This window comes from Dysidea avara, chromosome 5 (assembly GCF_963678975.1).
Source record: "Dysidea avara chromosome 5, odDysAvar1.4, whole genome shotgun sequence".
Lineage (NCBI taxonomy): Eukaryota > Metazoa > Porifera > Demospongiae > Dictyoceratida > Dysideidae > Dysidea > Dysidea avara.
Genome location: NC_089276.1, coordinates 22,491,324 through 22,973,741, shown reverse-complemented (window position 1 = coordinate 22,973,741; position 482,418 = coordinate 22,491,324). Strand labels below are relative to the sequence as shown.

The following is a 482,418-nucleotide window of genomic DNA, read 5'->3' as shown; positions in this document are numbered from 1 at the left end:
AATGACCGAACCAACAACATTAAAAGTAAAACAAGAATGTATGCTAATGATACCTTATAGTGTATAGTCCTATAAACACAATAGATGACTGTAGCTATTCAGCTTCTGAACCAGCAGGATTTGTCAGTGTTAGAAAAATGGACTACATAATATAGTAGTGATCAAATCTCCGGCGTCAATATTACGGTAACACACCGGTTGATCTCATCCAGATAGAGACCTGACTACCATCACTTATGCAGTACACTGAACTGTTACTGTTTTTCAAATTTTTGTACAGTTATACAATTTATGATTTGTTTTATGGCTATATAAAATTGGCACTTCTACGGCATAGTAATGCTCATGTTGGGAGTGCAGAGCATAGGCTTTAGGCCACTCCAAATAAATTCTCTGTTTCCCATCCACCATGCACCCGCATATAGTTACTGTCAGTTCTAAATATTCTATTATTCCGTATTCTTCCATTATTTTCCAGTTATTGTTGCATACTGACAGGCTCACTTAAAACCATGTCAGCTCACGTGTCAGCAGTGCTATCAAGTCGGCACAAACTTCATGTTTGTGCTATTTTTGCCACAAGGAAGGAACAGGCTTAAGCATGCTTTTATGCAGTTTTTACTGGTTGTGCCAGGAAAATAATTACTTGAAAAGCTGCCAATCTTATAATGAAATTATGGAAGTGGACCGCCCGCCCGCATGCAAATACGCTTGAGTCCAGGACGGGGAAACAGAGAATTTATTTGGAGTGGCCTAAGCATGCTTTTATGCAGCATTTTATGGCTGTGCCAGGCAAATCAATGGCTTGAAAAGTTGCCAATCTTATAATGAAATAATGTAAATGAACCGCCCGCCCGCATGCAAATTTGGGAAACAGAGAATTTATTTGGAGTGGCCTGCAAGAGGCTGAGTTTACATCACGCTAACCGGGTTAAAAATTATTATTTTTAAATAAAAAAAATAATAAAAAAAAAATATATATATAAATATATAGACTATAGTTTTATAAAAACCACTATGCATGACGCTACGCAGTCACGCCCTACGCCACGCGATTCAAAAAAATAGCGCACTCTGATGCAAGCTACAGTAGCTATTTAGCTAGCTACCCACCGTCGTAGGCACGTGAGGAATTCGAAAGTGGGGGTAGGAGAAGTTCCCCTCGGTCCGCTAAGGGGGCTAAACCCCTTAATCTAAGATGAATGAGGCTGAAAACTGCGAAAAAAAATCGATCGTCGGTGAGTCTTCCGCAAGTTTGTACAGTGATATGTTCGAGCATGCATGATCCACCACTGCACGAAAATTGTGTATTAGCGACTCCCTTATGTGGGGCTCACTCAGGCTCGCCCAAAAATTATACTCTACTGAGTCAGGCGACTGCGGTACCTCAATGCAACCACAACAGAGGCGTGGCTCATTGTCTCGCTTATGATGGCAGCGAAAAATAGCAGCAAGGTCGTCACAGGGACACCAGAGAAACGTGAGTGATACAACTTAGCTACAAGTATATCAGTAAAGGGAAACAGCGTTTTTTAATTCGACTAGCTGTGTATCCTTCCCGATGCGCTGTAATCGTTTTTTTTTTTTTTTTTTTTTTTGCTCCTTATTAGCTAGCTAGTATAGGATACGGAAGGCATGAATAAAATGAACAAACAAAACCACTAATCAACAAGAATACGGTTCTCCACTAAACGCAGCTCAGCGGAGACAGCAGGGAGCTCTGATGACTGCAGTTTTGTGCTCCCCCGAATGTCCAGTAGCTACAGCAGAACGTATATATATCATACTAGCTACATTTTCAAAGTTGATTGAACAGCACTTATAATTTGTAATTGTTTGGGCTTAATCAGCTTTGCTTTCTGCCCTTTTCTCCCAAATACTGAAAAAAAAATCAAAAATCATACCGTACGATAGTACTGTATAGCTATATAGTACCCTGAGAGAGCTTGTACATTTCACCTTTTGTGCCCTTGCCACCGCTAGCTGCTCTAGAGCGCCAATTTCTACCAATTTTAACAAACTCTAGTTATCTATTGTAATTATAAGTAACTAATAGTTGTAATTAATTAGTTATTGCATTGCATTGTATGTATGTTTCTTTGGCAGTGGGTATCTATTACCCACTGACCTTTAATGCAGTCTTGAACTGCATTAAAAAGTATTAAAATAAAAATAAATAGAGACCACAAAGGAGTAGGCGTGGCCCACTAAATAACATCACCCAAAAACCAGTCTCAATTTTCCCAGATGACAATGAGGCAGTAGCTATTGCATGGTTAGGCAAAACTAAGCCCAAACAAGCTTTCAGATCGACCCGAAATGCTTTCAACAAGTTGCTAGGGATTTTTAAAATAAAATTATTTAACGGAATGTTCTACTGAGTAACTCGACAACGGCTAAGGCTACAGGCTTGATTTTTTTCACTGTTCGACGTCGCTTCTGCCCGAGAGATGCCTTTTGTTGGCATACCACACTCGCGGCAGTATGCAATCCATTCTTCATGGACTTACCAGTGTTTTTTTCCCCCTGGGCTAGAGCTTAGGTGGAATACCCTTACCACCACCCCAGCAAGGGCTGTCAAGTGTTGGCCAGCTGGTAACACCAGCGACTATTAAGAACAAGGCCGGCTATTCGAGGCATCGGCACTGTAGCCTGCCCTCTGGCAGATGCTGGACGACGTACAGTAGAACGATGACCCCTCAAACGCAGTGGCGGATCCAGGAGCCAGCCATGCTTCTGATTAAAATAGCTAGCTACTAAACTTTGCGTCAAGCCAAGATCAGTTAATCAACACATGAAAATATGCACATTTTACTAGTATTTAATACAAATTCACCTGAAACTAAAGGGAACCAAAGTCAAACTAACAGCGAAATTGCCATCCAGCACTTTCGTGCGTACTAAGCGCCTCTAAAAATAATTAACGTGTTGCTAGTTTGAAGACATTCAGAGCCTTTTGAACAGTTTTTATGACTTCACAACCATCCGAAAAGGCCAAACTGGCAAAAATCAACTGTGAATCACACTACAATACCCGTATGATTATACGGTACTGGGCTTTGCAGTGTGAGGACTCTGATTTTCCTTTCCCCAAACTGCTGTTGTAATTAATTGTGTTTGTAGTTTAGTTGTAGAGTAGTTTGTATTGTAGCTGTATTTTGTGCTTTTTCCTTTTATATAACACTCACCACTGTGAGACACTACTAAGAAGTGATTATTTGCTGCTTCAGAAATGCAGCACTGAACAACTTGGCCTGTTTGTGCCCCTCCCCTTGCCAGCTCCTGGATCCGCCCCTGAAACACATAATTTAAGCTTTTCAAATGTCACTCAAGATTAAACTGTCGATCAAAATATTTTTTTAATAGGTTGATTAATGATTGGAACGCTTTTCCTGCAGTTGTAGTTAACGTAAATTCTGTAAATAATTTAAAATCCTTATTAGATAATCACTTATTTGATTCGAGATTTACTTTTGTTAATTGTACTATTGTGTGCAGATCCGGTATACAGGCTGTACCTTTACCGGTACTTTAATCATAATCATAATCATAATCATAATCATAATGACTTACGAATGCTTTACAATTTTGTTTCTGGTTAAGTCATGTATGTTTTTAATGTAAACTTTTTATTTCACTGTACTGTAAATGTCTTTGTAATGTATCCTTAGTTCTTTGGTTTTGTATTGTATCGTTTTTGTAGGTGGTACTCATATAGGCATATTTGCCTTTTGTATTCACCTTACCTTTCGGTTAAACAAATAAAAATTAAAAATTAATTAAAATACCAGTGTCTGTCCACCTTTGCTGACAGCGAAGTGTCGATTTGGCGGTAGCACGTGATGGCCTCCCTTCGAAACGGAAATCGTCCGTATTTTTCTAGTGGTTATTTTGATTGCAGAGGTGCTTTTCGAACAGTTCTTGATTCGTACTGCTGTGTAACGGGTTGAACATAGCGACAACGAAGCGTAATTTTTTTCCCCCGGGCTTGATGGACTGCCCTTTCCTACCACCCCCAGCACAGATTGCAAGTGCTGGACAACTGAACAAAATTAAGCAGACGCTATTTCTTTCGGTATGCGTGGATTACAATTGCAGAGAGGTATTGGATACTTCACTTTTCGTTGTGGATACTTCAAAGTGAAGTATCCACAACGAAGCGTAATGGATACTTCACTTTTCAAACGATAATTAATATAATTAGACGCGCGGCGCTATTTCTTTCGGTATGCGTGGATTGCAATTGCAGAGAGGTATTGTCTTGATTTGTAATGCTGTGTAACGGGTTGAACATAGCTGACAACGAAGCGTAATGGATGCTTCACTTTTCAGACGATAATTGATATAGCTGGGGCGCGCGGCGCCATTTTCAGATACGGTATGCGTGGGTTCACCAGTCATAATAACTATTTACAGAAATAGTTAACAAAAAGTAGCTACCAAAAAAATTGAAATTTTCAACTAGAGCTGGGGACATCGATAAAAGGTGCTGAAACAAGCTGGAGTAGTGCACAATATCACAGTAAAACAATAAGAAGTGTTATCCCCACTGTGCATTTTTATTATGGTATCTTGGGATAGAACACTTTGTTTCATTGAGATTTAATATTGTACACTACTCCAGCTTGTTCCAGTACTTTTTATAGTTTCGCGTGGCCAGACCCACTCTTCGCGCGGCGCTTATCGATTGAGAATTATAAGCGCCTAGCTGCGAGAGGGTCTGGTATAGTTCGATAGCAAAGTTGTTCTGACACCCTTAACTTTTTCAGGGTGATAATGAAACACCTGGTTAACTTTCATCACGCCACGTCATATTGTGGACTTGTCAACAGAGAAAGGAATTTGTTAACAACCCGCAAAATGACGTGGCGTGATGAAAGTTAACCAGGTGTTTCATTATCACCCTGAAAAAGCTCAGGGTGTCAGAACAACTTTGCTATTCGAACTAGACCAGACCCTCTCGCAGATATAGGCGCTTATAATTATCAATCGATAAGCGCCGCGCGAAGAGTGGGTCTGGCTACGCGAGACTATACTTTTTATCAATGTGCTATGGTACCTACTCTAGTAGAAAATTCCAATTTTTTTGGGCGTACTTGTCAATAGTGAAAATTACAAAGCATAGCGCATCCCTGAGCGCATCTAGGACAGTGTCCGGTTGTAAGAGGTGTTTAACTGTTATTTATATGTTCTAATCTTATTTTCTTTATATCTTCAAAAAAAAAAAAAAGTAAAAAAAAAAAAAAAAAAGAGGTATTGCCGGTGCTTTCGTGATGATATGAAAGATCTACCAGACGGTTGTAGAAAATAGTGGCCTCCTTGCCTAAACCACCAAAAGTTGAAAAAACATGATTCCAGGTGAAACTAGCTAAAAGATTCACAATCAACGTTACGTAGCTATACGATCCCCATGCTTCTTCTTCTCATGTTGACGAAAAAGGGACTCAACTCGGTTCTGACAATAACTTGATGCGTTGGAATGGAAAGCCCTAAAGACGAACAATTAATGCACCTTGTCGTCTGCCCCAGAAGCACCCTTGCATGGATGTCAGCTCTTGCTGCATTACTACAGTAATTAGCTGAAGATGATGTAATTAGTTCCCCATTGAGTGGCAGTAATGGAGGCTCAATAGTAACATCATGACACACTTCCTGTAACCATTCTGCTGTTAAATCTTGCAGTTCACTATGGCAGATGAAAGTCAGGCCAACATGTTAACAAATCATGGCATAGTCAACACTGAATGAGGTGCGGTTAATGTTATAGCAATCTGCACAAACAATATAGCCGGTACACAACAAAATTAATAAAAAGAAAGATAAACATCATACCAGTTAGAGCTGGCAGTCTGGTCTCCTAGATCTATGTTGGTGCTGATATGATCCCAAAGAATGATCAAATCTGCCCTTTGAGGATCTATAGATTCCCTTAAGCATAGCAACCTGCATGCATTATCTGCCAGTTGGGCACTGTATCTAGTCTTTGTTAATAAATTAATAAATTGGTTTTATAGCCATATGGACGGCATTGTGCAGATTGTTGTGAGTATAAAATAATAAACCAATCAATCAATCAGCTTAGCTACAAGCATATATCAGCAAAGGAAAAACAGTTATTTATTTATTTATTTATTTTTATTTATTTAATAATACTTTACAGGACTGTACAGATCAATAAACAAAATTAACAATATTTAAGAGCTTAAACGATTAAATTACAGAACTGAAGGTCTACCGGTGTCTTGCACTGGTAGCCATTTTCTTCAAATGCAGTAGCTAGCTGTATAGCTATCGCTCTAACTTATCTATGTGCACTGTTCCCAGTGTACTGTTAGCTATTGGTTAATGCTATAACAATCTACATGCATTACCTGGCACCTTTTTCAGTCTTTATTAATAAATAAACAAATTGGTTTAGCTACATGCCATGCCATTTTTTACTCATGCATGCATGCATATAATGTATAAGCCTTGTTTTGTTGCTTGTTTGCTTTGCCAGAAAATTTGAATTGCTTGTTTGCTTTTTTGTTCAAACTTAATTTCTAAATGGAGTTTGGCCAGGAAAGTTTGGCCAGTGGCCAGTAGGCAAACGGCGCAAACCCGATGTCTCTAAAGGCTACATAAAAGTCACTTTCAAAGCTATATAGCTGTCAATGAAGTAAAACAACAGGTAATCAAAGCAGTACAAATGGACATTTAATTATGACGAGTACACGAAAAAATTAGGAATTTTCAACTAGAGTAGGGACCATAGTACATTGATAAAAAGTACTGAAACAAGTTGGGATAGTCCATGATATTAAATCACCATAAAACAATAAGAAGTGTTATATCCAAAAAAAAAAAAATCACATGATTGTTGTGGCTAGGGTCTCGTCTGGTTCTTTGACAGACCCAAGTACCCTGATTTTTTACCGTCTAGTTTTGCTTTTTGGCCTGGCTTGGCTTAATCTCAAGTATTTGTCACTTTACTACTGTTGAACCTCGAGTTGGCCTGAGGTAACGGAGTGTTGTATTTGGAGATGCATAGTCGTTCCAGGAAACGTAACGTTGATGAAATAGAATCACCGGATGGGAAAACACAAGGAAGAAAGGAACCTAAACTGACCACAGAAGGTGAGTCTTTTTGTTGTCCGGTTTGTCTAGGAGAAGTATTACATCATGAAGTGTCAGATGACTGTGATGATGATGAATCTATATTCCCAGTTTTGCGAAGGAGCTTGTGACAGCTGGGTACATAGACGCTGCATTGGCCTACCCAAGAAGGTATTGATCAATTATAGGACCTCCAACAACCCGTTTATGTGCCCTTCCTGCCGAATTAACAAATATGAACATCTGATTTCTGGCATGAAATCTACCATTTCTTCCTTAGAGCAGAAAGTATCAGAATTAGAAAAGAAGAATGTCACTCCTACCAATAAACTACCTTTGCACAACCCCACACCAACTATCTCTACCAGTGAAAATTATAGTATTTCGAACAACAAGCCTTCTACTGCTTCTAATAACAACATACAAGAAGTAGTAGCAACATTAATTTTATTAATGAAGAAAAAGAAAAGGCAAAGAGACGTCTGAATTTAATGATCCACAATGTCCCAGAATCTTCATCAGAAGACGGCCTGACTATAGAAAAAATCATGATGTTGACTTTGTAACCAAAATGTGCCAAACTCAGTTCAGTACTAAAGTGGTGATAAATAAAGCCTTCCGCTTAGGGAAGAAGGGTGCAAAACCCAGATTATTTTCTTATTTTTATTTATTAAGGCTTTACAGCACAAGTGCTGAAGGTCTGTAGGACACTTGGTCCCACAGCCTATCCAGAGTTGTTACATAATTACTGAAGATTAGTCTATCCTCTGATACTGAAAAGACAACTATCCTTGAAAATAGCACGAAGTTGAGAAGCTCCAATGCATCACCTGTTTACAAGAGTATTTTTATAACACCAGACCTCACCCCCAAAGAACAAGAGCACAACAAACGACTTAGAGCAGAACTGAGAGAATGCAACAGAGGGGGCTGAACTTTCCAGATAAAAATGGGAAGATAGTGCGGAGGAAGCAATAGCTACCTGCAGCACTGATAAAAACAATACCCCACCCCCTTCAACAACTTATACAGTTACAAATAATTCCCCACCACTGAAAATTCTCTTAAATTACTGTCCTTAAATATTCAGTGTATCATGGCCAAAAAAGTCTCCTTTGACAACTTACTACATGAACACAATCCTGACATTATTACAATATCTGAAACCTGGCTTAAATCTGAAGTCTTGTCAAGTGAGTTTTTATCAACAGATTATAACATCTTTAGAAGGGATAGGCCAGATGGATATGGTGGTGTTTTGATTGCCTGCTGTAACTCACTGAATTGTCATCATCTGAATATAAATTTTGATACAGAAGCTATTGCTTGTCAACTCACCCTTGCTAATCAACAGACTCTAATTGTATGTGCCTTCTACAGACCGCCAAATAGACAGCCAGACAGCGTAACAAATCTATGTCACTTTTTCAAAAGTATTGTTGATCGCTACACTACTTCACCTGTTTGGATTGCTGGAGACCTCAATTTACCAAACATCAACTGGGACACTAATCATATCAGTAACTTCATGTACCCTTCTAGTTTATGTGATACTATTATTGACTTTGTTGAAGAACATGGGTTACACAAACAGTCAACTCTGCTACCAGAGGAAACAATATTCTCGATGTATTTTTTTACTAACAGACCATCTCTAGTCAAATCCTGTTACATTGTTCCTGGAATTAGTGACCATGAAGCAGTTGTTATACAATCATTAATCTCTTGCTCCTAAGCAACATAGCCCAAGAACCATCTACATTTGGCACAAGGCTGATATGCTATCTATTAGATCCACTATAGAACAATTTAGCTCCAATTTTTTCACCAGATACTCTACATCTACCTCAATTAATACCTTGTGGGAAGAATTTAAATCTCTGTGTTGTATATGTTTATCATATATACCTACAAAGCTTTCCAACATTGGAAATAAGAAACCATGGATTAATTCTCACATCAAATGTCTTTCACGTAAAAAGCAACGCCTTTAGCAAAATCATCCAGCTGTCCAATTAAATGGCAAACATATAGAAATTTCAAAAAGACAGTCCAGAAAGAAAGCCGTAGAGCATATCACAGATACATATCATCACTCACTGATAAAAATGGTGCAATAACCAAGCAATTGTGGTCCTATATTAAAAGACAACGGAAGGACAACTTTGGTGTTGCCTCCTTAAGACATAATGACAACATATATAATGACAACCATACTAAAGCACAACTACTGAACAATTATTTTACCTCAGTTTTTACACCGCATTCATCGGAAACTCCTCCAACTATCTCTGACTCCTCCAACTATCTCTGACTCACCTTTTCCTGATATTGCCACCATTTTTGTAGATGTCAACGGAGTTCTCAACTTACTAATTGAGTTAGATATCTCTAAAGCACCTAGACCTGACAAAATTTCTGCCCATTTCCTGAAGTTGCGCAGCACTGAAATAGCTCCCATTTTGACACTTATATTTCAAGCATCCATCCATAAATCCAGAGTCCCACCTGATTGGAAGCAAGCAAATATTGTCCCAATATTCAAAAAGGGAGACCGTACCCTTTGCAGCAACTATAGACCCGTATCATTAACATGCATATGATCCAAGATTATAGAACATAATAATATATTCGCACATTTTCTCCCACCTTTCCCAACACAACATCTCATGTGATGAGCAACATGGCTTTCGCCATGGTCGATCTTGTGAGACACAACTTCTACTTACTATCAATGACTTTGCCGAATCCTTAAACAACAATGGACAAACTGATGCAATTCTTTTAGATTTCTCTAAGGCCTTTGATAAGGTATCACACCAACATCTCTACCATAGACTACATCATTATGGTATCCGGGGCAACACTTTGGAATGGTTGAAAGATTTTCTTACTGGAAGACGACAACAGGTATTAGTTAATGGTGAGCAAAGTGACGTAACTCAAGTGACATCAGGAGTTCCACAAGGAACCGTTCTTGCTCCATTATTGTTCTTATGCTTCATAAATGATTTACCAAAAAACATACTATCGACAGTAAGATTATATGCAGATGATGTCATTCTGTACATCCCTATTAACTCAAAAGAAGACTGTTAACAACTTCAGAAAGATCTAACTATTTTGGAGAGATGAGCAAATAAATGGAAAATGACATTTAATGTTAAGAAATGTGAATTCATCAGAATAACATACAAGAAAAAAGCCTATATTTTACCATTACACTTTGTATGACACTATTGTGCAGGAGGTGACACACACCAAGTACCTAGGTCTTACTATTGACTCGAAGCTATCCTGGTCTGAACACATTAGACAAATAACTAACAAAGCTAACTAACAGTATCAAAGGATTTTTACAACGTAACCTTCATAGCTGCCCAATCTCGGTCAAAGTGAGTTGTTACAAGTCACTTATTAAACCAATCCTAGAGTACGCCTGTGTGGTCTGGGACCCTTATACACAAAAGGACATCTTAGCTATTGAATTAGTTCAAAGACGGTGTGCGAGGTTTGTGTACAATAATTATTCTTCATATGCAAGTGTCACAAAGATGTTGCAAAATTTGAATTGACCAGCTCTGGCTCACTGCAGAAACCAGCTGAAAGCGATCACAATGTTTAAGATCATGCACCAATTAATAGATATACCGACTGATACCATACTCATACCAGCTCCATCTAACTACTCTCTACGAGGTCATTCAATGAGGCTGTTACAGCCAAACACAAGAGTAAACTCATACCTTAACTCATTCTTCCCTTCAAGTATAAAAATCTGGAATAATTTACCCAACGACCTCATCACCTGTTCAAGTTTAGACCAATTTAAAGCAAGGCTAGCTGAACATCAATTAATCACATAATCAATTTTGCTGATTTGTTATCTGTGCTTGTATATACTCTTTGTAAGAGGTTTTGCACAGTAAACAATAATAATAATCCCTACTGTGCTCAAGATACCATAACGGAAATGCACAGTAGGGATATGACACTTCTTATTGTTTTACGGTGATTTAATATCATGGACTACTCCAACTTGTTTCGGTACTTTTTATCGATGTGCTATGGTCCCTACTCTAGTTGAAAATTCCTAATTGTTTTCGTGTACTTGTTTGTTAACTTTTTTTGTAAATAATTTTATGACTGGTGAACCCACGCATACCGCATCTGAAATGGCACCGCGCGCCCCAGCTATCGTGAAGTATCCATTACGCTTCGTTGTCAGCCTGTTATACAGCATTTCGAATCAAGAACTGTTCGAAAAGCATACCAAAAGAAATCGTGCCGCGCACCCCAATTATATTAATTATCGTCTGAAAAGTGAAGTATCTATTACGCTTCGCTGTAGGCTATGTTCAACCCGTTACACAGCAGTACGGTTTGAAAAGCACCTCTGCAATCAAAATAGCCACTATGAAAAATACGGACGATTTCCGTTTTCGAAGGGAAGCCATCACGTGCTCGCGCCAAAACGTCACCTTTCCTTGTCAGCAAAGATGAATGGGACACAAAGGAGGACACTGGTAAGTCCATGAAGAATGTATTGTACGTACTGCGGTATGCCAAAAAGCACCTGCCGGGCCGAAGCCACGTCGGACAGTGAAAAAAATCAAGCCCGTAGTCTTAGCCGTCGTCGAGTTACGCTTGTCTGAAGGCATCAGTCAGTTACTTACTCAGTCAGTAGAAAATTCCGTCGAATAAAATTTTTTTAAAATTCCGTAGCAACTTGTTGAAAGCGTTTCAGGTCGATCTGAAAGCTTGTTTGGGCTTAGTTTTACCCAAACCAATACTGCCTCATCTTCGTCAGGGAAAATTGAGGCTGGTTTTTGGGTGATATTATTTCGTGGGCCACGCCTACTCCTTTTTGTGGTCCCTACTATACAGTTACTATCGTATTGTATGATTAGTCACAAAATGTGGAAATTAATTACTGTTCGACGTCAAAAAGTGCAAAAATATATACCCTGGTATGTAGCAATGAGTGTGACTATAATACCCTTTAAGGTGCTTAGTACTTTTAGGGGGTGCTGTAGGCCCCTTCAATTTTTAGAGAAACGTACGTGTTGCGGTAGCACCTAAATCTTTACAGTGTATGTAAGTTGTGTGGATTGATTTTAGACAAGCTTCACATATTTTCTCCTCCATAGACACAAACATGTGTTACAACATAGAAAACATAACTGATACTAACTATAATTATGTATACAATGGTGCTTATTAGGTCCGTTCATACTCTACCCACAAAGTGGCATCTTTGCACAGTACAAGCTGGGACACTATAGTATGTAGGGATGAAATTTGTGATTATAGTCGGTTGCATGGGTTTTGGTCAAGACTCACAGTAGTGAGTCGCGAGGCCAAGAAGCACAAAGTGTGCGCCCACAATAATAATAAACACGCGACCACTACTGTGATCAAGACTCACGGTAGTGAGTCGCGAGGCCAAGAAGCACAAAGTGTGTGCCCACAATAATAATAAACACATGACCACTACTGTGATGAGTCATTTACATGAGGGATCGATTACGCAATCTTTTAAAATCCGCATGGCGAAATCTCAGGCTTACTAAAAGATTCCACCTCAAAACCAGGGGCATGTAACCTTTGTATAATGAGTAACTACCACACGAAAAGTCAGGCGAATTGTTGGAGTAGTTTGTTCCATCGCCCACCCATTTACCATGCGTTAATTAAATTATTTATTCAAATGTGCATCGTTCTTTTTTTCATTTTCTTCATCATCGCATCCCATTGAAGCGATTTTCTTTCAACCATGAAGTCGTATTGTAAAAAGGCTGCGGCTATCAGGGGCTTTTTACACAATGTATCTGTACATTTAATTTCGCTAAAAGTTGTTTGTTAGTTTATGAGATCGCTTTTGTGCTCTTTGAAGATTCAAACTTGCCACCATGACGTCGAGGTGTGAGGCGCCTGCCTCAATTCCCAAACCCAAACAGTGTGGAAGTGGGCAAGGTCATTAGCCATAGCGAGCTGGCTGATTTGATAGACGCTGTGCTGTCAACTCTTGGTTTAATTGTGAGCAGTCACTGATTTGTTTTAATTTCGCCACAGTATGCCTCCACTGACTCCGGCCCATGCAGGGCCGTACATAGCTATAGCCAGCTGTTTCATACCCGCTGTAATGATATAGTTGAAGTAATTTACTTCTACATTACCCGTGCACGTCTCTAATCCAGCCCCAGCCCTTCAGTGCCTGTGAAACTTCAATGTTGATTTAAAAAGCCAGCATCAGCGCATCACCTTTCAGTCACAGCACTTCGTAGACCCTCATGCAACCACCCACAATTATAGAAACTCTTTAATGATAGCATGATATATTGTAATAGTAAACATTTACATTATGATAATCCCATAAAATTTTTTAAAAAAATGACTACAATAGCACAAGAAGCCAGATACACACTAGGGTTTGGCTATGAAGTACCACCAAGAGTTCATAATAGTAGTGGGGTCTTGGTACCACATATTATTTTTTCTTCACCATTTGCGTGATTTGTCCATTGACCATAAACTCACCCGCCAACAGTCACAACATCAGTATCCACCCTGCATATACAGAAAGGGATACAGTATGGTAAGGCACAGCAAACTAAAACATGTAATCATAGTCAGACTAACATGTCAACAAACACTTGCTTCCACTATTATGATTATTGTTAAAGTGAGCATCCAACATAGCCATTCCCAAGATGTATTCAGCATACTGCAGCAATTGATGACCAATTTTGGAGTATATTACTTGACTTCTTTTGTGGTTCTCACCTACATTGCTGACATAACAATTTTTGTTGCTAGGAGACATATAAACTAGGAGGGACTAATGGTTATAGCATAATGGTAAACAAGTTACAACAGCAAAGGAAATTTTAATAAACTAGCAGTGATTGGATAGTTGATAGATAAAAGTAGAAGACAATTTGTAGTTTTTCCAGTCCTGATTGTTTGAGGATAAGCACATTAGCTGAAAAAAGCAAGACATACTAAATTTCAACACAAGGTTTATGATGCAAACTTATTATGCACCTACCAATGTGTTACCCTACCACCCCCCTTGGATGTAAGTGGGGCTTTACAAGGCGAATTGACATGAAACTGCTGCTTCACTATGGGGCATTTGACAATCACTCATTAAGTAGCCAAGTATTTTTTCTACACTGTCAAATCCCCCACGTTGCAACTGGAGCCAATGGTGGGGATTAACACAATAGGTTTGTCCTACCATGGGGCATTTAACATTCGGTTGTGCCCACTATAACCCTATATATTCCCGAAGGGGGGGGGGGGGGTTAGTAGGGCAATACGTTGATATGTGCATTATATATTATATGGTGCATCTACTGGGGTAAGTAGACTAAACCTGTACCTTGCGGGCCTAAGCATGTTCCTCTCCTGTTTTGAAAAATAATCTTTTGTTGCCTGCCCCTAACTGGAGTTTGGCTGACACCTTCAACATCACAAAAAGCTATCTAAAATGGTTAATTTAGCTTTGACCATTGGCAAACTACAACACTCAACAATTATATCAGAGTATACATAACTCTATATATCTGCCCAGTTACTATATAGTAGGGTCCATGGTTGTCTCAGATCTGCACATATTATCATCACATCAATTGAGTAATTATGGTATACTGTATGTACGCATTGAGCTGAGCCCTCAAAATATTAACTTATTAGTTTGTAGTATTGACTTACTTGCTAATCATTCAAATACCTGACACGTTATTTATAGCCAAAGATTTCACCATACATTAGAGAAAGCCATAAAAGTATATAGCCTTATAGCCTTTCCTGAACTGTTGATGGAAGCATTTGTCTGCTCTTGACTACTTTGTTGTCATCATCAACCATCTGGTTGGTTGAAATGTTGAGAAAAAATCTTTCAATTTTAGCTGTTTTCTCACTAGGGTTCAGCTCAACTTGTTCGCGGTCTGACCCACACAGCTGCTAGAACAAGGATCTGGCCTACAAAAGCATATATGTGACTGAATTTGACAAAACCAGGCTTTGACGCACAAAGCTTCGTTAGGAGATATGGTGATTTTAAGTAATCATTGTGTAATAACTTCCCAGTGCCTACAGCTGTGCAAACAAAATTTGCACCAAGTATTCATCTATTTACTAGCTATCACTGAGTGGGTGTATACATTTCTGATACCCAAAATTAGCCCAGTTTTGGGCAGCTTTTCTCGAGCGGGTAATAATATCAGTAATAGGGTGGGAGGGTGGGCTTAATATAGGGTATAAATTGAAGCAAGAAGACGATTGGAATCCAGAGGCCAAGTTTGGGCCCTCCATGGCCCTCAAATCACTCCAAATTGACTGAGAACACTATTGGCGAGCTCTCTGTGAAGTCCCAGCTCACTACACACCATTATCACAAAGCCATGGCCATTCAATGGTGCCAATCTCCCACTCGTGGCTTTGACAGGGTCGGAAGAAAGCTGCTACAGAAACCAGACTTGCCAGTCCTGAAGGAAGTGCAGTGTGGAATATGAAAATAAAAAGATGGCCAAGTAGAAACCAATTGTAAATTTTTAGTTAAATTAATTTTGGTAACAATGCAGTGTAATCATCTTTATTGTCTCAGTAGTATTGTTTGTTTATATTTTAAGCACACATGTACAGCTAGCTGGATGTGATAATGTGAAGCATATAGAAAATGAATGCCTATACTGTAAATGCTTTCTTGGCCAGATTTTGATATCATGTCTTTTGGTTGTAGTTATTCCATGAACATGTACTTGTGCGTTCTTGGCCTCGCCTTTTTTTACAGCTGGGCTGTTTTTTGGCGCATAGTTCTATACTGTGGAAATTTTCCTCCTTTTTATAAAGCTATTAGCTACTATATACATTCAAATGCGATGCCATGGTATAAGACATCTATTGTGTAGAAGTTCTTGTTCTCATGTAGCTATATAGAATAGATTTCCCACCCACACAGAAAAGAAAATAAAGGGATCTAGTCAATAAGCATGAGATTATTTAAGTATGCTAGCTATGTTAATGTGCAGCATAGTTGGTGAGAAACTATATACACCATGCATGACAGAAATAGAATGTAGGAAGATAGACAGATCATCACATAGCTATATCAGATGAAATACGGTATGTTTCCTATATATAGATGAGACATTTGTTTCATACATGCAATCCTACCTGCTGAGAGAAGATCAACTTAAAATGCATGGTTTTGCTCGACCGACTAGTGATCCTGGAGTGGCATCCATTGTGAGGAAACCTGATGAAATTTATGATATCCAACCAGTAGGATCCAATGGTATGTATGTGAATGGAGGTCATGCGTGTATAATTGTTTGCATGCATATGCTACAAAAATGTTGTACATGTAACTAAGGATGTCCTATAGCTGTTTCAGAAGATTTATGCTGGGGATTTACATAGGAAAATCAGCGATCATTATTTTATGGTTGTGTAATTCAGCAAAGCAGTGGAATCTAATCCACTCAGAACTGTAATGCATATATACCATGATGAATGATGATTGTGTATGTTTATAGCTGTGTATTTGCATGTAGGTCTTAGGCACAAATGTTTCCGGTGTACTAAGCCATTCATTGTCTACAACGACGGCAGCTACAAGAGTGAGAGGTGTACTTATCATGAAATGAGGTTGTACCAAAGCAGGGGTACGTATGTATGTAGAAATGCACAAAATATATGTAACCAGATTTGCAAAAGGTACCTTTCCACATGTTTTACATGTTAGCAAACAAAATGTTATAACAGTAACTCCTCACACTATTTAAGTTACTTTTTATTTAAAAACAGCCAGATATTGCAGTTGCTTCACTCATGGACAATTGCAGACCGTTATATGCAATGATACAAAAGTTATGAACTATAAAGTTCAAAAAAATGGGTAAAATTTTGTGTGTGGAAAGGTAACTTTTTGCAAATCTGGTAACGTAGTAGTAGTAGTCCATTCCTTTGCAGTGAAGTACAGCTGTACGTGTACATATCTTTAGATCTATTACATATAAAACAACAAATGCAAACTATTGGAAAATTACCATGCCTGGTAATTAAGTTTGGAGGTGAAGGCTTAAGAGATCTAATTTTTATGATGTAGTACATGTTTACCACATGTTTACCACATGTTCCATTAGTGAAAGCTTACATGTGTGTAGGCAGACATGTTCAGAAACTTGACTCCAAAATTGAGCAACAGCTAGCAAGCAAAGAGTGGCAAATTATCTTCAGTTTGCGAAAATTTGCAAGCTCTCCAACCTGCCAAACTTTTATTATTGTTTTGCAGTACGTACATATGTATTTAGAAATCTAAAATGAAGAACAGTATAGGGATCATGTGCTGTGAAACAAAGGAGATGACAATTTTCTTTTTATGATGTAGATGGTCACTTCACTGCATGTGTTGGCACAATTTTTTAAAAATCATTATCTTTACTTCATTTTAAAAGATAGCATAATATTTAAATGCAGTATAACACGTGCACACAGTGGCTTTTAGGCTTACACCAATTATGCCGACATAATTTTGAGCATACTAGCTATAGGCTACCCAAGTATCAAGCATGGTGCCATAGTAAAATGTACAATGTATGTACCAAAATTCAGCAAAAGCAAACACACTATATGTGACCGGATTTGCGAAAAGGTACCTTTTCCACACATTTGACATACCAGCAAACAAAATGATGTAACACTTGACTTTACCTTGCACTTAGTATCAAAATGTAATCAGATATTGTAGCTACATTCATTGAAAATTTCAAGCACTTACGTGCCATGATCAAAACGTTATGAAGCTTTAAAGTTCAAACAATCGGTCAAATTTTATGTGTGGAAAAGGTACCTTTTGCAAATCTGGTCACATATACAGATTATTGCTTTCATATCACAAAACCCTGTAACATTATCATTTTTACTGATTCACTCTTTGCGGAAATAAGATGGAGATACTCTAATGGGACAATCAGGAAAACTTAATGATGATATCCTCTATAATGAAACAGTTAGTTATTATCTTGATTTTACACGCATAAGATTTTTGAGTATTGCATAAGGTAATCTCAAAGCATAATTTGCTCAAGCTTATAGTGGCTATTGACACTAACTGTCAGTGTCAATAAGTGCTACCATGCACAATCTGCAAACACATGCACCAATTGGAACAGCTCAAGTATCAAGTACACTATTTCTATGAAGTAAGTTTTGGTGAGTTTGAGGTGAGCTACCCTCGAACTCACCAAAATCTGACCTTTGTACAGACAGTTGAAAATGTCAGTTAGAAGGTCTGCAGGTTTAGCTTTGGTTTATTCTTAACTGGGTGTGACATTCTTGAGAAAGAATGGTGATTCACTGGTGTGGGTAGCTGAATGGACTAGTGGTGGGCACAGGTCATCTGCTTAAGTCCACAATTTTTTTCTATATTCATCTTGGTATTTGTCAAAGTATTTTAACTGATCAGTGTCAATATCCTCAGCCACACTTTATACTTTCGAGATGTGACTGGCATAAATATTACTGTATGAGTACACAAAGTGTCAACTAGTGTATGCATACATGCATTATTACAAGTGTGTATACATGTATTATTACAAGTGTGTATACATGTATTATTACAAGTGTGTATACATGTATTATTACAAGTGTGTATACATGCATTATTACAAGTGTGTATACATGCATTATTACAAGTGTGTATACATGTATTATTACAAGTGTGTATACATGTATTATTACAAGTGTGTATACATGTATTATTACAAGTGTGTATACATGTATTATTACAAGTGTGTATACATGTATTATTACAAGTGTGTATACATGTATTATTACAAGTGTGTATATATGTATTATTACAAGTGTGTACTTCAGAACAGATAGTGTATTATTGTTACTTGTATTTTGAATATGAAGGACGGCAATTTTTCCCTTGCTGTCAAGGCGGAAAGGGATCTCCTGGTTGTCAAAGTTCCACGGTATGTAAGTGTGCACATATTATGAGTAAGGTTCATGAATGCAGAGCATTTCATATGCCAAAAGCTATGCAATATTGCCATAAAGTTATATCAAGAGGAATTTCACATGTACATTCTCTTGTCTCCACAACAGATGCATGTCACTAGAGGAGCAAAACCTCCACTGGAGTCAGGTTATGTACAAACTGTTAAACATCCTGTGGATGGGAGCTACAAGCCAACTGTCTATGCCTTGGACTGTGAGATGGTATGAACTGAAATGTAAATGCATTGTGATTCTATATTATGTTATAGTTAAAGCACCGCCATATATACTTGTGTAAAAAAATTTCAGCACAAGGGAGAATGTTGAGAGGCTAATGTAGCATGAGGTAAAGCCAAGTGCTGTATTAACCACAAAACACCACCAAGTGCTGTATTTGTCATACATACAAGGAGGCAGTGCTTCAAGTATTATATTGGTCGTCTTGCTGAAAGCAATTATCTCAGGTACCCAAATCACTTCAGATCAGGCAGCAGTAAGCGTTCATAATAATCTAATTACAAACTGGTAGATTAGTAAGGCGTGCTATACTAGCTTACAAAATTCTTAAATTTCCGTGCACTTATTCATTCTATATATTGTTACTTTGGTGGGAGGATCAAAGTGCCAATGAGTGTTATCCATATGTACAGTCTACTGTATAACCAATCATCTACATAAACATGTCGTATAATATTAAGACTGTACAAGTACAGTATGCAGATAATTGGACAGATACAGTATAATTATGCCCAATATAGCAGTACAGCAATGCATGGAATGTTAGGTTAGTATGATTCCATGATAGCACTAGAGATTATAGGTGGTTGCTGTATCACATCACCTTTACATGATTTTGCATAATTTCAGTTATGTTCTACCATTACACAGCCTTACATGTGTAGAGAAATACATAGAGTTTCTGCAATCAGTCCACTTTGGTACTAAATGCACAAGCAATTCCTGTTTAATTCTGAAACGACAGACACCATGCAATGCCTTTGATGTGAAACATGCACCTTTACACTATAAGTGAATGAGCAAAGGAGGGCAATTCTATTGCTGCTGCATTATTTCAAAAAGCATGAAGACCAAGCTCATAATATTTTAGTGGCATTAGTTAGCGACTTCATTAGTATGAAGAATACCTTATAGTTAAATTCTGCCATGAGTAGGATATTGTTGTTATCAACCCCTTCACTTAAAGCAAAGGTGTTGATAACAAAGACATCCTATGAATATATGTGTGTGTAGTTTAACTAGTTTCTATCCCACACTTTGAAGCATTTGACTATAATATTATGACAATTGCTGAAATAAAGGTGTTAATTACCATACGTGGTATGACACGCCTTTTATCCCACATTTTGAAGCATTTGACTTCATAAACAACATGACAATGAGGCATAGGCAGTGATAATGGGATGGTGGGGGGACTTTTACTTGTAAGAAAAGATCAAAATACTCTAATAGAGCAGTCAGCCACTCTAGTGGAACAATCATTAATTTATATATTCTCTTTAAAACTTTCAGTAGCTGCTTCAGTAACACAGTGAAATTGTCTAAAATACTCTCTCAGAACTTCTTCTAAAAGTTTGTGTTAAAAGCTTCTTTTCCCAGACCCCCATGAATACCATTTGTACACTTCCACCTCCACTATATAAATTAGTTGGCCCCCCACTTTTTTTGGCCTGCTCCACCACTCCTGCAACAAGACTAGACAAACAAATACTTTGATGTAAGGCTTCAAAGGGGAAATGTAAACAGACTAAGGCTTTTATAATAGGTATTGCTACAGTTAGTACTTGTAAATTTCGTTACAGTATATAGGACTATTTATTATTTTATATTTATTATTATTATGTATTGTATGGTAATCGACATGCACCTTAGTTGTACATCACCCCCACACACGCACACGCACACACCATGGAAGATGTTATTACACACTCATAAAAATTTTAAACTACTACTTTTACAGTACCAAAGTTGTCAAGAAGTATTAATGTGAGGCTGGTTTCTGGTTGATATTTTATAGGTGTGAAAATGTATGATATACCCATACTATATACTAAAATGGAGTATCAAAATGTTTAAACATGTCTTTGTAGTGTTACACTACTGCTGCACTGGAGGTTACTAGAGTGACTGTGGTAAATACTGACAATGAGAGTGTGTATGAGAAGCTGGTCAAGCCTGACAATCCCATAACGGATTATAACACAAAGTATGTGATTAATACTTACATATGTATGTGCTTAAATACAAATATTGAGCATGCATATACGGGCATGTATACACACACAAATAGTTTTAATTATATTTTTGTTTACACCATGCTTCTCACAATATGTATTGCACACTATAGGTTTACTGGGTTTACTGCCCGGGACTTTGTGGCAGTGACTACTAGATTACAAGATGTCCAAAAAGACTTGCTCAGCCTGTTCTATGAGGATACCATCCTGCTTGGTCACAGCCTTGAGTCTGATTTAGTATCATTGAAAGTATGGTATCATTGCACGATATACTATACATTTGTAACAAAACCAATAATAATTCACTTTCTTATTTTAGGATTTGAAAGTGTGCACACTGAGGGTAAAACTATGAGTTCACATAAACTTCATGTTAATAACAAGGTTTTCTGATTCAGAGAGTCCTTTAAAAGAATTCCACTGTACTTAGTAACTTTTTGAGTCTTGGGGACAGGTACCACACCTCAGCAGCAGCAGCAGCAGCAGCAGCAGCAGCAGCAGCAGCAGCAGCAGCAGCAGCAGCAGCAGCAGCAGCAGCAGCAGCAGCAGCAGCAGCAGCAGCAGCAGCAGCAGCAGCAGCAGCAGCAGCAGCAGCAGCAGCAGCAGCAGCAGCAGCAGCAGCAGCAGCAGCAGCAGCAGCAGCAGCAGCAGCAGCAGCAGCAGCAGCAGCAGCAGCAGCAGCAGCAGCAGCAGCAGCAGCAGCAGCAGCAGCAGCAGCAGCAGCAGCAGCAGCAGCAGCAGCAGCAGCAGCAGCAGCAGCAGCAGCAGCAGCAGCAGCAGCAGCAGCAGCAGCAGCAGCAGCAGCAGCAGCAGCAGCAGCAGCAGCAGCAGCAGCAGCAGCAGCAGCAGCAGCAGCAGCAGCAGCAGCAGCAGCAGCAGCAGCAGCAGCAGCAGCAGCAGCAGCAGCAGCAGCAGCAGCAGCAGCAGCAGCAGCAGCAGCAGCAGCAGCAGCAGCAGCAGCAGCAGCAGCAGCAGCAGCAGCAGCAGCAGCAGCAGCAGCAGCAGCAGCAGCAGCAGCAGCAGCAGCAGCAGCAGCAGCAGCAGCAGCAGCAGCAGCAGCAGCAGCAGCAGCAGCAGCAGCAGCAGCAGCAGCAGCAGCAGCAGCAGCAGCAGCAGCAGCAGCAGCAGCAGCAGCAGCAGCAGCAGCAGCAGCAGCAGCAGCAGCAGCAGCAGCAGCAGCAGCAGCAGCAGCAGCAGCAGCAGCAGCAGCAGCAGCAGCAGCAGCAGCAGCAGCAGCAGCAGCAGCAGCAGCAGCAGCAGCAGCAGCAGCAGCAGCAGCAGCAGCAGCAGCAGCAGCAGCAGCAGCAGCAGCAGCAGCAGCAGCAGCAGCAGCAGCAGCAGCAGCAGCAGCAGCAGCAGCAGCAGCAGCAGCAGCAGCAGCAGCAGCAGCAGCAGCAGCAGCAGCAGCAGCAGCAGCAGCAGCAGCAGCAGCAGCAGCAGCAGCAGCAGCAGCAGCAGCAGCAGCAGCAGCAGCAGCAGCAGCAGCAGCAGCAGCAGCAGCAGCAGCAGCAGCATCAACAATAACAACACTAGAGCTACTCTTAGACATGATGGCCCTGCACATAGGGCAGGTCACTTACCAATGCTAGTGTATAAAAATTCTAATATATATATATATATAGCACTTACCATTGGTGCCTCAGTGGTTGTTGATGCTCCAGAAAACATTGGAATCAACAAAGAAGTAAAAAGTGAACGGTGTCTGTGTCTGAATGGGATTGTACAATTTCCCAAGTGCTTTTCTATGTGAAACATCCACTACCATCACACAAAAAAGCCATGCAGTTATCACAGCAGTAATGAGTGCGCATGTGCATTTTGATGTGTGTGGTTGATGAGAAATAAGTTATCTCAATGTATAAATAATTATAGTGACCTAAGATAGAAAACCTGAGTAGTTGGACTTGCAAAGTAGTATCATGAGAGCTTACAAGAGGGAGTTTAAAATGGAGGCAAACCACAATTGAAGTCTAGGCATGAGACAATAGAGCTGTAATGGCTCCTTTGTGGCTGATACGCAGCAAAACCAACACAGAAATCATTTGCTAACGGTATCAGACCATCCACCATTAGCTACATCACTGATTATTGTGAAGCCAGGACCTACACAAAGCCAGAAACTGCCATTCGAGCTCATCAGATCACCCAGAAAAGTCATCTCTTAAAACCAGCCTTGAGTAGTTTAAGTAATGTTGAGGTCTAAACCAATAGTGTAGCTATCCAGTGGAGGTGTTAGTTTGACTTTGCCTGCTGTGCGATTTGCATTGGTCTTATTACAAATCTGGTCACATATGTATCTACAACCTATCCCTATAAGCTATATGGTTGGCTTCTATCCCACAGACATTTCAAACATATGTATGTGTGCATGTAGCGCAACTAAATTTATTGCATGATCTCCTATATAGCTATATATCAGTACCCTGCTGGGCAATGATTTCTATACATAATTTGCTGTATCATACAGTCTTTGTAAACTTCTGTAGTATGGCTTCAAACAGCATTTTTTAAATGCATTTGTCAGTCTGTGTCTTCTGTCGTCAACCTACCTGTAGCCTTCCACTGTGTTCTATTAATATAAGTACAGATTTAATTTTGATGTATAAATATTTCAGGTTATTCACAGCAAAATAGTGGACACTTCTGTTGTGTTCCCTCATCATAAGGGACTGCCATACAAGAGAGCACTTCGCAACCTTGCTCGTGATCACCTACATAAAACTATACAAGGTTCTGCTGCTGGTAAGGTGATCAATGTCTACAGGCCATTGCTATATATCCTACATACAACTGTAAATATAAATAACTATGACTACTGTTGTGGCATTGCAGCAATGCACAAGTTTTTTTTGTGTGGGTGCAGGCTATCTAGACAGCCTATAAAGTATTGGAGTTACTATATATAGCAAACTTCTTTTGTCCAATTTAGTGATTTTTCATACAAGTGAATGTGGATGCCATATGCACTTGTAGCTGTATAAGTTTCCTTATGCATACACTCAAAACTCCCTCGCCAATATCTGTGTCTGTGCAATAATGTGATAGCTAGCAATTTAAATTCATAGCTAGATAATACTGCAACATTATGTGACGATTGTATGATCACTATAGTAGCTATCATAATGCTTAAAGCATGCAACTGGCATAATTGTTTAGATTGTAACATATCTGTACTGTCATTGACTCTATGACATCGACCTTATATACTCCTATTATAGGACACAGTAGCAAGGAAGACGCTGCAACATGCATGGAATTGATGATGTGGAAAATTAAAACAGTTCATAGTTTGGATAACAATCTGCAGAAAAAACCGATTGCCAAATCAATTGGATATTTCCGCAACTATGACTATGACTATGACTTTGACTATGACACATATGATGACTTTGTCAATGACAGTGATTAGCTATGAACTTTAGGCTTAACTGCAAGTTGTATGTATCTATGTAAGTTACCTTCTGCAAAAGCAGTTTTTGTTGCTATAGCTGGTCTTTTCAATTTCCGAGCATCCACCATATCATCATTGTGATTACCATTTGTATACAATAACTGAATCTGCAGGCAAACATTAGTCAGCTTTCAATTAGATAAGCCATTTTTCAATTAGATAAGCCATTTGTAAGCCAAAGTTTTAAACAATCCAGACCATGCAGTTTTGCTTAACTACCACATCATTTATTTAGCTAGTTGCTTTGTGCAAAGCTCCTCGTAAAAGAAAGAACCACCACTATTGATAAGTACTGTAAGTATATACAATAATATTAGTCCTCACCTCCTTGGTCTCCTGCAACCACAAACAGATCACACAACTAGCTATGTGAACATGTAAAATAAAACAACCAAAAATAGCAACTACAAATTAGCTAGTTGTTTCATGGATGAAAATCTCGACTGAGAGCATAACAGTAAGTTGGTATATTTAGGTAAAAAATTACAAACCAGAACAAAGGGTGCAAAATAGAAACAAGATTGAAAGGGTCATATGTAAGGAAAAAAATCTGTGGTTACGTGATACCAGAATGCCGGTTAAGAATATTAGAAACAGAATCATTGGCAGAGGCAGTTCTATCTGTCCAGTTAAAATTGCATGTGATGACAGTGTTCCTTGTACATACGACCACATGCACTACGTGTTAAAGCCATCAATGGTGTGAGTACATCTCAATTAACAATTATGGGTTTAATATTTTATTGTGATACTGTCATAGATATTCTATGGCTCTGGTGGCTGGGATACTACTTATGATAATGAAGGCCTGCTAATAACAAAAGCTTCTGCCATAATTAAGCTAACAACTACATGAGTGAACTTTTATATGTATATACAAATCAGTGAATGTTGGTTACTGTGACTGTAATTATATTCACAATCACCAACGTGTACTTAGTCATCTTTTAGTATATCTTCCCTCACATGATCACCTTAGTACCAGCTGCTCACATCGTATGTATCTCCAACATCTCAAAAGTTGCATAATGTTCTTAATGGTTATTTGCAAATCAATGGTTGTTACTTGTAACCACCAACTCACCACAATGAATTTTATTAGCAAACTATTATCAAAAAGAGGATCACACTACTTGGGTTTGACTTATATGATGAGACGCTGGTTTGGTAAAGTGGCAGAAATTGATTATTGCATGGAAATGATATTGTCAATTAAATATTGCTAGCACCTGCTAAATAAATCATTTCAAAGTGTAGCTAGGCCAAAGTGGATTGCATGGAACAGCTGTGTATGTACTGTGTACAAGTCATCGATTACTATAATTACAATTTATTACATAATGATAGCTGAACTACCCACATGTTATAGCTACATACAGTAGCTATATTCACAGATGCAAGAGTGTATTCTATGCAATAATACCAATTTACTTGTGATTTTGATCATCATCCAGTACTTCTGGCGCTATATGCCAGCTGACCCTCGTATTGTTGTATTTTATAATTCTGTTAGTAGCATCACAACCCCCTGCTATAAAGTAACTGTACACCATGTATCGCAATTTGGTATCAATGTATACTCTGGTGACACACTGTTATTATTTGCTCAATTTAGCAATTCATGTTGATTTTAGTGTATCAACCCAGCTTAACCAATATTCTTATTATGCTTGCACTAGGAAAATTGTTGATGGCTAGCTACCCTGCTTAGAAACAACTGAGCACAACGATATATAGATAAGCAGTATAGGAAACAAATTTAAGGTCTGCTCATATAGCTACTTTTGCTTTCCAAGTGAAACGTCTCATTTTCTATGTCAGGAAAGTAAAGTTGTTTAAATGATCCAAAATGATATTTTTGCACATCAGCTACTCTTCATTCAAATGTGAAATCTTAGCCCACTATGTGTTTCCAGCCTTCTATTCAGTAAACCTTGAGAAAAGTAACTGTCAAAGTTTTGAATCATTGAGTGTTCCAGGCTAGAATGCTTTCAGTGATCATGTGGGAGTTGATGTTTTAACTAAGGATATGTCAATCTAGGACCATACAGTTATTTAGTCATGAAAAGTTGAAGTTTGGGTTCAACAAATATTTCCAGTCAGTGTACCATTGTCCAGTGATAAAGAGAAGAGTTTCTAGACTAATCATTATAGAGAACCACATTTGAAAGTTAAAGCTGACTATGGCCTATTAGGCTAGTGGTTAATGCTAGTTACTGGTAACAGAAGCATCTATATAATCAAGGACAAAACTAGTCAGAAACATTTAGCAGTGCAGCATATACACCTGCTGACTGTTCTAGAGTCAAGGGTAGTGTGACTGCCCCTAACTGCACTATTAGAGTATCTTGATCTTTAAAAAAATCTGTGTCCTTAATTTGTCACATGCACTTAAGCACCTGTAATATTAATAATAGTCCTCATAAACTGGGGTTCAGGCCAGGTTTTCCATGCGGGTGAGTGACCAGAAACTAAGGTTTGACTTCTAATGGCATGATATATATATATAACATGATATTAGCTATATGATAATGTACTTTTGATATTTGCCTTTTTTTTGCTAATTCTGTAAGTATATATGACTGCATCTGCGACAATCATGCAGTGGCAGAGGAAGTAGTTGATATGAGGGGAGCTGACTGGAGTATAGGGTCTCTGGCAGCAGGAGGTCTGGGGGCTGTGCCCCCCAGAAGCTGTAGCCATTTTAGCTTTCACAATGTGTCAAAGTTCACCAAAATTAATTTAGCCCAGCTATAGCAATTTTATAGGTACAATTTAACTAAAACACTAACTATTAGTCAAAACGATCTATTTGCCAGTTAAAAACTTTTTTAAGCAAAACTAACTACAGGGTTAATGTAACATTTATAAGCAGTACAAAAAACAGCCTATAGCCACCTGGAAACACTTGATACAGTGGTAAGACACCAACTCTTAAAGTAAGAGGTACCTGGTTCGATTCCTGTCGTAGGCAACTTTTTTCGTTTTTTTAAATTTAAAAAAAAGAGCTATTTTTAGGAACACGTTTTTATAAAGGCCTTGAGTGTTCTGTTAGAGCACATAGATTTATATCACGGTTTTCAGCCCCACTCCAAGAAGGATAATTTCGGCGTCATATCATTCTAAGGGGGGCTAAGCCCCTTCACCCTTTCCGCCGTCTATGTTAGCAAGCTATCTGTGGTGAAAATCAATCCTGTCCATCATAATAATAAAATAAAAATAATAATAAAAAAAAAAAACAAAAAAAAAAAAAAACAGTTGCTTGTCAAGCCGCTCAACTCAACAAGTGTTGTACCGTGCTCATTTTGGACTCTACTTATGGTACCTGCCAAGGTTCTAACATTATATCGTCAGTACTGTTGTTTTTGTGCATGATTTTGCCAGGACACCGAGCGTTAATTTGAGTGATTAATGGCTGCTAAGCGAAATGCAACGTCTCCCCCAAACAAAGACTGTAAAAAACCCAGAGATGAGGATTGTATCATTTGCTGTAAGCCAGCTACTGATAACGTGATGTAGTGCGTTTGGTGTGAGTCTCAACTTCATGCTAGCTGCGTCAAGTTAAGTGAGGAACAGTGTATCTTGATTGGTAATGTCTCCAGTAATATTGTATTTTTCTGTACCCCCTGTCTTCAAGTACTCCCTGTAGCTTTCCAGTCTTACGAAGGTTTCTCACTTGTGGATGCACGGATTTCAACTATCGAGAAATCTGTTAGTGAGTCGCAGACTTCTGCACTACAGGGCCTGAAAGCTGAATTAACAACTCTCCAGACAATCACTTCAAACCTTGCAACAAAGATCAAGGATCTCTGTACTCAGAACACTACTCTACAGGATCAGTTACAGTCAGCTTCATCCGAATTGACAACTAAGTCGACTTAATGTTCAAGTGGCTTTGAAGCAACTAAGTCTACATTTGATGTAGCTGATGAAATATCTGATCGCGATCGACGTAAAAGAAATGTTATTGTCTACAACCTTCCTGAGGAATCTAATCGAGCTGCTGATAAAGCCAAATTTATTGAAGTATGTAAGTCAGTTAGCAATAATGACATCAGTATTGAGAAGTTATTCTGCCTTGGTTGGAAAGTACAAAATAAATACCGTCCCTTATTGGTCGGATTTGATTCTGAGACTGATAAGCAAAGTATCCTGTCAGCTGCTCCTCGTTTACGCTCAAGTAATGAATTTAAGCAAGTGTACATTGTAACTGACATGACTAAGCTGGAAAGGGAAAGACACAAGAAGGTTGTTACAGAACTCAAAAGAAGAAGATCAAGTGGTGAAACTGATCTTATTATACATAATGGAAACATAGTGTTTCGTCTTCCTCGCACTGAGCCCATGCAGCATAATTCAGCAGTACACACTTCAGCCCAAACACCCAAAGCACCCACGGGTGGATCAAGTCAGTCTTCCTGACAAAATTTCCTGTGACATTGAGGGGCTTAATATACTATACACAAATATTTACCAATTTTTAAATAAAAGAGATGATTTGGAATTGGCCATTGCTGGCAATGAGCCAGATATTATACTAATCACTGAAATTTTACCAAACGCTCACTGTAATGCATTAACCTCAGCACGTATTTCCCTCAATGGCTATTCTCCTATTTTTAATTTTGATCCAGATGTTGCTATCTCATCTTCTGTTCGTGGTGTGGGTATTTATGTTTCTGAGAAGTTGTCCTTCAGTAAAGTCAATTTTGATAGTTTCAATTTTGTTGAGCATATCTGGATTCAAGTAACTCTTAGAGGTCACGACTCACTGCTGGTGGACTGCATTTATCGCAGCCCATCATCTGACATATACCAAAGTACCATCAACTTATGTAACCTGATGTTATCACTCCAAGGATACTCTCATGTTCTCATTTGTGGCAATTTCAATTACCCAAATATCAACTGGTCATCATTGTCATGTAGTACATCATACTCACAAATGCTTCTAGATGCAATTCACGATTCTTACTTATCTCAACATGTAACAGAACCAACTCATTAGAGACCAAACATTACTGCTAATGTTTTAGACTTAGTTTTTTACTAATGAGGAAGCTATGATAAATACCATAAATTTGGTATTGGTTCTAGTGATCATGTGTGTCTTCAGTTCAATTTATTATGTTACTCTACTTGTACCAAATCAACTTTACCTAGATATAATTTACGCCAAGCTAACTTTGATAAGATGAGAAATTAGATTGAAGAAGTCAACTGAGATGAAATTTTGTCACCCCTGAACATTCAATCTGCTTGGCAATTATTTGCAAAAAATTCACAAATATTCTTGAAGACTGCATTCCTCAGGATGTACCTAGAAGGAAATCGTGTATTTTTATGAACCAAAGAGCCCTCAATTTAAGAAACAGAAAATGCAAACTGTGGAATAAGTACATCCATAGTAATTCTCGGGATGATTGCCTATGTTACTGTCAAGTAAGAAATGAACTACGAAACTTGACGAGACGTTTACGTTCTAACTATGAAATCAAGTTAGTCTCTCGAGCCAAAGAAAATCCTAAGCAGCTTTGAAAATATATTAACTCTCAATTAAAAGTACACCCATCAATTAACTCTCTTCATGGTCCTGACAATACAGTTTTACTTTCTGATAGTGAGAAGTGCACGTTGTTAAATAATTATTTTGCTAGTGTTTTTACTAAAGGAGGTCTATCCTCCATGCCTTCATTTTATATGCCCCATGTTGTGGATCCACTCAGTGACATAGAATTTACACCACAAGAAGTATATGCTAAGTTGTCTATGCTCAACCCAGCCAAAGCATCAGGACCAGATGGTTGGCCAATATTATCACTGAAGGAATGTGGACAACAGCTCAGTGTACCACTATCAATTTTGTTTAATAAATCTTTTAACTCTTCTACTTTGCGTGATGCTTGGAAAGAGGCTTTAGTCACTCCTATTTTCAAGAAAGGTGACCGCACTATTACTAGTAATTATAGATCAATCAGCCTCACCTCTCCTATTGTTAAAATGATGGAAAGTATTATCAAGGACAAAATAATGGAACACATGGTCAAATATAATTTATTCACTCCTCACCAACATGGTTTCACTGCTGGAAGATCTTGTGTTACCCAACTACTCATTGCCTTAAACTGTTGGACCAAACCTCTTGAACAGGGCCACTCAGTTGACATTATTTATTTCGATTTTGCTAAGGCCTTTGATTCAGTCCCACACACTTGATTACTCTCTAAACTGGAGTCATATGGCTTAACAGGGAACCTCCTAGGCTGGTTAAAAGGCTTTTTAGTGGGCAGAAAGGAAAGAGTAGTTACTAATGGTGAAACTTCAACTTGGTGTAATGTTCTCAGTGGTGTGCCTCAAGGATCTGTGCTTGGTCCCCTGTCGTTTAATATTTATGATAATGACATTCCTATCCAAGTCAGTAGTTCTGTCTTACAATTTGCTGATGATTTAAAAATGTTTCGTGTAATACAGGATGCTCAGGATTTTCAGCAGTTACAAGATGATATCAACAAGTTGTTGGCTTGGGCCAACAAGTGGCAACTAAGGTTTAACACCTCTAAATGCTTCCTACTGCATCTTGGTCCACCACATGAGTATGGCGAGTACAATATTCAGGGTACAATAATATCTTCCTGTGATACAATCAAAGATCTTGGGGTACTCATTGATGACAACCTTAAATTTCATTCCCATGCCACATCTGTGATCTCCAAAGCTAATCGGACACTGGCTAGTATTCGGAAGACCTTTCATTTCACAGATAACCACATGTTTGTTACTCTTTACAAGTCTTTGGTAAGACCAGTGATTGAGTATGGTAACATTATTTGGGGTTCACACTACAGTCTTGACCAACAAAACATCGAAAAGATCCAGCGTAGAGCTACAAGAACACTTGCTGGCTTGAAAGACACCCCTTACACAGAACGTTTATGTATACTGGGCTTACCTTCATTGCAATATCGTCGACTAAGAGGTGATATGATACTACTATACTGTCTTGTTAACAATGATATTGGCATTGATTTTTCTGACCTTTACCATCTCCTCAGTCACTTCTACTAGAGGCCACATGTACAAGCTATACAAGCCCCATGCTACCACCAGGGCAAGATGTCACTTTTTTTCAGTAAGAGCAGTAAATTCTTGGAACAGTTTACCAGATTATGTAGTTACGGCACAGTCTCTAAATGTATTTAAGAACCAGCTTGATGATTTCTTCTCAGATCAAATGACTCCGGCAAATTGATTTTTAATTATATTGTACTAACATTAATCTTTTTTTGTAATGATAAGGTATCACAGGCTTTTGCCTTCTTTCCTTTTACACATAATAATTCTCTAGTTATGACCTCACGTGATCCTTGACGTATCCTGCAGGGGAAAGTCGGTAGAAGTACCCGTAGGGCATTTTGCATGAGTTTATCTGTTGACACAACCAGAAACGTAAAATGTGACCGGGTTTGCGAAAAGGTACCTTTTCCACACATTTTACATGCCAGCAAACAACATGATGTAACACTTGACTCCTTACACTGATTAACTTGCTCTTAGTTTCAAAATGCAGTCAGATACTGTAGCTACACTCATGGAAAGTTTCAGGCAATTATATGAAATGATCAAAAAGTTACGAAGCTTCAAAGTTCAAAAAATGGGTCAAATTGTGTGAAAAAGGTACCTTTTCGCAAATCCGGTCACAAATCTTTGTTATTGTCGCATCAAAATTAACAATTGTGGGTTTTAAGTTTGTCACGTGATCGTTATTTTACACTCGAGTTTACACTCGCTTGACAGTGGTTTGACACGAAGCGCTTTTAAAGAGAGGCACACTGGAAATGAAAATCCGCTGTGAGTTTCTTATCATATAGTAATCACGTTTACTTGTAGTCATTTTCGTTGTACGCACTATGAATCGGGAATCCTAATGACGATGAAAACAGCCTCTTTAGGAATGTAAGTTGGAACTGTTTGTTTGTGTGTTTACTGTGTGATAATCGTGACTGTCTACTACACAGACTGATAGGGATGGCCCTAACAGGATCTGTTGGACTACTGTTGTTATTGTTAGGTTGTGCCCTACCACCCTTTAGGTGAGTAGTCGCCTGATGTATTGTGAGTAGGTTAGTGGTGATTTTATTACTGTAGTAACTGGTGGCCAATGTTTGTTGGTAAGTAGATTGTGATCAGTGATAATGTTACATGGGTAATACTAGATGTTCAGTTATGTATTGTATTGTGGACGACAACCAAACATGTAGAAAATGGTCATGTGATCCACATTACTTCTCCGTGTGTAATGTTATGCAAAACAACTACATTGCTTATTAAGGGTGTGGGTTTTATTTCGATAATAGGATTTGTTGCCTTTCTAATTCTTATGCTACTGATTAACTGTTGAAGTAATTGAATTATTGCTGCTTGATTCTTTGTTTTAAATATTAATTTCTATATAACAGAAACAGGGTATTCGCTATCAATTTATTTGGTACCATTTCTACTGAAAACATGATTTCACTGGTCTAGGTACAAACTGTGCTGTTCTAAAAAAGTACAATGCTAGATGCATATCTGATGAAGAACAGGTTTATTCAATGAGCACAAAGTTGTGTACTGGACATGATACTTTCATTGATTAAGAACGTACATTAGATACTCTGGATAGTGCTTTCTTCTTGCTAGCTTGATAGTGGGTGTGATGAATGCGAATGGTTTCACTACACGTTTTACAATTTTTTTGCTTCTGAAAACAGAAATCGTCTATCAGTGACTTTTACAGGTAAACAATTGATGAAGACATTGGATTCTTAGCAGGGCATTACAAATGCCCTAATGTAAAAGACTCCCAAAGGAAGGGGTTGCATAAAGCACAGACAGCCAAATTGATATTATCTTTTCTTGTCATTGTTTAGTTAACAAATGAAGTGACTATTTGTTAGTACATGTTACGTGTGCCTGATTACCTGTAGTACTTGAATACCTGTAATAGCTGTCTCCTACCTGCAGTACGTCAAAAGGCACTTGCCGAGTTGATGTGCTGGTTAGCTGTTATTGAAGTATAGTTGTCTGCAAAAGTTAGTCAGTCAGAAAATCCTGGTTTTCTGGTTGACAGTAATTTTTTGCCAGGAACATGCAATTGTTTGTGATTTCTACTATGTAGTGCTACCATACTATGTGGAGCTCCCATACTTACGTTTGTTACAAAGAACATCTTGTTTAGTTCAAAATTACTGAACCATGCTGTGAGAATTATTGCAACTTCATGCTGTCCTCGAGAGTGTGCCTATATTTTTCTGTTGTGTTTGTTGGAGCTTCCACCAAATATCCAACATGTGTTGTATAATGGAAGAATTTGGAACATCCAGGTTATCATGTTAAAAACATGTCTGCCTACAAGTCCGTGCCCAAGTTATCAATTGTATGTTATTGAATCACATGTTCTAGTTGCCTGTATGTATCCTGATAAACACTTCTGGTGTTTATAGTTTTGCTGTGCTGCTAATTATTTGCTGTGTATATAGTACTACCACTTGCCACTCCTAATTCGTCTTCGTGTACAATTCTTAAGTGACAGTATGTTGCTTGCTTGCAAAAGTGACAACACACTAGGTGGCCACTAAAATAACTGTCCTATAAGAATTGTATGCATGCTAAAACAGTTGGTTATAATTATATTATTATCAAGTCTCTCCTGAAATAGTTTGCTTTTATATTCTTGGACCTTTTCCTTTGGCAATTGCCAGAAGACTTGATCGTCACGATGTCTTTTCATCTGACTCAAAGTAAGTCTTTGGTTTAGTATGCATATTATCAGTGTTATAATCCGCAGCCATGTTGCCTATGAGATTGCTTACTTTGTGTCTTCATTCATTGTTGTATCAGCTTTTGGTGAGTTCATTGGTGTTTAGTAGAGTAATTTACTGTGCTGGTGTAAGAAATCATTTTCTGTAAGAGTTGTGTGTTGCATAGATTCAGTGTACAATATAAGGGAAAATTATTGCTCGGACAGAATGGCCGATCAATAGTAAATTTGATTGGCCATTTCTGAAATTGCATGGCCATAAGATAGAGGTGTACTATCCTAGTGTGCGAAGTACACCCCACAGTGCGAAGCACACCCTGCAGTGTGAAGCACAAGCCTTCTAGGGGGATCTAGGGGCATGCCCCCCCCCCCGGAAATTTTGAAAAAGGATCACTCTGAGATTGAATCTGTGCCCACTTTCAGCTACTTATCACTGAACTTTAAACACATGCATTTTATAGAGAATTAATTGTTCATTAGTAATACAAGTACAAAATTTGTGTTGCTGCATACATATTTTACAAAAAAACAACAACTATGAATCAATGTATTGTACAGCCAGTTTGTAGAGTTAGCTGGGCTAAATGCTTTGTTACAAGTGGTGTTGAGTCATCACAGATTGAATTATCAACTAGCTATTACTAAAGTTTCTCTTATGAATAGCAATAGATCAAAACTTACTCTCGAACTTTCCATGTGCAGAACACTTTTATCACCTGACTTTCATTCCACTTTCTCCAGCCAGTACATTCTCTACAGACTCTAACCACGAAATGGCCATCTTTAATCTTATACTTAATATCGTACCTCCACTTCGCAAACATTACTTTCTTTCCTTCTCCTGGAAGGCGCCACTCGTGTAGTCAATGTAGTGATCGCTTCTTCACAACGTCGACAGTAACCCACAATCGATAATTGGGATAAATATGAGGTGCAGTGCTCTAGTTTACGCATGCACATTGAGTCAATGCTTCGATGGGATCGAGACTTCACATAGCGATTAAATAGCTTTGGTAAGGAAAGGTAACGATACAACAATAATAATAACTATAATAATACATGTTATAAAGACTAATAATAAAGAATTACAGTTTCAAAAAATTTTGATCAGCACAAATGGCCGACCAATGGCTACATTGATCAGTCAACAGCATCAGTTGGTCGGAAAATGGCCGATGGCCGACTGTTATATTGTACTCTGTAGATTACTATTATTATAAGAAGTTTTACTGCCAGAATTTTTTTGCTTTTTCAACAAGGTGTATCCATATCCAGTAATAGGTCAGCTTTGGGTGTGCATCTGGTTGAGTGAAAACCTGACTAGTTTGCATAATTCTGTTGATTTTAAACCAGGCGCGTGCCCACAGCCGGCTATGGATGTGCGCCTGGTTTACTGAAATTGTTTTTGTAAAAGTGTGTGTGTGTGTGTGTGTGTGTGTGTACACCTATCTACCTACCTATCTATGTTTGTCCGTATGCACCCACGTGAGCAAAATCGTTAAAAGGAAAAAGCAGCTTTTACGTAAGAAATGAAAGCAAAATGAAGGCTATACTTAACTTCCGCACAGGTAAACTTTGCTCTGAGGTGGTTTCTTTTCAGTGGTCTGAAATACAGGTGTGGCGACTCTCCTCAGACTTTGTGAATTACCTTCCCTTCGGGCTTTACAGGCGTTTAACAATTGAGAAACAACAGTGCTAGCCTCGTAGACTACCAGGAATAGCCTATCCCTTCAAGTTGGGAAGGGGGCGTATCCCCTACGTATGCGAACAAAAATGAAGAGCAGCTCTGAGGCTTTGTCGAGAAAATTTGTTGGAAAAAACACAATAGTCGAACTATAAAACAGCTTTAGAAGATACTTCTGTGCGTAATATGTTGTTAAAAGTGGTTTGTTTAACAAGCGCTTCCTTAACAGTGCATAGCAACGTAATTGAAGAATTACGAAAATTTCATGAACTACAAAATCCGAGAACTACAATAAATTAATTATGTATTATTGCACAACCAAAAACCTATTGGTTAATTCCAGATGAGTTAGCTAGCTGCATGGCGCCTGGTTTTTAGAAGTAACACAACATCAACTTGTTTTAGATAATGCCACTGTAATACATTGGGGAAAAAAACACATGCTGCAAAAATAATTTTATTCACATTTTAATCATTTCAAAGAACAATTGAATTGAAATATCTAATACATCACTACATTCTCCTCTTTAAAACACACGATAATGTGTAATGCAGCTGGTGCAGGCATACAACAGACAAGTGCATATTTTATGGGAATCGAAAAAAACCCGGTTTTCTTGCATCTGTAGCTTAAAAGAAATCAACTCTTTTTTACTATGGAAACTTCCCTGGTCCTATTCCTAACATGAGCTGGATCCGTCCAGCCATCACCAATATATACACCTTCAAATTTCATTTTAGGTTCTTTGTATTTTCTTTTTGCTCATGGAGAGTAAGAAACTCTTTGTGTTTGTTTACACTGCGGTATAACATAACTTTACCATCACCATTTATAAGCTTGAACAGCCTTCTCATAGTATGGGTGGATAGAGACAAAAAATCTTATGAATGCCCTAGTTCATGGTGAATAGAATGACACAAGTCCCAACTCTGTAGCCTGTTGCACTCGTGACGTAATTACGGTATGATTGATTAAATAAGCTGTAATTTATTTTCCTTATAGGCACTGTACTAATCAATTATTTTGCTCTTTTTACTAAGTTCTCACCAGATTAGGCTGAAACTTTAACAGCTCATTTTCCTTCTTAACAACAAAGAGGTCATAAAAATTACAAACTAGGTTGCTCAGTGGGATACAAATAATGAATTTTGAAATACATGAAATTACAGTAGCTATCTAGTTAAAACTTTATACAAAATTTTGAGGTATGGATTTTTGCTGGTAAGAATTGTCAAGAGTTTTACTTTGCTCATTTTCATCATTCTATATATATGTAATATATTTCTTAATTTTCACAAAATCTGATATATTGTGACTTAGGAATAATGTTACCTGACTTAGGAACAATGTTACCTATGAATTTCACATTGTGTGTACATACTGTATGCATGGTTCAATTGGCATTTCACTATGTAAATTGGAATATTGTCAGGATTTCAGTCTGTATACATATTTCAAAGTTTCCAATGTACGGTACCGCTCAAACACAATGTCGTCTCACGATTTAAAAACTCATTAAATGAAGGGCGTGGCACCTGCTTCACTTGCAAGTATTCATCCCAAATGAAACGGGATGAATACTCATGAGTGAAATGGATGCCACACCCTTTAATCAGCAAGTTTTTAATTGTTTGCATTCTTGCGAGATTGAGCAGTACCGTAGTAGTCACCTTAGCATTGAGTGAACTTTCTAATATACTACATTCTGTATATTACAGGATTTACAGTACTCCTTGGTCATAAAGGAATAGTAAGTGTCTGTGTATTTGTGTGTGCTAATTTACAGTGTATGTTCATCCATATATGCGCATACAAGTGTAATGAAAGATTAGAAATTTTTGAGTAGGGATCATAGAAGGGAGGGCATCTACTTCAGTCTTGTATAGCCTGTCATCGATGGTATAGCCATAACCAAAGTAGGGATTGGTTGTCTATTACTATAGCTGCAGATATAGATGACCTCGTTTCATTGCTTTTTAAACCAGACATGTGCCCACAGCCAGCCAAAAGCCAGCTCTGGGCATTTGCCTGGTTAACTGTAATTGTTTTCCGAAAAGTGTGTGTGTGCGTACCTATCTATCTACCTACGTTTGTCCATATTCACCCATGTGAGCAAAAACGTTAAATGGTAACATCAGCTTGCATATAACAAGTAAACGAACTAAAGGTAGTTAACAAAGTGTGAGGAGAATTGCCACACCTGTACTTCAGACCGCCAAAAAGAAACCACCTCAGAGCAAAGTTTTCCTGTACGAGTTTTATTAACAGGCCTCAACTGATTATCAAGAATGACCATTTTTCTTTATCTTCAGCTATGTTTCACCCATTATAATATGGTGTTGCAAGCAAAGGAGTGCTCCTGAATTCAACCAGTCAATACAGAAATCATCTCCATAATGTATGCAATGTAGTTGCTACGGTTGACGAAAGGCACATCTTGGGATAATCTTGAACAGTAAAGAAATCAAGCCCAGAGCATTAACCATAGTCAACTTGCTAAGCTAGTTTTCAGGTACGTATATACTTTTATTAGTGCTCCCTTCCTGGGGCTTTAGAAGATTGACTAATGCTACTAGATTACCTTCACGTGATTAATAGTGTGTGCAATGTGAATTATTACAAGTAAGTACATGGTGAACCCTTATTATTGCAGGTATTTAATTTTTTATGCTTTTTGTTTGTGGGAAAAACAATATCCTTATGTAGCATGTACTGTAACTGAATACCAAGGCACTGTGAAGGTGATAGCTAATTTCTGGTATGACAGGAAATTCAGAATTTCTTTGTCTCCACTTTTCAGTGCAGTGGAGTTGTGGACTATCAGAGTCTTGCTTAACTATGTAATGGCTGTATTTGGCAGCAGGTGTATGTTCTATTAGAGTAAGTATATGTTTTATAAGAGTAGATAGGTATATAATTAAACAAGCTTTAGTTATCTACTTTACTTAAGGTTACGGTATAGTCACGGGAAATTTTGCAATCAAATTTTGAATGTTTATCGATACTTTTTGAGAAGCCCATAAAACCAGTCTAGCAGCATGAAATGAAAGAAGGTGAAGCCCTTCATATTTAATGTTTTTATGTAGCTACAGTGTAGTTTGAGGCAGGTGGAACACTACAAGTTGTTGTAGCAAGACAGGTAAGCCAGCCTGTACATCGCTCAGCTCCAGCTGTCACTACCATGTTTTTTCTGCGCCAAATACAGCAAAGCTGTAGGCTCTATTGGCATTTCTGGGGCATAGTGATACTGTATATTAAATTTATTAGGTCCTGTGGAAGCGTTTTTGGCATGTTTCTTCCCAGTGACAGAGATACAAGCCTCAGAGCGCTTGTTTCACTCGAAAAAAAAACTACTGAAAGTTCAATAAAACCCCTATACGACCAGTAACTTTAAAAATCGCTTCAACAGGACTTAGATATTTTAGTTTTTTAGTTACTTGTGTTGAAATTATAAGGATTCAGTAATCTGTTTGTCTGGTTTTAGGCAGCATGTTTTTATAAAACATTGCTCTATTGTGGACCACACACCAAAGAAGAGTTACTGTTCTGCAGTAAAAGAAACAAACACAATTAGTTGTATTGCTACCGCAACACAGTTGTTGAAATTATTTATCCCTGCTTGGTGTTTTGAATTTGTTCCGCCCACGCATTTTATACTATTCCGTAACCTTAAAGTGTAAGCTTACCACCAGTGATCCACAGAATTGTCATATAGATACCTTGTTTACTCCGCACAGAATTTTGGTGAATATGTATTTACACAATACGGACATGCATGTGGCAACATTAAGTATCTCTTATAGCCTAAAACTACATACTGATTGGAGTCTGTTCGCTACTTGGAGAAGTTTAAATGAACACTGTAACTACAGTGGCTTGCTTGTTAAGAAGTAATGAACAACAGCAATTCGCATTTCCATCTTTCAAAATTCTTGCTACATTAAGTTTGATTGTGGGTTTAATCGCATAAATTATGGGAAGTTAATGGAGAAGCAAACAGAACTTGTCGCAAGTTGATAGGAACAGCCACCTGGATCATTTTACAAAAGTATGTAAGGGTTTGTGTGTTTCCTTACTGATAAAGTTAGTTTAGATAGTTAGTTAGTTACATGGCTAGATCATTGTTTAGCATTAGGGTAAAACCGTAGGTATCAGTTTAATCCTTGTTACATAACAAGTAGAAGGACATAAATTGTATAGCCATAGGACATACACTTCGAAAGTTACAGTGCTCTGATGCATATTTAGATCTAATTTTCTGGCTTAAGAGTTAAACACCATTATGTTTATTGTCTTAGCTCCTAAAATCAATGCTTGAAAACAATGTTTAATTAATAATTAATTTACTTAATTATAATGTTTAAGCCCTTATTTTCATAATCAATTGTGGCACTACTCAAGTACAGCTACGACCAAGGAAATGCAGTATGTGTTCTGTATTTTATCTCAAGTTCCAAAAAAATAATAAAATTGAGTACAAAGGGTGTGGCTTCAGAAAATGCCCCTCTCAATTTCTTCATATTTCTTCTTAACTGCTCTAAGGACTGCTGGCAAGTTACATACAATTTCCTAAATGTCTCAAGTATGATTTGCATCACGTCTACCAGGCAGACTTTAAAAGAAAACTATCTTATTTTTTTGCAGACCGTTAATCTAGAATCTTTTTAAAATGAAAATAGAAACTTAATGGAAGATCAAGGAATTCTAAAACTAAACATACAAAATGAAGCACTATTGTTTAAAACTCTCAGGAAAATTGAGTAAACATATGGAAGTACTATGTCTAGATCCATAGTGCCAGATGACACAACACGTGGATCGGCTTTGCTGCTTTGTCCCATTTTTTATAGCAGGACCACGATTACTATGATCACCTTGATTAGCACACAAACCAGGTATAAACATGTAATTTGTACCTAATGAATATATTACAGTAGCTTTGGCTCCAATTTGCACAAACAAGCAGCAGCAAATAGCATGATAATTTGTGTGGCAACACCTCAGACATTACGTGGACCATAGTCCTGTAGGCGTTAGCATTTTTTAGTCCACCGACCACGTGTTCCATGAAGGCTCGTTAGTTTAAAGAGCCAATAATCTTATCTGAGGGACCTGTAAGAAGCCTGGCCTGAAATGTTGTAGTTTGCTGGTAAAATCTGGACTAGTTAATGTATTATGGAACTCTTGAAATCTTATTAAAGATTTTGAAATCTCGTCCCTGGTTTTGTTGAAGTTTGTCAATCCCTTGTCTGAATCAGTCACTAGTACTACGGTAAAAAAATGAATTTATTGTTATCACTTTTGTATATCGAGAGTTCATCAAGAAGTGAGGAAGGCCAAGACAAACAGCAAACTTTTGAATAAAGCAATTATGGAACAATCCACATGTTTCATTTGTTAAATTCATCAAGAGAAGCTTAATGGCACCTTGTTTTTAACCTATGAATGAAGTACGCAGCAGTTAAACAAATTTGCACAGCTGCGCAAGACAAATACAGTAACCCTTGACACTCCAAGGGTTAATAACACTTATGGCTTGACCAATAGGATGGAAGATGTTCATTTAAAAACGAAGTTATTAGAGTATCTCAAGTCAGCCTCTAGCCTACCAATTTTCACTATTCCTTATTTTCACTGTGCCATTATTATAAATACAACTAAAGTAATAAGGGGCGTGGTCATCATGTTTGAATAGATAGATTGTTAAGAGATGTGGTCTCTGCACTAGATTGTTATTGATCAACTAAGATCAATGGGAGTGGTCTCAAACCTATCGTGAAGTTACAGGCATCTACCAGGTGTCCAGTATCTCTTACAGTAGCATGAGCATTATATATAATTTAGTGGTGTCTAACTATGCTACTCAAGGAAAGTGCTTGATATGGTTTTGTTGCATGAAAAAGACAACGACCAGCCTGAAAGTGCAGAGGGCATGCACTCATTGGAACCCCAAAAGCACATCCCACTGGTGAGTTTGTTATTGTGTTGTAAAATGGTGGGCGCACGTTGGTTTGTTTAGCCTCCAGCTTGTGATTGTGGTCAGGTAGGCTAGCAGACAAATTTTAGCATGGGCAATTTCTATATCCGGCTGCCTGTAAGTGTTTTCTTGTTTTTAGTGCTGTATTTGGACCAATATTATTCCGTAAAGGTGATTTTCTAGTCTCGTCCCCAGCTGCCCACGCACTTGATCACGCGAAGGTCGTCTGGTGACTTTGGTCCACTTTCTTGGCCCTAGTGGAATATTGCTACAATGTGCTCATTTATGCTTACATTCAAATGAATAAACTTTTCATTCACTTAAAGGAGTGCTACTTTATAAAAATCGCTGGAGTGACTAATAAACGCCGTTTAAAACTTTATGTACGAAAACCTTCTTAGCATTCGACTTAGAACAACAATCAACGGCGAAGAAGCCTTAAGACAACTACAAAGCTAGTTTTGCAAGTGCATACTTTATTAATGCACACTTCCTGGGCCAAGAAGTTGGACTAATGTCACCAGATGACCTTCGCGTGATCAAGCACGTGGGCGGCTGGGGACGAGACTAGTGATTTTGTCCTATAAGATGTTTCTAAGATGATCTGTAACAGCGACGTTTTAGGTGGTGATTTTATACTTAAACAGTGCTAGAATTTGATACACACTTGTCTGTTAGGTATTTGCACTGACTTATATACCTTGACTGTATCACATGCTACCATGTAGTGTCTACATGTATATCATTGATAGAATCACTAATATCATGTGCTGTGTCATTGCTAGTGTCCCTTAGAATTTACAATAACACTTTTATCTTTTTTTTTTTCATCTTTTAGATTGAACCACTTGCAGCTTTATGTGTATCTATCGGAAATTTGTTGATGTTTGTGACAATATTTTGTTATTTTATATTCTTTCGTGGAGATGATGATGATTGGGAGTTTAGTACATTATACTGAGCCAGTACTTACACAGATGTATAATCAAATTTATAGCTTTAGTTTTGTACTTGTTGATTTGTGAGTCATGACAGCTATTGTGGTCATGTATGATGTGCATTCAAAACAATTATAAGATAATTCACTTTTTATTAAAGATGATACCTTTGCTTGGAATAGCAACAGAACTGTGTATGTGTGATGTGAATACCCTACCCATACATGGTGTTCATAGGTACAGTGGAATTTTAAATTTGTGCGTGAGTGTGTGCCTACGTGTGTGAACTCGCCATAAACTGAATGCCGCTCTTCCATTCAGTTATTAAGGTGTAAGAAATTTCAAATGTGGTCACCACAAATCAAGCACTGTTTGAATTAATAATTATTTTGAGGACTGATATGTTGTATTGTATTGCATTCATTTGGATATACACTACAGTGGAGAATATATTACAGTAGTCCAATTGTTGACCATCAAGTGCCTAAGTGACTGTTCAATTAGAGTATTTTGTTGACAAGTGTATGCTCTATTAGAGTAATTTAACAAGTTCGGTGCATTATACTTTTCAGCTATACAAACAACATGCCCTTCACATTAGTGACTCTGTAATTACTCCTCTAGTTCAAGATTATTATTGTATTGTGTGAATACTATGCATATTTAAACACCTAAAGAAGGTTCACTGGGGTAGTGAATATGTAATGTGGTAATACAGTGGATCCTCAGTTATCCAATGCCTTTGTTCCTATAGTTGTCAAAAGTGTTTCAATAAGTGAAATTGTTCAGATAATGGAGCCTGTTGATTTACATAGAGATTTGTTTCATTTTTCTAATAGAACAGTCATTTACTCTAATGGAGTGGGTCAGATTGTAAATACTTTTGTCCATGTATGGCATGTAAAAGTATATATATCTTCACTCTTCTGTAAGAATATATAACTACATACAATCATTTAGCCTGTGCATTATAATAGCTACGTATATACTCAAAACAATACTGATATGTTATGTTATCACTGTAAAGCTAACTTTAATCAATAACAGAAGATACCTTGCTTATTTCAGCAAATTCAGTTAATTCCAACTCCACTTGGCATCCACGTTCTACCCTCTTTTCATTAATTTTTTGAACTGTTTCAGAAGCATTGTCTGGACACTCTTCTATTCCTAATTTAGATAATGCATCATTATACTCAAGTGCATCCAGAATTACTTGTGCACCTTGTTTGCTAATGGGATTTTTTTTCATTCGTAAAACAGCTAATGTGTTATTTATTTGTAATGTTGCAGCAACGGTGGCACAGGCTTCATCTGTAATATTGTTGGCACCAATCCAAAGTTCAGTTAGTTTATTGTTGTCTTTGAGTGCAGTGAACAAGGTTTTAGCTGTGGCTGATGAAAGTTTGTTGTATGATATATACAATTCCTCAAGCTTGGAGGATGGATTAGTCAGCAGGTCAGAATAAAAATCTTCTGTTTCTCCAACAGTTTCGTTAGCACTAATCCATAATACTTTCACTGCACAATCAAGAACGAGAGTAGTAATGTATTTGTCAGATGCTAAAGTTAAAAAATTAAATGCAAAGTCTATTTCTTCAATGGTAGTTTTACTGTTTTTAAGTGCAGAGTAGAGAGTATGAACTCCATGGTCTCCGATAAAACAATAGCTTAAATCTAGTTTGTTCCATTGCTTTGTAAATGAGTGAGTAAGGAAGACAGCAATACACTCTACAGTGTTTGGTGATAGTGTGGATAGGGAAACGTCAATTTCTTCATCAAAAAATCTACATTCAATAGCATTACACATCTGTTTATTTTCAATTTCACTAAAGCATCGGTATAAATGAATGCACTTAATGGGATCATGTAGGAATGCACTGTTAATTGCATCTGTGCTATCCATATAACAAAGGAACTGTTTAAAGGATGGATTCTGTCCTTTTGTGAGTGTCACATAAAACAGAAACATGTGGAAGTGAGTGTCATTCCCAAAGTGCTTTTCTAAAACTGACAGTTCTTGATCTGGTGGAAGCTGTGATAAATAAAGAGCTGCCAAAAATTCTTGTACAGAATTGTGAATAAAGGAAACTGTTGTTTCGTTTCCAAAGATTCCAAACTGTTCTACAGCATACAGTAGTCCAAGAACATTTGTTTCATCATATGCAACAGGAACATCTGGACAAGTTGCTTCAAATTCCTCGAGGGTAAAGTCTAGTTTGCCCTTATTGATACCATCCAATGATAATATTGAAAGCTGCTTTAACATTTTATTGTAAGGATTTGGTAAATTTTTAAGGTCTTTAGTTATGTTTATACATGATTGGCCAGATTTAGTAGCATGTCGATAAATATTAAAGCAAATAAAGTATCCATATAGCTCAGCTACATTTTTAGGTAAGGAATGTTGGTTTTTTTTGCAAAGTAATACTAACATAGTCATGTTGAAAGGTACACGACACAAGCTGGCAATATTCTGGTGCTGTTGAAGGTAATCTTTGACACGGGAGATTTCTTGTGGTTTATTTTCTAGTGCCTCGTGTATGTAATCAATTTGATCTGCAGGTGTAAAGCCAGAGATCAAAACATTGAGGTCTGTCTGTTCACGGAGGAATGCTGATGCTTGTGGCCGAGATGAAACAATCAAGCTACAATTAGATAGTTCTTTGTGATTTATTATATCAGCTATTACACTATTTTCCCGCAAATCATTTGGAAATTCATCATAACCATCTAACAAAATTAAAAGGTCTTGGCTATTTTTGAAGTAATACTGATTACATCCTTCAGCAACTTTTTGATTTTTTCCACAAAAGTACATAAAAAGATCAATGAGAGATGACAACTTTTGAACAAATGGATCTCTTAAATACACCAATAAAACTAATTTGAAGTGTTTTAGCAATCTTCCCTCTGCCCAACAGAAAGCAATTTCTTTCACCAGTTCAGTTTTACCTATTCCAGGTTCACCTTCAATTAAAATCATAACACCTTCCTTTAAAATTTGTAAAATGTCTTCAATATTATTGGTGGGCTTACTATCTTTATATGCAGTTTTTAATGGATTGTTATTGTGAAGTTTAAGACGTTTGGAAGGAGGTTGATTAATAGATGGTGAAATTGGTTTATTCTGACTTCCAGTCTGTTGATAGTGTAGTAGGAGAGGCGTGAAACCTGTATGTTTACTTGGTGGGTATGATTTTTGATCAGTTTGGTATCTGGTATGTTTGTAAACATTGCGAACACGTTGCTGGAGTTCTGTAATAAATACGCAAGAACATTTCACATATGAAAAACCTTATGTGTATTGGTAGTACCGTACATTGACATTTGCACATTCTCAAAATATTGATTGACCAGAAACCAGCCTCACAATATCATCACAGTGCCATTGCAGCATTGGTGAAGCATAACTATTCCCCAAAATGTTTTCAGTACAACCCAATAAGTGACTATATTTGTGACTGGATTTTGGAAAAACAATCCAAATCGCACATTGGAAGTTTCAAGATAAATGGTTTTAAAGATTCAAGTATAGCAAGCACGCATATAAAATTTACACAAAAGGTGCATCAATCTATTACCTTTCAGACCACTTCCAGTACTTGTAGCTGCTTGTATAGAGTTTCCCGCCAAATATATAAGAAGTCTGAGTAGTTGGACAAGCAAAGTAGTATCATGAGTGCTCACAAAGGAGTGGGGAGTGGGCAAGGGATAGACTTCAAATGGAGGCAGACCATGATTGGATTACAGGTCTGTGCTGGCTTCTTAGTTGTTGATATGTAGCAAAATCAACAGAAAAAATGTCTAGCCAACATTAGTAGGCTATCCGCCAGTAAACTACTGATTCTTGTCAAGCCAGACCCTCCACAACACCAGAAACTGCCATTCAAGTTCTCTACACCACCCAGAAAAGATGTCTGTTAAAACCAGCCTTGAGTAGTTTGAGTAGTACTGGGGGTCAAAACTAGTAGTACGATAGTGTAGCTATCCACTGGAGGTGTTAGTTTGATTTTGCCTGACGTGTCATTTACAGTGTAGATTGGTTTTGTAATATCTGGTCATGTTTAGTGAAATCTTCTGCTGACTAACTACCTTACTAATGCCTTCAGACAAGTGAAACTCGATAATGGCTAAGGCTATGGGCTTGATATTTTCACTGCTAGATGTTATTTCAGTCCAACAGGTGCCTATATTGATATACCACGCACAGTACTTAGAATGCATGCTTCTTTTCTTTTTCAAGGTGTTGATTTGTAGTAGTGCATTATGGCTGTGCTGACTAGCTATCATGTTTATTGTCCATATTTTCCATAGTACTGGATTGATTGCAGAAATGCTTGTTGTACTGTTTTTCATTTGAAATGCTGTGTAATTGGCTGAACTTTGCTGAAAAATAAAGTGTATAGCCACTTCACTTCCAAGTAATTGATGGTTGAGGCATGCATTCAGATGAAAAAAATGATTTCGTGGCATGTCTAGTACCAATCTTCTTTTGATGCATGTATGCATGGTTCACCTGTCATAGTTATGTTTACTAAAAGTAAGCAAAAAAAGCAGTAGGAAATAGCTACCAGCGGGTATAGGCTCCACAGGTGCATCAGGTGCTGGCACATGCTTTGATTATTAAAACTATAGCTTAATAAATAAGCCCTAACTATTTCAGAGACATGATCACCAGTTCGACTATTTTCAGCGGAGTCATCTTCCCCAAGTAAAATATCTGGGGCAGACAAGTGATGTGACTCAGAAGCATGTGTTTGAGAACTAGTTTAGCCACTTGCAGTGCAGCAGTAGCAGTCAGCTGTTGAATAACTGACATAGTGAGCAACTGTACAATTAATTTTACCGGAACAAGTTTTTTATTATGTAATTAAGGCAGGCTTGGTGTTGTTGTGTTGTGTATCAGCTGGTAACAGGCTTAAATTGTTGGGAGAATAATAGCATGCTGACTGGACAGGTACAAGGTACAAGAAAACACACATAACGGTACAAGATAAAAATAACAGAAACAACACACTTAGCAACTGGCACACCGGTAGGTGCATGCATAGTTTTGCTCACTAATGGCGATATTTTCCTGAACCAAAAATCAGGGCTGTCAACAATTACAATCAGTTGCTGTAGTGTTAGTACAGCAAGGGGCACAGTAGCTGAGGGTGTGACTGCTTGTAGCACATCAGCTAACTCACACTCAAAGGTGTTGGCTGCAGTACCATATAGTAAAAAACTTTGGCGGTAAAAAAGTGTGATGAAACCCCTCTGTTGAAAAAATTGCTGGAAAAAACTTTGGCAATTGAAATAATATTTGCCAAAGTTTTTACTGTACGGTACATAAGGATAATGGCAAGTTGTTAACTCATCAGTTAAGTAGTGTAGTAAGTGTATAGGTAGCTAGCGTTGTTTTGTAGCAGTACTTTTGTAGCTACTGATCTAATGATGTGTTAGTAAAGGCGTGCTTCGCTATCTCCTGCAATGCCGAGAGTGACTGCATGTATTATACTTTTTCAGTAGCAGAGGTTATCACATACGTATATCAAAGTATTTGGCCAAATCCATTGCGAAACAATGAACTAGCTGACGTGCGAACGGCAAGCCAGTTGTAAATACTATCCTAAGGGGTGCTTACAACTGTGGGACACATTTCGAAGATCTCCAAAGTCAGCTTGATCTTTATTGCGTAGTGGTACGAGCTGACCTTCATCTCAAGTTCTAGTTACGCAATGTGCTTGTGTGATCTTCTAAAATAATTGGCAAAAAAAACTTTGGCGAAGTGAACGCTATTTGTCAAATTTGCCAAAGTTTTTTACCGCCAAAGTTTTTTTACTACACGGTAATTTAAGTATGCCAAATCAGCTAATTGATATATCCCAGTCAAAGTCTGTACAATCTTGTCTTGGCAAGGAAAGGCAGCTAGGGAAGAAGCAACACTGTAGAACTATACAGACATTGCGGCACAAGAAACACCCCCAGACCACTGTTTGCATCAGTCAGTACAAAATAGTTTGTAGGGTTTGTTGTTAGCAAAGCAACCTGGATTTCTGTCAACTTCGGTGTTTAAATACTCATCATTTATAGGTGAAGGATTTGATAATTTGGAACAAGGCCCTTGAAAATTTGATATGCATGAAAGAAGTGAAATGCACCATGAATCAACAGAAAGGCTTCATTTGTGAGCATCCAGTATCAACATTGCATGGTTGTATCCTAGATACCTACTAAACAGGAATTTCATATATGCATGCTTTTAAAATTGTTAAGAGCAATCAAATTTTTAGGAAAACAGGGTCTGGCTATTAGAGGCCATAATGAAAATTTAGAGGTATTTCAGGACAACCTGTACCAGTTTCTGCTATATATTGCAAGCAGAATAGTGTCCAGTGATGAATGAATCAGAAATGCGAGTATACTGGACCAGTAATTGTAGACAAACTGATAAAATTAGTGGGCAACATGATTATTAGAAGCATCATAAGTGACATTAACAGTGCCCAGTGATTTGCTGTAATTGCTGATAAAGCCACTGATGTATCTCAGGTAGCAAGTATCTGTGTCAGTTTGTTGGGTTAGTAGTAGCTATGAGGTTCATGAAGACTTCTTGGGCCTGAAAAAACTACCTAATACTTAAGTTATGACTATCCACCATGAAGTCAAAGATGTTTTGATGGGATGTACATTGTCTATTTCTCAATGTAGAGGGCAGGCGTACAATGGAGTTAGCAGATTGAGTGGCATAAGGGATGGTGTCCAGCACTATTCAAGCAAGAAGAATCAGGAGCTCATTGCTTAGCACATGAGCAGTTTAAATTTGTGTGTACAAGATGTTTCTGAAAAGTGTAAGGTTCTTTGAAATACTTTGAATTTCATTTACAATTTAGTTCAATTAATAAAGTTTTCTCCTAAAAACAGAGATATCTTTTTGCTTACATCTGCACTTGATTCTATTACAGATACATTGTCTCAAACTTTGGTTAGATTTCTTGTACGAGATGTGCATTTGAAAGTTCAGTTGTACATGCTGCCTGATGCAATTAAAACTGCACGTAATGGTACATACTAACAATAGAGTTACCAAATGAATGCTAGAACAACAGCAGATGCTATTTTGCTATCAGAAATATGCTAAGTGAAGTCAATAAACTCCTTTTTCTTTACTTTACATCATTTCCTGTGACTACTGCCACTGCCAAAAAATTGTTCTCTCAAGACTCCATCGAATTAATATGTACTTGCAGCATGTAAACTGATTAACTTGTTGCTAATGCGCCATTATCAGTAAAGAACTGAATACTTTAAATTTAGTTGTGCTTGTGAGGGAGTTTATATCTTTCAATTCCAGAATGAACTATTTCGAGAAAAATGTAAACATACGTGTCATGTACTTCTGTATTCTAAGTGTAAAGATGCTGTAAATGTGCACTGTCAGTGTGTACAAATACTGTAGACACAATGTCATTACGCCTTGCACTACATTAGAAAGTTAGTGTTGCCATTAATTAATGAGTCTAATAAGTTGTACATAACTACACATATTCAGTTTAACCTAAAAATCAAATTTACATTGATTTTCATGGCTATAGTGTTGTCAGCATCTTGGGTGCATGCCCCAGAACACCTGCTGGTGAGTTGTCTTTTGCCTTTTAGCACCTTTGGTCTCAAAATCTTCCTATGCTCCTGGGAAATATTAGAATTTTAATTTCGATTATGGATCACAGAATGTGAAACAAGGGAAATTGTCTGTAGCTACCTACAAAATACTGCATGACATTTAATGCCTGATTCAGTCATGGGTACATAGACTGAAGTATAGGAATTAAATGTTTACTAGTATATATCTGCAGGTGTAGGCAATCTCCTTTGTTTCACAACTTTCTGTTTCTACAGTTCTTGTGCACATATCATGCTACAATGTATGTATTAGTAGAGGATTTCCAGAACCAGGTCTAGTACTGTAAGATCAAGATACCGTAGAGTCGGGTTGTTAAGCGCATGTATCTATTAAGCGTATATTATTTGTTAAGCGCATACACATTTCCTGGGCTGATAAGTGCACATGGCCAAATACGATGATTACTGTAAGTTAGTTACACACAGCAAAAAAAACGGAAAGAAAAGCTGAAAGTATACTGAAAAATTAATGTCTTCTCAAGCACTTACGTCTCCTTTGAGGTTTCCCTTCACTATACATACAGCAAATCAGCCATCTGGATAGTGATAATCTCATTTATCACGAACTGAAGGATTTCGCCCAGAAATGGGGTCAAAATAATCATCCTTACACACTGGTGTGGTTACCGGCACAAACTATTAACTACTCTATTACAACGTAGTGATTCCGTGATACACTCACCATAATTATTTATTAGGCATATGCGCCTAACAGATAGTATGATTTTTCCAAAAAAAAATTACTGTTGACAGCTCGTCAAGTCGCTCTTCTCCCCCAACTCAATGAGTGTTGTATGGTACTCATTTTGGACTCTATTTACGGTACCTCCCAAGGTTCTAACATTATATCGTCAGTACTGTTGTTTTTGTGCGTGATTTTACCAGGACACCGAGCATTAATTGGAGTTATTAATAGCTTCTAAGCAAAATGCAACATTTCCCCAAAACAAGCACAGTAAAAAACCCAGAGATGAGGATTGTATCATTTGTTTTAAGCCAGCCACTGATAACATGACGGAGTACGTTTGGTGTGAGGCTTGACTTCACGCTAGCTGCGTCAAGTTAAGTGAGGAACAGTGTATCTTGATTGGTAATGCCTCCAGTAATATTGTATTTTTCTGTACCCCCTGTCTTCAAGCACTCCCTGTAGCTTTCCAGTCTTACGAAGGATTTTCACTTGCGGATGCACGGATTTCAACTATCGAGAAATCTGTTAGTGAGTCGCAGACTTCTGCACTACAGGGCCTGAAAGCTGAATTAACAACTCTCCAGACAATCACTTCAAACCTTGCAACAAAGATCAAGGATCTCTGTACTCAGAACACTACTCTACAGGATCAGTTACAGTCAGCTTTATCCGAATTGACAACTAAGTTGACTTCATGTTCAAGTGGCTTTGAAGCAACTAAGTCTACATTTGATGTAGCTGATGAAATAGCTGATCGTGATCGACGTAAAAGAAATGTTATTGTCTACAACCTTCCTGAGGAATCTAATCAAGCTGCTGATAAAGCCAAATTTATTGAAGTATGTAAGTCAGTTAGCAATAATAACATCAGTATTGAGAAGTTATTCCGCCTTGGTCGGAAAGTACAAAATAAACACTGCCCCTTATTGGTCGGATTTGATTCTGAGACTGATAAGCAAAGTATTCTGTCAGCTGCTCCTCGTTTACGCTCAAGTAATGGATTTAAGCAAGTGTACATTGTAACTGACATGACGAAGCTGGAAAGGGAAAGACACAAGAAGGTTGTTACAGAACTCAAAAGAAGATCAAGTGGTGAAACTAATCTTAGTATACATAATGGAAACATGGTGTCTCGTCATCCTCGCACTGAGCCCATACAGCATAATTCAGCAGTACACACTTCAGCTCAAACACCCATGGGTGGATCAAATTAGTTTTCCTGTGACATTGAGGGGCTCAATATACTATATGCAAATATTGACCAATTTTTAAATGAAAGAGATGATTTGGAATTGGCCATTGCTGGCAATGAGCCAGATATTATACTAATCACTGAAATTTTACCAAAAGCTCACTGTAATACATTAACCTATGCACGTCTTTCCCTCAATGGCTATCCTCCTACTTTTTAATTTTGATCCAGATGTTGCTGTCTCATCTTCTGTTTGTGGTGTGGGTATTTATGTTTCTGAGAAGTTGTCCTTTAGTAAAGTCCATTTTGATAGTTTCAATTTTGTTGAGCATATCTGGATTCAAGTAACTCTTAGAGGTCACGACTCACTGCTGGTGGGCTGCATTTACCACAGCCCATCATCTGACATACACCAAAGTACCATCAACTTATGTAACCTGTTGTTATCACTCCAAGAATACTCTCATGTTCTCTTTTGTGGTGATTTCAATTACCCCAGTATCTACTGGTCATCACTGTCATGTAGTACATCATACTCACAAATGTTTCTAGACGCAATTCATGATTCTTACTTATCTCAACATGTAACAGAACCAACTCATTATAGACCAAACACTATAATGTTTTAGACTTAGTTTTTACTAATGAGGAAGCTATGATAAATACCATAATTTACCTCCCTGGTATTGGTTCTAGTGATCCTGTGTGTCTTCAGTTCAATTTATTATGTTACTCTACTTGTACCAAAACAACTTTACCTAGATATAATTTACGCCAAGCTAACTTTGATAAGATGAAATTTTGTCACCCTTGAACATTCACTCTGCTTGGCAATTATTTGCAAAAACATTCACAAATATTCTTGATGACTGCGTTCCTCAGGATGTACCTAGAAGGAAATCGTGTATTTTTATGAACCAAAGAGCCCTCAGTTTAAGAAACAGAAAATGCAAACTGTGGAATAAGTACATCCATAGTAATTCTCGGGATGATTGCCTATGTTACTGTCAAGTAAGAAATGAACTACGAAACTTGATGAGACGTTTACGTTCTAATTATGAAAACAAGTTAGTCTCTCGAGCCAAAGAAAATCCTAGGCAGCTTTGGAAATATATTAATTCTCAATTAAAAGTACACCCATCAATTGACTCTCTTCGTGGTCCCAACAATACAGTTTTACATTCTGATAGTGAGAAGTGCACGTTGTTAAATAATTATTTTGCTAGATCTATCCTCCATGCCTTCATTTTACATGCCCCATGTTGTGGATCCACTCAGTGACATAGAATTTACACCACAAGAAGTATATGCTAAGTTGTCTATGCTCAACCCAGCCAAAGCATCAGGACCAGATGGTTGGCCAATATTATCACTGAAGGAATGTGGACAACAGCTTAGTGTACCACTATCAATTTTGTTTAATAAATCTTTTAACTCTTCTACTTTGCCTGATGCTTGGAAACAGGTTATAGACACTCCTATTTTCAAGAAAGGTGACCACACTATTACTAGTAATTATAGACCAATTAGCCTCACCTCTCCTATTGTTAAAACGATGAAAAGTATTATCAAGGACAAAATAATGGAACACATGGTCAAATATAATTTATTCACTCCTCACCAACATGGTTTCACAGCTGGAAGATCTTGTGTTACCCAACTGCTCACTGCCTTAAACTGTTGGACCAAATCTCTTGAACAGGGCCACTCAGTTGACATTATTTATTTCAATTTCGCTAAGGTCTTTGATTCAGTTCCTCACAGTCGAATGCTCACTAAACTGGAGTCATATGGCTTAACAGGGAACCTCCTAGGCTGGTTAAAGGGATTTTTAGTAGGCAGAAAGCAAAGAGTAGTTATTAATGGTGAAACTTCAACTTGGTGTAATGTTCTCAGTGGTGTACCTCAAGGCTCTGTGCTCGGTCCCCTGTTGTTTTAATATTTATGTTAACGACATGCTTATCCAAGTCAGTAGTTCTGTCTTACATTTTGCTGATGATTTAAAAATGCTTCGTGTAATACAGGATGCTCAGTAGGGACCCGCCGATTATGCTGGCATAATAATGAGCATAATAGGTGCCTGAAAGCATTGAGCATAATGCTAGCATAATAGGGAGAAAATTTGTGCAATGCTATAAATTCTTGCTTATCAAAATACATATCCGACAAAAAGATCGATATACTCTAATAGAACAGTCAGTAACTCCAATAAAATTATCAGGTAGCTGACTGTTCTATTAGAGTATATCGATCTTTTCTGTGACATGCATTTTAACAAGCAAGGATTTACAGTCTGTGCTTCAACCACTTACTGCTTTTCCGTAAAGTGCAAAGTTATTAGAAAAAACATGGGAACTGAGGTAAAAATATTGAGCATAATTTGAGCATAATAGGTAAATATTGAGCATTAATTTAAGCATAATAGGTAAATTTTTGAGCAGTGCAGCATAGCATAATAGGTAAAATAATGAGCATAATCGGCGGGTTCCTAATGCTCAGGATTTTCAGTAGTCACAAAATGATATCAACAAGTGGTAACTACATGTAAGGCATCTCTAAATGCTTCTTACTGCATCTTGGTCCACCACATGAGTATGGCAAGTACAATATTCAGAGTACAATAATATCTTTCTGTGATACAATCAAAGATCTTGGGGTACTCATTGATGACAACCTTAAATTTCATTCCCATGCCACATCTGTGATCTCCAAAACTAATCGGACACTGGCTACTATTCAGAAGACCTTTCATTTTGCAGATAACCACATGTTTGTTACTCTTTACAAGTCTTTGGTAAGACCAGTGATTGAGTATGGTAACATTATCTGGGGGCCACACTACAGTCTTGACCAACAAAACATCGAAAAAAATCCAGCGTAGAGCTACTAGAACACTTGCTGTCTTGAAAGACACCCCTTACACAGAATGTTTACATATACTGGACTTACCTTCATTGCAATATCATCAACTAAGAGGTGATATGATACTACTATACTGTCTTGTTAACAGCCAAGCTGTAAAAACATGGTGCGGCCTTAAAATGCCTGGGTGAAAAAAGTTGTGAAATCAAAGATAGCAGCCAAGAAATGGCTGCAATGATGTCAATGCTAACAATGCACACAGCCATTATTAAAATTTTTTAGCACTAACATAATTGCAGCCATTTCTTGGCCACCACCTTTGATTTCACAACTTTTTTCACCCAGGAATTTTAAGGCCGCACCATTTTTTTACAGCTTGGCTGTTTTTGTGTGGATTTTACTCCTTTTTGTACTTTATAAGGCCCCAAAACCAGCCTATGGCTGACTTTGAGGTTTGTTTTTACTTACATTTCTTCTTTTCTGTGTAGACACAATGATGATTATTGAAGACAGACTTATAAATGTATTTCATTTGCATGATTTAATTCAATATTTGATAACATTATTGTAATACTCTAATAGAGTGCACGATTTTTTTGAGGATTTCTAATAGAACATACATAGAATATTCTAGTACTTCTATTGGTAGATCTATGAAATTACAAACGTTTTGATTATAAGCAGATTTCAACTAGAAATTTCATTTATAAAGCAGACATTAAGTGAGGTGATCAGCAAAGGTAGCAGTGGTTCAGTGGTTAAGGATGCAGGTGTTAGGAATGGAGGTCCCTGGTTCGAACTCCGGTTAATTTTTTTTCAACATATTTTGTACACCTTTTTTACCCCATGGTGACTGCTCTATTAGAGTATCTCAATCCAGCGATTTTACACTTGCTTAGTTTTTTGCTTTATAACTTTGTCGCTGTAACTCTATTGCTATTCAAACTATCAAAAGGCACTGCTATGATGATCAGCCTATTTACACACCAATTTTCAAGTTATTTCTATACTCGGTTTACTCTGTAGCCGTGACAGAAGTTTGATCTTTTTTTTTACATGAATAAATGCCCATAACTCCTTGAAGATTACTCAGATTCACAGAAAATTTGGTATGTAAATCCACCATTACACGCTCTTCATTTGTGCCAAAGATCGAGGCAACCGAGTTACACATTTACATTTTATAGCAATTTTTGCAAAGTGTGTGAAAAGAAATTGAAGCCCCCATAGCCCCCACATGGCATAAGAAGAAAAAAATGAAGAAATTAAAATGAAATTTTGAACGCCCATATCTCGCAAATGGCTGTTGCGAATTTAATCAAATTTGCTGTGTGGCGTACCCTACTTTGGGGACAGCTATAATGCAAAAATGGTGTGCTGTGGAGAAGGGGCCATGGAGCTATGCACGCATGAAAAAGCTGTTTTCTTTCTTCCTGTAAATATACTCAGGGGCGGATCCAGAGTTTGGAAAGGGGGGGTGCACTTTGCTGAATAGTTGAAGACCAAAAAAAAAAAAAAAGGTCGACAACAATAATGGCTGTCCTTTATCAAGTGTATATACTATAAAGTATATAAAGATCCTTATTCAGATCCTCATCATAGCTTCATAGTTAAGATACACTTCCTCATGAACACTGTGACTGCTTTATTAGAGTGATTGGTGATTGACTGCTCTATTAGAGTACCTCAATCTTATATGCATTTTTTAAAGGGATGAAGGGGGGCACATACCCCCTGTGCCCCCCCCCCCCCCCCCCCCCCCCCCCCCCTGGATCTGCCACTGATACTCACAGTGTGGTCGCCGGCTTTCTTGGCCGCACGACACACTACCGTGTGTCTTGATACTGGCATCAATTTTTTTTTGACCTTTTTACCATCTCCTCAGTCACTTCTACTAGAGACCACATGTACAAGCTATACAAGCCCCATGCTACCACCAGGGCAAGATGTCACATTTTTCAGTAAGAGCAGTAAATCCTTGGAACAGTTTACCAGATTAGGTAGTTACGGCTCAGTCTCTAAATGTATTTAAGAACCAGCTTGATGATTTCTTCTCACTTAATTTTTAATTATGTTGTACTAATTTTAGTCTTAAGTTAACCTTTTTTGTAATGATAAGATATCACAGGCTTTTGCCTTCTTTCCTTTTACACATAATAATAATAACAAAAAATTTTCTATGAAAATTATAAGTGCATGCGCTTAAAACCCGACTTTACGGTATTCCAATAGAGTAGTCACCCTAATATAACAGTCAAGCATAAAACAAGTACAAGGAAAATTAGGAATTTTTGGTGATCAATGAAATCATACAGTATGATAGTAACTGTATAGTAGGGACCACAAAGGAGTAGGCATGGCCCACGGAATAATATCACCCAAAAAAACAACTTCAGTTTTTCCTGACGACAATGAGGCAGTATTGGTTAGGTAAAACTAAGCCCAAAAAAGATTTCGGACCAACCCGAAATGCTTTCAACAAGTTTCTACGGAATTTAAAAAATAATTTATTTAACAGAATTTTCTACTGACTGACTGACTGATGCCTTCAGACAAGCGTAACTCGATAACAGATATGGCTACGGGCTTGATTTTTTCACTGTTCGACGTCGCTTCGGTCCGACTGGTGCCTTTTGGTATACCGCAGTACACACAATGCATTCTTCATGGACTTACCAGTGTCCTCCTTTGTGTCCCATTCATCTTTGCTGACAGCGAAAAGTGGCGATTTAGTGGTAGCACGTGATGGTTTCCCTTCGTAACGGAAATTGTCTGTATTTTTCGTAGTAGCTATTTTGATTGCAGAGGAGCTTTTTGAACAGTTCTTGATTCGTACTGCTGTGCAACGGGTTGAACATAGCAGACAACGAAGCGTAATGGATACTTCACTTTTCAGACGATAATTAATATAGCTGGGGCGTACAGTGCCATTCAGATGCGGTGTGCATGGTTCACCAGTCATAATAATTATTTACAAAAAAAGTTAAAAAATAAGTACATGAAATTTTCAACTAGAGTAGGGACCATAGCACATCGATAAAAAGTACTGAAACAAGTTGGAGTATAGTGCACGATACTGAATCACAGTAAAACAATAAGAAGTGTTATATCTGGACTGTGCATTTCCATTATGGTATCTTGAGTACAGTAGGGATATAACACTTCTTATTGTTTTACTGTGATTCAGTATTGTGCACTATACTCCAACTTGTTAAAGTACTTTATATCGATGTGCTATGGTCCCTACTCTAGTTGAAAATTCCAAATTTTTCTGTGTACTTGTTAGGGACTACAAAGGTGAAAGGTGTGGGTGTGGCCCAAGAAAAAATATCACTCAAAACTCAGCCTCACCTTTCCCAGACGATGATGAGGCAGTATTGGTTAGATAAAACTAAGCCCAAACAAGCCCTCAGATTGACCCAAATGCTTTCAACAAGTTGCTACGGAATTAAAAAAAAATTATAAATGGGATTTTCTAGTGACTGAGTAACTGACTGTCTGACTGATGCCTTCAGACAAGCGTAACTTGATAACGGCAAAGGCTATGGGCTTGATTTTTTCACTGTTTGACGTCACTTCAGCCCGAGAGGCCGTGCCTTATGGCATACTGAAGTATGTAAAATGCATTCTCCATGGACTACTAGTGTCTTCCTTTGTGTCCCATTCATCTTTGTTGACAGTAAAAAGTGTTGATTTGGCAGTAGCACATGATGGCTTCCCTTCATAACGGAAATCGTCCACGTTTGCCATAGTGGCTACTTTGATTGCAGAGGTGCTTTTTTAACAGTTCTTGATTTGTACTGCTGTGTAATAGGTTGAACATAGCTGACAATGAAGCGTAATGGATACTTCACTTTTCAGATGATAATTGATATAACTGGGGTGAGTGGCGCCATTTATTTCTTTTAATTTGATGTGGTATGCATGGGTTCACCAGTCATAATAATTATTATTTACAGTTAACAAACAAGTACACAAAAATTTTGAAAATTTTAAACTAGAATAGGGACCATAGCACATCGATAAAAAAGTACTGAAACAAGCTGGTCAGGAGTAGAGCATGAAGTAAAACAATAAAAAGGGTTATATCCCTACTGTACATTTCTGCTATGGTGTCTTGAACATAGTAGGGATATAATTTATACAACACTTCTTATTGCACTACTCCAGCTTGTTTCAGTACTTTTATTGATGTGCCATGGTTCCTACTCTAGTTGAATTTTTTTGCGCACTAGTAAAAAGTAGTGAAACACGGTACACCTAAAGATACATTGGTGGACATTTAATCCCTACTTCAAACTATACCCATGATTGAAACCAGTCCAGTGTAGTATATCTTCAGGTGTAGGTGACCTCCCATGTTTCACTTCTTTGATCCCTAATCGAACTTAAAATTTATGCACACTTGTTAACTTTTGTTGTATCATTGGTATGACTGGTGAACCTGTGTAGAAGAAAGAATGGTGCCAGGCTTAATGCTTTCATTTGAATGCATGCCCAAACTATCAATTACTGAAAAGTGGCCATTATGTTTCGTTTTCAGCTATGTTTAGCCTGTTACACAATGTTAGAAAGAACACTACAAAAAGGACCTCTGCAATCAATCGGAGAACTCAGACAATTCCTGTTAGTAACATAGAGAAGCCATCACATGCAGTAACTATGAATCAATACCTTGCACTGTCACCAAAGACAAATGGGACACAAAGGAGGAAACAGGTAAGTCCATGAATCCAACTACATTAGAAGTCATTCTGTAGGAGAGTTCAGCTACATCCAGTAGAGATTTCAACTACATCACAAGTCACCCAGTACAGAGTTCAGCCACATTAAGTCACCCTGTAAAGAGTTCAGCTATTTATTACAACCTAGTAGAGAGATCAGCTACATTACAAGTCACTACAAGTCACATTACAAGTCTCCTTTCGGCCACTTACCAGTCACCCTGTGAAGAGTTCAGCTACATAACAAGTCACCATGTAGAGAGTTCAGCTATATTACAAGTCACTCAGTAGAGACTAGAGAGTTCAGCTACATTACCAGTCTCCCTGTGCAGTTTAGTTGCATAACAAGCTACCTAGAAAAGAGTTCAGCTACATTACAAGTCCCCCTTCAGCTCCATTACAAGTCACCCTGTAGAAAGCTCAGTGATGTTCTAAGTCTTCCTTTAAAGAGTTCAGCCACATTACAAATCAGTGAAGTCCCCCAGTAAAGAGTTCAGCCATGTTACATGTCCCCTGTAGAGAGTTCAGCAACATAACAAGGAGAGTCCAGCTACGTTATTATAGTCTCCCTGTAGAGAGTTCTAAAATATCATCCAGCAAAGAGTTCAGCTACATTGCAAGTTACTCAGTAGAACATCCGCTACATTACAAGTCCCTGTAGAGAGTTCAGCTATGTTATAAGTCACCCTGTAGAGAGTTCAGCTACAAACAAGTCACCTAGACAGCAGGTGACCTCATGTAGAGAGCTCAGCTACAGAAAGTCACTTCAGCTACAATTGAAATACCTTCACTCTTTGTCATCCCTGACCTATGTAAAGAAAATAAGACAAGTAAAAAGCTTGTCATAGATAGGCTTGCTTTGGGGCTGCAATCACGCAAATGAATATTGTAATTGGGTGAGAGAAAACTGTTCTGTTAGAGTACCAAATTATACACTAAAGACATCATCTTGTTTAACTCTGTTGTACGTAGCTATACAAATAAAGACAGGTAAAATGCACCCTTAAACTTGCCTTACTGTTTGATTGAAATGACAACAAACTGTGCATGCAACCTAGCTTTGCAAAAAGGCGTGGCCAACAAATTAATGACTGCAAATAGGTATTCAGCACTTGAGTATGATCTCAATCATAAACTTATACATATTAAAGTGATTCCAGTGCTTGACTAAAGTATGCTGACTATATGCTTATGCTTGGCTGTTTTGTTGGAGAAAAGTTTATCTACAAGAAAAAAGTTCTGAGCAGCCTTCAAAAGCCTGGCAAAGGTGGTGGCCAAGAAATGGCTGCAATGATTTCAGCCACCAAGCTGTAAAAAGTCTTTTTCACCCAGGCTTTCGAAGGCCACACCCTTTTTGTCACAGCTTGGCAAATTTTGTGTGGATTTCATTCCTTTTTGCACTCTATTTACAAGGTGGCTTTGGGGTTTGTTTTTATCCAGATTTGTAGAAATGACGTCGTATTGATTATTGAAAGCAGAAGTTATAATTGTACATGTTTTATTTATAAACTTTTAGAAGGTGAACAACTGTGAAAGCAAAGCAGTAACCTATTTATTGGTTAAGGATTTGGGTGTTCTGTATGGAGGTCCCTGGTTCGAATTCTGGTAATTTTTTTTTGGTGCTTTTCTACCCAATGGTGACTGTTGTATTAAAATATTTCAAGTCTGCAATTTAACGTTGTTTGGCTTTTGTAGCTGTTACTCCTTTGCTTTTCAAACCATCAAAAGACACTGCTATGATGGCTAGCATATGTACACACAGAGTGTCAAGTTAAGCAGTTTACCCTTTAGCTGCGACAAAAGTTCAATATTTTTTGCACTGATAAATATTCATAGCACCATGGATATTTATCAGATTCGTAGTATGTGAATTCACTTTAGTGCACTCTTTATCTGTACCAAATCGAACTAGGTGTTTGCATTTATAGCAATTTTACAAAAAGAATAATCTAGACCCCTTGAGAAAAAGTCAACATTTTGGCAGCCTAATGAATGGCTGGAGTGAATTTTAATCAAATTTGCTGTGTACTTGGAGAACAGTTATAACATAAAATATGCTGTGCTTTGGAGAAGTGACCATGGAGCTTTGCAGGCACGACAATCACACTTTTTCTGTCAATATATGCACAATATGGCACACTGGCCTTGAGTAAACTTACCAGTGACAGAATCTGGTGGGCTTTCAATATGTTGTGATACAGCAGGAGAATCAATAGCAGTAAACAATTTGTCCCAACTGGCATCTACATCATATTCAAGCCACTTGAAGAACATTTCATTACAGCACTTATCAAGCATAGTAGGATATGCAAGTTCTATAATTTTTGTATCCTCAGCACGAACACCAATACATATTCCTATCTCTTTCCAGTGAGCTGCATACTGTGGAGTAACATACCCTATCAAGTCTTTTAATTCTGGTCTGGATGAAGCTAAAAGAGCATGCAACAGAGTTTAAGTATGTAACAGAAGTGCTTACATTTGTGACTGAATTTTGAAAAAGCAGTCTTAATTTCACGCATGAAACAATTGGGTTTATACAATTCATTGTCCTCCCATTAAGACAGTTATGTACCTGTTGGACTATTTCATCAAATTTGTTGCAATTCTAGGTACTGACTGATATAGATTCCTGCAATGCTGATTGATTGCTCGAGATACCCTGTTTTTTCATAAATATTATTTTGTCAAATGTGACTTTAAGACTGATTTTCCAAATATGATCACATAATTATTTTGTGCAAATTTGGTCAAAAGTATACCCAAATGTTCTTATCAAACAGCACAGTAGTATAATTATATAATGTTTAGTAGGACTCCCCCTAAAATGAATGGCACCCACCAAAATTCTACCAGTAAAATCATTATAGAAGTATCACACTCAATCTTCAAGAAAGAGTCTTAACAACAAATCTGTCCATGTACTACAACTAAGATTATACTGTATTTTGCTTTTTTCGTTGTAAAATAATTTTCGTATGCAAAACTTGTGCGAAAATTTTACGTGAAAATTTTACATAAGATCGAACTACTCTAATAGAGCAGTCATTCATGTAAATCATACGAAAATAGTTTTACACAAATTTTTTTATCAAAAAATTCTTTTTGCACAAAAGAAAGCAAATTACGGTAAAGGGGCTGTGCGATATTACAATATTATCGTATGTTGTGATAATTACTGTATTTGCGTCTTCAAATTATGATATCATAATATCGTATTTAACTGTGATTCTACATATTTACAGAATCATTTATATAGGGTACCAAATTACGATATCGTCTAGTTAGGGTACTGGTCTATCATTTGGGAGCCACAGGTTCTAGATCTGTCACCATCAACTTTATTTTCTCTCTTCTTTTCTTAGTCACTCAACTATACTAGCAAAAAAATTAAAACTGTCAATGTCTTGTGGTAGTTAGCTGATTGAACTCTGGAATTGTTCTTGGGAAGAATGAGATTTTACAGTGCCAATTTAGTTACTATGGATAAGAAATATCTCGACGCATGCGCCATGGCACTACATTGACATCATAATATATATATATATATACAATATACCTCAGTACTGATCTATGTTGCCAAACAAAACCTCCAACTAACAATTTTAAACACTTATAATTTTAACTATGTTCAGCTAATTAAGTAGTATATAGTAATAATTGCCAGTGTATGTTGCTATATGGCTGTTGGTTGCTACCAAAACAAACCTTTGGTGTTTTCACATCATTAGGCGTAGCTAAATAAATAAACTGATAAACAAATGAATATTGACGTATAGGGACGATCCTTGGGAATTCACCACTACGCTATTGTGGTCGACACTGGTTTCGTGTAACTAGCTGTGGGTAAACCTTGTAGTCTGCTGTAGCTTTGTTAGGCCAGAAACGTCGCCCCTTTGCTTCAGTACAGGCGCTTAAAACCTGCACTGATGACCTCTTTTGCGCCGCGCACGAAGGACTATTGGCAAAAACATTCGCTACTGATACTATACTCTATATAGCTACTCCGGCTCCGGAAATGGCTTTCAGATGACTGACTGCCTGATTCTCAGTCCTGCTGAACCCCGGAACTCGACTGAAGTCTAGACTTTTCTTTCTTTGCCTGAATTTTTGAGCCGTGAGCTTTTTTTCAGTTTTTTTTCCCGTTTGTAGCTAGCTATTGGGCCGGTCGACCAATACAAAACACACAAGGATAAAGGACAGTTTGACTGCAGGCGCGAGACTAGGCACTAACAACACGCGAGTCGACAACACGATAGACCCCCGGATGCAGCTTGAGGGCGACCGCCATACATTCTATTATTGTGCTTTATCCCTCATTGGCCATTAATTGTCTATATACTTGAGAGTTGAGATATATGACCCCAGATTAGTAGTTATATATAGCTTACTGCGATACTATAGACAATAACTACTGGCGAGGGTCATCGAGTGGCTTAACTTACGTTGTGATCGAAAGTCGGCTAACATAGCCATCTTCCCGCGATGCTATAGACCTATCATGTCAGGTTTTGACAATGGCTTCAGTTTGCTACCTGGTTTTCACACACTCGCTGACAACACGCACAACCAAAGTTTCCCGCTTTACTATAAACTACGCCCTACAAAAAGTGTTTACATAAATAACATGCTAGTTAGACCCTATAGCTGCTGTGACGTCAGTTTACTAAAACCCAGGTATTCATAATTCTATGGCGACGTCACATGCAAACACACACGATCCCGCTCGTACCGCAACAGTACAAGTCCTTCAGTGCAGCCCCTTCGCTTTCAGCAGATGGTATTTGTCAGCAAAGTGATTTGTCGCAGTATATTTGTCACACGTATTTGGCTCTGCTGAATTTCGCTTGGCAGAGGTTCAGCTTGACTAATCCGGTGGGGTCTATTATACAACTGGGGGCATGCATGGGGAAGGAAGCCATCACATTTTATCGCCGGCTTGCTGAGCTCCTTTCCAAACGTAGTGCTTTATCGTACAGTAGTACTTTGGCGTGGATTCGCTGTACCCTGTCTTTCTCCCTCAGCGGCTGTTGAGGTCAGCGACGATGTGCATCCGTGGAAGCCGCTCCATCTCGTTTAGATCACCAGATGCTTCCCCGGAAATGGGCCTAACAAATGGCCCTAGGGACTTTTAGATGTCCCGCTTTTCAGTTCTTGTCCAGCACGTTTGTCTCTTGTGCTGGGGGTGGTAGGAAAGGGCATTACATCTAGCCCGGGAAAAAAAAAAATCTCATCTTATTACATTACCATCTATTAAAAAAAATTATACGAAACGGAACGGAATGATGGACTAAACCACGGAACGGAACGCTTTCTCAAATTGAAGCTTGCAACTTACCATTGCTGACACTGCCCTTACAGGTTATCAGTGGCACCTCCAGTGGGTCATTAAACATAGGATAAAAATAATTTAAGGATCGATTGTGGTTTCTTGTTGGTTGTCATTAGTAACGAAGTATTAATTGTGGGATGAGCTGTATCAGTGATGTTCATCCATGGTTCATCTACGGATATATCAAGAAGGGCACTTTATGTGGGCTGTTTTGCTTATTTTGTCTTTAAAAAACAGTCTGGGCAGGCTTTTCAAGTCATAGCTAAGTCAGTGTACAAATAAAGCAAGCAGGAAGACACTGGTAACAGGAAAGAGCCAGCTGAATTAAAACTTGAAGGATTTTGTGCAGTGTGTGAGGAGCAAATATTTTGGCAGACCCAATGAGGCTATATTCTGCAAACATCACTGAAGTGTATGCATGGAGTTATTAACAGCCGGTGCAGTGGACTAATGCCGTGTTCAATAGTGAGCTGATTTTTTCTGTTGCACAAATTCAAGGATGTGTCTGACTGTTAGCCTTGAATCAGGCTAAATGCCAAAACTCCAAGGTCAACCAAATCTCAATTATAAGCCTTCTATGCATGTGAATTAAACCATGTCCATAGCCACCAGGCAAACATGATTTGGACCAAGATGTGTGTGTAATTTCAATGTATCTAGTCAGACTTGAAATGGAACACACATTAGTTACATACCACCTAAGAATCCTAGGATTTCTTAAGTGTAACATTTCACATGCTTCACTTCAAACAAAATAGGCTAAATTTGTTTGTCTAATTTCAAGTGATTCCCTGGTCCATGAAATTACAGTGGGATCACATGTATTTGTTACAGTGCGGGCTGCTCTGTGTTGGATCTACTCTAGAGTTGAGGTAGACTGCCAATGTACCGACACTGTTGTAGCATATTTAAGTGGAGGACAAATGAATACAGTAATGCTAGATTATTTATGTATACAAATTTTTCGTAATGAAATTGATATCCCATTTTGATTTGTACCTCCACCTTGCAACATATTCAAGAACAAGAAGTTACCACCCTTTTAATCTCCAATCAGTGTCGTTAATTAACCAAGAACTCACCAATCTTTGTTTGTTCTGTCTACAATTTTGCTTTGGAACAATAATTATCTCTAAAGGCTCTAATTCATAAAGTATTTAAATCTGTAATTCACCTTATTGTAGTGGTACTAATTTTATTGATTTGTCTGTATGTTTTCTTCATTTTCCTTTGAAGTTGTACAGTATAGGTAAACAAAGATAATTCTCTCCCATCTTATTCTAGGATTTCTATTGACTAAGAAAAACTTACTAGTAATTATTTGTATACAGGCTCAAATTGAGAAAATATAAAGAAAGTGAATTAATATTATAGTCAGTTTGCTTTTGGATATTTAATGTCTCCAACTGCAACAAAAATTTGATGAATCCATGCATCTCATCGCTGGTCGTCTGAACATTCTGAAAGTGATACCTCACTCAATCAACCATATATTCTGTTTATTAGACTGAATAAAGTCATGATCACCTAGCCTTTTCCTGTCACCAGTAACTTTCTAGTTAATTTCTCTGTGGATATTATGCTCTGAAACTGAAGAAATTGAGTGATCTTCTAAACTATCTTGTCAAGATCAGCAGAAACAACTGACATCCAATCGGCTACTGTATTGTAGTAACAAAACTTGCCTTGATCATGTAATAAATGAATTGAAGAGACCTGCTTGATATATCAGGTAGTAGAACAATCACTGCATGAGACAGCTATTAATATTTTATTGTCATCCTATTCCATTTTCCTGGAGGCTCCACTGATAAAATGCAATTTCAGCAATGATAGCGGCTAGCCAAGCTGCAAGTTTTGATTCAGAAAGCATTCCATTCTGTAAAATAGACTCCATCCTGGATTCAACTCCCTACTCAGGCTGAGATATCTGGCATTTAGTCCACTACTCTGTTAATGAATCATTGATGTTCACGCAATGTAGCCCCCTAGGGGTATTGATGAAAGCCGGAATGGAACGGAACGGAATCAATCGGATGGCGCGCCAAGTGTAAAACAGATTGTGCACTGTTTCTAACTGTCACACAATAACTAGAATTGTGCTAGAATTAGTTCTTTTCTGTTTATAGGCATGCTAGTAATCGTTCGCTCGAAAGTTCTTTTAAATGCCCACCACGTGGCAAGGTGTGTGTAAATAAAATCCATCCAGTTTAGTTTAATCCTGATGTAGAAGTACTTTCTTTACCATTCAAAAAGCTAAACTACTATAGTATTTTCATGTTGTAGCAGTATTCAAGCCTTATTAGTGCAAGTGTCGCTGGTTTTCTGAAGCGACTAATTCTACCATTCTAAAAAAAACAAAACAAACTAATTCTACCATTATTGGCAGCGATTTACGAGAGTTAGCAAACTGCAGTATGTTGTATTAACAGTGCTTACAAAAAAATAGGTTAACAACTTAGCTAAATCATAGATATTATATACTACGTACCCGGAATTGCGTACTGACTTCGTTAACACTTATCAACACTGCCAATCCGAGTTGTACTTCAATACTTCAAACACTTTCTGTTCAGTGCAAGTTTGCAGACTCTGCCGAGCTTGAGACCTCTTGTCGAACTTGGAACCGATTACTATCCAGTATGCATCCTGGTCAGCTGTCATTTCTTTTGCGGGCGGCTTCGGACACTCTGCCAACTGCCATGAACTTGCGAAGGTGGAATATACAATGTCATGCAAAATGTGTACTTTGTGATTCCTCACGTCCAACTACTGCTCATGTCTTGGGGGGCTGTCCGGTTGCGTTATCTCAGGAAAGGTACACTTATCGACATGATTTAGTCATTCAGTCTTTGGTCGACAGTTTCATCAGGGTTTACATTGACTTGCCCTATATCCGGGTTTATGCTGACCTTCCTAACTTGCGAGCCAGTGAGTCACCCCCATCTACACTTCTACCTAATGTGATTGTGACCCCCTTTAGACCAGACATTGTTATCCATAATACCGTCACTTCTAGTATACCTTTATTTGAACTGACATGTCCATTGGACAGTGCCCACCATCTTGAGCAGGCTAGATCTCGCAAACAAAATAAGGCTGAATACCACCAAATTCTATCAGAGCTAGATCGGTTAAATGTTACCAACTTTTATGAGACTCTTGAGATCAGCGTTTTAGGTCACTTCCAGCAATTTTCAGTCACTAACACTTACAATGTACTACATTTTATTGATAAGGACATCAATATCACAAGGTCACTGGTTCGACGGATGCTGGATGATGCCTCGAAGGTTTGTATGACTGCATCCCAGAGGATTTTTATGGCAAGGGATTGCCGAGAGTGGTTGTGATAATGTACTTGTAATTTAATATTTTTGTTTTGTTTTGTAATCGTTGTTTTTGTTTGTAATTGTAATTACTTTTCTCCCTTGCCATGCCCACGTTGGTATCACTTGATCACCAGCCTTGTGGTCGCATGTGACCGAGGGTTACTGAATTTGTAAATGTATATACATGTCTCATTTATTATGATGGTTTCAACAAATACGGTCTTCTGTTAGTAATCGTAAACGTTTCCCGTAAAACCGGCCACCTCCTGGCGATTTTACTAATACGAAAGATTTAACCTCTTCAACATTTTGTAAACAGTGAAAGGATACACTCGAACACTTCTCAATAGACTGAATTACCAGGAAAACGCTTGAAATACAGCATAAGCATCGTGTAAGTGATTTTACAAACCTCAATCTCGCTACCATATTTCATCGAATAACGACTCAAAAAACCAAGCTACAATCGTCATGTCTACCTTAAACGATTCGCCTGCATCCACTCAACCAAAAGCATCATAGTAAGTGAGGTATTTAGCCATTTAACAAGAGCTGAGATCCCCAAACACCTTTCAACAGCACGAATCGGATACCACTATTTTACCACTCAGCTCGTGCCGATTTTCTGGCTTTGACACTTAGCCGATCAGAATCTGTCTTCTAGCCATTGGAACTGTAGAGGGTAGCAGATATGATGCTGTTGAGCTCCAGTACTATGCCGCCTAGTACAACACTTGCGCGGTACACTACAAAGGAAAAGTGTTAACGAGTACAACGATGATCGTTCCTTTGAAAACCGGCGGTACACAATCCCGGGTACGTAGTATATACTATCTATGGCTAAATGATCGTTGTTCAGCTTAGACGATTGTACAATACATTCTTGCAGTGGGAATTAAATAGAGTGGTCGAGCAAATGACTTCTAGCATGTGTATAGAACTCAATTGGAAACAGCGCACAACCTGTTTCAAACGATTTTTTAACTTGGCGCACGCCCCTATTGGTTCCGTTCTGTTCCATTCCGGCTTTCATCAGTACCCAGCCTCCTTGAGGTATCTGAATGTTTGCTCCTCACACACTGCACAAAATTCCTTTAGATTCTGCTTAGACTGAATTGGTTCAGCTTGTCACCATACTTGTTTCCTTTGTACTACACTCTAGTGTAGCTACATACTGATTTATGCCGATTAGAAAGGCTGGGCCCCAGACTGTACATTCTAAAGTCAAAGTAAGCAAAAACAATTCACATACTAGTAAAAACAAGTCATGCATTAAGTTCCCTACGAAGATGAACACATTGAAACAGCTATTCCCACAATTACTACTTCGTTACTAATGACAACCAACAAGAACCCACAATCGATCCTTAAATTCGTTTTATCTTTCTTGAGGTGCGTTTGATTACCTGCTGGAAGTGCCACCGATAACTTGTACAGCAATGGTAAGCTGCTAGCTTCAATTTGAGAAAGCATTCCGTTCCGTAGTTTAGTCCATCATTTCGTTCCGTTCCGTTCCGTTCCGTAGAATAGACCCCACCGACTCATCCAGTGTTTAATGTGTTTTATTTTGTAGCCGCTATCTGTTTAATGTTTTCGTTTATGTGAAAAAAATCTGTCTAGCTACCTATTTATCGTCGTCACGAAAATGTGAAAAAGCGTGCTTAGCTATGAAGCTCGAATACGTGACACCGAGCATGAATTTGACACCTCGATTTCTGCATCGATGTTTGGAGATCGATGCAAAATCATCGATGTTTTTAGATCGATGCTATAACATCGACTACAAAACATCGATCAAATCGATTTTAAAACATCTGTAGCTATTAAACTTCGATTACAAAACATCGATCACATCGATTTAAAAACATCGATGTGACGGTTTTTATCGAATTCAAAATATCGATGTTAAATAAAAAATTTACCTGATTTTTGTCGCATTTGGCGTTCCACATGGCTCGGCATGGCACCTTTACTCTTCTTGTTTTCTCTGCAACGGGTGGGATGGCTGATCAAGCAATTGTGTTTTACAAACGTCTAGCTTTCCTCATTCCAGAGAAGAGGAATGATCGGCTATGCTGCTGTTCACTCAGGAGCCCTTCAAGGGACGGTCCTTGGCCCTTTGATGGATCTTCTATATATTAATGATATAACAGAACATGTAAATTCGCCACTACAGTTGTTTGCTGATGACTTTACTTTATCACCATGCACCAAGGAGGATGCCATTTAACTTTAGCATGATCTTGATCAACCACACAAATGGGCAACTATGTGGCAATTAAGATTCAATGTAACCAAATGTACTATTATGCGGTTTACCAGATCATTATCACAAATCATTTTCAACCACAAGCTAGCTAAACAATCACAATTTCAGTGGGTACATCAAACCAACACTCCTACCTTGGTGCTACATTGGATAACAAACTATCATGGTCTCCGCACATTAATAATATAGCTGCCAAGGCCAATAGAACATTAAACTTCTTGAAATGCAATCTGAGTTGCTACTCATCTAACATCAAAACAACAGCCTACCTTACAATAGTACAACCATCAATGGAATACGCTGCAGTCATCTGGGACCCATACCACCATAACAATATTCAGCAGCTAGAGAAAGTACAGCGTAGGGCAGCTAGATGGGTCCTAAATGATTTCAATCGATTCAGCTCAGTTACAGCATCTTTCTTGGCCAAGCCTTCAGCTGAAACAGATTACAAACACTTTTCAAAATTATACATCAAGATTATTCACTGTCAATTCCTCCTCATTTTATTTCAATGACAAGATCCACCAGACTATAACACCCACATCATTTTATTCTACCAAACTCATCCACCTATTCACACCAACAGAGCTTTTACTCCAGATCAATTAAGGATTGGAACAACTTACCATCTTCGGATCCATAATTGAGAGCAACAATATTGGCTCTTTTCGGCAGAACTGCAAACATTGTATGGAACTCAAATAACTATAATCTTTGTAACTACCGTACGTAGCTAAATTTATTTTGATTGCTTTTTTCCCTGAACTTATATCAGCTGTGCTGTCTGCTCAGTAACAATAATAAAGAAGAGGATTACTATGCAGTATGCTGCTGTAATGGGACTAAATAGATGTTGCCTGTCTTTTTCTCTACCTCGCTTCGATACAAAGTATCCCACTTGGCCCCCACACTTTTCGCCATTTTTGCGTTATTTTCGCGTTGTGACGTAATTGCGGATAAGGCTCATTCGATAATGGCTAAGGCTATAGGCTTGGATTTTTTCACTGTTCGACCCAACAGGTGCCTTTTGGCATACCGAAGTACATGCAATGCCTTCTTCATGGACTTACCAGTGTCCTTCTTTGTGTCCCATTCATCTTCGCTGACAGTGAAAGGTGTCAATTTGATGGCTTCCCTTCATAACGGAAATCGTCCGTATTTATTATTATTATTATATTATTATATTTGTTACTGTGCAGAAATCAAAAAGATTGTTGTGCACAGGTGTGATCATAATGCATGTTCAGGTTGGTACAAAACTCATCTAAGGTAGGGGAGTGAATTACAAAGGGGGGGAGTGTGTTCCAGAGTCTGATTGTAGAAGGGAAAAAGGAAAATTTATAGGAGTCAATCATAGTGACAAGCTGTTTATAACATCCTTCCCTTGATGGACGATGATTAGGTATTAGATCATTTGTAGGTATACTTAGATTGCCATTAATTATCTTATACATTGTAGTTATCTTAGACTTGTTTCTTCTTTCTTCGAGGGTAGGTAAATTTAATGATGACATCATTCTTGTTACACTACTAAATCTAGAAAAATTATTGTAGCAAAATCTGGCTGCTCTCCTTTGGATGGATTCAAGTTGGTTTATATTGGTGTGGGTGTGGGGGGCCCAGACAGAGGATGCATATTCAACAATGGGGCGGACCATCATCTTGTAACAATTGTTCTTAACAGAAACAGGGCATTGGTGAAGATTACGACGCAAAAATCCATTAACCTGGTTTGCTTTGCTAGTGACTCTTTGAATGTGTTCATTCCATGATAGTTTCTGGTCAATGGTGACCCCAAGATATTTTGTGTGAGGAACCTCAGAGATGATAGAATTCTCCAGATGATAGCTATAAATGATGGGATTTCTTTTATTGGTAATTCTCAAGTGTTCACATTTCTTAATGTTAAATTCCATCAGCCAAGTATGAGCCCATTCAGTAAGTTTGTCAAGGTCCTGTTGTAGGGCTGTACAATCGGATTCGGAATGTATGTAGGAGTACAGTAGGACATCATCTGCATACAGTTTAACTTTATTATTGACACAAGCAGGGAGATCATTTATATACAATAAAAACAGAAGTGGTGCAAGTACAGTACCTTGGGGTACACCAGAGAGAACTTGTTTAGAGTAGCTGTTTTTCCCTTCTAGCACTACATACTGGGATCTGCAAGTTAAAAAGGACTTAATCCACAATAGGATAGATCCATCAATCCCATAATGTTGGAGCTTGAGGTAGAGTCGGGAATGTGGAACCTTATCAAAGGCCTTACTAAGGCCATACCTATTGGATTTTATGTTGCACGGGCCCGACCGACTGTCTTTATTCATGACCTGAAATGATAATGATAATCACGTGATATAGGATCACGTGTGCCAAGATGGTCAATCTCGTATGTGCTAGTGAAAATCAGCTATTGGGATAACCAGGCTCCTCTCAGGGATTAAACCCTTCAAAAGGTTGAGCTTTAATGGTGAAGATATTCCAAACGAAATAGTTCTTATATTCAAGAGGTTTGATTCATTGTACAGCAATACATTATGGTGCTGCAGAACACCCTATATGTTTCATTAACGCTTTTTGTAGTTGTTGCTCTTTTTGTATGGTTCATAATACTTTAATTTTCTATTATGTACTAATTATTATTATCATTATCAAATCGACCTACCTACCCAAATTTTCTGAGGTTTTGCCCGCGCAACATAAGATCCAGTAGGTATGGCCTAAAGTCATTTACTGTGGAAATTAATTGTGTTTCACAACTCCTTTTGTGACGGAAACCATGTTGTTCATCGCATAGAATGTTAAAGGATGTTAAATGATTAGATACATTTGAATATACTATATGCTCTAATATTTTGCAGCAGATACATGTAAGGGACACAGGTCTATTTTTTTCTATTAATATTATTATTCCGGCCCTAATGGCACTCCCATCCTCCCCGATCTCTAGCTAGAAGTTAAACCTAATTTAATGTATATTTATAAAAAACAAAAAGCAGAAAAAAGCAGCTAGTGAAACCTACAGAGCCTACACAGATCTACAAAAATCGTCCGTATTTGTCATAGTGGCTATTTTGATAGCAGAGGCGCTTTTCAAACAGTTCTTGATTCGAAATGCAGCGTAATGGGTTAAACATAGCTGACAACGAAGCGTAGTGGATACTTCACTTTAAAAAGTTTTCAGATGATATGTGGGGCGTGCGGTGTCATTTCAGACGCGGTATATGCATGGGTTCACCAGTCATAATAATTATTTACAAAAAAGTTAACATTTGGAATTTTCAACTAGAGTAGGGACCATAGCACATCAATAAAGAGTACTGACACTACTGGAAGAGTTCTCATGAAAACCCAATGAAAGCACTTGACTGCTTACCAAATACTTTGTGATAAACAGTACGGCTTCAGACCCAATCACTCTTGCGAGACCCAATTACTTAATATTGTAGAAAAAATCCAGCTATCACTGGATCATCACCATGCAGTTGACCTAGTGTTCATCGATTTCCGTAAAGCATTTGATACTGTACCACACCAACGCTTAATGAAGAAACTACACCATTATGGAATTCAAGGCAACATCTATAATTGGATATTCAGCTGGCTAACAAAGAGAACGCAAAGGGTAGTCATCAAGGGTCACAGTTCAACATCTATTCATGTTGATTCAGGAGTTCCACAGGGTACAGTCTTAGGCCCACTAATGTTTTTATTATACATCAATGACATTACTACTAACATCACATCCAGTGTCAGACTATTTGCAGATGACTGTGTACTATACCTTGTCATTCACTCAGAACAAGATCATCATCTTTTACAACAGGACTTAAACTACATCATCCAATGGACTAAGCGATGGCAGATGAGCCTAAATACCAACAAATGTGCTATACTCACCTGTTCTAGATCTACCTCACCACCTGAGTTCCAGTATTACATAGACGATGAAGCACTTACTCGTACAAATCAGCATCTATATCTTGGAGTCCTATTCCACTCATCAATGTCATTCTCTCCACACATTAGCAACATCACTAGTAATGCAATAAAGTCACTAAACTTTGTGAGACGTAACTTAAACAATTGTGATGAATCAGTTAAATCCGCTGCTTACCTGGGACTAATTCGACCAAAACTAGAGTATGCATCCTCAGTCTGGGATCCTCACTTATCTAAAGATATCCAAGCCATTGAGAGGGTGCAGAGAATTGCTGCCAGATGGGTAAAATCTAACTACAACTGGGAAAACAGTGTGACCAGCATGCTTTCAGAGTTGCAATGGCCCGCATTGAACATTAGAAGACAAATTTCAAGGCTCTCTATCTTATACCAAGGACTACACAATTCAGTTTCACTAGAAATACCTACCTATATTACAGCCACTACCACCACACCCTTCACTAGATTTCAACATTATTTTCACTTCAATATACCTACTGCTAGAACTAATTTTTATCAAAATAGTTACTTTCTAAAATCCTTTCGTGATTGGAACTTACTACCCATTTCTGCTATCGAAGCTGCTACTCTAGATAATTTTACTAATCAACTACGTAAGTTATTAATTGTATAACTATATTATCGTAACTTTTCTTTTTTATTGTAATATATGCACTATAACTCACTGATTGATTATAACTAGCAATTATATGTATGTACTGTATGCTGTAACTTATTATTTATGAATAGTAATTGTAATCAACACATGCACTGTTTATTATTAGTAACTGTAGCATACACAATGTAGCATACATACTTTAACTTATTGATTGTAACGTGTTCTGTGATTTACATCCTAGGCAAACCAGCTGTGCTGCCTGTCTAGTAATTAATAATAAAGAATAAAGAAAAAAAAGCAATTTTGAAAACCTCTGAAAATGTCAAAAACCCTCTGAAAAGTCAAAATTTCAATGGGTGGCCAAGAATTTTCATTACATTTTCACATACTAAACCTATGAAAATCCATTGAAACTTTACCAATGAATACTCCATGAAATTATTTTTCATAGGATTTTCATTGGTTACTTTCATTGGATATTCATTGATTTTTCCAATGAAAATACTATGAAAATAAAAATTCATTGGGGACACCAATGAAATTTTGACTTTTCATAGGTTTCTTTGAAATCTTTATTGGATTTTCAAGGCCAAATTGTCCTGTAGTGAGAAACAAGCTGGAGTAGTGCATGATATTAAATCACAGTAAAACAATAAGAAATGTTATATCCCTACTGTGCTAAAGATACCATTATGGAAATGCACAGTAGGGATATAACACTTCTTGTTGTTTTACTGTGATTTAATATCATGCACTACTCCAGCTTGTTTTAGTACTTTTTATCAATGTGCTATGGTCCCTACTCTAGTCGAAAATTTCAAATTTTTCTGTGTACTTGTATGGTTAGCTATCAATCTAGAATCCATTTAAAACTAGAACTGATCCATTTAAAATGAAAATTGGAACTTGATTGAAGACCATGCCAAGGAGTTCTAACGTAAACACTGCACGCATACAAAACAACACTCATGGCTGGATCAATAACATGGAAGATGTTCAGATTTTATGGAGGAAATTTCAATTGCAAAATGCATGGTCTATACGTATTTCTATGCAGAGGTTAATTGCAATGTACAGGTTATTCTGCTATGCACTTGCACTAGTGCACAACTGACTGCACAACATTCTACCATGCAGTGTCCATATCATTGCTAATATCATGTACTGTGATGTCATTGTATCCCTGAATTTACAAAAAATTGAAGTCAATAATTTATCTTTTAGATTGCATGAACCATTTGCAGCTTTACGTGTATCTATTGGAAACTTATTGATGTTTGCAACAATATATTGTTATTTCATGATCATGGAGATGATGATTTACTTTTTTTCATTATATGTAATCAGCATTGTACTGCCTTTCCAATTATCATTATCATGATTGGGACTTGGGAGTTTAGTACATTATACTGAGCCAGTACTTACATAGATGTTTTATATCATTAGCTTTGTACTTGTAAATTTTCATCACAGCTATTGTGGTCACGTATGATGTGCATTGATAATTCACTTTTTATTTAAAGATGATATCTTTACTTGGAATAGCAACAGAACTGTGTATGTGTGATGTGAGCACCCTACCCCTGTTTGTACTGAAATATAGTGGAACTTTAAATAGAACTTACTATATAAACTGAATGTCAAAGTAATCAACTCTTCCATTAGTGCATATCAGTTTTTTAAAAATAACTTTGATTGTACACTCAATCGCAGAAATTTAAATTGCTGTTTAGGGGCAGAAATTTCAAATGGTCCCCAGTACTCCCCACAAATTGAGCACTAATATTTTGAAAGCTGATGTATTCTATTTCATTTGGATATTAAGCACTGATTAGAGTGGAGAATCGATAATCCAATTGTTGGTAAATCAAATCATGAACTATTCAAACACCTACGTAAGTGACTGTTCAATTAGTGTATTTTGTCAATAGATGTGTATTCTATAATTAAAGTAATTTATAGTTACCAAGGCTCAATATCTTTTCAGTTATACAAAACAGTCTACCCTTCATATATTAGTTCGACTCTTCTACTTTAATGTATGAAGTATGATAACTATTACTATTCAGTGACAATACCATGCACCCATCCAATCAGTTCATTGTGCTACATGTTACAAAACTTCAACAGCTATAACATGTGTTCATAATTCGAGAGCAAAAATGTGAAACAGATTGTTGGAGGTCATATGCATTTGGTATGAAGCAAGTGTAGATAGTTTACCAGTCAATGCTAAAAACCAATGTGGCTATATATGATTCTTCACCCTTGGAAAACCGACTGTAAATTGGTTTAAATGAAACTTAGTTTTGCAACTTTAATGTTGTTTGGGGACTCTGTAAGTTAAAGATGGGTGTATCGTATTATAATTGAATTTTTAAAAATAACGGTACAGTATTGAGAAAATACCCCAGTATCATATAAACTCACTAAAAGATGGGTATGTTATGATTTACATTTATATCCACACCTGCATGTGTTGATACTTGGTATAGTAAAAGTTTTCTACCTTAAGGAGCATATAAAATGACAACTGTACTACAAAGTAAGGATTTAAATTTTTTTTTATTACTGTATAGGACTCCATCAAGGAGTATAACACACAGATACAAAACAAAATCAAAGTAAATTCAGATGATTTAACAAAACGTCCTTAAAACAGTTTATAGATGGCTGATTGACCACATCTTCTGAAGGATGGAAGTACCTCAATAATAAGGGCAGCTTATTATAAAGCAAGTGATTTGAGGTGAATACTTCTACACACATGCAGAATGCTTGATGGGAGTTTAAAATTTCCAATAGATTTTATAGTTACTACCTAAGTAAAGTCTAAGAAGTCAGTGTATCCCAGTAGACTAAAAGGTAAGCTCGTTACTCTCAGACAAGCTATTAGAATTCTGGCAGTGGTTTCTTGACAGTGATTATCATAAATGTCCAATTAAGAAACTTTCAAATACTTAATATAAAATTTGCTGCCATCTTTAGTTAATAACAGCAGTTTTTTATGCAGTCTATTGTGTGTGCGTGTTGTATAACTTATTAAACACCATTAACTTCATGGCCCTGTAACTAAACTTTTACAGATTTAGATACAAAATTGAAACTTCATAAAATGTATACTGTTGTTGAGTGATGTTATAGACTAGATTGCTTACTAACTATAAGCTAGTCACTACATATGTTCAACAATGTACACATTGCCTACAGGTATAATATTATAGATGGCAACCTTGAGTACACACACTAAACATAGTATTCCACTACAGTTCTGTGAGAAGGATACTTAAAGACTGTGAATGCAGGGAGTCAAAATCATATCAACTCAAAGCCTTAAAAAATCCCAGACCCATTGCTATTGGTTATTCTTGGAAAATTACTGAATAAGTATTTTGTTTGAGGTTTCTGGCTTCTTTAACATGATCCTTAGTTATAATAATGAAATTAATTTATATGGGTTTGTAGAAACTAAAAACTATATACTTATGTTGGCTTGCTGGCGTATCATGTACACACAACCCTGTGGAGTGATTGCAACATCATTTCTGGAATGATATACAGTTTTTAAAAAGACAACCCTTTCACATTCAGTATATACATTGCTGGAACCATTTGAGTAGAGCTCACTATGTTTTTGTTGCCTGCATCATGGTGTTCATGGGTTCAGTGGTAAAATTAATATATGTACTCATCATGTTGATGAGAATATATACATAGGCCAGTACTAGTGATGGGTATGAGAATTATTGTACATATTTAATTGCTACTCAAGATGCTACTTGCTTATAGTATACAATATCCTACGTTAATGTAAACATGACTGTACAAACATCATAAGAAGCACTATGCCACTGATTCAGGTATGCTGCATGATGAGAGCTTCAAATAATCTTACATTTAGTGTATAGTACCTAATTTGGTGAGCCATCCAATTCCTGGAATTCATGCAGCCAAAGATTCCCAAGGATATTGACATTATAAGCACCCATATGTGATATGGCTCATGACTAAAAAGTACATGTAGCTGCTGTTGCTTTGCAATGACTTATACTTGACTATTCTAAATTACCCACATACACTGCTTGCAAAGATAAAATTGATGCTTCATAATTATTATGATGACACAGGCCTTTATTCCATACATATTAATGTACAGAGCAGCAGTTTAGTATATGTGATCACGTACGTTTGAGTGCAATGCTTCCTAAACAATTTTGTCTCTTAGCTTACAAGATACAAAGTAGTTTATGAAATTTGGACCACTTTAAATAACCTAGTTAGATAGAAGTTTCTTTGATATGTCATTTGTTTACATGACTGTACATCTGGAAGACTTAAAATTCTATAGTTCATAGTAGGATACAGTGTAGATGTATATTTATAATTTAGTTGTTATATCACCCAAGAATTGGGTCTAATGTTTTATTTGGAATAAAGTCCTTTGTTACATGTTTATTATATGTATATATAGCATAGTTTTGATTTTAGTCTGGTTCATCAGTATCATTACACAAGTCTAGTACACTAGGCATTTCATATTAAAGTATTATATAGTAATCCATGTGTATACATATCTAACTCCAGTGCATGATTAATAGTGTTGCATTAGGCCCAACTTAGGACGCACATCAGATAATAACAGTGTGGATGTTTGACTACAAAAATACCGCTAACTAAATACCCAGCAGAATTCCAAGAAAACCCATTATAGACACTTACTAGGGAATTTTATGCTATTACACAACCTGGCTTCTTTCACATAATATTTTTTATCATTGTTGCATGACTTGTCAACATCATATCCTCGTAATACACCTCAAGTGCTATATCTATAGCTAACAGCATAGAGATGTTTGTGTTATAGTGCTTGTATACACAGTTGCTGGTTTGTGTATGATTTTTCCATGTTGCTGACTTTAATAATGAAATCAAAGAATAATGCAATGTATAGTTATTATCATATATACTGGTTACATACATACAAATAGGTGGTGAAGAGTAGTTCTATAGTTAGTCATTTCTTCACACTGCATCTTGCCTTCTCTTCATACAACCTTCTGTTATGGAGGTAGATGCTATTTACATCATCGTCCACATAACTATCCAGTTGTGGTTGTGCTAAGGTGACAGCAATAGCATTAAGGATGCTCTCAATACAACTGGTGGATGGATCCCACTGATCTGGCTTAAGCAATCCAATGCACACTTGTCCATCTGACTGACTCACATTAAGATGATAGGGTATTGGGTGAACAAACTTTACTATCTAAAGTAAGAGTAAAAACTGTTTACCATATACTATACTGTAATCTCTACCTTTGGTGGCTCAAATGGATACTTCTGCCTTCAGTCATACAGTTAAGGAGAAAGGTGTGATGATGTGTAGGATTAAAAGTATTTGTGTAAAGGATACGATAATATTATTTCCAGTTTAAAAGTGGTTCCTGGAGTGACAAATAAAATCATGATCATGATGGGTGCTGGAAGTGTTATTGATTGTCATGAAATTAAATTAATGAAGTTTAAAAAAATATTATGCAGACAGGTATATATACACATATATAGTAAAAGATAAATAGGTAATAATCATCATTATTTAAAACCACTGGGTTCATAGCAACCTGCATGCTTATTTAAGTTGTGCCAATTGAGTAGCACATGTATTTGCAGAATTATGAGAAGTTGTGTTAAAAGTATAGCTACGTATATGTTTCAATGGTTATGCCTATGATAGGAGTCATTATTTCACACAGTCAGACATCAGGCCAACTAGGATGGTACATACATAGTCTATAATTCACTAAAACATACATATGCAAGATTCACACAGACTCCTGTACCTTCATATAGTGATTTCTTTGGTGCCAAGATATTGACATTCCACAAATGGATATTGGAGTCACTGGGTAGTTGTACTGAAATACCATTACTCTTGAGTAGAGCAGACTTATGTAAATCTTTCAACTCTTGTCTTAATCTGTACAGTGTACAAAATGAAGGATATATACGTAAATATATATTCCTCTGTACTTACACCAGCAAACATAGTACACACATTGATAAGTACAAGCACATAATTACCTGATTGTAGATGTCATCATGGATCACTTCTTAAAGTTGATTTGCAATATAAAATTTAAATTCTTGGTCTATATATAAGGGACTTCCAACTATACAAAAATACAAGGTGCATAATTGCATGTATCTGCATGTATTCACAACTACATGCACATTGCTACGTATAAATAGTTACCTACTAATAAATAGTTACCTACTAGTATGCGGTGGCATCAGTCTATTAGATTCACTGTAGTACAGAAGCCATGGCTGGTATGATTACCATCTTTATTAGTGTTACAGGTAGAAGGACAGATAGGATAAGCATGATCATTAAAGAGGTATGTATTTATAGTATATATATATATAGTGTGCCTTGTAGATAAACTTCTTGTTGTTTTGGTTACTTAGTTTGTCGCTTTGACTGCCTTACTATCAGTGTATACAGCTTTTAAGCATCTATTCTGATTTAAATTGCTGTGTTTATAAACACAAATTTGACACATTGGTAATGAAATGATATATAGTACAAATATGTTGATAACCATGTTGTCTGTACTTTAATTGTGTAGACAGCAACCATCAGGGAACTCTACCAGAAAGTCTGTGAAAGGGTTAATGTGGAGTTGGGAAACACAATTTTATTCTTTACCAACCAAATCCTACCTGCAGACAGTAATGATACACTGCAAGATTTTGACGTAGTAGCAAACTCAAATATCACACTTGTCCAGCGAGTTGTCGGTGGTGGAGCACAAATTTGTGGCAGAGATATTCATCCAACTGTAAGGCTGTCCAAGAACAAATGTATATTTTTACATGTTGATGATGATGATATATCCAAAAGGGTTGAAATGCCATGTGGTCACGCTGTGACTCCTGATGGACTGGCTGAATATGTTGATGGTGAGGTCAAGAAACGCAAAGTTAGAATCATTTGTCCTATAAGGAACTGTTGTGCTGAATGGAAGGCTTCTGAAATTGTGAAGAGAGGGTTAAAACCAAAAGAAAAGGAATCATTAGAAACTGGTTTGGCTAAAAATGTGTTTCGTGAACAAGGTTTTCTTGAATGTCCACAGTGTAGTGGTTTCATTGAGAGAAGTGGTAATGGTACAAGAATGAATTGTCACATTTGTCAAAAACGAGGGACTCCATATGAGTTTTGCTGGTCCTGTCAAAAAGAGTGGATTAACAAAGACAGTTACAGTAACTGTGGAAATATTCCTTGTGATCCAAATGCAGATTACCAAAAGATTCTCAGCACCTGCAAAACAAAGGTGCTGTTTGGAGTGAAAGTTCCTGAAGTGCGTGCTTGTCCCAGTTGTAAAAAGGCAATCAATCACAAAGAAGCCTGCAAGCACATGACTTGTCCAACCTGCCGTACACGTTTCTGCTATATCTGTTTGGCAGTCTACAATGGTCACTGGCCTTGTGGTGCCTACAACTCACCTTGTAAACTTGCTTCAGCACAAAAAGTGTGACTGTAACATGCAAACATGCTCTACTGCTAATACAATTTGTTTCATGTAATGCAACATATGATATGTAAATTACATATGTACGTATACACTGTAATAAGATTTTTGGCACATGCATGATTATGGTCAATAACGTAGTCTATAAAAACGAAGTGACCTGTATCAGGAGTCCAACAAAAGTACCACATTGTACCTTGCAGGCTAGTGTGCTAGCTACAGATTTCATGTTGACTAATTTCATGCACATGCTAAGTAGTTATAATTCAGAAGGCTCAGTCCTACATGTCAACAGTGCTTGGCCAGTCCTCTCAGTTGAATAGTTGTCCTCTCAGTTGAATAGTTATGTGGTTACGTATTTCTGTATGTGTAGATAGGCAAGCATCACATGATGTTTGGCTACTGTGCTAGTAGCATTTTTACTAATCATGATGATCCATGATGTCATGCATAAGACAGTTAAACACAAGTATGCATCTATACATGTCTTATCTGCATGTACTTGACCCTTGTGCCTTGGCTATAGATGTATGGATTCCGTATTGTTATTGTTATTAGCGCTTTACAGTGACCAGCACTGAAGGTCTGACAGCAACATGTGCTGCAGCCTTAGGACCTAATTGCAAGGACTTAGACTTAGTGACTTATAGCTGAAAAGGTGTAACAGAAAAGGGGCCAAAGTAAGGAAAAAAATCCCTCCAACCCCAGGATTCGAACTTCAGGTCACCCAATGTCTAGTCGGGGCCACATTCAGTCTCCTCCAGGAGGGATGGACTTTCTTCCTTAAACCTAAAGTATTTACTGTTATTAGCGCTTTACAGTGACCAGCACTGAAGGTCTGACAGCAACATGTGCTGCAGCCTTAGGATTACCTAACCTAATTGCAAGGACTTAGACTTAGTGTCTTATAGCTGAAAAGGTGAATTCAAATTTTTTTTTTTGCAAAAGTTTCTGTTTATCAAAGTTCTACATGTTTGCTAAAAGTTGTTCTATAACACACATCACATGTTTAAGAGCCTCTGCCTGGCTTGGTCTCTTAACATATTAACAACTATATATAAATGTTTGTAGACATCTTCTATACTTCATGATGGAGTTTTCAAGACCATTTGATTGCTATATAGATCAAATGACTGTAGGGTGGGTGGCTTATGTGCTGCAACACAGGTAGTAGGAAGTGTGGATAAACAGATAAATACATAACAAAATGTGATTTTATTGTGGAAAAGAATTTTAGTGTTACAATGTCATAGTATGAACTGTATAGCAAGTGTGGAGTTGTAGGCATATACACTGGTGGGATGACAAGAGCTTCACTTGTATTATGCTGGCTGATATGAGGGCTGATAGTTTAAAATTTTTGACACATTTTATTATGAAGCTCTTTGTAGACTGCTTTAATACAGTAACTATATGATTATTCTATCAGAGTATATCAATCATTATATTGATCTTGGACCTACAAAAATAGAAAATATAATTTTGGGTCATTTTGAAGGCTGCTGCCAACTGAGGTGAAGCTTTTCCCTTTCTGCCACTTTTATTAAGTTGATAATATGTGACTGGACCTGTGAAAATAGGGCATGTGGGCACATGATTTTGACCTACCTTTTCAAACTTTCATCACTCATAACTTTTTATACCATTATGCTATGACAATGAAGAGCATTGGATTGGCTTTATGATGCAAGTTGCAGAATGCAAATATTCTTTTCCAGTACTAAAATATGGCCTGTAGAATGATGGGGTGTAGTTTGTGCCCACATGCCCTGTTTTTGCAGGTACCGGTCACATGTAAACATGCTGTTGCATGGAGTACATGTATCTAATTGATTTTGCAACTAGTTTATGCTTGCTATATAACTATCTCAATTATTCATGATTTCTGTCATACTGTTATACTGGCATAAATACTTACCCATATACTAGCTAGAAAGGTGCTTACTATTACAAGGTTTACAACATCCCACATTGTTGTTGCTATATATGTATGATATGTGTGACCGGATCTACAAAAAGGGGTCATATAGCCTTAATTTCATGTACTTGGCAACCCATAACTTAACTTGTGTGTATGGTACCAAACTGAAATTTTGTCACCTTACACTCCCAACATAGCACTATCATTGTATTGACATTTACATCATTATCTCTGATCACTGATGATAATGGCTGTTTAGTGCCGGATTACTAGTGTAGCTGCAGGTTTGAGGCTGCCTAGATCCAGTCATGGATTTTTTCTCCTTTCTCCACCTTTTCAAACACACTTTCTGTAACAACTTTAAACAGGCTGTAAGACCAGGTGTCCTACAGACCTTCAGCACTTGTGCTGCAAAGCCTCAATAATAAATAAATAAATAAATAAAATTATATCAATGCTTGTAGCTACAGTACATTGGAAGGAAGGAAGGAAGGTGTGCGTGTGTATGTGTGTGTGTGTGTGTGTGTGTGTGTGTGTGTGTGTGTGTGTGTGTGTGTGTGTGTGCGTGTGTGTAGTGTGTGTGTGTGTAATGTGTGTGTGTGTGTGTAGTGTGTGTGTGTGTGTGTGTGTGTGCGTGTGTGTGTGTGTGTAGTGTGTGTGTGTGTGTGTGTGTGTGTAGTGTGTGTGTGTGTAGTGTGTGTGTGTAGTGTGTGTGTGTAATGTGTGTAGTGTGTGTGTGTGTGTGTGTGTGTGTGTGTGTGTGTGTGTGTGTGTGTGTGTGTGTGTGTGTGTGTGTGTGTGTGTGTGTGTGTGTGTGTGTGTGCGTGTGTGTGCAACACACACACATTACACATTAGTTACTTACATCATTGGTTACTTTAAATGTTACAGGTGAGGTGATTTGCAGTATAACTATAAGATGAAAACAGGGTTTTTATGTTGGCTGGTTCGGTGTTTTCTCATCTCCCTTTCCTGCACAAATTCTCAATTTCATCAATGGTAAAAGCAAAATGTGACAATGCCATGATGTGACAACCAAATGAAATACTAAGAATTTTACGATTTGAACTCAGAAAGGTTTTATTTGTGTATTAATGATTGATTCTAACCACTATTTTGGATTTAAATATTTAATACAGGTATATCACTCCCTCCAATAATTGTAATTATTAATTTAAAACAGCTTCCTTCCTTACTTCTCCACTACACTGTCTGGGTCACATGGCCTTCCTAACTGGAAGGGACAGACAGCAGCAAAAGTGGACAAACTTGCCACTAGTCCACATCTGGTATACTGGCAATGGTCATGGCACAGCTGCATGGAAACCAGAGGACCTATTGAAGTCCAGCAGCAGCATGTGCCCTAGCATTATAACAATTAAGCTGTGCTCACTTAGCTAATTCTAGATTTATTTTTGTATAGCCATCTTATGATTTGTGTTGACCCGGTATACAGGCAGTACCTTTACCGGTAATTAATCAAGACTCACGGTAGTGAGTCGCACGGCCAGTAAAGCAGAAACGCGCGCCGCAGACAATAAATGATAGTGGTCGCGTCATTTATTGTCTGCGGCGTGTTTCTGCTTTACTGGCCGTGCGACTCACTACCGTGAGTCATGACGCGACCACTACGTGAGGATATTACAGGAACGAACATTGTCAAATTCGGCCGTCCTGTAACTCACCCGCCACTTATGCTATCCCTCTGAAACTCTAGAGTTGAACTCATCGTGTCACTAGTAACTACCATACAAGCAGTGAAGCAAATCCATGCCGATTGTTTCGTGATCGAGATTGCCGACATCAAAGGGGAAGTTTCATTTTTTTATTTATCGCATGCGGTTAGACGCAACCGCAGGTGTATGCCTTGCGTTCCTTTGTGCATTCCAAACATTGATTGCCCTGCTATCGCTTCAGTATTCACTCAATCGCCTCAAGATTCACATCATCGATTTCACCATACATGATTATCCTACAGTCGTAATTTCAGCACCAAACGAAGTTTCAGTCGTCCTCAGTCGACCTAGAGGCCAAATACAAAACCCAGATTGTTGTTTTCCGCAATACTCGCTTGGCATATAGGGCAATGTGTCTTTAAACTGTTCTAAAAGTTTCGTTTAGATTGAAACATATGTTTTCGAGAATGGCTAGTTTGAAATTTGAATTTAGTCGCCCCCCTCCCCCCCCCCACGTAATTTGCTCTCTCGCATAGTATTTAAATGCAACAATACATAGTCTCCATTGCATCACTATCAAACAACACTAAGTGGAGGATATTGTTGCATCTCTAGTATGTACACTCTATCAGTACAACCTGTCTTAATGGCCACCAGTATAGAAAGACAACCTCTCTTGAAAAGCCAATTCCAATTGAGAATTTATACACTGTTACCTGCTTATTGAGTAAAGGTGGCAATAAACAAGTTCCACCGTAATTTATACACATGATCTGATCTGTATATTCTGTCAGTGGATGAGATCCACTTGGCCAGGACAAATGTGACCCAAATGTCCTGGATGATCCATACTCAACCCACTTATGACCCAGTGGCACAATGAAACTGAGTATAGAGAATACATTTATATTTATTTCTAAGATGTGTGGATGTGTGGACACATTACAACACATTACATGTACATACAAGACATGCTACGTACTGTTTTAGCATTTCAAGTCACCACATTATGTACGGACCAGTCAACAATGCTTCACAGTGCCCATCAGTAAACCTGAAGAAAAGTTACGAAAAATAAAAATTCACATAAGTACAATGAAACCTCATTAATATGGCCAGCTGTGGAACCAAAAATTTGGCCTGAATAACAAGGTGGCCTTATTAATGAGGTCATAAAGTACTGCTTAGCTATATTTGGGATCTACTAGAGGTGGCCAATATAATGAGGTGGTCTTATTAAAGAAGTGGCCGCTAAGTGAGGTTTCACTGTACATATAGTTCACAATGGTGAACAATATTAATAGTTAACAATATACACTGAAACCTGCAGGTCACTTGTGGAAGATTGCTCTCTACACAAAATGACACATTCAGAGATGGATGATACAGTAACACATTGTGACTTCAATACTCGTGATGTGTCACTGCTAGGCAGCAACCATATACACGGCACTGCCAATGCACAACATCACACTTGCTTGTACACACAATTTTGCTCAAGATTTTACAAATTGATAATTAAGGGGTGTGGAAACTAGCTGCTCGCTCGAAAGACTGTGTGGCAGCTGTTTCCCTTCTGTACAAGTGGCCACCAAGACAGGTCCACTGTGGATGAAAGCCAGGCATTAGATATTTGGTATTTCATGTGTTGAAGGCATTCCAGGGCTTCCGGTAGTCTCAAATCTCACCACAGTTTAACTCAGGCAGTGTTGTGGTCACCACTAAACCATTGGAATGCTGTGTTATGTGAAAAATATATCCTATATATGGATAATGACTTCATCACTTTCTTCATCAGGAGCTTATAAGGACCAATAGTGAAACTTTTTACACTTTGGGCTGACAGCCAACTGCCTAAGTCTGAAGCAGTGCCTTTGGTGCTCTAACAGATTGGCTGCCCCCTTGCTGCCAGCACTCACTGTCTCATACGTTGTCACACACTAAATCCATCTCTATAGCCAGTTAGAACAGTATGCTTCTTACCTTTTTTAAGGTGCAAAATGCAGCCACCTCTTTAAGCTAGGTCAGAAAATTTTTGTCCCTACGGCCTGAATAATGACCAGCTTTCACTGTACTATTAGTGATTAGTGATCATGTAGGATTATTTATTAAGATACTAAGATATACAAACGCTACAACCTCTAAATATAGCAGTAAATTTTTTACCCTGGTCCAATGTCTAATAATCGTGAGAGACTCTACTGTGACAAATACATGTTTATCATGATGTGCTAATCGCCTTTTTGCAATTAAGTTTTACAACACAAATACATGTATAATTAAACTCACCAATTGTGACTAAATCCCTTCAACACGAAAAGACAAGTAATGAGACAACCTTGGAGACAACAGCCACACAAGCCTATTCTGGTGCGCTTATTTAGTAGTAATATAAATTTTAAAGGCGTTTATTTACAACAGGACATAATTACGCACCCCTCTATTGTCTCTGTACATACTTGCCTTTTCTTTACTATTCTCATTTCATTTCACAAGATCCCTTGGCAGGGGCGTAGCTTCTTCACTTGAATTAGTCAATGCTTGAAGTAGATCGAGATACTCTAATAGAACAGTCACATTTTTACAAGTGCCATATTTTTATATTGTAAAGTGTGTAAGTAGCTAGTAATTTAAACTATACAATCCAATGCTAAGCAGAAGTTGTAACTATGCTAAATATTGATTGCAGTGTTACAGCTATTTTGTGACTGCTCTAATAGAGTATTTTGATCGTTTTAATGCAGTACAAGATGAAAGGCAAAGTGTTATTAAGGGTTTACTAGTTAAAATGGGTGTTAGTTGACTGCAGTTGCATGCCACTAACAGGGCCGTCCAGAGAAGTTAGGGGGCCCAGGGAAAAGAGTTAAAGAGGGGCCCAGGGGCAAGGAAGGGTCTAGATCCTGACTGCTCTATTAGAGTATATCGATCTTTCTTTAAACAGGCAATCAAGGGGCCCCTTTTGGGCTGGGGCAGGGGGAAAATACCCCCCCATGTGGGTGGCCCAGGCCACTAAAATTACAGTTATATTTTAATATTCTGTCACTGTAATCTGGGGTTTCTGTCAAAACCATGGAAACTCACCTACTGTTATCAACAGTGCATTGCTTATTCTAACAAAAAGTATTGAAATCCCATCCAAAAAACAGCTTATAGCTGTAAAAAAGTGCGCGTCCAAGTAAAGCAGAGTTAACTGCGACAAAAAGTAATGATATCATAATGTGGCCATGTACGAGGTGTGCAAGTTGTAAAATTCATATTAGCTGATCAGATAATACAATGTTATTTAATGAGAACTATGTGCTGCTAGTTTATAAGTGTGTGAGCATCTTCAATAAATGCCACACAAATTTAATTCTCAATAAAGCAATGTGTATAGATTCTCTGATAGCAATAAATAGTTTGAGTTTGGCCGCCTTCCTGTATACGGCAATGCTACGAACAAAGGAAAGGTGGCCAAACTCAAACTATTTATTGCTATCAGAGAATCTATACACATTGCTTTATTGAGAATTAAATTTGTGTGGCATTTATGAAGATGCTCACACACTTATAAACTAGCAGCACATAGTTCTCATTAACACTTTAACAATAACATTGTATTATCTGATTAGCTAATATGAATTTTACAACTTGCACACTTCGTACATGGCCGCATTATGATATCATTACTTTTTGTTGCAGTTAACTCTGCTTTACTTGGACGCGCACTTTTTTACAGCTATAAGCTGTTTTTGGATGGGTATATATATACAAAAACAACTTGGCTGTACAAAAAAAGATGTGTCCACAAAACTAAAAGTAACTGGCAACTAAAACTAGGAGCTAATATCTGGTGAGGCCAACAAATGAATGTTAATACTGGTAACTAAGCATAATTTACAATAGTTTATATAGCATTGATCCTTTATCATTGACTCATGCAGTCTGACTGCATTCCCGATTAATTCACTGTAAATCTAATTGGCTAGTAAATTGGTACCTTTTCCAATAGTCATTGTAGAGGAGAAAAAAGGTGGCCAAATTACTAGCCAATCAGAGTTACAGGGAATTAAGTAGGAATGCAACAAGACTGCACGAGTCAATGATAAAGGACGAACTTTTTATAAATTATAGCTATTTTCTGGTATTATAGCATTCATCTCTTGGCCTGAACAGATATTAGCTCATTTAGTCATCGGTTATTTTTAGTTTCATGGACATGTCATTTTTGTACAGCCAAGCTTTTTTGCATGCATGGGGTATTGCTGTATCACCAATCATATATCACTCTTACTTTTCTAGGCATATTAGAGACCATCCTATCTCTAAAACAACAAGATAGCAGAAATTTAAACATTAAAGTAAAACGGTCTTTATAAAGAGGTGGTCTTTGTTAGAAGGTAATCTTTATGAAGAGGTGAGCACTGGATGAAATTATCCAATTACCATTCCACCATTCCATTCCATTCCACCATTCCAGTCCATTCCACTGAATCCAGACGCCCCCAGCAGGGAGCCTAAAGATTGCTGTTTAAATGTTTGGTGGCTTGTATATTCTACTACCATTTGGTTGCTAGGTGATAATGCATTTTTATAGTCTAGGGGAGTGGCCATGAGTGCTCTGTAGTGACTTCTTCCTCTTCCCACTAAACTGCATAGATATCAATAACAACCATTACTTGTATTTAAGTATTTTAGTCAGTTACTATTACACAATAATACAGTATGCCATTCTTAGTTACGGACATTTCTGAGATATGGACAGTAGCATGTTTTATCATATCATAGCTAGGTATGTTAATCCTCATATTCTTTACTTGCACTGTTACATATTTCTAAAGACTGTAAAGGAACACTCTATAGCTAAATACCATTTGTGGGACAGATTTAGGAGAAGTTATGGAGGACTGGATGAGTGATATTAGCTACTGACACATGCATATGTAAATGATGTGACTGGCTTCTTTTGCATCATAGAATCAACAGTTAACAATGTATGCTGTGTTGCTTAGCTCTATATACATGGCAGGTTAGTGATATGGCTTAAACATGTTTATCACATTTTTTATAGTAGCTACATGAAACACTGTAAACATGCATGCAGTTGGACATGGATACCTTGCATAATATGTGTCATTTGTGGGGCAAAGGAAAGGATGAATGTTAATAACAAGGACAAATGTTTAAGGATATAACCACCATATATAGCCAGGTACAGTACACAGTGTATGGTTTATTTAGTCAGCAAATGGAATGCCAATCATTGGACCATGTATATGCATTTTAAAGATTATACTCAAACCCAAGTTGAGATTATAGCTACTTCTACTACTAATTGTCACTGTGTATATAATATATCAACCTTAATGCCCTTGGTGGGCTTTGCTGAATATAGCTAACATAACAGTAACACAGTATACCCACTCTTAGCTGCATGCATTAAGGTACTCAACTGCTTTGCTAGGACTGTGACATAATTTTGATTTACGATTAGTTTCTCCATGGACCACCGTGCACGATCTGTAAAATAACTTAGTTATAGGTGACCGGGACTGCGATAATAGGGCATGTGGGCACATGAATTTTGCCTACTTTTTCACACTTTCATCACTCATAACATTTTGTACCATTACGCTATGGAATTGCAATTTTCAGCTCTTAGTAACCATTTAGTTGGCATCATGATGCAAGTTACAGAATGGAATTATACTGTTCCAGTACTGAGATATGACCTGTAGAGTGATGGGGTGTAGCTTGTGCCCACATGCCCTGTTTTCGCAGGCCCGGTCAGTGTGTAATACACTGTTAAAACAGATGTGCTATGGTAGCACCTAAAAATACTATGGTAGCACCTAAATTTTGACCATTTCAGTCAAAAAACAGGACCTCTAGGTGCTACCATAGCACTTCTGTTTTAACAGTGTACGATGACATAATTATAGTTAGTAACTTGGAGAAGGGAAAATCAGTGACTTCGCACTGCAAAGCCCACTATCTAGTATCATACGTGCATACTTGTCCATATAAACAAGAGTTTATAATATACAATATTAAGGAAGAGTGTCAAACTGCCAATATAGCCTGTACAAATACACTAAAGTTTTGATCCAATTGAAACATTTAGCTACTCACTGCTACTGGTGGAAGGCAAGTGTTGAAATGTGTTGAGATGGTAAAACCTTTGTACAAACCAAGGTGTTGATATTCTATCTTACGGCTCAGTGTATTTGCTGGAATGTAGCTACTCCTATTGGACACTCTCTCTTACTACTTTATGTTTGATATACTGAAAAGAAACTGAAAGTTGTTGCAACAGATTACGTAATATATAGCTATACACCATTAATTGTTGTTACCTTATAGTGCGGTTGGAGCCAGATACCTCGAGTACTAGGTTATGATCTTGGACTTGTGGCGATAATGAAAATAAAGAGGACTGCGAGGGAAGACGTGACATCACCTGACCATGCACCGTATATAGAAGCGGTTGAACTAGAGTCAGTAACGGACTCGAGATTGCCCAATAGCTCATGTAATTCAATCAGAGATCTCAGATCAACGGCTCAACTTCATGAAGTTACAGATCTTGCTACAGGTTGCGTCGATGTCCGCAGAGATCCCAAAACCGCATATCAAGTGGTCATCTTAATAAGTTCGATATTACTGATAATAACTTTATTACAAATACCAACAATATTATATTATGTGAACTCTCCGTCAATTTCTAATACTTCATCATTCAGTAGAGACTTTGATGTGGATCTCGATACCTGCTCAGTAAGTGGCCTCATATAGCTATGCATGACTGTGCTGTATAAGCTTGCATAACTACATATGACTGGTTAGCTAGCTATAGCCATAAAAGTCACACGGTTGTTTTGTGGGTGAAAAGGCACTTCCGCTTCCTCCGACCGGTCTAGTGTTTTTTAGTATACTAAAGCTAAAGCCAGGCAAACTTGATTAATTGTTTCTCATCCCTGCCTGCATCCCTTTACCCTACCGCCTCTAATTTCATTATTGCTGCTATCAATCACGTGCACACGTATTTTGATGTTAAGAAGGTTGGCTATCAGTTTAACAGCACAGCAAATGTCACTTGTACCTCAGAAACGGTAGTAAAACGTAAGTACTAGCCAGTTCTTAAAAGGCCTTAGCTAACCTTTATAGCTAGCTAGTACCAGACAGCTTGATTTGAAGTATTTTCTGTAGTAATGATTAATGAATAATGAAAAATGACCACCCGCCCGCATGGAAATGCAAATTTTTCAGTGTGGACATGATGAGAAACAAGTCATCAAGTTTGCCTGGCCTAAAAGCAGTTTGCTCAGGTACAGCCTTTTGCTTTTAGCTAGTTCTAGGAACTGGAACTAAACTATAATTCCATTACAATCTAGTTAAAAAACTGGAACTATACTAGAAATTAAGTGTAATTGTTTTTTAAGATCAGCTAGTACCAATACCAATACTAGAACTAAAACTTTTAGTACTGCAACTACTACTGCAACTGTTGTTTGAGAAATAGCAGGAACCTGATTTGTGAACTGACTATTTGGCACATTAAAGCCTGACTTTGAAGTACATAAGATGATATAGCTAACCTTTGTAAGAATTCCAATACTATCTCGAGTGGCTTGTGACATTTTAGCAACCACCACTCTGGTGGAAAGAATATTGAATATATTGATATAAAACATAATATGTGACCTAGTCTTGGAAAACTGGTCTTATCGCCTATTTAAAAGTATTGAGAAATGCCAGTTTTGAGTATTCAGTGTGTTGTAGCTTGCCAATGGATAAAGTTACGTGTACCAAACTTTCACACGTTTTACATTTTACACCAATTCCTTATGCTTTCTAAAACATCCACTGTACAAGTAGAGTTTCCCATCATTTTAAAACTATAGTTGACTGTATCAGGTGAGCTCCAAAGGGGTGGGGGCTGGAGGAGGGCAAGGGGCTGTTTTAAAAATTAAAAAGGAAGGCGTAGAGATGAAATAGGCCAAGTTATGGACTATTAAGGTATCAAAACTGGGTAAAATGAAAGGACATTTACAGCACAGGTCTTTATTGAACGCCACAGATCTGTACAGCTACATACAGCCATCCACAGGCTGGCCAGAGCTCCGTTAGGATCCCAGATCACTTTTACGGGTTGCCACTGTGCTTGGGAAAAGTAGCCAGGCAAAGCAAACCTCTCAAGTCCAGCTGATTTTAATAATGAAAATAGTTTCTTCGTGTAGCTTTAATTGTGTTCTTCGTAAAGAATCAAATTGCTGTCATTATAAGACCAGTTTTCCCAGAACCATCTCATAAAATTATGTACTCCATGTAATTTCCTATTGGATAATGTTGTGGGAAAACCCTCAAAAATCAAGGTGTTACCCTTAACAGAATTTGCTAAACTTGGTGTCATTTTACATGCATGTCAACACTTGCTGATTAAGAATCCACCCAAAGTAAGTGCTTAACTGATTATTATTATTATTATTATTATACAGAATTAAATTTTACAGTGTGAAACATGTGAAAAAAAAGGGTTTCTGTTGTATTACTACACCTCTATGTACCTAAACACGTAATCTGCTAATACAAAGCTCTATCTTGCCTTTTCCCTTGGTCACTTTACATATCACTCAAATCACTATTTATCAGGAATCCAGATCTCCATAAAGTATGTGGAAATTATGGTGCAGACAGTATCATTTTTGCTTATATTTTATGCTTCGGATTTTTATAATGTGGTTAAGTTGACAAATTATTATCTTTAGATATATAAGCAGCGCTCAACACAATGGCTTCATTGACACCATGATCACTTACTGACACAATGTATGAACTAGTACCACGGGTTCCATCGAGCAATTTACAATTGGAGTTAAATCCGAATGCCATCTGAGTCACCTGTGTAAAATATTTTGCACTTGAGTATTACTAGCAAGTACATTTTAAGAACAATGATATTCATTTGTCAGTTATGTAATAACAAAGTAATAGCAAGAGGTAACTTGAAATCCCCACCTTTGTGTACATCACCCATAACGTTACGCTGAGCTACAAAAGAAGTTTCAAGATGAAAGGTTAAGAAGGACAAGACTAGCAAACCTACTGATAAAGGCCAACCAACTATCTCACCAGTGCATTGGAGAAAGTTGAGAAACGTGATCAGTCATCAAAACCCCTGATGTGCATGGTGATCTGCACTTACATTGACTTTCCCAACACCAGCTAAGAAATATTTGTGTGTTTAGTACCTCAGGTACCATTGTTTCAAAGAAAGAGACGTTTTGAACTCTCGATTGTACCTTGACAAACAATATGGTGCATATGATGTGAAAATTTGCAATGATCACTAAATTTACTATATACATGAAATTTATGTTAATGTTACATGCAAGTATAAATATTCTGCCATACTGTGATATTTTCCATAAACTGGATACTGTCTGTAATTTTGTAGTACCACCCTATAATCAAAATTTTTACTTTTATTTTGAGGTTGTGATGCTTGTATTGATACCTCCAAGATTTATTCCTCATCACTATAAACCATGTCAAGTCACAGCACATAGAGCTTTTGGCACATAAAGGAGCAAAGTTAAGGAGCACATAAACTCTTTATAGAGTAGTTAGGTCATTATATGGATCATGGTAAAATGACAGCAATTTTTAAGAGCAACAAAATTAGCACAGTATACAAAATATAAAGACAAATTTCTGCATGTATTGTTACTATTGTATAGTGCTTTATCATGCTTTTTCATACCTGTTATGTACTAAATACATGTGTACATATTGTACGTAAGCAGTGTTGTGTATGTGTTACATAATCCTCTTCATCTCAACTATGTTCCATTGTTGGCAGATACAAATGCCACATTAAAATCTGTAAAAAGTAATGTGCATGTTGCCTTCTCCACAAATTAGGTACTTCTTGAAATCACATATACTGTGGGAGTTCGTTCCAAATCAATGTACCATATTATCAAGAGTACATAATAAAAATGTTATTTTATTATGTGCTCTTGATATTATTACCTCATATTATGGCCTCAGATTATGGTTGGTTTCTATATATTCCTTGTTTCAATTAGTCACCAGGGTAACTAGAACAATACTAATGGTATGTAGTTCAAGTATTCATAGTTTTAATAGGCATCACTTTATTGCATCAACTGAAGCCTTCAGTATGACAACTGAAGCCTTCGGTATGACAACTGAAGCCGATTAACTCACTATAGGTGAAATACCCATGATTTCAGAGATTTCAGAGCCACTGAACTAAAATTAACTGCATAAAGTTGTAGCTAACTTTAACCAGAAATCTTTTCAGGTAACATTTGCACTGTTGCATTCACATGAGCCTTCGTTTTCTCTACAAAACTTCCATTACACAGGCCACCTGCCACAATGTGCATGAAGCTCTTTCAATACAGGAGTTGTTTATTTGATAAATCAAGAACAATCAAGTAACTTATAAGATATACAGTATATCCCATACTTTTATATAGTATCGGTGGGAGTATATTGAACATCAGTGTTGTTGACATGAAACAGTGACTATGCCAATACTCACCTGTCTAATATCATTTACGTTCTTGGGAGCTCAGATGGATGCTGATAAAATATAGTGTTAGATATGCATGTGTAAAATATTAATTGTGAAAAATATGTATGTGTTTTGTAGCATTATCATGTGCATAGTATAAAATGTAGGCAACATCCAATTAAACTATTATTCCAATGTAGCATTTATATCACAATAAAGGAACATGATGAGATGTAAACAGAACATACAGTAATTGTGACTGGATTTACGAAAAGGGGTCTTCCACACACATCCAATTTACCAACTTTAACAACTCATAACTTCAGATTGGAAAAGGCTTTGACTTACAATTTAGTCAGTAGTGAGCACCAACATAGCTTAGTGGATGGAGAAAATTTCAGGTTAATGTGTTTCTTGCTTGATACGTTATGGTCCTCCACATTTATAGAATTGGATGTGTGTGGAAGACCCCTTTTCGCAAATCCGGTTACAATTGCTAATAATACTTGATTTTTTAACATTTGTTTCAGCTAGCTTGCACCAACAAATAGACAAATAGTCACCTAGCATTAAATTGCTATAATTGTAATGTATCCATTCTAATTTATAGCTCAATGCAAATGTACTCTCGCTAGAGGCTAATAATGTTGGGCTCAATGACTTGTGTCCGGACATTCCATTTCTGACCACACAAGAGAATTCTAGTCAACAACTATGTCTACAAGGACAATTACAATTAGTACAGTCAGTACTCGTTGTTAGTACAGCACTACAAAATGATCGATGTAGTTCTTCTGCTCTGCCATTCTTCTGTAATGCATCAGATTCATTGTGTGGTGAAGGTGATTCTGTAGACTTGAGTGAAGAGTGTGCACATATCCGTGACAATGATTGTGCTCTTGAGTGGAGACTGCTGGAAAACTTCATCAACATATCTTTTCCAGACTGTCAGAGCTTTACTGAAGATGGTAACTTGACTTTCTCAAGAGCTCCTCAGCTCACTTGTGCAGACCAGTTTGATCTGTTTTGTGATACTTTTTGTCTACCAGTGTGTTCAGAGTTCTCACTGCTATCTCACAATTATGAGGTTGGTGGCAAAATTTTACAAATTTTATTTCAAGGTGTTGGTATTGTTGGAGGATTGATTACATTAATAAATTGTATTCTGAATAGGAAGACAATGTAAGTGACACACTATTATTATGTAGTTGGGAACAAACAGATTCAAAATTAAATAAGTAATTTTGGGGTAAAGTGCAGGAAGAAATTTTACACTTGTGTAGGAACCATGTTCCTACATGTGTAGAACTTTATTGAGAATTTTTCCAGAAATTTGTAGGAACTATTGAATTTTGTAAGAAAGATTCCTACACATGGTACAAAGTGTAAGACATCTTATTGCAGTGTATATATAGGAATAATTCCTACAAGTGTAAGAACTGTTTCTACTAGGGCTGTACAATAATAACAATAATGTGATTATCGTAATATGTATGTCATTATCATGATAAAGATAATAATTTTTCTACTATCAATATTTCAAGATAATAGTAAATCGCTGTAGACTATTGTATATTAAAAGCAGGCAGATGGTATTCTTATGAGTGAGGTCACAATCAGTTGTGGTAATGCTGAAAAGGGCAAGAGATAGTAGCGTTAAACTACTGTATAGTATTACTACACAAAACTGTGCTTGTATAAGTGCTCTATGACAACTGATATTTTATTATCGAATATTGTATTGTGATAAAATGAGTTTTGTTATCGAAACTTGTCAAGATATAGGTTTTTCATTATCACACAGCCCCAGTTTCTACACAGCATGAAAATGTCCTATATACACCATGCCGTGTGTAGGAATCTTTCTTACAAAAATTCAACAGTGTGTAAATATTTCCTACAAAGTTTCTTAATATAGCCCTACAAGTGTAGGAACTTTGCTTCCTATGCAAGGGTACATCACATAAAATTTGCTGTGTTTTGAGAAAAACTTACCACCATTTAAAATTTTGGCTTCATACATGTATTTAGTTTAGAACATGTTAAAATTAAATTATGAATTTTTACTCTAAGTTGATTCCTTTAAAGTTAGCAAAGGAAACATTTCAGCAACAAAGTTTTGATGTAAACTTCCCACATACATCTATATCAATAACTAAACCACAAACTTAGGCCCATTGCAAGACCACAACCACCCTTCTAAATTTGTTACATTCTTGACCAGCCCCCTGAACTTTTCAGAATGCCAAGATGTACATAAGTAATGATCGTGTTAGGTAGTCTGTTCTATGTATTTGGTATGGCTGGTCAAAATCTTATCGAAAGCATAAGACTCTGTATGTATGTCATGTGTATTGTAGTCATATGGCATCTGACCTTGCTGTACATTTGTAGTTATGGCCTTCTTTATTCTGCAGGTTTAGATTTCCTCAGATTTATATTGTCTACAATACCATCAATGTTATTACAGTTTGTAAGTTTGATATAGGTATTTTGTGTTATACATCATTTAGTAAAAGGCACACAATGCAGAGACACTATTCACAACAGATAGTGAATTTAATTTGAGCATGTTAATCAAAAGAATTACAAATATCTCATGTAAACCAAGACACTATAGTTGAGATTGAATATGTGGTAGCATGGCATCGTGTTTGCGCGTTTGTTAGTGTCGAGACCAAACAAACATGTGTAGTGATTTATGGATTAGTTTTAGTATTATCACCTTACAAATCAATTTTTTTTGTTCTGTCTTTTTCATATTATGTTGAAACCTGACCTATAGCTAAACCGCTTACTTACTGCAAATAAAAAGGTTGGTTGATGCATGATTGATGCATTATCTGAAGGCCTGTACCACTGAAAGACAGTTCCTCAATATTCATAATTATATGATCACTAATAATACAAATACTCATAAAACCACCTTATAAACATCTTTCCAAGGTATTATCAGTGGATTTATGCTAAAGTTTAAGGACCCGGATCAGCATTGGAGGTGTACAAGATCGAGATACTCTAATAGAGCAGTCAGCTAACTACTCTAATACAACATTCAATGGAAACATGTAGTTGGTTCTGTTATGGAATTTTTCCAAATCTGCCTGCACCTATACATACAATGAAGTGCATTGGTCTGTTTAAAGGGCTTCATTCATCTACTTGTGTAGTTAATATGTATGGCAATACTTAATTTGCTCTCAGATTCAATCTTGTATTGTTCAAATTTCAAAATTTTCCACTTTCAACATTCTTATTCTAACATGCACCTATTCAGTGTTGTGCAATTGTGAGAGGGGTACATCATGTACTTGGTATAATCTAAAGGCAGTATATAAAATATCTACAGGTATGAATTTTATGTGGAAATGTCTCCAAATTGCAGTATTTTAGCATCTATATTTCAAAATTTTCCTGGGGGAGCATGCCCCCAGACCCCCCCAGTTCCAGCATGCTTCGCATGCTGGGAAGTGTGCTTCACACACCTATACCCAAGAGATTAGTACCTTGAGTTAGCCCCCCCCCCCCCTTTTATAAATCCTAGATCCGCCCCTGCACACCTTAATTAAAAAAAAATTTCAGTGGGTTGGTGTTTGATTTATATTCATGATGCTCAAGATGACTGTAGTGTTTGCATAACTGATTTATTTTATATAGTGATATTTCTCATACTCCCAATATCAATTGGCTCCTCAAAGTTTCTCTGCTCTGATCACAATTTACTTGAGGCACTGCAGTCTCCAACAAGATTCTGTTTAGTACAAGGTTAGTACAACAGATTTCTATAAGATAAGGTGGTGGTGGAAGAAGTTGTTGATGTGAATAGAGGGGTGACTAATTGTGTATGGAATCACTGGGAACTATGGTCCCATAGTAACTAGAAATTTACCTACAAAAGTAAGATTTAAGTTTCTAAAGCACTTTGACTGCTTTATTTGAGTATTTGAATGTTTTATTTTAAAATGGTCAGTCCTTTTTTCTGGAAATTTTGATCCAATATAATTTCTATCAGATGGTCAAACTATATCTTACTTAGTGGCCACCTTTTAATAAGACCACTTCATTATAGTGGCCAATGCTAGTAAGTCCCAAATACTACATGCTTTGGTCTCATAGGCTTATTCATGACATTAATTGTATTTTCCTATAGAGCAATTATTTGAATACATGGTTAGATACTTTACATGGTCACATGTGCATTGCAAAGTAATAGCCCCCTAGAGCTATGTGAGAATGTTCTATTGCAAAGTCTATCCAAAACTAGACCCCAACTTTATGCTGGTGTAATTTAAAACTTATTAGGTAATCACAAGCATCAAGCATAATACCAAAAATTTTTGTAAACAAATTTATTTTATTTTTCATTGCAAAATGGTTTTCGTATGCAAGTACTTGTACAAAAATTCTTACGCAATTTTTTATTTGCATTAGATCGAACTACTCTAATAGAGCAGTCATTTGCATATATCATACGAAATAAGTTTTACACAATAATTTTTATCATGGAAATTTTTTGCATGAAAATAAAGCGAATTATGGTAATTATTATTATTGTTCAAAACACAAAATATAACTAAATGAACTGTTTCTTGGCTGGTTAATATGCACACTTTACAGAAATAAGATTGAGATACTTTAATAGAGTAGTCAAAATTACTCTAATATAGCAGTCAGAAAACTGATTATACTCTAATAAAACAGTCAGTTCTGAGCATATTCTTGATTTTGAAAGCATAATTGTGAGCATAATAGGCTTGATTTTTGAGCACTGCTCAAAACCACAATTGAAATAGTCCAGGGCACATTGATGTTACATGTGTTGCATACAAACAAAATGGTATAAGACTAGCATTAGTTGTTCACTACTGTTCATGTTTTCAATTTATAGGATTCATCGTACAAACTGGATTTCTCTACTTCTTTGGTTTCTGGCTATTTCATTTAGGACACTTGCTTTTTGCACTGGCATTTCCACTAAAGGCCAAGCTGTTTATGGAGAATCATGCTACAAAATGTCATGTGATAGAAGTGACAATTGCACTAGTATTGGGATCTCTTCCTGGTGCTATCATTGCTGGTACTTCAGGCTACCAGATCAACAGATTTCCACCAGATGTGTGTGTTCCTGTTGACCTTAATGTTTTCTTTTATACATTTATATTGCCAGTAGCAATTGGAGCTACAATTGGGTTGAGTATGTTGCTTACAACGTTTTGTACTTTACGTCGAGTAAGTTTCTAGTACTTTTTCGTTTGTTACAAAAGTGGTATGTACTGTAGCTACACTGTATGTAGATACTAATCCCATATTATGTATCCAATGTTAGCTACAGTAAAACAATGGCTGCCAAGACAGTGTACCAATAATAGTGATTCTCAGTCACACTCTATTAGATCAATCAGCAAGTCAGGTAATCAGGTTGTACAAAGCATGCTTGAAGCAATTAGTAGAGCGGCTAACCAAAAAAGTGTTCACTTTTTGATAAAAGCACCAAACTTGGAACAACAATTGCTTAATTCATATGATTTCATATTAGACAAGTACACAGAAAAAATTGGAATTTTTAACTAGAGTATATAGGGACCATAGCACATTGATAAAAGGTACTGAAACAAGCTGGAGTAGTGCACGATATTAAATCACAGTAAAACAATAAGAAGTGTTATATCCTTACTGTGCATTTCCATTATGGTATCTTGAGCACAGTGGGGATATAACACTTCTTATTGTTTTAATATCATGGACTACTCCAGCTTGTTTCAGTACCTTTTATCGATGTGCTATGGTCCCTACTTTAGTTTCAAATTCCAAGTATATACTTGTTTGTTAACTTTTTTGTAAATAATTATTATGACTGGTGAACCACGTGCCCCAGCTATATCAATTATCATCTGAAAAGTGAAGTATCCATTACGCTTCATTGCCAGCTGTGTTCAGTCCGTTACACAGCATTTCGAATCAAGAACTGTTCGAAAAGCACCTCTGCAATCTATGCATACCGAAAGAAATGGTGCCGCGTGCCTCAGTTATATCAACTATCGTCTGAAAAGTGAAGCATGCATTACACTTTGTTGTTGGCTATGTTCAACCCATTACACAACAGTATGAATCAAGAAATGTTCAAAAAGCACCTCTGCAATCAAAATAGCCACTGTGAATAATATGGACGCTGACGATTTCCGTTATGAAGGGAAGCCATCACATGCTACCACCAAATCAACACTTTTCGCTGTCAGCAAAGATGAATGGGACACAAAGGAAGACACTGGTAAGTCCATGAAGAATGCATTGTACATACTGCGGTATGCCAAAAGGCACCTCTCGGGCCGAAGTGATGTCGAAGAGTGAAAAAATCAAGCCCGTAGCCTTAGTCGTTATCGCATTTTGCTTGTCTGAAGGCATCAGTCAGTTACTCGATCAGTCAGTAGTAGAAAGTTCCGTTAAATAATTTTTTAAAAATTCTGTAGCAACTTGTTGAAAGCATTTCAGGTTGATCTGAAGGCTAGTTTGGACTTAAGCAATACTGCCTCATCATCATCAGGGAAAATTGAGGCTGATTTTTGGGTGATGTCATCCTGTGGGCCACGCCTACTCCTTTGTGATTCCTACTATACAGTACTATCGTACTGTATGATATGGTGCCACTAAAATTACCAATCATATCATGCTCAAAGAACCCGACAAGTATAATCAATAGAAAATGTATTAGGGAAGTGTTCAATAATAAATACTGAAATTTTGCATCTTTATAGATATGCAATTATTTCTATTGGATTATGCCTGTACTTTTAACACTGAAATATTCACTCCATTAGAAGTGTTTAAAAACAGTTTATTTTACCACATTTTGAAAGATTTTCTGTAACTTTGAAATACATTCATACTATTTAAGCAAAACAGAAGATTTTGAATGCACTTTCATGGTCTCCTGACCAGCTAGAAATGGGCTTATAACCTAGTTTAAAATTTTCAAAACATACCCTAAAGCAATAATTTTGACATGGCACCATATCTAAAATGATTTAGTATACCTTACTCAACTTGCACAGAAAATTTGGTGTTTTTCTCACAAAGTGAATGATTTTATCAAAATTTGTTGCTTAGTCGCTCTACTAAATGAATAAAATTGATGTATAAATTCTTGTAAAGCTCTTTGAAAAAGATAGATAGGCTTGTGCCAATTTATAATATGGTAGCATAAACGTAGTAGGCTAGCAATGCCAGCATAGGATGATTTTGAAGAATAAAACTTCACCAAAAATAATATTGTAGGATCACACTACACATTGTTATAATTATATAAAAATGCAATGTTATTAATTTTACAGTTTCAACGAGACCGAGATACTCTAATATAACAGTCACTTACTCTAATACAGCAGTCAGAAAAAATTATGTTGATAAAAGCAGTTATTTCTTATTGATTTAATAGGCTTGACTTTTGAGCACTATTTTCATAGGCTCAATAGAAGCCAGTCCTGAAACTGCTTTATGCCAGGGCTTACATTGATTATACTACACTGTCAGGAACTCTTCATGCATTACTATGGTATTGAAGTTTTCTATTATCAGATAGTGAACAATTCTAGTGATAATCTATTGTATTCAATTTTACAGAAAAATGCAGCTAGATCACAAGATGAATACTCATGCAATCCAAAAGATATTCTTGTGTTGCTTAAAAGTTTCTGGACTGATTTTTCAACTCCAGAGACCAAACTGTTTGTTCTGTTCTGGTACTACATTTTAGTAATGACTGTCCTTTTTGCACATTTCACTGAAATACTACTATCAGCAAACTCTACAGCTGAGCAGCTACAAAATTATTTCAGTTGTTCCATTGCTGGGTACAGACCTGAATGTGATGTTCATCGAGATGAATTAGAAGATGTATACCGTGCAAGCTATTTCCTAGACTTATCTGCTCTAGTGCTATTGAGCTCTATCACTTTGAGCAATCTGACTTATGTCCTACAGTACTATTACATTAAAAGGTTTCTACGGAGATTTTTTACTTCACAGTAATCATGTACATACTAACAAATTTATATTTCTATAGCTACTTCAAGATTAAGTAAACATAAATTTTTATTTTTACCTAAGAAATAGTTGCTACAAATAGATAGCTATCAATACTCTTACATTATGTAAATGCTCTTAGTGTGTACAACTATAGTTCAGATGTATTACCACTGCTGGTCGGGAATATTTACCAACAGGGCAACCCGTATAAACAAATCTTAAGTGAGTCATCTTAAGTGAGTCAGCTGATCACAATAAAGTGATCCATGATTTTAGGACCGACCAATTTCTTATGATATTCTTTGTATATAATTTCTATAGTTATGCTGCTAATGTAGTGGTACACTAATGCAGACTGCTAAACTATTGGAAGTGGATTGAACCCTAGACACCATGTTGGAGAATATTATGTACAGAGCTGCCCTTATGGGGGGTGTACTAATGCTGTTATTTTGAACATAATCTTTTTAAAAGAGGTTGGCCACCATTAAGAGGTATCATTTGAAAGGGCTTCACTGTATTACAGTATAACAGCTAACATGGTATTCTCATACTTATAGCCAGTATCCTAATTATTTCATGTAAAAGTGGGTACCTAATGTATTAGAATAATTGACTGGCAGCTGAACTTTACAGTGTGGCAATGGTCTATGTAGTAATAAGAGGAATCCAATATCAAATTAACTTGGAAGGAATGCATACCTTATGTGAGCAGTGAGCATGCCAACTTAGGGGGTATTTGAATTCCTCCTAAACAAATTTATAGAGAACCTGGGAGTGATTTCAGCAGTTTATTTAAATGATTGCTTGACAGTTTATTAGGCTGACTGCTTAATAGTAGCTATATAATTATGAGTGTAAATGTGATTTTACATTTAAGTACAGGGATAATAGAAAATAAAAAGTAATGAAACAAAGGTGGACATCTAATTCCCTCTTCAGTCATGTACAGCCTGTCAAGTAGAGCCATGCATGACTGAAAGTATATAGGGATTAATTAAACCACTAGTATATAGCTGCAGGTGAAGGTGACCTCCCTTAATTCATTGCCTTTCATTTCTATGATCTTTACTCATATAAAATTTCTAATTAATTAAGCCAGACACCCACCCACAAGCTGTGGGTGCATGCTTGATTATATATTTAACTTGTAATCATACAGATGTGACAATTAACTATTCACTGAAGGGAAAGAACTGAACAGAAACAGTGGTGCGGTCATAAAGACATGGTTGGAATTGCTAGCTTTCTTATATATAATTATAGTAATTTGTTTGTGTTAAAATACATTCCACTGCAAAGTAGCTAGTGGTGAAATTGGGAATGCCACGTGTTCCAGAGACTGAAAAACTGAGTTTTGCTGAAGTGCACCTGTGGTCATTTGTGACAGAATATGACATGCCATGGAACCAGCTACATCCTGTTCAGTTCAATAGCTTTTTGAATTTCTTAGCAATCAGTACACACAACCTTACAGATGCTCTCAAGTCTCAGATAATCTGATTTTAAAAAAATTCCTAGCTATAGGGTACATATTATATGACTATCAAAAATTCCTATGTAGTGATATACAACACTGCTTGAAGGTTCTTAGTTTACTAATTTGTTAAGATGCCTTACTGTAGTTATACTGATAGTAAAGTGTCAGTAAACTTAAGTATATGGAACATAATTATTTTACTAAGTTTTAAACTCTCAGTAAAACATCAGTGAATGCGGGTTTACTGAAAAACTACTAAAATAACAAACAATTAACTGTTCCATATACTGGGGATATACCACTGTAGTAAACTAAGATACTTCAAGCAGTGCAAGAGCTCAGTTTCTTAAATTAAGCAGGTCTTCAAAATAAAATTAAGGCTAGAAAGTGTAAGTTTTAAAAATTTTCTGAGCCAACTCATGCACAGCCACTACCAGAAAGCTTGATTTTAAAAGAGTTCTTTGTTTTGAGAATGGCTCCATAGCTATTAAAAAAAAATATACTTTTATATTGGATCTCAGATAGTCTGATTTTAATTTAGCTTTTTTTTTGTTCTTGGAAGACATCACCCAGATCTTTTAAACTGCTGTAACATATATCTAAACCAAAACAGCCAATCTGTAAAAAAAAGAGTGCGGCCCAAGGTGAAAAAAGATGTGAAATCCAAGGTGGCGGCCAAGAAATGGTTGTGATGGTAGGTTAATGGCAAAAATTTTAATTACGAAAATTCAGGTGAATTTGCGTTGCCTTCTCCATTAGGATTTGGCACCAAATTCACCTGAATTGTCGTAATTAAAATGTTTGCCATTAACCTACCATCACAGCCATTTCTTGGCTGCCACCTTGGATTTCACATCTTTTTTCACCTTGGGCCGCACTTTTTTTTTTACAGCTTGGCTGTTTTGGTTTAGATATCACTTCTTTTTGTATTGCAAGCCACAAAACTGGCCATATGGCTTTGATGCTTCCTTTTAACTTTTTTCTTTACTGCAGGAATTGTGGAACAAAGGAGTGTGTATAGCTTTTGTCTGATGAAATATTTGTATCAGGGGCGTAGCTAGCCAGACGGTGGTGGGGGGGCAGGCACTCCCCCACAAAACACTCGACATTGTTCATAATTGCACAAAAGGCTAATGACCCAATGATGGGCTAGCCAACATATGGTGTTGTATTATTACAGCTTATGTAATTAGCTACATATAACTACTTCATTACTGATTGCTACCAGTTATCACTTATCAATGGAAATATTTTCATCGAACATCATCGCACGTGCCACAACTGTACTCCAACAAATTCGTCCACAATCCAGTAGAACTATATTGTGAATATTTTAGTACAAATACAATGTGTCACAGTTACTTACGTCAGCCACAGTCTGTGCTGCAGTCCTAGCACACTGGCACAGTATGACGAGCTCACTGACTTCAGCCGGCGAAATTCAAACGCCATGTATTGGCACGAAATCCCAACTCTATAGCTACCTTTCCTGTTAGCAGAATTTGTAACCTTGTGACGGATCATCTGACAAAGTGAAAAAAAATTAAACTGGCATGCCACTACACTGTACGAAGATCCAGTGTGATTAACTTGGCTCGGGAAAATAAAGTTGGTCCATTTAACACTTTATCACCTCGTAGGTTTGTAGCATCATTGCATATCACTTGTCACTTCTGAGTTGCGACTCTTGCGAAGTCACTTTGAGCGGGTCATGTCTAGATTCAAAAAATGCACTATCACGTGAGTAGTGTAGGCTAAATATAGAATTGTGTCTAATATTTTCGTTCGGTGAAGGCATAGTGTCTACAGGGGGGTAACCCCTGGGGATTCGAGCATACCTTATTTTTAGCGCATCGTTTTATTAATTACTTGTTACGCGCAAGAAATCATCGTATTATTATCACCATTCACAAACGAGTTGAATGTTGTGTGCACTCGCCAGTGTAGCAGCGCACAAGCAGTAATTTGGGATGCGTGTCAGTTACTGAAAAGCTTGTGACGGAAGTTTTAAAAAACATCACTTAGTGACGGGGGGGCAAATGCCTCCCCTTGCCCCCCCTTGGCTACGCCACTGGTGTTGAATGAAGTAATAAACACCTTCTAGCTCAGACTGTTTGACTTCAAATCATGCCTGGGCACTTCAAACAGACTGACCTAGCAGGTGTTTATTACTTCATTCAACACGGCTTTGAAAGCACTACAGGATGGCTTCTCTACTTGACGTGCTCATTTCTGATGCAGTATATGGCAGTTGGATACTCTCTCTTCCATTATTTACTCTTGGTTATAGTCATAGCTAGTTTCTTCAATAATTTTAGTTTTAGTTATAGTAATCCTTCTTAATTCATTTTAGTTATAGATTTAGTTATGGTTATATTGTCTTTGTTGTTTTAGTTTATTTTTAGTTTTAGTTAAGAACATGAAAACCTTTTAGTTTTAGTTATAGTTTTAGTTGTGCACAAGAAAATCTTTTGGTTTTAGTTATAGTTATCTTTCTTAATTAATTCTTTTTAGTTTTAGATTTAGTCTTAGTAAATTATTCTGCTGTTTTTATATAGATATAGTTTTAGTTATAATTTGGATTTGTTTTTAGTTATAGTTTTAGTTTTAGTTAACTAATACATATTTGCCTTACTAAAAGTACTTAGTTATAGTTAACTAAAACAACACTATACTATGAGCACAAGCTTCTAATGCATTTAACTTCTGTTCACCTGCTCAAAACATTGCTTAGAAACACACTATGACTGCAAACAATTTGCAGTTTTGTCAAGACCATGCCCTTTACTGTACTGTATTTTGCTAATCGTTTTGTCAGTTAACTTGATATTTTTATTTATGCTGACCTACCGACCCTACATGCTTGAGATTTTTACCCATAAACAACTAATCCAGGCCTAATTTAAATTCAATCTTGCAGGATCCTGTACCCAGCAAGCACCAGAAAGTTTTCTGGGAAAAGAAAGATGGAACTAAGTTTAATGAAACTCCGTTTACTGTTGATAGCCACACAGTGTTAGATTGCCAACATGGAGTGAAGTATTTTAAAGACAAGGAGTCTAAACATGCAAGGCTACGGTTACAAGGAACAAGAAAGACTGGCTGCTGTGCACACATACGAATAACACAGTTCACTTTGTATACTGATTATCAAATTCATTCAGCTGAAAAAGAGGGACTGTCTGTATGGAAGTTGCGACAGTTACGTGAAACTAGACTGGCTAATCTTAAAAAAGAGTTGGAGACTGGCACACCTAATGCAAAAGTTGTGTACTTTGTATCCTTGCCTACCAGCCAAGCACACAGCATCCACCCACACTTTGCATGTGCTCAAAAAGTGCATCCATTAATAATCACAAAAATTTCTGATTTAGTGTTTTCAAACATCTATGATATCTATGAGATCAAGAAAATTCTACGACATTATGCAAACACTGAATTAAGCAAAGAGCTTGGCTTTAAGCCAAAGGATTATGATCGTGCATTCTATCCTGATATGTGTGATATTAAGAACCACGTATACAAGGCCAAAAGAGCACTGGAGCTCTCAAAAATTGATCAAGAGAATCTTAGATTGAAAGTAAATAATTGGAGGACAAACTGGTCAGAGAATAAGTTTTTCTTTCGCCCATATATTCAGAGTGATGGTGATAACATAAAGGAGCAAACAATTGAATTGGAAAGCAAACATAAAGTAGAAAGAAGCGATATCTTTTGTGGCAATTCAGGAGAAGATGACAGCTGGTATGAAGTTCTTGGTTGTAGTAAGCAGTGCTCTCAAACTTTTCTGTATGTTCACCAAACATCATGGCAACAGCGATTGCTGGAACGTTATGGAAGCACAATCTCTCTTTTAGATGCAACATACAAAACAACTCGTTATGACTTGGCATTATTTTTTCTCTGTGTTAGAACCAATGTTGGTTACATGGTTGTAGCAGAATTCATCACCCAATCAGAAGATGCAGAGCACATATCAGAGGCTCTGCAACAGTTGCAACTATGGAATCCCTCTTGGAAGCCCAGTTTTTTTATGACAGATTACTCTGAAGCAGAATTGTTGGCTATTGAGAAATGCTTCCCTGGGACTCAGGTTTATCTATGTGATTTTCACCGTGAACAGGTTAATGTTGTTCTAGCATACTTTTACTTGCTAATATGAAAGCATTAAAGTATTATACTAAAGTTGTGATATACTAAATACTCGATGTTATTATATCTAATCAAAAACAGCCAAGCAGTAAAAAAAAGGTGCGGCCCCCAAAAAGACCATGGTGAAAAAAGATGTGAAATCCAAGGTGGCGGCCAAGAAATGGCTGTGATGGTAGGTTAATGGTTACATTTTAATAACAACAATTCAGGTGAATTTGGTGCCAAGACCAAGCGGCACAAAATTCACCTGAATTGTCGTTATTAAAATGTAACCATTAACCTACCATCACAGCCATTTCTTGGCCGCCACCTTGGATTTCACATCTTTTTTCACCATGGCCTTTTTGGGGGCCGCACCTTTTTTTTACAGCTTGGCTGTTTTTGATTAGATATCACTTCTTTTTGCATTTGTATACTGCAAAGCCTGCCTATGGCTGGCTTTGGGGCTTTTTTAACCTATGTGTTTTTATCTTTACTACAGGAAGAAGAAAAGAACTTAAAGAAGAATTTTAGCACTTCAATTATTTTTGATTTTATTAGTAATTATACAAATTATATACATATATTTATTACATGCCCATTATGCCCCACAGGATATTTTTTTGCAGCTGATCTCTCTACTGGGTGACTTGAAATGTAACTGAACTATATACAGGATGGTTTCTTTGTAGCTGAACTCTCTACAAGGTAACCTCTTCTAGCTGGTCTCTCTACAGGGTATTTTGTTTCTAGCTGAACTCTCTACAGGTGATTTGTTTGCAGCTAAACTCTCTACATGGTGGTGTCTTTGTAGCCGAACTCTCTACATGATGGTTTCTTTGTAGCTGAACTCTCTATAAGGTGACTTCGTCTAGCTGAACTCTCTACAGGGTGATTTTTTTGTAGCTAAACTCTCTGCAGGGTGATTTGTTTGCAGCTGAACTGTCTACATGATGGTTTCTTTGTAGCTGAACTCTCTACAAGGTGACTTCGTCCAGCTGATCTCTCTACGGGGTGATTTGTTTCTAGTTGAACTCTCCACAGGTGATTTGTTTGCAGCTAAACTCTCTACATGGTGGTTTCTTTGTAGCTGAACTCCCTACATGATGGTTTCTTTGTAGCTGAACTCTCTACTAGGTAACTTCTTCTCTACATGGTGATTTGTTGGAGTTGAATTCTCTACAAGGTGGTTTGTATGAGGCTGAACTCTCTACATGGCGGTTTCTTTGTAGCTGAACTCTCTACAGAGTGATTTGTTTGCAGCTGAACTCTCTACATGATGGTTTCTTTGTAACTGAACACTCTACAAGGTGACTTCTTCTAGCTGATCTTTCTACAGGGTGAATTGTTGTAGCTGAACTATCTACAAGGTAACTTCTTCTAGCTGATCTCCATACAGGGTGATTTGTTTGTAGTTGAATTCTGTACAGGTGGTTTCTTTGTAGCTGAACTCTGTACATGATGGTTTCTTTGTAGCTGAACTCTTTACAAGGTGACTTCTTCTAGCTGAACTCTCTATGGCGTAATTTCTTTGTAGCTGAACTCTCTATATGATGGTTTCTTTGTAACTGAACTCTCTACAAGGTAACTTCTTCTAGCTGATCTTTCTACTGGGTGATTTGTTTCCAGCTGAACTCTCTACTGGGTGATTTGTTTCCAGCTGAACTCTCTACATGGTGGTTTCTTTGTTGCTGAACTCTCTACAAGGTGAATTCTTCTACCTGATCTCTCTACAGGGTAATTTGTTTGTAACTGAACTCTGTACAAGTGCGTTTTTGTGGGTGATCTCACTGCAGGTTGATTTGTTTTTAGCTGAACTCACTAAAGGGTGATTTTGCTTGTAGCTGAACTCCTTGCATTGTATCTAGTTTCTAGCTGATCTCTCTACAGGGTGATTTGTTTGTAGCTGATCTCTCTACAAGTTGATTTGTGTGTAGCTGATCTCTCTGCAGGTTGATTAATTTGCAGCCGATCTCTCTACAAGGTAATTTGTTTGTAGCTGAACTGTCTATAAAGTGATTTATTTGTAGCTGATCTCTCTGCAGGTTGATTTGTTTTAGCTGAACTCTCTACAGGGTGATTTACTTGTAGCTGAACTCCTTACATTGTGTGTAGTTTCTAGCTGATCTCTCTACAGGGTGATTTGTTTGTAGCTGATCTCTCTACAAGTTGATTTGTGTGTAGCTGATCTTTCTACAGGTTGATTTGTTTGTAGCCGATCTCTCTACAGGGTAATTTGTTTGTAGCTGAACTCTGTACAAGGTGCTTTTTTGTAGGTGATCTCACTGCAGGTTGATTTGTTTGTAGCTGAACTCACTAAAGAGTGATTTGCTTGTAGCTGAACTCCTTACATTGTGTCTAGTTTCTAGCTGATCTCTCTACAGGGTGATTTGTTTGTAGCTGAACTCTCTATAAGGTGATTTGTTTGCAGCTGAACTCTCTACATGGTGGTTTCTTTGTTGCTGAACTCTCTGTAAGGTGTTTTGCTTGTAGCTGAACTCTCTACAGGGTGATTTGTTTCTAGCTTATCTCTCTACAGGTTGATTTGTGTGTAACTGATCTCTCTACAAGCTGATTTGTTTGTAGCTGAATTCTCTGCAAAGTGTTTTGTTTGTAGCTGACCTCTCTTCAGGGTGATTTGTTTCTAGCTGATCTCTCTACAGGGGGATTTTTTTGTAGCTGACCTCTCTTCAGGGTGATTTGTTTCTAGCTGATCTCTCTACAGGATGATTTTTTGTAGCTGACCTCTCTTCAGGGTGATTTGTTTCTAGCTGATTGCTCTGCAGGTTGATTTGCTTGTAGATGAACTCTCTACAGTGTAACTTGCTTGTAGCTGAACTCCTTACTTTGTGTCTAGTTTGTAGCTGATCTCTCTACAGGGTGATTTGTTTGTAGCTGAACTCCTTACTTTGTGTCTAGTTTGTAGCTGATCTCTCTACAGGGTGATTTGTTTGTAGCTGACCTCTATACAAGTTGATATGTGTGTAGCTGTTCTCTCTGCAGGGTGATTTGTTTGTAGCCGATCTCTCTACAAGGTAATTTGTTTGTAGCTGAACTATCTATAAGGTGATTTGTACATAGCTGATCTCTCTGCAGATTGATTTGTTTTAGCTGAACTCTCTACAGGGTGATTTGTTTCTAGCTTATCTCTCTACAGGTTGATTTGTTTGTTGCTGATCGCTCTAAAGGTTGATTTGTTTGTAGCTGAACTCTCTGCAAAGTGTTTTGTTTGTAGTTGATTTCTCTACAAGGTGATTTTTTGTAGCTGACCTATCTTCAGGGTGATTTGTTTCTAGCTGATATCTCTACAGGGTGATTTTTTGTAGCTGACCTCTCTTCAGGGTAATTTGTTTCTAGCTGATCGCTCTACAGGTTGGTTTATTTGTAGCTGAACTCTCTACAGGGTGATTTGCTTGTAGCTGAACTCCTTACATTGTGTTTAGTTTCTAGCTGATGTCTCTACAGGGTGATTTTTTTGTAGCTGAACTCTCTACAGGGTAATTTGTTTCTAGCTTATCTCTCTACAGATAGATTTGTGTTGATTTGTTCATTGCTGATCGCTCTAAAGGTTGATTTGTTGCAGCTGAACACCCTGCAAAGTGTTTTGTTTGTAGCTGATCACTCTAAAGGGTAATTTGTTTGTAGCTGAACTCTCTCCACAGTGACTTGTGTGTAGCTGAATTCTGTGTAGCTGAATTCTCTAGAGAGTGACCTAATTGTAGCTGAATTCTCTACACAGTGCATGACTTGTTTATAGCTGAACTTTCTTCAGTGTGACTTGTAATGTTCTGAATCTCTATAGTGATATATTTGCTTAACTCTCCACATGGTGATTGTCTTCTTGCTGAACTGTCTATAAGATTAACTGTTTGCAGCTGAACTCCCTACAGAATAACTTGTGATGTAATAAAATTCTATAATGGAATAAATAAACCAGCCGAATGCTCTATTAGGGTGACTGTTCTATTAGAGTATCTCGATCTCGCATTTGCTACACGGAGTTGGCTTTCGAATCATAACTCAGTGGTTTGTAATCCGATTCTTCTGTACTACTGCAAGGACTTTCAATGAAGATTATTCCAGCTATACACCGATTTTCAGCTCATTGCTCTAAGCGGTTTGCCTAGTAGGCTTGAAAACTAATACTTTTTTATTCATAAAAATCGATCGCGTAATTGTGACACAGGTTGGGTTTTGTGTCATATCTCCGTGGTCTTTATCTCGATTCCTTTCAAACCACCAAAAGGCACTCCTACGATGGTTACTCCATCTACATAGCAATTTTCAACTCATTCCATGAAGTGGTTTACCCTGTAGGCGTGACAACAAATCGATCTTGTTTTACGCGAATAATCGGTCATAACTCCTGAACCATTCATCGGATTTGTACCACATTTGATGCTAGGATTCGCCGTTGGACTCCCTTTCTGTGTGCCAAATTTCAAGGCGATCGGAGTACGTGTTTGCTTGTTATAGCAATTTTTGCAAGTGTGCGAAAAGACAAAGAAGAAAAAAAAAAACGAAGAAAAAAAAAACGAAACTTTGGCAGCTCGTATCTCGGAAATGGCTTGAGCGATTTCCTTCAAATTTGGAATGTAGACTCCCTTGGCTGGCGGACAACTGTGTAGCAAATTTGGTTCCAATCAGATAAGTGATCACCGAGATACAAAGGTGTGAAAATGACGTTTTCGTTCTTCCTGTCAATATACTCACGGGTGTGGCGCGCCGGCTTCTTGGGCCGCACGACACACTACCGTGTGTCTTGATCCATGCGAAAAACAGCCATGCTGTACAAAAAGGGTGCAGCCTTCAAAAAGCGTGGGTGAAAAAGTTGTGAAATCAAGGGTGGCAGCCATGAACTCATGGCTGCAATGATCTTGATCACAATAAAATTTTTTTATTATGATTAAGATCATTGCAGCCATGATTTCATGGCTGCCACCCTTTATATATATATACTAATTAAATGCTAAGCCTATCTTCACACAAGAGCTAGGATATCATTTGAAACTTCACTGAAATAGCCATTTACATGTAGTTTTCACCCAAAGGGTTGTGAACTAGTGGAATTCCCTAATGGCCTACAGAGTAACCTGTGCAGCCACTATTTTGTAACTTAGTTGCTACTGGATATGAAGTCCTAAGTGCCTAAACCTTTATCCTTGTAACAAAGTATGTAATTTTTTTCTTCTTTAAAGAGGTAGTGGCTATAAAGTTAAAACTTACTATTGTATGTTTACACTGTTATGATTTCTGATCGTAATAGTTACCCATGCTAATTAAGGGCTAGTAGCACAAGGTACACTACACTAAATCAATCAAATTGTATATTAAATATTTTGAGTCCAATATTTTACTAATAAATATTTTACTAATACTTATACTAAGTACAATATCTAATACTGGAACAACACTGACAGGCATGGGAATGATGGACCAACAAGCACAAAATCAGAGATTCCAAAGACCGCCTTTTCTCACTTTTGCGAAGCTGTGCTAATGCTCCACCTTATACAGATCCTACACTTCCTTCAGATGTTAACTATCAACAAGCACTGAAAGACCTTAAGGATTCTGATATTTGGAAGTCAATGGTGAAGTAAGAGAATGGCTTGGTAAAAAGTGGCTCCCAATTGCTAAGGTGACGTATGCATGTGTGTGTGCGTGTGTGTGTGTGTGTGTGTATGTGTGTGTGTGTGTGTGTGTGGGTGCGTGTGTGCGTGCCTGGTAACATGCCACTCTAGTAGTGTGGCTAATAGTAGCAGCCCTGGCCTTAACCAGACAAGGCAGGGTCAAGGTACCCTTGCAAGCATTAATAGTCTGTACATTGCATTTATGGGAGAAAACTCAGGTCTATGCTATTGTCAGTGGCCCATCCACCATTCTTGGGAGTCCATTCATTCATCTGTCCTAAAAAATTGAAATTTTGTTACCCAGCGGGTGGGTGTCTCTATTGTGGGGGTTGGGGGCTAAATCAAAGAATACAGGACAAGAAGTAAGTCAAGCAGTGTGTGCGTGCATGCGTGGGTGCATGTGAATACCAACTATATATATATACATGTATTGTATAATGGTAGGCATGACCAAACTAGCACAGTAGCCAAAAGACTTGTGTGATGTGTGTGTGGTGTTTCAGTGTGGTCATTTGCAAAGTGGTGGAGAACCATCCTGGCATTCACAATTTGGTTCCGGCTGCTACTTTTTTGAGCAAGAAAATGTAATTTAACTTTAATCTGCCCCACTGTAAATGGGGACATGGTTGCTATCTGTGTAAGCAAATGCTAAGTGGGTTGGAAGGCTTTTCCCTTTGTTTGGCCATTTTTTCTATTAGCTACAGTATATGTGAGATAATCTCTTGTCCATATTCCAGTAGGTATTAGATAATCCAAAAGTTTTAGCACAATTTGCTGTCAGACCTTCAGTGCTGGCCACTGTAAAGTACTAATAATAGCAATAATAACTGTCCATGTCTCATAACCAGTTTCCAAACCTTTACCATAAGACAGATGCTGTCTCTCTGTTAAAAATATCCCTACCCCTAGGAGGATTCATCTGTTCTGACTTAGTAATGTTCTTTTAGGGCATGACTATTTGTCAAAAGCATTGTGTGTTGGTCTGTGTGGGGGTGTCAATACGTCTTTTTCACCAGTTATATAAATATTCTGCATTATACTGTATGCTTATAAATTGTATCTACATATGTGACCGAATTTGACAAAACAAGGCTTTCACGCACATCCAGTTTTATGAGTTTGAAGGACCATAAATCCATGTAGGAGTATGCCATCAGATTTTAATTTTGATCTGTTATTAGAATTGTGTTGGTCAATAGTCAACTGAGTGGTGATTATAAAGCCAAAGAATTGGTGTGTGAAAGACTGCTTTTGTCAAATTCACATATAGTATTTATGTTTCAGAGATGGGCTCGAGCATATCGTGATGATAAATTTCATGCTGCTGTTGATACTAACAATGGCGTAGAAGCTATGAATAAAACTCTGAAATATAACTACTTGCCAAGAGGAAAGAACATCACTGTATCTCAGTTAGTGGTAACTTTAACTGAAGAATTTCTACCAGAGATGATTCGCAAATACCAAAAGCAAAACATTCTATGTCAGGTTATTATCGATCTTACAATGATTTTGTTCCTGAATACTTAAGGGAAGGACCACGGGCCATAATTCTACACTGCCTGTCAAGAATTAAAAAGGCATCTAAATTTAGAAAGGAGTCAGTAAAGGAAACCGGCGAAGCTGGTACTTTTTTGGTGACCAGCCCATCTGGCAAGCTTCATGAAGTGAAGATCTCAAATGGTAGCAGCTTGCCAGAATGTACCTGCAAAGATTGGACACGCTGGCACATACCTTGCAAACACTTGTTTGCAATATTTACACATACATCATGGAACTGGTCTGATTTGCCCAGTAGTTATCATCAGAATGAATACCTTTGTGCTGATTCAGAAGCATTAGTTAGTTCAGTTGCAGATGACGACCACAACAATGATGATGGCCAAGGAGATGGAGATATGATATTCCCTGAAGTTCCAGACCATGACATCGATGGTCAAGATTTTGATATGGAACAATGCAGCCATGAATTACCTATTAGTAAGCATAAGGTTATTAGTTTTATCTGTAAATGTCTATTAATAATACTTTTGTTATAGCACAGCATTTCAGTACAAAAAATCACAGAGAAAGATTTTCATAACTTTAAAAGTAATTGAGTCTCTTACTTACAACTGTACTGAAAGCAATAAACTGCAAATGTTGCAATACATGCTGATAAATGTAGAAAATCAGTTTAGATCAATGCTACCTCATGATAATGGCTTATTGCTTCGGCCTGTTGGAACTCACAGAATTGCTACAGCCAAGAAAGTCTGCAGAAAATACAGAACGCTACAGTTGAAGTCTTTATATAGGTCTCTTCCTTTGCATCACAATAGCAAGAAAAACAAAAGTGGAGATTGGAGATTTAAGAATCGAGTTGGAAAAAGAGCTGATGAATGGAGAAAGGCATGCAATAGCATATATTATACACTGGTTTATTATTGATATGTATATTATAATAGGTTTCTGAAGACTTGTTAGCAGCAAAGAGGAAGACTGTAAAGAAACAGACGGAGCTGATAAAAAATCAGATGGAGTCGATGAAGCAAGATCATGAACACCTTGAATCAATAGAAAATCTAATGGAGGGAACAGAAAATCAGACAGAGCCTGTGGAAAATATGATGAAGCTGACAGAAAATCAGACAAAGCCAATGGAAAGTCACACACAGACTATGAGATGTCCTTCTGCTTCAAATGACTCTCTACAGACCAAATGTACCACTCATGGTAAGAAAACATAGTGCAAACATTACAGTGATGCATTTTTAATGCTCTTTAGGTCGGAAACGGAAATTGAAATGTGGTGAATGCCCTGGATGTATTAGTGAAGACTGCAATCAATGCAAGTTTTGTCTTGATAAAAAGAAAAATGGTGGGCCTGGCTTAAAAAAGCAACGCTGTATTAACAGAAGATGCATACATACAGCAAGAAATGATGTTGATGTAGATAATATTGTCTCTTGATTGCAGCAGCTAAATGATAAGCATGGCAAGCTATATTAACAAAAGATTTGAAAGAATGCTCACTTCATGCATAATTGTTTGTAATAGCAGTTTTGGATCAGCCTCAGTTGAATGACAAAGTGTCTGATGAAGAGTTTATACAGGTACAACGTCATACATGTGTGAGAATAATTACAAGCATTTCACATTGTAGGGATACTTTCGAACTTTCCCTAATTTTCACAAATTACCTAATTCTATTATTGGTGATGTCCCCGTTTCCCCCACACATGTTGCTTCACTAAACAAAGCTGCTGGTGTTTTGTTTACCTCACCATATGAAGCTTCTGTATGGGCTTACAGATGCCACGTGTGTTATGCTCTATTAGGAATGGATACTACAGCTGCATCTATTGACACATTGAGTTACACTCTTACTCCTGTACCACGATCATACGACAATTCAGAGAAGATTTTAGAAAAACAAAGAAGGATTGACTACATCACTCCTGATGGTAACTGTTTGTTTAGGTCACTTTCAAAAGAAATTCTGGGTCATCAATAATTTCATCATTTAATCAGACAATACATTCTAGAATTTATGAAAGAAAATGAAGATATATTTGATGCATATGTGTTTGGAGGGTCAGTAAAAGATCATTGTAAACAAATGGAAAACCTTGGTGAGTGGGGAACTCAAGCTGAAATTTTTGCTATGGCTACTCTTTTAAAATTACCAATTTTTGTCTTTACATTTGAAACAAATAGTCAGCAGTATCATTGGCTTTGCTATAAGCCAATTGCTTCTAACCTGTGTATTGCTAACAACTGTTCTGATAATGTGAAGAAAGTATGGAAACTGGTGCCTCCAACAAATTACCACATAGAGCTTATACACTCATTCCAAACTCACTTTGACAGAGTTGCACCATCCAACTTAACTTGTACTTCTATGGAAAACGCACCTCATTTCAGAGATACCGCAGATTATATTGAATTATAGTACCTAGTTTTTAAAAGTGTGTTTATACATTTGCCAATGGGTTTGAAAGCGTACAATTTCTAATAAACAGTAGAATAAGTTTATCAATGTATTGTGATATGGAGGTGTACTAATACTCACAAAGTTAAGTGAACAGCTATTAATGAAGTGATCAAACTATACAGTGCAATCATTTTAATATTATATGATTAACATTTCGTCTATGTCATTGCATGGTATGCTCAGTTCAGTGCAAGACAGCTTTTTTTTTTATACCAGTGATCATGAGTAAGTTGGCAACGTGCTGTGTATCTGACATATATAGCTGCTTCTTTAAGGTACACACAAGGCTTTTATAGCATAGGTTGGGACCTAGCCATTATAACAAGGTGGTCTTACTAAGTGTATCAGTACTAAATTGGCTTATCAATTTTAAATCATAACCCTTGGTCAACCATCCCAATACAATATTAAGAGCTCATACATGCATCTCACTAAAAAGCATTGGTAATTTTTGCATTTTAATGTGTCTGAACTCTTGGGCAGTGTTTTGCTGTGATGGTTAGCCACATAACAACTATGCTAATACTAGATCAGGTGTCAGCAACAAACTCTTGTTACCACAACATCTTAACAACGTTAACATTATGCGACATTCTTATTTTCACTGTTTAGGCCACATAAACTTGAGTATTAGTTTCTCATCCCCACCTGCATCCCGTTTTTCTTATACCTCATCAAGGAATTTTTGCACTATTGTAGGCCAATTAGCACCTTTTATAGTTGGTACCTTGCTAAAGCAGTCTAAGAAAATTGTCATTTAACTAGATAATTCAACTGCCTAGTTAGTAAAAAATAAAATAAAAATCCTCCCTCCCGCACTGCTACTTTAACGATCCCTGTGGGGACTTAGAACGTGTCAGTTTGTTTGTTTGTTGAAATCTAAATAGAAATTGTACCTGTGGGATCATTTTCTGAGAAACTTTGATGAGAATAATAACTGCACTCTACATTACTTATGTCCACGTCTAGATGTCAAAAAGCAGCAAAACCTCCAACTAGCAGTTACCAACAGACCTTCGGTGTTTTCTTTCACACCATAAATTTTAATAAAACATTACCTGTTTAGTTAGCTTGTTCATAATTTATGCAACTGATAGCTACCTCCAATAGTACAGTGTTACTCCCAGAGCTTCTCACCCCACTGTTGATCTATGGTTGCAGCCTGATGATTCTGTCGAATAGAAGTCGAGGTCCGGCTATGTCTTCAATGTAGCCTTCAAAATAATGGCTCTCTCGTTGCCCAATCGGGAACGCTAATGACAAACTGAAACAGAAAAGGATGTGGTTGTACCTAGCTGCATCAATTGAACAGTGATGAATATCAGTAGTTACCGCGCTTGTTACCACATAACAACCGGAAGTCACGTGATCACACCTCATCAAGTTGGGTGAACTTAGCCTCTCCCATTTGGTGAGTTAGTTGCGTTAGTGCGGTTGGGGAATAGAGGTGACTTCGAGCAGGTTACGATCTTGGACTTGGTTAAATATATTGTGGCGATAATGAAAATGTTCCTGAAAATGAAGAGGACTGCGAGGGAAGACGTGGCATCACCTGACCATGCACCGTATATAGAAGCGATTGAACTAGAGTCAGTAACGGACTCGAGATTGTCCAATAGCTCATGCAATTCAATCAGAGATCTCAGATCAACTCAACTTCATGAAGTTACAGATCTTGCTACAGGTTGCGTTGATGTCCGCGGACTGATCCCAAAACCGCATATCAAGTGGTCATCTTAATAAGTTCCATATTATTGATAATAACTTTATTACAAATACCAACAATATTGTATTATATGAACTCTCCGTCAATTTCTAATATTTCATCATTCAGTGGAGATTTTGTGAGTCTCGATACCTGCTCAGTAAGTGGCCTCATATATGAAGTACTATGCTGTATACATAACTACAGTACATATGACCAATTATGGACTCTTGATATGACTGATTAGCTAGCTATAGCTAAAAATTGTTTTGTGGGTGAAAAAGACTCTTATACTCTCACCTACACAGTTTCCTTTTTGAAATGCGTTTGTGGCTACTTTATGCTTACAGATCATTTTGTTATATAATGATCAAATCAGGACATAGTTACTAAAAGGTGTAGTGTGCTTCATTATTATCTATACAAGTCTGTCTTGTAATTGTCTCACTTGCTGCATCCACTTGTAGAATATTACTAATATCCCATACGTATGTGGGTATGTTTATCATCAGTTCATCACTGGTAGTTTATAATAAAAAATATATTACATTAATGAGTATCTTCGTACTAAGTGGTGATGGAATGGTAATCTATATCTATATTGTGTACCGTTTGTTATGTAACTGAGATTGGTTTTGCTCTTGTGTATGTTGAAACTTACAGAAATGTACATGTCTTGAGACTTACAGTGAGAAAAATATACATTAGAAGTGTTACTGCTTAAGAACACTTGTCACTAACAGTACTAGACTCCATTAGCCTCTATTCAAGACCAGGCATTTATTTCCTAATGTGCTGAAAACTGTCCTGCTTATAATTGAGACAGGCATTAACTCTAAAGCGGCTTGAGGAAATACAGTACACTACAAAATTTAAGTGGGGTTGTCCTCTACCTCCTAGATTTGCTGCATTTTTAATTGTGTTGCATGTAAATTTAGTATATTTGTATGGGTTCTACCCAACAAATAAATTTTGGCTTTATGGTAGTGCTGGGCTGTGGTATACTACTATTGGTTAAAACATGATAAGTGACCTAGTCTGGGAAAACTGGTCTTATCACCTATTTAAAAGTATTGAGAAATGGCAGTTTTGAGTATTCAATATGTTGTAACTTGCCAATGGGTAAAGCTACGTGTACCACGTTTTGCACCAATTCCTTACCTTCCAGAGCACCCGCTGTACAAGTAGAGCTTCCCATCATTTCAGATACTTTTTAAACCAAGGTTGACCATATCAGGTGAACCCCAAAGGGGTGGAAGGTGGAGGCCAGAGGAGGGCAAGGGGCTGTTTTAAAAATTAAAAAGGAAGGCGTAGGGATGAAGTAGACCAAGTTATGGGCTATTCAGGTCTCAAAACTGGCTAAAATAAAAGAACATTTACAGCACAGGTCTTTATTCAACACCACAGATCTGTACAGCCACATACAGCCATCCACAGGCTGGCCAGAGCTCAATTAGGACCCCAGATCACTCGTACGGGCTGCCACTGTGCTTGGGAAAAGTAGCCAGGAAAAGCAGACCACTCAAGTCCAGCTGATTTTGATAATGAAATTTGATAGTTTCTTCATGTAGCTTTGTGTTCTTGGTAAAAATCTAATTGCTGTTAGAGCTGGGCGATATACCGGTATTGTTAGTAATCTGTGATATTTAAGTCATGCCGATCTTGATACCACCTGTTTTTTTAATACTGCCATACTATCTGGGCACTATGGCCTCCCTGTGGGCTTGTTTCGTTTCATATTTAGAAGGTAACCAGACATGTGACAATGTTTATAGGCCAGTGCTGATGTAGTCAGCTAACCAAACTATGTAAACAAGTTTGTTAAAATCAAGGTGTTACCCCTTAACATAATTTGCTAAACTTGGTATTATTCTACATGTCAACACTTGCTGATTAAGAATCCAATTTTACAGTGTGAAACATGTGAAAAAAAAACAGAGGTTTCTGTTGTATTACTATACACACATGTATGTACCTGAACACATAATCTGCCAATACAAGGCTCTATCTTGACTTTTCTCTTGGTCACTTTACACATCATTCAAATCACCATTCATCAAGGATTCCAGATCTCCATAAAATATGTGGAAATTATGGCGCCATGTTTAATAGACGGTATTATTTTTGTATATATTTTACGTTTCAGATTTTTATAATGTGGCTAAGTTGACAAATTAATCTTTAGATATATAACAGCAGCGCTCAACACAATGGCTTCATTGACATCATGATCACTTAATGATACAATGTATGAATTAGTACCACGGGTTCCATCAAGCAATTTACAACTGGTGTCGAATCCAAATACCATCTGAGTCACCTATGTGAAATGTTATGCACTTGAGTATGATGAGCAAGTACATTTTTAAGAACAATGATACTCATTTGTCGGTTATGTAATAACAAAGTAATAGCAAAAGGCAATACAAGTAATTTGAAATGTCACCTTTGTGTACATCACCCATAACATCATGCTGAGCTACAAAAGAAGTTTCAAGATGAAAAGGCTAAGTAGAACAAGACTAGCAAACCTACTGATAAAGGCCAACCAACTATCACCAGCACATAGGAGAAAGTTGAGAAATATGATCATTCATCATATCCCTCATGTGCATGGTGGTCTGCACTTGCATCAATTTACCCAGCACTAGCTAAGAAATATTTGCATGTTTAATACCTCAGGTAACATTGTTTCAAAGAAAGAGAGGTATTGAACTCTTGATTTTACCTTGTATGCGATGTAAATGTGCATTTGATGTGAAAAAAATTATGAGTTTGTAATGACCACTAAATTTACTATATACATAAAATTTATGTTAATGTTACATGCAAGTATAAATATTCTGCTGTACTGTGATATTTTCCATATACTGGATGCTGTCTGTAATTTTGTAGTACCACCCTATAATCAAAAAAATTAACTTAGTTTTATTTTTGAGATTGTGATGCTTGTATTAATGCCTCTAAGATTTATTCCTCATCACTATATACATGTACCATCTCAAGTTACAGCTCGTACGTAGAACTTCTGGCACATAAAGGGGCAAAGTCAAGGAGCACATAAACTCTTTATATAGTAGTTACATTTTATAGTTGTAACATGGGCGCGAGTGATTTGCCAGAAATGTATGCCCAAAGTCCGAGGGCGCAACTCGAGGACTGCAGGCATACATCATGTTTCTGGCAAATCACGAGTGCCAATGTTACAGCTAATATGTAACACATCAGCCTTAATGTGGAATCACTGGATTCGTTATATATGCATGCCTGAAAGATTCAATTATGGTTAGGCAGCAAGTAACGTTGTAGCTACGATTGTTATAATAAACGGACGAGTCCTACGGATATCGCAGAAAGTCAAGTAGGGAAAATTTCGGGGAAGTTACAAGTGTTTCAATGCTTTCGCGTTGTTTAAAGATTAATCACAACATACACTAAACTTCAGTAGCGATTCCGGGAGAATTTTAAAATTAATGCAAGTAGTTTTTATTTAGCATAGCCTTGTACAGTACTCCCTGAGGATCTCATAAACACTTAGTTTTTAAAAATCCGTCATAGGATGGTGGAGTTATAAGCAATTTTGTCTTTGAAAATAGGCAAAAATTTCTCGATATCTTTCCATTGAAAATAGTCCCAAAAATGGCACAATTGAACAAATGCTTATAAGTGAGCTTTTCAATAACATTTTGAGCTTCTGTTTTCTGTTATAAATACTTAATACATGGACCACAGTGTAACCTTACTTGTAAGACCCTCTGAATAAAGGTCACCTCCTGTATAGTTGCATGCATTTAGCATCTTGCAGATGGCAAAACAGCATACACATGGTGAAGTGCAACCACTCTGTACCATCACCTCCACTCAAAAATACAATGTGCATGCAAAGCAAGGAGTTGTGCTGTAGATTTATAGCTGCTTATATGATTATTTTTTCTCTTAATGTATACAGCTCCTTGACAGCTACCAAAATGGGCATCAAAGAGATGAGCTATTTGTGGTGCAAATTTGCTGACTTTTAGCATAGTAATATTGAAACCTACATGGACAAAAATGCTCACCTTGGTGTAACTAACTAGGCATGCGTCTATTATGCCGGCATAATTTCGGGAATAATAGGTGGTTGAAAGAATTGGGGAATATTCCGGAATAATCGGATGATTTCCAGAAATAATTGGTACAAAATTATAAGTTTTCCTTGTAGCCTGTTGTAAAATCTTTTGAAAACACCACTGAAACAGTGCAAGCATAAAAACGGTTGAAAACATCGAGATACTCTAATAGAGCAGTCACTTACTCTAATAGAGCAGTCACTCACTCTAATAGTGCAGTCAACTTTGAGCCCATAATTCTATTATAACAGTAAATTCGAAATTAATATGCTTATATCTGGCACTAATTTCAGGAATAATTTTGGAATAATAGGTAGATGGAGAATAATTTTTGAGAATAATAGATAAATAAAAAAAGAACTTCCAGAAAGAATAATAGGTAGATTTTGGAGCATAATAGACTTAAGCCTAATTATTATCTACCTTACCAGTTAGGCACTGGAGAGTGTACACAGAGGGTCACACTTGTAGGTTGTGGTATGGCTTTCACATAGGTTGAAATCCTTAGCTGCAATTTTATGGCATACATACTGTATTTCCTGCAAGAGAAAAAAGCATTTATCTGATTTTAGCTTCATAACGGCTGTTGCCAATCTGTGTAGCACAGCTGAGAGGTTGATGAGGTGTTCCTCATTTGACTTCCAATGTAAAATAGACACAGATACCTGGTAAACTCTGAAGACTTGTTTCTGGAAATAGCTGGAGTTGCAGATACTCCAAATGGAAGCTTTATGTACTTGTATAGGCCTTTATGAATGTTGGTCATCAACACTTTCTCTGTGGCTTCATCTGGTGGTATCTGGAGATATCTGGAGATATGCGCTGGTCAAATCAAAGGTCTGTCGTCCAGCTAGTGGTACAAAAAGATCATTGATATTGGGTAAAGGGTAACTGTCAACTTTAGTACAGTAAGCTCACAGTCACCATGCACAGTTCCATCCTTCTTTAGCACAAGGTTGCTCATTCTGAAAAGCTGATTGGCTCAATTACCCCCTGCTGTACTAAGCAATCAAGTTCCTTTTTAATTTTCCCTTTCAGTGAATAGGGCCTGCACTGTTCTAGCCTTACAACAGGGCTGTGCTGTAGGGCCCAAGGAAATTGTTGATATAGTATCCTTTAGAGTTCCCAACTCTGAAGAAAAACTGAGGAGTGTTTATCCAGTAAACAGAGTACCAGTTTATCCACAATTTGGTATCCCCCAGAAGCCAACAGAGCTGAAATTTCAGGACCTTGTCACGAAGTATCATGATCTGAAGCCAACTGTGATTGTCCAGGGGTATCGTTTCAACACAAGAAACCGCTAGCTTTGCCATCTGTCTAAAACACTAACTTTGGCACTGAGATGCTGAGTGACTAGATAGTATGCAGAGTTGAAGATCCAAAAATCCAGTAAAGATTATTGGCAGAACCAGAGCTCATGTTTGACAAAGCTTTTGAACTGCCCCTAGCATCTGAATATTATTATTATTAGCACTTTACAGTGACCAGCACTGAAGGTCTGACAGCAACATGTGCTGCAGCCTTATAATTACCTAACCTAATTTCAGGGACTTAGACCTAATGACTTCACTTACTGACTGACTGATAAGGTGTAACAAAAAAGGGGCCAAAGTAAGGAAAAAAATCCCTCCAACCCCAGGATTCGAACTGCAGGTCACCCAATATCTAGTTGGGGCCACACTCAGTCTTCCTCCAGGAGGGATGGATTTTCTTCCTTAAACCTAACGTATTTATTATTTGCACTTTACAGTGACCAGCACTGAAGGTCTGACGGACTTGCAACCTGCTACAAAACTTCCTCAGGAGCCTGTCCATAAGTGATGCTCTCTGCATTTTCAACTTTGTTAGCTGCCTGAAGTCCAAGTCTCTTGAGTACTGGAGATACAGTACCATGAGCTGCCATTTAGAAATTTAGATCTTCTTTTCCAATGTAACATTCCTTTCTGCATGCAATATATTTTCTTTGATCACCAAAACACACAAACATGAATGTACAGAAATACAAGTCTATTTATACCATGCAAAATCTTACAACACCATGGTTACAATACAAAAATAAGTTGTTTACCAATTTACAAAGACATTGACGCATCCTTTAAAAAGTTGTTTACATAAGTGTTAATAACCTAATTTACAAAACTCACCAAAAACAGTTCATATGTAAAGCTTCTATTTACCACAGAAGTGCATCACATGTAAACTAACATGTGCTGGGTCATTTCTTGCAAAGAGAACATAACATTGTGGTGGCTATATTGCAAAATAATCTTATAATTGGCATAAAACTCCACACAAACATAGAAAACTAACTGCACCATCGTATTCCTTGCCCCCAGAAACGCTAGAAACGATCCAATTGTTTGATCAATGACTCGTACGGCAGCGAATTGATTGTGCCAACTCTCCAATAGAAGATTCATGGAGAAAATTTTATGCAAAATTTACGGAATTTCGGAATCGCTAACTAAAGACCTAATGGGGTAAGCTTCGTTACAGACGAGGTTATAGAGTGGTTAACTCATGTCATCCGTAATGTGGGCGTGTCCACATTCAAATACGTGCTGAAATGCTTGGGAATGCACTGTAAGACTAGTTCTCACCTTTAAGTAACATTTTCCAACTTGTAGAACGGCAAGGATACCAAAACGCCTTCATTTGACTGCTGCTTCTGGCAACACTTCAATTTGTGGTAATCAATGATCATGTGAGCATTGATTTATTCCCACAATCGATTTCGGTCTGAGCTTGTATAGAACAAACAGAGGGTGGTACCACTACCTCATCCACATCAAGGCCATACTTACTTTGATGAAAGTGAATGTACACCGGTGTACATTTAGATGTGGTGTGAAATTGTTACATCATTATATGGATCATAGTACAACATCAATTTTAAGAGCAACAAAATTAGCACAGCATACAAAATATAAAAACAAATTTCCACATGTATTGTTACTATTGTATAGTACAGACCATGTACACACTAGGGTGTGGCACTTTATTACATCATCAAAATAATGCATCCACCATTTTTTTAGGGCAAAATACGTATGCATTCTATGCCTAGGAAACTTTTTAAAATGCTAATACAAAGGAATCATACTGAAAGATAGAGTAGCGCTGGTATAAAGTAAGTTACTAGGTAAAAGTATATAACATACTTGCAGCATGGCAAATTATTCTGCTTAGGGAAGGTTTTTGCAATAGAACGCTCGATACTTTTGCCCCCACTTTTCTCATAAACTATCGTGAAACTTGAAGCCGTAGCAATTTTTCTGGATTTTGCCTGACCACACCTTAGAACGCACAAGGTCTATAGTACATACACAACATGCACTGCATACATACAATATGTACACATGTATTTAGTACATAACAGGTATGAAAAAGCATGATTTATTTAATAATCCTCTTCATCTCAACTATGTTCCATTGTTGGCAGATACAAGTGCCACATTAGAATCTGTAAAAGGTAATGTGCATGTTGCCTTCTAGGTGCTTCTTGAAATCACATATACTGTGGGAGTTAATTCAAAATCAATATACCATATTACCTTATATTATGGCCTCAAATCTCTATAAATGCCTTGTTTCAATTAGTTGCCAGGGTAGCACTTTACTACATTAACTGAAACCTTCTGTGTGACAACAGAAGCCGATTAACTCTCCATAGGTGAAACATCCAAGGCTGATTTTGGTGATTTCCATGGAGTCAGTATAATATATAATTTCAGAGCCACTGAACGAAAATTAACTACATAAAGTTGTAACTTTAACCGGAAATCTTTGCAACTTTTCAAGGAACATTTTGCACTGTGATCTGTTTGCATTCATATGAGCCTTCATTTTCTTCCATTACACAGGCCACCTGCCGCAATGTGCATGAAGCTCTTTATACACTGGAGTTGTTTATTTGATGAATCAAGAACAGTCAAATAACTTATAAGAATAAGAAATACAGTATGTCCCATACTTTTATTAGTATCGGTGGGAGTATACTGAACATCAGTGTTGTTGACATGAAACAATGACTATGCCAATACTCACCTCTCTAATATCATTTGCTTTCTTGGGAGCTCAGATGAGTGTTGATAAAATAAAGTGTTAGATATGCATGTGTAAAAAATTAATTGCAAAAAAATGTATGTGTTTTGTGGCATTATCATATGCATACAGTGTATAATATTATAGATGTAGGCAACATCCAATTTCACTATTATTCCAATATAGTAATGTAGTACATGATGAGATGTAAACAGAACATACAGTAATTGCTAATAATACTTGATTTTTTAACATTTTTTTCAGCTAGCTTGCACCAACAAATAGACAAATAGTTACCTAGCATTAAATTGCTATAATTGTAATGTATCCATTCTAATTTATAGCTCAATGCAAATGTACTCTCACTAGAGGTTAATAATGTTGGGCTCAATGACTTGTGTCCGGACATTCCATTTCTGACCACACAAGAGAATTCTAGTCAACAACTATGTCTACAAGGACAATTACAATTAGTACAGTCAGTACTCGTTGTTAGTACAGCACTACAAAATGATCGATGTAGTTCTTCTGCTCTGCCATTCTTCTGTAATGCATCAGATTCATTGTGTGGTGAAGGTGATTCTGTAGACTTGAGTGAAGAGTGTGCACATATCCGTGACAATGATTGTGCTGTTGAGTGGAGACTACTAGAAAACTTCATCAACATATCTATTCCAGACTGTCAGAGCTTTACTGAAGATGGTAACTTGACTTTCTCAAGAGCTCCTCAGCTCACTTGTCCAGACCAGTTTGATCTGTTTTGTGATACTTTTTGTCTACCAGTGTGTTCAGAGTTCTCACTGCTATCTCATGATTATGAGGTTGTTGGCAAAATTTTACAAATTTTGTTTTATGGTGTTGGCATAGTTGGAGGATTGATTACATTAATAACTTGTATTCTGAATAGGAAGACAATGTAAGTTACACTATTATTATGTAGTTGGGAATAAAGTAATTTTGGGGTAAAGTGCAGGGAGGAATTTTACACTTGTGTAGGAACATGATTCCTACATGTGTAAATATTGAATGTTTTTGCAGAGCTTTGTAGGAAATATTCTCACACTGTTGAATTTTGTAAGAAAGATTCCTACACATGACACAAAGAGTAAGACATCTTTTTGCGGTGTAGGAATAATTCCTACAAGTATAAGAACTGATTCTACTAGGGCTGTGATGTGAAACAATAACAATTATTGTGATACTTATGTCAGTATCATGATAAAGATAACAAATTTTCTATTATCTATATTTCAAGATACAGTACTGTAATAGTAAATCTCCATAGACTATTGTATTTTAAAAGCAGGAAGATCGTATTCTTATGAGTGAGGTCACAATCAGTTGTGGTAATGCTGAAAAAGGGCAAGAGATACTGGCCTCAAACAATTATTACACAAAACTGTGCTTGTATATTAAGTACTCTATGACAATATCAAGACACACGGTAGTGTGTCGTGCGGCCCAAGAAGCCGGCGCGCAACCCCGTGAGTATATTGACAGGAAGAAAGAAAACGCAATTTTCGCACCTCCGTAGCTCTGTGCTGCCTTGATGAAACAAGACAAAGTTTGCTGTGTAGATTCCCTCTACCTTCAGTACTCCACATTCCAAATTTGAGCGAAATCGCTTCAGGCATTCCTGAGATATGCGACTTCAAAAATTGACTTAGTTTCTTCGTTTTTTTTTTCTTCTTATTTTTCTTCCTCTTTTCGCACACTTACAAAAACTGCTATAAAACGCGAACGCGTTATCCGATTGCCTTGAAAGTTGGCACACAGAAGGGGGGTATAAAGGCGCATCTCAGTACCAACTTTGGCTGGAATACCATAAACAGGCAAAGAGTTATGAGCGATTATTCACGAAAAATAACACCAATATGTTGTCACGCCTACAGGGTAAACCGCGCATGGGAAGAAGCTGAAAATCGGTGGGTGAATAGGTTAACTATTGAACCTCAAACCTTTTGTGGTTTGAAAGAAATCGAGCTAAAAACCAGGAAGATACAGCGAAAAAATCAACAGTGTGTAACAATTACGCAATCGAGATTAGCTAATTTTTAATTCTTTTATTTTATTATTATTATTATTATTATGCTTGCCACGCCTACCAGATAAACCACTTGGAGTAATGCTTTGAGAATCGCTGTACAGATGGAGTTATCATCTTAGAAAGGCTCTTCAATGGTGTAGAAGAATCAGACTTAAAGCCACTGAGTTATAACACGAAATCCAACTTAGTGTAGCAAGTGCGAGATCGAGATACTCTAATAGAGCAGTCATCCTAATAGAGCAGTCACCCTGAACAGAATTCAAGAGATCAGTTAGAAATAAGTAACCTGTATAGAGATCAGCTACAAACAAATCACCCTGTAGAGAGTTCAGCTACAAACAATTCACCCTGTTCAGACATCAGTTAGAAGAAGTTTTCTTGTAGAGAGTTCAGTTACAAACAAATCACCCTGTTGAAAGATCAGCTAGAAGATGTCACCTTGTAGATAGTTCAGTTACAAAGAAACCGCCATGTAGAGAATTCAGCTACAAACTAGTGACCCTGTAGATACATCAGCTAGAAGAAGTTACCTTGTAGAGAGTTCAGCTACAAAGAAACCATTCTGTAAAGAGCTCAGCTGCAAACAAATCACCTATACAGAATTCAGCTACAAACAAATCACCCTGTAGAGAGATCAGCTAGAAGAAGTTACCTTGTAGATAGTTCAGCTACAAACAAATCATCCTGTAGAGAGATCAGCTAGAAGAAGTTACCTTGTAGATAGTTCAGCTACAAACAATTCACCCTGTACAGAGCTCAGTTAAAAGAGGTTTCCTTGTAGAAAGTTCAGCTACAAACAAATCACCCTGTAGAGAGATAAGTAAGAAGAAGTTACCTTGTAGATCGTTCAGCTACAAACAATTCACCCTGTAAAGAGATCAGCTAGAAGAAGTTACCTTGTAGAGAGTTCAGCTACAAAGAAACCATCATGTAGAGAATTCAGCTGCAAACAAATCATGTATACAGAGTTCAGCTACAAACAAATCTCTCTGTAGAGAGATCAGCTAGAAGAAGTTTCCTTGTAGAGAGTTCTGCTACAAACAAATCACCCTGTAGAAAGATCAGCTAGAAGAAATCACCTTGTAGAGAGTTCAGCTTCAAAGAAACAATCATGTGAGAGTTCAGGTACAAACAAATTGTCCTGTAGAGAGATCAGCTAGAAGAAGTTACTTTGTAGAGAGTTCAGCTACAAAGAAACCATCATGTAGATAGTTCAGGTACAAACAAATCACCCTGTAGAAAGATCAGCTATAGCAGAAATCACCTTGTAGAGAGTTCAGCTACAAAGAATCTATCATGTAGAGAGTTCAGCTACAAACAAATCGGCCTGTAGAGAGATCAGCTAGAAGAAATTATCTTGTAGAGAGTTCAGCTACAAAGAAACCATCATGTAGAGAGTTCAGCTGCAAACAAATCACCTGTAGAGAGTTAAGCTACAAACAAATCTCCCTGTAGAGAGATCAGCTAGAAGAAGTCACCTTGCAGGGAGTTCAGTTACAAAGAAATAAACCATGTAGAGAGTTCAGCTGCAAACAAATCACCTGTAGAGAGTTCAGATAGAAACAAGTCACACTGTAGAGAGATCAGCTAGAAACAAGTCACCTTGTAGAGAGTTCAGCTAGAAGAAGTCACATTGTAGAGCTACAAAGAAACTACCATGTAGAGTTCAGCTGCAAACAAATCACCCTGTAGAGAACTCAGCTACAAACAAATCGCCCTGTAGAAAGATTAGCTAGAAGAAGTTACCTTATAGGGAGTTCAGCTATGAACAGATCACGCTGTAGAGAGTTCAGCTACAAACAAATCACCCTGTAGAGAGTTAAGTTACAAAGAAACCACCATGTAGAAAGTTCAGCTGCAAAAAAAATCAATCACTCTGTAGAGAGTTCAGCTAGAAGAAGTCACCTTGTAGAGAGTTAAGCTGCAAATAAATCACCCTGTAGAGAATTCAGCTACAAACAAATCACCCTGTAGAAAGATCAGCTAGAAGAAGTTACCTTGTAGAGAGTTCAGCTACAAAGAAACCACCATGTAGAGAGTTCAGCTGCAAACAAATCACCTGTAGAGAGTTCAGCTAGAAACAAGTCACCATGTAGAGAGATCAGCTAAAAACAAGTCACCCTGTAGAGAGTTCAGCTAGAAGAAGTCACATTGTAGAGAGTTCAGCTACAAAGAAACTACCACGTAGAGAGTTCAGCTGCAAACAAATCATCCTGTAGAGAGTTCAGCTCGAAGAAGTTACCTTTTAGAGAGTTCAGCTACAAAGCAACCACCATGTAAAGAGTTCAGCTGCAAAAAACTCAATCACCTTGTAGAAAGATCGGCTAGAAGAAGTTACCTTGTAGAGAGTTCAGCTACAAAGAAACCACCATGTAGAGAGTTCAGCTGCAAACAAATCACCTGTAGAGAGTTTAGCTAGAAACAAGTCACTCTGTAGAGAGTTCAGCTAGAAGAAGTCCCATTGTAGAGAGTTCAGCTACAATGAAACTCCCATGTAGAGAGTTCAGCTGCAAACAAATCACCCTGTAGAGAACTCAGCTACAAACAAATATGCAGTGTAAAAAGATCAGCTAGAAGAAGTTACCTTGTAGAGAGTTCAGCTACAATGAAACCACCATGTAGAGAGTTCAGCTACAAACAAATCACCTGTAGAGAGTTCAGCTAGAAACAAGTCACCCTGTAGAGAGATCAGCTAGAAACAAGTCACCTTGTAGAGAGATCAGCTAGAAGAAGTCACATTGTAGAGAGTTCAGCTACAAAGAAACCACCATTTAGAGAGTTCAGCTGCAAACAAATCACCCAGTAGAAAGTTCAGCTATGAACAGATCACCCTGTTGAGAGTTCAGTTAGAAACAAGGAATCCTGTATAGAGATCACCTAGTAGTATCGCCTTGTAGAGAGTTCAGCTACAAACAAATCACCTGTAGAGAGTTCAGCTACAAACAAATCACCCTGTAGAGAGATCAGCTAGAAGAAGTTACCTTGTAGGGATTTCAGCTACAAACAAATCACCCTGTAGAGAGTTCAGCTACAAAGAAACCATTCTGTAAAGAGCTCAGCTGCAAACAAATCACTTGTACAGAATTCAGCTACAAACAAATCATCCTGTAGAGAGATCAGCAAGAAGAAATTACCTTGTAGATAGTTCAGTTACAAACAAATCACCCTGTAGAAAGATCAGTTAGAAGAAGTTACCTTGGAGAAAGTTCAGCTACAAAGAAACCATTTTGTAAAGAGCTCAGCTGCAAACAAATCACCTGTACAGAATTCAACTACGAACAAATCTCCCTGTAGAGAGATCAGCTAGAAGAAATTACCTTGTAGAGAGTTCAGCTACAAAGAAACCACCATGTAGAGAGTTCAGCTGCAAAGAAATCACCCTGTAGAAAATTCTGCCAGAAACAAATTGCCCTGTAGAAAGATCAGTTAGAAGAAGTTACCTTTTAGAGAGTTCAGCTACAAAGAAACCATTCTGTAAAGAGCTCAGCTGCAAACAAATCACCTATACAAAATTCAGCTACAAACACATCACCCTGTAGAGAGATCAGCTAGAAGAAGTTACCTTGTAGATCGTTCAGCTACAAACAATTCACCCTGTAGAGAGAGCAATTAGAAGAAGTTACCTTGTAGAGTGTTCAGTTACAAAGAAACCACCATGAAGATTTCTGTAATCAATATATGTAACCGGATTTGCGAAAAGGGGTCTTCCACACACATCCAATTCCGTAAACGTTGGAGACCATAACTCAGTGTTCAAGTAACATATTAACCTGAAACTTTCACCATGTATTCAGCTATAGTGGTGCTCACCACTGCCCAAATATCAAGGCAATAGCTCTTTCCAATCTGAAGTTATCAATTGTCAAAGTTGGCAAATTGGATGTGTGTGGAAGACCCCTTTTCGCAAATGCGGTCAAATATGTATTATACAGTATATATAATTTGTACATTTACTGATAAAATATTTAAAGTACATCTACTTCATCTTTTCTTCTTCCTGTAGTAAAGAAAAAAAACGTAAGTTAAAAAAGTCCCAAAGTTGGTATACAAATACAAAAAGAAATGAAATCTAATCCAAAACAGCCAAGCTGTAAAAAAAGTGTGCGGCCCTCAGAAAGGCTATGGTGAAAAAAGATGTGAAATCCAAGGTGGCGGCCAAGAAATGGCTGTGATGGTAGGTTAATGGTAAAAATTTTAATAATGACAATTTAGGTAAATTTTGTGAAGCGGCACAAAAATTCACCTGAATTGTCTTTATTAAAATTTTTACCATTAACCTACCATCACAGCCATTTCTTGGCCGCCATCTTGGATTTCACATCTTTTTTCACCATAGCCTTTCTGAGGGCCGCACACTTTTTTTACAGCTTGGCTGTTTTGGATTAGATTTTATTATCGAGATAATATCGTTTATTGTGATAAATGGGTTTTGTTATCGAAACTTATCGAGATATACGTAGGTTTTTCATTATCACTCAGCCTTAGTTTCTACACAGCATGAAAATATTCTAGGGTAAATTTTGGTACGTCACATAAAATTTGCTGTGTTTTGAGAAAAACTTGCCACCACTTAAAATTTTGGCTTCATAATTAGTTTGGAACATGTTAATGGCAAATCAAAAATATCGTGTTGCTTTTGTTTTGAAATTTCAGATGGTTTAATACCCTGCTATTTTAAAGACTGTGCTTCATATAAGCCATTAAAATTTTACCCTAAGTTTATGCCTTTAAAGTTAGCAAGGGGAACATTTCAGGAACAAAGTTTTGATGTAAACTTCCCACATGCATCTACATCAATAAATCTCTGTTTGATTTTTGTATTATTTTAGTTAGCATTTGTCAGGACAATGGTTGAACCACACAGTTAGGCCCATTGCAAGACCACAACCACCCTTCTAAGTTTGTTGCATTCTTGACCAACCCCCTGAACTTTTCAGAATGTCAAAGTGTACATAAGTAATGATAGTGTTTGATAGTCTGTCCTATGTAATTGGTATGGCTGGTCAAAATCTTATTGAAAGCATAAAACTTTGTATGCATGTCATGTGTATTGTAGTCATATGGCATCTGACCTTGCTGTACATTTGTAGCTATGGCCTTCTTTATTCTGCAGGTTTAGATTTCCTCAGATTTATATTGTCTACAATACCATCAATGTTATTACAGTTTGTAAGTTTAATATTGGTATTTTGTGTTATACAACATTTAGTAAAAGGTTAACAATGCAGAGACACTATTCACAACAGATAGTGAATTTGATCATGTTAATTAAAAGAATTACAAATATCTCATGTAAACCAAGACACTAGTGTTGTTTCAGTTAACTGTAACTAAAACTAAAAGTACTTTTAGTAAGGTGAATATATTTAAGTTAACTAAAACTATAACTATAGCTAAAAATAAATGTATGTAATCACTAAAACTAAAACTGTAACTAAAACAAACGTATATAATCACTAAAACTACAACTATAACTAAAATCAAATCTATATTATAAAAAATTGACAGGTCTTGTAATACAAAGATTTTGTATTACTAAGCTGGAAAATGGTACTGGAATTATAACAAGAGTTTCATTCACATAAAATATAGTCACTTGGTGCTTTCTATTAAAGCTAAACAAGGTTTTCTTATGCACAACTAAAACTATAACTAAAAGGTTTTCAGATACATAACTAAAACTGTGTCTAAAACTAGAAGGTTTTCAAGTCTTTAACTATAACTAGAACTAGAACTAAAAGATTTTGATGTAGATAACTAAAACTGTAACTAAAACTAAAAGGTTTTCATGTTTTAACTGTAACTATAACTAAAAATAAAACAACAAAGAGTGAATAACCATAACTAAATCAATAACTAAAAAGAATTAAGAAAGATTACTATTATTATAATAACTAAAATTAAAACTAAAATTATTGATGAAACTAGCTACAACTATAACTAAACCTAAAAATCCATACTAAAACAACACTACAAGACACTATAGTTGGGATTGAATATGTGATAGCACGGCATCATGTTTGCGTGTTTGTTAGTGTCGAGACCAGACAAACATGTGTTGTGATTTATGGGTTAGTTTTTGTGTTATCACCTTACAAATCAATTTATTTTGTTCCGTCTTCACATTATGTTGAAACCTGACCTATAGCTAACCACTTCCTTACTGCAAATAAAAAGGTTAGATTAATGCATAATACATGCAGAATCTGAAGGCCTGTACCACTAAAAGACAGTTCCTTAATAATTATTACAAGTGGTCACCTTTCACACCCTAATTTTGCAAAGAAATTCAGTGGACTGGTGTTTGATTTATATTCGTGATGCTCAAGATGATGTGTTCATAGGCTACTGAATATCATCATAAACTTTGTTAAACTTTGAGTGTACAATATTTTTTACACTTAGCTATGTTGTTTCTGCATGGTAATCTTATCTTATTAAACTACATGCATGTAGTGTTTACATAACTGATATATTTGTTTTTATATAGTGACATTGTTCATACTCCCAATATCAATTGGCTCCTCAAAGTTTCTCTGCTCTGACCACAATTTACTCAAGGCACTGCAGTCTCCAACAAGGTTCTGTTTAGCACAAGGTGAGCACAACTGGTTACTATAAGATAAAGTACATGGTGTTGGCGGAAGAAGTTGTTGACTAATTGTGTATGGAATTACTGGGAGCTATTGTCCCATAGAAACTAGTCATTGTACAAAATTTACTTACGAAAGTAAGATTTAAGTTTCTAAAGCACTTTGACTGTTTTATTCGAGTATTTGAATGTTTTATTAAAAATTATCAGTCCTTTTTTCTAGAAATTTTGATCCAATATAATTTCTGCCAGATGGTGACAAACTAAATCTCCCTTAGTGGCCAACTTTTTAATAAGACCATCTCATTATAGTGGCCAATGCTAGTAAGTCACAAATACCACATGGTTTAGTCTCATGGCTTATTCATGACGATAATTGTACTTTCCTATAGTGCAATTATTTGAATACATGGTTAGATACATACTTTACATGGTCACATGTGCATCACAAAGTAATAGCCTCCCAGAGCTATGCAAGTATGTATAAATATTATGCATTACTTTTATGACATAGAACAGTTCCATTGCAAAACTTAATAGGTAATCACAAGCATCAAGCATAATATAATTATAATGTACAATGAATGTGCCAGAAAAGGAAAATAATGAACACAATTCATATTATTATTGTTCATAACACAAAATATAACTAAGTGAACTGTTTCTTGGCTGGTTAATATGCACACATTGCATTGGGATACTTTAATAGAATAGTCTAATACAGCAGTCAAGAAAACTGATCATGCTCTAATAAAAGTCAGATTCTTGATTTTGAAAGCATAATTGTAAGCATAATAGGCTTGATTTTTGAGCACTGCTCAAAACTATAATTAAAATAGGCCAGGGCCTAGTCCAAACATTGATGTTACATGTGTTACATACATAATGGTATAGGACTGGTGTTAGCTATTCACTGTATAGGATTCATCGTACAATCGGGATTTCTCTACTTCTTCGGTTTCTGGCTAGTTCATTTAGGACACTTGCTTTTTGCACTGGCATTTCCACTAAAGGCCAAGCTGTTTTTGGAGAATCATGCTAGAAAATGTCATGTGATGGAAGTGACAATTCTACTAGCATTGGGATCTCTTCCTGGTGCTATCATTGCTGGTACTTCAAGCTACCAGATCAACAGATTTCCACCAGACGTGTGTGTTCCTGTTGACCTTAATGTTTTCTTTTATACATTCACATTTCCAATAGCAATTGGAGCTACAATTGGGCTGAGTATGTTGCTTACAACGTTTTGTATTTTACGTCGAGTAAGTTTACAGTTCTTTTTTGTTTGGTACAAAAGTGGTATATAGATACAGTGGTATGTAGATCATACATATGTATCCAATGTTTGCTACAGTAAAACAATGGCTGCCAAGACAGTGTACTAATAATAGTGATTCTCAGTCACACTTTATTAGAACAGTCAGCAAATCAGGTAATCAGATTGTAAAAAGCATGCGTGAAGCAATTAGTACAGCGGCAAAGTGAAAAATCCTTCACTTTTTAATGAAAGCACCAAACTTGGTACAACATTTGCTTAATTCATACTTAGATATGGTGCCACTAAAATTGCCAATCATATCATACTCAAAGAACTAGACAGGTAAAATCAATAGAAATGCATTGGGGAAGCCATAAAGGTGCTCAGTAGTAAACATGCTGAAACTTTGCATCTCTATGGATATGCAATTATTCATTATTTCTATTGGATTGTGCCTGTACTTTTAACACTGAAATATTGGCTCCATTAGATTAAACAAAACCGAAGATTTAAATGCACTTGTATGGTTTCCCAACCAGGGCTTATAATCTAGTTTAAAAGTTTCAAGACATACCCTAAGGCAATGATTTTGATGTGGCACCATATCTAAAATGATTTAGCATACCTTACTCAACTTCCACTGAAAATTTGGTGCTTTTGTTACAAAGTAAATGATTTCATCAAAATTTGTTGCTTAGCCGCTCTACTAAATGAATAAATAAATATTGATGCATAAAATCTTGCAAAACTAATGAAAAATATAGATAGGCTTGTGCCAATTTATAATAATATTGAGCATGTGTAATAGGCTAGCAATGCCAGCATAGGACAATTTTCGAGAATTAAAATTCACAAAAAGTGCAGCAAAATAGGAACACACAACACATTATTACTACATTTGATATGAAAAACGCAATGTTATTATTTTTCCAGTTTCTGCTGATCACTTACATTTCGCAGAAATAAGACTGAGATACTCTAATATAACAGTCACCTACTCTAATACAGCAGTCAGAAAAAATAACGTTGATAAAAACAGTCAGTTCTTATTGATTTAATAGGTTTGACTTTTCAGCAGTGCTCAAAGGCTAATTTCATAAAATTAATGGCTCAATAGAAGCCAGCCCTGAAACTGCTTTTTTTTGCCAGGGCTTACATCAGTTATACTACTCTGTCAGGAACTTTGAAAAGAAGTCATGCGTGACTATGGTATTGAAGCTTTCTATTTATCAGATAGTGAATAATTCTAGTGATAATCTATTGTTTTCAATTTTACAGATAAATGCAGCTAGATCACAAGATGAATACTCATGCAATCCAAAAGATATTCTTGTGTTGCTTAAAAGTTTCTGGACTGGTTTTTCAACTCCAGAGACCAAATTGTTTGTTCTGTTCTGGTACTACATTTTAGTGATGATTGTCCTTTTTGCACATTTCACTGAATTACTACTATCAGCGAACTCTACAGCTGAGCAGCTACAAAACTATTTCAGATGTTCCATTGCTGGGTACAGACCTGAATGTGACATTCACCGAGATAAATTAGAAGATGTATACCGTGCAAGCTATTTTCTAGACTTAGCTGCTCTAGTGCTATTGAGCTCCATCACTTTGAGCAATCTGACTTACGTCCTACAGTACTATTACATTAAAAGGTTTCTATGGAGATTTTGTTTTTCACAGTAATTATGTACATACTAACTATTTTATATTTCTATAGCTACTTTAAGATAAATATGTAAACATAAATTTTTATTTATACCTATGAAATAGTTGCTACAAATAGATAGCTACCAATGCTCTTACAATTATGTAAATGCTCTTAGTGTGTACAATGATAGTACAACTGTACATATTACTGACTACTGGTTGGGAATATTAACCAACAGGGAAACCTATATAAACAAATCTTAAGTGAGTCATCTTAAGTGAGTCAGCTGATCACAATAAAGTGATCCATGATTTTAGGACTGACCAGTTTCTTATGATATCCCTTGTATTATATAATTTCTATAGTTACACTTCTAATGTAGTGGTACACTAATGCAGACTGCTCAAATATTGAAAGTGGATCAAGCCTTAGACACCATGTTGGAGAATATGTACAGAGCTGCCCTTATGGGGGGTGTACTAATGCTGTTATTTTAGAACATAATCTTTTTAAAAGAGGTTGGCCACCATTCAGGGGTATCATTTGAAAGGGCTTAACTGTATGACAGTATAACATGAAAAATATTTAATTAGCTAACACAGTATTCTCATATAGCCAGTACCCTAATTATAATTCATGTAAAAGTGGGTACCTAAATGTAATGTATTAAAATAACTGATGAACTTAACAGTGTGGTCTAGTGGCAATGGTCTATGTAGTATTAAGATATCAAATCAACTTGGAAGGAATGTATATCTTATGTGAGCAGAGAGCATGCCAACTTAGGATATATTTGAATTCCTCCAAACAAATTTATAGAGAACCTGAGAGTGATTTCAGCAGTTTATTTAAATGATTGCTTGACAGTTTATTAGGCTGACTGCTTAATAGTAGCTATATAATTATGAGTGGAAATGTCATTTTACATTTAAGTATATAATAGGGAAAATAGAAAATAAAAAGTAACAAAGGTGGACATCTAATTCCTCTCTTCAGTCATGTACAGCCTGTCAAGTAGAGCCATGCATGACTGAAAGTATATATAGGGATTAATTAAACCACTAGTATATAGCTGCAGGTAAAGATGACCTCCCTTAATTCATTGCCTTTCATTTCTATGATCTTTACTCATATAAAATTTCTAATTAATTTAGTCAGACACCAGCCCTCAAGTTGGCTGTGGGTGCATGCTTGATTGTATATTTAACTTATAATCGTACAGATGTAACCCACAATCAGCTATTCACTGAAGGGAAAGAACTGAACAGAAACAGTGGTATGGTCATAAATACATGGTTGGAATTGCTAACTTTCTTATATATAATTATTAATTTGTTTGTGTTAAAATACATTCCACTGCAGGTACATATTATGTGACTATTCAAAATTCCTACTTAGTGATATACAAGAGCTCAGTTTCTTAAATTAAGTAGGTCTTCAAAATAAAATTAAGACTAGAAAGTGAAAGTTTTAAAATTTTCTGAGCCAGCTTCATGCGCAACCACCACCAGAAAGCTTGATTTTAAAAGAGTTCTTTGTTTTGAGAACGGCCTCATAGCTATTAAAAAATAATAAACTTTTATATTGAATATAAATTAGATTTTTTTGTTCTTGGAAGACATCACTGAGATCTTTTAAATTGTTGGTTCCTTGTGGTAACATATATACATTTATGGTCAATGCTATGTCTCAAACAAACTTATTATTAAACATATTCAGTATGTACAGTGCGCATTATGTATGATCATGATGTGTACATGGTTGTCCTATATAGATGTTACATCAACAGCAACACTCATACATCAAACTCTTAGCTCTACCAAGAGAACCATAGAATCCAGACCCTATCACAACACTTGTGACACTTGTAGCCTTGACTAACCAGTCAACTATTTCAACTGTTTTAGTTTTATGGTTGTCAACTTGGTGTAGCTAGCTATCATATAGACTTTCACAAGGTTATCTCCCAAATTCCTGGTTCCTCCCCCTACCCCAACTCCCCAAATGAGATGTCCTGGAATACAGTAGCCCTTCCTGGTAGCCCTTCTTGAAAGTAGCCCCCAACTCTTCCACTCAAGCTTGGCTCATAGTCTTAATAGTAACATTCAGCAGCAAAATACACAGCAGCCAATTACAATAAAAGAATCAGTCTATTTATACTATGAAACTGTGAAAAACTTTTTTTGATAATAGCACCACCTCTTTGTTGGCAGCTTGGAATTTTTGCAGTAAGAGCTGTACAATATTTTTAAATGCTGTTTTATAATACAAGTTTTACTATCAAATGTCATAATATAGACATAGCAATATAGACATTATAATACAGTACACTATTGCAATGTAAATAATAATATTTTTTAAGATTACATGAAAGGAGGTACAATCATTTTGAAGACACTGACACTTCCCATTATAGCTTCTTATGTGTTACAGTATCTCCTTTTAAACCATATAGCTATGCATATTTTCATGCTTTGTTACTTGCACCAAATAATTATACTCCACCAATTATATAGTTGTGGTCATGAGGTATGTAAACTTTTAAAACTCCCTTAACAGCTTGGCCAAGTGTGTGATTGACACTGCTTGAAGTATCTTAGTTTACTACAGTGGTATATCCCCAGTATATGGAACAGTTAATTGTTTGTTATTTTAGTAGTTTTTCAGTAAACTCGCATTCACTGATGTTTTACTGAGAGTTTAAAACTTAGTAAAATAATTATGTTCCATATACTTAAGTTTACTGACACTTTACTATCAGTATAACTACAGTAAGGCATCTTAACAAATTAGTAAACTAAGAACCTTCAAGCAGTGTGATTAGTAAGAAATAGAAATAGGAAAGAGTCATCAGACAGACAATCTGCTTTTAGGATATGCAAGCTATTATACCTATTTACGTAATAATGTATGTGCATGTGTGTGTGTGTGTGTGTGTTTGGGCATGTATGGGATGCAGAAACAATATTTCTCAATTTTTTTCTATGACAGCAATACATTTTCTATAGGTATATAGCTAACATACAGTAACAACAGCCATATATATACATATATATATATATATATATATATATATATATATATATATATAGAAGGTAATGGAAAGAGCAACTAAAAATTGTTAAGGACTTCTGAGAATATGGCTAAAAATTGATTGAGCAGTTGAAAATGAAAATTTTAAGCAAAGCAGTCACAATTGTTAGTTTGAAAGTGGTTACAACATCTCATTTTTATTCATTGATTTTTGCAGATTAAATTCAGTAGCATCACCATGCATGGAGAATCAAGACACACGGTAGTGTGTCGTGCGGCCCAAGAAGCCGGCGCGCAACCCCGTGAGTATATTGACAGGAAGAAAGAAAACGCAATTTTCGCACCTCCGTAGCTCTGTGCTTCCTTGATGAAACAAGACAAATTTTGCTGTGTAGATTTCCTCCACCTTCAGCACTCCACATTCCAAATTTGAGCGAAATCACTTCAGGAATTCCTGAGATATGCGACTTCAAAAATTGGCTTAGTTTCTTCGTTTTTTTTTTCTTCTTCTTATTTTTCTTCCTCTTTTCGCACACTTACAAAAACTGCTATAAAACGCGAACGCGTTATCCGATTGCCTGGAAATTTGGCACACAGAAGGGGGGTATAAAGGCGCATCTCGGTACCAACTTTGGCTGGAATACCATAAACAGGCAAAGAGTTATGAGCGATTATGCACGAAAAATAACACCAATATGTTGTCACGCCTACAGGGCAAACCGCGTATGGGAAGAAGCTGAAAATCGGTGGGTGAATAGGTTAACTATTGAACCTCAAACCTTTTGTGGTTTGAAAGAAATCGAGCTAAAAACCAGGAAGATACAGCGAAAAAAATCAACAGTGTGTAACAATTACGCAATCGAGATTAGCTAATTTTTAATTTTATTATTATTATTATTATTATGCTTGCCACGCCTACCAGATAAACCACTTGGGGTAATGCTTTGAAAATCGCTGTACAGATGGAGTTATCATCTTAGAAAGGCTCTTCAATGGTGTAGAAAAATCAGACTTAAAGCCACGGAGTTATAACACGAAATCCAACTTGGTGTAGCAAGTGCGAGATCGAGATACTCTAATAGAGCAGTCATCCTAATAGAGCAGTCACCCTGAACAGAATTCAAGAGATCAGTTAGAAATAAGTAACCTGTATAGAGAACAGCTACAAAGAAATCACCCTGTAGAGAGTTCAGCTACAAACAAATCACCCTGTTCAGACATCAGTTAGAAGAAGTTTTCTTGTAGAGAGTTCAGTTACAAACAAATCACCCTGTTGAAAGATCAGTTAGAAGATGTCACCTTGTAGATAGTTTAGTTACAAAGAAACCACCATGTAGAGAATTCAGCTACAAACTAGTGACCCTGTAGATACATCAGCTAGAAGAAGTTACCTTGTAGAGAGTTCAGCTACAAAGAAACCATTCTGTAAAGAGCTCAGCTGCAAACAAATCACCTATACAGAATTCAGCTACAAACAAATCACCCTGTAGAGAGATCAGCTAGAAGAAGTTACCTTGTAGATAGTTCAGCTACAAACATATCATCCTGTAGAGAGATCAGCTAGAAGAAGTTACCTTGTAGATAGTTCAGCTACAAACAATTCACCCTGTACAGAGCTCAGTTAAAAGAGGTTTCCTTGTAGAAAGTTCAGCTACAAACAAATCACCCTGTAGAGAGATAAGTAAGAAGAAGTTACCTTGTAGATCGTTCAGCTACAAACAATTCACCCTGTAAAGAGATCAGCTAGAAGAAGTTACCTTGTAAAGAGTTCAGCTACAAAGAAACCATCATGTAGAGAATTCAGCTGCAAACAAATCATGTATAGAGAGTTCAGCTACAAATAAATCTCCCTGTAGAGAGATCAGCTAGAAGAAGTTTCCTTGTAGAGAGTTCTGCTACAAACAAATCACCCTGTAGAAAGATCAGCTAGAAGAAATCACCTTGTAGAGAGTTCAGCTTCAAAGAAACAATCATGTGAGAGTTCAGGTACAAACAAATTGTCCTGTAGAGAGATCAGCTAGAAGAAGTTACCTTGTAGAGAGTTCAGCTACAAAGAAACCATCATGTAGATAGTTCAGGTACAAACAAATCACCCTGTAGAAAGATCAGCTATAGCAGAAATCACCTTGTAGAGAGTTCAGCTACAAAGAATCTATCATGTAGAGAGTTCAACTACAAACAAATCACCCTGTAGAAAGATCAGCTATAGAAGAAATCACCTTGTAGAGAGTTCAGCTACAAAGAAACCATCATGTAGAGAGTTCAGCTACAAACAAATCGGCCTGTAGAGAGATCAGCTAGAAGAAATCACCTTGTAGAGAGTTCAGCTGCAAACAAATCACCTGTAGAGAGTTAAGCTACAAACAAATCTCCCTGTAGAGAGATCAGCTAGAAGAAGTCACCTTGCAGGGAGTTCAGTTACAAAGAAATAAACCATGTAGAGAGTTCAGCTGCAAACAAATCACCTGTAGAGAGTTCAGCTAGAAACAAGTCACCCTGTAGAGAGATCAGCTAGAAACAAGTCACCTTATAGAGAGTTCAGCTAGAAGAAGTCACATTGTAGAGCTACAAAGAAACTACCATGTAGAGTTCAGCTGCAAACAAATCACCCTGTAGAGAGATTAGCTAGAAGAAGTTACCTTATAGGGAGTTCAGCTATGAACAGATCACCCTGTAGAGAGTTCAGCTACAAACAAATCACCCTGTAGAGAGTTCAGTTACAAAGAAACCACCATGTAGAGAGTTCAGCTGCAAAAAAAATCAATCACTCTGTAGAGAGTTCAGCTAGAAGAAGTCACCTTGTAGAGAGTTAAGCTGCAAATAAATCACCCTGTAGAGAATTCAGCTACAAACAAATCACCCTGTAGAAAGATCAGCTAGAAGAAGTTACCTTGTAGAGAGTTCAGCTACAAAGAAACCACCATGTAGAGAGTTCAGCTGCAAACAAATCACCTGTAGAGAGTTCAGCTAGAAACAAGTCACCCTGTAGAGAGATCAGCTAAAAGCAAGTCACCCTGTAGAGAGTTCAGCTAGAAGAAGTCACATTGTAGAGAGTTCAGCTACAAAGAAACTACCACGTAGAGAGTTCAGCTGCAAACAAATCATCCTGTAGAGAGTTCAGCTAGAAGAAGTCACCTTTTAGAGAGTTCAGCTACAAAGCAACCACCATGTAAAGAGTTCAGCTGCAAAAAACTCAATCACCTTGTAGAAAGATCGGCTAGAAGAAGTTACCTTGTAGAGAGTTCAGCTACAAAGAAACCACCATGTAGAGAGCTCAGCTGCAAACAAATCACCTGTAGAGAGTTCAGCTAGAAACAAGTCACCCTGTAGAGAGTTCAGCTAGAAGAAGCCACATTGTAGAGAGTTCAGCTACAATGAAACTTCCATGTAGAGAGTTCAGCTGCAAACAAATCACCCTGTAGAGAACTCAGCTACAAACAAATATGCAGTGTAAAAAGATCAGCTAGAATAAGTTACCTTGTAGAGAGTTCAGCTACAACGAAACCACCATGTAGAGAGTTCAGCTACAAACAAATCACCTGTAGAGAGTTCAGCTACAAACAAGTCACCCTGTAGAGAGATCAGCTAGAAACAAGTCACCTTGTAGAGAGTTCAGCTAGAAGAAGTCACATTGTAGAGAGTTCAGCTACAAAGAAACCACCTGTAGAGAGTTCAGCTACAAACAAATCACCCTGTAGAGAGATCAGCTAGAAGAAGCTACCTTGTAGGGATTTCAGCTACAAACAAATCACCCTGTAGAGAGTTCAGCTACAAAGAAACCATTCTGTAAAGAGCTCAGCTGCAAACAAATTACTTGTACAGGATTCAGCTACAAACAAATCACCCTGTAGAGAGATCAGCAAGAAGAAATTACCTTGTAGATAGTCCAGTTACAAACAAATCACCCTGTAGAAAGATCAGTTAGAAGAAGTTACCTTGGAGAAAGTTCAGCTACAAAGAAACCATTTTGTAAAGAGCTCAGCTGCAAACAAATCACCTGTACAGAATTCAACTACGAATAAATCTCCCTGTAGAGAGATCAGCTAGAAGAAATTACCTTGTAGAGAGTTCAGCTACAAAGAAACCACCATGTAGAGAGTTCAGCTGCAAACAAATCACCCTGTAGAAAATTCTGCCAGAAACAAATTGCCCTGTAGAAAGATCAGTTAGAAGAAGTTACCTTTTAGAGAGTTCAGCTACAAAGAAACCATTCTGTAAAGAGCTCAGCTGCAAACAAATCACCTATACAAAATTCAGCTACAAACACATCACCCTGTAGAGAGATCAGCTAGAAGAAGTTACCTTGTAGATCGTTCAGCTACAAACAATTCACCCTGTAGAGAGAGCAATTAGAAGAAGTCACCTTGTAGAGTGTCCAGTTACAAAGAAACCACCATGGAGATTTCTGTAATCAATATATGTGACCGGATTTGCGAAAAGGGGTCTTCCACACACATCCAATTCCGTAAACGTTGGAGACCATAACTCAGTGTTCAAGTAACATATTAATCTGAAAATTCACCATGTATTCAGCTATAGTGGTGCTCACCACTGCCCAAATATCAAGGCAATAGCTCTTTCCAATCTGAAGTTATCAATTGTCAAAGTTGGCAAATTGGATGTGTGTGGAAGACCCCTTTTTGCAAATGCGGTCAAATATGTATTATACAGTATATATAATTTGTACATTTTCTGATAAAATATTTAAAGTACATCTACTTCATCTTTTCTTCTTCCTGTAGTAAAGAAAAAAAACGTAGGTTAAAAAAGTCCCAAAGCTGGTATACAAATACAAAAAGAAATGAAATCTAATCCAAAACAGCCAAGCTGTAAAAAAAGTGTGCGGCCCTCAGAAAGGCTATGGTGAAAAAAGATGTGAAATCCAAGGTGGCGGCCAAGAAATGGCTGTGATGGTAGGTTAATGGTAAAAATTTTAATAATGACAATTCAGGTAAATTTTGTGAAGCGGCACAAAAATTCACCTGAATTGTCGTTATTAAAATTTTTACCATTAACCTACCATCACAGCCATTTCTTGGCCGCCACCTTGGATTTCACATCTTTTTTCACCATAGCCTTTCTGAGGGCCGCACACTTTTTTTACAGCTTGGCTGTTTTGGATTAGATATTATTACAACCTGGAATTGTGCCTGTTTATTGAAATTAAGAGAGGATCTGTGCATGGCTTCTAATGACTATTATAAAAGTGATTGGCAGTTTGTCATACAACACTCTAAATAATTCCATCAAGATTCATGATGGAATTTATAAACAGGTTTATCGTTATTCATAAGGTACTAACACAACAAAGTCTCTGTCAAAGCAGCTATAAACTGTAGGTATATGTTGAAGACTATACAGTGGTGGCAGTCCTGTAGTTAACTTAAAATGGAAATGTAATGAGAAACAGATGTAAGCACAACCCTTATTAATTGTTGACTGCTCTCTTAGTGCATGGGATATGTAGCAATGGTGTCACCACAGCTAGCATTCACATGATTTGAGGTGAAGTATATTTTATCACCATACTGTACAAGGCACAAAATGGAAGTATATATACAGAACACTTTGGCTTTGAATATGGCAGTATAGACATGAGTGCTGGCCCTATGTTAAACTGAATAGCCTGACAATGAAGTATGGATTCATGCAAACAGTTACGTTTCTGTAATCTTCAGTTGTTAAAGCCTAACCTTGCATATTACTACATAATGATTTGATTGACAGTGCATGATATACATATGTAGAGTACACATATGTACACAAAAATTATAGACCACAGCATGCTTTTATAATGCATGCAACTAAATAGTCTAAAACATGGAAGCATTAAATTATTACAAACCAATATTATAGCCCGAAACAAACAATTATGTATTAACTAAATTATGAACAACAATAACAGGATGTATGCATGGTTGGTTATTGTATACTTTTGTATAAAAATTTATTCTGATACCATAGTTCTGGGTAGGTTAATGATTGTGTCTAATTATTAGTTACTACCTTGAATTAGGCCCACTGCTGGTAGTGCTCAGATTTAAATGCTACAAAAATTTAATCTGGTACCGTAGTTCTGGATAGGTTAATGATCGTGACTAATTATTAGTTTCTATACCTTGCATTAGGCCCACTGCTGGTAGTGTTAAATGATCTTTTCGGTTGAGATCTGCTAGGATCATAAGCATATCTGACTGATTTATGCTGTGAACAAGGGACAATGGCTTTAATGGTATACCTTTCGGCAATTGGCGTAGCAATACTAGGCAAAGCACTCAATAGTGTGGCCATAGCACTAAAACTAGAGGGTGTTAATTTGTAATCACCTGGCACAGCAAGGCATGCACAGTTGCTGCATCAACATATTTTAACTTCACTGTGGATTGTTCTGCCCTTGCTTCCCCATGTGTAAGGTATGACAGATCACTAAGGGTTGACCAGGTAAAAGATTTGTCATCACATGGGGCAAGTTTCATTCCCTTAAATATCATGTGATTACAACAAACTTTGAGCACTTGATTTCCCATTCTCACTCGACCAGTATTCTTATGTTTTAGTATTTTAATATTACCCACTCCTCTTTCTTTCCACTGATTCACTGTTTCGTTAATATGATAAAGGAAAAAGTTATGTTGGAAAATAATTTTAAATTGTTTTCTTCATCGTGCAGAGCTAGGTCATTGTATCACCACATGATAATTTCACAACTGGTTCAAACTCTGTTGTTGGTTCAAAGTTCTCTGGCACATCATTGTCAATCTTTGTGACAAACAGTGCAGCAAATTAAAACCCTGGCTTCTGCCGAAACTAGATCCTCTAAAGCCACTGCAGAAGTTATTGCCAATGCCAGTGGTATTAGTTGCTGCCTAATCTGCAAGTAACGGTTTCTGTGCTAGAGGTGAAGAAATTTACATTAATGGTGGCATTGTAAACCCAGTCAGTACTACTTAGACCCTTTGAAATCTGTATTATTACTGTATAACATTTATCACAACTTTAGGGACATTGTAGCATTGAAGGAGCTGCTTATTATTTTCCATCTGATTTTCCATTTCTTGTTTAGTCAATTTTAATTACTTCCTTTCTTAACTTCACAGTTCTTGTTCAAACCTTTCCTTCAGTTTCTTCATGCTCTCTTGTATTATCTGCTCAGCTTTCTTTATCACCTCATTTAACTCCCTTCTGTTATCTTCAGTAGCTTTAGTAAGGATATTCTTGGTAACAGCTAACTCCTCACCCTCCTGTACTTTACCTTTCAGTTGTTCCTCTAAACTCAAAAGTAGTTTTAGCTCCTTCCAGTTCCAAGATGGCAAGTTACTGCCTCCTTCATATGTCCCATCCACTCCTCTCTTCTAACAACACTGTCATAACCCACAACTGCAAATGGACGCTTCACTATTGCTAGCGGACACTTTTCTAAGTGTACACTCATCTCCTCCCTTCTCACGTGTTCTCAGGCCTCACAATGGTTTTGACACTCCATCAGATACTTGAGACACTCTTGTTGATGACTACTGTTGATCCACTGGTAGCTACCTGTACCATCACAATACTGTGTATTTGCACTTCATTTGACGCAGTTCACATTCCATGCAACTTCAAGTGATCTTCAAGTAGTTTACATTAGATTACCACACCACGCTCATTACTACAACACACCTCAGTGAAGAGACACTCAATATTGCTAGCTAGCTGTAGTGCTCTTGTAAAGATGGTCCTCGTAACTCTCTATACCCAACTACACCCTAGGACTTGTTAGGGCAGAACACCTGAAGGTTAAGCACATGGCAAGCTGTCTTCTTTCTGTTTGACACAGACTGAAAATTCTCTTCACAACAATAAGGACAACTGCTGTGGCAGTGTTTATTCTAGGATTTCCACTTTGGGGGGGAATCAGGAATTTGGGGGGTAACTAGGTGAAATACAGATATATAGTTGTCCGAGTTCACAACACTGTGTCATGGGTGTTGAATTTGATTTTATGATCATATATAGGTGCAGCCAGATTCTGTAGAACTTGACCGATGCATAAGTGTAGTAGTGATAGCATAATGATGTAATATCTGGGACAACCATGCATGTGCACCTCATGTTCACAATAATTATTATCTCTTTTAGTATAGTGCACTATACATAAAATATGTTGAATCTGGCTATTTGAAATTGAATTTACTCAGAATATTAGAGTATTTCCATGATTATGGAAATTTTTTAAAATCCGGCTTTCTGAAATTAAATCTGGACTGGCTGCATGCCATTTTGAAAGTAAACTGACTTGGAAAGTTACACTTTCTGAGATTGAATTTAAGGACATTTTTGAGAGTTAAGCATATAGAAAAAACTAAGAAGCTGAACTTGATAATCACAGATATTGAATAGCCATCACTATATAAATTTTTGTTAGTTGTATACCTTGTATAGGAGATGTTTTAAAATTAAATTGAATCTGATAGCATTTTAAGGTTGGATTTGCAATTTTTAACCTGGGAAATTTTTACATATTAAACACACTGAGATTTAATCTAATAGCATTTTTGATGTTTTGTGTGCCATTTAATAACAAGTTTAACCTTAGTATAGCATAGCAGTCACTCACAATTTTAGGGAGTGAGTCTGAGATTTTAGGGGGGGGGAAGTTCCCCCCCCCCCCTAACAGTCCTAGAATAAACACTGTGCTGTGGTTAATCACTTCAGACTTGAGGTAACGGCCCAGGCAGAATTTACAGACAGCAGACACTCAAGATCACATCATGTACAGGATAATGACATCATCCTACAAAGCAGATCATCTGGAGGTGACTGGACAAAGTCACACCTGATGGAATATTATAATGATTATCATTTAGTACAGTAGTACTAAATAGCAGAGATCATGTAGTTCACAATTTCTCCACAAAAATTTATTGACAAGACATTAGCCTCTTATGTATACTTTATCTTATAATATGGCATTATGGTAGTATTAGTGGGTATATACAATCAAGCCTAAAATGATTCAAAATGTTCATAGCTAATTACACTGCGCTTGTGCCCCACCATCTTTGATGTTACATGTAATAATATCTGTATTATTAGTGAACATGTCTATGATGTACTAAATATAATGTGTTGCTGTGTATCCTGTAATGTACATAAGCAATGTTGTGTATGTGTTACATAATCCTCTTCATCTTCAATTGTTGGCAGATACAAGTGCTCTATTAAAATCAGTAAAATGTAAAATGAATTGCATGCAAGCTGGCAGTATACATGTTACCAAGAGTTCATAATATCATAGATAATAGAGTAAAGGGATAGGAAACGCAAGCGATTTCCGGTTTGATTTCCGTTACGCGTGACTTGAAAGGACAAGACAGTTTTGTGAGAATTAGTGTTCTAAGCAGCGTAAATAGTAATCCAACAGACTACAGTAAGTATTTAGGCCTATGTGAGAGATTTTGGCGAGAGAATTCAGACCGTAGATTTTGTAACAAAGCGTATCGCATTAACCGTGATTGTTACACGCTGTCACACTTTCGCTCATCGTACCTTCATGCCTCGTCCATACCGCTTCTTTTATAGCCGGTTCCACTTTCGAATCTTGTGGTAAGCTAGGCGTGTCACCAACACAGTCTTTTACCGTTGCGTTGTACTGCAAGGTGGTTTAAACTTTTGGTTAAAAATGGAAGATACTTAGTCGTTTCTTCAAGCAACAGTTCCTGTTTTGCTCCGATATTTTCTCTGATTCCCTCTGTTAAATGGTAAGGAATAGGTTTATCACAGTTAAAAGGATAGAATATATTTACGAAGAAAGTAAGGTGGTTTAAAGTAATTTTGGGCCGTTTTTTTTCACTTTCAATCTCCTTTAATTTTGCGTATAACTTCCTTGAGGGTTGGTACCATCCTATTTCCCTCGATTACTTACTTGAGTTCACTGTAGCGAAGTTTTACAGTCGTTGGTTACAAAACTCTGTCGTTACAACAATTTGTTTCTCTTTGATACAAGCGCAGCAAGCGTAACGAGTATGTTCGTGACGTACTACACGGAATTCCAATAGAAATGTACGTATTTTGTGACGTCACGTTATTGCGTTTCCTATCCCTTTACTCTATTATCTATGATAATATATATACTAAGGAGAGTATCCTACTCTCATATACCCCTGTAGAAAGGCGTATCGTGAAGTTATGACGTAACGACAAGATGTTGTGGTTTGTGACGTACAGGAAGCAGTAAAAGTGCAAGAATCGTTAGCACCGTTTCACACTTGCGACGCTCAGAACAACCGTATTCGCGAATGGCCTAGTAAGAAACGCCTACGAAGCGGTCTTAACCCATGAAGGAACGATTGTAGTTGGGGGAGAAAGTTGGAGTTAATTTGGTTGCTAGCGACGTTGGTAGGCACGCGTTCAATCGATACCATGTTCAACTAATGACATCATTAATTATACAAAGAAAAACGGGCGAACTCAGAAGTGTTACGCCATAACTTCACGATACGCCTTTCTACAGGGGTATATGAGAGTAGGATACTCTCCTTAGTATATATATTATGAATTCTTGATGTTACCTTCTCCATGCTTCTTTACAGTGGCGGATCTAGATGGGTTTCTGGGGTTTCGACAGAAACACCCTTTTAAATTTAGCTCAGTGGCAATATAAATACATAAACATTGTTGTACTGACAGTTTGTCATATCATACAACTATATATATATGACTGTATTTCAGCAGCATGCATGCAGCTGCACTTAACTAACACCATTCACAGCTATTAAACCCTCAGCAACAGCTCATTTTTCATCTCCCACTGCAGGGGCGGATCTAGGATTTATAAAAGGGGGGGCTAACTCAAGGTACTAATCTCTTGGGTAGAAGTGTGTGAAGTACACTTCCTTCGCATGCTGGAACTAGGGGGTCTGGGGGCATGCCCCCCCCCCCCCCCAGGAAAATTTTGAAAAATAGATGCTAAAATACTGCAATTTGGAGACATTTCCACATAAAATTCATAATATTTTCTGCCCATAGATATTTTATATACTGCCTTTAGATTATAGGTATGGCTCTCTGAAGCATTTTGCTAATGGAAAAGTTTGGGTAGATGCAGACAACCAAATACATGATGCACCCCTCTCACAATTGCACAACACTGAATAGGTGCATGTTAGAATAATAATGTTGAAAGTGGAAAATTTTGAAATTTGAACAATACAAGATTGAATCTGAGAGCACTTTCAATGGAAATTGTGTACCTGAATTAAGTATTGCCATACATATTATTAACTGCACAAGTTGATGAATGAAGCCCTTTAAACAAACCAATGCACTTCATTGTATGTACAGGTGCAGGCAGATTTGGAAAAATTCCATAACAGAATCAACTACATGTTTCCAGTGAATGCTCTATTAGAGTAGTTAGCTAGCTGACTGCTCTATTAGAGTACCTCGGTCTTGTACACCTCCAATGCTGATACGGGTCCTTGTTGCATAAACTTTAGCATAAATCCACTGATAATACCTTGGAAAGATGTTTATAAGGTGGTTTTATGAGTATTTGTATTATTAATGATCATATAATTGTTATCTCCCATTTAAATCTATTGTATTACGGACCCGACACTCACAAAACTTTAAACTAGTACCTTACCAACCAAGAATTGATGTATATAAATATTCCTTCCTCCCAAGAACTGTACCAGAATGGAATAGATTAGATGCTGAGATTATTGAGACTGACTGTGTTGAAGAATTTAAGCAAAAATTAGCCCCTTTTATGTATATGGTTAAGTAACTTATCGTAATTGTATATATTTTTATAGTTTATTATTGTAATTGTACATATGTATATAATTAAGTAACTTGTCGTAATTGTACATACTTATATAGTTAAGTAACTAATTGAAATTGTACACATGTAATTGCACATCAGCATTATACCCCTGGAGGGTCCTGCTGATTAACAATAAATAAATAATAATAATAATTATGCTAAGACAAAATTTCATTATAATACTCAGCATATTGATCAAGTAAAGTCTAAATATGAAGGGGGGGGGGGGGGCATCAGCCCCCAAAGCCCCCCCTGGATCCGCCCCTGCACTGCATTAAAAAACGATCGAGATACTCTAATAGAGCAGTCAAGTAACTACTCTAATAGAGCAATCAAAGCTGCAGCTTATATAGTCACCATCTTTGCCCTATAGTTAGCTATAGTATTTACAGTTTAAAGCATTGGATTTATTGTAATTGCCAACTAAAAGTAGCCTAAAATCCGATCTCAGAGTTTTTAAAATCTCAAAATTTTATGGAGAAATGTCATCAGATGCCTTATTCAGCTATAGACGGGTTGCCTTTTTAAGGCGTGGTCGTTTTGCCGTAAATTTTCCACATACTTTCCGAGTTCGCTAAGTCAAAAATGTATTACGGCTATTGGAGAAAATGAACGTTTCGATTAACTTTAGCAAGCAAGAGTTAGCCAGCCTTTAGAACAGAAAGTATGTTATAGAGAAAAGTTCGAGCTATAACATATCCAGCGTGTAAGGTGAAGGCTGAGCGAGAAGATGATTTTCTCTCAATCTCGGGTTTTTGGAAAGCGATAAAACTCGCTGAAAACATTCTTTGTAAGACTTTGCTACTACTTAGAATGATAGACTGGATGATTTTAACTCACCTTGTACCTTTGAAGAATCAAAAACGTATGTCAACCTTTTTTTTAAAATGGGTTTTTTGTTGACTTCTTGACCAACATTGTAATCATGCGTAAAACGGAAAGTCGCGTTTTCTTGCGTTACACAAGGGACACGCCCTAAATAGGCAACCCGTCTATATACTCAACTTTCAGAAACCCCCTTTTAAAAATCCTAGATCCGCCACTGCTTTAGGTGCTCATTTATGTTACAATAGTGACAATATACAGTGTACGGTTTAGTCAATCATTGGATATGCATTTTAAACTATGATTAGAGAGATTATAGCTACTTCTACATTATCACAGTGTATATATCAGCCTTTAATACCCCTGGTGGGCTTTGCCGAATGTAGCTAACATAACAGTATATTATACCTACTCTTAGCTGTATGCATGTAGCTACTCAGCTGCTTTGGTAGAACTGTGACAAAATTTTGATGTTGATAGTGCTAAGGATGTGTTACGCCTACGAGTTTGTCTTTGGGCCCACCATGTACGATCCTGTATATTGTACGTAATTGTATACGTAATACAATAATGTCATTATAGTGTGCATAATCCAATAACGTAATGGTACGCAATACACCACTTTTAATTAAGTTAGTGCGGTTGACCACGAGCGGGTTACGTGTTGGTCTAAAGCGAGGTCTAAAGTATAAGCAATATAATTATTGTGACGATAATATGAAAACGAAGAGGACTTCGAGGGAAGACGTGGAATCACCTGACCATGCAACGGTAGAAGCGATTGAACTGGAGTCAATAACGGAGTCGAGATTGTCATGTCATTCAATCAGAGATCTCAGATCAACTCAACTTCATGAAGTTACAGATCTTGCTACAGGTTGCGTCGATGTCCGCGGAGATCCCAAAACCGCATATCAAATGGCCATCTTGATATGTTCGATATTACTGATAATAACTTTATTACAAATACCAACAATATTATATTATGTGAACTCTCCGTCAATTCCTGATATTTCATCATTCAGTGGAGATTTTGATGTGGATCTTGATACCTGCTCAGTAAGTGGCCTCATATATGCATGACTAATGCTGTACATAACTACGTGTGACTTGTTAGCTAGCTATAGCTAAAAGTTATTTTGTGTGGGTGAAAAAGACACTACTTCCTCTCACCTACACAGTTTCCTTTTTTCACCCACACCAGATGTATAGTGTCTGGTTGTCTAGTGCAAACAGGAAATTTGTTTTGTGGTACAGATCATGTTGTTACATAATGGACATAGTTATACAATGTAGGATCTTCAATGCTTGCTAGTCAGAATTGTGGGATATTACGGAACTTTTAACTGTAATGTTGTAATTGTGTACATTGTATTTTATGGTTTTGTCTTGCCAGGGATCCAGCTATATACCTGTGTTTCAGGTACGTAGTTGTGTACCCCTGAGTCTATATGTCCCCCTTACCTTACCTTGTAGCTATTCCTGTATATTGTCATTATTATGACGTTCACTACTAACTAAAAGTATAGTGTGCTTCACTGTAAGCTATACAGGTTTGTCTTGCAACTTACAAAATTGCTCATTATCCCACTTGTTACATCCACTTTTGTAGAATAGTACCATATGCATGTGTAGGGTCTGCAAACCAAAAAATCAACTTTTACAAATCGACATCCCTACCATTGTGGGATGTTCATGGTAGTATCCCATTGCTAGATCTACCATGAACAAAACTATCAGATTTTTAGACATTATTATTAACCAATGTTTACACAGTTGTGTTTATGTGTAAAATTTATTCTATTGTTAGTTGACACAGATTTGGCACATTTGGGTAGGACGAGGCCATGTGAAATGGTAATGGAACTATGTACATTCCAGATCACTACCAATCCCACTAAACTCAGACTCTATTTAGGCTGTTTTGGGTGGGTAATAAACCTCATATACTCCACCTTGTTTTCTTATATACTCCATGCCTTCAGGCACAATATAACATATGCTCAAAATCTAGGTTTATCCAATCAGTATGCATATTTCACGTACAGTGACGTAACAAGGGAACTTATTTTGTCACGTGAGCATGCATAGTTGCCATGGTGCTAGTATTATTGCAAGAAAACCAGCCGCTTTTGCCGAGCCTACAGTAAAAACAGCCATGGATGAGGTAAGCTATCTGAGTGTAATGTAAAAATAGTCAGAGTCTAAAGCAGTTATACAGGCACAATGTGGAGTCTATGAAATTTATAAACCCTCTGGCACTCTCGCTTCGCTCATGCACTACAGCTTTGCTCATGCACTACAGCTTCGGGCCTTCAGGTTATAATTTTCAGACTCCACATTGTTCCCATATAATTATTGTTAATTTTAGTTTGAAGAAACAGCAGCAGCAAGGGAACTACTAACAGTAGACTCCATTAATAGCCTGGGTCTCTATTCGGGACCAGAAATTTATTTCCAAATTTATAAGCTGGAAACTGTCCAGCTTATAATTGAGACAGATGTTAATTCGAATACAGCTTGAGGAAATACAGTACACTGCAATATTCAAAAGTATTTGTCCTACCTCCTAGATTTGGTGCGCTTTTATGTGTATTGCATGTAAATTTAGCATATTTTATAAAGGTTCTGCTCAATAAATTTGGCCATTATAGTAGTGCTGAGTAGTATGCCAGTATTGTAGTATATATAGTGTGCTTTTTAAACTGGTACGATGATATTCAAACTATGACCACCCTGGTACACAAGATATGGCAGGCCATGGCCGGCTACTACATAAGTAAACTTGTTCATCCAATTCAGACTGAACAAGTGAATAACATGTATGTAGAAAGGTAAGGTTGTAAAGTGTGGTTGTTTGTAGGGAGGTTCATGGTTGCTTTATTTATTTATAGTAATATGTGGCTTCCAGGCATGCAGCTTGTGGTGCATGGCAAAAGCCTTATCATATCAAAACATGCTATTGGGAGTCAATGTAAAATACATGTATTTTATACTAAGTACTGTCCGTATAGCCAGAAAGTTTGGTGTGAAGAAAGTTTAACAAATTTGGTGAGTGAGTGGTGTTTCAACAAACTAAAATCCGGGGATGACATTATTAGATTTTGTCTAGCAGGCTTAATGATGCATAAAGAGATTTGTCCAATAAACTTTACAGTGACCAGCAATGAAGGTCTGACAGCAACATGTGCTGCAGCCTTTTAGGTTGTAACAAATTCTCCAAACCTTTCTCTTGCCAAAATCCTATCACGGTAAATTTGCCAAAGTTTCCTCCTGCCAAACTTTCCTGCTATACAGTACAAAAGCAGTAATTAACACCCATAATCTCTACAGCACGCTATACAATAATATATTAAAGCCTTTGCCTTGCTCTGTACAATGCCATCTGGGTTATACTCTAACATTACCATAGTGACATTTATTTACTATTGATTAAAACATAATATGCACTCCATGCAATTTCCTATTGGAGAAATTTGTGGGAAACCCTCAAAAAGCAAGGTGTTACCCTTAACAGAATTCACAAAACTTGGCATCATTCTATATAAGAACACTTGCTGATTAAGAATCCACCCGAAGTAAGTGCTCAACTGATTATTACATTGTGAAACATACAGGGATTTCCCATTGTGTTGTTACACCTGACCACTATAGTTACTACATACATGAAAAATGTACTATATACTGCTGTATTGTGATATTTTCCATTTACCGGATGATACCGCTCTATAGTAAAAGATTCTAGCTTACAGTAGTTTATTTTTGAGGTTGTAATGCTTGTATTGAAGCCTCCCAAGTTGAGCAAAATTTATTCTATCAAATCACAGCACATAAAGCCTCTGGCACATAAAAAAGCAAAGCTAAGGAGCACATAAACTCTTTATAGAGTAGTTGCGTAGGTCATTATATTAAACAGCATTTTTTTAAGAGCAACAAAATTAACACAGCATATACAAGTTGTACAAACAAATTTCCATGTGTATTGTAGTGCTTTATCATGCCTTTGCATACCTGTATTATTAGTGGACATGTCTGTTAGGTACTAAATACATTAGTATCCCATATAGTACAAAGCACCGTTGTGTATGTGTTACATAATCCTCTTCATTTCAATTTGTTGGCAGATACAAGTGCTGCATTAAAATCTATAAAAAGTAAACATTTGCAAACTGGAAATGTGCATGTTGTCTTCTTAACAAAATAGGCATTTAAAAAAATCTATGTAGGGGATAATTCAAAATCAATACACCATATTGCCTGAAAGTAGCTATGGCCTTGAATTATGACTGGTTTCTATAAATGCCTTGTTTCTTTGTTTCAATAAATGTTTTGATTCAGTAAGGTAGATTACATCATTACCAAAATGAATGTCAGGTTCAAGTATTCATAGTTTTAATAGACACCACTTTACTTCAACTGAAGCCTTCATTGTGACAACAGAAGCCGTAACTTTGGATGGTGAAATGCCTAAGGCAGTACAGTATATGATTGCAGTGATTTCTGTGGAAATCAGTATAATTATATGATTTCAGAGTCACTGACCTAAAATTAACTACATGAAGTCATAAATTTAACCAGAAAACTTTGTAACTTTTCAGGAAACATTTGCACTGCTGTATGATCTGTTTGTATTCAATGAGCTTTCATTTTCTCTACAAAAGCTTCCATTACCCAGGCCACCTGCCACAACATTTAGTAGCACTGTACATGAAGCTCTTTGCCGTTTATATGAAAAATCAAGAACAGTCAAGTAACTTGAAATACAGTATATTCGAAGTAATTTCTTTTACATACATGTAAGATCAATGAATAATTTACTTAATGAACTAGTATAACTTGAATCAGTAAAACAACTTTAAAATTTGATAAATTATTATCTTTAATAATGGTTTAGTTTTATTTTGTACATGTGCAGGACTCACAGGCTTGTGCCTTTTTTCCCTCTGTATTACCTGAAAATACTATGTATTTTCTGTACTAAGTGTTTGTAGCATTATCATGTGCATATACAAAATGTAGGTAACATCCAATTTAACTATTATTCCTGTGTAGTATTTGTATCACAATAAAGGAACATGGTGAGCTGTGAATGGATCATACAGTAATTGCTAGATTTCAACATTTGTAATTGCTTGTTTCAGCTAGCTTGCACCAAAAATAGACAAATACAGTAGTCACCTAGCATTGGATTGCTATAATTGTAATGTATCCATTCTAATTTATAGGTCAATGCAAATGCATTCTCACTAGAGGCTAATGTTGGACTCAATGACTTGTGTCCGGACATTCCATTTCTGACCACACAAGATAATTCAATTCAACAACTATGTCTACAAAGACCATTACAATTAGCACAGTCAGTACTTGCTGTTAGTACAACACTACAAAATGATCAATGTAGTTCTTCTGCTCTGCCATTCTTTTGTAATGCATCAGATTCATTGTGTGGTGAAGGTGATTCTGTAGACTTGAGTGAAGAGTGTGTACATATCCGTGACAATGATTGTGCTCTTGAGTGGAGACTGCTGGAAAACTTCATCAACATATCTATTCCAGACTGTCAGAGCTTTACTGAAGATGGTAACTTGACTTTCTCAAGAGCTCCTCAGCTCACTTGTGCAGACCAGTTTGATCTGTTTTGTGATACTTTTTGTCTACCAGTGTGTTCAGAGTTCTCACTACTATCTCATGATTATGAGGTTGTTGGAAAAATTTTACAAATTTTGTTTCAAGGTGTTGGTATAGTTGGAGGATTGATTACATTAATAACTTGTATTCTGAATAGGAAGACAATGTAAGTGACACACTATTATTATGTAGTTGGAAAAAGCAAATTAAAAAGGTGTTGTATTGATTTTATGTAAAATTTCAGATCTTTTAATACCCTGCTGCTATTTTAAAGATTTTAAGCCACTGTACTTCATAAAAGCCGCAAAAATTAATTATAAAATTTTAGTCTAAGTTTATGTTTATTAATGTTAGGGAGAACATTTCAGGAACAAATTTTTGGTGTAAATTTCCCACATGCATTTAGCTACATCAATAACTGTCTGTTTGATTTTTGTGTAATTTTTGATAGCATTTTTCACAAAGTTAGGCCCATTACAAGACCACAACCACCCTTCTAAGTTTGTTACATTCTTGACTAGCCCCCTGAACATTTCAGAATACTAAGGCCCTTTAGAGCATTGTGGATAAGTAATGGTACATGTTAGATAGTCTGTCCTATGTATTTGGTGTGGTGCATCTTGGTATATATGTTTGTCATGTGTATTGTATTCATATGGCATCTCACCTTGCTGTATGTGTGTAGCTATTACCTTCTTACTCTGTAGGTTTCGTTTCCCTCAGATCTACATTGTCTACAATACCATCGATGTTATTATAATTTGTAAGTTTAGTATTGTCTTACACATTATTTAGTAAAGTGGTTCACAATGTAGAGACACTATTCATGCACAGATTGTGAATTAGATTGTATGATTACATCTCATGTGAATCAAGACACTATGTAGTATTAAATAGGTGACAATGTGACATCATGGTTGGGTGCTTGTTATTGTCGAGACCAGGCAAACTGATGTAGAGATTTTTCTTTACTTTTTTGGCTGATGCATGTTTAACACATTATCCAAAGGTCTATACCACTAAAAGACAGTTCTGCTGCAGTTCTCTCAATATTAAAATGGTTACCTTTTACACCCCAAGTTTACAAAATTAATATATTTATGACACACTCAATGTGTTTGGTAGCTATTTTGATTTATATTCATAATGCTTAAGGGTGAGAGATTGTGTGCTTGTAGGCTGCCAAATATCACCATAAGCTGTGAGTACATAATAGTTTTTTTACACTTGACCAACACTACAGTTACAATGTATTTGGTAGTCTTATCTGATTAAACTGCACATATGTAGTGTTTACCATAACTAATTAATTTGTTTTTATATAGTGATATTGCTCATACTCCCATTATCAATTGGCTCCTCAAAGTTTCTCTGCTCTGATCACAATTTGCTCGAGGCACTGCAGTCTCCAACAAGATACTGTTTAGCACAAGGTGAGTACAACTGGTTTCTATAAGTGAAGGTGGTGGCAGAAGTTGTTGATGTGAATAGGGGGTTGACTAATTCATTATTATGTATGGAATCTATGGGAGCTACAGTCCCACAGAAGCTGTAAAATGTACCAGAATATAAGCATTTCAACTATATTTTTATGTTCTAAGGAACTTTGATTGCTTTATTTGAATATTTGAATGTATTATTTTAAGAAAATGTCAGTCTTTTTTCTGTAAATTTTATCCAATATAATTATGTCATTTCTGCCGATGATGGCAAACTATAAATCTCACTTAGTGGCCATTTTTCCATCTCATTATAGTGGCCAATGCTATTAAGTCTCAAAAATAAACAAGGTGTGCTTTAATAAGATGCATGTTTTAGTCTCATGGGTTTACTCAAGAGTAAATAGTAGCGCCTGAGAATAGCATCTTAATAGCCAAAGACTGAGCTTGAATTTGCCAAATTTTATTTCGCCAAATGTAATTTAGCTGGCTATTTGCCAAAGTTTATCCCCACCAAAGTTTGCCTCTATACGGTATTAATGACGTTAATTGTACTTATGTACATGCATTACTTTTATGACACAGAACAGTTTTACTGCAAACTCTATCCAAACTAGACCCTAACTGGTTGTGCCAGCATAATTTAAAGCTTAATAGGTAATCAAAAGCATCAAGCACAACACCAGCATAATAGCAAAAGTTTTCAAAAATCTAATTAAAACGTGCAATGCATGTGCCAGAAAAGCAAATAATGAACACAATTCTTATTGTTACAGCATTAAAGATCTCACCCTACAAAAAGAACTGTTTCAAATGCATGAATACAGTGCTCCCTCAATTATCCAACCCCCTTGGGACCAAGGTATGTTAGATAATCAAACGTTTGTATAATTGAAGCCCATTCATATATTCAAATACTCAAATAGAACATACATCTTAGACAAAACACCCTAATAGAGAGCAATCATTTCTACTGTTCGGATAATCAAGTGTTTGGATAATAGAGGTTTGAATAATCAAGGGAGTGCTGTATTACTCAAAACACTAGGTGAACTGTTTCTTGGCTGGCTACACACACTTTGCAGAACTAAGATTGAGATACTCTAATACAGCAGTCAGGAAAACTGATTATATTTTAAATAAAACAGTCAGTTCTGGGTCATAATCTTGATTTTGAAAGCATAATAATGTGAGCATAATAGGCTGAGAACTGTTCAAAAGCATAGTAGGGAAAAATTTGAGTGTAATAGGCCAGGCCAGGGCTGAGTCCAAACATTGATGTTACATGTGTTACATACATAATGGTATAGGACTGGTGTTATATAGTTGTTCACTGTTGTGGGTGTTGTCAATTTATAGGATTCATCGTACAAACGGGATTTCTCTACTTCTTGGGTTTCTGGCTATTTCATTTAGGACACTTGCTTTTTGCATTGGCATTTCCACTAAAGGCCAAGATGTTTATGGAGAATCATGCTACAAAATGTCATGCTATAGAAGTGACAATTGTACTAGTATTGGGATCTCTTCCTGGTGCTATTATTGCTGGTACGTCAGGCTACCAGATTGACACATTTCCACCAGATGTGTGTGTTCCTATTGACCCTAATGTTTTCTTTCATACATTCACATTGCCAATTGCAATTGGAGCTACAATTGGTTTGAGTATGTTACTTACAACGTTTTGGATTTTACGTCGAGTAAGTGTACAGTACTTTTTTGATATGTTCTGTAGTCACACTGTATGCAGATACTAATTCCACATACATATGTATTCAATGTTAGCTACAGTAAAACAACGCTTGTCAAGACAGTGTACTAGTAATAGTGATACTCTAATAGAGCAGTCACATCCTATTAGAACAATCAGCAATAGGCCATAGAAAGCATGTCACTGCGTGTGTGAAGCAATAAAGTTTAATAAAATTGATGCATAAAATCTTACAAAGCTATGTTGTGCTGTTGAAAAGGAAGAAAAAGATAGATATAGGCTTGGGCCAATTATGCCAGCATAATTGCGAGCATAATAGGTTAGCAATGCCAGCATAGCTATTTTCAAGAATTTTAATTAAAATCTGCAATGTGTGTGCCAAAAATGTAACAAAATATGGACACATTACACATTATTACTGCATTCATATGAAAATGTGTAATGTTAACTGTTTCTGCTGATTATTCACACTTCGCAGAAAATGATCAAGATACTCTAATAGAGCAGTAACTTACTCTAATACAGCAGTCAGGAAATATTGATAAATTGAGCTAATAATATCCACGCAAAAACAGCCAAGCTGTATAAAAGGGTGTGGCCTTCAAAATGCCTGGGTAAAAAAAGTTGTGAAATCAAAGGTGGTGGCCATGAAATGGCTGCAATGATGTGGATAATAATAAATTTAACGCATTTATTATCATCAACATCATTGCAGCCATTTCATGGTCACCACCTTTCAACTTGTTTCACCCAGGCTTTTTGAAGGCCATACCCTTTTATATAGCTTGGCTGTTTTTGCGTGGATTTCACTTAGTTTAAATATATGCCCAAAGCCAACCATAAACTGGCTTTGTCATTAGTGCTGTGAACCTGCAGAGTTTACTAAAACTGGTTATTGGAAGGTGAATAATTGGATATTGACCGGTTATTGTCTGATTGTAAATTAGCAGACATTATGGCACTAAACATGCCTTTTGGAAGCCTTAGGGTGGTACCAAAATGACCATCAACATCCTGCCTAACAATAACAGCTATTACAAGCACATATTTACACAGGTTATGTTGTGATGTTTAACACTTGCAATTGTCAGCAGGGGTAATTTATGGTTTACCAAGTGGGTGGGCAAAACCGGTTAAAAGGCTTCTTAGCCAATAATTGGCTTGACCTAGACAATACCGGTTAATAACCGGTTTTTCCATACCGGTTCACAACACTATTTGTCATGCATAACTATCATGGTATTGAAGCATACTATTAAATAATTCTAGTGATAATAATTATATTGTATTAAATTTTACAGATGAATGCAGCTAGATCACAAGAGGAATACTCATGCAATCCAAAAGATATTCTTGTGTTGCTTAAAAGTTTCTGGACTGGTTTTTCAACTCCAGAGACCAAACTGTTTGTTCTATTCTGGTACTACATTTTAGTTATATTCGTCCTTTTAGCACATTTCACTGATATACTACTATCAGCGAACTCTACAGTTGAGCAACTACAAAATTACTTCGCTTGTTCCATTGCTGGGTACAGACCTGAATGTGATGTTCACCAAGATGAATTAGAAGATGTATACCGTGCAAGCTATTTCCTAGACTTAGCTGCTCTAATGTTATTGTGCTCCATTACTTTGAGCAATCTGACTTACGTCCTACAGTGCCATGACATCAAAAGGTTTCTACGGAGATTTTTTACTTAACATTAATATGTACATACTTATCTAACATGTTTATATTTTTTATACCTACCTCAATATTTTAATAAACATGAATTTAATTATTATCCTAGATATAGTTGCTACCAATCAAGACACACGGTAGTGTGTCGTGCGGCCCAAGAAGCCGGCGCGCAACACCCGTGAGTATATTGACAGGAACAAAGAAAACGCAATTTTCGCACCTCCGTAGCTCTGTGATGCCTTGATGAAACAAGACGATTTTTGCTGTGGACATTCCCTCCACCTTCAACACTCCACATTCCAAATTTGAGCGAAATCGCTTCAAGCGTTCCCGAGATATGCGACTTCAAAAATTGGCTTAGTTTCTTCGTTTTTTTTCTTCCTCTTTTCGCACACTTACAAAAACTGCTATAAAACGCGAACGCAATATCCGATTGCCTTGAAATTTGGCACACAGAAGGGGGATATAACGGCGCATCACTGTACCAACTTTGGCTGGAATACGATAAACAGCAAAAGAGTTATGAGCGATTATTCACGAAAAATAACACCAATATGTTGTCACGCCTACAGGGTAAACCGCGTATGGGAAGAAGCTGAAAATCGGTGGGTGAATAGGTTAACTATTGAACCTCAAACCTTTTGTGGTTTGAAAGAAATCGAGCTAAAAACCAGGAAGATACAACGAAAAAACCAACAGTGTGTAACAATTACGCAATCGAGATTAGCTAATAAAAACTACTATACTTGCCACGCCTACCAGATAAACCGCTTGGGGTAATGCTTTGAAAATCGCTGTATAGATGGAGCAATCATCTTAGAAAGGCTCTTCAATGGCGTAGAAGAATCAGACTTAAAGCCACGGAGTTATAACACGAAATCCAACTTGGTGCAGCAAGTGCGAGATCGAGATACTCTAATAGAGCAGTCACCCTGAAGAGAATTCAAGAGATCAGCAAGAAACAAGTAACCTGTATAGAGATCAGCTACAAACAATTCACCCTGTAGAGAGATCAGCTAAAAGAAGTTACCTTGTAGGGAGTTCATGCAACTATGGAAAGAGATAGTTCAGCTAGAAGAAATCACCTTGTAGAGTTCAGCTACAAAGAAACTACCATGTAGAGAGTTCAGTTACAAACAAATCGCCCTGTAGAGAGATAAATAGAAGAAATTACCTTGTAGATAGTTCAGCTACAAAGAAACCATCATGTAGAGAGTTCAGCTACAAACAAATCTCCCTGTAGAGAGATCAGCTAGAAGAAGTTTCCTTGTAGAGAGTTCAGCTACAAACAAATCACCCTCTAGAAAAATCAGCTAGAAGAAGTCACCTTGTAGAGACTTCAGTTCCAAAGAAACCATCATGTAGAGAGTTCAGCTACAAACTAGTGACCTTGTAGAGACATCAGCTAAAAGAAGTTACCTTATAGAGAGATCAGCTACAGAGAAACCATCATGTAGAGAGTTCAGCTACAAACAAAACTCCCTGTAGAGAGATCAGCTAGAAGAAATTACCTTGTAGAGAGTTCAGCTACAAAGAAACCACCATGTAGAGAGTTCAGCTGCAAAGCAATCACCTGTAGAGAGTTTGGCTACAAACAAATCTCTTTGTAGAGAGATCAGCTAGAAGAAGTTTCCTTGTAGAGAGTTCAGCTACAAACAAATTACCATGTAGAAAGATCAGCTAGAAGAAGTTACCTTGTGGATAGTTCAGCTACAAAGAAACCATCATGTAGAGAGTTCAGCTACAAACAAATTTCCCTGTAGAAAGATCAGCTACACTGTTAAAATGAAGAGTAACCACAACTCTCAAGGAGTTCCCAGAGTAGGGAGGATTTAACACCCCTGGAGAGTAACCATTACTCTAAAGGAGTAACTGGGGAGTAACACATGCTCTGAAGGTGGTATCACTTACTCTTCAGAGTAATGGTTATTCTCTTCAGAGTGTTGGTTACTCTCCATGGGGTGTTAAATCCTCCCTACACTGGGAACTCTTCAGAGTGGTGGTTACTCTTTATTTTTAACAGTGTAGAAGAAGTCACCTTGTAGAGAGTTCAGCTACAAAGAAACCATCATGTAGAGAGTTCAGCTGCAAACAAATCACCCAGTAGAAAGATCAGCTAGAAGAAGTTACCTTGTGGAGAGTTCAGCTACAAAGAAACCATCATGTAGAGAGTTCAGCTACAAACAAATCACCCAGTAGAAAGATCAGCTAGAAGAAGTTACCTTGTGGAGAGTTCAGCTACAAAGAAACCATCATGTAGAGAGTTCAGCTGCAAACAAATCACCTGTAGAGAGTTCAGCTACAAACAAATCTCCCTGTAGAGAGATCAGCTAGAAGAAGTTACCTTGTAGAGAGTTCAGCTACAAAGAAACCATCATGTAGAGAGTTCAGCTACAAACAAAACTCCCTGTAGAGAGATCAGCTAGAAGAAATTACCTTGTAAAGAGTTCAGCTACAAAGAAACCACTATGTAGAGAGTTCAGCTGCAAAGAAATCACCTATAGAGAGTTTGGCTACAAACAAATCTCCCTGTAGAGAGATCAGCTAGAATATCAGCTAAAAGAAGTTACCTTGTGGAGAGTTCAGCTATAAAGAAACCATCATGTAGAGAGTTCAGCTGCAAACAAATCACCTGTAGAGAGTCAGCTACAAACAAATCTCCCTGTAGAGAGATCAGCTAGAAGAAATTACCTTGTAGAGAGTTCAGTTACAAAGAAACCACCATGTAGAGAGTTCAGCTTCAAAGAAATCACCCTGTAGAAAATTCAGCCACAAACAAATTGCCCTGTAGAAAGACCAGTTAGAAGAAGTTACCTTGTAGAGAGTTCAGCTACAAAGAAACCATTCTGTAAAGAGCTCAGCTGCAAACAAATCACCTGCACAGAATTCAGCTACAAACAAATTACCCTGTAGAGAGATCATCTAGAAGAAGTTACCTTGTAGATAGTTCAGCTACAAACAAATCACCCTATAGAGAGATCAGCTAGAAAAAGTTATCTTGTAGATTATTCAGCTACAAACAATTCACCCTGTAGAGAGAGCAGCAAGAAGAAGTCACCTTGTAGAGTGTTCAGTTACAAAGAAACCACCATCAGAGTTCTGTAATAAATATATGTATTATATATATATATAATTTGTACATTTACTGATAAAATCAGAAATATTTAAAGTACATCTGCTTCATCTTTTCTTCTTCCTGTGGTAAAGAAAAAAAGACAGGTTAAATAAGTCCCAAAGCCGCTATGGCCGGCTTTGGGGGTATAGAAATACAAAAAGAAATGAAATCTAATCCAAAACAGCCAAGCTGTAAAAAAACAGCGCGGCCCTCAAAAAGGCTATGGTGAAAAAAGATGTGAAATCCAAGGTGGCGGCCAAGAAATGGCTGTGATGGTAGATTAATGGTAAAAATTTTAATAACGGCAATTTAGGTGAATTTTTTGCCAAGACCAAGCGGCACAAAAATTCACCTGAATTGTCGTTATTAAAATTTTTACCATTAATCTACCATCACAGCCATTTCTTGGCCGCCACCTTGGATTTCACATCTTTTTTCACCATAGCCTTTTTGAGGGCCGCACTGTTTTTTTACAGCTTGGCTGTTTTGGATTAGATATTCTTATGTGTAAATGCTCTTAATGTGTAATATTGATAGGGATGCGGCGATTATGCCAGCATAATTTCAGGCATAATAGGTATGTGTGGAAATCAGGAATTATGCTAGCATTTTGAGGTGATTATAAAGCTTTAACAGTAAGAAAATCTGCAGAATGCACAATTCCGTTAAAAAAGATCGAGATACTCTAATAGAGCAGTCAGAATCTCTAATAGAACAGTCACTGAAGATTATTTACTCTAATAAAGCAGTCATATTAAAGTCAAATACTCTAATTCAGCAACCATCTAAAGAATTCAAGACTATTTGAAGCTTAAACATCAATGAAAATAGTCTGATACAGCAATAAACTGGCATTATTAGCCAATTGTGGTGGCATAATTTTGGGAATAATGGGCAATTCTCAAAAGCATAATAGGTGATTTTTTGAGCACTGCTCAAAAGCATAATGCTCAATTTTTGGAGCATAATAGCCTCATGCCTAAATATTGAGGACTATTCATAGTACAACTGTATTACCACTGCTGGTTGGGAATACTTACTGAGTCACACAGCAAAAATAGTGTTCCAATACTCCAATACTACCTATACGAACCCCGTCTTTAGTCAGTATTGAACAACTAGTTACCACTGCTGATTGGGAATACTTACCGAGTCATGATCAGCTGATCACATTAAAGTGATGAATGGTTTGGTTTTAGAAATGAGCAATTTCTTATGGTAGTTGTTTTCTTCCAGAAGTTTAATTTAGCTTCATTTCTAGTTACACTTATACTATTGCAGTTTTATAATCATTTATTAAAAATGTAGTAGTGGCATGGAATCCCTCAAATATAGGCACTATGTTGGAGAATAATTATGTAAAGAAGTGCCCTGGTGTACTAATGTCATTATGTTAGGACAATGAGTATAGATAGTCTTTGTGAAAAGTTTGACAACTATATATTCAGGGATGTCTTGAAAGAGGTTTTTCACTTATATCACTAATTAGCTAACACAGTATTCTTACAACCCTAATTTTTCATATAAAAAGTTGATACCTAATTTATGAAAATAGCTAATACCATAGCACATACTATAAGCTATTTTCATTTCTTATATTTAGCAATCTTCATGTTTACATGGTATTTTCCCCATCATTACCAATAATTTGGAAGACATATCAAGACACACGGTAGTGTATCGTGCGGCCCAAGAAGCCGGCGCGCAACCCCGTGAGTATATTGACAAAGAAAATGCAATTTTCGCACCTCCGTAGCTCTGTGCTGCCTTGATGAAACAAGACAAATTTTGCTGTGTACATTTCCTCCAACTTCAGTACTCCACATTCCAAATTTGAGCCAAATCGCTTCAGGCATTCCTGAGATATGCGACTTCAAAAATTGGCTTAGTTTCTTCGTTTTTTTTTCCTTCTTATTTTTCTTCCTCTTTTCGCACACTTACAAAAACTGCTATAAAACGCGAACGCGTTATCCGATTGCCTGGAAATTTGGCACACAGAAGGGGAATATAAAGGCGCATCTCTGTACCAACTTTGGCTGGAATACCATAAACAGGCAAAGAGTTATGAGCGATTATGCACGAAAAATAACACCAATATGTTGTCACGCCTACAGGGTAAACCGCGTATGGGAAGAAGCTGAAACTCGGTGGGTGAATAGGTTAACTATTGAACCTCAAACCTTTTGTGGTTTGAAAGAAATCGAGCTAAAAACCAGGAAGATACAGCGAAAAAATCAACAGTGTGTAACAATTACGCAATCGAGATTAGCTAATTTTATTATTATTATTATTATTATGCTTGCCACGCCTACCAGATAAACCACTTGGGGTAATGCTTTGAAAATCGCTGTACAGATGGAGTTATCATCTTAGAAAGGCTCTTCAATGGTGTAGAAAAATCAGACTTAAAGCCACGGAGTTATAACACGAAATCCAACTTGGTGTAGCAAGTGCGAGATCGAGATACTCTAATAGAGCAGTCATCCTAATAGAGCAGTCACCCTGAACAGAATTCAAGAGATCAGTTAGAAATAAGTAACCTGTATAGAGATCAGCTACAAACAAATCACCCTGTAGAGAGTTCAGCTACAAACAATTCACCCTGTTCAGACATCAGTTAGAAGAAGTTTTCTTGTAGAGAGTTCAGTTACAAACAAATCACCCTGTTGAAAGATCAGTTAGAAGATGTCACCTTGTAGATAGTTCAGTTACAAAGAAACCACCATGTAGAGAATTCAGCTACAAACTAGTGACCCTGTAGATACATCAGCTAGAAGAAGTTACCTTGTAGAGAGTTCAGCTACAAAGAAACCATTCTGTAAAGAGCTCAGCTGCAAACAAATCACCTATACAGAATTCAGCTACAAACAAATCACCCTGTAGAGAGATCAGCTAGAAGAAGTTACCTTGTAGATAGTTCAGCTACAAACATATCATCCTGTAGAGAGATCAGCTAGAAGAAGTTACCTTGTAGATAGTTCAGCTACAAACAATTCACCCTGTACAGAGCTCAGTTAAAAGAGGTTTCCTTGTAGAGAGTTCAGCTACAGACAAATCACCCTGTAGAGAGATCAGTTAGAAGAAGTTACCTTGTAGATCGTTCAGCTACAAACAATTCACCCTGTAAAGAGATCAGCTAGAAGAAGTTACCTTGTAGAGAGTTCAGCTACAAAGAAACCATCATGTAGAGAATTCAGCCGCAAACAAATCATGTATAGAGAGTTCAGCTACAAACAAATCTCCCTGTAGAGAGATCAGCTAGAAGAAGTTTCCTTGTAGAGAGTTCTGCTACAAACAAATCACCCTGTAGAAAGATCAGCTAGAAGAAATCAACTTGTAGAGAGTTCAGCTTCAAAGAAGCAATCATGTGAGAGTTCAGGTACAAACAAATTGTCCTGTAGAGAGATCAGCTAGAAGAAGTTACCTTGTAGAGAGTTCAGCTACAAAGAAACCATCATGTAGATAGTTCAGGTACAAACAAATCACCCTGTAGAAAGATCAGCTATAGAAGAAATCACCTTGTAGAGAGTTCAGCTACAAAGAAACCATCATGTAGAGAGTTCAACTACAACAAATCACCCTGTAGAAAGATCAGCTATAGAAGAAATCACCTTGTAGAGAGTTCAGCTACAAAGAAACTATCATGTAGAGAGTTCAACTACAAACAAATCACCCTATAGAAAGATCAGCTATAGAAGAAATCACCTTGTAGAGAGTTCAGCTACAAAGAAACCATCATGTAGAGAGTTCAGCTACAAACAAATCGGCCTGTAGAGAGATCAGCTAGAAGAAATTACCTTGTAGAGAGTTCAGCTACAAAGAAACCATCATGTAGAGAGTTCAGCTGCAAACAAATCACCTGTATAGAGTTAAGCTACAAAAAAATCTCCCTGTAGAGAGATCAGCTAGAAGAAGTCACCTTGCAGGGAGTTCGGTTACAAAGAAATAAACCATGTAGAGAGTTCAGCTGCAAACAAATCACCTGTAGAGAGTTCAGCTAGAAACAAGTCACCCTGTAGAGAGATCAGCTAGAAACAAGTCACCTTGTAGAGAGTTCAGCTAGAAGAAGTCACATTGTAGAGCTACAAAGAAACTACCATGTAGAGTTCAGCTGCAAACAAATCACCCTGTGGAGAACTCAGCTACAAACAAATCGCCCTGTAGAAAGATTAGCTAGAAGAAGTTACCTTATAGGGAGTTCAGCTATGAACAGATCACCCTGTAGAGAGTTCAGCTACAAACAAATCACCCTGTAGAGAGTTCAGCTACAAACAAATCACCCTGTAGAGAGTTCAATTACAAAGAAACTACCATGTAGAGAGTTCAGCTGCAAAAAAAATCAATCACTAGTTGAGAGTTCAGCTAGAAGAAGTCACCTTGTAGAGAGTTAAGCTGCAAATAAATCACCCTGTAGAGAATTCAGCTACAAACAAATCACCCTGTAGAAAGATCAACTAGAAGAAGTTACCTTGTAGAGAGTTCAGCTACAAAGAAACCACCATGTAGAGAGTTCAGCTGCAAACAAATCACCTGTAGAGAGTTCAGCTAGAAACAAGTCACCCTGTAGAGAGATCAGCTAAAAACAAGTCACCCTGTAGAGAGTTCAGCTAGAAGATGTCACATTGTAGAGAGTTCAGCTACAAAGAAACTACCACGTAGAGAGTTCAGCTGCAAACAAATCATCCTGTAGAGAGTTCAGCTAGAAGAAGTCACCTTTTAGAGAGTTCAGCTACAAATCAACCACCATGTAAAGAGTTCAGCTGCAAAAAACTCAATCACCTTGTAGAAAGATCGGCTAGAAGAAGTTACCTTGTAGAGAGTTCAGCTACAAAGAAACCACCATGTAGAGAGTTCAGCTGCAAACAAATCACCTATAGAGAGTTCAGCTAGAAACAAGTCACCCTGTAGAGAGTTCAGCTAGAAGAAGTCACATTGTAGAGAGTTCAGCTACAATGAAACTCCCATGTAGAGAGTTCAGCTGCAAATAAATCACCCTGTAGAGAACTCAGCTACAAACAAATATGCAGTGTAAAAAGATCAGCTAGAAGAAGTTACCTTGTAGAGAGTTCAGCTACAACGAAACCACCATGTAGAGAGTTCAGCTACAAACAAATCACCTGTAGAGAGTTTAGCTAGAAACAAGTCACCCTGTAGAGAGATCAGCTAGAAACAAGTCACCTTGTAGAGAGTTCAGCTAGAAGAAATCATGTTGTAGAGAGTTCAGCTACAAAGAAACCACCATTTAGAGAGTTCAGCTGCAAACAAATCACCCAGTAGAAAGTTCAGCTATGAACAGATCACCCTGTTGAGAGTTCAGTTAGAAACAAGGAATCTTGTAGAGAGATCACCTAGAAGTATCGCTTTGTAGAGAGTTCAGCTACAAACAAATCACCTGTAGAGAGTTCAGCTACAAACAAATCACCCTGTAGAGAGATCAGCTAGAAGAAGTCACCTTGTAGAGAGTTCAGCTATAAAGAAACCACCATGTAGAGAATTCAGCTGCAAACAAACACCCTGTAGAGAACTCAGCTACAAACAAATCGCCCTGTAGAAAGATCAGCTAGAAGAAATTACCTTGTAGGGATTTCAGCTACAAACAAATCACCCTGTAGAGAGTTCAGCTACAAAGAAACCATTCTGTAAAGAGCTCAGCTGCAAACAAATCACTTGTACAGAATTCAGCTACAAACAAATCACCCTGTTGAAAGATCAGCTAGAAGAAATTACCATGTAGATAGTTCAGCTACAAACAAATCACCCTGTAGAAAGATCAGTTAGAAGAAGTTACCTTGGAGAAAGTTCAGCTACAAAGAAACCATTTTGTAAAGAGCTCAACTGCAAACAAATCACCTGTACAGAATTCAACTACGAACAAATCACCCTGTAAAGAGATCAGCTATAAGAAGTTACCTTGTAGATAGTTCAGCTACAAACAAATCTCCCTGTAGAGAGATCAGCTAGAAGAAATTACCTTGTAGAGAGTTCAGTTACAAAGAAACCACCATGTAGAGAGTTCAGCTGCAAAGAAATCACCCTGTAGAAAATTCTGCCAGAAACAAATTGCCCTGTAGAAAGATCAGTTAGAAGAAGTTACCTTTTAGAGAGTTCAGCTACAAAGAAACCATTCTGTAAAGAGCTCAGCTGCAAACAAATCACCTATACAGAATTCAACTACAAACACATCACCCTGTAGAGAGATCAGCTAGAAGAAGTTACCTTGTAGATCGTTCAGCTACAAACAATTCACCCTGTAGAGAGAGCAATTAGAAGAAGTCACCTTGTAGAGTGTTCAGTTACAAAGAAACCACCATGGAGATTTCTGTAATCAATATAATATTATGTGACCGGATTTGCGAAAAGGGGTCTTCCACACACATCCAATTCCGTAACCGTTGGAGACCATAACTCAGTATTCAAGTAACATATTAACCTGAAAATTTTACCACGTATTCAGCTATAGTGGTGCTCACTACTGTCCAAAATTCAAGGCAATAGCTCTTTCCAATCTGAAGTTATCAATTGTCAAAGTTGGCAAATTGGATGTGTGTGGAAGACCCCTTTTCGCAAATCCGGTCACATATGTATTATACAGTATATATAATTTGTACATTTACTGATAAAATATTTAAAGTACATCTACTTCATCTTTTCTTCTTCCTGTAGTAAAGAAAAAAACATAGGTTAAAAAAGTCCCAAAGCTGGCCATAGGCCGGCTTTGGGGTATACAAATACAAAAAGAAATGAAATCTAATCCAAAACAGCCAAGCTGTAAAAAAAGTGTGCGGCCCTCAGAAAGGCTATGGTGAAAAAGATGTGAAATCCAAGGTGGCGGCCAAGAAATGGCTGTGATGGTAGGTTAATGGTAAAAATTTTAATAATGACAATTTAGGTAAATTTTGTGAAGCGGCACAAAAATTCACCTGAATTGTCGTTATTAAAATTTTTACCATTAACCTACCATCACAGCCATTTCTTGGCCGCCACCTTGGATTTCACATCTTTTTTCACCATAGCCTTTCTGAGGGCCGCACACTTTTTTTACAGCTTGGCTGTTTTGGATTAGATACTGTATTAACAGTAATTCCTTAATTCATTGAATATAGCAACATGTTCTCCTAGTGGGAGGGAGTACATGTCAGAGTGGTTAGCACTAGCAGCTAGCATTCACACAATTTGCAATTGATCATGAATTGTACTTTATCACTATACTGTACAGTACAGGCACACTTTTGCATGTCTGGAAGTATATCTACAGCACACTTTGGCTTTGAAGTTGTAAGCCTTCATTAATTAGTAGACATGTGTATGAGTATGGCACTATCCATCACATAAAACTAAATAGACTGACTCTGTATTATCTGACAATGGAAAACAGGAGACTCAATGCATGGTATACCACTATAATTATGTCAAAAATTAAAGCCTATAGCTATATCCAAATTATTGTTACATTACAATTTAATATTATTGCAAATTTGCAACACTGTTTACTTCAGTATGTATTTTCTTTAAACAGTTATGTACCTGTAATCTCCAGTTGTTAAGGCCTATCCTTGCATACAACTACAATAATGATTTGATTGACAATACATCACGCACATCCCAAAATTATGTGCACAAAAAGTATATGCTTTATACTGCACACACCTATAGTCTAAAGTACACAGGCCTTATTTCATAGACTGAAACAGTCAACAGCAAAACTATATGAACAACATGTATGCATGGTTAGTTATAGCATACTTTCCTACAAAAATTATAGTACTGTCAGTTCTGGGCACTTTACTGATTGTGTCAAATTAATACCGTACATTAGGCCCATGCCACTGCTGGTAGTGCTCAAATTGAAATGATCTTTTAGGTTGAGATCTGCTTGGATTATAAGCAAACTTTGGTGGAGTAAATGAAAATCCAGCACATGAAGTTGAATTTATGTTGAATTGGTTTACGCTGTCAACAAGGGACAATGGCTTTGATGGCACACCTTTAGTAGCAATTGGCATAGCAATACTAGGCAAAGCACTCAATAATGTGGCCATAGCACTGAAACTAGAGGGTGTTGATTTATGATTACCACCACAAGCAACACTCTTGTTCTCATTATGAAGGTAATATGCTGTATTCTGTGTAACAAAGGTATTGAACACACCTTGAAAGGCAGTTGCTGCATCAACACATTGAAACTTCACTGTGAATTGTTCTGCCCTTGCTTCCCCATGTGTAAGGTCTGACAGATCACCAAGGGTTGACCAGGTAAAAGATTTGTCATCACATGGAGTAAGTTTCATTTCTTTAACTATCACGTCATTACAACAAACTTTCAGTATTTGGTTTCTCGTTAAGATCCTCACTCGACCTGTACTCTTATGTTGTAGTATTTTAATATTACCCACTCCTCTTTCTTTCCACTGATTCACTGTTTCGTCAAAACGATAAAGGATAGCTCTGTTGGAAAATAATTGAAAATCGTTTTCTTCACCAGAGGTTATCGTAACACCATATGATAATAGTTTGAACTCTGCTGTTGGCTTAAAGCTCTTCAGTACATCATTATCATCATTGTCAATCTTTGTGACAAACAGTGGCTTCACTGCACCAGCAAAACTCTGGTTACTGCCAAAATCAGATCCTCCAAAGCCACTGCAGAAGCTATTGCCAATGCCAGTGGTATTAGTTACTGTCAAATCTGCAAAAGTAACTGTCTCTGTGCTAGATGTGAAGAAATTTACATTGTACTTTATTGGTGGTATTGTAAACCCAGTCAGTATTTTATTACTAGACCTTTCAAAATCTGTAGTACCATCATTTGGTGCAACTTTAGGGATATCATAACATTGAAGCAGCCGCTTATTAATCTCCATCTGATTTTGCAGTTCTTGTTTAGTCAATTTTACTTCTTCCCTTAACTTCATCAGTTCTTGTTCAAACATTTCTTTCAGTTCCTTTATACTCTCTTGTACAATCTGTTCCCTCTCTTCAGTTTTCTTAATCACCTCATTCAACTCTCTTCTGTTGTCTTCAGTTGCTTTAGTAAGGATATCCTTGGTAACAGCAAGCTCATGTACTTTACCTTTCAGTTGTTCTTCTAAAGCAGTTTTAGCTCTTTCCAGTTCCACGATGGCCTCCTTGTTACATACAACATGTTGTCCTAATGCCTCCTTCATATGTCCCATCTACTCCTCTCTCCTAACAACACTGTCACAGCCCACAACAGCAAATGGACACTTCACTGTTGCTAGTGGACACTCTTCAAAGTGTATGCTCATCTCCTCCCTTCTCACATGTCCTGCCTCACAATGATTTGGACACTCCATCAGATACTTGGGACACTCTTGTTGATGACTACCATTGATCAACTGGTAGCTACCTGTACTGCCACAATATTCACACTTCACTTGACGTAGTTCACATTCCAACTTTATATGATCTTCAAGTAGCCTACGTTGGATTACCACACCACACTCGTTACTACAACACACCTCAGTGAAGAGACACCCAATATTGCTAGTTGTAGAGTTCTTGTTCAGATGATCATCCATTGACCGTAACTCTCCTACCCAACTACACCCTTGGGACTTGTTGGGACAGAACACCTGAAGGCTAAGCACATGGCGAGCTGTCTTTCTGTCTGGCACAGACTGAAAATTCTCTTCACGACAATAAGGACAACTGCTGTGGATAATCACTTCAGATTTGAGATAACCATCCAGACAGAATTTACAGAAGCTCTGCCCACAGCAGACACTCAAGATGGCATCATGTACAGTATAGTAACATATCTTACACAACAGATCATCTGGAGATGACTGGACAAAGTCACAATCATATCCTCCACCAGCACCACCATCTGTTGATGTCACTGATGATGTCTTTATTTGTATTGGATCACTGTCTACTTTTCCAGCAGCCATCTTGTCAGGTCACCTATAATGATTATCATTTAGTACAGTAGTACTAAATAGTAGGGATCACGTAGTTCACAATTTCTCTGCCAAAGTTTATTGACAAGACATTCTCATATTTTATCTTATAACATGGTATTATGGCAGTATTGGTGGGGTATACACAATCAAGCCTAAAATTACCCAAAATGTTTCCAGTGGCATATATAGTTATGCTGCACTTGTGCCTCATGAGTAAATCTTGTAACCTACTTGATCCAAAGCAACAATCTCCGGCTCACAAGTCACAACACTATCCTATAGCTTTTAAATATATTACAGAAATAATTACTGTATGCAGTTGTATTGGCTGTCATTTGCAATAAACCAAATACAATTATGCAATGCTTAACCAAAACTTTCATTTAATGCCTGACATCACAAGTTTAAATCTAGATATACCACTTTGACACCTCAGATCAAAGAAAATCACAGGGTTATATAATATTGCCCTGACCACAGGGCAATATCATGATATAGCCCTGACCACAACTGTCTTTGATGCTGAGGCAGCTACAAAGCATCAGTTCCCTTTGATTGTTTATATAGAGATGCTTAAAGTTTTGCATTGTGGGTTTGAGTTAAACATGTTGATTTAGTTAGGGGCATTGTTGTGAAGTAAAAAGAATTGAGTGAGTCAGCATTGCATAGTTCAGTTACTAAGCATCACTAATCATTTTTGCAATGTGGGGATTGTTTTTCTACAGAGTACATTTCAACTGCATGAAAAGATGCCTCAAACATTCACAACCTATATGTCTAAGTGTTTATTTTAGCACCTTAGGTAACTTTATTCATCCACAAAGTGGTTATTTGGTTTAAAATGGTATCACTACAACCAGTGAAACCCACAATCATTTCTTTTTGTGCCCACGATTTAAACCCACAATCAATTTTTGCAAGCCTCTGTATAAAAGTAATGTGATGAATCCAGGTTTGTCTTCCTTCACCTATTAGGTGAGCATGCCAGAGTGGTATATATTACTTATACCATGGCCACTCGGGATTTGCCTGATATATATGCCCTCGGGCCTGCGGCCCTTGGGCTTGGGCATATATATCAGGCAAATCCCTTGCGGCCATGGTATAACTATTAAATATGTAAAGCCTTCAACACTTGTGCTGTAAAGCCTTAATAAATAAATAAGACTATGCATCGTGACTGTATCAAATCAAAATAATAACACCTAACGTACTTAATTGCTTGCAAGCCTTGCATGTTCTTTAAGCCTGTGCTTCTATGAAATCAACATCATTTCCACCAATCTACATTCTTTTCCTCCAATTAGAAGCACAATCTCCAGAATCTGTTGAATGCCAGAACAATAGTGCTATGCTATGTTCAATAACAAACCCTAGCTTTTCCCACACACACACACACAACTGAAGGCGGTCTGGTTACATGAGACTATGGTACTGGAGTCAGTGTCAATAACTTTTGGTAGCATGATAGTCATCAGAAGTTCTAATATTCAATACTTAATGGAAATACATTTAAAAAACACTGTACTGATGAGACTACATACTGTATCATTACACGGTACCACTTTTAAGCTGTCTAATCACACTGTTCAAGTTACTCAGCTGTATTTGGTATGCCTTGTTCTTAGTATGTGTATCATCACCGAGTCACCAACATAGATATAATAGCTGCCTTACACCAGGCAAGATTTATTACCCTCACGAATCTGAGGAAGTAAATGTCACACACTACAGTCCAGGCTGGGTGGGGTTCAGTTTTTATTGCGTCAAACTTCAATCTATGGTTTTGTTTAGTTTTGTTTTATCAAAGTAGTCTTGCATGGCCAGACTGCTATATGTCTCTTTTTTTTCAATGCTCGGGAAACTTGGATATGTTTTCAAGGGGGTGGCACTCCAATATATACTGCACTCTGATGTTCATCCTCAGTCAAAGTAGTAAAACTCGAAAAATGTGACCAGATTTGCGAAAATGGGTTTTCTACACACATCCAATATACCAATTTTGATGACTCATAACTTCAGAGAAATTTGGTCAATTGGGAGCACCAACATGGCTTATGCACCTATCAATGTTAATCCCCACCCTCCTCCTCCTGGGGATTTAGTAAGCACATTTGATTTAGAATAATGCCCCAAAGGTGGGGGATTTGATCGCAGCGGACATACAGAGGTTTGCAGAATGTTTGCAACAAAATTGTAAAGCGCCAACCGAAAAACGTAATCCATAAACTTTGAAATATGTCACCACAACTTTGATAGGTCACATTTCTGGTAACTTCCTGTATTACAAAGATTCCGCAATCCTCTGTACTTCAGTGTACTTTAAAAGTGCACATGAGTAACTTCCGAAATATAAAAGACTGCACATGATAAATTAGTTTTATCTTGTCTTAATCGCCGTTGGTGCTTTTAAGCAATTTTTCTTAATGGAAACGAAAAGGACAAAACAGTATTAGTTTTGATGGGTGACCACACAAGAACAGTGAAGTATTTTGTGTATGACTGTCAGCAGCTGGCTGAAACAGACATGGGAGCAGAAATTCAGCGATTAACTGACGCTATCAAGGAGCATTTTAAAGATGTGCTGTTAGGCTATGATTTTTTCATCCAAGTGAAGAGGGAGACTGAGGATTGGGGAAGCATGTTTATTGATCATGATGGTAGTGAAACAAACAACAAATCTGTGATAAGAATAATCCGCAAGGCCAAATCTGTGGCACAAGTATAAGGTTTCATATAGCTACTGCTATGAAAATGTTTGCATTTAAGGTTGTGTGTGGCTATATTCTGAAGTAGTCATGTAATACTTTTGGATGAAATAGATAAATAACCAAGCTTACCTGATTGGGGACCAGTTTGGCAAGGGTTATGCAGCTGAGAGCTGTTTGTACAAGAATATAGCTTCTATATTGGCGGACAGGTGGGACATGAATCATATAGCCAATGCTTGTTTTGGTTGAGATGCAGGCTTTGCTGCTCACTGTTAATGTCTGCCACCATGTGCTTTAGGGGACATTGCTCTTCTGTATGTCATCTTGTAACTGCTAGCATTGATCTGGCTTATTCTGAGCAAAGGCATCCCATCTCTATTCTAGGGGAAAAAAAATCACAAAGGTTGTTGTGTGCATCTGGCAATTTCATTGTTCATCTCCAAGAATTTCAGAACCAACCCATGAACCACACTTACAAATTATTTGTGGGCATGGTAGTACCACATGCAATAAGCCTCCAGCGTGCTTGACAAATACGATTTGTTTGTTGCAGTTCCCATAGCTTGTTTTTGAAGTAACAGCCAGGGATTTTTCTAGGGGGGGTATTTTGCCCCTCCTGAAAATGATTCCCCCCCCGAACTCTGCCTCAACCAGCCTGAGTAAACAGGTGATTTAGCCTAATTAAGTTCTGCCCCCCCCTGAATTTATTTTCTAGAAAAATCCCTGAACAGCATATAGCTGTGTACTGCATGATCTCCAACTGAACCTATGTTATTAAACTCTGATGTTTGCTGTACATACTTTAAAGGTTGTTGTTGGAACATTTGTAGACTGCTTCATTGCAGGACCCACCCCTCATGCAAGGAAGCGAACAGGGTTGTACACAGACTACTCCTCCCTGGTTCAAATATGCTTATCAAGGAACATGCAACTTACTTCACTAATGGTACGCACAGTTTGTAACTTTAGGTTTTGTATTCATGTGTTGTATTGTGAATAAATATACGAATCTCATAGTGCTATGAGTGTAGTGTTGTGAGATAATTGTGTATAATCGATTATCGTGAAAAGTCATTATTGTTATCAAGAAATTTTTCATTATCGCATTATCGTGATAATAGGAAATTTCCAGATACTTATGTAAACTACATATGGTAAACCTGAAATGAGAAAATGTTACAATTCTAGGTACAATTTTAACTAATACTTTTAAGTTTGCCATAATACTAGTTTCCATATATAGCTATAAAGCAAGTGTAAGTGAAAATTTATTGGAGACATTTACAGTATCTAATCAGTATTTACATGTGTAGTCAAGTATAGTGATAATCGTGATAATGAGGTACATTATTGTGATAGTAAAAATTTCATTATGGCACACCCCTATGAGCGAGGAGTATATTAAAGAAAACTTTAGAATATATGGCCGCCAGGGAAATAGAAGATTGTCTAGATATGAAAATGAAATTAATCACCCTAGTATGAATCTTTGTCTTAAAACTCCTAGCCTTTTATCAGATCGTAAAACTCTGCTAGAAAAGGCTAGGCAAGTAATCGATGCTAATGGATATGTCTACAAAAAAGGAAAATCTTGTTCACATAAATTAAACCCAAGTCAAGAGTCAGATTCCAAACGTATTAAACTTAACAAAGAGGTCCATCTGTCAAGAATCGAAGAAATCAATGAAAAGGTTAAAGGTATAACAGACCAGATTGGATTCAAAGAAAAACGTAGAGAATCAGCCAACAACCTGCATCATTATAAAGAGTGTGATAAGCTTACCGAACAGATATCTTCCTTGAAATCAGAAAAACAAAAATTAGATCTTGAACTTAAATGTCTACATAAAAAGTAACAGCAGTCTACGTAAGTGGTATCATAGCCACGAGAAAAAAAATTACATCATCATCATTATCATCTGGCTACGAACGTAGTGTCTCCAGCAGCCAGGGTTCAATAGAATGCTCTGAAGCTGAAAATCAGAGCTCAAAAATGAGGCATCTTGATTCTGATTCTACTGCAACTTGTTCTGAAGGAGCACATGAAAACAGACTGGTGAGTTCTGAATCCATTTAATAAATTCTGATGAGGATATAGATGATGGAAAGGAGCAAACAGAAAACACACCAGATAAGTTCAGTGATTTTGAATCCTCACAGAGTACAGAAGATGACACGGAAAACAGTCAGCATTCTTAGTAGGGCCTCCCCATTGTGATATGGGGAGGCCGTTAAATGACTTGTTACTTTGTTACTCATCTGAGAAAAAAGGGTCTTTCTAATTCCATACAGGAATTTAAAAATGTATATGTATCTGGAATATGTGGTCTTAGTTTGTGTGAGTATGTTTCTGCTTGTACTGTTAATTGTGTTAAGTTTCATATGACTCCTTGTAAAAAATGTAATGGAATGTTAACAGTGGCAAAAATTGTACTTTATAATGGATATTGCATGCTTTTAGAAGCATTTAAGACAGTATAACCTGGGGTTAAATATACAGCTGAACATGCAAGATGAAAACTACTCCAAATACCACTGGTTTCCATTAATATAGGTGAGCAGAACTCAGAAAAGTCTTCTACCGTACTTATGGAAAAATATCCAGACACTGACTACTTAAAAATTAGCAGGATTTTTAATGGGCTTGTTCTTCAGCAGTCCTCTGTAGGGACCCGCCGATTATGCTCATAATTTTACCTATTATGCTATGCTGCACTGCTCAAAAATTTACCTATTATGCTTAAATATATGCTCAATACTTACCCATTATGCTCAAATTATGCCCAATTATTTATGCTTCAGTTCCCATGCTCTAGTAATAATTTCCAATTTATGGATAAATAATAAGTGGCTGAAGCACAAACTTACTTGTCAAAATGCATATCACAGAAAAGATCGATATACTCTAATAGAACAGTCAGTTATATGATTGTTCTATTAGAGTTACTGACTGTTCTATTAGAGTATATCGATCTTTTTGTGATAGCTATTTTGATAAGCAAGAATTCATATTATTACACAAATATTCTACCTATTATGCTAGCATTATGCTCAATGCTTTCAGACACCTATTATGCTCATAATTATGCCAGCATAATCGGCGGGTCCCTAGTCCTCTGACAATAGCACTACACTTGAAAAATCTGTTGTTAAATTGTTGCTTAATATTGCAAAATCTGATAGTGAGTGTAAATGTTTACAATATGCAATTATCGGACATCTGGTATGAGTGCCACTCAAGCCCGTAAAGGTATGGATTTGAAAATATGTCAGAAATAGAAAAAGCAATACAAAACATCCAAACCATTCATGAAGCTATTACAGACTTAGCACACATTGAAGAAAAGGCATTACTTCTTTCATGTGAGGTTGAAGTGTCAAATTCTTCCTCATCTGAGTCAGATACAAGTGGTGATGAACTGCAAACAGTTGAAGACAATTTTGATATCATAAAATCTATTGATGATGTGCTAAAATTATTGCAGTCCTGCCAATATAATTGGTTCAAAATAATACAAAAAATTGAAGACTCCACAGGAACTGAGATAAATTACTCGTTATCAGAATCACTATATGAAGTTTATTCCAAAAAAATCGCGTTTCTGAAGATAACAACAATAAGTTATTAAGGCAATAATTTTTTGCATACTGTTCAACAGTAGTAGATTTTTATGAGAGTAATCTCAGAATCAGAATCTGACAATGCAGAGGATATTGTAACAGTATCAGAACCTTTAAGTGCTGAAGGGAAGAATTTAATCCAAAAACAAAGGAGGGCAATTCAAAGGACCAAAAAACGAAGAATAGAAAGGCTATAGCAGAGAAAAGGCTATTGTGTCGGCGTGAATCAAAAAGAGCCAGTAAGATTTAGAGCAAAATCCAGATATTGGAGATAAAATTGAAAAATCAGCAGCACAATGTTGGTGCTGATGCTTGGAGACGCACTGGCATACTCACTTTTGATGGCAATGTCAAACTTAAAGAAAAAGCAACATATGGAAAAATCCGTCAGTATTTACAAAAAATATTTATCAAACAGTACGGTAGTACTGTTTAAGTAGGGTTTGCATCAAAAGTGACAAGCGCTGCCTAAAACAATCTCCAAAACTTCTCACTCCCTGCCTCACTCACTCACTGCCTCACTCACTCACTCACTCACTGACCACACTCGCAAGCCTAGAACCCAAATGAAGCAGTGCACAGTCACCATTTTACGCCACAACAACAAACTCTCTGATGGGATGTGCCTTTTGGGGTTCCAACGAGTGTACACTCTGTGCACCTTGTCTTTCCTTTTATCTTCAATCAGGTTGGTTGTCAAGCATCGAAACCATACCAAGGCACTAATTTTCCATATCAACACTTTTCTGTAGATACCACAAAATTATTTCAGAAAGCACTTATGCTGCTGAAAGAGCAGAGCGCTTAATTTCAAGTGTTGCAGGTGAAACATTAAGGCTGCTGAGTTGTCACTTCGACTTTTGCCAATGCCTGGACTGCAATCAATGAAGATGATTTTGAGACGGACTGATACTCGACGGCTCTTTCCTCTGAACACACTGACTCAGCCACTCAGTGCTGGACGGTGAGATCAGCAAGTGATTCATGTGATTGGATAGTGCTCGAGTGGAAATTGTATTACTTCATCCTGTTAGTCGAGACTAAGCTCCAGACAACTGAAAGGGACTGTTCATTCGAACAACTTCTGGCCGGGGTGAATAGAACGTAGACCAACATACTGAGACAGGTCATAGATCTGAGCGCCACTGCTACTACGATCAAAGGTATAAGCTATGCATGCTACTAGGGGCCTATGTGCTTCCACTTTTGGCACAGTATGTACTTTAATAAACTGTAACTAGCTAGCTGTGCTATAACAAAAAAAACTATACAATATTCTTACTACTAGAATAGACTTTGTTAATAAGCAAGCACCCTTCCATGCTGTGGACTACATTGTATAACTTTACACATACTACTACAACTGATGAAATTTGTGTTGGGGTAGTGAAAGCTGCCAAGCTTCACCAAAAGAACCCTACTCAGCACATGGCAGATCTGTACATGATGGAATCTAAGCCTGAACTGTTTTCAGCTTTTATCAATCCCTTGAGTGGTGCACACAAATAAATTGAATGTGTAAGGGTTGATGGGGCAACAGATGAAGGCCCTAACCATGAAGAGGTCCAGTTTCTTTGGACACAGCATCACATTGCTAAAGAAAAAATAGTTACTTTAGTAACAACTAGGAGTAGTGGATCATCCTTTCTTAACAGAGTAAAATTGCAATATGGCTGTCTTAGTTTGGGCCATGCCAATACATTCATTCCTTCCTCTATAGGTGGAAGCTGCATGGACGAGACTACAGGGGAAATTGATCCGGAAAAGTTAAAAAGAAATTTGAATTTGGCTATTGATGCATATATTAATAGGATGTCCTTGCAGTACAACTACTACACAATTGTACAAAGGTGAGTACAGTTCTGAGTACACAGTAGACCGAAAAAAATTAACTTGAAAGGCTCACAAAAAGAACAATTGGCTTTACAAAAAATATATCCAGACAGTTGTTATAAAGAGTTTCAGACCATTTGGAGTATTCATAATAGCCATATGATCAATCATTTACCATCACAATACATATTTATGTTAACATGTTGCTATAAGCTAGAGTGTATGCATTCAGTGTGCAAAAAAGGAGAGCCCACTGAGCCTGTGAATTGGTATGTAGGTATACCACCAATTACAACACTTCCTTTTCCTGCTAAGGATGAGGAGAGACCAGGACATTACAAGACTTCATATATGATGTTAATAATTCTGAATGTCTTAAATCGATGATACAACCACCTTCTACGATCATCAAGCAAGAATTTTCTAAGTTAATTAACTACCCTCCTTCAGATACATTATACAATGACTGTCAAAGAAAGTCATGCTTACAGCAAATAATGTAAAGTTTTGGTTAGACCACCTTCATACTGTGTTATTAAATCGCAAGCAAGGAGCTGCAAAGGCAGCTGTTACAAGGTGAGCTAAAAATTGAATTCTGTAGCTGTTACCTTACCATCTGACTCATCATCACCACCATCTGACCAGATCGATGATGAAAATACGGGTAATGTTGACACATACTGTGGACAGTGCAAAAAGAAGTATGATGTCACAGAAGAGGAGTTGTGTGATATGTGTGATTCCTGGTATTGTGGAGATTGTGAAGGTGTCCTTGAACCTCCACTGAAGTACTGATCTTTATATTTATTTATGTTGTTGTTTTGACAATTACATATTGTAGCAAAGTGTTGGTTTTCAAGTAGTAAAAAAATCAATAATTATGTTATAAACAATTTGCACATTATAGCTATTAGTCTTACAGTTTGATTTTTCAAGCACTATCAGCCTGTTTACACTACAGGTCACTCTGGATGAGATCGCTTCAGTTCGAATTTTTAGCACCTAAACCCACAATCATAATTTTCATCAAAGTAGAAATTGTTGATGGAGTTAAAGGATTTGTGTGCTCTGTTATCGTAAGGTTAGTAGGCATGATAAAGTTTTCAGCGTTGGCGACAACCTCTCAATTCTATGGAGTTGGTTAACTGTTCATTCGCAAGCGTACCCGTTTGTTTTTGAGTCCTTTTGTTGTTCTTGTGGCTGTCATTCCGTATCGTCCCCTAAATACTTTGCTGTTGCTTCATTTCGTCTTTACAGTTATCATTTTAGCTGTAATTCTCCGTATCGCTATCCCGCTTATTAGAGCAAATTGAACTGCAGGTTCGCAAATGTTTATACTGGGTGAGTAGAGCGAACTAGTTCGAACCAGACCCACATCCCTAGCAGGTCCATTTCAGAGCGGTTTGACACGGTTCAGTTCGATATGGTACGCGTTTACACTGACTTGGAAACCGCTCTGATTCGAGCTAGTTCGAACTAGATGGCTAGTGTAAATGGGCTGTATGTTTACTTTTGAAAGGATTCATCAAACAACCTTGGAATCAGTCTCAATTTGAACTTAAGTCTAAAATTGCAGTAAATCAAATCTCCATATGATCCCCTATGTGGAACTGGAGCCCGTGTGTGTAGTTGGGGATTTGATTGTAAATTATGCCCCATGTGAAGGAAATTTGATTTTTTAAAAGGTTAAATCCTCTACTAATCACCTATAATTCCCGGGAGGGGGTGGGTGGGGATTAACACTGATAGGTACATTAGTGGATGAAGAAAATTCAGGGTAATTTATTTCTTAATCACTAACTTCCATGTTCATAGAATTGGTTAAGTCCCCTTGGTCACAAATAAGCTTTGACTTTCGCTTTGACTTTCGCTTTGACCGAGGATGAAGATCGGAGTACAGGGTATATTGGAGTGCCACCCCTTGGTTTTGGATGGAAACTGGATATGGACGAGAGGCCAATGGCCTGTTAACTTAAGGAATCACATAACTTAATTAATAGGCAGTGGATATCCGTCCGGCAGTCACGTGAATAAAAAAAAACTTAGACAAAAAAGGGTCCCAAACGGAAAAAAAGCCATGATCTGTCCGAGAATCAAACCCAGAATCTCCAGTGCATTAGCCAAGGATCGTAACCACTTTGCTACGTGGCTCCCAGCTACCCACCTCTCTTAGTTTCTACCTTATATACGTCATTCAAGAAGAAACCTATATAAGAAGAATACCCAGTGAAGAAGAAACTAAAGCTGAACCTGACCTTAACCCTAACGTGACGTTTGCCTGTTAAGCCCAATGATGGCTTTCATTGTCTGTATGGAGGTAAGTTTTTGGGTGAGCTCGAGGCGAGCTAGGGTTGGCCTGGCTTTGCCGGGATGCTCGCTTTGCTTGCTCCAACCCTAGTTCGCCTCGAACTCACCCAAAAATTTACCTTCATACAACTAGTGTGTTTGATACTTGAGTTATGGGTGACACTGCCGGACGGATATCAAACAGAAATAGTGTCCGGCTGCCGGACGAATATCCGCTGCATAATTAATAATGTTGTTATTATCTTTTCTTGTCCATTAAATAATATTCATACCTTAGTTTCTGGTCACAGCTAAGCTACTAAAATGATGCGGGTGGGCGGATGATCAGGACTTCAGGACTATACTATATCCACTCAAGCATATATGCAATGGACCATTATTACAGTATTATTAGCTAGCAAATTCAATTTTAATCAGTTTATCTCTTGTATTATGACTTCAGTAAAAACAAGCATACAGTTGTCAGTACAAAGTACTACTAATGGTTAAATTAAAAATGTGAAGTATACAAAAGCTCAATGGTAAAACATACCATACAAAGCACAAGAAAGCCAATGGTACATAATATAGCATAATATATTCTCTTGTGTACAGACACTTAAAACACACACACACACACACAAGAAATAAGGTAGCTATACATACACATTAGCATATACAGTCAAACACTAGCATAGCATGTTACAAAACAATATTATACTGAATGGCAAGTTACCTTTTCATAACAACAGGTTTGTCCTTACAGTCAGTACACTGAGGGTATTGCTTACCGTCAGTGAAAGCTTGTGGCTTGGCACAATATACACATATGGGCTCATATTTTGCACTGTAATACAGAGCCTCAATAGGTTCATGACAGTTCAGACCACGCACGAAAACAGTGTCGGTCAACTCAGAAGGTAACTCAAGTTCTTGAATAGGTGCACCACATGAAAATGACATTTCCCCCAGGGCTGCTTGTAAATTATCACTCTGTGCTTTGGTAAGCTTAGTTTTGGCATAAATAAGCCTCCACATGCCACATTCTTCACATTCAAGCATTAGGTTTGCATTTTGAACATGTTGCAGTTTCCCATGAAATGGTAACATTTTATGATTGTTTCTTCATAGAAGGACGATGTTCTTCAGTTGCATTATGTCCATAAATGTCATCAAAGGACTTGTAGTGATCATTTTCTCCTGGTACTGGGTCAGGAAATTGGTGAATTTTCTGAAAAATAGATTAATCTGATAGGCTTACAAATACGGCAGTAAGCTTTTCCACATTTCTTAATTTCAAAGTAGTAGTGCCTTTCTCGACAGCAGTGGGAGAAAAATTGACTTAATGATGCTTTTTCTGCTATTGCTGACTTTGTCTTAAGTGACTGTGGGCCACCACACTCAGTACCAATACATTATAATTCCTCTACAGAGTCATGTACATCACTCTTAAATCCCTCTCTTTTGTCTCCTGTCTTTCTTAACCCTTTCGATACCGCGAACACACCAGTGCATTTTATAGCATATACCGCGTAATCCCACTGACACACTAGTGCATTTCTGTTGACTTCCATTAGTCCTACAGATAAACCCAACAACAGTATGAAAACACAACTACCACTGTTTAACTCCATAAACAATGGAGAATGAAATGACACTAGAAACACAGCTCTAGTGATTATCCTGCCTTGAAAAGCAACACTGAAACTATGATACAGCACTGAAAAATCACAGGAAAAGTTGCACATCTTTTGTAAACACTTCATACTGTAAGTCGATTTCTGTAGGTCCGATTGAAGAACGGTAAGTTTCAATAGACTCAGCATTAAATTCTGCATCTGGTGATCTATTATATCACGTGATATGGTTGCACAATCAAAAATGGTGGTCAGATATTCCAATAAAGCACTAGCGTTATTGCACAAATGAAACGCTTTGTAAGTTTGTAACGGAAAAGAATACAACAATGAAACCTAGATGCCCATGCTAAGATATGATGAGTGATTTTTCTCAGGCATGTTCTACGGGCAAAGTAAGCAATCTGTGAGTTTTTCAAGGTGAAGGAATAGACAATGTGCGTTTCCTTAAATAATGCGGTTTTTTAATGTACGAAAGGAGAAAAATATGCGGTATCAAAAGGGTTAATTAATTAAAGCTTTCATATTTCCACATTTTGACATTTCTTTTTCAAACAGCTCACTCCCTTCCCTTCTCATCATTCCAATGCACTGTAACCCAAAATTAAGCAGTGACATGACTCTTTCAACAGGGTTGCACCAACTATGGTAAGGTGGTGTCCTAGATACAATTAAATAATCCAAATCAAACTTCAGAAAAAGTGCAATCAGAGAAAGCTTTACTGATACATATGTTGTTCGGTGATCAGGGCCACCATCTGTGTAGACACATAATATGGCTTTATCAAAATTAACTTGTACAAGTGTTTTATGTAACTCAGCCATGTGCCTGAGTGGAGAAGAGAGTTGAAAAGCACACATACATGACCAGAATACCATGACTCAGATATTTCAGTTGGAATGTCAACCAACAGTGATACTGAAGGGGTAATAGACACTTTCAAAATATCGCGATCCCCAGTTTCAAATGTTTTTGTATAAGACACCACAACCCGGCAACCATGTTCAGCTGCAGCTAATGGGTACCCTGGCTCTCCAATTTTAATCTTATGCTTATCATCTAAGCAAACAAAAGCAGTAAAGTCTCGAAATTTGATGGCTAGTTCACGTAGGTACTTAAATATTGCAGCCCCATAATGAGCATCACAGTATTGTTTACGCCACTGGCATTTTTGCACCATAAACTTTACTTTTAAAATTCCTATGTAATGAATACTACATGAATTTATTAAAGTTGGCCAAAATTGTAACCTGATACATTCCAATGAAGGTATCGCTGTGCCTTCAGGACATTGCTTTTGGACTTCATCACGAAGATCTCGAATTGATATAGCTTGTGCCAGATGCGCCACATCAGAATGACGCCTGTCATCAACAGCAGCACCAACTGATTCATTTAAATACTTTGAACAATGTTCCCAAAATACATCATACTTTTTGCGATCACTTGATGAATTCAATGAACGAAGATCAAACACTATGTTTGGATTACTTGGCTCCATATCAATTATTTGAGCCACATGAGTATCAATTTTCCTTTCACAAAGGTTTGAAGCTGAAGAACAATCTCCAGTTGAATCTCTATAAAACTGTCTTAAGAGTGCAGGATGAATTTTGCTTGTAATACAGCCATACTTTGACAGGAGTGCTTTGCGCATAGCTCTTGTATGATACTGTGGCAATAAGGTTTTAATGTATCTATAACAGGTAAACTTTTCTGAAACACAGTTTCTGTGGAGCCGGTACTTTCAAAAGTCCATGCAAAGTGTAAATTCCCCATGTTATTTCCAGGGGAGTATGTTAATAGCACAAAAGGAACATCTAAACCTGCTTTTAATCTCTGAATAAACCTGTAATGGGGCTGAACTTTAGTTGGACAAAATTCTCTAACAGACAAATGTTTGTATACTTCAGTTTGTGACAGAGCCTTACTCAAACTTTTATGACACGGAGGTACCACTTGATTCTGTTTAATGATTTCTATACTTAGGTAATCGGTCAACTTTCGCACGGGCACTTCTGAACTATGTGAAAGTTTCATTTTCTTATTTGTGACTCAAGGTAATTTTGATAGCTCAACAAACTTTCAATTAACATCTCTATTTCTTTTTTAAAACTTGCAAACACTGGTTCTTTCCAGTAGGCACTTTGGAAACATGACAGTAGTGATGTTGAGTGATCACGGAGGGTGACAGCAGACATGTTTTCAAGGGTACGTTTTCAATGCTTAGATGCTTCTGGAACTTTATAGCCAGTAAAACTGGTAAAGATTTGTGGTATTGGACAGCCTCGCTTTGCAAGGATTTGGTGGCAGCCATCAATGTACCACAAACACTCAATAAGTACTTTTACTAGTCATATACCATTACTATTTTTCAGCATCTTTACCTTTCCATGAAAGGAGATATTTTTCTAACATATCTATTATATCGTTATATAGTTTGTCTTTTCTTGTCAGTGAATTTTTCTCCAGCTTATCTGGTAATCTAGCACAGCATGCTTCTTTTTGAGCAGCCATCATGATAGTAAATGCTGACACACTACTACTAGTACTTTTAATAATGTGTACCTTTGGTTTAACCTCATACTTTAAAAATAAACCGAACATACTTATCATCTCACCCAAATCAATATCTAAATCTGTCGAGTCCAGTGCTTCCTTATTCATACCAACATAGGCAATCTCAACCATCAATGTATCAAGCTCCACTTTTAAATATTGCTGACAAATCACAACAAAAAATTCTGCAACTGTGCACTGTGCTTCGCATTTTACTATTCTCCACTTCAGCAAAGTTTTAAAATTACTTATGCACCTATCAATGTCATGCCCCACCTACCCCAGGTCGGGCAGCGGGTGGGGATTTGTAGGGGATTGTCATCCAAGCTCGTCCCCAGAGTAGGGGCATTTGCAACACGAATATCCGTACTTTTCCATACTGTTGTGATTCCTGGGATAATTAGTAGGGGATTCGTAACTCAAAGTTGTCCCCAGGGATGGGGAATTTGCATTCTTGCATTTGCAAATCCCCAACAATCCCCACCTCTGCCCGACCTGGGGTAGGTGGGGCTTGACATTGATAGGTGCATTATATTCACAACATAACAGTTAACAATAGTCATCTCAAGCCATACATAAAGTGCTAAAACACACATGGCAATAACAATACTAACAATAGCCATACATACATTGCTAAAACACATGGGGTAAACTTGTCAAACATGTTAACTAACTTAATAAACTGGATAACTGTCACGTGCACTTAAGCGCCTGCAATATTAACAATAGTCCTCATAAACTGGAGTTGCAGATTTTACATGCGGGCAGGTGACCAGAAACTAAGGTATGACTTGGTGTGGCCTAAACCGTGTGAATTTATTTGGTTAATAATCAATACATTAATATTGAAAGGGACACGCCCCCAAAAGTACGTAAAATGGTGTAAAAACACAGTGATTTTCGTGCATTTTCGAAGTGCCCACGACATTACGTAGTGATACCAACAAAAAATGGTCTGCTAATTAGGAAATAAACAACTCGATAAATAAACTGACACACCTCCATATCCTTTAATACTACTACGTAAGTGTACATTGCAGAACAAAGCGTACAGTACCTGTTCACAGAAATCCTATTCTTCAATCAGTGGCAGCAGAATTCGAGGATTGGTGACGACATACACAAAGATCGCCTCAACAAATATTTCTCATAACGCGCTTATTCGAAACGCGCATGCGTCTGTAGTCTAGACAAGTACGTGGTAGCCAACTGAGAAAATCCTGTTTCTGCTCCATTCCCGAATCAGTTTTCGGCTTTCCCTGATTTTGGTGTTATACCTGAAATTTAATGGTGAATGTTAAGTGCCTCTTACTGTTCAGAAAAATTACAAGTGACTTTTGTATAGTGCATGCCAGTAGCTAGCATTGTGAATTAGCTAGCTAGCTACTGCAATAATATGCATACACTGTAAAGTCAGTGTCACTTAATATGACATACAGAGAGAGATGTCTTATTATGTTAAGACAAATATACAACATCAGTACAGGGGTCTAGACTCAGGGGTACCATGTACTGGGTGGACAGTACAGGAGCCCTGGAAAGACTTACACTATTAAATTAAAATTGAAAAATAGTTATAGCATGCAGAAAAGTTCAGTTTAGGCAAACCGATAGATACCAGTCCGGGGAGGCTCTAAAATTAAAAATCCTGTATGAGCAGGAGACCACAATGCGAGCAGCTTGCTCCAACAGCGATCTTAGGCCACCAATTGTAGATTCCTTGTTTCCTGTCACCCACCCGCATGGTAATTTTAGAGCCGCATACAAATTTATTATTACATTTGATAGTCACGTGATCTAATTATTTTTGCTTATAAATACTTGAGCACATGGTGTATATTGGAAAGGTAGTGAGTTTCTGATGTTGTTTAGTGCCAAAAAGCATGGACAATTACATAGTTTGAGTCCATTCCAACCTCGGGCCAGATTACAAGCAGCAGATCTCTTCAAGTAGCCATTGGTGAACAAGATACAGCAGTCCCACTCAACTGACAATCTGTTTTTAACGTTTGTGGAACATATGGAAAATTCATACTGTGCAGTTATGGCTAAATTAATGTTATGAGTCTATGACCACAAACATGATACATCCAGCCTATAAAAGCCTTCAAGATTTGGTGGCTGCATGCTGAGAGAAAATGAGGGGTCTGCAGCACCTTCGAATCTAACCTTCTATGAGATTTGAATCTTGATGAATCCCAGTGAAATCACAATAAATCTTACATCTCTGTTAAATCTGAGAGAAAAGGCAATTAGGAGTTAATGGGCTGATTGGGCTCCCTATAATATCCTTGATATTCAATAATAGATTTTAACAATATAATAAATAATAACCGCCTACCTGCATGGTATTTTTTGCCGACTAGGACGGGCAACAAGCAATTTACAATTGTTGGCCTTATAGTCTTCTTTGTCACTGCACAAGTATTGGCCACTTGGGCAATTGTGTCTGGCATAAAATGGTCTAAACAACCAATCTTGATGGAAATGAGATTAACAGATAAGCCAGAAAGCTGGAGGTCATATTGTAAACTTTGACAGCCATACTGATCTTCCTTCAGAGCTCTAGCAGCCAAAAGATGTTGCGGGGTATTAGTTAGTTCAAACAAACAGATGGAATTATTGGAAACCAACACCAAGTCCGGTCTGCTATGGGTGGAGCAAAGATTGGTTGGAATCATGCTAGGAGGGCGGACACTAGCAAGATATCCTGGAAGGTCAGCATAGAGTTTTAAAATGTCAGTTGGAGTCAGTGAATGAGAACCTGTAGGACTGAATCATGTCTCCAGGTATACCTGCCTTGATCAAGAGCAACAGGACACCCAGTCAATATATGGTTTGTTGTGGGCTGGGGAGCATCCGAGCATGACAAAGGGCACATACATTTAGGGCTAGTAATGATGTTCCACCTAGCCAGGTTCATAGGAGTTGGTAGAGTATCCAACCAGCACGTAGCAAGAAGGACAGCTGTTTCTCAGGGAGGTCATACATCAATCTCTTCCATAAAGGACAAGCTTGCTCCAGAGTGACGATGTCTAAAATTTTATTTTGAACAGTTAATGTCTCGAATTTTGATTCCCAATAATCGACATGAGTACAACATAAATCATGACATGCATGGTTCTTGAATGTAGCAGAGTGGACATTGGCAACTGAAGCCTTAGCAGCAGATAAAGAGTTAAGAACAGTGGGAGGGACATCTAGACTGTTGGCTAGCTAACACAGAATATCGCAGCTCTACAATCAGTGGGTCAACTGACTGCTCAACAGCCAGAATGTATGACAGTTTAGCTGCCTGCTTCAGAGGGGAGATTCAACACATTCGGGTGAAAAACAGTTCCAGGAGTGCAATTTCAGGGGAGGTTCAACCAACTCTTCACAAACTTCAATATTGATGCACTGTGCTGAAGTAATAGATGCCACAGTAAGCCTCTCAACAGCAAAATGAAAGTTTAGAACAGGAGACACGTAGTTTTTCAAAATCCATATCTTATATTATATTCACCCCGAATAGATCACTTATCGATGTGTTGTAAGAACTAAGATTTGTTGCTCCATCATGTGTTGGCAGAACACCAGTAGTGTGACCCAATACTCCTGAGTATGATATACATACTTCAGATCATACCGTAACGTATCTCGTCTAAGTGACATACTGAGTAATGTAGCTAAATCAACTACCGGTAGTACTCAAGTTCCATTCAGATACGTTCAATCAATATTAAAGACTTTGTTACTTTTATATCCGGCAACACTTGACTAGCAAATATATATAATTATCCACAAACTACAGCACATAAGAAGCTCAAATGTTCTCAGCAACAGCTTTTATTTTAAGAATATGGAATTCACTACATGTAGTTGATTGTGATCTTAGTATCCCTACCATTTAAATTTCGCCTAATAAATTTCCTATGAAATCACTTTGAGCAAACTTGACCCTACCAATACATGTACTTTTTTTCATTTCTGTGTATACTCGTAATAAATTCAACAAACACCCCAAACCTCCTAATTTTGATAAATTGTAGTGTCCATAGCTAGATAACAAGTCTTTATATAACCTAATTTATTTAATGTACATTACTTAATGTAACTAACTAATTTACTTACTGTATTCTACTTAGCTTACTGTATACTTAGGCAACTAGCACTAGTCTGGTTACTATTAGACCCTGGCTATGGACTGAGTTTTATTTCCTTTGTGTATGGTTGCAATTGTACCATTTTATTGTATTGTATCCATGCTGTAAAGCCTAATAAATATATATAAATAATTATAATACTCAGAAGTATGTATATCATATCACTGCAGGGAACATATCATCAATTTACAGTATAACTAACTGTAGATACTTATGGCTAGTTGCTCATCAGTATATGCCACAGCCAATTACAGATCAAGTCTACACTAGCTACACTTCAGGGAAGCGGTGTACATTCACCTGCATATTTAAAGGAACTGTTGCATCTGTTAAGCTAAAGACAGTTATTTAGCTAAATTTGTTGTAATCTGTGCAAGCCTCAACCAGAAAAGGTGTTTTTAATTAATTTATCTAAGATCCAAGTACTGTATACTACATTAAGGAATACTATGAAGTATTTGTCTACTTGATGAACCAACAAATTCAGTTACCTTCTTGTTCAATCCGTGATAGCAACAATCTCTTTATCAGAATCATTGAATCAAAAATTATCGTGTTTGATTATCACAAATTTGTGTACGTATGTATGTGTAGCTACGTATGTTTATTTGTTCATGCTGGTTTCCTGGACAAGGTGGAAGCAGATGGCATTCTACTTTACCCTTCTTGGCACAGAACAGATGATACCTTAGCTCATTGACTTTAGTAGATGTCTTAGAAGCATAGATTAGAGATGACACGTGAAATTTTCAAGCTTGTTCATTAACTCTATAATGACACATCCCACTCTCTACCCAATCCCATAAAGGTATCTTGGTAATCCTAAATACTACCTGTCCAGTAATTAATTCAAATTATAAGTTTGTACATGATGCAATGATAAATATGATATTCACAAATAAGAAAACCTGAAGAAAAATTTCAATTTACAGTGCCATGTGTACTTATATAGATTGCCAGCTGTCTAATGCAGACCTGCATGATCATGAATGCTTTGTGGTATTTTTATTGTAGCTTCAACTATGTACTTAAATTCTTGCAATTTTTTTACTTGCTCAGTGTTTTACTGATGCAAAATTTTCTAAATTTGACTATGCTAATTTGCATGTAAATAATGGCATATTGGCAAACCCCCGCTCTCATCCAATTTTTAATTCAACAAGGAACAGAAACAGGAATACCACTTGGAATGACCTTGTAATGAGTGGAGTTCTCAGAACAAGTGAGGGTATTCGACTAACCCAACAAAATGAAAAAAAAAAGAAAAGTGGTTTGGGCTATGTAAGACTGTAATGTCAAAGTATGTAGGGACCCGCCGATTATGCTGGCATAATAATAAGCATAATAGATGCTTAAAAGCATTGAGCATAATGCTAGCATAATAGGCAGAACACTTGTGCATTACCATAAATTCTTGCTTACCAAATACATATCACAGAAAAAGATCGATATACTCTAAAAGAACAGTCAGAGAATAATAGACATCTGACTGTTCTATTAGTAGAGATTTCCAACTAAATTAAATAATTAACATTCCATGTAATCATTGGTATGACAAATATTGTGCTATTTTTCAGGGTCATTTTAGTGCAACCCCCACCTCAATTGGTGGTTCCTATCAAAAGATATAAGCAAAAGAAGTTGACAGTGTGATGATTTTCGTGTACAGTAGTTTCAATGTTTTTTATGTTTATCGCATGGCACCAAACACAATATTCAAAGTTTCATAAATCTAGATAGGAAACTAATAAATGACATGAAATTTTCACCACATAACTATTTTGTGGAGAACAGTATTATGAGCTAGGTAAAACCTCTCAAGAGTGACCACTTCTTTGTAGACTGACCACTCAGAATATTACAGAAATAAACCAAGTGATTCACAAATAAAACTTTACAATGTGTAATATACACAGGTACCCAATGCATTTTCAAGGATAACTAACTAGAAAAATCAGTAATATTATATAACATGGTAAGTAATAGCATCACAAATCACAATTAACAAATACTTCGGAAACATGACAATCAGATAACAAAATGTAAGAGCAATATTACTATTAAAATAGATTTGATTGGACACTGTTCAGCTTTATTTGTCACATTGTAAGCACTAAGGATAATAATTATTATATAACACAATGACATCACTATATACTACAAAGAGAAATTATAAATAGTTTTTGACCAAAATTACAATCACTGAAGCTGCCATAAAAAGGATCAAACAGCAGTAAATACATCAGAATATAACATCAGGTAAGTGTAGAGCCATGTAAGGCTGGTATCACATGCCAGTCTCCACTTTTGAAAAGATTATGCTCAGTGGCGGATCCAGGGGGGTTTCATTGGTTTCCACGGAAACCCCCTTTGAAAAATGATTGCGTAACAATTAAATGTTTTAATTATCGCGGCGTGCGTCTCGATCGAGATACTGTAATTAGAGCAGTCACAGTAGCTACTAAAGTAGTGTGTAGGAAGTTTTTAATATATTTTATGTACTATTACTAGGCTGTGACCTTTTTTTTTTTTTTTTTTTTTTTTTTTTTTTTTTGGTCTCACCTTACCAAACCAGACGATGTAGTGCAAACGTTTGCGTATCTCATGTCAATATATATCTCCACCTTCTAAACTGGAAACCCCCTTTATAAATTCCTAGATCCGCCACTGATGCTCAACCTTGAACCTTACATTACAATTCCGCGCAAGACAACAAACTGCTCACCTTCAAACTATACTTGCATTGATGCAGAGGGATGCCTTGAAGTCCAGGGTGATTGTAATGCTGAATTCTGAACAGTGCTAGATGGCGATTTACCTTTAAAAGGGCCATATTTTCGTCATAATCCAACGTCAATCATCCTCCAATCAAAAAACACATGGAATAATCGAAATCAGCATATACGGTTTGCCCAGGAACACTTTCTTCGTCCTCATCTGCCACAGATTCACGCGGAAACACTCGGAAACTTTGGCTATCACCGGTGCCGTATTCTTCCAATTAGAATTACGTACGTACGCAATTATTTGTATGGGATTCCTATAGGGATTTTTATTTCTCAAACTTTGATTTGACATATTTCAATAAATACCGAATGGATTTTAATCCAGTAAAGTGCATTACGAAGTACGAAGCACTGACTACCATTAACTGGAACGGCAGCTTGTGAAACATTTATTGAAGGTGTGTAATTTAAGTAGCAAAATATGTGTGAAAAATTGGGTGGTTGGAAATCGCTACTATTAGAGCATATCGATCTTTTCTGTGACATGCATTTTGACAAGCAAGGATTCAGAGTCTGTGCTTCAGAAACTTAGCGTTTTCCCATAAAGTACAAATTTACTAGAAAAACATGGGAACTGAGCAGGGCGGATCCAGGGGGGGGGGGGGGCTTTGGGGGCTGAAGCCCTCCCCCCCCTTCATATTTAGGCTTTACTTGATCAATATGCTGAGTATTATAATGAAATTTTGTCTTAACGTAATTATATGATCACTAATAATGCAAATACTCATAAAACCACCTTATAAACATTTTTCCAAGGTATTATCAGTGGATTTATGCTAAAGTTATGCAAAAAGGACCCGGATCAGCATTGCAGGTGTACAAGATCGAGATACTCTAATAGAGCAGTCAGCTAACTACTCTAATACAACATTCAATGGAAACATGTAGTTGGTTCTGTTATGGAATTTTTCCAAATCTGCCTGCACCTATACATACAATGAAGTGCATTGGTCTGTTTAAAGGGCTTCATTCATCTACTTGTGTAGTTAATATGTATGGCAATACTTAATTCAGGTACACAATTTCCATTGAAAATACTCTCAAATTCAATCTTGTATTGTTCAAATTTCAAAATTTTCCACTTTCAACATTATTATTCTAACATGCACCTATTCAGTGTTGTGCAATTGTGAGAGGGTGCATCATGTACTTGGTTGTCTGTACCTACCCAAACTTTTCCATTAGCAAAATGCTTCAGAGAGCCATACCTATAATCTAAAGGCAGTATATAAAATATCTACAGGCAGAAAATATTATGAATTTTATGTGGAAATGTCTCCAAATTGCAGTATTTTAGCATCTATTTTTCAAAATTTTCCTGGGGGGGGCATGCCCCCAGACCCCCTAGTTCCAGCATGCTTTGCATGCTGGCTTCAAACACCTCTACCCAAGAGATTAGTACCTTGAGTTAGCCCCCCCCCTTTTATAAATCCTAGATCCGCCCCTGCTGAGGTATAAATATTGAGCATAATTTGAGCATAATAGGTAAATATTGAGCATAAATTTAAGCATAATAGGCAAAATTTTGAGCAGTGCAGCATAGCATAATAGGTAAAATAATGAGCATAATCGGCAGGTCCCTAAAAGTATGTAGTACTATTAAATGTTCGATAATTTTTATAGGTTAGTAGCTAGGCACTGTAGCTGGTAGCTGCAACCAAAACGCATGCAGTAAGTGGAAAATGATTAAACATATTGAGATTGATAATTGGTATAGGGCATTCCATAGGCAAGGAATTCTATTGAGCGACTCATCAAGACACCAGTAGTGTATCGTGACCAAGAAAGCTGGCATTCCATACTGTGGGTATATAATATATTATTGACAGGAAGCAGGTGTGAATCCAGGGAGGGGTGCACCATGGTGGTAGGGGGTGTAAACAGAAGCTAAAGCTATTTCATATGTATCAAGACTGAAAGCTTTGATGTTGCTAGAGCAATTTTATGCACAAATACAGTGTATCTAATCATACTGCTGTCTAAGTAGATTGCATTGACCAAGAGTTGTATACGGATCACAGCCATGAGCAGGGGTGGATCTAGGATTCATAAGGGGGTGGGGGTGTGCTAAGAGGGGCATTTATAATGGCTGGCTGGCTAAGAAAAATGACAACCAGTTGATACAACTATGGTTACAGTAGTTTAGTGTGAGAAGCACACTCAGCATGTGAAGCATGCTCTATCTAGGGGGTCTGTGGACATTCCTCCACAGGAAAATTTTACAAATTTAGCTTATTGAGATTAAATTTGGCAATATTTTTGACTGAAAAATGATGTCATTTTGTTTAAGTGACTCACAATGCTTGTCACAATGCTTGTAAAGCATTGTGAGTCACCTAAAGAAAAGGAAGGGGAAAGATATGGATATCAGCTACACATAAACAAAGTCGCCATTTGTGTTTGAAATACCTTAATAAGCCAATCGTAGCTTAATTTAGCAATACAGTAAAGTTAGTACATGCTAAACCTGTAAATATGTGATTAATTGACTACATCAATTCACAAATTAATAAAATTAATAAATCTTGTATGAGCTAAATTCGCCAAATTGAATATATGAGATTGCTAAATAAGTCAGCTTAAGGTACAGTGTGCTTTACAGTTTCATGGCTCAAACTATAATGTCCAAACAGTAAGAGGGCTTGAGAGGGCAAGTAGACTCACCAGTGTGTAGAGTGCACATGCATAGAATTTTCCAACTAGGGGGTCCAGGAGCATGCTCCCCTCTAGAAATTTTTGTAAAATAACTATCGCATGATTGAATCTGGAAGCTATTTTTAACCATGCTGTATTGAAAGATTTTGGGTACAAGATGGATGAGTTCAGCTGCAAGCATTAGCATCACTACAATTTTAAATGTTATTGGATTTTAAGGAAATGCATAATAGAGGATTGTCAAAGAGAATAAGGAGTAGCTAACTGTAAGGTCAAATGGTGGACCAAAGAGAATTTTTAAATACACAGGATTGGATCTTGAGGTCATTTAGTCACATATAGAGATTTAAAATGTACACACAAATATCTTCATTTTTATATTATAGCCACAGACTATTCTGTTACTATTTTAATATGACTTTTTACAACTATGGCTCCTTCACTATATTTTACAACTGGAGTCTTACATATACAACTAGTTTTTGGCCTCAACTAACCCACTTTAGTTCCTTGGCACACTGACAGTGTAAATACTGCAGTATCATTTGAGCTTATAAAGTTGAATTTCAAGGGTTTGGGAGTGCAACCTCCAGTGTGAAACTTAGGGTTTTGTATACTGTACTTGTATAGGACATCCACGTTTCACTTTCATACCCATCTCCTCATTGTGATAAGAAAGGTCATTTCTGAATCTCACAACAGCCTCAACTCTAAAATAATTGTCATAAAACTATTCCTCCTATTAGAATAAGGTTCTATGCCACTAGAGCCAGGTATTCATATGCTACCTAACTGATAATGCAGATAAAAACTGATGCAAACATTTCTCAGACATACAGCCTTGTTAACTTTATATATGCTAAAGAAATTCTACTGTTTTACTTGCAAGAGGAGCATTTCAACCCAAGCATCAAGTTTGTAGAAACAATTGAAAATACCCACTATACATTAAGCCATTTGGCAGCAGAAGCTGTTTATATTGATGCAATATATGATTCAGAATATAAAAATATAGCTTTGGTATATGGCAGGATGTTTGAGACAATGTGATGCACAGGTCAAGAAGACACACTGGTAACATTTTGAAGAAAAACATAATTTCATGTTGGATGTTCTATTAGAGTAGTTGACTGTTCTATTAGAGTATTTCAATTTTTAGTCATTTTTAGGTAAGTCTTACACCAAAAGTGTAATTTTGAACTCTTCTGAGTAATTCTTTAAAAAAGATTAGCCCTATTTATTTCCCATGCATACGTATAAGATGCAATTGCATTTGTACTGAAACTTCTAGAAGCTTCCTAGCTTGCACATAGTAAAATTTTGGAGGAGGGTGCTTCATTACCCCAAGCACTCTCCCAAAATCTGCCCTTTACAGGGGCAGATCTTGGGTTTGGCAAGTGGGTGTGGGGGGGTAGTAGGCAGATAGAGCAGGGGAGGGGGTCTGTGGTCCCCCAGAAGCTATAGATATCTGATATGTTTCAGGACTAAAAATTTTTATGTAGAGTAGTTTTATGCACAATTAATACCTAAATCATACTGCTTTCTATATTGATCAAGAGTTGTGTAGAGATAAGTGCAGTCATGAGTAGTTCAACTAGCTATACTATATAATTATTATGGATCAAAAAGAATGGCATACAAAAAAACCATGTGCATTAAAATATCCTTAGCAAGCTAAGTGTGTCCATGCATGTATGGGATAGAGCTGTAGATGCTATAGTTTGTTTCATACTCAGCAACTATGGAGGATTCTCAATAATATTTTGTGGTGAATCTTCTATTAGAGTATTTGACTGACTGCTCTATTAAAGTATCTGGACCCACCACTGCTATATGATATCAAAAAGAATAAATTATATATGAAGTACTGGTAGATTTAAAAGGTAACATCATGTCCCATTTGCTATACATACAAGCAAGGAAAATCAATTTTTGCACTGATATTTGGAGCAAGAAAGGCACTGCTTCTTTTACTGGTATCACTGCACATTTCTTTGCCAATCACAAGCATCTGTGAATGTTACTTTAGTAGTAAGATGCATGCCAAGCCCTCATACTGGAGAAGAGGTGTTACAGATTTTCATAGATTGGAGTGTGCATAATAACTGATAATGGGAGCAACATGTTAAAAGCTTTCAAGATTCTACAGCTTGAAGAAAATAATCAAAATGAAGATGATAATGAGAAATCTTCATACTTGTGTGATGATAATACGGATATCTTGAGTGTATCTGATAGTAGTAGTTTGGACGATTCCTTATCTGATCAGGAAGAAACTATTGATGAATCATACCTGCAAGACACTTTTTACCAAGAGATAATTTTCAAAATTGATGAAAACGAATATGAACACGAAATGGCATTTGCTGAGTATAGGAGACTAAGTTGCTTTGCCCATTCATTACTAACTGGTTGTCAGTAAATTTGATGAATGCAGTGTACTTAAACACACCATTAAAAAGGCAAAGAAAATCAAGTTTAACTTATCAACTAAAGCAACTGAAGGCTTATTGAAGATGTTGGTATAAAACTAATAGGAGATTACCCAACCAGATAGAGTTCTGATATCCTGTTGATTAGTCGGCTTTTAAAAGCAAGTTCTTGATAAAAATGGATGAGATGGATTGCAGAACAGTGAATGGAGAACACTAGAAAATGTTCAAACATTGCTGCAGCCACACTACCATATATCTTCGGTTATATAAACCTATTGTGCTAGAGTTGAAATACTATTTAGAGGAGATGTCTACAAAGCCAACAATGACCACAATATTCATCGAAAAAGTTAAATAATGAACCGAAATGGCGATTTGATAAATATGTGAATCCTCAGCAAGTGGATTTGATGTTTATTATCTGGTTACAACATTTCTTGACCCAAATACACACTGATTTTAAATACTCAACAGATTACAACTGTAAGAGCACACCTGATGGTAGTACTGAAAAATGAAATTTTAGAATTTAGTGGTGCAACTCCCTAGTCAGAAAACACAGACAGTGTGTCTAGTGAAGAAACTGGCAATGAACAACCTCTCCTTAAAAAGTTTCGTCAACTATACAGCATAATTTGCCAAAGATTACAAGAAGTACAGCAAGTCGATAAATCACTGATAAGTATATCTGTGGCTGCATAAGTACTCATGCAACCTTGCCTTCATAAACATAAGCTTTGACCCCATATCAATTTATGAAGAGTTTTGACATGATTCCATTGATGATGTATATATGTATTATCCATAAAATACTGTAGATGTGCATATATAAGCTATTGGGAACTGTTACAGTAATTATTCATGCTATATGTGTGTACAGACAATTGCATAAGAATGTATTCCAGTACAGATGCATAATCTGTTAACTATGGTCTACTTTTGTTTGACATCACATTTAGTGGTTGCACAGTCTTTGTGACTTGTAGCATTCCAGTTTGTTTTACATTTCCAGCAGAACATTTCCTTACAAATTGGGCACTTCATTTTGATTCTGGTACCAGTGTTCTCAATGAACAGGCCACACTGAGGACATTCTTTATGCTTCTCTGGATCTGACAAAAAATAGTTTCTTGTCAATCCCATTTCTATTTTGTACATCTGCTTCTCTGTCAATAACATACTTTTAAGCATTGAAAGCTCCAATTTCTTATCACACACCTGTCACAGTGGGGCTAACTGTCACGCTGGACTTTACTCGTAAATAGTTCACTGAGCTTTGACTAACAAAAACTAAACTTTTATTCATTGATTCAAAGTATTTATAGGTACAAAACTATGCACAAAATTCTATCCTATATTACAAAGCATGCATGCAGAAAAACAAACAAAAATTCCTAACCTCACAGTACACAACAACAAAATCAAAATTCCTAAAGCAGCATTACAACACCTACAAAATGTGCCTACTCTACAAGTTATGCAACTACAAAAATCACCATTACAAAAATCACACTAACAAATAAAACAGTTCAATCTCTTACACTCCTCCCTCCTTCTCCAGCAGCAAACTAGTTTGCTGCTACTCTTGATAGAGCATCAGCATTGCCATTAAGTATTCCTGCTCGATGCTCCACCACAAACTGGTAAGGTTGTAATGCTAAACTCCACCTTGCTAATCTTGGATTAGTGTCCTTAAGGCGGTCCGGCCACTGTAAAGCCCGATGATCCGTTTGGATTGTGAATAAACGACCCAGTAAGTAGACTCTGAAAAAATCTGTGGCCAGTCTAATTGCCAGACATTCTTTTTCTACAGTGGAATAACGAACCTCTCTGGGTAACAACTTCTTGCTATAGTATGCTACTGGGTGGTCTTTTCCCATGTTGTCCACTTGACTGAGTACTGCTCCAACTCCTCTCTCTGATGCATCAGTTTGGAGGATAAATGGTTGGGAGAAATCAGGGCTTTTCAGAACAGGGGCTGAACATAGTAAATCCTTCAGTCTCTGCCAGGCTTGCTGACATTGTTCAGTCCAGACTACTCTATTTGGTGCACTTTTCTTGGTCAAGTCAGTCAGGGGGGTTGCCACTGAAGCATAATTTGGCAGAAACTTCCTGTAGTATCCAGTAATACCGAGAAACATTCTCACTTGTGTCTTATCAGTAGGGACTGGTAACTCTCTCACTGCTCTTAGTTTGTCAGTTTCTGGTTTCACTATGCCTCCTCCCACAATGTGGCCAAGGTATATACAGTGTTCCATAGCATACTGACACTTGCTTGGCTTAGCTGTTAAGCCAGATTCTCTCAACCGTGACAAAATTGAGCGTAAATGTTCAAGGTGCTCTTCTCATGTTTCACTAAAAATCACTAGGTAATCTAAATAAGCAGCCGAAAATGATTGGAGCGAGACAGTCCATCATCCTTTGGAATGTTGCAGGGGCTCCTTGTAGGCCAAATGGCATCATTCTGAACTGAAAGAAACCAAAGGGTGAGTGAAAGGCTGTCTTATCATGATCTGATTCAGCCACTGGGACTTGCCAATACCCTCGTGTCAGGTCCATTGTTGAAATAAACTTTGCTTTTCCCAAACGGTCTAATAAGTCATCGATGCGAGGCATCGGGTAAGCATCAACTCTAGATACACTATTCAAACGACGGTAGTCAACACATGGCCTCAATGTGCTGTCTTTCTTTTTGACCAACACTAATGGAGCTGCCCACTGACTGGATGATAGTTCTATTATCCCACTTTCCAGCATCTGATCCAACTCAGCCTTCACTGAATCACGATAAGCATGTGGTACACGATAAGGAGGGCGGCGAATTGGACTAGCATTTCCTGTATCAATAAAATGTTCCACTAGGGATGTTCTGCCGGGTTTGGATTGGAGCACATCAGTAAATTCCTCAAGCAGTTGCTGCAACTGGCTCTGTTGATTGCTCCGTAACTGTGACCCAATAGTTGGTTGTCCACTCTGTTGCTCAGTCCAGGCTGGTACTGTATCCTCCAGCATGTCATTATCTGATTCTCCTGACTGCTCCTCAACCCATAAACTGATCTCAGTGTTCTCTGTAAGGCAATGAAACAGTTTAAGCATGTTCACATGAAAAACTCGCCTCTTTCTCCTTCTGTCGTGCATGTCAATCAAGTAGTCCACTTCTCCAATACGTTTCACCACCTCATATGGGCCTTGCCACTGAGCTAACAACTTACTAGTAGAGGTGGGGAGTAGGACTAACACTTGGTCTCCTGGCTGAAATTCTCTGTGTCTTGCATTCTTATCATACCAGTACTTCTGATCCATCTGAGCCTTTGTCAGATTCTGCTCTACTAATTTTGACATCTGTTGTAACTTTTCTCTAATGTCTAGGATGTATGACACCACACTAACATCTTGGGACTCTGCTGCTTGCCAGGACTCTTTTAATACTGACAGTGGTCCTCTGACACTCCGTCCATATAACAGTTCAAATGGTGAGAACCCTGTAGATGCTTGGGGAACTTCTCTGTAAGCAAAAAGAACATATGGCAGTAACTTGTCCCAATCTTTACCTTCCTTATCAATAACTTTCCTTAACATCAGCTTGAGGGTTTGGTTGAATCGTTCTACCAGCCCATCAGTTTGTGGGTGGTATGGACTAGTTCGTATTCCCTGCACCCTCAACAGTCTGTAGAGTTCCATTAGGAGTTTAGATGTGAAGTTGCTACCTTGGTCTGTCAAGATGCTCTGAGGAATGCCAACACGAGCAAACAACTTAATCAGTTCTTCAGCAATGTTCTCAGCATCTATACTCCGAACTGGTATGGCCTCCGGGTAACGTGTGGCATAGTCACATATCACTAACACATAGCGATTTCCACTGCGGCTTCTGGGTAATGGACCAACTATGTCCATGGCTATTTTCTGGAATGGAGTTGCAACAATTGGTAGTGGCACTAGAGGAGCTTTGGGCACTTTCTTGTGACCAGACTTCTGGCACTGTGGACAACAACGACAAAACTCCTCCACATCTTTGCATAAGGTTGGCCAAAAAAATTGCTGTGCCACTCTCTGTCTAGTTTTGTCCTTCCCCAGATGGCCAGCCAACGGAATATTGTGAGCCAGTTCTAACACTTTTGAACGACATTGTACAGGTAAGACTAATTGTTCTATCACAAGTTCTGGTGCTTTCTTGGATGGCTTCCACTGGTGGTATAGCAGCCCATCATTCCAATAGAAATCACCTACAGAGAGAGAATCAGGGTTAGTTGCAAACTTACGTGCTCCAGCCAAAGTAGTATCTTCTCGCTGTAGTCTCCTCAACTCATCTGTAGATACACTCAGTGGGGGTGTTGGTGCCTGCTGTGCTAATGTCTGATGATGTTGACAGTCTGCACGCTTCTGGCTTCTGGTCTTCTTAGGTTTATCTCTGGTTAACAAAAATAGTTCTTCATCAAATTCACTGCCAACAAGAGGCACACTTGGCTTCACCCCACACTGTTGTTCACTCTCTTCCATAGCCACATCTTCTTGTGTTTGTCTGAGAGACTGAGCCCTAGTCACTACCATTAAACTCTGTTCTGAAGTATATGGCCGGACATCAGCTATACCCAACAATTTGTCCAACTCTGGCACATCGGTGCCTAACAATACTGGCACTGGGAGTGTTTTGGATACTGCTGCTTCCACACTCAGTAGTAGTCCATCTACCTCCATCTCCAGTTTAGCCACCGGATACAGTACGGTGTCACCATGGGCACATCTAATAGTGATAGCATCTCCTTTAAGGTACTGTCCTTCATGGACCAGGTCCTCTCTCACCATGGTTCTGCTACAACCTGTATCTAACACAATGTTATCAACAGTAATGTCACCAATTTGGCCACTCCGACACACAGAGGAAGCCTTACTAACTGATAATTGCTGCTGCTCACCTCTACAGAACATATTTGCCTTCGTCGGATTTGCCGGACAAGTGGTTGCAATGTGGCCTCTTTCTCCACAATTGTAGCACTTCACATGGCTTAGTTCTGTAGACTTCCCCTTAGAGTCAGCTGCACTAATGCTACTCTTACTCTTTGGTTCCTTAGACACGTCCATTCTCACCACAGAATTGGCTTCTGTCTTTTTATTCTCACTTCTGTTCCCCGGACAGTCTTTAGCAAAGTGTCCTGTCCGATCACAACTATAGCATCGCCTCTGATTAACAACAGGCAGCTTGCGATCACTACCTCCTACAGCACCTACTGTTTGCCTGGTCTGTACATATTCATCAGCAAGTTCACCAGCTTCCTGGCAGGTTTTTGGCTTCTTATCTCGCACCCATGCCCGCATGTCCGGTGGTAGAGCTTCCAGCAGCTGTTCGAGGCCAACCATCTCCTTCATTCGAGCCATTGTAGTACATTCTCGAAGCCACTTGTTCTGTAAGTCCATCAATCTTATAGACAGTTCACGGAAAGACTCTTCACGGCCTCGAGTAGCAGTACGAAATCGTCGGCGATAAGCTTCTGTATTAATGTCATATCGAGTTAAGATAGCTGCCTTAACTGCACTGTAATCTCCCACGTCAGCTGGCGAAACAGCTGCATACGCCAGTTGAGCTTTACCAGTTAGTTGTGGGGCGAGGTGAATTGCCCATCGGTTTTCTGGGATCTCGTGAGCTTGCATGACGCGTTCAAAAGTCACTAAGTACGCTTCAATGTCATCCTTAGCTGAGAGGGGCACAAGCTTAACTTCTAATGAATTGCGGGGTGGTGGGGCTTTCTCCTTACTTGTTGCCACATCCATTAGGGCTTGCATGTGGTCCCGCATCTGTTGCATCTGTGCTGTAACAAGTTTCTCCCGTTGTTCCATTTCAGCCTGGCGGAGTTTTCTCTCAGTAACAATCTCTTCCTCGCGAGAAGCACGCTCTTCTACTAACATTCGAACCATGTCTTCTAGGGCTGTAGTGTTTGACATCTTGGCGGCTGGTTTCCGGCGTGGCTTTGGCATACAGTCACGAAAGTAGCTAGCTGGGTAGCTAAAGAAACACTCCTGTCACCAAATGTCACAGCGGGGCTAACTGTCACGCTGGACTTTACTCGTAAATAGTTCACTGAGCTTTGACTAACAAAAACTAAACTTTTATTCATTGATTCAAAGTATTTATAGGTACAAAACTATGCACAAAATTCTATCCTATATTACAAAGCATGCATGCAGAAAAACAAACAAAAATTCCTAACCTCACAGTACACAACAACAAAATCAAAATTCCTAAAGCAGCATTACAACACCTACAAAATGTGCCTACTCTACAAGTTATGCAACTACAAAAATCACCATTACAAAAATCACACTAACAAATAAAACAGTTCAATCTCTTACAACACCACACATTTTATTTCAGTGTTACCTTTAGAAACTTGTTTTATGCAATATTCAGATAAGGATTTAGAGTGAGGTGCTATTCCATGGCCACAAGGTAGTTTCATGCTTGAACATTCAATCAAAAACTTTTCATCTGCTATTTTAATGGATTTGAATTTAATATTATCTAAAGCTTCATCATCTATTTTAAGATCATCTTCATGGCTTTTATTGTGTGTCTTACTAGTGAAAATAACTTGTAATTCTTTACTTTGACTCTTGTCAATTCCTGCACACTGTGCTTGGATAAGCAGTGACTGCAAGATAAAAAATCGATTATTTATACTTACACATGCAACTTTGTAGTTGTACATACAAGAGTTTATCAGGAGAGTATACATAATGATGTAGTAAAAAAGATGAATTTGCTGAATTAAACAAGTAGGTAATCTATTTACAGATTTGTTTTTAAAATACTACGTTTATGCTGGTTTGCCAAATTTTACTCTTCCTGGTGTGTAAATATGCAAGGAATCACATACAAATTACAAAACACTGCTATAAGTGCATATTTTAAAAAGCAGATGAGTAGTACTCATGATCAATAAAAAGCTAACTATTTTGTGGCTAGTGTCAGCAACCATGTTAATGAATTTTATTAATACAATAATTAAAATTTATTACATTTGTTATACAAATTTGGACAACATAATAATTATGTAGCCACTCCAACTTGTAATTTAGTTTCATACACAGTATAATTGTAAGGGAAATACATAAACATATTAATTAACTAGCTACGTACCTCCACTTAACATCCTTAGATATCGTAACATTTCAAACACAATTGGACAGTATAGCTATAATTATGGAGGGAAGAGTTGAGAGAAATACAATATTATTATTAGGCTGTATAGTGTAGGATCCCTGTTATTTAGCATAGTTGATATTAGAGGATGAAAATTTTCACCTATGGCTAAGCAACCATGAAATATGTGAAACTTTGGACATATACAATATGATCAGTTAATTCACCATTTTTGCTTTTTATCATGCACAATGATTATAATATTATTTTGCTTATATTTGCTCAGTATCATGCTTTCATCACTTGCTCTTCCCATAGCAAGAAGGTATTGTAATTCTTACTGATGCAGTACATATATTCTGTAGCGTATACTTTTCAAAAACTGCACCTATTATAACAGCGCTTTACTATTTCTACCTGCTACCACCTAATTTTGCCAACAACCTAACTAGAGCACACAACCATAGCAAATGCTATAGGATTTTATGTCTGCTAGCTACACCAATACCTGCAAGCACATCTCTAAGATCACTTATGTTATCTTTGTAGCCCTACAGGGTAAATCTTAGCTATTACAATTATGCATTACTAACACAGTGTGTATGAAACATTCAAGTGCAAGTTGGGGTGGCACTGACAATACTTTACACCGTATAAGTCCATGTACTACAAAATAATACAGGAATAACTATAGCTACTAAGGTTATTCACACAAAATCAGTTAGTTGCAGCAGTATCTTCTTTTGATTCAATTGCTTTCACTGTATCTTGCATGCTACTCACTTTTTTAAGAATGACCAATGCCTCGTCAATCATCTTGCCAGCTTGGTCTGCCATATCAGCCAGCTTAGCTTGTCTGGAAATCGCCCATGTCAGTACTTGAGGATCAGTCTTGGCTATGTCAATTACACGTGTCAGCAAAATAACCCCAGATGCCCCTTCAACATTAGTAATTACTGCTTTAGAACAAAAGTTCCACCGATAGTAATATGCATCTAAACGGAGCAAAGCATTGTCAGTCCATGTTATGAACATGTTGTTCCCTTCATGTTGACCCATGTTGCTGTTCCCAAGAACACTCTCCACGCCCACTTTAACAATTTTTTCAAATCCCCTTGATATTCTGCCACCGAAAAAATCCGAGATGGCTGTTTCCAATTCAGGATGAGATGTGGAAGAAAGTACCACGCTCACTTGATGGTTCAGTTCAACTACTGTACCAGTGTGTATTTCTTGATCGCCCCTCTCGCCATTCAGCATAAGTCTTTTTGCATTTTCAAGACGGGACTTTACCATCGTTTCCAAAATGTTCAACCTCTCCTCTTTTTCTGTCCTCTCGTGATCCGACTGGTCTATACTTTCTCGAAGAGTTGATATCCTACTACCCATTGCAATTGGCTATGCAAGCTCGTACAGGCTGCAAAATTTTGTGTAACTCAAGCACTAACTAGTGCAACGGTGTAGCTTAACTGATGTGATGTGCAAATATAACCAACTTTTAAAGATTCCGATATATCACGTGATCACAGTGACGTAAGGAATTTGCTTAATAGCTGTGTTGTATGAAAGAGTCAAACTGGTATTGGTGGCTATGTATTGGCGACTAATTAGCTAAGTTAGATAGAGCGTACAACTTTAATAGCAACAGTAAAGTCATTTAATTTGTAGCAGCCAGGAAATGAAAATTAGTTTAATTGCTTTACAGAATCATCAATAGCTACATGTGTGGGAGTGTATGCGTGATTGACAGGATGATTCAGATGGTCTACCATGCAGTGATCTTGCATTGGTAACCTAGATTGCTCCTACAAAATTACTAGTTATGTATGCAAAATACTGAAGTTAGTGAAGTACAATAATTTTATGAGGTTCAGAAGCCTTAGTATAATGGGTACAAGGATAAAGGTAATGTAGAGCACAAAGGAAGCTGTAAAAAATGATCTATAGAGATAGCTAGCTAGCTAGCTAACTGGTGGATCTTAATTACAGTGACTTGTCTTTCCAATACTTCTTCAGGTTTGTCCACACTACTGATTGCATTGGCTATTATAAAGCAAGTTCTCTTGTGACTTGTTATCTGATAATTTATTTACTGCTATAATATATGTGCCTATACAGTAGCTACTTAGCTAGCTACTGTATATGTATATACATAGCTATACCTACGTATATGTATATGGAATTTTACATTGTCTTGCTATAATTGCTTGCCGTTTTGTTTTTCTTGTAGCTCATCCATCATTTATTATTACAGTGTGTTATTGTTGACCAATATGTGTAAAATGACCCAAAATCTGACTTGTGGACTGACTAAGTGGCTGTAAATCCTTTGTTTTTAATTCCAACTAGTTAATTCTTTTCTGAAGTATATAGCTCCATGTATTTTTATGTATAAATAATGGGCAGTTGTACAACATCATTATTACAAAATTTGATGTCATTTGTGAATACACTTTATACTAGTTTTCACACTGAAATCCGGCTACAATAAGGTGCGAGTTAAATATACAACTAGCTATATATTGCTTCATGTTGCTACTTCCTATATGTATATAAGAACACTTAGAACAGCATGTACTTAAGTCAAACTGAGTATAGACATTAATTCCTAGAGATTTACAGATACAGTAGTTACAGGTGGCATCAGTACATTATGACATATAGGGAAAAACCAAGGAAATTTTTTCACAATTTCCAAGAAGAAGCCATTAGATGTGATATCCCAGTAGATTGGTGTTTCTGAGAAAAACCATGAATCCTTACTTGCCACCTACCTGTTTATTGTAACATTGTAATCAACCAGGACAAGCAGAAACTTTTATTTACCTTTTCACATTAATTTTAGATACCCGGAGTTTTGAAGAAAAGAACCAATCAGTAGTGAATATGGTAATGAATAACAACATTAATGACTTCTTGAATATTCTTTAGCTATTTATGTCAGTGAATTTTGGGGAGTAGTGAGAGACATCATGGTACGTGATGCAGTAACTGGCTTAGTCAAACTAATGCCATCTGCTGCAGCATGCATGTATGATATAACTACCAGTATGTGAATTAGCATTATCTCCGTATACTGTTTTTTACAAATTTGAAATTTTTGCTTATAATAAAATGTAGTAAAACTAGCAACTGGATCTCAATTATAGTCATATCTCTTTCCAATACCCCCCACAGATTTTATCCACTTCCCAGATTGCCTGACACTATTGGTTAAGGAGGACCGCATTACATGTGGTGTATATACATAGTGAAGTTTTTGTTTAAGTATAGCTCTACTACCTATCTGCTGCTACTGTTGCTGTCGGTATTGTGGATCAGCTCATGTGGATGTGGTGAGGAATGCATTGTGGTAAACATCTATCAAAATTGTACTGTGTCCTTGAGACCATCTTGCTTATTTAATATTTTTTCTTAGCACATGCAGACTGGATACAGCTATCAATAGTGCTCTGAAAAGTTAATCCCTATATAACTACTGATTTTGTTATCAGCTTTGTGTTTAAATTTGTGTTACTTTGTACTAGGAGCTTATCAAGTCCTGAGTCCTTACAGACTCGGATGAGCTCCTGTTTGTACTATCAAGGCCTTAGGGATAATCCCTACTATTGTATCTATCAAAGTGGTGCTGTGATGATCAGCTGTTCATCAACACCTTTACAGGTGTTTGTGATGACATCATGCTGTTGAAAGCCACTAGATGAAAACATCTGGGGAGGCTAAGATCTGAGCACTGTCAGAACTAAGAGACATTTAAATAGCTTTTGTAATGCTGTCATTGGTTACTGTTTGTACACTAAATTTTTACTGTTTACATTATAATATTTTTCATTTCTAATCAATTTGTAATGTATACGCTATATGATGCCTGCACGTAGGGCAGGTAACACTGCTAGTGTAATATATTGTCGAATCTAATAATATAAACCTCTTAAGAGTTCAATACCTAATTACTTTTTTTTGATATAGCTTATCGATGGGTGTCTGGATTCAGTGGAATGGAATGGTGGAATGAAACGGTAATTGGGTAGTTTCACTTAGTGGTCCCCTCTTTATAACGATCACCTTCTAGCAATGACCACCACCTCTTTATAAAGACTGTAATGTCTGAATTGTTGTTTTAGAGTGTATCCACATAGGATTGATGAATTGTGTGTGCCTACAAAAGCCAGAGTGGTGGATTTACGTATGATACAACAATTCCCCCATACAACAGCTAACAGTACAAAAAAAGATGTGTCCACTAAACTAAGCAACTAAAGGAGCTAATATCTGGTGGGGCCAAGCAATGAATGTTAATATATAGTGGCAACTTTACAAAAAAGCTATATAACATTGATCCTTTATCATTGACTCGTGGAGTCTGACTGAAATTCCCTTTAACCATAATTGGCTAGTAAATTGGTACCTTTTTCAATAGTCATTGTAGAGGGGAAAAGTGTGGCCAAATTACTAGCCAATTAGAGTTACAGGGAATTAATTAGGAATGCAGCAAGACTGCATGAGTAAATGAATCAGATAAAGGACCAAGTTTTTGTAAATTTATATTATAGTTAGTTGCCGGTATTAGCATTCATCACTTGGCCTCAACAGATATTAGCTCCTTTAGTTGTCAGTTACTTTCAGTTTAATGGACACATCGTTTTTTGTACAGCCAAGCTATTTTGCATGGGGCTATTACTGTATTACAAAGATATCATGCATACCTGTATTATTAGTGGACATGTCTGTTAGGTACTAAATACATTAGTATCCCATGTAGTACAAAAGCACTGTTGTGTATGTGTTACATAATCCTCTTCATCTCAATTTGTTGGCAGATACAAGTGCCGCATTAAAATCTATAAAAAGTGAACATTTGCAAACTGGAAATGTGCATGTTGTCTTCTCAACAAAATAGTTGAAATCACATGTAGGAGATAATTCAAAATCAATATACCATATTGCCTCAAAGTAGCTATGGCCTTGAATTATGACTAGTTTCTATAAATGCCTTGTTTCTTTGTTTCAATAAAAATGTTTTGCTTTAGTAAAGTAGATAACATCATTACCACAATAAATGTCAGGTTCAAGTATTCATAGTTTTAATAGACACCACTTTACTTCAACTGAAGCCTCCATTGTGACAACAGAAGCTGTAACTTTGGATGGTGAAACGCCTAAGGCAGTACAGTATATGATTGCAGTGATTTCTGTGGAAATTAGTATAGCCACTGACCTACATGAAGTTAGAAAACTTGTAACTTTTCAGGAAACATTTGCACTATGATCTGTTTGTATTCACATGAGCTTCATTTTCTCTACAAAGGCTTCCATTACACAGGCATAGGCGGCGGAAAGGGGGGGGGCTAGGGGGCTGAAGCCCCCCCTCAGAATGATCTTGGAGTGGGGCTGAAAACCGTGATAAAGATCGAGATACTCTAATAGAGCAGTCACTCTAATAAAGTAGTCAGTGTGTAGCGAGCTATGTAAGGATTTTTATGTAGTTTATCAGCTAGAAATGGTAGCTGGTGAGGTGGAAAGCTCTTGTTAGTTGGTTGTGACTTTTTTTTTTTTTTTTTTTTTTTTTTTGGTCTCACCATAGATAATAGACACCCCTACCTGGATTGGAAACCTCTAAGCGCCCCCCAATCTATCCGCGTTTCGCGCCCCATGTCGTGATGGCAGAATTACAAGCTCTTGATTACAAAAGTGTTTTGCGAGATATTTTCGATTCTGAAGAAATGAAAATTGATTCAGAGTACACCGAAAAGCTGAAGAGGACTGTTCAACGAATATGTGAAGATGGAGACGGAGAATTTGAAAAATGTTACGAGCAAGTCCGCAAGGAAGTAGAAGAAGTGGTAGCAACATCCAAAGTGAATAAAAAGGAGCAGCCATACTTCAAGGGCATGTTTTTGTACATTGCTGAGAAATTACCCAAAGCGATAGAAGACCTATTGACGACTGAGCAAACCCGTGATCCCATCATTTGGCAGGTAGCCAGCTATAGTCAGTTGTGTACCTACTAAAGTATGCACAATACGGTACATGTACACTTGTGTACACTGGTTTGTCCAGCTTCACTCAAACTATGATCCATAATTATATTGTGTACTGTGCAGGAATCATGTATGATTATATTAAATAATGCACAGGTGTAATTATAAAAGTGTCCAAATCATTACAAAACCCAGTGTATGTGGGAGCGTTAACAATATTCTGATTGTTCCATAGTTTAATCAATGAAGGGAAGATATACTATGTTACTCTCTGTGATACGACCTAACAGCAAGAATTAATCAACTAGTTTCGCATAATAACAAAATACAGAATCAAATAGAAGATATCAACACAGCCATACATAAAAAGTCTTTTGCAGAAGTAGCTCAGCAGTCTGTTTCAGAGGTGAATGCCAACTCACCTACTTCTGAAATACCTTCAACCAGCACAACACTAACTATCCTTGACGAACTTGCAGATAGAGAGCGTAGACGAAAAAACCTAATTGTATACAATATGCCAGAGTCTTCTGACTCTCAGTCAGATCAACAGAAATTTAAAGAACTATGCTCAACTGTTTTCAGTAATGTTATGACTATAAACCTAAGCAAAACAGTTCGTCTTGGTCGGAAAACTGATACCAAGCACAGACCATTGTTGGTCTGTCTTGATGATATGTCTGTTCGAGATGCAATCCTGTATCAATCTGGAAAGCTCCGTAACCATGATCAATTTAAAAATGTGTACGTTGCACCTGATAGGACTAAATTTGAAAGAGAAAAGCACCAAAAACTTGTTAATGAATTGAAGCAGAGAAGATTAAATGGCGAACAAAATCTGGCCATCCGCAATGGTAGTATTGTTGTTATAAATCACCGTTCACAACCTACTGGTCCTGTTTCAGATCAATCTGCTAAACGTTCCTGACAACCCTACTGAATTAATGAACAATGTAAATGTAATGAATGATTCCTCTATTAATTTACCCTCCAATCCCACTTTAACAAACCAATGTAACACTCAACAAAACATACATAGGGACAGTTTGAATATTATCAGCCTTAATTGTCAAAGTATATTGAATAAAAAAGAAGTGTTTTGGGAACTACTGGACAATCACCATCCTGACATTATAGTGGCTTGTGAAACATGGCTTAACCAATCAATTGGTGACAATGAAATTATATCATCAAATTTTAAATTGTATCGTCGTGATCGTGCTGATGGATATGGTGGTGTTTTAATTGCAGTAAATAACTCTATTGATTGCCAAGCACTTCAATGTTGTAACTCCTGCGAACTTTGTGCAATCAAGATACTCTTACCTAATAACCAGTCATTGATAATTATTGGTGTGTACAGGCCACCAGATAGAAATAACTCCTACGTAGAAAGCTTGTGTGATGCTATCTACCAAATTATTCTGAAATATCCAAACTCTTTTATCTGTTGTACAGGAGATTTAAATCTCCCGGATATTGATTGGAATAGTGAATCTATATTCAGTTACAGGTATCCACTGTCTATCAACCAATCAATATTGAAGCTTTCTGCAGATTGTTCTTTTAGCCAGTTGGTAAAGTCCCCCACTCGTAACCAAAACATTTTGGACCTCTTTTTTACAAACAGACCAAATCTTGTAAACCATTGCTACATTGGACCAGGCATAAGTGATCATGACATTATCCATACATCTATATGCTGTAAAATTAGGAAGTCACCTGGAACGCAACATAGACTATACATGTGGAACCAAGCAGATTTTGATCAGATACGTCACGAGTTCTCTACTTTAAGTAACAGTTTTATTGAAAATTATTCTGTTGACACACCTGTTGAGAACTTGTGTATCTCATTACGTGACAACCTCAATTTAATTCTTGATGAATCCGTCCCTTCAAAAATGGTATCAGGGATCTGTAAGAAACCATGGATAAATAGATCAATTAAACAACTACGGCGAAGAAAGCAAAAATGTTACAATTTAGCTAAGAGATCTAAATCTGCAGTACATTGGAGAGATTACAAACTTCTCAAAAAAACAGATGCAGAAAGAGTGTAGGAAAGCTTACAATGGTTACATGCACCAAATGATCTACGATTCATACCAAAGTGGTAGAAAGAAAAAGTTTTTTCAGCATGTTAAATCCTTACGCAGAGACCCAGGAGGAATCCCCATGCTTGAAAAAGAAGGAAAAACGTATTCAACAGATCTTGCTAAAGCTAATATACTGGACGAGTATTTTTATTCTGTGTTTACTCAAGATAATAATGCCATATTACCAGACATGGGTAATGCCCAGTACCCAGACATGCCCGCTATACAAGTAGACACTGCAGGTATTGCAAAGTTATTAGGTGAAATAGATCCTTATAAAGCAATGGGCCCAGATGGTATTCCACCCAAACTACTTAAGGAACTGGCAAATGAGGTTGCTCCCTGTATGGGCCTTATGTTCAGTGCTTCTCTAAAGCAAAGTGTGTTACCTAATGACTGGAAAACTGCTTTAGTGACCCCAGTATTTAAGAAGGGCAGTCGAAATGACCCTTGTAATTATCGTCCAATATCATTAACGAGTGTGTGTTGTAAATTGTTTGAACATGTTGTCTATTCAAATATCATGTCTCACCTTGAAACGTTCAGTATTCTTTCAGAATGTCAGTACGGATTCCGTGGAAAACGTTCCGCTGAACTACAGCTACTACAAACTATCCACAATTTTGCTCTAAATTTAAACCACAAGGTACAAACTGATGTCGTATTCTTGGATTTCTGTAAAGCCTTTGACAAGGTTTCACACCGATTTCTGTTACACAAGTTGCACCATTATGGTATTAGGGGAACCACTCTTCAGTGGATCTCATCGTTTCTTAATGGCCGTAGTCAAAGAGTTGTATGTAATGGTTGTATATCACACCCAGTGAATGTTACTAGTGGTGTACCTCAAGGGACAGTGTTGGGTCCCATATTGTTTCTGGTCTATATCAATGATTTACCAGAGTGTATATCATCATCCTGTGGTCTTTTTGCAGATGACTGTGTGTTATATAGACCAATAACCAATCAAATTGATCAAGAAACTCTTCAGCAAGACTTATATAATTTACAGCTTTGGGCAAATAAGTGGTTAATGATGTTAAACGTGAATAAATGTGAAGTTCTACACATTTCACTGAAACAGATCATCAAGAAGTTGTACTTATTATATGATGAACCACTAAAGTGTGTAAATGAAGCTAGATATTTGGGAGTAATGATTGACTCCAAGCTTACTTTCAACACACATGTAAATTTAGTATGTAAGAAAGCAAACAATACCTTGTCCTTCCTGAGAAGAAATCTGTCTTCATGCCAGCGTGAAGTGAAAGCTGAAGCTTACCTGATGTATGTGCGTCCCATACTGGAGTATGCTACTTGTGTCTGGGACCCTCACACCCAATGTAATATTGACAAGCTAGAAGCTGTTCAAAGGCGCGCAGCCAGATTTGTTATTGGAGATTTTCGCTCCACCAGCAGTGTAACACAAATGCTAACTACCTTGAAATGGAACAGTTTAAATAATCGTCGAAATATGTTAAGACTCCAAATGATGTACAAAATTATTCATCATATTGTGGACCTTACTCTACCAGAATGTATCACTTTTAATAGAGGAATTACCCGGGGTCATGAGTACAAACTTACCCTGCCATTCACTAGAATTGACGCATATAAATTCAGCTTCTTTCCTTCCACTGCTATACTATGGAACAACTTGCAACCAGAGACTGTTGAAGCTTCATCTATCACCGTGTTTAACAACCTTCTTATAAATGAACTGTAAAATTGTAATTAGTTAGCTGTAGCTATATATTTTGATTTGTATATTGCATTTATAATCGCTGTGCGAGGTCTTGCAATTATTATAATAATAATAATACTCTCAAATGTACTAAGTGTAGACTATTTTATTCTTCTGAGTTGACAAATAACTAAATTCTTGATGCGTAAATCGAATTAAGTGTATAGTATGTATGTTCTGTAGATGATTGTTGAAAGGCTTTTCACAAGGAGGTCAGAAAGCCTTGTACCCATGAACACCACACTTGACCAGAGAGTGTTCAATGAAGTTGAAGAGAATGCAATATATTATGTAGCTGGATACATTATCAGGAAATTACTTTGGAAGCACGACAATTTAAAGGGGGAGGATTCTAAACAGTTTGCTGCAGCACTCTGGGAAATGTTAGGGGAGGATTGCAGTAGTATAAAATCTACATCGTCATACTATGATTATGTCAAAGTGTGGACAAGGACTCAAGATCGTGGTGGATTGAAACATGTGTCCAGTGATACATTTAACTGCTTCAAGGCAATAGAAGTGGTCACATATTCACTTATTGAGAAAGGTTATGAGAAACAGTATGTGATAACAGAGGCACACTCTGATGCCAACATTTTGTTCCATTGGGAACTAATTTCAGAATTAGAAGGTGAGAAATCTCTAAGACTTTTGCAGGAAGTCATTGAACTATGGTTCACAGTAAGGGGATTTGCTATAGCAAATAGGCTATTTGAGGAATACAAAACAGCCTCCAAAACAAATGTGAAGGGCAAAAAAGCCCTGAGAAAGACACTCCAGTAACAAATGTGTTCCATGTTATTCAATAATAAAATTATCCATGTGTTTACAGTACTACATAAAGTTGGTCTATGCTGGTCTAATACATCTACGTTTTGGTAGGGGCATACAAACAGCTGACAATTCTATAGCTCTCTTTGTCTTGGTAATGTTGCTACTTCCCCCACTTGCCATTGACTTCTGTACTATCAGTGCCTGTGCATTGTCCATGTACTGAGCAACTGAAGGGTTGCCATTTCGATGCCCTCTGGCTCTTTGTTTACCGAAATAGTTCTCAAGGCTGTCTTGATTAAACCGCTCAGTCAAAACATATTCTGCCTTCTCATGTGACAATAGAATTTTGAGCATGTCAGGTAAAGAGTAAACTGCAATACAGAGGCATTATGTTTATATCTTCAAAATAATAACATACCACATATTCTGATCCCTTCCAAGGTCTGTTGTGGTAAAGTACAGTACGCTTTCCTTTCCTTAGGTATAGAGTCATTTTCTGCTACTGATTTCTCCCAGTCATCTAGGTACTCCAAGAGAGTTGTTTGTAGCCACTAAGCAATAAATATGAGCAAATTAATTTCAGTTCAAACAACATTTTGCATGCCTCTAATCTGGGGTCTGTGCTTGATCTAAATGGTCTCAAATCAGGTTTCTTCTTTCTTTCTTCTTCTTTCAAGGACCGCGTGTTAAATATGTCAAAAAATTTGTCAAACATCCTGCAGAATTTTTCTGTTGCTGTTGTGTCCACCTGTATCTTCTTGAGATCACGTAGTGTCTCAAAAGCATTGGCTACACTACTGCTTAAGACCTACAAACATTGAGCATAAGTTGTATTACAGATTTGATACAACTAACTTGAACGGCCAAACGAACTGTCATCCTGGAATAGGAAGTGAGAACTATGTGCTCTCTAGTCAGTTTCCTTCCTATGTGAAGGCAAGTGTTAGTAGCTGCCTTCTCTACTAGCTCTACAAGGTGTGCCCATCTTATTTCAATTCCATTGTTCTAAAAGTAGTGAAAGATATGCTAGTTTAACTTATGATTGTTCAATACTCACCACTAAATGTCGGCTCCTGTTATGTTGTGAATTGTGCCACGCATTGCGAATGGTCTTGATTAAATGTGGCACATCAGCAATAAAGTAGACATAGTCTCCTGGTGTCCGGCAGATATTTGGGGCAAAGTATGTTACTCCTGATTTCGTGTATTGTTCCATCTCGTGGAGCTTAAAGAATCTTCTGTTTGGAGTAGCCCCATCAGCTACCACACAAATCACTTGCAGATCTGCAAGCTGAAGCATCCTAATGGCCCTCCACACCAAGTACATCAAGTAGTTAACATTAACACCTAGAATACCACATTTAGAAGGAATTACAGTGGAACCTCTCTTAACGAACTCCTGAATTAAGGACACAATGGAAAAAAACCAGGACAAGAGTTTTGGTTTAATACAATTTTTATCTCTGAAAGAGGAAAACCTCTATATTACAGCAAAAAGTGGCCAAAAATTCTGGGTCCCAAATTATCCGTAATAGAGAGATTCCACTGTAATACATGACCTGCATCATACCTGTGGTTGCAAAATGACACAACGGGAAAGTCATTTTAAAGAAAATTCCTCTAACCATCATGGTTAGCATGTGTGTTGCTACAGTACGCTTTCGTAGTGGGAGGGTCCGGGTACATTCTTCTTGCAATGCTGAGAAACGTTCATCCAAGCTCTGTGTACCATAGTCAACAAACCCAGTGATCAGACCAGTTGTCTTATCAAAAACTAAATCCTCCCGGACTTTCATCTCATCGAATGATAAGACTACATACCTGTATTAGCATAATATTACCATAACATCATTTTAGTAATGGTATAAATCATACTTCTGCCAATCTGCCAATGTATCAACTTGGGCCTCCTTTCTCAGATGATTGACTACAGTAGCATCAAAACCTGGCCTGATCTTGTGCCAGTGGGTGTAATCACACAAAGTTCTCCTAGATGGCAAGTGAACAAAACCAGATTCACGTATGACATCATAGGCTTTCCCAGATGTTTACATTATATTAAGACACAATCTTATGAAAAGGGGATGCCATCTGACACCACTCTTCTTTGCTTTGCTTGCTTTCACCTTAAAAATATACAAAATTTATATAAACTTTATGACAACTTACACATGTTTAGCTATTTGGGCAATGCTGTATTCATGAACTCAAAGCTAGCTATACAGTATGTGTAACATATTTACTGTACATTAAATTTCCTAACCTGTTGTTCCCAAAAAATCTGTTTGAAATCATCACCTTCCAATACTTTGTGGTCATCAATCACCTTCTGAATATCAGAGCTCAAGCTGCTATCAATTTCCACACAGATTTTGGATTGCATCAATTTCTTCACCTTTGTGTTAAGCCGTTTAATTTGCCTATTTTTGGTCTTGATTGCTTTCTGTAGGGACCGGATATAAGGTGATCTGTGTGGGGTACGCATTCGACACAAATATCTAATATTGGCATGAGTCAATTGACTTGTAACAATTCTACGTCTTCTGGTCCTTGACACTATTGATCGAAGGGTGTTACGATATTCAACACACACCAAACACACTGACTGCCCCTCCTCTAACAGTACACTGCAGTTTACATGTCGAACAGTAGCTGAGTATTCTATCCCATCTACACTGATGCACATGCTCTCATCTAAAACTGCTACAAGTTCATTATTAGGTGATAAAAATTTGCCCTTTCTCAGATGTGCTACTTCAATAAATTCAGCTTCAAAATTTCCACAACACAAAGTAGCCATACTCACACCCTGCATCAAGTCTTTCAGTACTGTATAGGAAGCTGTGATGGAGTGGCTACTCAAAATGCTGTTATTTGTTGACACTAAGTGGTTACCAGCATACACATGCCAAGAGAGATCATTCTTGACTACTACACGCCGAGAGAAATACAAGGACGATGATGATGATGCTGTTGCTGACTGTTGGCAAACTTGAAAACATTGAATTTCCTCTTTCTCATCAGAATATGTAAAAAACCATCTGTTTGGGGAACCATATTTCTCTAGGCTTTCTTTTACTGATTGAAAGTCTTCTTCATCATGTAGGTCTTCTTCATCATGTAGGTCTTCTTCATTATGTAGATCTTCTTCATTATGTAGGTCTTCTTCATCATGTAGGTCTTCTGCTACTGGCTAGAAGGTATAAAAGGCCCTTATTGAACAGTCAGCAGATCAACAGTTGCTAGGTCTAAAAACACTCTCATAACACCCTTAAAACAGTTGCTAGAGTTCTAAAACATCCTTATAGAGCAGGCTAGAGTTCTAAAACACTCTTATAGAGCAGTCACTAGCGTTTAAAAACACCCTTATAGAGCAGTCGCTAGCATTCAAAACACCCTTATAGAACGGTCACTAGCGTTTTAAAATACCCTTATAGAACAGTCGCTAGAGGTCTAAACACCTTTATAGAACAGTCTCACTTCCCACATCAATTCAAAAACCAAATCTATGACATAAAATCTTTTATAATAAATGTAAAATTGTTTTAAGAGTCATCCATGGCAGAGCAGGGTTCACCTGTAGGTCCTGTAAAGCAGTACAGTCCGTCTTTCTTTCCAATCTTCCGTATTTAAATTTCCTGCCAATACAGCTTCGGCTATGAGGTCCCTGTCTCTTCTTCTGCCGCTTGCCAGGCATTTAGCCCGTCAACTCTCTCGCGCCAAAATAGCTCTGAAATATAGATTATAGGGAACAAATTTATTGATGCCCACGTCACATATAACTTTCTAACTAGCTACGTAGTATACATCAGTACACACACTATGAACAACTAATGCTTGTATTACACAGAGATACGCTCTATCGCGTACTCACTAGCAAAACATGTTCATATAAAAATACCTCTCGAGACACCAACCATGATAATACTTTTCCCTCATTTACCTACCAGTACACCCAGTACTTAATTGTAATAACTCCTACGCAAGACTGTGACTTGTTGACTACGTCGTTTTCACAAATAGCTATGTTCCTACACTTTTTTTACGGTAGACATTACAGTTACAGTATACCAATGAAAAAGGTATCATCCTCCGCGAAACAATTTGCTAAACATAGTGATTTAATCGTCTGAGCTGTATTCGAGCAACAAAACCAACGCTGTGATTAGAAATTAATCTTACAAAACTTCAGGCGCGAAACGCGGATGTTAACAAAGTTTTGTATTGGCGCTATGTGGTGCTTCCAATCCAGGTAGGGGTGTCTATTATCTATGGTCTCACCTTACCAAACTATAGAAATAAGTGTGGGTCAGCCCAGCCCCCCCTCACATCAACTACTTGCTCCGCCGCTGTACACAGGCCACCTGTCACAACATTTAGTAGCACTGTGCATGAAGCTCTTTGCTGTTTATTTGATAAATCAAAAACAGTCAAGTAACTTGAAATACAGTACGTCAGAAGTAATTTCTTTTACATAAGATCAATTGAATAATTTACTTAATGAAGTAGCATTACTTGAATCAGTAAAATATCTTCAAAATTTGATAAATCAAGACATACGGTAGTGTGTCGTGCGGCCCAAGAAGCCGGCGCGCAACACCCGTGAGTATATTGACAGGAAGAAAGAAAACGCAATTTTCGCACCACCGTAGCTCTGTGCTGCCTTGATGAAACAAGACGATTTTTGCTGTGGACATGCCCTCCAACTTCAGCACTCCACATTCCAAATTTAAGCGAAATCGTTTTAAGCGTTCCCGAGATATGCAACTTCAAAAATTGGATCGAATAATATATCATAACACACGTAGACTACATACTGAAAACTACACCATACTATACTACTTATTACCAACTATATACTTATTACTACCTACGTACTTCAGGGGCGTAACCAGGATTTTTTGAAGGGGGGTTCCAGCACCAGCATTGAGTTACTAGAAGCAGGGGTCTGAGGGAGCAGCCCCCAGCCGCTGAGAGACTTTCAATATTTTAATAAATCAAAACTCAGCAAATTACTATATTTTATGCAAAAAGTACATTAATTATGATGCATTAAGTGCCCCTGGGATGAAGGTAGTACTAGATAAAGTCACCTAGTGGAAACAGACAGCATAACACATAGAGACACATATAGTAATCTGTAAGTGATGGTTATATCTCACTGTGGTATAGGAGCCATGAATCCACTGATACAAATGATGATCAAAACAATATAACTATACAAATATGCATAGCATGAATTCATTTTAGATAACACAAGTGATATTTAAAATTACTGGAGCTCTATATCTTTAAACACTGCACACCAAAGCTATAGCAGTAGAAGGTCATGCTAAGTTTTGCATTTAATGTTGGAATGTCTGAAAAACTTCATATGGACATGGATATTTACATGCATGTTCTATTAGAGTGTACCTGACTGCTCTATTAGAGTATATACCTGACTGCTCTATTAGAGTATATCGATATTTTTAACAAGTTTTGAAGAGGGCTCTGTAAATCCTTCCCTGAGATATGAATGTAAGTTTTATCAATTGTTGTGCTGTGCCATTACACTATATTGCTCACTCATTTTCACTAAATGGTGTGTTAGGATCCTGCTTGCAGAAGTCTAAATTTTACAGGAACCCCCCCTCCCTACGCCCCTGGGCCCACTGTTTTTGCAGTTTGCTGCTGCCTTGTGCATGCATGGTGTGCTGCTACTGCTTGCAGCTGGTTGTTGTTTCTACTACAAATACTTGAGGAAGTTGTTACTACTTGTAGCTTGCTGCTTTTGTCATTATTTCTTGTAGCTTACTATTGGTGCATGATTTACTGTCACTTCTTGCAATTGCAGCTGCCAACCACAATTTGCGGTTGGCTGTTACTACTGTTTGTGACTTTATGCTGTTTGTAAGAACTGATTCTTTGCAGCTAGTTGCTGTTGGCTGCTGCTTGCAGCTTGCTACTGCTGTAGTTCTTGAAACTAGCTATGGCTGCTTCTTGCAGTATCCCTTTGACTTACACAGAATAATTAGTGGAGGCCTTGTACTGTTTTAAATACTCTCCTCTATTTTAAACTTTTGGTACTAGTATATGCAATATTACTGCTAGCTCACATTGAGCTGTTTATATTAACTGCATACTTAAACTGCTAGACCCAATGTACATATCTTTAAAAGTACTGTAATAGTGTTTTTTGATTTCAGTAATGTATACTGGCTGACTATTCAATTACATGCATACATGACGTGCATACAGTCTGTTGTTCCCAATAAAAATTTGTCAATCCTTGTGTCAGCCAAAATGAATATTACGAGACTTTTGTTCAAAAGTAGCTACATATCTAACTTATGCATATATAATTACAAATTCATATCCTATATAGCAAGCTACACCTAAACAACTTTACTGACTGTCTAGTATAAGAAACAGTTACAGTTATATCTGTGGCTGCATTAAGAAGTACATGCACAACCTTCCCCCATAAATATAAGATTTGACCCCAAATCAATTTATGAGGAGTTTTGCCATGATCCCATTGATGATGAATACTATATAATTATGTATTTTCCCATAAAATATGTGCATATACAAGCTATTGGAAATTTGACAGTATAAATAATCATTAATGCTATAATGTTATGTGTGTACAGACAATTGCATAAGAATGCATTCCATTGTACAGATGTATAATCTGTGTTAACCATGCATGGTCTGCTAGTGTTTGACATCACATTTAGTGGTTGCACAGTCTTTGTGACTTGTAGCATTCCAGTTTGTCTTACATTTCCAGCAGAACATTTCCTTACAAATTGGGCACTTCATTTTGATTCTGGTACCAGTGTTCTTAATGAACAGGCCACACTGAGGACATTCTTTATGCTTCTCTGGATCTGACAAAAAATAGTTTCTTGTCAATCCCATTTCTATTTTGTACATCTGCTTCTCTGTCAATAACATACTTTAAAGCATTGAAAGCTCCAATTTCTTATCACACACCAGACATTTTATTTCAGTGTTACCTTTAGAAACTTGTTTTATACAATATTCAGATAAAGATTTAGAGTGAGGTGCTATTCCATGGCCACAAGGTAGTTTCATGCTTGAACATTCAATTAAAAACTTTTCATCTACTATTTTAATGGATTTGAATTTAATATCGTCTAAAACCTCATCAAGTATTTTAAGATCGTCTTCATGGCTTTTAATGTGTGTCTTACTAGTGGAAGTAACTTGTAATCCTTTACTGTTACTTTTGTCAATCCCTGTACACTGTGCTCGGATAAGCAGTGACTGTAAGATAGGAAAATGATTATTATTATATAACCTACACATGCAGCTTTGTGGTTGTGCGTACAAGAGTTTATCAGGAGAGTATACATAGTGATATAGCAGAAAATTATGAATCTGTTCCAATATGCAAGGAAGCACATGCAAATTATAAAAATACTGTTATAGTGTGCATATTTATTATATATTTTAAAACAGATGAAAGATATTACAAATACATTTTACTAATAAAATAATTAGGTAGTTTAGGACTTTGTGAAGCATAGGACTCAATGAAAAAGCTAATATCCTGTGGCTAGTTACTAGTACCAGCTGTGCATATTGACCATGCGAATGAATTTATTAACACAATAATATATATATTTATCACATAAATTAGGACAACATATGTGGTCACTCCAACTTGTAATTTAGTTTCATAAACAGTATAATTGTAAGGGAAATACAAAAAAAATAACTAGCTAGTGTCTCTTACTTACTTAACAACCAGTAATCAGTGTTATATTCAGTGAATGTGAACTTCAGGTTTACTGTATACGTGCAAAGTTTTGAGGTAAATAATATTTGTGGATTGACGAATTTCAGGATTTTTGTGGTTTTATTTTTGTGCATGGATCACTTGTTTCACTTGAGCTATCTGTTATTTAGCATAGGGCTAGCCTTTATAATTTAGAGGATGAAAATTTCATTGACAGCTAAGCAACCGTGATATAATTATGTGACAATTTGGATGTATACAGTATCAGTTTATCCACCATTTTTGCCACAATAATTATTTTGCTCACATTTACTCAATATCATTCTCTCTTCACTTGCTCTTCCCAAAGCAAGAAGCTATTGTAATTATTGCTGATGTGTTATCATCTGTGACTGTTCTATTAGAGTGTCTCAATCTGTCTCAAGCTGATGTATATATTCTGTAGTGTCTATACTCTGCAAAAACTGCACTAATTTATACTACCTGGCTGTTTTGCCAATAAACCTAACTAGAACACATGGCTATAGCAAATGCTATAGGATTATATGTCTGCTAGCTACACCAATAGTGCAAGCACATCTCTAAGATCATCATTTACATTATCTTTGAAGAAATTTCAATTAGCCATAAATCTTAGCTACTTCAAATAACTGGCACATTGTATGAAACATTCAAGTGCAAGTTGGGATGGCACTGATAACGCTATACACCGTATAAGTCCATGTGCTACAAATACAGGCAAAACTATAGCTACTAAGGTTATTCACACAAAATCAGTTAGCTGTAGCAGTATCTTCTTTTGATTCAATTGCTTTCACTGTATCTTGCATGCTACTCACTTTTTTAAGAATGACCAATGCCTCATCAATCATCTTGCCAGCTTGGTCTGCCATATCAGCCAGCTTAGCTTGTCTGGAAATGGCCCATGTCAGTACTTGAGGATCAGTCTTGGCTATGTCAATTACACGTGTCAGCAAAATAACCCCTGATGCCCCTTCAACATTAGTAATTACTGCTTTAGAACAAAAGTTCCACCGATAGTAATATGCATCTAAACAGAGCAAAGCATTGTCTGTCCATGTTATGAACATGTTGTTCCCTTCATGTTGGCCCATGTTGCTGTTCCCAAGAACACTCTCCACGCCCACTTTAACAATTTTCTCAAATCCATTTGATATTCTGCCGCTGAAAAAATCCGAGATGGCTGTTTCCAATTCAGGATGAGAAGTGGAAGAAAGTACCACGCTCACTTGATGGTTCAGTTCAACTACTGTACCAGCGTGTATTTCTTGATCGCCCCTCTCACCATTCAGCATAAGTCTTTTTGCATTTTCAAGGCGGAACTTCACCATCGTTTCCAAAATGTTCAACCTCTCCTCTTTTTCTGTCCTCTCGTGATCAGACTGGTCTATACTTTCCCGAAGAGTTGATATCGGTCTACCCATTGCAATTAGCTATAGCTCAGTACAGGCTGAATTCAAGCACTAACTAGTGTAGCTACGGTGTAGCGTAAGTGATGCGATGTGCAAGCATCACCAGCTTTTAAAGGTTCCGATTTATCACGTGATCACAATGACGTAAAGGAATTGATGCTTCTCTACTAGCATGTATTAAAGAGAAAAATGACATCAACTGGTTTTGGTGGCTAGCAACCAAGCAAAGGATATAGGTAACTCAGTACGAATAGATGTATTGCTGACTAATTAGCAAGCTACGACTACGTATGCTAGCTAGAACGTACATTATTATTATTATTGTTTACTGTGCAAAACCTTTTACAAAGAGTATGTACAAGCACAGCTAATGAATCAACAAAATTATATGATTAATTGATGTTCAGCTAGCCTTAATAGCAACATTGAGTAAAATCATTTAATTGCTTTACAGAATCATGTATAAGCAGCAATACCAAGGAGCAATGCATGTGTGGGAGTGTGTTATCAACAGAATGATTCTGATGGTCTGCTAGTAACTTGCACTGGTGCTCATGTACAAAATTAGTTAGCTATCTTAGTACATATCTATACAAAAGTACAATAATGTTATAGTTATGAGGTACAGAAGCCTTGACACAATTATGGGTACAAGGGCAAAGGTAATGATTGAGAGTACAAAGGAGTCACTGTTAAAAGATAGCTAGCTGGATCTTAGCTTCTCTTTCCACTACAGCACTCCTTTAGCCGGATTTGTCTACTACCATAGATATGTATATTTCACCACTGATTGCATTGGCTATTACAGTACAATAGCAAACTCTCTTATGACTTGGTATCTGACAATCCATTTAGCTATGTACTACTAAAATATTAATTTTGTACCTACAGTAGCTACCTTACTAGCTATGTATATAGGCTATAGCTATACCTAAATGTGTGTTTTACGTTGCCTTGCTAATTGGTTATTTTATTTTTCTTACACCTCATCCAAACAATTACAGTCCTATGTGCTTATTACATTCACAGCATCTGACTTGTGGACTAAGTGGTTGCACATATTTTTAATTCCAATTAGTCTTTATTTTATGTATAAATAATAGGCAGTTGTATACAACATCATTATTGCAAAATTGCATATACACTGTACAGCTACGTACTAATTTCACAATGAAACCTTGCTAAGGATCTAATTAAATGAGCCACTGTAGCTACATATTTCTACATGCTGTCACTACCTATATGAAAGAACACTTAGAACAGCAAATCAAGCTGAGCAGACATTAATTCTTAGGGGTGTACAGATAGGTAGCTATACAAGTGACATTATGACATACAGGAGAATCCAAGGGAATGTTTTACAATTTCCAAGAAGAAGCCATTAATTGTAATAACCCAGTAATTTGTGTTTCTAAGAAAATCCACACTGAACACACAATGCCACCTACCTGTTTACTGTAACATGCATGCAGTAATAAACCAGGACATTAAACAGCTGTCACAATCATGTGCAGAACAAAGTACATTTTTTGGCTTTTTACATTAGAATTAGAATTAGTTATGTTACTGTGCAAAACCTCTTACAAAGGGTTATACAAGCACAGGTAAAGGTATACAATTAGTCAACAAATTAATAATTGTCCAGTTAGCTTTGCTTTAAATTGTTCTAAGCTTGAGCAGGTGATAAAGTAATTAGGTAAGTTGTTCCAGATCTTTATAGTTGGGAAGAATGAATGAAGATATGAATCTATTCTAGTGTAGTAGCCTCATTGAGTGACCTTGTAAACAGTAGTTGGATGGAGCTGATATCAGTCAGTAAGAGTACGTATGTCATATAACATATTTAGTAGCTTAATCATTGTCCAACCACTTCATCATCAAAGTTGACCCCTCTTTTTTGACCTGCTCCACCACCAACCCTGCAAGATCTTTTACATTATAGCATTAGAACTAAACTACGTTCTAATTAGCACTGACATGTAATAAATACCTCACCGTAAAATTAAGCATGCATGCATGCATTATAATAGCTAGATAACTTTCTCCCTAACCCCGCTTTGGCCGGGTATGCCCCAGCTCCTGAATCTGTCCTGCAAGGGTTAAGGTGCATGCTATATGGGCTTGGAATATGTAATCTACAACTTGCAGTGACATAAAGTATGTATACACATGCTATTAAATTTTTATGTCTTTCATTAATTTAAAGCTTTCTGATTTCTGATGAATACATGGTCTTTATTAGTAAAGATGAGGTCACTGGAATATAGATTTGTGGTACATAATACCAGCTTGTGTTGATACTGTAAATGATTTTGATACAAACGCAGATGACATGCAAAGCTAAAAGCTACATACAGCACTCCTTTTCTGTATATAGCTACTGAACTGGAGAGCATAATGAATAGAAATGCTTAATATGCCGAGGACTCTGTGCTTAGCAATCACTAACTTCAACATTCAAATTAGGAGAATCAATTCACAGTTGTCTTCTGATCTATGGATGTTTACACTTTTGCAATGACTTTACTTTGTCACCTAATTGTTCTATTAAATTTCAGTCATTTATAAAGTTCTTTCCCAGCTTACATGCCCTCTGTGCCCTTCTCCATTCATTTTATGGATACACAGAACTTGTGTAAGCATAGGCACAATGGGAATGTAAGGTTTGCAGAAGAGCATTTCCTGGAGCATAATTTATGTACGTGATCATGAATATCTGTGGTTGTGACAAGTACATTGTAGTACAGTATTTTTATTATTATAATTTTATTAGGGCTTTACAGCTCAAAAGGTCTGTAGGACACCTGCATGGTCCTACAGTTTGTTTAAAAATATAATGAGTATGTTTGAAAAGGTGCAGAAAGGAGAAAAAATCCATGACTGGACGTTGAACCTGCAGCCATCTGATTTATGGTTTAACGCTTACAGGAGACTGCCAGGTGGTCAGGTTGTTTTCTCCTTGTCAATTTCATACATATGTATCCATAGGTATGTATGATCAGTATATCTTCATGCATTATTGAAAGATTCTTACAGATAGTTGAGGTATGTACGTATGCATGAATAGTAGTCCACAGGCATCCTGTGTCAGTGAGGATATATTAACCTATAGTACAGTGAAATGTTGTTAATAGGGCTACCTATGGGATAAATGATAAATCACCCTATTAGTTAGATGGCTCTTCTATTACTGAAAACCTTGAACATAGAATAAACTGACCTTATGATCAAGGCTTTCAACAAACCAACACCTGGTTAGTGGCTGTAACATGGTACAGCAATTTACAATTGGCATAAATACACTATTAGTTTCATACAGTGAAAGTTTGTGGTGTAGTGGCTGATAAAATCTAGTATTGCCAGAATTATAGGCACAGCTATTAGTATAATATAATAGGACAGATGGCTGTGGTATTGGGATTAATATTGTAAACAGGAAGGAGTAAAATATAGTGCAAGGAGAAGCTGAGCACTATTTCCTTCCTGTTTACAATGCAAGAACTATTAATCCCGAATACCACAGCTATCAGTCCTATTACAAATTAATAGGGACCCGCCGATTATGCTCATTATTTTAACTATTATGCTATGCTGCACTGCTCAAAATTTTGCCTATTATGCTCAGGTTATGCTCGATATTTATACCTCAGTTCCCTATTAAATTTGCACTTTATGGGATAACAGTAAGTTGCTGAAGCACAGACTCTAAATCACAAGTTGCTCAAGTTGCCATTTCATGCTCCTATAGGATCTTCAATGCTTGCTCATCAGAATTGTGGGATATTATGGAACTTTTAACTGTTTTTTAGTTATGTTGTAATCATGTATACTGTAATATACAGCTTTGTCTTGCCAGGGATCCAGCTACCTATGTTTCAGGTAGTTGTGTACCCCTGAGTCTAGACCCCCTTTACCTTACTGTGTAGCTATTCCTGTATGTTGTCATTGTCATGACGTTCACTACTACTACTACTTGCTTGTCAAAGTGCATGTCATAGAAAGGATCAATATAGTCTACTCTAATAGAACAGTCAGCTGTCTGATTATTCTGACTGTTCTATTAGAGTATATCAACCTATATATGTGATATGAATTTTGATAAGTAAGAATTTATGGTAACGCATAACTGTTCTGCATATTATGCTAGTATTATGCTCAATGCTTTCAGGCACCTATTATGCTTACTATTATGCCAGCATAATTGGCAGGTCCCTACAAATTAATCTGACAACCATAGAAACTGTTACTAAGCAGCCTAAAATTAAAAAAAATAAGCACTACAAAAGACCGATCAAACTTAGCAACCATTGCTATGGTATCAAAGTGAAATTTACCTTAGCAACAGTTGCTAACTCTACTGTTGCTATGCTATCCCCATGGTAACACTACTTGTCAAATCGGACATATACTTCCATTTGAAACACACCACACTATTTTTGCCAATCAGTTTAGTATTTTTGTTGAGGAAACAAGTGTAATACTAATTCTATTGGCTAATCACTTGATGTATTTCATATTAAGCTGCTATTAAGTGTATTATATTGCAACATATTCACTGGTCAGATTAGCAGCTAAATTAGGTACTTAGGAGCAGCGAATTTACATTAGCTAATACCTTGACTATCTGTTCAGCTGGCCTCTTGTTGATGGAATATTGTGTGTGGTCCTGCAGTATATTGGCATTATTAATGAGATGACTCTGTTAATGAAAATTTTAAAAATGGAACTGGACTGGCCACTATAACAATACAAGGTGGCCTTATTAATGAGGTCACCATTGACTTGACACTAAGTGAGATTTCACTGTATAATAATAATTAGTTACCATAGTTACTAACTTGACTAACTCAATTAAATTACCTACAACTAGCTACAGAAAAAAGTGTGGGGAAAAATTCGACAGTTAGAAGAAATTGAAGTTAGTCTGGTGAGGATTCTTTAAACACTTTGAACATGGACATAAAAAATAATGAGAAAGAGCAAGTGTTAATTGTTGGAAATAAAATTGGCAGAATAATTCCATAGATAATCTAGAAGCATCACCTTTATCCTGAATGGATTACTCTGATAAGTAATTATGGGAAGAGCATTCCAAATGCATGGAAGCCAATTAAAATAGAAGTTTCTACTAGAATTGTCAGCTTATTTCCAGTAGCTAGACAAGTGTGACCAGTTGCAAATTTGATAAAGATTTTGATGTCAAACCCATCGTGTGCGTGCATGGTGGAGATTTTTAAGAAAGAATATCACGTTGTTTACATCAAGAACATACATTAGTGGTAACACATGGAGTCAGGTATATAAGACAAAACTTGTAATCAGTTGAATACTCATATCCAGAATGTACTTACATAGTATGCTTCTGGACAAGCTCCAGTTGCTATAAGTAGACAACTAATAGATTTGCACATACATACATAATTATGTATTATTGAGGGCATAAATTTAGCAGAATCCACAGTTGAAATTCTTATCCTCTACAGAAGCTATATAAAAGGTAGTCTGAGTGAAGAAATCAATAAAATAAAACCACAGGCCTGATCAATGCAAGAGTTAAATTTGAGATATATTGCAAGTATTACACATAATATACAAGTGTTACCAATTACTTCCATGCAAAAACTCTTTCAATTTATATAGTAGCTATGAATTCAGGTAGCATTGCAATTGACGACTGCTATGCTTTATCTCTATACATATTAGGTAAACACTCTTTACTTGTCACAATGAACATTAAACCATGCACTGCGGGGGAAATTCACAGTTATTACTTTTAACTTAATATATAGCACCAAGAATTCTATGGAACAACTTTAAACAGGCCAGGTGTCCTACAGACCTTCAGTACTTGTGCTGTAAAGCCTTAATAAATAAAAATAAATTAATTCAAGAGATAAATACTAAAACTATATACCAAAACAGACAAGATGTACCTGAACTCTTTACAGGGTTCAGCCCTCCCCCCTCCCCATAAGAAGAAAGGCCAAGGTGTAAAGATATAAAATCAAAGATGGTGGTCAAGAAATGGCAGCAATGATGCTAATGTCAGTGAACAGCCTTTTTCACGATATGGCTGTTTTGGTATAGATATTGCTACATTTTGTAATTGTAACCCCAAAGTGCCGTGGACCAGCTATGGAGCTTCCATTTTACTTGTCTTTTATTTTTTGCTGCAGGTAAAATAGAAAGACTTTTTGATTTGTATGTTCTCAGACTTTGTTTGTATTATTAAATTATTAATTGTAATTGTGCAATATTATCAAAAGTTCTAAAAGGGTTACTTGTTTCATAGCTGAATGATGTAAAGGGTGACTTGTAACATACACAAAATCTCTAAAGGTAGAATAATGATGTCTCTACAGGATGATTTCTAATGTAACTGAACTCTCTACTGGGTGATTTGTTACAATTACATACATAGTTGAACTCTACAGGACGATCATGACTTGTAACTACAATGAGCTCTTTACAGGGTAACTTGTTATGTAGCTAAACTTACTGAAGTGACACTTTATGTTACTTAACTGAGTGAACTCTACACAGGTTTACAGTGTGAATTGTTTGTGACTGTACTCTCTACAGGGCAACTTGTTACATAGCTGAACTCTCTACAAGGTGACTTGTTACATAGCAGAACTTTCTACAGGGTGACTTGTTACATAGTCTAGAGAGTGAATTGTTTGCAGTTTATTGCTCCCTTCGTTTGTAGCTACAGGGTGACTTGTAACATAGCTAAACTGTCTTCATGACTAGCTCCCTACATGCTACCTCTTTTGTAGCTGAATCCTCTACAGAGTTTGTAGCTGAACTCTTTACAGGATGACTTTAAATGTAGTAACTTTTATTTATTTATAATAAACTGACTTCATTATTACAGTATATTATTATTTTTCATTTTTCAGCCCTGCTGGTGTTGAGGCTTTACTCAATTACATATGCAATTACAATAATGATTGCAGTCTAATTTTCGAAAAGCTAATTTGTGACCGGATCTGGTCTTATAACTTTCCAAATTCCTAAGTTTGACTACTCATAACTCCTTGAGTTTTTATCCTGTCATCTTCGCATTACTACACTACGAAATAGTGCTATGTCAGGAGTGCAATGTGACCAAATTTCAGGGTGGTACCATATTCATAATTCAAGTTATGGGTTGTCAAGTACACACAATTGAAAAGGTTATAAGACCCCTTTTCGCAGATTTGGTCACATTTTTTCAATGAAATCTATCGGTAGCATGTTTCAATTATTTATTGTTCTTGAAAAGTGTATGGTGTAGTAGTCATGGATGAGTAGAGTAAGATCTAGTGCAATGGATGGCAATGTTGTTGGTAAGTAGGAGGGATTGTAAGTGGTAGAATACTTTGTGCACTGATTGCATGTAGCTAGTTGGTTTTTGCATTATAACTGAATGGTTTTAAATCCGATTTCTTTGAAAGGCTCTTCTACAGTCAATATAATCTACTTACATTCCAATTTTCAACTCATACCCTTCAGCAGCTTGTCTGGTATGAGTGACAACAAATTATTTTTTTATTTATGAAACTAAATCACACATTTGTTACACATAATATTATGTTATGACTTCATGACCATTATCTTGAAATCTTTTACACCATGCACAAAAGCACAACACAGGATCTATGTAGCAATAATGATGATGGAAATAGTTAAATATGAGTGAGAATAGCTACTGTAAGTTGCTATTCTATGGCCAGTTTCCAAGAAATGGTAGGGGTTTAGTTTCTATAGAGAAACCTTATGTGGTATGCATATTACTAACCACAAGTTTCATAAAGGAAATTCTTTATCATTTCCAAGAAGAAGCCAAGAAGTATCTATCCCAAACAATGTCTAATTCTAAGAAAACCGTAACAATCCAGGTATACACAAACTGTACCTGTTGATCAATAACTGAACAGATTCAGATTCAAGTTAAAAACATGTTTACAAAACTGGCTGACAGATGCTAGAGTGTACGACAATAATTAGCTACACAAATTGGCTATAACTACTGTACTGTGATATACATATGTACTTACGAATGTATATATGTATCTCCACCTAGGGTATTATAGTATGTATGGATATATTGAAATCATGAAATGCATAGGCCTCAGGTACCACAATATGTACTTGTGCTTACTATGAATAAAGTAGTTTACCCTTTTGCAGTAAATTTTGTAGGTATCAATACTTAAACTCTTCTCATGTTTACTTAGATTTTAATATTTATTTCCTGGTCTAACACTGGTAGTGCTGGCAATGTGTCACTACCTGTTACAATATTTACAAATCATCATGCAAAGGAGATGCATAGGTTTCTGCCACATTTCTCACTGTTTCTCTGGTACAAGTCTGTCAAGGTACAAAAACTATAGTAGCCAATTAGCCACTAGGCTTTAGATCACTAGGACCAGGAATAAATAATGTACTCTTACTAGGACCTAGTAACTAACCCTCAGGCCTGCATTAAGCCTTAACTTCACTTAGGCACAGGTCCTTCATGCAGGTTACTAATGTGGACTCTTATGGTCAGTAATCTTAATAACCAAATAAAATTTCTCAGAAAACCCAGGGACTTTAAGCAATCATACATGTGATTACTTGTGTACACACACAGCTGGCCATAATGTCTAGGAATTTTACAAAGTGCTGACACTGTATCATGAGACATGACATCTGTGTTACACAACAACCTATCACATTGGTACAGCTAGGAGTACATAACTCCTAATTCCATTATATCATACTGCCTTGACAAAAGTGTAATGTACAGCAGAGAAGTTTGGTGAGTTGGGAAGAAAATGCTAGTGGCAAATTAGCTACAGTGCATAACACTTAGCAGCATGCACTATATATGTAGCATGTACACAAGCACAAGACTTCAAAGTTGCTAGAAATCAGGTGAAACTACGTAAATGCACACAAGAAGATATAACTAAAATACTGTGCAACTTTGTCAGAAGCTGCTGTGAATTCTATCCCCAATCATAAAGTAGAAGTGATTTTGGCTTTGTAATGTGCACACAGTAACAGCACAATTTGTACATATAAATGTATCAGCTTATAATAATTATGTACTCTTCAAACACCCCCTCCCCCCAAACATGACTACTTAGGGTGATCACTATTCTAATCAAAAGTTTCTTTAATCTCACAAAATCATCCCAAATTATTTTTCCCGCAATACACAGTTGACCACATTAAAAAGCAAATTTCACCGTATACACAACACATAAGCACCTCAGCATACACATATGCCAACAAATAGCCTAACAGTACATCACAAAGCAAATATAACAATATACTAGTCACTAATCTTGATAAAATTGTAGCAAAAACAACATAAAACCATTACACATTTCACATTTACCAAATGAAAGCCAGTAAATTCTAATATGTTTGCACATTATAACCAGTTAGTCTATACATGAAAGTTTATGCCAGAAAAATAACACACAGAAAACTTATCATTGTCATTTTTGTACACTTCTCCTTGCTCTCTCTTCATATAGACTCCTTTTATGGTGGTATGTCGTATTAACATCATCGTCAACATAGCTATCAACTTGTGGTTCACTTAGGGATACAGATATAGCATGGAGAAGAATCTTAATGCAACTCTCAGATGGATCCCATTGATTAGCTTTAAGTAACCCGAGGCACACTTGTCCATTTGATTGTCCAACATTTAAGTGGTATGGAATTGGGTTGACAAACTGCACACTCTATATACAAGAAAGAATTCTTAACAATAGATTAGCTACACGTATTTACTGTATCCTACCTCAGGTGGATCAAAAGGATAGTTGTTTTTGTGAATAGTTAAAGAACACAGTCACGGAGATTATATACAAAGCATTATCGTACAGTTCATAGTACAACATAAAAAAGGCTTAACCTAAAATTCATAATTACAGCTATACAGTAAAACAAATAATCTACTTGGCAGCCACTTTTATGTGTATAAGTCTTATACTAATCTGGTTGCACATATGTAAAGGATATGGAATCTTTATATCCAGAGAAAATGTTGTTCCTATATGTATAAAACGAGTATGTAAATTCAGTATTTCAGCATTTAAGAATATGATATCATAGACATGTATTGCTGACTATCCAAACATTCCATGGCAAGTGAATTTTCAAGATTGTATAATATATATTAAGTATAACTACTGTATTTTAATGACACTCAGAAATATATGCTTACACTAGAATGTCCTTTAGGCACATTTGATGGTGTATAAATTGCTTAGATTCTTTCTCTGTGTAGTTCTTGCACCAACACTGGTAGCACTGGCAACATATGGACATTTTTAGTGTACATGCCACTTAAACCCTCACTGGATATAACATTTGGCAGCCAAATTTACTACCACTAACTCAGGTTGGATGCATCTGGTATGGTACTTTTATTTATTATTTATTAAGGCTTTACAGCACAGATGCTGAAGGTCTGTAGGACACCTAGTCCTACAGCCTGTTTGAAGATGTTATATTAAGCATGTAAAAAGTGCAGTGAAAAATTCTAGGCAGCCACGATCCTGAAGCCATCCAGTTTACAGTTGAATGCTTACAAGAGTCTGTCAGGAAGTCAGGATGTTTTCTCCTCCCTACAGTGCAATCTACGCATCCATGCAGTAAAAGTAGTAAAGAGGGTAACTAAACTAAAACCAGCATAAAATGGACACACATAATGTGTCCTGATTATCAAGGTGACCTGATTTTCCAGGTTAATTTACATACTAAGGTATACTCTACATTATGCAGGTGTCCTCTTTTCAATTGTCCTGAGTAATAGGGTATATGCAATTATGGACTATCAGTATAGTTGAAATCAACTAAATTGTGAGGACTTCACAACAGAGATAAGCCTGATATTATACACCACAACATTCCCATCAAGCCCACAGACCACACTGCAGTTCTGGGAAAAGAAACCTGTAAAAGATAATAATTTATCTTAACTTTAATTATGTATTTCTGTGGCTGCATGTCTAACACAAAAATAAATTCTCCATTCATAGGCTATAGAAGTGATTTCCCAGAGCTTTGGGGAATTTTTCTGAGAATGTCTCACATATTATTATTTACCATCACTGTGAAAACTTCACTCAACTATAGATGTACACAGTTAATTTTTGTAGCTGCTACTAAATATCTGGCAGTTTATGTACATAGATAAATATCAGCAGACAAACCAACTGTCATTCAGGGCAGTTGGCATGTGCATAATAATGTCTGTATGTATGTGTATTCAATGGCAGATCTAGAAATTTTCAGAGGGGGTTTCAGGTTGAGGAATTTTTCAATAACTGTCAGAGGCGGACCCAGACTTTTTGAAAGGGGAGTTCCACTCTGGAATTGCAACTTCAGCCTAGCTTTAAGTCGAAGACCAAATTAAAAAAGGTAACAACCTGCTGTTGAATGATGTAATGCTAATTTCAAAGGCAAAAGTATGAAGTTTGGTATCACCCACATGACCGCAAATCGTCACCCACACAAAAATTAGAGGCGTGTGCTATTTTCAGAGGGGGTTTCAGCTGAAGCCATTGCAATCCCCCTGTATCCGTCACTGGTATTATGCAAACTGGTTACCAGTAAAAGACCTGAAAGTACATAGCTACCGAATGCTGCACAAAAACTATGGGATTTCAAGCTTAACAAATATGACATTTAATATAAAGATAATTCAAACGTCATGAATGTGATACTCCAAATTGAGTGAAATTACAAAATTTATTTTAATATTTGCTATCATCTACAATCTTCACTAACAACACAGTAGCTATATCAAATAATATTAAACTATCTAACCTTCATAAAGTGAACCTCTTGGTGCTTGTATATTAGCAGTCCATAGGTATAAGTTTGAATTGTCAGATAATGATACACTTATTCCTCCATCAGGTGATTTAATCAGATCTTTTAGTTCTGCCCTTAACCTTTACATAAACACAAATTAATGGCCACAAAAAGCTTATTTGCTACATAAAGGTATTGTGGTATGAAGTCACTGTCATCACAGCAAAAACCATGTTCCAATACTGCTGACTATATATACTGACTGAGTCTGACCCTTATCTTTATGTTAGTGTGATCAGTACAGTAGTTTAAAATGCAGCTTAGACTGAGACAAAACAGACCACTGGCCCCAATACTGTTTCAATACAGGTTATACAAAGGTCCATTTTTGTCTCAGTCTAAGTAAGTGCAAGTAGCTGACATAAAAACCGAGTAGAAAGGGTAGTATTTAAACATTTTTGCTGTGGTACATATTTTTCATCACTGAACACATCAGTTACGTACTTTGTGCTAGTTTAGGACATACACATATACTTAATATCGCATTTTATTGCCACACCATCACTTATATATTAGCATATATATATATATATATATATATATATATAGTTGAATTGAGTAAGCTAAGCGTGGTAATGTATTATACTAGCTACATCCTGCTGGATTTTCAAGGTAGAAAACAAGGGAGCTACGTATATATACAGTGCTAGCTGACGGTGTTCAGGTACTGGTCTATAGATGCAATAGGTTGGTATATATCTGTAAATCTGCTGAAGTCTAATTTTTTTGTTTTATCATAGCTAAAGCTAATTTTGTCACTCTTTGGTCATTTGGTGTAAAAAGTTCTGCCACTGCTTTAATTGTCACTATTTCTAAAGCATAATCTTGTGCAATTCTCCAAACTGCGCTTGTTGAATAGAATTTTTGAGGTGTCAATATTCTATATTATATATTTAATACAAAGAAGCTGTCAGTAACAAGGTGAGTCTTGCTTCTGTCTGAACTAATTCCACCAGACAAAAATTAAAGGTGTAAAAGAGATAGCTATGTTTAACCTCCTGCATCCTTGCCTCCCCAGTATATGTCTAAACAGCCACCAGTGTTGGGAGTAACGTGTTACGTAATATTATTACTTTTGTGGTTACTAAGTAATATAACAAAATACACTATAAAAATGGGTAATATAACTCAAGTTACTTTACTTACAAATGTAACGCGTTAACTAAGTAATATAGTTACTGTAACGAATCTCATATTATTACTATAAGTAACGAAGTTACTAATCTCGTTAGTAATCCACTGAGTAACGCTTAGCCACAATGAAGTAATGAAGCCTACTGAATGAAGCTTATTCACCAGCTTCTTACTTATAACCAAGATTTGTAAATTTCCCAACAACGAAATCATGTCACGTCTTCAACATTTTAAGAAGCCAGAGGAAATTGCTGTCAAGTGATAGGCTGAAAGTCAGGTAACTATTCCACTTGTGCCTTTGCCTAGTTGCATATACATGAAATAACTAGGACCTCAATGAGACTTGCAGCTACAAAATAAAGCACCTGAGTGTAATGGTAAGTTACATAAAGTAACATTATAAACATGTGTTGTTGTATATAGGCTGGTGGAATTACACAACAAACGCTTTACATTATATTGTATGGACCAAGCAGATTGACAGCAGTGGGCAGAGTATCAGAGGCAGCCCATAACAGAAACAATAACTGACCAGGATGAAGAGATCTATTCCAAGTACGACAGCAGCTTTCCAATTTGGCTGAGTTACCAGACTTAGCCCAAACAGTGAGAGTTTGCAAATGATCTTAACATTGGTCCCTTGAATAATGCACAAGCTGACATTTAGCTTTAAGGTATAGGGAACAGGCAGACTGAGCATCTGATACGTAGGTCAGACAGGATGTTTTACATGAATTTGAATGACAACATGTACAAGATGTAGCTGCAAACCTAGCTCCTGCAGCCAGAGGTCAGAGGAAGCACTGGCACATGGCAGCATACATGGCTTTGCAATTGCTTCCCTGTATATAATGAGTAATGCTGAAGCAGCAAATACCAAAATACTATACCCCAAGAAGCACTATGGGACAAATTAAGCCATTTCTTTGGGAAACAGGTGGCAAATAACTCCAGCTTTGAGATGGTTTAGTTTGAACTGCATCGCTACAAAACAAAAATTGCAGTTAAGAAATTTTGTAGTTTCAGATCCAGGTTGCACCTTTAGACTAATAAAGGTAATTCCTTGTGACAATTTCAGAAACGTTGATTGTCATCATAAATAATCTTACAGGTTTTGTCCAGAAAATACTCATCAATCTGTGCTCTGTACCATCCAGGGGTTTCTTCTCCAAATTCAGTCAACTTCATATGTATAAAGCTACGTACATATGTACATATATAGAATCCAAAGGAGACAATGTCTCTTTCCCTCAACTGGCACAGACTGGATGTAGTGAATGATAATAGGGTACCTTGATTGCTTCCAACATATCAAAACTCAGTCAATATACCAAATGAATTTTAAAGTCAAGCAATGTCATTATCAGAAGCGTTTGCATGGTTGGAAAGAACGTTATAGTGGATACAGCATAATAATATATTCAAAAACATCAGGTAGGCCAGAAACAACCCTATTCCAGACACTGGGATTCGAAACATCATATCTTAGGTATGCTTCAAAGTGGCAAGAAAGAATCTTGTGTAGTAATTTCTCCACCACAGCTGTGAGTGCATGCAATTGGCCAAAAATTTGAGGGATCACTAATATGGTCATTAGTTTTGTAATTAATATGAGCAGGACCCCCAAATGCTGGTCCTGTTCCTGTCCTAAGAAATTCAGGAAGTGCATGGTGAGTGTTGTAATGGTGGCAGTAACAGAATCAAATGAAGGTTCTAAGCTATAGCCTTTTGTGCATATTTATGCTCCCAGTGCTTCTTCCCCTCAACTTTGTGTTAAGAACACACATACCACCCATTGTATCAAAATTTCTCAAAAGACCAAAGTTATTGCTCCCTTTAGCAAGTCTATCAATCCATCTCAGTTTGCAGAAATTGTTCACTGCACTGACCAAACCATCAACAGTCCTTTCCAGAGAAACACATGTTATTTACCTTGCAAGGCCTTCACATGGTATTTTACTGATCAAGCTGTGCTCAGTGGGAATAACTGGCACAGTATAGTCTTAGTTCAAGAACTATTATATTTGACTAATTGTTACCAAAGAGTTCCTATATCAAACAATTGCTATTGTGAATTACTCCCAGTAGTTTCAGGTTTCAGTATTATTGGTCCCTTGCAGTTTTTAGTTTACATCAAAACGTACATCTAGCTATAGCCAACTACTAAAATATGCTGACAATGCTAAGTGCTTTAATCATAACAGTACACTCTCTGCCCTTAATATATATATGAAATTGATCCTCTTTTTATTGCTCAGACCTGAATTTCAATTTAAAGAAAAGAAATTTGTTTACTTATAATTCAAATGTAAACTTAACACTATGTATTCTATGTCTTCAATTATACCTCATTTCGATTTCACAAAGATCTTGGATTAACTTTATCTGAAGACCTATATGCTGCTTATGGCCTCATGCATACAAAAAACTAGAATTAATTTGCTGCACTTATATCCCACTTCTGCAATGGTTAGGTTATATCATTGGTAAGATCACAGTAACTCTACCAGGTGCAAATTTGGAGTCCACACTTAATGAAAGACATTTTAAACTTGGCTAATGTCTGCCACTAAACACATTGTGATTGATTACACAAGCTGTTACAAATACTGCACTTGATAAATCTGAGGCTCCTTCCTTTAATGCACCTATTCAAATTACAGGACATACTGTCTGCTATCAAGTCCATTAAATTAAAAACTAATCCGTTTGACATCAACAATTTAAATTCTGCTACTATGATCAAGTGCCAGCAACAAACTTTTGCTGTCTCATAATATATCGTGACATTCTCCATTTACCATTCCTGTGGAATGCCAGGGGAATCAGAGTAAAAATGAGAAAGTGGTAAGGTTCAGTCTTGGGAGTCTGGGGGCATGACCCTAGGAAGATGTTGAAATTGCACACTTTGAGATGCTATTTGGAGGTAAATTGTGGCTGGAGTATTGTGTGAAAGGTGCTAGTTAGCTACCTGACAATGTTCAATGATAAAACAGGACAGTGATCAAAAGTACCTCCATGATACTGTTTAACACTTAAATCTTACCATTAATAAGATATAATCATAAGGAATGTTTACAAAGAGACACAAAGTCAAACTGCTAAATATAAGCAATAATTATTTTTGGAGGCGCTCAAAATAGATGAAGTCGACATGAAACTGCTCCGAGCTATTCTGAGTGAAAGACAAGTTAGAGAAGCTAGTCTGGCAGTGCCTGCCCCTTCGCATAAAGAGGAAGAGTCTGGTCACTCTTAGCATTATGTATTTGTAACAAAGGAATGTAATTAAGCAATGCCATCACAATAATGGTGGCAAGAATGGCATAACTAACACCCATACAAAGCAAGTAGTTGTTACTGAATGGCTGCTAACACAACCAAAAGTACTTTCCAGGCAGCATCACAAGTACATCAGTTCCATTTACAAGGCTCTGTACTACCTCCATCTTCACTTTTGTATAGAACACTACAAACAGCCTTAATCTTAACACATCTTCACAAACTTCATGACAAACTCATCCACACATTGTGTAGTTAATCCTACAGTATCTATGGTAACTCCACATCAAATGTCACAAAAATTTAGTTAGTAATAGCCAATAATACAATCTGAGTGGTGTTACCTGTGTGTTGTATAGTGGCTAGATAGCTCTGAATGACTGATGAAGGTCCCAAATAGAGAGAGAAAATAACAAGCTACAACACGTGTTCACGCCTTGTATCAATCTAATTATTAGAATCACACATGCGCATATTTACAAAGGCTAATAATAGTAACAAGTCTACAACTAGATAAGTAAATGTCAATCAGTCAAAGACAACCTGTTTTCTGTACCATGCTATAAATTTTGAATGCTAGAGTGACCATGCGCATACAGACCCTTCCTTTTTATGCAAAGGGGTAGGCGCTGCCAGACTAGTGAAATGCTATATCAATTCTAGACTTAAGCATGTCAGTTTGTTTGTTGAAATCTAAACTGAAATCATATCTGTGGGTTCATGAGAACAATAACTGCATGTACATTTCATTAGGCCAGGGAAAGTTGATTTTTAGTTTCTCATCACTTGCCCGCAATACCTTCCACCCTGCTACCATTTACTACTATAATTTATCATGTGTGCCAGTATTATGATAACTAGCCATCATTTGCAGCTTCCTTCCTGTCACAGAAAGGTGGTAAAAAGTAAGTATAAGTGACAGATAGCCTGCTGTTGCTGTGATTTTGATGCTTCATTAGTGAAAAATGACTGCCTGCCCACATCATAATTGAGGGAGTGGTCAATGAGAAACTAGCAGTCTACTTAGTCTCATGTGGCCAAACTGCTTTTTTCTCTTTGACATTGGGTAGGGAGAGAAAAGGGTCAGGTCTGGTTTGAATTCCACACTCGTCTTGGCACTACCCAGATAATTGGGGTAGTGTTAACCAAGGAAACGTGATGCCTTTTTAAATAGTAGTCACTCGCCACAAGTGCACATTTACAAACCAATCAATGTTTAGAGCTATTTTGGTGTCCACTAATGATTGAATCAGTTATAAGTCTTTTATTAATTAACAAGTAAACAAAGTCTGTGGTTATTGTTGTACTATGGTAGTTTTATTACAGTACATGGAGCATAAATGCTGCATACTTGTGACATAACTACGTGACGTGTCAAGACGATTGTGTGATTCAAACTGGACCAGACCCTTTTTTTCCCTACCCAATGACAAAAAAAAGCAGTCTGGCCATGCGAGACTACAATCTTCTTTGCCTGGCCTACCCCTTTTCTGTTACACCTTATCAGTCACTAGGTTAAGTCATTAGGTCTAATCCTTGAAATTAGGTTAGGAAATCTTAAGGCTGTAGCACATGTTGCTGTCAGACCTTCAGTGCTGGTCACTGTAAAGTGCTAATAATAACAAATAATTACCTAGGTCCATGTTCAAGATGTCACTAAGTAAAAAAAAACCAATCAAACTTGAAACACTTACTAATTGTGATGGTCCATCTAATTTGTCTACTTCCACAAGTGGTGCCAGCTGGCTGGCAAACTCTGCAGAGTCAGCTAATACAAGGACGTATTCTTCTTTAACTCCATCTTTTTTACTTCTCCCCTCTAGGCCCCTATTTGGTGATCATTACTTTCTCATCCACTACCCGCATCCTTCTTAGGCTACTGCATCGTAAGCCATTATTTATTCTGTGCATGCTTAGAAGAAGAACACATGATACCAAACCGTCATAATACTTTGTATTGAATCATTATGGCATTTTTAAATTAATGCTACAGACCACTATACATTGCCAGGAAAACTGTGGAAAATTACTGCAGTGGATTCTATTTTCGAATATTTTTCAACAGTCAATTGAAATCCTGCTATGATGAAGTCGATAGAGCATGATTGCAACTAAAAACCAATGTTAATTTGTGGGAGGAAAGAAAGACGATTTGGACAAGGTCTGTACATCATTGTATTAATATTATAATGGCCTAATGGTAATGCCCTCCTTCCCACAACATAATAATTAGAAAGATTGGATGAGAAACTAATAATCACTGGGGCCTATATGTTGAGACTCTGGGTGCTTGGGGATTATGTGAATGTTCTGATATTAGTGAGGTGGATATGTTCCCAGGTAATGGAGCAGTCTGGAGATAATACGGCCACCCAATTATTGATTCTGTGAATCAGAAGGTTGCTGTGAGTCAGAAGGTTGATGTGAATCAGAAGGTTGTTTAATGTTAAACGTGGCAATGCTGTGTCATGCAGTATTGGCAACAATTCCATCAACACATGATTATACAGAGTTTGCTCCTCTGCCTACAGTTTGAGCGATGCAATCAAAACTTTCTTTTTCTTTCATTTATTTATTTGAAATGTTGTATTGTAAAAATCAAAAATCTCTGGGTGGAGCCATTATTATTAAAAAAGTTAAGTATTATGATCATGGGATGAGCCCTAGCAAAATCAATTTTCCAGGGCTAGGCCACTGGCCTTTGCATGTACCCATATACGGATTGTTTCCAGAACTCATCTAGCTAGTCTAGCAGTGCCAGTGCTCCCGGAAAGGATCGGGCGTTGCCAGACTATCATCTAACCGCTGCTTGAATAATGCTACGGTGGGTGCAGTCACAACTGAGTTGGGTAGAGCATTGCAATGTTTGAGAATGCTGATTGAGAAGTGCTGCTAAACAAGTAACCTAGACCTCACTTGAACAACTTAAGCTGGGCCACTCCAAATAAATTTCCTGTTTCCCATCCTGACCTCAGGCATATTTGCATGCGGGCAGGCGGTCCATGTCCATTATTTCATTATGAGATTGGCAGCTTTTCAAGCCATTATTTTCCTAGCATGGCTATAAAAAGCTGCACAAAAACACGTTCCTTCCTTTTCAAGTTGCAAAAATAAAACAAACATAGCACTGCTGACATGTGAGCTGACACTGTTTCAAGATGGCTTTTTCTAAACCTGTCAGTATGCAAGAATAACCAGAAAATAGTGGAAGAATACGGAATATTGGAATATTTAGAGTTGACAGTAACCAGATTCGGGCGGTGGACGGGAAAAAGGAATTTATTTGGAGTGGCCTAAGCTGGTGATTTCCGAGTATGCAATGACTATTCTTATGTGAACTGCACGTTGTTTGAAGTTGAAAGAGTCCTCAGTATGTAGTCTCAATATGAAGCGGACGGTAAAGTCAGTTAGCATTACAGCACGCGAACTTCTTGAGTCCATATTCTAATTAAAAATCACCAAAAATGAGAGACAGCTCGGCGGTAGACATCGCTGAACTAAACCATTCCATCACATAAAATGTTGTCCAGCTGATACCAGCACAGCAAAGAGCATTGCTGCTACAGCAGATTGCATTTCCGTTTAAAAATTTGCGTCATGCATACACGGCTTAATGGACCTTATCCGCAATGACCTCGGCAATGACGTCTAATCGTTAAATGGAGAGATGCGGCAGTTCGCTATGTTGACGTTCACTTACTGCAGCAAGGGGCTAGGTGAGGCATACATACTTTTACAAGACAAATGCGCATGGTTTTGCGTCGATACCAAAACTTAAGTCTGGTTTCATCTGAGGGACTATTTCACATTGCCATATCATGCTAACTAGCCTCTTACCTTTATTATCCAATAGTTACATGTCGTGAAATCCACAAACAAAGTTCATTTTAGTCATTACAGACGAAGTGCCCACACCATACATGGCTATTTTGTCAATTATGATGTAATTGTGGATATTATTATACTCAAGGACAAGAAATTAAGCACAGTACATCAGCTCAATATCTTGGTGTAACAATTGATGAACACCTCACATGGAATGATCATGTTAAGACTGGTACCAGTAAAGCAAACAAAGTGAAAGGTTTTCTCCACCGTAATATTAAGCACTGTCCAATTAGTATTAAAGCAAGATGTTATAGCAGCATGATTAGGCCTATACTAGAATATGCCTTTGCCATCTGGTCACCATATACTCAAAGGAATGTTGACTTAGTTGAAGCTGTCCAAAGACGATCAGTGAGGTTTATATTAAATAATTACTTACCTTATGCTAGTGTTACAGAAATGTTGGAAAGAATTGATTTTAAGACTAACAGAGAGAAGAAATGAATCAAAATTGATATACTTGTACAAGATTGTTAATGATTTAGTAGAAATAAACACAGATGATATCCTTTTCCCCCGACCATCTATTCATAATACAAGAGGGCACCAACTGCGATTTTTACTACCTCCCACCAGAATCAACTCCTACCACTACTCCTTTTTTTCTTCAGTGGAACAATCTTCCGGAATCTGTAATTAATTCATCAAGTGTAGAACATTTTAAATCCTTACTTAATTAATTTTATAACTATAGTGTGCTCTTATACTCTATTTTGAGGTCTGGCACAGTAATAAAATATAATAAATAATCTAATAATAAAGTCCATACACAGATTTAAGATTTAAGATTAGGTACTGGGCAGTCAGCTCAGCTGGTTTGCCCAGGGGGTGAAAACCCCAAATGGTACAATCAAATACATACATACATACATGCAATTTGATAATTAATTACAGTAGTGAAGGTTAAGTACGTAAATAAATTCATCCAAATTTCTTGATTCTATTATATTAATTGGCAACTCATTCCAGTCTTTAACAGTTCTAGGATAATAATAGGTGTTGAGGGTTGCTTGTGGCAGAATGAAATGATTGGGGTGATGTTGCCTGGTACAAAATTGAGTTCTTTGATAATGTGAGGGGATGGAGATCGGTAGTGTATTATAATTATTTTATAGAATAGTGTTAATCTTGATGACTGACGGTGTTGTTGTAATGTAGGTATACTAAGAGAGGACAATAATGATATAACACTATTTCTGGAGTAATCTGATAAAATCCATCGAGCAGCTCTTCTTTGCACCTTTTCTAACTTATAAATGTCAGTGTTATAATACGGATCCCAAACTGGGGCGGCATATTCCATAATTGGTCGAACCAATGTTAAATACGCTGTTCTTACACACGGTTTTCATCTGAATGCAATCCTTCACGGAGCTACTTTTACAGACTGGATATCATAGTCCTCGACGCCCCAACTCATTCTGTGCAGCAACATTTTCAATCTTGTATGCGCATGCACGCATGTGGCACGCAATTGTTACAATGGAAATGCAATCTCCAGTACGGTTGGGGGCGGGGAAGGTTACACGTGGTAAAATTCGCGATTACAGTGACCATCGCGAGACTTTTCCGCCAGTATAGCCACAGAGTAAGGTAAAGTTTCCCACGTGCTCAGTGCTCAGCGCTACATATAGTCTAGCTAAATCTTGCCTAGTCTCGCATGGCCAGACCGATTTTTCTCGGCACGGCGCTTATCGATTAGAATTATGAGTGCCTGCTCAAAACAGGCGCTTATAATTCTAATCGATAAGCGGCGTGCTGAGAAAAAGCGGTCTGGCGACGCGAGACTAAATCTCGCCGGCTTTGCTTATCTGCCGCGCTCTTGCAATTCCTTGAAATAGCTATAGCATGCTAAAAGTACTACAAAAGGTGTGGGTGTTAAGCGATGACTATATAGGTACGGTTTATTAAACGATCAAGATGCATACAATACATTCAGTGTTGAAACACATGGGCATATAATTGTGCATAGTTATCTACACTATTACCCGCAGCTATATTAGACAAAAAGCCTGTTAGCTTTGCTGACCTGGTCGTAGATACCATATTGTTCCACGGCAACTAGTATAAAGACTCTTGAGCATCAACTACAAATGAAACAGCTATACTGAATAGTTAGTTACACAGTTGCAATATAGATAACCGTATACTACGTGCATGATAAATGCATGCATGCAGGAATAAATGCATGCACGCAAACGTGCAAAAACGTCAGTATAATGCATCCAGACTCAGTGAAGTATTTCTCTAGCTCACAGTTAGTACTTGTGATAATCTATTGTGTTTATCGTATACACGTGTTGGCATAGCTATACAGGTATGTGAAGGTAACTACGTAGCTATTGCTATACGTGTATGTATCTGTATATAGAACTAATTGATTGCACAATTCTTAAGTCCGTACCGCGTGCATGGGAATTTCGTCAAGGCCAATTAATGGTGCCGGAAGGTTATAATCTCGCTTTATTATTATTATTTTTAATATAACAATATAGTCTCGCTTTATGCATATAAATTTACTGGACTGTAGCTAGCTGGTATACCTTTTCGTATGATTACTATAGTTAGTCGATTCCTTGTTGTATATAATTGCAATCATAGCTAACTACATAGCTAGATTGTGTTGTATTAACAGATAAGTTTATGAAGACCAGGCTACATGCAGGCTAGCCCCTTCAAGTGAGCCTCCACACTTATATGTAATACTAACATGCATGGATGCACTGTGATGTACATATAATGCAACACCATGCATCGATGGCTATTAATTTCTATTAGATCTATTATTATACTATCATGGCGATGATGCAGCTAGCTATAGTCTAATTATGCTGAGGGAAATAGAATTGTCCTGATTGTTCATTTTTTTTTATTTTTATTTATTTATTTTATTTTTTTTAGCTTTATAGTGCAATAGAGGATATGCACTGCCGAATACATTCTAATGAACGTGAGTTTTTCATACGTCATGACGGTGAACGGAATGCGAATCGATTCATTACATGGACGGTAGATCAGTTACGAGCAATTCTTACTAAGTGACATATCCTTCTGCCTAAGAAGTAGTACATCCGGCGAGAAGAAGCTGGCCCGTGGCTTTAGTGGCGAGTTCCAGTTCGAACATTCATTCACTGCCCATACTTTTATATGAGTTTTTCGTGACCTTGTGGTAATCGTTCACGACAACAGAAAGCCTGCTTGTAGCTTAAAAGGCGAGTTATGCTTCGAGCCGCATTCACTACTCAGTACTTTTATATGGAATTTTCGTAAATCTTCGATAGTCGTTCACCATCAACTTTTTTTGGAAGCGCCGCGCCGCTGATCATTTTTCGTTCGAATAACATAGCATGCATATCCTCTATGTTACAGGTGTACATGGCAGGGGCGGATCCAGAGTTTCGAAAGAGGGGGGGCACCTTTCTGAAAAACAGTTGAAGACCAAAAAAACTTGCTGAAAACCAGTTGAAGACCAAAAAAAAAAAAAAAAAAAAGGTCACAACAATAATAGCTAGTTATCCTTACCAACTATATCACGTCTGTTATGTAAAATAAAATCCTATTTGTAGCTTCATAGGTAAGCTACACTGCCTCATGAACACTGTGACTGCTTTATTAGAGTAATTGACTGCTCTATTAGAGTATCTCGATCTTGAAGGGGGGGGGGGGGGCATTTGCCCCAAATGCCCCATCCTGGATCCGCCACTGCATGGTTGTACAACAATAGAAGTGAGTTTGTATACAATTGCACTAAAGGTAATCTGGTAAGTACCAGATCCCATAACTTAAATTAAGTACTTATCATTACTTATATAATTACAATTAGCTGCTAAATGAATCAAAGTTAGGTGGCTTGGGATGTTTGGAGCAGATGCTACAAGGACATGTAAAATGGAAACTATGCTGGTTGTCTGGATCGAAGTTTCTTGTAAAATGCTGCCATAGGATTTTAGTTAGTTGAAATTTAATGGTAACAAAGCAGGGGCGTAGCCAGGGGGGGTTCAAAGGGTTCGGACGAACCCCCTTTTCAGAGTTAAGTTTTTTAAATCGTGATACTGGTTAACTAGAACTGAATTAACTTACACAAATCCACTGAAATGGGTAGCTACAGGTCTTCAGGCAGAGGAATTCAAGTACCTCTACTCGCTATTGCGAATGAATTTATAAGAATACACGTGTACACGGCCCCAGACCCCCGCTGTGGAGATTCTATACTTAGGGCAGAACCCCCCCTTTTGGAAATCCTGCCTACGCCCCTGCAAAGGGTTGAGTTAGGTCAATTACTGGTAAGCTGTTGAAGGTTCGAGGAAGTCTGTTGAAGTAGAAGTTTTTTTGTTTATTAGATGATGTAAAAACATGTTCAAGTTTGTTACTGGAAAAAGACCTAGTAGAATGATGACAGAATTTGATGAAGGTCTGGATGTTGAAATGATCAGATGGATTTTGAATTGATTTTATGAAAAACAGAATGTCACACTGGTCATAAATATACATTAATGGTAGTAGGTTGAGCTTGATAAGGCGAGTTTTATAATCAGAAACATAATCGTTGAGGATGTATTTGGTAGCTCGGCGCTGTATTCTTTCAAGAGCAGAGATATCTTGGATAAGGTAGGGATGCCACAATGGGGAACAATACAGAAGCTGAGACCTTACTAGTGCTATGTACAAATTTAGCACCCCGCGTCAGCTATAATTATAGCGAAGTTATTAACTGCTCTCAGGATTCAAGTTTGAATCAAAAAAAAAGTTTGAATCAAGTCAGTGATTAGAGCGAGAGTCAAAAACTTGTAAATGTAACTAAAGGGAGGTAGAAAACTTAGCTGTTTATTTTTTTAAAGTTACTTATACGTGAAAAGACTAGAGTAAACCACCAATGTTCGACCACCATCGGTTCGGACGCGATTTTTCTTTAAACCTGCAAAGAAAATTTCTGCTCTTGCTATGCCTTTGGAGAGATCTAGGACATAAACTCTTGCATGCAAAATTTCAGACCTGCAGCTTTCTTCGTCTGGCTGCAGGAGCTGCAAAAGTGACCTGTCCGAATGTTCTCAATTCTCGGACAAAAATATGTATTATCGGTCAAGTGGCACTGCTTGTAATGCTTGAAGCTGATCAAGTATTTCTGTGCTTGATATGAAAGAGCAACTCTTACACTCTCCAAATATGTGCAGATATTTGGCTTAGTCCTTATTGGCTGTGAATTACAAAGCTCCAAAGTCACCTCTGTCGTGCAATCTTAAATTCGGCCACATGTGAAGCTCGTGCAAATCAAATAGTTACCTGTAACGAATTCAAAGCTATTTTTATGAACATTGAGAGCATCAGCTACCGTTCAATAGTAAATAGTTACATATACAATGACCGCACCTTGATTTTTGCCTGAATAGCTACATTGCATTTAGGCTTCTCTGACAGTAGCAGCCTAGCTACTGCACCCAGCACACACATACACAATCCAAATCCACTTAAATGGGGTTTTGACTATCGCCTGTCTTAAAAATGTCAAACATTTCTCTCCAAAATGCCCAGGACATTAGCCAGAACGAAACACTCTAATAGAACAGTCACCTATTATACAATTGGAGCAGTCAGAAATCTGAGGGCCACACCCAGGTATATTCACTTCAACTAGACTATTAATATGTAAATTTTGTTGATTACAATGCTTGAATGCTGATTACATGTGATAATGCATTGGCTGATCGTTATATTAGAGTAATTGACTGCTCTATTAGAGTGTTTCGATCTGGCTAATGTCCTGGACATTTTGAAGAGAAACTTTTGACATTTTTAAGACAGGGGATAGTCAAAACCCCGTTTAAGTGGATTTGGATTGTGTATATGTGTGCTGGGTGCAGTAGCTATAGGGCGCTACTGTCAGAGAAGCCTAAATGCAATGTAACTATTTACTATTGAACGGTAGCTGATGCTCTCAATGCTCATAAAAATAGCTTTGAATTCGTTACAGGTAACTATTTGATTTGCACGAGCTTCACATGTGGCCGAATTTAAGATTGCACGACAGAGGTGACTTTGGAGCTTTGTAATTCACAGCCAATAAGGACTAAGCCAAATATCTACACATATTTGGAGAGTATAAGAGTTGCTCTTTCATATCAAGCACAGAAAGACTTGATCAGCTTCAAGCATTACGAGCAGTGCCACTCGACCGATAATACATATTTTTGTCCGAGAATTGAGAACATTCGGACAGGTCACTTTTGCAGCTCCTGCAGCCAGACGAAGAAAGCTGCAGGTCTGAAGTTTTGCATGCAAGAGTTTATGGCCTAGACCTCTCCAAAGGAATAGCAAGAGCAGAAATTTTCTTTGCAGGTTTAAAGAAAAATCGCGTCCGAGCCGATGGTGGTCGAACATTGGTGGCTTACTCTATACACATTGGCAATTAACTCTATAGTAAACAGTTCATTAACCATATTATCAATACTGATTAATTTGTAAAGTATAAGTGTTTTCCTCCCCTGTATTATAATTTCGCTTGCGAAGTTTTCACAGTAGCTATAGCTATTGAGATAAGGCTTGAAATAAGACCAAAATTTCATGATAGTGGTACAGTACACTGGTGTACAGGTGTACACATAAAGGGTTGTGGTATGCATTTGACACGGTAAAGAGGAGTCTGTTTTACAGTTGACTGTTGTACATGGGTGTACCTAGGTATAGAAATGTGTATATCAGTGTGGGTGTACAGCGGTGTACTTCAGTGTACATCGGTGTACAGCAGTGTACATGGGTGTAAAGCAGTGTACATTGGTGTACAGCAGTGTACATGGGTGTACAGTGGTGTACAACAGTGTACAGTGGTGTACATGGGTGTACCGCAGTGTACAGCAGTGTACATGGGTGTACAGCGGTGTACAGTGGTGTACAGTGGTGTACATGGGTGTACAGTGGTGTACTTCAGTGTACATGGGTGTACAACAGTGTACAGTGGTGTACGTGGGTGTACCGCAGTGTACAGCAGTGTACATGGGTGTACAGTGGTGTACATGGGTGTACTTCAGTGTACATGGGTGTACAGCGGTGTACATGGGTGTACAGTGGTGTACAGTGGTGTACATGGGTGTACAGTAGTGTACATGGGTATACAGTGGTGTACATGGGTGTACTTCAGTGTACATGGGTGTACAGCGGTGTACTTCACTGTACATGGGTGTACAGCAGTATACTTGGGTGTACAGCGGTGTACTTCAGTATACATGGGTGTACAGCAGTGTACATGGAGGTGTACAGCAGTGTACATGGAGGTGTACAGCAGTGTACATGGGTGTACATGGGTGTACATGAGTGTAAACTGGTGTACATGAGTGTAAATTAGTGTTTAATGTTGCTTGTCAGTTTAACCCGGTCAGCAGGTCTTACCCTGTTGTGAGCGGGTTGCCACCATCAACAGATGGTGGTTGTTTTGGTAGGTGTGCAGGGTTCCATGGATTCTCCTATTAATTCTCAAATAGGCCCCTTTTCAACAATTTTACATGATGTATACAGCATGTTTTACTACAAAGGCTTGGAGGTAGGAATGCTTGGGGATTCTAATATTCTCTGAAGCCACAAGAATTTCCGCATGCCACAATGTTCCTAATGGAAACCCTGCACTGTCACACCCTGAGCAAGCCTCAAGATGGAAAAGACAATGGAAAAAAAGGGGGAGATTTTTTTAAGCTCCCTGCTGGGACTGTCTGTGGTGCATGCTTCACCTATCCACACCCCCGTTATTAATTTTATTCTATTTATTTATTTTTTGGGCAATACATTACATTAAATCCCACCGAACAATCCCCTTGTGATTATCATCTTCTAAAAATACTAATATGAGATAGTTGGTAGAGGGGAGTGGTATGGGTGGGACAAGATTCACTATGCCATGTAGTACCATGTGTTCTAACACCTCTACACGCGCCTTTTTCTTGTAACGCATGCGCAATGTTATTCTCCAATTGTTGCCAACCCTTCTCACGTGTGTGCCTGCCCAATCTTCCCCCTAGTCAAGGTAGAGCTTTGGGTTAGTCACTATCATAATACACTCACGCATGCTTGACTGCAACATTAACCTAGTTTAACTAGTTAAACTCCATACATTGGTGTACATGGGTGTACAACTTGTTCAAAATAATATTAGCTATGTACCAATTGTTGTGGTTATTTTGTAATTATAAATTGACAATAAATAAAATAATTGGCCGGACTGCTCTTCATCATAATTAGAATGACATGAAACATGTTAACTCGCTATCCACAGGGTTGTTATTAAACTGTTCATACAGTGATGGTGATGGTTGATTGAGTTGGGATTATAAAATTACCTGTCTGCTGTAAGACATATCTAATCCAAAACAGCCAAGCTGTAAAAAAGGAGTGCAGCCCTCAAAAAGGCTGTGGTGAAAAAAGATGTGAAATCCAAGGTGATGGCCAAGTAATGGCTGTGATGGTAGGTTAATGGTAAAAAATTTAATAGCGAAAATTCATGTGAATTTGTGTTTCAGCACCAAATTCACTTGAATTGTCGTTATTAAATTTTTTACCATTAACCTACCATCACAGCCATTTCTTGGCTGCCACTTGGATTTCACATCTTTTTTCACCATAGCCTTTTTGAGGGCCGCACTCCCTTTTTACAGCTTGACTGTTTTGGATTAGATTTCACTTCTTTTTGTATTTGTATACCCCAAAGCCAGCATATGGCTGGATTTGGGGCTTTTTAACCTATCTTTCTTTCTTTACCACAGGAAGAAGAAAAAGATGAAGCAGATTTTATAAATACTTTGATTAATTCAGATTTTATCAGTAAATGTACAAATTATATAATACATATATTTTTTATTACATGTCAATTAATCCCTACAGGATAACTTTTTTTTGCAGCTGATCTCTCTACTGGGGGACTAACTAGCGTCAGTATTGTTATGTATAACATAAATTTGTTATAGTAAACAACAATGTACCACTGTATTTCAGTAACATGCATGCAGTTGCACTTAACTAACACCATTTATAGCTATTAAATCCTCAGCAATGCTTAACTTCTCACCTCCCACTCAGCATTAAAAACGATCGAGGTACTCTAATAGAGCAGTCAAGTAACTACTCTAATAGAGCAATCAAAACCAGGCCGACAGCTTAGTCACAACTTTTGCCTTATACAGTTAGCTATATATGCTCCCTGATTTCATCATAAATTTCACTGGAAGCACTTTTGATTTACTGATAGCAAAGTCCATGCGATGGAGAACCCTGAAGCCTATTCCTTGTTTTGCTTTATATGCTGCTAGTGCTCTTGAATTGGGATTTATACTTCATCAGTATTCACCCAGCAACACCCATAACTACAGTAGTCCCAAAAGGTGGACCACTTACCTTCGTCCCACTGCAAATGCCCATCCAATTTTGCACCTAAAAGCACATGCCTTCTGTGCTTTTAGCTGGAAAGTGTGGTTGCTATAACTTTGTCACCAGGTTTGGCTTCTTGAAGTTTGGCTTTGAAAACTTTAAGGTAAGCATCTTGCTAATCCCAAATGCTGCTTTCTTAAAGATTCTCCTCCTTAAACTCAATAATGGCATTAAATCTTTATAGTGTTCTACCATACTGTATGATAGAACACTAAGTTCTATCATACAGTATGGTAGCACTGTACATTAAATATGATGAAAAACTTGGATTTTCCAGCCAAAAATACCAACCGAAAACTAGCCTCAATTTCCCTTCATGACAGCTTTAATTTGTAGCATTGATTGGATACAGCCAAACCTAAAAATGTTTCAGATAGACCCCAAACCTTTCCAAAAAGTTTCTAGGAAATTTTAATATATAACTGATGTCTCCAGCCAAGCATACCTCAACAATGTACAAGGCTATGGGCTTGATTTCTTCACTGTTGGCATGATTTTGTCTCGAGATGTGCCTTTTTGCCTACTGCAATACGTACAATACATGTATCATGCATGCACTTGTCTTTGTCCTCCTTTGTGTTCCAGCTCTTTTCGCTGACAACACAAGGTGTCATAACGTGATGTGGCTTACCTGTGGCTGAGTTGGTTAATTGCCTGTATTTTCTGTAGTGACTGGATTGATTGCAAAGATTCTTCTCGTACTGTTCTTCATTTGTAACGCTGTGTAATGGCTGAAAACAAAATGTAATGGCCACCTCCCTTGCTGTTACATAATTGATTGTTTGCTGGAGTGCACGTTATAATGCAGAATTATTTTTATGGCATTCCTGGTATCATTCTTACTTTTAATATGATATGGAGTGATTCATTTGACATAATTACGTTATCCGAAAAGTAAACAAACAAGTAGCAGGAAAAATTAGGAATTTTAGTTGAATTAAGGATCAAAGAAAAAAGTAGCGAAACAAGGGAATAGTTTAAAAAGTGGTACAATAAGGAAGGTTACCTATACTTGCAGATATACTAGTGGGCATTTAATCCTTAATTCAGTCATGGGTATATATAGACTGAAGTTTAGGAATTTAATGTCCACTGCAGGCATAGGCAACCTTCCTTGTCTCACCACTTTTTAGCTTTTCCCTTGTTTCACTACATTTTCTTTGATCCCTAATCCAACTTAAAATTCCTAATACTTTGTTCTGCTTGTAATTACATTGACAACAGGAAAGGTAATATATTGATACTCGATTGTGTAAATTTTTTGAGTGTGCTCACTTTCCTTGGTAAGCTATAGTGGCTGAAATCATTCAAATTGCTTTAGCTCATATGATGTGAGATTTGAATCGATTTTCAAAATCCTCTCACATATGCTGTCTTCTATATCATAATTAATAAATGATTAAAAACCATTAAAAATCACTCTTGCAAGTTTGTCTGAGTAACATAATATTCTAAGCAAATACTTCATTAAGGGGTCATAAATAACAGATGTTAATATATATATATACATATATGTAGGTACTTACGGTTCATATATATACTAGTATGTTGCATACATAATTCCTTGGTAATTTTACACTGACAGGAGTTACCAACTTCAAAGAACAGAGGATGAGTATACAGGGTATGTACAGCTTGTTTATTCAGATGAACCGCAAGCAGAAGCCTGTGATAACTATGAGCAAGGTATACATGTATATCCATACAATAACTGTAGCTAATAGCAATATATGATAGTACTGTATAGTAGAGACCACAAGGAGTAGGTGTGGCCCATGAAATAACATCACCCAAAAACCAGCTTCAATTTTCCCTGACGACGATGAGACAGTATTGGTTAGGGAAAACTAAGCCCAAACAAGCCTTCAGATTGACCCAAAATATTTTCAACAAGTTGCTACGGAATTTAAAATATATATATTATATATATATATGTAATGGAATTTTCTACTGACTGAGTAACTGACTGACTGACTAATTGACTGACTGACTGACTGACTGACTGACTGAGTAACTGACTTATGCCTTCAGACAAGCGTAACCCAACAACGGCTAAGGATATGGGCTTGATTTTTTTCACTATTCGACGTTGCTTCAGCCCAAGAGATGCCTTTTGGCATACCACAGTGTGTGCAATACATTCTTCATGGACTTACCAGTGTCCTCCTTTGTGTCCCATTCATCTTTGCTTACAGCGAAAAGTGTTGATTTGGTGGTAGCATGTGATGGCTTCCTTTTGTAACGTAAATCATCCGTATATTTTATAGGGGCTACTTTGATTGCAGAGGTGCTTTTCAAACATTTATTGATTCATACTGCTGTGTAACGGGTTGAACATAGCCGACAATGAAGCATAGTGGATTCTTCACTTTTCAGATGATAATTGATATAATTGGGGTGTGCGGCAACATTTCTTTCTTTTGGTATGCATAGATTGCAGAGGTACTTTTTGAACAGTTCTTGATTCGAAATGCTGTGTAATGGGTGAACATAGCTGACAACGGATACTTCACTTTTCAGATGATAATTGATATAGCTGGGGTGCATGGCACCATTTTAGATGTGGGTTCACCAGTCATAATAATTCACCTCGTAATAATTATTTACAAAAAAAGTTAACAAACAAGCAACAAAAAAAAATTTGGAATTTTCAACTAGAGTAGGGACCATAGCACATCAATAAAAAGTACTGAAACAAGTTGGAGTAGTGCGTGATATTAAATCACAGTAAAACAATAAGAAGTGTTATATCCCTACTGTGCATTTCCATTATGGTATCTTGGAGCACAGTAGGGATATAACACTTCTTACTGTTTTACTGTGATTTAGTATCGTGCATTACTACAGCTTGTTTCAGTATGTTTTATCGATGTGCTATGGTCCTTACTCTAGTTGAAAATTCCAATTTTTTTGCGTACTTGTCTACTTTACATAATATTATGTAGAACCAAGCAAGCTAAAATACTTCCACCTGAATTAGGGGTACTATGACATAGTGCCTGAGCAAAGTGAAAGTGTTACTGAACTATCTTGTGATACCTAGATACATAGACCTTAAACATGGCTGTCTATTAGAAGATATGCACATCAAATAACTAAACATGTAATTGACTGACACATCATCACAGTGAAGTGTGTGGCCCATAGTAGTGAAAATTACTTTATTGTCTAGACAGAAGACCAGCTGTGGTGCTCCAACATTTATAGAACTGGCGAGAAAGTTTAACATGCATTATTGGCAGTGAGAAATATTCTGGTTAGATTTGTTACAAGTACTTGTAGTTTTACAATGGAAACGTCATTAATTTGCAATGTAGCCTTTCACATTCTTTTGAACAGCTGTTCAAGTACAGGTAGATAACTATACTCTGTGTATTCCCTCTGTTACTGTGTCTTGGTAACTGATTCTAAGATACCTCACTATCAGTAAACAATTGAAAGGAAATAATTGGAGTCAGCACATTTTGTGTGATAACCTCAGAATAATATCTCTTTATATTCTGAATTTGCCTTGGTTCTCAGTTTTGCCTCTTTTTATGATATGTAGGTATGACACTTTGATCAATCATCCTGTAGCTTGCTCATGGTTAATGCTGCAGGTATAATTATAAAGAAACGGGTCTGAAGGGCACAGAAGTATGGTATTTTATACATTTCAGGATTGAAATTTTTGATATAATGTCGAGTAGATTTATCCAAAATCATACTAAAAATTATGTATTCTAAGTAGTCTGCATTGAACATGAGTTCATTGTGTTGTATAGGGATCAGTGACAGCCTCCAGTAGTTAAGTTGTGAGCCTAAAGTAATTGATGTGGCAAATGAAAGTAATTCAATGGCATGCAAAGACCAAGGGCATTTCATTTACAAACAATTTCTAGTAGACTCAGTGTGCTCATGGGATGGTGTCACAGATATATCACTCAGCAAAATTTGTGCAGGATTCTTAATAGAATTACAGTGATTGTTCTATTAGAGTATCTCGTTCTTAAACAAAATTGTGTTTGTATTTTATTTCTAGAGTTGTACTGATTTCCACTTTCAAGGCCTAGCCAATATATTATCTAACTGATAACCAATTTTAGGGCTCTATAAGTTACACTTGTGCATAACAGACTAATCTTATGAGGTTATGTGCATACCATAAGTCAAAGCTGCTAATCAGAAAAGTGGGGGGCTAGGGCTACAACCATGACTGTTTGCTTAGGATTTGGCTTGTGGTCACCACAAACCATCAACGAATTACCTAAGCACTTGCCACAGGATTTGACACCAACCAGCCCTCCAGCAATACTAAGTCAATTATCTGCTAGGCACAGCCTAGCAGGTGCATTTTGGAGTACCACAGTACCGTATAGCTGGTAATTTTTGGAAGGTTTTTATTTTTGGATATTTCGAAGAGGCCCTTCTGTTCGAAAATAAATTCCCACGTCCGGTTGTTCTTCGAAAATAAATTCCCACAAGTGAAAGGAACGATCCAACTTTTGGCAATTTGTTTGTGTATAAGTTTTAGCTCAGTATTACTGATGATAATGGATAAACTGTATCATTATTGTGCCAATAACCAGAAAACAGGTGATCCAGAATGGGAATTAATGCTAGAATCTATGGTGGATAGCTAGCTACGATCGAGCCAGTAAATTTACTCCACTCGAGACTCCCTCAGTCTTCCCTCCAGTGTACAAGGATGGGGATTATTCCATTAGTAAATGAGTTTTTGGCAAACATTCATGCATCTTCATATTTTATGACATGATTTTCCGTTTATTTGAAATCCATCTGGACTTCGAAATATGCACTCTTCAAAATTAAAATCCTTCGAAATTCAGATTTTGCTTCTTGTGTGAAATTTTCTGTTTTGAAAATAACATACAATACGGTATATAGAATGCATGCACATCATGGATTCTTATGTCCTTTGTGTCCCATATCTTTTTGCTGCCAGTGCAAAGTGTTAATTTGTGCCAGTGCACCCATTGTGCTGATTATCATATATAGTAGAGCATCTAAGTGAAAAAAACCATTCACTTTTTTATAAAAGCACTAAACTTTTATTGCAAAAGTAGTAATGCTGTGTAAAAGACTGATTGTAGCTGAAAACAAAACATACCACATTTACTTGGTTAAACACCACACCTTCAATAGTAGTCACACTTGAGTGGTGCCATGATTGATCTTGAAAATAAGGGCTTTAATGTTGTTTTCAAGCATCAAGTGGTGGTTAAACATCGCAGCATTTATTACCTTAGTTCATAAAATTGATGCAGCAACTATTTAAATTTGACCACCATACGATAATCACCATTTTACTTGTCAGTAATGTAAATGGGGTGCATGAACATTACTTTTTTGACATGTCTGGTGTCACTTCACCATTCATACTAAAAGTAAAATACGAGTATATAATAATCAGGAATTTTAAGTTTGATTAGAAATTGTAGAAATAAAAATAATGAAACAAGGAAGGTTACCTACACCTGCAGATGTACTAATGGATATTTAATCCCTACTTCAGTCTTCATTGAACTTAGAACCCTTTTCCCTTGTATGCATATATAGAAAGTGTGGAAGAAAATCTGTTGCTATAATAATTAGGCCTGCATCAAATATGCCAGCATAATAAAAAGCATAATTGGCTGGAGTGCTATGCCAGCATAATGCTAGCATAATAAATATACTATGGAGCTCAATTCCATGAAAATAGATTGATAGTCCTTAATAGAACAATCAGTGGAAACTGCAATAGAGCACTCAAAAGCATTGTGCATAGCTCCTTAGGTCGATACTCTCTAATAGAACAATCACTTTGTAGTGAAATACTCTAACAGAACATTCACTGATTAAAATGTTTCAAGATAATTGTAAGAAAATTAATGTTGATAACCTAGGAGCATATTGCAAGCATAATGGGAAACTAAAGATCTTCACAGGTGGAAATTCCTGAAAGCATTTTGGGTAAAATTTTGAGTATATTTGACTCAGGCCTATAATAATAATGCTAATATCAAGACTCACGGTAGTGAGTCGCGCGGCCAGTAAAGCAGAAATGCGCGCCGCAGACAATAAATGACGCGACCACTACGTGAGGATTTTACAGGAACGAACGTTGTCAAATTCGGCCTTCCTGTAACTCACCCGCCACTTACGCTATCCCTCTGAAACTCTAGGGTTGAACTCATCGTGTCACTAGTAACTGCTACACAAGCAGTGAAGCAAATCCATGCCGATTGTTTCGTGATCGAGATTGCCGACATCAAAGGGGAAGTTTCGTTTTATTTTTTATCGCATGCGGTTAGACGCAACCGCATGTGTATGCCTTGCATTCCTTTGTGCATTCCAAACATTGATTGCCCTGCTATCGCTTCAGTATTCACTCAATCGCCTCAAGATTCACATCATCGATTTCACCATACATGATTACCCTACAGTCTTAACTTCAGCACCAAACGAAGTTTCAGTCGTCCTCAGTCGACCTAGAGGCCAAATACAAATCCCAGATTGTTGTTTTCCGCAATATTCGCTTGGCATGTAGGGCAATGTATCTTTAAACTGCTAAAAGTTTCGTTCAGATTGAAACATATGTTTTCGAGAATGGCTAGTTTGAAATTTGAATTTAGTCGCCCCCACGTAATTTGCTCTCTAAGAATTTTACTCGGAATTTAAAGAATGACGCAAAGCACAACTGCGGTCACTGGGTATTGATGAACTGGCGCTCTATGTAGTTAATCAGTGCATATAGCCACAAAGAAGTGTGCTGCCATAGATTATAGTCCACAGATATAATCTATGGTGCTACATACCATCGTTCGTTTTTAAATTTGAATTTAGTCGCCCCCACTGTGACGTAATTTGTCCTCTAAGGGCGCGGCTTAAAGAATGACACAGAGTACAACTGTGGTTACCAGTTGTTGACACAAGCTGCGAGTAATTAGCACATGTAGCTAGCCAATTGTCACCATGCATTATTGCATTATACAGCACCCCCACACAAAAATTACACATGTAATTACAACATACAGAGGACACATGAATACCAAACACTTTTCACAACAATAATGTAAGAATTGTACAATAATGACTGTCATATAACTGCTATGAAAATGTTTTCCAGTGGCCCGCCATGGTAACAAGTCTCACATGACGGCATGTATATTCATCCAAACACAATGGGAGTAACAAGTAAGTATGATGACAAGTTGATATGACTCCATTTGTAGAATCCAGATGAGTGGGTGTTGCTCCAGTGTGTCTAAACAGTTAACAAACATTCCTGTTATAAATACGTGCTAGAGTTGCAATATAATAGTATAGTATTTAAATGCAACAATAGATAGTCTCCATTGCATCACTATCAAACGACACTAAGTGGAGGATATTGTTGCATCTCTAGTATGTACACTCCATCAGTACAACCTGTCTTAATGGCCACCAGTATAGAAAGACAACCTCTCTTGAAAAGCCAATTCCAATTGAGAATTTATACACTGTTACCTGTTTATTGAGTGAAGGTGGCAATAAACAAGTTCCACCGTAATTTATACACGTGATGTGATCCTGTATATTCTGTCAGTGGATGAGATCCACTTGGCCAGGACAAAATGTGACTCAAATGTCCTGGATGATCCATACTCAACCCACTTATGACCCAGTGGCACAATGGAACTGAGTATTGAGAATACAATTATATTTATTTCTAAGATGTGTGGATGTGTGGACACATTACAACACATTACATGTACATACAAGACATGCTACGTACTGTTTTAGCAATTCAAGTCACCAAATTATGTACGGACCAGTCAACAATGCTTCATAGTGCCCATCAGTAAACCTGAAGAAAAGTTACGAAAAATAAAAATTCACATAAGTACAATGAAGCCTCATTAATATGGCCAGCTGTGGAACCAAAAAATTTGGCCTGAATAACAAGGTGGCCTTATTAATGAGGTCATAAAGTACTGCTTAGCTATATTTGGGATCTACTAGAGGTAGCCAAAATAATGAGGTGGTCTTATTAACCCTTTAACCGTCACAACCGCCATATGGCGGATTTTCTAATAATGCATTCATCTAAAAGAAATCTTTCAATTTCATTCCACAAATATATACGTAATATGCCGTCGCTGCACTGCATAAAAGATGACGTCCCTGCACCTTTGGTAACTAGGATAAAAGGGTCCTTCGCGCAAAGATTTGTCATTGTGCGCGAAAGATACGTAATGGCGTTATCGCGAGTATTATCTGGTGATATTGTTGAAGCAATTTTTGATGAAGATTTCGGCCTTTCTGGTGAGGAGGAAAGCGACGATGATGTTGTAGACGATGGAAATATCCACGCTTTGGTAGGGGAGACTATCCTTACACACGATGATATAGCACCACGAAGAGATGAGAGAAGTGAAGAGGATGAAGTACAAGACGCCACTTTGTTCGGTGAAACTACGACTGAGGGGGTAGACATCACTTCGAATCAACACTCATTGGAAGCGAACACTTTGAATAATGAAGACGAGGCTGTTGAAGATCGACTTCTTGAGAATGTTGTTCCCACAGAAGTTCATGAAGAGGGAATGTGCGAGGAAGAACGTGACTGTACACCAAATGTGGTAAGCCAGCTGACTACTATAAATACAAATACTGATGTAACTTGCAGCAAAGTCAACAGAAACCATGTATTACATAGCTGTAAATTGACCAATAATACAAATAAATTGATATCACACATGACAGTTCAACTGAAACCAATTATTGTATAAGTGAAAATCAATACAAATAGATATCATAATTATGAAGTAACATGTGTAAAATACTAGCACACATAATTACAAATTGTTATCTTTGCAGGAACACAGAACATTAGCAAAGCGGCCACGATGTACAACAACTCATCCTCATTCTGAAAACACTTCCATGGTGAGGGAGGAATTATCAAACAGTGAATCATCTACTCACTCAAGGTGTCGTAAACGACCACGTACGCATGATGTGTTACCTCACTGCGAATGTGATGATATCTCAGAAACAAATTCTTCCAGTGATGATGAGAGCAGCTCTGATACATCACATAGCACTGACACTGATACAGATCCTTCATCAAGTGGAGACACAAGTTCTTCCAGTGCATCACCTGATCCTGATCATAATGACACTGCTTTGGCTACCTTGACAACAGCACGTGGAAGAGGACGTGGACGAGGTCGCGGACATGGCAGAGGAAGTGTTCCTGGTAGAGGTCGTGGTAGAGGAAGTGATTCTGATAGAGGACGTGGACGAGGTAGAGGATGTGGACGAGGTAGAGGACGTGGACGAGGTAGAGGACGTGGACGAGGACGAGGTAGAGGACGTGGACGAGGCAGAGGACGTGGACGAAGTACAGACCCAGAACATGATAGTACAACTCTGAGACGTACACGTAGACGACAATCTAACAGGACTATTCCAGATTTGCCAACTTTAGAACATGTGGATGAGACAGCATGGGTTACACAAGAACCAACTTCTTACTGCTACAGTTACACAAAAATACCTGGCCCAACAACAGGCTTTTCTGATGACACAACACCTTTACAATTTTTTATGTTATTTTTTACAGATGAAGTTTGGGATCTACTTGTGACAGAAACAAACAAATACGCAAATAACAATCGATCTACAAAACCTACCCCAGGAGCATGGAACAACATTACTTCAGATGAGATGAAACTATTCATAGGAGTGCTGATATTGATGGGTATCATCAAGTTGCCAAGACTTGAAATGTACTGGCAGGTGGCAAATGAGCACATCAAGACGCCTGGAATTTCACGTATAATAGGCAAAACTAAATTTGAACAAATCTTTCGATTTTTACATCTTGCTGACAATACACAAGACCCTGGTAATGACAAACTTTACAAAATTAGACGTTTTGCAACTCTACTGAAAACACAGTTTGAAGCTCAATACACAGTACATCAACACGTCACTATAGATGAAGCCATGATCCCTTTCAAGGGCAGACTTTCTTTCAAGCAATACATGAAGGCAAAACCAACAAAATGGGGCATAAAGGTTTTCGTTCTAAGCGATGCAATCAATGGATATGTGTATCGAATACAAATATATACTGGGAGGGGGGTGGAGTCTGATGTTACTACTGGCCTCTGTTCAAGGGTAGTATTGGACTTGGTGGAAGGACTAGAACAGGATGGACTCCATCTTTTTACGGACAATTACTATACCAGTCCACAGCTAGCTCAGGCCCTTTACAAGAAAGGGATAAACACTTGTGGTACTGTCCGTACTAACAGGAAAGGGTTTCCTAAAGATCTGGTGAAATCAAAGAGGGAAAAACAAAGAGGCTACCATGATTATCGTTCTAACGGACCTCTGTTAGCTGTAGTCTGGTTTGACCGCAAATTTGTACATTTTATCAGTACAATGCACAATGCAACAATGAATGGAGACTTACCAACAATAATGAGAAGGAATAAGGATGGAACTCAGGAGGCTGTCAGATGTCCACCACTTCTCCATGACTACCAACAATACATGAAGGGTGTGGATCGTGGTGATCAGATGATAGGTTACTACAATGTGGGCCGCAGATCACGAAAATGGTGGAAACGGTGTTTTGCCTATCTGTTGGAATGTTCATTGCTGAATGCTTACATCTTGTATAGCAACAAATTTCCTGACAGCTGCAACCAGAGGGGTCGTAAAAAAACTTGACTTTCTTTCCTTCCGTTTGAAAGTTGCTAGTCAGCTCATTGGTACTACTGAGGCTCGACAGAAGGCTGGAGGACGTCCGAGATCCGATGATTATCAGCAGCTTGAGAGACTCAATGTTGAGCTGGGGCACTGGCCTGTACACACAGAGAACAAAATGGAATGCATTGTTTGCTCTACAATACGAAGTAAAAGAAACTTAACAAGGAAGGAGATGCGTTATGAAAGCAGAATAAAATGTTGTAAATGTAATGTTCATTTGTGCACAGATGAAAGTAGAAACTGTTTTACTTTGTACCACACAAAAAGTAAATATTGGTTGAGTACTTGAATTATTTCTTTTGTAAATTATGCATACAAGTTTTTGTTGAGTTAAATACCAACCATACCTTGCTGTTCTAGCATAGTAGCGGTAGTAGTTACACTCTTAGAGGAATAATGAAGCTCTAACACGAGTATTGACATGATTTGTCCTCCTTTGCTAATAGCACATTGAATGTCACCGTCCAAACGAGATGTTAGAATAAAAGAAACACTTTCTCTGTCATATTTTCTTGAAACTCACTGAGAATAGTCCTCTGTTGTAGAAGCGCAACTGACCGCGTGTCATCGCCATTGTTTTATTGTAAGAACGCATGATCCCAAACGCATGATCCCAAACGCATGCGCAAGCCGTCCAGGAAGAAACAAAAAGATGGGTGCCAACTCGGTACGAATTTTTGTGAAGCTGATAAGGATTCGTGAAGTTCTATGGACGATTTTGTAGATCTTATAATATGAAGAATGCAGGCGACAAGTAAGTTTGGTGCTGCCGTATTGTTTAGTGGGGCCGCTTCTTCGACGAATCGAAAGTTTTGAAAAACCAGCTTGCCATCGTAACAAGACGTATCTTTGCACAACAAACAAAGTACAGTAGCATTCCCAAGCCATTAAGCAATGCCTTTAGCTATGGTTGCTATATGGTATTCCTTTTAGTTGGCTTGTAAAATCTGAATGTTCTTACCACTCTATTTTTTGCGGCAAACCCGACGGTTAGAGGGTTAAAGAGGTGGCCACTAAGTGAGGTTTCACTGTACATACAGTTCACAATCACAATTGTGAACAATATTAATGGTTAACAATATACACTGAAACCTGCAGGTCACTTCTTGTGGAAGATTGCTCTCTACACTAAATGACACATTCAGAGATTGTATTTAGATGGATGATACAGTAACACATTGTGACTTCAATACTCGTGATGTGTCAATGCTAGGCAGCAACCATATACACGGCACGGCCAATGCACAACATCACACTTGCTCGCACACACAATTTCGCTCAAGATTTTACAAATTGATAATTAAGAGGTGTGGAAACTAGCTGTTCGCTCGAAAGACTGTGTGGCAGCTGTTTTCCTTCTGTACAAGTGGCCACCAAGACAGGTCCACTGTGGATGAAAGCCAGGCATTAGATATTTGGTATTTTATGTGTTGAAGGCATTCCAGGGCTTCCGGTAGTCTCAAATCTCACCACAGTTTACCTCAGGCAGTGTTGTGGTCACCACTAAACCACCGGAATGCTGTGCTATGTTCATGATATGTACTAATCGCCTTTTTACAATTAAGTTTTACAACACAAATACATGTATAGTTAAACTCACCAATTGTGACTAAATCCCTTCAACACGAAAAGACAAGTAATGAGACAACCTTGGAGACAACAGCCTCACAAGCCTATTCTTGTGCGCTTATTTAGTAGTAATATAAATTTTAAAGGCGTTTATTTACAACAGGACATAATTACGCGCCCTTCTATTGTCTCTGTACATACTTGCCTTTTCTTTACTATTCTCATTTCATTTCACAAGATCTCTTGGCAGGGGCGTAGCTTCTTCACTTGAATCAGTCAATGCTTGAAGTAGATCGAGATACTCTAATAGAACAGTCACATTTCTACAAGTGCCATATTTTTATATTGTAAAGTCTGTAAGTAGCTAGTAATTTAAACTATACAATCCGATGCTAAGCAGAAGTTGTAACTATGCTAAATATTGATTGCTGTGTTACAGCTGTTTTGTGACTGCTCTAATAGAGTATCTCGATCGTTTTAATGCAGTACAAGATGAAAGGCAAAGTGTTATTAAGGGTTTACTAGTTAAAATGGGTGGTAGTTGACTGCAGTTGCATGCCACTAACAGGGCCGTCCAGAGAAATTAGAGAGCCCAGGGAAAAGAGTTAAAGAGGTGCCCAGGGGCAAGGAAGAGTCTAGATCCTGACTGCTCTATTAGAGTATATCGATCTTTCTTTAAACAGGTATTCAGGGGGCCCCTTTCGGGCTGGGGCAGGGGGAAAAATACCCCAGTTACCCCCCCATGTGGGCGGCCCTGGCCACTAAAATTACAGTTATATTTTAATATTCTGTCATTGTAATCTGGGGTTTCTGTCAAAACCATGGAAACACACTTACTGTTTTCAACAGTGCATTGCTTATTCTAACAAAAAGTATTGAAATCCCATCCAAAAACACCTTATAGCTGTAAAAAAAGTGCGCGTCCAAGTAAAGCAGAGTTAACTGCGACAAAAAGTAATGATATCATAATGCGGCCATGTGCGAGGTGTGCAAGTTGTAAAATTAATATTAGCTAATCAGATAATACAATGTTATTGTTAAAGTGTTAATGAGAACTATGTGATGCTGCTATTTTTAAGTGTGTGAGCATCTTCATAAATGCCACACAAATTTAATTCTCAATGTGTATAGATTCTCTGATAGCAATCAATAGTTTGAGTTTGGCCGTCTTTCCTGTATACGGCAATGCTACGAACAAAGGAAAGGTGGCCAAACTCAAACTATTTATTGCTATCAGAGAATCTATACACATTGCTTTATTGAGAATTAAATTTGTGTGGCATTTATGAAGATGCTCACACACTTAAAAATAGCAGCATCACATAGTTCTCATTAACACTTTAACAATAACATTGTATTATCTGATTAGCTAATATTAATTTTACAACTTGCACACCTCGCACATGGCCGCATTATGATATCATTACTTTTTGTCGCAGTTAACTCTGCTTTACTTGGACGCGCACTTTTTTTACAGCTATAAGCTGTTTTTGGATGGGTACATTTTACAACTGCGAGAACGCTAAAGCCTTAATGCAGGGATTCGGAATTTATAACTTATATATAACACTGTTGGATCTAATAATAATAATAATAATAATAATAGCTACCTTTTCCTATACTTTTGATGTTGTTGTATCCTTACATTCATACAGACATGTACAGTATGTATGCTGCACTTTACCACAAGTTCTTACAGTATGTATATATACTACTGCATGTCACCATTAATACTTCTTTCCACAGAACTCAAGCTCAAACGAGTTATATGACAAGATTTGCGATCAGTACAACTTTAAAAAACAATATGTAAGGCTGTCATTTGGTGGTTCTATGCTACCAAAAAGTGATGATGAAACACTTGAAGACTGCGGTCTTTACTCAAATGCTACAATCACTTTCCTGTATCAAGTTAGTGGGGGAGCATCAAAATTATTACAAGGTCGGAAAATAGGATTGGGAATTAAACTGACAAATAAAAAATGTATGATTGCCTTTGACGATCAAGATCCTACCATGGAACTTCCATGTGGACATGTGATTGCTCCACTGTCTTTGGCAGATTACATCAAAGATCAAGTAAAAAGTCAAAAGACGGAGCTGCGATGTCCAGCATGCTCCAAGAATTGGAAGCTTTCTCAAATCAAGGAAATGGGTTTGGAAAATGACGAAAAAGAAATGATGGAAGTTGGCTTGACAAGAAATTTGGTTTTTAATAAACACGACTGCAAAGAATGCCCCCAATGTGGATGCATCATTGAGAGATTTAATGAAGGGATAAGAGTTAAATGTTACATGTGCCCCAATTTTGAGTTCTGCTGGAGTTGCATGAAAAAATGGATAAAACCGGGCGGGAACTGGCTATAAGGAGTGTGGGAATCCTGGATGCGATCCAAACAGGTCTGATTTACTTCAGCTATTATCAACCTGCAGTGAAACTAAGATGAAATACTCTGGTGTGGTTGTTCCTGCTGTAAGAGCCTGTCCTGCTTGTGGAGAGGGAATAAATCATATCTCAGGATGTAAGCATATGGTGTGTCCAACTTGCTCAATAGAATTTTGTTTTGTATGTTTGAGCCTCCGAGATAAGGCAACTAAAAAGTGGCCTGCTGCCTGTGGTGGGTATGGAACACCCTGTAAGCTAGCACCAAGACAAACATCACTTCCATCAAAGTAAAAGAAATGTTTGGCAAACTGCTGTACACAAAATATTGCTTGATAACATTATTTAGTTTTTTCAATATATGTATGCACACTGCTGTAGATTCTTGCATTGGCTGATACTGTGTTTTGTAGATATGTTTACAGAATTAGTAGCTACAGTATATACATTTTACAAACCTAAAATGTAGAAAGTACAAGAAAGACTTCAGACTAGTAATGGCTTTATGATGCAAGTATAATTACATCAAAGGACTGTTGGTATCTAGTACAAACAGCCTAGATAATATTATGTGTATACTTACAAATCACACAGCTACAGAATAATTATACAATAATACATAGCCTGCAGATGAGTTACAGGAGGCTTTCTTAGGTGGAATGATGATAGATAACATACTGCAATGTGTAATGTGCAAGGATTAATTTGTGCTATCAAAATTTTCAACGAAATGATTCCAGTGATGTTGAAAAAATGATCATTAGGAAGTACATTCCACATGTTAGGTAGGTGGTGAAAATATAAGTGTCTGAAAATAATTTTGATAACATTGGTGAATTAGTTTGTTATTGATTTTGTGCTGGAAGTATAAAGCATGATGTGATTGATAATAGAAAACTGGTTCACTGGTGACTTGAGAGATCTGATGGCGAACTAAATGTCCTGTAGTTCAAATTGGTACATAAGTACTAGTAGTCTGCATGGTCGTGTGATTGCTGGCATAATATGTCTCTTAGTAGTAAGTCACCAAACTCGTGTGCAATATGATAGCTGTCTTTGAACTAGACGTACATAGAATTTACCATAATGGATGGACGAAGAGGAAACCAATACTTAGTATAGTGAATTAATTATAAGCATGGGCATGATGTAAAACTATAATATTTATTCAAACTGAAAGCTTCTGATATTATGCCAAGCTAGATCTTCATGATTATCTTGATGAGAAATGTATATTAATTGTGCTGTATGAAGTGGCAGCCGTGGTTGATAGATAAGTGTACAAAATTCCTCAGGTTTGTGCTTTCTCCTGTTTCCAAAATTTATGTTCTCTCAGAAATCAGTTTGAGCTATGTATATACTTCTACATTTCTTATCCAAAAAAATAATACACCACATCAAAATTGAATAGAACAATATTGCATGTGTGATTGACACAAACAATATTGCACGGGTAACTTGAATGTCAGTGCCATGCAAAATTGGACTCCCACACTAATTTATTTATTACAGTGTACAATCAATTTAATTATCATAAGGTAAAAATTAATACATTACAATCATTAAAAGATTCCTTTCTTAAAACTACTACAAGTAATTGGGGTAAAGAATTCCAAACTTGATTGCTTCTGAGAAAAACAATTTGCAATATCAGTCAATGTGTTCCTTTGGTGGTTAATGTATTTCTGAGTATATCGGTATAATTATTATCTACTTCATTGTGGAGAACCTTATGAAATAGTATAGCTCTACTAACAAATCTTCTTTGTTGGAGTATTGGCCATGTCAGCTCTCTTAGCATTTGGGTAACACTGCTCATCGGTCTGTTTAATAATCATGCATTCAAAACAAAGCATTCCATGCATTGTAATACCAATAATATTGTCCTACACGTCATTTTAATGATTCTAATTTGACAATCATAATCTGCACAGAGATCATACCACAGATGCATACACAGGTATAGGTAATGTTAAAATTAATGGTGTCTGGAAAACAATTTTAATGTTACGACATAAGAAACCTCTGACTCTATTGACTTTTGACTTGCACAATCCTGTCTACAATATGTTAAGTCCATGTAATCCTTTTATCAATTGTTACAGTAAGATACTTAATACCGTATGCATTATGGATAACTTTCTAATGAATAGCATACTTATAAATGATTGGATTATACATACAGTAATTTGCTTGTTTTTGTTGTAATCATATGCAAAAACTTGTATGAAAATTTCTTACACAAACTTTTTACATAAGATTGAAATACTCTATTAGAGCAGTCATTCATGTAAATCTTTTTTACACAACAAATTTTATCACGAAATAGTTTGCACGAAAATAAAGCAAATAACCATTTTATGGGATTGAACTTCAATTGAAATTCATGGTGTCTACTTATACTGCTCATAACCAGACTTTATAAGCATCTATCTGTCAGTAAATCAACAACTGCATATATAATTCCTTTTATTTGCATTGATACACACATACTGTACACCATCCTCCTGAATCATGCATGTTTAAGTTTGTATGTAAGCATATTTAAAATACATCAGGAGAGTTGCAAGTAGTTTATATGGATGTTACAGTGTTATTCTACCAGTTACCTTTGAAATTCCTCAAGGAACAGTATTAGGTCCCTTACTGTTCTTATAATGAATTACCATAGACAGTCTCCTGTTACTGCAGTGGCGGATCCAGGATGGGGCATTTGGGGCAAATGCCCCCCCCCCCCCCCTTCAAGATCGAGATACTCTAATAGAGCAGTCAATTACTCTAATAAAGCAGTCACAGTGTTCATGAGGCAGTGTAGCTTACCTATGAAGCTACAAATAGGATTTTATTTTACATAACAGACGTGATATAGTTGGTAAGGATAACTAGCTATTATTGTTGTGACCTTTTTTTTTTTTTTTTTTTTGGTCTTCAACTGGTTTTCAGCAAGTTTTTTTGGTCTTCAACTGTTTTTCAGAAAGGTGCCCCCCCTCTTTCGAAACTCTGGATCCGCCCCTGTACTGTCATTTATAATGCTGATGATGTATTATTGACTTATTGCATCATGTTTTTGAATCAGAAGAGGACTGTGATAAATTGGAAGTTGATGTGTGTGCATTGCAAGAATGGGAAGAGCAGTGGCAGATATAATGAATACTTGATATGGAAAATTAACGCCTCAATATGGTTTTGTTGGATGAAGAAGACAAGCAGCCTGATTGAAGAAAAAGAAACAACAAGGCACAGAGGGCCTACTCTTGTCAGAATCCCAAAAGGCACATCCTACTCAGGGGCGGATCTAGGATTTATAAAAGGGGGGCTAACTCAAGGTACTAATCTCTTGGGTAGAGATGTGTGAAGCACACTTCCCAGCATGCTTTGCATGCTGGAACTAGGGAGGTCTGGGGGCATGCTCCCCCAGGAAAAATTTTGAAAAATAGATGCTAAAATATTGCAATTTGGAGACATTTCCACATAAAATTCATAATATTTTCTGCCTGTAGATATTTTATATACTGCCTTTAGATTGTAGGTATGGCTCTCTGAAGCATTTTGCTAATGGAAAAGTTTGGGTAGGTACAGACAACCAAGTATATGATGCACCCCTCTCACAATTGCACAACACTGCATGTTAGAATAATAATGCTGAAAGTGGAAAATTTTGAAATTTGAACAATACAAGATTGAATCTGAGAGCATTTTCAATGGAAATTGTGTACCCGAATTAAGTATTGCCATACATAATTAACTACACAAGTAGATGAATGAAGCCCTTTAAACAGACCAATGCACTTCATTGTATGCATAGGTGCAGGTAGATTTGGAAAAATTCCATAACAGAAATAACTACATGTTTCCAGTGAATGTTCTATTAGAGTAGTTAGCTGACTGCTCTATTAGAGTATCTCGATCTTGTACACCTCCAATGCTGATTCGAGTCCTTGTTGCATAAACTTTAGCATAAATCCACTGATAATACCTTGGAAAGATGTTTATAAGGTGGTTTTATGAGTATTTGTATTATTGGTGATCATACAATTATGCTAAGACAAAATTTCATTATAATACTCAGCATATTGATCAAGTAAAGCCTAAATATGAAGGGGGGGCTTCAGCCCCCAAAGCCCCCCCCCCCCCTGGATCCGCCCCTGCCACTGGTGAGTTGTTATTGTGGCATAAAATAGTAGCCGTGGGCTGCTTAGTTTGGCCTCTATGTTTGCAACTGTGGTCAGGCAGTGAGTGAGTGGGTGGGTGAGTGAGTGGGTGGGTGAGTGAGTGGGTGAGTGAGTGGGTGGGTGAGTGAGTGAGTGGGTGGGTGGGTGGGTGAGTGGGTGGATGAGTGATTAAGTGGGTGGGTGAGTGAGTGAGTGGGTGAGTGGGTGGGTGAGTGGGTGGGTGGGTGAGTGAGTGGGTGAGTGAGTGGGTGGGTGAGTGAGTGAGTGAGTGAGTGGGTGGGTGGGTGAGTGAGTGAGTGAATGAGTGAGTGAGTGCCGGAGTGGGTGAGTGAGTCAGGACAAATTTCAAGTTTTGGCAATTTTTAAAAAATTCTATATGCAGTCACCGGCAAGTGTTTTCTTGTTTTTAATGCTGTATTTCATGTTAGATGGACTAATATTATTCCATAAAGGTGATTTATCGTGGCGTAAGATGTCTCTAGAATGGTTTTGAAGGCATCATTTTAGGCAGCACATGTCATTTATGGGGGATCCCTACTTAAAAAGTACAGTAGATACTCTGCACATGCCTTGTAAATATCAAAGCATTCTTTAATAAGTAATGGTGAAATGTTATAAATATTGAGTTATTCTAATAGAGTAGTCATAAAGATTCATAACAGAATACTGTGGATGGAAGATCAACAAGCTGCATTAAATTAGCCCTATGGACACTGCAAAGCTCAGATACTGCAACATTACAGTATCACTGTGAAAAAAGAGGAATATAAGATGGTATATCTAATGGCTTAAACTATACAAATAATCTCAATATAGTCTTGCATTATACTAACTATCTTATACTTTAGTATAAACCCCATCTTATATTATGGGAAACAGATTATATTTTAGTTTAATACACATTCTTTGTATGGCTTTGTTTACTTAACTAAATGTGATAACTTTTTAGCTTCACCATCAGGTCTCATTATTGTCTCATTTTTAGCTTCACCATCTCATTATAAGCATCTCATGTGACATAAGATTTTTTTTACTGTACCAAACAAAGTCATGATGATTTTACAATAAGTAGCTACACTTCTGTTAATCACTATAGCTAGCTAACTAGCTTCAGTTTGTTGTGATAATTTCATACGCACACATTTTCATATAGCAAAGCATATAATACCAGAAAAATTAATTATTCAATCTAAGAGACATACAAATCTAGATTTTCTTGCACAGTTAGCACACCTGCAAAAGTTCGTAGTAATGCTTGTTTAAAATTGAAGGGGTCAGTGGTGTGCGCATGCGTATTATGTGCAATTAAGTCGCCATCTTTGTCGCTATTGTTGTATCAGAGGTTGTAAATGTGAGTGATGCGACGGTGTATCTCGCGGAGAGAGTGTGCGCGATCGGCGCTATCGTCCAATGAGCCACGATGATAGTTATGGACCACAACTGTACATCCTTGCTGGCTATAGTGGTGAAGTGGCGCGGCCAAGTGGACAATTCCCGCTTCGATGGCAGCAATCAAAAACAGCTCTAGATGAGTAAGTATTAGACTAAAATGATAGCTTGTACGATAGGTTTAGCCGTATTAAATTGTTTATTGTGTATTGTATGACAATGGCCTGCAAACGATTCAACTTTGGTGTTGCTGTGTACGTATTACATGTTTTATATCCTGTTATCTCAGCTTATGGCGGATGACGAGTGGACACAGTTCATCAGCCATCAACAGTAAGAGTATACATGGTCTGCTCTTACGATTTTGTATATTATCTCTTCAGAGGTACAGTTTCTTGTCGAACCTCTTAGTTCTACAGGCTGTCAGTGTACAACATCTGCAGTGTTAGTTTCCTTCAATGGCAGCTGCTTCCTTTAAAGAATCTGGTAGTGACCATATGCGGACAGTTTTGTTCTTTTTTCACGGAGTTGATCAACGTCATCTTCTAATTACTTACAGCTGTAAGTGCATTAAGCCTGATTGTGTTTTTATTTATTATACAGACTTGGTCTCAGTTCTAGGAGATTCTTCTTATTGCTAACATCTGTAAGTAAGTACACTGAGAGTGTCCAGTATACAATTTATTCGTTTAGGTTTGTGGAAACTGGTCTCATTTCTTCCGGGAACTGGTCTCATTTCTTTATGTTTTTCACTACTTTTTATCAACAGCTGATGGCTGCTACCTTGTCTGGTACTGTAAATGAGTTGAGTGTTTTCAAGAACCTGTTCCGTCTTGTTTGTCCTTATTTCACTGACCATGCTCGTATTGCTAACAAAAGTAAGTTCACTGAGAGTATGCAAATTATATTATATTTAGTCTTGTTTCAGTTGTACTTAGTGATTACAAGATTCTTGGACTTGGTTATCAGTGTATCAGATGCTTCTTGTGAGCTTACGTAACACTCACTGATAACACCTGTAAGTGCACCAAATAACCCAGAATATGAATTATGTTTGCCTCCATTTAGGGTTGTGAGACCTGGTCTTATTAGACTTGTCTTAGATGTACATGGATTTTCGGTCTCAGTTTTAAAAGATTGTTACAAACTGTAAGTACAGTGATTGTTCAGTATACGCATTATATTTACCATCTTTAATAGAGTTGTGGGACCTAGCCGCCATTCTACATGGTAATACTAGGTTTCCAGACAAGGTCTCAGTTTTATGAGATTATTATTGTTGCAAACTGTAAGTCCAACGATTATCCAGAATACACATTATATTTACCATCTTTGTATTAGAGCTGTGGGAGACGACTATCAGATTGTCACAGAGTTCTACATAGTGATGATAATACGGGTGATTTGTAATGGAACTTGTGAATTGTATTTACTGTCTTACCTGCTGCAGTTGGATAAAGACTGATAAATGACGAAATTGATTTGATACTGCCATGGCCAAGGAGACATTGATTTACTAGCTGTACTTATTGTGGTTTTAACATATTTACAGAATTAAATTCATTACAAATATAATTATAGAAATTATTTAATTAAGGTAGCCACAGATTATAGGAGAGTAAAAAAGTACAGTAGTATAGTAGCCAATATATGGTTGAAATAGGCTTAGTATAGTCTGATAATACACCGCACTATACTAGTGATTTAATCTCTAATATATGACTGTCTTAAATGTATTCAATAAGCTTGTTATAGTAAAGTCCTAATCTAATAATATATGTGACCGGATCTTGGAAAACCTACCTTTTGGGCACAAGCAAACTTTTTGGGAAAACTCAATTGAAAATTTCAACATTTTTTTCAATATTAATTTTTTTTGCACATTTGGATAAAGCAACTATTAAACCTTCTTGCTGTGAAGTTTCACACCCATAGCTTGTTTTTCTTAGGAGATATGGATGATTATATCAGACCATGTAGTAATTTCACATGCGTGGGACAACAATTAACTTACAAATTAGGTGATTTGTTCAGGTGCTGGAATGGCTAAAACTTAGTCTTAGACAATAATACATGGCATTTAATTGCATAAATGTACCAAGAATACTTCATTAAACTATCAGAAATGTCTTTTAAAGTATTCTAGATAGTAATAACGGAATTATTGGTAAACAAAGTGGTTTGTCACCATTTGTCACCCTTAATCACTCACAGAACTCAATACATTACCATAAAAGTTAGTTTGTAATGTACAGGAGAGAAAATTGGCCATATCTCAGGAATGCTTAAAGATATTAAGTTGAAATTTTGACACAAGATAGATAAGCACCCAGTACCTTATTTAAGCTATAAAACAGAAAATTGACCAATGTGCCAAAAAGGTAGGTTTTCCAAGATCAGGTCACATATGCTGTACTATTTCATTCCAATACTAACATAATAAGACTGTTATAGACCTTATTATTCTGAGCTTTTTTCACAGTGTATCACAGCACTATTTATGTAGCCCATGCCAGAAACAGGTTTAACAGGAATACAATAGATCAGTACTAGTGAAAATCAAACCAGACTGTGCAACTTTCCTTACACTCCCCATATTGTACACCACTAACGTATCCATTGAAAACATGGGGCCTTATAATAAATGATCACTTTGTCATATAATACTAACATTGAAACAGCTAAAGAAAACTGTCCAACCTATATTTTGACTATTCCAAAACTGACTGACAAAAGCTCGGTGTTATTTATGGAGCTGTGACTTTATAGATACTACTCTTATATTAAGGCTAAAATTGCCATTGATTAATCCACTCCTACAGTCAAACTTGAGAAATATCCTAAGTGTTTTCACATCTGAAACCAGACACCTCTCTAACTGGACACAACCCTATGCAGAAGGGTTAGACTGATGCCAAGTTACAAAAGTATGAAGCTAATATGAACTAGCCCAACAATAGATGAATTCCATAAGGAATTTTAAACAGTTGCCCCTAGCAACCTAAATTTTACAGTATTTTGTAGGTGTGAATGTCAAAAGTAATGTCTTTAATTTTTTTAAAGTATTGCATATATAGGTCACAAGATATGACATTTTGAAGTTTGCAGTTTTCCCATACATTATCTATGGGAGGGCCCCTTCTGGGAAATCACTTGGATAATGTATGGAAAACCACAAATTTTAAAATTTCATATCTCCTGATCTATATACTCTATTGTTTTAAGATTTGGAGAGGTTAATTGTGAGATTCACACCTACAAATAAATAATGTTAAATTGAGAAATGATATTAATTGAATTTGTTGTTTTCTCACACATTATTTTTGCCCAGAAGGGGCAACTGGTGCCCCCTCTCATAGACAATGTATGGAAAAATGACACACTTTAAAATGCTATATCTCATGACCTATAATATGCTATCCTTTTAAAATTGGATATGTTACTATAGACATTTACCCCTACAAATATTGTAAAATTCAGGTTGCTAGGGGAAACTTTTGTTATTATGAAATTCATCCATTTGCAGGTTGCAAGAATGGTAAAATTTACAAGCATGCATATAAACAGTTACTTATAGTCATTCTTCTCTTGTAGCTACAATGTATCATGAAGATTTGTCTGTTGCAACTGATTGTGAAGAAGCAGAACTCTTTCTTTTCAGTTTATACAACATCAGACTTTGTTCTGCCTCCAAAATACAACATTCATCAGTGATATTACAATCTCACATACATATGTGCTGCAATCATTAACTGGTTTAAAGCCAAAGGTATTGGTCAAGAGACTTTCAGAGAATGTGCTCACTCATTGTGTATCCCTCCCAAAGTCTGGCTCTTATCACACTACTCCACAAGAATGGACAATACATCAAATTGTACAAACAACATACCCAAAATTATCAACCAATTCCTTATTATGTTGTGTGTCCAAGGGAGAATGGCTTGTGTAAGATAATATTAGCAATGTTGTTACTGTATCGTCAATCTTCCAAGCTCTCTTTGGCTTTCTCTCTAGTTGTGCCTGTTCCTGTTTCAAACAACTCTGACTATTTCTCAATTTTCTCACCTCCACTCCTAAAACATGTGTTGACATCATTTATGTACATACTTAGATTTCCATAGTAAAGTTTAAATCATTTCAATTCTCAAAATCTGTCTGTCCCCACAACTGACTCACTACCAAATCTAAAAACCATCTTTGCTAAAACCTTGGCTCCTAAGCCCCTTTACACTTTTGTCCTTTTTTGTATATGTAATTTTGCTGCCAAACTTTTAGTTCCTGCTGCAAGCTTCTAAGTTAGGCTTGTGTCAAATATGCCAGCATAATAAAAAGTATAATAGGCTGGAGTTCTATGCCAGCATAATGCTAGCACATTAGGTGGATATTTCAAGCTATGGAGCTTAATTACATAAAATAGATTGATACTCCCTAATAGAACAGTCAGTGGAAACTGCAAACTGCGATACCTTAGAACGATACTCTTTAATAGAACAGTCACTTAGGACTGGAATACACTATAGAGAATTCACTGATTAAATGTTCCAAGATAATTGTAAGAAATGTTGCTAACCTAGGAGCATAATGCAAGCATAATGGGAACACTGAAGAGATAATATGTAGGTGAAAAGTTTGGGAAATTCTTGAAAGCATTTTGGGCACTTTTGACTCAAGGCTACTCAAAGTTCAGAAACCCCTGCCTCCTCCCCCTTCCCTGAATGTCATAGTGAAACTCATGTACAGCAGCTTTGCAATCAGCAACTGACACTAACTGCCAATATTTTATTCATACAAGTGGCACTCAAACACTAAACCATGCATTACAGAAGTGAGTCAAAGTTTTTAACACACTTTATTTAGTATGTAGTGCTGATGGAATTTATATTATAGGCATAACATAAACTTTTTGGTATGTATCTAGCTACCGTACATATATTACAAATATTATGAAATAGCCAACCATGAGTAGTAGTAGCTACTTCCAGTAAAGTACATATATGGGCACACAATATATCCAATGATAGTTTCCAAGAAATAGCAGAGGTATAGTTTCTGTAAACAAACCTTGTGTGTACCTACTTGTTTTGCTAACCACAAATTTCTTAAAGGAAATTCTTAATCATTTCCAAGAAGAAGCCATTGTCTGATATTATCCAAGCATTTTATATTTCAGAGAAAAACGGGCAATTGGAAACAGTGGAAATGGAAACCGGAAATGGAAATGGTCAAATTGTCATATAAATGTACCCTAGAGTAAAACCCTTGTTTAGTGGCCACCTCTAAAAGACCACCTTCTTATAAAGACCACCTCCATACAAAGACCACATTGTGATAAGATCTCAAAGATAGCTGACCTTTTATAAGACCATTTCATGGTCCACTGAAAGACCACCCTCTTTACAAAGACCACCCTCTTTACAAAGACCACCTCTCACATTGTAATAATAGCTACGATTCCAAGCATCTAGGGTAAAACCTCGCTTAGTGTCACTTTTAAAGACCACATCTGTACAAAGATCATCTCTATACAAAGACTACATTGTAATTAGGTTCTAAAGATAGGTAAGGCCACTTCATGCTCACCTTTTACAAAGACCACCTATTTACATGGTAATATTTGATAAGCTTCAAACATGTATCTCATAGAAAGAGGTCAATGTCATCTCCCATATTTGGTCCACACTTCACTCAAGTCATCTACCATTATCGCTTAATTTGTACCAGAATGTGTCAAGTCCTTAGTCCATGCAAGTGAAATGTGGCCAGTACACTAACCTACTGTATCAACAAAAAATGAGGTCTCATAAAGAAATGATGACCTTAAGAATGTAATATTTTTTAGCTGACCTAGCTGTTTTGATAAGTCATGAAATAGATGCTTGGAACCTAGGTATCATTACGATGTGGAGAAGTGGTCTTTGTAAAGAGGGTGATCTTTATAAAAGGTGACCATGAAGGTCAGTATGTCTTAGCCATCTTTGAGATCTAATTACAAAGTGGTCTTTGTACGGAGGTGGTCTTTGTATGGAGGTGGTCTTTATACGAAGGTGGTCTTTAAGAGGTGGCCACTATACAAGGGTTTTACTCTAGGATACATTTATACATAGATACTATATACCTTATATATTATCTATGATTTATATGACGATTTTACCATTTCCATTTTCCATTTCCACTTTCCATTTCCGGTTTCCATTTCCACTGTTTCCAATTGCCCGAGAAAAACCATAGCAATCCAGGCTATACTGAGTACCAGTAGAGTATTACATACAGTACATGTATAATTTGTAAATTTGGTTACAGATATGTATACATGTGCAATATATACATAAATTAGATAGATATGCAGAGGGTATGGAGTTACCACATGAAGCTATATTATTATGTGCGAGACAAAGTTAACTAAGACAATAAGGTTAATTGCTTACTTCTAACTAAAGTTCATAAATAATTTCATTTTATATACTGCATTTCCCTCAATACATGCTATATACAATTCTCATCCATTAATACACATGTCTTTTGCTCCACATTAGTTTTATTACCAGTAGTTGAAAAATGACAAGAAGTACTGGCAATCAATGTGATCTACGCATGTACGTATACGTATCTAATATAAGTGCTATAATGATGTCAGCTAGAATTCATGTTACCTGAAGACGTTCAGTGCCTATGTACATGTATCACTATTACTAGTTATATCCTTATAAGTAAAATATAATAACCAATGGTACTTCTTGGAAAACCCAGGGACTTTCAAGCAATCATGTAATGTGATTACTTGTGTACACACAGCTGGCCATAATGTCTAGGAATTTTATAAGTACTGACACTGTAACATAATGATATCTGTTACACAGCTACCTCTCACATTGATATAATTATAATGCAATAATTCTGTTTTGGTTTACTGCTAGTGTATATACCAAATGTTTGGAAAGTTTGGTGGATCAGGAAGAAAACTTTGGCAGTACAATTACTGTAGCTATAGCACCTACAAAATTAGTATGTACACGTTCTGTCAAATCAAAAATGAAAAATATCCTTCTAATAGCATAACAGCCTCAGCTTCTGCACAAAAAAGGTGATTAGTAACTATTGTTCCAATCATTGTAGTTCATACAGTTGTTTCATATGTTACTTAATAATAAACCTCTAAATATTGTACTTTAAAATGGTATGGTGCCCCATCCTGTCTTCTCTGGTTAGATCAAAATTATGCAGTTTATGGGATATGATCTAAGTGAAGAGGCTTTAAATTTAGAGCAAAAACATTGCATGCTTCCTCAACCTGCAGCTTGGAGATGACGTGTAAAACCCAAGATGGAAGCATTGTAGTAATAAGGTTATAGTTACATAAATCCACTCTCTTGACATAATAAATGATGGACTCACAAGCTGCACACTTTGCAAAACTACATACAAGAAAGAATGGTTATACACACATGCTATGTCCACTGTGTCTTACCATATGAATATCTGTCGGTTTGGGACTAGTTGAAGTGCACAGTAATGGTAACTATATCTGGAAACAGTATTTCAACACACACATACTTGGTAATAGAGATGGTAAAACAACAGAGGCACAAGTGGCAGATCAATATGCAATCCGATGCACACCCCTAGCACTTTGAGTGAGTGTGGGCAATCAATTTGTTAGACTTTATTATCACCTCCTGCAGTGTATCAATCTGTTAATCTGTGCATATCAGTGACAGATTTCTTTCGGGAGACGCTCTAAGGGTTCCATGGATGGTTTGACCACCATTTGGCTGAGGCATGCGGTAAAATAAAAATAACCATTTTAATTACCTCCCTAAACCATCCAACACTGCTTCTCCAGGACTTGCAAACATATTAATGTCTGTAGGAATAATCATCACTTTATGTTTCTTAAGTTTTATCAGAGGAGGACTGTACAATGAAATACCTACTTCCAGCCATATTATCTTGCAATGTGCCCTTACCTGCAATCCGCCAAAACATTAGTGGTACATCACATCTATATAATACAACCAATCACAACTCTGAAACACAAGTGAAACTGGTAACACTAACCCATTGTACATTGCTTTCGTGAAGGATGAGTGCTGAAACATATGCAGAAAATACTACCAATATACTCCTTGTATGAAGTACAACATTGCCTTAATGTGAAATGTGCTATTTAGTCCTAAGGTTATCATGTGTTAATTTACAGGCAATTAAGTAATGTTTGGATTTTGTTGACGTTCTTCACACCAAGTGTATGATGGCTACTGCCAGTTTCAGATGAACAATAAAATTTTATGATATCAGTGATTCCATACATAGCCCAGATACTTAGACTGTGAAATCCTTTAACATGAACTGGTGCAATATGGGGAATTCCAACAGCAGCCAAGTGTTACAAACCACCAGGGAACACACACACACACACACACACGTACACACACACGCACACGCACACACACACACACACACCACTACATATGTACACCACTACATACACATATTTACACTGGCTGCAAGAAGGACAAGTCAATTTCTTGTTCTTTGAACTGGTCCATTCTCTTTAACTGAAGAAATTTTTAAGTCTATTCCACCAGGAGCTCCCCTGCACCTCAGTGTTCTCCTCCTAGGAAGGTGTGAAGGACAAATAGCTTGAACAGAGTGACTCCACCTAAAGAATTAGGTGCCATATGTAGTTTTCAGAACGCTATTACCCTATATTTAATTATAATAATCCTTACAAGTAAATGTATTATTAACCAATGGTATTTCTTGGAAAACCCAGGGACTTTCAAGCAATCATATATGTGTATACTTGTGTATGTACAGCTGGCCATAATGTCTAGGAATTTTATATAGTGCTGGCTCTGTTACATATTGCATTACCAACTTTAAAATGATTATCTGCTACACAGCTAGCTACCTGTCACATTGATATATAATTGTTTTTGGTTTTACTGCACCAAATTTTTTGATCAAAGTGTACCCATAACAGGAAAGTTGTGGATCGGGAAGAAAACTTTTTGGTGCTACAGTTAGCTATAGCACCTACAAAAATAAAAAACTTCCATACATATGTACACATTCTGTCAAATCAAAAAATGAAAAGTATCTTTCTAATAGCATAACATCCTTAGCTTCTGCGCAAAAAAGTTGATGCGTAACTATTGTTCCAATCATTATAATTCATACAGTTATTTCATGTTACATAATAATAAACCTCTTAAAATATTGTCTTTTAAAATGGTATGGTGCCCCATCATATATACTGTCTTTATGGTCTTGTTGCAATAATATTCCCACTAGAATTGAGTCCCATGATAATAATATTGCTGCTGCTTCCCATATTGATGAAGCAATGTACAAACTTACAAGGCTTCTCTGGTTGGATCAAAATTATGCAGTTTATGGGATATGATCTACATAAGTGAAGAGGCTTTAAAGTTGGGACAAAAATATTGCTTGCTGCCTCACCCTGCAACTTGGAGATGACGTGTAAAACCCAAGATGGAAGCATTATTGTAATGATTATAGTTACATAAATCCACTCTTCTTGACAAAATAAATGACATGGAATCGGACTCTCAAGCTGCACTCTTTACAAAGCCACGTACATACAAGAAAGAATGGATTAGTTATACACACATGTATATGTCCACTGTGTCTTACCATATATGAATATCTGTTTGGGACAAGTTGAAGTGCACAGTAATGGAAACTATATCTGGAAACTATATCTGGAAACAATATATTACTTACTCTAGCTAGCCTCTGGTTCATGCGTATCACATTCTTGATATTGAATTTGCATGATAGCCCATCAACACATAAACGTGGTAATGGAAGTGATAAACAACAGAGGCACAAGCGGCAACCCAACATGCAATCCCCATTCTTAACATGGCATACACACCCCTAGCAAGTTGAGTGACTGTGGGAAACCAAATAGTTGGAATTTACGATCTGTAAATGTGACCAGGCCTGCAAAAATAGGGCATGTGGGAACATGATTTTTGCCTACTTTTTCAAACTTTCATCACTCATAACTTTTTGTACCATTATGCTATGACAATACAATTTTCAGCTCTTAGTAAGCATTTAGTTGGCTTTATGATGCAAGTTACAGAATGCAAATATTTTGCTTCAGTACTAAGACAAGAACTGTTAGCATGTCAGGGTGTAATTTGTGCACACATGCCCTATTTTTGCAGGCCTGGTCACAAATATCAATTACTGAACTTACTTTCTTGGGCTTTAAGGGTTCCACGGATGGTTCAACTACCATTTGGCTGAAGCATGTGGTAAAGTAAATTAATTTGGTTGATGATCTTTATGAAATTGCTTAGTGTTTTGACAGCTGCTTTTTGCCGGACAATCAAGACAGTCACTACATAAAATAGTCAATATATTAGTCATCATTACATACAGCACCACGGAAGTTAGAAGCAGTTGCAATGTCATTTGGCAAGTCATTCCACCAGTGTGCAGTGATGTAGTGAAATGGTTTCTGGGTATAGCTAATGGTCTACAACGGTGCGTTTGTATACGTTTACTTGAACCAATGCAAACACTATTGGTGGATCCAGGGAGGTGCATGTCATGTTCTGATTGATATATCTGCTGCAAGCACACAAGAAGCAATATCTGACCAGTGATGGAATTGACAACAAGTGAAATTTATGACGATAATAGGACACTTAGTCAAAATTTCATAAGGAGGCAACGATATGCACACCTCAGTCACGTAGACGTTGTAATCTCTGCTGATGTGGTGAAGTTACAGTTGCAGGCTGAGCATAGATTAAGCAAAACAGTTAAATTAACATTTTGATGACTTCAGTTGGAAGAGAACACTGGTAAGGGTTGATCCAAAACAAATAAAAGACATTTTATGCAGATATCTAAGACATTTTCAGTCCATTGAAGTATACTGTCAAAAATGACCCAAGATCATATTTTTGAACATTTAACATCTACAAAGGGGTACCATCAATACAAACATCTGGTGGTAAAAGCAACTTGGATCTGGGCCGAAACCACATCTAACTACATTTTGAGACATGAAGCTGCATTTGCTTCCCTAAGCCTAGACTGCAAGTTGAGACAAATCACTTAACATATTCTGCTGGACAATAGCTTGAGTGATTCCGGAGCTAAACTGAAGCAGCTTGCCATAAGTAGTCTGTGCTGACATCTCATTCACATACATTAAGAACAGTATGGGACCCATAACATTTCCAATGCCTTTCTCTCACCAAGCCCAACTACAAATAACAATTGTCACAGTTATATTTTTTGATTACAATCTGATAGATAATTAGCAAACTACAACAGCTCAGTTTTGCACTCTCCAAGATCACTCAATCTCTGTAGGAGAACATGATGGTCTATAGAGTCTAATGCTTTGTGTATAAAATATCAAGGAATGCCACACAAACAGACAAGTTACAATCAATTGCTTCAGCAATACTACTGAACTGAGTTGATTAGCAACTATCTTTTCTAATACTTTTTGCAACCACCAGAACGATTGATATGGGTTGGGGTGCATGATACAGCTGAATTAGCTGGCTAAAAATGACTCAGATTGAGAATACAGTTTTCTTGGACTGCTTTAGCTACGTAGTTACCAGCTTATATAAAAGATGATGGATCACTACCAAATCTGGAAACCACTTTTCCTGCCTTACATGAATCCAGCAAACACAGTCGCATTCTTATTAATGGGTGCATAGTCACATTAATGATGCTGTGAAAATGCACCAAAACTACTTGTCTTCACATTGCCACAATTATATAGGTAAGAAATGGTTATTATAAAGAACTCATGATCAGTATGTGATCATAAGGTTTTGATATACTTGTAACCTTCTTGGACCCTGAAATGTTTAAAGCAGTATAATTATTGCAATATAGGAACATTAGGTCTATGGCATAATGGATCTGATGCAATTATTGCAGTAGACCTGCATGGTTTGTTGTATAGCTATATATAGTTGTGTTTGCTATTGTTTATGATAATAAACTTCATATAGCAGCAATATGGTTGAATTGACACAATATGCGCAATGTAGCTATTCCAGTTTCCAAGAAATTAGAGCTAGAGGTTTAGTTTTTTGTAGAGAAACCTCATGTTACCTACAGTATGTATACTGCTAACCAAAAAAATTTCACTCTTTTCCTGTATTAACAGCCCGCTGATTTAAGAATAATACATAATTCTTTAATTAATACCATACCTGTTTCACTGCCCATACCAGGGGCGGATCTAGGATTTATAAAAGGGGGGGGCTAACTCAAGGTACTAATCTCTTGGGTAGAGATGTGTGAAGCACACTTCCCAGCATGCTGGGGTCTGGAGGCATCCCCCCCCAGGAAAAATTTTGAAAATAGATGCTAAAATACTGCAATTTGGAGACATTTCCACATAAAATTCATAATATTTTCTGCCTGTAGATATTTTATATACTGCCTTTAGATTGTAGGTATGGCTCTCTGAAGCATTTTGCTAATGGAAAAGTTTGGGTAGGTTACAGACAACCAAGTACATGATGCACCCCTCTCACAATTGCACAACACTGAATAGGTGCAAGTTAGAATAATAATGTTGAAAGTGGAAAATTTTGAAACTTGAACAATACAAGATTGAATCTGAGAGCATTTTCAATGGAAATTGTGTACCTGAAGTAAGTATTGCCATACATATAAACTGCACAAGTAGATGAATGAAGCACTTTAAACAGACCAATGTACTTCATTGTATGCATAGGTGCAGGTAGATTTGGAAAAAATCCATAACAGAACTAACTACATGTTTCCAGTGAATGTTCTATTAGAGTAGTTAGCTGACTGCTCTATTAGAGTATCTCGATCTTGTACACCTCCAATGCTGATCCGAGTCCTTGTTGCATAAACTTTAGCATAAATCCACTGACAATACCTTGGAAAGATGTTTATAAGGTGGTTTTATGAGTATTTGTATTATTAGTGATCATATAATTATGCTAAGACAAAATTTCATTATAATACTCAGCATATTGATCAAGTAAAGCCTAAACATGAAGGGGGGGGGGGGGCTTCAGCCCCCAAAGCCCCCCCCCCCCCCCCCCCTGGATCCGCCCCTGCATACAAGTCTCAATAGTAGCAGTGAAATTTATCCCGTATTTCACTGACAGCAGTGAAAAAGTTGTAATTGCAATTTCTCTGGCCTCTAGAATTTATGTTAACAATGTAGCGTCAATTAGTGTTGACACGTGTTTACTACATAGTGACAAATTGCGTACATAACAACGCTAATGCACAGCATGCGTATTAACTGGGAATAGCATGAGTAGCAGTGAAATTTGGGATAAATACCACGAGTGATGTATTGGAAATGGTTAAATTTCCAATATTGGAAATTTTTCCCCATTTCCAATACAACACTAGTGGTATTTATCCCAAATTTCACTGCTACCCATGCTATTACTAATACTAATCACATAGACTATGAGTGATTTAGTTTGCCATGCATTAGTCTCAATAGTAGGAGTGCAATTAATCCCAAATCGCATGGCCTTGTTTCTGTAATTTCACTGTAAAGTAGCCAATAAAATAGCAAAATAACAGAAGCCTTTTAAGTGCATCAAGAAAGTGATATAATGAATAGCCAATCAAATAAGCTGACAATAGAAGCCTTTTAAGTGCAACATATGTAGGCATTTTGAGTAGCCAATCAGGATTGCTCAGGGGCGGATCTAGGATTTATAGAAGGGGGGGCTAATTCAAGGTACTAATCTCTTGGGTAGAGATGTGTGAAGCACACTTCCCAGCATGCTTTGCATGCTGGAACTAGGGGGGTCTGGGGGCATGACTCCCCAGGAAATTTTTTTAAATATAGATGCAAAAATACTGCAATTTGGAGACATTTCCACATAAAATTCATAATATTTTTTGCCTGTAGATATTTTATATACTGCCTTTAGATTACTAAGGTATGGCTCTCTGAAGCACTTTGTTAGTGGAAAAGTTTGGGTAGGTACAGACAACCAAGTACACGATGCACCCTCTCACAATTGCACAACACTGAATAGGTGCATGTTAGAATAAGAATTTTGAAAGTGGAAAATTTTGAAATTTGAACAATACAAGATTGAATCTGAGAGCATTTTCAATGGAAATTGTCTACCTGGATTAAGTATTGCCATACATATTAACTACACAAGTAGATGAATGAAGCACTTTAAACAGACCAATCCACTTCATTGTATGTATAGGTGCAGGTAGATTTGGAAAAATTCCATAACAGAACCAACTATAATTATGCTTCCAGTGAATGTTCTATTAGAGTAGTTAGCTGACTGCTCTATTAGAGTATCTCGATCTTGTACACCTCCAATGCTGATCCGGGTCCTTGTTGCATAAACTTTAGCATAAATCCCACTGATAATACCTTGGAAAGATGTTTATAAGGTGGTTTTATGAGTATTTGTATTATTAGTGATCATCTAATTATGCTAAGACAAAATGTCATTATAATACTCAGTATATTGATCAAGTAAAGCCTAAAAGTGAAGGGGGGGGGGGCTTCAGCCCCCAAAGCCCCCCCCTAGATCCGCCCCTGTTGCAGACATGTGAAGCCTTTTAAATGCAACAACAAATGATGTAATACAAAGAAGGATGATGCAATCACCTGGTAGAAGTTAATGGCCACATAGAACTGGATAGATGTGTACTACAAACCATGAAGGGTGGTCACTATGTGATTAGTAGGCAATCACACGCATTTTCGTGCAATTATGAAATAATTGTACTCGTAACAGCCAAAATTGTACTCAAATGTGTGTGATTACCTATACTAATCGATATATAGTTATTACCCTGTATAGAGAGCAGAAAAGCTTGGTGTACGGCAAATGACAAATTAGTAGCTATCATACAACAGCATTGGCAAGAAAAAAACATTTGGCAAGGTTTAATAATACGTATAGGAAGATATCATACTGTTCATTACCCAAGGTGCTAAACTTCCTTACTGTATGCATTGTGCATTGTTTTATATAAGCATCAGTTCTGTCTGGTACTACCACATGTTGAACAGTTGTAATTCCAATTTGAGTATATTACCCACCAAATTAGGCAATGTAATTAAAGGAGTTGATACAAAATTTAATGTAGTATATAGCACAAAGATATATTACTGCAAACTGTTCACATATGCCCACATAATTATGCCTTATCAGGCTTTGACACTGCGTCTGGCTCTTTCTTCGTATACACTTCTGTTGTGCATGTAGGTACTGTTCACATCATCATCTACAATGCTGTCTGGCTGTGGTCGGGCAAGAGCAGCAAAAATTGTGGTAAGAACACTTTCTATACAACAGTTACTGGCAGTTGGGTTCCATTGGTCTGATTTGAGGAGTCCAATACATACTTGTCCATCAGACTGGCCCACATTCAAATGGTATGGTATTGGCTTTAGGAACTTTACCACCTATGTACACAACAGTAGAATCATTCAAGTCCAAAACAATTACATGCAATGGTTTTACTTTTACACAGTACCATCATAACATCACTAAACTTCTGTGATGGATATAGATGACTACCTTATTAACCAAATTTGGGCAATGGCTAATGAATTATGCAAAAATTTGGAAAATTGGACATTTTACATTTGAGTATGGATCACAGTTAAAAAAGCACACTATCGTCAGGCTGAATAAATTGAATTAAATGTCAGATAGTACAGTAGGGTGGACCTCTCTTGTTTTACTGCTTTTTCTATCTGTGATCCCTACACAAATGTAAAAAAAATTTTTCTTACACTTGTAATCTGCTATATACCTGGTGTTTTAAAAGAACATGATGCGAATAGAATTATGCAGTATGGACTAGCTTTTCTTGATAATAACAATTATAGCCCTACTATATAACAATTTTGCATACAGGTAACAGCATCCATGATAATGTCATTATATATTACTGTATAGTGCAAATATTTGACAAGTAAAATTTTGATGAATACTGTATTGGAGAATGCATTAAAAGTAAAATTTTGAGAGGAAAATATTGATGAATTGCGAAGCAAATCATCCCTTGTTAAACTTTTGCATTATACGGTATATAAATATACACATGCAATGAAGTTACAAATTCACAGTGTATGTCGTGAATGATATGCAACTTCTTGTGGAAGATACTTAAGCTTCTGTATGAATAATTTGCGAGAGCACGCATGAACATTGTTATAATGAGAATTTTCAATCAATTCATGACATCACTAAAAACCTTCAAACCAAATTATCTGGGATATATGGACATACAGTGTTATGTGGCCAAGTGTTGAATTATGCAAAAGCAGGAAAATTCACAATAGAAGTTCGTCAAAACTGTCAATATATAAGATGCATTTAAAAAAACAAAAGCCATCAAATACATGTTCTGCAAAATATTTCACCCTATAACTAATACTGCTAAGCTGTTGCAAGAGAAAAGTTGGGTTGGCAGGAAAACCTAAACCTTCGTGATCCCCACTGTACACTGCTATTGTACTGTATAGTATTGTATTTAAACTCACTTTACCTTTGGAGGTTCAAAAGGGTACCTTTCATTGCACTGTAGTTAAGGAAATCACACTCAAGACACATTGCTAGATACACAATGTAGGGCCTAACACAATGTGTTTTCAACATAGCAAAAGCTATAAAACTCTTGGTAATAGATAATGTACAAATACAACCCGGACACAACATGCATCACTGGATTGTAGGATATGACAAGTTAATTTCCAGCTTGAGATTAGCACCTACACAAATAAATATAACCATGCACATAAGTTAAGGCCATGCATTATTAAATAATGATGTAGAGTAAACATAAATACTTACACAAGACAATATGCATAAGGGAGTTTGGCTGGAATAGGTACATGTAGGTACGCATAAGAAATTTCACAATTGAGTAGGGATCACGCACACACACACACAGAGGCTGTACATACAATATACATGCATATACATATGTACAAACAGACAGACAGACAGACAGACACATACATACATACATACGTACATACATACGTACGTACGTACATACATACATACATACATACATACATACATACATACATACATACATACATACATACATACATACATACGTACATACATACATATAGCCAATAGGGATTGTACATGTACACTAGTATAGCTACAAGTGTAGATGTTGCTTTTTATTCCTATGATTCTGTAATGTTTTCTTCCAATTTTTCCTTATAGCTATTTGTCTTGTTTCAAATTGTTTTACTTTTTGTAATAATATAATTGATTACTGGTGAATCAGTTCATTCCGAAAAAAAAACAATGTTACAGGTACCAGATGCATTAGAAGAATGGACCTGACTATATATTACTGATCATGAAAAGCGAAATAAGTGGCCATTGTGTTCAGCTATGTCCCACCAATTATATATACAGTGTTACAAGTGAAGAACACTATATACTAGATGGATAAAAATTGGAAATTTTAAAATGGGAATAGGGATCGCTGAAAAAAGCCACAAAACAAGAAGGGATCGCTGGGGTGGTAATGTAAACCACAAATCCCTATTTTGACTCTCTGTCATAAATCTTTAGTTACATGCTCTGTCATTTTGAAGTGAGGGAGTTGTGGTTTACATTACCACCGACAGAGAGTAAAAATAGGGATTTGTGGTTTACATTACCACCCCAACGATCCCTTCTTGTTTTGTGGCTTTTTTCAGCGATCCCTATTCCCATTTTAAAATTTCTAATTTTTATCCATCTAGTTTGTGTACTTTTTATTAATCCAATAATGGATTATGAAGAAGGCTGTGGTGAATAGTGTAATTTTGCATTCTGTATAGTAACACTGTCAACATTTCAGTACACACATGAAACTGATCAAATTGCAATGTGCATACAGACTGAGAGTTCAGTGGCGGATCTAGGATTTTTAAAAGGGGGTTTCTGAACGTTGGTACAGCTGATCATGAATAAGGACATTTCTCCAGAACGTTTTGAGATTTTAGAAGCTCTGAGTCTGTCTGAGATTGGATTTTAGGCTACTTTTAGTTCGGAATTACAATAAACCCAATGCTTTAAACTGCATAGCTATATAGGGGAAAGATGGTGACTATATAAGCTGTAGCTTTGATTGCTCTATTAGAGTAGTTATTTGACTGCTCTATTAGAGTATCTCGATCGTTTTTATTGCAGCGGGAGATGAAAAGTGAAGTGTTGCTGAGGGTTTAATAGCTGTAAATGGTGTCAGTTAAGTGCAGCTGCACGCATGCTATTGAAGTACAGTGGTAATATAGTTGTTTGATATGATAAATTGTCAGTACAACAATGTTTATTTATTCAGACTTCCACTGAGCTAAATTTAAAAGGGTGTTTCTGTCGAAACCCCAGAAACCCATCTAGATTCGCCACTGGAGTCTCCTAATATGAGCTACAATTTACATTACTGGTGCCTTTAATAGCTGTCAAATTCAGTGCAAGGATTGTTGTTATACACTTGACTGCATTATTAGAGTATTTACATGACTGCTCTATTAGAATGTTTAATCAGATTACCCGCCCACGTACAATAGAAGACTTGCAGCGTGACGTAAATCATCGTAATTGCTAAGCAACCGTAGCTGTCGGCCATGTTTCGGGACAGTGTTTTGGCTGAAAAGCGCTTTCTCAGGATTTGGTACAGGCTGTAATGAAGCGAATCATTGTTGAGTTGTGTTGTAAATACCACACAGCTCGTTAAAAAAGGTGACGAAGTTAGAATTGGTGAGTAATGTATCGAAATTTAATTAGCCACCTATTTCACGAAGCCAATGATAAGATCTTCTATTTCGAAACCAGCCCCGCTTCCCAGTGCCACTATACCCAGCGCTTAGTGAATAAATCTCGTTACCTTCATTCTGACCCAATATGCGCCATAGAAAGTTGTCCCGAAACATGTCTGCCTAGCAACAGTTGCTTCACACGTGCAAGTCCTCTATACTGAATCACGGAGCGAAAAAAACCACCTTGCAACAAAGTCATCAGCCCAGATTAAGCTTCCTGGCCTATACTGAGTTTAATAAAGACAGAGTCTATTAGCCACAAGTAGCGTACACCAAAAAACTTAACTCTGAGCGTGATCTTGTATGGCTTCTCGAGCGTAATGGCGTTTTGGCAAGAAGAAACGGCCCGGTTTGGGCTGTTTCCATCCGAAAACGAAATGAAAAATAGGTCATGGACACGCACAATGATCCATTCAGCAAGCCTTGCTACTTTTTATCCCAGAATTCTCCTTGTAAACTTCGCTATGCCTGTGAAAGAATAATGATAATAATATTATGAATCAGTAATAATAATCTAATCCAAAACAGCCAAGCTGTAAAAAAACAGTGTGGCCCTCAAAAAGGCTATGGTGAAAAAAGATGTGAACTCCAAGGTGGCGGCCAAGAAATGGCTGTGATGGTAGGTTAATGGTAGGCATTCCAGTATCCGAGATTTTTAAATAAAAAAATTCTCCGTATATTCCCCAATAGAACCCTGGCACAAAACAACAACTCGCGTTTAACTTGGGATTGCTCCGTAGTCCGAGCTCCAATGAGGGTGAAATTCGCTATGGGGTTTGTCCACACGCTAATCATCATGAAAATCTTAGTTTTGTCGTGCCCGTTACATATAAGTAAGTTTTGTGTTGTTTTGTAATCTTTTCAAGCCTTGTAATGTATGTAGAATACTTTAAAACTTTAAAAGGCATACTGTCGGGTAGAAGGTAGTCACTGGTGCTTACTTTAAAGTGCGTAGTTACTTCGCTCGGGTTAGCGATTTTCAGCTCCAGAGCAATTTTCTGATGTCAGTGTCATCTGCTCAAAAATGCAAACCACTTCAAAGTCAGCGTCACTGAATGCCATAATTGAAACCACAACTCCACCTTAGGTATTGTTGCATCATTATGGCACCTCCACTTTAGTTGTTTACCTTTATGAGTTGTTAACTTGATGTTTTTACTTACTTGAGATAGCCACTTACCTATGGATATACACCATTATATTGAGAAGTGTGCAGTAGGTGAAACATATTTGCTCACCACAAAGCATACAAAGATCACTGAGATCCGATAACATCTGAAGTTACTCTCATTGCATGTACAAACTTGCAGCTAGAAGCAACTGCAGTTTCAAGACAGTCCAGATTGCTAGATGGCTTCCTGATTCAATTGTGCCATTTTTCCCTTTAAAATGTATGGGGAGCCCTAGAGAAAAATGTACCTTTTTTCAGTTTTAAAGCACTGTGCATGCCAAAATAGTTAATTCCAACCCAACAAACTATATATTTCTGAGGTCAGCAATCAATACTCTATCTATTGAGCATATAAAAAGTCCATTTTTCCAAAATTTAAAAATCGGGCTGGAATGCCTATTAATGGTAAAAATTTTAATAACGACAATTCAGGTGAATTTTTGTGCCGCTTGGTCTTGGCAAAAAAATCACCTAAATTGCCGTTCTTAAAATTTTTACCATTAACCTACCATCACAGCCATTTCTTGGCCACCACCTTGGATTTCACATCTTTTTTCACCATAGCCTTTTTGAGGGCCGCACTGTTTTTTTACAGCTTGGCTATTTTGGATTAGCTTTCATTTCCTTTTGTATTTTTTAACCCGTCTTTTTTTTCTTTACCACAGGAAGAAGAAAAGATGAAGCAGATGCACTTTAAATATCTGATTTTATCAGTAAATGTACAAATTATATATATAATACATATATTTATTACAGAACTCTCCATGGTGGTTTCTTTATAACTGAACACTCTACAAGGTGACTTCTTCTTGCTGCCCTCTCTACAGGGTGAATTGTTAGTAGCTGAACAATCTACAAGGTAACTTCTTCTAGCTGATCTCTCTACAGGGTGATTTGTTTGTAGCTGAACTATCTACAAGGTAACTTCTTCTAGCTAATCTCTCTACAGGGTGATTTGTTTGTAGCTGAATTCTGTGCAGGTGATTTGTTTGCAGCTGAGCTCTTTACAGAATGGTTTCTTTGTAGCTGAACTCTCTACAAGGTAACTTCTTCTAACTGATCTTTCTACAGGGCAATTTGTTTGTGGCTGAATTTTCTACAGGGTGATTTCTTTGAAGCTGAACTCTCTACATGGTGGTTTCATTGTAACTGAACTCTCTTAAAGGTAATTTCTTCTAGCTGATCTCTCTACAGGGTGATTTGTTTATAGCTGAACTCTCTGCAGGTGATTTCTTTGCAGCTGAACTCTCTACATGATGGTTTCTTTGTAGTTGAACTCTCCACAAGGTAACTTCTTATAGCTGATCTCTCTACAGGGAGATTTGTTTGTAGCTTAACTCTCTACAGGTGATGTGTTTGCAGCTGAACTCTCTACATGATGGTTTCTTTGTAGCTGAACTCTCTACAAGGTAACTGATGTCTCTACAAGGTCACTAGTTTGTAGCTGAACTCTCTATATGGTGGTTTCTTTGTAACTGGACTCTCTACAAGGTGACTTCTTCTAGCTGATCTTCTAGAGGGTGATTTGTTTGTAGCTGAACTCTCTACAAGGAAACTTCTTCTAGCTGATCTCTCTACAGGGAGATTTGTTTGTAACTGAACTCTCTACAGGTGATTTGTTTGCAGCTGAACTCTCTACATGATGGTTTCTTTGAAGTTGAACTCTCCACAAGGTAACTTCTTCTAGCTGATCTCTCTACAGGGAGATTTGTTTGTAGCTGAACTCTCTACAGGTGATTTGTTTGCAGCTGAACTCTCTACATGATGGTTCTTTGTAGCTGAACTCTCTACAAGGTAATTTATCTTAGCTGATGTCTCTACAAGGTCACTAGTTTGTAGCTGAAATCTCTACATGATGGTTTCTTTGTAACTGAACTCTCTACAAGGTGACTCCTTCTAGCTGATCTTTCTACAGGGTGATTTGTTTGTAGCTGAACTCTCTACAAGGAAACTTCTTCTAGCTGATCTCTCTACAGGGAGATTTGTTTGTAGCTGAACTCTCTACATGATAGTTTCTTTGTAGCTGAACTCTCTACAAGGTAACTGATGTCTCTACAAGGTCACTAGTTTGTAGCTGAACTCTCTATATGGTGGTTTCTTTGTAACTGAACTCTCTATAAGGTGACTTCTTCTAGCTGATCTTTCTAGAGGGTGGTTTGTTTGTAGCTGAACTCTCTACAAGGAAACTTCTTCTATCTGATCTCTCTACAGAGAGATTTGTTTGTAGCTGAACTCTCTACAGGTGTTTTGTTTGCAGCTGAACTCTCTACATGATGGTTTCTTTGTAGCTGAACTCTCTACAAGGTGATTTCTTCTAGCTGATCTTTCTACAGGGTGATTTGTTTGTAGCTGAACTCTCTACAAGGAAACTTCGTCTAGCTGATCTCTCTACAGGGAGATTTGCTTGTAGCTGAACTCTCTACATGTGATTTGTTTGCAGCTGAACTCTCTACATGATAGTTTCTCTGTAGCTGAACTCTCTATAAGGTAACTTCTTTTAGCCGATGTCTCTACAAGGTCACTAGTTTGTAGCTGAACTTTCTACATGATGGTTTCTTTGTAACTGAACTCTCTGCAAGGTGACTTCTTCTAGCTGATCTCTCTACAGGGTGATTTGTTTGTAGCTGAACTCTCCACAAGCAAACTTCTTCTGGCTGATCTCTCTACAGGGAGATTTGTTTGTAGCTGAACTCTTTACAGGTGATTTGTTTGCAGCTAAACTCTCTACATGATGGTTTCTTTGTAGCTGAACTCTCTACAAGGTAACTTCTTCTATTGATCTCTCTACAGGGCGGTTTGTTTGTAGTTGAACTCTCTACAGGTGATTTGTTTGCAGCTGTAGTTTCTTTGTAGCTGAACTCTACAAGGTGATTTCTTCTAGCTGATCATGAACTATCCCTTTCCATAGTTGCATGAACTCCCTACAAGATAAATTTTTCTAGCTGATCTCTCTACAGGGTGAATTGTTTGTAGCTGATTTCTCTACAGGGTGACTTGTTTCTAGCTGATCTCTATACAGGTTACTTGTTTCTAGCTGATCTCTTGGATTCTCTTCAGGGTGACTGCTCTATTAGAGTATCTCGATCTCGCACTTGCTGCACCAAGTTGGATTTCGTGTTATAACTCCGTGGCTTTAAGTCTGATTCTTCTACACCATTGAAGAGCCTTTCTAAGATGATTACTCCTTCTATACAGCGATTTTCAAAGCATTCGCCCCAGCGGTTTATCTGGTAGGCGTGACAAGTAGTCGTTTTTTATTAGCTAATCTCGATTGCGTAATTGTTACAGACTGTTGGTTTTTTCGTTGTATCTTCCTGGATTTTAGCTCGATTTCTTTCAAACCACAAAAGGTTTGAGGTTCAATAGTTAACCTATTTACCCACCGATTTTCAGCTTCTTCCCATACGCGGTTTACCCTGTAGGCGTGACAACATATTGGTGTTATTTTTCGTGAATAGAGCAGTTTCAAAACCATGGTAACCAAAAATTACGCAATGGACACACCCAAATCGCCATGTTTTTGTACCAGACTGATTGACTGTTTCATGTTGCAAGTTGAACTCCTCGCTAAATTCATGCCAAGACTTATTAATACGTAAATATTAAAAAGAGATGCCAGTGATAGAATAAAGTATGTAGGTGAGTTATTACGCATTAAAAGATCCGTACTGCCTCCCAACAGGGCAGTTTCGTAGGAAGGAGAAATGCGTAAAGATGGATTTGGCCAAATTGCGACCTATTCACCGCCCAAAGGTGGTTAAAACTAGGGGAAACCTGCAGTATAGGTCTTTATCCAGCACCACAGCATCGTACAGCCACATCGAGCTATCCCCGAGTTAGCCAGAATCGCTCATGTGCTGGGATTCCCACTTCGTGTGAAAAAGCAGACAGCAAAATAAGACCGCTAAAGTTTAACTGATGGTTGATTTCGACAATAAAACTTAACTCTAGCAAAATTCACCACTAAGAGTCTTCTTTTGCTGGCGTTTTATCACAGTTTGGTAGTATGCCATTACCGGTCTCGTGCCTTTAAGGAGCTCTGGCTAATCCTGGGATAGCTGGATGTGGCTGTACGCTGCTATGGTGCTGGGTAAAGACCTATACTGTAAGTTTCCCCTAGTTTTAACCACCTTTGGGCGGTGAATAGGTCGTAATTTGGCCAAATCCATTTTTACGCATTTCTCTTTCCTTCGAAACTGCCCTGTTGGGAGGCAGTACGTATCTTTTAATGCCTAATAACTCACCTGCACATATTATTCTATCACTGGCATCTATTTTACTCACGTATTAATAAGTCTTGGCATGGATTTAGCGAGGAATTCAACTTGCAACATCAAGCAGTCTGGTACAAAAACATGGCGATTTGGGTGTGGTCCATTGCGTAATTTTTGGTTACCATGGTTTTGAAACTGCTCTATAATCGATCATAACTCTTTTCCTGTTTATCGTATCCTAGCCAAAGTTGGTACAGAGATGCGCCTTTATACCCCCTTCTATGTGCCAAATTTCAAGGCACTCGGATATGGAGTTCGCGTTTTATAGCAGTTTTTGTAAGTGTGCGAAAAGAGGAAGAAAAATAAGAAGAAGAAGAAGAAGAAAAAAACGAAGAAACTAAGCCAATTATTGAAGTCGCATATCTCAGGAACGCTTGAAGCGATTTCGCTCAAATTTGGAATGTGGAGTGCTGAAGGTGGAGGGAGTGTCCACAGCAAAAATCGTCTTGTTTCATCAAGGCAGCACAGAGCTACGGAGGTGCGAAAATTGCGTTTTCTTTCTTCCTGTCAATATACTCACGGGTGTTGCGCGCCGGCTTCTTGGGCCGCACGACACACTACCGTGTGTCTTGATATGAACAAACTGGCAATTTCAGTGTTGTCTGAAATGCACATACTGTTTCCTTTCTACTTGATACTTACTAGTGGACCAATACTCATTGCAAAGAACCACTAGAGGGTTGTTTTGAGTTGAAGGATACTTTTCAAGGTGGTTTTTAGGTGTGCGTTCTATTAGGATTTTTGCAAAAAACATGGGCGATCCCTATTATGAACCCACTACCGTGGTTCGTGACGACAAGAGATGCCTCTGAAATCAATCCACTGAGTCACTATGAAATTTAGAGACTCTAATGATAGCCAGCACTGAAGCCATCATGCATTACCATTCAACAACTACATAGTGGGGAAAGAAACAATACACAAAGGAGGACAACAGTAAGTATATGATGTATGTGATGTAGCTGCTGCAGTCAGCAAAAAGGCATGTCTAGGGACTATGTTACGTCGAACAGTGAAGAAATCAACCTTAAACATAGTCAAGTTATATATGTAATTCGCTGGAGGCATCAGTTAGTTAGAGCAGGAATGCATGTAAATAAAAATTTCATAGAAACTTATTGGAAGGGTTTGGTGTCACTCTGATATGCATGCAAATATCATAAAGTATGATAGCTAGCAGGGAATTTAAAGTTTGGGTTTTCCCTGCCCAAAACATCACAAAAATTAGCCTCACTTTTCTTTCACAACGGGTTGGCAGTATTGTTAGGCATAATCAAACCCAAAAATGGACTATGTTGCAAAGATATTCATTGGAGATTTTGGTGATAGATTTAGCATGGCTGCATACCCATTCACATGTATATATTGGGCTTGAGATCATTATGATGCTTTAAACTACTTAAGTGTGCAAAAAATGCTGTTACACCAGTTTTATAAGTACCTGTGTGACTTACACAGAACCAACCTTGATATAGTGATCCAGTGGGTGCAATCATGCTAGCATTCCAGTACAAGATATTTGAGTCACTAGGCAAATACACTGAGATTCCATGTGATTTAAGTGTTGGTGATTTCTGTATATCTTTTAGCTCTTTGGTTAATCTAAATACAGACAAATTTCAGTGTATATTGTATTATTATGTACATGTGACTAACACAGTACCTCATTTTTGCTGCCATCTTCTTATATACAATGTATACTTTGCTAGTGACTAAATGTTCTCATACTGTCAGCACATGACTTATATTGTAGTAGCCATAAAACTGCATGAATAGTTACAGCATGCACATTTTGCACACATGCAGTGCACGACATATAAACTGACAATCTTCAAGCTAAGTGCATTTTGTTTTGGTGTTGCTAACTGGTAACAAATTTTCAGAGAGATTAATATCATCAACTATGGAATTTTCAGTTTTTGTGAAACTTACTGCAAGACAGACTGAGGCAGTGACTATGCACGTAGCAGCGGTATGTATGTACAGCTGTAGGTACAATGTACATTGCTGCATGTGCATTTGCATGCTGCATCCATGCTTTATGAATATGACTGGGTGCATGTGTATTGTGTGTATGTGGTATGTGCAGCAGCGTGTTACACAATCCATAAAATGTTTGTTCTTATCTTATAGACAACAACAGCCACAAAATTTCACCAAGATGTTTGTATGCGGCTAAATATAACTGATCAAAAAGAACGCACCAGCCTTCTCTTTGGATCTCATTCCCTGACATCCAGAACCAGTGGTATATTAGACGATTTTGACATTATATCAGGCAGTAATATTACTGTATGTATTGAAGTCAGTGGTGGGTCATACAATGATGAAAGGTATATACATCCATCAGTAAAAAAATCTCAGGGAAAATGTATATTCTTATTAGTGGAAAATGACACTGAATCAATAAGGGTAGAAATGCCTTGTGGCCATCCAGTAACTCCAGTTGGATTAGCTGGATATGTTGATGATCAAATTAAATCAGGAGAAACAAAAATTAAATGTCCATCTTGCCAAATGGAATGGAAAGTCTCTGAAATCATAAAGAGAGGACTAACACAGTCAGAAAGAGAGGCTTTAGAGCAAGGATTAACAAAAAATAACTATACAACCTATCGTGAGTGCCCAAAATGTGGAATTACAATAAAGAAAACTGATACAGGAGTTAAAATGGACTGTAGCTTCTGCAAATCAAAGGGCACTTCTTTCATATTTTGTTGGTCCTGCAAAAAAGAATGGAAAAACAAAGGAAGTTCTTATGATAATTGTGGAAATGATAGCTGTGGTTTAGACAAAGAATTACAGAAATCATTGGACACATGCCAAATGAAAACAGTTGACAAAATCAGTGTTCCTAAAATTAGAGTTTGTCCTAAATGCAGCAAGGTGATTGAGCACAGGGATGGTTGCAGGAGAGTTGTTTGTCCTAACAAAGACTGCTCCACAGAGTTTTGCTTCATTTGTTTAAAAGTATCTGATAAAGGAAAACGGTTTCCATGCTATGATAAACCATGCAAGTCTGCTGCTTCCAGGCAGACATTACCCAAAAAGTAATGCATAATAAACTTGTAGCTTCCACACATGTTTAAGTTGTAAACTTCACACTTTTCCAGCATTGTATAACTATACATACAAGCATGCTACATAGCTATGTATTATGAAACGTTTTGTGTAAACAAATATATTTATACACTAGCTATTGTACCTATAGTAATTTAAAAGATTGTGATAACATCCATAGTATATTTGATGTGTACATGTACTTATATAATTATCTATATGTGCTGTAATTATACGCTTACTAAATTCAGTTCTTATAATGTGCCAATTGAATACTTTTGAATCAGCATTAATGATTCTGCTCTCTTAAAACTGAACACACCATAATAACAGCTAACCAAATAATCTCTAATCTCACCATGCAAGCAGAGCATAGAGATAAATTGTGACTGGATCTACGCCTGAAAACCGTTCTTATCGCCAAAGACAGGAAGTTTGATTTTTTCACACAAATACAAAGCTTAATGAATGCACTATCAAGTTTCACTGCCACAGTCGACCAGGGTAAAGTGGTCTGCTTTTTTATAGCATAGTGGCGAGCCGTACGAGTGGTCTGGGGTCTTGATGGTCGGAGCCCTGGCCAACCAGGAGATGGCTGTGTGTGGCTGTACAACTCCGTGGTGCTGAAGAATGACCTGTGCTGTAAATTTCCTTTCATTTTAGCCAGTTCTGAGCCCTGAATGGCCTATAACTTGGCCTAATTCATCCCAACACGTTTCTTTTCAAGTTTTGCACCACTTCTTGCCCGCCTTCCAGGGCCCCCGCGCCTCCCACCCTTCTGGAGCTTGCCTGTTACAGACAACAAATGGCGGGAAACTTAGCTGTTGACTCGACTACTTCTTCAGTGGATGATCAGAAAGGTCACAAGAAATTGTTGTGAAACGTGTGAAATATTGGTACGGCGTAGCTACAACCATTGGCCAGCTACAACCATTGGCCAGCTACAACACACTGAATATTTAAAACCGACGTTTCTCGATACTTTTTAATACCGGCGATAAGACCGGTTTTCCCAGAGACAGTCACAATTATCTATATGATTCATGCACCAAATGTCAGATCCCTCAGACTCAGTTAATCTTGAGATAGATGTCTGGACTCTCTCAATATTGTTGCTATAATAAATTGCAGTTATATGGCTCTTCAAAGAATTCATTGTTGTCACATGCATACATAAAATTTGTACTGTGTGGTTTTCTGTGAAATTTCTCTAGAAACCACGCATGCCTTACTTAATGAGTTTCAAGAAATGCATTGCATCACTTTCAAAGAATCACACAGTTGAAACAAGTCTGCTCTTTATGGTCATGTCATGGCTTTTCATTGAACTGCATTGCATTGCACTTACCTAAAGACTACTTCATAAGTAACCGGATTTGCAAAAAGGGGTCTTACACACACTATGAACTTGGAAGATCATAACTCAGTGCTCAAGAAACATAATAACACATAAAATTTCCATCCATGATGCTATGTTGGTGCTCACTATACTGACCAAATTTCAGGTCAATAGCCTTTTCCGATCTGCAGTTATGAGTCGTTAAAGTTGGTAAATTGGATACGTGTGGAAGATCCCTTTTTGCAAATGCGGTCACATAATACATATAATCCTACTAAATAAAAAATATGTGTGCATATTAGTATGTACTCATGGACAATACACAAACCAGTGTTAGCAATACACATGTGTGCATGCTTGTGTTGCACTTGTGTTACTGTATTCTTTAATATTGTATACTGTATTTACTTACACCACAATGTTTATTATCCTAGTTCTAAAATTTGATGTGGCAACTACTTGAACTTGGACCACCACGCAATGCTCAAAAACGTTTTTTTTTTTCAAAATCAATTGTTGCACTACTCAAGTGTGGCTACTATTGAAGGTACAGTGTTTAAACGGTAATAGGATGGACATGTATAAGTGAAATGTACCACCCTGTGATACCAAGGGAATGATTTTTAGAGTTTCCATTAAGAGAGGATACAATAGGGTTTCCTAATATCAAGAGGGGACATTTACTAAGAAATTTTGAAAGCTGTATAGAAATCTGGGAGCATTCCCACATGTTTTTAAACAATAGCCATCATGAGCTGGTGGCACTTTAACCCAATTTTTAACCACTCACTGTACTAAAAGCAGGTATTACATTAAGCTTTCCCAGTAGAAAATAATCATGCAGATGGAGCAAAGGGGAAGGGTGAAATGCCTAGTCTTCCTTTGCCTCTCCTTAAAAATCCCTGGCATAAGTGTGTACACATTATAGGTACACAAATTACAAATCAAATCATTGGGATACCTAATTTGCTCAAGTTTCCTATAATTTATGCATGATAAACAAACTCCAATTGGTAGAGATGACCTCCAGATCTATTGCTAACACTGTGAAAAAGGTGGGATATAATATGGTATTTCCAGTGGCTTATTGAATACAAATAAGCCTTAATATAAATCCTGTATTATACTCATCTTATACTTTAGTATAATGCATACTATACTATTGCATGTATGGTTTCAGTTTATTTACCACAATACTTGAAATAGCTTATATCTGATAAAATGTCCACACTATACCATCACATATATGGTTTCAGTATGTTTAACACATTAACTACAGCCTTACGTGGGATTGTTAGTATAATACAAGTTATACCAAGCTTTTTTGTATTCAATAAGCCACTGGAAATACCATCTTATATCCCCTTTTTTCACAGTGTAAGTTTGACTATTCTGCATGCCAACAAATCAAACAGAGGTTAACAGCCACCAATTGCAAGTGCCAAAAGTAAAACTGTAACCATATATATGTAGTTGCATGTAAAACTTTCCAACATATGCACATATTACATACCTTGATTACATACCTTGGCCTAACATCCTAACACTATAGTACTGATTTACTGTACACGTTTTTCCTACAGTTTCACAGTGTATATATTGTATATATTTTATTCTTTCTACACTCCTGTAAACAAGTTACCCACTGTACATAACAATACTGTACACTTGGTATACTCCACTCACATGCTGGAAAATTTTAGTATAACAAGTGCAAGGAAAAATTAGGAATGTTAAGTTCGATTAGAGATCAGTGAAACATTTTGTTTATCCCTGATCAATTTTAAAATTCCTAATTTTTCCTTGCACTAGTTTGTTAACTTTTTGTACCATTATCACGACTGGTGAACCCGTACATACTACATTAGAAGAAACAATTGGCAGTGATTATTTGCTTATTTCACATTTTTCAAATATCGCCCCTATTATGCTGGCATTATGCTCGATGCTTTTGGTCACCTATTATGCTTTAAATTATGCTGGCATAATCAGCCGGGGCCTAATGCGCACCATAATTACTGATTCAGAAATAGTGAAGTGGTGATTATGCTACATTTTCAGCTATTACACAGAGTACCAAACAATATCTCTGTGAGAAGGACCTCTGGAATCAATTCAGTCATCATAGTAATGAAAAACTTGGACAATTCCCATTACAAATGTATAGGGAAGCCATCATGTTATACCAGAACTCTACTCCTTGTGATGTCAGTAAAGATAAATGGGACACAAAAGGGGACATAGGTAAGTCACACACGCATGCACACACACACAGACACACGCATAATATGTACATATCAAAGTTCTCGTGAATCTGAGTCAAGATTCCAAACTTTAGGGAGAGATAACAATATTATTGTAATGTTACTTCATACGCCACTAGCAATTAGACACCAACACAATTACACTTCAATTGCAGTGTGACGCCGTGATGAAAAACCCAAGCTATTGTAATCACTATGCATACAAGAATTTATTGCTAACTGCTAATTAAATATTGTCAACAAAATAATAGCACAACCAACCTAGTAATTAGCTAGTGTTCTTCACCACCCAGCTATACTGGTGTGGTAGTGCCAAGGCGGGTATTGGTATCTTACTTTCTTATGACAAGCGGCATTTTAATTGTTGCTAACTTTATGACACCCACTCTCACTTTTTCTACATGAACAAGGTGAAGTAATCCATTAACTGATTGAGTCTCACTCATGGTAGTTGTGAGGGAATACTTGTCTAGACTTAATTCCGCACGCATTTCGTCTTTACTCAAACTTGTTGATGCCACTAAAGCAAGCAGCATGTATCACCAGTCTACCACAGTAAAATGTCAGTCTCAGTATTCAGAAGGTAAGCACATTTTTGAGCAGGGTTTCCTGTACAGCCTTTCATAAACTCTTCACTGACTTGGCAAAGCTAAGGTATAGCTACATTCCTGGCTGATTATTTTCTAAAACAGTTAGACATCAAACACAAGGCATAAATGCTTTGTATATAGGAGGTGTTAGAATGACCCAACAGAAACCTCGGCGTAGTGTAACTATAGCTAAAAACTTAGCTTGTGGTATAGTATTAGGTGTTTTCAATGCATACAAGTTTCAAATTAAAACAAAAGAATTTTTTATTTATTTATTTATTAAGACTTTACAGTACAAGTGCTGAAGGTCTGGCAATTGAGAGTTTATGTGATTGTTCTATTAGAGTATCTCCATCCTGACAGGTGCAAAAACTAAAGTCCTTCCAAAATAAACTGATGAAGTTCCATTTCCTTTCTCATTGCTACTACACCTGTTGCTGCTTGCACAATATCAAAAAGAGTCTACAGCCATAATTGGCAATCTTTTAAAGAGATCACATGATTTACGATTATTTTTGGGTTTGCCAAAACATTGACTCTCTGCATCTGTTAAACATAAGATTAACCTGTCATGACCTAAAGACAAATAAACTTTCTCCATCTCATAGCCTTAGCTCTATATGCAGGTACAGTATTTTATGAACAGACTCTAATGCAACTTTAAACAGGCTGTAGGACCAGGAATCCTAAGCTGAAATGATTTACATTTTTATTTATTTTTGACCTGGCGGGTAACTATTAGAAGGCACATGAAACATATGATTAATTTGGTATGGCCTTAAGTAATCACTGGTTTATATATATATATATAAAGTTGTCATCAATAACCAATTGCAATTATACCAAGTATACACCATTCAATTGTTACATTTGTACTTTGTCCTTATTAACCTCCATAGAGCATAAACAATAAACAATTGTGGTTAATGATACATACAGTCTACATACAAGTACATAACTATTTGCAGCAATTTTGTTAGTTGTATGCATGTCTGCTTACTTAAAGTGTATCAATTTATGTAAGAATCATTGTGTTTTACGTTGAAGGATAGTAGCTACTTAAACATTTTAAGTGTTACACATACTGGAACTCACAAAATCAAACATTGTGTGTATGCAATAGTACAATGTGAATAATTATGTAAAAATACAAATTTTGTCACACTAGGTTATATCCTCCTGTACTGCAACACAGCATGGGACATACACAAAATAAGCATATACAACTGCCAACACTGATGCGATGAAGTCCAGTATTGTTATAAATGCTCCAAATGCTTGAACATTTGCTGCGCTGTTAGCAGCAGTGCTTACTGCCATCAAACATCCAGATATTAACTGAAAAAGTCCCATGGCAGGTAAAGCAAAAATAGCTATTCCACAGATAAGGTATACACCTATGCCTTGGGTTAATTCATGTTCACAACAAACTTCTGTGGCAAATCCACATAACGCTCCACTAAATAACAGCCAATTACTTGTCCAAAGAGGGCAAAACCCAATAACAAAAAAGCAGCTCCTGGAATTTTCGAGTCACTTTCATTGTAACTAGATGCATATGATGCAGTACATACTAGTGAAATAGCTTCCACAACCAAGCAAACACCTGATAATGCTATGCCAATCATATACTTTCAATCATCATCACAGGAACAGCATGAATTTTCTGAATTTTCTGAATTTTCTGAATTAGTTCCTCCATCCTCAGAACTACTATCTCCTGACATGCTACTACTTCCAGTGCAAGGATGTATACAAGTGGCGTGACAAACACTTCGCTATAACAATATAGTGATAACATTGGAGCCATAAACATTTTTATAATTAGTTCCAAGTAAGAAAAAGATAACCACCAGTCTACATTTGTATGTGTGGTCATGTTTTACAACCCAAAAATTTCCACCACACACATAATGCATACATAAGAAGCCTATGAGTCAAGAGTCCTTTAATAACAGTATTTTTATTGCAACAGAAGCACATTAGCCATTTACACGCATTTGTATAGAGCACATAACAAATACACCTGTAAAATCTAGCAAAAAGGGTCTGTTGCTGCATATATATGCTTTAATATAACCACTTTGAAACAATTAAAAGTATGCATATGTAGCAAAGTTCTACGCTCCAGCATGTTTATAGGATATGTTCTGCTATGTACTTTCACATCCTACAGTACACAGTTAAATTCTGAGAAATATACATGATTCCTTATAAGTTATTGAGGTTTGAGTAATTGTTTACATATGTCTTTTCAGAGAATTTCAATCCCAAGAATTGCAACTTGTGGCAGCAAAGGGATTTTACCATTGCATGTTAAACACATGCCATTCATTTCCAGTAAGGCTGCCATTTTTTTTTTGCCATCTAGCACAATCATTTTCAATTTTTCATATATAGCACATAGCTACATAAATCTGAAACTTCAAACTACATACGCATGCTGTCATCTCATGATATATAAACAAACTTCTAAAGCATGTGGATTCTGTTGTCTTGGTCTAATGTATTTGGCTATATAATTATATTTACGTATAATAAATGAGCTAGTAGCAAAACTTCTCAACTTTGTTCCTCTATTTTTTCTGGAATGAGATGCCTGTTTTTAAAAGTGACACCAATTTGAATCACTGTGAAAAAAGCTCAGAATAATAAGGTCTATAACAGTCTTATTATGTTAGTATTGGAATGAAATAGTACAGCATATATTAATAGATTAGGACTTTACTATAACAAGCTTATTGAATACATTTAAGACAGTCATATATTAGAGATTAAATCACTAGTATAGTGTGGTGTATTATCAGACTATACTAAGCCTATTTCAACCATATATTGGTTACTATACTACTGTACTACTGTACTTTTTTACTTCCCATTACCTTAATTAAATAATTTCTATTATTATATTTGTAATGAATTTAATTCTGTAAATATGTTAAAACCACAATAGGTACAGCTGGTAAATCAATGTCTCATTGGCCATGACAGTCTCAAATCAATTTCGTCAGTTATCAGTCTTTATCCAACTGCAGCAGGTAAGACAGTAAATACAATTCACAAGTTCCATTACAAATTACCTGTATTATCATCACTATGTAGAACTCTGTGACAATCTGTTAGTCGTGTCCCACAGCTCTAATACAAAGATGGTAAATATAATGTGTATTCTAGACAATCGTTGGACTTACAGTTTGTAACAATAAGAATCTCATAAAACCGAGACCTTGTCTGGAAACCTAGTATTACCATGTAGAATGGCGGCTAGGTCCCACAACTCTATTAAAGATGGTAAGTATACTGAACAATCATTGTACTTACAGTTTGTAACAATCTTTTAAAACTGAAACCGAGTTTGTGACCGACAATCCATGTACAACTAAGACAAGTCTGATAAGACCAGGTCTCACAACCCTAAATGGAGGCAAACATAACTCATATTCTGGATTATTAATTTGGTGTACTTACAGGTGTTATCAGTGAGTCTAACCAGACATAAAACAGTCACTTAGTATGTGACTTTGTTGGGCTAACGTGTTACGTAAGCTCACAAGAAGCATCTGATACACTGATAACCAAGTCCAAAAATCTTGTAATCACTAAGTACAACTGAAACAAGACTAAATATAATATAATTTGCATACTCTCAGTGAACTTACTTTTGTTAGCAATACGAGCATGGTCAGTGAAATAAGGACAAACAAGACGGAACAGGTTCTTGAAAGCACTCAACTCATTTACAGTGCCAGACGAGGTAACAGCCGTCAGCTGTTGATAAAAAGTAGTGAAAAACATGAAGAAATAAGACTGGTTCCCAGAAGAAATGAGACCAGTTTCCACAAACCTAAACGAAGGTAAATATAAATTGTATACTGGACACTCTCAGTGTACTTACTTACAGATGTTAGCAATAAGAAGAATCTCCTAGAACTGAGACCAAGTCTGTAATTCCTACCGTATTGAAAAGAAAATGAATAAAAACACAATCAGGCTTAATGCACTTACAGCTGTAAGTAATTAGAAGATGACGTTGAACAACTCCGTGAAAAAAAAACAAAACTGTCCACATATGGTCGCTACCAGATTCTTTAAAGGAAGCAGTTGCCATTGAAGGAAACTAACACTGCAGATGTTGTACACTGACAGCCTGTAGAACTAAGAGGTTCGACAAGAAGCTGTACCTCTGAAGAGATAATATACAAAATCATAACAGCAGACCATGCATACTCTTACCATTGATGGCTGATGAACTGTGTCCACTCGTCATCCGCCATAAGCTGAGATAACAGGATGTAAAACATGTAATACGTACACGGCAACACCAAAGTTGAATCAGACTGTCAACCCGGACTGCTTTTAAATTTACTAAATCTGTTTTGTAATTAATTTTGTGTGTGTAATTAATTTTTCTGTATGTGTGTGTGTAAATAGTCTTTCTTTTCCTTGCCATGCCCACGTGCTGACCCAATTACCAGTCAGTTGTGCGGTCGCATGTTATCCGAGGATCCACTTGCTTTTATTTTGTATACACCTTGTTCATCATAATTTGATGGTTAATAAAAAATAAATAAAATTTGCAGGCCATTGTCATGCAATACACAATTTAATACGGCTAAACCCATCGTACAAGCTATCATTTTAGTCCAATACTTACTCATCTAGATCTGTTTTTGATTGCTACCATTGAAGGAATTGTCCACTTGGCCGCGCCACTTCACCACTACAGCCAGCAGGGATGTACAGTTGCGGTCCATAACTATCATCGTGGCTCATCAGTTGGACGATGGCGCCGATCGCGCACACTCTTTCCGCGAGATATCACTCACATTTACAACCTCTGATACAACAATAGCGACAAAGATGGCGACTTAATTGCATCTAAAACGCATGCGCACACCACTGACCCCTTCAATTTTAAACAAGCATTACTACGAACTTTTGTAGGTGTGCTAACTGTGCAAGAAAATCTAGATTTGTATGACTCTTAGATTGAATAATTATTTTTTCTGGTATTATATGCTTTGCCATATGAAAATGTGTGCGTATGAAATTATCACAACAAACTGAAGCTAGTTAGCTAGCTATAGTGATTAACAGAAGTGTAGCTACTTATTGTAAAATCATCATGACTTTGTTTGGTACAGTAAAAAAAATCTTAAGTCACATGAGATGGTGGAGCTAAAAATGAGACAATAATGAGATCTGATAGTGAAGCTAAAAAGTTATCACATTTAGTTAAGTAAACAAAGCCATACAAAGAATGTGTATTAAACTAAAAGTATAATCTGTTTCCCATAATATAAGATGGAGTTTATACTAAAGTATAAGATAGTTAGTATAATGCAAGACTATACTGAGATTATTTGTATAGTTTAAGCCATTAGATATACCATCTTATAGTCCTCTTTTTTCACAGTGAATGGCCTTATTTACTGGCCCATTACAGCTCACCAGATGACAAACACATACTATTAGTTTTAATGAGTGGCAATAAAGCTATAACAGCCATTTTTCAGGACTCATATCATGCAAAGACTGTATTAGTACCTGATATTATGTAGACATATATAATTATGTGACCAGATTTTACAACCAAATTGTACATCAGGCAAAATCAAACCAACACCACCAGGGGATAGCCACATTATCGTACTACTAGTTTTGACCCTCAGTATTACTCAAACTACTCGAGGCTGGTTTTAATAGACATCTCTTCTTGGTGGTATGGAGAGCTTGAATGGTGATTTCTGGCCTTGTGAAGGGTCTGGCTTGGCAAGAATCAGTGGTTTACTGGTGGATGGCCTGACAATGTTGGTCAGACGTTTGTTTCTGTCGATTTTGCTGTATATCAGCCACTAAGTAGCCAGCACAGCCCATCCGAACTCCAATCATGGTCTGCTTCCATTTTGAAGTCTATCTCTTGCCCACGGCCCCATCACCCTCACCCTCCTCCCCTTTGTGAGCACTCATGATACTACTTCGCTCGTCCAACTTCTCAGATTTTCTATCTTATTTGGCGGAAAACTCTACAAACAGCTACAAGTACTGGAAGTGGTTTGAAAGGTAATTATAACAGATTGATGCATCTTTTGTGTAAATTATATGCGTGCTTGCTATCCTTGGTAAGTTATGCTGACTTGAATTCTTTAAAACCGTTTATCTCAAAACCTCTAATGTGCGATTTGGATCGTTTTCCAAAATCCAGTCACATATGTGACTGTCTCTGGGAAAACCGGTCTTATCGCCCATTTAAAAGTATCGAGAAACGTCGGTTTTAAATATTCTGTGTGTTGTAGCTGGCCAATGGTGGTAGCTACGCATACCAAATTTTCACACGTTTCACAACAATTTCTTACCTTCCTGATCATCCACTGAAGAAGTAGTCAACAGCTAAGTTTCCCGCCATTTTAGATAGTTTTTAAACCGAGGTTGTCTGTATCAGGCGAGCTCCAGAAGGGGTGGGAGGCGGGGGCCTTGGAAGGAGGGCAAGATGGTGTTCAAAAATTGAAAAGAGGCGTGCTAGGATGAATTAGGCCAAGTTATAGGCCATTCAGGGCTCAGAACTGGCTAAAATGAAAGGAAATTTACAGCACAGGTCATTGTCCAACACCACAGAGCTGTACAGCCACACACAGCCATCTCCTGGTCGGCCAGGGCTCCATCAAGACCCCAGACCACTCGTACGGCTCGCCACTGTGCTCTAGAAAAGCAGCCAGCAAAAGCAGACCACTTTACTCTGGTCGACTGTGGCAGTGAAACTCGATAGCGCATTCATTAAGCTTTGTGTTTGTGTGAAAAAATCAAACTTCCTGTCTTGGGCGATAAGAACGGTTTTCGTAGATCCAGTCACATATAAGTAAGTGTTATACTAAACAAGTACATCTGCTTACTGTACATGTATTTCCTCCATACCCATTGCATAGAACCAGTTAGGTGACTTCAAGTAAGAGGTTTCAGAACAAGAATTAAGAACCTTGAGGAATAAATTGTTCATCAACTTTGTAAATGAGACCAGCCAGCCATCAGCTGCAAAGCAAGCAAAACATAATACATGTGAATACACTTAAGTGTGATCACTTACACTGTTGTGTGAATAGAAATGTTTTCTGGTTCAACTTGTGGCAATTGTGGACAAATATCATGGTAGATTTTCCTTCTCAGTTGTAGCTATAGCTGCATCTAAGCATTAAAGGTGACTTCTCTATGATTTACCACTCCACTTTCACAAACTGGATGGAGTGTAGCTAACTGCTGTAGCTGTGTATTGCTATATATTGCACCTTTTCCTAATTCTGCATACTAATTAGTGATCAGAAGGTCACAGCAAGTAGCTTTGGACGGTACTTTTTCTGACTCGATAGCTGTTCACTCAGGAGTCCCTCAAGGGACGGTTCTCGGCCCTTTGATGTTTCTTCTATACATTAATGATATAACAGAACATGTAAATTCGCCACTACGGTTATTTGCTGATGACTGTTTACTTTACAGAATTATCACCACCAAGGAGGATGCCATTCAACTTCAGCATGATCTTGATCAACTACACGAATGGGCAACTAAGTGGCAATTAAGATTCAATGTAACCAAATGTACTATTATGCGGTTTACCAGATCATTATCACCAATCATTTTCAACTACAAGCTAAACAATCACAACTTGGGTACATCAAACCAACACTCCTACCTTGGTGTTATATTGGATAACAAACTATCATGGTCTCCACATATTAGTAATATAGCTGCTAAGGCCAATAGAACATTAAACTTCTTGAAACGCAATCTGAGTTGCTGCTCGTCTAACATCAAAGCAACAGCCTACCTTACGATAGTACGACCGTCAATGGAATACGCTGCAGTCATCTGGGACCCATACCACCATAACAATATTCAACAGCTAGAGAAAGTACAGCGTAGGGAAGCTAGATGGGTCCTAAATGATTTCAATCGATTCAGTTCAGTCACAGCTATGTTACAGCATCTTTCTTGGCCAAGCCTTCAGCTGAGACGTAAAATATCCAGATTACAAGCACTTTTTAAAATTATACATCAAGATTATTCACTGTCAATTCCTCCTCATTTTATTTCAATGACAAGATCCACCAGACTATATCACCCACATCGTTTTATTCTACCAAATTCATCTACCTATTCATACCAACAGAGCTTTTTCTCCAGATCAATTAAGGATTGGAACAACTTACCATCTTCCATCATTGAGAGCAACAATATTGACTCTTTTTCAGCGGAACTGCAAACATTGTATGGAACCCAATAACTGTAATCTTTGTAACTACGTAGCTAAATTCATTTTATGATTGCTTTTTTTTTTTTTTTCCTGAGCATATCAGCTGTGCTGTCTGCTCAGTAACAATAATAATAATGATCAAGTTCACATGAACATTAAATGATGTCAGTCTTAGTAATGTCAATACTTTGTCACTGGCTGCCTCCAGATCCCTGATCTACTATATACTCCTTTCAAGGATCACCCCTGTAATAATAAAAATATAGCCATTCCCCATAGTCCCTTCTTCAGTAAATGATATCAGTATACACTACCTTATACATTTCAGTCAGCATAACTGTATAATTATGTACAAAATGTGCATGAGATAATTACCTCTAAATGGAGATGGCATAAGAAAATGGACTCACTATAATTGCAATAAATAACCCACTGAAGCCTCAAGGCACCGAATCTCTTCAGCCAGATTATTTGGGTGGGGAAATCTGGGACTATAGCATATGGGAGAGGTTCATTATAGTTTAGTATTGTGCATATCACAGCAACAGATTCAAGGGGTGTGCAGGGAGCAAGTGCACCGCCACCCTGGCTTAATTAATCATCAATACATATTAGAGCTTTTCACAATACTTCAACATTCTAATTAAATATTGATTTAATGATACTCAACCAAGCAAATCAGTACAGAAAATCCAGAAGGAAGCACAGGCTTTCCAAACCAAAGAAATATTTCATACAAGATCAAGTTTCTCAAAAGTGATCACAGGAGTCCGCATACAGCAAATTTACAGTGCAAATAAGAATTTACTAACAAACAGTTAAACTGTAGCATATATAGGAGTGTTGCGATCTAGGGTGTGGCACTCTAAAACATCACATGTGCACAATAAGATATCATATTTTGAGGGCAAAAACATATGCGTTCTATGCTAGAAATTTCTTTAAAATGATATTGCTATTATTAATACATGTAGGTGAAAAGTATACATAGCATACTTGTACATGTGCCATGGCAAGTTAAAGTTATTCTACTTGGGGATTTAAGGATTTTTCAATAGAATGCTCAATACTTTTGCCCTCATTTTTCCCATAAAACACCATGAAATCTGAAGCTGTAGCGACCTTTTGCTGGACCATGCCTTAGAACGCAGCACGTTTATACTATGCCTTAGAATGTAACCAAAATCTGGATCTGCCCTTGCTCTGTGATCACAATTTGATTGGTCTTAGGAATCACAGATTAACTTGAATAAAACCAATGCTAATGTTAGGCCACTCCAAGAAAATCCAGTTTCCCATTTCCCGCCCACATACAGATTCTCTTCCCGCATGGCCATTCATTATTGCTGCCAACTGAACATTTTATTCATTATTTATTGTGTGATTGCATAGCAGTAGCTAACTAGTTTAGCATTCAGAAAGCCTATTTAGCTAGCTTTTCACTGTTCAGGTTCTTAGTTTGAATATTTCTACTATATTCCTACCTGTAAGTTAGTTATGAATTTCGAAAATTAGTGGAAATATCTATATTGAATAATGGCCCGCCCGCATGTATTTTTGAGGTCAATGAAATGGGAAAAAAGGAATTTTCTTGGAGTGGCCTTGGTACAAAGCAATAGCTTATTTAACATAGTAGTTAGTAATTAACACAGTAGCACTGAATTAAAGGTGGGGTCTATTCTACGGAACGGAACGGAACGGAATGAAGGGCTAAACTACGGAACGGAACGCTTTCCCAAACTGAAGCCTGCAGCTTACCATTGCTGAAACTGGCCTTACAAGTTATCAACGGACTTCTAGTTATTATTATTATTATCAAATTGTTTAAAGGGATACACAAAAGGCATGTGCCTGTACAAGGTGATACCCTTACATACAATCTTTACTGTTACAATAATACAATTACAAAAACAGAACAACATACACAATACAAGTACAGAATTAAACAATCACATTAAAATAAACTGTTTCAATCTGGATCTGAAATGTTTAACCTGGCTTCGTGCCAAAATGTCCTCAGGAACAGTGTTCCACAAGAATGCCACGGATACAAAAAAACAATAACGAAAAGCATTGATGGTAGAAGAAAACACTTTTAAAGTTAAGGAGTGCAACCTTGTACACAGTGTATTGAACTCAAAGTAATCACTAAAAGTAATTCCAGTACGCCCCTTCCAAATATCATACAAAATTGACAGTGACAAGAATTGCCGTCTAGACTGCAGGGATGGCCATAGTTGGTTATCAAACATACCTCCAAGAAAGATAGAGATGATTAAAGGATTGATTGTGGGTTCGTGTTAGTCGTTATTAGCAACGAATTTGTAATTGTGGTATTAGCTGTCTCAGTGACTGTTCTCCTCCCTAATATACCAAGCAGTGCTCTTTAATTCATTTATTGATGACTGAGGCGAGTTTGTTGCAGTGGCTCAGATGCCGGATTGGAAGTCAGTTAATTGTTTCTGCTGGTATTGACAAGCTATTCAGAAGGCTAATCAATTTCATCAGTTTCAGAGCACAGTCACAATAAACTGGCCACATCTTCCAGAAACCATGCAGAAAGGCACTGGTGACAGGAAAAGGTTAGTTGATCACAACTTGATCCAGTATAACTTCAGCGTAATAGCTACGTGGCTGAGTGAGTGAATTAAGTATCACTTTCAGAGTTTCAGACCACATGTGAAGATTTATGAAATGGATTCATCAAATGTGATTGGATTTGTGAAAAGGGGTCTTCCAATTCTATGCATTTGGAAGACCACAACTTTGCATTCAAGAAACATATATGCCTGAACTTTTCTCCATTTCTTAACCTATGTTGGTGCCTCACTACTGACCAAATTTGAAACCAATAGCTGTTTCCAATCTGAATTGTCAAAGTTGGTAATTTGGGTGTGTGTGGAAGACCCCTTTTTGCAAATCCGGTCACAAATTTGGACTATGATGGTGATGTTTTTGCTTGTACTCTTTTATACACAATACAGATGACTGTGTTGCCTTGCAACAAGATCTGGACTTGCTAGTACACTTGGATGATGTCAGTCATTCCTCAAAAATGTGAGTTTTTAAGAGTGACAAATGAGAAGTCCCATCGTACATACTTTCTACATTAAGAACACACTAATCAAGGAAGTTTTGTCTGCTACCTATCTAGGGGTTTTGATAGCAAGCTGACTTTGAATATCATATTCAGAAGAGCCAACCAAATCAACACCTTCTGTATACATGACAGAATTTTACATTACTGCGTTCCCAAGTTGTGTAAGTGCAATTGTTACAGAAGCATGGTTAGACCTATTGTGGAATATGCATCATCTGTTTGGGATCCCCACAAAAACAAAGCTGAAGCCATCCAGAAGAGAGCTACCAGACTCTGTCTAAATGATTTTTTCGAGATACTCCAGTGTTCTAATATGCTGATCTACCTATACACTACAACAGGGAAGAGTCAGAGCTAAACTCACAATGATGTACAAGATTATTAATGACCACATTGGTACCACTAAAGATTTCTTTATCCATTGTGACCCTTGGTTAAAGGAATGGATATTTTCAACTAATGACAAACAGAACATTGATTCATATAATTTTTTCCCTTCAGTAATTAAGCTTTGGAACCCACTCCCCTTATGTAATTAATTCTCCCTCCTTCATTCAGTTTTGTAATAACTTAAGTACATGTGAATTATAATCTTGTGTGACTTCTGCACAGTAAACAAATAAATCCAGTTTTAATGACGAGCTGAATTTTTCTCTAAGTAAAATGAAATCTTACTGCATCTTTAATTGCAAAAATTCTAGCCTCACATACAAGTAGCTATGTACTAAATATAATTAATATATATGTGCTATCATAAAGTATGCACTAATTACAGAAGTTGGTGTTTCTGACATATTATAGCTAAAACCAAGGACCGTTTAGACAGCACTGTCAAAGATGATTCATTAACTATCCAAAACCATACTGATTGTGTCATAATAATCCACTCTATCTTCTCTTGAATGGGAGTGTAACAAATCAAATATTATATCAATTTCATCATGTTGTGTACAACATACATAATTTTTAAATTTGTGTACATATTTTCGAGTGATTCCCAGTCCAGCTGGTCCAACGGGTTCATAAGTTCATGTATTTGTACATGTCCTGCTCTGTATGCATGTTAGCTTATTTGTACATGTGCAGAGAAGTATGTGAAATGTTACACTACAGAAATCCCTGTGGTGGCTATCAACATCAAGACACACGGTAGTGTGTCGTGCGGCCCAAGAAGCCGGCGCGTAACACCCGTGAGTATATTGACAGGAAGAAAGAAAACGCAATTTTCGCACCTCCGTAGCTCTGTGCTTCCTTGATGAAACAAGACGATTTTTGCTGTGGACATGCCCTCCAACTGCAGCACTCCACATTCCACGTTTGAGCGAAATCGCTTCGCGCATTCCCGAGATATGCGACTTCAAAAATTGGCTCAGTTTCTTCGTTTTTTTTTCTTCCTCTTCTTCTTCTTATTTTTCTTTTTCTTGTCGCACACTTACAAAAACTGCTATAAAACTCGAACGCCATATCCGATTGCCTTGAAATTTGGCACACAGAAGGGGGATGTAAAGGCGCATCTCGGTACCAACTTTGGCTGGAATACGATAAACAGGCAAAGAGTTATGAGCGATTATGCACGAAAAATAACACCAATATGTTGGCACGCCTACAGGGTAAACCGCGTATGGGAAGAAGCTGAAAATTGGTGGGTGAATAGGTTAACTATTGAACCTCAAACCTTTTGTGGTTTGAAAGAAATCGAGCTAAAAAACAGGAAGATACAACGAAAAAACCAACAGTGTGTAACAATTACGCAATCGAGATTAGCTAATAAAAAAACGACTGCTTGCCACGCCTACCAGATAAACCGCTTGGGGTAATGCTTTGAAAATCGTTGTACAGATGGAGTAATCATCTTAGAAAGGCTCATAAATAGTGTAGAAGAATCAGACTTAAAGCCACGGAGTTATAACACGAAATCCAACTTGGTGCAGCAAGTGCGAGATCGAGATACTCTAATAGAGCAGTCATCCTAATAGAGCAGTCACCCTGAAGAGAATTCAAGAGATCAGCTAGAAACAAGAAACCTGTATAGAGATCAGCTACACACAAGTCACCCTGTAGAGAGATCAGCTAGAAGAAGTTATCTTGTAGGGAGTTCATGCAACTATGGAAAGGGATAGTTCAGCTAGAAAAAATCACCTTGTAGAATTCAGCTACAAAGAAACCACTACGTAGAGAGTTCAGCTACAAACAAATAGCCCTGTGGAGAGATCAATAGAAGAAGTTACCTTTTAGAGAGTTCAGCTACAAAGAAACCACCCTGTAGAGAGATCAGCTAGAAGAAGTTACCTTGTAGATCGTTCAGCTACAAACAAATCACCCTGTAGAGAGATCAGCTAGAAGAAGTTACCTTCTAGAGAGTTCAGCTACAAAGAAACCACCATGTAGAGAGTTCAGCTGCAAAGAAATCACCATGTAGAGAGTTCAGCTGCAAAGAAATCACCCTGTATAAAATTCTGCCACAAACAAATTGCCCTGTAGAAAGATCAGTTAGAAGAAGTTACCTTGTAGAGAGTTCAGCTACAAAGAAACCATTTTGTAAAGAGCTCAGCTGCAAACAAATCACCAGTACAGAATTCAGCTACGAACAAATCACCCTGTAGAGAGATCAGCTAGAAGAAGTTACCTTGTAGATAGTTCAGCTACAAACAAATCTCCCTGTAGAGAGATCAGCTAGAAGAAATTACCTTGTAGAGAGTTCAGCTACAAAGAAACCACCATGTAGAGAGTTCAGCTGCAAAGAAATCACCCTGTAGAAAATTCTGCCAGAAACAAATTACCCTGTAGAAAGATCGGTTATAAGAAGTTACCTTTTAGAGAGTTCAGCTACAAAGAAATCATTCTGTAAAGAGCTCAGCTGCAAACAAATCACCTGTACAGAATTCAACTACAAACAAATCTCCCTGTAGAGAGATCAGCTAGAAGAAATTACCTTGTAGAGAGTTCAGCTACAAAGAAACCACCCTGTAGAGAGATCAGCTAGAAGAAGTTACCTTGTAGATCGTTCAGCTACAAACAAATCACCCTGTAGAGAGATCAGCTAGAAGAAGTTACCTTGTAGAGAGTTCAGCTACAAAGAAACCACCATGTAGAGAGTTCAGCTGCAAAGAAATCACCCTGTATAAAATTCTGCCACAAACAAATTGCCCTGTAGAAAGATCAGTTAGAAGAAGTTACCTTGTAGAGAGTTCAGCTACAAAGAAACCATTTTGTAAAGAGCTCAGCTGCAAACAAATCACCAGTACAGAATTCAGCTACGAACAAATCACCCTGTAGAGAGATCAGCTAGAAGAAGTTACCTTGTAGATAGTTCAGCTACAAACAAATCTCCCTGTAGAGAGATCAGCTAGAAGAAATTACCTTGTAGAGAGTTCAGCTACAAAGAAACCACCATGTAGAGAGCTCAGCTGCAAACAAATCACCTGTACAGAATTCAGCTACGAACAAATCATCCTGTAGAGAGATCAGCTAGAAGAAGTTACTTTGTAGATAGTTCAGCTACAAACAAATCTCCCTGTAGAGAGATCAGCTAGAAGAAATTACCTTGTAGAGAGTTCAGCTACAAAGAAACCATCATTTAGAAAGTTCAGCTTCAAACAAATCACCTGTAGAGAGTTCAGCTACAAACAAATCTCCCTGTAGAGAGATCAGCTAGAAGAAGTTACCTTGTAGATAGTTCAGCTATAAACAAATCTTCCTGTAGAGAGATCAGCTAGAAGAAATTACCTTGTAGAGAGTTCAGCTACAAAGAAACCATCATTTAGAAAGTTCAGCTTCAAACAAATCTCCCTGTAGAGAGATCAGCTAGAAGAAGTTACCTTGTAGAGAGTGAAGCTACAAACAAATCATCCTATTGAAAGATCAGCTAGAAGAAGTCACCTTGTAGAAAGTTCAGTTACAAAGAATCTACCATGTAGAGAGTTCAGCTACAAACTAGCCACCTTGTAGAGACATCAGCTAGAAAAGTTACCTTGTAGAGAGTTCAGCTACAAACAAATCTCCCTGTAGAGAGATCAGCTAGAAGAAATTACCTTGTAGAGAGTTCAGCTACAAAGAAACCATTCTGTAAAGAGCTCAGCTGCAAACAAATCACCTGTACAGAATTCAGCTTCAAACAAATCACCCTGTAGAAAGATCAGCTAGAAGAGGTCACCTTGTAGAGAGTTCAGTTACAAAGAAACCACCATGTAGAGAGCTCAGCTACAAACTAGTGACTTTGTAGAGACATCCGCTAGAAGAAGTTACCTTGTAGAGAGTTCAGCTACAAAGAAACCATTCTTTAAAGAGCTCAGCTGCAAACAAATCATCTGTACAGAATTCAGCTACAAATAAATCACCCTGTAGAAAGATGAGCTAGAAAAAGTTACCTTGTAGAGAGTTCAGTTACAAAGAAACCACCATGTAGAGAATTCAGCTACAAACTAGTGACCCTGTAAAGACATCAGCTAGAAGAAGTTACCTTGAGAGAGTTCAGCTACAAAGAAACCATTATTTAAAGAGCTCAGCTGCAAACAAATCACCTATACAGAATTCAGCTACAAACAAATCACCATGTAGGGAGATAAGCTAGAAGAAGTTATCTTGTAGATAGTTCAGCTACAAGCAGATCACCCAGTAGAGAGATCAGTTAGAAGAAGTTTACTTGTAGAGAGTTCAGCTACAAAGAAACCATCATTTAGAGAGTTCAGCTTCAAACAAATCACCTGTAGAGAGTTCAGCTACAAACAAATCTCCCTGTAGAGAGATCAGCTAGAAGAAGTTACCTTGTAGAGAGTTCAGCTGCAAAGAAATCACCCTGTATAAAATTCTGCCACAAACAAATTGCCCTGTAGAAAGATCAGTTAGAAGAAGTTACCTTTCAGAGAGTTCAGCTACAAAGAAACCATTCTGTAAAGAGCTCAGCTGCAAACAAATCACCTGTACAGAATTCAGCTACAAACAAATCACCTGTAGAGAGTTCAGCTACAAACAAATCTTCCTGTAGAGAGATCAGCTAGAAGAAGTTACCTTGTAGAGAGTGAAGCTACAAACAAATCACCCTATTGAAAGATCAGCTAGAAGAAGTCACCTTGTAGAAAGTTCAGTTACAAAAAGAAACCACCATGTAGAGAGTTCAGCTACAAACTAGTCACCTTGTAGAGACATCAGCTAGAAAAGTTACCTTGTAGAGAGTTCAGCTACAAAGAAACCATTCTGTAAAGAGCTCAGCTGCAAACAAATCACCTGTACAGAATTCAACTACAAACAAATCACCCTGTAGAGAGATCAGCTAGAAGAAATTACCTTGTAGATAGTTCAGCTACAAACAAATCACCCTGTAGAAAGATCAGTTAGAAGAAGTTACCTTGTAGAGAGTTCAGCTACAAAGAAACCGTAAAGAGCTCAGCTGCAAACAAATCACCTGTACAGAATTCAGCTACAAACAAATCACCCTGTAGAGAGATCAGCTAGAAGAAATTACCTTGTAGATAGTTCAGCTACAAACAAATCACCCTGTAGAAAGATCAGTTAGAAGAAGTTACCTTGTAGAGAGTTCAGCTACAAAGAAACCGTAAAGAGCTCAGCTGCAAACAAATCACCTGTACAGAATTCAGCTACAAACAAATCACCCTGTAGAGAGATCAGCTAGAAGAAGTTACCTTGTAGATAGTTCAGCTACAAACAAATCTCCCTGTAGAGAGATCAGCTAGAAGAAATTACCTTGTAGAGAGTTCAGCTACAAAGAAACCATCATGTAGAGAGTTCAGCTGCAAAGAAATCACCACTGCCCAAATTTCAAGGCAATAGCTCTTTCCAATCTGAAGTTATCAATTGTCAAAGTTGGCAAATTGGATGTGTGGAAGGCCCCTTTTCGCAAATCCGGTCACATATGTATTATATGTGACCGGATTTATGAAAAAGGGTCTTCCACACACATCCAATTCTATGAACTTGAATGACCATACCTTTGTGCTCAAAGGAGATGCTAACCTGAAATTTTGTTCATGTATTAACCTATGTTGTTACTCATCACTGTCCAAATTTCAAGGCAATACTATTTTCCTATCTGACATTATGAACTGCCAAAGTTCGTAAATTGGATGTGTGTGGAAGACCCCTTTTCGCAAATCCGGTCACATATATATAATTTGTACATTTATTGATAAAATATTTAAAGTATATCTACTTGATCTTTTCTTCTTCCTGTAGTAAAGAAAAAAAACATAGATTAAAAAAGTCCCAAAGCTGGCCATAGGCCGGCTTTGGGTATGCAAATATAAAAAGAAATGAAATCTAATCCAAAACAGCCAAGCTGTAAAAAAAGTGTGCGGCCCTCAGAAAGGCTATGGTGAAAAAAGATGTGAAATCCAAGGTGGCGGCCAAGAAATGGCTGTGATGGTAGGTTAATGGTAAAAATTTTAATAACGACAATTCAGGTGAATTTTTGTGCCACTTCACAAAATTTACCTGAATTGTCATTATTAAAATTTTTACCATTAACCTACCATCACAGCCATTTCTTGGCCGCCACCTTGGATTTCACTTTTTTTTTCACCATAGCCTTTCTGAGGGCCGCACACTTTTTTTACAGCTTGGCTGTTTTGGATTAGATAGTATATATACATGGGAGTCTTAGGAGATCTGGTTGGTCTCAAGTACTGATTAAAACTAGCAGTTGAAAACAGAAACTTTTCAACTCACTACTGGATTTAGTCCACTGCAGTAGTTAATGGATTCAGGCATGCCACTTTATTGATGCTCACAGAATATAGCCTCCTTATAGCACACGGCCCAGTCCGTCAGTATCATTGCTCCTCACACTGCATGAAATTCCTTAACTTTTTGACTGAGTTAATTCCACTGACTCTTTCTTGTCTCCTTGCTTTCTATGTATAATGTAGTGTACCTCCAGTGTACAGATGCATAATTGAAACACCGGCCCAGGCCCCAGAGTGTATAAGTAAGCATAAACAACTCACATACTATTAGCCTTGATGAAACAAGCAATGAATTAAATACCCTTCGTGATAAATTCATCACTGAGACAGTTAATCCCACAATAAGTACTTCGTTACTAATGACAACCAATAAGAACCCACAATCAGTCCTTTAATTGTTTCTATCTTTCTTGAACACCCTCTGAAGGTCCGTCGATAACATGTACGGAGCAGTTTCAGCAAGGGTAAACTGCAGGCTTCAATTTGAGAAAGCGTTCCGTTCCGCAGTTTAGTCCAACCTCCTGTTGGTTCTTTTGCATACATTAAATGGTCCGAGAGTGGTGATGAAGAACCTGGTTGGTATAAAGCTCGTATTGACAAGTATCTGTTTAATGGTTTCTGTAAACTTGTGTATAAGGAAGACATAGATACAATGATATTTGAAGAAGCTGACCTCCACCAGGTGGACTGGAAACCTTGTGGTAAGAGGGCAAAGAGGTTTGTGCCTCTTACTGATAAACCTGCCACTGTTAAATCCAGTTGGAAATCTTCTCCAAAATTTGTCGATTCAATTGCCCATTCAGTGAAGGGTTATGCCGATGATGCTACCTTGATTTCCACCAATTTGGAAACCCATTCTTCTGTGCTCCAAGAGATTGACAAGAAAGCTGCAGACTTGGATCTAACACTTAAGCCTTCAAAGTGCGTTTCATTTCTATTTGATGGCTCTAAACATTTGTCACAGAGAATTCCGTTATCAGGTGGGACCACAAAATTGATTACTGAGGGTGGCACAAAATTTCTGGGGAAACTAATTGATGTGTCTTTGTCAGCTACCAAATCTATTGCAAACAAGAATATGACTTCTCGTCTATCTGGTTTACTAACAGCTACTGATTCTCTTCCTGTTAGGGGAGAGTATAAGCTCTGGATTTATAGGAATTACATCTTGTCACTGTTAAGATTCCATCTATGTGTTGATGCAATCACTAACCATACTATTAAACAACTCGAATCTATGGTCAGTCGTTATCTTAAGAAATGGTTACAGCTTCCAAGGAATGCTACTCGGGTAATCCTATACTATCCGGGAATTTGTTGCCCCAGTGTCTCTTGTGTGTCAAGAGAGGCAAAACTTAGTTTGCTTTCATGTATCTGTGCATCATCTGATCCTCAGCTGCAGGAATTGGGCTTGCATCTCCATCTTGGTAATGATTTTCTGCAGTTCCAGAATCAAGATTATTCCATATTGTCGGCTGCCCAAAGCCAATTGTCCGGTATGCCATCAGCACGGTCTCTTTACAAGAGAGCTAAGGATGATTTGACTAGTAAAATTACTTCTGACAGTGAAGCCCATCTCAATCAACTCACTGTGCAATGCAAATTTTTGGATTCTGCTAGGTTAGAAACTAGCTGCAGAACATGGAATAAGTTAATGACTGGATTTCACCCTGGGCAACTTTCTTTCTTGTTGAGAGCATCCTCGGACACTCTGCCTACTGCTGTTAACCTGCGTCGCTGGCACATACAATGTGGTGCCAAGTGTACCCTTTGTGACTCTAACCAGCCAACTACCGCTCATATTTTAGGTGGTTGCCCAGTAGCACTATCCCAACAAAGGTACACCTATAGACATAATCAAGTACTGTTCACTTTAATTTCTCAGTTAATTACTCTCTTTTCTGATTGCCAGATGGTCAGTGTCTATGCGGACCTGCAGGGACATCGTTTTAATGACTCTCCTCCTGAAACCATCCCCTCCAATGTCTTAGTCACTCCTTACAGACCCGATGTTGTCATCTATAACAGACACTCTGCATCGATGGGCATTATAGAGCTTACATGTCCATTGGACTCAATACATCTTTTGGAGTCTGCACACAACCGCAAACTTTATAAACCTGAGTATGTACAGCTTTTGGCTAAATTGGATCGTTTGAAGATTCCTCACTGCTACAGAACTGTGGAAGTCAGTGTTTTGGGCCATTTTCAACCTAGTTCTATTGCTGCAATTAAGGATGTGATAAATTTTACCCAGTAAGTATCCCTATTTTCCAAGGGAAGTGCTAGAAATCTTTTGTTCAAGATGGCCAGTGCCTCAATTTCTGCTTCACAGAGAATATTTTATGGTAGGAACTCTAAAGAATGGACAATCAACCCGGACTGTTTTTAATCTGTATATAATTTAAGCTGTAACTTTAGTTTTGTACTTAAATATAATTTTTTTTCCTTGCCATGCCCACTGCTGTCCACTGTTGGTCAGACATGTGGTCGCATGTTGTCCGAGGACACATAACACATAATATATAATTTGTTTGTAATCATGCATGTTTTCTCATCAATTATTAGTGATGGTTCTCTCTCCCGTTCTGTTCCGTAGAATAGACCCCACCTGAATTAAACACAGTAGCAATTAAACACGGTACACCTATTAAAACCGTGACCACATAGCAGTAATGAAGTTGCAAGTTCAGTCTGACTCTAGCCCTAGTCTGGCTATGGTGGCCCCACCATACAAGACTTGTGCAGGTGCCTCCACACAGTGCAGCACCACTCAGAGTCATTCATTTATCAGCTGTATTTCTAGGGATTCTTAAAACGATGATTTAAGATTTAAGATTAGGTACTGGGCAGTCAGCTCAGCTGGTTTGCCCAGGGGGTGAAAACCCCAAATGGTACAATCAAATACATACATACATACATGCAATTTGATAATTAATTACAGTAGTGAAGGTTAAGTAAGTAAATAAATTCATCCAAATTTTTTGATTCTATTATATTAATTGGCAACTCATTCCAGTCTTTAACAGTTCTAGGATAATAACTATATTTATAGGTGTTGAGGGTTGCTTGTGGCAGAATGAAATGATTGGGGTGATGTTGCCTGGTACAAAATTGAGTTCTTTGATAATGTGAGGGGATGGAGATCGGTAGTGTATCATTAATTATTTTATAGAATAGTGTTAATCTTGATGACTGACGGCGTTGTTGTAATGTAGGTATACTAAGAGAGGACAATAATGATATAACACTATTTCTGGAGTAATCTGATAAAATCCATCGAGCAGCTCTTCTTTGTACCTTTTCTAACTTATAAATGTCAGTGTTATAATACGGATCCCAAACTGGGGCGGCATATTCCATAATTGGTCGAACCAATGTTAAATACGCTGTTCTTTTAGTATCAGATGGGCAGTTGTTTAGGTTTCGTTTAATAAAATTTAGCACTTTGGTTGCTCTGTTACTTACTGTTTGTATATGTGATGACCATGACATAGTGTTATCAATCGCTATACACCTAAGTATGTATGGCACTTCTTTATATCGACATTATGACCTGATAAGGTATACGTATATTGTATGGGGTTCAGGGAACGAGTACACCTCAGCACAGCACATTTCTCAACATTTATTTTCATTTGCCATTTGTGAGTCCATTCACATATTTTAAGTAAGTCTTCCTGTAACTGCTTTGAATCTTGCGGTGTTGTAACAGTCTTGTAAATAACACAGTCATCAGCAAACAATCGAACTGAAGATGTAATGTTTTCATTTATGTCATTAATATATACAAGAAACATAAGGGGGCCTAGTACAGTACCCTGTGGTACCCCAGACTTAACAGTTGTTGCGCTAGATGATTCTCCATCAACAATTACCCTTTGATATCGTTTGGTTAGCCAGGAAGAGATCCATTGAAGAAGAGGCCCTCGTATACCATAGAATTTTAATTTGTTTAATAGTCTTTTGTGAGGAACTGTGTCAAAAGCCTTAGAAAAGTCTATAAACAATAAATCAGTCTGTTGCTGGCTATTCATAGATCGTTGGATCTCATCTATAAAATCAACTAGTTGTATTTGGCAGGAGTGGTTGGGCCTGAATCCATGTTGTAGAGGATTTAAAGTGTTTAGTGATGTAAAAAAGGACATTATATGGTGAAAAATAACATGTTCCATTACTTTACAAAGGACTGATGTTAGTGAGATTGGTCTATAATTTGCAGGAGATATTGCCATATGATATTGCCAAACTAAACGTAATTCTGCTTTGCTGATCACAAGAGTAAATTAACTATAAACAAGTACACCGGTATCAATGAGCATGCACCATCACCCTTGTCGAGGATCGGCTGACCGTACTGCGTCTCGTTTCAGCTAGCACAAACAACCGGCTTACTGGTACTGAGACTTGATAACAGCTGTAACTCCAGGCACGTGCTCCTGTGTCACTATTATCATAGATACAGTATGTTTAGTATATCTATGCTATTATCTATGCTATCTATCTCGGCTATTTAGACCCTTTCCAAAACCACGCCCACTTTTCGGCCGCCATTTAGAATGGGGCTACTACTCCAACCCATTATCTTAAAGTATATGGATAAATAGTCCAAAGGTACATGGTGCGTTAGTTTGGACTATCGGTCCATACGAGCACTAGAGTAGTACAGACTCTAGTGCTCGTATGGACCATCATCATCCACCAGATCATATCAGAGCAGCTACTTCTCAAGAACTGTTAAAGAATGGAACACCTTGCCTGTTAACATCATTGAAACGTCTGATCCAGATTCGTTCACATCACTTTTACAATCATATTACCAAACTAGTACTAGCTTGTAATTAGTTGAACAATTGGTTTACTGTATGTTAAGTTAGAACTGTTTTTTGTTGTTTTTTTTCCTGAGCATACCAGCAGGGCTGACTGCTCAGTACAAATAAATAAATAAGTAGTGTACGGTATTGGAATACGGAGTGATTAGCAGTATACTAGCTACGCTGCTTTAGGCTTCCCACAATCAATCGTGCCACAGTGTTCTGTGTCAGCGAGCGAGTCCATCTCGGAGTCGATTGACCTGGACCAGTTGGATTTGAGTGATGCTTGTGTAGGTACGTGTTTAGTTTTATATAATTTCTGCATTTATAAGTGAAGTTCTTAAAATGTAGTACAGACTCTGCCTTCTGTCCCTCCAGTCACTGATTAGTATCAAGCTGGGACTACACTGTGCCATTTATGTAATTATTTGGTATTACTTCCCACCAGCATCAGTGGTGCTAGAGCATTTCTACAGACCTCTCAACCTGGAAGCAGACCTGGTCGTGAGAAAGCCAGTCATCCACCCCCCATGCAGCTGTGAAGCCTACCATCTTTGTGATGGGGCTCATGCACATACATTTGCTTTAACAAAAAAATGTTTTTAAAGGCACACCTAGCTAGCTATGTGGGTGTAATATTGCTGTTTATAACATCTCTATGCTACAGTGTAGCCTACTATAATAAGAACATACTATCTTTGCTCTATCGTTGAATCACGTGATATTCTTCAGTGCTGGTCACTAAAGTGCTAATAATAATAATAATAAAATAATCAGTTTTTCGACTCGGTTGATGTACTAGTTCACCAGTGATTCATTGTTGAAACCACCTCTCATTTCTTGAGTAATCAGTATCCAGCAGTGGATTCAGTGTTCAACACAGAATTTCCGCACAAGTAGCTACACCTCACAACAACCGAAATTAAGCAATAGACATTTGTAATAACACAACTGGTAGGATTTCACCTTATTCTTCACCTTCCATGTGTGCTGAGTCTTTTCTCAAAAGATTTCACCTTTAAATAATGCTCAGCGTATTGACTCGTGACACAGTCAAAAATACGGGAAACTGCCAAAATTTCCAGCTCAAATTAAGAGGTGCCCTACTATTCTAATTAACTGATCACGTGATACCTGCTACAAGACGTTTTGGGGCTTAAATCAAGGAGATTTAGCGTGCCTTAGGAAATTTTATTGAAAATTGTGAGAAACCGTGAGACCAGCAAGTGGTCGTGATATCAAGGCTGAAATCGTGTATCTCACGACCAAATCGTGAGATTTTCCAGCCAAAATTGGTGTTTGTCCTTGCATATTAGCAAGGATTGTGTATGTATGTATGTGTAGTGTAGTGCGTGTGTGTGTGTATTGTAATGTAGTGTATGTGGGTAGTGTAGTGCGTGTGTGACAGTATTGTAATGTAGTACATGTGTGTAGTGTAGTACAGTGCGTGTGTGTATTGTAATATAGTGTGTGTAGTGTATGTAGTGTAGTGCATATGTGTGTAGTGTAGTGCATACGTGTGAGTAGTGTAGTGCATACGTGTGAGTAGTGTAGTGCGCGTGTGTGTAGTGTGCATAATGTGGTTTAGTGTGTGTGTGTGTGTGTGTGTGTGTGTGTGTGTGCACTGTGTGTGTGTATTGTGCAGTGTATATGTGTATTGTGCAGCGTGTGTGTGTGTGTAATGTTCAGTGTACGTATGTGTGTGTGTGTGTTTGTCAATGAATTTCGCATATTCATTAAAGTGTTAGTAGGAAAGGAACACAGCTGTTCATGTAATTGAAGTGTTGTGCAGATACCCTGGGTTGGTATTTGACTATTAATATGGTAGCTATTTCACATTGTGTTTGCTGTGTTCATTTTAATCACAGTGTGGTTATAAGGAACTACGAGCATGATATCAGTGATGTGTGATGGTCTGGTGTCACCAGCATGATGCAAACTCTGTAAGGTGGGTGTGTTAGAAGTATTGTTGCTACAGTAACCATTGATGATTGTCAAATGTTTATGATTTACATAGCCGGTAACAGCTGTGTGACATAAAACCAACCTACGATGACTTCTCCAGGTATGTAAAAAGATGTGTCCACAATGACCATATCATTCACTCCTAGGTACAGTTTTTCAAGAAAAGTGAAGAAGGGAGGAAATCCAGCAATTGTTCAGTGAGTTGAGTTTTTTGGCTGCGCAGTGCATAGCATGTCTACCTGTATGTAAATCAACAGTTTGTTTCTGTTTCCTGTTCTACGAATGTTTGGCTTACATACTTAATAAATACTTAGGTTTAAAGGAAGAATATTCATCCCTCCTGGAGGAGACTGAGTGTTGCGCTGAACTAGACATTGGGTGGCCTGCAGTCCAAATTCTGGGGTAGGAGGAATTTTTTCCTTACTTTGGCCCTTTTCTGTTACACCTTATTGTTATCTAGGTAATTATTTAAAGTCTCCAGTTCCTGTTAGGTTAGGTAATCCAAAGGCTGCAGCACATGTTACTGTCAGACCTTAAGTGCTGGTCACTGTAAAGCTCTAATAACAATAACGTACCTCTACACACATTGCATACTTCTGTGTTGTCAAAAGAAATTGTGCGTAACTAATGCTTTCCTTGCAGTTGAGCTACGTGATTAGTTGAGACTCAGTCAACACCTGCTCACAGAAATGATTTATTTGTGTAGGTGAGCTGTACTAGTGTAAGACATATTAAATGCATGGTTTTTCCCCATGTAGCTGTTGAGGATTGGCAATATGACAAACAGTAATAGCTGCTACCTAACTATGTGTTTTTGTTCGATTTGATATTTACTATACTTTGACTTTATAATTTTGTTGGGTTAACTGGTAGTAAAGTGAGTGGTGCAGGGGTTAAGTCACCACATCTATCGTAGGAGTTTACTTTTATGCATTACACACACACACACACACACACACACACACACACACACACACACACACACACACACACACACACACACACACACACACACCGAACACCACACACACGCACACACGCACGCACATACATACATACACACACACATACTACATACTACACCATATTATGCACACTACGCCACATTAAGCACACTACACACATGCGCACTACACTACTCACATGTGCGCACTACACTACTCACATGTGCGCACTACACTACTCACATGTGCGCACTACACTACATTACACACACTACACTACACCACACATGCACTATAGTACAATACACACACACACACACACACACACACGCACTGCACTATACTACGCACATATACTACATTACAATACACACAAGCACTACACTACACACACATACACAATCCTTGCTAATATGCTCAGACAAACACCAATTTTGGCCAGAAAATGTCAGATGTCCTACAAGCATTGCATACATACTACACACATATACTAAGCACACACAACACACAAAAACGCACACATAGCACACACAAACACACATACACACACACACTACACGTACACTACACACACTACACGTACACTACACACACACACACACACACATACATACACACACCTACACAGTGCTGGTTCACTAGGTAGGCTTGAATATCCTAGTAGCTATGTACTGGTAACCTGCAGGAGGCTGCACCATGTCACACAGGTGAGTGTGTGGGCACCTAAAGTCCCACCTGGACTATCACCTGCTGTGGGAGATAAGGACAGACACATATACACAACTTTACACACTCACACATACACATGCTCATCTCACATACGCACACATGCAGTAGACATGCATGGATCTATTGTATGGAAGCGACTCACTCTTTAACTACATACACTACAATATGTATTCACTAGTACTAGTATTCACATGCCTGTGTTTTTTCACACCTATAATTAATAATTACTGTACAAGTAAGTGAGAAAATTATAGTACAGTGTGAATGTTGAAATAAAATTAGAATGCATCACATAAATTACAGTCACTGACTAGTACATTTTTAATTGATGGCTTGTAACAAAATTATGTTCACACATCAGTATTTATAGGATTACTGTCCCTAATTGCATACAGACAAAAGTCTATGCAAACTGGCTGGCAGTACAGTACGTACCCAATATAATTCCGGATGGGAAATTTTACCTGCTTATTATGTTAGCAGCATGAGATATTGGTTGAAAATCAAGTGTAGCAACCCACGGTATCTTTGGTAGATTGTAATTGTAATTTTTTAACAGGGGATCCACTCAGTAACTGAATACTGATTTTCAGTGCAGCCCTATAAAGATTAAAAGATTACTGTAGCATAGCTGAAAATTTTCAAGAAAGTGAAACGTCATCACAAAGGATTAAAGCATGAAGATAGATTCACCAAAGCTGCACAAAAACAAACAAACAAAAAAAAAAACAGCACAAAGTAAAAGTACTAAGCCATAGGCAGGAGGATAGTTCAATCATGGCTCCTACGTTAGGACAGCTTTGGACTTAACAGGCCTGTGTGGGGGGTAGGGTAGGGGGCTGAACATTCATTGGTGCAAATTAAAGCATCTAGAAATGCTCTAGCACCACTGATGCTGGTGGGAAATAATACCAAATAAGTACATAAATGGCACAGTGTAGTCCCAGCTTGATACTAATCAGTGACTGGAGGGACAGAAGGCAGAGTCTATACTACATTTTAAGAACTTCACTTATAAATGCAGAAATAAGCACAAAGTATATAAAACTAAACACGTACCTACACAAGCATCACTCAAATCCAACTGGTCCAGGTCAATCGACTCCGAGATGGACTCGCTCGCTGAGTATTCAGCACAGAACACTGTGGCAAGATTGATTGTGAGAAGCCTAAAGCAGTGTAGCTAGTATACTGCTAATCACTCCGTATTCCAATACCGTACACTACTCTAGTGCTCGTATGGACCGATAGTCCAAACTAACGCACCATGTACCTTTGGACTATTTATCCATATACTTTAAGATAATAGGTTGACTACTCGGGCTTCTATGCCATGCGCATGGCGTATTCAGTCTTTGCAGTGAAGTTGTTTCGTGTATTTTAAAGAAAAGAAGTAGGAAAAGGAAACCACGGATGGTTCTGATGAAATTTAAGACGATGGCCATGATTCTCGGATTCTAGCAAGTGTAATTTCAGTCAAATTTCCACTCTCCATGGCTTTGTTATGAGCATAAATTGTTACTCGTGACAATCGTTGTGAGTAAGGACAAGGAGTGGAATGTACAGACCGTAGATACTACTTTTTGAGAAGTTTCAATCTGGCAGATCGATTCAGTGCAACCCATCTGATCTTACTAAGGATAGGGACGGAGACCGGAGCTCATGAAGTCCGGAGCTCCTGATAAGACAGATGCTGAGTTGTGCTGCAAACTGAATTCCTGAGACAAAGACAACATAATTTGAGGTGAAACAGCTGCCGCAGCAAACAGCATAGTGGGTACATCATTTCAGATAATATGGCTTGTTAAGTAACTAAGGCATTGTAACTAGTGTGCAGTGGTTAACCGTGCATTTGTAAGAACACATACAGAACTGGTAAATCAAATTTCCATGTACGTAGCTTATATATGTGGCATGATCACCTTATGTGACATTGTTATACATACAGTAATGTATGTTTGTGAAAGTTTCATACGTACGTTAGTATGTATCTTCCAGTACAGTGGTGGCTGACTAACTAGACTCAGTTACTAGCTGTAGTGCTACAGACATAAAGTCTAATTAGACTGAACAGTTTAGATATCTTTTCTCTCTCAGAATGGATACCCCGCATTGCACAAATTCTAACTATATAATTATGTCACTCAGTGTTAAGTTTAATCCAAAGAGATATCCAGTTATGTCATCCTTGATACAGTACCATATAGACCTTAAAAACATTTTGATGAACTGGTATTATATTCTTTGATAATATGACTTACTGTTGATAATCAGGGAGCTTGCATGAGTCAGTGTGACCAACATTATATACTTGTAGCAGATTTGGAAAGTGTAGTATTTGATGGTTGTATAGCACACATTTTAATCTGACATGTATCTAGCAGTCACATGTGAATGTTGTACTATACAGTGAAAATACTTGGATCTCATTGGCCGCAATTCTGTTCATGTGAAGTACTAGGTGTGATCGCATGAACACCTTGGGATGAACTGAACAGAATACAAATGGGACCATGGAAAAGTATCCTTAGTAGAGGGGTATCCTAATTTCTTGAGGATTTAAATGTGTGTATATACAAATGGAAGTACTGGCAAACATTTTTTAGGTGATTGGTACCATTGTAGTAGGTTGTACTTCCGCTTAGTGATGCACCGATACCACTTTTTCACTACCGATCCGATACCGATACATTTGAGGTCAGAAATGGCCGATACCGATACATTTGAGGCCAGAAATGGCCGATACCGATACATTTGAGGCCAGAAATGGCCGATACCAATACATTTGAGGCCAGAAATGGCCGATACCGATACTTTGCCCCACAGGAATTTCTCACAAGGAACAGCTAGTGATTTAGCTCACTAAACCATTTGCTAATCCCATCAACTGCAGTTTGCTGGTTTTGTGGCTATCAATTACGTGAAGATAATAGTTTATGGCTTCAATGAATCTAATTTCGTGGCTTACTTCAGTCTCCACTGTACTATTAATGCTAGTAACTGGCTTCTTTTAAGAAATTCATGGCTTTTGCTCAACTCTGTTCAATGCGCTACGTACGCCGCCATCTTGATAAATAATTAAGTGACGTCATCTAAAGTATCGGGAATTTATAGCTTTACCGATACAAGTCCGATACCGCCAAAATAGGGCCGATACCGATACTAGTATCGGGCCGATACCGATACTAGTATCGGTATCGGTGCATCACTACTTCCGCTTCAACAATTGTCCAGTGGAGTGTGGCGCTTGGCCGGTATCCGGGTGGCCTGCGGATCAAAGTCAGGCTAGGGATGGATTTTTAAAAACCCCTTCTAGGTATTTGTCTCGTTTCACTTTAGTCAACAATTTTCGTCTAGGTTCCCTGTCTCGTGGTAAACACCTCGTACAGGCTTTGCCTCCAGTGCCTAACTGGTAAAGCAGATAAAAACAAACAACTGTTAAAAGTACTGTATAATAAACCAAAGTTTGTTGATTCTGAAACTGTTGTTGCACACCCTTACAATACTTCTGAAATGAGTATATACATGTGAATTAAAATTTTGCATTTTGACTATATATTCAATAACCACATTACTATGGTAGCTACTTGCATCAATTGTATATTAGTAACTAGCTGAAACAGTATAAGCTGAAGACCCAAGTGAATTACATTAACCATTTATACTCCTCACCATAGGCGGATCTGAGGGGGGGCCAAGGGGTGCTGTGCCCCCCCTGGCCCTTCCCTTGCCCCCCTTGGACTCACAGTACTATATTGATACCAGAAACTGGAATCATGCATTCATACTGTATTCAGAAGTATAGAAAGCCAATGGGTAAATAGAAGACAACAGTTATAAATGTACTTTACAGTTATACTGTACATTATAAAGAAAGTAAGCTTAAGTTTTTGTGCCAAGATCGAGATACTCTAATAGAGCAGTCACTACTCTAATGTCATAACAATGCTAGCTACACCTTTATATTTTGATTTATTACCATCAAACAGGTTTTATCTCAGATAGGCTAACTAATCTTTATATACATTGCAAGCATACACTTTTTAGCTAAATGTTACCAAAAATGCTCCCAAATTCAAACCTAGGAGGTCTAATTTTTAAAAATTTTCTCTAACTACAATCTTAAAATTGTATGTCTATCATTCATCCAGCTATGCTGAATATAGTTATACAACTGAATATAACCTGTGTACTAGAATTCCTCTTAGTGGAATAGATGCTGTTGTACACTAAAACTTCTTGCCCCCCCTTGGCCCCCCCTGACAGTGCCTCCTAGATCCGCCTATGCTCCTCACTGACTTTTGTACTGATCAGTAATAGTGACTGTAGCGGCAGCTGATCATGCAAACTTAATTGTATGGGCTGACAAAACCTCCAACAAAGCAATTACTGTTGTTGACTGCTGTCGATGTCTCATGCCTTGTTCAGCCATGATAACCAGCTGCCTTTAACCAGAAACACTAATTCTGCCACCCCAAAGGTATTGATGGGTTGTCCCTCAACAATATGACTCTGTTCAAGCTGCTGCTAACACCAGATTTCAATGGAGCGCAGTCGAGATTATTCACCATCGAGGGGTCCGACACTTCGAAAATAGCGTACGAGATTTCCAGATTTCTACTGTGGCCCCATTCAAAATGGCGGAAAGGTGTTGCCGTAGCAATGACGTACTTTTGGAAAGAGTCTAATACCCTACCCTTCATAATGTCTACCTCGACCCTTACTCACTTATCAGACTTCTGTAGAAAAGATTGAATTCATCCTTGTGAAAGTTTCCGATAGGTTCACGTGGTATTTGTTGATGCACGCCCACGACTTCTTTGTTTAGCTGTGATGCGTGGGTTAAGTTGTGGTGAATTAATTAGTTGTTACTCAACACTTCTCTGACGAAGACACGCAAAAGAGTTACAATTCGTTGCCTCATACTACGCTGCGCTGGAAATAAGTAAGTATTTACAAGTAAAATATCCGCTTGTTTGATAATAGTCTATACCTAGGTATATTATCTATGGTATCAGTAGACAGTGTCGAGGGTGATGTAGTCCAAAGTTGGGGGAGCTAGCCGGGAAACTTAAGTCATGTGGGGTGTGGTTGTCAGTTACAAAGTATTAATTGATTTCCAAGTCTACTTGGGAAGCTGGGGTTTGTTTGTTGAAGTCACTTACCTTCTTGATCAACTACATGTTGTCAGGGAAGTTCCATCCTGTTTTTCAACCATTCTTTTTTGGGGCAAACCTTGTGGCCTTACGAAAGCCTGGGGGTGGTCTCCGCCCAATTGCTGTTGGTAGTGTTTTTCGTCGTCTTGCTGCAAAAACTGCTTGCCTTTGTTTAGGGAGTGAGTTGGGACTTTTCTTTCGCCCAGTGCAGTTACGTAGGTTTTGGAACCTCAGGTGGGTGTGAGGCAGCGGTTCATGCTGCCCGTAAGTTTTTGTCATCAAGTACTCACAGTCATCCACTAGTTCTACTCAAGGTGGACTACCGCAATGCTTTCAATAGCGTCAGGCGTGACCGCTTTCTTCACGTTGTGAGGGAGAAGTTTAGTTGTTTATTTCCCTTTGTCTGGCTTGCTTATCGTACCTCAGCTCACCTGTTTTTTGGTGATTCCATCATTCCATCTGCTACTGGTGTGTAGCAAGGTGACCCCTTGGGTCCAGTCCTTTTCAGTCTAGCCATCCATTCCTTGGCTAGAGAGCTTGTATCAACTTTTAATGTTTGGTATCTTGATGATGGCATTCTCGGCGGCTCACCACAGTCTGTTCTAGCAGATTTTACAACTATTCTGGAACAATCTTCTTCCCTGGGACTCTCCTTGAACCTTTCCAAATGTGAAGCATACATTGCAGGTGCATCTTCCACCCCCTTTATTGATGAACTACAATCTGTTGCACCTGGGGTCCGTCTCCTTGATTCTTCAGAGGTGACTTTGTTGGGTTCCCCTATTACTCTTGATGCACTACCTTCAAGTTTCGAATCCAAGCTTGGATGTATTCAGACTCTTAGTTCACATCTGGAGACTTTATTTGCTCATGATGCCTTTTATGTGCTGCGTCATTGTTTTGCCATCCCCAAACTCCTTTATCTCCTGCGCACTTCTCCATCCTGGAGGGTTCCTGGACTTTTAGAGAAGTTTGATGAGTTAATCCGCACTTCCCTCCAGACTATTACCAACATAAACATCAGTTCTTCTGCGTGGGCTCGGTCTATTCTCCCTGCTGCCAAAGGAGGTTTGGGAATCCGTAGTGCTATTGATTTAAGTCTGCCCAGTTATCTTTATTCCCTTCGTAGTACCTCCGAACTAGTTTCTTCCATCTTGACTCCTTCCGGTTTAACTTTTGAATCTTCTCTCCTCCACGAGGCTCTTGACCAATGGTCTGCTGAATATCCTATGCCCCCTGAAGACCGCAGACATTATCCACGTAGTTGGGACGAACTGCTTTACGAACACCATTTTTCACCTCTTTTGGACTCTGCCTCTGATGCTAGAACAAAGGCTCGTCTACTGTCAGTTTCCTCCTCAGAGTCTGGTGCGTGGCTTGGTGCTCTACCTGTACCTTCCTTGGGCACTAAGCTGGACAATGAATCTTTGAGGATTACTCTTGGTCTACGTCTCAGTGTTCCCATCGTTGTCGAGCATACGTGTGTTTGTAGCAGTAAAGTTGATGTTTTTGGAACTCACGGTTTGTCTTGCAGGCGTAGTGGAGGCCATATTCCTCGGCACGCTGCAGTGAATGAAACTATTCGTTGTGCTCTGGTGTCTGGAGGTGTTCCTGCTGTTTTGGAGCCAGTCGGTGTATGTCGTAATGATGGTAAGAGGCCAGATGGCATGTCATTAATTCCTTGGTCACGGGGCTTACCCTTGCTCTGGGACTTTACCTGTTCAGACACCCTGGCCCCATCTAATTTATCTACTTCTGCAAGTGGTGCCAGCCGGCTGGCAAACTCTGCAGAGTCAGCTAAGTGCAGAAAGTATTCTCTGATTCCATCATTTCACTTCTCCCCTTTATGTGTTGAGACCTTTGGTGCTTGGGGATCATGTGCATGCTCAGTAGTGAGGCGGATAGGTTCCCGGGTGATGGAACAGTCTGTTGATAATAGGGCCACCCAATTTTTGGTTCAGAAGGTTGCCATTGATGTTCAACGTGGCAATGCTGCTTCTGTAATGGCAACAATACCATCATCCCAGGACTGGGCAGAGTTTGCCTCTCTGCCCACTGTTTAAGTGTTTATATTATCATTGTCTTAGTATCTTAAAAAAATAAAATTAATTAAAAATTAATTGTACCTTATTGTGCGAAGTACACTAGCGTCCGAAGCATACCAATGCTAGAAGATCTGGGGGATATCCCACAGGAAATTTTGAATGCTTGAATCTGAGAGCACTTTCAGTGGTACACGGTCACAGTACCGCATGTGTACTTGAATAGGATCCTCCTATAATATTATGGCAATGAGTGTACAAGTACGTATATGCATCAGTAAATTTACACTTCTCAATACCATTTATAAACACTAATTCATATAAATTTAGTTATTTTCCAAGAATAATTGATGAATGGAATCACTTACCCCCACCATTTACTTGAGTTGAAATCAGTCGATTTATTGGTAGATAATGTACAGGGATAATTGCATGTATATGTAAGTAGTTAGCTAATCGTGTACGTGTGTATTTGAGTTTTCTTGGGACTGGTCTCCCTGGACACATCAGTAATTACTGGCTGTCCAGTATAATTAAAATAAATGAAGATAGACTCGTACACTTGTTAATGAAGACAGACTGAACAATTTGCATAGCAGATTTAAAACCAACTTAATCTTTCCGCTGGATGTTCTATTAATGTAATCAGGTGACTGCTCTACTAGAGTATCGGTCTTTAGTATCAGTCTTTTTCACTCCCAGCACTGATTCACGTAGTATATTACAACCTCGATTAACTAAATCATTCCTGAGTTGGCTAACTTGGCTAAGACAAAAAAGAGGTACAACAGTTCTGCATGTACTTTAGCAACTGGGCATTGGAAAAGGTGAGGGGCACTGCTCCTCCACTGTTCAAAAAAGTGAAGGGGCAATCCCCCCAGCTTACTTTACAGCTCAGAACACTTGCCAATGTTGACAATCCAGTATTTAAAAGATTTAACATATCATAGAGGTGAATGCAAAGGGTCGAAGACAAGGTGAAAGATACAAACAAGTACTCATTGCATACAAACATTTCCCACAGGAAACTTCAATTTAGCTGGCTAAATGCACACCCATCTAAACGCCATACCTAGCTATTTATATGTTAGAGGTGGGCGATACATATACTGTGCCGACTTGAAGTAGCTAGATTATAATACATGATATCAGTGAACAATGGTAATTAGTCAGTTAGTACTAGTGATAGCATGAGTAGTAGGAGTAAATACCATGAGTGTTTGCCGAATGAAATTTAATGCATCAAGAGTGACATTTATCCTACCCATCCTATTCCATGTCAATACCATACTCATTCTTTAGTTGCTAAGCAACAATTGTTGGGGTGTGGTGCTAAGGTGCAAATAGCAAATTCCCTAAAATATTTCTCTAACAATGAGCCTTAGCAACCGTTGCCATGGAGACCGTTACTAAGCTAATAATGATTTAGGGACATAGGAACAAACCACTGCTAAGCTCATAACTTTTCAGTGAAAGTTTACTGCTGCTATAGGGACTTTTGCATTGGCAGTGAAATAGGTACTGTAGAGACAGGTTATTAATAAGCACAGCGCTTATAATTTTCTGTGAAAATTTCTGTTGTAAAAAGTCGTACTATCTTTAAGGCACATACTGTATAGCAGAAAATTTTGGCAAGTGCATGCATGGATTCGCTAAAATTTTACTCGCCATTTATCTAAGCACTGAAATTGTAGTAGACACTGTTCATCAGTGAGTGAATCCTGTTACAGCGTTGAGTAGTTAGTCTTCCGCAAGTATCCCATTGAATACAGAATGGTTTTGTTTTAGACTAATAGCTCAGGCAGATGGGCAATTCAGCTCAAGCGATTCAGCTCAGTGCCCATGCACATGCCTTGCCTCGCTTGCCATTCGCCAACTATTATTTGCCAATTTCTGTCAATGATCAATTCGCCAAAATTTTCTCCAGCCAAAATTTTCTGCTATACGGTATGCCTAATAAATAGTTGTGGTGTATTTAACATGGAATCACTATGTTGTAATAGAGTAGTTAGTAGTTTGTGCTGGTCACCACTCCAGTGTATAAAGATATTTGACTCCATTTCTGAGTGAAATCCTTTGTGATGATTGCAATTCAGAAGGCTGATTTGCTGTATACATAGTGAAGGAAGACCTCAATGGAGATATAAGCGCTCGAGGAGACATTAATTTTCTGTATTTCCAGCTTTTCTTCCCATGTGTAGATAGCTTTGTCATCACATTTGACCATATGCGCTTATCAGTCATAGTTAATCACAAGAAAAGTATATGCGCTTAACAAACATGCGCTTAATATACAGATGTGCTTAACAACCTGACTCTACGATATGGTATTACAGGCTATGAATGTTGCTGATACTTTTTGATACACTGACCGATTTGCATGTTTAAATTTCATTTCTAGAAAGTATTGTGGTTTTGGGGTGATATTTTTGGCCAGAAAAGCTCACATCTTAATACAGAAATCATATTGTATGATGACTATACGTAGTGACCAGTGCATTCTATTTCTACAAGTACACAGGAATTTTCAACTAGAGTAGGAACCATAGCGCATCGATAAAAAGTACTGAAACAAGCTGGAGTAGTACATGATATTAAATCACAGTAAAACAATAGGAAGTGTTATATCCCTACTGTACATTTCCATTATGGTATCTTGAGCACAGTAGGGACATAACATTTCTTATTGTTTTACTGTGATTTAATATCATGCACTACTCCAGCTTGTTTCAGTACTTTTTATCGATGTGCTATGGTCCCTACTCTAGTTGAAAATTCCAAATTTTTCTGTGTACTTGTTTGTTAACTTTTTTGTAATATTATTATGACTGGCGAACCCACGCATACCGCATCTGAAATGGTGCCGTGCGCCCCAGCTATATCAATTATCGTCTGAAAAGTGAAGTACCTATTACGCTTCATTGTCAGCTATGTTCAACCCGTTACACAGCATTTCGGATCAAGAACTATTCAAAAAGCATCTCTGCAATCCATGCATACCAAAAGAAATGGTACCGCGCATGCCAGCTACCAATTATCGTCTGAAAAGTAAAGTATCCATTACGCTTTGTTGTTGGCTATGTTCAACCCGTTATACAGCAGTATGAATCAAGAACTGTTCGATAAGCACCTCTGCAATCAAAATTGCCACTATGAAAAATACAGACGATTTCCATTAATATGAAGGGAAGCCATCACATGCTACAGCTAAATCGACACTTTTCGCTGTCAGCAAAGATGAATGGGACACAAAGGAGGACAGTGGGAAGTCCATGAAGAATGCATTGTACATATGCCAAAAGACACCTCTCGGGCTGAAGCGACATCGAACAGTGAAAACATCAAGCCCGTAGCCATAGCCATTATCGAGTTACAGTTGTCTGAAGGCACCAGTCAGGCAGTAAGTCAGTCAGTCACTAGAAAATTCTGTTAAATAATTATTTTTTAACAAATTCCATAGCAACTTGTTGAAAGCGTTTCGGGTTGATCTGAAAGTTTGTTTGGGCTTAACTAATACTGCCTCATTGTCGTCAGGAAATATTGAGGCTGGTTTCTGGGTGATGTTATTTGTTGGCCACACCTACTCCTTTGTGGTCCCTACTATACAGTACTATCGTATTGTATGGTGATCCCTACTCAAATGTTATACTTGTTTGTTTACATTTTGTAATGACTGGTGGGTCAACACATACTGCATCTAAGGAAAGAATGGAGACAACCAGGCATATTAATTGAGAATGTTTACGCACATGCTCCCACAATTACTGGAAAGCGATATTGGCTATCCAACTTCATTTTCAGCTTTCTACCACCTACATAATATATTTGAAATTGTTAATTAAAATGAAGTAGGGATCTATGCAATAAAAAGTAGTGAAACAAGAGATAGTATTACTGCATACCTTGCTGGGAAAGTCCCTACTTTGGCACTGAACAAAATTATAGCTAATGTACCAAAGTAGGAGCTTTTCCACCAAGCTATACTGTAAACCATCATTCATCTCTTGTTTCACTACTTTTTATTATACGTAGATCCCTACTTCGTTTTTAAATTAAAATACGTTTGTTTAGTTTTTTGTTGTAGCACAGCTAGCTACAATGTAATTTGTGACTGTTCTATTAGAATATCATACATGACTGTTGTATTGTATAGCTAGACCAATAAGGGGTGAGGTTGTCTTGTTTACTTTTAAGTAAATAAGTAGATTGTTAAAAGGTGTGGTCTCCGCACTCTATCACTATTAGTCCACCTAGATCTTTAGTGTGGTCATGAACCTATCTCGAACGGATCCCAATCACGAAGTTGCAGATATCTAGACCTCTTATAGTAGCACCAGGACTGAAGCGTTTCTGAAATCCAGCTCTGAATTAATTCTGTGGTGTCTAAATTTGCTGCTTAAAGAAAGTGTTGATACGGAAAATTAATGCCTCAATATGATTGACTTTATTGGATGAAGAAGAAGACAAGCTGCAGTCTGATTGAAGATACAAGAAACGACAAGGCAAAGAGGGCCTACACTTGTCAGAACCCCAAAAGGCATATCCCACTGGTGAGTTTGTTATTGTAAAAAGGTGGCCGTGCGCTGCTTCGTTTGGCCTCACTAAGATGAGGAAGTGAGGTAGGCAGACCAAATTTCAAGTTTTGGTGATTTTTTGAAAATTCTATATCTGGTCTCTGGTAAGTGTTTTCTTGCTTTTAATGCTGTACTTTATGTTAGATGCATGGACTAATACTATTCCGTAAAGGTGATTTTCATGGTGTAAGATGTCTCTAGGATGATTTTTGAAGGTGGCATTTTAGCAGCTCGCATCATTTTTGAGGGGATTCTTACTTAAACAGTACTACCGTACTACAACATTGCAAAACAAGAACAGTGTGAGAAGCGCCATTGCAATCCACCAGCCACTATGATAAGTTTGCACCCTGACTGTCAATGTCACTGAGAGGTGAAGTGGCCATTCTGCTTCATTTTCATGTACGTTCTACCTGTAATGCATTTTCAAACGAAAAACAGTACGAGAAGTGCCTGTGCAATCAATCCAGCAATTACGGATGATTCTTGTGATATATAACCCACTACATTGACATCATATGTTACCAAAAACCAACATCTACATGGTAGTGGTGGGTGGAACACAAAGGAGGACAAAGATTAGTCCATGATACATGCACTGTAGTTACTGCGGTTGGTGAAAAGGGTGTACCTCAATCAGAAGTGTAGTCAAACAGTGAATAAGTCAAGCACGTAGCATTAACCATACTTGCTGAAGGCAACATCAGGTAGTCAGTTAGTTGAAAATTCAGTTAAATAGATTTTTCACTTTTAATTCCATAGAAACTTGTTGGAAAGCTTTAGAGTTATTCTGAATGCATTTTGGGGTTTGGTTATGCTTGTTTAATTCCACCAATGAAAAGTGAAGCACAGTTTCTTTGGGTGATATTATAGGGCAAAAAGTCCAAACCCTTACTTATACAGTACCACCATACTGTACATCATAGAGATTCTGTTCATTAATATCACTTTTATGCTTGCTTTGTGTTGAAAGGTTAAGTGTGTCTTGTTGAAGCTTGTAGATTGCTGCAGCTTGTAGATATTGCTTACCGTATTTCCTTGGTTGAATACTGCACCTTCTATAGTAACCACACTTGAGTGATGCCATGATCGATTTTACATATAAGGGATTAAACATCATTTTCAAGCATCAAGCAGTGATTGAGTTTGAATAGTCACCACATTGATATTTTAAACTAAGGTAATATACACCACAATGTTTAACCAAGTATATATATATATAGATTGAATTTTTGGGATCATAACAAATATGCAATGAAATAAAGGAAGATGATTCATCACTTTATATTGTCCCACTAGGTTAGCTATATCATACAGTAGATCCTTGTACCCTGGGATAAGAATCTCCACATACGTGCTGTACTTAGTGTCAGACTCCATCACACTACAGTATTTATTAATTGGTGTTGACCAGGTGGAGAAACTTGGAACTATTGTTTTATTCTGAATCTCATGTTGTTTACTACAGTAATTTTGTTTTTTTACTGTGAAATAAGGTGAAAAGATGATGGTGAAGGCAGGGGCGTATTTGGAAGGGGGGGGGGGGGCCTGGGGTTCTATAGCTACAGTACATGTAAAAGGTAACTTGTTCAAGAGGGTGATTAGGGAATTTAACTATACAAGGAAAATGTTAGTAAAGATCAAGATACTCTAATAGAGCAGTCAGTTGATTCTAACAGTGCAGTCAAAAGTACTCTAATGGAACATTCATAACAGATTGCAAGTTAGTGTAATTAATGTAAATGCATTGAAACATTATTTGAGCTTTTAACTAGAGAATTTGAATATAGTGGACCGCTACATGCGGTACTTCTGACTAGCCATATTAAAGCCATAATTAAAGGGAACTAGTAAATTTTGAAACATTTGATGTTCAAAATCTTTCAGTGGCTGTGGGTTGAGCCCTAGACCCCTGCATCAATAATCAATATCTCACTACCAAATCGGGTAACCCCCTTTGAAAAATCCTAGATACACCCTGTGAAGGCATGTAACCATGACAAAGTCCATCATAGAGAAACCATCACGCAGCGCTACCACAAACCAACACCTTTTAAAAATAAATGGGACACAGGTGAGTGTATGAAACATGCATGTACGTACTGTGGTATGCCAAAAGGCACCTGTCAGGCTGAAGCGACGTAACAGTGAAAAAATCAAGCCATATCCTTTATGATTATTGAGTTACATTTGTTTGAAGGAGTTAGGTAGTCAGACAGGCAGGCAGGCAGGCAGTAGAAAATTTCACTTAATATTTCTTTTAAATTTCATAGCAACTTTTTGGAAGCATTTCAGGTCATACTGAAGGCATTTTGGGCTTGGTTATACCCAACCAATACTGTCAAGGTGCCATGAAGGTATTGTGAGGCTGGTTTAGGGTGATATTTTTGGTCAGATAAGCCCAAACCCTCATGATCACTAATATACTGTACTGCTACTACTATACTGGATAATATCATTATTATTTTCCTTCTGAAGTCTCCTCCTATTTTTATATCAATTGTACAGTCAATATGACACTGCTATGTCAGTGCTATGATCAATAGATACTAAATCCAAATACCAAGTACTTGAGTATAATATATTCAATGTCGGCATGTTATTGTAACACATGCTTTGAGGATGTTCACACTTATCTGCAGGTATGGTAAAGCAAGTGAGTGGCCTTAGCCAGTTACAAGGCTTCTTTGCTAATAAGTGACTTAACTATACATGTATATTACTGTACCTCACATGCTGGTATTCCGAAATCAAAATGTTCAATTTTATTTATTTGTTTGTTTCTAGAAAAATGGAATCTTCCAAGTATTCGTTGGTTTTAAGCTCTAGCCACAGACCAGAATTTCTGAAGGAGCATATATCCAGAAGTGGTGGTATACCAAGCAAAGGAGTGAGAGTCTTTTTTTCTCCAACCCGTAAAGTACGTATGTATGTTAGGAAGTATGGATCCTATTTAACTGGTCATTGGAACAGTTTAGAAAATAACAGATAAAATTAAAGTTGTAGCAACTCTAATGTGATCAAACTAGCTGTGTTTCCACTGTCTGCTAGCCAAAGTAACAAGGAACTTACCAAATAAACAAGATGCATAATATGTACCATAGATGAGGAAACATGGGCAAACCCTAGTTATAAAAGTCTGGTAGGTCAGTATGCCCATCACCTTAGCAAATAAACTTTTCAAATTCAGCTTACAGTCAAAAAATATAAAACAGTTTATTGGTGAATGAAATTTTGTTCAAATTGCCAAATTCACCAAACTTTAGTTGTGCCAAACTTTTGTCATTTACAGTACTACTGTAGGAACTACTTTTAACTGAATTTCACGGGCATACACAAATACAGCCCTACCTAAAAATGGCATAAGAAAACCTTATAAATATCCTAGGGCAAGAATTTGTTTGTACAAAGGTATGTATACTGCGGTGACACGCACTGATGGTACTTGTTTTGGTTTATTTTGACTTGAACTCACCTTAGACTTTTTTACGCAGTATTGCCTTTGGTGTCTGAAGTATAGCGATATTAAACAGAAACCTGAGACAAGGTTACTAACTGGTTAGTAACTTATGGTCTAGCTCATGCTTATTTGCTATATTCATCAAACAACAATCTGCAAAGCCAAAAGCAAAAATTAAGTACTTTCTGGAAAAGACAGGCATCATTGGTAATGTCATGGTGTGCTGCTGACGTCAACAAGTAAAGCTTGATAGTAGCAGCCATATATTGCCATTTTTCTCTTGCTTTCTTCATCTGACTTGCTCAAGGAAATTTTTTAAAGCACTTAGAATGCTCCTGCAACCAAGGAAATTGCCTATAAGGTTTCTACACTATTTAGAGCCTCTCAGATGATGTGGACTTGGCTACCTACATCTTCTGAAAGGTTCTAAACAGTGTAGAAACCTTGTAGGCAGTTTCTAACTAAGTTTAGAAAATGGTGTGCATAAAACCCTTTGATCTTTGGGAGATAATGAGGTCTTTAAAATCCCTAAGAGACCTCTGATCTTTGTGGCTTCGCCTTGGGTTTTAAAATCACGAAGATCCTCCTAGCTGGTAGATCTCTAACTATTACATAACAATAACATGAACTTTATGTCATAGTTTGTAAAACAGCTATTAATTGTAGGAACAAGCCATTTTCTAGCCAGTGACCACCTAAATATTTCTATAAATTGAATCAAAGTGTACTTGAATGCATAATAGTGTTTATGTATAACATAATTTTGCAGCAGACTGGAAATTCTTTGGTGCAGCCATTTCATCATTCTACAGCACATGAAGTGCCTCTGTATTGTTTACAGCAACATGGTAATGACTTTTCTCAGGTATGTAAGTTTATATTCTATATAACAAGAAAGTTTAGTGTTTAGCAAATGAGTGATAAGTAAAATGTATTCTAAGATTCCAAAGTTCCACTTGAATTGATCCCAGATTTGTTGTAATTCCCTACTACCAGATGTTCACAATATATGGCTCTTGTGTCATTGTTTGCATGCATGAACATTTTTACTACTGATTTTGTTAATTTCAACAGAAAGAAGATACACAGATCACGAGTCAACCCTTTTTAGAACCACGTATAACTGAGTCCAAAGTATTGCTGACTTCTCCAGAGAGCTTTTGTGAAGTTAGAAATATATGTACAGTATATATTCATGCATGCATTGTTTTAATTAATAATGTCATTGTGTTTCTTGTAGTATTTCTGGCTGCCCAGATGCAAACGGGTGTAAGCCCATTAAGAGTAATGCAGTATGTATGTTATGTATCAGCAGTATGGTAGTACCATTTAAGTAGGGATCGCCCCAAAAATTTTGCACGCTGCCCAAAATTCCACCTTTGAAAAACATCCTAGGGACATACTTCATTTCTAAATTAACACAACACTAGTTTGTTTAGCTTTTTTGTTGTAGTACAGCTAGCTACAGTGTAACTTGTGACTGTTCTATTAGAATATCATACATGATGTTGTATTAGAATATCTTGAGTCAGCCAAGGGGTGTGCAGCCAGCTAGACCAATAAGGATCTTGTTTACTGTTAAGTACTGCTAAGTAAATAGCTAGATTGTTAAAAGTTGTGGTCTCCATACTCTTACTATTAGTCCACCTAGATCTTTATTTGTTGGGTGTGGTTGTGAAGCTGTCGCGAACGGGATCCCAATCACGAATTTGCTAGATACCTCTTATAGTAGCACTGGGACTGAACGTTTCTGAAATCCAGCTCTGAAATAATTCTGTGGTATCTAAATATGCTGCTGAAAGAAAGTGTTGATACAGAAAATTAACACCTTGGTATAGTTTCATTGGATGAAGAAGAAGACAAGCAGCCTGATTGAAGATAGAAGAAAAGACAAGGCACAGGCCTACACTCGTCAGAACCCCAAAAGGCACATCCCACTGGTGAGTTTGTTACTGTGGCATAAAATGGTGGCCGTGCGCTGCTTTGTTTGGCCTCTAGCCTTGTGATTGTGGTCAGGCAGTGAGACTAATTTTCGAGTTTTGGTGATTTTTAAAAAAAATTCTATATCCGGCCACCTTTAAGTGTTTAATGGTGTATTATATACTAGTATTATTTCAGTGATTTTTTAAGAGGATTTTAAGAGATGAATGATGGTATTACAGCATAGCTAGGTGGAAAAGTCCCTACTTTGGCACATTGGCTATAACAATTATTTTGTTTAATGCCAAAGTAGAGACTTCCCACCAAGCTATGCTATAACACCATCATTCATCTCTTGTTCCACTACTATTTATCAGGGGCGGATACAGTGGGGGTCAAAGGGGGCTCTTGACCCCCCTCCAAAAATTTTTAGTATACCAAGATCGAGATACTCTATTAGAGCAGTCACTCTAATAAAGCAGTCACAGTATTAAAACAGTGTGTAGTGAGCTATTTAAGGATTTTTATGTACTTTATCAGCTATAAATGCGTGGTTGGTGAGGTGGGCAGCTATTGTCAGCTGGATGTGACCTTTTTTTTTTTTTTTTTTTTGGTCTCACCTTATCAAACCGGAGACAATGTAGTGCCTCAGTTCAATTTTGACCCCCCCTTTCTATAAGTCTGGATCCACCCCTGCTATTTGCATAGATTCCTACTTCATTTTTGAATTGACAATTTTTAAATGCAAGACACATGGTAGTGTGTTGTGCGGCTCAAGAAACCGGCATGCAACACCCGTGAGTATAGTGACAGGAAGAACGAAAATGCAATTTTCACACCTCCGTAGCTCTGTGCTGCCTTGATGAAACAAGACGATTTTTGCTGTGGACACTCCCTCCAACTTCAGTAATCCAATTACCAAATTTAAGCGAAATCGCTTCAAGCGTTCCCGAGATATGCGACTTCAAAAATTGGCTTAGTTTCTTAGTTTTTTGTTGTTTTTTTCTTATTTTTCTTCCTCTTTTCGGACACTTGCAAAAACTGCTATGAAATGCGAATGCCATATCCGATTGCCTTGAAATTTGACACACAGAAGGAGGGTAAAAAGGCACATCTCGGTACCAACTTTGGCTGGAATATGATAAACAGGCAAAGAGTTATTAGTGATTATTCACGAAAAATAACACCAATATGTTGTCATGCCTACAGGGTAAACCACTAATGGGAAGAAGCTGAAAATCGGTGGGTGAATAGGTTAACTGTTGAACCTCAAACCTTTTGTGGTTTGAAAGAAATCGAGCTAAAAACCAGGAAGATACAATAAAAAAAGCCAACAGTGTGTAGCAATTATGCAATCGAGATTAGCTAATAAAAACGATTACTTGCCATGCCTACCAGATAAACCGCTTGGGGTAATGCTTTGAAAGTCGCTGTACAGATGGAGTAATCATCTTAGAAAGGCTCTTCAATGGTGTAGAAGAATCATACTTAAAGCCACAGAGTTATAACACGAAATCCAACTTGGTGTAGCAAGTGCAAGATCGAGATACTCTAATAGAGCAGTCACCCTAATAGAGCAGTCACCCTGAAGAGAATTCAAGAGATCAGCTAGAAACAAGTAACGTGTATAGAGATCAGCTACAAACAAATCACCCTTTAGAGAGTTCAGCTACAAACAATTCACCCTGTAGAGAGATCAGTTAGAAGAAGTTACCTTGTAGGGAGTTCAACTACGGAAAGAGATAGTTCAGCTAAAGGAAGTCACCTTGTAGAAAGTTCAGTTACATAGAAACCAACATGTAGAGAGTTCAGCTACAAACAAATTTCCCTGTAGAGAGATCAGCTAGAAGAAGTTGCCTTGTAAAGAGTTCAGTTACAAAGAAACCATCATGTATAGAGTTCAGCTGCAAACAAATCATCTGTAGAGAGTTCAGCTACAAACAAATCACCCTGTAGAGAGATCAGCTAGAAGAAGTTACCTTGTAGAGAGTTCAGCTACAAACAATTCATCCTGTACAGAGATCAGCTAGAAGTAGTTACCTTGTAGGCAGTTTAGTTACAAAGAAACCACCATGTAGAGAGTTTAGCTACAAACCAGTGACCGTGTAGGGACATCAGCTAGAAGAAGTTACCGTGTAGAGAGTTCAGCTACAAAGAAGCCATCATGTAGAGAGTTCAACTACAAACAGGTGACCTTGTAGAGACGTCAGCTAGAAGAAGTTACCTTGTAGAGAGTTCAGCTACAAAGAAACCATCATGTAGAGAGTTCAGCTGCAAAAAAATCACCCTGTAGAGAATTCAGCTACAAACAAATCAGCCTGTAGAGAGATCAGCTAGAAGTTACCTTGTAGAGAGTTCAGCTACAAAAAATACCATCATGTAGAGAGTTCAGCTGCAAACAAATCACCTGTAGAGAGTTCAGCTACAAATGTAGAGAGATCAGCTACAAATGTAGAGAGATCAGCTAGAAGAAGTTACCTTGTAGAGAGTTCAGCTACAAACAAATCACCCTATAGCAGGGGCGGATCCAGGGGGGGGGGGGGCTTTGGGGGCTGAAGCCCCTCCCTTCATATTTAGGCTTTACTTGATCAATATGCTGAGTATTGCAATGAAATTTTGTCTTAGCATAATTATATGATCACTAATAATACAAATACTCATAAAACCACCTTATAAACATCTTTCCAAGGTATTATCAGTGGATTTTTGCTAAAGTTTATGCAACAAGGACCCGGATCAGCATTGGAGGTGTACAAGATCGAGATACTCTAATAGAGCAGTCAGCTAACTACTCTAATAGAACATTCACTAGAAACATGTAGTTGGTTCTGTTATGGAATTTTTCCAAATCTGCCTGCACCTATACATACAATGAAGTGCATTGGTCTGTTTAAAGGGCTTCATTCTGCTTGTGTAGTTAATATGTATGGAAATACTTAATTCGGGTACACAATTTCCATTGAAAATGCTCTCAGATTCAATCTTGTGTTGTTCAAATTTCAAAATTTTCCACTTTCAACATAACATGCACCTGTGCAATTGTAAGAAGGGTGCATCATGTACTTGGTTGTCTGTACCTACCCAAACTTTTCCATTAGCAAAATGCTTCAGAGAGACCTATATAATCTAAAGGCAGTATATAAAATATCTACAGGTATGAATTTTATGTGGAAATGTCTCCAAATTGCAGTATTTTAGCATCTATTTTTCAAAATTTTCCTGGGGGAGCATGCCCCCAGACCCCCCTAGTTCCAGCATGCTTCGCATGCTGGGAAGTGTGCTTCACACACCTCTACCCAAGAGATTAGTACCTTGAGTTAGCCCCCCCCCTTTTATAAATCCTAGATCCGCCCCTGTATAGAGAGATCAGCTAGAAGTAGTCACCTTGTAGAGAGTTCGGTTACAAAGAAACCACCATGTATAGAGTTCAGCTGCACCCTGTGAAGAGTTCAGCTAGAAATAATTCACCCTGTAGAGAGATCAGCTAGAAACAAGTGATCCTGTAGAGAGATCAGCTAGAAGAAGTTACCTTGTAGAGAGTTCAAATGCAAACAAATCACCCTGTAGAGAGATCAGCTAGAAGAAGTTACCTTGTAGAGTGTTCAGCTACAAATAATTCATGCTATACAAAGATCAACTAGAAGAAGTCACCTTGTAGAGTGTTCAGTTACAAAGAAACACCATGTAGAGTTCTGTAATATATATATATATATATATATATATATATATATATATATATGTATAATTTGTACAATTTTACTGATAAATCAGAAATATTTAAAGTATTTAACATCTGCTTCATCTTTTCTTCCTGTGGTAAAGAAAAATATAGGTTAAAAAGCCCCAAAGCCGGCCATAGGCCGGCTTTGTGGTATACAAATACAAAAAGAAGTGAAATCTAATCCAAAACAGCCAAGCTGTAAAAAGAGTGCGGCCTTCAAAAAGGCTATGGTGAAAAAAGATGTAAAATCCAAGGTGGCAGCTGTGATGGTAGGTTATGGTAAACATTTTAATAATGAGAATTCAGGTGAATTTTGTGCCAAGACCAAGCAGCAGCAAACTCACCTGAATTGTCATTATTAAAATGTTTATCATTAACCTACCATCACAGCCATTTCTTGGCCGCCACCTTGGATTTCACATCTTTTTTCACCATAGCCTTTTTGAGGGCCATACTCTTTACAGCTTGGCTGTTTTGGATTAGATTACTACATAACACCAAAATTTGCAACTCTACATGAAGTCTACAAAGTAGTTGTGTCATGGTTGCCCACAAGGAGGTGGAGGGTGGGGGTTTATAATACATGAGTATTGTATTGGCAAACCAATCATGCACCTCTGGGAGCTCTGAGTAAAATACAATGGCACAAAACACACAATTTCACCTTTGCATAACTTTCAAAGGCAGTCAAAGCCAACAGCATTGCTACTTGTGGAGATCACTAGAGTGCTGTACAAGTTTTTACATGCCTGTTGGAGATTTTGACTTCAGAATGTAGACTTGATAAGTGTGAAACTGGTGAGCCAGATGGTGTAGTGCCATCTCGTGCTGATGTTATTTTTTAAGCCCCAATGGTCAGTTTTCCAAAATCAGGTCACAAATGTAATAATCAGTAGTTATCAATTTGTCACCACCACAATCAGTATGCATATGTACAATAGGTTGGCCACTAATTGCATTAGACTACATCAATTGTCATTATTATAAGCCAAACATGTGCCCACCGTCTGCTGAAAGCTGGCTGTGGGTGTACACCTTGTTTCCTTTACCTACATACACATATTTGTCCATGTGCACGTACGTATGTGAGTAAAGCAGCCAGCATGTGAGAAATGAAGGTTGGCTCTGCAGAGTTGGTATTAAACTTTTACACAGGTAAGCTTTGCTCTGTGGTGGATTCTTGCCAGGTCGAAATCTGAATGTAGGTATTGTGAATGGCCTTCCCATTGTACTCTATATGGACAATTAACAACTGGATTTCCTTGGTTATATCTCCAAGTAAGTGTATGAAAGTGAAAGCAGACTTGAGGCTTTGTCTAGAGAATTTCAGCAAGAAGCATGATATGTATAGACAAGCTATAGTCAATAATTTCAAACTTGTCCTTCTTTTATCTTCAATTAACAAGTCTTCTTCTTCATGCCAGGAAACCATACCAGAGTGTTAAATTTTCCATATTGACACTTTCCTTTAAGGAGTGTACATATTTAGACACCATGAAACTATTTGGGTGCTATACTGACTGTAGTATCCTTGGTAGTATCGGGTAGCAGCTAAGCTGGGCTTATAAAATGAGTGTAATGGGCCGTGCCCCCTTAAATGATCAGGACACAATAATGATCAATGCTGAGCTTGAGGTTACTCTTCTCAGCCATGAAAATAAGGTATTATATCATGATCCCTAGTACTGTAGTGAGATAAAGATACAATACTCTAATACAACACTCACAACTACATGTATTTTAACTAGTGTAATTAAAAAATTATTAATTTATAAATGAAGTAGAGTTTGAACAATAAAAAGTAGTGAAACAAGAGATGACTGTAAGTTATGAAGGAAAATCCCTATATTTTTTTATTACTCTAAAGTGTGCTAGAAGCAGTGTTGGGCCAGGACTTTTAAAAAGTAATATATTAGCTACTTATTACTCATTACTACCACTGTGAGGAAACACGTTACAGTTATATATTACTTCAGTTTAAAAGAGTAATATGTTAGTTACATATTATCAAGAGTTCATAGTAATATAAAGGGAGGGAGAGTATCCAACGCCTGTATTGCCCTTTAAAAAACACACTGTGTTATAATGTTACATCATATCCAAATATTTTAGTAAAATTTCAGTAAACTGCAGTACAAGGCTTCACCGCAAAAGAACCACTGATAGGTGTTGATAGGCATTGATATATCAAAGGGAAGACCTGCAATCACTTAAAGCGTTTGGTATTACCCGCTGCACTTGTTCATAGGGCATGTTATTTAACCACCATCACTGTTTCCTTTGTAACCTTCTTGCAAAATTGAAAGGAGCCTGCTGGTGGTTGGACTAGAGTTGCATCACCTCTGCCAGCTGTGTTGTCAGCAGTGCTTGCGGACGAACTTGTGGATCGTGATATCTTATGAGAAACCACCTAATTTGTTCTACCATGCAAGTTTCGTCCTGGTGGTTGCTCACACTGAATTGTCAGTGTCTCCTTCACCGACTGGGTCATTGGTAGTATTTTTCACTTTCTTGCCAGTTGTTTGTGCTAAAACTGTCTTCACTGTCCTGTTCTTCATCAAGAGAATAGCAGCGTCCTCCACATCTTTTCTAATGCACTGAAAAAAATATAATTAATTGTGTCTGCGTAATGCACATCTTTAACTGCAATATTGCGCGCTTATAACCCTTTGAGCAAGTTAACATATTTTGGTGATGATCACTATTGCATAATATTATAACAGTGTTTTGAAGGGGCAATTGAGCATTGGATACTCTCCCTCCCTCCCTTTATATTATTATGAATTCTTGGTATTACACAATGTATAAAGGTACTTTGTTAGGTAATAATATTACAGCAACACACTAGTTAAGTAACACGTTAGTTCTTCATTAGGTAATGATATTACAGTAACGAGTAGCAATGATTACTTATGTAAAGTAACTGTCCGTTAGATATTGCTAGCAATAAGAAATGTAGCACATTAGATTACTTCATTACTGCATTAAGTAATAATAATATGTAACGCATTACACCCAACACTGGCTAGAAGCATGATTATATACTGCATAAGTGTACTGCACTCATGCTTGCTCTATAGTAATGTTAGGATATGCACTGTAATGGTTTCATAGCTTATTAATTTTTGATAATGTGTGACTGTGCAATCCTAGCCAATTACAGTGTATATTCATGATCCTGATGATGGGTACACAATGATATAACATATTTTTGAAACTGTGTATCCTTGTTTCAAAAGTACTATGTTTGGGTGCATTTTGCTGTAGTATAAAGTATCCTTGTGCAAAAATTATTGTCGTTTTAATCTGTAGGTTGCTTCAGAAGAAAAAAGTACATGCCTTAAAGAAAACATTGCTGTATCTTTGCTAAACTGTTTCCTCCACCATTGCTACATATTCTTCTACTACGTGATTTATTGGCTCTGTCCATTGGAAACAGGAGGCATTTCAAGAGCAAGAAACTTCCCAGTAGCCAAAACCCATCTCCAAGCAAGAGTCAACAGTGATGGTGCATCTTGTGTGACGAATCATCTTTCATTGGATTTCAAAGCACAGCCGGTGTGCATGCTCCCACATACACAGTTTGTCAGCTTTCAAGATCTTGTGATGTCTCCGAATATCAACATCCTGGCACCAATTGAAGATTTTATTACCTTTAACTCAAACATGACTTTGATGTATAGCAGTGTACCAGTTGAGCAAGAAATCACATACATTATGTCGGACATTGCTAACTACGACACAGAATTTGACACGTACACTTTCCATTTCTTGATTTTTGCTGCTGATGCACAGAAGGCTGCAATGATGCTTGTCACTATAGTAATAAACATCAATTCATCGAACCAATTCACCTACACGATGAACCTATATTATCAGGAACACATTTTTGCACCTGATACAAAGTTAGACATGTATGGCGATTTGCAGAGTATACCTGGAAAGGAAGTCAAAGCAATATGTTTTACCATTCTGTCAATAGTGAACCACCACAATGGCACTAAACAAGATCAGGTATACCAAGAGGATGCAACTGATGATGACATAGGTGGCCATCACCAGGACTTTAAACATGGTGGTAGCAGAAATAGGATTAATTTTAGATTTAACATTTCAAAGTTGCTACCGTTATTATTGTCATTGTTTGCACTGCTACATGCAGTATCTGCTGCTGAACCTTTCTTTCTGCAACAAGATGGAAAACACGCTGATTTATATAGAGGAGATTTACCGTGCTTCAATGATACAATGTGGAATGCTGGCTGTAATAGCAACTGCAACACGTTGGGGTCTATATTTCAGCCTATTAAACCTGTTAACTTTGAGCTTGATAAGTTTTGTGATTCGGTTGAAGATTGCTTACATTTGCAGATCTGTGGGGTAAGGAAATCAACTGCCCCAAAACAAAGTGGTTACACACAATTAGATGAAGATGACAATTCTTCAGAGGATCAGTATATATGCGTTACTTCACTGTACCCTTGCGATGCAGAACTTCTTAGGATTCTTATTCGAACTGTATTTTCTGGGAACTTTGAAACTACTGGTAAGTAAATTTATGATTTATTCTATCATTTTGGACTATCTGTTTATAGGTTTGTCACTGTTTTTGCGAGTCTCTGACAAAACTGATAATAGATATGGTCATGATCAGACACAAGAGATGATTGCAATCAACAGTAGACAAACTCAAGTGGTTGAAATCTTCCCAATTTACAAATTTTCAGCATTGTGTCAACCTGGTTTACTGACCGATGTTTGCTTAAATACTGATAAACTAAGGTGTTTAGCTAAAACAATTGATTCAGAACTTACCAAAAAATCATTTTTGTTATGTTATTTTACCGGAGACTGTGAAACACAATGCAGCTGCAAAGCTGTTGAAATGAATCATTACAAGATTGGTCTCAACCAAATCGACCACACTAGTGGTACTGAGAGCTCAACTGATGCTGATAAATATGTTACGATGTTAGCACTATTAACAGTAGTTATAATTATGATTGTTGTGTCAGTGTTTGTCATAACACTGTGTATGTTGATGGGTGGTGAAGGTAAGTCCCATTCAGTCACTTATCAGATTTTACATTACTGCTTGTTAGAAGAAGCTGATCAAGTTCTTGACCATCCGTTACCACAAGTTCCTTGCGAAGAGGAAGGAATTCCCAAAACCGTGGCTCCATGTTTTATAGTTCCTGATGTTAGGCCATTAATTCAGAATAGTATGATATTTCATGCTGCTACAGAGGTAAGCTCCTAGGTCTTATTGGTTAAGTTTGTATTCCTTTTTTCAGCTTGAAATTGGAGAACAGGTATTACCCTCAGAGCAACTATTAGCTCAAGTAATTTTCAACCCAAACAGTCATACTACTACAATTCACTTTACATTCTCCACAGCAAACAACTGATGATTCGAACTACACAGATCAGGAGCAGCCACTATGCTCTCCAGTTGAGGTGGTATACAAACATACATACATACATGTAGTTATTACACCATTTAGGTAAAAGCAAGTGAAATGCCCACCATGCTTGTTACTGGAAGACTGGTTAGTCTCTTTTTGTTTAAAGTAATATTATACTGAATTTTGTTTAAGGATCATGAGAAATACCATTATGCACAAGATTAAGGTGCTTGACTTAATTTATGTATAGAAGCAGGACTTTTAATATATGTTTTGACTGCTGGCAATGTTTGTTGGTTTAATTTTTGCATGTTTGTAATATGTAACCTTGTATTTTTATGAGATTTTGTGCTACCAAATATCAATTATCCGATGACATAATTGTATGCATATAAATTCTGCTCAATCCATGAGCAACACTACATACGCTTGCATGTATCAGCTGCCCAAACCATCCCTTCACATACAGTGGAACCTCGATTATCCAAACACCGATTAACTGAACTCTCGATTATCCGAACACCAAAACGACTGCTCAATTAGGGTATTTTGTCAAAAAGTGTATGCTTTATTAGAGTAGTTGAGCAAAGCTCAGTATATAAATGTATGGATGTCCGATCTTACGTATTTTCGATTATCCAAACCCCCCCCCCCCCCCCCCCCCCCCAATTAGTTCGGATAATCAAGGTTCCACTGTATTTGCATGCATGTTGGAACTGCTGGTGCTGACAACCGTAGATATGTACATTTATGTATAATGTGTTGAAAAAGACTGATGAAGTATTTTCTGTGTACATGCGCATGCAGTATTAAATATAAAGATCTATATTGTGCTACAAAAGTTCCTCATACATACACAAGTACACAGAAAATTTGGAATTTTCAACTAGAGTAGGGACCATAGCACATCGATAAAAAGTACTGAAACAAGTTGGAGTATATATAGTACATGATATTAAATCACAGTAAAACAATAAGAAATGTTATATCCCTACTGTACCATAATGGAAATGCACATGCAGTAGGAATACAACACCGTATTTCTTATTGTTTTACTGTGATTTAATATCGTGCACTATATACTCCAACTTGTTTCAATACTTTTTATCGATGTGCCATCGCTACTCTAGTTGAAAATTCCAAATTTTTCTGTGTACTTGTTTCTTAACTTTTTTTTTGTACATAATTATTATGACTGGTGAACCCACGCATACCGCATCTGAATGGCGCCGTGCTCCCCAGCTATGTTAATTATCGTCTGAAAAGTGAAGTATCCATTATGCTTCGTTGTCAGCTATGTTCAACCAGTTACACAGCATTTCGAATCAAGAACAGCACCTCTGCAATCCATGCACACCGAAAGAAATGGTGCCGCGCCCTAGTTATATTAATTATCGTCTTAAAAGTGAAGTATCCATTACGCTTTGTTGTCTGCTATGTTCAACCCGTTACACAGCAGTACGAATCAAGAACTGCTCGAAAAGCTCCTCTGCAAATCAAAATAGCTACTACGAAAAATACGGACGATTTTCGTTAGGCGTTACGAACCGAAGCCATCACGTGCTACCACCAAACCGACGCTTTTCGCTGTCAGCAAAAAAAAGATGAATGGGATTATTAGGGACCAGTATATTATGCTTTTTTTCCACCTAGCTCACCTATTATGCTCCATATTATAATATTTTGCTCAAGAATTATATACATTATGCTCAGCACTGACCTTTGTTAAATGAATATTTCCAAGTGCAAAGCCTACAGTTTCGCCTTAAAGTGACTATTCTAGTAGAGTATCTCGATCAGCAATTACTTCTAACATATGCATGTAAAGCAAGAAGCTAGCTAATATTGCTTAACATGTGTGACTGTTTTATTATAGGGTATCTCGATTGTCACTTGTTGTTCCTGTAACAATTATAGCTATGCATTGTCGATATTTTAGCGTGTCTGACTGTTCTATTAGAGTATCTCGATCTTTTGTGCAATTTTTATGTCCACTTCACAAAAATTACACCTATTATGCCAGCATTTTGCTCATTGTTTTTACCCACCCACTATGCCAAAAATTTTGCTGGCAAAATCGACGGGTCCGTAAATGGGACACAAAGGAGGACACTGGTAAGGCCACTCCAAATAAATTCTCTGTTTCCCGTCTACCGCCCCCATCTGGTTACTACCAGCTCTAAATATTCCATCATTCCGTATTCTTCCATTATTTTCCGGTTATTCTTGCATACTGATAGGCTCAGTAAAAGCTATCTTGAAACAGTGTCAGCTCACGTGTCACCAGTGCTATCAAGTCAGCACGAACTTTACGTTTGAGTTATTTTTGCAGCTCACAAAGGAAGGAACAAGCTTAAGCATACTTTTATGCAGCCTTTTTGGCTGTGCCAGGCAAATAATAGCTTGAAAAGCTAGCCAATCTTACAATGAAATAATGGAAATGGACCGCCCGCCCGCATGAAAGTATGCCTGAATCCAGGACGGGAAACAGAGAATTTATTTGGAGTGGCCTAAGTCCTAGTCTCGCGCAGCCAGACCACTATTTCTCCCCACGGCGTTTATCGATTAGAGATTATAAGCGCCTGCTCGAAATAGGGTCTGGTACACTTCCAATAGGCCAGTTGTGACAGCACCTCGATTAGAATTTATAGAATCAGTGCATTGTCCGTACTACTGCGGTATGCCAAAAGCAATGCCAAAAGGCACCAGTCGCGGGTCGAAGCGACGTCGAACAGTGAAAAAATCAAGCCCGTAGCCTTAGCCGTTATCGAGTTACGCTTGTCTGAAGGCAGTCATCAGTCAGTCAGTCAGTATAGAAAATTCCGTTACTATAGAAATAAATAGGCTCTACTTTTTAAAATTCCGTAGCAACTTGTTGAAAGCGTTTCGGGTCGATCTGAAAGCTTTTTGGGCTTAGTTTTAGGCCAATGAAACTTGATTAGCAGTTTCGCGTCATCGCCCGCATGCTTTTGATACACCCGCACGGAATTTCATTATTGGTATTTCAGATTGAAATACTCTAATAGAGCAGTCACCTTTACTCTAATGGAGTAATCAGCTATACTCTAATGGAAAAATCATTTGTTATATGGATTAGTAACGTATTTTAGCTATGTAGATCTCACTTTTTTGGCAGAAATCTTCATGATTGGGATGTGTGTTGTGCTTTTGGAAAATAATGAATAATAACCGCCCGCCCTCATCAAATTTTCAAAAATCTGAGCGAGAAACTGGTAATCAAGTTTCATTGGTCTTACTGCATGCCTAACCAATATTACCTCATCGTCGTCAGGGAAACTGATTGAGGCTGACTGATTATTCCGTGAGCCACGCCTACTCCTTTGTGGTCCCTACTATACAATTACTATCGTAGCCGTACTGTATGATTATATGGTTGCTATACTCAAAATGGTGTATTAATAATAGATACCAAGGCCAGTGAGAACTACACCGCTGATAACAAATCCACAGCATTGCAATGATGTTAGTAGACTGTCTGCCAAGTATCAAACATCTTCATTGCTAGGTGCATGGAGTCCTTTCACAATGTTGCAGACACCTCACTTGAACTCTCTCGGCACGTATTACGCGTGAGACTCGGGGTGGCACTCATTGGATTGTTGTCTCACGCATGGTTTTCCATCTCACGAATTGTAATTCCTGGAAAATTAAGCTCTAATGTATTTCACTTCAAACCTCTTGGCAAAGCACTAAACAGTGCTCTAATGGCTAAAAATGGAGGAAAATAGCCAAAGGAAGTTGCAAATTTTGCAATTTTAACAGGAATTTTTGGCCTACTAAGACAAGACCTCACGCACATAAGTAAGCAAATCTCACGCATTTCAACTTCAGGTCTCACTCCAAGTTAGTTTCCAAGTTGAGGTCTCTGTGTTATACGCTTTGCCTCAAAGTCTGTGGTATTTTCATACCTGCATGCATGGGGATGGAGCACAGGTAAAAACATAAACATTTAAGAGTTCCGTTTGGTGTTATATAGCTAATGCATGATATATATATATACACATATTTCATATCACTTTCAGTATGATCTTACAGTTGATCCTACACATGTTAGGTAACCTATTAAGGGACAATTATTGGTCCTATAGAAGCAGTAAAATTGCACAACTATAGGCAAAACATATGTAGCTACTGTAATAATAATAGACTGGTTCGTTCACAGATTAGCTACAACCAGCAGTATTGCACCGGCTTCAATGAAAATGCAGGTCGTACACAGGCTGTAATGAAAGATGGGACATGATATAGCATATCCCAAGTATAAAAAGGGTGGTATTATAGTTTGGAAAGTTTTTGTACAGGCAACATACAGTGAGTATTGTTATAGCCTCATATCATAATTTAGATAATCTTGTGTAGACTATGTGGAAGAACTAACTACTACATGAAATTATGAATGGGGTAAGAAGGGAGGTAGGAAGACTCAAAGAACACAACAGATTCCCAAGGCATTATGTGCAGGTTATGACCACCCTGATAAGCAGACTGCCACACAGCAGCACACAAGTAGATTTGGTAGTAAATAATCATTACACTGTAAATTTTGTAATAATATACTATATCAATAATATATCACAAATCTGGATATTTCTGGATATTTGAATCTTGCATATGTTTCTGATGAAAATTCATTTTGTATTCTTTGAACAGCACAGCTAGGCAATGTTATCCTTACATGTTTTCCAAGCCAACCCCAGCACCATCTTGTGAGCTGCCGAAATGCTATAAATCTGTATTGTCTGAAATTATACACATACTGTATTGTAAACTTCATAAAACAATTTCATTTTTTAAAATGGTTTTTTGCACTGTGTGTATATCTCAACCTATACATGCTGATATAAAAATGTGTGTATTAAAATTTCATGTCACCCTTCCTTTAAACATAGCACTTAGCCATATCCTGTATAGGTACTGATATATCTTATGACATCATACAATTGTAATGTTTGAGCAGTTATCATTACATCCTGTACTTCTGTGTCTATAAAATACTTCAAGTCTGTTTAACTAACAGTTCTATAGTATTATTCTGCTGCTGTGATAATGATAAACTTAATTTTTCTTCTACCATTCCTTATTTGGAATGTTGATGGAGTTAAAGGAGTTATGCCTGACATTGATGTCCATATTAGTGATGATGAAGATGATGTTAGTGGTTCAGGCAGTGATGAGGATGACATTCCATGTTGTAATATTGAAAACTATACTTTCTATTCAATTGTTGATGTACTGAATAATGTGACTACAAATAACACCGTTATCAATATATTAACTGATGTTGTGTTGTCTTCAAATGTGACACTTGAAGGTCTCAACAATATTACAATAATTGGACAAGAAAATCCCACTGTTAACTGTAATGATATTGGATCAGTGAAGTTTGTAGCCTGCAATAATGTCACTATTGAAGGTGTCATCTGGGAGAGGTGTGGTTTTGATAATGCTCCAGGAATTAAGTTTTACAACTCGTCTGATATAGTACTACAGAGTTCTTCTTTCCACCACTCAGTAGGACAAGCTGTTGTATTGTCACACATGTCAGGAAATGTGTACATTAACAATTGTCAGTTTACACATAACAAATACCGCAAAGGCCATGGAGCAGCTATTTACTATACATCTAGTCCTAAACATAGTACTATACAGTTGGTAATTAAAAATTGTGATTTCACTTTTAATGGACCAGCTGAAAGTGTCGTTTATATTGATAATTCAAATAATAAAGTTAATGGCCATATTTCTTTACTACAGAATTCTACGTTTATTCAGAACAGAGGAGTACCCATTTATATTTCACACACCAGTCTAATTCTCAATAACAGTGTTTCATTCAAGGATAATAAAGTCACTACTGGTGGAGGTATTTATAGCAGTAACTCTATTATCAAATTTGATGACAAGTGTAACTTGAGCTTCTACAGCAATTCAGCTAGAAACAAAGGTGGAGCCATCTATCAAACTCATTCCAAGATATTCATCAGAATGAATGCTGTAGTAATGTTTGCAAGGAACTCAGCAGTTGGATATGGTGGTGTTATATTTACTGAGGGAAGATCACTTATCTCATTTGAAGATGAGTCACTAGTAACATTTGATGATAACAGAGCTAGAGGTGGAGGAGCAATGTTTGTCAACAGGTCTACTATCTGGATCAATGGAAGCTCAAAAGTGACATTTAGTAACAATAACGGTAGATTTGGAGGAGCTGTATCTGTGTGGGATAATTCTGTCATGTCATTTGGGCAAAACTCAACAATAATATTTACTGGAAACATAGCATCATATGTAGATTCAGCTTCTTATAGTATCACTTCTTTTTTAGATGGAGGGGCTATATGGTCACACAATAGTTCTGTATCATTTGATGGACACTGCACAGTAACTTTTAATAACAATAGTGCCACACATCATGGTGGTGCTATATATTCTGAACAGAACAGCAGTTTATTATTTTGTAGAAACTCAGTTGTTAAGTTCAACCATAACAAAGCAGTAAATTTTGGAGGAGGAGCTATAAACTTTAGACATACTTCTTATGTGTTGATATATGATAATGCAAGTATTTCATTCCATAACAATACTGCCCTTAATGGAGGAGCTATTTCTGAGTTTAATAGTTCAAATATTTTATTTGATGGAAGCTCAAGAATAACATTTACAGAAAACAAGGCCACTTATAAAGGAGGTGCTGTACACCAAAATTATAATTCTACAGTATCATTTGGTGGCAACTCAATGTTAACATTTACTGACAACAGTGCTGTGTATGGAGGTGGAGCTATAGACTCATACACTGGAGGTAACTGTTACACAACATTTCATGGAAACTCAACCCTGTCATTCCATAGCAACACAGCCAGGTACGGAGGAGCCATACTCTCTGATCACACTAGCAAAATGTTATTTACTGACAATGTAATAGTAACAATCACTAACAACACAGCAACACAGGGTGGTGCTTTAGATGCTAATAATTGTGATGTATCGTTTACTGGCCACTCTATGGTGAGATTTACAGAAAACAAGGCCACTTATAGAGGAGGTGCTGTACACCAAAATTATAATTCTACAGTGTCATTTGGTGGTAGTTCAATGTTAACATTCAGTGACAACAGTGCTGTGTTTGGAGGTGGAGCTATAGACTCATTCTCTGAAGGTAACTGCTACACAATATTTCATGGAAACTCAACCCTCTCATTCCATAACAACAGAGCCAGATTTGGAGGAGCTATACTCTCTGATGTAAGCAGCAAAATGTTGTTTAATGATAATGTAATGATAACATTTACTAACAACAGAGCAACAACAGGTGGTGCTTTAAATGCTGATAACAGCATTATGTCATTTTATGGATACTCGCTGGTAACTTTTAGATATAACACTGCTAAACTAACAGGGGGAGCTTTAAGCTGTACTAAAAACAGTTACCTAGTATTTCATGGAAATTCAACAGTATCATTTAAAAATAACAAAGTCATATATTCTTCAGGAGGAGCTATAGCCACTAGTTCTAATTCACATGTGTTATTACATGAAAACACTTCAATAACATTTGATAACAACATTGCTGAACGTGGTGGAGCTGTATCTATTGTGCAATCCAAAATGAGCATTGCAACACATTCCTTAGCAATATTTGTAAACAACACAGCAAAACGACATGGTGGAGCCATATATCTCAGTGATAACTTCACAGCAACACTCAGTGATGGCTCTGATATTATGTTTAGTTATAACACTGCCAATGGGTTTGGTGGAGCTATTTATGGAGAAATTTCTGGTACTGCTGAAAATATAATACTGCTGAATACTAGAGACATTCATTTTTATAATAATACTGCTCTTGTAGGTGAAGATATATATGTTCATATACCATCATCTTGTGATGACTTGTGCGTAAGCAACAGCATTGTGGGTTATGAGACATCTCTAGCAAGATTCAGAAATTATGTTAATACTCCTCGCAAAAAACTAGTATTGGATGAGCCAGCTACATGTGTGCTTAAAAGTAATGACAGTAATTGCAGGATATACTACGTAAACAATGTAATGCTTGGTCCAGAAATTACTATTAATGCCTGTGTATGGGACTATTATGATCACCCTGCTGATGCAACAAGATTTGTGGCAAGCAGTAACAGTCAAAATTACCACATTATTGGAGCATCAACTGGTGTGCTAATTTCCTGTAACAACCTAAGAGGAATAAGTGTGACAGGAGATGAAGTTACAACAATGTCTAATATTTCCATGACTCTTACTTCTCATGATGGTCGTCAGTCTGACTTGAAAACTATTTCAGTAGAGCTGATAATTGAACTATCACCATGTCACCCAGGTTTCTATTATAATGATAGTACATATGCAAAAAGATGTGTATGCTACGATAATGATGATATCATAACTTGTTCTGACAGTACATCACTTATCAAGAGAGGTTATTGGTTTGGAGTAGTCAATGATAAATCAACAGTAACAGTTTGTCCCAGCAATTACTGTGACTTTACTTGTTGTGAAGTCACTAATGGATTTTATGAACTCTCACCAGTGAGAATGAATCAGTGTAGTTCACATAGATCTGGTACTGCTTGTGGTAGTTGTGAAGAAGGCTATACTCTCTCATTTGATTCTGTAGAATGTGTGAGTGTTTACAAATGTACACCTGGACAGACAGTAATGGTAGTCACAATATCAATGATATACTGGATAATCATAATTATACTAGTGTTTATTATGACATACTATCATGTTGGGATTGGTTATTTGTATGCTATCACATACTATTACAGTGTGGTGGATATTTTACTGAGTCAAAATTTGTACCAATCAAAAGGATTGTTTACAACTGTTACCACTTTGTCCAGTCTTGTGAAAATCACTCCTCAATTTTTAGGACAGCTTTGCTTTGTAAAGAACATGAGTGGAATTGACCAACAATTCATTCATTATTCACATCCACTAGCTGTCTCAGTTATAATAGTAATAATCTGTCAATCAGCAAGAATATCTCATAAATTTTCATCATTCATTAGTAGAGGAATTATCCGAACTGTTTGTTTCCTCCTGCTCTTGTCCTATACTTCTGTAGCCACAACTTCATTACTGCTGTTGAGATCACTAACATTTGATAATGTGGAAAATGTTTACACTTACCTATCACCTGACATAGAGTATTGTCATGGTCGTCATCTACCATATTTTATTGTAGCAATGATATGTACACTAGTGATTGTGATTGGCCTACCACTTGTGCTCCTCCTAGAACCGTTCCTTAACAAGAAGATCAACTTTACCAGAATGAAGCCATTACTGGATCAGTTTCAAGGATGTTACAAAGACAAGTATCGTTGCTTTGCAGCATATTACATGATTTGTCGACTTGTTATTATTGTGATAATCATTGCATTTCCATCCAACAATGATCTCTCCCAGTTTTCGCTGATCTTTTCTAGTGGTGTTTTGGCTGTAGTAGTGATAGTATTAAAACCTTATCAACACAAGATCCTGAACATCTTTGATGGGTTGATTTTACAATTAGTAGTCCTGGCTACACTGATACCACTTGCTCACAATGTTAGTCAACAATTTTCAACGGCTACTATAATCATTGTAATGATTCTGCCATTGATTTTCTTCATTGCTCTGGAACTGATAGCACACAAAGCGGCCATCAAGACTATTACTACAAAGATAACTGCACATTTTAAGATTGAGTCAGTTTCTACCACCAATGATAATAATGAGGTGCCGATGGGTGATGTTGGAATAATCATTGATGATAATATGAGGAAGAATGCTACTATCTGTGAAATGTAAGTATAGTTAGTTGTCAATGTCAGCTATTCATTATCGCACAAATTTAACTTTACTTATAATGTATACAATTACATCATCTACATGAGTGATGTAAATGCAGCTGTGTTTCTCTAATCTGGTTAGCTTAAAAATTGGCTATGTCAAATTAGTATGTAATTCTCAATATTTTATGACATTCCCAGTGATTGCATCACCAGTAGTAAAACATTAACTGTATTAACCAAACTTGACAATAATACTACCAGATTACCCTTAAGATCTAGCTTTTGCTGGTAATAGCTACAAACGCACAGTAATCATGTTGTGTTATTTACTGCAATTATTTTATCAAGTACTGTATTATAACTACATCACATGAGGTAGTAAATATGTGTGTTGTTTATAATGTTACTATATGGCTTACCTATAATTTTGCAATTGTACTATAAACAATAGTAGTTAGTTTCCAGTGTGTATTATGTTGTTGTTTATATGTAACAGTATTTCAAACACAAGTGATGATTTTACTCACTACCGGGATTCTTTCCTGGAGGTGATTGATCAGATAGAAGACTGATGTATATATATATATATATATATATATATATATATATATATATATATATACAGTGTGATCAATAGCAATGACACTAATAATCATGCATACACACTAGTAGCTACTTTGAACTATGTTATCTTGTACTGCATATTACACTGAACTTGTAGAAATAGAACTATAAGATTATGTTTTGTTTACTGTACACTGTATGTACTTATGCAGCATTCTGTAAGTCAGATCATCATTTCATGGTTGACAGTTCATATGTGATGTTGGGTTTTCAAAGAAAGGAGATTTCTGAAATTAAAGAAGTATAATATTATAGATTAGGAATAAAATTAAGTGTCCTGGGGATGTGCCCACTTGAGCTTTGGAATCGGATTTTAAGTTACTTTCAAAACAAATATCAAAGTTGTCCTAAACTGTAGCATTGATTACTCTATTAGAGTAGTTACCGTATATGACCGTATAGAAGCCTGGGCGTTTATTTCCTATAAATCATTTTTGACCTGGCGTTTAAACGAGACCGGCGTTAATTTGGACCCGGGCGTTTATTTCTTACTAGCCACTCGATGAGAATGACAGGTGCCAGTACAAGTACCTACGAAATACGAAATCCATAGCCCATCACGTATTTGGACTCCTCTGCTGGGTGAAACATTGGAAGTCGGGTGGAAAGATGACAATGACCACGATAAATACGCTATGGCCATCACCAGAAGAGAAGGCATAGTCAAACAAGACAAGACATCATAAGACTGGTGACGAGACATCACTGTATAGTTAGCAGCTGACACGAGTTTAGAACCCCTTTCAGTGCATATCATTAGCACCCCGGCGTTTAAATGAGCCCCGGTGTTTATTATGACAGTCCCCTAGCTGTACCCGGCGTATATTTGAGCCCCTGCGTGTATTTGAGCCCGGCTTTAATACGGTCATATAAGGTACATATGCTTGACTGTAATATTAAGTTATTAGGAGCTACTATATAGTGATCTTTTACAACTATGATCTATTGATCTCTCAACACTATAGTATTTGTTTACTATGAACATGCATCTAGATAGATTTTTGTGGTTTTAATCAAAATGGTCATCTAACAGGCTTTATTATTTTATTGAAATAATTATCTAGCAAAAAGCTAGCCTCCATCACCCTAATTTCACTAGTATACATCTCTGTGAATGCTATCCCACTAAGGATCTGTGAGAAGGTTAAATGCAAATACTTTTGACTATACTACCACAAGTATACAGAAAAAATTGGGATTTTCAACTAGAGTAGGGACCATAGCACATAGATAAAAAGTACTGAAACAAGTTGGAGTATAGTGCACAATATATTAAACCACAGTAAAACAATAAAAAGTGTTATATCCCTACTATACCATATGCCACTTTGGTGTTGTTGTTTCCTTGAGCAAGAAACTTTACTCACATTGCTCCAGTATGGGATTGTTTGCAAATCAGCGAAAATTTTATTTTTACATTGCTCAACCTCGAATATTTTACCCCTCAAAATATTTAGGCTATACAGTATATATATATATATATATATATATATATATATAATTGAGTTCTCTCCTTCCCTTGTTATGGGCAAAATAATCATGTTACAATTACCAAACAAGCATAGCGTATTTATGAAAGTAACTAGTAACTATATATAGTTACCTTTTTAAAAGTAACTGTGACGAAGTTACATGGGACAAAAGTAACAAGTAACAAGATTAAGACTAGTTACATTTCAGCAGGAACTACTCAGCCATGCACTGTTGATGTACTTCTTGAGAATATACATCTCCTAGAGTTGTTGGTCCTCGTCACTTTGTTTCTAAGTTCATGTGCATGATGTAGTAAGGCTATAATTATATTCAAAGAGGCTCTGTGTTAACCTTGTGTGGAAAGCATAATATTTTGACAGTTGTAATGAATGCATGCGTTCCATCTTCAAGACTGTACCTCATGCTGTGCTGTGTACAAGCATTACAAATCTCACCCCACGGAAAGAGCTACTGTATCAAATACATGAATACAGTACTCCCTTGATTATCCGATCCCCTTGGGGACCAAGACATGTTCAGATAATCAAAAGGTCGGGTAATCAAAGCCCATTTATTTATTTATTTACCAAGCCATGTTGAAATACTGTAACAGAACATAATAATCTTAGACAAAATACTCTAATAGAGCAGTCATTTTACTGTACAGATAACTGAGTGTTTGGATAATAGAGGAGGGGCTTGGATAATTGAGGGAGCACTGTTAAGCTTTTACAGACCTTAAATGCTTAAAGAAGCATCTCCTGGTCAGGGAAGGATACCCAGCTAGTTTATTTGCTAACCTGACTGAACCTATTGTAGATACGTCTAGCCAGATAGATCACTCAGAGTGTCAATTCCATCATGGATATTGTACTTGGAAGACCCCTGGGTGTACACCCTCAATGTGGTGGTGACTGGATACTGTTTTGTATTTGGTAACATGGTGGACTTGCCATTCTACAAGTGACAATAACAGACGACTAAATGGATAGACCACATACTCCAAAATATACAAGCACTAACTATGATGCTTCAGTATGTGTTAGTTAAGGTATACTTTAAGCAATTGGCCATGGTACGGCAGGATGTTTGGTGCAATGGTGAGATAACAACAGAACACATGTCAAGTAAAAAGGGGATCAATTTCAGCTCATACACCAGTACTTTTCCTTATAACTTAAGTAATACCCCAGCTAGTTCATTTCTGCAATGATCGAACTTACAATTCACTGGATATATATTGCAGATAGATCACTCAAAGTGTTCAGCTTGCAATTGTACATGTATGGGTACTCACAGAAAAAGACTGATCTACGTACTCTAATGCAATAGTCAGTAATTCTAATAAAGCAGGCAGATAGCTTATGACGTGGCCTATAGCTATTTTACAAAGCAGTCAACTTGATTAAAAAGTCATTTGTAAGTTGTAACAATTGTTGTGTTTTTACTTTAAACAGTATGTTGTTCACAAGCTTTTTAAAAGCTTCATTAAAAGTGCATATTTATAGCAAAACATGGTAACTGAAGGCTAAGTTTTGGACAAAATTATGAGCATAATAGGAAGAACTTTCTATCCCAATATTCATGACAAAGAAAGTTCCCATTGGATTTGTGTCATACAATGTACTGCATATGCAGCATAGTTTATTAGTACCGTATAGCTAGCGGGTTATTTCAAAACAGAAATTTTCGCACAAGAAGCAAAATCTGAATTTCGAAAGATTTTAATTTCGAAGAGTGCATATTTCAAAGTTCGGGTGGATTTCAAATAAATGGAAATTGGTGTCACAAATCAGTTATGTAGACGCTTGAATGTTTGCCGAAAACTGACTTACTGATGGAATAATCCCCATTCCTGTGCACTGGAGAGAAGACTGAGGGAGTCTCGGGTGGAGTGAATTCACTGGCACGATCACGCTCGATCATAGCTAGCTTTATTATTATTATTATTATTATTATTACTAGGACCGCATCACATACAACCAAGTACATACACCAACGTGACAGCCCCCCCGGTGAGGCTATTAGGTGGTGAAGGAATGATCCCCAAATCATCTCAATATGTCACAGTAGTGACAGATATAACACAATAGTGGCATCGTAACTAAAGGCCACCAGTAGCTAAGTGCCAGTACATCATTGGTGTGGTAATGGCACAGTGATGTGTACAAAGTATATGTATACAAAACATACAGGAGAGAACTATACATTATTGCAGTATTGTATGCAGCAATACATTATAGGCAACATCACCAGATAAAAATTATTAGCCAATATACAACACTGTATATCAACTTCAACTAGAGTTAAGTAAGGTTCATCAGCATAGGCGGCGGAAAGGGGGGGGCTAGGGGGCTAAAGCCCCCCCTAGGTCTGCTGAGGGGGGGCTTAGCCCCCCCTCAGAATGATATCACACCGAAATTATCTTTCTTGGAGTGGGGCTGAAAACCGTGATAAAGATCGAGATACTCTAATAGAGCAGTCACACTAATAAAGTAGTCAGTGTGTAGCGAGCTATGTAAGGATTTTTATGTAGTTTATCAGCTAGAAATGGTAGCTGGTGAGGTGGAAAGCTCTTGTGAGCTGGTTGTGACCTTTTTTTTTTTTTTTTTTTGGTCTCACCTTACCAAACTATAGAAAGAAGTCTGGGTCAGCTCAGCGAAGCCCCCCCTCATATCAACTACTTCCTCCGCCGCTGTTCATCAGTGATGTAGCAATGGCACAGTGATGGGTGCACACTATAGTTATGCATACACAACTTTCAGGAGATAGCTACACAATGCTGTAGGAGTATGCAAGCCAGATGAACCAGATAAAGGAAGACAGCCAAGCCAGCCAGAGCCTAGTAGCTACGCCAGGTGAAGGCAAAAAAGATTAAGCACGTATTGAATTGCCTGACACCAACACAAAGGAAGTTCGCCATGCCAGCTGCACAAGACAAAATTGTATACTTGTATTTTATATGTAATTGTATTGTAAAGAGCATGGCATGTGTTTTAATGTTTTCTTGTATTGTTTATTTACGTGAATGAATCCACTGGCAGCTGGCATAGAGACTTGAGATGTTACAAACATAAAAACTTACTTGTAATCTTCTTGTTTACACAAGTGGCTTCTGGCTCTCCTGCACGGACATCGCTAATTTTCTCCTTCGCGCAATCTGTAAATAATTAAGCAAGGGTGTGGTACTGGGCGTTATATAGAATTACACGTATGGTCAGGTCATCAGCACGAACAGGAGCGACAATTATACGTTTGTGCCTTCATTCATAGGCGAATCTATCCCCGGTTGGTTCATGTCTCTAGGCCTCGTAGTTTTCTCAAACATCAATTATTAATTATTTATTTATGACGTAATTTTAACCGCATTTCTTATTATTCTTACTACTTGTTTGTATAATTACTAGGCCCGGGGCACATATAACCAAGTACAACTACCAACGGGGCAATCTATAAATGGGGCATGTACAACAGTGCATGACCAGCACAGTGAATAGTGACAGTCACAGGTTTAACGATAAAATAACTATTTTTCAAAAAAATAAATTCTTGCAGGCTACACAAGTACAAGTATAAGAAAAATTAGGACTACACTGTAGAGTAGGAACAATGCACATGTATATGTGTATATGCAGGTAGTCAGCAATTTTTTGTCGATTAGTTAAAAGTATAATGCACCACATATTGCTAAACTGCATGTACTCACTTAGAAGTTTATCAAGTTATCTAGCTTAACACAAGGTTCACTCACTAACTATGTTTACATGGTATTACATGTATAGCTATATTACGTGGTTTGCTTGACATATCATGTGAAGAAACACAAAGAAAGTCATGAAGGAAAGAATGCTACCAGTCCGGATATGATGAAACAAACAAGAGAAGTGTGCTTGACTCTATCCAACCAATACTGTCATGTCGTTATGAAGAAAAATCAAGGCAAGTTTTTGGGTGATGTTTTATCACCAGCCGCGCCCACCCTGTCATCATCTTTACTATGCAGTACTATTGTACTGTATGATAAATGTGCCCTTAGGATGGTGCTACTGATGCAAGTTTTCATACTCAATGGAGGATTTTAATAGTGTTGCATATGGTGACTGTTTTATTAGAGTATTTGACAAGACTACAAAATCTTGTGTACAGAATTAGTGTGTGTCTGTCTGTCTGTGGGGAGGGACGGAGACTGTCGGTTGAGTGGTTTTCACAGCCTCAGCCGGTGCATGGAGCTAAGGTCCATTGGAGAGACAAGGCGAAGCAGGAACTATAGGACCTGATTCAAGAGATTCAGTACTGCCTTGCCAAAGATAGGAACATGTAGAGAGATGTGTGCCAGAAGGTGCAGAACACTACTCTTCCTGCACAGGAACTTGTCACCATGAATTTCAAAGTAGACAGGGTATTGCCAGACAAGTATTAAATGACATGTCCACAAGGGAGGAAGAGGTAGCCATGGTTTGGTTCACTACCAATAGTGTGAGGCATCGTCCAGTGGATGGCTTCACTTTAATGATCAATGGTGTGTGTGTGTGTGTATGTGTGTGTGAAAGGAAAGTGGCATGTTCCCTGTACCCCCTCCCACCACTGTCAATAGCATTGTAACCTTTCGATTTTGATACATGCACTGTATATATGTGGAAATTTGATATTTAATAACATATAAAATATTATAGTATTGTCAATACAGTATGTACACATTATGTGCTTTGACTTCAAGTTCAGTGACACTAAACTAAGGGTAGCCAAAAAAGGTTAATTTGACAGCATGTTTGGGGTTATGCACAACAAATGCATAAACCCAGACCATATTGAAAAATCTCAGTGGACTAACTTATGTACATACATTATTTCAAAAGTGGCAGAATGGATCAGATAAAGCATAATACAATTTTAAAAGGAGACTACTGCAATTCATGGAAAGTATGCAGTGGCCAAAATGAATGATGATTTTAGATTATGTGGCAGTAGGCTGGAAAACCAGTTACTGATGAGGAAGTTTAAACATTGTAATTGAGTGGACATCAGAGATACCCTTTCCACAGCAGTGTGAACATGATATGACAATCACAAAGTTCACGCAATGTACTTATTCCTAATAAAGCAATCACCAATATGTGGTCAGTACAATTTCTTGTTTCACACTATCAGAGAAAGAAATAACACTTATTTTGCTTAAATTATAGTACAGTTGCCATTACAGTATTTTTACCGGTCATGAGAACTGTGTGAAAAATCGAACACAATGATCATTAACATGAAGGGAAACATGCACTTAGCAGGCGGACATTCAAAAGAGATCAATCTAAGAACTAATTGATGTGGCTCAACAATACTGCAAATGACAGTCAAAACCCTCCACCTTATGATGTGTGGTGATAAACAAAAGCTAAATAGAGCCTACATTATTGAGGTAACTTTCAACTACTCTATTAGCGTATCTTGATGTACTTGGCATTAGTGCTGCCACAATATGTGAATAGATATAGCAAAATCAACCATATGGGTGCAAGAGCCAAAAATAAGAAAACACCAGCATGAAGTTGCTGCACTATCAGGCTAACAATTCCGTATCAAACTCCTCTTCAACTTGTCAGATCTGCTTGTGGTAGACTGCTTTCTGGCAGCCTGTATAACCATGCCAGATGTCTGTACAGGTTTGTGAACAGCAGGGAAGTGCTTTTGGGGGTTTATGTATACACTCTGGACAGATGATCAGTAAGCTGAATGTGTGATGTATGTTTGTTTTGTGAGATTTCAGTCTATTCCTGCCTCTGATGGGCTGTTTTGTTGTCTGGTGCCTTCAATTACCATCCTCATCCATTCTGTAGTCTATTTCTTACCCACCCTGCCACCCCGACACTCAGCCCCTTTTTGAGGACTCATGATATAGCAACACTGGTGAAAAATCTATCTAAAATGGTGGGAAACTCTACAAGAGTTATCTTGGCCATCAGATGTTCTTAAATGTTATGAATTGCTCCATCTTTGTTGAAAAATTCATGCTTGTAGTTGCCAAGGCTGGTGAGTAACAATGTATTAAATTATTAAAATACATTTTTTTCTCTGAATCAACAATGCACCCACAAGGTGATTTTCCAAAATCCAGTCACACATAGAAAAACTCTACAAAGCCTGGCTAAAGAAATTGTTGTACAGTTTATTGCTTTTCAGCCAGATGTAAACATGGGAATAACTGATAAGGTGTTTTTGTATGCATTGCAAGTGTTGAATCTTGGACTTCTGTGGCATGCATTCAATGATTACATACGAGAAGGAGATGGAGATAGAATAATGACTTACTACAAATTTATTTTAAATGTATTCAAGGCTGGATGTTGTTTCAATTACTCCAAAGAAGTTGTGATTCTTTTAACTCAGTACTATTGTTTATTCTCTGAGAGGAAAGCTGCACAACTGAAGTGGTCTAGGTGCATCAACACAGAGGGATATCGTGGGTGCAATGTGCCGTGTGATTTGCATCTAGAATATTTGAATTGTCAATTGAAGAGGATGATCAGAGGGCTACATTCCAATGTTACGCCAAAGGCTTTAAGTCGTGCTGCACGATCTGTTGGAATTGTTCACCAAGTCTGTGACAACATAACATCAGCAACTGGAATATATCAAGAATCAGGGCACCACGCAAGGCCAGCTTTTGACAAGGAATGTGCTGAAATGGTCAAGCAACTTGGAAGAACGTCGAGTCTTTACAAGTCTAGGAAGACAGCCAGCTATGTATAAACATATAAAGAGTGTACTACAGCAATATTCTAAGCAAGAGATCAAAGATTGAATAATTGAAAAGTATGGTACTTACAAAATGTAACTTTTTAACACTACAATGAATTGACAATATTATTATTACATAGGCATTTTGCAAAGTGTACAATCACAAATGCTTTCACATACATCACAACATTTACAGTGTGGGTCAGTGTTATGGTTGTACTCAATAAAATTACCAAAAAGGTTCTTGCGTCGACACTCTGTCTTACATTCTGCATACATTTTCATGGCCTTATCAAACATCAGAGTAGCTACAGAATCTTCTCCATCTCGACCTGCTCATCCAATTTCCTGAACATATTGTTCTATCTCAGTTGGAGGACTCCAGTGAATGATCTGACGGATGTCTGGGATATCAGTACCCATGCTGAAGGATGTCGTGGCAATGACAATACGCAGAGGGGTGTAACTAATCACTGGACTGGACTACTGGACTGGAACACTGGACTGGACTACTGGACTGACATATTTTTGGTTTTACACATTCTGAGGTTGGTTTTTACACATTCTGAGGTTGGTTTTATTGAGTCTTGCTAGCTAAGGACCTTCAGAAAACTTGCAGTCTGCTAATAAAATGATGAGTGTGAGGAGTGGAGTAAGCTAAAACTGACTAATTGTTATGCTCTACAACATTTATACACTTCTTAGTATCGTGTTTTGGAGATTGTAATAATTATAGCAATAGCTAACCAAAAATCATTTTACTATATTTGTGCTACCTATGAATCCTTGCACTAAATAGCTCAGACCCCTGGACACAACCTATCCTTCCTAGGATAATCTATTGTGGTTAAATTCATTCCTACATGCAATATACAAACTCATTGCACGACTGTAGGGTTTTTCTGTTATCATGATTGGTTCTTAGATGTGCTGGTTGGTGTACTATAATATGTGACCAAATTTATTAACATTGTACAAGAGCTTGCTACTATCTCTAAGACTTTATTGTTGGTTAACCATAACTAGCACATTCCCTGCAGCATACTGATAAGGAGTATAGTATATGTACTGTAGAAGAACATAATAGGTGAAATCACTGGAAGTAAGTTTTTGCTTATTCCACCTCTCACACTCATCATTTTAGTAGCAGATTGCAAGTTTTCTGAAGGTCCTTGGCTAGCAAGACTCAATAAAACCAACCTCAGAATGTGTAAAAACCAAAAATATGTCAGTCCAGTAGTCCAGTCCAGTGTTCCATTCCAGTGTTCCAGTCCAGTGATTAGTTACACCCTACGCAGAGTACAGTTTTCTTGTGAAAATAAGGTCATTATCTTTTTCTTCATCTCGTCAGTAGAAGCTCATGTGTACATTGACACAAGACGATACTTCAACAAATTAGGGTACCCTCGATGAAATGTTATATCCTTTCTTAAGCTACATGCCACTGTCAAATATAGACTTGTGCAGTCTTGATAGCTGCGAGCAAAAATAACAGTTTTAGGGTATGCTGTTTTCTTTGCCTTTAGCTCCTGTACAACAGCCTTAGCAAACTCTTTTAACGATTTAGAAGGCTGTACCAATAGCTTGATGTTTACCCTGTTTGGTGATACAGCTACAGTCACTGGCTTATGCAAAGCAAGCCTCTGTGAAACAACTTGAAATGTTTCAATAGTGGCAGTGGATGTTAGTGCCATAACTTTGACGTTGCTGGGGATCAGGCATCGTACTTCTCCTATTTGAGCAAACACAGTACGAAACTTATCACCCCTGTAAAAAAACACTAATTAAAGTAAACGCAGTATCACAAGTAACTTTACCATGTCTTGACATAATGCGCCTCATCAACGGCCAGAGCGACGAGAGACCTCTTGTACCACTCTGTCAAAAGCATGTTGCACAAAAGATTCTCAGGGCTTATGAATAAGAGTTGTACATCTCCTCTTAGAACCTTTTACCTCACTGTAGGATCAGTCTGCCCCTCTCCCACAAATTCTGCAGATATACCCATTGTGCTGAACCATGCTGCTTGCTCCAGTCTCTCATAATCGCGATCAGTGGACTTATACAAACAACAATGCTTCCTGGTAGACCTGTAATTCAGTATGTTAATCAAAACATAACCAGCTAAACTTGCCTCTTATCTTATCAAAAACCAGTGGCAGTAGGCCATATATCATTGACTTGCCAAATCCGGTTGGTAATGACACAAATACATCTTGACCTTGACAAAAATTTAGAATCGCCTCTACTTGCTCGTCTTTTAATTCAATATTAAAATCAGAAGAAACCTCGGCTACAGCTTGTAAAATACACGAAGCGTCTATCGCTGCACCTCGGACTGCACGTGGTGAACAACTCCCGCCAAAATGCTAGTTCATGGCTATGACTTGCCACTCCAGAATCATCACCTCCTGTGAAACTATTAAACACCAATTCTCACTCGCCAAAGTTGGCGATTTCTCGGACAAAAAAGGTATGGGCTCGGGTATGGGCATTTCATCACTCTTTCGGAGGGGGCGCTTATAACCTCTAATCGATAAGCGCCACCCCGGATAATAGGTCTGCGAGGACGAGACTACAATCTTCATGCAATCACTACCCATTGATTACCTTTGATTACATAACGCATGATGCAATCATAGGTATGAATAAATTTTAAAGCCATATGACTCAAATTCCTGGTTAACCAATGTTTCCGTATACCGTAACCTGTACACAAGAGGTCAAAGACACTGTATAAAAGAATATGATTATGGTTAATTCATTAGTCCATGGTATAAAGTTCACAGTCCAACAGGAAACATAACGGGCAGTTGTTTTTTCATGAGCCATTTTTCATGCATTTCCCGGTATGAAACCCTATTAATGTTGCTAGAGCAGTATAAAGAGATGACATTTGTAGTTTACTATTTTGTAGCAGTAATCCTCACTAAGCAATTGGTGATGGGTGACCAGTGCAGTGTGTATCATTTTAAATCGCCATTCTACCCCGGTAAATCTTGTGAGGACATCTACAATAAAAATCCTGAAAGTCATGACAGGCCAGGATATTACTGGATCACAGATGGTCTCACCAAGGTATATTGTGGCATGACTTACACCGGACCATCCTGTGAGGACATCTACAACAATAATCCTGAAACAGGTGACAATTCAGGGTTTTATCGCATTAATGGCACTCAATGGACATATTGCAATATGACAGCAATTGTTGCTGGCTTCATTTCTACGTGTGCTGGTGTGGGTGGAGGATGGAGAAGAATCGCAGATATTGATATCAGTGTAGGAGATGATTGCCCCTCTGGATGGCGCGAGGACACTTACTCTGGTGTTAGCTTCTGTCGTAGGGTTAGTGATAGTCATGCTACTTGTTCTTCTGCATATTTCTCTACTAATGGGACAAGTTACCAGAGGGTCTGTGGTAAAGCAAGAGGGTATGAGAAGGGAGTTCCAAATGCCTTCTGGGGATATAGCAGTGGAGGCCAAACAATTGATGGACACTATGCAGAAGGTCTACTAATTACCTATGGAAGCCCTCGTCAGCACATATGGACATACACCATTGGAAGATATGATAACCTACAGAATTCTGGTACCAACTGTCCATGTGCTGTTGGTGGAGGACCAGCTGTTCCCCCATTTGTGGGAGCCAACTATTATTGTGAATCAGGAGGTGCAGACATTGATGATGTCAATGACTATGCATTTAATGACCCATTGTGGGATGGACTAGATTGTGGTATCAGTGTTGGATGCTGTGCAAACTCTACCCAACCCTGGTTCTATCGTGAGCTGAACGGAGCAACTACAAGTGATATAGAAGCTAAACTGTGTTCATGGTATACATTTGATACTGCATCAGCTTTGATAGATCAGCTGGAGCTCTATATTCAGTAGACACTACTTATAATACAGCTATATTTGTGAGATATGTTATTCAGTTTAGTATGCATGCACTTACTGTACATGTACATTTATTATTAAGATCATCCATAATGGAAGCAAAACATTAAAGTCAGTGGTGACAGTCCTTGGGTCACAGTGACAAAGGAGTCTGCATGTGTGTGTGTGTGGGGGGGAGGGAGGAAGGATACAGTAAAAGCAGGCCTAATAATTATAATGTATGGATACAGTAAAAGCAGGCCTAATAATTATAATGTATTATAATGTATGGCCTAATTGCCTATTTATATGCCTATATTGAAAGATTTAACTTAACAGGTGTAAGTGCTATATCATGAACCACGACAGTGCATGGGTTCATAATAGTGATTGCCCATGTTTGTTGCAAAAATCCTAATAGAGTGCACCCCAATAAGCACCTTGAAAAGCATCCTTCAACTCAAAACAACACTCTGGTAGTTCTTTGCAATAAGCATAGGTCCAGTACTAAGTATCAAGTGAAAAGGAAACAGTATGTGTATTTCAGATAAAACTGAAATATACCAGTTTGTTCATATTATTAATATCTAATCCAAAACAGCCAAGCTGTAAAAAAAAGTGTGGCCCTCAAAAAAGATATGGTGAAAAAAGATGTGAAATCCAAGGTGGCGGCCAAGAAATGGCTGTGATGGTAGGTTAATGGTAAAAATTTTAATAATGACAATTCAGGTAAATTTTGTGAAGTGGCACAAAAATTCACCTGAATTGTCGTTATTAAAATTTTTACCATTAACCTACCATCACAGCCATTTCTTGGCCGCCACCTTGGATTTCACACCTTTTTTCACCATTATACAGCCTTTTGAGGGCTGCACTCTTTTTTTACAGCTTGGCTGTTTTGGATTAGATTTCACTTCTTTTTGTATTTGTATACCACAAAGCCGGCCTATAGCCGGCTTTGGGACTTTTTTAATGTATCTTTTTTTCTTTACCACAGAAAGAAGAAAAGATGAAGCAGATGTACTTTAAATATTTTATCAGTAAATGTACAAATTATATAAATATACAATACATATATTTATTACAGAAATCTCCATGGTGGTTTCTTTTAACTGAACACTCTACAAGGTGACTTCTTCTAGCTGCTCTATCTACAGGGTGAATTGTTTGTAGCTGAACGATCTACAAGGTAACTTCTTCTAGCTGATCTCTCTACAGGGTGATTTGTTTGTAGCTGAACTATCTACAAGGTAACTTCTTCTAGCTGATCTCTCTACAGGGTGATTTGTTTGTAGCTAAATTCTGTACAGGTGATTTGTTTGCAGCTGAGTTCTTTACAGAATGGTTTCTTTGTAGCTGAACTCTTTACAAGGTAACTTCTTCTAACTGATCTTTCTAGAGGGCAATTTGTTTATGGATGAATTTTCTACAGGGTGGTTTCTTTGCAGCTGAACTCTCTACATGGTGGTTTCTTTGTAGCTGAACTCTTTACAAGGTAATTTCTTCTAGCTGATCTCTCTACAGGGTGATTTGTTTGTAGCTGAATTCTCTACATGGTGGTTTCTTTGTAACTGAACTCTCTACAAGGTAACTTCTTCTAGCTGATCTTTCTACAGGGTGATTTGTTTGTAGCTGAATTCTGTACAGGTGATTTGTTTGCAGCTGAGCTCTTTACAGAATGGTTTCTTTGTAGTTGAACTCTCCACTGCAAGGTAACTTCTTCTAGATGATGTCTCTACAAGGTCACTAGCTTATAGCTGAACTCTCTACACAGTGGTTTCTTCGTAACTGAACTCTCTACAAGGTGACTTCTTCTAGCTGATCTTTCTACAGGGTGATTTGTTTGTAGCTGAATTCTCTACAGGGTGATTTATTTGCAGCTGAACTCTCTACATGGTGGTTTCTTTGTAGCTGAACTCTTTACAAGGTAATTTCTTCTAGCTGATCTCTCTACAGGGTGATTTGTTTGTAGCTGAATTCTCTATATGGTGGTTTCTTTGTAACTGAACTCTCTACAAGGTAACTTCTTCTAGCTGATCTTTCTACAGGGTGATTTGTTTGTAGCTGAATTCTGTACAGGTGATTTGTTTGCAGCTGAGTTCTTTACAGAATGGTTTCTTTGTAGTTGAACTCTCCACAAGGTAACTTCTTCTAGCTGATGTCTCTACAAGGTCACTAGTTTATAGCTGAACTCTCTACACAGTGGTTTCTTCTTAACTGAACTCTCTACAAGATGACTTCTTCTAGCTGATCTTTCTACAGGGTGATTTGTTTGTAGCTGAACTCTCTACAAGGAAACTTCTTCTAGCTGATCTCTCTACAGGGAGATTTGTTTGTAGCTGAACTCTGTACAGGTGATTTGTTTGCAGCTGAATTCTGTACATGATGGTTTCTTTGTAGCTGAACTCTCTACAAGGTAACTTCTTCAGGGCCGTAGGCAGACCTTTAGGTTGGTAGGTTCTTTTGAAGAAAAAGTGGACCTTTTAGTGTGATGCTGAGGGTGTGCGAAGCACACAAAACTAGTGGGGTCTGGGGGCATGCTCCCCCAGGAAATTAAAAAAAAATTCATGCTGAAAGACTGAATTTGAGCCACTAAAAGAGCACAATTATTTACTAATTCTGCACCATAATTATGCATATGGTGTGCGAAAAAACTAGGGGGGTCTGGGGGCATGCCCCCCCAGGAAATTTGTTAAGGAATACATGTTAAAAGACTGAATTTGGTGACATTTCAGCCACTAAAATAGCACGATTTTTACTGATGTGTCAATTCTGTACCATATGCATTGCAACAAGGGACTATGTAGTTATACACATAATATTATCATGATAAAGAATTTGTACACTATAAAAGTGTTAATTGTTATCGCTATTAAACTGTAGGTGGTTTAAAAAATGTTACAAGTGCCAAATCATAATAATAATTATGTGAAATTCAGGGCAGTGAATTCAGCTCGAGTCTACGTGGATGTTGTGTGGCAAAAGTATCTACTACACTGTCAAGATCTATTGGAGTGTCATAGTGTATATGCATTAATGCCAAATGGGAGAGCCGATCTTTTCCCATTGATGCCCTTAGAAAATTATTTAAACGCCTCAATCCACTTGCACTCCTCTCACATTCGCAGGATGTTACTGGAATGATACAAGCAATCTGTAAAAGTACAAATATGTTGGGAAACATATCCTTGTCACACTCCTTTAGTGCTTCTCCAGCTGATGATGGTCTTTCTCTGGTTTTCTTACCAGTATAGCGATTTTTCCAACGCTTAAGTTCCATTTGGAATAGTTCTGGGGATGGAAGATCTGCACTGTATTTGGAAACAGCTGTTTCAAGGTTAATATTCTTTCTGCAAAGAATAGATGGCACAAGCCCTAACAGCACAATAGCAGAAACAGATGAATCACAGAACTGCTGGTCCAAGAAAGAAATTATGTGGTCCAGCAGTGATATTGCTACATTCCTTTGAAAGTATTCACAAGGATTATCTGCTGCAGCATTGCTACGATGCTTCTGCCTAGAGGCAATGCGTGGCATTTGAATGGTGCAATCTACTTTTTCTGCAACTCTTTTGCTGTGTTCAAATATCTTAGCAAACCCATAGTCAACATTTTTCCGCTCAAGGCTGTAAGTTTTGGTAATCTCTGTAATTTCTTCATGAGCTTCAATAATATCAAGTGTACGTTTCTGTAGCTTTACTGTGATACCAGCTAAGTGTGAGAGATATTGGTAAGTTGTAAGAAAGACTACAATAAATTCAAAGCTGATGATTCCTGCTAGCAGTTGTTGTGCATCACTACGGCTTGTTGTACCCCAATCTGAATAGGTGGTGCCATACTTTTCCATGTGCTGTTTGTAGCCGATCAGCTCCAAAGCCTCAGTAATGAACACATATGCCTGATAGAAGTGTTGATAAGCACTCTGCCGTTCTGCCCATCTGGTCCTGCAAACATCCAACAAGGGTTTTCTTCTTGTCTCATCAACCACATTTTGCCTTATAATGAGTTCTAAAACACCTATTCGCTTTGGACTGTACAGAAAAAACTTACTGCAGCTTTGCATCCGATCAAGAACATTGTGTACTTGTGGTAATTTACAACTTTTGCTGATAACTAAATTAAGACAATGGCCATTACAATGTACATACGTAGCTAATGGGGCTGCCTGCTTAATACGTGCTTGGACACCTACCGAATCTGAAGCCATGTTGCTAGCACCATCATACCCCTGACCATGCATGTTTGATGCTGGAATTTGGTTCTTACTTAAGAAGCCTAATATGACTGCAGAAATTGCCTCACCTGTTATTCTTACTAAGGGCAGAAATGCCAAAAATTCTTCCCTGATTGTATTCTGCTTATGATCAAAAAATCTGACACATAAAGCTAGGTACTCCACATTGTGGGATGTTACCTCATCTGCCAGAATAGCATAAAATGGAGATGCATTGACATCATCTACTATGCCTTGGAATATTTGCTCACCTATAACCTCAATCAAATCATTCTGACTTTGAGGAGAGATGCATGTTGCATTTCTCATTGCAGGAGTTTCCAGATGTTTCCTTAATATATCATCATTTGTAGCTAGCAATTTTAGTAGAGCAAGAAAATTTCCTGGATTACCTGGTGTTTCAGGTTTTTCTGCATCTCCTCACAAGGCTATGCACTGTTTGCCACAAAACAGCACAGCGCTAGCCAAAGATTTCAGAATGCTACGGTTGCGTTCGATATTTGCAGCTTTGCGAGCATCTACCTGAGATGTGATGGAGACATCCGGATGCTCAACATTATATTTGAAGCTATCAGCCAGTTCCATGCACTTTTGATGATACAAAGAATTTTCATGCTCCTTAGCCTTTTCACTTTTTTGTTCCACGCATGGAATGGCTTGTTAACAAAGCTTCCTTTGGACAAATCAGTGCAGAAAATGGCACATATGATGCAGAATACTCCATCAACCTGCTCACTGTACACCATCCAAGGATGCAGTGAAAGGCATGCAGGTTTGAAACTGCGATTGCAACCACCAACATGCTGTGTTGGAAATGCATGGTCCTTGTGTGGAATTTTATGGTTTGTAAGCAATTCATACTTTTCAGCCACCGTCAGCGAGTGCACTGCAGCAGAAAAATCAACAGGTGACGTAGCCTTAGAATAGATTATGCCAATGTCCATTTGGACAAGGCTTGGTGTTTTGCTAGGTTGTGGCACATCAGTTGCTTTCACCATTTGAGACTCAGAAGCTGATGATGATGCAGGGGTAAGTAGTGATGGTGGAGTATGGCTACTGGTAATATCTTCAACCGGATTTAAAATGACTTCCGTTCCTATAATAGATTAGAAGAATGATTTATTGTGAGCCATCAGTTTCATACTACGTATTACGTACTCATACTATACATTACACTGTATTTCTACTATACATGGTATACTGAGTTGATAATTTAATGACAATTAAAATTATTAGCACAATCTATTGTTTATATGTTGTGCATTGAATTACAGCATCCTGGAGTAATCAGTAACTGACAGTCTGTTGTATAGTAGATAACTGACAGGCACAAGCCACGCCACGTTTGCATGAGCACAGTAGAATCATTTTACACTCAAAACCGGGTAATTTAATACTTGCATTTACGAGAATTAGAATGTTTATCTACTATCTATTCACTATAGCAAGCTAGCTATATAGCTAGCTAGCTATATAATTATTACCAGAAGGTAAGGAGGGAGTAGAGCTGGTCAAAACATCTTCAGCGGAATCGTCGTCAGAATTACTATCAATTGCAATCACCTCTTCTTCAAATACCTTGCTCTTCTTCGCAAAAAGTTTATCTAGTCGCTGACAGGAAGAAGCTGACCGCTTCCTCTCACGCTCTTTCTGTTTCGCGCGTCCCATCACCGTTGTTTACATAAGGTGTTAAATCACGTGTATAATGTAAAACCACAATCGATTGTTATCAGCTTTAGCGATTTGGGGATTAAGTACGTGGACTTTAAGGAATCGATTCCAGTTTGCTGTAGACTTATATGGACTTGGAATTGTGGACCTTTTTACTGAAATTGTGCACCTTTTTCCCAAGAGGGCAGTTCGTCCGAACCTACCGAACCCCTCTTGGCTACAGTCCTGTTCTTCTACTTCTAGCTGATCTCTCTACAGGGTGATTTGTTTCTGAATTCTGTATATAGGTGATTTGTTTGCAGCTGAGCTCTTTACAGAATGGTTTCTTTGTAGCTGAACCCTCTACAAGTTGACTTCTTCTAGCTGATGTCTCTACAAGGTCACTAGTTTATAGCTGAACTCTATACATGGTGGTTTCTTTGTAACTGAACTCTCTACAAGGTGACTTCTTCTAGTTGATCTTTCTACATGGTGATTTGTTTACAGCTGAACTCTAAAAGGAAACTTCTTCTAGCTGATCTCTCTACAGGGCGATTTGTTTGTAGCTGAACTCTCTACATGGTGGTTTCTTTGTAGCTGATCTCTATACAGGTTACTTGTTTCTAGCTGATCTCTTGAATTCTCTTCAGGGTGACTGCTCTATTATGATGACTGCTCTATTAGAGTATCTCGATGTCGCACTTGCTACACCAAATTGGATTTCGTGTTATAACTCCGTGGCTTTATTTCTGATTCTTCTACACCATTGAAGAGCCTTTCTAAGATGATTACACCATCTATACAGCGATTTTCAAAGCATTACCCCAAGCGGTTTATCTGGTAGGCGTGCATGGCAAGCAGTCGTTTTTTATTAGCTAATCTCGATTGCGTAGTTGTTACACACTTTTGGTTTTCGTTATATCTTCCTGGTTTTTAGCTCGATTTATACCACAAAAGGTTTGAGGTTCAATAGTTAACCTATTCACCCACCGATTTTCAACTTCTTCCCATACGCGGTTTACCCTGTAGGCGTGTGGTACAGTGATGCGCCTTTATACCATACCCCCTTCTGTGTGCCAAATTTCAAGGCAATCGGATATGGCGTTCGCGTTTTATAGCAGTTTTTGCAAGTGTGCGACAAGAGAAAGAAAAATAAGAAGAAAAAAAAATCGAATAGACAAAGCCAATTTTTGAATTCGCATATCTCGGGAACGCTTAGAGCAATTTCGCTCAAATTTTAAATGTGGAGTGCTGAAGTTGGAGGCAGTGTCCACAGCAAAACTTGTCTTGTTTCATCAAGGAAGCACAGAGCTACGGAGGTGCGAAAATTGCGTTTTCTTTCTTCCTGTCAATATACTCACGGGTGTTGCGCGCCGGCTTCTGGGCCGCACGACACACTACCGTGTGTCTTGATTATTCTTACAAGGACTGCATCACATACAAACAAGTACATACACCCAGGGCCACCCAGAGAAATTAAGGGGCCCAGGGCAAAGAGTTGAAGTGGGGCCCCAGAGGCAAGGAGGTTTCCATGCATTCTGAATCACAACTTCACCCAAGCTATAAGTTGCCTCTTGACAATGACAATAACTACCACTCAACAACCATATCTCCTTATTTATAAGCTTGTTACACTGCTCCTCTGAAGAGTGCTGTGACTGCTCTATTACAGTATTTATATCTGACTGCTCTATTAGAGTATATCGATCTTTTAAACAGGTATTCAAGGTGCCCTTCATGGGACCTCCTGGGGCCCCTTTCAGGTCGGGGCCCGGAGGAAAATGCCCCAGTTGCCCCCCCCCCCCCTCCCCCACCTGGAGGCGGCCCTGCATACACCAACGTTACAGCCCCCTGGTGAGGCTATTAAGTGGTGAAGGCACGATCCCCAAATCAACTCAATATGTCATAGTAGTGACAGATACAACACAATAGTGGTATCGTAACTAAAGGCCACCAGTAGCTAAGTGCCAGTTCATCATTGGTGCATGTGGTAATGGCACAGTGATGTGTACACAGTATATGTAATTATGTATACAAAACATACAGGAGAGAACTGTACATTATTGCAGTATTGTATGCAGCAATACATTTCAGGCAACATCAACAGATAAAAATTATTAGCCAATATACAGTAAAGTATCAGCATCAACTAGAGCTAAATAAGGTTCATCAGTGGTGTAGCAATGGCACAGTGACGGGTGACACACTATAATTATGCATACACAACTTGCAGGAGATAGCTACACAATACTGTAGGAGTATGCAAGTCAGATGAACCAGATAAAGGAAGTCAGCCAAGCCAGCCAGAACGTAGTAGCTAAGCCCCCTGGTGAAGGCAAAAAAGATTAAGCATGTATTGAATTACCTGACACCAACACAAAGGAAGTTCGCCATGCCAACTGCACAAGATAAGATTGTTTACTTGTATTTTATATTATAAAGCGTGTGGCATGTGTTTTAATGTTTTCTTGTATTGTTAATTACATATTTTATGTGACTGGCAGCTGGCATGCAGACTTGAGACGTTACAAACATAAAAACTTACTTGTAATCTTCTTGTTTACGTGTAAAGTGGCCTCTCGCTCTCCTGCAGTCACTTCACGGACATTCGCTAATCTTCTCCTTCGCGCAATCTGTAATTAAGCAAGGGTGTAGTACTGGGCGTTATATAGAATTACACGTATGGCCAAGTCATCTGCACGAACGGGCGCAACGATTATACGTCTGTGCCTTCGTTTACAGGCGAATCGATCCCCGGTTAGTTTATGTCTCTAGGCCTCGTGGTTTTCTCAAACATTAAGTTATTTATTCATTATTATTTATCTAGACCAGGGGCAAACACAACCAAGTACAATCACCAACGGGACAACCTACTAAAGGGGCATGTACAAACAGTGCATGGCCAACACAGTGTGTGCAGATCATGTAGAAAAGATGTACAGGAAATGATACAAATGCATACGTACACAGTCAAGGGAGTTTAACAGGCATCAGAAAACCGCAATACTAAAACACAACTGACACAAAAAACCAAGTTAAGTTAGCTATATATTGAAAGTTTATATTGTAGGTGTGACGTGTCTCTGAAAATGACTCAGCAGTAAAGTGAGGCTATGCAGAACAAGAGACATGGTGATGACTCAATTACCAAATAATCCCAATCAAGCCAATATGGCACAACAGACTCCATTGTAACTAGAGGCCATTGGTGATGTGCCAGCAGGGGCGTAGCCAGACTTCTGGTGATGCCAGGGCCTAGCTGTAAGCTGAAGACCAAAAAAGTGAAGTGGAATATTCTTGGGGGAAGGCCTGGGTGCTTCCCCTAGTCTGGCGCCGCCCGCCCCTTCGCATAAAGTAAGGGTCTGGAGAAATACAAATACCTAATCATTTCAAAAGGAATTCAATTAGACAGCGCACGTAATGCTTGTTACGTCAGATGATTGCACTTCAATTCGAACAAAAGCATTGTGTTGCCAAGGCGATTTCTGTATGAACGTCATTGGCATGCACTAATTGACTAGCGCCGAATCTGGGCGCTAGAAATGATTTAGTATCTGTATTTCACCAGACCCTTACTTTTTTCGAAGGGGCGGGCGGCGCCAGACTATGCTTCCCCCTAGACCACGTCTGAACGAAAATCACGCATACACAAAATGTGCCCTTAGGTAGGGTCCGCAACGTGAAAAATGAAGTTGCAAGAAACAAATCCCCGACTATCGTAGTATGTTACCCTTAGTGCCCCATCACTAATACTACCCTTGGTTTGGAACTGAGTTCCTTTGTTGGAGCAACACGCAGATTTTAATATCTCACGTGATTGATCTTTATTCCGTGTGCTCCAAAGAAGACGTCCAGAGCTCTCAGATTCTGAGTGTGATATCAAGTGTTGTTGGCCTACCAAACCATGTATAGAAGTGAGTAAAACTTTGCCTGTGTTTTCCAAGGAGGCTGATTTTCTGCGGATGGGTCAAGAATTTTTTTTGTTCGAGGTGCTCTACAAGCCAAGAGAAGAGAAGCCAATCCTACACAGTAAAAACCAACTAGTGAACGTCACTACTAAATGTAGTGAACGTCACTACTAATGTCTGCCACAATACTCACTATTTTTGTGTAGTGACGTTCACTACTAATTTTGTAGTGAACGTCACTACATTGACCACCAAGTAGTGACGTTCACTACAAAAAGTAGTGACGTTCACTACAAAAAGTAGTGAACGTCACTACTTAAAAGTAGTGAGTATTGTGGCAGAGCAATTCACTACTAAATTTTTACAGTGTATCACATAAGATGGTAATGAAGTTGGATGTATAAGTATTCAACACACCAAGTTTGAAAGAGCTGCGACCTTTCTAACCATCTGGCTGGCAAAGATGAAATTTTCAGTGCAATGATCTTGGTGGGTTGCCTCCTACCTACTGTTACAATCTGTCTTCCTAGGAGCTTTAAATCACAGGAAGATCCAGAAGAACATCTGAGGTTTCTAAGAAGTGGTAAAATCCTTGACTTTTAAAGTTAAAAAGCGAGAAGGCCATTGTAAGCTACTAGAACATTCACTCTATTAGAACAACCATGACATTTGCCATCTACTATTGTTTGTGTTAATGTAGACAAGTTGCTTAAGTTAATAAAAGTTGCACAGTCATTATAATATTACTGTATAAATAATATAGATACAGATCAAAGGCCTTGTGTGTGTATGTATGTATTTATTTTTTATTGGTACTGTGAAGACCTCCATTAGGGAGTATAAAGCACAGATACACACAAGAAAACATATACATAAGCACAAAGCATACAACATTTTAGTCTATAGCTGGGATGCATGTGTGTGTTGTGTGTATGTGCATGTGTGACTATATGTATGTATGTATGTCAATAATCCTGCATAACCTAGCTAGCAACTTCTTCAATGAATGTTTAGGGCAAAGGCTATAGCTTTAAATCATACTGAAGAACACAACTATATGTATAATCTGCAATGTTTGAGGTGCATATTGCACTTTGACATCCTCATGCAGTGTGGTTGGGAGATTTTTGTACAAGTAAAGTAGCCTTCCAGAGATGGCATCCCAGACATTCTGCAATGTACATGATGATAGAATTGCTGCTAGTTTTCACTAATTGTTGACATGTGTAGTTAGTTATATACCCACTTAGTTGTAATTGTAGTTATAGTTTCATTTGTGGTATAGACTTTTAAAAGTTACAGTGTTAATTTATAGCATTAAAATTTCCATTTTGTCATTAGCACTCTCAATCAAGGTGTTAAATCACAAAAGTCTTCTAGGATGTAATTCCAGACCCCTGCCATGTAGTTGATTTCATGCTAGGACCAGCACACTAAGTGTTGCACTTCCCTGTTGCACACTCATCATCTCACTCACATTACTTTGGAAAGCAGTCACCAAAACTGAATTGTCCATGATAGTTGTGAATTTAATGATAGTTCATGGAATTATTGGCAGTATAATTTTAATGCAGGAATAGTAAGGGTGGACCACACACCTTTATTTAGGGGGGTGAGGGGGGATGGGGTCTAGATTGATGATGCCATGGTCTAGCTGTAAGTTGAATACCAAAAAAGGTCACTACCTGCTGGCAATAGTTGCCCTTCACCAACTAGACTATATCTCCTTATTTATAACTACATGTGTAGCTTGCTACACTGCTCCTCTAATGGCTCTAAGAATACTATGACTGCTCTATTAGGATATCTCAATCTTGACTGCTCTATTATAGTATCTCAAAATATTGATGCTATTGAGCTAAGCTCTCCATCACAGTTACAGATAATTTTAGGGGGGGAAAACCCCATATTTTTTTACAGGGGCTACAGCTCCCCCTTGCCCCTGACTGGAATAAACTGTTTTACCATAAAGTTGTGTTAACAACTTTCAAGTGTAGCACAATTTATCACCGCAAAGTTTCCTTCATAATTAACTCTATATAATAATTATCTATATTCAGTAGTTGCATTGTGCTCAAAAAGTAGACAAACTGCCAGGTCTTTCATTCCTTATTCCAGCTCCTGCATCCATTTTCCACATCCTATAAAGCTATACGTGAGGCGTACCGTACATTAACTTACCCGCATGCTAGGTCACTTCAAAAACAAATTGTGCGATTAGTCTATTACATTACACACATGTAGTTACAATAAGTATCCATGGCAGACAATAAATAAATCATACATGTGTATGACCATACGCTTAAATAAATTAACACAATCACCTGTTTCTTATCCATCAATATGCTAAATATTGTGCAAACTTAATAGCCAATTATTTCTTTACAAACCAGTTAGCTGAATTGATACCCCAAGTGATTTGTATGCTTTTAAGTCTGCTCTAGCCATGCATTTATTAACTTTGTTGACAGCGTCTTAATTACAGCTGCACTCAACAATCAATGGAACAAAAAATATGATAAGGGAACAATGACATAGCTATAGGCAGAGATACAAAATTAATAGATCTAGTTGAACAGAAATTTGGCTTCATTAAAGTAGATAACAGTGCAGATTGATGAGTATTTTCAAGATAAGTTTGTTATTTTGAACAGGTGGTGTTACACAGAGCAGTCCAATGTATATGGACCTGTGACAAGCAGAAATCAATACAACAGGTTAAATGTATTCTTTGGACAATAAAGTACACTAACGTGTTCAAGGAAGTATTCAACCACGCACATCTCCTTACATTTAACTATCAACTGCTTGCAATTAAATGTAAAAAGTTCCACTTTAATTAGCCCATACATACACAGATTCCATCTGGATGCATGCCCCAGGGCTCTGAGACAGTACTTTGGGTGGTCATTTTTACTTTAAAAATTAAGCAGCTACTAACAGTTGTGATTAATCTTTTGCTACAAGAATTGACCACCAAAACTGGGGGACCATGGCCTTGTGATTCCCTGCCCTATATACCTGTGCAAAACATGATAAAAAGACACTGTAAAAACATGTGTAAAATACTGGTCTACTACACCTATAAAGTAATAGACTACCCACATTGACAAATAAAACTGTGAAGCTCTGCTTTACCTATATCTCAGTCATGAATCAATAATTTCACAAACTCATAGGCCATATACACAGCAGCATTACAGTACTATGGCTATACTGCACATGAGTTGTTATTTGCTTAGGCAGTTGCATGAGATACATAATTATTATTAATTTTTGTATAGAAAACCAGGTATATGTAAAATGTGAGATTACCTGAGCTGGTTCTGCAATAGAGTGCTCCAGCTGATACAACTTCATAGCATATGAATGGCATGGATTTCAAAATTCAATACTATTAGACTCTCCAGCAACTGCATCTTAAGATTTAAATGTCCATAAAATACACACTTTCCAAGCAATCTATACAGCTGTTCAATTTACACAATCCAAAAGCAGATGGTAATTGTTTACTGAACTACATAGTTTTTCGTATAGGGTACTGAATGTTCTATTAGAGTAGTAGCATGCAATGACCTTTAAACTTTAAGTCAAGAATTTGACCACTTCTTAGAAACCTCAGATGTTCTTCTGGATCTCCTGTGATTTAAAGCTCCTATAGGAAGACAGTTTGTAACAGTAGGTAGGAGGCAACCCACCAAGATCAATGCACTGATAATTTCATCTCTGCCAGCCAGATGGTTAGAAAGGTCGCAGCTCTTTCAAACTTGGTGTGTAGAATACTTATACATCCAACTTCATTACCATCTTATGTGATAGGATTGGCTTCTCTTCTCTTGGCTGGTAGAGCACCTCGAACAAAAAAAATTCTCGACCCATCCGCAGAAAATCAGCCTCCGTGGAAAACACAGGCAAAATTTTACTCACTTCTATACATGGTTTGGTAAACCAACAACACTTGATATCACACTCAGAATCTGGGAGCTCTGGACGTCTTCTTTGGAGCGCACGGAATAAAGATCAATCACGTGAGATATTAAAATCCGCGTGTTGCTCCAACAAGGGAACTCAGTTCCAAACCAAGGGTAGTATTAGTGATGGGGCACTAAGGGTAACATACTACGATAGTCAGGGATTTGTTTCTTGCAACTTAATTTTTCACGTTGCGGACCCTACCTTAGGCAGTAACATTAAAAGTGCTGTTTGTGCATCTAACTAGCTAAAACCTACACACTGCTGTTTATGCAGCTTATAGAAACTATAAACCTATTGTAGCTAATACTAACTTAATCTTCACTTCCAGACAGCCAACTTCAAATTTTCTAGTACATGGGAACCCTCCACACTCGAGTCGCTTAGTTGGCAATACTTCCTTCAGGGCATACATTATCCTCTCGGTCGGTCCTCCTGTTGATGTCAGTAACTTTAGACTTGACTTGTACTCCAATGTATTCGAGACATCACGTGCCAGCAACATGTGACAAATATACAAACCGATCATCAGATAATATACATCAACTGTTCACAGTTTGTGCTCACCTCACACATGTATAACACGATCACTCAAGTTTATCGCAGCTGCTGCCTTTTAATATGCCTCAACCACTCAACACTCCTTCGCCATTTCCACCATGCATCCGACATGCGCTACTGATCATGTGATACAACAGATCTCGATGATTTGCATAGTTCAGCATACCTAACTACACACGTAGCTTGCTACATTGCTTCTCTGAATACTGAGACTGATATATTATCTCGATCTGACTGCTCTATTAGAGTATCTCGAATTATTGATGCCCGGGCCTGGGCCCGGGTGGCCCGGGTTCTGGCTACGCCCCTGTGTGCCAGTATATCAGCGGTGTGGCATTGGCACTGGTTGGCACAGTGATCAGTCTATAATATTATGTATATATATATATAGCCATGCACAACATACAGGAGATAGTTACACATTGTTGTATATATATGCAGCAATGCATCTTCTTGTTTATTACAGACTTACAGTAGCGTAGTAAGCTAGGTGGAAAACAATTCCAGTTGCTAGCAAGCCAGATGGATGAAGATGTATAATGCATGCAACTACAAATATTACATTACTCATTACCTTGTTGTTCACGAGTGCATCAGCTGGTTGTTTCAGTTGGTTGTTTAAGAGCGAATCATGCAGCTGGTATCCCAGCTGGGCATCAGCTGCATGGTTGTTCACTGCAGCGCATATCCTGCATACAAAATACGCAGTTATAAACATCTAAACTTACTTGTAATCTTGTTGTTTACGTGTAAAGTAGCCTCTGGCTCTCCTGCTATCACTCCGCGAATGTTTAATGATCTTCTCCTTCGCGCAATCTGTAATTATGCAAGGGTGTGGTGCTGGGCGTTATATAGAATTGCACGTACACCACGAACAGGCGTACTTATTATACGGTTGTTCCTTCATTCACAGGCGAATCTATCCCCGCTTAGTTCATGCAGTGGCGTAGCTACACTGGAGCCTGTGCCCCACCGTCAGCTTTCCAGGCCCCACCGTCAGTAAATGTCGCAAGTCACGTGATTCGACGCGTGACGATTTTTCACAATGTTACCATGCAGATTTTTATATGAATATCATCGCTGCAGATACAATTTCTTGTTATTTCGCTATTACTAACATCAGTGGACAAAGAAACTTAAAATTCCATTAAATTCCCACTATCACGTGATCGCGAGTTCAAATGTGTGAGTTGGAGGGAAGGTGTCAGTAAAATGAGGCTGTACACATCGTGATTATATCAAGTCAAGGTGATATCATACTACTCTATGACAGGTGTTGAGTGAGGTGTTCTTGAAAGAAGACGTGCAAGAGGTTTAGTAAATGAAGTATTCCTTTTAATGCTCACTGCAAAAAAGGTTGTGCGCTGATAGTGATTGGAGATTAGACCTATGATACTAAGGAGATTATCAAGATGATGAGGCACATGCTACTACGCATTCCTTTTAATGCCCGCTGTGGTTTAGCGGATCTCCAACATTGCAGTGCTGATGTGTGACATGTTGCTAGCCGATTAAAATTTGGATCAAGAGTTAATCCGTGAGAGCTGTGGAAGAAGAAACTAGGTAAAATTGCATGCTGAGCGTAGGTTGTAGGGTCGATTAGCTGCAGAAACAGCACTGTAGCAGTATATTTAGCTAGCTAGGCACAACCATGCACTTTAATAAGATTTCTATATAGATGTGTAAGAGTCCACAGTGAGATGGACTCGTATGTCGTGCATTTATATTGCATGGGAGGACTTGATGCGAAGGTGTACCCCACCTAGGCCCTACCGTCACTAAACGTCTAGCTACGCCCCTGAGTTCATGTCTCTAGGCCTTGTAGTTTTCTCAAACATTTCTTTATTCATTCATTATTATTTATTACGTAATTTTAACTGCAATTAGTATTATTCTTAGTACTTGGTTGTATATATAATTATTCATATTATTACTAGGACCGCATCACATACAACCAAGTACATACACCAACGTTGCAACCTACCCATTGGGAAAGTATAAACAGTGCCATAGGCAGCACTCAGAGCAGTGTGTGTGTAGCGGTGGAAATGATACATACACACTATTACACAGTAAAAACAAACTAGTGAACGTCACTACTAATGTCTGCCACAATACTCACTACTTTTGTGTAGTGACGTTCACTACTAATTTTGTATATAGTGAACGTCACTACATTGACCACCAAGTAGTGATGTTCACTGCAAAAAGTCACATTAGTGATGTTCACTACAAAAAGTAGTGAGTATTGTGGCAGAGCAATTCACTACTAAATTTTTAGTGTATGCATAGTTTTTATGTACACAGGCAAGGGAGTTTAACTGGCATCAGAAAACCACAATACTAAACACAACCTACACAAAAACCAAGTTAAGTTAGCTATATTGAAAGTAACTATATATTGTAGGTGTGACGTGTCTCTGAAGATGACTCAGCAGTGAAGTGAGGCTATGCAGAATAAGGGATATGATGAAGGCGCACAATTAGCAATTGATCCCAATCAAGCCAATATGGCACAACAGACTCTGTTGTAACTAGAGGCCACTGGTGATGTACCAGTATATCAGCGGTGTGGCATTGGCACAGTGATTACAGTCTATAATATTATGCATACATCCATGCACAACATACAGGAAATAGTTACACATTGTTGTATATGCAGTACTGCATCGGCTCTAGGGATGCGGCGATTATGCCGGCATGATTTCGGGAATAATAGGTATGTGTGGGAATCAGGAATTATGCTAGCATTTTGAGGTGATTATAAAGCTTTAACAGTAGGAAAATTTGCAGATTGCACAATTCCGTTTAAAAAGATCGAGATACTCTAATAGAGCAGTCATAAACTCTAATAGAGCAGTCACTGAGTATTATTTACTCTAATAAAGCAGTCACATTGAAATGAAATACTCTAATACAGCAACCAGCTAAAGAATTCTAGACCATTTGAAGCTTAAACATCAATGAAAATGGCCTGATACAGCAATAAACAGACATTATTAGCCAATTATGGTGGCATAATTTTGGGAATAATGGGCAATTCTCAAAAGCATAATAGGTGATTTTTTGAGCACTGCTTAAAAGCATAATGCTCAATTTTTGGAGCATAATAGCCTCATGCCTAATCGTCTCTTGAGCTATTACAGACTCACAGTAGAGTAGAAGTTAAGCCGACCCGAGTGGAAAATAATTCCAGCCGCTAGTAAGCCAGATGAAGGATGAAGATGTATAATACAATTACCAGTACAAGTATTACATTACTCATTACCTTGTTGTTCCAGCTGGTTGTTTATGAACGTATCAGTAGGTATCCCAACTGGTCATCAGCTGGTTGTTCACTGCATGACGCCTGGAGCGCATATCCTGCACACAAAATACAGTTACAAACATTTAAACATACTTGTAATGTTGTTGTTTACCAGTAAAGTGGCGCCTGGCCTCTCCGCGGACGTTTACTAATCTTCTCCTTCGAGCAATCTGTAATTAAACAAGGGCGTGGTGCCGGGCGTTATATAGAATTACACGTACGGTAAAGTCATCAGCACGAACAGGCGTACTTATTATACGGTTGTGCCTTCATTCACAGGCGAATCTATCCCCGCTTAGTTCATGTCTCTAGGCCTCGTAGTTTTCTCAAACATTATTTATTATTTATTTCATTCATTATTAATGACGTAATTTTACCGCATTTCGTATTATTCTTAGTAGCTACTTGGTTGTATAATTATCAATTTACCACAGACCGGGAAGGACAAGTACAAAAGGTGTAACCCTGTAAGGTACTGTCCAGAATACAAAAATAACTACGAAATACAACATTACAAAACAAAGACAACATTAGGCCACTCCAATTGGTAATTATGTTTCTGGTCCACCGCCCGCATCCTTTTTTGGAGAATGTGAAATTTCAGAAATACATGGGTAAAATGCCCGCATCAGCTTTTTGAAAAGCCTGGATTTCAGAAAAAATATTGGGCTACAACAAGTATGCTCAATCTAACTATCTAAGTGTTATAATTTGTATTTTATCAGTGAAAACCTGCAAGAAATGGGCAAAGTGCATAGTACGGATCGATATACTCTAATAGAACAGTCAGTAAATACTCTATTTGAACAGTCACCTCATTATAGCTTTGTTGCTGAATTCCGCCCGCCCGCACCTAAAAATGATTTTCAAAGGGCCAGAAACATAATTACCAATTGGAGTGGCCTTAGCTACACAGCAAAATACCAATACACGAAAGCAATACAACATTAACAATAAATTATTTAGAAAATGCCACAGAAGTGTTTATATGCAGCATGGCGAAAAGCAGTACGGGTTGCAATTCCCAAGATATCAATAGGCACTTGATTACAGACAAAACATACCCGTACAAAGTAAGAATACCTCCTAGCATTAATTGTTGACAGGGGTGGTACAAGAGAAAGAGAATGACTACGTGTAGCCAATGTGTGGTAAGTACAGTACTTCAGAAAAGGAATGGAACCATTGTGACGAATGTCCTGAAGAGTACAAACTGATAAATAGTCCGCACGCCTGGAACACAAGGGAGGTAAATGCAACTTTTGATAACAGGTTTCATGGGGAAGAGACCAAGAACATGTGGTTGGGTTCCAACGACTACCACAAGCCCACCATGCAGCACGTCTCTGGACAGCCTCCAACAAATTCACATCTTTAGCAGTATGTGGATACCACACTACACAAGCATACTCCAACAGTGGCCTTACTATAGCCTTGTATGCTCTACATCTAGCCTCCGAATCACACCCAAGCATGGTACGTCTTAAAACATTCCAAACCCTAGCAGCCTTAGTAGCAACAGCCTGACATTGAGTAGACCATTGTAATTTGCTATTAATTTGAATCCCCAGATACTTCACAATAGGGCTGGGCGGTATTGGAGTTTCGCATCACGATATATCGTGCAGAAATATATCACGATATTACTATTTATCGCGGTTATTAAAGATGACTGCTATATTAGAGTAGCTGACTGCTTTATTAAGGTATCTCGATCCTAGCTGACTGTTCTATTAGAGTATCTCGATCTTTGTGAAAAAAATTGACTAGCTAGTACTAGGTCCTTGTTTGCAGTAGTATCACGTGATTATTTGAGGTGCATTATAACAACCTTAAGGGCTTAATAAGCTGTCACAAACACTAAAAATCGTAATAATATCGATATCGTGATATTATCGTTTCACCGAAATCTACGCGATACAGATATCGTTTCATTGCAATACCGCGGTATTACTATAATACCGAGAAACCGCCCAGCCCTACTTCACAAGATTAGTCCATTGTAGTGGTTGATCTCCAATAAAATAAGTAAAAGTAATAGGCTTCCTTTTGTTGGTAATAGATAAAGCCTCATACTTAAGAGGATTCAAATTAAGCTGCCACAGTTTAGACCATGAGACTATAGCAGAGAGATCATTCTGTAATAGCTGGCAATCTTTCACTGATTTCACACAAAAATAAAGGAGTACATCTTCGGCAAACAGCTTTAATTTGCACACATTAGGTATTGAAGACAGCTCATCTATGTAAAGTAAAAACAACAGAGGGCCCAGAACAGACCCTTGTGGCACTCCAGAAGTGACTGGTGCCCAATCTGAGTAAGAACCATTTACAACCACCTTCTGAAATCTCTTAGTAAGGAAGGAGCACATCCATTCTAACAGATTACCACTTATCCCAAGGGATTCTAATTTCAGAAGTAGCCGTTCATATGGAACCGAGTCAAAAGCTTTGGCATAGTCCAAAAATAAGCAGTGAACAGACTCACGGCGCTCCAGTGAGAGTGTCCAGTCATCTAAAGCTTGAAGCAGAAGTGTAGTTGTAAAACGATTCGGTTGAAAGCCATACTGGTGTTGACTCAAAAGGTCATTTTTTCTCAATACTGAATATAAATGTTTGTGAATTATACGTTCCAAACCTTTCACAATGATTGAGGTCAAACTAATTGGATGATAATTGTCAGGAGAATGTCGGTCGTTTTTCTTATGAATGGGAACAATGTTGGCAGAAATCCAGTCAAAAGGTAACGATCCTGAAATAACAGACTTATTCATCACTCTACTCAGTGAATAGCACACATGATCAGCTGTTAGCTAGTTTCAGCATACGAGGTGTAATACAATCAGGGCCACAGGACTTTGTAACATCCAGAGAGCTCAACTGGCCAAGAACATCATCAGGTGAAATTGTGATTGAATCAATAGTAGTAACTTGAGAGATCTTAGGTTTAAGCTCATTAAGATTCGATACATTTTCTTTTGTAAAAACTCAGAAGTACTGATTAAAAACACCAGCCTTCTCAGAATCATCTGCAACGTTATGTCCAGCATAAGACAGTAGAGGAATTGGAGTTCTAAACCTCTTAACTGAGTTAATCCATCGCCAAAATCTCTTAGGGTTAGAATGATAACTCGCAGACACAGAAACTGAATGATTGATAGTATCGTCCCGACAGCACTTGCGCACAACATTACTGAGTTTTCTATACTGATCATGAAGTGTTGGAGTGGGATTGAGTTTATAAGCTTTGTATAGTTGTTGCTTTTTGTGAATTAGTTCAATGGTTGAATGGGAGAACCAATGCTTGAGTTTACGCTTACTCCATTTTACTGATGGAACCACTTGATAAATTGCTGCGAGAAAGAGATCTTTCCACTGCAACCAACACTGATCAATATCTGCACCATACTCTATGATATCCCATGGAACACATGAAAATACTTCATTGAGATATTCAAGGTCAACATTCTTGTACTTAAGCAATCCTACGCGGATTCTAGAGCCAGGGGCATAGGGAGGGGAGTTCCGGGGGGTTCAGAACCCCCCTGTAAAATTTATACTTCTGCAAGCAGGATCCTAACATACCATTTAGTGTGGCAGGACAAAATGAGTGAGCAATATAGTGTAATGGCACAGCACAACAATTGATAAAACTTACATTCATCTCTCAGGGAAGGATTTACATAGGTAGCATGAGCCCTCTTCAAAACTTGTTTAAAAGATCGATATACTTTAATAGAGCAGTCAGGTATATACTCTAATAGAGCAGTCAGGTATACTCTAATAGAACATGCATGTAAATATCCATGTCCATATGAAGTTTTTCAGACATTCCAACATTAAATGCAAAACTTAGCATGACCTTATACTGCTATAGCTTTGGTGTGCAGTGTTTAAAGATATAGAGCTCCAGTAATTTATCACTTGTGTTATGCAAAATGAATTCATGCTATGCATATTTATATAGTTATATTGTTTTGATTGTCATTTGTATCAGTGGATTCATGGCTCCTATACCACAGTGAGATATAACCATCACTTACAGATTACTATTATGTGTCTCTATGTGTTATGCTGTCTGTTTCCACTAGGTGACTTTATCGGGTACTACCTTCGTCCCATGGGCACTTAATGCATCATAATTAATGTACTTTTTGCATAAAATATAGCAATTTGCTGAGTTTTGATTTATTAAAATACTGAAAGTCTCTCAGCGGCTGGGGGCTGTGCCCCCAGACCCCTGCTTAATTCTAGTAACTCAATGCTGGTGCTGGAACCCCCCTTCAAAAAATCCTGGCTATGCCCCTGAGAGCGTACGGCATCAATTCGCCCATTCTGGATCACTACCTGTTTTCTGGTTATTGGTACGGTAGATACAGTTTACCCATTATCATCAGCAATACTGAGCTAAAACTCGAGGAATACACGAACGAATCGCCGAAAGTTGGACGGTTGTTTCACTTGTGGGAATTTATTTTCGAAAAACAACCGGACGTGGGAATTTATTTTCGAAGCCAGAGAAGGGCCTCTTCGAAATATCCGAAAATAAAAACCTTTCGAAAATTACCAGCTATACGGTACCTTCTTTGCCAATTTACAACATTAGCTACATGTAATATAATGGAGGGGAATAACCCAAAACAATAATACACACATGATTCACTATCAAAATAACACAGGTTACTCAGTGTACTTCTTAGTGAACAACGTAAAACGTTACCGGGCCTACAAAAATAGGGCATGCAGGGAAATAAAAATTGCTTACTTTTTCAAACTTTGTATTCCATAACTCTGTGACTATGAAATTTTCAGCACTTATTAAGCATTTAGTAGGCTTTACAATACAAGTTACAGAATGGAAATATTCTACTTCAGTACTGAGATATGACATGTTATGTGACAGGGTGTAATTTGTGCCCACATACCCTATTTTCGTAGGCCCAGTCACAAAGTAAGATTGTGGGTCATAATGATAGTTTAGGTTTTCATCAATGGCAAAAACAAATTCAAATCTATTTTTTGTTGGGTTAGAGCAGCTATAGATTCACGTACTTTCATGGAAGGGAACACACCAAATAGTAACTCAGTCACTTAGCATGTGTATACGTAGCTATAAAATCATTCAAATTAGGAGCTTCTTTCTTACACATGGGAGCATTCTCATGCCAGATAGCTGCTGACTTATTGGTAGAGTGAAGTACTGAACAATAAGACAGCAAACTTTACAATTTGCATGCACGTTTTGGCATTACTTTCCCTAAACAAGCTATTCACCCTTCAGTATTAGAGCACTTAATAATGACACATACTATGATATAATTATCCATCCAAAATCATTTGTTCTATCCTAGAGTAGATGACCTATTTAAATACATGAATATTGTTAAGGTATGCAGGCACAGTTCATAGCCAGCAGTGTGTGTGTGTGTGTGTGTGTGTGTGTGTGTTAGTGGAAAACTTATTGGCAAACTTCTACTATATATATAATTATATTTATAGAACTTTGCGTGGGCGAGATCAAAGGAAAAAGTGTACTTTAAATTTCATAAAGTACACTATCAGCCGGCCAACTGCTTCATCGACCACAAAGAATGCTCTATTCGTTCAATAAAGCACTCTTTGTGGGCAATAAGGCACAGTTTCCCACGTGCCTTAGTGTAGGTTAATAGCCTACGGGGCTCGCGCCAATACGACTAATCACCCAAGCCGGTGAAGGCTGATAGCCTCGCCGCGCTGAGTGATCAATCACCCCAGCCAATAGACGTTCCACCACTGGATTGCTTTTATAGACATACCTAAATGTTTCGATGATGGGTGGAAGAAAGTAACGTTGCTGTTACGTTTGTTAATGTAAACGGACAAGTCCTGGAGATATCACGGAAATACTTCACCATGTGACTCACAATAGAATCGATTGTGGGTTGTGAGCAAAACCTGCCAAAATACGCGATGAATGTCTACTATGCCAAACTATGGTGAAATACGCGTGAGTTACTTTGTTAAACTAGTTTGTGTGCGTTCAGGCTGCTAATAGTTCGTGCAACGCTTGTTAATTACGAGTCCTAGTGTATGGTGAAGCTACACGACTAGAAAGTTCCATAAATCATTTAAAGCATAGCCTTGCTCGTGCTATATGAAAAATAAAGTACGAGATGCTAATAAAGCACTCGGCTTCGCCTCGTGCTTTATTAGCATCTCGGCCGCGCGCCTCGTACTTTATTTTTCATATAGCACTCGCGGTTATACTTTAACATATACATATAATATACTTGGTTGTACATGATGTGGTCCTAGTAAGAATATACACTATAACACTTAAGTATCTTTTAGACTTGACTTATGTTTCCCTTGAAAAGCATTCGACAACCCTCTGGTAGTTATTTGCAAGTATTGGTCCACTAGTGTATGAACTAGTACTCAAGTAAACAGGAAACGGTACGTGCACGTTTGACAACACTGAATTTTTACCATGTTTTGTAATAGCCCTTGGTTTTTGCCAAACTCCTATTATAATCCTCACCCAAAAACAATCCTCTCAGTAACAAAAGAATTGTAAGAAGTCTTTTGGATTGTGCAAATGTAGGAGGCCCTATTTTGAGCTACTAGCATGGTATTAAAGTATTTTCTGCTCAGAATTATACTACTTTAGGGTTGAGAAATATTTTGATTTGTGACATGCAGCATTGAGGTTTTATATGAATATTGAAAATTATAACTACACAGTTTGGAAAGTCTGTAATATCAATATGAATGCTTGTTTTTACTGAGAATTACTTTACAAACAAGTGTTCTTGATAAGAAGTTATAGAACTTTGCGTGGGCGAGATCAAAGGAAAAAGTGTACTTTAAATTTCTTAAACTACACTCTCAGCCGGCCAACTGCTTCATCGACCACAAAGAGTGCTTTATTGGTGCAATAAAGCACTCTTTGTGGGCAATAAAGCACAGTTGCCCATGTGCCTTAGTGTAGGCTAATAGCCTACGGGGCTCACGCCAATACGACTAATCACCCAAGCCGGTGAAGGCTGATAGCCTCGCCGCGCTGAGTGATCAATCACCCCAACCAATACGAGTTCCACCACTGGATTGCTTTTATAGACATACCAAAATGCTTCGATGATGGGTGGGAGAAGGTAACGTTGCTGTTACGTTTGTTAATGTAAACGGACAAGTCCTGGAGATATCACGGAAATACTTCACCATGTGACTCACAATAGAATCGATTGTGGGTTGTGAGCAAAACCTGCCAAAATACGCGATGAACGTCTACTATGCCAAACTATGGTGAAATAAGTGTGAGTTACTTTGTTAAACTAGTTTGTGTGCGTTCAGGCTGCTACTAGTTCGTGCGCGTTCAGGCTGCTACTAGTTCGTGCAACGCTTGTTAATTACGAGCCCTAGTGTATGGTGAAGCTACACGACTAGAAAGTTCCATAAATCATTTAAAGCATAGCCTTGCTCGTGCTATATGAAAAATAAAGTACTCGGCCGCGCGCCTCGTACAGCACTCGCGGCTATACTTTAACATATACTTAAAGTATTGCCCTACCCTACACCACTGATGTAGCCATCACATGAGAACTGATTGCTTGACTATCAAGTCACACATCAGGAGTATGAAGGTCACGAGTTCATTGCACTATCAGCTCCTTCATCATATGTACATGGTCAAACCAAGTTTCTATGGCAACATTGTGAATCAGATACAGAAAGCCTTTATACCAGTAGTTGCACACATGTTAACACCATTACAAAATAGGTTGGAAATTAAACACTCAATATGGTAAAATATTACCCACTCTAATATTGCATGTTTACCACAAAGAAAACATTATAGTAGCCTATTGTGCACGTTTTGCTTTCAGTTTAGCAGTGTATATTTCATTCTTTCTACATTCCTATAAAACAAGTTACTCGGTGTAACAATAGTACACACTTAATATATTCTACTCACATCTTGGAAATCTTTAACAGTCTTGTAATAGTTTCGTTGTTTTTCTACCAGCTCAAGGTATACATCATTGGAACTGTCTCGCTGCATTTTCTCATCTTGTCGACGACGGTTAAGCTATATGAGAACATCATCTAATAACCAGCTAGGCAACTGTTAAATACCAACCCTTTCTTTGTCTTTCTTAATTCCATCCAAGATCTGTTCCACTTGTTTCAAGAACAAATCTTTGTTCTTTTCTGAATTCATTGCCCTGTAATGATTGGCATGCAGTTAGGTCATGTATTACGGTAATTTACATGAACAATAAATGTACATGCACGCACGCACACACAACACACACACATGTACGCACATGTCAAAGTTCTCATGAATTTGAGTTAAGATTCCAAACTGTGAGAATAGCAAAATATAAATTATTAATTCAGTTCTTACACATGTACACTGACCTCTTTCTCCATGAATGCTTTCTGATCCTCCAGAGTGTTATAAAGTGTAAAGAACTGACGTGTTTCAGTTAGGGTGGATGCCACTAGCAGTTTAACACCACAATAATTACAAAGTTACTAGCTAAAGTTTATGTGATACAATGTAGCACAGTCAACTGTTTCAAGATTAAAAACCACTATACAAGTGTTACAGAGACAACACGGCAAAAGTTGACTAAGACCTTAACTTCACTGATATGTTTTTTGGTAGACTTGCTCAGACTCACTACTGTGGATTTTCTGTCCGTATGAACATTGCATACTATTGCTTGAAATGCATATTACATATATCACATGGATTATGTAATAGTTATACCATAGCTGCGAGAGATTTTGCTGATATATATACACCCAAAGCCTGAGGGCCGCAGGCCCGAGGGCTGTGGGTGTATATGTTAGCAAAATCCCAAGCAGCCATGGCACAAGTGATATATATCACTTGGGGTGCACTCACCTAATAGGTGAAAAAACAAACTATCCATTGGTCCATTTCTTTTATAGAGTAGCCACAACAAATCGATCATGGGTTTACTACGTTATCCAAACGTTTTCTCCTTTAGCATGCACAGAACATTTGATTGTGGGTTTGTTCAGTATGAGTGATGGCCAACCACATGCTGAAGTTGTCAGCAAGTCTCTTTCTTATACGGACGAGTTTGAGGCCAGGAATTACGAAGGAAGGAGCAAAGAAGTTCTGTTTAGGTATTCCTGGGTGGTGTACTTGCTGTGAGGAGCCAATGGAGAAAGATTCTAAACGGGCACCCAAATCTCTCATCAAACGAAGGTTTCAAATGAGAATTGCAAGAGATCGAAAGAGTCCAATAGCGAGTACAATGAGGAAGAAGTGGAAACATCCGAAGATAGATTTTCGTTTGATGTCACCTGCGAAGAGCTACAATGAAGAATACTGAGTGGGCACTGAAGAATTTTGAAGAATGGAGAGTAGCAAGAAATCGGAGATATTCTTCAGAACAGTGCCCTCCTGAAGTGTTGGCTTCCAAGAATTTCGAAGAAATATGCGAGTGGCTTTGCAAATATGTTGCAGAAACACGTAAGGCTGACGGCAGTCAATACACTCCTAGGAGTTTAAAAATGCTATTATCAGCAATTCAAAGGCACTTACGGAAAATTAACCCAAAAATACAAATCAATATATTCCAGGATCCAGTGTTTCGGCCTCTAAAAAATGTATGTGATTCTGTGTTCAGGCGACTACACAGTAGTGGAATTGGCACTGAGACAAAAACTACCCCTGTGTTGTCTAAAAGTGATGAGGATGTGCTATGGGATAGTGGTGTGATCATCCTACTGGTTTATTAAATGCTGTGTTTTTCTACAATGGAAAAAACTTTTGTCTCAGGGGAGGTTTAGAACACAGAAGCTTGAAATTATCTCAAATCAAAAGACAAATGGATAATGTCAATGGTAAGGTGGTTGCGTGCTATGTTTACACTGAACGCGGATCAAAAAACAACCAAGGTGGATTTGCCTCACTTAATCAAACAAATAAAGTGGTTAGGCAATATGAAGTTGATAAAGAAAGATGCCATGTGAAGATACTGGATAGGTATTTACGAGTATTGCCTCATGAGCTGGTAACAGTTCCATGTCTAGTAGTCTATTACCTGCAACAACAGCACCAACGTTTATACTAAATGGTTGTACATTTACAGGATGCTCTGTTGCATTTTCTGGCCAGGCACTGCATCAATCAGCCAGTAAGGAAGAGCAACGTATTTGTGATGAAACACTGCAAGGTATTGACTATGATGAAATATTTGATGATTAATCATTATGGACTTTTCCCTTTTTTTTCTTCTTATACATAGAATTTAGGCGTTTGTTATTTGTAATAGAAATTTTACCTTAGAGATCATACTGCTGTACAGTTTGTATTAAAATTAAATCCCACAATTGCTTCACAGAGACTTTAAAACGTCATTAATACGTTATTGTGCTTCAACACATAATGTTAAAAAACCTGTGATTGTGGGATGGAGTTTATATTGTTATCATTTTTGTACTAAGTTAAGCCAACTACCTTCGCTATTGGGACAGTAAGTAAGTTATTATATTAAGTTAAGTACTTAGGACTGTAAGTTACTAACCTATTTCAGCGTAGCAGTAGTAGTTTTGCCATTCTGTGGTCTGTTCAAAGGCTGATACGCGGTGGGTAGAAATACGCATCCACGATCACCCAAACACTTATTTTGTGTCTTCATTATCCTTTACTAACAACCAACTAATCTATCTTTGAAAATATATTAAGCTTAGCAACCACTATAAAAACAAATCCCACAATACAAAGCTCTATGTCGCTCAATATAATGAGTCAAAGCATATTGTTTCTTTGAACTGACTGGGCATCAAAGTCATGGGCAAAACCACTTTCCCATGATATTGCCCAGGCAATATTCCAGTTAGACACCGAGCGGCGCCTTTGAACGCCCACACTAAAGTGGTATATAATGCAATACACAATACTCAGTATGCGATACACAGTGTGCAATGTTTAAATGGACAGAAATTCACAGTATGTTTAGCCATCCAGTATTCTGTAACTGTATATAAAATACTTTGATCCCCACTATGAAGTATCTTGACAACTAAACACAGCAACACATACCTTGTCCATACAACTCAATAAACCTCCTCTGATACTGAGTGAGTTCAGTTCGTGATGGGACCTCATCAATCTTTCTTTGTAGGAGGGCAATCTCACGATTTTTACGAGCAAGCAGCAATCGTATCTTCTGCAGTTTCTCCTTATCAGCTTCTAATTGTTTACTAATAGCAGTCAATCTCTCCTACAGGATAACATTACTAAGTACGAAATCAAACAAGATGAGAGCTCTGACCTTTTCTTCACTGTCTTCATCTCCCTCTCCACTTTGTAGTTTAGAAATGGCTATCTTTAGCCTCTCCATCTCCTCCTAATGTAACAAAGAAATACAACTTTAAATCATGATCACTGGAATACACATACAATAGTGGCTGAACAAAATATCACAAACAGTAATCACGTTTTGCTGTGTTATACCTTGCAATGTGCTTTAAACTGGTGTTCTTGTTTCTTCAGGTTCTCATTCATACCCACCAGTGCTCTCAGTTGCTTCAGGACACTGTAACATAATAATATGATTATGTGAACTAGCAAATACTATACATTAGTATACAAGTATAAGGAAAAAAATAGGGAATTTTAAGTTTGATTAGGGATCATAGAAAAAAAAGTAGGGAAACATTTTTTTTCTATGATTCCTAATTGAACTTAAAATTCCTAATTTTTCCTTATACTTGTTTGTTTACTTTTGGTAACATTATTAAGACTGGTGAACCAGGGAATATCGCATCAAAAGAAAGGATGGTGCCAGAGTTTATGTGTTCATCTGAACTCTCGTCCCAGTTATCAATTACTGACTTGTAAAGTAAACATTACACTTTGCTTTCAACTATGTTCAGCCCGTTACAGAGCGTTACAAATGAAGAACAGTATTGCAGGCTTGGGGTCAAATACATGAGTATTTGTATTTAGCTGTATTTAAATACTATTTTTAAGTATTTGTATTTTAAAGTTTTGAAACAACATGTATTTGTATTTAAATACTTTGTGTAAAAACTTAAAATACTTTCTGCAAAATACTTCAAATACTTTGCTTCTGAAATTTCTGAACACACAGAGGAAGACTCTGAACCTCCAGCCAAGAAAATGAAAACCTTTTTCAATGATTTAATAAATCATTCTGACTTTGCAACTGCTGATACTTCCAAGCATTTAAACACGATTATTGAAGAGTACTTACTTTCACCCTGCATACCACAAGAAGAAGACCTACCTGCATTCTCAGCACCCGTAGAAAGACTATTTAGCATTGCAGGTAAATTCTTTCGCCCTGATCGATGCCATTTAACTGATAAACAATTTGAGGAACATATGTTTATAAGATATGTATTCAATAAGTTAAGTAGCTAGCTAGTTACTAAGCTATTATGAGTGGTCAGTTGCCTTTACCATGCACTTGAAATTTTATTATAACAATATTAAAACAAGCGTGTACTATTGGGTGGTTGCACTAGTAACGTGTAGTTCAGATCAAAGTACAGAAGGATTTTAAGAGTATTTAAATGCTTTTAAAAGTATTTGTATTTTAAATACATCCTGGGTATAAGTACAGTATTTGTATTTCATACTTTCAGAGTATTTGTACTTAATTACTTTTCAAAGTATTTGACCCCAAGCCTGAAATTTGGTAGCTCCTCTGCAATCAACCCAGCAGCCATGGAAAACAGACGATTCCCATTTACAAAGTAGGGAAGCCATGCATGGTGCTGCTGCAAATTGACACCTTCGGCTGTATGATGATACATATATTGTATGCAACACTTTCACACTTCAGATCAAAGGAGCCGCCCAGCTAGGTAGCCCTGCTAGCTGGGCTACATACGAAATGTAGCAGGCCCTGCTAGCTGGGCTACATAAGAAATGTAGCAGGGCTACAACTACGCTGTTTTGACATATAAGGAAGATCAGGGGTGAATGTGGTAATTGCAACTATTATGCAATACTTTGAAGTTGTATTTAAAACCTTAAATTTATCAAATCAATCAGTTTAAAAGCCTTTGAACTTGAAGTTAATTCATGTATTTGAGAGTACTTTTGATGTACTTGAAAGTGCTTTTAATGTGGTTTGGTAAAGTGCTTTTAATGTGGTTTGGTATAGTTTCAAAATTGTTTCAACTATAGCACTAGCACTTACTATGCAAGGTTTTCAAAATGTATAAGAAACCTATATCACCAAGAGATAGTTTTATTGTGGGATTCAGTTCGTCTCAATTGAGAGCCACAGTAGACTCAATTGTCATAATGTAAAGTGCATCTTGCCTATATAGGTTTTATATACATTTTAGCAGTTTTTAAAAGAAAGAAACACTTAACAACACAAATAGGCAAATCAAAGGAATTATTCCTTTGATCTGCCCAAATCAAAGGGATTATTTCTTTGATCTACCCATGCAAAGTGTTACATATTATCTGTAACACGGAGCATTCGGGCTTTGCCTGAAATGTATTCCCTCTGCCCTCGGGCAGTCGGGCATACATATCAGGCAAAGCCCTCATTCCCGTGTTACAACTATTACATGTACTGCAGTATGCCAAAAGGCACATCTTGGGATAAAGTGACGCTGAACAGTGAAAAAATCAAGCCTGAAGCCTTAGCTGTTATCAAGTTATGCTTGTCTGAAGGCATCAGGCAGTTGGTCAGTCAGTAAAAATTCCAATATATATGTGCAGGTATCTATTGAAAGCATTAATTTTATGGTTGTACTGAAGGCAATTTTGGGCTTGATTATACCTAACCAGTACTGCCAAGGCACCAGGATTGTCTGGTTTTTGGGTGATAATTTGGCCAGAAAAGCCCAAGCCTCCATGATCCCTAATACACAGTACTGTACTGTATGATTAGCTCCATCACGTATTATTGCAAAGTAGTACAGAGGCTGATGTGGATACGCCACATGTATACAACTCCTACATGTACATACAGTACCTTATGGTACCCCATACAATATATAGTAACCCACTGCACACCTCTTGTTTTCTTCAGTTTCCAGTTCTTTTAGTTTCTGCATTTCCTCTGCAATCTTCTGCTGATAAGCTTGTACCTCAGCCATCCTCTGTTGTGCCTCACTATACTCCTTGTGCCAATTGCTGTACTTGGTCTCAACCTGAACAGTAATACAATACATACAGTAAACAGAGGGAGGAGTAACTTTATGACTTGTAACTTACAACATCCTATACAGATACTACAAACATACAGTACAATGAATATAACCTCTTCCTTCTCTTTCTCTTTTGCTCCTATTTGCTTCTGTAGTGTAGTGACCATTCTCTGGTGTGCTTGGGCTCCTGATGGCTTGTCCTCTTTGTCACCAGTAGAACGACCAACCCTCTGTTGAATAAAACACCAAGACATTACATTGGAATATTAAATTTCCTTGTCACACACAATAAACACAAAATGACATCCACTCCTATTGTACCTTCTCCTCATACTCCATTGCCATCTGTTGTATTTCAGCTGATTGTAACCCCATGATTGAACCAACTGCTGATGATGACAAAGTTCCCTAGAGTATACATAACACAGTAACAGATGGTGCATGATAGAAAGGCACTCACTCAAGTCAGTACACACACTTAATACACATACATGCATATGAACATGAAAAATTGCACACAGACACACACATGCGCACGAGCACGAGCACACGCACATACACAGATGCTACAAACAAGCACATGAACATGGATATGTTACCTCTGCAGTTTCAGCCATCTCTTCCATGAGAGTGTTGATACGTTTCTATACAAAATAAAATTGTAATGTACATTGTAATAATAAATTACGTATAATCACAGCAGTTAATCCACATTACTGTCAATACATGGATTATCATGTAGTGTACTATACATATTTAATATCACATGTTTAACCTCTTCAGCAATCCTTTCTGCTTCAGCCTCTTGTGCCGCCTTATCGTCATCCGCTCCTTTACCAAGCCTAGCAGCCATAGCCTTCTTCTTAGCTGCTTTAGCACTTTCCTGTGTTAACAGGCATCATCACTACAGTGAGTACTAACCTCCACCTACCTGGGTGACTGATCTTGATAACCCATAACGTCTACAAGAAATAATAAATGACAAGTATAGCTTTTATAAAGGCATTACTTTCAGACCACCTACTCTAATAAAACACACATCTACAAAGTACTCTAATTGAACAGTCAATATCACAGTTCTGGTATATAGCTGAGTGTGGCACAGAGGAATATTATATGTGATCTTGTAAAATCAGGCTGAAAAACAGGTATGAAAGAACTGGCACTGATAAGAAACATTCATTGGTCATACCAAATAATTCACACAAAATTTCATACAAAACCACAATGTTCCTTCAAAGATAACCACCTATACCATACCTGCCATATTCCAGTAGTGTCATACTGACTTGTGTCTCCTCATCAGCTTCATTGGCCGAGTCTGGCTTCTTGAACTTTCTTTTAGGTTGGTATGCTTGCTGTGACAGACAAAAACAAGTAACATACAAGCAGAAAAAATGTACTATGTAGTGAGATCCTAAAAGGCTACACATATACAACCCTGTAGTAAGAACCCCTAGTTGGTACACACATATTAGTCCACAAACTCTATTACTGTAATGTTATTATATAAACACTAACACACACCTTCAGTCCAGTCATTGTTCCTGTTGCATTATCCTTGCGTGACTCAAACTCTAGTTCATCAGGAGTGGTATGGAACTTGGAGTACTGGGAGACAGAGTAGGAACGAATGTAGTCCCCAAACTCTTCTCTGGTCTCAATGGCTCTCTTCACCAGCCATTGGATCACTGGAAATATGTGGATGAAGTCAAGACCCTGGATCTGGTGAGGGTCAAGTCGATGAGGACACTTCATACGAGGCAACACCACTACTATCTTCTCAGTTAGTGCACTACAGCAATGATAAGTGTTCGTGGTAGTAGCAAGTGATATGCATTTCTAGCCATCTAAAATAATATATCATTTATCAATCATTACAATCAAGATAATTATGGTCATTACACAGGCCTAACATATGCATGGCTAAATTTTCATCCGTGACATAACACCACAACAACAAATATAAATAAAGTAACGCCACTATTATGAATGGATATTTTTCATAGGAATAGGTTGCACATCTATATGTACAAACATATACATATGTACGTACATATACACACATACACACACACAAATTATAGTGAAACACTAATTCTAATGGGATTACACGTACAACACAGTAATAACATACATCTTCTGTCCAATACTGGAGTTCTCCTGGAATAGCAGATCCACATCAACATCAAAATTGCTAGCCTCAATACACCAAGTCATCCCACCTACCACCTGTGAATGTATGTATGTGACTCTTAAACAGCAAGACAGTTAATATATATATACCACCATAACACCCACACTACCTTCTAACCTACAGTAGGTACAACACGGTATGGCTTAAAGTAAAATTGAAGTGTGAATCAGTTGAGCCATGCTGAACTGCTCACCAAGGGAGTTGCAGGTTGACCCAGGCTAGGATACAATGTGAACGCATTCAACTCTACAATAATTTGCTTCTGTTGGCCACACAATGAGTATCTGTTACACTCGAATAAGTTTTCTACAACATGTGTACACTCTGTACCACAAGATGTTCAGGAAGACTCCTAACCATTTTGTTCTACTGACATCAGCAAAATGGGCGCCCTATTGGCATACAGTAATACGATTTAGTAGTTTTATTAAGTGGCATAACAAAGAATAGCTGAATGTGGATGTTCCAGCTCAAAACTTGGAACAGCCCATAGTGTGAACAAGAGATGACTGGAGTAGGGGTAAATACGTAGCAAAAAAAATGTACTAAAAACGGACTTCAATGACCTTGATACATAACCTTGATTCACATAGGAAACAATATGCTACATTCATCTGCACTGCACATATGAAGCAAACCCTAGTGAGTAAAATACAATTCATCAAGTACTTGTATGTACCATGGCTAGGAAAAGACTTGGGAGAGAAAAAAGATTTGGGGGGGGGGGGGGGGGGAGAGGACAAGGGGTAATGATGACATGATGTGCAGTGTTGGGGCATTTACTATTTAAAAGTAACTAATTACATATTACTTGCAACTGAACTATTTAGTTACAGTTACATATCACCCATTTTAATTTTTAAAAAGTAACCATAATAATATTACATATTATATTACTTTGTGTCCACAACCTTCCTGCCAAAATGTACATGTCGTGTACATGTATTTTGTTTGATCAGCAGGGTTGTTGGTGTATTTGAGACTTTCATTTAAACTTTTGCTTAACATTTTTGGGAAGGGGGGGAGGAGTTTGTCAAGGAGGCAAAGTGCCCCCCTTAAATGAAGCCATGCATGGACAAAACAAATATGTGCCAAAACATCATCCTACAGAACCAAGTTGCTATACCCTGGACACAGGGGTTACTATTCAGTGGACTAGACTACTGGACTGGAACACTGGACTGGACTACTGGACTGGACTACTGGACTGACATATTTTTGATTTTTGCACATTCTATGGTTGGATTTATGGAGTCTTGCCAGTAAGTACCCTTAGGGCACCTGCAGCCCACTTCTAAACGCTGAAGACGAACAATGGAATATGCGAAAACTGTCTCTTATCTTGATAATTTCGCTACTGTTCATTATGCCACTATACAACACTTATTTCTTACCCTGGTGTGTAATGCTGCAGGCAGTGCAGGGAATTGATTGTGACAGCAATAGTTAATCAGCAATCAACTAGCCAGTAGACGGTATCCTTCGAGTTATATCCTTAGAGCAAGCTTGAGGAGCAAGCAAGCTAGTCTCGCTGCTAGATTTCTGTCTCAGTGCAGGGGCTTATCAATTAAAGATTATAAGTAGCCATACTGAAAAATCTCTAATTGGTAAGCCCCTGCACTGAACTAGAGGCAAGTCTAGAGGTCTGGCCATGCTGGCGAGACTAGCTTGCTCCTCAAGCTTGCTCTAAGGATATCTTGAAAGATATTGTCTACTGGCTAGTTGATTGCTGGTTAACTATTGCTGTCATATTCAATTACTACATACCAGGGTAAGGAATAAGTGTTGTATAGTGGCATAATAAACAGCAGCGAAAATATTAAGAGACAGTTTTCACGTATTCCACTGTTCGTCTTCAGCATTTAGAAGTGGGCTGCAGGTACCCTAAGGGTGCTTACTAGCAAGACACTATAAATCCAACCATAGAATGCGCAAAAACCCCCCTGGACAGTGGACACTGCTATCTCATCACATCTTGCAATGGATTCACTAAACACCACTGCTGCATAAGATCACTTGTCAAGGGACACTTGAGGTTTGTTGATTTGGCAGGGCCTGCATCTTTGTGGTATTTCAGTTTCATATACCTATGTACACACATAAAATATTTCTTGTTCCTGGAATTGCAAAAGAATGTCTGAGGCTATAGCAATATAAACTGCCATACAACAAAATCACCCCACTTTATACTGATACTGAAGAAGGCAGTAGTATGGAAGAAGGCAATTCTAATACTGCTAAAAGAATTACAGTTGATATTGTTGTATCATTTATTGGTATAGCAGTGGAAGTTATTTCATTGGGATGTACACTATCGTTTGGATCTGACTATGATGAAACTAATTCAAACTTGCCATATGTTTCTTTCATTTTAATGGCTTGTGCTTTGTGTGGACAAGTGTTTGGATGCTTTGTAGCTGGTACGCTGTCCAAAGGGACTACAGAAGCTGCTAAGTGTAATGAAGATCTTGCACTTTTTCTGTTTTTTTTTTGTGGGATTGGTATTTTATCCGTACCTGGTTTGGGGCTGTTTCAATTCATAGCAGGAATTCTGATGTCCATAGTTACTGCTAATAATGCTGCAGCAAATGTTCAGGCATTCGGTGGATTTATCGCAGCAACAAACTTCATTGCTATGATATTAAGAGTTGTGTACGGCTTTTATGTGTATCTTCCCGCTTGCCAACACATGAATGATCACTGACTGCTAACACAAAAGTCATGACTCGTGACATGTGCATACATTGAACTTGCTTAGTATAGTAAGTGTATTGTCAATAATAATATGCACAACACTTGTGTGGTTTAAAATCTAAACAGTAAATAATAAGATTGTGTACGCAGTAGAGGATGGATGGACTACACTGAATATGCCATCACGAATCTTTCAAGTCAAAACAGCCTTGGTACACTCTTGTTATTGATTGTTACGTATTTGGGGCATGAGGATGTGAAAAGTGATCTGAAGGAAAACTTGTAAATACAGCTTATTGTATAATTGTACAACAGATTTTAAGTGCATATATATATTTGCAAACTAAAGCAGGGTTGTCAACATTTCTGATAGAAAAGTACTACCAAAATATAATAACGGGAGAGTGTCTAATGCTCAACAGGCCTGTATAAAATGACCATCCCAGGTATCATATTCCTTTGTAGGTTCGAAGACTGCAATAAATGTAATGACCAAATGAAACTGACAGTTGACTGTTAAAGCAATACTATGATGGCAGTTCCAATGAGCGATGGAAGAGTTAGTGAGAAAATCATCTTCACTATGACTCCTTCAAGAATCTGCCCAAAGTACAGTATAACAGGAAAGACTCACTGAGTGGCACAAAGACAGAATTATAGCTACTTCCAGTAGCATTAAATTTCATCCTTGTCATTTTTGTCTGACGCTTCGGCCTAGGGTTGAACCAGTCACATCGTGCACTTCCACCTGTATTTCATTGTCACTTCTCCTTGTAGTTCTTGTCTGATGCTTTATTCTTCTTCTTAGGCTCTAGCTATTTTGTGTAGTACCAAGGGCTGTTCATCAAGCTTCTTTCCTTGACATGCTTGATTGAACACTTTGTCATCAGTGGATTCAGGCATGCAGTAAGTGCTGTTTGCAGCACTATCAAGTTTAAAAACAGAAAAAAAATATACAAAAAGATTCTTACTATTTCTTAGACACAATTCTATTTGTGAGAACATAACTTCTGTATGCACAGAACAAAACGTTACTACTAGTGAGAACTTAAGTGTACCAAGTATTGGTATTGGATTGCCCTAAACATGAGGTTAAAGTCCTCACAGTAAACACATGTTATATGGTGTACAATACTAAACTACAGCATGATGTATCCATCTTGACATATACAGTTCATACCATTTCTGAGTTTCCATTTATCTATCAAGGAATGGACCACCAAATTTTCAGTGTTAAGTAGTTTTGGAATTAAAGCACTTAACAATGCTTTGCAATACCCTTACCGTATTTTGTGTTTTGTGTAATGTATGTGGTTATGTTGTGAACATGCATGCATGCTTTATTATTACCACAATATGAGCTCTTGGAATTGAATTCATAAGTTCTTTGAAAACACACAAGTAAACAATTAACCAAATGAGGAGGGACCCCAAGTCAGACTAACTTCCCCTCACATACACATACTGTAACAACTGAGTTGCTATTTTTCTAATCAAAGTCCTTTAGATGTTATATGGCCAACCATTCCAATAATGAAGAACAAGCCAGGTACAAACAAAGTATACTAAAACAAGTTGATGTTGTGCCACTTGTAAAAACCAGGCGCCATGCAGCTAGCTAACTCGTCTGCAACTATATATTACGATTTTATAATAGGTTTTTGGTTGCACAATAACTATAGCAATAATACATTAATTCTCGGATTTTGTAATGAATGAAATTTTTGTAATTCTTCAATTATGTTGCTATGGACTGCTAAGGAAGCGCTTGCTAAACAAACCACTTTTACAACATATTACGCACAGAAGTATCTTTACAGTTTGACTATCATGTTTTTTCTCACAAATTCTCTCGACAAAGCCTCGAAGTTGCTCTTCATTTTCGTTCGCGTATGTAGGGGATACACCCCCTTTCTAACTCAAAAGGATAGGCTATTACTGGTAGTCTATGAGGCCTGCACAGTTGTTTTTCAGTTGATAAACGCCTGTAAAACCCGAAGGGAAGGTAATTCCCAAAGTCTGAGTAACAGTATGACAAATGGTATAACAATATTGTTTATTGTGAGACTATACCTTTTGTTTTAACAACCATCACTTACTTTGAAAGTTCTTTAGTGTTCAGTGTTATATTGTATGATCATTATCAAGATAATATCGTTCATTGAGATAAATAGGCTTTTATTATCGGAATTTACTGAGATATAGGTTTTTTCATTATCGCACAAGCCTAGACCATAGCACATCAATAAAAAGTACTGAAACAAGCTGGAGTAGTGCATGATATTAAAGCACAGTAAAACAATAAGAAGTGTTATATCCTTACTGTGCATTCCCATTATGGCATCTTGTGCACAGTAGGAATATAACACTTCTTATTGTTGTACTGTGATTTAATATCGTGCACTAATCCAGTACTTTTTATCGATGTGCTATGGTCCCTACTCTAGTTGAAAATTCCTAATTTTTTTGTGTACCTGTTTGTTAACTTTTTAGTAAAATAGAATTATTGTGACTGGTGAACCCACGCATACTGCATTGAAAGAAAAAAAGGCACCACATGCCCCAGCTATCAATTATCGTCTGACAAGTGAAGTATCCATTACACTTTGATGTCAGCAATGTTCAACCCTTTACACAGCATTACGAATCAAGACAAGGAAGCGTAATTCAAACTAAGCACATTAACCATAAATTATGCACAGAAGTATCTTCTCAACTGTTTTATAGTCTGCCTATCATGTTTTCTGATATTAATTGTTGAGAAAGTCTCGAGCTCAAGGCTGCCCTTCATTTCCATTGACATAAGTATACGGGACATGCCCCCCTCACCTCAAAGAATTTCATTATTTTTGGAAGTCTATGAGGCTAGATACGCCATTTTTGGTTGTTTTTACACATACTGTAGTGAAAGGCGTTAATGACATGTGCTTCACCTGTATTTCAAACCAGCATGAATTAATCGTCTTAAACTAAAGCTTACTTGTCAGGAAGCTTAACACAGGAATTATGTGTTCTCATGTACAGGTTACAAAGTTTTGTTCATGTAGGTGCAAAGGCAAACAAATAATTATACAAATATATACACACACACATTTTTCAGAAAATTTTAGTAAACCAGATACGAACCTGGTTTAATATAAACAGAACCAATCAAGATGTATTATCAGAAAGTCAACCGTCAAAACTGAATATTCATCTTAACCAGCTTTTACCGAGGGGTTCGAAACTCCTTTGAAATCTCGTACGCGACATTGGAAATCTCAAGAAATCTTGAAATCCTAAGCATCTTTGTTATCATATATTTTAGGTTACATTAGCAATCTATGATGCAATGTTATGTAACATCCAGATTCAACAGATATTTTCCGTATTACTTTTCACCAATCTCGAACTGCTCTTGCATTGTAGCTATGATGATGATTCATTTATTTGTTCCTGTAAGAGTAGTTTCCTGCTACTGGGTTAGTAAAGTAGCCTTGAAAGTGGCCACTCCACCAGGTACAATGGCAGGTACCGCAGTCGAGTGTAGTAACAGGTACACGAACCGAGATTCACACTTACCAGCTGTGAGTGAGTCCATTAAGTAATACTCTTAGCTATAGCAAGAAGTTTGGGCTGAAATCCCAGCAAGCTACACATGCCCTTAGACGGCCATCTAGCACTACTAAGGCAACTCCACATAAATTCTGTTTCCCGTCCTGGACTCAGGCATATTTGCATGCAGGTGGGCGGTCCATTTTCATTATTTCATTATACTATTCAAGCCATTATTTGCCTGGCACAACATAAAAAGCTGCATAAAAGCATGTTTAAGCTTGTTCTTTCCTAAATTGCAAAATAGCACAAAGGTGAAGTCTGTGACTGCTGACACATGAGCTGACACTGGAGTCTGTCAGTATGCAAGAATAACCGGAAAACAATGGAAGAATATGGAATAATGGAATGATTTAGAGCTGACAGTAACCAAATGCGGACGGTGGATGGGAAACAGAAAATTTATTTGGAGTGGCCTAAACTAGAAACACACAGTCGACTCTAGAGGACTGACAACAGCCGAGAGGATGGCATATATACACCTACACAAACAATACTGAGCATGTGGACCCCTCAGCTTTGATTGTGGTCACAGATCATAGCACAGTGCATATTGGAGTGACACCCCCTTGATGATGTACAATGCTAACACAACATGTGATGATAGTAGATGGACTTGACTTTTGATTCAGGGTAAAGCAATGTACACACAGTACACTATACCTTGTCAAAAGGACTAAGTCCCTTAATACGAGCCCTGAAGTATCCAGCTGCCAACAAAAGTTCAATGATCTCCTCAAACTTCTTGTTCTGTTCCTCATCCTCCCTCACGTCGAACTGAAACCATCAAGGACTAGTAACGTGGTCACGTGAACAGCACCAGCTCACCTCTTGTACGTTCCCATCAACATCAACATCCACTCTACTCTTAAACCTGTTGACTGCTCGTCGCTTCTCTGCCTCGGCGAATATCGACATCGTCGCAAATTAAAGAAGCAAAGTCGGTGTAGACACGTGACAAGAATTTTGCGTTTTATACGCGCTATGTATAGGAAGTGACCTTGTTTTCGCGCAGTGTTTTCCCCCTAGTGAACGTACCGTTACAATCTCACAGTAAATCTGTCTTAAAGGTTTAGACTATTGTAGAAACTACAGGAGAAACATGGGGATGATCATGAGCGGTATGAAAGAGACGATGGAAGAAAACCTAAAGAAGCAACAAGAGTTTATGCTACACAATCAAAGAGTTATGGTACGTATTTAATAATACAACACGAGTCACTACACTTACACTAGATGGAGAGACAGATACAGATGCAGTTGTTGATGCGTGAGAGGATGATTGCTCAACAACTGGCCAGATCACGTGATATGTGCTACTGGTTTGGTGGATTCTATGTCACAGCAGCTACAGGAATGTTGGCAGGGTGAGAGTGGTGTTAGTAGAGTGGAACCTCTAAACAATGGACACTTTGAAGTCATGCTTGCATGTTCTTTATGGAGCAAAGAAATTGAGTGTCTACACCAAATACCAGCCTCTTCAAGGTGCTAGAATGATGCAACATAATCCATTACATCATTCTAACTCCTACGAAGCAGTAATGCAAGTCGCTGGTATTGGTGTCTAACATGGTCAGCCAGTAGTGAAAAGGTAACTATGCCTCATATCACTGCTTTGCTAAGTCAGTGAAGAATTTACAAAAGGCTATTCCGCTCAAAATTTACCTGCCTTTTGAAGAGCCAGGCGATTACTGTGGTTGACTGGTGATACATGCTGTTTACTTTAGTGGCACCAACAAGTATTGCATCATTTGAGTAAGTGAAACATATTGAAATTTGCAAAGTTCCTGGAGTAAATTATTTGTACAGTTGTGTTGGTGTACCAGACGAGTAGTCTATCTCCAGTTGAAATTAAACTACCACAATTAGGCTCAATGGATTGCTCCACCCTGCTCGTGTATGATAAAAGAATTGAAAGCAGAGTCATATGCAAACGTTATAATCCCACTTGTCATGACAACGCATCCCATTTTCTGGGAAAGTAAGACACCATTACCTGCCTTAGCACTGGTATTAAAAAAGATTATGTAGCTATAGATTCTAGGTTGTTGACATTATTTCAGTGGTTAACAAATTCTTGCATGCATAGTGATATCTAATTAACTGTTGTGGTAGTCTCTTAGTACTAAGAGACTTCTGTTGGAGTATGTCTTTTGTTAATTAATAAAACTTTTGTTTTAATTGAACTTTAAAGCATTGCTCACATACCATTTTTAATGGTAAAGTTATAAGAATAAACTACCAATTAAGCACTGCCCTGGAGACTAAATACGTATAGCATTTAGGAAGTGTACACTACATTGTACCAGAAATGTAGCATGAATAGCAACAGACTGACAACATAGGGAAGAAATACAGTGGAACCTCTCTTAACAGACACCCCTCAATGGTGGACAGCCTCTTTAAAACGGACAATTAATAAAGTCCCGAATGCAACTTCCAATACTTGTGTGTATTAATGCTCCCTCAATAGCGGACACCTCTCTATTCTGTAAACTGGACACTGCACAACTCCCAGACATGGCAAGCACTACAGTACAACACCTTACTAATGGTGGACACAAGTAACTAAAGTTTGTTGCCAGTTAAAACAATCAATCGAACTAACATCATTTAGGCCACTCCAAGTCATACCTTAGTTTCTGGTCACTCCCTAGCCAACAAAGGATGCGGGCGGGTGGATGATCAGGACTATAGATCCTTACATATAGTCATATACACCAGTAATGTATACTGTGATGACACATTATAGTACTATTTTATATAGCAGATTCATGTTGATTTTATTTTTAGTCAAGGTTAACGAGCAGCATAAGTAGTTATGCTTCTGCAAGAAATGCACTAGGAAAATTGTTGATGGCTAGCTACATTGCTTTAAAACAACCGAACACAACAACGTATAGCTAAGCACTATAGGAAATGTCTTGCCCATCTAGCTTTCCAAATGAAATGCTTCAATAACTAGCTAGCTATGTCAGGAAAGTATTACTGTGATTTTTTTTGTTCAAATAATCCGAAATGAAATTACACATTAGAAATGCTTCATTCAATTGTGAAGTATTAGTGATTCCAGCCTTCTATTCTGAATCAGTAAACCTCGAGAAAAGTAACTGTCAAAGTTTTGAGTCATTGAGTGCTCCAGGCTAGAATGCTTTTCAGTGATCATGTGGGAAAGTTGATGTTTTAATTAAGGGACTTACCAATCTTGCACCATAAAATTCTAGTCATGGAAAAGTTGAAGTTTGAGTTCACCAAATTAATGTTACCAGCTTTCTGTACCAGTGTTCAGTAATAAGGAAGTTGAAGTTTATAATCTCTAGACTAATCATGAGAGGACCACATTTGAATTTGAAATTTAAAGCTATGGCTTAATCAAAGTCAGGCTAGGTATGGATTTTTTCAAACCCCTTCTAGGTATTTGTCCCATTTCACTTTAGTCAAGCGATGTTCGCTTAGGTTCCCTGGCTTGTGGTAAACATCTCGTACAGGCTTTGCCTCCAGTGTTCACCCTTCGGTGCCTAACTGGTAAAGCAGAGAAAAACAAAACAAAAAAACAAAACAAACAGCCTATCTGACGCTATAAAGGTGGCGCTGAACCGATTAAGGGCAGCCGCACAAAGTTAATTGTACAGCATGTTTGTGGTAATGCGCGAACAAACGTGGAAATTCATAGACCACAGCGAAGCGTCTCAGTTGACTAACAGAACAAGCCCTGTCAGACTGCCCAACTACTTTTGTTGATACAACTAACGTTATTCACACTTTAAAACTATAAGCTTGTCACAACTCTGGTTAATTCACTGGCGAACGGCACCAGCTGCTGTCGCATGATTACTGTTATACGGACCGCGCCCTGATTGGCCACGCCATCTCCTTTCTCGCTAAATAACTTCAAAATTATGCACCACAGACCATCAAAATTTGGTATAGGCATTGGGTAAGCGATACTCTACAATAGTACGCTTCGAATTTTCGCGATTCGGATTTGATGGAGTTGTTAGCCAATGTTGTAGCCCAGGGGTGTGTGTTTTCACTACTTTCCATGTTGTTATCAGTGAAAAAGAAAGCGTAGAATAGTTCTAAAAGGTGAGAAATGGTTGGAACCAAAGTGGCTTAGTGCTAGGTTGTTCATTGGCCAAGTTATTTAAAAAATTGGGTAAAGACTTCAGAGTTTTATAGGCGAAAAATGAAGGCGTGTTATTTCATGAAACTTTGTATGCTAAACTAAAGCATCCCAGGCTATCACAACAGCTTTTAAGGCGTAGATTAAGCTGTACACTAACAAAGTTTTGGGTCACCCTAAAATAGCTCATTAAGCGCGTGGGTTGAAACAAATTGTTTTGTGCGGCTGGACTTAATCGGTTCAGCGCCACCTTAAATTAGTGGTTAATGCTACTCAAATTACTTTGGTTACTGGTAATGGACATTAATAACTATATAATCAAAGACAAAACTAGTCAAAAACATTTTATTAGTGCGATATGTATACCTAACTGCAGTTAAGGATAGTACGACTACCCTGTTAGAATCCCTGACTGCTCTATTAGAGTATCTCGATCTTTGAATCAGTGTCTTGCTGGGTCACATGCACTTAAGCAATATTAATAATAGTCCTCATAAACTGGAGTTTCAGGTTTTCCATGCTGGCGGGTGACCAGAAACTAAGGTTTGACTTGATGTGGCCTTAGCTAATGCAGAAAGCCACCGTCTCTGGCTACAAAGTACAAGACAAAGTGCTGAAGTTACGAGAAGCCATATGAATACGTATACACTACTGCTGTTAATGTTCTTACCCAGGTCTTCTGAAAATAGTAGCTGGTGCACTTTAAGAATAAACTGCACTACAGAATAAACTAATAATTTGTATAGCCAACCATTTTTACATCTAATGAAATGTGGAGTAATCCGGACAAGTCGTGCATGTATAAAATTTTTGTGGTGCGTATTTGTCTGAATAGTGTAGTAGAGGCTACACACCATAGGTAACCCATGCTCAATAACATCATTTCTGTTGCTAATAAACTGATCATATCTGGTTCACATGGTACCACATAACCCATCTTGCTCCATCACTTGGTCTAGTCTCGTGCATTAAAACTGATTATATTAAATTTTAGAAAACCCCTTAAATAAGGACACCTCCATATAAAGGACATATTTCATTTCCCTAATGGTGTCCGTCTTAGAGGGGTTCCACTGTATGTAGCTAATTAATTCTTCTCTAGGTTCACATAATTACCTATTTTTATACACTGCATCTCAGCTTAAACTTTCTTTAAATGTTCCACGACAGTCCTCCAACTTGAGCTACTGACTCGACACATGAATATTCTAATAAATTGGTGTGGTCGCATGTTGTCTCTTGTGAATGGAGTTTCTTGTATACTAATTAATAGTGTGAAGGGTAAACTGCAACTCCAACCGTTATTGAGCACATATTCAATGCATGCATATGGGTTGTCCGTTAGCCATTACAAAAAAGGGTCCGTTTTCAGAGGTAATATACTATAGGCAATGAAACTGTGGTGGGGACCATGGCATAGTAAGACGGTCCGTAATTAGGTGTCCAGTGTCCATTAATAGAGGTTCTACTGTATATTAGGTAAGATAAGATATAACTACTCAGACACAAAAAGGTATAGTCTAGCTCTGGGGTCTGGAAATTTTTGTATTTTAGATACTCTCAGATTGCTTGTGGTATACAAGTACGTATAATATCGGGAAAAATTAGAAATTTTAAGTTCGATTAGGAACCATTAGAATAAAAGTAGGGAAACAAGAGAGGTTGCCGATATACTAGTGGACGTTGTTAATCCCTATTTCAGCCTATGCCCATGATTGAATTAGGGATTAAATGTCCACTAGTATATCTGGAGGTGTAGGCAACCTCCCTTGTTTCCCTACTTTTATTTCTATGATCCCTAATTGAACTTAAAATTCCTAATTTTCCTTATACTTGTTTGTTTACTTTTTTTGTAACATTATTATGACTGGTGAACCCACGCATACCGTATTAAAATAAAGGATGGCACAACCTGAAATTATGGTCAGACATCTGCCATTTTCCGACCATTTCTGGCTAATGTCTGAAAACTTTTTGAAAGTTTTAGTACTGTACTATTGAGTATGTCCGACCAAATAGCAGGATTTGTCGAATCATTTTCAAAACATAATTTTGAGATGGTACCAGAATTAATGTTTTGTCTGAACGCACGCCCCAGGTATCAATTACTGACTCAAAAGTGAAGTAGCTATTACACTTTGCTATCAGCTATGTTTACCCTGTTATACAGTGCTATAAATGAAGAACGTAGGAGAAGCACCTCTGCAATCAATCCAGTCACCAAGAAAAATACGGATGATTTGTGTAGTCTTGTACCCAGACCCTATTTCCTTGTGGGTGGCGTTTACCAGTTGGAGATCGTAAGTGCTCTCCCCCCCCCCCCCCCCCCTCAAAAAGGGTCTGGTTGTTTGCCCATATCATTTTTGTTCTGAAAAATCAACAACTTCTATTGAATGTTAATTGGTGTTAACCAAAGCCTTTTGTGGCATGAGGAACAGAACGCATTGTACACTTTTCAACCAGACCCTCTCCGAGGAGGGCACTTATATTCTCCAATCGATAAGCACCACCCCCAAGGAAATAAGGTCTGGGTACAAGACTACAATAACTTGAACGGTGGCCATTACTGTATATCAGAACTGGGCTTTTCCAGACAATAATATTGAAAGCCAGCCTCAATTTCCCTTCCTGACAACTTGGCAGTATTGGTTAGGTACAGTCAAGCCCAAAAATGTCTTCAGACCAACCCCAAAGTTTCTATTGGAATTTTATAAGTTTTCTACTCAACAGAATTTTATTCTGACTAACTAACTAACTGATGTATAAGTCGACAATGGATATAGCTACGGGCTTGATTTTTTCACTGTTCAACATCACTTTGTCCCGAGGTGTGCCTTTTCGTCAACCGCATTATGTACAATGCATACATCATGGACAGACTTGCTCCTTTGTGTTCCAATACTCTTTGCTGACAATGCCAGCAAGGTGTCGATTTGCGATAGCGCGATGCGGCTTCCCTGTGGCTGTGTTGGTATCTCATCAGTATTTTTCATAGCAACTAGATTGATTGCAGAGACGCTTTTCATACTCTTCTTCATTTGTAACGCTGTGTAGTGGACTGAAACAGTGGCATGCACTTATTTATTAGGATATTTACAAAATACGTGTACTCATGCATAATAGTAGTGATGGAGGTAGCATAGATTTATTCTTTTGTTGTAGTCCAGTCTGTGAGACTGGTCCATAAAACACATTAAGCAGTTCAAACTAGTTAACTAGCAAACAATAAATTCACTCAAGTTACAGTGAAATAGTATACAAGGTCTTTAATTTTTTTGCTGTAGTAAGATATAAAAAAGACAGACAAAAGGCAATCCCCAAAGCTGGCTGCAGTCTTGGGGCTTGCATATACACAGATACAGCATAAATGACAAAAGAGTTAAGTTGTGAAAAGATTGCAGTCTTTAATGAGTTAATTAATTAATGTGAAGGTGATGTGATGTGATGTTATGTGTGAATTTATATAATGAAGGGTGGTGGTGAAGTCAATACATTTTGATAATCTGGTAACGTTTGTACTTCTTGCCCTATATACGTACATGTTAGTCTCAGTATATGTCAGTGATATCATTGTACTTATCTACCACTTCAGGTTCGCAAGATCAAGACGTCCAGGAATTATTTTACCTATAGTTCCACTCTCATTCATCATGGCCTACCAGCTAGACCTGGCATTTGGTAATAAGATGGAGAGGATTGTTGGTACGTAAATTGTTGTTAAGGTGTCACGTGGTGAATAAGTAAAAATAAAATTATATTTATTGTATAGCTTGAAAGATGTATCTTGAAATATGAGTGAAATATTCATATCTGTTTGGTAGCATGCTTCATGCTTGAAGCATGCAGTCATCCACCACTAATTTTAAATGTGCAAGTTCTAAGGGAAAAGCATGTTTTAGTTTTCATACAGTGCCAAAGTGTGCTATATTTTCTACCAATTTATGTTTTATTTTCTTTTGTGTGGCAATAAAACACACTTTGGGTGAGTCACAACTATAAACACAACCCACAGAAACACTAGAATTACCAAAGCTGTCAACAACGGGTAAGTAGAATTCGAGGAAAACAGAAACGGGATGGGAACAGAAAGTGGGAAGAGGAACGACCCGCCTGATAAATGCAATATACAGCACAATGTTTCTTTGCAGCGTTGCTTGGATTCTTTTGCTAAAACAATCAAATACTCTAATAGAGCAGTCAAAAATGTTTTTTTAACTATCCCACCAGAGACCCATATTGATGTCCTATGAATTGATTGTCATAGATTAGATATATAGACTTAGTCAAGTCATCAATATTGAAAGTTTGAAACCATAAATTTAATAAAAATGTTCAGCTATTAAACAAATACTGATTAAAACCAAGATTCACCAAGTCCTCTATTTAACTGACAGAGCCTATTATAGGCTTCGAAAACTGTACCTACTGCTTCCAGATAAGAAGTCATAATATGATAGGAGTATGCATGCAGTACTGGTATGTTTATCAAATTTACTGAAGTGGCTTCAAAAGGCACTCACCATGGTAGTATTTAAAGCACTTGCGTGGACGAAGATCAAGAGTGCTATTATTTCCATACAGCATTGAAAGGAAATACAGTTCTATACAGCACTGTTGATCATTTTTTAAGTCGCCAGAAGTAGCCAAAATGACGCTATCTGTTTGTTTTATGACCAAATTTGTACTATATAGACACTTTCTGACTGTCTGATGGCTGAAAACAGATGTGGTTCGGGTCTACAAAATGAATGCTACAAACAAAGCTGAACAGAAGGCAGTTAAAGCACCGCCATGGTCTTGAGCAAAATACAGCACTCAGCTTTGCCTCGTGCTGTATTAGTCTCTCCCATGGCCTCATGCCATTTTTTTCCCAAACTACACTCATGGTGGTGCTTTAACTAGTATATAATGTCACGCACGTGATCATTCATGCTGGGTTGTTTTCAGAACATTCCTTACATAACTGTATTGCATAACTGTACTACATTTACCCAAGTGTACTGCCGTACTGTATATGGCCAATTCTCCACATAACTGTACTTTATGACTCATACAGTACAGGTGTGTAGCTAGTTGGTACTGTATGGAAAATACAATACTTGTTGGCGCTTTGATCCTCCCATGCAATATTGTATTAGACAACCCCTTGTTACACTCAGTAATTATGATAGTGCACAGTAAATAAATTATAGCAATTTTTAAATTTTTGTTGGACTAGCTTAGCTACATTTGTACTACAAACCATATCATCATTATGAATGTTGACTTGTTTCTGATGTAAAGTATTAGAAAAGTAAGCATATTCATGACAAGATAATGTTTTAAAGCAAGCAATGACGTCACTATCCGTAGGCTGTCTGGAAAGATTTCTTTTAAGACATGACTTACCTGGATAGTGGTGACTGGATTATCGCAGAGGCACTTCTTTTTCCCGTCTGTAGCGCTGTGTAATGGGCTGAACATAGCTGATCACTGTAAAGTGCTAATAATAATAATAGCTGAAAGCGAAGCGTAATGGCCACTGCACTTTCGAAGTAGTTTGTGATAGCTGGGGTGCGCATTCAGACGAAAACGTTAATTCTGGTGCCATCCTTTCTTTTGATGCGGTATGCATGGGTTCACCAGTCAAAGTATTGTTACAAAAAAAGTAAACAAACAAGAATTAGAAATTTTAAGTTTGATTAGGGATCATAGAAAAAAAAGTAGGAAAACAAGAGAGGTTGCTTACACCTCCAGATATACTAGTGAACATTTAATCCCTAATTCAATCTTGGTCTTAGTATAGACTGGATTACGGATTAAATGTTCGCTAGTTTATCTGGAGGTGTAGGCAACCTCCCTTGTTTCCCTTTTTTTTTTCTATGATTCCTAATCGAACTTAAAATTTCTAATTTTTCCTTAAACTTGTATTATTTACAACTGAACTATTTAGTTACAGTTACATATTACCCATAAAATAAAGTAACTATAATAATATTACATATTATATTACTTTGTGTCCACAGCCTTAATCTGTCACGTGTGAAACTATCACTTTATCACGTGACATGATTGCGTTGTTGGACATTGTGCAAATCTTGGTTATAAGCAAGAAGCTGGTGAATAAGCTTCATTCAGTAGGCTTCGTTACTTCATAGTGGCTAGGCGTTACTCAGTGGATTACTAACAAGATTAGTAACTTCGTTACTTAAAGTAATAATATTACGTAATATTAGATTCATTACAGTAACTTCATTATTTAGGTAACGTGTTACATTTGCAAGTAAATAACTTGAATTATATTATCTGTTTTTGGCAGAATATTTCGTTATATTGCTTCGTTACCACAAAAGTAATATAATTACGTAACGCGGTACTTGTAACACGTTACCCCCAACACTGGTGATTAGATTTGCTGTCATAGTGTTATTATGTTCTGTAGTTTTGCTTCTGACTTATAACCTGATCAAAGTGCTAATCCTTACAAGTCTGTGCTGTTTAGCACCTTTGGTTGTAAAAACTATTATCTTAGTTCAAAATAATCTGTTATCAGAGGTGAACACAATTAACTGATATAAACTACAAGTTGCTAAATAACATATACTGTATACCTTTATCTCATCCACGTATAAACTGATACTTGTGTTGTGTAGCTGAAGCAGATGAGATTCTCAAGAATGAGCCCGGTCTCCTAAAGCTACCTGGTGGTACCCTCACATTTGACAACGTTGAAGCAGCCAGGAAGAAGTCAGCTAGATCTTGATTATTATTATTATTATTATTATTATCTAATATATTAGATATGTAATTGTTTTGTTAACAATTTCAGTACATTGGATTTATACAAGTTGTAATAGATTCAATTTGATAAAACCACCCTTCGATTCTGCTGTTGTTTGTATTGTAGTAGAAAAGCATTTCATTCCACTGGCCTGGTGTCATGTTAGAACTGATTGACTATTGTGGTGTATGACATGTTAATCCAGTACAACAGAGTGTGATAACAATTTTCATCTCTGACATTACTAGCAGCACTGTTTTTGTAGAGGCACCAGAGGTCTGTTAATGGAGGCTGCAATGGTTAGCAAAGTATCGTGTTTGAGCTGCTGGAGCTATTTGTAGTTGCTCTATTGCTATCTTAGATACGTACACTTGTAGGATTCAGCTTTAGGATATAATCACTTGGTGCCTATTACTTTAACCACAATCTGACTAACTATACATTATTTTAAGGTGTACATAACTTTCATGCTGGGTGCAGCATGAAAATTGCAGAAAATGCTATTCATTTCAGTTAGCCAGATAACCAATGGTATAAATCTGCTCATGTAACCGGTTATGACAGTTAACGTTAGGTTTTGTTATTATAGTTGTACACATTATACCTGCTCTCGAAGATATTGGTAAATGCTTTGTTTAGTGATGTAGGTAATTGAGTCTGATTGATTGCTCACTGTATCAATGTTACATCTCTTTATTGCTGTTGCTATGGAAGTTCCCTGGTAGCTATAGGTCTATACATGAGATAGACGTTGACTTTGCTGTCCAGTAACATCTGATGAGTGCAGTATAATCCCGGATTGTTTTTGTTTTTTTTTAATATTATTTATTATACATAACCACCACACATGATTAATGATGTGGCTAACTATACCTAGGGGCCACCATAGATAATATACCCACCATATATTATCTATGGGGCCACAAATGGCCACGGAGGACACTGTGAAAAAGGTGGGATATAAGATGGTATTTCCAGTGGCTTATTGAATACAAATAAGCTTTAATATAAATCCTGTATTATACTCATGTTATACTTTAGTATAATGCATACTATACTATTACATATATGGTTTCAGTTTAATTACCACAATACTTGAAATAGCTTATATCTGATATAATTCCCACACTTTACCATCACATATATGGTTTCAGTATGTTTAACACATTAACTAAAGCCTTATGTGGAATTGTTAGTATAATACAGGTTATACCAAGCTTTTTTGTATTCAATAAGCCACTGGAAATACCATCTTATATCCCTCTTTTTTCACAGTGGGATTCAGACTGGTTACAGGTCACACGACTGCCTGTAGGCGACCTCCCTTAATTGTTTTATTACTTTTCAAGTTCATGCCGGATCTTTTATGTATACTGTACTAGTCTAACTGTTGTACTAGTGTATCACTACTGAGCTAAGATCTGTTGGCAATTTTAAAATAAAAATATATAGCAGCTCAGGGGCGTAGGGAGGGGGGGTTCCGGGGGGTTCAGGAACCCCCCTGTAAAATTTAGACTTCTGCAAGCAGGATCCTAACACACCATTTAGTGTGGCAGGACAAAATGAGTGAGCAATATAGTGTAATGGCACAGCACAACAATTGATAAAACTTACATTCATCTCTCAGGGAAGGATTTACAAAGGTAACATGAGCCCTCTTCAAAACTTGTTAAAAAGATCGATATACTCTAATAGAGCAGTCAGGTATATACTCTAATAGAGCAGTCAGGTATACTCTAATAGAACATGCATGTAAATATCCATGTCCATATGAAGTTCTTTCAGACATTCCAACATTAAATGCAAAACTTAGCATGACCTTATACTGCTATAGCTTTGGTGTGCAGTGTTTAAAGATATAGAGCTCCAGTAATTTATCACTTTTGTTATGCAAAATGAATTCATGCTATGCATATTTGTATAGTTATATTGTTTTGATTGTCATTTGTATCAGTGGATTCATGGCTCCTATACCACAGTGAGATATAACCATCACTTACAGATTACTATATGTGTCTCTATGTGTTATGCTGTCTGTTTCCACTAGGTGACTTTATCTAGTACTAGCCAGGGGCACTTAATGCATCATAATTAATGTACTTTTTGCATAAAATATAGCAATTTGCTGAGTTTTGATTTATTAAAAATATTGAACGTCTCTCAGCGGCTGAGGCTGTGCCCCCAGACCCTGCTTCTAGTAACTCAATGCTGGTGCTGGAACCCCCCTTCAAAAAATCCTGGCTACGCCCCTGATAGCTGGATCTCTATTAGCTATAGATAACGGCTTAGTGTCTGTCCAGCATGGCCTGGAATATTATATCCTATAGCTAGCTACACTACCAGTGAATTGCTGTTTTTGCACAATGAATTGAGCCACTCCAACTGGGTGATTCAACTTCATAATTAGATGTGAGTGGGTTGAGCAAGATATGGCTGCTCAATGAGAGTCGTATATTTTAGGGTTTAGCTACTCAGTGACTGTTGTATGTTGAAACTATGTAATTTTCTTTCGGGCTGGCACTTGGTATTTAATTCCCTTATGTAGTGATGTTTCAATTTCACCCCATCATTGCCAAAGTAAACTTGTTGATTGCTTGTGATCTTGTATCCCAACCTGACAATTAAAATTTTTATTTTATACGCGCTAGTTGGTTGGTTGACACCCTTGGTTGGTTGTTTTCACGCAGTGCTTGTACATAGGTGACTTCAATCTAAGACTGTAATAGTTTATAGTGAGTACTGTCGAAACGAGAGTAGAACATGGGGTCGATTATGAGCGGTATGAAGGAGACGATGGAGGAAAACTTTAAGAAGCAGCAAGAGTTCCAGCTCAACACTCAAAGACTTGTGGTGTGTACACGATGTTACCATCACGCACTTGCACATATATACACGTTACTAGATGGAGAGACAAATACAGGTGCAGATGTTGATGCGTGAGAAGATGATCTCTCAACAACTGGGTGGCTCACGTGATATGTGCTACTGGTTTGGAAGTTTCTACGTCACAGCAGCTGCAGGAATGTTAGGAGGGTGAGAGTGGTGTTGAACATAGACATTAGTAAAGGGGGCACAATGCCCCTTATGTACACTCTATGTGTTAAGTCAGCCTTGCATAGCCAGACTGCTATCTTCTCTTGTGACCGTAGCCCTGCCCTTGCACAAAAGGAATATAAAATAGTCTGAGGTTACCATATACCCAAAAAATTTTGCAGTAATGCATATTTACAGTTAGTGTTACAGCTACACGTACATTGAAATTTTATCACGTGAAAATTTATGTGTCCTGCAAACTTGGGGGCCAAACTTCAGTTCACCTTACTGAGTGACTCCTGATGTGTGATACTGTGTAGGAATATGTGAACTCCACATATGCTGACAAACGGTATCACACTTTCCCCGATATTAAAGTGGATGTGGCTCACGAAAGAAGCTGACCTACTGACTATGCTTCGCACTGAGATTGCTGCTACTGTGCTACTTAGTTCAGATGTGCTTCAGCAATCTGTATGACACCATAGATAATGTATGCGTTCCAGCAAATGCCTGTTAAAATTATTTTCCTATCCTATTTCCTATCCTAGTTACAGTGCACCAATACATTAGGAAATGTACTGAGTGGCTGTTTGGATTTCTCTGGCTTGTTTGAAGGCCAGTTTGAAGGCCAGTTTGAAGGCCAGTTTGAAGGCCAGTTTGAAGGCCAGTTTGAAGGCCAGTTTGAAGGCCAGTTTGAAGGCCAGTTTGAAGGCAGGCGTGGATATTCCTTTTACATTGTTTATTGTGTTGCGTTGTGTACTGAGCACAGCGTGTCTGTGGACATTGGGAGGAATATTGTTTGCGACAGGTGACAATGGCATTTATGCACCAGCTAATATTTCAGCAACAGTACTCAATTAGCCAACTTCTCGTCACTGCATTTACACAACTAAAGAAATGTGTGATACAATGAAATAGATTTTATGCCACAGTACCGTTCAGCTTGAGCTAAACAATTGCACAAAGTAGTACCTGTTTTCTGACGTTTTATCGAAACAGTGGAAATATACAATGAAGCAGTGAATATCTAGCTAGCCTAGCTACTACACTTTACCTGCTACAAGTGGTGTAAACAGCAGCAAAGAAACAACGCTGCACTTTCTGTTTCTTCAGGAAATTTGCACAACCATTTTGAAACACCATATTTCACCTTTGAACCTGAATTTTCTTGTGTTGTTGTTTACTACTCTCCAGTGTCCCTACCCAGTCCAGCCTCCAATTAGTATAGGTGGTAACTAACCCATCTGTAAACAACAAACACTAATTTGCTGGTTACAAGAACAGTGAAATCTTCCACCTATCGAGGCTATAAAGTTTACATGCAGCAAAAAGAGGATGGCTCACAGCAAAACGAGGATGGCCCATGACGTCACTGTATTATGACATTGAAGTAAAGAAAAAATCCAGACTCTTCGTAGCTGTGTGGTTGAGAACAAAAATCTTCGAATTGAGCAACAGTGATCCATGAAATTTAAAATGCGAAAATCCTGGGCTAAGAGGCATCTGTGAACTTTAAAACACAAAAATCCTGCGTACCACAAAAAAATTCCAGGTAGGCAATAATTTATTATAATAATGTATACACTATCCTGTCATGTTATTAAGAATGTGTAAATCCTCACTGCTAGAACCATCTGCCATTACATACGTAGGTGGGTGATGACTAAATAATATTTGATTTTTCCATCTGTCTCAAATGACACTACCTTTCACCCTTTTATCTCTAGCCTAAGTTTTAACTGATAAGAAAAAGAGCCTGCAAAGGGTGCACAGTGTGAGTGCAGGAATGCGCAAGCTTCAGAACACAAGGTGGGGCCCCCAATCCACTGAAACACAGATTAGTATACCTAAAGATTAGATAACACAAACTGTAAGGGTGACTTCTGCTACTAGACCTGTGAAGAGAAATTAATAAAATGATAGTTTGTTTGGTTTCCTTTGCACCTAGGAAAGTTTAAGTAATTTATATTTGTAACTGATATACTGTAGTATAGTTCTGGTAGTTTAGTTACATTTATGAACCAACAGGCTTGTATATCATTCGTTGTACTTATCTATCACTTCAGGTTTGCAAGAACAAGACATGTAGCAATTATTTTACCAATAGTTCCACTCTCATTCATCATGGCCTACCAGCTAGACCTGGCATTTGGTAATAAGATGGAGAGGATTGTTGGTAAGTAGTGAATGAATGCTTCTTGTAGTACAAATGACTGTTCTATTAGAATATAATACAATTAGGGTGACTACTCTATTAGAGTATGTCAATTTAATCTCGTAATTACTACAAATAAATTTGTGTTAAACTTTCCTGTAAGAAAGTATTGATGTAGAAGCAGCATGACAACTAGAGAGATTGGTGATGAAAGGTAAAGGCAAGTTGCAGATGGCAAACACTCAATGGAACTCAAAAAGCTTCTTGCCACTCATAATGACGTAAAATGGTTTAGCGTTTTGAATGTGGCCAGGCAGTACCCTTTATTTTGGGGGAATCTCTACTATGCAGTACTATCATACTGTATGATAGAAGCTTTACATTTTGAGTTACTTGCCAAGCTAAATTTTGTCCACGTAAGGTCAATTATAATTACATTTTGCAGATTGTTTTTCAATAATAAAGGAAGTACCATATATATGTGATAGGTGTTGAGTGCTGTTGAAAAAAACTTGCCATGATAGGATTTTAGCAAATTGTTAGCAGTTAATATATATTTGTATTGGACAAACAATTTGGCAGATTTTAGTTTGGCGAAACACCGCTGACTCACCAAATTTGCCAAACATTCCTCCCACCAAGATTTCCTGTTGTACAGTATTCACAACTATCTGGAAACTATCAGGGAAATGTTCTGTAATAATGTTTATTATTCTCATCATTGAAATGTATACACATCACTAATAATGAAATCTAAGGTGCTGGTGTGAATATGAAATAATCAATCCAAGTTTAGGAATTTAAATGCAACACCTCCAGAGAATGTTGATGTACATATCATGCAGTACAGTAGTATTGTATATTATAAATCATGGAATTTACACTTTGTCACGAAAGTCTCACAATACCGACAGTCAGTTATGGTGCCTTGGCAGTATTGGTTAGGCCTAAAAATGTTAGAGCAGCCAAAAACGCTGCTGATTAGCTGCTACATAATTTACAAAAGACAATAATTCTCTATTGACTAAGTGTCTGTCTGATGCCTTCAGAAAAAGCGTAACACAATACCAGCTAAGGCAATGAATATGTCACGTATTGATACAAGGAAGGCTGCAGATATACTAGTGAACAGTTAATCCCTAATCCAGTCTATACCCATGACTGAATTAGGGATTAAATGTGCAAGTGTAGGCGACCTCCCTTGTTTCATTACTTAGAATTACTAAATATTTCCTTCTACTTGTGGACAAAGTGATTTGATGTGCTGTAGCAGTGTTATACCTGATCAAAGTGTCATTCCTTACAAGTGATAAGAATGTGTGTTGTTTAGCACGTTGTGTGTTGTTTAGCACCTTCAGTTGTAAACATGTTATACCTTTGTTCAAAGTTAAAGGTTAAGTTGCTTATCAAAAGTGTATACAACTGTGGTATGACAATTATGCATGAATACTGATACTTTGCATCCCTCTGTTTTCAATCTTTGTAGCTGAAGCAGATGAGATTCTCAAGAATGAGCCAAGTCTCCTAAAGCTACCTGGTGGCACCCTCACATTTGACAACGTTGAAGCAGCCAGGAAGAAGTCAGCTAGATCTTGACTACTGTAACTATTTTTCTAGATATATGCAATTGTTTTATTGTACAATTTCAGTACATTGGATTACTTTAATGTAAATTTACATTAATTACTGTACATTGAAGTAGTAGCTAATGGATTCATGTGGCATACTGTTGCTAGACCCATCCTTCAATTTCGCTGCTGCTGTAACCATTACCCATGTCGTGTACACCAGTATATCTCCTGTTGTCTCCTGTGTTACAGTAGAAACGCATTTCTCCGCTCATGTAACCCCTCCAGATGCCAGCATCATAAGGTGAAGAGGCGTCATGTTTAAAATCATGGTTCACTACTGCTACATGTGACATGTCATCCAGTACACTAGAGTTTGGTGATGGTTCTCTAACTTCCCTTGCAATACAGCTGTTCGGTATTGCATTGGCAGCATTGTGGTCAGTTTGTAGTGACACCAAAGGTGTACAAACAGAGGCTTCATTAAAGGCTACAATGTTTGAAGTGTCGTGTTTGAGGTGCTGCTTTTGATCTTCAATGTACTTTTCATCAGGATACTTTTGCAGCCCTTTTGAATTTCCCTGTCGACCTCGCTCCACATTGACCTGTTAAAAAGGTGACTAGCTGACAAATACAAAGCGGCCGGGCTACAATCTGTTTACCTGTTTTAGCTCAATTGCTGTTTGTAGTCGTCGTGTTGCTATCTGTGCACTTTCTCTCAACCGCCTACTTCTCGCCTGTCTGTTTCGCTTGTAAACCAGTACAACCACTACAGCGAATACCACCACGAATATTATCACCGCTATGACCAGTACAGGAGCAGCCAGTACGGCATCGTCCAGAGCAACACTGTTAGAATGAGTAGAGTTAGCCATCACTTCAACTGTGTCCAGATTTAACTTGACGCGCATGCGTATGTGACCACGTTTAATTATATAAATCACACCTTTCATTACTTATTATAGGGGAAGTACAAAGAATTAAAATGTCAACATTTACTAGCAACTCAGTTACTAGACACACATACACAGCTACTTATTACCAACTCTCAGTCCTTGTATTCTGATGGTTTTCATGGCACTTGATGGGCGACCCTCTCTCAAGCTCACTCTTCCTGGTTGAGGGGATGGAAAAGTTTTACCGATCTCCCTAATCACTTCAGCTCGTGATGGATACTGTTCTAATAATCCAGTAAAACTTTTCCTTCGTACCAGTTGAGGTTTAACTGGCGGAGGAGCTGGTGGGTTGATGGCTAGAGGTTGGGTAGTGCCTCTGCTCCTTAATGGTGGGGCACTCTTTACTCTTTGATATGCTTTTGCAGATAATGTCCTTGACCTTGTTGTTAATTCTCCACACAGAGTTTGCTTGTCTTCCAATGGCTTAGGTTCCCATCCATGGAACTTAGCTACATTACAAATTGGCATCATTATCTATGCACATTGTTCTTAATGTGTATACCTGCTTTCTTGGAGATGTCTGATTGATAACTGGTGATGTAAAATGCCTTGTTCAGTGATGCAGCCAAAGAGTCTGTGCTAAACCGATTATCACTGTTTGATCTCTTTATTGCTGTTGGCATGGCAGATCCCTGGTAGGTCTGTACATGAGATTGATAGAGGTTGACTTGGCTGTCCAGTGACATCCGACGAGCACTATAATTATTGATAGTTATTGGTTTATGCATAAAATGATGATGTTGTGACTTACTGTACTTGAGTGGATTCCAATGGTCTAGGTAACCTAACATGGTAAGGAATTGTATTTGTTACTTCATATTTATAAATATATGTAACATGCGTAATATACAGTTAGTCTTATAGGCTCTTAACTACTACATAAACAGTGCTAGATTATGCAGTATCTGGTTCCTGTTTGTGTATATCAGCTGCACACAAGGAAGACTTTTTATTAGTTGAGAGATATTGCCTACAAGTCAGTCTATATATTGGGCAACTGTTAGCTCAGTTTGTACATATTCTACTACTTGCACTATAGTTCTCAAAGTGTAGACACAAAAAGCAATGCATCATTGCATGATTGTAGACCAAAATGTCTTTCTATATGTGGCTGTCCTACACACACACACAGTTAGCTAGTGAATATATCAATAATAGTTACCACTAGCTGAGCACCTAGCTGGCTGTAACACGACAATATTAATTAAACCAACTTCTCTGTGGACATTTACAACCGTAATACCAGTGGCATAGCTAGCCCAGAAGGATTGGTTGGGAACCGTTGTATGCATACAAGCTGCAGCATCCATGATGTGTGTTCGCATGCTGTGGCTAGGGAGGTCTGGGGCATGCCCCCCAGGAAACGTTTTGACAGCTAAAATTTGTCATCTCTAGTAGGACACTACCTGTATGTACTTTTTGTTTGCATAATAATTATTATTAGTTACGTAGCTGTATATTGCACCTTGTATCACACAATTTAACTAGCTATTATCACAATATTATATACAGTATGACATGCATATTTTCTATATACATTTTTAGGTTGCTCAAATTCTCACTCCATGCAAAATTTCTTGGCCATGCGCAAGTGCATGTACCTACCTCAGTAATATTATGAACCTGTTTTTGTTCATCATTGTCACGTAATTATACTTTATTGTTTGTTCTTATCATCCTGGGTTCACAAATCTAAGGTACATGAAGTAGTGACATGGCTCTCTGTCACACTGCGTCATACTTATTAGCTACTTACAGGAGCCATGAAAGATCTCACTTTACAAGACACAAATGTTGAGGCCTTTTAGAACACCAAACAACTGACTGACAGAAGAAGTTTGTGGGCATTTACAATACATTGTTAATGGCAGCTGGAACAGGCATGTCCAATACATTTCTCTATTAAAAATGAAATCAATCATTGTACACTGCCTACTTCATGTCCCTTTAGTAACTTTCCATGTGTGACACATATATAACAACTCACTGTGAGCACAATGATGCATGTCAAAATGGCCTGAACCAAACCGATGTAGCAAATTTCCCCATGCACTTTGCAGGGTCATGTAATAGCTACAAGCTGTAATACCTTTGATCTTCACCTCTCAGTTTAAATGCGGATGCAGTCCCATATGTATCCATGGGTGGTCTCCTAACAAACACACTAACATAACTGCAGCAGGATAATATTCAGCACACTCACGAGTTCAAAGATTTTGTTCCAACATGCTGATGTCCGCAATTCGTGTACTGGCTATCATCGCACCGATAAATCTTCTGCCTGGTCGGTACACCAGGATTAGGCGTCCTAGAGTGATGATAGAAGTTAGTACTCTCATTGCCCCACCGTCTGCGCTGCCCTGGAATCTCTACCGAAGCCATTGTCCTTTGTAGGAGGGGCTCCTTACAACTGTTGCGCAGGCGCTTGTGTAGCCTTGGCAACAACAAGATGCGTCAACATTGTCAGGTTTTAGAAACAACGATTTGACCATTGTAACAAGATGACGGATATACTGTGTAAATGGATAAACGATAATAACAAGTTTGGGGAGCGAATTGGTAAGTACGAAGCATGTGCGATAGGAATGATTTGTTTGCGTGGCATTAATTAGAATGCATGCATTATTTCTGCAGAAGCGGAAGAATTCCCAACAAAGTTTGCTAATGGTTACCTGTTTGGACAGATTCTTCACCAATATGGCCTGCAGGTTTGTAGACTTGTTTATATGACTGGGTATATTAACTTATTGAAATCAACTGGCGTTGACCATACCTTACCATTGATTTGGTTTATTTACCTACTAGCCTGATTTTGGACAGTTCTCCAAAGGGAGGTGAGTTATGGATATTTGGTGTATGTTTGTATACTGTTACACAGTACCTCTGAGGCAAAGCTGAACAATTTTATGAGGCTGGAGCCAACCTTCCGTTCTCTGAACATCTCTTTTAACAGCAACATGGTAAGAATATGAAACAAGATAAATCATTTGTATTAGTTACGGGGCTAAACAGCAAACTGCATGTATTAAATAAGGTACCTAGTTTTTCCTGACAAGAAGTCAGTCAACCAAAACTGATTTGATTGACTATACCTCTAATACAAATCCGTTTTGTATTCATTCCTACAGTGTATCCTCATTTACCTGACCCTCTGTGGGTATAAATGCATAGTTGGAATTACATTCATAATGCAAATTAGGGCTGCTTAGATCTTTGACAAAGTAATCTAGTGAAGTAATCCCATTCAAGGAGAAAAACTACACAACATGATCATATCATTTACTAGTGGTGAATCCCCTATTGCAGGCTCACTCTGTGATGACTCAGAAACAGGGAGCCTCTACGAGATTGATGTACCAGATATTTGTGGCCCTTCACAGGAAGGAGGTACACACTGTTACCAAGCCAATATGTTGTTACTGATAATTGTATACCAGAAAACTCAGTTGGCTAGCCAGTCAATCGAATCAGTCAGGAGTGATGGGAAATTGAAATTGGAGCAGATAGAATCAAGCATGTTTCAAGAAGTATGACAACAGTACAGAAATATTGATGTTAGGCTGTGTACCATTGCTTATTAGAATCTGAAGTTACAAACACCACGACAAGTGGATCTCAATTTTGAGGAACTGATCAAGAAGTTTAAGAGTCGTCATGAAAAATACAAGACCATTTTGATGAAGGAAAAGTATGTAGCAAACTGTAGCACATTATACATTATGTGGAGTAAATTGTCATATATAGACAAGAAAATACTACACCATCACATAGTAGCATATTATATGACATAATCAGAATTAAATATTGTATGTAATGTACAATATCACATATATATTATGGTAGGATTGAAGAGGAAGAAAAACTTCAGCAAACTCGGAAGGAAGCTTGTCATAAAGCATTGGATAAGGTGAACATGTATATATTTATTTTGTTGGAATTATTTGTTATTTCCAGACTAGAGAGATGCGAGATGCACAACGACAACTATATGCAAGACTCAGGTATTGGCATGTGTGTATGTGTGTGTATTGATAAGTGTTAGTTGGTTAGTAGATCACATGTAGTGGCCTGTTCACCTTGGTCATGTTTATTTTCTATGCATATAGTGAGTATTTCATATTAAGCTATGGTGTCCCATTGGTATGTACATGTACAAAGCAGTGAGTGTGGGTTATTGTTCTGTAGACCTGTTGAAATTTTACCAGACAAGCCATCTAAGCAGGTACGCAAGTCTTTGTGTATACATGACTTACAGTACGTACATACATACGGTACCGTTCAAAGGCTACATCATCTTGCAAGAGTGTGAGTGATTAAAAAACGTTTCTCTTGCAAGCATTCATCCCATTTTGTATGGTATAAATACTTACCAGTGAAACAGGTGCCACGCCCTTTAATTACCAAGTTTTTAAATCGAACGCAATCTTGCAAGATGACATTGCATTTGAGCAGTACTGTACATACTGTGTGTAGCATTTATGTGTTTGATGTGGCGGTATGATTGCTATAGGTTCTGAAGAAGAGCCTTGGTACACGACAAAGAGCATTGGCAGAAGTGAGCACACTCATATACTACCATCCATTAAAGTGTGCACATGGTGATGTATATACACATAGGAGGTTAAAAGGAATATTGATGAATTTGAAGAAACTCAGAAAAGTCAGGTGCAAACTTCCACAAGCTTCCAAAGGTAATTAATGTACAGGTGTACATAATATGCACACATTAAGAGCTGATGCATGTGTGGGTAACTTGAGTTACTCACATAGTGCATACACTACGTACATATACATACAGTACCAACTACACACAGCAAAATAGAAACCTACAGGTAAACCGAGATTCCGAACAGACTCTATATGCAGTCACATGTTTGTGCATGCATACACACACACACACACGCACACACACACACTACTGATTTCTTTGTATATTCTCACATATTAGACGTCGACCAGCCACAACTGGTGATGCCCCATCATCAGCTACATCTGGTGATGGTCTAGCAGCTACTACTAGTAGTGGTGAGTACCTGGCCTCTATACACCAACGAGTACAGGATGAGAACATGGCCAGGAAGGTGACCAGCTACATGTAGTCTAGTAATATGTGGTGATAATGTGATGAATAGGAAAGAGAGAAGAGGAGGAGGAAAGTGTTGATTGATCAAATGAAGAGTCTCCAAGAACAGGAAGTATGTTTGTGTATATGCTGTAATTGTGGATATTGTATTTGTAAACATTAAACTGAGTTAAAACTGAATAAACAATGAACTTTGCCAACTAATGTACTAGATTAGTGCATAGCTATATACAGGACCACTTGCATAGAAATGATAAATCAATTCTGTAGTTTTATATACAAAATATGTGCTACATCTTTTTGTAGGAGTCACGTCGAGGTGAGATACTGGTTAATCGTCTGATGAGACAGTGTCAACAAGAGAGGAGGATTGCTACTCAACTTATGCAGATACGCAAAGAGAAAGATGTGATCAGGAGGAACAGGTATGGCCTATTGTGTGCATACGTAGCTGCAATGGCCCTGCCAGCTACATACATACAATAGTACTGTATCTAGTGAATTTAACTGTTGTACTGGTGTGTACATGGCACACCTGTAAAATGGAGGCATTTCCAAGCTGTCATGTACATTGCATATATGGTGTGCTTGTCATTCCAGAGTGGCTCAACTCCAACAGTATGAGGAAAGAAGATTGAAGGAATTTGAAGACGCACTGAACAAAGAAGCAGTAAGTTTTACTTTACGCATACATGCATGCAAGCCAGCACATATTTTCATGTATACACATATGTATGTTTACTGTATACATTTCACTGTCACCATTGTATTGTGTTGCTTAGCTGCTAGCACAACAGAATGAAGATGAGAAGAAGGTTCACCTACAACAAGCCAGGAAGCAGCACAGCATGTTGCAATCTAAGAAGGCTCAGGAGAGATATGAGAAACATTTTTCATTATGTTGGGATGTACTGCTGCAAATAGTGGATCTGTCAACTCGTATTGGTGAATTTAAGGAACTTGCTCAAGGGTGTGTGTGTGTGTGTGTGTGTGTGCGTGCGTGCGTGCGTGCGTGCGTGCGTGCGTGTCTGTGGGCGTGCATCTGTGTGTGTGTGCGTGCATCTGTGTGTGTGTGCGTGCGTGCATGCATGTGTGACATGCATACATACGTACGTACATATGTACATACATACATGTGTATATTGTCAGTTATATAATGATCCTGCCCTATACAGGTTGGTACCTGCTAAGGTAGTTAGAAACTGGAAGGTGATGTTGATCAATGGTAATCCATTATATGAGGAGCAGCCAGTAAGGAGAACAATATATACTACAGTGTGTATCATGTAGTATGACATGTCCAGCTACAGGAGCAGTCTGATATTAAAGTTGTGGATGTGCATCCCAGACTAGCCTTACTCAATGATAATGATTTTTGGGAGTATAGGGTATGTAAGAGTGTGTACTCACGTACTTATCTGTATGCATGCATGCCATGTACGTATATATGTGTGCACATATGAATACATGTAGCCAAATTATATTATTAATCATGGAGATACAATCGGGTCTGTTTCTGCTTCCACTGATAATGCATACATATGCACATACGTGTATTTGTGTGGCAGAAATGGTTGGAACACTGACCTGGCAAGACCCCAGGCTTAATTCCTGGTTATATTTTGTGTTTACCCCAGTATTCTCTTGGCATTCATGTCATGGCTAGCAAAGCTTGCATTGCTTTTGTGCTCTGTATGATACAAGTGATTAATACATTGTTGTCCACAGAACATCACTGAGGAGTGGCAGTGTGATGATGAGGTCAAGCTGATGTTCCCTGATGGAGGCAATGCAGTACTATCTCATGTGGTGTATCATCTTCATGAACTGCTTAACCCTACCCAACCTTGTCGACCTGGATCCAACCTACCTAACTTCTCACTGAAGGCTTGTTGTATTGGCAAACCATTTGCAGGGAAATCTACTGTACTAAAGAAACTGTCTAAAAGTATGCCATATGTAAATGTGTCATTGCACGCACAAGTGTATATATGTAGCATTATACATATGTGCACATATACCCAGTAATTTACTCTGAGCTTTCTATTTGTACACAGCTCACAAGTTAACTATACTGGTTCCAGACAAGCTGGTACAGAAAGCAGTCAATGCTTATACTAAGGAAAAGAATGAACTTGATATGACAAGACCAGGCAACTCATTCAACTTTGAAGAATCTGCTGAGCTAACAGATTTTAGTACACCGAAGCCTTCTATTGAAATACAACCCAGTAGCAACACAGAATTGAGTATTGCTGATAAGAGTATCGAGTCTGTAGCTGTGACTGATAAACCAGTGGATTCTGGTGATGAAACAATGAAGTCTGTGGAGGAGTCTCCTACCCCTTCGATGTCAGAGCACATCGAGAAGCAGGAGAGTGTGGTGGCATATTCTGCTCATTTCTCACCTTTAGCTAGTCTGGGTCAGGCTGCTGAGTGTGCACTATTGAGTGGTCAAGGTGTTGATGATGCCACCATTGTGGATATTGTCCTGCATGCAATAAAGTATGTTTATATGTTGGTGGATAAATGTGACTGCTCTATTACAGTAATTTAGTTTGTTGGAGTACATGAATCATTGAATATACTGCAGTCCGTAGTTTTGGGATTTTCTTTATTTGTATTCATTATAACTACTAGCTGTTATCTGTCTCTAATCTGTTGAGTGTGAGCATGTTTTTTTTTACATTATCTTAGGCAGCTTCCAGAGAAATCTAATTGGGTGATTGAGAATTTTCCCACAACTCTTGCTCAAGCTCAGGTACTACAGTGTAGTGCTCACATAACAGTCCAGTGATTCACCACAAGTTACATATATACATACATAGCTACTTGATAAGGCATTATCTGGTTTTGAGCCACCAGCTCCACCTCCTAAACTGGCCACCAGTCTGGCTGGAGTACAGGGACACTACCTGCTCATCCCTAAACCACTACCATCCACTGAGGTGTGTAGACTTGTGTTGTGTGATGATGTGTTTGTTATGTGTATGCTGTGGGTCTCAATATCCTGGACACTGTCACGCTAGTTTTTCTTCAAATTGTTCTAACAACCAATAATCATTTTTTTCTGCATGTACAGTACACCTTGTCATGTGTTTAAATTTACTCTAATAGAACACACACACGTAAATATGCTAATTGAACGTTCACTTCTACAATGAGGTCTTGATGTGTGTTGTAAACAATGTAATATGTGTTTATTGTTGTTCCATATACAGCCTCAACCACCTCAAAGTGGGTTTGATATTGCATTATTCTTTGATGTCAGTTCTGATGAAGTGTTTAAGAGATCCAGCAGTGCTGATGGTATGTCAGTGTTATACTGTATTAGTGTAGCGTGGTGTGGATTTTTTATTCCTTGTTTCGTGTGAGATATTTATGGATGCGGATACCTGTATATGAAATAAATTGAAGCAAAGCGATAATTATACGAATTATAATGTACTGTCTCACTAATCTGAATGCCTCTTAAAGTTGATGACCAATAGTTTCCATGGTATATTGTTCTTTGACCATTCTGTACATGCAAATTTTGGTGACAACTGGTTGGCTTTAAGCAATTGTTTAGCACCTCACAAATTGCAACATGTCATTTCGTCTTTCAGGAGCAAGTTCAGAAGTTACAGAAGGTCAACCAATAGATACTAAGAGGAACCAAATACAGAACAGGTCAGTGAACTGAAATGATGACAGTATATAGATAAGTATGTGTGTTTCTCCAACATACTTGTGTTTTGTATGCGTGCACGTACACAGTTACCATTGTGACAACTGTATGTGGTGCATAAAAATGTTGCTCATAAATGGAATACAGGCTATCCTAGTTAGTATTTCTAACTGATCAAAGCTAGTCTTTGGTTACGGGTTACCCAGTAAATAATTTTGTAGGCGCTTTGCTTATAGTTCTGTTTTAACCGTTTTGCACGGAAGAACACACTAAAATAACATGGCATATCAACGTACAAGAAATACCAAAAGCGGCGATACACTCAACAAGAGATGCGCTTGTACAGAAATGCAGGCACTAAACAGCGAAACTGTTGAGTTGCTATTCATCAAAAACCAGGTTTCATGGGAAGCCACACCATGATATTTAGCATTAATAAGCTATTACTTAGTGATTTCTAGGTCCTCACGAACGAATTGAGTTGTTATCCGATTGTAACAGCACTGTAGTGCACTCGCGGTATTTCCGTAGCAGAACTAATCGCCATTATCCTTGAAAGATACGATAATTAACCAGCCTCTAGTCAGTTTTCCCACAAAGTCTCCACGACAGGACCTAGATAATATAGCCACCCATCGACACTGCCTTAACAAATTCGGGGGGTCCTTCACTTACAAAATCCATTGACGATATTTGGAAATTTGGAAATTTGCTGACCTAAATTTCTAATTTCTGAATAAATTTCTACCAAATTTCCAAATTTCTGCGCACATTTCTAATCTTTCCGTCTTAGAAACTCTTCGTCACGGCTATGGTCACGGTTGATATGAAGTTTCGGACTAAGAATCTATGGTTTCAGTAACTTTATCAGATGAGCTGTGGCTTCCGCAGCGCTTTTGACATGTGTGCGCTTATAACTGGGTGACGCTTATACCCAGGTGGCACTATGCAGCTTTAATGATAGTGAAACCCGCTGATTTCTAATGTCTCACCTCGTGCTATGTACTAATGCCTTACACTATACTTTCAAAAAATAAAATAAACGAATTTTGAAGCAACTATCACAAATTAATTCTAATCGTACGGATTTAAATATTGAAATCTTAATTACATATTTCTAAATATTTCCATAAAGTTTCTATATTTCTAACAAAAAGTTCCAAATTTCTATGGTCATCGACGACATTTCTGGGAGTGAAGGACCCCTCGAACAAATTAGTACTAATTAGCTGACAGCTGCTATTTTTGATGAATAATAACCACATTAAGCAGTAGCGCTAAACGCTGGTTCAACCATATTGCGGAGACTTAATTTTACGCTTGACTACCTTCTGCAGTAAATTAGTAACACTCACTTTGTATGATTCCTCCGCTATTATCACGTGGCTATACAACACTTTAAAGTTAACAACATTCTCACTAACACCTGCTTGAGTTTCGTGCCAATATTGCACCATCCATTATCACGCAGCGAAAAATAATAACCTATTATTAAGCGCCTAACCCGTAACCTTAAAGCTAGATACAAAAGTTATATAAAACTATTTCTAGAGTAACATCTCCCAGTGCATTGCTGCAATTCTTGTCTTTTTTTAAAAGTTTCTATGAACCCTGTTATACCTGTATTGCATACTACAGGTTACTGGCATTTGAAGACAACTGGATCCTATTGGAGGCCTGGTTCAGCCAGTTCAACAACCTTGTCATTGTGAATGCCAATGAAAATGAAGGTGTGTTCGTTTGTACTGTCAATGTGTGACATAGTGTAATAAGATTAGATTGGACTGACACAGCCTAGATTGATTTTACGTGGCTTTGTACATGCATACAATTATGTACAAGTGGCATAGTGTTCACATATTTCGGTATATTAAATGTATTTTCTTTGTAGCTACAACACAAAAGGTTGTGTCATCTATACTCAAAGATCTTAAAAAGGTACTACATGCAAACTCACTGACTGTCTTAGCTAGTTATATGTACTGTCATTTAGGACCAATCTAAGGGTAGCAAAGACACAACAGCTAAGCCCAAGTCCTCACCAACACACAAGAAACCTCCAGAGCCTGCAGCAGTATCCCCCAGACCACCCAGTGAACCTACAACCAGTCCAGCCCATACAGTAGCCACCACCACAGATGATGGTAGCACAGACCAGACCACTGGTACTGCTCCTGGTAGTGTCACTGTTACTGATGGTGGGAAAAAGTCACCTGAACCTGGAGCACCAGAATGGGTGTATGCTGATCTGCCCATACCAGAGGTTAGCAGTGTTTATAGTGATGTACATTACCAATGTTACAGTTTATATATCAAGACACACAGTAGTGTGTCGTGCAGCCAAGTAAGCCAGCACGCCACACCATGAGTACTGTATATTGACAGGAAGAAAGAAAACAACTTTTTCACACGTGCATAGCTCCATGGCCCCTTCTCCAAAGCACACCATTTCTGCATTATAACTGTCCCCCAGGTAGGGTATACCACACAGCAAATTTGAGTAAATTCCCAAGAGTCATTTGTGAAATATGGAATTCAAAGTTTCGTTTTAATTTCTTCTTGTTTTTTTAGCCATAGGGGGTTTCGCACACTTCGCAAAAATTGCTATAAACACAAATGTGTAACTCAATTGCATCGATATTTGGCACAAATGAAGAGAGTATATATAAAGTTGAATTTGCGTACCAAGTTTGCTATAAATCTGATAAATATTCAAGGAGTTATGAGCGTTTATTCACATAAAGTAGATATAACTTTGTCACGGCTACAGGGTAAACCAAGTAGTGGAATAACTTGAAAATTCATGTGTACATAGATTAGTCATCATAGCAGTGTCTTTTGGTGGTTGGAACGGCAACAGACTTACAGCGACAAAGTTATAAAGTAAAAACCAAACAAGTGTAAAATTGTGGGATTGAGATACTCTAATAGAGCAGTCGCTGTGGGGTAAAAAAGTGCATAAAAATGTCGAAAAAAATACTTACCAGCTAGAGTTCAAACCAATTACCTCCATACCTAACACCCGCATCATTAACCACTGAACCACTGCTATCTTGGCTGATCACTTCACTTAATTTCTACCTTATAAATGAAATTTCTAACTTAAATCTACTCATAAATAAACTTAGATCTACCAATAGAAATCTAGATTGCTCTAGAACATTCTATGTGTGTTATTAGATGATTTCAACGAAAGCAAAAATGTGCGCTCTATTAGAGCATTAGCACCATACTATTGTTGTAACACTGAGGCTCAGTCTAGTAGCTATTTCATCAAATCAGAGCCATTTTTGCATCGATCAGTGGTATATTGGTAGTATTAACTTAGTCTCGCCTCCAGGTGGTCTGTGAGCAGACTAGTACAGTATAACCATAGATATTAGAGAGAAGGGATAGGCAACCTAGCGCACGCCGTGTATATCTACCATTGATTGTGGTTGAAGCACTCCTCGGTATTGATTAAATCCATGCGGACAGGATGGCAGTTTGTGGTTTAGTCGTCTTACAGTTGATTTCAACCACCTTGTAGTATTTTAGTTGATATACAAGACTTTTAATGCTTCTGGCTTCTGTTGTTTAATCGTCTTGGGTGGTTTTCATCGCCATTTACGATTTTGATCATCAATGGGTACCTCCGTTTTTTGTATACCTGTTACGAAGAACAGAAGTCTAGTTCCACTGGGGAAATAGTGCTGAAGTCTTCGCAATACTTTGAAGTTTTGCACAGTACCACTGAAAGATGTTTCTCGCATAACAGCGCTTGTGTTGAAGTTGATAAATCATGGAGTAGTATTTTAAAGAACTGAGATGAGACTGCCAAAGGGCATTAAACAAGCGGAATAATAAAATGAAGTACACCATGCAAAACTATGTCACTTTAGGGTTACTGTGGCATTGTTTGCCAGTCGAAAGTGAACTTACCATGAACACAACAGGTACACAAAAAAATCGTGTCGACTGAGATTAAAATGATTGATGGCGGCAAAAACTCACAACAAGACTTACAATAGGAGTTTGCCTAGTACTTGTAAAACATTAAGAGATTGTCATGAAATACTCCACGCCCATAGAAAGTAGTCCAGAGCAGAAGACACCATTTTGGTCTCATGAATTCACCAACGGCGGAGTGTTTCAGGGCGCGCGCTAGTTTCTAGTCCCTGTACTCTAATATCTATGGTATAACCAACTCATGTCAATCATCATCATCATAATCATCATAATAATAAGTGCTATGCTAGCAAAACTTGTGATACAACAAGCTGGAAATTATATCCCAGTAAAAAAGTTTAAAGTTGAGCAACTGCATCTTTTCAAGTTTTGCATGAAAATTGATAGAACAGTCACTGTAAAATATATTCCTACAATCATGCATATCTAACTTGGAAGGAATTCACTTTCATATACTGTAAACCACTATAGTGGAAATAAATACATATAATATTATGGCCATCATGCATGCATGAACAAGCAAAATAATGTTTGAGCATGTGTCCGAGGACATCCTTATCTAAATTTTTATTCATCATCAATATACTGATGGTTTTCTCTCTTTGTTGGTACGTAGCTGTCCGAGATGAGTAGGTAATTTTCTGTATCACTTCTATGATCATCATTGTTCCTGTAGCAGTTATGATCTGTAGATAAGAAGAAATAGAAAGCCTCAAAGCCTTGGTTTTGAAAATACAAAAGAGAAGACAGCCATGCTGTAAAAAAAGAGTGCGGCCTTCAAAAGCCTGGGTAAAAAAAGTTGTGAAATCAAAGGTGGCGGCCATGAAATGGCTGTAATGATGTTAATGATAATAAATTTTATTAATGCCACTTTTTTCACCCAGGCTTTTAAAGGCCACATTCTTTTTTTACAGCATGGCTGTTTTTGATTATAAAATAATTATAAAACAACAAGTGACCCTATAAGTACTTATCAATAAATGATTACTAAAAAGAAATCAATAAACCAACCCTGCCAGGATTTGAACCTGGAATCCCCTGATTCGTAGTCAGATACCTTATCCATTGGGCCACAGGGCCTGGTTGGCATGTAGTGGTTATGTATGTCATGTTGTATGCACCTGGGTCAGTACCGTATAATGGGAATGGTCCACGAAATAAAGCATTCGAGAATGATCTACTATTTCCTCATTCGCGAGAAAACATTCACGATTTATTGCATGCATGAAGTAATTTAGGAATTGGGAACATGCCTCGACAACCAGCTAGTCATGGATAGGGAATGTTCGACTCTGACATGTTGCGTGGATCACTGCTTTGCAGTAGAGAGAAGTAGGTATTGACATTCACAATAATGAGTGGATGATAGGCACACCCAGCCTGCATGGAGGCGGCACCAAGAACTAAGACATGCTATGCACAGTGAATATCTGGTCTGTAGCTCCGGTTTCTTTCCACCATCACTTAGCTAGCTACTGTCGCTAAAGTTTGCAAATCTTGTACGTCAGTGTAGTGTCATGCATAGCTAGCAGTTTAGTGAGCACTACTCATGCACTCAGTATAATTAATTGTTTATATGAATTCTACATGAACTAAGCATGAAATTGTGCGAGGAGATTCAGTGTTAGTATTACCCCACTCAAGGTACAAAGGTTGATAAGAGACATTTTGTTTTTTAAAAATACATTTTTAATTGTAGGAAAAATTTTGCAAGAAAACATTCACGAATGTACCTAAAATTGCAAAATTCGCAAATGTTTTTTTCCACAAACTATTCCCATTATTTGGCATCTTGTACTGTACGTAGGTGTCCCTTGATTCGTAGTCAGGTGCCTTATCTATTGGGCCACAGAGCCTGGTTAGCATGTAGTGGTTATGTTTGTCATGTTATATGCACCAGGGTTGAATCTGGGTCAGTATCTTGTACTGTTGTAGGTACTTTGCATTAATAAATGATAACATGTGTAAAAGGAGAGAGACAGACAGACAGACAGACAGATAGAGAACAGACAGACAGAGAGAAAGAGAGAGAGAGAGAGAAAAAAAAGCGACCCTGCCAGGATTCGAACCTGGAATCCCCTGATTCGTAGTCAGATGCCTTATCCATTGGGCCACAGGGCCTGGTTGGCATGTAGTGGTTATGTATGTCATGTTGAATGCACCAGGGTTGTCAGTATCTTGCACTGTAGGTACTTCACATTTATAAATGATTTCACAAGCAATAGAGAGAGAGGGGAAGAAAAAGAAAAAAATGAACAAGCGACCATAGTCAGATGCTTTATCCATTGGGCCACAGGGCCAGCTTGATTTATGGTTATTATATTGACCTTGTTGTATTGTGATCTTGCAGGAAATGATAAAAGCACTGGCTCCCAAATGGAGTGCTATTGAATGTTCCTACATCTTGACTGCCAAACATGTCTTCCAGATGATGAGAACTGAACAAGAAACACACTGCCATTATTTCTATGACAGAAGGTCAGAACTGACACAGGCTACATTTGTTTATGGTATTTGTACACATGCATTTCAGAATGGAGATAATTTCTTATTTAAAGAGACCAGACTTGAAGCAAGAGTACCTGTCAGCCTGGCAAAAGAACTACAATGCTCTCCCAAGTAACTTGAGGAGAGAGGCAACCATGATAGCTGAACAACACCAACGAGTTGATGTTAGTAAATATCACACACAGTATTTATCACAAGTCTTTGTTAGCATTGTAGTATACTCAAAATGCATAGTACACTGTAACTTGTAATGATTCAGTGTGTTTGTATTTTTAAGAATATTTCCTGATGTATGAAAATTTGGATACTTATGTGTTTTGTGTTAAGGACTTGTGTGAGACATTATGGGATATCTGTGATCGACGGAGGGATGATGCTGAGAAGGAACGTACTAGAATAATGCAGGACAATTGGACTGATGACCATAGTGGGATAATTGTTAACCAGAGTATATCACTGATGCAGGTACGTACTTGGTGTTGTATTGAACTGCAATACTTGGTAGGAATTTATGTTCTTAACTACAGTATGTAAATACTATAAATTATACCAAACATGTGTGCATTTTATGTGTTTATTGTAGTGTGAATTTGATAAGTTCCAAGATGCAGTTCAGTTGTTGAATGAATACTACTTCTCAATGGAAGGTGATCACACACAGAAATGTCACATGGTGATCACATGTGTTGTGTTATATATAAACAGATCCCGTTCCTTCTGCACCTCCAGTGTCAGACAAGTCCATCAAACTACCACTAATAGAGGTGTGTTTGTGTATTGTGCTATGTACGTATGTGTGTGTATACAGTTATGCTCCAGAAATTGCATTGATCTAGAGTGCGTACTGTATATTACCAGCTATATTACATACAATAATGTCCTGGCCTACCTGTGCCAGCCCACTCATCTTGTCATGCTGTGCTGGGCCCAGTTGTGCACCACTTGATTGTATTGGGAGTGGTGTTAACTGTGAAGCAAACGCTCAAACTGTCATACTCTTACTTTACAAATGTGTGTTTGCAGCATTGCACAGCCCTCAGGGTACTAGCCTGCCATCATGGAGGTTTGGGTTTTCTGGCCAAAAATATCACCCCCAACAACAGCTTCACAATACTTTCCTGGTGCCTTGGCAGTATTGGTTAAGTATGTATAACCAAACCCAAAAGTGCCTTCAGTACTACCCTAAATGCTTCCAATAATATGTATTTTTTTAAATTTGTTCAATCGAATCTACTGACTAACTGACTGACTGACTGCCTGCCTGCCTGCCTGCCTGCCTGCCTGCCTGCCTGCCTGCCTGCCTGCCTGCCTGCCTGCCTGCCTGCCTGCCTGCCTGCCTGCCTGCCTGCCTGCCTGCCTGCCTGCCTGCCTGCCTGCCTGCCTGCCTGCCTGCCTGCCTGCCTGCCTGCCTGCCTGCCTGCCTGCCTGCCTGCCTGCCTGCCTGCCTGCCTGCCTGCCTGCCTGCCTGCCTGCCTGCCTGCCTGCCTGCCTGCCTGCCTGCCTGCCTGCCTGCCTGCCTGCCCAATAATGGCTAAGGTTTGATTTTTTTTCACTGTTCAACATCGCTTCAGCCCAACAGATGCCTTGGTTTACCATGGTATGTACAATGTACACATCATGGACTTACGTACCTTTATGTTCCATTTCTTTACTGACAGCTCAAGGTGTTGATTCATGGTAGTGCATGATGGCTTCCCTACAGTTTTAAACAGGAACTGTCCATATTTTCTGTTGTGACTGGATTGATTGCAAAGGCTTTTCCATTTGTAATGCTGTGTAATGGGCTAAACATAATTGAAAGGAAAGCGTAATGCCACTTCGCTTTCAAGTCAGTAGTTGATAGTTGGGGTGTGTGTTTAGACGAAAACATTAACTTTGGTGCCATCCTTTCTTTTTATGGGGTATGCACACTAGTCATAATAATGTTACAAAAAGTAAACAAACAAGTACAAGGAAAAATCAGGAATTTTAAGTTCAATTATGGATCATAGAAAAGGTAGGGAAACAAGAGATGTCGCTTAAACTTCCAGATACACTAGTGGACATTTAATCCCTACTTCGGTCATGGGCATAGACTGAATTATCAAAGTAGGGATTAAATATCCAGTAGTATATTTGCAGGTTAGGTGACCTCCTTTATTTCCCTACTACCGTAGATTTCCTAAAATTTCGGCATCTCTAAATATTTGGCACTCCCCGTGTATTGAATGCAATGTGTTCTAAATTTCGGCAAGCAAGACAAAGTTTCTAATTATAAGTGCGCTAATTTTTCGACACCTGCTCTTGAGTATTGAAAATTCCCAGTGACCTCACACAATATGCTACCTCTGTGAAATTGATCATCATGTGACATCACAGCTAGCTACCGTTAAACGATCTTTGTTTCTGTTCACAGAATAACACCTCTCCAAAAACTGGAACCCACATCTCCTTATAACGTGATACCCTAGCTCAAGCTTGAGTCGATAGTGTTGGGACACTTGATGCAGCATCTGTTAGCGAGATTTAATTAATTATCACGTGCAAATCAAGATATTTTAACAATTATTGATTGTGGTTTCTATTTTTATTAGTTGTTGAAATCGGTATTATATCGGAGAACAATGTTGATCGTCCCTCTTGGATAATGTAGGCAGTCACGGTATATAGCGCCTTTCCTCGTGAGCCGGTTGCAGTTGACCCGGATGCAGTATCGCCATCAGTTCTTCCTCAAGGCGTTCCTTTTGGTCCCAGTAGACCAGAAAGTAAACAATAGTTAAATGCAAAATAATCGTAAATAACATAGCCATGAAGCGTGTAGACTGTATCAAGATAGATCCCTAAAAATTCGACAATAGCACCAAGTTGGTACAATTTTTTCCTAATTGTTCGGCCAGACACGAACGGAATTAATTTATTTCTGCCAAATTTTTAGGGAATCTATGGTATTTGCTATGATACCTAATTGAACTTAAAACTCATACTTTTCCTTGTACTGTACAGTATCTCATATAGTTACTGTATTCAGATGGAAAAGCCAGCCTTAAAACTTAAGATGGTGAATGAAGTGGTGTGTCTATGTTGTAAAAATTCTATTTTAGAAAAGATAGAAATAACTCTTAGGTTTTACCTTGCCCCCCTAACAAAAGGTTTCAGTACTTATTCAATAGAAGTATAAGCTTAAAGAATAATCGAATATTTGGTCACAACTATATATTCGAATAATAAAAATTGCTATTCGTTTCAGCACTAATCTCATACTCTAGATACAGTGATATATGTGACTGGGCCTGCAAAAACAGGGCATGTGGGTACAAACTACACCTTGTCACACTACTGGTCATATCTCAGTATTGGAACAGAATATTTGCATCCTGTAACTTGCATCATAAAGCCAATTAAATGCTTACTAAGAGTGGAAAATTGCATTGCCATAGCATAATGGTACAAAAAGTTACAAGTGGTGAAAATTTAAAAAGTAGGAAAAATCATGTGTCCACATGCCCTATTTTCACAGGCCCAGTCACATATTCTGCTTACAGCTCCCCAGCAATGAGCCACAGGACATACCAGCTAGTGCAGTTGGTTCACAGACCACAGTGGATCAACAAGCAACAGATGATATTAACGAGGAGTCCACCTCTCCTGTAGCACCAGCATCCACAGAAACACGCACCTCCAAACAACAAGTACAACAAGAAAAGAAACCAGATAAGAAGTATGTACTATCTTTTCATATCATTTAAAGAAGTATGAGTATGCTAAACAGTGTTGTGTGTATGCTATAGCTACCGTGCAGATCTTCATAACCTATATACTTTCTTCTCAAAGGGTACTGTTAATCCCACGGTCAATGCCACCCCCAGAGGTGGAAGAGAAAAGCAAGAAGAAGGCTCACTCAGAGTCTCCTACTCAAGTACTGGAAGGGATTGAGCTAGATGAAGTGGTCAGTTGTGAACACAATCATACAGTAAGATGTTAAATGATTTCTATTTCATTAGCTGCTGAATCACTCTATTAAAATTGCTCAGAAGTACATGACAAGTGTGGTGAGTACGTCTTATCACCTACAGTAGGACCAGAAAATGTACAATACAAAAATTAACTAGTATATTAAAAATTATTAATTTAAGGGGATCCAAGCGATAAAAGTAGTGAAACAAGAGATGAATGATGGTATTACAGCATAGCTCGGTGGGAAAATCATTACATTGGCATATTATAACAACCATTTTGTTCAGTGCCAAAATAGGGATTTTCCCACTGAGCTATGCTGTAATACCATCATTCATCTCTTGTTCACTACTTTTTTATTGCTTGGATCCCTACTTCATTTTTAAAATAAATATACTAGTTTGTTTGGTTTTTTGTTATAGCATACAGCTATACATGTGTAACTGTTCTATTAGGGTGACTGTTGTATTAGAATATCTCAAGTCAGCCAGGGGGTGTGCCATACTTTTGTTGTGCTAGGCCAATAATAATGGGGTGTGTCATCATGATTCGTTGTTAAGAGATGTGGTCTGGGTGCTCCATCATTATTAATCGACCAAGATTGCGTTAACTAATCTACCGAGCATAAGTGCTTAAATAAGTTTGCAGCGTCTAAATACAATGCTCAAGGAAAGTGTTGATAGGGAAAATTAACACCTCAATATGGTTTCATTGCAACAAGAAGATGATGAGCCTGATTGAAGGTAAAAGGAAAGACAAGGCGCAGAGGGCACAAACTCGTCAGAATCCCAAAAAGCACATCCCACTGGTGAGTTTGTTATTGTAGCGTAATATGGTGGCCATGGGTTGCTTTGTTTGGCCTCTAGGCTTGCGACTGTGGTCAGGTACGTAGGCTAGCAAAATCCAAGTTTTAGCGACTTTTTAAAAATTCTATATCCGGCTGCTTGTTAGTGTTTTCTAGTTTTTAATGCAGTATTTGATGCTAGATTGACTAATATCATTGCGTAAAAGTGATTTTCATCACGTAAGATGTCTCTAGGATGATTTTTGAAGGCGGAATTTTAGGGGCACACGTCATTATTGGTGGGGATCCCTACTTAAATGGTACTACCATACCGTTTGATATGTTATGTTAAGCACCTCAATGTTACAAGACCACCTTATTATTGTGGCCTACATACAGATTGTTTTCTCTGATTTAATACGTATGTGCTAAAAGTGGCCCTATACATACAGTATGTACATTGAGGTTCCAGTGTGATTATGTAGTGATGTATGTATTGTGTATGACAATTACTTTTAATTATTTATTAGATTGATGCACTAGTGAAGAAGCAGTCAAGTGCTATAGAGCCAGCAGTGACTGATGCAGCCTCTACAGCAGCTGCTGAGAAGGATAAATCAGAGGAGAAGGGTAAAGGAGGGAAAGGTGATGCTAAGAAAGGAAAAGACAAGGGAGACAAAAAGGCAAGGAAGCAATCGACTCATTGTTTATCCCATTATGATATTGAATATATATTATCAGAATCTTGGTAAAACCAGTAGCAGCAAGAAAGTTGACCGAGTGTCACCAGCCAAGTCTCCAGTAGAAGATGCATCAAAGTCTCAGTGTAAGTTATGGTTGTATACAACATGTGTAGTTGGTATTCCTTGTGTTTTTGTGTTGTAGTATCAGTGAGTGATGCTCCTGTTGTGCCAGAGAAGTCGAAAAGCAAACAAGAAATCAGCAGACAAGAACACTTAGCAGCTATAAAACATGAAGGTGATTTATACTGTGACTACTAAATTTACTACATATACTAGGAGCTATACTAGGAGCTTTACTGCACCAGGAGCTATACTATGGGGTGGTTTATGTAAAGTTCCCATTAAACCTCTTGAGTAAATGCATGTTAAATCAGTGCTTTTATACTGTAACTGAAGTCATACTTAAGCCAGAAAATTGAAATTCCTCTACAACCTTGACCATCACTGTCATCCCATTTTCTGGATGGAATATATATACTGTAGCAAAATATTCTGATTCTGTGCAGTAAAACAGCTAGACTTTAGTCTTTGTGATATTGAAACTGCCAGTAATTAGCACAACTGAATCCTGAAGTGAAAGTAGTCTGGTCTGGTGGGTCTCACCTGCTTTATAGAATATCTGGGTCTGACTTGAATAAAATCAGATGTATTTATTATTTATAAATTAACAAATTCAATTGTGCTGATGGAAATAGAGAACTGGAGGCATACATATCAAGAAACTTTCGAGAGCCATGCCTGCTTATCAGGAATGTACATACTGGAGCCATTCCCTCTCATCTTTTTTATTATTATTAAGGCTTTACAGCACAAGTGCTGAAGGTCTGTAGGACACCTGGTCCTACAGCCTGTTTAAAGTTGTTACAGAAAGTGTGTTTGAAAAGGTGGAGAATCTGGATTGCGTGTTGTTTCCTGTAAACATAAATGGAGCCATGCCCACTAACTGCTATAATGCATTGCTGCTATTGTACCCACACCCGCTTTGATTATCTATGTTTAAAATACTGTATATTTAAATTAGAGCTACTCATTTACTTCTTGTTGCACTACAAGTTTGCTGTTTACCTTCAGATAGTCTGTAAAACACCTCTTGTTCTCAGCAGACATTTGTACTTGTGGATTGTACATATGTCAGTGTTGCTTTCATTGATGATGTGGACACAAAGTGTATCTGTACTGTACATGGAATTTGGTCATCAACACAAATGTTTAATTATCTGCACGACTAACAGGTGGTGTTATATCGTAGATGTCAGAATTTTCACAGATATGGTACCAGAAGCATTCCTATTAATTGTACTGTTACATTTTTAACTATTGACGTCTTTTAGGGTTATGATTTGTAGCAAACAGATAGTTCAAATTTGCACTTATTTTATAATATTTTACTGCCAAGCGAACAAGAGGATTTGATGGGTTGTATTGCTCTGCTGTTCATTGTTATCCTTACAACAGTCAGTAAGGTAACATCACTTCACTGTTCTGATCAGCAACTACCAGCTATTGGTGATGATGACCTCCAACAAGTCACTACCCTACAATACTACCTGGTTGATAACTGTACCATCATGGTGATTGATACTGGAGAGAAACTGGACATCATCTACACTACTGATAGTCTCATTTGTTACTACCCCAACAGATGGCTACACATTTGCTGTGATTGCTAAAGACAAGAATGAGCTACCTTGTTATGATACGGCATCCAACCCCCCAGAGCTAAATTTTATTCTAACGTTGCTGCCAACTGTACTAACGGCAATGGTCGGTGGTTATACTTTTGTCCTCCATTTGTGTTTTAAACAACTGCGTAACCTGTTTGGGATGTTTTACACTTTCAATGTATCCATTGCATCCATTTTTGGGACCATTTGGGTAGTACTCCATGCTGAAGTATCTCTCAATTCGAAGTTTGTGTGTCATTTCACTATAGTAGGCCTTCACATATTTTATTTGTGTGTTGCCCTGTCTGCCACTTGTGTGCTTACCCAAGTTGGCACACGTTGTGTACTGCTGTTACAAATTTCAAGCACCGATATCTGAAGAAGCATCAAAGTTCTTATTCAGATGCTACACTGCCTATTTGGTCAGTACAGCAATGGTTGTTTTCTTACTAATGATGTGGTACGATGTGGGAACCGGAAATGGCAGATATACCATCCTGCCAAATGGCCACTGTGCTGTACCTAGTAATCCCAACTATTCGACACAAGCTCTTGTTAACACTGTCATTGCCATTAACAAGGTAGCTCATATTGTGGTCTTCACAGTCTACCTGTACTACACTTACAAGATGAAGAAAGACGACATCAACATCAATCAAAAGAATTTGAGTAGACTACATAAGATTGCTGCTGCTATGAGATTCACTGTTGGCTTGTCTGCTCCTATATATTATATTGCTCATGCTTTGTTCTGTTGACGAGCTGTTTACGACTGTTGTGCTTATCGAGCAGATTGTGATCGCAAAAATTCTCTGCTACAAGAAGACATGCAACATGTGTAGGCAGTGCTTCTTAAAGAAGTAATTATTGACTGACTGGCTGCCCATTATTAACTGTGTCACTACAGCTTCTATAAAGACCATGCTCTGAGGCTATACAAAACATATATAGCTACAGGCCTGGGCTTATAAATGAATAGTAACAGCCATACTAGAGGAAGGTGTAATGAGTTTGCTTGTATTTAATGTAAAATTTCTCTTTTAGAAGTATATAGTTGTCAAGGTACAATAAGAAGTTGTGGAAATGATGGGTTTTTTGTTTTTTAGAACAGCTGTAATTCCCAGGCCCTGAGTAGTGTCCTCGCTTCACTTTCATGTCAGCCTTCAAGTTAATTTTACCAAACTCTGTGTTTCAAAGTCTGACTATTATTTGGATTTTAGTCTTTGCAATATTGATAGCTTTTCTGCATCTGGGAACTGCCCATCTGAGCACTACGACTGGAAAATCCCACCAGAAATTCCTATAACCACTATGTGTGTACATGTCTTAGTATATATGTGTTAGTACTAATATGTGTTGTCTACATTTATACTGTACAGCATATTGCAGGTGTGTTCATACGTACATGTACAGTAGTAGTGTATGAGGTAGCTACATATGTATATGATTCCCTGTGTAGAATGTGAGACCAGGGCAAGATTGGAATTGATAAAATCCCATGCTCTGCAGAAGATACAACATATTAAGGTTTGGAGACATTAGTACACTTATGTATGTACATATATTAGCTATATGTAGTTAATCAATTAATTGATGCTACATACACTACACTGTATTTGGTATGTACACTAAACAGCCAAGAAGTGAATAGAGGGTGTGGCCTTTAATGGACAAATTCATAATAAGGCTTTATAGTGTATAATAATAACTGTTGCCCCTAGCAACCTGAATTTCCCGTTATTTTTAGGTGATAATGTCTAAAGTAACTTCTCCAAATTTTGAAAGGATAGCATAAGATATGATATTTTGAAATTTGTGGTTTTCCCATACATATCTATATGTAAGGGGGCTACAGTTACCCTTCTGGGCAATCACAAAAATCAGGTATTTCAACATATGCAAAAACCAAAAATTCAAAAGTACATACACAGTGGAACCTGTGTTACGGTCACCTGGATTAAGCAGTCACCTCTGCATAATGGCCATGGTCACGAGGTCCCAAATATTTTCCCATACAAATGTATGCATTGTGGTCTGCATTAAGCAGTCACCTGTCTAACGCGTATAACGGCCAACCAACAATTTGCCTATGAATCACTGTATACACAACTTTCTCCTTCGTATAGCAGTCGCTACCTTTTATGGTGGCTTGTTAAGCCAATTTCCTGGTACCACCATGGCACCGTTTCAATTAATCCTCAATTATCACACTTCCTGCCTTTCAATGAATACTATATAATCAATCAGGCTTTATTGCTTAAGCGTATTCAATAGCTATAACCAACAATCATAGACTCACCTTACCCTTTCTGTACTAAATATTCAGACTGCATTGCATTGGCGCGAGCCTCTTAATAATAATTACTCATTTATAACGGTCATAGCCACTAAAATGCTGCTGACCACCTTATGCAGGTTTTCTCTATAACAGCCACCTGTATTTAAAGGCCAGATATATCTGGTCCCAAGGTGACCGTTATAGACAGGTTCCACTGTATCTCAATTTTACATAATTTGTAGGAGTGAATGTCAACAATAATCTCTCCAAGTTTTAAATGGATAGCGTATATAGGTCATAAGATACAGTATGACATTCTTTAAATCCCATGATTTGTGTGATTACCGAGAAGGGGCAACTGTTGCCCCTCTCATTGACAATGTATGGGAAAATTGCAACTTCAAACTGTCATATCTCATGACTTATATATGCTATCCTTGTAAAACTTGGAGAGGTGACTTAAAACATTGACACCTACAAATAATGTAAAATTTAGGTTGCTAGGGGCAACGGTTGATTTTTCGTTATTATGAAATTTGTTTACTGTACGCAAGGAAATTTTGACGTAAGAAAACTTTGACGAATAAAATGTTGACGAAAATCAAGAAATTGTAGACAAAACCTGTGCTTTTAAAGGCGCTTATAAACATTTGATGAATTTAAATTTGACGAATTAAACCAATTTGTCAAAATTTCCTTGCGTACGGTATTGAAGTCTGAGTGAAAAAGAAAGGTGGCAGCTAATGATGCTAATACTAAGAATTTTAAGGATCATAGAAAAAAAAACAAGGAAGATTGTCTACCATTTGCGGCGGAAAGTGGGGGGGTTAAGGGGCTGAAGCCCCCCCTCAGAATGATGTCACGCCGAAATTATTCTGGGGCTGAAAACCATGATAAAGATCGATATGCTCTAATAGAATGCTCAAATACCCTAATAGAGCAGTCAAGGCCTTCATAAAAACGTGTTCCTAAAAGTATGCTTTTTTAAAAAAAACACGAAAAAAGTTACTTACAGCGAGAATTGAACCAGGTACCCCTTACTTTAAGAGTTGGTGTCTTACCACTGTATCAAGTGTTTCCAGGTGGCTATAGGCTGTTTTGTACTGCTTATAAATGCTATAATTATGTACAGTTAAAAGCTTTGCCAAAAAAAGTTTTTAACTGACAAAAATAGCCTGTTTTAAATAGTTTTGACTTAAAATGCTTTAAATTGTACCTATAAAATTGCTATAAATTAACTTTGTGACATTGTGAAGGCTGACATGGCAACAGCTTCTGGGGGACTGCGCCCCCAGACCCCCTGCTGCCAGAGACTGTATACTCCGGTCAGCCCCCCTCATATCAACTATTTCCTCCACCACTTCCTCCACCACTATTGCCTACACTTGCAGATATACTAGTGGACATTTAATCCCTACTTCAGTCTATACCATGACTGAATTAGGGATTGAATGTCCACTGGTTGTTTCTCTACTTATGATCCCTAATCTTAAAATCCCCCCCCCAACTATCAAGTAGTGACTCTTCAGCCCATTTCACAGCGTTACAAATTAGGAAAAGCGTCTCTGCAATCAATCCAGTCACCACAAAAAATATGGATGATTCCCGTTTACAAATGTAGAAAAGTCATCAAGCTACCGCGAATTGACACCATGGCCTATCAGTAAAAAAGAAATGAGACACAAAGGAGGACAAAGGTAAGTCCATGATGCATGCATTGTATGTACTGCAGTATGCCAAAATGCACCTGTCAGGTGAACGGTGAATAAATCAAGGCCGTATCCTTAACTCTCTTATCGAGTTTTGCTTGTCTGAAGGCATCAGGCAGGCAGGCAGGCAGGCAGGCAGGCAGGCAGGCAGGCAGGCAGGCAGGCAGGCAGGCAGGCAGGCAGGCAGGCAGGCAGGCAGGCAGGCAGGCAGGCAGGCAGGCAGGCAGGCAGGCAGGCAGGCAGGCAGGCAGGCAGGCAGGCAGGCAGGCAGGCAGGCAGGCAGGCAGGCAGGCAGGCAGGCAGGCAGGCAGGCAGGCAGGCAGGCAGGCAGGCAGGCAGGCAGGCAGGCAGGCAGGCAGGCAGGCAGGCAGGCAGGCAGGCAGGCAGGCAGGCAGGCAGGCAGGCAGGCAGGCAGGCAGGCAGGCAGGAAGGAAGGCAGGCAGGCAGGCAGGCAGTAGAAAATTCCATTATAACTTTTTTAATATTGTAGCAATCTACTGGAAGCATTTAGGTTTACACTGAAGGCGTTTTTGGGCTTGGTTATATGTAACCAATCTGCCAAGGCATCAGGATGGTATTGTGAAATGTTTAGCTGGTTTTTGGGTGATTTTTTTGGCCAGATAAACCCAAATTTTCATGGTCCCTGATATACAGTGCTACTGTACTGTATGATTGTTAACTTGGCTATTTGTTAATATTATTGTATTACTCTAATAGAGTGCACATTTTTTTAGGATTTCTAGAGAATTTCCATTGGTATGTAGATGTACGAAATTAAACTCTTACTACTAAGAGTAGATTTAAGCATTTATCATACAGTACAATAGAACTGTATATTAGGGATCATAGTTGGTCTCTAAAATTCCTAATTTTTCATTGTACTTATAGAGTAGAAATTAAGTAAAGTGAACGGCTGTGATAGCAGTGACTCAGTGATCAGGAGTATGGAGGTCCCTGGTTTGAATTGTGTACATTTTTCATGCACTTTCCACAATGACTCTTATATTAGAGTATTTTTATCTCTCGATTTACTGCTGTTTGGTTTTTGCTTTGTAATCTCTGTAGCTGTTACTTTCAAACTATCAAAAGGCACTCCCACAGTGGTTAACCTATGTATACACCTAATTTCAAGGTGTTCCCATAAGCGGTTTACCCTGTAGCTGTTACAAAAGAGTTCAGATACTTTTTACATGAATAAACAATCATAGCTCCATGGATATTTATCAGCAAATTTAGTACATAAAATTCACTTTCATATTCTCTTTATCTGTACCATATTTCAAGTACACATTTGTGTTTCACAATAATATTTGCAAAGTGTGCAAAAAGAAAAATCTACGCCCCCATAGACCCGTTGACAACTTTGGCTGCCCATATCTCACAAACAGCTGGAGTGAAATTTGCAGTGTGGTCTGCCTGATCTGGTGGACAGCTATAATTGTGCTTTGCAGAAGAAACCATGAAGCTATACATGTGTAAAAAATCACATTTTCTTCTCTCTATATATGCACTATGTGGCATGCGGTTTTCTTGGCTGCACGACACATTACCATGTGTCTTGATGTACAATTTAGTATACATGTACAGTGAATTACTGTTTTCTAAAGCTGTACTTACTTGCTGACGCTGTTACAGACAATGTCAGATAAGATGTATGCAGAAATGGGTGACTGGATTGAGCTATCATACAAGCAAGAATGTGAAAGGTTAGTATGCTCTACAATACTGGATGGATAGATGTGAATTATTTGTCATTGTAGTGTTAGCTATTTGGCCGAGATACTAAAACAAGCTATTGAAAATGAACAACAAATTCTACAAGAAATCAAAATGCCATGCAGAGAACTTCAAATTGATATGGTAAGTTGACCTGTGTATGGCAAAACATGGAAATTCTTATCGTCACTATTACAGACAGCTTTACTAATGGAGCTACCTCATCCTCCGAGGCCAGACACTCCTCATGAACCTCTATCAAGTGACCAATTCACTATTGTTCAACTAACAATGTTACATCAACAATTATCAACTATTGCCCCTACTGGTGTGGTTATGTATAAGGCTCTGGTGGATACAATGCACTCCTTGTGCCATGCTTCAGTGAGTGTGTGTAGTGTATACCTTTAGTACTCTGTCACTGTGTGTGTCACAGTATGGCGGTGACAACTTGCCAGATTCATGGACTGGACTCACTGCAAAGCAGGTACATTTGGTAATTATAGGTATACAACATAAGTACAGTAAATAAACGTGATGTTTATTCCCTGATGAGACTTTTCTCTTGTGTACATGCTTCCCCCCACATACGTACACACTGTACTACTATACACACAAAGTGTACTAATAAATATTTATACTCTGTACATATTTGCTATGTATTTAGTAATTCATTCTACATATTATACCTATGACATCACACTGGTCCTGCTATTACCAGATGGAGGATCTTATGCAGCTGGTTTACCCTAATGCTGGAGAGTATGTTGACTGGCACACACTGTTACTGACGGTGGCCCAACCTTACCCTATACCATCAACCCAAGACCTGTTGAATGCTCTGAATGATTTTAAGTCAATAGCTGGTGGTGAAGAACTCATCAGTAGAGAACAATATGATAAGGTGATGAATAAGTATTATAATATATGTGTATTGTTTACTCCCATATATCATCCCTGAATGTACATATTGTATTTCTCACTGAACTTCTTCTAGGTGGATTTATGGTTCACTACTGACCCATCTTCAGCAGTGACATTACCTCAATTAACATATGATCGTTACAGCTACCTAAAACATGTAAGAGACAATCTACTGCCTCCTTTAACTGTCATACAGTTTCAATGACACATACCCGGTTTAACAGGTTTTGTTTGATATGTTTGCTGATCCAAAGTATGGAAAACTGAACTACCTCACAATGGTATGTATGTAGCTGTATTTGTATAAAAAATTCTATTCAATCTGCTTGCTGTAGTTGTTGTACTTCAGTTCAGATCATGACCCAAGGATTGGTCTGTTCAAGGCCATGTCCTTATTATGTGGTACTGAAATAAATCAAGGAAATGTTCAGGTAATCAGTCTCTTGTGCAGTTTAGCTGTATTTACCTCACCAATGTTGCCACTTATCCAGGAGGATTGTACATTGTCAATAGATGCTGTTTATCGGCTATTAACTAATGGGATTGCTCAAATAAGTCAACCTACTAAAACATCTTTGTATCAAGTAAGTATTATTGTTGCTGCAACAAATTGTTGTGATGTGGAATAGAAACTATTAATTCATTTTACATTTGATCTTTGAACTACATACAGTAGTGTAATGCAGACACTTGGGCTGGTTACACTAAAGTCGTACTGCTTTCTTTAATAATTAAGATACTCAAATAGAACAGTCAGTCATATCCTTATTATGCTCACTAAAATAACTTTCATATATTTGTATCTCTGTGTAAAATGTTCCATGCAAAGATTTGAAACTTCAATACTGTTTTACTTCCCCGTAATGTAGTCGTATACCGAACTCATACTCCACTGAAATGTAGTACCCATAGCTACATATTCAGTTTTACTTTGTCGATACTACAGGAGCTACAGAGTGTCTACAGTGAACTGAACACAACTGATGGTGACAATCTTGATGTTAACCTCCTGCTATCCCATCCAGTGATGAAACACAAGTTCAATACTTGTAACTCATTCCTATTAGCTGTAAGTGACTGACATGTGTTATCATAGCTCAATAGTTCATGTATTATCCTTGTGTGTATTATATTGCTGTAGGATCTCACTCCACATTATCATCGTTGTGCTAGTCCAACTATAGAGCAGTCTTCTGATGCTGCTAGTCACTAGACATCATACTGGACATTCATAGCTCTATCTATATCATCATGTTGTTTATCAATACTTGTACAGGTAAAAACAGTCAGTTGGGTCCCTGTGATACATCTTTTCCCAAAGAATAATGATACTTACATTTGTATACATATGACAGTGGTGTTCAACATTTATACTACTCTATTAGATTAGATTGTCAAAAGATATTAGTATTCAGAAGGCTATAGCCTGAAAACGTGCACCACACATAAATTTATACAAACACGTAAATAAACCAAGGCGGCATATACAGAGTACAGTCAATGCAAGTTTAAAAAAACCACACAGTTGCAATATGTATACAAACAGAACACTGAAGTAACAGTTCAATACAACTTGCTGGCACAGAAAAAAAAAAAACATCATAGTAACTACATGTACAATTAAAAGTTACAGTAAAAGACTGACAAGAAAGTAGGCAGAAATGCAATCTGTTTTGACAGTTGTAAAATGTAAGAAGAATAGTGTTCCAGTGATAGGGAGAGTCCTAGATATATAGGTATATATTATCTATGGGAGAGTTAACAAAAGAAAGAGTGATAAGAATTAATAGTCAAGTACAGAACAGTGGATGTGATCATCTGGTGACATGTACAGTAGAAGAAATGTCTCAAAATGGAATGGCAACATGCAATTATGAAGTTACTGACTGTGTTTATTAGAGTATGCTGAATTTTTGTCTTCACTTATGCTCAAAATTGTGCCAGCATAATAGGCTGGAAATTTTCCTATCCTTCATTGTGTCATCACAATACACATAGACCCTTGGTTATCTGCCCTTGTTTATCCGAAATTGGAAATGACTGTTCTATTAGGGTATATTGAGTACAGGTGTATGTTGTATTAGAGTATTTCAACAGACCTCTGTATATATTATAAATATATGCGCTTCAGTTATCTGAGCAATTCACTTATCTGAACACTTTTGCCATTGCTTGAGACACATTGGAGTTCAGATAACTGAGGGTCCACTGTAGCTATTACAGTAACTATTATCTAATCAAAAACAGCCAAGCTGTAAAAAAAGGTGCGGCCCCCAAAAAGGCCATGGTGAAAAAAGATGTGAAATCCAAGGTGGCGGCCAAGAAATGGCTGTGATGGTAGGTTAATGGTTACATTTTAATAATGACAATTCAGGTGAATTTTGTGCCGCTTGGTCTTGGCACCAAATTCACCTGAATTGTTGTTATTAAAATGTAATCATTAACCTACCATCACAGCCATTTCTTGGCCGCCACCTTGGATTTCACATCTTTTTTCACCATGGCCTTTTTGGGGGCCGCACCTTTTTTTACAGCTTGGCTGTTTTTGATTAGATATCACTTCTTTTTGTATTTGTATACTGCAAAGCCGGCCTATGGCTGGCTTAGGGGCTTGTTTAACCCATTTGTTTTTTTCTTTACTACAGGAAGAAGAAAAGAACTTAAAGAAGAATTTTAGTACTTCAATTATTTTTGATTTTATTAGTAATTATACAAATTATATACATATATTTATTACATGCCCATTATTCCCCACAGGATATTTTTTTTGCAGCTGATCTCTCTACTGGGTAACTTGAAATGTAGCTGAACTATATACAGGATGGTTTCTTTATAGCTGAACTCTCTACAAGGTAACCTCTTCTAGCTGGTCTCTCTACAGGGTATTTTGTTTCTAGCTGAACTCTCTACAGGTGATTTGTTTGCAGCTAAACTCTCTACATGGTGGTGTCTTTGTAGCCGAACTCTCTACATGATGGTTTCTTTGTAGCTGAACTCTCTA

General features: G+C 37.6%; 24 protein-coding genes, 8 long non-coding RNA genes and 2 other non-coding genes across 42 annotated transcripts; 18 read left to right on the top strand and 16 right to left on the bottom strand.

Moving 5' to 3' along the window:
- The first annotated feature begins 11,543 nt into the window (after positions 1–11,543).
- Positions 11,544–24,852, top strand: LOC136255476 (putative exonuclease GOR). The gene is made up of 9 exons (XM_066048261.1): positions 11,544–11,621; positions 16,247–16,399; positions 16,659–16,769; positions 19,024–19,085; positions 19,219–19,332; positions 21,219–21,334; positions 21,476–21,614; positions 23,981–24,107; positions 24,584–24,852. Exons 2-9 carry the CDS (start codon positions 16,267–16,269, stop codon positions 24,772–24,774), a joined length of 993 nt encoding a protein of 330 aa, XP_065904333.1. The 5' UTR covers positions 11,544–11,621; positions 16,247–16,266; the 3' UTR covers positions 24,775–24,852.
- LOC136255477 (uncharacterized) lies at positions 13,487–15,278 on the bottom strand. Its single transcript, XR_010700909.1, has 2 exons — positions 13,756–15,278; positions 13,487–13,665 (listed from the first exon to the last, which is right to left on the bottom strand). It is a non-coding gene; the product is annotated as an uncharacterized lncRNA (long non-coding RNA).
- Positions 24,853–32,551: 7,699 nt separating the features above from the next.
- Positions 32,552–43,394, top strand: LOC136257077 (leptin receptor gene-related protein-like). Of its 2 annotated transcripts, XM_066050192.1 has the most exons (8): positions 32,552–32,664; positions 32,757–32,769; positions 32,832–32,906; positions 32,962–32,984; positions 34,514–34,595; positions 34,643–34,701; positions 38,019–38,050; positions 43,116–43,394. In XM_066050192.1, the coding sequence occupies exons 1-8, from the start codon at positions 32,652–32,654 to the stop codon at positions 43,236–43,238; spliced, it is 420 nt and encodes a 139-aa protein (XP_065906264.1). In that variant the 5' UTR covers positions 32,552–32,651; the 3' UTR covers positions 43,239–43,394. The 2 variants fall into 2 exon arrangements, with proteins under 2 accessions (XP_065906264.1, XP_065906265.1); XM_066050193.1 differs by lacking the exon at positions 38,019–38,050.
- A 722-nt stretch (positions 43,395–44,116) lies between these two features.
- On the bottom strand, positions 44,117–64,952 carry LOC136257076 (protein NLRC3-like). 2 transcript variants are annotated; one of them, XM_066050190.1, is made up of 3 exons: positions 64,795–64,952; positions 62,509–62,781; positions 44,117–46,473 (listed from the first exon to the last, which is right to left on the bottom strand). In XM_066050190.1, the coding sequence occupies exons 1-3, from the start codon at positions 64,823–64,825 to the stop codon at positions 44,249–44,251; spliced, it is 2,529 nt and encodes an 842-aa protein (XP_065906262.1). In that variant the 5' UTR covers positions 64,826–64,952; the 3' UTR covers positions 44,117–44,248. The 2 variants fall into 2 exon arrangements, with proteins under 2 accessions (XP_065906262.1, XP_065906263.1); XM_066050191.1 differs by lacking the exon at positions 62,509–62,781.
- A 15,794-nt stretch (positions 64,953–80,746) lies between these two features.
- On the bottom strand, positions 80,747–89,361 carry LOC136257074 (ubiquitin-conjugating enzyme E2-17 kDa-like). 2 transcript variants are annotated; one of them, XM_066050188.1, is made up of 7 exons: positions 89,268–89,361; positions 87,961–88,032; positions 81,931–82,019; positions 81,690–81,826; positions 81,263–81,329; positions 81,166–81,193; positions 80,747–81,115 (listed from the first exon to the last, which is right to left on the bottom strand). In XM_066050188.1, the coding sequence occupies exons 3-7, from the start codon at positions 81,948–81,950 to the stop codon at positions 80,864–80,866; spliced, it is 504 nt and encodes a 167-aa protein (XP_065906260.1). In that variant the 5' UTR covers positions 81,951–82,019; positions 87,961–88,032; positions 89,268–89,361; the 3' UTR covers positions 80,747–80,863. The 2 variants fall into 2 exon arrangements, with proteins under 2 accessions (XP_065906260.1, XP_065906261.1); XM_066050189.1 differs by having other exon boundaries at positions 81,263–81,293; positions 89,268–89,356.
- On the top strand, positions 82,087–83,504 carry LOC136257073 (E3 ubiquitin-protein ligase DDB_G0292642-like). Its single transcript, XM_066050187.1, has 2 exons — positions 82,087–82,247; positions 82,479–83,504. The coding sequence occupies exons 1-2, from the start codon at positions 82,173–82,175 to the stop codon at positions 83,385–83,387; spliced, it is 984 nt and encodes a 327-aa protein (XP_065906259.1). The 5' UTR covers positions 82,087–82,172; the 3' UTR covers positions 83,388–83,504.
- Positions 89,362–93,277: 3,916 nt separating the features above from the next.
- LOC136256075 (uncharacterized) lies at positions 93,278–105,701 on the top strand. Its single transcript, XM_066048999.1, has 6 exons — positions 93,278–93,734; positions 98,114–98,685; positions 99,921–99,976; positions 101,161–101,268; positions 102,392–102,732; positions 105,121–105,701. The coding sequence occupies exons 1-6, from the start codon at positions 93,378–93,380 to the stop codon at positions 105,526–105,528; spliced, it is 1,842 nt and encodes a 613-aa protein (XP_065905071.1). The 5' UTR covers positions 93,278–93,377; the 3' UTR covers positions 105,529–105,701.
- A 2,355-nt stretch (positions 105,702–108,056) lies between these two features.
- LOC136256079 (uncharacterized) lies at positions 108,057–344,175 on the bottom strand. 2 transcript variants are annotated; one of them, XR_010701303.1, is made up of 5 exons: positions 343,829–344,175; positions 343,234–343,369; positions 342,661–342,790; positions 108,372–108,720; positions 108,057–108,322 (listed from the first exon to the last, which is right to left on the bottom strand). It is a non-coding gene; the product is annotated as an uncharacterized lncRNA (long non-coding RNA). The 2 variants fall into 2 exon arrangements; XR_010701304.1 differs by lacking the exon at positions 343,234–343,369.
- Positions 110,501–120,786, top strand: LOC136256076 (lysine-specific demethylase 2B-like). Of its 2 annotated transcripts, XM_066049001.1 has the most exons (7): positions 110,501–111,128; positions 116,557–116,777; positions 118,054–118,749; positions 118,809–119,160; positions 119,217–119,484; positions 119,537–119,864; positions 119,915–120,786. In XM_066049001.1, the coding sequence occupies exons 1-2, from the start codon at positions 110,502–110,504 to the stop codon at positions 116,566–116,568; spliced, it is 639 nt and encodes a 212-aa protein (XP_065905073.1). In that variant the 5' UTR covers position 110,501; the 3' UTR covers positions 116,569–116,777; positions 118,054–118,749; positions 118,809–119,160; positions 119,217–119,484; positions 119,537–119,864; positions 119,915–120,786. The 2 variants fall into 2 exon arrangements, with proteins under 2 accessions (XP_065905073.1, XP_065905072.1); XM_066049000.1 differs by lacking the exon at positions 110,501–111,128 and having other exon boundaries at positions 116,566–116,777.
- LOC136256146 (uncharacterized) lies at positions 122,112–142,315 on the top strand. The gene is made up of 6 exons (XM_066049085.1): positions 122,112–122,610; positions 130,948–131,519; positions 137,764–137,819; positions 139,141–139,248; positions 140,164–140,504; positions 141,779–142,315. Exons 1-6 carry the CDS (start codon positions 122,542–122,544, stop codon positions 142,184–142,186), a joined length of 1,554 nt encoding a protein of 517 aa, XP_065905157.1. The 5' UTR covers positions 122,112–122,541; the 3' UTR covers positions 142,187–142,315.
- LOC136256145 (uncharacterized) lies at positions 158,471–168,383 on the top strand. The gene is made up of 6 exons (XM_066049084.1): positions 158,471–158,877; positions 163,044–163,612; positions 164,154–164,209; positions 164,772–164,879; positions 166,245–166,585; positions 167,898–168,383. The coding sequence occupies exons 1-6, from the start codon at positions 158,536–158,538 to the stop codon at positions 168,297–168,299; spliced, it is 1,818 nt and encodes a 605-aa protein (XP_065905156.1). The 5' UTR covers positions 158,471–158,535; the 3' UTR covers positions 168,300–168,383.
- Positions 214,077–216,583, bottom strand: LOC136255466 (uncharacterized). The gene is made up of 2 exons (XM_066048237.1): positions 215,905–216,583; positions 214,077–214,630 (listed from the first exon to the last, which is right to left on the bottom strand). The coding sequence occupies exons 1-2, from the start codon at positions 216,508–216,510 to the stop codon at positions 214,328–214,330; spliced, it is 909 nt and encodes a 302-aa protein (XP_065904309.1). The 5' UTR covers positions 216,511–216,583; the 3' UTR covers positions 214,077–214,327.
- On the top strand, positions 225,130–225,803 carry LOC136256511 (uncharacterized). Its single transcript, XM_066049488.1, has 2 exons — positions 225,130–225,576; positions 225,628–225,803. The coding sequence occupies exons 1-2, from the start codon at positions 225,177–225,179 to the stop codon at positions 225,726–225,728; spliced, it is 501 nt and encodes a 166-aa protein (XP_065905560.1). The 5' UTR covers positions 225,130–225,176; the 3' UTR covers positions 225,729–225,803.
- LOC136255462 (ubiquitin conjugating enzyme E2 B-like) lies at positions 244,203–257,236 on the bottom strand. Its single transcript, XM_066048236.1, has 5 exons — positions 257,104–257,236; positions 246,726–246,853; positions 244,914–244,944; positions 244,693–244,720; positions 244,203–244,633 (listed from the first exon to the last, which is right to left on the bottom strand). The coding sequence occupies exons 1-5, from the start codon at positions 257,118–257,120 to the stop codon at positions 244,382–244,384; spliced, it is 456 nt and encodes a 151-aa protein (XP_065904308.1). The 5' UTR covers positions 257,121–257,236; the 3' UTR covers positions 244,203–244,381.
- On the top strand, positions 257,242–279,237 carry LOC136255463 (uncharacterized). The gene is made up of 3 exons (XR_010700897.1): positions 257,242–257,391; positions 266,065–266,165; positions 278,544–279,237. It is a non-coding gene; the product is annotated as an uncharacterized lncRNA (long non-coding RNA).
- Positions 271,691–277,753, top strand: LOC136256626 (uncharacterized). Its single transcript, XM_066049602.1, has 2 exons — positions 271,691–273,085; positions 273,324–277,753. The coding sequence occupies exons 1-2, from the start codon at positions 272,522–272,524 to the stop codon at positions 275,187–275,189; spliced, it is 2,430 nt and encodes an 809-aa protein (XP_065905674.1). The 5' UTR covers positions 271,691–272,521; the 3' UTR covers positions 275,190–277,753.
- Positions 284,633–286,316, top strand: LOC136256143 (uncharacterized). Of its 3 annotated transcripts, none has more exons than XR_010701348.1 (10): positions 284,633–284,884; positions 285,031–285,074; positions 285,125–285,302; positions 285,357–285,387; positions 285,435–285,619; positions 285,670–285,759; positions 285,810–285,890; positions 285,942–286,029; positions 286,083–286,140; positions 286,192–286,316. It is a non-coding gene; the product is annotated as an uncharacterized lncRNA (long non-coding RNA). The 3 variants fall into 3 exon arrangements; XR_010701346.1 differs by having other exon boundaries at positions 285,345–285,387; XR_010701347.1 differs by having other exon boundaries at positions 285,345–285,387; positions 285,659–285,759.
- LOC136255465 (uncharacterized) lies at positions 288,239–291,105 on the bottom strand. The gene is made up of 3 exons (XR_010700899.1): positions 290,893–291,105; positions 288,631–288,814; positions 288,239–288,583 (listed from the first exon to the last, which is right to left on the bottom strand). It is a non-coding gene; the product is annotated as an uncharacterized lncRNA (long non-coding RNA).
- Positions 291,745–293,417, bottom strand: LOC136255464 (uncharacterized). Its single transcript, XR_010700898.1, has 2 exons — positions 292,207–293,417; positions 291,745–292,153 (listed from the first exon to the last, which is right to left on the bottom strand). It is a non-coding gene; the product is annotated as an uncharacterized lncRNA (long non-coding RNA).
- On the bottom strand, positions 299,867–310,802 carry LOC136256722 (ubiquitin-conjugating enzyme E2 B-like). Its single transcript, XM_066049727.1, has 5 exons — positions 310,685–310,802; positions 310,487–310,623; positions 301,488–301,518; positions 301,296–301,323; positions 299,867–300,204 (listed from the first exon to the last, which is right to left on the bottom strand). The coding sequence occupies exons 1-5, from the start codon at positions 310,699–310,701 to the stop codon at positions 299,947–299,949; spliced, it is 471 nt and encodes a 156-aa protein (XP_065905799.1). The 5' UTR covers positions 310,702–310,802; the 3' UTR covers positions 299,867–299,946.
- Positions 310,836–312,356, top strand: LOC136256720 (uncharacterized). Its single transcript, XM_066049725.1, has 2 exons — positions 310,836–310,993; positions 311,155–312,356. The coding sequence occupies exons 1-2, from the start codon at positions 310,925–310,927 to the stop codon at positions 312,073–312,075; spliced, it is 990 nt and encodes a 329-aa protein (XP_065905797.1). The 5' UTR covers positions 310,836–310,924; the 3' UTR covers positions 312,076–312,356.
- On the bottom strand, positions 319,191–324,178 carry LOC136256078 (uncharacterized). Its single transcript, XM_066049002.1, has 11 exons — positions 323,356–324,178; positions 323,165–323,300; positions 320,508–320,551; positions 320,280–320,457; positions 320,170–320,225; positions 319,934–320,118; positions 319,743–319,883; positions 319,596–319,688; positions 319,466–319,553; positions 319,355–319,412; positions 319,191–319,303 (listed from the first exon to the last, which is right to left on the bottom strand). Exons 1-4 carry the CDS (start codon positions 323,414–323,416, stop codon positions 320,363–320,365), a joined length of 336 nt encoding a protein of 111 aa, XP_065905074.1. The 5' UTR covers positions 323,417–324,178; the 3' UTR covers positions 319,191–319,303; positions 319,355–319,412; positions 319,466–319,553; positions 319,596–319,688; positions 319,743–319,883; positions 319,934–320,118; positions 320,170–320,225; positions 320,280–320,362.
- Positions 340,804–341,948, top strand: LOC136256402 (uncharacterized). 2 transcript variants are annotated; one of them, XR_010701505.1, is made up of 5 exons: positions 340,804–341,079; positions 341,149–341,196; positions 341,243–341,293; positions 341,739–341,798; positions 341,855–341,948. It is a non-coding gene; the product is annotated as an uncharacterized lncRNA (long non-coding RNA). The 2 variants fall into 2 exon arrangements; XR_010701506.1 differs by having other exon boundaries at positions 341,739–341,802.
- A 3,428-nt stretch (positions 344,176–347,603) lies between the features above and the next one.
- LOC136256074 (uncharacterized) lies at positions 347,604–369,394 on the top strand. Its single transcript, XM_066048998.1, has 11 exons — positions 347,604–347,714; positions 357,329–357,461; positions 358,771–358,866; positions 359,076–359,168; positions 366,955–368,188; positions 368,238–368,696; positions 368,745–368,890; positions 368,937–368,984; positions 369,040–369,099; positions 369,147–369,191; positions 369,240–369,394. Exons 2-11 carry the CDS (start codon positions 357,333–357,335, stop codon positions 369,270–369,272), a joined length of 2,343 nt encoding a protein of 780 aa, XP_065905070.1. The 5' UTR covers positions 347,604–347,714; positions 357,329–357,332; the 3' UTR covers positions 369,273–369,394.
- A 4,783-nt stretch (positions 369,395–374,177) lies between these two features.
- On the top strand, positions 374,178–379,469 carry LOC136255125 (uncharacterized). Its single transcript, XM_066047845.1, has 2 exons — positions 374,178–378,883; positions 379,368–379,469. The coding sequence occupies exons 1-2, from the start codon at positions 374,178–374,180 to the stop codon at positions 379,441–379,443; spliced, it is 4,782 nt and encodes a 1,593-aa protein (XP_065903917.1). The 3' UTR covers positions 379,444–379,469.
- Positions 379,470–387,810: 8,341 nt separating this feature from the next.
- Positions 387,811–390,298, bottom strand: LOC136256232 (uncharacterized). Its single transcript, XR_010701392.1, has 3 exons — positions 389,832–390,298; positions 389,515–389,787; positions 387,811–389,464 (listed from the first exon to the last, which is right to left on the bottom strand). It is a non-coding gene; the product is annotated as an uncharacterized lncRNA (long non-coding RNA).
- A 4,216-nt stretch (positions 390,299–394,514) lies between these two features.
- Positions 394,515–396,122, bottom strand: LOC136255124 (52 kDa repressor of the inhibitor of the protein kinase-like). Its single transcript, XM_066047843.1, has one exon. It carries the CDS (start codon positions 396,120–396,122, stop codon positions 394,515–394,517), a length of 1,608 nt encoding a protein of 535 aa, XP_065903915.1.
- Positions 396,123–416,950: 20,828 nt separating this feature from the next.
- On the bottom strand, positions 416,951–432,840 carry LOC136255326 (coiled-coil domain-containing protein 93-like). The gene is made up of 19 exons (XM_066048062.1): positions 432,688–432,840; positions 432,523–432,636; positions 425,512–425,606; positions 424,902–425,169; positions 424,635–424,732; positions 424,306–424,336; positions 424,150–424,257; positions 423,974–424,018; positions 423,696–423,782; positions 423,488–423,604; positions 423,241–423,377; positions 420,691–420,772; positions 420,509–420,583; positions 420,277–420,457; positions 417,612–417,694; positions 417,518–417,555; positions 417,331–417,415; positions 417,166–417,279; positions 416,951–417,109 (listed from the first exon to the last, which is right to left on the bottom strand). Exons 1-19 carry the CDS (start codon positions 432,775–432,777, stop codon positions 417,053–417,055), a joined length of 1,905 nt encoding a protein of 634 aa, XP_065904134.1. The 5' UTR covers positions 432,778–432,840; the 3' UTR covers positions 416,951–417,052.
- On the top strand, positions 432,827–442,851 carry LOC136255328 (plasminogen receptor (KT)-like). The gene is made up of 4 exons (XM_066048064.1): positions 432,827–433,051; positions 433,096–433,226; positions 439,575–439,684; positions 442,615–442,851. The coding sequence occupies exons 1-4, from the start codon at positions 432,962–432,964 to the stop codon at positions 442,722–442,724; spliced, it is 441 nt and encodes a 146-aa protein (XP_065904136.1). The 5' UTR covers positions 432,827–432,961; the 3' UTR covers positions 442,725–442,851.
- Positions 442,852–445,375: 2,524 nt separating this feature from the next.
- Positions 445,376–449,631, top strand: LOC136255329 (plasminogen receptor (KT)-like). The gene is made up of 4 exons (XM_066048066.1): positions 445,376–445,592; positions 445,645–445,775; positions 447,845–447,954; positions 449,420–449,631. The coding sequence occupies exons 1-4, from the start codon at positions 445,503–445,505 to the stop codon at positions 449,527–449,529; spliced, it is 441 nt and encodes a 146-aa protein (XP_065904138.1). The 5' UTR covers positions 445,376–445,502; the 3' UTR covers positions 449,530–449,631.
- Positions 449,515–452,879, bottom strand: LOC136255327 (uncharacterized). The gene is made up of 6 exons (XM_066048063.1): positions 452,661–452,879; positions 452,547–452,609; positions 451,209–451,241; positions 450,960–451,153; positions 450,164–450,906; positions 449,515–450,106 (listed from the first exon to the last, which is right to left on the bottom strand). Exons 1-5 carry the CDS (start codon positions 452,837–452,839, stop codon positions 450,533–450,535), a joined length of 843 nt encoding a protein of 280 aa, XP_065904135.1. The 5' UTR covers positions 452,840–452,879; the 3' UTR covers positions 449,515–450,106; positions 450,164–450,532.
- LOC136255324 (sperm flagellar protein 2-like) lies at positions 452,858–480,769 on the top strand. The gene is made up of 51 exons (XM_066048061.1): positions 452,858–453,016; positions 453,092–453,165; positions 453,263–453,291; positions 453,336–453,417; positions 453,764–453,844; positions 453,895–453,984; positions 454,039–454,145; positions 454,301–454,364; positions 454,412–454,458; positions 454,643–454,679; positions 454,968–455,012; positions 455,075–455,148; positions 455,406–455,538; positions 455,590–455,652; positions 455,847–455,965; positions 456,141–456,210; positions 456,323–456,510; positions 456,716–456,791; positions 456,845–456,928; positions 457,269–457,488; positions 457,598–458,045; positions 458,238–458,301; positions 458,369–458,488; positions 458,762–458,849; positions 459,149–459,212; positions 460,849–460,940; positions 461,102–461,148; positions 461,204–461,473; positions 465,509–465,636; positions 465,692–465,830; positions 465,994–466,131; positions 466,250–466,313; positions 466,372–466,430; positions 469,188–469,363; positions 469,477–469,591; positions 469,647–469,694; positions 470,914–471,066; positions 471,125–471,209; positions 471,269–471,361; positions 474,250–474,317; positions 478,413–478,483; positions 478,538–478,637; positions 478,692–478,877; positions 478,930–478,980; positions 479,215–479,397; positions 479,491–479,574; positions 479,642–479,698; positions 479,753–479,848; positions 479,909–480,001; positions 480,364–480,486; positions 480,559–480,769. The coding sequence occupies exons 1-51, from the start codon at positions 452,959–452,961 to the stop codon at positions 480,628–480,630; spliced, it is 5,316 nt and encodes a 1,771-aa protein (XP_065904133.1). The 5' UTR covers positions 452,858–452,958; the 3' UTR covers positions 480,631–480,769.
- On the bottom strand, positions 464,166–464,238 carry Trnar-acg (transfer RNA arginine (anticodon ACG)). Its single transcript has one exon. It is a non-coding gene; the product is annotated as a tRNA-Arg (tRNA).
- Trnar-acg (transfer RNA arginine (anticodon ACG)) lies at positions 465,207–465,279 on the bottom strand. Its single transcript has one exon. It is a non-coding gene; the product is annotated as a tRNA-Arg (tRNA).
- Positions 480,770–482,418: the final 1,649 nt, after the last annotated feature.

Coding starts and splice junctions, on each gene's coding strand:
- LOC136256146 (XM_066049085.1), top strand. CDS start 122,542: ATGAACTCTCCGTCAATTTCTAATATTTCATCATTCAGTGGAGATTTT. Junction 131,520..137,763: donor ATTCTGAATAGGAAGACAAT/GTAAGTTACACT, acceptor TTTATTCTGCAG/GTTTAGATTTCCTCAGATTT. Junction 139,249..140,163: donor AAGGTTCTGTTTAGCACAAG/GTGAGCACAACT, acceptor TTCACTGTATAG/GATTCATCGTACAATCGGGA.
- LOC136255329 (XM_066048066.1), top strand. CDS start 445,503: ATGGGGTCGATTATGAGCGGTATGAAGGAGACGATGGAGGAAAACTTT. Junction 445,593..445,644: donor TCAACACTCAAAGACTTGTG/GTGTGTACACGA, acceptor ACACGTTACTAG/ATGGAGAGACAAATACAGGT. Junction 445,776..447,844: donor GCTGCAGGAATGTTAGGAGG/GTGAGAGTGGTG, acceptor CTATCACTTCAG/GTTTGCAAGAACAAGACATG.
- LOC136256511 (XM_066049488.1), top strand. CDS start 225,177: ATGAACACCACACTTGACCAGAGAGTGTTCAATGAAGTTGAAGAGAAT. Junction 225,577..225,627: donor ACTAATTTCAGAATTAGAAG/GTGAGAAATCTC, acceptor TATGGTTCACAG/TAAGGGGATTTGCTATAGCA.
- LOC136256720 (XM_066049725.1), top strand. CDS start 310,925: ATGGAATTTTCAGTTTTTGTGAAACTTACTGCAAGACAGACTGAGGCA. Junction 310,994..311,154: donor TGACTATGCACGTAGCAGCG/GTATGTATGTAC, acceptor CTTATCTTATAG/ACAACAACAGCCACAAAATT.
- LOC136256078 (XM_066049002.1), bottom strand. CDS start 323,416: ATGATATTTGTCCACAATTGCCACAAGTTGAACCAGAAAACATTTCTA. Junction 320,552..323,164: donor ATGGAGGAAATACATGTACA/GTAAGCAGATGT, acceptor CTGTTATCTCAG/CTTATGGCGGATGACGAGTG. Junction 320,458..320,507: donor CAGTTCATCAGCCATCAATG/GTAAGAGTATGC, acceptor TTATCTCTTCAG/AGGTACAGCTTCTTGTCGAA.
- LOC136255476 (XM_066048261.1), top strand. CDS start 16,267: ATGCAATCCTACCTGCTGAGAGAAGATCAACTTAAAATGCATGGTTTT. Junction 16,400..16,658: donor CCAACCAGTAGGATCCAATG/GTATGTATGTGA, acceptor ATTTGCATGTAG/GTCTTAGGCACAAATGTTTC. Junction 19,333..21,218: donor ATGCCTTGGACTGTGAGATG/GTATGAACTGAA, acceptor ATGTCTTTGTAG/TGTTACACTACTGCTGCACT.
- LOC136256074 (XM_066048998.1), top strand. CDS start 357,333: ATGGAATCTTCCAAGTATTCGTTGGTTTTAAGCTCTAGCCACAGACCA. Junction 358,867..359,075: donor ATGGTAATGACTTTTCTCAG/GTATGTAAGTTT, acceptor TAATTTCAACAG/AAAGAAGATACACAGATCAC. Junction 368,697..368,744: donor TATGTTGATGGGTGGTGAAG/GTAAGTCCCATT, acceptor ACTGCTTGTTAG/AAGAAGCTGATCAAGTTCTT.
- LOC136255462 (XM_066048236.1), bottom strand. Junction 244,945..246,725: donor AAGAGGTTCACTTTATGAAG/GTTAGATAGTTT, acceptor TTATACATATAG/GAACAACATTTTCTCTGGAT. Junction 244,721..244,913: donor TCTCTGGATATAAAGATTCC/ATATCCTTTACA, acceptor AACTATTCACAA/AAACAACTATCCTTTTGATC.
- LOC136256075 (XM_066048999.1), top strand. CDS start 93,378: ATGAAAATAAAGAGGACTGCGAGGGAAGACGTGACATCACCTGACCAT. Junction 98,686..99,920: donor ATTCTGAATAGGAAGACAAT/GTAAGTGACACA, acceptor TTTATTCTGCAG/GTTTAGATTTCCTCAGATTT. Junction 101,269..102,391: donor AAGATTCTGTTTAGTACAAG/GTTAGTACAACA, acceptor TTCAATTTATAG/GATTCATCGTACAAACTGGA.
- LOC136255326 (XM_066048062.1), bottom strand. CDS start 432,777: ATGTCGATATTCGCCGAGGCAGAGAAGCGACGAGCAGTCAACAGGTTT. Junction 420,458..420,508: donor ATGAAGACAGTGAAGAAAAG/GTCAGAGCTCTC, acceptor GTTATCCTGTAG/GAGAGATTGACTGCTATTAG. Junction 417,695..420,276: donor TATTGAGTTGTATGGACAAG/GTATGTGTTGCT, acceptor TTAAACTGCTAG/TGGCATCCACCCTAACTGAA.
- LOC136257077 (XM_066050192.1), top strand. Junction 32,985..34,513: donor CTGGTGGCCAATGTTTGTTG/GTAAGTAGATTG, acceptor CTCCTGAAATAG/TTTGCTTTTATATTCTTGGA. Junction 38,051..43,115: donor TCCTTGGTCATAAAGGAATA/GTAAGTGTCTGT, acceptor TTCATCTTTTAG/ATTGAACCACTTGCAGCTTT.
- LOC136255124 (XM_066047843.1), bottom strand. CDS start 396,122: ATGAGAAATGCAACATGCATCTCTCCTCAAAGTCAGAATGATTTGATT.
- LOC136255125 (XM_066047845.1), top strand. CDS start 374,178: ATGCCTGACATTGATGTCCATATTAGTGATGATGAAGATGATGTTAGT. Junction 378,884..379,367: donor AATGCTACTATCTGTGAAAT/GTAAGTATAGTT, acceptor TATATGTAACAG/TATTTCAAACACAAGTGATG.
- LOC136257076 (XM_066050190.1), bottom strand. CDS start 64,825: ATGGCTATGTTAGCCGACTTTCGATCACAAC. Junction 62,782..64,794: donor AGCCGACTTTCGATCACAAC/GTAAGTTAAGCC, acceptor ATGCTCTTTTAG/CTTCATCCAGACCAGAATTA. Junction 46,474..62,508: donor CCCACCAGATTCTGTCACTG/GTAAGTTTACTC, acceptor TATTTATTACAG/AACTCCAGCAACGTGTTCGC.
- LOC136257073 (XM_066050187.1), top strand. CDS start 82,173: ATGGCTGGTATGATTACCATCTTTATTAGTGTTACAGGTAGAAGGACA. Junction 82,248..82,478: donor TAAGCATGATCATTAAAGAG/GTATGTATTTAT, acceptor TTAATTGTGTAG/ACAGCAACCATCAGGGAACT.
- LOC136256076 (XM_066049000.1), top strand. CDS start 118,909: ATGTTGCAATACATGCTGATAAATGTAGAAAATCAGTTTAGATCAATG. Junction 119,161..119,216: donor GAGCTGATGAATGGAGAAAG/GCATGCAATAGC, acceptor ATATTATAATAG/GTTTCTGAAGACTTGTTAGC. Junction 119,485..119,536: donor GACCAAATGTACCACTCATG/GTAAGAAAACAT, acceptor AATGCTCTTTAG/GTCGGAAACGGAAATTGAAA.
- LOC136255327 (XM_066048063.1), bottom strand. CDS start 452,839: ATGGCTTCGGTAGAGATTCCAGGGCAGCGCAGACGGTGGGGCAATGAG. Junction 452,610..452,660: donor GGAACAAAATCTTTGAACTC/GTGAGTGTGCTG, acceptor TGTGTTTGTTAG/GAGACCACCCATGGATACAT. Junction 451,154..451,208: donor TTGGAATCCACTCAAGTACA/GTAAGTCACAAC, acceptor CAATAATTATAG/TGCTCGTCGGATGTCACTGG.
- LOC136255328 (XM_066048064.1), top strand. CDS start 432,962: ATGGGGATGATCATGAGCGGTATGAAAGAGACGATGGAAGAAAACCTA. Junction 433,052..433,095: donor TACACAATCAAAGAGTTATG/GTACGTATTTAA, acceptor CACTTACACTAG/ATGGAGAGACAGATACAGAT. Junction 433,227..439,574: donor GCTACAGGAATGTTGGCAGG/GTGAGAGTGGTG, acceptor CTACCACTTCAG/GTTCGCAAGATCAAGACGTC.
- LOC136256145 (XM_066049084.1), top strand. CDS start 158,536: ATGAAAACGAAGAGGACTTCGAGGGAAGACGTGGAATCACCTGACCAT. Junction 163,613..164,153: donor ATTCTGAATAGGAAGACAAT/GTAAGTGACACA, acceptor CTTACTCTGTAG/GTTTCGTTTCCCTCAGATCT. Junction 164,880..166,244: donor AAGATACTGTTTAGCACAAG/GTGAGTACAACT, acceptor GTCAATTTATAG/GATTCATCGTACAAACGGGA.
- LOC136255324 (XM_066048061.1), top strand. CDS start 452,959: ATGACGGATATACTGTGTAAATGGATAAACGATAATAACAAGTTTGGG. Junction 453,292..453,335: donor GGACAGTTCTCCAAAGGGAG/GTGAGTTATGGA, acceptor ACTGTTACACAG/TACCTCTGAGGCAAAGCTGA. Junction 479,575..479,641: donor GTTACAGCTACCTAAAACAT/GTAAGAGACAAT, acceptor CCGGTTTAACAG/GTTTTGTTTGATATGTTTGC.
- LOC136256722 (XM_066049727.1), bottom strand. Junction 301,519..310,486: donor CACTGGATCACTATATCAAG/GTTGGTTCTGTG, acceptor TTATTTGTGTAG/GTGCTAATCTCAAGCTGGAA. Junction 301,324..301,487: donor AAGCTGGAAATTAACTTGTC/ATATCCTACAAT, acceptor ACTACAGTGCAA/TGAAAGGTACCCTTTTGAAC.
- LOC136256626 (XM_066049602.1), top strand. CDS start 272,522: ATGGCGGATTTTCTAATAATGCATTCATCTAAAAGAAATCTTTCAATT. Junction 273,086..273,323: donor GTGACTGTACACCAAATGTG/GTAAGCCAGCTG, acceptor TTATCTTTGCAG/GAACACAGAACATTAGCAAA.
- LOC136257074 (XM_066050188.1), bottom strand. CDS start 81,950: ATGATGACATCTACAATCAG. Junction 81,330..81,689: donor AAAGAAATCACTATATGAAG/GTACAGGAGTCT, acceptor TAACACTTCCAG/CACCCATCATGATCATGATT. Junction 81,194..81,262: donor AAACTGGAAATAATATTATC/GTATCCTTTACA, acceptor GTATGACTGAAG/GCAGAAGTATCCATTTGAGC.
- LOC136255466 (XM_066048237.1), bottom strand. CDS start 216,510: ATGGGTAGTAGGATATCAACTCTTCGAGAAAGTATAGACCAGTCGGAT. Junction 214,631..215,904: donor CATTGGTCATTCTTAAAAAA/GTGAGTAGCATG, acceptor TTTATCTTGCAG/TCACTGCTTATCCAAGCACA.